Here is a 576,716-nt window from a genome sequence, read left to right as displayed (position 1 = left end):
TGAAAACATACTTCAGCCGCACAGATACATGCATGCATATGGATGTGAGAGTATTTGTATGTGACAGTGTGTTAAAAAGCTTCTAGTCCCAGTTAAACCGTAAAAGAATGGATTGCTTTTCTGCATGCCAGTTATTCAATGTGTGCTTTTGATAATAATCCCTTTAATTCCACCCACTACCTATCAAGAGATATGAAGCTGCAGAAGAATGAAATAGTTCTCAAATCTACAAGAAAATACTTCAACAAAACAAAACAGGCAGTGGCATTTCATTGTATCATATCTGATGTTCCAAAAGAGCTATTTCAGAGTGGCTAAACATGATAGCTGATATTCTGCCATGAATAACTATCTATTTGATTCACTCTTGGGCTACGTCTACACTACAGGCTTTTTGCGCAAGAATGGCCGTTCTTGTGCAAAAACGTTTGTAGTGTCTATACTGCACGTGCATTCTTACACAAGTAAATTTACAGTAAAGCGTTGGAACAGAGGGTTCCTTGCTCAAGAGTTATTCCTGTCCCCATGAGGAATAAGCCCTGTTGTGCAAGAGCTCTTGCGTAAGAAGGCAGTGTGGACGGGCAACAGGGCTTTCTTGTGCAAGAAACCCCTATGGCTAAAATGGCCATCAGAGCTTTATTGCGCAAGAGAGCGTCCACACTGCCATGGACGCTCTTGCGCAAAAGCACATGGCAGCATGGACATGCTCTTGTGCAAGAACTCCTGTGCAAAACAGTTCTTACGCAAAAAGCCTGCAGTGTAGACGTTGCTTGATGTTTAATATCTTTATTTCTTGGATCAGCATCAGACAAATGGGTCTCTGCTGTGACACATCATTCATCATACTGAACTACAAGACACTGAGATTCATGTTGGTTGTTTTGACAGTTGTTAGTACATTGAATTAGAAATCCACAAAGTGGGCAATTTTGTTCCTCTGTATTTAACACATGAAAATCTCATCAATACGCCTAAAAATGAGGAAGAAGGGCCTTCCACTTAATTCTATCTGTGGTTTATGTGATCTTCCATTTACAGTGTTCAAAATAGAATTAAAATTAAGAAGAACTATTTTTAAGCATAGAGGTAGGATTATTAGCTAACTTGATTACTAGCTACATCCATTCTGAAAGAGAACAAAACCCTGCTGCAGCTCCGCCATTTAAATGTAGTAAGAGCCCGCCTCAGCGAGGTTAGCTCCCGGGGTTGGCGTAAGCCAGGGCTAAGCAGTTCCAATTCATGTTGGATGCGCCTCTGTTTCCCCTGCCCTCCTGTGGAGACAGTGCTGGGGGGGAACCGGTTTTTAAACTGGCTTTCCCCAGCACCGGCTCCTGCTCCCCCGCCTTTGCTGCCTCTGACAAAGCATATGTTTATCAGGTAGTCGACTAGTCAACCATTCCCTTACATCCCTATTTTACACATAGATGCCATTTGCAAATTTAGATTCAAAGTGCAGATTCAGATGGTGAATAACCTGAATCTCAGGATCCTAAGGTCTCAGAGGAGCAGCCATGTTAGTCTGTAACTTTAAAAAAAAGACAAGTAATCCTGTAGTATCATGAACTTACATGGGCAAAACCCTCTTTCTCAGATCTGAATTATCATTTTTACAGAACAGCAGCTCATCTGCTCACCAAGTTACACATCACAGCTTTGCCAATATACCCTAAAATCAACCTGATTTAGCATCTTTTACTCAGATTGAGTAGCACTCTCACTCAAACAGTCACACTGATTACAATAGGACTACTCATTGCCACTCAGTCAGAGAAAGGGTTACAGAACTGGACTTCATATTATTAACCATGTATGACTAATAGATTTCAGCTCATCTTAACATTGGTTAGTTCCAAGGGCTGGCACAAGCCGGGACTCATGTTGCCCCCAGGAACTAACCTCACTGCAACTCTACGGTTTAAATATAGTAGGAGCCAGACTACTAAGCTCCTGGCTCCTACTTCATTTACACTGCAGAGCCACAGTGGGAGTAGTGAGCATCTTACTGAATAGTTGAGTAGTTGATAGAAATTCTACTACTCGTTCAGCTGATTAACCACAATTTCACATCCCTATTGTAAATGTACCAAACTAAGAGTTCAGATCTGAATTTATGTGGCAGATGAATTCTGAGGTTGAGATGCCCACCATGATATGACAGTACCTGCTTACTGCAGACAATTTCTTAGTGTATGATTGTAAGACAATGGGAAAGATTGTTTGATGTAGCTGTGATAAAACTTATGCAAGTTAGGGACAGAGCTTTCTCACTGAAAGATCCCTTTCTGTGGAATGAATAAGTGGAGGAAGTTGGAATGAGGTCAAACCTGTTCATTTTCAGAGCAAGAGGAAAGACTTACCTTCTCTCCAAAGCATACCTGCAGTAGCAAATACTGAACAACAGAGATTGATACCATTTGCCAGCATTGGGTTACAATGAGAGGGAGGATGTAGGAGGAATAAGGAGCTAAAAGCATTTCTAGATATCAAAGTTATGTAGGAGATTGCTGTCATTTTGAACAGTGGATAGAAACCAACCCACTCTTGTAGGGTATGTCTACACTACCCTCCTAGTTCGAACTAGGAGGGTAATGTAGGCATACCACACTTGCAAATGAAGCCTGGGATTTGAATTTCCTGGGCTTCGTTTGCATAAACTGGGCGCCACCATTTTTAAATCCCTGCTCGTTCGAACCCCGTGCCGCGCGGCTACACGCGGCACGAACTAGGTAGTTCGGACTAGGCTTCCTAGTCCGAACTACCGTTACTCCTCATTCCACGAGGAGTAATGGTAGTTCGGACTAGGAAGCCTAGTCCGAACTACCTAGTTCATGCCGCGTGTAGCCGCGCGGCACGGGGTTCAAACGAGCAGGGATTTAAAAATGGCGGCGCCCAGTTTATGCAAACGAAGCCCAGGAAATTCAAATCCCAGGCTTAATTTGCAAGTGCGGTATGCCTTCATTACCCCGCTAGTTCGAACTAGCGGGGTAGTGTAGACATACCCGTAGAGTTTCTATTCAGAGGGGCCATTTAAACAATCACTGAATATTTTTTACACTTGGATTCTCAGGATTTTCGTCACTGTTTGAAATGGTAAAATAGCTTTCAGTCAGCCATCAGAATGGGACTGGATGCTGCCTTGATTATCTCTTCTCACTGGGGGAGGAGAGGTACACGTCCTGTCTTAGAACAGCAATCTCAGCATATCTTTTCAAACCCATTGACGCATTCTGGAAAGGATCTACGTTGAGAGAGACTGCCAGCTACCCCCACCTGTGTTTAAAAGTAACTATGAAAACAGTATTTCTTGTACTAAGCAAGAGAGGAAAAAGCAGTAAGTCCTGGAATATTGCTCTTACTGAAGAGAAAAGCACATAGTTTCACTCTATTTTCTCCCACTACCCGCTCACCCCATGATACCTCCCACAACAACTTAATTACACAGAACGTTAATGTTTTAAAATTTGGTCCAAGTCACACTAATTGTGTTTACTGTCCACAATGGAGGATAAAAATATCTGAGGGGGTCATAAAAACAGAGGCTGCTTCCTGGTTGTGGTTTGCTGTCGCACACTATTATGTCTGCTACAATATCTACAGCTGGTTCATCCATGACTCAGTTTCTTACCAAGCCTTGATCCAAATGACTTTCTGCTAAATAAATTTACATACATTTTCCACATTTTGTTTCCAAGCAAATTTTCCCTTTGTATTAACTAAAATAATAGATGGTAAGGTTAGGTTAGATAGCTGAAATGAAACCCAAAGAATTAAATCAAAAGGGAAAGGAAGAGAACTTTTGTTTCACTCAGAAATTGCTGTTCAGATGGGGAACTGAAGCCATAACATTGAAAAGTATCAAACGAAACACATGCTGAGCACAGCTCCACAGAAGTCTTGCAATGGAATTCATTTGAAATGTCCTCTCCTAAGCCTCAAATGTGAAATGCTCATTGGTCTGTGTTATGGTGCACAAGCACAAACAGGAACCCTTTGGGACTGATATGATTTCACAAGTTGATTTTCTTCATGCAGCAGAATTATTTACTGAAAGAAGAAATATTTTTGAGGCCCTTTATAACATATCCAGAGCACTGGGATGAGAGGGTTACTGATTTAAACATCGGGCCTGAAACATCTCTGCGCTCAATATTGAATGCCTGTAAGGTTGACTCAAATTTTTTACTTTTCCAGTCAGATAAACAGCATACATGATCCCTTGATGGCCTGAATCTTGGAGATACTGAGCACCCACAGCTTATCTTAATGTCAGTGTGACCTATTAGTACTCAGCAGATCTGAAAATCAGTCCAGTAGGCCCTACTTGTGCTGCGTGGATGCTGGTAGAAATAGGAATAGATTCACTGTGTAACCAATGGTCTTAGTTTATTTTCGCTTGGGTGGTTATGTATAACTATTACTTCTGAGAACATACCAAAAAAAAGTTAAACATTCTGAAGTTCAGTGTGAGTGAAAGGATTCTGTGTGGAACACTCTGGGGGGATTCTAGGTGTGGGGGATATGGATGCCCAGAGGCTTGTCACTGTGCGGCTTGGTGGGGTGGGAGTCTTGATGCAGCTAGTTGGGAGTCAGTGGTGTGTGGCTCAGGATGGTGCAGAGAGGGCATTTGAGCTATGAGTTCTGTAGGCAGGTTTCTGGGTGCAAGAGGGCTCCAGATGCATAGGCTCAGGTTCAGTGGGATAAGGCTCAGGTATGAAGGCCAGGGGGGTTCTGGATGTACCAGGTGAGGCTTTTCAGGGGTGCCTGGGTATGGGTTGTCCGGATGCATGGGTGTCAGGTGGATATGGGAGCAGCTTCCTCCATACAGTGACTGTTCACCACAGCTAAGGAGTGAGGGGAGCAGGAAGCAGGGGAGGATGCTGAGCTTCCTGCAGCTCAGGGCCCCAGACCCAGCCATTCCTTGCAGGATAAAGGAAGTCCTGTCCTTTCCTGCTTCCAGCCTAGTCAAGACTGGCAGCTGATTCTGGCTCTGGGTTAGAGTCATTGGTGGGATGATTTAAATTTTCACTGGCTGCTCTGGGTGCCTGTTATGATGTACTTGAACTGCTAGGCAACGTTCCCTCTAATTTTTTCCATCCATGGGCAGAATAAATGTTGTTACATGTGCTGGGGCATATGTGGATGTGCACCACCAATAGAAACACATGCTGCCAACTGTAAGCAGCTGTGGGTGCTTTGCTAAGCAGCTGGGAGGCACCTGGATCTCTCCTGGGTGGCCGCCCAAGCGCTTGGCTTACAGGGAACACTGCTGCTAGGGAATGGTGCATGGCTGCTCTTACAGCTTCCCTTTGCAAAGAAATCTGCAGGAGATATCAATTCTGCATGCACACAGTGACGCAGAATTCCCCCAGGAGTGTAACATGTTGTATCTTATAAAGTCATTGTGAGTGAAATATAGTTAAAGAGTAGGAATATAGAAGTACAGGTCGAGCCTCTCTAATCCAGAATTTTGTGATCCAGAAACATTCATGATCCAGCATGGCAACTCCATGAGTGCTCTAGGACTGGAGCATTAATGGGGAAAATTAGTGGGTGCAGAACACTGAACAGTGCCCCTTCTACCCACTCTCACTGCCACTTGGGATCCTATCTGCTGGCCCTTCATTCAGGGTCCTGGCTGCCAGCCCCTCTGCAGCTGGGGTCCAAATTGCCCACTTCAGGTTCTAGCCGCTGGCCTCTCTGCTGTCACCCAGGCTGTGTCTACACAGCAGCCTTATTTTGGAATAACTGACATTATTCTGAAATAACATTGTCCATGTCTACACTACAAGCAGTTATTTTGACATAATGTTGAAATAATGTCCAGCTGGAGGACTTCTTACTCCGTCCGACTCCTGTAACCCTCATTGTCCGAGGAGTAAGGGAAGTCAGGGTGAAGAGTGCTGTATCTTGAAATAGTTGCTGTGTAGACAGTGTCAAAAGTCAAAATAAGCTATGCAATTAGCATAGCTCAAGTTACGTAGCTTATTTCGAGTTTAGCGCTGCTGTGTAGACATGCTCCCAAAGCCCCAGCCTTTACCCCTGTCCGTGCTCTTAAATGTCTCAAGCTGGGATCACAGTTGGAGACAGTGAAGGACTGCAGATAGCCCTCACACTCCTACTTCCCACACCTATGGAGACCCACTAGAACACTGCATTGACCTCCTCTGGTTCAGGAAATTCTTTGGTTAGGTTCTGAGAGTGCTGAATGAGAGAGATGTTTATAGGAATGGGGAACTAGCTGCAGGTCAGAAGCACCAGGCCTTAGTCCTCCCCTCTCTTACCCCCATAGCTGGAGCATGAGCTGAGTGTGAGTGAGGTGTTATGTCTTTTTTTTTCCTTCTCATTTGTGTATAGCTTCCAAGTGACTTTTCTGAGGGCCAGTGACCCCTGACTGAAAAAAGGTTCCCTATCCCTGCATAAAATTGGTTGGTAGTATTAGGTATCTAAGGGTACGTCTACACAGTGGAGCTAAAGTCAAATTAAGCTACGCAACTTGAGCTACATCAATTGCATAGCTTAAGTCAAAATAGCTTAGTTTGGCTTTTGGTGCTGTTTACACAGCAGAAAATTGAAGGAAGAACACTCTTCCTTCGACTTCCCTTACTCCTCGTAAAATGAGGGTTACAGGAGTTGGAGTAAGAAGTACTTCAGCTCGACATTATTTTGAAATTAAGGCTTGCAGTTATTCCGAAATAACGCTGCTGTGTAGACATAGTCTAAGTAAGTAGTGTGGAAATGTTAGGGCCACAGGCTGCGGCATGCAAGATTTTAGCTTAACTCACATATAGGCCTTGGAGATAAGAAATGCATGACGTAAGTAAGTTACTAAAGAATGACTGAATGCCCTAAGATTAAGGGAAAATATGCATCAATGGGTGATATTGAGAATAATTAACAGACTGATTAATATTTTGGTTACAAGATACTTTTATACAAGATCTATGAAAAAGGAAATAAGAACAACCCAGGAAATTACAGATCAGTCAGTTTAACTTCTGTGCCAGGAAAGATAATGAAGCAAGTAATGAAGAAATTCATCTGCAAAAGTCTGGAAGAAAATAAGGTGATAGGTAACAGCCAGCATGGATTTGTAAAGAACAAATCATGTCAAACCAATCTGATAACTTTCTTTGATAGGATAGCAAGTCTTGTGGATAAGGGAGAAGCATTGGACGTGGTATACCTAGACTTTAGTATGGCATTTGATACGGTCTCACATGATCTTCTTGTCAATAAACTAGGCAAGTACAACTTAGGTGGGGCTACTATAAGATGGATGCATAACTGGCTGGAAAACTGTTCTCAAAGAGTAGTTATTAATGGTTCACAATCATGCGGGAAGGGCATAATAAGTGGGGTTCTTCAGGGGTCTATTTTGGGACCGATTCTGTTCAGTATCTTAGGGTTATAATTGAAAATGATCTGGACAAACTGAAGAAATGGTCTGAGGTAAACAAGATGAAGTTTAATAAGAACAAATGTAAAGTGTTCCACTTAGGAAGGAACAATCAGTTTCACACATACAGAATGGGAAGCAACTGTCTAGGAAGGAGTACTGCAGAAAGGGATCTAGGGGTCATAGTGGACCACAAGCTAAATGTGAGTCAACAGCATGACGCTGTTGAAAAAAAAGCAAACATGATTCTAGGATGCATTAACAGGAGTGTTGTGAGCAAGACATGAGAAGTCATTCTTTCGCTCTGCTCTGCGCTGATTAGGCCTCAGTTGGAATACTGTGTCCAGTTCTGGGCACCCTATTTCAAGAAAAATGTGGAGAAATTGGAGAAGGTCCAGAAAAGAGCAACAAGAATGATTAATGGTCTAGAGAACATGAGCTATGAGGGAAGACTGAAAGAACTGGACTTGTTTAGTTTGGAAAGGAGAAGACTGAGAGGTTTTCAAGTACCTAAAAGAGTGTTACAAAGAGGAGGGAGAAAACTTGTTCTGCTTGGCCTCTGATGATAGGACAAGAAGCAATGGGCTTAAAACTGCAGCAAGAGAGGTTTAGGTTGGACATTAGGAAAAAGCCCTAACTGTCAAGGTTGTTAAACACTGGAATAAATTGCCTAGGGATGTTGTAAAATCTCCATCTCTGGAGATATTTAAGAGCAGGTTAGATAGACATCGGTCAGGGATGGTATGATAGTGCTTGGTCCTGCTGTGAGGGCAGGGGAGTGGACTCGACCTTTCAAGGTCCCTTCCTGTTCTATTTTTCTATGATTCTATGATTGGCAGCCACATTTTTCTAATACATACCCTGATACAGACGCAGAAAGGGGGTGATGTGGGAGCTGGTGCACGGGATTCCGTGGAACCAGCTGCCCCCTACCCCTTGTGTTGCTGCCTCTGATAGAGAGGCAGCAATGCAGAGGGTGGGGGGGGGGGGGGGAAGATGGGAGCCAGTACATGTAGGAAGCCAGCTTTTAAGCTGACTCTCTGGGTATGCCAGCTCCATGTGGCCCCCTGCCCTCCCTTGCTGCCTCCTACAGAGGTGGGGGGAGGCAGGAGCCGGTGTTGGGGGGAACCAGCTTAAAAGCTGGCTCCCCAAGAGCACTGGCTCACCTACACACCTTCCCCACCACCACCACCCTGCTACCTCTATCGAGGCAGCAGTGTGGAGAATGAAAGTTGGAGGCTACCACAGAGCAGCCTTTGTCTGCTGTGGGCCCAGGCTCGCTGGGGACAGAGGCTGCTACCAACCCACTCTGCTATCAGAGGCAGCAGTGCAGGGTGGCAGGTAGGAGCAGCAGGCAGCAGAGGCAGCAGCATGGAGTGTTGGCTGTTGGCCCTAACCCGAGGGACTATCAAGCGATCATGTAACTGATAGTATTTTGTGTGGTTACATAATTATTCAATTACACGATATCTAACATCCCTAGTGCATACTACTGTATAGAATTTGTGTGCATACGTAATCATAACTTCAACTTTATCTGTAACTTTTAATAAAACTTGTAAAACAGACTAGACCTTGTACTTGTGAATGTCTGTGTGGTCACCATCCATGGTTTGTATGTGTCCCTAAAAACCCTAAATCTGAAGTAAATCACAAAGATTACTTTTGCTCTGTTAAGCTTGAAACTATAGTAACAAGAGCCAAAACCACAGTGGTGTAAAAGCACATTAAAAATCCACTTTCGATAAAATAAAAGGCTCCAACTGCAATCCTAGCTAAGGCTCAGATTTTATCACACATATGTTTAATAGAAATCATGGACAGGGGATGTGCCATAAGCAAAAAATCATGCAAGCTGTGACCTGTCTGTGATTTTTTACTAAAACTATCCCGAACAAGGAGGGAGGATGATCCAGCACTGACAGCAGCTGGAAGTTCTGGATTCCCTCTTGCCCCCACAACACTTGGGAGCTTTGAGGTCTCACCTCTTGCAGCCTGAAGCAACAGAGATGCTGCGGGATCCTTTTGCCACCTGCTGTGGCTGGGCAGTACAGGGTCCCTCTTGCTGCAAGGAACCCCCAAGGAGCTCGATGGCCCCCACCATCAGTGGCAGCTGAGAGCTGCAAGGCTGCCTGCTGACAGCTCCAGCCCCGGGGCAGAAAAAGTCACAGATATCTCTGGAAGTCATTGATTCTGTGATCTACATGACATAATCATGCCTTAGTCATAACTCTTAAGAGTCAGTGACAATTTATGTAAGAATAGGAGAGTTGCTTTGGTATTTGGAGTCAAAATTTTCCTGCTTACACTGCCTGCTGCCAGAAACTCCAATGGCACTATATTTCAATGGTAGTGTACATGCAGTATTACGCAAAGTGCTTCTGGATGAAAGGTGCTATATGAATATGAGTTATCATATCAACACTGCAGCAGTGTAACTTTCATTATGTCATCAATATTTCAGTCAGAGTTGGGTGTAAGGATATGCTGAGGCACGGCATGCTTCAGGCGATGGCAGCTGTCTAATTTGACGTGAATGCACCGTGCTGTGGTAAGGTAAATAAGATTAAAATCAATGTTCACATTTGGCCAGTGGCATTTTGGATGCCCCTTGTCATGTAAGTGAATATTTTGTAGTTTTAACATTTATTTGGTTCTTGTTATGTTGTCTATTAATGCCGAATGTTGCGGTCTTTTTCTCAAATGTAGGTCACTTTTAACAAAAATTAAAGAAGCTTCGGGGGGTAGCTGAGTTAGTCTGTACAGGAAAAAACAACAAATGGTCTGATGGTACTTTATAGACTAACAAAACATGTAGATGGTATCATGGGCTTTCGTGGGCACAGCCCACTTCTCCAGGTGGATCTGAAGAAGTGGGCTGTGCCCATGAAAGCTCATGATACCGTCTACATGTTTTATTAGTCTATAAAGTGCTACCAGACCAAAATTAAAGAGCACTGACAGAACCACAGTTTGTTCCAATTGTATCATGACTGGATAAAGCTGAAAGATTATGATTTCAGAAATGTGAGGGCCTCAGTATCTGTTCTGGCTGGACCCATTCTCAGTGATAGACTGATGTTGGTTTCAGTTCCTGGTCAATGTTTTATTACAGTTTAAATAGCTGAAATAGTTCTGGATGAGCCTTGAACCTGCGGAGAACATTAGGATTCCCATGATACGCATTCTACAGAAATGCTATTGTGTTCTTACACCAGACACATCACAGTTAGGCTGAACACATTCCTAGAGTGCATTATGCAATGTGACATCTGTAATGTGGCTAATCATTCATCTTCCCATCTCTTCTTCTCTACTCATCCGAGGGAAAAGTATATGCAATGTCTAGTTTTGGCATTTACATCCCCATGGAGGTGCTTCTGGCACAGGGCACTAACTTCAGGGAGCAGGAGCACCACACTCCTCTCCATTTGCTTCATTGTCTCCTGGTAACAGAGCCCTGCATGTCAGTGGATACCACTTTCTATTTGCAGATATCCACCGCAATGGGTAGACATTGTATCTGCTTAGGGGTCTATTGATTAGTTCAGAGATAAAAAGCACCCAAAAGAGAATTGATCCAAGTGCAGTTTCCCCTCACTATTCATTATGTGCTTCTTCCAGCAAACAGGATCTCATTGTAAACAATTAATATGGACTCCTGCCACCTCTGTCAGGTAGAACAGTTATATCTTGTGGTCAACCATGTTGCATAGCGTAGAGAGGTCCAGGAAGATGAGAATGAATATCTGTCATCTCCACTGACAGCATGAGATCATCCATCAGTGTCACTAATGCAGTTTTATTTTTGTCCTGGCCTGAATCCAGGTGTAGAATGTCCTGATTATACCAGGTGTATAATGTATGTTTGAATTAGAGGAGTTTGTAGTTGGCATTTGATTAGCTTGTCTCCGTCAGTTTGCTCAGTAATGGAACTTTTGTCATGGGTGATTGTTGGCTAGAATTGATGTATCCAAGATGGGTTTCTTCAGTGTTGGTTGGATTACTGGATATTTGAAGGAGGAAATAAGAGATAACATCTCTGAATGAGACATTGACCAACTGTCTATGACTTTGATTCACAAGCCAAGATGTGAGGGCATGGATCAGGTTCATATGTTTTGGACTGGGACTCTTTTATGGTGTCTTGAGGAATGAATGTACTGAACTCTGGGAATGACAGGAGGCTGTTGGTTGGTGACTGGAAGTGGGGCAAATCCAGACCATTTGGGATGTCTGCCCTCATGTGCATGACCTTTATAGTGAAGTTGCATAATAAGTAAGAGACTCTTTTACTTGAAAGACTTTGCATATAGAAGAATTTTGATCTAGTGATCATTCAACACTTTTTTTCTGAAGAACTTGTTTTATTTTGTTCTCTGTCTATGGTATAAAAATACCTTAAGCTTTTAAGAAATTCCACCCTCTCTGGGCTCCTTTATCCCCTCATTATTGATGTGTGTAGGGCATTGTGACTCACTTCTGATAAAGAGGATTCCATGTTCACTTTCAATTCATATGTGTCTACACAGTTTCTAGAAATATGTTTTCTTACTTAGTAATTTAAATAAACTGGTTCTGTAGCCAAGGGGGACCCTCTGCAGCTGTGGAATTGGAGGCAGGATTTGCCCTTTAGGTAAATGGTTTAGCACATTAACTACCACTACTTGAATTCAGGGGACCCAAACAATTATATTATGAATTAAAATGAAATTTTCCCCCAAACAACTTCCCCTTTGGGTTGTAGGATTTTTTTTTGATTGATTTAATTATTTTGTCTTGTACTAAACTAAACTAATTGGAGATTCATGTCAGAAAAAGGTATTTGAAATAATTTTAAGTTTCTGACTCTCAAGAACAAAAACCATAACAAATAGAGTTTGTTATATTATTTACAAATTCATCTTGTCATGACTGGTTACAGAGGTGCCATCTGCTGCTCCATAGCTAACATTCAGTTGACTATTTTACATTAAAATAAGGATTAAACTTTTGTTATGTGTGAAGAATAACAATCTCCTCAAAATTACATATCTTAAATTTTAAATACATTATTTTTTCTGAAAATTGACAAGTAAATTTGTGAACGTCTTTTGTTCCATTCTTAAATGGAGCATCCTTTCTCAAATATCCTCAGAGTAAGCATGTGCTATCTGCTTTAAAATTGGTAGAGATTTAGTGAAATGGGTATTTTTTCCTCCAAGAATAATGGTCACTCTTTGCTGTTACTCTTTCTAACTAAAGTTTTGCCTTTTAGCAGAGGCTGGCACAAAATCTTCAGAGAAACTCAGCAATGTCTATTTAAAAATAGTGGCCATCTCCTATTGCTTTCAATGTAATTGAGGCCACAGGCTACTCTTAGCAAATATTAAACAACAAATAGTTCTGCAGCGCCTTAGAGACTAACAAAACATGTAGATGGTATCATGAGCTTTCATGGGCATAACCCACTTCTTCATCTGAAGATGTGGGTTGTATCCACAAAAGCTCATTTTACCATTTACATGTTTTGTTAGTCTCTAAGGTTCTGCAGGACTATTAGTTGTTTTCCAAGTTACTAACATGGCTACCCCTCTGAGATTTCTTAAGCAAATATGGCCATCATCTTCCTTCACCTGCTAGTCTCTCTTCTAACTCCTGGAATGCAAACATCTTCCTTGAGGGCACCTAGGGTACGTCTAGACTACAGGGTTTTGTCGACAGAAGCTTTGTCGACAGATACTGTTGACAAATATCAGAGGGGTAGCCGTGTTAGTCTGAATCTGCAAAAGCGACGAGGAGTCCTGTGGCACCTTATAGACTAACTGCATTTGGAGAGAAAGATGATGTCTGTTTGTACTTGTGCAAGTTTCTTCATGAGGTTGATAGATTTCCACTCCATACGGCTAAATGCAGTGCCTTGCATGGTGTCAAGTATCAGAGGGGTAGCCGTGTTAGTCTGAATCTGCAAAAGCGACGAGGAGTCCTGTGGCACCTTATAGACTAACTGCAGTTAGTCTATAAGGTGCCACAGGACTCCTCGTCACTGTTGACAAAGCTTCTGTCGACAAAGAGCGTCTAGACTACATTCAGTTCTGTCGACAAAGCAAGCTGCTTTGTCGACATAACAGTGTGGACGCAAAGGACAGTTTAGATGCAATAATGCCTTATGTCGACAGAACTCTGTCGACAAAAGGCGTTATTCCTTGTAAAATGAGGTTTACCAGCGTCGACAAAACTGTAGACGCAGGTTTAGTTTTGTCGACAAAAGTCCACTTTTGTTGACAAAACCCTGTAGTCTAGACACACCCCTAGGCTTCAATCTCCTTCAGAACAATAGGAATCTGTAACTGTTTTCAACCCTGTGAGGGGAAAAATTCAATATAAATCCTGAAGAATAAGCATTAAGTCTCATTAATCATAATTATGACAGTACTGCATAGCACTGTTCAACTTGTTTTTGCTTTTCCACTCTTCAGCCTGCATTCTCATTTCTGAATTTTAAATTCAGCATTTCCTACGTTTATAACATTTGGTTTGGAGATAGGGATAATATCTCTCTAATGTTTTTAACACTAAATTACCAATATGTACCATCGACCGTAACTCTTTCTTTATGTTGCATTTATCTAGGAATTACTATGGATTCTAATTTCTGAGGTTTTTGTAAGTTTCAGTCTGTACATAGGATGGGGGAGCAAGAAAGAGAGACATTGGAGCAGCAGGAGAAAAGAGCAGAAGGACATTGACCAATATCTATATATTAGAAATGTCTATCTGTACATCTGTTTTGAGTCTGTCTGTTCAAGAACTCCTCCTAAATGCTAAGAACTGTGTTGGGAATAATTCTTGGACACACTGGGTGCAGGTGAAAACAAGGAGAGGATTTATTGGTTCACACAGCTGGTGGAGTACTCATCAGGGGTTAACCAGGTGAGCACTAATTTAACCAAAACATACATTAGATTATATAGGTAGCAGATGGATGGAGAAGTGATTTGATAGGTCTAGCAGCGGAAGTGAGATATGCACATAAGCCAATTGTCTACAACAGTTACACAGCATCTCCGCCCATTACCAATTAAACATATTATCACTAATACAGATAGTTATTCCTCACAAGCTAAATAAGCCTACATAAACAAAGGCATTGATGGTCATTTTGTCGGCCGGAAATATAATGTGTCTCCTGCGGGGGTGGTATTGCCTTGGCGCGATCTTTGGGATCCAAGCTTATTTTCTAGAAACAAAGCAGACAATGAAAAACAATCCTGTGCGGTTGTTTGGTACCAGCCTTATCAAAGTGAGGCCCTTTTAGAATGTGTTTGCCAGGGGAACCAGGGTCACAATAACTGTTGAACTGTTTTACTTCCCAAGCTGGCCTAATACTTTCAGGTTTGAGTTTGTCAGTTCTCAGCAAGATACCATGGACTGCCTCAATTTACCCTACAAACTGCAACCACCAAATTTGGTATGTAGCTTCCTCTTATACTAATGTAAAACAAGGTCGGGTTTGGCTGTGCCAGAAAAAGGGTATGTCCCCCGGAATGGGATGGTTTTCCCTGACATGGAAAGGGAGGGGACTGCTGGAAGGGACACTCATGCTGCAGAAAGACCACAGAGGGGCGGCCACACCAGTGACTGGCTAGGGGAGGGGATCTGCATGTTGTCAGCCAGGCCACTGTCCACAGTAAGGTTCCAGTGCTGGTGCTGGGAAGGTTCTCCCCCTTTCGTCTTCACTCCCTCCCCAGTCTGACAAATTATAGGGCTTTACAGAACTGAGGGTCCTTCCCAGCTTCTGCAGGGGTCTTTGCTGGCTATTCTCCTTTGTCAGGAATGAGGGGAAACTGCATAGTTTTCTCCATTCCTCATTCTGGCTTGAGAGTGCAGGGGAGAGTTGAACCTGGACCTGCTTCAGCTGGGAAACATGCACTTCTCCCCCCCCCCCCCCGCCCCCGTCCCCCCGTCTGTGTCCACTGGAGCTGCAGCAGCCATGGACAGGCACTTCTCACCTGTCTTCAAGTTGCTGTGATGAGAGCTCTGGGGTAGTCCCCTCTCCCTCGGGCAGCCTGCATACTGAGCCCCTCATTCCCAGCTCCACTCCAGTTCATTAAGAATGATTTAAATAAGAAAAAATAATTGAGTTAAGGACCCGAGCAACACTAGGTAAATCTTCCAGTAGAATATAACAACATGCAGTAAAATGGGGTATTCATTAACATATTAATCTGATTCCTGAGCTTTCCAAGGCAAGTGGTATCCTGCTTCTCAAAACAGAGACCAATAGAATCTTTATGTATTTACTTCACATACCTTTTAATCTGAGCCATTTTTGAATAATAAGGTACATTACCGTTAGTTGTATGGTCCAATATCACAACTAGTATGCATAGACACTCTGACATTGTGTTTTACTTTATCTTTAGAAAAGATATCCAACATCATGTTTGGTGCTTAAAGATGGCAAAATTAGTAGAATTTTTCTCCTGGAAGTGAACAGACAAATTATAAAATGTTAATGGAAGTCAGTCATGCATTCAGGGAAGAGGAGTCCTTAGGAAATGTGCTTTTTCCCCCTCTTGGATTGTATGTCTATTAATGCATCAGTAATCTGATACGTACAACTCAAACTGTGAATCTTTGCTTACAGCAGAGAAGTTCCTCCACAACTGTGTTCCACTATATTTGACGGTTCAGTGCATGTATGTTCAAGAAAGGGATGGGGGGAAAGGGGTGAAGAATGTAGCATTTGGTAGGAGCTAAATCTTTACAGCCTCTGCATACTGATCAGGACTGTCACTAGAAGGTGTGGCACCCGGCTTCACCCCTCTCCACTTCTGCTCTGTCCCTGCCCCCATTCCACGCTCCCCTAAGTCCTCCCACTGTTCCACTCCCCACCCCATCTCTTCCTACCACTGCTCCACACTCTCCTGTCCCTATTACACCCCCGAAGTCCCCTCCTCTGAGAGGCATGACCTTGAGGATTACCAGGGAGCCTGATATACAGGACACTAGCAGGGTTTGGCCACCCGACATTCATTGTGGTGGCAGGAGTTGGGAGACACAGATTCACCCAGAAGCCTGCTCCGCTCTGCTGCCCATCTCACAGCTAGGTTGCTCCACTTCACTGTGGTGTCAGGAAGAAGAGCACCATGACCCCGGCCCCTACTCTGCTCCCCTGAACCTGCATCTGTCTCTCTCTAAAGTCTGTACAAGTAATGTAAATTGGGAATATTTTATTTGCCTACTCTGAATAACTACAGTCAAATCTCCAAGTTATGGGGACTGCGGCAAAGTCTTCACGCAGGCCCCTTGCTCTAGGACCCCTTCTTTGCAGAAGAGAGGGTCTCTGGTTGATTTGTGGTCAGTCACCCATGCCTTTATTCCCACCATCTTCTATTTACAGAGCTTTGTTTGTTCCTTCCTGCAGTAACCTCTGCTAGCATCACCTCCTGGCTTGGGGGGGGACACACTCAGCCAGTCTCTGACACCTCCTACTTCCCCCTCAACTGTTTCTCTGGCAGCTTTATCTAGCCCTCTGGCTAATGAGGCCCACAGCTGTTTCCCCTTAGCCCCTCAGACATGAGCTTGCTCAGCTGACTTCTGTTACCTTTTTCAGACAGGTTGTAGTGGAAGCAGCTTGTCACGTGTTCTCCCCACCCCCATGAACCACCAGGTTGGGGCCGGTCCCAGCCCTCTCAGAAGCCCCTACCCCAATGCCTCCTGCAGCTGAGTGAGCACATAGGGTGGCCTGCCAGTCCTTAAAGCTCTCTGCCCCTGGGGGTGGCCCACCCACTTCGTCACAGGGTCCTTGTAGGGTGGTCCCTCTCTCCAGGCTGGGTAATCCCTGGGGACCCTGTTGTACCATCCGTGGGTCACTCTTCAGGGCAAACCCCTGCTTGTGCCCAGCGACAACTTTGGGAGGCTCCTTCATTCCCTCCCCACAAAAATTACAGTGGCAGGGGTCCAGCCCATAAAATTCAGCCTCACCCACAGGTCCTCACACCAAATGCACCCCCATGGGGACCGCTCTTCCTGTACCACTTCAACATGAACTATCTGGGCTTCAATTTCCCTCTTCTCCCCAAATGGCCTTGGCATCTCCTCTTCTGGAGAGAGATCCACTTGCCCCTCCCCCCCACCCTTGGAAGGTACTAGGGCTACCCATTTCCCCCAAACACATTTCCCATCTGTCTATCCCACAGGGTTAGGGCACTGCCCTGCTATGTGCTCTAGTTCTTAGTTCCTATAGCATTGACAGCTACGCTTCTGTCTCCCTTGGGGGGACCTGTTGCCTTTCCCTGATGCTCCTCTCTCTCAGGCAGGTTGGTCCCAGTTCTGACCTATCCCTGCCAGGTATGGTAGCCAGTTCACTACCTCCACCCACTTCCTCCGGAATCTGCCCCTCGCTTCCATTGGTACCTGGGCAGGACCTTTTGTCTCCATAAATGCATTCTAGCATCACCTGTGCTCCCAGGACTATCCAGTGTGGCCTCACCAGCTCCTTCTGCACTAGCAAGAAGTCCATTAGCCTACCCAGGGCCTTTCTCCCCACCTACACAGGATAGTGAGCAGACTCTGCCTCTTACCAGGTCCTCCCTTCTGAGTCAACCCACAGAACCCTGCATACCCACACTCCATACTGCCTGGGCAGTTCCACCTCCTATGCCCTGCCCTCCTGCACTACCAGCAGGTAACTGTGCTGGGCCTCACAGGCGCCCCTCAGTGTCCTTACTTCCTCTCCAGGCCTTTCCCAGAAAGGGGCTTCCTTCACAGGTCCTTGTCCTTGTAGGGTTGGCCTTCTCTCTGGGGAACTTCTGCCTGAGTATACTCCTCCACCAACCTGACCGCTGCATCCTCTGTGTCAGGCTGGTGGCGCCTGACTCACACGGATATTTTCTGGCAGGGCTTGCAGCAACTGGTTGAGTACAACCATGTCCATTATTTACCACACTGTCTGCGTCTTCAGCCTCAGCCAGAGGGTTGCCCAGTCTGCTAACTTCTGGCCAAACACTGAGGGCCTCACTGCTGCTGTCCATCATGCTGACCAAAACTTCTAGCGATATTTATTCATGACAGACCCACCCAATCAAGAATTGCTGTCCTCACTGCCCCATAGTTCCACGTTTGTTTGTCCCCCAAGGCCACATAGGCTTCTTGAGCTTCACTCACCAAGTAAGAAGCCAGACAAAGGGCCTAGGTAGCCCTCTCACACTTAGTGCTCATGGCTACCTGTTCAAGTGTCCCCAGAGAAGCTTCCAGGTCATCTGCTGGGCCCATTTTAGAGTCCCAGGTTTGGCAGCTGGTTGCCATCTCTGCCCTGGGACCTACGCACTTGCTGCAGGAGTTGCTACTGTGCTATGCTCTGCTTCTTGATAAAGTCCTGCAGGCTTTGTTACTGCTCTGCCTGCCAGGTTAGCAAGGCTTGTCTCTCCAGTCGGTGGGACTGCTGGAAACTTTCACGGCCTGCTGTACCTGCTTTTGCTGTTTCATGAGCTACTGAAGGGTCTCCTCTATCTCTGTGCAGCCAGCCACATTTGCTGGGGCTGGATCTTAGTCCTGACATCACATATGGCAAAGTCCTCCCTCACCCCATGACTCCTTCTTCTGCCACAAATCAACCAGAGACCCTCTCTTGTGTAATCACCCATGCCTTTATTAAGACCACCTTCTATTTACAGAGCTTTGTTTGTTTGTGTTGCATGCTCAGCTACCCTCACCACCTGACTGGGGAACATCCTCTGCCACTCCCTGTCAACTGCCTCTCTGGCAGCCTTGTCTAACCTGCTGGCTAATGAGGCCCACAGCTGTTTCCCATTAGCCCCTCAGGCTTGGCCTTGCTCAGCTGGCTTCAATTGCCTTTTTCAGCGAGGCTGTAGTGGTAGAGTTCTGGTTTAGTCACCAGCTTGTCACAGGGCCTATGAAATGCATGTGGTCAGTAACTCTGACATTTTCACACTAGAACCTCAGAGTTATGAACTTACCAGTCAACTGTATACTCATTTGGATTTGGAAGTACACAATCAGCCAGTAACAAAGACATCCCCTCTCCAAAAGAGCAAATATGGTGAAAAAAAATAAAGGCAAAGTTTGAATTTTTTTGAGAAGGTAAGGAAACTGACTTTGTGCTTGTTTCATTTAAATTAAGATAAAACTAAAAAGCAGTCATGTAGCACTTTTTTGTGTGTGTTACCACTATCAGACTAACATGGCTACCTCTCTGTTAATTTAAATTAAGATGGCATTTTTCTTCTGCATAGTAAAGTTAAAGTTTTATTAAGTCAGTTGTGAACTTTTGAAAGAACCATAATGTGTTGTTCAAAGTTATGAACAGCCTCTATTCCCAAGGGCTATGTCTAGACTGGCCCCTTCTCCGGAAGAGGCACGCAAAGCAGGCAAGTCAGAATAGGGAAATCTGCGGGGACATGGCCGCCACTTTTTTTCCGGCTTGGGGAAAAGCCGGAAAAGAGCGTCTAGACTGGCGCGATCCTCCGGAACAAAGCCCTTTTCCGGAGGATCTCTTATTCCTACTTGCAAGTAGGAATAAGAGATCCTCCGGAAAAGGACTTTGTTCTGGAGGATCGCGCCAGTCTAGACGCTCTTTTCCGGCTTTTCCCCAAGCCGGAAAAAAAGCGGTGGCCATGTTTATTTAAATCCCGCGGGGGATATTTAAATCCCCCGCGGATTTCCCTATTCTGACTTGCCTGCTTTGCATGCCTCTTCCGGAGAAGAGGCCAGTCTAGACATAGCCAAGGTGTTTTGCAACTTTGAGGTTTTACTGTGATTTTTTTTTCTTTCAAAAATTTACAACTGAACATTAATTTAATACAGATCAAAACTTGAATATGGAGAAGAAAATGCCATGTTTTCTCTTTTTTGGTAGTTATGTTACACAGTACTGTACTCAATTTGCTTTTGTTTGTTTGTTTTTTTTGTGTTGTCACTGCTGCTGTTGCCTGATTGCCTACTTACGGTTCCAAATGAGGTGTGTGGTTGACCGGTCAATTCATAACTCTGGTGTTCTTATTTCTGACATTCTCCTCTATGCAGTTGGACCTTCTCTCCTAATTAGCTGTGATATTCAGCGTAGGAAGAAGAGCAAGATTTGTCCACTTCCTGAATATATGGCTAGGCCACTGGTTGGAGTCAGCTAGGGACATGGCCTGCTATCCATGCGAACCTATGCTCATACATATTTTAATACCAGAGTTATGCTGGTATTGCTACTTATTGAGGCTTGAACTCAGGGGGGTGGACAGAATGGCCAGCTCCTTGGGCAAGGTGAGGGGGACCCCCTCCATGCTCTCAGAAAGGATGGGGCCTCAGGTGGATGGGACAGGGCTCAGGCAACCAGCCCTCAGTGTCATTCAGACCATGATATGTGGGGAGATTTAAAGGGCCTGGGGCCCTTTGGAAGTGACAGGCCCTGAGGCAATTGCCCCTTCTTCCCTGCTCCCCCTTCTCCACTGGTGGGCTTGCTGGAACCTAAGTCTAAATGTCACTGAGACAGTTTCAGACTTTGTAGCAGTCAGACATATTAGGAGGCAACCCTATAATTTTGTCCTCAACTAAAATTAGTGTCTGACTAAATGCAAAGCACCATAGATAATAGCGTCTGTCAGGTGGAGGCGGAAACACAGACTACATTTATGCTTGCGTAATTTGGACCTCACCCAGAATTACACACAGCATGATTTTCCAAAAATATTTTATGTAATCTTCCCCTAATAGTCTCAGATGGGTAGCCATTTTAGTCTGTATCTGCAAAAACAATGAGGAGTCCTGTGGCACCTTACAGACTAAAGCTTATGCCCTAATAAATCTGCTAGTCTCCAAGGTGACTCCTTGTTGTTCTTCCCCTAATAGTAAAGGTTAATTTAGGTATCAGACAGGAGAGGTATTTTCCTCTGTAATGATCCACACTTGAAAAACACACTTTTAAAAAGGAAACAAGCATACTCTAAATCTTTTTCTTATTGTGAAAGCTATTGTACTTGAATCATTGATCATCTAAAAAAGAACCTGTGTGACAAATCCCATTAATTAGTTATTGTCTTTTTTCAGAATTTAACTTGGCATGAAAGATGGGTGGGAGTGTTGTACCAAATAAAAGCAAGCAGGATCTTATGAGGGGGATAAGGCAAAAAGCCACATTTATTGTAAAGATAATAATAAAAAATAAAGAAAAGATAGAAGCAAACAACGTTGTTTAACTACTTATTCCTAACACTACTTAACCCTTATACACATATATATATAAACCATTCATTCATACATCCATTCATTCAAGTTCTGTGTATGGTTACCAGCCTGGAAGTTGCTTGTGACAGGATACTGGCCAGGTACTCTGTACACAAGTGATGGTAGTGGGGAGCGAAGTCCTGATCAGATGCACATCTGAAGCTCCTGGTAGGCTGGCAGCAGAACCTTGGACTCTGATTCCATAGTTTTTTAGTCCAGTTCTTATAGGAATTTCTTCCTATGCCAGTCTATGGAAATTGCTGTATCATGCTGATGTCTCCAGGGTGGCTGCCAGGTGCTCATCAGTGATCTCATCGGGTGGACCTCCAGTTTCTCCACTTGACACCTTTTGGTTGCACTGGCACCTGACGCCTTCTTCAGCCCTTTGTTGCTGTATTCTCAGGCTGGCACCTCTTAGAACCATTCACTCATCATCCAAGCACTCTCTCTCTCTTACATACATTCCTTAATGTTTCCCATACAATGTTTTTGTATAATAATAACTTTACATATATCAGAGTTGTAGTTACAAAAAGTTTCTGGTAATAATAACTTTACATATATCAGAGTTGTAGTTACAGAAAGTTTCTGGGTGGTATTGCTTAAAACATTCTCTGAGTGCTGAATAAAGTTACAATGTTTTAAAGAGAACAGGCCTCAATTAAGTAACAATGGCCTTAGTCAATTACAGGGCTTGGCTCCCATAGCAGAGTTAATGGCTTGACAATGCATTGTTACAATGTATCTCTGCAATGTCAATTTCAAGCAGCCCCTTGCACAAGCTTGAGCATGCCCTGGAGCACAGAGGGGGGGGGGCTGTTTCTGGTTACATAGGATTATATTTTTAACAGTTCTAAGTTATATTACCTAATACATTATATTCTAAAGGGACAATAATAATAATAAATCTAAACATTTAACAATCTTAACAAATAATAATAATAAGAAGAAGAATTAATAATAAATCTAAACACTTTAAGTTGTGGGGAACAAATTATGGGGAGTCACTTCCATTTGGGGGAATCACATTTTTAATACATTAATATGTTACCCCTACAGGAGGGAGGAAAAGGGAGGAGAGAAAAATGAAATTTGACATTTTGTTTATCCAGGGTCAGCTTTGCAAACCTTGGCACTGTGGTTGTACCCACAAAAATGTATGCACATATGTTGCACTTGCAAATTGAGTAATTGCATATTTAGCTTGTTGTTTGTTTACACAGTTCCTTGTGTGGGAGCAAATACAGGGTTTGGTTGGCAGAAAGGATATGAACACATTATTACTGACGTTACTACTGAGAAGATAACTGTCCTGATTTCTGAACCTGCTCTTTTGCTTGAACTTAAACTAGTGTATGTCTCTGGGGTCTTGTCTTTGATAGGGATTTCAGCCTTTGGTTGCCAAGTAGCAGTGCAAACTGCCTAACACATGATTTTCACCAGTAGGGGTCATCCCTGTTTGAAATGGGGGTAAATGACACTATTACAAATTATGATATAGAGCAGATATGTCACATGAATACACCTCCGGCTGGCAATCAGTGGCTGAAACTTGGGTAAATTGCCAATGATGCTTTTGGTTTTTGACTACTACATTTACATTTGTAAGAACACTGCCTGTCTGCATAGGCAGCAGCCACTTTGTTCTCAGAGCTTGCAGCCCCTTGCATGAGGGAGAGAGAGAGATTGATTGATTGATTGATTGATTGGGCTTTCTTTCACTGACAAATTACTTTTCCTTAAGTTAAAATAAAAATAATTTTAGCTTATGCCTGCTTTTCTTCCCTGGGAAAAATACTGTACCCCAAAATCCTGCCCATTGAATGCTGCCTGAAGACTTTGAGCATTGGTTAGTACATTCGTGGCAAGAAGTCCTGTGGCACCTGTGGTTACTACATTGTAGATAGATACCCAAGCAGTTCAATAAAATTCATAGTTATTTCATTTTTGAAACTTTATGCTTCTTGAATTATGCCATTAAGTAACCTAAACACCTTTTTGTGATCAGATTTAGAAACTTGGTTGTGTTTTCAGACCTCCCAAGTTAGTAATGGTTACTAAACAGTAGCGCTCCCCCAATGTAAGTCATAGCCATCACTACTGCTGCTTTCACAATAACCACCAACACTGCTGTCTATGTCCTCCCTCTTTGAAGTCTGTGACTACAACCATACAGATGTTGTGGTTACTGCCATGATACACCTGGTGAAAATCATCCTCACTGAGGTGGGGGCAAGCTGTGCAGGGGGATGCTAAGTTCCCATACAACTGCTTACAGGGAATGAGGTAGGAAAATGCGGGAAGCTGATGTATCTTTGCAAACAGTTGTTAGTAGCTGTTAAATTAAGCAGAGTAAATGCTACCTGGGCTATTCTTCCTCTCCTACTTTCCCCTGGATAAGGCTCTCATTTGTAGACTTCCTGGTTACCAATCTGAAAAACAGACTTTCTATTTCAAATATACCAATAAATAAACATACTCATTACACTTTAAAAACAACTTCCTGCAATTACCATTGTGGTAACAAGGCATAATGCAATTATACAGTTAGTGGTAAGTGTTTTTACCATTATATAACTAGTGAAAAAATATAATAGTGAGATAAAATGTAGCTTTCCAAATATGTTCTTTCTATTATTAAATTTGTTTGTGGTCTGTGATATCTGTGGGAGACTCCTAAATCACTTAAAGATTGCATCTCTGAGCATATATCTGTAATTAAATGGCATTCTTACCAACTGGCAAGATGTGTGTATGTGTGTGCGTGCGTGCACACTTGTGGCTTGAAAGGCTTTGAACATACAGTACTTTGAGACCTAGGAAAGTGTGTGTAAGTAGGGGAACAGATTTAAGAGTCTATCTGGAGAAAGAGCTTCAGTACTTTTGGGCCTTAACAGAGAATCTTGCCAGAAATATAATTGTTTAATTTTTTTTATTACTTTCAACAGGGGGTTGGAACAGGAGGTCTCAACTGGAGAACCTACTATATTTATCCTTTATTCCTCTTCTGTGTAGTTAATCTAATAAATTAAACTAAATTTTTGGATGAAAGAATTTTTTGGCAAATAAAATAATTGTCAACCTGAAACTACTGATGAATTTGACATGAATTTACCTAACAGTTTTTACCAGATTTTTTTTCAGGCTAGCTAGAAGGAGGAAGAGGTGGTGGTGCTGCTACCCTTATATAGCTTTTAGTACATTGGTTAAGGCATTCACATGGGACAGGAGATATCTGGGTTCAATTGTCTTTTCTGGAGTGGGATTCGAGTTGGCATGTCCCACATCTCAAATAAATAAATGTACTAATCACCAACATAAAAGCAATAATGTGGGCACCATCACCATTACCTCCTTTCTTTTTTGAATTTAAGCTTATAAAAGTGCCCATAAGTAAGTTTCAAGTCCAACACCATCTTTTGTTCAACCCCAAAGGTATGTCTACACTACAGGACAAAATCAAATTAAGATATGCAACTTCAGTTATGTGAATTGCATAGCTGAAATCGACGTAGCTTAACTTGGCTTTTGACGCTGTCTACGTTGAAGAAAGTTGAAGGAAGAATAGTCTTCCTTGGACTTCCCTTACTCCTTGTGAATGCTGGGCTACTGGCATTAACCGGAGTACCCCTTTCACTTTGAATGAGCTGTCTTAGAGTGCTAATTCAAACCCTGGAAGATCTTTGATCTTCCTCTGTAGTGTAGACATACCCCAATGGACTGCTTTGATGTTTTGGGTTTGTTTTGACCCAAACAAATCTTTTTGTTCAGTTTTTTTGGACTTCACAGCACCCCCCCCTTCCAATCAGATAATTGCCTAGCTCTGTCTATACTGTATCCTTTCTTAGAGGCAGGTTCACAGATGTTAGCAGTCTGCTGCTGCTTCCAACTATTAAATGCTGCTAATGGTCAATGCTGAAGATCCCAGAGAATTTTTAAACCCTGTGGATGTGATTAGTTTCAAATGTTCAACATTTAGAAGTGCATACTTGTTACTTCCAGATTACAATAGGAGCTTCAACGAAATTCAGTTTATAACAGCCACAGAGAATGGTATTTTTCAGTTGTGAATATGCTAGTAGTTAAAGGTGTTTGGGGGAGAATTAAAATTCTGAATTTGCTTGTTGTCTGAATGTGTAGTTAGTGTTGCGTGAGAGAAATTTTTCTACCAAGAACTTCCCATTAGTAATTTTTTGTTTGTTTTTAAATAACTTTTTATTTTGGATATCTGAATAGTACTGTTTCAGATTTGTATGCCTAGATTTAAAAAAAAAATCATATCCCAGAATGTAATTTATCAGAGTATGGTAGGTGGGGAGAAGCTTGAATAAGAGTTGAGGGAGGCAATCAGATCCCATTATTCATTCTAATCGCTTCGCCCCTCCCCCCCATAATTGCTGTCCTCACCTTAGTTTGAGACATGTCAGTCGTTGCCGCTGAGTCTTCATTTTTTATGACTCTCTATTTGTTTCAGGCTGAAACAGTCTCACCTAAGCATGTGACCCTGTACCAAGACCTCTTTGTTCATTATGTAGATTTATTTATTTTTGTCTCAAGGGCATTTACCTACTGGAATGTGTTTGTATGTTTAAGTTCCAGGACTGGGACTTGATTCCTGGGGTCCATTCCTAGCTCTACAAGAAATAGATAAGTATTTTAACTTTTGCCTCTGCTTGCACACAGATAAGTCTCTAACTGCTAGAACTGTTATGAGCCTTAGTTTAATGTGCATGAAGTGCTTTTTGAGATCGTTGGGTGCTATAATAGTGAAATGTGAAAGACCAGAACTCAGAAGTGCCAGAAATGTAATTAATAGTTACCACTTGTTGGTTATTTGCAGGTCTTTTGAACGAAGTAAAATAGCTTCGCAGACTTCAGGATTGAGTCCATAATGTTTTATCCATGACATAAATGACATGACGTGTTTAAAAACAAAATATTTCTTTTCATGTCTAATATTATATCTATCCTCAACTACAGAATTATTAAAATGTCCCCTACATAATTAATAATGATAGCCATTTTTATGAATTTTGAGTCAAAAATCCCCCAAAGGATTTGGACCCATTATGCTAGGCACTGGTGCAAATGTTCAGTAAGACACTCTCTGCCATTGTGAGATCAGTCTGTTTTCCTTACTTACCCTGCTAAAGTTACTTGTCTAGGTCAGAAGCAAGAGAATATTTTTTTTATTTGTTCCCTATCCCCCTGCCTGGGAGGGAGGCTTCTTACTGCATCGCTGTGGGGTCAGCTGAGTCACTAGGGTTGCCAGGTGTCTGGTATTGACACGGACAGTCCAATATTTTCGCCTCCTGTCCAGTTAAAAAAAGGTCAGAAAATACTGGCTACCTAAAATGCCCAGTATTTTCTGATTTCCCCCCCAGCCAGGAGGTAAAAATCCCAGGTGCTTACCTGGTTCCGCAGGGGAGCTGTCTGGCCTGGAGCAGGAAGACAAGATGGCGGACGGCTGTTAGTGCCAAAAAGCTTCAAAGGCATTTCTTAAAGGGGCCACACTTTTTCAAATTATTTTTTAATTTTTTTGCTTAACAACTCTTGGGGTCCTTTTACTTTGGCTCCCCCCCCCCTTTTTTTTTTCAACAGAATTTTTTCCCCAGTGGGTTTTTTTGGGTGTGTGTGTTTGGTATTTTTGGTTAAACCATCTGGCAACCCTATGAGTCGAAGGGTAATTAGTGAATCATGGGCTACGTCTGTGGGGACTGACCATCAATGAGGACAGAGCAGCAAACAATCTAGGGAGCTTTGCAATGAAGGGCAGTAAGCAGTCTTTTCCCTGGCCATCTGGCTTAGGCAGGTGGTGAATAAACACAGATTTCTTGACCTAAGGTGGATAGGCAGCCACCTCGGGGTGGGATGGGATGGCCCCACAGAGTTGAAGGATGCAGGCTCACCACCAGGTCCCAGTCAACGGCACTGATAGTGGCAGAGAGTTTCACCACTGGGTCAGTGGGGACCCTACCAAAACACACCAACGTGAGCACCAACAATGAAGCTTTCCCTGGATTGCTTCGGATCACAATCTGGGGAGAGGCCATGGGTGGCAGGTGAACCTACTGCTAGAGGAGGCAAACTGCCACTCCAGTCCCTTCTTTCTGAGGTCCTGCCCTTGCCACTCAGAGCCCTGTGGGAGCCAAGTGCCCTCCCACTGTAGGGGCAGGCTACCCCTCCCCTAGCAGGCTGTGGTCCCTGCATGGTCCCAACCTTCCCTCCACCCCAGCCCAGGAGCATGGGAGGAAAGGTGGGCAGGAAGATTGCACATGGCCTCAGACTTTCCCAGCCCTGGCCAGATGATGGACAGCCGCAACCAGACGACACAAGAGGGAGGGGCAGCTCATAGCCGCAGCCTTCCCCAGAGCATGGGGAGGATGGGTCCCCAGTCCTGAAGGGTATGTGGCAGGCAGCTTCCCCGGACCTGAAAAGCAGGCAGCGCCTGGCTGCAGGATCCCCAGCCTCAGCAGGGCTGAAGTTCAGATAGTGCCAGGAAACAAGGTGAGATCTGCTGAACGGGCGGGTGGGGACTGTAGGTGGAGTGTGGGCAGGGCTGGGCTAGCAGTTTCAGAAGGCATTGCCTTGCTCTGCCGCAGGGGAGGGGTTCCAGCTTCCAGAGGTCTTTAGTCTCCTTAGTCAACCTCTGTCAGGCTCAGCAGCATCTCCCTAGACACCATCTCCTCTGGTTGCAGGATTGGAAACCTGCAGCAGGCTAGAGGCATCTGTCTCCTTCCCTGGCTCCCCTCCAACTGAACTGGAGGCCCTGCCGCTTATACTCCCTATTTCATCTCTCAGCTTCCAGCTGGAGGGCTAGGCCTGGCCTATCTCCACCCACCTAGGCATACAGCATGGCCCCTCTCTCTCTCTGGAGAGGTCACTCCATCTCACTAGAGGGTCCAATAAAATTATGCAGTACCAAAGCTTGAGATCCTTAATCAAAATGTACTTTGCCTTTAGCCTGCCTGATTTCTGCTTGTTGAAATGCATTGTTTGATTCAGAGCATACCTAGTTAAGGAATGAATAAAAGCTGAGGGCTGGATTGGAGTACCAAAGTGAGGAGAGTCCCTGTTTTGAGGCTGTCCCCCAGCTTGTGCCTTTAGCATAGGCTAAGCTCAGCTACAGTCCTTGTGACCCTCTGAATACAATGGCTATTCAAGGCTAAGCCAATAGTGCTGTTGGTCCAATCCACTCTTGGGGTGTGTCTAGACTACAGGGTTTTTTAGAAAAAAGTGGCCTTTTTTCGAAAAAACTTCCCCTGCATCTAGACTTCTGCCGCATTCTTTCAAAACTAAATTGAAAGAACGCTGCAGTTTTTTTGATAGTGGAAAACCTCGTTTTATGAGGAATAATGCCTTTTTTTGAAAGTGCTCTTTCGAAAAAAGGCACTACGTAATGCAAGCTGTGCTTTTTCGAAAGTACTGGCTGTAACCTAGAGGCTCTTTTTCGAAAGAGGCTTTTTCGAAAGTACCTTTCAAAAAAGCCTCTTTCAAAAAAGGCTTGTAGTCTAGACGTACCCTTGTGGATACAGAGCTAACAGGCTTTCCCTTCAGTCAATTTGTCCACACTAGCCATCAAAGCAGGCTGCACTCAAAGGGATGTACATGCTGAACCCTCTAAAAGCATGACACAGGTGCTAAGTTCTCTGTGAGATGATGTGCCTCAGTCAGGGACAGTGACTCCTGCAACTTTTGTTGAGAACACAGTGGCTCCTCTCCTACCTTACCTGCAATGCAGGGCTAGGCCTCTTAGGCACCATTGGGCTATGCATGAAAGCTTAGGGATTTGGACTATCTATCTCACTTCTATTTCAGTAGATAACTTTACATATTTACAAATACCAAATAGATTTAACTGCATCCTTTTAATCTCAGGTAAGGGCCCTAGCCATCCAACATCTAGTTGACTAGGGCATGGATAAGTGTTTTTGAAAGGGAAAGGGAGATGTGTGGTTGGTTTTACATACTGCTATTTTGTGATTGTCTGCCGCTTGTGCATGCACCCTGACGGGGCGGGGCAGTTTGTATGTTCTTATGATCCCAGGAGCTATGCCGGCGGGAGCTAAGTGCTTCTGGTAGATTCAACCTGTCCGAGACAGAACATCAGAAATGGCTGCCCGTCGCAGGGAGCCATAGCCTGTAATACCTCTGAGGCTGGTATAGGGGGCTCTGTCTGTGAGGTGGAGTGTATTCCATATAAGGGCATGTACAGTAATAATCTTCCCCTGCTCACTCCACCCATTGCAGTGAAAGATCAGCCAATGGGCTGACTTGTGCTCAGGACTGCTACTCCACCCACTGCAGCAAAAACCAACCTATGAGGTGATAAGTTCACAGGCAATAAAACAGGCAGTCAGCCCCTCTCTCACTGGGGATTCGCATCGAGTGAACGCCTGGCCTGATCACCCAGATGCCTTGCACCCCCCGCTCTCGAGTCTTACTGAGTGTACTCCGAGTTGGTCGACCCGAGTGGAGACAGTTTATGAGCATGCGACCGGTACTTGTGTTCCTGCTGTCTCCAGAACTGGTATAACCCCCTGCCCCCGCCATCATCCCTATCCTAATTGATTTCTTAGTTGTCCTTATTGCTTGTCAAGTGACAGTGGTTAAAAAGTTACTAAGTTAGTTTATAAATAGTTGTGGTTTAGGGTTTTTCCTGTTTCCTTGTATAAAGTTGTGTAAATAATCAGCCCTATGGACAATACCAGTGTTAATTCAACTGTTCCTAACTCCTGGGCAGTTATTGGGAATTATTGTGATTTAGAAAAGCCTCAGGGAATTGTTTTGTGTTGTCTGGCAATGTTTAATTTTTGTTCTGATGATTGTCTGGCATCATCAAAATAAAATTAGTTTGTGCTTTTTAAAACCCCCAGTTGTGGTCTCATCCTTTCCGGCATCCCTTAGAACCTCGTGTATTACGGGCACTGACACAACCAAGCCGGAAAGGTCAAGGGAGAGGAGTCAGACTAAGCATGCACACCGGTCCTCCAGGATTGGGGGTTTGGCTCTCGACTAACAACCCTGACCTAGAAAAAGCTTTTGTTATGGAAACAGCAACAAATAATTCCTTCTCAACTTTGTGATGGCCTTCCAGAGTCACTTACAATGACTTGTGATAGACTGCCAGTGGTGAAAGCAGAAATGAAGCTATTGATATGAATATGGAAGTCCTGAGCACCAAGATTAAAACCAGAATTGGGTTCTGGAATCTACGTACCATGTATGAAATGGGTAAGCTTGCGCAGATTACAAATGAAATGAGACGCTACAAACTACATATTCTTGGCATCAGTGAGAGTAGATGGATTGGATCAGGAAGAATGAAGATAGTACTGGTGAAACGGTCATCATCCCTTCCAGAAAAAAGGACTAGTGCCATGAGAGAGTAACTATCATCCTGAAGAAAGGAATAGAGAAATGTTTGCTGGAATGGAAACCAATCAACAGCAGAATGAGAGCTAGGTTGAAAGGTAGACATGTAAATATTTAATCCAGTGTTATGCCCCAACAAATGAAAGTGAAGAAGGAAAGAAAAATAGATTCTATGAACAGCTTCAAGCTGAAATAAAAACAGCTTTACATCATGATCTCATAATAGTCATGGGGGACTTAAATGCTAAAGTTGGGAGGGATAACATGCACAATGATAGAACTATGTGGAAACATGGGTATGGTACCATGAGTGAGAATGGAGAGAGGTTAGTGGAATTCTGTACTTTAAATAATCTTGTCATCAGAGGTACTCTCTTTCCTCACTGTGAAATTCACATGGCGCTCACCAAATGATAGGGATAGTAATCAGATCGACCATCTGATGAGCAATGGATGGAAGTTCCATCACAAAGATTGCTGTGCACTGGACCCCTGAAGCCAGCGGCAGATATAGGGCAGGGCGAGCGGGGCGGCTGCCTTGGGCCCCGCATTTCAGTAGGCCCCACTTTTAAGTGTCCTTGAGTGCTTTGATGCGGCTTTTGTTCTTTCTTCAGAATGGCCGCCAAGGAGAAGCCCTTGCGGTTCTTGGAGAAGTCCATGATCCACAGGAGGAACTGGGCGGAAGCCAGCCGCTATCTGCTGGGCAGCTTCTTTTTTCTCTTTTCTTTTCACTGCCTGGGGTTGCAGATGCCTCAGCAGCAGCGACGCCCGGTTACACTGCATTCATCGCAGCGCAGAGGGAGCGCAGGTTCTCCGGCCGCCAGCACCACCCTGCCCTTCTTCTTTAGAAGCCAGTTGGCTCTCCACTGCCAAGTGCTTCGAGCAGAGCCACTCTCACCCCTTTACGCCACCACTGGAAGCCAGAGCTGCTGCAGGCTGCTAATATAACCTACACCTGGACGCAACCTAATCAACTTCCAAGCACTCCTGTCTTGGCCTCTCTGGCTCTCCTCAAAGTGTGTGTCTGAAACACTGAAATCCCAAGAGCCACCTGAGGCCTCCCTTTATTCCACACCAGCCAGGCATCTTGATCGGAGCCGAAAGGTGTTCCTTTCTTTAGCCTTGCTCTTAAGGAATGACCCATCGCTTGCTTGGGAGCAACGGGAGGAGGAAGGGAGGGGGACAACAACACCAAAGCTTTGCACACATCCACAGTTCTGTGCTCAGACTGGACCAGTATTTGGTTTTTTTTCTCTCGACGAATGTTAATTTTCCCCACCTTGTCTCTAAACTGAAAGAGGAACAGGAATGAATGAACAAATAAATCGACTTATGAAGGAATTCAACAGATGGCTTGGTGTGGGTGGGGAGGAATGGTTCTTAAACGGAGGGGGTGAATTGATCAGCCAAGATGATAAAGGATCCAACCCCATGTTCTAGAGCAGTGGTCCTCAACGCGGTGCCTGCGGGTGCCATGGTGCCTGCTGGGCCATTTATGTGCGCCCGCGGAGCAATCTGGGCTGGCCCCACCCCCAGGCGTGCGGCAGGTGCCAGCCCCGGGCACATGGGCGGCCCCTGCCCTGGGGTCACCGCGCGTGCCGGCCCCGGGCACGCTGCGCATGATTGGCCCCGCCCCCAGTCACGTGGCCTGTGAGCAGCCCCGCTCCCGTATGCCCAGTGCATGAGCAGCCCCGCCCCCAGGCGCCCGGCAGCCCCAAAACGTTGGGGACCACTGTTCTAGAGGTCCCTAAACTCTAATTGCCAGATGCTGGGACTAGAGGACAAGCAATAGATCACCAGGCAAGTGCCTTGTTCTGTTCATGTCTTCTGAAAGATCAGGCACCGTCCACTTCAGCTGTTTGTGTTGACAGTAGAGGTGAACAGAGCAAAGAAAAGAGGCTCCCTCATTGGTTTAGTTAGAATAGTGATAGAAATGTAGCTGTGTTAGTCTGGTGTAGCTGAAACAAAATACAGGACTATGTAGCACTTTAACAAGATGGTTTATTAGATGATGAGCTTTCGTGGGCAGACCCACTTCCTCAGATCAAATGGTTTAGTTAGGATCCTCATTCTCATTGGGTCAGCGGAGCTGTACTCCTATTAGCCTGTCAGGATGGAGGAATTGCTCAGCTCTCGGGTTATAGTAAAAACGCTTAAATATTCTATTTTGTTGAGACAAAAAAGGGATATTGAAGGTAGTTTATGGGTGCTGAGGAGGAAAGGAAATTGCATAGGTAAAGTCTTGTTCATTTTGGGTGGAGCTATACGTTTTCTGTGGTTAGGTTGTATAAGCCGTTCCCTGAGGGGTTGCAGAAATTTTGCCTGTTGATAATTTGGTTTGTTGTACTGAAATATCTGAGGACTAAGAACGTTTTATGTGGAGAGGAGTCCTGGGGAGCCTAAGAAGAGCCAAACTGTGCTGTGCCAGCTATAGCTCTAGAAAGACTGAAGACCTGAGCAAACTGTTGAGAGGTTTTCCTGTTGTGGGGTCTTGCACTGAGTACTAAGGCAGTGTTTTATGTGAGAAAGCACCACCTAGTAATTACTAATGCCAAATATAATATCAAAGGCTACTATTGGTAGAAGGGAGTAGGAACTCAGGTTGTGTCTGGTTTTGCCTTTACATCACCATTAAAGGAACAGCTAAAAAAAAGTCTCCTGGACATAGATAGGAAGAAAATTCTGATAAAATATTATCCCTGCTCTTCACTGTAGCCAGTTAATGGCTATGGGGCAGGGGAAGTCTCTTTACCTCTTACAGACTATTTCTTTCATTGAGCTACATAGTCTTCATGATATAAATCACTCCATGTTTACAGGCAATGCATAGTCCACCAGATTACATTGCATATAATTATACGGTGTGTGCATATAACACATTAAAGCTTTGTCTCACTTTGTGGCCAGCTAAGAAGTAATATGTAGATAGTCAGCAGGTCTGAATCTGGGATCTGTTCATTTGCATGTTTCCGAAAATGTGTTCCTTAAATGAGAAATTGTCACATAGCTATAGATGGGAGATTTTTCTCAAAGGTATATCTGATAAAGTTGGACTTCCTGCTCTGAGTTTTCATTAGAATTAGGCTATTTCAGCTGGGCCTAATTGCTATTTGTGATTTTTGAAAACGTTCCTCTAAAGGTCTAAAAGGATGCAGAATAATAGGAGTATTGAGAGTACAATCATGCAGGATCTCACTGCTGTAGGGATTTTAAAATCATGTTGGCAGGTGAATGTACTGCTTAATGTTTGTAGTCCTCAGTCACATATATCTGTCATGTGGTTGCTGTTGCATTTGTTTGTGAAGAAAGCTTTTTAAACTTTTGAAAATGACCTGTATAAAGAAATGGACTTTAATGACATAACTGAAGAATGTGCTGCCAAAAGAGCTAGACAGCTATAATAGACTTAAATAAAAATGAAAATTTTTCATTATTAATGCAGAATTTTGTTTAAGAATGAATTACAATATAATTAAAATAAAAATTATCCAACTAAATTAAGTTTCTATCAAATTTACCCAATTCACATTTAATATGAAAATAGCCTTCAATTTGCCCATTTGACACCTTTTTTAATTTTTACTCCAATGGGGGGCCCCACGAAATTGTTCTGCCTGGGCCCCGCAAAGCTCTCATCTGCTGCTGCCTGAAGCGAAGCAGAAACAAGAACAACCCAAAACAATGTGATGCCAGGCCATTGAAATAGAAATGAAGAGCATGAATTACACTTGGGGCATTATTGAGAGGCTGAGGAATAACACTATTCCTGAAATTGTAAGCCCAACATAACATTAATGTGGACACTTTGGTGCTGCTAATTCAAATTCGCTGGCCTCCAGGAGGCCTCCCACAGCTCCCCGGAGTGCTTTCTGGGATTCTAAGTCTGATGTAGCGTTTCCACGTTAACAGAGCCTGCCTCGGACTACATTCGATTCTTCTTCGTAGTGAGGACACAGAACTTTGAATTTGTAAAATCATGTCCCCAGAAGTCAAATTTAGTACATTCGAAATACTCTTCTAGTGTAGACATGACCTAGCACTCAACCCAGCCCAGAATAAAATGCAGGAAGTTGCCTGTGGATTTATAATGCCCTGAGAGTATGGGAGCATTTGAGTAAGAGGGAATAAATGAGATATTCAAAGGCATGGCAGTTACCCACAATTTATCATATCCCCGATTTGTATCTTGAACTTTCAAAAGAGCTGAAGGAAAAACTGATTCTGGCTTTTAACATTGTATTTAATTTTTAGTCAAAATATAATTGCCCATGTACATAGCAGAAAGCTATACTACAAAAAGACTAATTACAAGTCCCATCCATGAGAGGCATCTAGTCAGGGATGGAGAGATATTAAAGTCCAGTCCCTTCTCCCCCAAAATACTGACAAGGCTCAGAATACCCACACAGTGCTTTTTGAAGCATCTGTTACAGCTTATGGCCACGATCCTGCAACTTGTTGTACAAGAGCAGACATCCGTGCAGAGCCTGCTTAACTTCACTGGGGACTCGTACAAGAGCAAGGGGCTGCCAACATGTAAGTCATATGTAGGATTAGGGCCACTACTTAAAGCGCCTGTATCCTGCAAAATGATTTTGACTGAATGACTCATCTGGCCTTTCTGATGCACCCCAATTCTTCCCTAGGCCTTGGCCTGCCGAGGCAGCCATTCCAAATTCTTCTTGCATTCTGGAATTCCCCACACAGCAGAACTGTGCCAATGCAACAATTTTGGGCCTGTTTCCTAGTGGGATCAGTATTTTATCCAGAAAACAAGACCTTAAATTAGTTTTACAAATGAGATACACTTTCACAATTATTGAAATTGGTCCCTGTAACATGGCACAAGCCTTCTGTGTCCACAAACCAGCCAGAAACCTCTGCTTTGGTGCAATCTCCCAGGCTCTTTCTTGAGAATTTTAGTTCCTACCATCTTATAGTTGCAGAGAGCTTCAGACCTGTAGCTAGCAGAGGAACAGCCTTGCATTGGGGCGGAGTGAGACATATTGCAGCCTTGCGGACCTGTCTAAAAGGTTCTCCGCATCCTGGGACTATGTGATCCATTACCCATGTTGTTTACAGAGTCCCTGTAACAATTCCCCATGTTTGGAAAAACTTAAACAACAAATAGACTAATAGCACCTTAAAGACTGTGGATGGTATCATGAACTTTTGTGGGCACAGCCCACTTCTTCAAACCGTGTTTGGGTTAGTGCAGCCCAACAGCCAGAATCACAACTAGGCCAATCCCCTGAGGCTGAGGTAGTGCAGCCCAATGGCCAGTCTCTAGCGTAGTCTCCTCTGGTTGGGTAGTGTAGCCCAATTGCCAGAACCAGTCTACAGCATGCCAGGCCACCCCCCAAGATGTGCAGTGGCTGGAGTAAGGGAAGCCAGACCCTTTCTCTCTACTGGGTTCCTACCCAGGGCCCTGTTGCTGGTGGACTCACCTGCCACCAACTCAGTGGGGATCCAACCACAACACATCAAGCCTTTTAGCCAGTTCTAATACTGCTTTCTCCCTATAATCCCCTCGGTCTCTTTCTACCCAAGCCTATGCAGTCTGCAAAGTCCATGGTCTGTGGTCTCTGCACCCAATGCGATGTCCCCTGTCTGGGTGCCTAGATCCAGTCCCATTTTGCTGGTCTTGGAGCATAAATGATCTACTTGACAGAGCTCTACATGCACCTATGTCTCCTCCAGTAGTCAGCCCAGACTGAGCTCCTCCCAGGTCTTTTATACTCTGGTTTCAACTAGAGCATGCCCAGCCTAGCAGGATGTGTGTGGCATGGGGTACAAAGTCTAAGGACCACAGACACTGCAGACTCCATAGGCTCAGATAGGAAGAAACCCAGAGGTGTGCCAGGGTGGGGGTGATGCAATCCTCCACAAGCAGCATATGTAACATATCATGTTATAGATTGCAGAGACCTCTGCTCTCTAATCCATATCTCCCATTTCTAAACCCTCGAACAGCTTCAATAGCTGCAATTTTTTAAAAATAAACCTGCTAGACAGAAAAATGCTTCTACCTCATTCCCTGTAAAATCATGCCCACCTGAGTTATAGGACTATTAAAATTCCAGTTTGGAATAGTAATTGGTTATCTATACCTATTTTAATTATGCATATATCTAGTCCTGGGCAAAAAGCATATCATAGGGTGGATAAATGGGACCAGGATTTCATTGTGTGTAATTCTTGATGTAAACATTCATACTTTTGTGTGTGTGGACTGTTTGTTTCATTGGTACATAAAAGTGAGGATGAAACTGTATGGAATTGTTGATACTCGCTGACTGAGAATTTGCCGTTTGAAGCTAAATGTTCCATCTCAATTTATATCTTTCAACTGTGCAGCTTCAAATATGTAGCTCATGCTGTGTGCCACCCATGATCCAATTAAAATAACACAACAGGACTTCATTTCAAGGAGTCTAATTTGAATGTAATGTTGAAGGGGAGGCGGTTAACAAGAAGAAAATAAGGGTGGTGACTTCCAGTAAGGGTGGTGACTTCCAGTAGTGTATCCTAAAAGCAGAAAATTTCATTCCGACACTACCAGATACATTTTCCAAATACTGGAAATGAAGAGGTACACATTCAACTTTATTAATCTTAAACAGTAATTCTGTGTTAACTATATCCACAATTTGCCATTCACATGTGTAATTTAAATGTGTTTTACACTGAATCCATACTGTTTGCATACTGATTCTTGAGAATATATTGGGATAAGTTATCAACACCTAGTACAAGGTAGAATACAGAAGTATCATATCAGTACTAACTTGCTTATCACTGATAAAATGCACAGACATGTTGACACAGTATAAAGAAATGATAACTGATGTTTGGGCTTAGAAGTCATAAGTTACTACATAAATAGTAACCATGTGCCAATTCTATAAAGAAATACTGCAAGTATTAGCAAAACCTTTAAACAGAGAGAACTCAAATTTTCTTTCATTCATACATGCATGTGTGTTTGTGTGGTTGTCCCAAACATTTTTAGGACTCAGTTAAGAACATGAGAACAGCAATTCCGGAAGAGACCTATGGTCCACATAGCCCTATATCTCCCAATAATGGCCAGTGCCAAAGGCCTCAGAGGGAATGAATGAACTAGTCAGCCAGACTAGTGTCAGAGGTTTAGGGACACCCAAATCATGGGTTGTGTCCCTGACTATTATGGTTAACAGGCACTAATAGAACTATCTTCCATAAATTGTAATAAGAAAAGCAAAAAAAAATTTTTGAGGAACAGCTAGCCAAAAACTCAAAAAGAAATGGCAAAATGTTCTTTAAGTATATTAGAAACAGGAAGCCTGCTAAAAAACCAGTGGGTCCCCTAGACGGTTGAGATATAAAAAGAGCAATTAAGGATGATAAAGCCATTGCAGAGAAACTAAATGATTTCTTTGCTTCAGTCTTCACGTCTGAGGACGTTAGGGAGATTCCCAAATCTGCACCATCCTTTGTGGGTGATGAATCTGAGGAGCTGTCCTGGATTGAAGTGTCATTCGAGAAGGTTTTGGAACAAATAGAAAAAAATAATGTCAACAAATCACCGGGACCGGATGGCATTCATCCAAGAGTTCTAAAAGAACTCAAATGGGAAATTGCTGAACTATTATCTATGGTTTGTAACCTATCCTTTAAATCGGCTTCCATACCTAATGACTGGAAGGTAGCTAATGTGACACCAATATTAAAAAAGGGCTCTAGAGGCGATCCTGGCAATTACAGACCGGAAAGTCTAACTTCAGTACCGGGAAAATTAGTCGAAACAATAGTAAAGGATAAAATTGTCAGGCACGTAGAAGAACATAATTTGTTGGACAAAAGTCAACATGGTTTCTGTAAAGGGAAATTGTCTTACTAATCTATTAGAGTTCTTTGAAGGGATTAACAAACATGCAGACAGGGGAGATCCAGTAGATATAGTATACTTAGATTTTCAGAAAGCCTTTGACAAGTTCCCTCACCAAAGGTTCTTGTGTAAATTTCATTGCCATGGGATAAGAGGGAAGGTCCTTTCATGGATTGTGAACTGGTTAAAAGACAGGAAACAAAGGATAGGAATAAATGGTAAATTTTCAGAATAGAGGGGTAACTGGTGGTGTCCTCCAAGGATCAGTCCTGGGACCGATCCTGTTCAACTTATTCATAAATGATCTGGAGAAAGGGGTAGGCAGTGAGGTGGTTAAGTTTACGGATGATACCAAACTGTTTAAGATAGTCAAGACAGAAGCAGACAGTGAAGAACTTCAAAAAGATCTCACCAAACTGAGTGATTGTGCAACAAAACGGCAAATGAAATTTAATGTAGATAAGTGTAAAGTAATGCACGTTGAAAAAAATAACCCCAACTATATGTACAGTATGATGGGAGCTAATTTGGCTACGACCAATCAGGAAAGAGATCTTGGAGTTATTGTGGATAGTTCTCTGAAAACTTCCACACAGTGCAGCGGCGGTCAAAAAGGCAAATAGGATGTTAGGAACTATTAGGAAAGGGATAGAAAATAAGACACAGAATATCTTACTGCCCCTGTATAAAACTATCGTACACCCACATCTTGAATACTGTGTACAGATGTGGTCTCCTCACCTCAAAAAAGTTATTTTGGCCTTGGAAAGGGTTCAGAAAAGGGCAACTAAAATGATTAGGGGTTTGGAACAGGTCCCATATGAAGAGAAGTTAAAGCAACTGGGACTCTTCAGTTTAGAAAAGAGGAGACTGAGGGAGGATATGATAGAGGTACAGACAGTCCCCGGGTTATGTACAAGATAGGGACTGTAGGTTTGTTCTTAAGTTGAATCTGTATGTAAGTTGAATCTGTATGTAAGTCTGCTGAAACTGACCAGTTGCTCTGCCCCGGGCTTCCTGGAATCAGCTGCTGATCAGTTTCAACAGTGGCTGAATCTGGACGCCTGGGACAGAGCAGCTGGGGCCCTGCCGAGTAGGTCCCCACAGTGCCGCACTTCAGCGCTGTGGGGACCAACCGGCAGCACCCCAGCTGCTCTACCCCAGGCGTCCCGAGAAAAGCCTGGTCTGCTGGGGGGAGGCGCACTAGCTGCGCCCCCTCACCCCCAGCAGACCAGGGAGACGCAGGCGGCAGGACCGAGACGCGTTGCAGTCCCGCCGCCCGGGTCTTCCGCGTCTCCCTGGTCTGCTAGGGGGGAGGGGGCGCAGCTAGCTTAGACGCGCCGCAGTCCCGCCTCCCGGGTCCTCCACAGCTTTGCTCTGCATCTCCCTGGTCTGCTGGGGGAGCCCCCCAGCAGACCAGGGAGACGTGGAGCAGCTTTTCTCGCCCTGGAGGATGCAGGCACCGGACCGTGGCACGTCTGGGTGGTCCTGCCGCCCGCATCCTCCGGGGCGAGAAAAGCCCCGTTCATAAGTACGGATCCGACATAAGTCGGATCCGCGAACCCGGGGACTGCCTGTATATAAAATCATGAGTGGTGTGGAGAGGGTGAATAAAGAAAAGTTATTTATTAGTTCCCATAATAGAACTAGAGGACACCAAATGAAGTTAATGAGTAGCAGGTTTAAAACTAATAAAAGTTCTTCTTCACAGAGTGCATAGTCAACCTGTGGAACTCCTTGCCAGAAGAGGCTGTAAAGGCTAGGACTATAACAGATTTTAAAAAGAAGCTAGATAATTTCATGGAGGTTAGGTCCATAAAAGGCTGTTAGCCAGGGGATAGAAATGGTGTCCCTGGCCTCTGTTTGTCACAGGCTGGAGAAGGATGAAAGGAGACAAATCGCTTGATCATTGTCTTCGGACCACCCCCTCTGGGGCACCTGGTGCTGGCCACTGTCGGCAGACAGGATACTGGGCTAGATGGACCTTTGGTCTGACCCAGTACGGCCATTCTTATGTTCTTATGAATTTATTTAATGGATTTTTTTAAATTATAATTTTAGCCTTTGCAACATTTCTATGCAGGAAATTTCACAGGTTGCCTCTGCATTGTATGAAGATATACTGCCTTTTCTTGGAAAATATTTGCTGCCTATTAATTTCATTGGGTGACTCATTTTCTTGTAAAAACTTAAAAAACAACAAATGGTCTAGCAGCACCTTAAAGACTAATGAAACATGTAGATTGTATCATGAGCTTTCGTGGGTACAACCCACTTTTTCAGATGAATGGAGTACTCATGACAACTCATGATGCTATCTACATCAATGGTCACTAACCAGTAGTATGGATCTACATGTAGATCTTGGAGCCTCTGACAGGAGATCTTGCCAGGTTTGGCTGGGAAGTTGTCAAGTGCCGGCACTTCATCTGTCTCTTTCAGCAATGCCATGCTGCTCCTGCCCTCTGCCTTGGAGGTGCCCCCCGCTCTCGGGAGTCTCCTGGTTGCTGTGCAGGGCACGGGAAGAAGAGGAAGGAGGAGGGGGGGTGCAGATGTCAGGGTGCCCCTTCTCTCATCCTGTTCCCCATCTCTACAGAGCGGGGGGAGGGGCAAGGATGGAGAGAGTTTGCTGGCTGCTTTTGGGAGTGGTGCAGGGCCAGAGTGAGCTTGCCTTAGCCTCCTGCATCACCACTCATAAGCCACCTGTGGTAAGCAGTACCAAGCTGGAGCCTGCATTCCAAAACCCGGCCCCATTCCTGAACACTTCCTGCACCTCAAACCCCTGCCCTAGCCCTGAGTCCCCCGGCACCCAAACTCCCTCCCAGAGCCTGCACCCTGAATCCTCCTGCACTTCAACTCCCTGCCCCAGGCTCAGCTCAGAACCCCTCCCACACTCCAAATCCTTTAGCCCAAGATCAGCATCTGCACACACCCCAATCCTCTGTCCCCAGCCTGATAAAAGTAAGTGAGGGTGGGGCCTCAGGGGAAGGGTGTTTGGGTTAGAGGTAGATCCTGGATTGTACTTCAGTTAAAAAGTGATTTCATGCTTATAAAGGCTGGAGACCACTACTCTACATGTTTTGTTAGTCTTTAAGGTGCTGATGGACCATTTGTTGTTTCTAAGTTTTTCCAGTTACAGACTAACTCAGCTACCTCTCTGAAGCTTCATTTTCTTATGTTAGGTGAAGGGATAAATAAATCTTCCAAAATCACTTTCTCCACACAATTAATGTTTCTATTCCCTTCCCCTTAGTTGTCTCTCTTATAACATGAACAATCCCAATCTCTTTCATCTTGCCTCAGATGGAAGCAGTTCCATACCCCTAATTTCTTTCATTGCCCTTCTTGTTACCTTTCCAATTGTAATACATCTTTTTTAAATAGGGTGACCAGAACTGCACACTGTATTCCAGATGTGGGCTTACCATAGATTTATATAGTGACATTATGATATTTTCTGTTTTATCTACCCCTTTCCTAATAGTTTCTAACAGTGTGTTAGCATTTTTCACTACTGATGCTCATTGAGCAGATGTTTTCTGTTGTTGGAAACATCTTTCTTTTATCCTACATTCTTTAGTTAAGTAGTTATTTCTAGTCAAGGATGGTCACATTTTACTTTGGACATGGCAATAATGAGTAGAGAGGATAATGGAAAATGAATATGAAAGTGTTTTCATAAGTAGGGGAAATGTGAACAACTGGCCTTCAAAGGACACACATTTTATAGATGGATTGATTCTAATCTTCAGAGGTGATCCTTTTTCTAGTAGGATTTGAGCATGTGAAATTTTTCTCAGGTAATATGCTAGCATTATATTAAATATAAAGAGGATAGAAAGCTATCTGCTAAATGTTAAATCAATATACCCTGTCTCTCTGTTATATATTTAAGGGAATCTGTTGCCCTCTAGTGTTCACAGCATGAACTAGAGGAGTAGATATGCTAAACAATAGGTTCTAATGGGAGATCACAGAATGAAATATTGCCAGGCAACTGAATTGTTTGTAGCAAAAACATGGAGTCTTACTAGTTCCAATCTGAACTATGTGTTGACAGTAACGTACTATATTAAGATCAAGGACATTTATAATCATAAGGACACTGAAATCAAAATAGTGTCTTGGATTCCACACAGAAATCAAAATGGAACCCAAAGAACTGAGACCTTTTTGCTACCAAAACTATTGTCTGCACACAGCACTATTGCTCTGCACACGGCACTACAGTCTGCACCAGGAATGCTAGTTTGCACTCAACACAACACCTTGTGCACTAGAGACGCTCCTTCTGTTTTTCCACCTTGGGATCTTTATAAGTGCAGACCCCTGAAGAGATCGGGTTCCTTCGTTCCTTTGGTTTGTTGGTTGCTGTTTGTCGGTAGCTTGCTGTTCCCAAGGACTGTGGTGAAGGCCGGGACCTACTCCGGGACAGACCACCATCAGCTGCTAGCAGGGTGCTTCAGTTCATCACTGTGGCGATAGCCCAGCGTTGTAGGCCTCAGCTACCTGCACCACCGAACCAAGCATACCACCACCTAGTTCCACTCTGATTACTGTGGTGAAAGCCCTTAACCCCAGAGCCAAGGACTAACATTTCCATCGGGTGTGTTTGTGTGCTACTCGTGCTGTCACACCATGGACAGAGCAACACCTTTGGACTCCTCAGTTTTCCTCCCTTGAGGCTGTCAAGCAGCCAACGGGTAGCAGGTCCTGAGCCTTGGCTGTCGCCTCCATCCTAGACAGACTGAGTATAGTTTATGTTCTCTCATTAACTGTGTTATCCCTTATTATTTCAGAGGGTGAGGGGTTGCTTTTCTCTGTACAGTGTTGTGTTCTGGGTTTATACTGTCATCTGTTGTATTCAATATATCTTTTAAATTTGACATTCGTGTCTGTGTTTATTTCGGACTGGAGAAATCCGCCGGTGATAGATACGGTGGTTTCCAGGTTGGACCACCTTCTGGGACAAAGGCATTTACCATCTAGTTTGGCCTCACACCAAATTTAGCTTACTAGTGTGCCTTTGCTAGTAACATATGAAAATAATGCCACATTTGTGTTATCGCATCCACCACCTCTTTACAGTCCTGTGTAGCAATTCTATCTATTGTGATGTATGAACATCATGCCTTTCTACAAGGGGAAAGAAAGGTCTCCAGGCAAAAGTCTCTGCCACTCACTTTCTGTCTATAATTTCTCCTTAGCAATTCCTTCCTGTGCACCTGTCTACTGTCAGTTAATGGATTAACTAGCTCACTATCTCTTTTAGCTCAGAGAGGTTTAGTAATTCCCTAGTTTCCCTGACTGGACTTACTGTGACCAGAGTGCTTGTTCAGCTCTTGATTTCTCAGTGCTGTCACAGTGCTTTTTTTTTTTTTTTCTCAGTATGCCACGAATGATGATAAGGAATCAGTGATACAGCTGTGAAATGAAAATTTGTAGTGCATCCTCAGCAGAGACTCTACCTGCTCCAAACCATGCATGTACTTCAGTTGTGTCTAAGGGCATTTGGTACATACAGATCACCCTAAAAGTCTTCTCAGACTGAAAGAGCAAGGCAGGTCAGACACAGCTGTACCGTATCTGTTTGGCCTAAGCTTTCATAAGTGACAAGTGATTTAAATTCATATGCCTGCCCTCAGGGTGCTGACAGCCTTTGTGGGCCCCTAGGCAAGATGGAGGAGGCTGACTCCATGCTCCCAGAAGGGGCAGGCCTCAGGCCAAAGGAGCAGGGCTGGGCAGCCAGCCCTCTGTACTACCCAGAATTGCCACCCTGCCCCCCACTTCCCTGAGAGCCACCCAAAGTGCGTGGTGCCACCCTCCAGCAGCGATTTAAAAGGCTGGGGGTGCTGGGTGCTGTGCTGCAGTAGTAGCAGGAGTGGCTGAGAGTCCTGCGCCCCTTTGAATTGCTGTGCAACTGCCCCCTTGTCTCCCTCTGTCAGCAGGCCATCCTGCCCAAGATGTACTGCACATAACTAGGGAATTGGCTGCTCCTTGTTACGCTTAAATTATAATATTATGACCCCTTTCCTGGACATGCTGGAAAAACCAAGATTGTCTGGTGGCTAGCATTTCTTTGCTCTGCTGTAAAACTTGTGTCAACATTGAAGGACAGCCAGTGGCACTTTATGGAGACATTTCTTGTCTGACACCTTCCTCGAGTACTAATGCATTCACCTTTCCAGTCAATCCTCTCCTCTTCATGCTGTAAGCAAGGCAGCACTGCCTGGCAGCACTAAGGCTGTGTCCAGACTCCATGCCTCCGTCGACGGAGGCATGTAGATTAGCCAGATCGGAAGAGGGAAATGAAGCCGCGATTAAAATAATCGCGGCTTCATTTAAATTTAAATGGCTGCCCCGATCTGCCGATCAGCTGTTTGTCGGCAGATCGGGAGAGTCTGGACGCGATGCCCCGACAAAGAAGCCTTTCTTCATCGACACAGGTAAACCTGGTTTCACGAGGCTTACCTGTGTCGATGAAGAAAGGCTTCTTTGTCGGGGCATCGCGTCCAGACTCTCCCGATCTGCCGACAAACAGCTGATCGGCAGATCGGGGCAGCCATTTAAATTTAAATGAAGCCGCGATTATTTTAATCGCGGCTTCATTTCCCTCTTCCGATCTGGCTAATCTACATGCCTCCGTCGACGGAGGCATGGAGTCTGGACACAGCCTAAGTGTGGAGTTGGGCAGTGGGTGGTCCTGAGTCTTACCATTGATTTGGTAAAGTCACTTCATGATGTATGACTCAGTTTCTTTGTCTATAAACTATGGAAAAAGGATGCAGATATGAGTTAATGTTTAAGTAGCACCATATAAATGCTAACGATTGTCATTGAGAAATGCACACAGCGCTTGGAATATTCATCAAGGAGGGGCGTGAAGGGTGCTAGCAAAGGAAGAGTAAGACAAGTATCTACCAGCTCTCAAAGAGGCTACTATTTTTTGTTTCTATCAAACAAAACTTGCTTATTAGCACTATATGACTGCAACAATCAGGCCTGTTACAAACTACCTAGCAGCTACTACGTGTGTTTATTTCACAGTGTCTAAAACCATTATGGGTGCTTCCCAGTAGTTATAAAAATATGGTCCCTGTTTGGAAAAGCTCACTGTTCAAAGCCTGGATCTTTGCACTTGTGTAAACCCCTTTGACTTGTATAAGTCTTTGAATGGGTGCACAGCTCTGCCCTTTTAGATCAATGTACAGGATTGGGGACTGATGCTTTAGAAACAGCACATCATTCTCATTCACTAAATATTAGGGAAGCAGATAGGGGTTATCATATTGCCCTCCATTTCAGATTGACACAAGATACCTCAAGTTGGACACCCAAAAATGGAGACACGCCAAAATAATAAACACTGAAGATAACATCTGCTTAGCCAATTGAGGTGTGCAGTCCCGTGTATGGAATTAGGCAAAGAGAGGGCACTTTGAAGTATGGGGCCTTTAAAAAAATACTTTCACAAAAGTTGGTTCACAATGTCTGTTCAGCATGAATTCTGAAAGGGAATTTCTTCCCAAGAGAGTTATTCCATTTTTTTGGTTCTAACCTGGATGCTTTTTAACTTGATGAGATTAATTATTCCATTATTTTACAGCACAGTTTGCCATGTTCACAAAGATCTTATTTAGAAAAACACAGTAATCCCTGTATTTCTTTCTCAGAGTACAGTACTTAGTGTTTCTAATATATTTATGAATCAATACTACCCGTTAGCTTTGGAGCCTTTAGGAATGTCATGATTAAAAGCATAGAAACAAAAATAAAAGAGTATTGTGGCTTGCTTGTACATTAAGCTTGAGAGCCAAGGTGACCATTAAGTTAGAGCAGGGGTGTAAATCAGAACTCCCTAAGCCATCTTCCCCAGTGTCACTCCCTTTCTGTGACACTGAGCCAGTCTCTAGCTAACCCCCCTGCCTCTGGTTACCCTGGCTATTGAATGACTACAATAAAGGTATTTTGAGAGCCATAGATGGAATAGGCTATAGCAAGGCAAGTATTAAGGAAAACAAGACCTCATCCAGCAAGGTTGACAAGCACCATTTTAGTATTTAAGCCAGCCTTCTCACATCTGGGCAATTTATTAGCTTGGACTGATAAAAATTAAATCCACTAGTCTGCTAAGGCAGACTATTGAAACAGATAAAATTCCCAATGAAGAGAGAGACAGCTTTAGCATAAATGTAGGCAATGGGCTCTCCTTCCCACTGCCAGACTTAAAGTATCTTTCTCCATTGGCTATACATATTTTTACAGTGTTTATACAAAAATTAGGAGTAAAAAGAACCCAAACAGATACTCAGCATCATGCTTGTACCAGCCCAACATGGATCAAAATACTTATCCAAAGTCATTCCTTTCACTGCCTCCTGACCTGGCAGCTCCATGAAATCTTAGTCAGCCTCCTCTACAAAAACACACAAAAGAAGAAATCAGGTAGCAAGTGCAGCCAATCCAGACAATGACATATCAATGGGCAGGTAGGATAAAACACTTTCTGCCTTCACCTCTTACAAATCACAGAGCTGTTGGCTTAAGTATCACTGTTGATCCTATCTCTGGTGATGTTGTATACTGAGATGTCTCAGATAGTTTGACCCATATAATAATATAAGGAGATATACCTATCTCATAGAGCTGGAAGGGACTTTGAGAGGTCAGTGAGTCCAGTCCCCTGCTTTCATGGCAGGACCAAGTACCATCCCTGACAGATTTGTCACAGATCCTTAACTGGCCCCCTCAAGGATTGCTCTCACAACTCTGGGTTTAGTAGGCCAATGCTCAAACCACTGAGCTATCTTTTCCCCGCCCCTTTTCAACTCAACTCAACAACTCAAACTACCTGGAAGCGAATGACTATAATATGCTTCATGCCATAAGAAACATTTAAATTGGCATCTACCCTCAATCTATACCAAATTAAGTTTCCAAATAGTTTTAAGATGTAGCGCTCTGAAGAACATAGTGCAATTATCTAATCAAAGAGACAAAGGCATTGATAACTGTAACAAAGTCCATGTCTGAAAGAAAGAATGACTTTCTACCCAGGCAAAGATGGAGAAAAGCTTAATGGGGTACAGCTGCTCCTTGAATATCCAAGTGCAGGAAAGAATCCTCCACATTACAAATGTACGTGGCAAATGGCACATGCACGCCCTCAGCCAGGCACGTGAAGAACAGCTCTATCATTTGTGCTGCTTTTGAACCCTCACCTACCAGAATTCGCTCCGGGCTTAAACCAGCTGGCCTTTATTCTCTTAAAAGTTATTCCGAGCCCCCACACTCAGACCAAAGAGACAGGAAACAGAATGCTGTTGGCTGCTGAATGGACAATAGTCCATATCTACCCTTCTCCTGAACTCATCTGTTCGCTGAACAAGAAGCTGACAAGATCTACTCTTGTAAAAATAGTTCAAGAGCCATAGAAAGCCATTGGAAAAATAAAAATAACTGTAAACTATCCTCTGTGCTCTCCTGTGCAGAAACAGTTTCTGTGTACCTTGACTGGGACCACGGACTGTATGAAACAGTAGATACATAGCACCACAACCTGGTGCTCACAGTGTTTCCTGGACTATAACTGTTGTACTGCTTTTCCAAGTGGGTGCAAACTGAACTTCTTTCCATGCCCTGTCAGTTTTTCTGGCTCATGTGAAGTGGGATCAATGTCACAGCTCTTTCCAAAACTAGCCCTTTTGCAGCAGCTAACATTGCTAACAGTACTAGATCTGCAGATTTCTTGTGCTGCTCAAGGAAGGATTGTCTTCTGAATAAGACGTAACAATACAATTCCTGAGTACAAGGGTATGAATTTCATTTTTTTTAAAAAAAATTCTCTTAAGTCTCTTGCTATTTGTTTGCATGATTTCCCCTGACATATTTTCATTTTATAATTTCAGTGAAATAGCTATTTTAACATGCAAATAATGTAGAAACAAGAGAATTTTACATGTTTTTTCTACATTAAAGTATTTTCTCTCAAGAACTGGCAGACAACTTGCAGGGAAAAGGAGGAGTAACTTTGGTGTCACTAAGTCCTGGAGACTTGGCTGCTAGAATGGTATGACTGTGTCTTGGCTAGACCAAAGGAGTCAACTCAGACACTACAAACTGAGTGTTCCTAAGATAAATGTGAACCTTCCATAATGATCTCAATGGCTACGTCTACACTGGCCCCTTTTCCGGAAGGGGCATGTAAATTTCACTAGTCGTCGTAGGGAAATCCGCGGGGGATTTAAATAAAAATGTCCGCCGCTTTTTTCCGGCTTTTAAAAAAGCCGGAAAAGAGCGTCTAGACTGGCCCTGATCCTCCGGAAAAAGTGCCCTTTTCCGGAGGCTCTTATTCCTACTTCAAAGTAGGAATAAGAGCCTCCGGAAAAGGGCACTTTTTCCGGAGGATCAGGGCCAGTCTAGACGCTCTTTTCCGGCTTTTTTAAAAGCCGGAAAAAAGCGGCGGACATTTTTATTTAAATGCCGCGGGGGATATTTAAATCCCCCGCGGATTTCCCTACGACGACTAGTGAAATTTACATGCCCCTTCCGGAAAAGGGGCCAGTGTAGACGTAGCCAATATGTGTGTGTGTGTATGTGCATGGGGGGCGGGGGAAGACAGTAGTACAAATAAGATTTAACTGTCAAGGTTAATTTTTTCAGTATATCTATTAGCAAAAACATCCAGCTGTTCTGTGATTGTACATAGATTTTTGTGATGATTGGTAGCATGATTTGCATATACAGTGAGTAAACATTTTAATTTATTTTGTATACATTTTCATTTATATCCAAACAGACTGTATTCAGTTTTTATGTCTTGAAGTGCAATTGCAATTAGCTTAGATAACATGTTGAATATAACTTAAATAAAAGTTGAAGACAAAATATTTTTCTTTTCCTTTTTATTTTTACAGGTGTACAATTTAGAGTAAAATTCACCCCTGTGCCAAGAGGGAATGCAAGATCAATCAGTGCATCACTTAGATCAGTGAGCTCCAACTTTTTTAACCACAAAAATCACTTTTTCAATTTAAGTGCAATGTAAGATCTACCTCAAAATTTACTTTAGCCCATGGCAGGGGATTGAAGTCCAGGAAGGAGTTCACGATGCAAGCTCTTGGAAGAAGTTCGGTTGCAGGGGGACTCGTGTGGGGCAGGAGGTTGGGTGCAGGAGGAAATTCAGGGCTGAGACAGTGGTTCAGGAAGCAAGCTCTGGCTGGGCATTGTTTAACTGAGATGGCTTCCGGGTTGTGGAACAGTGGGGTTAAGGCAGGCTTACTCCTGCCCTGGCCCTGCACCACTCCTGAAAGCAGCTGGCATGAACAGCAATGGCTCCATGGCACCATGTTCTGCCCCTCATCTACAGGCACTGAGCCCACAGCTCCTAGTGGCCATGGTTCCCCATTATTGATCAATGGGAGCTGCAGGAGCGGTGTCTGCAGGTAAGGACAGCATGTAGGGACCCCCTGCTCTGCCTCTCTCAGGGGTTGCTGGGACATGCCAGCCACTTCTAGAAACAGCAGTTCCTGGTATGTGTGTTTAACAAATCTAGCTAGAAGGGTATCATTATGCACACTCAGTATGTTTTGTTTTGTAAGCACTCATAACTTTTAAAGTGAAAAACTCCTAAGGCACAAATGTGTATAACTTTTTCTGAAGAAGTGGATTGTGCCCAAGAAAGCTCATGATGCCATCTACATGTTTTGTTAGTCTCTAAGGTGCTGCAAGACTATGAGTTATTTAAGTCTTTATAACTCTTTTAGTGAGGAATATTTTCCAGTAAAATTCAAATGTCAAACTTCAGGCATTTCAGCATTTTTCCCATAGGAGAAAATGAGTTTTCCCTTTCCACTCTGAAAAAATGGGTGCATCACTGAGTATTTTAGGGTGCAGAAAGAGGAAGTAGCTTAAAAAGGCAAATATCTTGCAAAGTTGTAGTAATTTGAATAATGGACTTAATATGGAAATTTTGTATCTGAAATACACAAGTAGTGGTGCTTGTTGCTCCTATTGTAGTTTGCATGTATTGTACCTGATGTTGTACTGTATGCATGTCAGTTTTTGGTAAAAGACCTAGTAGGCACTAAGAAATCTAATGGGACCATTGTAAAAGTAGACCTATTGGAAAAAGTTTCCTTATTTTATTATTAAGTTTCCTGTCATGGCATTGAAACAGTTTCAAAAAATCTATAGTGTTTCATACAGTGACTTGATATCTGGAACTTCAACATTGTTTAATGTAATAATTCTCTAGTGTGAAATAGTTTTTGGATATGATCAGTTTAAAATAGGGGTTCTTTTTTAGAATAACTACATACATTTTAATTTTTTATAGTGAAGAGTGAGTGAAAGCACTTTGCACTGTGTATACTTACAATATTGAATTTCATGGTCTGGTCTCTAGTGCATGCATGTGCTACTCTTCATTTAGGTAGTTTCCTTCTAGTAAGTAAACTATAGGAATAATGGATTTATTTTTCATAACTCCTAAGGTTTTGCTATTCACTAAGGGTTAGACTGGCAACTTCCAATCTGCCTTGAGTAAATTATATAGTACATAGCTAATGTGCCCCAGAAGGAGAGCCGGGAACTGACTTGTGACTCAGTTTGGTCCCTGCACCTCCTTTGCAGGATACACAGCTTATGTCCCTCAATATGCTGGATTTGCTGTTTTGGTTTGCACATTTGAGAGAGAGGGGGTGTGTGTGTGTGTGTGTGTGTGTGTGTGTGTGTGTGTGTGTGTGTGTGTGTGTGTGTGTGTGTGTGTGTGTGTGTGTGTGTGTGTGTCAGCCGATGGTCAGGGCAGTGCGTGTGTATGTGTTATATACCCGAGTCTTCAGTTGCTGGGACACAAGGTCCTGTTGCAGCAGGCGGCCTTAGGGAAGGCCAACGGACGCCCTGAGAAGTTTTACGTCTGTGTCTTTGACTGCTAGGACTGGGGTCCCTTCGCGGCGGGTAGCCTACAGGCTGACAGATGCCCCACAGTTTACAGGGAGAGCTTATTACACCTCAGACTTTGACTGCTAGGATACATGATCCCTTCGCAGCGGGCAGCCTAGGCAAGGCTGAGAGGTGCCCCTATGGATCTGCCCCCTGGAAGCGACATGATCCAAATGCCCAGCTCTCCCTCACTGTGTCTGCCCTATGACCGGCTGAAGTTCTTTTAAATTGTGCTTGGTTCCGTTACAGCAACTGAAGGAGTCAGGTTAAAACTTAAGCAGTTATAGGTTTATTAAGAAGGCTTATAAAGCATGTGGTTACAATGGCTATTGCTCTACTTTTTAACTGCTAGCAAATACAGATCTTAAAATGGTTACAAAGGAAAAAGGAAGATAGAAAGGCGAAGTTACTCACCTCCGGTGCAGTAACTGTCGTTCTTCAAGGTGATGTCCCTGCGGGTGCTCCACTATGGGTGCTTGGCTTGCCCCGGCGCCGCAGACGGAAGCTTGTCATGAGCAGTGTTCGGCCGGACCGCGCATGTGCCGCGGGCTCGCGGCTTTCGCGCTCTTTTCTGTCTCGCGCAGTCCGGCCCCCCGCCAGTTCCTCTTTACCACCTAAGGCTGCAGACACTTGGAACCACGCTCTTCATTTAGCTCACTGAACTAGATTATTTCTAGTTCCCTTCTTGTACATACACCCTTACTGACCTTTTCCCTTGTTTTTCCTCCTTATTTCTCCAAAAAAAAAAAAAAAAACCTATTGTACGGGAGTAAGAATAGAAACCGCTTACTGTTCTTACCTCCCGCCTCTCAGCTGTTCTCCCTTTCGCCCCTTGTACATAGCTGCATTCCCTTAAAGAGAGAAAGAAAGACAAAAAACAACAGATAAAGACAAGAGAACAGAGTCATTATCACCACATTACCATTTACTCGGAGATAAAACTTGGCTGCAAACAACAACTGCCTCAAGGCAACCAGCAAAATGTCAACTGCTGGCTTCAAAAAATGCGGCTCTTGCCGGGAGGCAATGCCAGCCTCTGATGGCCACTCAGAATGCATCCGTTGCTTGGGGGAATCTCATGTCCCCCAAAAGTGTACCCACTGCACCAGGCTCACCTCCAGGGCTAGGAAAGACAAAGAGAGGCGTCTGTGAATGCTTCTCTTTGACAAAGGCCTGCAGCCGCAGCACACTGATTCTGACCAGCAATCCCACAAGCGCCGGGCTTCCTCCCCAACTACGGGGCTTCAGAAAAAGCCTAGGGTCTCCCCAACGAGATCCCTACCAGCTGCCTTAAATGGCAGGGAAAGTCAGCCTGACAGACCTGGGACCTCTGGCACTATGAAGCCATGTCCCCCCGTCTCAGCAGCTCCAAAGCCGAAGTGCCCGCAGGAGCCTTCTCATACTCCGGCTCCCCAGGCAGCATTGCCTCAGCCCCTTCCTGTGCCTCCGTTGCAGAGCGCTGAGCTGGCTCCGAGAACTGACCCGGAACTGACCATCACAGCACCGGCACCCGCACCGCTCCCAAGCCATTGTGCAGTGCCAGATTACACAGCGCCGATCTGCCTCACTACCAGCATGGCAATGGTTGCTGCTGCCCCTGAGCTGCCGGCGCCGATCAACAGAGCGCCTGCTAGCTCTTCAGTGCACGCCGCCAGATCAGGAGCACTGAGTCCTGCACCTTTGATCTCCCCGCGCCGGAGCTGCTCTCGCTCCCACCTTCTCTCGCTGGCACCATCCTCACCTCTCCCGGTGCCTCGTTCTCCACGCTGCTATACTCACTGGCATAGATCCCCCATGCCTCCTCTAGGCTGCCTTCACCATTTCTGGCTGCTGCACCTTCCCATCGCATACATCACTACAGGCAGCTCTCTGCGTCCCCTGCTTCTTCCAGGGCATCACACATCCACTCCTGTTCGTCCTGCTCTCTGTACCGTTACCGATGTTACACCCGTTCCAACTATCACCACAACCGCTCACAAAGATCATTGCGGAGTCCGCCATTCTCGAGACTCCTGCAGCGGCTACTCCTATCGATCACGTTCTGCCTACGATTATCAATCACGCAGACGCTCTCCAACTCCGGCTTCCCTTACCCCTCCGCACCACTCAGCATCACCACCTCATCCTCCATCAGAGATGGATGACAAGCTTCCGTCTGCGGTGCCGGGGCAAGCCCACCCATAGTGGAGCACCCGCGGGAACATCCCTGAAGAAGAAGAAATAATGGTACCAAGTGACAGCTTAATCTTTAAAGAGCTCTATTCTATACATGCACTAAAACACAAAGGACACATACGGGTACAATATTTATCCCCTTCTGCGTCGCTTGATTCCAGCTCGTCAGGCCAGGATTGCTCCCTCAATTCCTCGGCAAGACGAAATACGAGGTGGGCATCCCCATGGACCTCAGGAGGCAATTCACCTAACCCGACCAGCAGGAAAAGGGTGGATTGGCACTCAAAGTGAGTGTGCTGCTGGACCCATCTTTATACCCATGGGTCACATATTTCTCTTTCTTATCTGTGATGCCAAATGATACTGGTTCGTCTTTGTGATATCAGTTCTTACAAGGGAGTTGTGAACTTAATTTACACTTGTAAGAGAAATAACTAAATTGGGAGTACTGGGCATTCTTTTCTCAGTGGGAGATTCCTCTCCCAGGGATGACTGTGTGTGATCTTATCAATATAGGTGCCAGCCAGGGCAGTTCTCGCAGCCTCAAGGTCAGCTTATTGACTTGATCGCTCTCTCTCATGTCTATGTTTTCAGCTTACCCAGGGTCAGATGAGCCAGCATATCCGGGCCTTTTGTCAAGGCTTCAAAGACTATGCTGATTTTTATTGCTCCTTCTCTGTCCTGTATGCAGGCACCTCAGAGGGGCAAACAAGATGGATGTGACAGAGGGGTGGCTTGTCTGGCTACAGTATGTGTGTGTGTGTTTTCTCCATTTCCTGCTCTCCAGTGTTATACACCCACCTTGTGAGCTCTGATAGGGTATGCTGCCCAGGGATCTAGGGTCTTTTGGCATTCTTGCTCCCATATATGGGCACATAGGCCAAGTCATTGCATGAGCCCTGAAGATCTGATCCAGTGCTTAGTGAGGTCAATGGAAAGTTTTTATTGATTTTAGTGGGCTTTGGATCCGGCTCTTAGATCTTCAGCATGCTAGTGGAAAATCTACTTAAAATCTACTTACATTTCAAGTGCTGTAGACAGTAGCCCCTGCTGCATGCTGGTCAAAGTCAAAGGAACACTCCAATCACAGACTTAACTAACTTGCACACTTTCACTCAATTCCAATTCTGTATCCTAGGGTCCAATATTTCAAAGGTGATGAGCATTGTTGGAAACAAGCAGTTATATTGTGCATCTATGCATATTTATCACACCCTCCTACATGTTGCTATATGGATGATCTCTGACTTGCCTCCATTAATACGTTTCAATGAACTCTTGCCATTGTTTCCAAAGATGGTTATAGGCATGGAAAGACTTCCATTGAAGGACTGATTAAAAAAATTGAACTAGAAGTTATACAAAAATATCTTGCACATAGAAGATGAATTAAGTTCTCTGACTCAACCTTTCTTATACCAAGAGGACGTGAATTAAAATGCATAAGGAACAAGTTAGAAACTGATTGAAGAAAATGCTTTCAATGCAATTAATCTATAGAACTTAATGATACTAGATTTCATTGAAACCAACAGCTCAGCAAGATTCAAAAATATTAATATCTATATGAATAAAACCTCCACTATCTCATGAATTAGGATAAAATGTAGATTTATAAATCTTCATGCTTCAGATCATACCCCACTTGCTGGCTGCCTGGTGTTAGGAAGAAACAACACCTACAAACAGATATTGAGTGTGTCTGTTGCAGTGGTCCCCAGTGCGGTGCCTGCAGGCGCCATGGCGCCCGCCAGGCCATTTCTGTGCGCCCACCTAGTAAATGGGGCTGGCCCCACCCCCAGGCACACGGCGCATGGGCAGTGCAGGCCCCCTGGGCGCACGGCATATGGGCGGCCCCGCCCCTGGACGCACAGCACATGGGCAGCCCCGCCCTCAGGTGCGCAGCGTTTGGGTGGCCCTGCCCCCGGGTGCGCAGTGCAAGGGCTGTGCCGGCCCTGGGCGTGTGGCATATGGGCGGTGACAGCCCCAGGCGTGCAGCACAGGGGCGGCCCCGGCTGAAGGCACGCGACACAGAAGCAGCACCGGCCCCAGGCATGCAGCACACGGGCGGTGGCTGCCCTGCCCCCGGGTGCGCGGCGCAAAGGCCGTGCGAGCCTTGGGCGCGTAGCATACGGGTGGTGCTGGCCCCGGGGCGTGTGGCACAGGGGTGGTACCGGCCCTGGGTGCACAGCGTAGGAGTGGTGCTGGCCCCGGGCATGCAGCACACGGGCGGTGGCAGCTCCATCCCCGGGCGTGTGGTGCACGGTCTCTTCCGGCCCCGGCATATGGGCAGCCTCACCCCTGGGCGCACGGCACAGGAGTGGAGCCGGCACCGGCCCTGGGATATGGCACATGGGTGGCGCCAGCACCAGAAGTGCGCCGTATGGGTGGCCCCGCTCCCAGGCATGTGCTCAGCCCCACCCCTGGGTGCGTGTGTGGCCCCACTCCCAGGTGCCCAGCGCATGAGCGGCCCCAAAAGGTTGGGGACCACTGGTCTATTGGATTTTCTTTCACCTTTTAAAGCAGCAAATATTGACCATTGTTACTGTTCATAACAAAATGGCAAACTAAATGGTCTGTTCAGATATGCACCGACACTGTTGCTATCTGTTTAAGTTATCCACAAGGAGACAGACCAGTGGGGAGGAGAGTTCATTGAGAAATAAAGGAGTGCTATGGAGGAAAGAGTTGCCTCCTAGAAACAGACAAGGACTATCAGCTGGGAAAGGGCAATCAGGAAGAGGTGAATCATTGCCCATGATGCAGATATGAAACAACATGTGCTGAATAGGAGACAGAAAGTTCCTGAAGTTAGCACAGGTTTAAACTTTATTTAAAGATTAATATATTTCCATATGTACCATGCTTGCATCAGCATTAGCTCTTCTTCACAGACAAGTCCTGAACATTCACAGACATTCAGTATTAAAATAAAAGTATTTAAAAGTCTAATAATTTCAGTTAACAAAACCTAACCTAATTAAGCCAATAATAAATAACATCATTAGTAAGAAATGCTGTTTGTTTTCCAGTCCCATACACAACAAACAGCTAGTGTAATAAGAAGACTCCTTCAGAGCAAGTTGACTATAAAACTATATGTTCATATTCCCCAAAAAAGAAAACTTCTGATGGTCCTTTCAGTGGCCCTAAGTTAGAGATAAAAATCAGTATTTAGATATAATCAGAGTACAAGGCATGGCACTTAGCAGCATTTTCCTCATGATTCATACAAATGACAGTCATACTGAGGTGAATTAAACTCTAACGTGTCTTGAAAAAGAAAGACTAGATCATTTTAATAGATGCTCAGGGCAAGATTTCAACAGAATAGTTCTACAGTTTTTCTGGAGAATGTTATGATGTTCCATAGTACTAACAAAGGACAACTCTTAGACTGGCACAGAAGAATTACAAGGCAGCCACTCAACCATAACACAGAACTATTTGTAAATGTATGGCTGTGCTGTTAAAGCTACTCATGTAATAATGACAATAAACTGTCCAGGGGAAGTGGCTATTGTTTGCGCACTGCTTGATGGAACCTTACTTTTACTTTTAAGTACTGTTAGTGTGATTAGAGCAATATGTAATTTATGCCTGGTTGGTGTAACACTCGGTCTCCCTCCAGTGACAGCTACACCAACTATAGGTAAAGGTACTCACTGTAGCAGGGGTGGTCGATAATTTTTATGGGGGGGACACTCCAAGATTTTGGCAAATGGTAAAGAGCTGCACTTCTATGGGTGGGGGCGGTGGGATGCAGGATCTGGGATGGAGTTTGGGTGCAGAAGGGAACTTGAGGTAGGGAACTGGGGTACAGGAGGGAGTGTAAGGTCTTAAGGGGAGTTTGGGTGAAGGAGGGGGTTGTGATCTGGGAGAGGGGCATAGGGTGCACAGTCCAGGAGGGGATATGGGTGCATGAGCAGATTCTGGCCTTGGGAAGGGGCTCTAGGAAGGGTATGCTGGGTCTGGGAGGGAGTTGTGACCTAGGAGAAGGTGGTACACAGAGTTTGGGTGGTGACCTCGTTCAGGGTTGTGGAGGGGGTATGGGTGCAGGAGAGGATTCTGGTGTGGAGGAGGGTGTAGGAAGGGGTGTAGGGTCAGGGAGGGAATTGTGACCTTGGAGAAGGAGCAAAAAGGGTTCAGAGGGTTTGGATAGTGGCCTGGAGTAGATAGTTTGGACGGGGGGGGGGGGGGGGGGGAGGAAGGAGAAGAGAGGCACTGGAGTGCCAGAGTCAGATTCTGACTGGGAGATACTTATCTAGGCAGCTCTCAGACAGCAGCCCTGCAGGAACCTGAGAGCAGCTAGCTGCTCCAGTCCCAGGCTCATGGGCTGGCTGCTCTGTGTGGCTGTGCTCTCAGCATGAGAGAGTGGGGAAAGAGGCTTCACACGCTGCCCCTGCCCCCAGAAACATTTCTTAGCACCTATTGGCCAGAAACTGGCCAATGAGAGCTGAGATTTTGCTGGGAGGGGGGTACGGCAGTGACAGCATGCAAAGCCTCCCTCCCCAGCATCCACAGCAGAGTGTGAGCTGCTCTCTGCCTAAGAGGTCTGGGGAGGCAGCCGCAGACTGGATTTGGGGGTGTGGTGGGTTGGATCCACAACATTGACTGCCTCTTGCCCATCCCTGCACTATAGCCTTGCCTAAGAGAGACATGCTTCAGCCTGGAGAGGCTTATGCATTAAGCTGAACAAGTCCCAGCTTTGATCCCAGTTCCTGCCCAACAGTATGTGATGGCATTACATATTATAAAATATAGAGGAATACAACATTCCATTAATAGAGCTTATAAGATTGATTCTCAGGTCACAAATTGCAAGTGCTCAACTCCATCAGAAAACCAGGTCCTTACTTGTGTGCAGTCAGACTCCTCTTAAATATACCACAGTTCAACTGTGTGAGCAGCATTCTAGACTAAATTATGGCTTTCAGGTGTGGTGCTGGAAGGGGAAAGTCATTGATGCCCAGAGGCATTTTGTCACAGTACTAATTCTTGCACTGAAGAAGACATTACGATGTCCCACTTAGATATGCCATTTGTGCCAGCACATGCTGCCAATAGAATTCAATGAAACTATGCAATATGGGACTGGAGAAGCAATACATAATGGAAAAAAGCACTGCCCACATCTAAAATCCATTAAACCTTGTCAACCAAACAAAACCTCTATACAACTGCACCATGTAGGAAACTAAACTGTATATTTTGTAGATCTTTTTAGTGAATATCTGTGTAGTTGGCACAGCCTAACTTCACAAAAGAAAAAAAATTCATGGTTGCACTTTCATTGGTGGCTGTGGGTTGGCATAGCAGGAGTATAAATCACTCCATGGTAACCTGCTGGGTGAAAATTCCAGGAGGCCTTGCCATCTTTGGGCATTTGCACGGGATGTTGTCGTCATGCTACTCAGGGCATTAAAAAGAGGGAATGGCATGGGCGTATGGTCTGGAAGGCAAAACAAAGCACAGCCTGCCTTAAGCTGAGCAGTACTGCCCTCTTTCCCCATGCCCTGCCTCTAGCTGCCATGTGGGGTTGCTGTGGAATGGTCGGTGTGGCTCAGGTAGGATCCAGGCCGCTGGGAAGGCAGAGTGGCAGGGAGCCTCCTCAGCAGTGCTCATGGCAGCGGGAAGGCTTAGGCTTGGGCCCGAGCTACCTCCCTCCCGCTGCGCTGGGGGTGGGGAAGCTTGGGCTGGCTCTGACTGCGGCTGCCTCCCTCCCACTGTTGCCATGTCAGCATGGCCAGAACATATTTTTGAGTCACATTGTTCTTATTTGCTACTGAATTGCCTACAGTTGCAATTCTGTTGTATGAACATTTCCCTTTTCTCTTTTTGTTATCACAGTGTCCATAACATGTCACTGCCATGGCACCACGTGCCGGTCATTCTGAGAATTAGCCCAGTCCAGCCCTGAAGCTCCCTCTTCTGGCTGGTGTCTTGTCTGCTGTTACCTGTTTGTTCTCCACTGCCTGGTATCAGGACCTACGTCCTTCCTAGGCTGTGGCACCCTTCCCTCCAGGTACTGTCCTGCCAGAGTGGCCCCACACTATAGGACCTTCCTCCTCAGGGAACCTCCAACCCCCTATACTCATAGAATCATAATGACTTCCTGAGGTCTCTTTCATCCTTGAGTCCAGCCCCTTGCTAAAATACTCTGTGTGCAATGCATTCATCAGAAGATCTTGACTAAGAAACTGTTGGAACTCTCAATACGATACCAAATTCTCATGGGTAAATATATTTGGACCAGTTATTGTTGCTCTTAGAGATTCAGTGGCCACTTGCTGATCTTCCCATATCTCTACTCTCCACTGCTAATCCTCCTTATCCCCATTAATTTTTTTCAATCCTGATGTTTTACTGTGGTAGGTAGATGATTCCATTGTCCTACGTATCTTTGAGACACTACTGACTTCCTGAGGAAACTAGAACATCAGTAATCTTCCTGAAAACACCATCCTGGTCACCATGGATGTCGAAGCTCTTTACACCAACATTCCACATGAGGATGGACTATAGGAACAGTATCCCCGATGATGCTACAGTGCATCTGGTACCTGAACTATGTGGCTTTGTCCTCACCCACAACTATTTCCAGTTTGAGGACAACTTACACCTTCAAGTCAACAGCAGAGCTGTGGGCTCTCGCATGGCCCCACAATATGCTAACATGTTTATGGCTGATCTCAAACAACAGTTCCTCAGCTCTCGTCCCCTAGTGCTTTTCCTCTACTTACGCTACATTAATAACGTCTTCATCATATGTACCCATGGGAAAAAGACCCTTGAATTCCACAGGGATTTGAACAACTTCCACCTCACCATCAACCTTACCCTGGACCAGCCCACACAAGAGAGCCACTTTCTTGACAGTACAGTACAATTAAATGATGCCAGATAAGTACCTAGGAATCTATTTCTTCAGGCAGGCCCAACAAGGAAAATAACAGAACATCGCTAATCACCCTCAGCTTAAACCCCTTCAGTGTATTATTGACAATCTACAACCTATCCTGTAAAACCATCCCTCACTCTGAGGTCTTGGGAGACAGGCCGGTCCTCATCTACAGATAGCCCCCTAAATCCAACTTTCCAACAGCCACACATCACATCTCAGATACACTCACCCAAGAACCTGCCCCTGCAACAAATCCCATTGCCAATTCTGTCCACACATCTACACAATATCAGGGGATCTACAGCTGTACATCCTCAAATGTGATATATGCTGTCAAGTGCTAGCAATGCCCCTCTGCCAGGTATATTAGCCAAACTGGGCAGTCTCTACGACAAAGGATAAATGGACTCAAATCAGACATCAGAAATGGTAATACACATAAACCTGTAGGGGGACATTTTAACCTCCCTGGGCACTCACTCATGGATTTAAATGTAGCTATTCTTCTACAAAGGCACTTCACGAGTCTATTACAGAGAGCACGTATGGAATTGGTATTCATCTGCAAATTTGACACTGTTTCCTTGGGCTTGAACAAAGATATTAAATGGATGTTGTATTATAAAGCCAGGCTCTCCTGCCTTTAACACTGCTTTAACAGAACAGAAGTTATAAATGCTGAGGCAGCCTAAGCAACTTCTAGAATTTCTTTCTGTGGCCTGTGCTATATTCTTTGAATCACAGTTGCCCTCTGACTCCTAAAATTCTGCCTTTGTGTCCTTCTTCAACCTACGATGACCCAACTACAGATATTACATGAAAGAAATTCCATACCTTGAATGCAATTAGCAGTGAAGCATTTTGTAGTGATGCTTGTGATATGACCTGGTTTTGAGCAGTAAGTGAATTGTACAATGCCAACTTTGTCTCTAGGAAAATGTTTGTTTATTTAAACTCTTCAACACATAATTAAATAGTCTCAGTTGCCTATGTTGTCTCCTGATGCAATTATGTGAAATCTGTTGAGCTAGAAGGCCAGTGGTTGTCTAGACATACTAGTGAGGTCTCCTGAGCTGGAATTTAATTAAAGGGAATTTCTGGAGTCCTAGAAAGAGAAATGTTTGGCTCTGATTTCTTGTTTTAAATAGGTGGTTTAGAGAAGGACATGTTGCTTTCTAGCACAAGGGACAGAATATCTGTTTTTGAAATTAGATACTCGATAAAAGAGAGGGATGAAGAATGCGTCTGGAGGTTTAACTCTTGTATTACTACTTTCAGGGGTTATCATATTACTGAATCGGAGCTGAGACCATATTAAGTTTCTTGGTAATAAATGAAACATTTAGAAATATGTATTTTTCCTTCCACCACTTTATTAATAATGTTATAATTCCTACGTTGTTTTCCCCTTAATAGCATGCCAATTTGTTTCATTTTTAACCCTTTCTGTCTTTTCCATGCCAATTAGTGTTAAAAATTCTAACATCTGGGGGTCCTTAAGGACATCAGATTCTACTCCCATATATGCCACTGGCTTGCTGGGTAACTTCAGGCAAGTCACTTCACCATCTTTCTGTACCTTGTGTTCCTTTCTCTCCCATTTTGTCTTTCTTTTAAACTGTATTCACTTTGGAGCAGGAATTCTGTATAAGGAGATCCCAATCTCAGTTAGACTGACAGTCTTTACCTGTAAAGAATAATTGCAGCATGTGCATGGTTCACATTAGCTTTGATGGGAACTGGGGGCACTCAACACCATGAAGGATCAGGCCGTGGATAAGAAAATTCCTGTTGGCACTTTGCCAAAATAGAATATAATACAACAAAAAGAAATATCCGGCATGAGCAGACCCTAGAGGGCGACACTCCATCTGTTTGTGCACTCTGAGTACAAGTGGGATCTGTCAGTGTCAAATATAACATTTTGGTTATATAAGCCATACTTCCAGCAAAATTACAAGTTTAGCTGATTTGGCCCTGAATGTATTTCTGATGTCTAGTTTACCAAACAGACTTACTAATGAATCCCACGATCACTCTCTTTAACAAGGTAATTGAAATTACTTACACCTTGTATAATTGTGACTTAATGAAAACATCATGAGCCTTGATCTACAGTTCAGAGAGTAACTCCTTGCCATTAGGACTTAAACACATGCAAGATACTTAAGCACATGAAAAGTTTTATTAGCTTCAGTGGGCCCATGCACATACTTAAATGTTTTGCTGAACTGAGGTCTAAACAAGTGCATTACAGTATTTATATATTGATATTTGTACCTTGTTTGTAAAATGACATGATCTTCAATATCAATATACAAATAATGCACTTGTTTCAATGGTTTCATCATAATGGTTTCATCTTTATTTAGTAGATGAAATAATCTGATGACTATCCTATTTCCTGGTTCTTGGATTTCTAGAAAAAATAACCTACCATTTCCTTTGAGGAAAACAAATCTTTGTTCCCAATGGAGTCTGTGAATCTTCAGTCAATGAGGCTCAGTGCTGGTGTTGGATATGTTTTCACCTCCAGGCATAGACTAAAACACAGCACTGACTTCACTCCTAGAATGTAATGAGCAGTTTATAGTCCTCCACTGTTGCTGCTCCAGCAGACACTAATGTCAAGTTTTTAAGTATAATGAAATTTCATCAGAACGTGCACTCAATTACATTGGGGAGGGGAGAGGGGAGAAGGGAAGCATAGAAGAAGAACAAAGTTAGGCAAACTCAGCCTGATGGTGCTTGAAAAGCTAATAATACTCCAACTTTTTTTTCTTCACATCTACTACCAATAAATCCCTGGTGTGCCTTATGGTGCAGTTATGTAATCACTAGCTTGATAACACCTACTCATAATGTTTCATTATGTAGAGTCATGATAATCACAAAAGCTTTGCTAGCAGATTTATTCAACATTTTTCTATAAATAAGGGGAAAGATTTGGGACACAAACATGAAATGGCAAGTGTTAGGTTTTAAAGTTAGAACTATAATTTAACCTAAATTTCCTTATCACCTTACATTATTTAAATGCAAAGAAATGTTTGGGGGTTAATAGATTTCTGTGCTATGGATCTGTCAGAGTGACGGGGTCTGAGCTATGCCCGGGCTTGTAACGAGTTTCCTGGGAGTGACCCTTTTCAGTGCTGGACTTCAAGGAAAAATGCAGTTCCTGCACCAGTAACAAAGGCAGGCAGGGGAAGCAGGGTACTCGGCCCGGGTGCATCATAATCAGGGGCGCAAAGATGCAACAAGTAAAAATAATAAGCTGCAAAAGTAAAGAGTGCGATACGTGCTAACCTAAGTCCCAGTTTATATGAGCCTGTCTCGAGGCCTGACACGAAATGAAACAGGTGTGCTGAAAGGCTTGTGAAGTCTCTGTTTACATATTTTCTTGAAAGGCATCAGGCTTTGGCTTGCTTCGTTTTAAGCTAAATTTACATGGAGCATTGGGCATGTTGAGCATTTACAGTGTTACTGACGTTGAATCCAGAAAACAGTTTCTATTGGATGCAGTGATTTTTCAATGCGCGTGCATTCAAACATGCTGTCAACGTGCCCAATTCTGTGTCAAAGTATGAAAGGTATTTTGGTGCTGACGTTTGGCATAGATATTGGATACCCTACAAAACTTTTCCATTCATAGCCCTTATAAATAGGTTGGTTTACTTCAAATTCCCTAAACAAGTGATCTATTCACAAACTTCTCAATTACCTGTAAAAAGTAACTTTCAAAATTCTCAAAAAAATTAAAACAATATAAATTTAGATAATATTTTGATAACTTGTGTCTGAATTTAATATATTTTATATAAAACACTTATAAAACAATTTTATTTACTAATATGTGTAGCTAGATTCTGAAATATAACAATTTGTGTTTTATTAATAATGTGAAATAAGTGAATTTTATTAAAATATCTCACAGACCAATCATGTCAAAGTGTCCATCTGGAGTTGAGTTTTGAAAGAGAAAAAAAGTAAAGGAAGAAGATGATAAAAAAATCAAAGCAGTGGACAAAATTGTTGACTAATAGTAGAAGTACTAGTCAGCAACAGGGTGAAACTCAAAATACACAACAGAAAATTAATTGAAGCTGAAGATAATAATCCTGAGGTATATTTGGAAGAAGAACCGAAGATTGTTTAGAAAACAACTTGGAAAACATTAAAGATAAAGAAACTTTGCAACACCAACAGGAACATACAGATAAAAAAATCAACATGTTATTACTCCAAATTTTAATTTCAATGATCACACATCCTGGCCCAACATGAGTGATAAAATAAGATGGCTTGTCGAGCACAGTCCTGATCAAGGGAAAGATGCTGATTTTCAAACTTTAGTATCTGAAGATGGACGGCATTTTTCACTAGACTCGTTTTTGAAAAAGCTATCAAATGGAGAGTGTGCAGAGCAAAACTGCTTAGTATATTCAGAAACTCAGAATTCCCTCTTTTGCTTTTCTTTCAGGAAACAGATGTCAAACATTGCTAATTCTAAAAACGGTTTAACAGATTGGAAACATTTATATTTTTCAAGTTTTACTGATAGACGGAAGATTTTAACAAATTTTGTAGTTATTACTTGAAAATGATATTGTGATAATCGGTGGTCATCAAAATCTATGCATGATCAGCTACCAAAAATAAAAAGTGCTCTGCAGAAAATTTCCGAAGACTCTTTAGACACCAAAACAATTCCTGCAACTCAGAATTTTTTCAAACAAGATTATACATTTATTTGTAATTCATGTGTTTGGAAAAAAATTCTCCAGCATGTAAAATTTATTAATTTAGCTCTTCAAAAGAAAGATATGACTGTTTGTAATGCTGTTAAATTAATTGCTGGTTTAAAAAACGCAATTCAAGAAATCAGAAATTGCAGTACTAAAGAAACAGAAGCACCTGAACTAGCCAATAAACTACACATTTTACCTGAGTTACCAACAAAAACAAGATGAGTTAAAAGTTTAGATCCTTAATCAGATGATGAAAATATTAATTTGACCTCAAATCAAGCTTACATAATGGAGATAAACCAAATATTTGATGCCCTGATTACCCACTTACATTGGAGATAGAGCACATTAAATGAAATCCCTGATGATTTTTCATTTTTAACTGGATTGATTATCCAAAAAATGAATGTTTCTGAATTGAAAAAAAACCCATGCTATTATTTTGGCAATGAAATATGAAAATGATTTGAATAGGAATGAATTTTGCATTGAAATTGAAAGTTTCAAACATATCACACCCTCAATTTCAAACAATCTATCATCAGCCTGGCCTCTTAATGTACTACAGTTATTATATGACTGCTGACTTGTAGAGTTATAGCCAAATTTATCAATTGCTCTTAGGATGTTCTTCACTTTGGGTGAGTCTCCATTGCACCGTTATTTCGGGATAACTAGTGTTATTTCAAAATAACAATGTGAGTGTATACACAGCCATTGCGTTATTTTGAAATAATAGACTGATTATTCTGAAATCTGTAAACCTCATTCTACGAGGAATAACACCTATTCTGAAATAGCTATTTTGAAATAAGGCGTGTGTATGTGCTCCTCTGCTGCTGTTTTGAAATACCCCCTCACCAGGATCATTCTCAGTTATTTCTCCCCACTGCATTTTAGAGCTCTAAATCGAGATAGCACTACTATATTAGGGAAGCCTGCCTCAGACTAATTTTGAGGCCTCCCTGCAATGTAGATGTGCTAATTCAAAATAAGCTATTTTGGAAAAACCATTCTGGCATAGCTTATTTCAAAATAAGCCTGCAGTGTAGAAGTACCTTTTGCCAGTAACTACAGCTAACAATGAATGAAGCTTCAGTAAGCTAAAGCTTATAAAAAATTACTCCTGTTCTAATATTGGGCAGCAGAGGTTACCAGAATTGTCAGTTCTTTCCATTGAGCATGAAATATCCCAAATAATAGATTTCAATGATATAATTGATGAGTTTGCTGTGCTAAAGATGCATTAAGTAACTTTATAATAAGTATTAGAATGTTTGTCATTTATTATATTCCTTTACTTACATTCTTAAGAATCACATTTTATTTATTTATAGTTATTTTTAATTATCTATGTAAAATATGTTCCTAATATAGTGAAAATATATTTGTGTTATTACTCTACTAATTAATAATTTTTGTTGATCTTTCTTGAAGTAAAAAATAAATAAAAATTAGTAAACTAGAGACATTTTTTTAATTTAGAGGAGAGAGGGCTCATAATTAGTATTTTGCCCCAGTCACAAAAAATACCTAGTTATGGTGCTGTCGTGCACACCAGGGAGCAGCTGTTCTGCAGCATTCAGAAGGCACCAGGAGAGAGGTTGAGGAGCAAGTACAGAGCATGCTTGTGGGAGGGGACAAGGATAGGGTGGTATGGGAAGAGGTGAGGCAGAGTTAGGTCCTTGAGTGAAGGGGTAGAGTGGAACTGAGGTTTGGGGCTGAGAGGGTTTTGAGGGTCTGAAAAATGTTAAATCAAATGGGGGTCATTGGGTTGCTAAAGTTTGAGAACTACTGTTATAAAAGGTTCCCTGGCCATGATTCCCTGAAGTGAATCCAACAAAGCCAGAGTTCTGTGAGAGACTTACACTGTGGTTGGTGGTTGTCTTGCCAACCATCCTGCTTTTGCCAGGAGTCTCCTGGAATCATGCTTATCTCCTGGAGGCTACCTCACCCATATTCCCTCCCTCAGCCCAAACCCACCTGTGATGGGTTAGATCGCAGAAATCCCCATGCGGTTGTCTCCCAGGGTTCTGATCAAGCCACTGACAACCACCTTCCTGCTCTGTGGGGCTCCCCACCACCCTACCTCATGGGTCCAGATCCTATGGTCTCCCCTAGCCAAACCACAGAGTTGGAGTTACTGCCCCACTGCAAAACAACACATAGCTGAACCCTCCCGAAGCTGAACTGGTTCAGTATCTAAGTGCTCAGAACCCATGATAAATCCATCTTACTCTGTGTAAATATTTTACATGGAGAAAGCTCATAAGGTCTGTCCCCTTTATCAATGAAAGAGAGATAAGCACAAGTGGTTGCTTCCCACCACCCCATATAACAATTTTTTACACTGGGTCTGATAATAAACAGAAGTGTTATTAAGTTTAAAAAGTAGGTTTTAAGTGGTTGCTTGTGAAAACAGTAAGGAACTAACATAAAATAAACAAAAGAATGCCAGCTAATTCTAATATACTAAGAAACTTGTTACATGTGAATTCTTACTCTTAACAGTTGATCTAGCATCAGGTAGTCAGGTCATGTATCTTTCTAAGACCGACTACAGTTTGGGCTTTCAGGACAACCAGACTATTCACAAGTCTTTGATTTAAGTATTGAGTCATTAAGTTTCCAGAGCATCATTAGCAGAAGGGAGAGATGAGGTGTGGCTCGAGGAAAAGGGTGGGACGGACGGGGGGAAGGGTCTTTGCATTTGCACAGTTAAAGAATTGGCAACCCTAACTGAAGCCACAATGCCTTCAGGCTGTCTACACTTCAGAGTTTTTTCGCAAAAACTTGCAGAGCGCCAACATCTCAAGTGTGTTTTTGTGCAAGAGAATTGAAAGATCAGAGGGGTTTTTGCGCAATTGGTAGTCCTCTTTCTATGAGGAAGAACGCCTTTTTGTGCAAGAGCTCTTCTGCAAAAAGGCGTGTGTAGAGAGGGAACAAGGGTTTTCGCGCAAGAAATGGCCTCCAGGAAGAAAACAGGTGCCCTGGTGGCCACTCCGTCCAAGGTAATCAGAACTCTATAGTTCCTGTCTGCTGGCTCCCCTTAAAACTGCAGGCAACCTGGACAAGACATGTGGCCTGAGAGCAGTTCCCTCACCGTGCGACTCTCTCTTGCCACTGGCATTGCCACCCATGGCAGACCCACAAGCTCCCCAAGACCCTCTGGCTCTTCCAGGGAACCGTCCCGGGGCCCCAGGACCAGAGGCGTAGCTAGGGTGTTATGCGCCCAGGGGCGAAGGCAAAATTGGCGCCCCCCCCCCCACGCCAAATGGTGGGCCCCAAACCTGGCGCACGTCTGAGCCCGACCCTGGGAGCTTGTACCGCATCTTACCCAATCCCCTCCAGTTTGAGGCTGGGTCCTGCACATACTAACCCTCTGGCAGAGGTGGAGGGGGTCGGGCTGGGAGCAGAGAGGCAGGGAGGAGGTAGCTCCAGCCAGTGGCGGTGGGCAGAGGAGGAGCAGGTGAGCAGAGGGATGACAGGAGGAGTGTAGGGGGACTACACTGGCACCTCACTATTGTGGCACCCAGGGGCCACTTGCCACCCCGCCGTGCCCTCCTCACTACACCACTGTAAATAATCCACCTCCTAGGATGTTTTTTTCTCTTTAATTTGTTCGTATCCCATTCTCATTAGGTTCATGTCTTTTTACATAAACAATGTTAAATTCTTAAATATGCAAGTTTTATAAAACACGAGAGAAGTTAATGTTATACAACCTAAATATGAATTTCATCACTGTATTTCATTCAAGCATTTAAAACCACTGCTATAGCAAATGACTAACACATTGCTTTAAAGAATAAAAAATAAAAAAAGATTTTGAGCATATCAAATGTATTGTAATAGAGAGGTAGCTGTGTTAGTCTGATCTTGGTAAAACAAAGAGAAAAAAAGTTATGTAGCACTTTAAAGACTAACAAGATACTTAATAAATTTATTGTAAGCAATCTATAATGCTTCCTAACTGCCTATTTAGGCAGGCCAATATGCGGCTTCATCAGTCAGGGCATTAGTGGGTATGCTGCGTCCCTCACTATGCACAGTGGCATGTTCACGTCACCCACCACAAAGTCCTGGCAGGGGAAAAAGGTGCCAGTCTCCAGCTTACGGCATAGGCTAGAGTTTCTAAAGACTCACAACCATCCCACAAAAATGTCTGTGAATTGTCCCAGGGGTCCACCAGGGCTGCAGGACAATAGAAAAGTAGTCCTTTCAATTTACTGGGCTGCTCCATGGTCTGGTGCTCTGATTGGGATGTGTGTCCTGTCAGTGGCTCCCCTGCAGTTTGGGAACCCCAGGATAGCAAATCCACGACACTCCACAGCATCAGGGAGTTGATGGCCCTCACTACCTGCAGAAGGAGACAAACAAACACACCAAACAGAGAATAAGAGAGGGGGTACGTGAGCCCTTGCAAGATGCCCATCCCCCTCCTCTTCTCTGCCCCCCCCAAACACCCCAGTACCCTCCTCCTATGAGGCTGCTCCCCTGCCCCAGCAGCAAGGCTGTGTGAGGGCAGGACAGCATAAGCACCCTGGGCCAGAGCCTTCCCTTGATCCTCACTCGACCCTCTTCTGTCCCCAGCCCTCTTCCCTTGAGGGTCCCCCTTATCCAACACTTGCCCTCTCCTCCTACCCCGTGCAGGGACTGCAGCCTGAGAGCTCCTTACCTCCATAAGGAGGGCCCCTATGGTGGACTTCCACACCCCAAACTGTTGCCCACCGACTGGTAGCTGTCTGGGATGGCGAACTTCCACAGAGCGATTGTGACCCGCTTCTACAAGTGGATGGTGGGCCGCAGCTGGGTGTTGCGTCTCCTGAGGGTGGGTGCCAGCCAGGCACAAAGCTTGAGGAAGGTGGCCTTGTGCATTCTAAAGATCTGTACCCATTGCTGGTCATCCCACCACTCCAGGACCAGACAGTCCCACCAGTCCAAACTGGTCTCCAGCCTCCAGAACCTTCTCTGTATAGTGGGGTGCAGTTGCCAAAGTGGACCAACTGCAGCGGCCCTCCTTATGGAGGTAAGGAGCTCTCAGGCTGCAGAGGGTCCCCGGAATTAGCTCAGGGTCCAGGTCCTCCAGGAAGAGGAAGGCTGCTGGCAGCAAATGCTGCAAAAGCTGCAGCATGGCCATGTGGGATCATCGCCTGCCCAGGGCAGCTCCAGCTCCATGGCACACTTAAGAATGAAGTTGTGACACCCCCAAAAAGCAGGGCAACTACAGCAGGCACTGATGAAGCTTTGCTGTCCCTGAAAGAGGTCCGCAAGCAGGCAGCAGAAGCAGAAAAATGGCTGTCCCGGGGGCGGGAGGGATGTCTCTGTACAGCATCGGCACCAGCCCTCAGAAGCAACTGGTAACCTAAAGCCTTGCCTGAAATGGTTCCAGGTGGCCTTTTTGGTGAGAGAGCATCCTATGAGTCTGGACACTCTCTTGCGCAAAAGTGCATCACTTTTTTGTTGTGCTTTTGCAGTGTGGACGCTCTCTTGCGCAACTGACTGAATAATCATTCCCAGAGAGCGGTTATCAATGGTTCATAATCATGGTTTACAGTCATGCTGGAAGGGCTGGTTCTTCAGGGATCAGTTTTAGGACGAGTTCCGCCTATGGAGGTTGTGGAATCTCCATCATTGGAGATTTTTAACAGCAGGTTAGGCAAACTTCTATTAGGGATGATATAGATGGTGCTTAGTCCTACCGTGAGTACAGGAGACTGGACTTGATGACCTCTTCAGGTTCCTTCCAGTTCTATGGTTCTATGAAATAGACAACAGTGGGAACTTAAGAGTACAGAGGCTGCAGGGTTTTGGCAGACAATATGGGCAGAATTAGAGCTTCAGATGGAATGAGGCAATAGAGGGAAAGAGGCAGTATTCCCATCTTTCTTTTCATAATGTGTTCAGTTTTTATTACAAAAGGGGATTGTGATGGGAAGGGGCTGGAAGAGTAAGAGCAGAAGTGCCACTTGGCCATTTTCCTCCTCTCATGCCAGTTCCGGTCCCCATTTAAACCCATCCCCCTTTCAACTCTGACAAATGTCTTGGCATCGACCTTTGAATGTTTGGTGACACTAGTTGTGACAGTGGCACTGGATGGGATTTCAAAACCAACTGAAGGTCAACTAAGCTGAAACAAATTCTTTCCAGTAACCACGCAGCACACTTTCATCATAATCATTCAGGAACCTACTCCTGCAATCAACCCAATTCTGTCCACACATCTACACAAGCGATTTCATCACTGGACCCAACCACATCAGCCATCACATCAGGGGCTCATTTAACTGCACATCCATTAATGTGATCTATGTCATCAAATACCAGCAATGTCTCTTGGCCATGTATATTGCCCAAACTGGACAGACTCCATGGAAAAGAATCAATGGGCACAAATCAGATATCCAAAAAGCCAACACATGGAAACCTGCTGGAGAACACTTTAACCTGCCTGGGCACTCACTAATGGATCTCAAAGTCACCATGTTGTTTCAGGCCAATTCCACAAGCCAAATGCACAGGGAAACATTGGAACTTAGCTTCATTTACAAATTTGGGACTCCACACAATGGTATGATAAAGACATTGTCTGGCTAGCACACTACCTTCCACATCCTAATGGCTTAAGAAAACAATGGGTACTTAAGAACAATTTTCACCTTCTCTATCAGCTTCATGTAACATGAACACTTTAACTCACTATTTTCCCGCTTCATTCTACCCCTCCCTCCCATCCCCTATTTATTTTGGAACTGGACTTTTAATACTCCACTCATCTGAAGAAGAGGGTTGTACCTATGAAAGGTCATACCATCTACATGTTTTGCTAGTCTTTAAGGTGCTGCTAGACTGTATGTTGCTTTTTTTGATGGTCTGTAGTAATTAATAAAAGCAGGAAGGGCATTAGCCTCCTGTTATAGTCAATGGGACCTATGGCCTCATTTTCAACAGATTTGAAATAGTCAATGAAGCGGGGATTTAAATATCCCGTGCTTCATTAGCATGATCTCACCAGCGCGTTACTCCCATCAACAGCTATTTCGAAGGTGAAAGTGTGCACCGGGACGCGTTAGTTCGAACCAAACCCCCCCAAAATAAGGAGTAATGTTAGTTCGAACCAAAAGGTTTAGTTTGAACTATTGCGTCCCGGCGTGCACATTCGCTTTCGAAACAGCTGTTGTTCGGAGTAACGCGCCGGTGAGATCATGCTAATGAAGCGCGAGATATTTAAATTCCCACTTCATTGACTATTTCAAATGCCTACATTTGCATCCCTAGTTCGAACTAGGGTTCAAGTGTAGACATACCCGTATATCATTCACATGGATGTTGTCCTATAATTCTTCATCACTGCTGGGCTTAACTGAAATGTTGAATATTAGGAAATGTGCTCAGCATATTTCTAGAAAAGTATTATGACTAATTTTGACTTTTCTTTATCTAGCCTATTTTACCATTTCTCCCACCCCACCCACACTGTAAAATACAAGGTGAGTGTTAAAAGCAGCTACTTACTACGTGTTCTTCCTAGTGCACATATGCAATCCCTATTGGCACAGATGGAAATTAAATGCGTTCACTGAGAAGAAAATATTCCCTAGGGTGTCTCATGTGGATAAACTCCAAATGTCTCTCCTAACCTATTTTTTTTAAATAAGGCAAACGGATGTTTGTGTGGGTGGGTGTGGAAATCTCTATGTACTTTCTATGACAACTTGCATATTTTCGTCAAAAACATACAAAAACTATCCCCTGTTTGTGCAGATGGGCTGCCAATTAAAGTGTTCTTTAAAAAGATTAAATCTTTACCCAGTTATTGTGGGAGAGTCACATAATTATCTCCCCATGCTAATCCCTCTATATGGCTGTGTCTACATTGGCACCCCTTTCCGGAAAAGGGATGCTAATGAGACACTTCGGAATTGCAAATGCCGCGGGGGATTTAAATATCCCCCGCGGCATTTGCATGAACATGGCTGACGCTTTTTTCCGGCTCGGGGTTTTGCCGGAGAAAAGCGCCAGTCTAGACGGGATCTTGTGGAAAATAAGCCCTTTTCCGGAAGATCCCTTATTCCTCCTTGAAAGTAGGAATAAGGGATCTTCCGCAAAAGGGCTTATTTTCCGCAAGATCCCGTCTAGACTGGCGCTTTTCTCCGGCAAAACCCCGAGCCGGAAAAAAGCGGCAGCCATGTTCATGCAAATGCCGCGGGGGATATTTAAATCCCCCGTGGCATTTGCAATTCTGAAGTGTCTCATTAGCATCCCTTTTCTGGAAAGGGGTGCCAATGTAGACATAGCCTACAAGTATAGATGAATGACTATTCTAATACTATTTTGAATCCTTATCTAATGCTATCCATTCCTTTCTGTCTTTCTTTTGTAACTAGTATTGGAGAAAATGCTGATACTATTCCTAGGGGGAAGTTTCTTAATGGTAGCAGTATATATCATCTCTGTAATTTAATTATCTCTGTTGTTGTAATATCTGACCACTGTCCAAACACCACATTTAACCTCTCAGTATGCATATGATGGGGAGAGGTATCCGTGTTTCCCTTTTCCACAGATGAGGAAGAAAGACATTAAGATTACATGACTTCCCCAAGGTCACATGGAAAACCTATGGCAGAGTTAAGGATATGAACCGAGGGCTCTTGTATCACAGTCCAGTGCCTTATTCATTCTATTTCTTCCTTCATCACTTCTACAAAATAGTTAGCACAGTTGTAAATATGCCCATATAACTCTCCCCTCACAAATAAATCAGTTAACGCATTAAAGTAATGTGGCTTCACATGTTAGAGCAATTACAGTGAAATTCATTACTACCCACATATACTAAATATATATAGAAGGTGCATATTTTGCATTGTTAGCATAGACCTGTACTGCTCACATTGAAACCCAATCAGAATACAGGCAGTCCCCGGGTTACATACAAGATAGGGATTGTAGGTTTGTTCTTAAGTTGAATCTGTATGTAAGTCGGAACTGGGGTCCAGATTCAGCCGCTGCTGAAACTGACCAGCGGCAGACTACAGGAAACCCAAAGCAGAGTTGCTCTGCCCCGCGCTTCCTGGAATCAGCCTCTGATCAGTTTCAACAGGCTGAATCTGGACGCCAGTTCTGACTTACATACAGATTCAACTTAAGAACCCCAGGCGTCCCCAAGTCAGCTGCTGCTGAAACTGATCAGCGGCTGATTCCAGGAAGCCCGGGGCAGAGCAACTCTGCCTCCGGCTTCCTGTAGTCAGTGCTGGTCAGTTTCAGCAGCGGCTGACTTGGGGACGCCTGGGGCAGAGCAGCTGGGGTGCTGCTGGGTTGCGCCAGTAGCGCCGCTCCTCGGCGCTACTGGACCAACCCAGCAGCACCCCAGCTGCTCTGCCCCAGGCATCCTGATTCAGCCACTGCTGAAACTGACCAGGAGCGGCTGAATCAGGACGCCTGGGGCAGAGCAGCTGGGGTGCTGCCAGGTTGGTCCAGTAGCGCCCAGAGCGGCACTGCGGGACCAACTGGCAGAGCCCCAGCTGCTCTACCACAGGCGTCCGGAGAAAAGCCTGGTCTGCTGGGGGGAGCGGAGGGGCGTACTAGCTGCGCCTCCCGCTCTCCCCCCAGCAGACCAGGGAGACGTGGGCTGCAGACTGAGACTCACCGCGGTCCCGCCGCCCGGGTCCTCCGCGGCTTTGCTCCCCGGGAGACGTCCCGCTGCCGGCGTCCTCAGAGGCTTTGCTCCCTGTCTCAGCAGACCAGGGAGACGGGCAGCAAACCCTGTTCATAACTGCAGATCCGACATAAGTCGGATCCACGTAACTCAGGGACTGCCTGTATTATTAACATTATGATGAGGATGCAGCCTTCTTTCAGAAACATGTTTATTCAGGAATAACTACTAATGCAAAAACATAATTAAATCTTTGGGTATTTTTAATTTTCATCTGAATTCATCCATTGGGGTGAGAGGGATAAATACTGTTAAATTCCTTGATTTAACCAAACAAAATCCATCTTATTATAATGGAGTTCTATATTATGCATATTTTACAGTGGAAATTGTGCCTTGGTGATGAAAGAAAATGTGTATGACCTGTTAAATGCTGCCAGGGACTGTAACATTGTTCATTCTTCGCTGATAACTGCACTGTCTGATAACATGCTAAAATTTAATTTATAAAAATAGGAAGTTGCCCGTGTGCTGGCTCCAAACTACCACAAGATGGCAGTGTCTCAGAACATTGCTTTTATACTAAACATGCAGACGCTGATCTAGTTCACTGAGCCTGGTGTTAAGGCTAAAGGATAGTACAGATGACCTATCCCTGAACACTGAGATACAAAAGCCAGGTATCTTACATCATGTTCAGCTACAGATTTATGAGTTGACAGTTAGATTATGCCATTGTTTTTGTTTGCTGTGACCAAACATATGTGGTGCCTGGTTCTGTCAGGTTGAGTATAGGGTTCAGCTGGTTAAATTGTGTCATGCTTTTACAGATGTTATCTGGCATAAAATCACATAAAATTTCAGTTCATGCTATTAGGTCATAAAGAATTATGTGCCCACATAAATGGACGATTTTGTTTGCCGTGCAGTTCAATGAGTACTCCATGGCATGACCAGAATTCTGTTTGAACTACAATAATCCCACTTTCCCCATACCTTCAGCCTACTGGTAGCTGAGCTGGCACCCAGTACTTTTGTTTCAGAAGTTCTTCATATGAACTTTGACTGTCTACCAGGGCATTCACAATTTGTAAGCCCCATTTTAATCTCTTTTAGAAGTAAGCTCTGAGTTCTTGATCACATTGAGGCAAAATTAATAATGATGTCACATCTGATGTCACATCTAATGCAGGCTCAGTACTTTCCAACAGGGAATAAAGAAAATAAAACTTTACTGGCTATACAGTTGTCTTTGGACAATCTCCAAACTGAAGATGTTTTTCAGTGTAAACTACTAGAGGTCTTGGAATGAGACTATTTACTCTGGACCCACCACACGAATCAAATCAGTGCCAAACCCAAAGGATTTTAAGGAGGAAAAGTACTGTCAAACACTCTATAATGCCCCAGCAAGTGTGGTCTCATTACTATATAAATCCTCAATTAGACCATTTCTACTGTATAGCTTCTTTGTCTGGGAATCTTTTTAAGCTACAGTGGCAAAAAAAACTTGAAGTCAAGAGAAACATCTGTGTGGAAGATTGTTTTGGCCAAATGGATTTTGGACTCTCTATGACAATTTCTTGATCTATTCTTTTCTGAATACATGAACACTTGTGTTATTTAACTTAAGAGGGTTTGTTCTTGAGTGGTGTATACCTTTGGATGTCCCAAAGCCAAATGAAGTGTGTATGTTAGTATTTTACTTGGAGAACACACACATTGAATTCAGCCACAGCTCATTCTTCATGTCAAACGTGATATGCAGAACATGCTGTCAGAAATCAGTGACATCTGTGGAAAGAGAAGTGCGAGGAATAAAACCTATAAGTTCAAATAGTCTCTGGTTTCTGTGACATTTTCACTCTTAGTATTTTACATATGTGACCTGCGGACACCTTGGTGCCATTTGGCAGACGGTACAGGAATGTAAAGAATTTTACAAGGATCCCCTGGACCAGATATATATAAAAGCAGGTGAGCCCACTGGTCATCATAATCACTGCAAAATGTATGTATGGCTAATATTTAAGGAGTTAGATATCTAAATTGATAATTGTCTTTCAGGTCTTGGAATTAAGGCAGGTCACCAGAAGGTGACATACTTTGGATCTATTCCTTTCAGGCAGGTGGTAACAAATGTTATTTCTCTGTCTGGACATGTGTATGTTCTACAATGTATATGTGCTGGGGTGGACCAGGTGCCAAAACCTCCTGCTGCAGGCTTGTGGCTGCAGAGGAAGTGGCTAATCAGGGGCCAGAAAGGCCTATAAGAGGAGCTAGAGAACAGAGCAATAGAGAACAGAGGGCACTGAGATTTGCCCTGTTAGATGTGTACCCCAAAAGGGGTTTGTGTGAGATTTACATTGGGTCTGACTCAGTCGGAGGGTTGAGTTGCTAAAAGAGGCTTTTGGCTAATGAACAGAGAAAGTGTGCGGGCAGATGCCCTCGGGAAAAAGCAGGTGCTTGCAAGGAGTGCTGTCCCATTACAGTATACCTCTCAGTGTAAACCTTTTTTGCATTAAAATGCAGGACAATGTAGCACTTTAAAGACTAACAAGATGGTTTATTAGATGATGAGCTTTCGTGGGCCAGACCCACTTCCTCAGATCAGGTCTGGCCCACGAAAGCTCATCATCTAATAAACCATCTTGTTAGTCTTTAAAGTGCTACATTGTCCTGCATTTTGCTTCAACTACCCCAGACTAACACGGCTACATTTCTATCACTTTTTTGCATTGTGAGTCATAGGTAGGGCTCCCAACCATCTCAGGTTGGCCAAAAGTTTCCTAGAATTGAACTCACTCTTCTGGTTGCTATTGAAAGTAACCCAGGAAATTTTAAAAGGCTGTTAAAACGCTGGCTAGTGGTGCACCAGGACCAGGGCTGCCAACAGGGTGTGAGAATTGTGTGTGTGGGGAGGGGGGGGGGGGGAAGAAGAGCAACTGCCCTGAGACTGGGTAATTTAAAAGAATTCAGGGTTCCTGGCTGCAGCCATTACAGTAGCAGCAACAGCGGGTGGAGCCCCGGCCTTAGAAACTGCTGCTGGAGCCTCAGGCAACACTGAAGAGCCAGCTGGGGGAGGTTAGCCCACTCCCTCCCCCTTATATGAACCCCCACCACTTCTGAGTCCCAGAGCCACTCTCTCACCTTGCCTAGGTCTGACAGTCTGTCAGCCATCCTGAGTGGGGCTAAGGAAGGTTCCCTACCTGCCCTGGCTCTCAGAAGTGACAGGGACAGCCCTCTTATTCCTAGGTGCAGGAAGGCTTATGAGGTTTCTATGCAGTGCCCCCACCCCAAGTGCAAACTCTGTGGATCCCATTGGCCAATAGGAGCAGCAGGGGCAGTGCCTGGAGGTAGGACACAGTGCACAGCCAACTGGCTGCCCCTGAGCTTAGGAGACATACATGAGACATGTCAGTTACTTCCAGGAGCCACCCTAGATAAGCCTGGTTTGAGCCCTCTCAAATTCCTACCTCCTGCCCCAGCTCTGGTCCCCTTTCTGCACCAAACTCCCTCCCAAATCCCACATGCCAGACCTCCTCCTGCACCCCCAGGATCAGCCCTGAGCTTCTCCCACACTCAAAATCCCTCGGCCCCAGGCCAGCGAAAGTTAGTGAGGGTGGAAGAGAGAGTGATGGAGGGAAAGAAGGTGGAGTGAGCATGAGGTAGGGCTTTGCGGAAGGGGTGGGTCAGGGAACAGGGCAAGGGAGTTTGGGTTTGTGAGTTTAGACAGTTGGCAACCCTAGGCGCAGGCAAAAAACAAAATTTTTTTTTTTATCCTGTGAATTTCACGTAGATTTTGCAAACAGCAATTGGTGTCTAATTATGATTAAAGACAAAGGATTTTAGCTATAACTGGGGTGTATAAGGAAACAGACAAGGTACCTCACTTAGGACTCAAGCTGAAAGCTTGCCTATCTTATGAAAGAGGATCCCAGTCAAGCCTGACTGAAAAGTGCTGCAAGGACTTTGGGTGAGCCAAACTCCACAAGACATGAGTATCTAGTTAACTAAGTCTAGCTCTAGACAGTATGTCATGATTTTTTATATGTAACATTTTGGGTATATCTATACAACAGGAAAAAATTGAATTAAGATCATAGAATCATAGAGCTGGAAGAGACTTCAGGAGGTCTTCAAGTCCAGCCTTAAATCAACCCAGCCAGGGCTTTGTCAAGCCGAGACTTAAAAACCTCTAGGGATGGAGATTCCACCACCTCTCTAGGTAACCCATTCCAGTGCTTCACACTCTCCTAGTGAAATAGTTTTTCCTAATATCCAACCTGGACCTCTCTTGCTGTAATTTGAGACCATTGCTCCTTGTTCTACCATCTGTCACTACTGTGAACAGCCTTTCTCCATCCTCTTTGGAACCTCCCTTCAGGAAGTTGAAGGCTGCTATCAAACCCTCCCTCATTCTTTTCTTCTGCAGACTAAACAAACCCAAATCCCTCAGTCTTTCCTCATAAGTCGTGCGCTCCAGCCCCCTAATCATTTTGGTTGCCCTTCACTGGACCCTCTCCAGTGCGTCCCCATCCTTTCTATAGTGGGAGGGGCCCAGAACTGGACACAATACTCCAGATGTGGCCTCACCAGAACCGAAGAAAGGGAAATAATCACATCTCTGGATCTGCTGGAAATGCTCCTCCTAATGCAACCTAATATGCCATTAGCCTTCTTGGCTACAAGAGCACACTGTGGACTCATATCCAGTTTCTCATCCACTGTAATCCCCAGGTCCTTTTCTGCAGAACAGCTACTTAGCCATTCAGTCCCCAGCCTGTAACAATGTTTGGGATTCTTCCATCCCAAATGCAGGACTTTGCATTTGTCCTTGTTGAACCTCATCATATTTCTTGTGGCCCAATCCTCTAATCTGTCCAGGTCACTCTGGACTGTATTCCTGCCCTCCAGCATATCTACGTCTCCCCATAGTTTAGTGTCATCTGTGAACTTGCTGAGGGTGCAATCCATCCCCTCATCCAGGTCATTAATAAAAATGTTGAACAAAACTGGTCCAAGGACAGCTCCTTGGGGCACTCTGCTAGAAACTGATCACCAACCTGACATTGACCCATTGATCACAACCCATTAGGCTCGACAGTCTATCCATCTTTCTATCCATCTTACAGTCCATTTATCCAATCCATATTCCCTTAACTTGATGGCAAAAATATTGTGGGAGACCGTAATCAAAAGCTTTGCTAAAGTCAAGGTATATCACATCCACTGACTTTCCCATATCTACAGAGCCAATTATCTCATCATAGAAGCTAATCAGATTGGTCAGGCATGACTTGCCCTTGGTGAATCCATGTTGACTATTCCTGATCACCTTCCCCTCTTCCAAGTGCTTCAAAATGGATTCCTTGAGGATCCCCTCCATGATTATTCCAGGGACTGAGGTAAAGCTGATTGATCTGTAGTTCCCTGTATTGTCCTTCTTCCCTTTTTTAAAGATGGGCACTACTTTTTCCAATCATCTCCAGATCTCCATGACTTTTCAAAAATAATGGCCAAAGGCTCCACGATGACATTTGCCAACTCCCTCAGTACCTTCGGATGCATTAAATAATGGCCCATGGATCTGTGTATGTTTAGCTTTTCTAAAAACTTCCTGACTTGTTCTTTCCCCAACAAGGGCTGTCCACCTCCTTCCCATACTGCATTGCCTAGTCTATTTGTCTGGGAGCTGAGCTGACCTTGTCCGTGAATATAGAGGCAAACGAAGCATTGAGTACTTCAGCTTTTCCTACATCATCTGTCACTAGGTTTCCTCCCTCATCTAGTAAGGGCCCCACACCCTCTCTGGTGACCCTCTTATTGCTAACATGCCTGTAGAAACCTTTCTTGTTATCCTTCACCTCCCTTGCTAGCGGCAGTTCCAATTGCGCTTTCGCCTTCCTGATAACTCCCCTGCATTCTTGAGCTATATATGACAGATAGTCATCTGTCTAAGTTTCCACTTATTGTAAGCTTCCTTTTTGTGTTTAAGCTCACCAAGGATGTCCCCGGTAAGCCAATCTGGTCGTCTACCATATTTGCTTTTCTTGCTGCACATCAGGATGGTTTCTTCCTGTGCCTTTAATAAGGCTTCTTTAAAATACTGCCAGCTCTCCTAGACTCCTTTCTCCTTCATGTAAGCATCCCAGGGAATCCTGTCCATCATTTCTCTGAGGGAGTCAAAGTCTGCTTTTCTGAACTCCGGGGTGTGAATTTTACTACTCTCCTTTCTTCCTTTGGTCAGGATCCTGAAATCTACCATATCATGATCACTGCTTCCCAGGTTGTCACCCACCTCTACTTCCCCTACTAATTCCTCCGTTTGTGAGCAGCAGATCAAGCTGCGCATGGCCCCTAGTCGGTTCCTTCAGCACTTGTACCAAGAAGTTATCCCCAACATTCTCCAAAAACTTCCTGGATTGTCTATGTACTCCTGTATTGGTCTCCCAAGAGATGTCAGGATGATTAGTCACCCATGAGAACCAGGGCCTGAGATCTGGAAGCTTCTCTCAGTTGTTCAAAGAAAGCCTTGTCTACCTCATTCACCTGATCTGGTGGTCTATAGCAGACACCAACCACAACATCACCCCTGTTGCTTCTACCTCTAAACTTAACCCATAGACTCTCAACGGGTTTTTCTCCCTCTATGCACTGGAGCTCTGAGCACTTATACTGCTCTCTTACATACAATGCAACTCCTCCTCCTTTTCTCCCCTGCCTGTTCTTCCTGAACAGTTCATACCCTTCCATGACAGTGCTTCAGTCATGCAAGTCATCCCACCAAGTCTCCATTATTCCAGTCAAATCACAGTTCTTTGACTGGGCCAGGGCTTTTAATTCTTCCTGTTTGTTTCCCATGCTTTTTGCATTTGTGTACAAACACCTTAGATAACCAGTTGATCACCCTATCTTCTCCATCGGAATTGGGGTCCTCCTTTGTTGCTCATTCCTCCTTGTGTTTCTTTCCAGTGTCCAACTTCCTCCCTTAACTCAGGGCTTTTGTCACCATCCCCCAACGAACCTAGTTTAAAGCCCTCCTCAGTAGGTTTACAAGCCTGCCCACGATGATGCTCTTTCCTCACTTGGTTAGGTGGATCCCATCTCTTCCTAACAATCCTTGTGCCTGGAACAGAGTCCCATGGTCAAAGAAACCAAAGCCAAAGCGTTAATCGTGTAGCTGAGGTCAAAGTACTTAACGTGGCTTTTGGCGCTGTCTACACAGCAGAAAGTTGAAAGAAGAACACTCTGCCTGCAACTTCTGTTATTCCTCATGAAATGAGGGTTACAGAAGTCAAAGTAAGAAGCCTATTATTTAGGATTTATTTCAAATTAACAGGCATGCTGTGTAGATGCGCAATAAGTTACACTATAACATCTATTATTCTGAAATAATTCTGCTGTGTAGACGTACCCTTAGAGAAAGTATTTAGGATATACACTGTATGCAGATGGCAGCTATTGCTTTCTGAGAAAACTATTTCTCAGGAGAAGAGTATGCTGTATAAGGGAGTTGAATTGGTGAGGTTAGTGTTTAAGTCTGTTTGGTAACTCCCCTTCCTCTCCCCCCCAAATGTAGGAGTGATTTAACCTTGCAATGAACTATAACTTGAAAGGAGAACTGATTTAAACTAATATTAATCTTTCTGCTTTGTTTTTTTTAGTAGATAGTCTAAAACTGCAGAACTAGTTCATTTTTACAATGAGCAACCTTCTCCTGAAATGAATCAAATTCACATCATCTAAGATTAAGTGGGTTTTTTTCTTTTTCTTGAGAAGCACAATTTTAGGCTCAGCTGAACTGAAGTTGGCTTCATTCTTCAGTCCCCGTAATATCAAAGAGCACTATATACTTTTACTTTTAGTAACTTCCTCCAATAAAAACAATAGTTATAATTAATAGTCTCAGCAGTTTGGCTGCCAAGGATTCCTGGCCACAATTCCTAGTTTTTTATGTTTTATACTGTAGCTGCATACCTCCAAATCTTGTTGACAAATCCAGGGTTGGGGGTTTTTGGGTAACCAATTAAAGATTACTACTGCTGTCCAAAGGATAATCTTTATATTTAAAGACTGCACAAGAAAGAAGTGTATTGAATAAACCTTGCTTTAAATAAATACTTTTGAGTGTATTTTTCAAAGGCACACATCAGTATTGTAAATGCAGGACAATGTAGCACTTTAAAGACTAACAAGATGGTTTATTAGATGATGAGCTTTCGTGGGCCAGACCCACTTCCTCAGATCTGAGGAAGTGGGTCTGGCCCACGAAAGCTCATCATCTAATAAACCATCTTGTTAGTCTTTAAAGTGCTACATTGTCCTGCATTTTGCTTCAGCTACCCCAGACTAACACGGCTACATTTTTATCACTATCAGGATTTTAGACACTATCTCCTGATTCTGCCTGTACCTTACACCTGGGGGTAACTTCTTTTGGTTGATCCACTACCATATGTACTACTAGCTCCCATCTACCTGCAAACTTCACCTCTAGTACATAACCTGAGTCTTAGAACTCTATTTCCTGTTTCCTTTGTTGACATCATGATTTTTTGTATCTATTTTAATGTATTGGTTAATTGGCTCCTTTCACTTTCTTTGGCAGCTAGGTTATATGGATAAAAAAGGTATTTGTTGTAAATCTCTTATATATTCCTGATGAGTCACTTCTTGTCTTCTGACTTTAATCCCAAAACACCAATAAATTCTGATTGAAACTTGATCACTATGTATCTTTCAGGGAAAACTGTAGGCTATGTCTACACTGCAGGCTTTTTGTGCAAGAACTGTTTTGCACAAGAGTTCTTGCACAAAAGGTCTTGTGCAAGAGCATGTCCACACTGCCATGTGTTTTTGCGCAAGAGATGTGCCTTAGAGGTTTCTTGCACAAGAAATCCCTGTTGCCTATCCACATTGCCTTATTGCGCAACAGGACGTATTCCTCATAGGGAAAGGAATAACTCTTGTACAAGAAGCCCTGTGTCCTGACACTGTAAATTTACTTGCACAAGAATGCATGCGCAGTGTAGACACTCCGCAAGTGTAGACATAGCCCCGTGAATGATGAAATTTTCCCATAATCAGAACCATAGAAAGTAGGCTGTCTGATCTAGTTAGATAACCTCGAGAACACTTAGGCTACGTCTACACTGCAGACTTCTTACAGAAGAACAGCCGTTCTTGCACAAAAGCTTGTGGAGCGTCTACACTGCACACACGTTCTTGAGCAAGTAAATTTACAGTAAAGCATAGGAAAAGAGGGCTTCTTGTGCAAGAGTTATTCTTTTCCCCATGAGGAATAAGCCCTCTTGTGCAAGAACTCTTGCACAAGAAGGCAGTGTGGACGGGCAAGAAACCCCTATGGCTAAAATGGCCATCAGAGCTTTCTTGTGCAAAAGAGCATTCACACTGCCATGGACACTCTTGCGTAAAAGCACATGTCTTGTGCAAAAGCACATGGCAGTGTGGATGTGCTCTTGTGCAAGACCTTTTGCGCAAGAGTTCTTGTGCAAGAAGCCTGCAGTATAGACATAGCCTTAGGGTATGTCTACATTACAGAGTTTTGTTGGAAAAATGTCCATTTTTCTAACAAAACTTGAGGAACGTCCACACTGCAATTGTGTTCTTCTGCAAGAAAATCGAAAGATCAGAGGGGTTTTTCCAACATTGGTAATCTTCATTCAATGAGGAAGAAGCCTTTTTTCGAAAGAGCTCTTTCACAAAAAGGTGTGTGTGGATGGGGAAGAGGGAGTTCTTTCAGAAGAGAAAAGAGGAAAAAGCACAGGTGCCCTGGTGGCCATTCCACCTCTAAATTTTTCCATGAATGTGCAGAATAAATTTTGCTATGTGCACTGAGGCATGTATGGATGAGCACACCAGTAGAAAAACATGGTGTCAGCTGTGGGTTCTGTGCTGATCAGTTGGGCAGCATTTGAATCTCTTCTGGGTGTCTGTCCAAGTGCACAACTTACAGGGAACACTGGTGGGGTTTATGTGAATGGAGCCTTTTATGAGCCTTTTTGCTTGTGAGGAGTTCATCTTTATAGGATGCGTGCTTTTAATATATAATGTATTAGCATCAGTATTGATACTACTGCAGTGGGTTGCCTGACATCATAATTTGTGAGCTTTAATGGGTTTATAGGAAGAGTGTAAGCAAATCTAAAAAATTTAGGAGAAATACACTAATTCCTGGAAAAACTGACTGAAAATGTATCAGATAACACAATTAAAATGTCAGTTTTGCCATGATTTAAACAAATTAATTCCCAGAATTTTGTGAAAAAACTATTTTTTAATTATTTAAAGTTTTACAACCATGTGCAGTGGTTTTACCCACAAATTATGCACTTGTACATAAGCAAATCAAATAATTGTTAGACTCAAATTACCCAATTTGTGTAAAAATGTCCCCATGTGAATGTGCAAATAGCAGCTTCCTACAGTACATAAGAATGTGCACATTACTTAAATTAGTTTAAAATGTGCAAACAAGCCATGTTCAAAATAAAACTGAACTTAAAACACTGACAAATGTTAACTGCAAATTTAATCTGTTAGGAGGGTTCCAGCCTATTTGGACCACATTTTGCTCCCAGCAGAGTCACTACAACTGGTTGAATGTGGGCTAATTATTCAGTTCAAAGCAACTGCTATTTTTCATGTTTTTTCAGTAATATATGGACTAGAATTTGATCAATGAACTGTTGGAAATAAATTAATGATTCTGTACAGTCACTCAGACTGTATAATGGATTTGCTAGGCAACATGCTGCATTGCTGTTGATTTTTATGCTGAAGTTAGAAGTGCGCCTCTGAAGTGGAAATTCATCTAGCACTAACAGACAAAATAAAAAACTGGGATATAGCTCCTAAATAGGTATGCAGGTATGGTATTATACAGCTCATCATTACAGAGAAGTTTCAGGTATGTATTGGTAGGATCCTCTCTCAATAATAATTTAAACTGTGGCATTCATTTGTTCAACATATAATCTAAGCCAATCGCTTTATAGGATTTTTAAAGCATTAGAGACTTACATGACTAATGAGAGGGGATAAAGAAAGTCCCCTTAATAGGGATATAAACCCTTATGCTTCAAGGTATAAGTAATATATGAACTAGAGAAGATAGGAATTGCTGTACTAAATTAAACCATGGTCCATCAAGACCTGTATGCTATTTCCTGTATTTCTAATACTAAGAAGTAGTTACTGTGGACTATATAAGATATATTGTAGCTGATAAAAGGTATTTATTTAAATATGAAACCCTCTTATTGGTGTATGTCTTCGCTAGTTAAATCTTTGGGATCAGTTGTAAAAATCAGGCTAGGAATCTTGACATTATCAAAGATTTTTATAGAATTACTTGCAAGAGAGGTGATATTTGTCAGTGTCTTGGCATAGTGCAACATGGGCATTTGAATTCTGCCTGCCTAATTTTTTTGTTCAGTTTTGATTTTAATAAGATGGTCTTCATTTCCTTTCCTAATGCTGGTACAAAATAGTTTTCATATCCTAATCGAGTTGTGAATATGCTGAAATCATTAAATCCTGGAGAGTCTTTAAAGTTCTTGGAGATGTTTTTGGATGAAATGGCCTATGTATGTGTCAGTTATTAATAGACAATATCAAATATAAGATATACTTGGAGATATCTGTTTACCTTTATTTCAGTCTTTCCCCACTCTTTTTCTTTAATTCGTTATTGATCATTCTATCTTGCATGTAATGTAATAGTAGCCGTCTTAGTTCCAGGTTATTAAAGAGATAAAATGGGTGAGGTAATCTTTTTGGTCCAGTTCTAGTTGGTGAGGGAGACACGTTTTGAGCCCCTCAGAGCTCTTCTCCAGGTGTGGGAAAGGAGCTCCCAGCAACAACTGATAACTGGCCACTCTACCTCGAATGGCCCCTTACAATACTGTATATGCTAACTACTTATGCTAAACAATCTGTTCTATCTTGCATGTCTTGCTGCAAGAGAGTCAAGACCCAGGTTATTTGTATAATGATGTCACTGGCTGGTTCATCTGTGGGGACTCACTGCAGAACCTCTAGGTCTAAACATGTAGATTCTGCTGCATGAGCTGAAGCGCTGGGTGTGTATACTGTTCTCTTGGGGACAGCAGATCTGTTATGACTGTGAATATTCAATGGAGAAGGGACCTGCTGGACCCTATTGGGGAATGCTTTAAAAATTGGCTTGGAGTCCTATATGTACCTAGTGTTAACCTGCAAGGCAAAATAAGGGCTGGAGTAGCCCAGAGGAGATAGTTTAGGTAACCAATGGGCTGCTGGAGTCAGGAAGATGACATCCAGTAAGGCTCGAGCAAGTCTCTTTCAGTAGAGATGGAAGTTAACAAGATCACTCACAGTCCTGGGTACCTGGAAAACAGTCTGATCCATATTATATACACGTTGAACCATGATGGTCTGGGACTCTGGTCTGGCAACATCCGCGATCTGTCCATAACTCAGATATTGCTCGACTAGAGAGCCCCAGCAGCAGAGGTTGCTGGCAGCTGGGAGCCGAGCCAACCAGCGGGGACAGTGGAGCACCAGAGTCTGCAGCCAGCAGGGCATGGAAGCCGCCATGGCTGCCAGAGGTCCCAGGGTTCAGGGGAAGCAAAGCTGGAGGGGCTGTGGGAGCTTGCGGGGCCACGGAGCCCGCAGGGCTGCCACTGTCAGGGACTGGAGACAGCAGTGTCAGGTGGCTAGTGAGAGAATACCAGTGGGGAGAAAACTCCCCTCTCCAGGACTAGTCAGGTTTTATGGGTGCTGGACCAGGGAGATCCAACCTGTATAATGGACCACAAAATTCATACCCTTTAACGGCATGTCAAACACACAAATCTTAGCCAGTGACTGGAAAAACACTGCTAACTTCAAAATAGTCCAGCAAAACAAAGCACACAGTTGGTGAGAGAGTATTCTACAAACAGAGTCCAATCAAGCCATCCTTTCTTTGTGTTTATCCATCCTCACAATTCCCTAAAAGAGAGTTTCCATTGCAGTGACAAGATTGACTTGAAATCCAGCTGCAGCTGGAATTTGCCTTGGTAAGGAGGGGTAAAAATTCAGTAAGGGTATGTCTACACTGCCACTCTAGTTCGAACTAAGGTGGCTAACGTAGGCATTCAAACTTGCAAATGAAGCCCAGGATTTAAATATCCCGGGCTTTATTTGCATGTTCCCGGGCGCCGCCATTTTTAAATGCCCCGTAGTTCGAACTACCTGCCCGCGGCTACACGTGGCACGGACTAGGTAGTTCGAATTAAAGTTCCTAATTCGAACTACCATTACTCCTGCAATGAGGAGTACCCTAAGGACCTCAGGCTTTGGTCCATAGTACTGAAGAATGAAAATATCATGCCCAGGGGGCAAGAATTTCCTCATATTTCTAATTTAGGCTTAGTAATTCAATATCTTCTAATAGTCATCCTATTGAGCTAAACTCCTTTCGGTGTGCTGTTGTGGAGGACATCAATAGAGAGGTCAGACCACCTACTTTGATTGCTTTGGGAAGATCAGCTTACTATGCCTTGCAAGAAGGATGTGGTGGGGGGCTTCCACTAGCTTCTTGAACAGATAGTTACCAGAGATCAGCAGTACAAAGGTAACACTTCTGTGCTAGTAATACATGGGTCCAATGTACATCCTATTACAAATTTGATTTTAGCTTTCTCCTTGTTTTTAGACAGTAGAGTTATTGTTCTTTAATACAGGAGAGTTCTTAAATGGCTCTACTTGACAGTCAAATATCACCTCATACAGGCAAATCAAGCTGTATAACTTACAAAGAACCACAGCATTAAATGTTTCACTTTAAACAAATGATCTCATCCTATGGCTGGGAGTGTAATTAACATTTTCTCTTCTAACAGTTTGAAAAACTTCCCCAGTGCCAGCTCCACGTCTATGCTGGCTCAAATTTAATTACTGGAATTTTCATCAGTCTAGCTAAAATCCTTCCTAGATCCTCCTTTGTTTGAAGATTTCAGCCACACCCTATTAGCCACATGACTAACTGCAAAGACCAGCTTTTCACAACTTGAAAGGGGCCTTTCTCTTTAGGAGGGTTGTACATGTCTATATTTCAGAACTCACAAGATGATTTTACAGCCACAAGGGAAAAATGGATCAATCCAGAAAATAGTTTTATACCTTTTTCCATGCATTTACTTTAGAACTTGGTAAGCAACTAGTTGAATATTATGCACACAGAATAACTTGAGTGTACGCTTTGCAAGTATATTACTGGCATATAGCTCTGTTGGTGCAGTACTTTTTGCAATCTCTATGCTATATGAACTGACTAGAGAGCTCTACTTGTAGCAGTACATCCAACCAATGCATAAATACAAAGCAAATACATAATTTTCCACTTCATTACCCTGACATGACATTAGTTATTGTCCAAAAATAGGTATTATTTGTGTCTTTAGTCATCAATACAATTCAAACCTAAGCACTAAACATTAGTTTTTTCAGATTTCTTACCTGCATAATCTGTTACATCATTTTTTGTTTTTCTTCGTGGACTATGCAGTTTACCACTGCCTTTCTTATGAAAGGTACTACACAAAATCTTTAGTATTAATAATTATCCCTTTACTCTTAAATAGTAAATATACCTGGTTTTTCTAGGGCTTTTCATTCATAAGATTGAAACTGCTTTCTCAAGGAATCAAGAATCATTATCTCCACTTTACAGATGGGAAAACTGTGGCACAGAGGTGAACTGAATTGCCGAAGGTCACCCAGCAGACCAGTGGCAGAGCCAGGAATAGACATCAGGTCCAGTGCTTGATTCCATAGGCCACTTTGAGTAGTATCAATTTTTCAAGGAAGAAGGATTAAAACAGAAGCTCTAAACTTTCACTGAGTAAGGTCAGTTTTCAAGTAGGATGTTGGAACCAGAAGGTGGAGGAAGGACAGGATCACTGCTGGGTAAAGAGAAGAAAAGAAAATGAGATAGGTAGCCAGAGCTGACATGAGGCATTCTAGGGATTACACGCTAATCCCATCTCCCTGATGCTGGTTGGGAAAAAATATAAATGGAGATGCTACTGGGATGTGCCCTGCCATCTATTTTTCCCTAAACCAAGAAATTCATTTGGCTTAGTGGCAAGGTACTTGTGCTTTGGACACCATCTTGACCAGCAGCAGAGGGAATGGGGGGGCAGGGGAGAGCAGCCTTGTCCAAGGTTGTTTTGAAAATATAAACTAATGAGAGAAAAAGAGATCTGAGGAAATCCACAAAAACCAGCAGCCTGTCATAATAAAATACAGAGTACTTGTTCTCACTGTAAAGTTAACTTGAGTAATAATTCAAGTGTTGCCTGTAACTCAGGTCCCATCAATATACAGAAGCCCTTAACCTAAGTGCGGGTAATGGTGGTGCTTTTCTGGTTAACATTTTATATAATGTTTGCTTTTTGATACAAAATATCATAATACAATGAGAAAAAAATCAAAGTTATGCACTTAAAATCACCTGCTGTAATACATTGCACACAGGTGATATGCATGCACAGAAACAAATGTGTGGCATCCTTAATATTAAACACTTTATCCCAGGCTTTAATAATATCTTCAAAACTCCAACTTGAACATTATTCTTCAGCTTTGGCTGTTCACACTTAAGAAGAGTAACTCAAGTGCAGGCAGCTTGAATTAAATCGGAAGTGAAGTTGTACCCAGGGAGACTGAATGCCTAGAGGAATGGCATTTAGAGATGGGCCCAGACCCAAAGGATTCCAAATTTAGTTGATTTTGAAAATTGAACCCAGATACAGATCTGAATTTTTCAAATGAATTTTATCTGTATAATTGGCTGAGCAAATAGCTGAGCACCTTCTGTTTTTCTTTGACAGGCTTTTAAAAATCAAATGGCACATTTCTCAAGTTATTTTTCGTGAGAAATAAACTAATGCCTCACGAGTGAGATTTCTTTAGAGGTTAAGTTTAGCAGTATTTAAGGTGGTAAAGGCTACCTTCAAAGCAGTTTCTTTTTTTTACAGAGAGGGGCTATAATGGATGCACAGGAATACAGCATAAAAGGAATATTTCTAGAAGAAGAAGCTTTAGAAGGGGTCCCTAGAGAGAAAGGTGGGTAAGGGAATATCTTTGGTTAGATCAGCTCCTATAAGCTTTTATCTACTTTTTTCTTCATGCTCCGATCTACAGATGATGTAAACAATGAGCCTCCTTTAGCACGGTAGGGAATTTTGGGAACTTTTACTGCTCCGTCCCTCACCTCCCCGACCCAGAGTGTAACATATGGCTGGGGCACCCACAGTAAGAGGAGCGCGTTTCAGACTTGAGCCTGCAAGGTCTTAGAGGCCAGTAAAGTAAAGGAGTAAAGCGTACTGATGGGATGGACAGGTAATGGTTTAGGAGTGGAGGCAGAAGGTTCTCAACAGCAATTTGTTACCTGGCAATTTCTGGTGTTTGTATCCAAAACTGAGACCATAAAACTATGGTCATTGTTCAGCTTTCTTGAACAACACTGTGACTGTTGCTTACTGAACTCATAAGAGGCCCTTGATTGTGTTGGAATTTGTACAAAATGTTGCAGTTTCTTCTCCAAGTATGGTTTTTTACATAGTACCAGTGGCCCTGTAGTCCACTGTCAGTTCAGAAGACAAAAGGTGGCAACTAGTCAGTGCTCTGGTTGCTTGGGCAAAGAGCTAAACTTTAAGCATGGTTTGTGCTGCAACTGAGACCACATCATGTCTCCAGTTTGTCATAATATTTATTCACAACATTTTTGTGTGTGTCAGAGAGAGAGAGAGATTTGACTCGTCATTCAGATGAGATCCAGATCTCCATTTATTTAAACTTGGTGTATACAACATGGCTCCAAGAGGCCTCTGGAGAAGAGCTTGGGGAGAAACGCTACCTGCCTTTAACTGCACGGCACTCGGCGTTCTAATGGCTCATTGAATTAATAAGTAATTAGGTTAACTTTTCAAAACTATGGTTTAGAAAGTATTTTTCACCCACATATCTTGCAAAGATTATTAAATAGAGCTCTCGCTCCTTATTGGCATATTAGAAGATTTACATGGCATTTCTTGGGCCCTTAAATCAAATGGGGTTTGTTTTTCTTCATTTAAATAATTGCTATGGAGGTGGAGCTGGGGGTGAGGGTTCAGTAAGTAGGCTGCCTTAGGAGAAAGGACAACCCCAGCCCTCTCTCACTGCAGCAGCTTGAAACCAAGTGAGAAGTGCCTATCCATGGCCAATGCAGCTGCAGCGGGCACAGCCAGGGGAAGGGTGCATGTACCTCAGTTAGGAGGACAGACAGACACACAAACAAACAGAGAAAGGTCTCTGACATATATAGTAAATAACTGTTACTTTCTCCACTTCTACCCCTTGCTGGCCTAAGGGAGTTATAGTAGTCCTGGTCCCCATCTCTGGTCCCTTGCTGTCCTCTGTGGTCATTCTATGATTAATCATTAATATGATTTAATTGGGATAACAGAGACTTGGTGGGATGACTCGCATGACTGGAGCACTGTCATGGAAGGGTATAGACTGTTCAGGAAGAACAGGCAGGGGAGAAATGGAGGAGGAGTTGCACTATATGTAAGAGAGCAGTATGATTGCTCTGAACTCCAGTATAAAGAGGGAGAAAAACCTGTTGAGAGTCTATGGATTAAGTTTAAAGGAGCAAACAATAGCAGTGATGTTGTGGTTGGTGTATGCTACAGGCCACCAAATCAGGTGGATGAGGTAGATGAGGCTTTCTTCGGACAACTGAGAGAAGCTTCCAGATCGCAGGCCCTGGTTCTCGTGGGGCACTTTAATCACCCTGACATCTGTTGGGAAACCAATACGGCAGTACACAGGCAATCCAGGAAGTTTTTGGAGAATATTGGGGATAACTTCTTGACACAAGTGCTGAAGGATCCGAACAGGGGCCGTGCGCAGCTTGACCTTCTGCTCACAAACACGGAGGAACTAATAGGGGAAGTAGAGGTGGGTGACAACCTGGGAAGCAGTGATCATGGTAGATTTCAGGATACTGACCAAAGGAAGAAAAGAGAGTAGTAAAATACACACCTTGGACTTCAAAAAAGCAGATTTTGACTCCCTCAGAGATCTCATGGACAGAATCCCCAGGGATGCTAACATGAAGGGGAAAGGAGTCCAGGACAGCTGGCAGTATTTTAAAGAAGTCTTATTGAAGGCACAGAAAGAAACCATCCCGATGCGTAGCAAGAGAGGCAAACATGGTAGGAGAAATCCTTGGTGAACTTAAGCACAAAAAGGAAGCTTACAAAGAGTGGAAACTTGGACAAATGACCAGGGAGGAGTTTAAAGGTATAGCTCGAGAATGCCGGGGGGTTATCAGGAAGGCGAAAGCACAAATGGAATTGCGACTGGCTAAGGATGTGAAGGATAACAAGAAAGGTTTCTACAGGCATGTTAACAAGAAGAAGGTGATCAGAGAGGGTGTCTGATCATAGAATGGTCACCCAGTAAGCTAAAGAGGGTGTGGCGTCCTCCACCCTCAGGACTGGGTTAACCCCGTCTCAACCAGTGCAGGGTGGATATGCCCCGTCACACCCACCCATTTTCTAGAATCAAGTTTCTATCACGAATTCTTGGCTTCCAGCGTTAGAAATTTGATTTCTGTGAACATTGGTGGTAATCTTAGTTGCTAGAAGGTCTGTGGAAAAGTAAACACAAGAAAAAACAATCCAGACACTGTCTAGGAGCATTCATTCAGTGTGAGAGGCAATCATATGATAAGTCTATCCTCTTGCATAAGAGACAACATGGCAAATCATACCATAATCCCTGCATTTCACAAGCCCAGTAACCTTTGCTTTAGCTGCCAGTGTTTCCCAAACTATGGGCCGTGGCCTGGTACCGGGCCGTGGGAAAAAAATACCAGACCTCAGCATGGCTGCTGGGAGGGGAGCAGAGTGGAGTGGGCTGGAGGAGGTGGAGGAGTGGGGAGAACCGGCAGGGTTGGGGGCAGCAGGACTGTCCCGCAGAGATCCGGGCAGGCAGGTGGGCGGGCAGTGAAAGCAGGACTGGGGGCAGCAGGGCTGTCCGGCGGAGATTGGGGAGGGCAGGTGGCAGAAGCAGGGTTGGAGGTAGCGGGGTTGTCACGCGGAGATGGGGGTGGGGGTCGGGCAGGCGGCAGAAGCAGGATTGGGAGTAGTGGGGCTGTCCAGCGGAGATCGGGGAGGGCAGGCAGTGGAACCAGGACTGGACAGGAGCCGGGGGGGGCTGGCCGGGGAGATCAGGAGGAGGAGGACAGGAGAATTAGCTGCTGGAAGCAGGGCTGGACGGGGGCAGCGGGGCTGGTTGGGAGGGGTCATCAGGGGAGCAGGACTGACCAGGGGAGATTGGTGGGGGGTGGGGGAAACTGACCACCGGAAGCAGGGCTGGATGGGGGCAGCAGGGCTGGACTGGAGAGATCAGGAGGAGAAGGCGGGGGGAGCGGGACTGACCTGGGCACATGCAGAGCCTGCAGACCCTGGCAGACAAGTGTCTCTGGCCGGGGATTCCATTTCCCCGCCCCCTCCCTACATACCCTCTCTGGAGTAGTTGCGAACTGCCTGGCAGGTAGACACAGTCAGGCAGTGTGAGCACATCTACCAGCCAGGCACTTTGCAGCTAAGGACTGATACACCTAATTATAATAAAACTTACCTAATTAGAAAGTACCAGGCATTTTGTATGTCTGGTAATTTCTCAATTTCTTTCCCGGACAAAACCTTCAAATACTGGACTGTCCGGTACAAAACCGGACATCTGGCAACCCTACTCTTCCTTGCACCCTCCCTCCTAGCCAGATACCCTACCCCCAATCTGCTCCTGTTCCCGGCTTCTGGAGTGCTCATGCGGTGCCAGGTCTCCCAAGCCCTGGCCCAGGCTGGGTGGAGGATGCAGCCGGGTGAAACACTGAAAATGTATTCATTTTTCATTCTTTTTTTTATATGTGTTTATATTTTTGGGCTGCAAAAAAACAGTACTGAAAAAAAAACGTTTTCCAACTAAAGTAAAAAGTTTGCGAAACCCTGATCTAGCCAGCTTTCTATCCATGTTACAGTCCATTTATCCTATCCATATTCCCTTAACTTGCTGGCAAGAATATTGTGGGTGACTGTATCAAAAGCTTGCTAATGCTGGCACTGGGGGCTTTGGGAGGACCAGAAACAACTTATTTGAATATTCATAATTTGCTTAATGAATACGCAAATATGCAAATGACTGTTACCGGTCCTCCAAAAGCTCATGAATGGATTTACTGGTCCCCGTGTCAAAAAGTTTGAGAACCCCTGCTTTAGCTGAAAGCACAGACTTTTTTAAATGGCCCCTCTAGCACATGCTGTAGCAATCTGCTCTATGAGTTAATTATAGTCACTATTAAAATGCTTTATTTTCAGTTTTATCTTGTCTAGCTTGAAATCCTCCCAGCTTGTAATCAAGAATAACTTTTTGATCACAGTTCACATGCACTACAGTGCCTAGAAACGTCAAACAACACGGTCTATGCTTTTGATTAACATTGTTGCATTCTGTCACAGTGTTGTCAAAATGAATTGTTGAGTGAATAAACATAAACTGAAGTTTTTACAGGTCTCTAATACTTTTGGACACCTTTATTGTCAGGAATATAGGCTTTCAAATACTTTTGGCAGCTTTAAAAACCTTAGCCTCAGTGTTCCCACTACAAAAAGAAAAAACAGACAAAAAACAAACAAAAAAGTTTATCCTGACAGCTTGAAGATTTTCTTTATCATTTTTAGTATTCTATTTTCTCCAAAGCTTTTGATTTTTAAAGAATCTAATACATACGCTATGGAATTATAGGCAGGCCCCAGGTTACGTCAGTCCGACTTAAGTTGGACCCCTAGTTACGAACGGGGGGGGGGGGGGAACGACGCAGCTAGTGCGGGGTGCCTCCCCCACTGTCGCCGCCTCTGGCGGCGCGGGGGTCGCTTCCCCCCAGCAGACCAGGGAGACGCAAAGCGGCTTTTCTCGCCGCAGAGGACGCGGGCGGCGGGATCGCCGAGACGCGCTGCGGTCCCGCCGCCCACGTCCTCCGTGGCGAGAAAAGCCGCTCCGCGTCTCCCTGGTCTGCTAGGGCGGGGGGGGGGGGGCGGCGCAGCTAGTGAGCGCCACCCCCAGCAGACCAGGCTTTTCTCACCGACGCCTGGGGTAGAGCAGCTGGGGGGCTGCCGGGTTGGCCCCACAGTGCCGAGGTGCGGCGCTGCGGGGACCTACCTGGCAGCACCCCAGCTGCTCTGTCCCAGGCGTCCAGATTCAGCCGCTGTTTAAACTGATCAGCGGCTGATTCCAGGAAGCCCGGGGCAGAGCAGCTCTGCCTCGGGCTTCCTGGAGTCAGCCGCTGGTCAGTTTCAGCAGTGGCTGACTTGGGAACACCTGGGAGTGGCGCTGCGGGACCAACCCAACAGCACCCCAGCTGCTCCGCCCCAGGCGTGTCCGATTCAGCTGCTGCTGGTCAGTTTCAATAGTGGCTGAATCTGGACGCCAGTTCCGACTTACATACAAATTCAACTTAAGAACAAACCTACAGTCCCTATCTTGTACGTAACCCGGGGACTGCCTGTACTCATGAATTTACTCAGGGTAGGATAATAGGATATTTAATATGATTGAGGAGTTAAATCTTGGTTACATTGAAGTAAATGAGGAAACTCCCATTGAATTTCTTAGTGCTAGGCTTTCACCCTAGGCCTCCATTGAACATATGGTTCAAGAATTCAACCTAAAAGTCCTTTTCTATCAAACATACCAAGGCACAAGAACTTTTACCAATTCTTCCTGAATTCTTTAGAATCATAGAATTGGAAGAGACCTCAGGAGGTCCTCAAGTTCAAGCCTCTGCTTTTTGAAAGCAGGACCAATCTCAGCTAAATCATCCCAGCCAGGGCTTTGTCAAGCCAGGACTTAAACACCTCTAGGGACGGAAATTCCACCATCTACCTAACACATTCCAATGCTTCGCTATTCTTCTTGTGAAATAGTTTTCCCCAATTTTCCAGTGAAATTTGAGCATTAGAGATTACTTCGCAGAGGACATAACACTCCATCTAAATCAGAGAACCTTAAAAGTTGGAGGAAATATGGTCAGGAGTCTCAGAACTACAGCTTATTAGAACAATAAGAATTTGTTTTGCCCACGTGTGACGGGGTGTACCAACCCCACACTAGACTGGTAAAGATTAACTAGGCTTGTCTGGTTGAGTGAGCCCCTCCCCCACAGCCCTGCTGGGCATGGTCCAACTGCAGGACCAGTATAAAGGCCAGTGGACCAGCTGAGTCAGGGCTGACCACTGCAGAGGAAGGAGCTACAGCCAGAGCTCAGGAGAAAGAGGCGGCACAGCAGATGGATGCTGCAGCAGAGGTCAGCCAACGGAGACCACCTGGGGAAGCACCCAGCCCAGAAGACACAAGTAGGAAAGATGCTGACAATTGTGAATCAGATAGGAAGTAGCCCAGGGTGGGGAGCTAGAGCCCCAAGAGCTCAGTGTGTTGTTGGTGGATACCACAGTGAGCTGATGATGGGACACACCCACCACTGATAAGGCCTTGAACTGGGACCTGGTAGAGAGGCCGGGCCAGGGTCCACCTACCCCACCATCCTTATATCCAAAATGGATGTTACTGCTGGGACTACTGACTTTGAGCTGCCAGGCCTGATTGCTCCATGAACAGGGGGCTGTTATAGACTTGGGCCACTGGGCCCCATTGCCCTGTGAATAGGGAATGACTAACTATTGACTTGGGCTACCGGGTCCTGCTACTGACTTTGGCTGGACATTTGCATGGGGATACCTGGGGTTGGTACCACTCATGTTGTGGAATACATATCGAGGGGTCCGATAGGCTGCACACCCCGCCTCAGAAGGGGCTGTGTGTACCCACCCCATGACAACATGTTTTAAAAATGTGGGTTTTTTAAAAATTATAGTGGCATTTCTGTCAGGGATGTACTCAAATCTGGCTGATTTATATGGGTGTGAAAAATGCAATTTGAACATGTTCACATTCTTCACTAGCAGTGACAATTTTTAGCAGCAAAATGACCCAAAGTTTCCATGCCCACTGCACAGGCAGGGACTGAGATGGACTTCCCCTGCAGTTGTGGGTAGAGTTACCAAACCTCCAAGGTTATTCTGGAGTCTCCAGGAAATATAGATTATTTTTTATTAAAGATTGTCATGCAATGAAATCTCCAAGAACACATCCAACTAAAACTGGCAACCCTAGTTGTGGCTCTGGGCTGCTAAGGGACATGTCAATTTCAAGAATGGGAATTTAGAGAAAAGAAATCATTTCAGTTAACCCTAGCTGGGCTCTCGCAATATTGGAGAAGCTGCTGCCTGATCTGAAGGCAGAAGGGACAAAAGACCTCTGGTGGGAAGGGGGTGGTGGTGATGATGGGGGAGTAGATTGAGGATAACAATCCTGGGGAAGTTGAGAGACACTAGGACTAGAGGCTGGCAGTGGGTGGTTACTGGAAAATGGACTGAGGGTTGGAAATGTGGTGGTGATGAGACTAAGACAAATAATGTGGGAGGCATAGACAAAGAACCAGTGGGATAGGGAAGAAAAAGGGTGATGAATTTTAATGAATGTTAGGAATTGCCCAAAAACTGATAGAATAAGAATGTATTGCCTCTATATAAATCTATAGTACACCCTCATCTTGAACACTATGTTCAGATGTGGTTGCCCCATCTCAAAAAAGGTATATTGGCATTGGAAAAAGTTCACAAAAGAGCAACAAAAATGATGAGGGTTTGGAATGGGTCCCATATGAAGAGAGATTAAAAAGACTTGGACTTTCCATCTTAGAAAAGAGGATACTAAGGGGGAATATGATAGAGATCTATAAAATCATGACTGGTGTGGAAAAAATGAATAAGGAAAAGTTATTTACTTGTTCCCATAACATAAGAACTAGGGGTCACCAAATGAAATTAATAGGAAACAGGTTTAAAACAAATAAAAGGAAGCTTTTCTTCACACAGCGCACAGTCGCCTGTGGAACTCGTTGCCAGAGGAGGTTGTGAAGATCAGGACATTAAACACAAAAAAATAACTAGATAAATTGATGGAGGTTAGGTCCATCAATGGCTGTTAGCCAGGATAGGTAGGAATGGTGTCCTTAGCTTCTGTTTGTCAGAGGCTAGAAATGGATGACATGATGATCATTTGATGATTCCCTGTTCTGTTCCCTACTCTGGGGCACCTGGCATTGACACTGTTAGAAGAGAGGATACTGGGCTAGATGGATCTTTGATCTGACCCAGTATGGCTGTTCTTATGTAAGTGAGACTGATCTGATGAGGATTTCCTGACTGGAGGAGTTTGTGGGTGAGACTAAGTGCTAGGGTGGGAATTGGGACTACCTGAGTAAAAAGACTAGGTCAAGGAACTGGGTGGCTTGGGTAATGAAGCTGGAGACAGAGAACTTGCCTTCTGAACAGAGGATTGGTTTCCTTTGCATCCATTCTTACCTGGCTGTTTCTGATTCCAAAGCATTTTATCTCTGTAGCATCTATTCTTCCAGGGCTCATCAACTTGTTCCAACTTTTAGGATGGGGATCACATGGAGAAGCAAATACTAATACGAATGCTGCCATGTGAGTATTACTATCCATGAGGAATTTAATCCAACACAGGTTACTAGATTCAATACAAGAGTAACTGGATGAAGTTCTCTGGCCTAGGGTATAGAGGAGTTCAGACTGGATGATCTAATAAGCCCTTCATATTTTTTTTTAAATCTATGAATCCCCATGGCATCAGTTGGGTAACAGTTCATGGAAAGTGCTTATTCCCTAACCACATCCTCAGCTACAGATGTGGATAACCTCTGTCAGGCTTTTTGCAGAGCCCAAAGGAGAAGTAGGGGAGGATGCTGCAGAGGAAGCACTCTCTCTATCAAAAGGCCCGCTCAGGATACAGAAGCGTTATTCCAAAATAACATAGTGCACATCTACACTACAAGCAGGGCTGGCCTGAGGTATTCTGGCGCCCTGGGCACAGGCACGCAGCGCTGCCCCCGGGCGCACGGTGCATGCGCGGCCCGGTTACAGCCACTGGTGCACAGCTCGGGGTCCGCCCCTAGGGCACACAGCGTAAGCCCGGCCTGGCCCAACCGTTGCTGCTGGCGCATGTGCCGGGCTGTGTAGGGCCCCGCAGCCACGGGGGGAAGGGCGTTGCTGGCTGTGCACCCCTTACAGCTGCCATCAGGCACACCCCGTCAGTTGGCGCCATGGGCAGCTGCCCAGCTCGCCCATACCTCCATCCAGCCCTGACTACAAGCCTTTATTTTGAAATACCATCGAGCTGGAGGACTTCTTACTTTGACTCCAGTAACCTTCATTGTACGAGGAGTAAGGGAAGTCAAAGGAAGAGTGTTCTTCCTTCAACTTCCTGCTGTGTAGACGGCACCAAAAGCCGATTTAAGCTATTTCGACTTAAGCTACGCAACTGACATAGCTGAAGTTGTGTAGCTTAGTTTGGCTTTAGCCTGCTGCATAGACATAGCCTCAGAGACCCACCTGTTTTATTCCCCAAGCTTTTGGGGATGGAAGAAATAATTTTAAGCATGCGGTTAGGTAAAAGGAGAGAATGCATACATATTCTCAGTTAAGGTTTTTGATCATGTATTGCATGTGCAGCAGTAAGGCAGTAATATATTTCATTTATGTGGTAAATAATAAAAATATAAATTGGGGGAAGTCTCATTAAATGCATGAGCAGCTGCAGAATTTAATCATGCTTGTGTAGCTTTGAAGTGTATCTCTAGATTGCTTTGGATTTTCAGCTGGCCTTTAGCTCTTGGAAACTGAAAGGAGGACTCCATGAATGTGATAGCCAGGAGAAACTGAGGCACAAAGTCAGAAAGGCTGTGGGTATTTTTAATTGTCACTTCTGACACCAGTGCAGAAAGGATTACAAATGGCTTGACTTGACACTTGTCTCCAGCTTTCAACAATTCACAGCTTCCTCAGTGAAAAGCGCTGAGGACATTCTCCTTGTTTTCAACAGCAGCACAGATGGAAAAAATTATTCTGACCTCTGTCAGCTGGAGCAACATAGTGAAATCAGGGTTTGGAGCATTGTTAGTTTTCTTTCTGCATCCTGTTGGGGGGTGTCACATGTCCGACATTTTAACTTTTATAACCTCATGACATTCCTTTCTTTTAAAGAAAAGGAATTAAAAAACCAAAACTTCACCACAACCTCTTGAGAAGCACATGGATTGCATTTCACCACAGTAACCACTTACTGCAACAGGAGGCTCTGGTACCAGTGGGATACTAAACCTTCTCATGTGGCTGGAGCAGAGCTGAGGGAGGCAGGGGGAAGAGGGAGAGGGAAAAAAATTACAAAAACATTTTCTTCTCCCCAGTTCCCCTCCTTTATTTTTGAAGCAGAATTTGAAAATGCATTTAAGCTTTGACATTTGAAAAAAAAACTTCACCCAGCTCTAGTGTGGGTTATATTAATTAACTCTTGTAACCCTGACCCATGTCAGGGGATGGGGAGCCAGGAAATGAAACCAGTCCCTTACCTGCATTTTTGTGTGTCAGCCAGGAACAGAGTACAGATAAATAAAATGAATAAGGACACACACAATCTATTTCTTTAGGACTGTGATGTCCAACCAGTTCTGAAGCAGTAGTCACTAGAGTGTCTACTGCTGTAGTGAACTAGCCACATTCAACTGTCCAAATAGCCACATATGGCTAATGGCTAGCGTGTTGGACACCAAGGCTTTAGGACATCCAGAGTACTGGGAATGCTCCAGTGATGAAAGGTAAGGAACACCAACCTGGTCACTGATGGTCAAAAAATACCTTGAGCAGAAAATATAGGCAGGCTCCAGGCAAACTCTGTGACCAAAATAGGGCATTGTTTTGAGAACAAGTGGCTATTTATACAGAAAGCCTTTGGAGTTCAGAGATGGTATTTACTGACAGCTGTCCAATAAAAGGCAGGATGATACTCTTGTATGTATGGATTTAAAAATAACTAATTCTTAGACTTTGATGTGCATATTCTATTAATTGGCCATATTATTTTTGTGTGTGTTCAACTAATAACATTTTATGGGATTTATTGATAAAAAAACTTTATATGAGAACAAGGTGATGGTTGTTATTTGCACTGAATTTTTCTTTAAACAAGATTTAACAGGAGCCATTGGAGTCAGTAAATATCAGCCCCTTGACATGTGAAAGAGTAAAACTTTTTGTAAATCTGACCTATATCATCTGAGCAGAACCATGAACTGAAGACTATTTCACCTAACAGCATAAATTTGTTTTACTCTTTCTTGCTCTCTCAGTAGTCCTTTATCTGCTTTGTATGTTCCTTTGCTTGCCATAAGACTTACTTATTGCCCATGTACTTCACTGACACTGTTGAACATGACAATTTAAAAATGCAATGAAACTGGTTACATTATTTTAAAAAATGGTATATTGTTCAGCCTGAAATTATGTGGTAAAGGGAGCTGGAGTGACGGGTGTAAGAAATGAATGGAAATAACAGTACTCACATTTTCTTGTAAAATGCAGATTTCTTTGATTTTTTTTTAATTCCTTGATGTCTGTTTTTTAAAGTCATCATCCAGTACTATGTGCTTTCATAGAGGAGCTATTCAGTAAATGGTTTCCTGAAGTAAAATACAAACTTACAAGAAGTGCTGATGGTGCTAACACCTGGTTTTCAAATAACTTTTAAAACAAAATATTATTTGGTGGTCTTCAAGGCCTACAATGTTGATTTTTTTTCTTAAAAAGAGATTACCTCCCTACGTAAAGTGAAATTATAAATTATCACAATGAAAATGGTTACTAAATTTGGAATGATCTCTCTTGAGTAAAATGAAACTTTAATTAATACAGCTCAAAGCTACCAGCAGGGTGGTAATGTGGGGAGGACTGATTACAGTGTAGTATGGAAGGCAATGTAGTATAAAATATAAAGAAGTAGTCAAAAGTACATGGAATTAAGCGGTTTGCTAAACCCATGATAGGTCTGCAGCAAATGAATAATGAGAAGTGAAGCATTATAAATCTAATGGATACCACAGAATGCCCCAGCAACCAGGTTAGGTGTTACAGTTCAGAGTTGCTGTAGAGAAACAGAAGTTTTTCCGTCTCATGCTGTGCTGCAGGGGAAAAGGGCATTTTCTGGTTCTTCTGAAAATCCCTTGAAGTAAGTCAAAACCATCAATTTAATGTCACACGAAAAATAAAAAGCAGAGAGCATCAGTATACTATGTGCACTTTATCTCCCTCCCTCCCCTGCCATCACGATGGATGATTAGACTTGGGAGGGGTGTGTGTGAATGTGAAAAGATTGCCAGAGGCATAGCTATGTGGATCAGACTGAGCTTCATAAGTTGTGTTTTAGACAGAGGGGAGGCAACTGGTATTCCAGTCAGTATTCCATTCTTCCATTGGAAGAATGTGAGCAATCTTACAGCTTTATATGGTGTTATTGAATAATGAACAAATTAGAAGTATGTTACTGAATATGTACTGAATTCTTTAAATATATATATTAGAAAACCCTGAAACAAACCTACAGTATCAGAGAGAGAAGACAAAATACAGAAAATGCTGACTTAATCATACATCACTGAACTATATAAAACTACAAAAATATGCTTTGCTAGGTGTGACGGGGCAGACAGGCCCCGCACTGACGGACAGGGGGTAGCCCAGGCCCAGCTGGCGAAGAAAGCCCCGCCCCTCCGGCCCTGCTGGGCATGCTCCCATCAGAGGCTGGGTATAAAAGCAGAAGGAGCCCTGCAGTTGGGGAGGCCACAGGATGAGGGAGTAGACCAGGCCAGGCTAGTGTTGCTGCGGCAGCTGAGACAGGAGTCGCCACCCGTGCCGGACCTGGAGACAGAACGAGCAGCCGCCGACCCCAGAGAGGCAGGAGCGGGCCTGCAACCCTGGCAGGTACTGACTCGGAGGCCAATGGACCCCAGGGGGACCAGGGCGTGGTAGGAAGCAGCCCAGGGCAAAGGACTCAAAGCCTGGCTCGGTGCGTATCGGCCGGATTCCCTATGTGTATCGGCAGGAGCCATAGGTACCATATATGCCCTGATAGAGGGACCTGGACTTTTGGGACATTGGGTCTGTATAGACCCGGAGAGAGGGTCCCGGATCGAGACACGGGCCAGTAGAAGGGGGTCGCAACCCCTGTCAGGGGCGTACCCCCTGACACTAGGCAATGGAAGTTCTAAAAACAAATCCCTAAGGGTATGTCTACACTAGCTCGGTAGTTCAAGCTAGGTAGGCAAATGAGGGCAACTGGAGTTGCAAATGAAACCTGGGATTTAAATATCCCGGGCTTCATTTGCATCTTCCCGGGCACCACCATTTTTAAATCCCCCTTAGTCCGAACTCCATGCCCACGGCTACAGGCAGCACGGAGTAGGTAGTTCAAATTAGGATCTCTAATTCGAACTACCAGTACACTTCGTTCCATGAGGAGTAACGGTAGTTCGAATTAGAAATCCTAATTCAAACTACCTACTCCGTGCTGCGTGTAGCCGCGGGCACGGAGTTCGGACTAAAAATGGCGGCGCCTGGAAAGATGCAAATGAAGCCCGGGATATTTAAATCCCGGGCTTCATTTGCAATTCCAGTTGCCCTCATTTGTCTACCTAGCTCGTACTACCTAGCTAGTGTAGACATACCCTAAGATTCATGAAGGGACTTACTTGAACTCTGTCAGTAATCTAGTTTGTTCAGTAGTAGAAATTAAAACTTACTAATACTTTTTAAAACAAACTGTAAACCTTGGATAGATACAGTGTAATAAAACAGACTATATTAACATCTGAATACAGTGGAAGGCTTAAAGTCTTGCTGGATGTAGCTTGAAACTTTTGATTTTCCTGTGCACTCATTTTGAAAAAAGATGCTCCTGTTACCCGCACAATGTTATTTTTTAAAGATGCCGACCTTGTGTCAGCCGTATACTTAATTTCAGCAATAAGTCTGGATTTCCAGGCCTTGGCTGAAGAGTTGCGTTAAGTATAGTTCAAGGCTGCATTTGTTATGTGTTATTATTATCATTATTATTCATAATATTATTATTTATTATACTGCATAGTAATCTCAAATTATATTATTCTAATAAATAGCTCTCTTTAATGCCATTTTGAACTTGCCCATTGATTGTATGAAACAATTTTTATTTTTGACCCCATTCAATGAGACTAGTGATTCAGTCATAGCCTTGTCTAGCAGAGCACAATAAAATGCTGGAAATGGATGTAGCATTTTTCTTTTTTTGGCCCAGATCTATTTTTGAAAACAAACATGAAAATCTCAAATAGACTGTATGACTGGGAGAGAGAAGTAAAGGAACAAGAAGTTACTCACCTCGTGCAGTAATGAGGGCTCCTTAAGATGGGTCCCCATGGGCGCTCCACTCATGGTGTCGGGCTTGTCCCGGGGCCGCAGCTCGGAGGCTTTGCACAGCTGTTTCCAGCCGGGTGTGCCTGCGCAGTATACAGCATGCGCCGTTCGCACCTTCGCGCGCACCCGGCTTCCCTGTCAGTTCCTCTCATTGTCCTGTATCTGTAAGGATACAAAGAACAACTCCGGAACGGGGAGGAAGGGTAGGTCGTGGAGCACCAGTGGGGACCCATCTCGATGAACCCTCGTTACTGCACAAGGTGAGTGACTTCTCGTTCCTCTTCGAGTGGTCCCCGTGGGTGCTCCACTCATGGTGACTTCATAGCAGTGCTCAGGTTGTGTTCCTGGAGTTCAGGCTTGTCATTGACCGAAAGCACTGCCGAGGACACTGAATGGTCAGGAATCCATCTACGCACCACTGTGTAGTGATTTATAAATGTCAGGCTCAAGGACCATGTAGCCGCTCTGCAGATTTCCGCTAGGGAGACTCCTCTGGCAAACTCTGTAGACGTTGCCACCGCCCTCGTAGAATGTGCTTTAGGCAATGTCTGGAGGGGCTTGTATCTCATCGCTTGGCACATAGTGATACACGAAACTATGATGTTGGAGAGACGCTGAGAATACAGTTCATTACCCTTTGAGCATTGCGCTATGGATACGGATAGGCGATGGGTCTTATGCCATGACCGTGTTCTGTCTATATAGAACACTAAAGCTCGACGTACATCGAGGGTATGGAATATCGAGGCTCGAGCAGAAACGTGGTTTTCGATAGAAGACAGGCAAAATCACTGGTTCGTTGATATGAAATTGCATAGCGACCTTTGGGATAAACGCTGGATGGGTACGTAAGGTCACCGCATCTTTCGTAAAGACTGTGAATGAATGCTGCCATGAATGCTGCCAGTTCACCCACCCTACGAGCCGATGTAACAGCCAACAAAAATACTACTTTTGTGTTGAGCATCCGTAAAGAGATGGTGGCCACCGGGTCAAAGGGTGAGTACATTAGTGCGTCGAGTACCAAATCCAGACTCCACAAAGAGGGAATGGGTCTTTGCGGAGGTTTAAGGTTTGCTATACCCTTAAGCATCCTCTTGGTCATGGGATGAGTAAAAACTGACTGACCCTTGAAGCTTGTATGAAAAGCAGTGATAGCTGAGAGATGAACCCTCAGGGTAGAAATTGAAAGGCCTGCTTGATGTAAGGAGAGAATGTAATCGAGAATGTTGTGCATTGGTGCAGAATGTGGTTGAATGCCAGTTTCTTTGCAGCAAGCAACGAATCTTTTCCATTTCGCCAGATAAGAATTTCTAGTGGTTTGTCTCCTGCTGTTTAACAATGCTGTCTTTACAGCTTCTGAGCAAGATTGCTCCTCTACCCTGAACCAGCTATGAACCATGCCGTCAGGTGAAGACTTTCTGGTCTGGGGTGAAGCCGTAATCCCTGATTCTGGGAAAGGAGGTCTGGGAGGAGCGGTAAGGGCCACGGTGGTAATAGGGACATTCTGTGGAGGAATGGGTACCATGTCTGCCTCGCCTAGGCTGGCGCCAGGAGTATGATCCGGACTGCATCCTCCTTGACTTTCTGTATGACTCTTGGGATAAGCACCGTCAGTGGAAATGCATAAAGCAGGGGTGCTTCCCAAGGAACTAGAAAAAGCGGCGAGGAGTCTAGAAGTGCATCTCCCAGAGAGCCCTTTCCCATACCTCCCCTTGAACAGTAAAGATGACACTTCCTGTTTTTGTAGGTGGTGAACAGATCTACTTGAGGTATTCCCCAAGCTTGAAACACACTGTGCAAGACATCGGGGTGGATTTCCCACTTGTGATCCTGAGGGAAGATTCTGCTTAGAGCATTCGCTGTGACATTGCTCGCACCTGGGAACTAAGATGCCACTAGAGTGGTATGGGTTTTTATACACCAGTTCCATAGATGGACTGCCTGCGCGCACAGTCGTCGTGATCGTGTTCCTCCTTGTCGATTGATAAAGTACATGGCCGCTATCTTGTCGGTCAGCACTCGGACAGTTGCACCAGCTATCTGTGGGCAAAAGTGTTTTCAGGCAAGAAACACAGCTTTCAGCTCTAGGAGGTTGATATGAGACAGTGCCTCTGCTGCTGACCATCTGCCCTGTACGAAAGCATCGTTGATGTGTGCTCCCCATCCCAGGAGGGAGGCGTCTGTGGTCAGTTGGGTCGACGGCTGCTGACATTTGAATGGAACCCCTGCAAGTAGGTTTTCCGGGCGCAGCCACCAGTAGAGGGACCTTCGATCTAAAGGAGTCGGGATTACCACCTTATGCAAGGAATGTCTCGTTGGAGTGTACACTGAGGCCAACCAGTGCTGGAGACAACGAAAACAAAGTCTTGCATGTTGGACCACGAAGGTGGTGGCTGCCATGTGCCCCATCAGATGGAGACAAGTAAGTACGGTGACCGTAGGAGCATGGATGACTTGCGTGGCTAGGTCATGTAACAGTTGGAAGCGCTCTTGAGGTAAGTATGCACGGGCCATGGTGGAATCGAGCCGTGCACCTATGAAGAGTATGGCTTGCGTAGGGTCTGGAGACGACTTCTGCTCGTTGATGATAAGGCCAAGCGATGTGAATGTCTGTCTGACTAATGCTACCATGCACTGGACTTCTTGCCTGGACCTGCCTTTTATGAGGCAGTCGTCCAGATACGGAAATATGATTACATCCCTGCACCGCAAGTGAGCCGCCACTACCGCCAGGGAAATACCCTTTGAAAATACCCTGGGAGCAGATGCAAGACCAAACGGTAGCACTCAATATTGGAAGTGATCGTCGCCTATCGTGAAACGGAGAAAACGCCTGTGAGCTGGATGTATGGCTATATGGAAATAGGCATTCTAGAGGTCAAGGGCCGCAAACCAATCGTCCTTCTCTAGTGACGGCAGTATCTTGGCAAGGGTCACCATCTTGAACCTTTGACAGCGGAGGTATTTGTTTAACCTTCTTAGATAGAGGATAGGCCTCCATCGTCCGTTCTTCTTCTCTGTCAGAAAGTACTGTGAATAGAAGCCCCACCCTCTGAACTGAGGAGGTACGGGTTCTAGGCTCCTATGGACAGCAAATGCTGAGCCTCCTGTTTCAGATGGCTCTCGTGAAAGGGGTCCCTGAAAAGGATTGGGGTTGGTGGGTTTGTGGGTGGTATGGTGGTAAAGGGAATGGTAAGCCCAGATGCCACCAGCTGTAATATCCAGCAGTCTGATGTAATTGCTGTCCATTGGTTTTGAAAAGGTTGAAGTCGATGGTAAAAAAGATTAATGCCTTGATGTTGTTCCGTCACAGTAAGGGGTTGTTGCATGCCCTCGACCAAAGCATTAAACTTGCTGTTTGGGATTTTGTTGGTTGTTGGAACAGAATGGCTGGGTTCTCTTACATTGCGGAAACTGTTTCTGATGTGATTGGTCTATGGCTCGGTGCTGATATTGTTGATATTGTCTTTGAAAAGGGTAATTGTACCTCTTCTGGTAAGGATAATATTTTTTATGGCGAAACGGAGGTGTGTACATCCCCAGCGTGCTGAGTGTGGATCTGGAGTCTTTCCCAGAGTGCAGGATTTTGTCCGTCTTCTCTGCAAATAGTTTGTTCTTATCAAAGGGAAGGTCCTCAACTTTTGCGTGGAGTTCCTTTGGTACTGCTGCGGAAGCTAGCCAAGATGAACGTCTCATTGTTATTGCAGTTGCCTTAGTACGGGCTGCCGTGTCTGCTGCATCCAAGGAGATCTGCAAGCCCACCCTAGATGCCGTAAAACCCTCTTGCACTAGGGACTTCAAGAAGGGACGCTTGTTCTCTCGAAGGTACTGGAGAAGCTGGGAAATTTTTTCATAGTTATTGAAATTATGGTTTGATAATAAGGCTGCATAATTGGAAATACACAGGAGAAGGGTCGCCAAAGAGTAAACCTTCCTGCCAAATGTGTCCAGTTTCTTAACATCTGGCGTTGACTTATATTGCAGTGTCTTGGCTCTTTGTTGTGCTGCATCAACCACAAGGGAGTTCGGCTGTGGGTGATTGAAAAGGAACTCCAGGTTCTTGGCCGGGACAAAATATCTCTTATAGGCCTTCTGGCAGATTGGTGTTACCGATGCCGGTGTTCGCCATATAGGCTACGTCTGGACTGGCCAATTTGGAATAAGAGATCCTCCGGAAAAGGGCTTTACTCCGGAGGATCGCGCCAGTCTAGACGCTTTTTTTCCGGCTTTTCCCCAAGCCGGAAAAAAAGCGGCGGACATGTTTATTTAAATCCGCGGGGGATATTTAAATCCCCCGCGGATTTCCCTATGCTGACTTACCTGATTTGCATCCCTTTTCCGGAATTTGTGGCCAGTCTAGATGTAGCCATAGTGTTCGCTGCCTCCATAATGGCTTCATCAATTGGTATGGCTATCTTTGCACTCTGCCTGGGGTGCAAGTTTTTCAGTAGTCGATGTTGCTTCGTTTGTGATTGTGCTACCTTGGGATTGAGCCACCTGCTTGAACAGGTCTTGGAATTGTTTAAAATCGTCCTCCGGAAAAACTGCTCCATAACAAGACGAGGGTGAACCATGATGAACTGGATTCCCAGACTGATGGTCGTATTCCTCAGACAATTGACCGTCTTCAAGGTCTGAGTGCTGTGTCATGTCTGTGCGACTGCGTGATGGGGACATCAGACAATGGTCACAGTGCTGGTGTGGTGAAGATTGCCTTGCTGACTGTGGGTTGTAGTAGGAGAACTGCTGATACCCATAATGACAAAGATGTGGATGTGATGAGCATGGAGAAAGGTGGTGATGGTCGTAATAATGATCCGATGGATGAGGAGAGGAACATCTGGACGATCTATTGCTGGTGTGCCGCCTCTCATGTGTGATGTGCGGAGAGTGACAACAGGACCGCCCATGTGGTGGAGAGTAGGATGGGCGTCTATAATAGCAATAAAGGTGCCCATAGGGAGAGTCCCACCTGTAATAGGTATGATGTGTGGGACTGTGATAACGATAGCCATGGCGTAATGGTGATCCATTCGCTGCAGGTGAAAAAGAAGGACCCGGTGAGAATCTCGGGGAAGGTGAGACGTTAGTTTCCTGCCCCCAAGGAATGGATGGCTCCCCCTAGAGCTGTGTATCTGGCCCCCGCTGCTGCTCCGGTGCCGGTGTGCTAGTCAGCTGCTGCTGCTGATTATAGTCCGGTGCTGGGGCTGGCTGTAGTCGAGAAGCCCCAGATTGCAGCTGCGACCATGATTGAAGGAGTGCTGGTGCCAGGGGGGTTTCCCCCGGTGCTGGCAGCATGCCCGGCATTGAATGAAGCTCTGCAGCCGCCTGTCGAGGGAAAGAAAGCGGTGCCGGCGTGTTCAAGCATTGCGCGCCGCCTTTCCGTACCGCTGCAGGCTTCGGTGCCGGCAGAGCTGTCAGCTGTGTTGCCGGCGCCAGGAGAGTGTTTCGCGGTGCTGCTGCCGCCTGCACAGCTTTTTCCTGGGCTTTTGAAGATCAGTGCAGTGCCGGCTCCTTTGCCGGCACCGGAGCTGTCTCTGCCCCAGAGGACATTTTGCCAGGCACCGCAGGCTTAACTCCCTTTGTCCCCGACCTTGAGTGGAGGGATCATGGGACCGAGCCAGGGGCATGTTGATCCGCCATTATTTCAGATGGAAGGGATCTAGCCGGGGAGATTCTTTTCCGTTTCTCCCGCAGCTCAGGGGAGGAGATCCTCCTCTTAGGGGTTCTCCCCCATTGCTCAGAAGTTTCTGCATTGGGGTCCAGTGCCCTATCCAGGAGAAACATTTTTAATGTCATCTCCCTGTCGCAGCAAGTTCTTAGAGCAATGCCCACACCTGTGGGGAGCATGACTTTCCCCCAGACAACGAACACACAATGAATGTCCGTCTGAAATTGGCATTGGCTCACTGCAGTGAGCACACTTTTTAAAACCTGGGGATTCAGGCATAATCAGATACTATTCCTTTTCAGAGAACAGTTTTTTTTTCCAGCTGATCAGCGGGTTGTAACAGCAGGGAGCTGCCACAAGCTGGAGTTTCCTTAACAAGTCCTTTCTTGTTTGTTTGTTTGTTTGTTTGTTTTAAATAAGAACAGGTAACAAGTAAAAACTACTAACTATATACACTTTAACTAATTACAGGTTCCCTGAGGGAAGAAATTGTTGTAAGGAGAAAGACAAAGAGAGAGCTCCGTCTGCGCTCAGAGACAGTTGAGAGGAACTGACAGGGAAGCCGGGTGCGCGCGAAGATCAAATGGCGCGAACGGCACGTGCTGTATACTGCGCAGGCGCACCCGGCTGGAAACAGCTATGCAAAGCCTCCAAGCTGCGGTGCCAGGACAAGCCCGACACCATGAGTGGAGCATCCACGGGGACCACTCGAAGAGGAAGGGGAGAGAGCAAACAGAAAACATGGTTCTGGAGAGAATAGTTATCCAAAAAGTACATAAAGCATCTTTGAGGAGTTGTGCAGTCGTACTGTGGAATGTAATGCAGTAACAGGTATTGCACCAAAAACATCTGGATTATATTAGCAGAGAAGGAAATGTAGGGCCACCATCTAAGTTGATGTCACACAAGCAATGCTCATTTACATCTCTTGAGCAATGCTGATTTACATGAGCTTAGGTTGTGCCCAACAGACTTTGCTTCCCAAATAATGTTGCTGGTATAATATACTATATTGAAAAATATTTTACAAGTCCTCTATACTAAATACTCTTGGCATGTCTATAGCACTTATAATTTGAGGTTCTCATGGCACTTTACAACCATGAATTTAATCAAATTGCTCAGATAGGTATTAACCCATTTAGCTGTTGAAGAATCAGAATATTGAGAATGCAACACAAAGCAGCTGTAGCGTAATGGAAAATCTAGATGTTATTGAATAATAAGCACATTTTGTGGCAACAATTCTTTCTTGAAGCTTGATTCCACTAAAGTCTAGGGAGTCATTCCATTTAGGCTAGGTCTATGCTACAAAGAAAAGTTGGGAAAAGATACGCAAATTGCAAAGTGCAATTTGAGTATTTTTTTCTGCTTTTCTTTTGAAAGAGGCTTTTTCAATATTTGCCCGTCTACACAGGGCCAATTTCAGAAAAACCTCCTCTTTCGACACATCCCTTCTTCCTCATACAATGAGGATTATAGGTATGGCAAAAGAACGTGTCCGCTTTTTGGGAAATTGTTCTGAAAAAGCGGACGTGTTCCTTGTACTTGGCATAGGTTTTCCAGTATCCCGGACAAGCTCTGCAGTCTAGACATAGCCTTATACTAACATGCTTTGGTTCAGTGCTTGAAAGAAGATCTACTTATCAGGGTTAAGATCAGATCTAAAGATCCTTGTCAGGCCACATGCATCTTCTATCAGGGATTCTCAAACTGTGAGTTATGACTCTGTATTAATGGGGTTGCTGGGGCTGGCATCAGACTTGTTGGGTTATGGGGAAAATCCACAAAGCCAAAACCCAAGAATTCCAGCCCTGGGTAGCAGGACTCAGGTTACCAGCTACCACCTGAGGTGGAAGGATTGGAGTGGGCTCAGACATGGGTCCCCCCACCTGGAGTCATGTTGTAATTTTTGTTGTTAGAAGGGGGTCACAGTGCAATGAAGTTTGTAAACCACTGTTTATGTGATTCTAACTGGAAATACATTAAATCTCAGGGAATGATACACACAGTTCAAAAGAGGCTAAAGGACTAGGAAAAGGTTGTTACTAAACTTTCCCAGATAGATTTCTATAAAGCATATTAGTAATGGATGACACTTGGAAACAAAATTTATATTATAAATTTATATTTAAGTACTGCAAATGCTATGCTGTTCAATAACTGACATTGCATATATCCATGTACTATTATCAGCTCATCAGTATGTTGTTTGCTCTGTTCTTAGCAGACTTTTCCCTAGTGCTCAATATGACTCTTCTTCTTTATGTTCTGAAATGATCTCTTGTAAAGCATTACTGCGGTGGATTTTTTCATCACATGGGTTGATAAAATGGGGCAGTAACATGAAGTAATTGTACAAAAGGTACATTCTCACAAGCTGCTTGTGAGAATGCACTGTGAAGTTAAGTCCCACATAGGTATCCAGTTTTACCCGACTCAGGGAAATTACCTTGGGTTGGTTTGTTTATTGCGTTATACAAGTTGCTAATGTCTCCCTGGTTACACAAATGGGTTTTTTTTCTATATATTGTTTCTTTTCACTTTAAGTGTGCAATGAGGTTGGTAGGTGTCTTACTGGTCTATTTCTAGCTCCTTTCAGACAGATTCTAAACACATACTAAAAAATGAAAGAGTTGGAATATGCCCTCCCCAAGGTGGCTGCCAAGTTCCACTCTGAGTTGATGTGAGGTAGTCTATCAGTAGCTGCCTTTGCAGTACTATTTAATAAAAATTATTTCAATTTAGGAATATTCAACTTTCTGTATAATATGTCAGGCAGAATGAGACTTTGCAAACTTAAATGAAAGCTGAATGTGCTTTGTCTTGAAATGTAAAAATTTAAAATCTGGACCACAGAACAAAATCAAGGAACAAGGGCAATAAAGCTGGTATTTTAGCTCCCTGGTAGATTCTGAAATTAATCCTGGATGATCACTGGTCTTGTCTGCATCTGATCTGTGCAGGATTAATACATTAAAACAAATGCAGCAAAATATGCAGCCCTATATTCCCACATAAATGTCTCAAATGCAGGCCAAGGCTCAGTCAGATTCTGTCTGGGCCACTGTTCCTTCTCAGTTCTGTTAACATATCTATTCAGGTTAGTATTTCTTATCCAGAAAGATGCCATAGCATTTTCCAAGGAGGAAATTATTATGATGATTTCTTTTCCTAGTAGGGAACACTTACCCCACAGCTGTGGGGTGAAACACAGCAGATATTGAATGACTCACCTCTCCACATCTAATATCAGAAAGGAATCTCTTATCAAGCTGTTTTTTTACAGGGGACAACCTAGAAGGAGTTCAACTGGCCAAATTACACTTTGGTTTGGATACTTTAGTGAACATCTTTTGTTTTGTGCAAACTTCAAGGACATTGTTTTACTTGCCATCTCTAAGAAGGCCACTCCTGTATTGAAGTGTTCCTGCATACCCAGTTATAGCACTGGATCAGCAGTGATGCTCAGGGAAGCACTCTCATGGACCATAATGCCACTTTCTGCATGCAGTACTTGGGTTTCTGGCATGGGTTTATACATTCAGTGCTGGCTTGGCACCCACGAAGTTCCCACTATTGCTGATGGGCAGTTTCACAGCAGCTGGGAAAATAAAAAAGCCAGGAAGCAGTAGTACGAGGTGGATGCCAGAGAAGTCAGGAGGCTGAAGACAGAAATACCTGCCAGCAAGCGGCTAAGAAACTGCCTATGGGAATGATGACTGGGCCTGTAACCGGGTCCATTGCTCAGGGGTCCTGGGGCGCCCCCAGTTCACAAGCCCAAGCGGCGCTGGGTCCTGGGCTGTCCCTGCTCCCGGCCTCTATCTCACCGCTCCCACGGTCTTCTCCTCTTGGTCGGCTCCCCGAGCACGCGGCTCCTGCCATCCCTGGGATCACCGGCCTCCGACCGTCTGTCCGGTGTCTGCTGCCGGCCTGGACCCGCGCCGGCCCGTCCCGCTGCTCCCTGGTCCGGCCGCCCGCTTTGGCTGTTGGGATCCAGGCTCCGCGCGCCGTGCCGGCTTCTGCCGAGTCTCCCACGGGCTCTGTGGAGGAGGCTGAGAGCGGGACCTCTCCTGCTCTCTCCAGTCCTCCCCCCTCCCTGCTCCTCCCGGCCCCTTTTTGAATCCCCCGCTCGGCGTCTGGTCCGCCCCTCCGCCGGCCGCCCCGCCGCCCCGGGGTCCTTGCGCCGGCTGGCTATCGCCCCAGCCGCCCTGCGAATGCGTGTCGGGCGCGCCGGTTTCCCCCGGCCCCTCTGCCGCCGCGCCGGACTCCCGTAGGAGCTAAGTAGGAATAAGAGATCCTCCGGAATAGGGCTTTATTCCGGAGGATCAGGTCAGTCTAGACGCTTTTTTTTCCGGCTTTTCCCCAAGCCGGAAAAAAAGCGGCGGACATGTTTATTTAAATCCGCGGGGGATATTTAAATCCCCTGCGGATTTCCCTATTCCCACTTTCAAAATTAGCATGCTCCTTCCGAAAAAGGGGCCAGTGTAGACGTAGCCCTTCAGACAGGAGAGCCACTGCTCTAGCCACTTCTGCAAATATTTTGTTTGCAGTAATAAGAGGTCTCACATGCTACAAAAAGTTAAACTGACAAATTTTAAAAGAGGCCCCGTGGCAGCCTCGCTATAGGCAAAACAAAACAAAACCCCAAATCCTTTCTCCCTTTCCTTGGAAGAAAACTTACATTCCACGCCCCCCTCCTGCAAAGAGCAGATCAGTCAGGGCAGACTATATAGAGCTCAGGGGATTGAGTCCCTTTTCAACCTTTTTTGCATTGTTTATGAGTTGGGGAGTCAGTCCTGGCCCAGTCTCTTATGTTACATGTATCTGGATAAAGGATATGAATTTGCTTTTCACTCTGTAGTTACGTTTTGATTAAATCATCTCCTCTAAAAGTATTTGTGTGGATAGTTGTGACAGGCAAATGGAAAATTCTTTTGTCTCTGAGGTCCATCACTGTAGCTTTACCACTGTTGTAATCCAGTCATATCTGCAAACTAAGCAGGTCTGGGTCTGTTCACTATGTGAATGGGAAATTTCCCAAAAAGTGTGTACCCAATGTGAGATGGTGTTAGTGTCAATCACTATGGGGAACTTCCCTCTAAACTAGAACACTAGCATGGTGTTCACGAGTACTTAGCAATTGTCAGTATGTCTTCCCGACCATGTATGATTATAGATCTTATGGTACGTTTTGTAAGAATTAGAGTTAACTCTGGTCCCTTGACCAAAAAACTACTATGAGTAAATATTTTACCTAAGCACTTCTAAGAATACAGGTTGAACCTCTCTAATCCAGAACTCTCTCGTCCAGAAACATCCATCGTCCAGAATGATTTTAGTTAGCTAGATGTCCATTTTTTATGGGTGTGGCCAAGTTTCCCATGGTCCCATAAAGTTTGTTTATAGCCACCAGTCCTGGCACTCAGTGTCCTGTGCTGTTATTCAATTTACACTTGAATGTCCTCTAACAGCACAGTAAGCAGTAGAAGTGTTGGTAATGCTGTTAGACAATATTGACCTCCTGTGGTCTAGAAATTCTCTTGTTTGGAACCTGTCAAGTCCTAAGGGATCTCGGCTAGAGAGGTTCAACCTGTTGTTAACTAGTTAAATCAACTAAACTTATTTCCAACTAAACAAAAGAACAAACCAAAATTAGCATGTCATATATATCCCAAGCATATGACAAAATGCCTGGGAGCTACCTGTGTCAACTGTGACAAGCTGGCCATGTGCAGCAGCTCTCCAGAATTCAAAATATGGCCTAGTATGGAACTCAGCATTGCCATAGGAATGTTTCATGTACACTTCTTTGTATAACCATTCTAAGCGAAGTAGCCACGCATACAATAATCTGCTTCCTTTTGGGTTTAGTAATCTGTTGGAATGATTTAATAAGCAGAGTAGTTACAGATGGGCCACGTGCAGAATGGAAATAATATTCTATTCTGTAACAATATCAAGTCCCATATAACGGTGTGTTTGACCACCAGAAATAAAAAAGATTAATTTCATTCAGTCTCCATAGCTATTACTTCCTGTCACACAGCTAGCCTCTGCAGCCAACTTGTTCCTTCCTTTTAGATAGCATGAGAAGATCCCTTCAGAGTCTTTATACCATTATTGGCTAGAGCACTGGGTTTTCACTATTGTAAACTGCCCAGCTTTGGTGTGTCTCCTGTGATGTCTTGAGGGGCTCGATTAATGTTGACACCAGGCCCCTTTAAAGCAGTGTCCTCACTCTAAAGAAACCTCAGTGTCAAGACAAATCCAGCACTGAGTGTCGAAATAGCTACTTCAGGAGTGATATTTAATTGTCTCCTAACTTGCTTCAGCCCAACGAATACCTGTGTTGCCATTTATGTAGATATTTAATTGACTTCTATGGAATGTGGAACTCCAACAGGTGTGTTTGACAGTGGTGAAGAAGATCGTAATAGGATTATAGGTGGGGCTCACGTCATTACCTATTAAGGTTTCCCATTATGAGATTTTATTTTAATTTGCTTATAACTTTGTGACAGGGCCTTCCCTATGCTTTATGAAAATGTGCTAGAAAATGTTGTACGCAAAATAATCCTTATAAGGTATCCTTGGAAAGCTTGTAATCTACTGAATGTGTGTTTTCTATTTGTATGCATATATCATTGCTGAATCTGAAATTAGGACTATTGACTGTAGATTTATGATCAGTGTGTTCATGTTGTGAAAAGCCTATTACCATCCCATCAGGAACAACATTGAAGAAGCCAGACACAGAGCCCATCAATAAGCAATAAGTGAGTGGGTGAGAACTGCCTTCCTGCAGATGTACTACAAAGATGTGTCCATGTCACCTGATGTTGGGATCCATCTTGAATTTTGTACTTTTCCACAGAGCTGTGGGGGAATTGAACAAAGGCTTCTTGCCCTAGGAAAGTTCTATATAAGGCAAGGGAAGTAAACAGTGATTGTTGTCAGCTGGCTCTGCTTCCCACCACCAGTAATTATGGTGGGAGAGGGTGGTCCCACCCCTTCCTGCAAGTTCCCTCCCCTGAGTAGAGCAGCTTGGAACAAAGCATGTTGGGGCTTCAGGTTCTTGGGCCTGATTTTTCAGAACTAAGCACTCACAGCTGCAACTGAACTCAGTGGAAGCTTTGAACATATCAAGTGATATATAATGCTAAATGCTCTGAAAAATTAGGTCCTAGGCATCTCTTCTTAGGTACTCAAATTAACAGATACTTTTGGCTTTAATCTTTGTGCTTCTGTTCCCCATATGCAAAATGGGAGAAACAGTCCCTTGTCTCCTGGCAGATTTGCAAGACTAAATTATTATTTGTGAAGCAGTCAGATACTGAAGTGATGACTGCCTTAGGGAAGACCATAGATAAATTAATAATTTTGTCTTCAGAGTAGGGCTTTGATAGTATGCAGTACATAAAGCCTAGGACTACATATGGAACAAGGAGGAGAATACAAAATATTGAATTTCTGGTCATAAAAGTAACTATGGATCTTTCAGTGCACTATATGAGGCAGGAGTCTTGTAGAAAACATATGTCATTAAATACTATTATAATGCATACACACAAAAGGTTCATATAAGGTTTCACAGGCAACCTTAATTATGACATATAATGGGGAGGCTGTTGAGTGCTTGACTTTGCAATCTTAATATTCTTTTAATTTAGCTATAGATATTATACACAAATTACTATTAGCACATCTACCTATAGTCTTCCTGCTGGCTGAACTTGGCAAGTAGAATGATTTAAAAATAATCACTTTTGGTTGTTTGGCTCTTTACTTTATGGAGGAAACACACCATGGAGATGTGATTGTTTTGTGTGTTTGTGTTGATGTTATGTCTAGAGTAAGCAATTACATTCTACTACAGGTGAATGGTTAAAAAAAATAGTCCTTATAAAAAAGTTAAACTTTGTAAAACATTGCTAACATTGCTTTTCTGTAGCATTTGTGGCATATGTAGAATATATGGTGGTGTGGTCTGGTGGTTTTCTGAGCATGAACTTAGTCTGTGTAACTTACTCCCTCCACCCCCGAGAGTAATGTAGGGTATGTCTACACTACCCCCCTAGTTCGAACTAGGAGGGTAATGTATGCATACCGAACTTGCTAATGAAGCCCGGGATTTGAATTTCCCGGGCTTAATTAGCATAAAGTCGGCGCCGCCATTTTTAAAAGCCGGCTAGTGCGAACCCCGTGCCGCGCGGCTACACGCGGCATGGACTAGATAGTTCGGATTAGGCTTCTAATCCGAACTATCTGTATGCCTCGTGGAACGTGGAACGACATACCCGTAGATGTCTCAAACTTGATGCAATAAAACCTTCACAGAACTGAACACTATTAAGTGTTTCTCATATCTAGATAATTATCCCTATAGAATATAGTCACTGAGGATTAACTTAAGTAGCCACTGGATGCCACTATTGAACTGGCTGTTCCAAGTGGGTTGGAAAGATTTTGGTTTTGTCTTTGGTTATTTGGCACACTGTAGTAATACAATGGCCATTAGTTTTTCTGATTTGTAAACTTTTCTGATGCTGTTTCTGAGGGGCTGAAAGGAGAGGGAGGAAACTGAATTTGTATTTTACTCAAATGAATCAACAGTATATTTCAGATACAAACTGCTGATTTGGCTAAATCACCATTCCCCTTCAAACATCTCCCTCCCCCCAAAAAACAAAAGCATAAATACCTCCCACATCTGTGTAACACATGTGGCCTGAATTTCACAAGTGCAGAGTAGCTCTAACTATCAGATCAGAGACTCTTCTTCGGTGTCTAGAGCAGTGGTTCTCGAAGTGGGGTCTGTAGACCACTAGTAGTCTGCAGACATCTTATAGGTGGTCCACAACTTGAGCTCACCACTCCCTCCTCGTCCCACAGCAGGGAGCCCACGCTGGCCCTTCAGCTTCATGTCCCGCTGTGAGGTTGGAGTGCCAGTGCTGGCTTTTTGCTGGAGGAGGGGGGGGGGAAGGCCCCAGCCTTGCTGTGTGATCCAGCTCAAGGAGAAATGGCTCTGCATGCTGCTGCTGCCCTTCCCCCAACTGGGGGAACAGCAGCGCACGGACTTGCTGCCTGAAGGCTTTCCCTGCTGCTCCCTTTGGCTGGATTCCGGCCAATGGGAGCTGCGGGAGGCCAAATTACACTGCCTGGGAGTGGTGGGAGGCATGAAGGCAGGTAATTTCCCCCCTTTCCCTCATACCCAGACCCTGCCCTCCACCCCCTCATGTACACCTTATCAAGACCCCGCTCCTGCCTCCTCCCCCTACCCACTCCTGCACCTTCCCCCGCAGCCAGACACCTACCCCTGCCTACTCCTTCACCCTACCTGCCACTCAGACTGTACACCCTCACCCCCTCCTGTACCCCATCCCACTCACTGGCAGCCCTATCCTGCACATTGAACCCCTCATTTTGGCCCCACCCTAGAGCCCAGAGGGTTCCACAAAATCCACTAACCCCAGAAGAGTTAATCAGGCCTATGTGAAGCCCTATTCTCCCCCTCCCCTGCATGGGCCTAGAGTGCCAGGGGAGTGAGGTGTCTCAGTTGGGGGCCACATCAGTGAGGGCTGGAGGTTTTTGGAAGGGTTTTTTGCTTCTCACTTGTGTGATGTCCAACTGATGTTTCTGTGAGTCAGTGGCCCCTGACCTAAAAAAGGTTCCCCTCCCATAAATAAAGAAAAGGTTTAAACCTTTTGTGTTGGACATAAATTAATATTTTACTTTATTTAAAATGAAGTTTGGTAAACTAACCTAAGAAAGGTAAAGCCCTTAATCTGTTTAATAATTTCAATTAACACTTCCTTTCTTACTGGTTAAATGAAACCATTCTTCCTAGCTACAACACTAGCAAAATGGCTCATGTGTAATTAGATAATTAACAGCGAGTTTCCATTAGCAGCTGGTGGTCCATGGAAAAGTTTGCATTGAGCCATGGGCCAAAAAGTTTGAGCACCACTGGTCTAGAGCTATGCATAAAGACGTATGGAGAAGAGAACTGACTATGCAATATCTTAACCTCTGCTTCTTCTATACTCTGTCTCGTTATCTTGAGATGAGAGAGAGTATTTCTAAAGGAAATATTCTCCTGGCCCAAAAATATTTGCATTGATGAAGGTTCTGAAATAAGTGTTTTTGCAATCTATTCACAACTATCAACCAATTAATTTGCAGTAAGTATAAGCGACCGTACCAAGGCTTGCGTCATCCCATAAATGTGTTCAACTAGCCATGTGCTGGAGGAAGGGAAGCAAATCTAATTGCCATACTGAAGCACTTGTGTGGGAATGAGTCCCTTCTTTGTTTCAAGTCAATCCAAAGTGAAACCTCATGTCCTGGAAAATAGGAAGAAACATCATCACTTCTCTGAGAAGCAACATCTGCTCAAGTCAGCAATGGGTGAGCTGGAAATGATGATTACTTTACTCTGCGGCTGTGCTATTTTTTTTCTTGACTTACAGAAAAATCAACAGCCCTTTTCTTCCCTGCTTCCTACCTAATGCCTCAGAGAACATTAGTTAGGAAACTGCTGGTTCAGATGCTATGAAGGGAGAGAGGTCCCTTCTAAGAAGAAGTTTTAGCAGATGATTTAAGGAAGCATGCCCAAATCTAGGGAAGACTCATGTCATCCTGGGGAAAAATGGGTATTTCTATAAAAGTATGCTGTAATGCAAGGGTTCTTAACCAGTGAGGTGCGCCTCCCCAGAGGAGGTGTGAGGTGCCTCCCAGAAAATGTATCACAATTGCCTTATCACTGGATAAAATTCTAAAGTTTAGATTTCTTCATAATTAATATTATGAATTAAAATTATAAGCCAGGCACCAGTAGAGCCTTGGGTTCCTCTAAGTCCGAGGGTAGCCCTGCTGGCCAACTTGGCCAGGCCTCGGCGGCCCAGGCAGGGAAGCCTTCACTGGCCTGAGAGAAGGCGGCTGTGGGAGGCCTAGGCCAGGTCTCAGCCTCGTCATCCAGAAGCTCTGGGCAGGCCTCTGTCTCCCTCAGAGGCTGGGCCCCGACTGAGCTCCCTGGCAGAGTTCTTATAGTCCTAGCCACACCCCTTTGCTTCCTGTCAGGTGAGGGGGCAGGGCTAGGCTGTACACAAATGGCTCCAGGGGGGTGTGCACATGAAGTTCACTTTCAGGGGAGGTGTGAAGGTAAAAAGGTTAAGAACCCCTGCTGTACAGTGTTTGGGGTAAAGGCTGCAAAATATAGTGAGGCAGTAACTGCAGTACAATTAAGGTTGAATTGAACTTAATCAGCAACTAATATTTTTCTAAGTATTCTAAAATCCACATGCTTTCTTGGATTGTGTTGAAAATGTCTTTGCCTTGTGAAGAGCTGGCTGGAACCTGTGTTGCTAACATTGCCTGGAGGCTTAGGCCGGGCTCCCATGGGAGGACTCTGTCAGGCTGGGTGTGGCAGGAAATACCCCCAGCAGAACCTGAGTGGCTGTTACCAGTACTAAAACTAGGAACCCATGATGGGAAGCTGTCTGAGCAACAATGCAAGCTACCTGCTTGTGTCTGTTCCATTGTTTGCTTGCAATAGAGCCTGGACTCTGGGCTGATTGCCTCTTAAATTGCTGTGTATAACCTGGCATCTGACTCTGAACTCTCAGTAATCTCACCCTGCTTTACTCCTGGTCTGACCACTAGGTCTTATTGCTCTTGTCCCAGTTGTGACACAATGTTGGGTCAGAGTTCCAAATCTGACATCACTTGAGCAAAGGGTTCTCTGTGTAAAGCACTCTTTAAAAATCATGTGCAATCGAAGTTATTTGGTCCTCATTGAATTTTTTCCACACAGTTAGTACTCAAGAAATAGCTCCCATCTTTTCCAGAATATTACCACATGCTGGGGATTGATCTCTACTTGTTTCCAGCACCTCCTGCCTGTTAGAGGAAGCAATATTTTTTCCAAATTTATTCAGGTAAAATCTTGTTCTATAATGTGGCTCAAGCGAAACAGATGAGCCAGAATCATTCATTTGCACATGTGCAGCAGGAATAGGCCTGTCTTGCAAGCCAAAGTATTTGCAGAAAGCCTGACGGCAAGCTGAGTGGTTCATGGCAACATGGGGTGGCCACTGAACCTGCCCAGCACCTATGTTTTGGGAGTCAGTCTCCCCCCTGAGAACTTTCTGAGACTGTGTGTGCAATTGTTGCTCTGTCTGCATTACTCAGTCGGGCTCTTTCTGGAATTTTTGCCATGAGAGCAAAGGTTCTGGTGTATGTTACTTCAAAGTGTTCAAAAATTCACATGCATATGCAGATTTTACTCAGAAGTGTGTCTAGGAAAATAGCATTCATTAACTAGAGCAAAGATGAAAGACTTGTAAGTAGTAGCAGCTGAGTAAGGTAGTTATGATGCATGCTCTCTGTTGATTCCCTAAAGTGCAGAATCTAGGATTCTCCCTCCACTTCCCTCTGCTGCCTACAGCTAGTAGATCATGGGAGGTACATCTATCAGCTACCATGTTCCTTCCTGCCATTGGCCCCTTTAGAAACAACTTCAGATTAAGTGTGAGGTGTTCCCAGGAAACATCCTTCAGCATCTCCAAAGGGACTCCCCAGTCATGGCCTATTCATGACCACCACTTCTTTAAAAACAAGACTTAAGCCATTGCACAGATACTTTGCTAATGCAGAGTTAAGATTGATCAGAAGTACCTCATACCCTCCAGAGCAGCTGACACTATGTGCCAATGCACCAGCACTAAACTGGTGAGAACTAGGACATAGATCGAAGGTGTACAATAGCCTTGTTCCATAACCTTAACTTTGGCCTCTTGAAAAAATGCTACAATCCATCTCCAGAGTCATCCTGGCTCCCAGTACCTCTAGATGATAGAGTATTATAAGGACTGAGCACGGGCATGGCAAGAGAAAGTGTCACTGTCTCCACTAAAGCAAAATTTGTGTTTACGTTGAGTTTAGTGAATGGCATCTGGCTTATGTTTGATCACTATTCTGCTTTAAGCACCTCAGAGCTGCTGAATGTTACCACCCCTTAACCCTTGTCTAAGAATAGAGCCCTGCACAGATACAAAATTTACGCTTGCATATCTGTGGACAAGGATCTGCAGATACAAAGTGGATATTCATGGATTTGTAGGGTTCTACTTAAGAACTCTTTGCGATACATCACCTGTACTTACTCCTGCTTGTAGTGCAGTGTCATGTCTGCTACAAGTACAATGGGTCCTCACTGCACCCATTATATGCTTGTACAACATACCTAACACAGCAACCAGGTTTTCATGGTTTCATTCTCTGGGTGCAGATATGCCTGTTGACATATCATCATTAATGTTGTAGTAACCTGCTGCAAGTAATCTCTGCACCAAGAGATACAGCTGTCCTTAGCACAGAGAAAAGCACATAGGCATGTAGTTTTCGGAGACATGCCCATATGTCTGTTGTAGTGCAAGTTTGGCTGAAATATACTTATAGGATGCCTATGATAGTGGAGGTAAATTACATTTAAATTAATTCCCCCTTTTAAAGTGGTCCTTTAAACATACACACAATGTTTTCATATTCAGAAAATAATGTGGCTGTTACTCTTGTTACCTTTGCAGAGGGAACCCATCTAACATCCTGTCTTTTAGAGAAACCTGCACTGGTGAAATTACAGCATTGTGTTCCCCAGTGTACACACCTCATCTAGATGAGCTGCACTGAAATTTAAAGTGGAGCTAATGTCAGTATATCTTACCCTAGTAATTTTCCAGGTTAAATCACACTGGGGTAAATCCCACCTTACACCAGTGCACTGATAAGTTTATTAGTAGTGATTTGTAGGAAAAGGACCCCACTTAACTCTTATTCCATATGATACGGTATCTAAAACAGTCCCCTGGCCCTTAGAGCACATCAGGTGTGATTCTGTGTGAATGTTTACACAGTAGTGTTATTTCTGCATAACGGACATTGTTCCAAAGTAACAAACTGAATGTCTATAGAACAAGCCCATTATTTCAAAATAATATCGAAATAATGGGCATCTTATTTTGGATTCTGTAACCCTCATTTTACAAGGAATAAGGCCTATTCTGAAATAGCTATTTTGGAATAGGGCATGGGTAGACAGGACAGCTGGAGTTATTTCGAAATAATGAGCCTCCAGTCCTTCCCACAGGTGCCCTGCTGGCTGCTCTGTCTATACTCATAAGAACTCTGTAGTCCCCCTTCCCCTGCAGGCTTTAAAGGTACAGCCACCAGGGAAAGGGCTTGTGGCACAAGGCAGGCCCTGACAGCCCTGAGCCACAGAGCAGCAGCCTGCACAGCTTTTGCAACCACCATGAGCAACTCCATTGTTTCCACTGAGCCTTCCACGACTGCAAGGGAGCTGGCAACCAGCTCCCCGAACCGTGCCTGGGGACAAAAGAGATGCACACCTTCCTGGACTGGTGTGGAGAACCTGGACCTCACTGAGATCTGGGGAGAGGAGGCAAACCTCCAGGATCTCTGCACCACGTGCAGGAATGCAGATGTCTATGGCTGGATGGCAACAAGGGTCATATGTGCACCCAGAAACAGATTCACATGAAGGTCAAGGAATCAGAGAATGCCAGGGTTGGAAGAGACCTCAGGAGGTCATTGAGTCCAGCCCTCTGCCCAAAGCAGGACCAACCCTAAGAGGAAGTTACTCACCTTGGTGCAGTAATGACGGTTCTTTGAGATGTATGTCCCCGTGGGTGCTCCACTATAGGTGCTGGGCTCATCCTGGCACCACAGATTGGAGTTTTGAGTAGCAGTAGTCAGCTGGACTGCGCATGAATGATCGGTGTCTCACGGCATTCGTGCCATTTTGCACATGCAAGTGGTACAGTTCCTCCCAGTTCCTCTCATCAGCCAGAGCCGAGGCCCTCTTGCCTTTTTTTTTAATCCTTTTTCCAGGACAGCAGGTATGGTTGGTGATGGGTCTGCTGTTGTTACCTGCACAGCGTGTGCCATGTTTGTCTTCCTCCCGGAAGAAAGAACGGATTTCATCTGCAAGCTAGTCGCCATTTTGGAAGAAAAAATTAGAGGACTGGAGGCCTAAGTGTCGACCCTACACTTGATCAGAGAGGATGAAGACTTCCTCAATAGAAGGCAGCGTTTAATCCTGCAAGCACGGCAGGTGGAAGAGCCAGAGAGGGCAGTATGGGACCAGGAAGAGAACTGGCAGCATGTAACTTCTAGAAGGGGGAAAAGGCCAGCACAGGAATCCCCCAGTGCTATAAAGGTAAGTAATCGCTTTCAGGCTCTCTCCACAGGCTCTGCGGTGGTGAATGCTTTGGAAGGGACTCACAAGGAAGAAACCGGAAGGGAACACCATCTACTGGAAGGCATGGGATGCATAGTCCTAGGGATGGGGGTTCCACGACCACCACCCCTAAAAGAAGATGATGGGTGGCGGTGGTCGAGGACTCCCTCCTAAGAGGGACTGAGACATCCATCTGCCGTCTGGATCTGGAATCTCGAGAGGTGTGCTGCTTACCGGGAGCTCGCATTAAGGATGTGACTGAGAGGCTTACCAAACTGATCAAACCTTCAGATCGCTACCCCTTCCTGCTTCTCCACATGGGAACTAACGATAGGGCCAAGAATGACCTTGAGTGGGTTACTGCGGATTATGTCGTGCTGGGAAGAAGGATCCAAGAATTCGGAGCGCAAGTGGTGTTCTCATCCATCCTCCCTGTTGAAGGGAAAGGACTGGGCAGGGATCGTCGAACTGAAGAAGTAAATGTGTGGTTATGCAGGTGGTGTCGCAGAGAGGGCTTTTGTTTCTTCGACCATGGGACTCTGTTCCGGGCACAAGAATTGTTAGGAAGAGATGGGATCCACCTAACAAAGAAAGGAAGGAGCATCTTCGTGGGCAGGCTTGCAAACCTAGTGAGGAGGGCTTTAAACTAGGCTCGTTGGGGGACAGTGACCAAAACCCTGAGGGGAGTGGGAAAGTTGGATATCAGGAAGAAATGCAAAGAGGAACGAGCAAGAAAGGAGGACCCCTGATTCGAATGGAGAACATAGGGCGATTAACTGGTTATCTTAAGTGTTTGTACACTAATGTGAGAAGCCTGGGCAACAAACAGGAAGAACTGGAGGCCCGGGCCCAGTCCAAGATATATGATTTAATTGGGATAACAGAGACTTGGTGGGATGACTCGCATGACTGGAGTACTGTCATGGAAGGGTATAGACTGTTCAGGAAGAACAGTCAGGGGAGAAAAGGAGGAGGAGTTGCAATATATGCAAGATAGCACTATGGGTGTGTCTAGATTACTGGGTTTTGTCGACCAAAGTGGACTTTCATTGACAAAACTGGACCTGCGTCTACACTGCCGCTGAGTTCTGTCGACGTTATGTCGACAGAACTCAGCAGTTTTGTTGACGGCTGTAAACCTCATTCTACAAGGAATAACGCCTTTTGTCGACAGAGTTCTGTAGACAGAAGGCGTTATTGCATCTACACTGTCCTTTGCATCTACACTGTCATGTCGACAAAGTGGCTTGCTTTATCGACAGAACTAGCTGTAGTCTAGACGCTCTTTGTTGACAGATGCTTTGTCGACAGTATCTCTGTACTAATCAGAGCATTAAGTAACAATGCTTGGGATTCTTCCGTCCCAAGTGCAGGACTCTGCACTTGTCCTTATTGAACCTCATCAGATTTCTTGTGGCCTCCAATTTGTCTAAGTCATTCTGGACCCTATCTCTGCCCTCAAGCGTATCTACCTCTCCCCCTAGCTTAGTGTCATCTGCAAACTTCCTGAGGGTGCAATCCATCCCCTCATCCAGGTCATTAATAAAGATGTTGAACAAAACCGGTCCTAGAACCGAACCTTAGGGCACTCTACTAGAAACAGACCGCCATCCTGACATCGAGCCGTTGATCACTACCTGCTGGGCCTGGCCTTCTAGCCCTCTTTCTATCCACCTTACAGTCCATTTATCCAATCCATACTTCCTTAATTTGCTGGCAAGAATACTGTGGGATATTTATCAACAGCTTTGCTAAAGTCAAGGTATATCACATCCACTGACTTCCCCATATCCACAAAGCCAGTTACCTCATCATAGATGCTAATTAGATTGGTCAGGCATGACTTGCCCTTGGTGAATCCATGTTGACTATTCCTGATCACTTTTCTCTCTTCCAAATGCTTCAAAATGGATTCTTTGAGGATCCCCTCCATGATTTTTCTGGGGACTGAGGTAAGGCTGACTGGTCTGTAGTTCCCTGGATTGTCCTTCTTCCTTTTTTTAAAGATGGGCACTACTTTTTGCCTTTTTCCAAAGATTGAGGGATTTCCCTCTCTCCTTTTTGGGTCCTTAAAAAAAGAGAGTAATGGGTACTCCCTGAATATTTGTCCATCAATATTCATTTGTTCATTAATTTCTGGTTCCATATCTTCAGGTTTTACAAAGCAAATCTTCAACACTATCCTTGAGTTACATCAGTGGGCCTTTTTATTTAGACTAAGGGTACATCTACATTGCACCCTAAATTCAAAATAAGATAAGCAATTTGTGCTATGTACATTGCGTATCTTCTTTCAGATGAATTTCGAAATAGTTTATTTTGAAATTTGGCACGTCTACACAGTGCCAAATTTTGAAATAACACGCTATTTCAAGCCATCCCTTACCCCTCATGCAACGAGATTTACCGGAATGGCGAAATAGCACACCTGTTATTTCAAAAAATATTTTGAAATAATGGGCGGCTTGTGTAGATGTGAGGTATCCTGAAATAGCTGTGCAGTGTTAATCAGTCAGTCAGTCAATCCTCCTTTCATAACCTGTAAGAAATGTTGATGGGAAAAAGTTATTGTGACATTTTATGAACTTTCACATACAGTACTTCTAAATATTGAGTTCACAGTCTGAGTACAACATTTGTAGGCCCAATTATCATGACAGCGCAGGCTCAGGTATATGCTCACACGATGCCAATTACAGAAGTAGGGCCTTCGACTCCAGCTATCATATGGATATAGATTGCAAAGTATGTAATTAGCCAGAGTATAGAATATATAAAAGTTGAAGAGATGCTGCTGTCACTTCAAAGACTTTGATCCATGACTTCTGTAGGAGCAGAAAGAGCTGTCACAGCCTCAAGATTTTGCAAAGCCCAAAATTTCCCTAATTATTGTCTAGCTAAAATATTTACCTCTCAAAGATTTAGTTGATGGTCTTTGCACCACAACACAAGATCCTGTTTAACCCTGTGTGTGAAAAACCTGTGGGGGAATTTTTTTTTAAAAAAATCCACACTATAAACACCAGCAATGAGTTTACATTAGAGGAAATTGCCCATTAAAGTTCAATTTCCAGGGGCAAGAGTGTTCTGTTCAGCCAATCCAGATTTCCACCTCACTTCAATTAAAAGTTAGTTTCTTTACATTGCTAATAGCAGGCAATAATCCTATTCACTTTCAGTTTGAGGTAAATCTGAATGGATGGTCCTGCTTCCTGTGTTCAGAGAGAGGTCACACAGACCATTGCCATGGAAGTCAGCTTTGACTAATCTTTCAGGCTTTGGCAGGCAGCTTGCTGTAAAAAATTAAACTGAAAAACTAAAGATCCTGAAACAGGGAGCTCTTCCTGAATTCTGCTGTTCTTTTTCTTTTTCTCCTCTAAAATCTACTTTGCCAGGGCAGAATAGATACTTAGCGACTGGAAGTCATGGAGCAGCAGCATTTTATAATTGTAGTCAGCAAGTCAGAATTTATGCTCCTGTCTTATGCCAATATTGGAACACACCCTTTTCCTACATGTATGGCTGGTTTGGTTCAGAGCACTTGAAAAGAGCTATGGACATTAGGGTTTTAACCAGCTGTGTATCTCTGCTGATGTAAAAACCTAGTGCAGATGCTCTGCACAGGTATAAACTATGACATGCACTGATGCAGTGTAACCCTGTTTTGAAAGCTGTGTTGATGGAAGTCACAGTTTACTCTCGTGCCTCCCATCTGCATAGAGTTTTTCACATGTATGGCTACCCCATACGTAAGTGGGATTTAAGAGCACATATTCCATTGAATCTCTGCGACTCTTGCTGCAAAATCACTTGAGAACTTTAATAGACAGTGTAGATGCTCTCCACCACTGAAAATCAGAGGATTAGCTTCTGAAGGGCTTCACTTTTTAGAACTCCTGCAACTAAGAAATACAGTGTCTGAAGAGAAACTTTCAATTGCATGCTATCGAAGAATGGCAGCACAAATGTTAAGTAGCATCTCATTTTGCTTTGAGAAATTAGGAAATGGGAATTGTGGGAGGTATAAGCCATTTGTTATGACCATTTATATTATGGTTTTTCTAGAGGCCATATCAGGCTCCCATTCTCTATATGGTCTCATGGGCTTTAGCCATGGTGTGATGGGGTTACCGAACACTGCACTGGCGCCCACAATCCGGTGGGCGTTGGCAGTGCCGGGAAAGCGGTGGCGGCCACGGCTGCAGGCAAGCGGCGCGCCGACAGCGCAGGCGCTGGAGGGTCCGGACTGCAAGCAGCAGATTCTAGGACCCAGGGGAGGGCGGTCGGCGCGCTCGGCATGCAGGGGCAGGGCGCAGCCCGGGACGCCCAAAAGGGAGGAGGTGGGGAGGAGACGGGGGAGGGAGAGAGCGCAGGAGCTGGCTGCGCTCTCGACCCCCACAGGCGGCGACCCGGTGAGGAGGGAGCGGAGGACACCTGACGTGGCAGGAGACCGGAGGAGGGACTCCAACCATGCCAGGACACCCCAGGGAGACCCCGGGGGCTACCGATCGGCCACTGGGAGGCCTGGGTGGGCCAGACAGCGGACATTGACGGCATGGGCTGCATGGTGGGGGACGTCTGTGTGACAAACCGACGGAGAGCATGAGAAGGGGGGGGCCTACGCAAAAGGACCCAGAGAGGTACGGGGTGTCCAGGGGACAAGGGGAGAGGCCTCACTACGCATGGGATCAGATTTTCTCTGATATGGGCTTGGGATGAGGGTTGGGGGGATTCCTGTGTCTCTAGCTGAACGGTTTTCAGTAAAACTAGTGAAATGGGTCTTGTAAGGCTTCCACAGAAGCTACTGAAATCTTGCTCTTCAAATTATGTGCAAGTTGGAGGCCAAAGCCAGTGTGGCTGGCCCAGTCCAACATGCCATGAGCAATATCCTTTAATGAAGCTCAAGGAGTGCTGTATCTTGACTGCTTCATTTCCTTTTCTGTACAAATGGGATAACAGCGCCTGCTTACCTCACAGGGCTGTTGTGAGGGTAAATACATGTCATGATTGTAAGGTGCTCAAACTACAGAAGTGGGGGCCAGAGATGTACTGTAGAAAAAATTCCCATAACAAAGCCAGAAAAAGTCAGAGAACCTGCATGTTGCTGGCTCTAGAGGGATTCTTTAAGAGCCTTCTGTTTGCTTCAACGACACTTGGATTGGGCCATGACTTTCCTTTGTTTTCAGGGACAGGAATCCCCTAGCACTTTACCTACTAATTTGTATCACTCACTATACTTATTATTGAATGTTGGTTTGAATGTAGAAGCTGTTTAACACTCCAAATCAAAAAAATGGAAATCACCTTTTAGAACAGGAAGTGCAAAATAATGACTCCTACTGAAATAAAAAACAGGACTATGTAGCACTTTAAAGACTAACAAGATGGTTTATTAGGTGATGAGCTTTCGTGAGCCAGACCCACTTCCTCAGATCAAATAGTGGAAGAATATTGTCACAACCATATATACCAAAGGATACAATTAAAAAAATGAACACATTGTTAGTCTTTAAAGTGCTACATAGTCTTGTTTTTTGTTTCAACTACACCAGACTAACACGGCTACATTTCTATCACTATCCTACTGAAATGGCAGAGTAAACGTAGGTAGGCATAATGTACATAAGAACATAAGAATGGCCGTACTGGGTCAGACCAAAGGTCCATCTAGCCCAGTATCCTGTCTGCCGACAGTGGCCAGCACCAGGTGCCCCAGAGGGGGTGAACCGAAGACAGTGATCAAACAATTTGTCTCCTGCCATCCTTCTCCAGCCTCTGACAAACAGAGGCCAGGGACACCATTTCTATCCCCTGGCTAATAGCCTTTTATGGACCTAACCTCCATGAAATTATCTAGCTTCTCTTTAAACTCTGTTATAGTCCTAGCCTTCACAGCCTCCTCTGGCAAAAATTTCATGCGTTTACATGACTCTTCAATTAGCTAACATCCCGAAAATTAATCCTACTTTGTTCCAAAGCTGTTTCTCTGTCACTTTAAATCAGTGTTTCTGAAAGTATTCCGCAGAGATCACTCCCAGAAACAGATTAACTGGCCACCCTGGTTTATTTATTTACCAGCGCCGCATCCACAGAGCTGCGGGAAGTGGTGTGGACTGGGCCACCACTTCCTGCAGCTCCCCTTGGCTGCAAAGGATGAAATGGAGTCAGTGGAAGCTGGGAGGCTCCATGGCCATGGCACCGGTAAATAAACTGGGGTGGCCAGTTAATGTGTTTGAGAGTGATTCCGCAGAAAACTTTCAGAAACACTGCTTTAAACTGTTACTATCCATAGGCTCCTGAAGAGAAACTGTTGCAGGTGCCAAATCTATTCAGCCAGTGTCATGGTATCGTGGCTGCAGCTCAGAGTCAGTAAGAGGCTGGATCTGTGTCCCACCTCATGGAAAAGTGAATGCACTCAGGGAACTGGAAGCCACTTACCCAGAGATTGAGTGACAAAAAGGCTACATTGAGGTTGCAATTAGTTGACCAAACCAAGAAGGCCAAATCCAAAAGAGGCATGCTGAGATACAAGTTCCAATAAGAGCATGACCCTCTACTAGCAGTAGAAAAAAGGTATTCCTATATCGTAGATACATATGTGGCTCCCAGTACCCCAGTCTTTCAGCAGCCAACAATTTTTAGTGGTCTGATCCTCACAACACTCATGAGACACAGGGAAATACTATTGTGTGTGTGTTTGTGCCCATTTTACAGATAAGGCTTACAGACATGTAAAGATACCCAGTAACTTTCTTAAGGTCATACAGGACTTGTGTTCCAGAGCAATACATTGAACATGGGCTTTCCAAATCCTAAAACAGAACTGAGTAGCCCCTACGCACACTCATCCTCTGCCTGGTAAGATACTTCTCCATGTGTTGCATATTACCACTGTATCTCATTTAGATCAATGGTACCACTGAAGGGACATCATCAAGTGTACATTAAAGGCAATTTAATAATAGTTGTAAATGCAAAGAATTAACTGGTACAAAACTAACTGATAATCTGCATTAAATAGTTATATATCTCTGATAGGGGTGATTTATGTGGGCAACTCCCATTAGTACTAAACAGTATTCAGATAAATCTTTAAGTCAAGACAGAGCTAGAGTGGTTCCCTTGGGTTACACTGTATGTTATATTTGCCCTCAGTTTTCCTTTTCTTATAGCTGAGGATCTCATATAAGCTCAGGATGGGCTGGGGGGCTGGACTCGATGACCTCTCGAAGTCCCTTCCAGTCCTATTATTCTATGATTCTATGCATTAGAGGAAGACAGAAGTGAGCAGTGAACCAGCAACAGGAAATGAAAAAGATGCCAACAGGAAAGGTGCAAGAATGTGTTTTGCATGTGTAAAAGTTGATACTTTGGGCCAAATATCAAAATTACCTCAGATAGGGTGCCTTCAAAAATTCTGCACTAACAATCATTTATGGACATTGTAGACAAGTCCCTAGCACCTAGGTTGCTGAGTAAGCAGGAGGAAAAGAGAGAGGGGCGCTGTTCCCCGGTGTTCCTGGCCCAGTTCCTGTGTTCCTGGCCCTGAATCACTCTCTGTTCAAGTCCTTAAGTTTGGGGCATGACCCCAAGAGCCCAGATTCCCCTGAGTTGGGGCTTCTCAGGAGAACCACCCAACCCTTTTTCCAGAGGGGTAGAGGCAGGAGTGACATCTTACTTGCTTCTGTGGTTGCTGAGTGGACAGACTCTGGTTCATGGCTGGTGTAGGGAATAATACCAGACACACTGGGTGCAGATGAAAACAAGCAGAGGATTTATTGGTTCACACAGCTGATGGAGTGCCCATCAGGGAGTTAGCCTGGTGAGCATTAACTTAACCAAAACATACATTAGATTATAGAGGTAGCAGATGGATGGAGGAGAAATGATTTGATAGATCTAGCAGTGGAAGTGAGATATGCGCATAAGCCAATGAACTAGAGAGTTACACAGTATCTCTGCCCATTGCCAATTAAACATGTTATCACTAATACAGGTAGTTATTCCTAACAAGCTAAATGAGCCACCATAAACAGGATGGAAGCCCCAAAATGGACATGTTGCTGTTAATTTATGTTGCTGAAATTGTGATGTCTACTGCAAGATGACTCCATCCTTGTGTTGGCACAGTCCTTGGGATCCAAGCTGAATAATCTGAAATTAAAGGAAACAGTGAGAAAACCGCGCAGCCTGGCTGGTACCAGCCAGGCCTTATCAGAGTGAGGCCCCTGTGGTATGTGGTTGCCAGGGGAACTAGGGTCATGGTAGCTGCCTGTCTGTGCATTGCCCAGGCCTGGCCTAATGATTTCAGATTTGAGTTCTCAGCAGGATACCATGGACTGCCTCAGTTTACCCTACAGTTGGAAACTACTGAACCAAGTTTCTGCCTCCTCACTAATCAGACCCGCCTGAGTCATGCACCTTCCTTTTATCTTCCCTCCAGGCCTGGCATTGGCTGCAGGTAAGGAAGGGCAAGGCTAGCTGGGCCCAAAGGCTTTCTTTAACTCCTGTGATGCTGGGCCCTCCTTTCTCCACTCCCTCAGAGACATAAACTTCACATTGACATCAACAAATAAAGTAATTGCTCAGCTGACTAGCCACTAGCACAAGCAATAGCGTGATTTGCACATGCACACAAGTATAATTATATATGTAAAGTTGTAATATTTCCAATCACTATTCTACTCTATACATTCATCCTCCCAAGTTTTCCTGCACCATCAAGCCCTTTGAGTTAGACTTGATGCCAGAGATTAAGAAATTGTCCTGCTGAGTGAGGCCTCTGCATTTTGGCTGTGTCTAGACTGGCCAGTTTTTCTGGAAAATCAGCCGCTTTTCTGGAAAAACTTGCCAGCTGTCTACACTGGCCGCTTGAATTTCTGCAAAAGCACTGACTTCCTACTGTAAGAAATCAGTGCTTTTTGCGGAAATACTATGCTGCTCCCGTTCGGGCAAAAGTCCTTTTTGCGCAAAACTTTTGCGCAAAAGGGCCAGTGTAGACAGCTGAGATTTGTTTTGCGCAAAAGCACGTCTAGATTGGCCACGGACGCTTTTCCGCAAAAAGTGCTTTTGCGGAAAAGCGTCTGTGCCAATCTAGACGCTCTTTTCTGAAAATGCTTTTAATGGAAAAGTTTTCCGTTAAAAGCATTTCCGGAAAATCATGCCAGTCTAGACGTAGCCTTTATGTATCAGTCACTGGTACTATGTTGGCAAGAACAAGTCCTTTATAAATGTTAGCAACATTTGAAAATAGGTTCCAGCAGAAGTGTGTGCTTTCTCTCTGTCTGTATGCATTCTTCTCTCTCTCTCTCTCCCACACACACACACACACACACACACACACACGTGCGCGTGCTATTTTAAAAATGCACAAAAATATTGGAAAACACTTACTCCAACCAAACCCTTCTAAACCTCAAGGTTGCTCAGACTCCTGATGTGGATTTTACACACAGCCTTCACTTTGGTTTTTTAAATTAACTTCAGCAAATTGTCAAATCTGAACCTCCCTGGACTTGAGGTGCTTATAATTGGAATTGGAATTTTTCTGAATCAAGATTCAAGCTATGTTGTTTCCTTCCTAGAAGTAATGTGCCTTCTCAGAAATTTTGATGAACTGATGTAGAACAGTGTTTAAGAATAAAGTAAAGAGTATGTCATTATTAAATTTCAGGCCAGCCCTGCCAACTTAGGGCCTATAATGATACCTTAAGACCTCAGTAAGTAAACTTTGTAATTTTTCAATTGTATGTCTACACTGCAGCTCGGAGCAAGCCTCTTAGCCTGGTGGCCCAGGTTGTGCTAGCAAAGCTTGACCTAGCACACTACAAATAGCCATGTGATGTTGTGCTCCAGTGCAGGCTCAGGCTAACCACAGGCATGTCTACCCTGGAGACTTATTTCAAAATAACTCCCCCTTATTTTGAACTAATAAGGCGAGTGACCAGGCAGAAAGCCCTTTATTTCAAAATTATTTCAAAATAACGGCCTTGTTATTTTGAAATAATTACCCCTGCTTCTGATGAGGCATAACACCTATTTCAAAATTGTTATTCTGTAAGTCAAGACAGAGCTAGAGTAGCTCCCTTGGGTTACACTGTACATTATGTTTGCCCTCAGTTTTCCTTTTCTTCTAACTGAGGATCTGACATATGCTCCTGATGAATGAGAGGGAGACAGCAGTGATCAATGAACCAGCAAAAGGAAATGAGAAAGATGACAACAGAAGAGGGGCATTTTGAAATAAGGTTAGTATGGGTGCTCAGCTGCTGTTATTTTGAAATAATTGGCCTTCAGAGGCTTTTCACAGCTGCCCTGGTGGCTACTCTGGCCACACACCTGACAACTTCAATGCTCCCCTTCTCCTGCAGTCTTTAAAGCTTCAGGCATAAGGGAAAAGGCTTGTGGCACCGCACCAGCCCTGCCAGGCCCCTGCCACACAGCACCCTTCCTTGTGGAGCCATGTTTGACCCCAGCACTCCCTCTGAGCCCCCTACAGCTATAAGCACACCTGCAGCCACCTCCGAGGCCCCTGCTCATGGACAAAAGAGGGCACTGTCCTGGACTGGTGCAGAGGGGCTGGATCTTATCAAGGTCTGGGGCAAGGAGATGAGCATCCAGGAGCTCCACGCCGGATGTCAAAATGCGGACATCTGTGGCCAGATGGCCGCCAACCTGGTCCAGAAGGGGCACAGCCACACCCAGGACTACGTGGGCATGAAAATTTAAAAGAACACGGCAGGACTACACTAAGGCCAGGGAACAAAGTTCCCACTCTGGGGAGGCACCAGAGACTTCCCACTTTTTACAAGCAGCTGGATGTCATCTTGGGAGGGGGGCTGGTCATCGACTCTGGACAGGACATGCCCGTTGTCCGCCTCGAGAGTGGTGTTGTGGACAAGGATGAGGACAAGGAGGAGGAGGTGGCTAGCCTGGACACTATGCCAGATAGCCAGGCAGTCATTATCTGTCTGAAGCTGGTCTCCCCTGGCCCAGGATGTCTCCTAGGGCTCAGACAAACCCAGAGAAGGCAGTTGAGGTGAATTCCATCAATTTCCCTATACGCACATGGGGGCAGGCAGCCGGCCTGCATGCTCCTCGCTCAGCTTTCTCAGCCTGGGGTTTGCACATGTGTGCACATGGAGTGCCCGTCTGAAGTGCTCGGCCCCAGGCTACTCTCACACAGGAATGCTCCTTCTCACAAGGTTCCTGGAGAGGTCTGCCTTACTCTGCCCTGTGTGGTGGGACACCTTCTCATGACCAGCCACTAAGGAGGCCTGGGGTCATTCATCCCCACCAGTGCTGTACAGGCAGTCCCTGGGTTACATCAATCCGACTTACGTCGGCTCCCTAGTTACAAACGGGGGGGGGGCGCACCTAGTGCGGGGTGCCTCCCCCACTGTCACTGCCTCCGGCAGCATGGGGGGCGCTTCCCCCTAGCAGACCAGGGAGACGTGGAGCGGCTTTTCTCGCCGCGGAGGACGCAGGTCTGCTGGGGGGAACAAGACACCAACCAAAAGGGGGCACCCCAGAGCGGAAAAATTAATTTCCTAGGGAACAGCAGGAGCAGCAGGCATTGAGACCCATTGTGTTACAGTCCCCACCTTGGGAGCAACAGCTCTTTCCCTCTTCAGCACTAGAGCTGCAAGTATCTTGTTAGCATCACGTGAAATTAACAAATCCCTTCCAGCCTGGCAGAGGTGAAGCTGAAAAATTACCCAGTGGTGTGGATGGGCAAGAATGGGGAGGAGCAGGACAGAAGGGAAGAGGGGATAAGCCCCAACCCCACACCCTGGCTGGAGCGGAGCAGGGTAAGCCCCGAGGGGATGGGTCTGGTTGCAAAGTGGGTGAGTGGACAATGAGGACCCACCTGTGGCTAAACTCCTGTTCCCAACACAGAATTTTTCTTTAAAATTAATCCTGTGGATTAATTTAATGTGGATAAGTGTAAAGTAATGCACATCGGGAAAAATAACCCCAACTATACGTACAATATGATGGGGGCTAATTTGGCTACGACAAATCAGGAAAGAGATCTTGGAGTTATCGTGGACAGTTCTCTGAAAACTTCCACGCAGTGTGCAGTGGCGGTCAAAAAGGCAAATAGGATGCTAGGAATTATTAGGAAAGGATAGAAAATAAGACCCAGAACATCTTACTGCCCCTGTATAAAACTATGGTACGCCCACATCTTGAATACTGTGTACAGATGTGGTCTCCTCACCTCAAAAAAGATATTTTGGCCTTGGAAAGGGTTCAGAAAAGGGCAACTAAAATGATTAGGGGTTTGGAACGGGTCCCATATGAGGAGAGGTTAAAGAGACTGGGACTTTTCAGTTTAGAAAAGAGGAGACTGAGGGGGGATATGATAGAGGTCTATAAAATCATGAGTGGTGTGGAGAGGGCTGATAAAGAAAAGTTATTTATTAGTTCCCATAATAGAAGAACTAGAGGACACCAAATGAAATTAATGGGTAGCAGGTTTAAAACTAATAAAAGGAAGTTCTTCTTCACACAGCGTGTTGTCAACCTGTGGAACTCCTTGCCAGAGGAGGCGGTGAAGGCTAGGACTATAATAGAGTTTAAAGAGAAGCTGGATAAATTCATGGAGGTTAGGTCCATAAAAGGCTATTACCCAGGGGATAAAATGGTGTCCTTGGCCTCTGTTTGTCAGAGGCTGGAGAGGGATGGCAGGAGACAAATCGCTTGATCATTGTCTTCGGTCCACCCTCTCTGGGGCCACTGTCGGCAGACAGGATACTGGGCTAGATGGACCTTTGGTCTGACCCAGTACGGCCATTCTTATGTTCTTATGTTCTATGTTCTTATGGATAAATTCACACACACACTTCACAGGAAGGGATTTCCATTTTCTGCTCAGCAGAATACAACAATAGCTTTGATTGTATCAATATTTCACTGTGCTCTCCAATGACTATTGATTACACTTAATACCCATTTCATTGAACCATCTGTAGCAGATTCTATTTGGAACAGTAATATGCATTGAATAAACTTTTTTTAGTTATAAAAAACAAAGATTCTGACTATTAAATGAATAACTGGGATCTTTCGAGTACCCCAAAAGGAAGATTTGGATATAGCATGAAACACTGAAACTTATGATCAATTTTTAATTAAAATATCAACCAAAAAAACTTTCATATCAAAATAGTATGTGTTTTTCTTAGAATAAGGAAGTTGTATGAGAATCAGGGTCTTTTCCACCTAACTCCAGCTCCCTCCCCCCCCAAAATATGTACCAGTTCCGACTTACATACAAATTCAACTTAAGAACAAACCTACAGTCCCTATCTTGTACGTAACCCGGGGACTGCCTGTATACAGCACAGGCTCATGCCTACACTTTCAGGCAGCATTAGCTCCCACTCAAGCATGGCAATACAGCGGACACCTATCTGCTGCATGGGAATCTGCTGGGAACAGTAGAGGATGGCACCCCAGTAACACTCTCTCTGGCAAGCAGTCTCTGCCACTTACCTTCCCCAATACCCTCTAATGGTCCTTCATTGGGCAGGGATAGAGGTTCTCTGCTGCGGGACGCTGCCACACCAGACCAGACGTGTGCAGGACATGGATGGAAGCCGAGCTGCCCTGTTCCCCACCACTACCGTCAGGCTCCTGGCTTAGCTGGCACCTTCCCATGCCTGATTGTCCTTGGGACATGGGGGTAGAAGGCTCCTCTAGAATGTCTGTGCCCCTGCAGGAACATGCCCGCTAAGTAGGCAACAGATGGCCTTGCTTGAAGCACATCGCCATCATCTGAACCAAGACCTTTGGTGTCGGCTCAGACATTAGGGCTAGGCTTCATGCACAGTGTCTCCTGGGATGACTGCTCTTGTCACTTTTCTTCACAGCTGGGCCAGCTGCGACCATGGCTCATCCACCATCTCCTGCACCATCCTCCTAACCATGGGAGAGCTGCAGGTGCAGGCATCCCCATGAGGACCTGGTGCCTTGAGTTCCTCCGGTCCCTGAACAAGAACTTTGAGGAGATGTGCCAGGAAAAAGGTGGTGACTGGGGACTGAGGCAGATGATCTGGGAGCATGAGGCCATGTGCGCCTCAATCACCACCACCATAGAGCCTGGTTATGGCTATCAAACTGTCCACCATCCACCCCACCCCCAACTCCCAGCACCTGCGCCCACCCGCACTCCCCTGGCTTCTCCACCAAGCCTCTCCCAGCGGCCACTGGGGCTTGTGAACAAGTGGCAGTGGGACCTGCCACACACAGGGGCAATGCCCCCTTGTGGGGAGGCCTGGGGGAGAGTCTCACAGCTGATCTTGGCTGAAACTCTCCCTCAAGGCCTCCTGGATGAACACAGCCTCCAATGGGCTCAAAGAATGGCAGAAAAGCCCTGGCCAGCCACTCAGCCTCTGCCCCCACCCTGGCAGGAAAGTCTCCCATATACTATGGATCACACAGCAGTCCACAACCACATGGGAGATGTTCCAGTCACTGAGATCCATGGCAGCAAAGCCAGCAACAATGGAGTCAATGTTGCCCAGAGTGATGACTCTCTGCAACAGGATGGTGTTTATGGCCTAGACCACCTATAGAATTATGGAAAAATAGAATCACATGGTTACAAGAACCCTCGGGAGATCACCAACTCCCTCCCCCCCCCCTTCCCAAAGCAACCAACCCCAACTAAACCATCCCAGCCAGGGCTTTGTCAAGTCGGGACTGAAAACCTCTAGGGATGGAGATTCCACCACCTCCCCAGGGAACCCATTCCAGTGCTTCACCACCCTCCTAGCAAAATAGTAAAGGAATCAACCATTTTACTTGTCCCAACTGTCCATCTCCCCATGGCAAACTGATTCCTGATGGAGCGGTAGCTGTCTGGCGTGGCGAGCTTCCAAAGTGCAATGGTGACACACTTCTGCAGAGGACTGGCAGGTCTCATGTGGGTGTTCCATCACTGGAGAGTGGGGGGCGCCACTCACAGAGCTCCAGGAAGGTGGCCTTCTGCATGCAGAAGTTCTGGAGCCACTGCTGGCTGTCTCATCACTGCAGGACGAAGTGGCCCCACCGGTCGGAACTGGTCGCCTGCTACCAGAAGTGGCATTACATGGTGTCACAGGGAGGACGGAAGAGACAGTGGTGCATGAGGAGCACCTGGGTGAGGAGGTCCCCCATTCTGGGCCAATCATCATGATCCTGTAGCACCACATGGGTAGTTTGCAGTAACTGCACCATGAGGGGCAGCAGGAGGTCAAAGAGCATGGTATTCCTTTGTAGCAGCTCTGACTCCATGCTGGAAGCAACCAGAGCACACAGGGTGAGTTTGGTGTCCATCGAGGAGGTAGTCAGTGGAGAAGTGGAGTGTGAGATGTGGCTGTATAGGGGGTCTCTTTAAGCACAAATCTCAGCTAGCTTCATGAAGCAGCTACAGGAAGGGACTGCTGTCCTGATGCCCTGCCCAGGGCACTTATAGGGGGGCTTTAAATGTGATTCAGGCTCCAATGAGTGTGGATGCTCTATTTCAATATCATACTGTGCTATTTCAATGTGCTATTTTTTCTGTGGCTGTGTTATTTCAAATTAAAAAACAACAAATGGTCTGGTAGCACTTTATAGACTAGCAAAACATGTAGATGGTATTATGAGCTTTCATAGGCACCCAGTCAACTGAAGAAGTGGGCTCATGATACCATCTACATGTTTTGTTAGTCTTTAAAGTGCTACTAGACCATTTGTTGTTGTTGTTTAAGATTATCCTATACAGACTAACTCGGCTATCCCCAAAGCTTATTTAAAATTAGTTATTTCTGGAGTTATTATTGCAAAATAATCTTGTAGTGCAGACATAGCCCACCAGAGCTCAAACTTCAGTGGCTGGGTGGACTTCAGAGACTGAGCTGCAAGTCACACTGCTATTTTTAGCACACTAGCAGCTCAAGCCCTCACTAAAGCAAATCTGTCTGCCCACTCTAGGAGGCTCACTCTTAGCTACAGTATCAGAAAATTAAATTTAGCATCTGAGTGGAGCACTTGATATCACTGGCTCAAAATCTCTGCTATCTAAATCAAATCTGCTCATAATGCAAAGTAAGCTAGCAACGTATAATGGACAGCCAACACACAATGGCTACGTCTAGACTGGCATGATTTTCTGCAAATGCTTTTAACGGAAAAGTTTTTCTGTTAAAAGCATTTGTGGAAAAGAACGTCTAGATTGGCACAGACGCTTTTCCGCAAAAGCACTTTTTGTGGAAAAGCATCTGTGCCAATCTAGATGCAGTTTTGCGCAAGAAAGCCCCGATCGCCATTTTCGTGATCGGGGCTTTTTTGCGCAAAACAATACCGCATTGTCTACACTGGCCCTCTTGTGCAAAAGCTTTTACGCAAGAGGGCTTTTGCCCGAACGGGAGCAGCATAGTATTTCTGCAAGAACACTGACAATCTTACATGAGATCGTCAGTATTCTTGCAGAAATTCAAGCGGCCAGTGTAGACAGCTGGCCAGTCTAGACGCAGCCAATGTAGTGTAATATAGCAATACACACTGCCCCTGTGCAGAGAACACCTGCATATGTACATATATTTAATTAATAAAGTGCTCGGTTTGCCAAAGTCACAGGACCCAGTTGTGGAGCCTGCTTTGACAACTGCTTGAGATTCAGACCCCAGAAGCATATAGCAGCAATCATCAAACCTGTTCATATTTTATTTTGGCAACAATTTACAGATGAATTCTATTCAGTCTAAGGATGAAAAAAAGTGTCCAGCTGTTACTAAGGCTGGGAGATGCTGTACAGATCTGACAGCAGCTGCCCACTGCCAAACTGTGTCAGCAGTTTTCTAATTAGATCCAGTTTGGGGGATTTTTATGCTATGCATCATATGTCCTTCATCTAACTCTGCTACTCCCCCTACATAATCGTGCAAATTGCAGGACCGTGGTTAAAGCTGTCTCAGCACTTCCATTATAATACATAAACCAGGATCTCTGTTGTTTTATAATCCTAAATTTTACCTAAAATAAACAAATAATTGGTGGTCAGCAGATAAGTGATGACCCATACTGAACTATTTTAGCTAGACAGTTGACCAACACCTCACCTACCAACAAACACTGAAAAAATATTCACAACAAAAATCAAAATATGTGCAAGTCTCATCCAGAAACTGTCAGGAAAAACTTCGGGAGCTGAGGTAAACTTTGATGAATCTGTTCACTGGCCCTTGTCTACACTACCACAAATCAGTGCTCAAAGATGTGAGCACATATCTCCCACATGTCACTAATCACCTCTGCAGATTAAAGTACATTCAAACCAATGCCACACAGGCGTGGTTTGGAATACTGTCTGGAACATCAAACATTTACCATATATACTCGAGTATAAGCCGACCCGAATATAAGCCGAGGCACCTAATTTTACCACAAAGAACTGGGAAAAAATATTGACTCGAGTATAAGCCTAGGGTAGGAAATGAGGCAGCTACTGGTAAATGTAAAAAATGAAGATAGATACCAATAAAATTACATGAATATTTATTTCAAAGAAAAACAATAACCTAGCTCTGTAAGTGGAAAAGGGGGTCAACAAAAACAATATGGTATCAAAAATACCATAACTCCCGCTCAAAGTCCTCCCGCCAATCCAATGAGCCCCTGAAGGGCCCAGCGCCAGCACCAGTCACACACGGGAACAGACGCTCGGACACTCGGCCCAACCAGCTCAGCTCCCGCCGCCCCCGCCCGGACCTTTCCCAGGCCAGAGCCCCTCTCAGCTGCTCCCCGAGCCTCCCTGCCGGCGGCCCCGGGGCGAGGCCGCTGGCTCCGAGCAGCACCTGCGGGCGCACCCGCAATCCAAGTGGCCGGCAGAGGCTCCGAGCGCCCCGCGCAGCGACGGCCCCCGACACACGGAGCCCAGCCCGCTCCCGGCAGCGCCCCCCGCCCCGAGCGCCTCGGTTACTGTGCTGAAAAACTCGGCTTATACTCGAGTATATACGGTATTGTAACATGAGAATCCTTTGGGAGTTCTAACATATTAAAGAGAATAAGGATCTTCCAGTACATGAAGATCTAAACATCACACTGAGATTCCAGCTCAAATCCAGAAAGCCTTTTTGATTTGCAGTACAAGAGCTCAGACTCAGATTCTTCCTTCCAAAGATCAATGGGAAGGGAGGTGAAAGGATGTCCAAGTCTTGAAGTGATGTAAACTGCTTATTGTAAACTGTGATGTCACTAGGCTCCTGCTGATCCCTACATTCTCCACCTTTTTCTAATGTACTAGTTTTGAGCCAACCATCTATATTTTTTTCACTGAACTGATGTCAGTAAAGGCTTGTAAAATGAAGCCAATAACACCTCATTAGTGTGAGCCTCATTAACAAGATCTACTTGGCCTCATTCTTATAGCATTGATACAATACATGTTTATAGCATTAGCATCATGCATCAGAAAGGAAATATACACCAATGAGGCTGAAAGGAGATTAAACATTGACTAGATTGCCAAATCTTACAAAATAAAATGTGTTGTCCACTGCTAAGGATTTTTCTGGCATACCCCTGATGAGAGTTCATGTGTTCTTATTTGAAAAACACTGAGTAGACACCGAGATTCTCAGGCAGGCTTCTAGGAAACTTCACTGCAATATACAAAGCAAAAAACCAAAATACTCCACCAACTACTCCAACAAAGTTATCAGGCACAAACTCCTTCCACAAACACCTTTGAATTTATCAGGAAACTTCAAAAATTCTAGTACTCTACCAGCTTTCCTTGGGTATGTCTATACTACAAAGTTAATTCGAACTAACAGATGTTAGTTCAAATTAACTTTGATAGGTGCTACACACGTGAACCGCTAGTTCGAACTTATTTCGAACTAGCGGAGCGCTTAATTCGAACTAGGTAAACCTCATTCCACGAGGACTAACGCCTAGTTCGAATTAACTAGTTTGAATTAAGGGCTGTGTAGCCACTTAATTCGAACTAGTGGGAGGCTAGCCCTCCCCTGCTTTTCCTGGTGGCCACTCTGGGCACCACCAGGGAAACTCGTCTGCCCCCCTCCCGGCCCCGGAGCCCTTAAAGGGGCACGGGCTGGCTACAGTGCCCGTGCCAGGTGCAAGCCTGCCAGCACCCAGCCAGCAGACCCTGCACCTGGCATGGCTCGAGCCAGCCACCCGCTGCCGCCCAGCTCTCCGCCTCTTCCCATGACCAGGCTGGCGGCTCCCGGGAGCCTGCCTGGGTCTGCAAGAGGCGGGCACCCACTGGTCTAGTGCGGAGATCGTGGACCTCATCCACGACGTCCACACTAGGCACAGGAAAGTGGCCGTCTAGGGCAGGATAGCTGACAGTCTGGCCACCCAGGAGCAGGTTGGCATGAAAATCAAGGTGGTCCACTGAGACCCCCGACCCTGAGCCCTGAGCTTAGAATGGCCATACTGGGTCAGACCAAAGGTCCATCTAGCCCAGTAGCCTGTCTGCCGACAGCGGCCAATACTAGGTACTCTGGAGGGGATGGACCAAAGACAATGACCAAGCCATTTGTCTCGTGCCATCCATCTCCAGCCTTCCACAAACAGAGGCCAGGGACACCATTTCTACCCCCTGGCTAATAGCACTCCATGGACCCAACCTCCATGACTTGATCTCACTTCTCTTTAAACTCTTTTCTAGTTCTAGCCTTCACAGCCTCCTGCAGCAAGGAGTTCCACAGGTTGACTATTTGCTTTGTGAAGAACAACTTTCTGTTATTAGTTTGAAGCCTGCTACCCATTCATTTCATTTGGTGTCCTCTAATCCTTCTATTCTGGGAACTAATGAAGAACTTTTCTTTATGCACCCTCTCCACACCACTCATGCTTTTATAGACCTCTATCATATCCCCCGTCAGTCTCCTCTTTTCTAAGCTGAAAAGTCACAGTCTCTTTAGCCTCTCTTCATATGGGACCTGTTCCAAACCCCTGATCATTTTAGTTGCCTTCCCCTCTCCCACCTTCTCTCTTCTCCTCTCCCACCTCCTTTTCCCAGTCTCCCCCAGTTTTGTTCAGTAAAGAGAGTTTCTATTTTTGAACACGTGTCCTTTATTTTGTACATCAGGAAGGGGGGCTAGGGAGGGGTAAGTGGAAGGAGGTGAGGGAGGAATGGGGTACGAGCCCCCAATGAGGACTGGGGTGGCTCTGCGGGCTCCTCGGGGTGGAAGCTCTCCTGCAGCCCCCCTATTGACCCTCCCCCCGGATGGCAGCCTGCGTCAAATTCAGCCGGGCTGATGGCCGAGTGCTGTGATGTGCCGAGTGTGGGCACTCAGGGCACTCCAAGCCAGGACTGCTTTGCAAGCGGGGAACCCCTGAGAACTGTCTGTCCAGGGTGGGGGTTGGGATCCTTTAAGCACAGCCCTCGGCTAGCATGAGACAGCAGCTCCACGATCTAAGTCCTAATCGGATGCCCTGCCGGCACTGCTTCCGGCCATCCTTAACCTCGGTTCAGGGTCCACTCAGTGTGGACATGCTAGTTTGAATTAGCAAAATGCTAATTCGAACTAGTGTGTAGGTCTAGATGCACTAGTTCGAATTAGCTTAGTTCGAATTAACTAATTTGAACTAAGTTAGTTCGAATTAGTGCTGTAGTGTAGACATACCCCTTCACACCACACAATCCCCAGCTTCAGACCACAGAAACCCCAGGGCTTGTATGAAGATCTACTGGATCAGATTTTCACAACCAATAAGCACACTGAATAACCTTTTAACATTTCTGAGTAAAACTGTACACAACGACATAGATTGCCATGCACAGTTTTATGTTCAGAATGGTGTGGGATTTGAAAATCCAATTACACATCCCAGCTGAAATCAATTGGAAGACTTGGGACCTAAAATATGCTTCACTTTTTTCAAATGCAGCTAGCAAGTAAGTTTTCAAAGCCGATTCTGTTCTCCTTTAATGTGTCTTTAAAGGACATTTCATTGGGTTTAACTGCATGCTAAATTTGAAAGGGTAGTGTGACAGGGTGAATCAACCCCACACTGGAGCTGATGAAGTTGCCCTGGCCCAGTTGGATGAGAGGGCCCCACCCTAACATCCCTGCTGGGCATGCTCCAACTGGAGACTGGCTATGAAGGCCTCTGGAGCAGCTCAGTTAGGGCTGAATGCCAAAGAGGAGGGAGGCCCTGCAGGAGCTCCAGGGGAGGAAGCGCAGGCAGACCAGGCAGTGGCAGCGGTGGGGCTGAGAGGGGATAGAGTAGAAATCGTGGGACCTGAGCATGAGGACAGAGACAATGCCTGACAAGACCCAGTATGAAATAGCCCAGGGTGGGGAATTGCTCCTTGAGTGCTCAGCGTGTTGCAGCTGAGTAAACAGTGGACTGCACTATGCCACTGCCAACCGGGTCCTGGGCTGGGACTCGGTGGAGAGGGAGGATCTGGGTTTCCCTACTCCCTCCTTAGATACAACCACGTGGGGAACTTTTTCTATGATATATCAATTCTGAGGCCACTTGGCTGTAATACCTTGAATTAAGGGGGGGACGGGACATATTGTCTGAGGCCACTGTGCTGTAATACCCTGAATACAGGTGGTGTGCATTTTGACTGAGGCTTCTGAGCCCTAGTACACTGAATATAGGACACAGACATCTTGACTGAAGCCACTGGGCTATACTGTGGATAGATTTGGTGGCTGTTAGGCCACTCAAGGGCCTGTTGCCGCCCTCACCAGCAATCAAGCAAGGTGCCCCAACAGGTAGCAACAAACCATGCTTAGCCTCATTCAGATAAAATTCAGACAAAGTCAAAAGTCCAGATCAAGGTAATTTTTAATGACTTGCAATTCCAAAAAAAGTTTGATACATTTTTCTAAACATTGTTGACATTCTTTTTTGCCTTCGGATTAATCTGGCTATTTTCAGAACAAACCAATATTTTAAGACCGAGCTATGGGACTCTGGGCTTTACAATGAATAAAAAAATTTTCGAGTTTCATTATACACAGGTCACTACAGATCCATAATAATTTATGATATAACATTAAAAATAATCACTAAGGCTTACGTTGAACAAAGAAAAGAAAAGACACTACACAAGGTATGAATGTAACTAAGGTAACATTGAAGGATGTGTGTCTTATATACCATAAGTTTCATGGATTCTGGTCTGCATAATTCTAATGTACTATATGCTAATGAAGAACTGGGAAAACCCAAATTTGTGGGTTCCCTACTCATGACTTAGATTCTGAATTGCCTTCATATCATCATCACCAGGGCTCGCCATGGGCGAGTAGATTTCACCCAGTCACCCCGTTCACCGGCGGCACGCACATGCACAATGTGGGTCTTGTGCATGCGCAGTACAGGGCCGGCGAGTAGGTTTTGCTGCCATTTGTCAAGTCCTGATCATCACCACAAGCATTTATAGATATATTAATAATTAGTGCTGCAACCTCTACATAGAAGAGTAATCCCTTCAAAGTGAAAGAGTTAATAAACTGTGGGTTGCAGGACTAGACATACAGAAATATGTATTTGTACCCATACAGGAATGAGGGGTGTGCATGGGAATTAGGGAGAATGCTAAAAAGAATCATTTCAAGGACATATTACCTTTTACATCTAAATTATCTGAAAATAATTTAGGGTACATCTACATCAATTGCATAGCTTACGTTGAAATAGTTTAATTCGGCTTTTGGCGCTATCTACACAGCAGGAAGTTGAAGGAAGAATACTCTTCCTTTGACTTCCCTTACTCCTCATGAAAGGAGGGTTACAGGAGTCGGAGTAAGAAGTGCTTCAGCTCGACATTATTTCAAAATAAGACTTTCTGTGTAGACACACTCTTAGTTATTTTGGAATAACATTGCTGTGTAGACCTAGCCTTAGATTGTAACAACTACTAAAACAAATCACACAAAAACCTGGAGGCGCCATATTACTTAACTTACTGATAAATGCTAATCCCCAACAGTAATAAATGTGCAAATAAACATTCAGCCAGCAGCCAATAAATCAAACCAGCCTCTCTTAGTTCCTCCCCAGAAACATACTCTCAACCTTCCTCCCCACCCCAACAACCTAGCAAATAAACAGCTTTTGCAGCATGGCCACAAGATTCAGTCTATTCTGGACTAAGAGGTTGTAATTTCTGAATTGAGGTGCTTACAATACATTTCTGTTGTGGTGTATTCTTCTCTGGATATGCGCATAACTTCCAACTTAAGTGTGCACTAGGAAGAGACCATATGTCAAAGTTTAGTATGTTCTCCTGCTCCTCTTCTTTATTTTAGAGTCCATTTACATTTTACAGACTTATTTAGATTTATGATTTAAGCCCCATCATAAAAATTAAGTTTATTGTTACTGTAAATCTAACTCTAAATCTAAGCCAACAAAAATAGAACAAAAAGCTTTTGAAAAGAGGAGCCCTAGTCTTATATTAACCATATACATAAAAATTGTAATACAATCTGAAACTGAAGGAAGTGATTCTTGGTCACAATTTGTCATGTAACCTTTATTAGTTTTCAAACCTTCAGATTCTCCTTGAGGCCTGTTGTGATATAAGGACACTAAGGCTACGTCTACACTGCACCTTTCTTGTGCAAAAGCCTATGCAAATGGAGCACAGTAGCATATTGCTGTGCTTTATTTGCATAATTAATTGGGGCTGTTTTTGCGCAAGAAGCTACACAGCTCCTTTTTGCACAAAAGCCTCTTGTGCAAAAACAGCCCCCAATTATGCAAATGAAGTGCAATAATATGCTAATCTGCTCTTCATTTGCATAGGGTTTTGCACAAGAGAGGTGCAGTGTAGACGTAGCCTTACTGTCTTGCACAACAATAATCTTGACCTCACTTCCTCTTCTGTCTATGGAAAATAAATGATCACTGTTTAGTTACTACAAAATCAAATGTTCATTCCATGGGAAAGTAGTCTGCTCTGTGGTTTGTTATGGGGATTGGAAAGGGAAAGTAAATACCTTTTGATAATGTAAGCACTAGCGCAAATAACAACTTCAGGTCACAGATAACAAGTTGGAACACATATGCCAACAACATGTATGCAATATAGTATAGTGTGCTTCAGCCAACATTCCCTCTTTTTCACTAGTTGGTAAGGTGTTACTATTTTGAGCAGTTGTTGTTCCCTACATTTATATTGGAGGGAAAACCACTCACACTAGTAATATATTTTCTACTAGTAATGAGATGAAATAAAACTTTTTTAACTTTCAGGAGCATTCTTACTAGAAAGCCTGGAGGCTGTTTTAACTTGGTGTAATCTGGACCAAGTATTAACCAAAACTACTAGGGAAAGGAGGTTTGAACATGGAGTAAAATGTATAAACATTCAGAAAAGAAAAAGGGGAAAAATATAGAGAAGGGGAAATTTCAGTCCTTTCCTGCCTTTTAAAAAGTGAAAGGCAGGATGGGGGGAAGCCAAGGAGTGTGAATCTAGAATCTGATCATGAAATTTATCCTAGGAAGTAGAAGTGGGTACACAAAGTCACTTTCTTTTCCAATTCAAGAGTGCCGAGAAGTGCTTTTTCCAAATGAGGGTTGTTCATAGGACAGTGCCAAGAACCTTACACTGCACATGCTGCTTCTTTTAATAATAAAACAAAGTTCAGCTCACAGAGCTGCCAATCCAGCACCTTCCACAAACTCTGAATTCATGAATATCTTTTAAGATGATTGTATGCATTCACACTGAGTTGAAAAACTATTCGCTGAAGCATCATGAAGTAGTTAAACTTTCACTCACACGTACACATACACCCTACGATATTTCTGTCTCTGCTCATGACACTGTGGCAGCCCCAGCAGTAATGACAATGATGAATGCATTATATGATAGCATCTGTTACACTAGGAAATCATAGTGCATCAATTTGCATCACTTTATCATTTCTCAGATGTTTAAAATATTTTTTTCACTGTTGGAGGCAGTAGAGATGGGTGCATTTGTAAACCTCCCACACACACACCAAGTGTGATGTACTGCCCACCTACTGGCACTAAGACCACTTAGGGTACGTCTGCTCTGTACCATAGGTCGAAATAAGATACACAATTTGAGCTATGCAAATTGCATATCTTATTTCAATGCTATTTCAAAATAGCTTATTTCATGCTCGTAATTTGGCACTGTCTACGCAGCACCAAATTTCAAAATAATTCACTATTCTGAAATGTCCCTCATGGAATGAGGTTTACGGAGATGTTGTAATAGTGAGCCCATTATATTTTGAAATAATGGACTTGCTGTGAAGACGTGGGATAGTGATTTTGGGATACTTCAGTATCCCGAAATAGCATTGCAGTGTAGGGCTATGTCTAGACTGCATCCTTCTGCCGACATTTTTTGAGGAGTACAGGATCTGCCGAAAAAGCTCCCCGCTGTTGCAGAACCGCGGCTACACTTTACTTTCACTTTCGACACTGAGCCTGACCGGCACAGCATCGGAACATGAGTATGCAAATGAAGCCCGGGATATTTAAATCCCGGGCTCATTTGTACTTCCGAAGTGCTTGATTTGCATCCCTCTGTCGGCAGATGGATGCACTCTAGATGTAGCCAAAATGTTGCCTTACAGAGAGAAAGAATGAGTCTATTCTACAGTCTTAGCTAATAGTCAACTGGCTTTTAGCTCGTGGAAGAGGCATATGCTCTAAGCTCCAGAGCTCCCAAGTTCAATTCCACATGCTGATGACCAGGGTCTGCCAGCTTACACGTTGTCTCGGTGCATGTCTATACAGCAGTGTTATTTCGGAATAACAGATATTATTCTGAAACAACATATTGCGCTGCTACACAGCAAGCCCATTATTTCAAAATAATTTTGAAATAATGGGCTTCTTACTCTGACTTCTGTAAACTTCATTGTATGAGGAGTTAAGGGAAGTCAGAGGAAGAATGCTCTATTTTGAAATAAATGCCCACATTTGAAATAAGCTATTTCAACTTAAGCTACATAGTTAGCGTAGATCAAGTTTATTTTGAGTTTAGCCCTGCTGTGTAGACATGCTCTCAGACTTTGATAAGAGACAAGAACCATCTGCTGCTATCTGTTTTATTAAGAAAGTGTCTGGTTAGTACTTCACCAGGAACATTGTGGAGGTGGGGAGGTGTCCCCAAAGCTATGGCACATTTTCATATTTCTGTTTTGGTCTATAATTCAGTAATAACTTTGCTGCTTAACCATGCAAAACCAGATCTTCACCTCAAATATAAGGTGGTTAAGAACTAGTTTTGTGAATCAAAACTGGGACATTAATCGCTAACATTAGTTAACATTTTTGCTATGCAGTGAAGACTTCTTCAGTGCTCCTCTTGGCCTTGCTTAATGTATGTTTTTTGGGATAGTGTGTGCAAAATGGACTTTCTCTAATCAGAAACATACTGCAATAAGTTCTAAGTGCTTGATTTTTTTAAAGCAGTCTGCTTAGTGAATAAGCAATCACTGCTCCGTTACTCATCTGCCATGGGGCTCAATGGAGATCAGATGTGCAAATCATTTCGTGTTCCAGAAAGCTATAGTCACAGCAGGACCTGAACAGGAAGAGAATTCACTCCCTTGGTAAGCATGGTTCATAGTGGATTTAAAGCTTTTCTTTTTCTTAAAGGATGTATGGGTATCTAAATCCCAAGGATTCGATAAAATATTTTATCATTTTGGTGCAGAAGGGCAGCCTTGAGCCAGTTTTGAGATTTTACTGTTTGCCTTCTGCAGAAACTTTCATGAACTCTGAAACATTCTTCTTTTACAAGCTCTTTTGTTACATGTGGATGTTTGTTACATTTGTTATGATATAGTCTGGCATATATCTGTAACTAAAATATCTCCTTTTTGATATATGAAGAAAGCCAGCCCTTTGTGTATTATTCTGAATAAAGCAACTTGTCCTCCAAGAAATTTGAGCCAATAGATGCAGATTTATCGTTGGAGTAAGAGTCAGAAATGGGAAGCAAAGTATAGTTTTGCACCAGCTCTATTGCATACTAAAGAATGATAAACATGTAAGAAGCTAGGGTGAAGGCGAAGACTATAACAGAATTCAAAAAAGAACTAGGTAAGTTCATGGAAGATAAGTCCATCAATGGCCGTTAGCCAAACTGGGAAGGGATGGTGTCCCTATCCTCTGTTTGCCAGAAGCTGGCAATGAGCAAGTGTGAATGGATGACTTCATGATTACTTGTTCTGTTTGCCTCTGGAGCACCTGGCACTGGACACTGTCTGTAAACAGGATACCAGGCTAGATGGATATTTGGTCTGACCCAGCATGGCCATTCTTAAGTGGTAAGAGACCATTATAGCTTTCAGTGTTATAAGTGGAAATATTAGTGTGCAGTGTCCTCTAAATACAGTGGGGTGATAAAATACAAAACAAACCTAACTAGTCTGTATCACTAGTAAGTTATTTATATTTCATGTCACATTTTTGTCAGAGAAATTCACATATGACAATCCCCCAAAATTGGTTTATTTCATGAAGAGGAATCACCAGAGCTGACAATTCCCTGTGAGCAATTTTGGTCATTCTGATTCCCACTCACATCATTCCCTCTGCTTACAGGAGATAAATGTGTTGTTTTGGTAGGTTCATTACTGACTGCAGAAATCAGTCAAAGAAGCTAGCTGGAAGTTGTCTGAAGTTCATGCCTTCAGTTCTTTGAAAATTCCTCCCCATGAGCACTGTATGTTGTGGGCATTACAATTTATGGGTTTGTATGTTGCTGGGATGGAAAGTAGTCAACAGTAAAACTATTTTTTTCTGAGCATATTGTGCTGCCCTTTCAAAGGTTTCCTCCAACACATGTGGTCTGATGAGAAACAGATCTATAAGTCTGATGTCTCTCACGCAGTTTTCCCCTCTAGTAGAAGTTAATACATGTCTGAATGTGGACTTTATTCAGAGAAATTCTATGCAGGAGGTCAGACTAGGTGATCACAGAGGTCCCTTCTGGCCTTAGAGTCCATGAATCTGTGTTATGAGAGAAGGGACTTGAAAAATTATGTTTCAGTGAGGTCGTCCATTGAATAATTTGTGTTAAGGCACTAGTTAGGATTAGGATTGTTCTAGGCACATGCGGTCCCTACTACCTGTTTCCATCTAGGGCACCGGGCAACCTACTATTATGATCTAAGGACAATCTCATCTTCCAGTGCATGGACCACACTGACTTCAATGGCTGCAATAATGTACAGTGACTTGAAGGACTGGTGCTTAGCTTAGGAGTTCATGTCAATCTTGTCTTAGATGTGTTTCCCTTTCTGCTACATGTTTAAATGCAACTTCCAAGCTGTAAAGTAGAGCTCTTTCATGTGGTGATATTGTTTGACAATCTCCTTCCCCTCATGGATGGCTTTTTCTCCGTACTCCTTAGATTTTCCTGCTTCTGTCATTTGGATCTAGGGAGAGCAACTGCTATTCCTCAACACAGACTAGTGATATAGGTCTTCCTTTCATACTGATTGACAAAATATAGTATGGTGATGACTACAAGATCTGCCAATGTTATTTCTGGAATAGAAGCCACAATCAAGGGTACTATGTTTAGATGCTGAAAAAAATCTGGGGCCAAATCTCCAGCTGGTATAAATCTGTGTGTCTTCACTCAACACAGCTATTGAGGATCGAATTTACATCTACTGAGGATCTGGCCCAAAAGGGCTAGGTTTAATTTTTAGTGAGCTAAAGAATTATGTATGCTAGCGAGGTCAACTTGTCATATGTTTATCAACTCACTAAACAAAAAAGTAGAAATGTAGAAAATATAGCACCTTGTGAAGAACAAATTTGGAAATGATGATAACAGATTAACCAACTGATAACCATATTTTTCCAACACTGTTAAGATAATGGCATAGATCTTGAGATTCTTAAGAATGCCCGAAGGAGTTCTAGGTATGCAAATAGGTAAGCCATAATTACAATTCAAGTAGATTTGATGCGTTTTAGAAAATATATGAAGTGCTTCCCCCCCACACACATTGTGGTGGTTTTGCAACTTACATTTCAGGACACAAAAGAGACATTTTTATACAATTATTTTTTCTGATATTTATCTGTGATGGATTGGCATGTTTTTACATGCTTACATCAAGCTGTGACATTCCGTTAACATAGTAACCAGCACATTTTGAACATGACCCACAGTTGATATAATTCTAAATATCAAGACAGAGCGGACAGACCAGCAGGATATTATTGTAAAGCGTGGCCCCTCCTTGCAGGGTAACTTAACAGGCATCAGCTGTGTTGATCTTCCAATGAAATGAGCATCCCTTTAGAACAATGGTTTCACTACCAGGAGCTTAAGGAAAATGATTTTCTGAGTTTGGAGTGCAATGGCACTGGGACATCCTGGCTAACCATTGGACTGGAGCTTCTGAAACTTATCAGTTAGTCACTTCACAGATGGACTGAAACCACCTTTAAGGGTCTGATCTGCTCCAGACTCTACCTTTCTGACCAATCATTGCCAGACAACAGAAGTATTGCAGGATGGTCCTACCCACTGACACAGTACCTGGGCCAGAGGATTCAAAAGAAGGGGTGAACATAGACTCAAGGAAGACAGTATTAGCTTTTGCTGTTTTGCCAGGAGACCTATAATTCTTGCATGTTTTAATAGTAAGAGTTTTCGTGGTTAAGAAGCTCTTGTGCAGACACATGGCCCCTCAGGAGATAAGTTATGGATCAGAGCATGCATGGAGGCAAATTCTGTGGAAATATTCACAAGCAGCTGGGAGGCTTGGGAAAGACTCAGCAATGGTTTAAAGTGACAGAGAAACAGCTTTGGAACAAAGGATTAATTTTAGGGATGTTAGCTAATTGAAGAGTCATGTAAACGCATCAAATTTTTGCGGCTACATGACTATTCAATAGTCCTCAGAGGTGGGACTGGCAGCCAGTATACTCCCAGCCGCATTCCTGGTGAGCTCCCTGTTATCCTGTGCTTCTGCCTTTCCATCAGAAACAGCAGCATGGAGTGGCAGGCGGGAGCTGGTCTGCGAGGGGAGCTGATTTAAACCCGCTTCCTGTGCAGATTGGCTCCCACAGGCCACCCCGCACTGCTGTCTCTGATACAGAGGCAGCAGTGCAGGATAGCAGCAAGCGCTGTCTACAGGGGGTCTGAGCACCCCATGGATAGAGGATACTCCACGACAGGAGCTCTTATCTACGGGAAGCTCGTATTTTTCACAGACAGGGGCTGCTGTCACGGAACAGCTTCTATCTGTGACAGGCCCAGGCGCACTGTGGACAGAGGCTGCTTCATGGCAGCCTCCCCTCCTGCCACTGCCCCCGCCCCCGCTGACTGCCCCCCCCCCCGGCTTGCACTGCTGCCTCTGTTGGAGGCAGCAAGGAGGTAGGCAGGTAGGTCTACACATCTCCTTCTACCTGCCCCCCTCACCTTCCACGCTGCTGCCTCTGCATAAGAGGCAGCAGCGTTGGGGAGGGGGAAGGAAGATCCAGTGGTCATGGAGAGCCTGCTTAAAGGCACCACACTCACAGGCACCGTGTCCAACCTCCCCCCTTGCTGCCTCTGGGTATGTCTACACTACCCTCCTAGTTCGAACTAGCGGGGTAATGTAGGCATACCGCACTTGCAAATGAAGCCCGGGATTTGAATTTCCCGGGCTTCATTTGCATAAGCGGGGAGCCGCCATTTTTAAAACCCCGCTGGTTCGAACCCCGTGCAGCGCGGCTACACGGGGCTCGAACTAGGTAGTTCGGACTAGGATTCCTATTCCGAAATACCGGTACACCTCGTTCCACCTAGTCCAAACTACCTAGTTCGAGCCCCATGTAGCTGCGCTGCACGGGGTTCGAACCAGCGGGGTTTTAAAAATGGCGGCTCCCCGCTTATGCAAATGAAGCCCTGGAAATTCAAATCCCGGGCTTCATTTGCAAGTGCGGTATGCCTACATTACCCCGCTAGTTCAAACTAGCGGGGTAGTGTAGACATACCCTCTGAGACAGAGGCAGCAAGGAGGGTGGGGAATGTGTGTAGTTGACAGGTTTAACTGATAAACCCAGGCTTTTTTTTATTGACAAACGTGGATTTGTGTGGAACAAAACATTTTGTGAATTTGTGTTTGATTCATTGAATTGTTTCACGGAACCTTCTTCCTGTCTCCTCTCCCTGCCCCCCAAAGAAAATCAGAAAACCAAAATGCTCTGGATTCACATTTTCAGAATAAAACATGGTGATTTGTTGATTAGAGATGACTGGTTCCAATTTTATTTCAATGTTCTTTTTTTTTTAAAATGAAAAACCTCACAAACTAAACATTTTTTTTTTTTGTTTCAGGTAAAATAAAACACTTCATTTGATCCAGAAATAATCTTTTTTAATTGAAAACAATTCTTTCAGGTAAATCCAAAATGAATTGTTTGAAAAACTAGGGCTCAAGAAGTCTCTGGGAAGTGCAGTCTCCAAGCATTGATCCTACCTACCCACATGCCTTGCAGCAGTGTGGGATGTCAGTCTTATCTCTTCATTTTGTTGGTATATTAGACTGGATATAAACATCAGGGCTGTGTCTATATTGGCACCCTTTTCCGTAAAAGGGATGCTAATGAGACACTTCGGAATTGCAAATTCCACGGGGATATAAATATCCCCCACGGCATTTGCATGAACATGGCTGCTGCTTTTTTCCAGCTCGGGGTTTTGCTGGAGAAAAGTGCCAGTCTAGATGGGATCTTGCGGAAAATAAGCCCTTTTCCAGAAGATCCCTTATTCCTACTTTCAGAATAAGGGATCTTCCGGAAAAGGGCTTATTTTCTGCAAGATCCCGTCTAGACTGGCGCTTTTCTCCAGCAAAACCCCGAGCCGGAAAAAAGCAGCAGCCATGTTCATGCAAATGCCACGGGGGATATTTAAATCCCTCGCGGAATTTGCAATTCCGACTGGTCTCATTAGCATCCCTTTTCCGGAAAGGGGTGCCAATGTAGACACAGCCCAGTTGTACTCAATTTTCAGCTATATTCCACCTTTATTTACTCCATGGGCTATCTAGATTCTCATCATGCTATTATTTCTTTGCATCACCATAGCACCTACGAGCTCTAGTCACGAATCTGGACACCATGGTGCTAGGCACTGTACAGAGAGCCAAAATACGTATCAGTGAGGTCATGCCAGGTGTGAATGAGGTCAGAATTTTGGTTCTCAGTGTGTTTCTCTTGCATTATTGTACAAATATATTGCACTGAATAAATACTCTTCTTTTTATACTTCAGTTAGAAAATGACTCCCAAACCAACCATCTATTTTATAGCCATTTAAATACTTCTAATAATCAGCTCTTTTACAGAACTAAACAAAAACAGCAGACTCCTGAAAATACATGAGTAACTTAATTCACCTCATTTCAGTAAAGTCAATACTACTTCTTGTGTAGGTAAAGTTATTTGGGAACCTAAGTATCTGCATGTATGGGCACTAGCAGAATTCTCAGAGTCCAGTTGTGTTCTGTCCTTCCTCCAGGGTGACTCTGAAGGGCCAAGAAGGTGGAAGGAATGACTTCATAGAGCTCTCATCTACCAGAGGCTTATCATTAGCTGACACATTGCACATGTGGTTTAATGTTATGTGAAGCCCAGTGAAACACTCCAAAACCATCCCAGCACACTTCCAGCCCAAATAGCTTTTTGTTACATTATGTGCAGTTAAACATCTGTTTTTTTCTTTACTATTGGTAATAATAGGCAAGACCAAGGAACCCAAAGGAGAGTGCCCATTTAGTAGTGAAGGGGCTTAGGAAAAATGGTCGTCACTTAACACTAATACCAAATAATAGGGCTGTTACATAAATCCTTCCAGCCCAGTGGGAGACTTTTCATGTACAGCTGCCTCAAACCACTAATTAGCAAAAAAGTATAACTAATGTGCTTGCCCCCTGTGATCTTTTTACTGGCGGGAAGTGGCAGCTCTTCTTTTAAATATATTAAAGTCAACTTAATTTAAGACTGAATGCACCAAAAAGTCTAGTGTGAGTATATGTATGTTTTGAGGAGCAGAGAGCAGATGCATTTTACCAGTGTTTGAAAGCTGCTGACTGGGCATATCCTTTTTAATGGTGCCTTTGAGGATAATGAAGCAGGGAATGCCTATTTCAGGCAGCATCCTCTAGGCTATTCAGTGCAAGCAGACCCTCTTGCCCATGTTCACCCCCCACGGACGTCAATGAACGTGCCCCATTCGAGGTCAGTTTGCACAAACAGGATCTTGTTATTATGCTTTTTTCAGAAGAATTCTATAAAGCAAACTGCCATTTGCCATTGTTCTGTAAATCCAATAAAACCTTGTTTAGGGATTGTCACTCTTTGCCTCATCAGAACTCCATAATACTGAATTAACAGCAAAGTTAGACAATCACTTCACAAATGTAAATTGCTTTATCTTATCTCATGAGGCAGCCAATTAGATAAAATGCAAATATCTGTTTCTATCTGCCTCCTTTTCAAGAGTTAGATGAAGGGTTAGCATATTTCATCACTTTGGTATCTGAGGGTTTCACAAAATTACAAATGGTATACTAATATTTTCTCTCTCTAATTTGCGCACGCTCTCAATTAGCAGGGATTGGACTTAGTTTATTTTTTATTATTTTATTTTGTTTCTTTAAAATGTGATATAATTGTAGGAAAGTGAAATCAAGGGCGAGAATTTAAAAACATTTATTTGGAAAAAAGAATCTGTTCCCGCTAATATTTGCCATCTAAAAAGGAATCTCCTACCTAGCAGCACATGGCAGATAAACTGGATGGAAAATGAGCATGAATCAAAGGGGAACTGATTTGTTTTCTTTCACTGGCTAAGCTGAGAGAAATTAAAAAACCAAATAAACAGCATTCATGTTAATTTAGCAAATAAAATTATTTTTGAAATTTTTTATAAGCCAGAAATGTTAAAACTACAAGCAAGGACATTTATTTTGTTTTAAAATATCCTTCTAACATTTTACCCTGTCCAACCTGTGTATGACCATGTGTTTCCTTAAATAAGAAAATGTATAGGTTTTTTAAAAGAAAATATTCAGAGGCATGTATAAAAATACACAGTGTATACTGACTTCATGTTTTGGTAATAGTAGAATGACTGTTTCCTTAGGTAAAGACCATTGTTGACTTTAGTTTAACGCATATTTACCTTTCAGGACAAAAATTTCTGATGTTCACCTAAACACAGTTATCATGATCTGCTTTACTGTAAGATAACTCTAGATATCTACAGGTATATAAAGACAAGCTTGTTTTTTGGATAAAACACATGAAGCAGACTGCCCCCTCCACATCAAGTTTCATTGTAGAACAGTGGGTTGTAGATTCTCATTCAAGGATAGATTTCAGTATCCTCCCTATCCCCCCACTTTCTCAAAAGAAACCAAACCCTCTGACATCTTGGCACTTCCCAGATCAGTGGTTTCCAACCGCCAGTCCATGGAGAGGTGGTGGGCCATGATCCCTGTCTGATGGGCCACCACATGTTGCCAGGTCACACCCCCAGCATTTATTTAGTCCCACTCTGTGGGGTTTCCAGGGAATTCCCTCTGTGCTGCACACAGCAACAGGGTGAGGGGAACTGGGTATGCTGTGGCTGGAGCTGGGACTACGGTGAAGCTATCCCTAGTCTCACTATGGCCCCTGTTCCAGCTCCAGCAATCTCTACATGGCCTGGCCAGCAGGGCCAAACACTGTGCATACAATGGCTGCCCTGGCTGGCGGGGCCAAGTGCTGCACGTAAAGCAGCGGTGAGGTAATATAATTTGATTGGACTAATTTCTTTTTGCGTAAGGGACAATTTTCAAATTTCATAGAACTTTTTTTTCTAGGTCTGGGGAAGAAAACCAGAGTGTTCAAGCTAAATACAAGCAGGTATCAATTGTGCCATAGTTGGAGACCACTTAAAATGAAGTATGCAATTAACACATTTACAGTAGTAGGAGAATAGAGCTTACTAGGCAGCAGTTGTAATGGACCATAAAGTAGAGACACTAGTTAACTTTGCTGGACACTAAAAACCTAGATTTCTGAATTTAAGTTCTCAGCTTTGTCTTTTAAGGGTAATGTGCAGGTTTCCTTTGAAGATGAGGAATGAGCAGTCCAAGATGGAGTGAAAAGTGTCCTTCAAGTTTGTTTGTTTTTTTATCATTCTGCTGTATGAGCTCCTTTTGAGAGCATAGTTATAGCATGATTTCATCCACACACTAGTTATTTGGGTACTTTTTGCACTAGATGAGGCACAGTACATGTTGTGATAGGCATGTATAAGACCCATAAGTCCTAAAGAGGAATGTAGGGGGTGTTGATCATCATAGCAGTAGAGAGACATCTATGAGTATGCACCTGTTGTTTTCTAGAGTTTGGTGTTGTTTTTGAGCTTGTGCTGTGCTTGATGCAGTCGCTGAGCTTGGCAAGGTTGGGGAGTGGTTTGAAAGCCAGAAGAGGGGGCTTGGAAACTTTTCTTTCAAGGTGTAGTTCCCACCAAGTCTGGGTTTTATTTGTTTTGCCTCTAGTAGCTCTTAGAGCTTCAGTGTATCTTGTGATCTTGAATCCACGGCTTCTTTCATGAGGAGCAAATCTTCTATTCCAAAAAGTAGACTGTATAGGAAACCACTATAAGGAGACATTTGAGCAGTTTCCAATTTGTTAGGTGGGATATTCCCACTGGGGCTATTGCACTTACAGCATAAAAGGAATGGTGTTGTTTATGAACATGGTGGTATACCTATCTCATGAATTTAGCTTTATAGATAGAAGCAAACATGTCCATCTAATGATTTTGGAGCATTTATTACAACAACCTTAATCTATTTAATAAAAATAAATGGAAGAAAAAAGAAAAATAAACTAAAATCCATTTATTTTTCCATTTGCTTGGACTGAATGGCTTCAACTGAATATGACTTAGAAGGCAGGATATTTTAATATTTTTAGCATAACCTCATTGAGAAAATGAAAATAATAATGAAAATCATTAGAAACAAGGGCAGAAGGAAGTGAACAATGGAAAACATTACACTGTGCACATTAACCCAAACTCTTAATCACACTCTGGGCTAATCAGGGCCGGCCTGAGTCCTTTTGGCGCCCTGGGCCCGAGCGTGTGGCACCGCCCCCAGGCGCATGGCACATGCATGGGCCCGCCCCACAGGGTGCACGGGCCAGCCCCTATGGCGCACGGTGCATGCGCGAGCCTGCCAAGGCTGCTGGCACGCAGCCTGGAGCCCTCCCCTGGGGTACACAGTGCATGTGTGGGCCGGCCACGGCCTCTGGCGCTCAGCCCAAGGCCCGCTCCCGGGGCACATGGCGCATATGCGGCCTGGCCCAGCCTGGCTAGCGCTGCTGGCACACGCACCGGGCCACGCAGGCTCCCGCAGCCGTGGGGAGAAGAGTGCTGCTAGCCGGCGCCGCAGGGCTGGTGCTGCGGGAGCCGGGCGCGTGGCGCCTGATGGCAGCTGTAAGGGACGCCGCGCACCCCTTACAGCTGCCATCACGTGCCCCCCCCATTGGTTGGTGCTCCAGGCAGCTGCCCAGCTCGCCTATGCCTCAGTCCAGCCCTGGGGCTAATGTAAAGCCATTTGCATCTCTCTGTAGAAATAGCTTTAAAGTCTTTTTGAGTCTCAGAAGTAGTCTGTAACTTTCAAAACAACAAGCAGTCCTGTGGCACCTTAGAGACTAACAAAAATATAGAGAGTATCATGAGCTTTCACAGGAAAAACCACTTCTTCAGATGAGCTGGAACCTGGAGTGGAAGTAAAAAGAGCACAGAATTTATAACAGAAAAAGAAGGGGTGGGGCAGAAGGAACCTGTCAATTGTAGGACTGGTGCTAATGAGGCTAAGTTCCATCTCTCAGACTGTGCTGAACATGATCCAACTGCTGTGTATGTATAAAAGGGAGCAGCCTAGCTCGTTCTAGGCTGACTACTAAGCAGGAAAGATGATTGGTGGAAGCTCCTGCTCCCCAGCTGCTTTAGCACTTGACTGCAGGAACCAGAGGTTGCAAGGACAAAACCAGAGAAAGAAAAAGAGCAAGAGGAAAAATAAATAATTATAATTTTGGGGGTTCACCCCAAAACAGATTTTTTGCAAGAGATGCCAACAAAATCTCTGCAAAATAGTTCTGTGATTTGGGTAAATTTCCTTTAGAACTGTTTAAAAATGTTAAGAGAAATGTGTACACAGATCTTGATTTAGCAAATTACCTATGCAGATGCTTACTATTAAACATATGAGTCATCATGCTCAACTCATTCAGGTGTTTAGTTGTAATAAAATACTTTTCTGGATCTGGGCCATAGAGCTGTCTTCTGATTGATAGCATTTTATAATGTACAATATTTTTGTTTTTATTTGTAGAGTGAAAGATCCCGAAGAAGGAAACTCAATGGGAATTATGACTTCTTTTATATCTTTTTGCTTTTAATTGCAGAGCTAGGACTTGGCAAAATTCTACAGGAATGGAAAATATACTTCAACATTAATTAGAATACTTTCGGTTATTTTTCAAGATTTCTGTTATTCACAGATATAGAGCCAAGCTTCAAATGGGCCTCACATTTTTTTCATGTATATATCTATGTTCACCTACTTGATATTTGTCTATCTTAAGTTTTTCTAATGATCTTGTTATTGTTAGTATGATTTTGTTATGGAAAACATAGTTTGCATGCATAAATGGCATATTTAATCACATTTACCCAGTTTATGCTCATAATGTGTTCCTTGCTCATGAAAAGCAGCAACATGCATACAAAATCTGAAACTCCTTGACACTACAGGCAGTCCCCGACTTACGCGGATCCGACTTACGTCGGATCCGCACTTACGAACGGGGCTTTCTCGCCCCGGAGGTCGAGGTAGCGGATTGCTACCTGCGAGCTCCGGGGCGAGAAAGCCCCGTTCGTAAGATGCTCCGGTGCCCCTGGTCTGCTGGAGACCGTCTCCAGCAGACCAGGCGCACCGGGCGGGTTCCCGCGCTTCTGAGGCTTTGCCAGAGCAAAGCCTCAGAAGCGCGGGAACCCACCGCTGCTGCCGCTTCAGTCGCGGTGCCTGTGGTCTGCTGGGGACGGTCCCCAGCAGACCACAGGCACCGCAACTGAAGCGGCGGCAGCGGGCGGGTTCCCCCGCTTCTGAGGCTTTGCCAAAGCAAAGTCTCAGAGGCGCGGGGAACCGCCGCTGCTGCCGCTTCAGTCCCCTGCCTGTGGTCTGCTGGGGACCGTCCCCAGCAGACCACAGGCACCGGGACTGAAGCCGCAGCCGCGGGGGGTCCCGCACCTCTGAGGCTTTGCCAGAGCAAAGCCTCAGAGGCGCGGCACCCCGCTGCCGCTGCTGCTCTGCTCCCGTGTCCCTGGTCTGCTGGGGGGGGGGGGCGGCGCGGCTAGTGTGCTCCCCCCCAGCAGACCAGGCTTTTGTTTTGGACCCTGGAGCAGAGCAGCTGGGGCGCTGCCAATTGGTCCTGCAGCGCCTTCTGGGCACTACTGGACCAACCCCGCAGCACCCCAGCTGCTCTGCTCCAGGTCCTGATTCAGCCGTTGCTGGTCAGTTTCAGCAGTGGCTGAATCAGGATGCCTGGGGCAGAGCAGCTGGGGTGCTGCTGGGTTGGTCCAGTAGCGCCGAGGAGCGGTGCTACTGGAGCAACCCAGCAGCACCCCAGCTGCTCTGCCCCAGGCGTCCCCAAGTCAGCCGCTGCTGAAACTGACCAGCACTGACTACAGGAAGCCCGAGGCAAAGTTGCTCTGCCCCAGGCTTCCTGGAATCAGCTGCTGATCAGTTTCAGCAGCAGCTGACTTGGGGATGCCTGGGTTTCTTAAGTTGAATCTGTATGTAAGTCAGAACTGGCGTCCAGATTCAGCTGCTGTTGAAACTGATCAGTTTCAGCAGCGGCTGACGCCAGTTCCGACTTACATACAGATTCAACTTAAGAACAAACCTACAGTCCCTATCTTGTACGTAACCCGGGGACTGCCTGTATATGTCAACATGTCCAAACTTTTAAGCCTACATGGCCTGATTTTCATCTTACACCAGTTTACATAGAAGTATCATGATATACACTAGTGTAATCCTGCAATGGGCCAAAGGTAAGAGATACACAGACAAAAATATTTTTCTCAATTTCCATGGATTTTCATGTAAATGTGCTGTAAGAGCTATTATTGTGTACTTAAAGAACAGTGCCACCCCACAAAAAAGTTACACCTGTAACAGCAGAACACGTTATGGAATTTGGACTAAAATCTACTAAATTTCCCAAAAGACAACATTAATTGTCTTTTCTACAGATGGTAAAAGTAAAGTCAAATCAAGCATGATATAAAATTTGTGTTGTCTTGATATGGGAGGAAGTAATTATTGGCAAACTTTTCCAACCTATTGTATTTTTTAAAAAATCAATTTTGAGAAAATGAATAGGACTTTTTCTCAGCTTAGGCAGCCAAAGGAAAAAATCATTCTGAAAATACTGTCTTCTGTAGAACTAAAATATTTTTATTTCATTTGGGACCATTTTGTCTTGATGCTTATAATTCAAAACATTTCATCTGTGGAACAAAATATCTTTGTTTTCCTTCTATGGAAACATGACAGAATATTCACTGAATGTAGTTCCCAGGCCCGGGGGAGGGGCAGAGTCCGAATGCCATCTGCATTAGAAAGCAGATAAAATATGTGCCCCCAGGAAATACTGCTAAATATCAACATCTTCTCAAATCATGTACAGTTTGATTAGGCTTGTGGGAATATGAAATATATTTGAATTAACCTCTGAACTAAGGGCAGCCACTTAGAGCATGTAGTTTGACCTTCTTACTGAAAACTTCTGTGACAATTTTCTTTACTCTTCCCATTTCTCTCACAATATGGTATTGTATGTACAGACATAGAGTTTTGACATTTACACTGAAAATGTATTTTTAGGAGACGGAATCTTCCATTAATTACCTTAAGAATATGTGGCAGATTAGTTTTGATTTCTAAATCTGTTTTTCAGGATGACATCATGAGCTGTGAGATTTCTTTTGCTTTGAATATTTTGGACCAATAGAGCAGTCAATAGGATGGATGTGTTCCTAAGTCCCCTAAAGGAGGAGGCAATCAAAAGGTTAATGCTGCTGTCAGAGCAGTGTATCTCTCCTGAATTTATACATGCTAAATACAGCCCTTCTTTAGGGGCTTGATCTTGCTCTCCCAAAGGCAATAAGAGTTTTACCATTGACTTCAATGGGAGCAGGATCAAATCCAAGGGTCAAACCCTGGGGTGCTTCCATTGAATCTGTCAAAAAAATTCACTGTCTCTAAAGACCCCAGCACTAAGCCCAGGTGCAAAGATAGTTACTGGCCTACTTGAAGGAGATAGTTCTAGAAAGCTTGCAATACTACCATTAGGAAACAACATAGGTGTGACGGAGTATGCATACCCAATCAGGGGAGGACAGGTGATGTATGGACCCAGCCTCAGCATACGTGAAGCCCAGGGGCAGCACAGAAGCCATGCTAAAGCAGGGGGGCAGAGTGTGGGCAGGGCCACTCTTGGCAGTTTGGGAAGGCAATTCTTTCCCCTGCCTCTTATACCCGCCACCCATGGCAACAAGGAAAATGGTCAGTCATGTAGGTTCATTCACTTATTGCTGGAAAATTATTATGGAGGCACTAGTTGTGTTTTCATAGTTAAGACTGAATTCCATTTTGCATGTATTGCAGCAATCCATTTTCTGATATATAGGGAAAATATGTTGTAACCTCCCCGATGCAATTATTCTTTGTGCATAGAATCAATTCTATGAGAGTTTAATTTTAACTAATATCATGCGCTTCAGCTATATTTGAAGAAAGCAAGTTATAATTAGCTTAATTATTAATGATTCTTTCATTCTGATTATTCCCAATAAGTCTATAGTCAACTGAATTTGTGGTTGAGATTGCACTTCAGTAATTTAATGGCAAAAATGTTTCAGAAATGATATGATTATTTTTCAGATAATGATTATAAAATGAGTAAATTCAATTAAGGATAAATGTAGATGCAAACAAATATATTTCAAGTATAGAAATACATAGTGAAGTCACCCAGAATAACCTTTACTCTTCCCTATAGCAACAACTTACAAGTATAATTAATGAATATCACTTGCTATCAACTTTTAAGATTTAATTTCCTCTCTCACAATTTTGGTGTATTTTTCAAGCTCCAGCTGCTGGAATTGGGAGAATGATGGAGTATTTCAGTTTTTGTTTAATAAATATAAGTTTCTATATAAAAGTCACAACAGACACACTAAATATTTGAAAACATCTGTTAAACACCTAAACAAATGATGGTACAGAGCTCAAAACATTATTAATATAAATAGAAAACCAAATGAAGAGCCATTTTTTCTAGATGACTACATGATCACCATACGCATTAATAGTGTATACGTGTGCCTGCAGAGGAAGAGAGTGAACAGACTTCACTGTTTCCAGTTGTGTAATACCTCTCTCTGGACAGGACAGAAGACAAGATGAACTATTGAGTCTGTTCTTGTATACCAGTCCTTGTGTTCTTCCATATGATACATTTCTGCGCAGAAATTTGAGCTCTGTCCACTCCCCACCTTTTAATGGCACAAGTTAATCTCTGACACTTTGTCACATTTGTCTTTACTTTTAACATATTTTGCCTGCCACAGTCTTGATTTGTTGGTTTACACAAAAGTACACTTTAGAAATAAAGGTTGTGACAGTCATGAAATATTTTAAACTGGATTGAGAGAAACGTAGGCTTCTTTAATTTTTTGTTTTAAAACATTCATAAATTCTCATTTCATTTATCAGATTATGTAATTGTTTCAGAATATATGGTAACACATAATGGATGACTAATATTAAATATGCATTCTTTCAAAATGTAATTATATAACTGTGGGTACCACTGCAGCATACTGCTTGGCTGTGTCTACACTGGGCCACTTATTCCGGAAAATCAGCCGCTTTTCCGGAATAAGCTGCGAACTGTCTACACTGGCCCTTGAATTTCCAGAAAAGCAACGACACTCTACTGTACAAAATCAGCCGCTATTCCTGAAAAACTATTCTGCTCCCACTCGGGCATAAGTCCTTATTCTGGAACACTGTTCCGGAAAAGGGCCAGTGTAGACAGCCCAGTCGTCTTTTCCGGAAAAAAGCCCCGATCGCGAAAATGGCGATCGGGGCTCTTTTCCGGAAAAGTGCGTCTACATTAGCCACAGATACTTTTCCAGAAAAAGGGCTTTTCCGGAAAAGCAGCCTGCCAATGTAGACGCTCCTTTTCCAGAAAAACTGAAAATGGAATAGTATTCCATTTTAAGCAGTTCCGGAAATTCATGCCAGTGTAGACACAGCCCTTGATTATTAGCCTCTGCAGCATAACTCTAATACATTATTAGTTGTGCCTGCTACTGACCACCAGATCACACTAGGGAACAGAATGATTTCCTCTCTACATGCACAGGAGGAGGAAAAAAAAGCTGTGTGATCAGTTAGGGTACATCTACACAGCAGCGTTATTTTAGAATAACATCAGACTAGCTGACATTATTCCAAAATAACATACTCCACCTCTACACAACAAGCAGTTATTCTGACATAATGTCAAAATACTAGCAAGCTGGAGGACTTCTTACTCTGACTCCTGTAACCCTCCAACTTTCCTTATTCCTTGTAAAATGAAGAAGAGTGCTCTTTCTCAAACTTCCTGCTCTGTAGACAGCACCAAAAGCCATAATAAGCTATTACGACTTAAACCACGCAATTGATGTAGCTCAAGTTGTGTAGCGCATTTCGGCTTTAGCCCTGCTATGTGGATGTGCCCTAACAGAGCTTGCAGAAGTGCCATTCCATTCCTGTTGATTTTTTTGTAAGGGGATGTGTACTCTAGGAAATTATTTTGAAATAACTTATTTTGAAATAATAACTCCTGAAATAACTATTTTGAAATTGCACATCCACACTACAGGGAAGCCTCGAAATTAGTCCGAGGCAGGTTCCCTTTGTGTGGACATGCTACCTCAACTTAGAGCCCCAAGAAGCACTGGGGAGTAATTACTTTGAATGATTCTGTGGAGTAGTTATTTCAAAACAGCAGCAGTGAAGCATCCACACTACAAGCTATTTTGAAATAACTATTTCAAAATAAGTGTTATTCCTTGTGGAAAACAGGAGTTATTATTTCAAAATAACCAGATGCTTATTTTGAAATAATGGGCTTGGTAGTGTGGGCACTCTGCTTGTTATTTTGAAATAACTCCCTTATGTAGGCCAAGGCTAAGTCTTGGAGCAAGTTTCAGAAGACTCGGGGGAGGAGGAAGCCGATGCTGGCTCAATTATTTAAAAGGGGAAACAGAATTAACTTTACAATTATAGGCCTTTCAGCCTGACATCAATTCCAGATAATGGAGTGGCTGATACAGGACTCAAATAATTAAGAATTAAAGGAGGATGTTGTAATTTGTAAAAGTCAATATAAATCCTGCTAAGGTAACTTGATATCTTTTTGTTTGAGATTATAAATTTGGTTAATAAAGGTAATAGTTTTCATTGCAATATACTTAAATTTCTTTTAGATGCTTGACTTGGCAATATTTTAATTAAACTAGAATGAGATAAAGTTAACACAGTGTACATTAAGGCTAACATCTACACTGCAGGCTTTTTGCACAAGAATGGCTGTTTACACTGCACGCGTGTTCTTGCACAAGTAAATTTACAGTAAAGCGTCGGAAAAGAGGGCTTCCTGCGCAAGAGTTATTCCTCTCCCCACAAGTAATAAGCCCTCTTGCGCAAGAAACCCCCAAGGCTAAAATGGCCATCAGAGCTTTCTTGAGCAAGAGAGCATCCACACTGCCATGGACACTCTTACGCAAAAGCACATGACAGCGTGGATGTGTTCTTGCGCAAGAATTTTTGCGCAGAAATTCTTGGGCAAAACAGTTCTTGCTCAAGAAACCTGCAGTGTAGATGTAGCCCTTGTGTCTATACTTCAATTGTACTAATGCATGGCTTGGACCAAAGCTACCAGTACCTTGCAGGGGTGGAAGGTGCAAACTGAAGTGAAGCCTGGACCCAAGATCGGTGCTCTAGTGCTTTGAAGCATAGATGCAGCTCCTCTTGACCCTTATTCCGGGAGTTTACCAGATGTATCCCACAATTCTATGGGACAGCTACCTTAGCTTTCTCTATCCCAGCAATCTGCAGTCCCCCACTCCATTGAAAATGAAAGCAACCCACCTTTGCATGCAGCAGCAGCTCAAATAGGACACCAGAACTTTTCTCATTACCGACTCGCAAGCATTCCCTCAGAAATGCTCCTGGATTTGCAATGGAGAGTGAACTGTTCAAGCCTTTTGCAATTAACCTGCTTCCTGACAGTGTTCCCGCTAAGATTTTCTGTCCATGAGTGGAATGAGTTTTGTCTTGTGCACCAATATTGAGGTCACATTTGATTGTTCAGATTGGCACCCAAGTTATTACTATATATATATAAACATTATGGAAGAAAGAATACTAAAACAAAGGCTAATTAACAAGGTGCATGACTTTAAATGTTTATTTAATATGAAATCAAAGTGATGCAAGATGGGATGAAGATGGACAGCCCGTGGTCGGTAAAGAACAAGTTAGGAACTATTTAGAAAAGCAAAACGTACACAAATCCATGGGCCCAGATGTAATGCATCCGAGGGCACTGAGGGAGTTGGCAAATGTCATTGCGGAGCCTTTGGCTATTATCTTTGAAAAGTCGTGGAGATCGGGAGAAATCCCGGATGATTGGAAAAAGGCAAATGTAGTGCCCATCTTTAAAAAAGGGAAGAAGGACGATCCAGGGAACTATAGGCCGGTCAGTCTTACCTCGGTTCCTGGAAAAATCATGGAAGGGATCCTTAAGGAATCCATATTGAGGCACTTGGATGAGAGGAAAGTGATTAGGAATAGTCAGCATGGATTCACAAAGGGCAAGTTGTGCCTGACCAATCTGATTAGCTTCTATGATGAGGTAACTGGCTTGGTAGACATGGGAAAGTCAGTGGATGTTATATACCTTGACTTTAGCAAGACTTCTGATATGGTCTCCCACAATATTCTTGCCAGCAAGTTAAGGGATTGTGGATTGGATAAATGGACGGTAAGATGGATAGAAAGATGGCTAGAAGGCCGGGCCCAACGGGTAGTGATCAACGGCTCGATGTCAGGATGGCGGTCGGTTTCTAGCGGAGTGCCCCAAGGTTCGGTTCTAGGACCGATTTTGTTCAATATCTTTATTAATGACCTAGATGAGGGGATGGATTACATTCTCAGGAAGTTTGCAGATGACACTAAGCTGTGGGAGAGGTAGATACGCTTAAGGGCAGAGATAGGGTCCAGAATGACTTAGACAAATTGGAGGGCCACAAGAAATCTGATGAGGTTCAACAAGGACAAGTGTAGAGTCCTGCACTTGGGACAGAAGAATCCCAAGCATAGTTACAAGCTAGGGACCAACCGGTTAAGTAGTAGTTCTGCAGAAAAGGACCTGGGGGTTACAGTGGATGAGAAGCTGGATATGAGTCAACAGTGTGCCCTTGTAGCCAAGAAGGCTAATGGCATATTAGGTTGCATTAAGAGGAGCATTGCCAGCAGATCCAGAGATGTCATTATTCCCCTTTATTTGGCTTTGGTGAGGCCACATCTGGAGTATTGTGTCCAGTTCTGGGCCCCCCACTACAAAAAGGACGTGGACACATTGGAGAGGGTCCAGCGGAGGGCAACCAAAATGATTAGGGAGCTGGAGCATATGATTTATGAGGAGAGGCTGAGGGACTTGGGTCTGTTTAGTCTGCAGAAGCGAAGAGTGAGGGGGGATTCGATAGCAGCCTTCAACTTCCTGAAGGGAGGTTCCAAAGAGGATGGAGAGAGGCTATTCTCAGTAGTGACAGATGGCAGAACAAGGAGCAATGGTCTCAAGTTGTGGTGGGAGAGGTCCAGGTTGGATATTAGGAAAAACTATTGCACTAGAAGGGTGGTGAAGCACTGGAATGGGTTACCTAAGGAAGTAGTGGAGTCTCCATCCCTAAAGGTGTTTAAGTCTCGGCTTGACAAATCCCTGGCCGGGTTGATTTAGTTGGAATTGGTCCTGCCTAGAGCAGGGGGCTGGACTTGATTACCTTCTGAGGTCTCTTCCAGTTCTATGGTTCTATGATTCTAAAAAGAAAATTAATTCTGCAAAATTTTCAGTAGTGGTTTGATATCTAACATGTATCTGTTCCTTTGAGACATAAAACAAAATTGTCCATTTTCTTGACATAGCAAACAAAATATTTTATCATTAGTTCACAACCAAACAAATAAGATAAACTAAAAGGAGGAACTCAAATAAACACAAAGCCAACTTGCATGGGCTCTGATGCCTCCTAGCAATGTGCAAGGTGGGCAGTAGAGTTTTCTCATAGTGCACTGCAGTCCTAGGCCCAGAGTGGCTTTACTGAGGGGTGGCAGTAGGGATTTTGGGATATGGTTACTTTGACTTGGGTCTGTGTACTGTAGTGTGGATGCCAGAGCCATGCAGGTGGTTTGAGCATGGGTTAGAAAAACCCCCAAGATAAGGTTAGTAATATAGAGGTTTCTCACATTCAGGTTTCTGTCAGCTAATTTGGGTCCCACTAACACTGGACTTGCATTTCAGTGTAAGACATGCTGTAAATGGATTAAAAACTCCCTAACAGATAGATCTCAAACTGTAAATGTCACTGAAGGATCATCAAATAGATGTATGAGTTTATAGTAGGGTCGCACACTTTTGGCTCTATGTTATTTAACATTTTTTATCAATGACTTAGGCTAGGTCTGCACTGCAAAGTTAAATTGGAAAAAGAAACACAATTTGAGGTACACAAATTACGTATCTTTTTTCTGATTTACTTTTGAAAGAGGCTTTTCCAAAATTTGGCATGTCTACATGGCGCCAAATTTCAGAAAAAAGTGTTCTTTCTACACATCCCTTCTTCCTCCTCAGTCTAAAAGAGAAAGTGGTAACAATTCCCTGGCTTGAAGTTGAAACTAGATGAATTCATACTGAAAATAAGATGCGAATTTTGAATGTGATAGTAATTAACCATTGGAACAATTTAACAAGGGTTGTAGTGAATTTTTCCAGCACAATTTAATTAAAGATTGGATTTTTTTTTCTCAAAGGTATACTGTAGGAATTATTGTTGGGGAAGCTCTATACAGGAAGTCAGTCAAGATGTTCACAATGGTCCCTTCTGGCCTTGGAATCTATGAATCATCACATTACCCTGCACAGAAGTACAGGGTAACTGTGGCAGTCACATTCACTAGTCATACCTGCATAATTGATGTATATTTATTAGATGTTGTTGGACCAGAGAGTCCCAGTTTAGAGAGGTTCAACTTATGTACATGCTTCTTAATACCTGTATAAATATAATGCTTTCCTATACTGGTCTGTTTCTAGAAAATCAGATTTTAGGAACTTTACTTAAATAATTTTCACAGAATAGGATTATTATATCCTTCCTCTGATAATATACTGACAATAGCACTGCAATAATATTTTGTGCTTGTAATCCCCTTGATATATATTAACTATTGGAACAATTTACCAAGGGTTGTGGTGAATGCTCCATCTCTGGACATTTTATAATCAAGATTAAATGTTTTGAACTGTTCTTGTTCAAATAGGAATTAATTCAGCGAAGCCTTAGCTGATGTTATACAAAAGATCAGAGTACATGATCACAGTGATCCCTTCTGGATTTAGAATATATTACTTAAATATACTTCCTAGTACCTTTGAATGTGTGTTACATTGTGTAATGGTGGCGTGCCAATAGATGGTGCTGTTGAGTTTTAAACTATTGTCTAGGCCATTATGCAAATCTTGGTCTAGACCAAAAGGGTACTGGGATTTATAGACAGCCTTAAAGAGGTTTTTGTTTACAAGAATTAATTAAGAATGGGCTTTGAATGGTTCTATGAAACCTTAAATGGCTGTATGCTTCCAAGAGGAAAATTCTGAAAAGTAGGTCAGGTACCACATGGTTAATGAGCTAGGCCTCTCAAGAGAATCATCAACTGTTCCAGTGACTTGAGCCATCAAACTTTCAGCATCTACTGAGTAATTAGTGTTTATAGTTTGTAATTAAGACTATAATCGGATATGCCTTATTTGATATTGTGTTTGGCTTGACCTATTTGGATGACAAATCTGAGCACTTCTGCATAGTTTAAATAAAAAGGTAGTGTGTTAAAAGGGCATTTGTTAATAAGTACAAATTGTTCATTCCTTTTTTTCTGAATTTCAAAATAGTAAAAGAGTAGCAGTTAAATTCTGTTATTAATGAACTGAACACATGTATCCACTATATAACAGTTCATATTTTATTTTTAAAAACTGATATAGAGGATTAATATAAGTGTAGTAGGGTGCAGCTTCAAAGCATGCCCTCTTATGGCATGGCATGGCATTAGTCTCCGTGACTTCGTTTTTCTTCCGGTTCTTAGGTGAGTCTCTCAGTCTTCAGCATTTTTCAGCGGCTGAGGTAACTTATTCCTCTGGCTAGTATACAAAAGTCCATTCTGTGTGGGGTATCAAAGTCCAAAATATACACAAGATCCTTCTGGTCCAGTTTCACAGGGCACAATCCTCCTGCGAGCTCATCTTCTCTTCCCTCATCTTCACCTTACTTACAGCCCTTTTCCTGGGCTCACCTGCCAGTCGTACTTTTATATGCGGGGAGGAGCTATATCTGCTTGCAGTGTAAGGGGAACCTGCTCAACTCTCTGTTGTTTCTGTCCCTGGGAACCTCAATTAATTGGGCTTTCTGCTTCCATAGCCACAAACTGCCCTGCCTCACTGCCGGCACTGGGGCATCAACCATCAACCTCACATCTGGAGCTCTGCAGCTGTTCTCAGCTGTGGCCCCAGTCTTGGATGATCAGAGTTGTGGACAGGGTAAGGTGAGGGGGCACAGCTCAGCACCCCCACTCCTAAAATTGTCCAGTGCCACTGTTCAGCTGAGGAGGAGCTGGGACTGGAACTGGTGCTCCCTACTCAGCTAAAGCCTCGACACACACACACACCGGGCAGAAACTGCTAATGGAGTCATGGGGCTGAAGCCCTGAGCATCAGCACTTCCCTAGGTCAAAAGCTCTGAGTTTCAGTGCTCCTATGGGACAGTCCTTAGCCCCACCCCGCCTAGAGACCTAACCCACAAGCTTATAGTTGCAACCGCAATCCCCATGGCTGAGGCCCTGAGGCCATACAGTATTTGCTGTTTTGTGTTGGTTTTGTATTTTGTCTCTGATTACCTCCAGTTCTGCAAGGCGTCCAGTTTACTGGTAAGTCTGTATCTTGAAAGCTCTAGTGTATACCCAGATAGACAGCCACCTCATTAGCATTCTCTTTAAAATTTATAAAGATTGATTATTTTTTTTATTTTGATTTTTCAGTTCACTCAATTTTACTATAATCCAACACTGGGGCTAACTTAGGATTCCACCATGCTCCTACAGACCACCTTGGCAGCTGATGAACCCCATCGCCTGCTCCTTGTGGACTTCCAGAGGTTTATTCATGGTCCTTTATGGCTTGCAGCAGCAGGACTTCATTCTAACTTAATGAGCAAAAATACACTGTTGCTTCCTCCAACAGTGGAAGAACTCCATGGTTGCAAAGTCAGATGACTGGTGAACTAGTCTAAAGAGTTATGTTGCCATTAGGAGATCTAAATTTGGGCCCTAAATTCCATTCTTTCCATTCAAATGGGGAGTTAGGCACAATTATGTTTGAAATGGCAAGCACTAGTACTTCCTAAAATTGCTATCTGAAAGTACTATTACCTACCTAAAAGGTTGTTAAGGCAAAGGAAGAGTTCTCTGCACTGACCGGGGACCGGCAAACTGCCAAGGGGAGTCTATGCCATTGTCTTTAAGGGTGGGAGGGTCCTCCTGCTGCAGGAAGCTCCTTAGATAACTGCAAGAGAAATTATAGATGAATCAGCCAGAAATTCCTTTGGTGATTCCAGCAACATTACACTGCACTCCATTCCATGCTGCTCTTGGGTCCAAAGCCACCATCTGTCTCTCCAGTTGTGTAATAAACACTGCCCTTGATCTGCTGTGACTCCAATTGTGCATTTCTGTTTCAGGCATGTGATAGCTCTGGTCTCACTTTTCCTGTTAAGAGTGTGGGCACAACTGGACAAATTAAGAATGACTCTTGAACTTGAGAAATATCTTTACTTTTTTTGGAGTTGTATAGGGATGAAATCCTTCACTCATGTAAAGCTACTGAAATTAATGAAGTTCCATAAAGTTTCCTGTCTATTTTAAGAACACCAAAAAGAGCATGTGCTGTGATATTTTATATGGATTTCTATCCAGTAGTTTTTTTGGTTATTTATAAAATATACTAGTCAGGGATGTGTCTTTCTGTGCTCTCACTTATTTCCAGTTAGTCATATTTATCACATACTGTACCATATCTGTCAGAATTTTTTAACTCAGTCAACTCTGGTGGTGGCCAGCTGCACCAGGGTGGAGCAGACCAGTCTGTGATGGGACCAGCGGGCTAGGCGGCGGGACCCAGGCCACAGAAGGACATTATGACAGCAGCAGGGCCAGCGGCCGGACATAGGTTAAATTGGTTAACAAATTAAGTGCTATCGTTTAACCACTTAATAGTTTTAACATCCCTAAAATTTCTTAATAGCTGATGAATGCTTACATAGCTATTATGGCCTCTGTAGGCAGGTCACAAAATGCCAGAATAAGCACTATCTACAGTATTATGTAACTGGATAATGTTACATAGAGTGATCCCTTTTTCCTTCTCATTAATAAAAGGGGAAACAATCTTATAAAATATTTTCAAAAGGTTAATTTCATTTCTAAGATATTTTGGTTTTTTGTTTTTACACACACACACAAATGTCAACTTTGCTATTCACACTCACACATTTTATTTCTGGGTCCACATAATCTTGTCTCCTCTCCCTCACCCACTGCTGGGATGTCCCTCTGTTATTCCCCAGTTCTGAAGCTTCATTCATGAGGGAGGACTCTTATGTCAATCCAGAGTACCAGGGAAGTCAATAGGGACCTACTGTGCATTTTATTGTAGGATGGGAGTCTCAATGTATATTTTCAAAATGCACCCAAGGCATTTAGAGTATAGGAATAGGTCCCAATGAAAAATCAGAAGTATTTGTGCTCCTAAATACCTGAGCTTCAAAGTTTTTTAGGAAAAAGATCCTGTGTGATTTATTTGATATGAGGCATCTTGCATTTATTGGGGTACTGTAAAGGATGTGTATATAAATAGTAGTTAACACTCTGTAATGGATCTGGGTCAGTGACATGGCCTCCCTCTGACCCGGAAGAGGAAGGGCCCTCTAACACCCTTTGGTGAGTGGGTCCAGCCTGCCCAAGCCCCACCCACAGGAAGCCAGAAGAAGGGGTATAAGAGCTCAGTTGGAGCCTGGTAGCCAAACAGGCCAGATGCCCAGCCTCAGCTCCCGCAACAAAGGACCTAGCTATGCTGTGCCCGACAGGATGATTGATTTGGCCACCAGGACCCCTGCTGGCCCCTGACGACTTGCCCGGGACATGGAGACTGCTGCCACGGCTCAAAGACTTGCCATAAGGATCCCCACTGGGCCCCAATGACTGGACCGGTGCCCCTAGACCTCTGCCGGAGCCGGAACCAATGTCAGCACCTCCGTCCCCAGCTGACGCCAAGACATAGCACCTGAGCCAAGTAGGCCACCATAGCAAACTGGGAAGCAGCCCGGGAACTGCTGACCAGTTGAGGAGATGGAGGTTGAGTGGGCAGCACGTTATGGCTTCATCCCTGCTGACCCCAAACCTGTTCGGTGTGTTGTGGGCTGGATTCCCACCAACCCAGTGGCCACCACGCTGCCACTGTAAGTTCCCCCTGGGGAGGCAAAACCCCTGCACTTTTCAGCTCTCCGTCAGCTAGGAGACTTGATCCCTGCTCAGCTGGGACTCGGCCAGACCCTTGAATGGTTGTCGAATCCCCCTTGTAAACTGTTGGCTTTCCACCCCACCCTGACCCAGGGCTGGGCCTGATAAACTGCTTAGTTATAGACTTGTGACACAGCAATTGCACTTTAACCGACAATAGCGGGAGTCAGCACTGCCTCCTGCTCACATGGACTTTTATACACTCAGAGAAGTAGAGTTTTGAATTATAAAATAATTAACTAGATGTCTCAAGAGGCCCTTAGAAAAACAGTTTTCCTTCACGTTTACCCTTCTGTCTTTCATCTCACTGAAGTACCTGATAACTCTGTTGATCGACAGACCTGTGATCAACAATCTGAGGCCCTCTGTTCTTGGGGATCCTGGCATTTTAAGTCTATAATCTCCTTAGGCCCCAGGAGGTGGTTCTATTTGGTGGCTGAGCTGTGTCAAGCTGCTGGGCAGAAGAAGTAATTTAAATTATGTATTCAAAGGAAGGAATAATTCAACCTCTATGTCAGGGCTGTACATGCAGACAGGGAGGAAAATAGCATAAATGAAGAAAGAAGTACTGAGTCAGCAGCAGAGATGATTAAAATGTATCCAAAACATATTGGCTGAGATTTGTGTAGCGCCTCACGGATTACTAATCAAAAGAGGGCAGGGGGTGGAATTCCACTGACTGCCAGCTGTACCCAGAGAAAGGGGCACAAGGAAACCTTCTAGTCCGTCAGGATCTCATTACTTGCAATGAGTCCTGACAGTTCTAAGGTTACATATACATAAACCAGTAAGGCAGAAAAGGAAATACAGTAATTTTATTTTGAAGGGGCACAGGGGAAGAATTGCTGTCTTACTTTCTGACCAGTGCAAACACTGCTGTATCCATATACTGAGAATCATACATCATTCTCTCCTCCTCCTTCCTTCTCCACACTTCCCCACTCTGCTCCTTTTGGAGCACAGTAGTATTGGAGCCTTCCTGAGCAAAGCTGCTTTGTTCCCTTCTCAAGCTCCGGATTTAGTCTGAGTCTAAAGGTACATCTACACTGCATGGCTAATTTAGGATACCAGAGGTATCCTGAAATAGCTACACTGTTTCTACATAAGCCACATGCTATTTTGAAATATTTTTTTAAATAACAGGCACGCTATTTCACCATCCCAGTAAACCTCATTGCACGAGGGTTAAGGGATGGCTCAAAATAGTGTGTTATTTCAAAATTTGGCACTGTGTAGATCCACCAATTTTCAAAATAAGCTATTTCAAAATAGATTTGAGATAAGATACACAATGTGTGTATCTTATTTCGAGTTTAGGGTGCGGTGTAGACATACCCCTAAATGTTATATTTTAGAGCTCTTTATTATAGTTAAGATTGCAATTGATTCAGTGGCCTTTATAAGTCCAATTTAGACTTCTCTCTCCCCCATCCAAAAGTCATGTGGGACTAAATATTTAGTAGTTCCTATCTGAGGGTATGTCTACACTACAAAGTAAGTTCGAACTAACGGACGTTAGTTCGAACTAACTTTCATAGGCGCTACACTAGCGCTCCGTTAGTTCGAACTTAATTCGAACTAACGGAGCGCTTAGTTCGAACAAGGTAAACCTCATTTTACGAGGATTAAGCCTAGTTCGAACTAGCTAGTTCGAATTAAGGGCTGTGTAGACCCTTAATTCGAACTAGTGGGAGGCTAAGGCTTCCCAGCTTTCCCGGGTGGCCACTCTGGCCAACACCAGGGAAACTCTATTGCCCCCGTCCCGGCCCCAGAGCCCTTAAAGGGCCACGGGCTGGCTACACAGTTTGGGTACGTCTACACTACAGCGCTAATTCGAACTAACTTAGTTCGAATTAGTTAATTTGAACTAAGCTAATTCGAATTAATGCGTCTAGAACTAAAAACTAGTTCGAATTAGCGTTTTGCTAATTCGAACTAGCATGTCAACATTAAGTGGACCCTGAACCGAGGTTAAGGATGGCCGGAAGCAGTGCCGGCAGGGCATCAGAGGAGGACTTAGAGCGTGGAGATGCTGTCTCGGGCTAGCCGAGGGCTGCGCTTAAAGGGTCCCGACCCCCACCCCGGACAGACAGTTCTCAGGGGTGCCCTGCTTGCAAAGCAGTCCTGGCTTGGAGTGCCCTGAGTACCCACACTGGGCACATCACAGCACTCGGCCATCAGCCCGGCTGCACTTGCCGCAGGCTGCCATCTGGGGAGCGGGAGCAATTGGGGGGCTGCAGGAGAGCTTCCACACCCAGAAGCCCACAGAGCCAGCCCAGTCCTCCCCATCGGGGGCTCGTACCCCATTCCTCCCTCACCTCCTTCCACTTACCCTTCCCTAGCCCCTTTTCTTGATGTACAAAATAAAGGACAATTGTGTTCAAAAATGGAATCTGTCTTCATTGAACAAAACTGGGGGAGACTGGGAAAAGGAGGTGGGAGAGGGGAAGAGAGAGGGTGGGAGAGGGGAGGGCAACTACAATGATCAGGTGTTGGGAACAGGTCCCATATGAAGAGAGGCTAAAGAGACTGGGACTTTACAGCTTAGAAAAGAGGAGACAGAGGGGGGACAGGATAGAGGTCTCTAAAAGCAGGAGTTGGGTGGAGAGGGTGCATACAGAAAAGTTCTTCATTAGTTCCCATAAAAAAGGACTAGAGGACACCACAGGAAAGGAATGGGTAGCAGGCTTCAAACTAGTAACAGAAAGTTGTTCTTCACAAAGCAAAGAGTCAACCTGTTGAACTTCTTGCCGCAGGAGGCTGTGAAGGCTAGAACTAGAACAGAGTTTAAAGGGACGTGAGATCAAGTCATGGAGGTTGGGTCCATGGAGTGCTATTAGCCGGGGGTAGAAGTGGTGTCCCTGCCCACGGTTTGTGGAAGGCTGGAGAGGGATGGCACGAGACAAATGGCTTGGTCACTGTCTTCGGTCCATCCCCTCCAGGGTCCCTAGGGTTGGCCACTGTCGGCAGACAGGCTACTGGGCTAGATGGACCTTTGGTCTGACCCAGGACGGCCATTGTAAGCTCAGGGCTCAGGGTCGGGGGTCTCAGTGGACCCCCTTGATTCTCTTGCACACCTGCTCCTGGGTGGCCACGCTGGCAGCTCTCCTGCCCAAGCCGGCCACTTTCCTGTGCCCTTCCTCCCTTCCCTCCCCTTCCAGCTCCCTCGTCCCAGGTTTCCCCCTCCTCTCTCCCACCATCCCCCCTCACTCCCCCCATCCCACTTATGTTAAATAAACATGCGTTTTTGTTTGAAAAACAGGTGTCTTTATTTGACAGTAGGTAGGGAGGGGAAAGCGGAAGGGGGGTAGGGTGGAAGAAGGCCCCAGTGGGGCATGCAAGGGAGAGGTCAGTCCTCCTCCTCCACCAGGAAGCTCTCCCGCAGGGCTTCCCAGATCCGGACGGCCCCCCGCTGGGCTTCCAGGATGGCAGCGGTGCGGGGCTGACCGTAGTGTCCAGCCATGCGGTCAGCCTCAGCCTCCAGGCTGACAAGAAAGCCTCCCCCTTTCACTCACACAAATTGTGGAGCACACAACATGCTGCCACCATGGGAGGGATGTTGTGCTCGGCCAGGTCCAGACGGGTGAGGAGGCATCAAAAGCGGGCTTTCAGTCGCCCGAAGGCCCCCTCCACCACGATGCGAGCCCTGGTCAGCCTGGCATTGAAGGCCTGGCGGGAGGGATTGAGGTGCCCCGTGTAGGGCTTCATCAGCCACGGCTGCAGTGGGTAGGCGGCATCCCCCACCAGGCACACGGGCATGTCCACGTCACCAACCCTGATGTGGCGGTCGGGGAAGAAGGTCCCAGCCTGCAGCCACTAGCACATGGAGGAGTTGCGTTACACCCGGGCGTCGTGTGCTTTGCCGGACCAGCCCACATTAATGTCCGTGAACTGGCCACGGTGGTCACACACGGCCTGCAGGATGACGGAGAAGTACCCCTTGCGGTTCACGTACCAGGACGCCTGGTGTTCCAGGGCACGGATGGGGATGTGCGTCCCGTCGATGGCCCCCCCGCAGTTGGGGAAGCCAAGGGCGCCGAAGCCCCGGATGACAGCGTCCGGGTCGGCGAGGTGGACCACCCTGCGGAGCAGCACCTGGTTGATGGCCTTGACCACCTGCGGAGAGAGACACAGCAAAGTGGCAATCAGTGGGGCGCCCGGGTGGCTGGGAGTGTTCGTGCCCTGGCAGTGCCCCGCGCCCCACTCCCAGTAGCAACCCCTCTGGCGGCGTGTAGTATGGCTGGGACAGACCGACCCCTCCGGTGCGGAGCGCTTTCACCTCCTCCCGCCCCCCCTTTGTCCCTGGGGCGGCCCATCCCCTCCTCGAAGCCCCCCTCCCCCCCGCTCGGTGGCCGACGAGTGCCGTACCTGCATTAGCACCGCTCCGACGGTGGATCTCCCCACGCCAAACTGGTTCCCGACGGATCGGTAGCTGTCCGGCGTGGAGAGCTTCCATAGGGTGATGGCCACCCGCTTCTGGAGGGGGATGGCGGGCCTCATGCGAGTGTCCCTTCTGTGCAGGGCAGGGGTGAGCCACTCGCAGAGCTCCAGGAAGGTGTCCCTCCTCATCCTGAAGTTCTGGGTCCACTGTCGGTCCTCCCAGCGCTCCAGGACGATGCGGTCCCACCAGTCGGTGCTGGTGTCCAGACGCCAGACGCGGCGGGGCACGCCGGTGCCGGGGCACCGCCGCGGCTCCTCCATGGCCCCCAGGGCGGCCAGGCGGAGAGGCAGGGGGCTGACGTTCACCAGGTGGTGCCAGGCAGCCTTGAGCCATTGCTGGCAGGCTTGCAGCAGCAAGTCCAGAAAGTGCACCAGAAGGTGCAGGGCGAGCTGTGGCTCCATGTTGCCACCTGCGGCGGCCCCCCCGAAGGGAAGCACCGACACAGACGGGCACAGAGACCAACGCTTTGCTGTCCCTCGGCGAGGTTGGCAAGGAAGCAGGAAAAGCTGAGAACCGGCTGTCCAGGGGGTTCCCTTTAAGCTCGAGCCTCAGAGATAGCCTCAGACAGCAGCCACACAAAGCAACTACTGACCTGATGCCCTGCCAGAACCTGTTTCAGCTGCCCTTAAATGCCCCCCTGCGTCCAATCAGTGTGGACGCGCTAGTTCGAATTAGCAAAACGCTAATTTGAACTAGTTTTTAGTTCTAGATGCGCTAGTTTGAATTAGCTTAGTTCGAATTAACTAATTCGAACTAAGTTAGTTCGAATTAGCGCTGTAGTGTAGACGTACCCAGAGAGTGACAGAATTTTTCCATAATATTTGGAATGGATCTCATACAAAGTAGTGCCTGGCAAGTTGGGAGTTTTACTGAAGGTTGCTAGGATCTCATAACATGCTTTTTTGTGGTTGCCAACTTCTTAGGCTGCATTTGAATTGGATTAGGAAATAAGCTACATTTGTTTTTGTTCCATTCAGAAATCAACACTAAAGATATTGATCCAGATCTAGAAATCCAAATTCAGACTGCTTTCTCTGGTTCCCACGTTAATGAGTATTTTGAATTTGGAGTAGCAGTTTGGACCCAAAAACTGCTGTGAAGTGTTATTTAAAATGCCATTTAATGAAAACTTGGAATTAATAATTGTAGAGGGATTACTTATCCATCAATCTAATATATTGCTATAGTGCCCGTCACATTGATCTCCAAGTATAAATAGAATATCCTTCTTTAAGAACTTGGAGAATGTAAACATCACTGAAAAAGAGGCATTATTTAGGGTGAATCCAGGATAGCTATAAATAATGGAAAGTACTTGAGAGGAAAGAAGAAGGCACACAAGAAAAACTATTTGTCAGATTTATTGTATGTGGGTAGGGAGTAATTTCCCAAGAGAAATAATAAAACCCTTGTTTACATGGAACATTTTAAACTTTTCTGGCCAAAGCACTGGGGAATGCATTGTAGGTAATAATCTTTCATAATGAGCTGCTGTATAAAAGGAATTTGCTGGCTCTTTCACAGGGCATTGTGTTCAGGTGACAAATATATACGCTTCTGAGTGTGGCCACTGCCATCTCGGTAAAGTTCTGGAAATGTTGTGAGCATGTCATGTTGTGTATTGGCCCCATGAACTTCCTAGGCCATTAGTGAGACAGTGGGACTACTGTTGCTAAAGATGGTCAGTGCCTCCTTGTCTTGGAGGGCTGTAGGTGTTGTCAAAGAGTCTGTGGGGGGCCTGTTCTAAAGAATTCAACTCTTGTTGCTGATGATCTGAACAACTACAGAGTTCTATTAAATACTTCCACTTAGGATAAAACTATCAAGTAGGAAGTGCAGTGCTTTGCCAACTCAAATAGGAAGCTCTAAATATTTCCATTCAGTGTCACCTACTTTACTGGTAGGGTTGTCTCACTGACCTGTTGCCATTTTCAATAATATCTCCAATAATATTATCAGCCCGAGCAGGGGAGAAAGCATCACTGGACAATCACCCTCTTCCCATTCTTAGCTGCTGCAGTGGCTCCTCCTCCTCCTCCTCTGCCTTACCATGGCTGCTCTGCCTGCATACTTTAACCCACATGCCTGTCCACTCCCTGGGAGCCAGGGGTAAGAAGGAATGTGAGGGTATAGACAGGACAGTTAAAATACATTTATTTGTGGTTAGCTTTCGAACATCACAATCCTTTTCCCTGAGCAGTTCTGAAAATGTGAGTATATGGAAAAGAGTTTCCAGAGAGGGTCAATTCTTTAGCAAGAGACGTGTGAAAACATACAGAGGAAATGTCCAAAAGGACTCCATTTTAAATTCTTCTTTAAAAAAATTTATGAAACTTTTCAGCAAGAAAAGATGATAGAAAATGTAACTGAATGCGTATGAAGAGTGATTGTGTTAAATTTGCAATTAAATGTGGTTGTAAAGTAGGACTAAACTCCTTCTGTGTAAATTCCAGTCAGGATATTACCATCTATGGGGACTCTAAAGCGCCCCCTCAAAGAGGGAAGGGGAGAATCAATCAGAGCCTATCACATATCATTGCACAATGACAGCCAATGAATTATATGATGCTATATAACTGGAGGTGTTCTGAAATTGAATACTGCCACTGGTAACAATCAGAAGACACATTTTACAGAGATGCTGCGTATCTGCTAATCCCATTGAATACAGTTTGAGTTATGGGCGGTCAGCTCTGCTGAAAGGGAGGTGACTGATTGTTGAAAAACTGTCATCTTTGGAATTATGGAAATATTTGAGTAACTTTGTTTTATTAATGTTTGTTTTTGCAAAATCTAAATTTAGGGTTCAGTTAGAGTATGCATTGTTGTAGCGGCGTATGCCCACCCTGTCACAGGAATGGGGCTATTCCTGGGTGTGGTCGCCACCTGATTGGTTGCTGGACTGACGGCCGTCTCACTAGTCCGTAAGTCTCTTGATCCCTACAAAACTAAGTCTGTGAGTAGTCCTACTCACCACGCAAAATGGCCTACACTGAAGTCAGTAAGCCCTCCTGGCTTCAGGACTGTATGGCCTAATAGCCTGAGTCAGTGAACGCCCGTGCATCAGGGCAGTTTTGCCTAATAGCCAGAGTCAGTATGATAGAGGTTAATCAGAATCAATGAACACCCTTGTGTCAGGACAGAAGGGCCCAACAGTAAGAGTCAATAAGCCTTTCTGGCTTCAGGGCAATTTGGCCTAATAGCCAGAGTCAGTATGATGGCGGTTAACCTCTGGTAGGGGGACTTGGGCTCACCCAGCTCCACCGGGTCCCGAACCAGAGCCCTGTGAGTGGTGGTGCTGCCTACCGCTCCCTTTTGGCAGGGAATCTGGTCAAAACATGTGTAGAATACCTGGGTGGGAAAGGCAGCTCCTGCACCCTCCCTGGGTTGCTTCCTACTGGTCCTGCTGGGGCGTCGTCCCACGTAGTGGCTGGGTCTCCCGGCTCCCTGGCTGTGGTTTCTCCCTGGGTCTCCATAGGGGCTGAGTAGTGGCAGCCTCCTGGCACTTCAGCTCCCTCTGTCTGGGACACGGGCTGTAGCAGCACTGGAGCCCTATCTAGAGATCCTTCTTTTTCACTGGCCAGCCCAGACTGAGCTGCTCTCTGGTTTTTATACTGCCCCAGCACTTGGAACATGCCCAGTCTGGATGAAGGGGCGGGACTTCCTCCGCCCACAGGGTTTTCACCCCTCCTGTTCTAGTGCAGGGTATGCCCATCCTGTCACAATTGTCCAGTAAATTATTCTTCTTATTAAAGAAGATTAATGATAATTACTCTGTTGTAGTAATTACTTCATAGGTGAAAGAAAGTATAAAATCAAATGAGGTAAAAATCATAAATGAACCAAACTGTAACATAGAATTTCTATGGATTGTAATTCCATGCTGTAATAATAAGAACATAGCAGTAGGGATATATTACCGAGTGCCTAATTGGGATGGTGATAGTGACTGTGAAATGCTCAGAAATTAGAGAAGGTATTAAAGTAAAAAACTCAATAATAATGGGGGATTTCAACTACTGATTTTTCTTTTGCACAAAAAGAAGCAGTGTAGCTGCTTCCGTTTTGCACAAAACCCCTGTTTTGAGCAAGATCCTTATGCCTCTCTGGGACAGGCATAAGGATCTTGTGCAAAACACGTTTTTTGCACAAAATGGAAGCGGCTACATTGCTTTTTGTGCAAAAACCCCTTGAGCAACAAGAAACGGCAGAAAATCTGCTAATGATATCGCAACTTATGCTAATGAGTCCCTCATTAGTATATTTTCTGCCGCAAAAACTTGCAGTGTAGACAAAGCCTTAGTGAGGAAAACAGAGAGAATCATAAACACTGGCAAATGAAGTGTAAAAATATAGTAAGGAAGGCCAAAAAAGAATTTGAAGAACAGCTAGCTAAAGATTCAAAAAGTAATTGCATTTTTTTTGTAAGTACATCAGAAGCAGGAACCTGCTAAGCAACCAGTGGGGCCGCTGAGTGATTGAGATGTTAAAAGAGCACTCAAAGGCTACATCTGTGCAGCGGAGCTATTCCACATCTTTAAGTGCACCTGTTATTTTGAAATAACAGATGCACTATTCTGGCATCCTTGTACTTTTGTTCCATGAGGGTTATGGGATTTGTCGAAATAGAACTTTATTTTGAAATTTGGTGCCATGTAGACAGCATCAAATTTCAAAATAAGCTATTTCAAAATAACCCCAAAATAAGGTATCCAATTTGCATAGCACAAATTGCGCATCTTATTTCGAGGTAAGAGTGCTGGGTAGATGCACCCATAGATGGTAAGTCCATTGCAAAGAAACTGAAAGAATTCTTTTACATCAGTCTTCATGGCTGAAGACATGAGGGAGATTTCCAAACCTAAAACATACTTTTTAGGTGACAGTTCCTTTTGAGGAACTGTCCCAGATTGAGGTGTCTTTAGAGGGCGTTTTGGAACAAATTGATAAACTGAACAATAACAAGTCACCAGGACCAGATGGCATTCATCCAAGAGTTCTGAAGGAACTCAAATGTGAAATTGCAGAACTATGAACTATGTGACCTATCTTTTAAGCCAGCTTCTGTACCAAATGACTCAAAGATAACTAATGTGAGGCTAACAGTTAAAAAGGGCTCCAGAGGTGATCCCAGCAATTACAGGTCAGTAAGCCTGACTTCAGTACTGGGCAACCTGGTTGAAACTATAATAAAGAATAAAATTGTCAGACATATATATGAACTTAATTTGTTGGGGAAGAGTGAACATGGTTTCTGTAAAGGGAAATCATGTCTCACCAATGTACTAGAATTCTTTAAGGAAGTAAAGAAGAAGGATCCAGTGGATACAGTGTACTTAGATTTTCAGAAAGCTTTTGACAAGATCCCTCACCAAAGGCTCTTAAACAAAATAAATTGCCATGGAATAAGAGGTCCTCTCATGGATTGGTAACTGGTTAAAAGACAGGAAACAAAGGGTAGACACATATGGTCAGTTTTCAGAATGGAGAGAGGTTAAACAGTGGTGTTTCTCAGGGATCTGTTCTGGGACCAGTCAACATATTCATTAATGATCTAGAAAAAAGGGTAAATAGTGAGGTGACAAAGTTTTCAGATGATATAAAACTACTCAAGTGTTAAGTCCCAGGCAGTCTATGAAGAGCTACAAAAGGATCTCTTTAAACTGTGTGCCTGAGAAACAAAACAATATATGACATTTACATTTGATAAATGCAAAGTAATACACATTGGAAAATATAATCCCAACTACACATATAAAATGATGGAGTTTAAATTAGCTGTTACCACTCAAGAAACAGATCTTGGAGTCATTGTGAATAGTTCTCTGAAAACATCCACTCAATGTGCAGCAATAGGCAAAAAGTAAACAGAATTGTGGAAATCATTCAGAAAGGGATAGATAAGAAGAAACAAATGCCATATTTCCTTTTATATAAATCCATTGTATGCCCACATCTTGAATACAGTGTGCAAATGTAGATACCCCATCTCAAAAAGATATATTGGAATTGGAAAAGGTTCAGAAATGCACAATCTGTGGAACTCTTTGCTGCTATGTTGTGAAGGCCAAGACTATAACAGGGTTCTAAAAAAAGCTAGATAAATTCATGGAGGTTAGGTCCATTAATGGCTGTTAGTCAGGATGGGCAGGGACGGTGTCCCTAGCCTCTTTTTGCCAGAAGCTGGGAATAGGTGACAGGGGATGAATCGATTGCTCTGTTTATTCTCTCTGAGGCATCTGGCACTGGCTACTGTCAGAAGACAGGATACCAGGCTAGACAGACCTTTGGTCTGACGCAGCATGGCCATTCTTATGATCTTATGTTAGTCTGATTATTTCCGTGTGTGTTTAAAAATATAATGAAAACAACAATTTTATCATCAATGGACGGTGACTCGCTCTGTACATAAGGGGTTCTTGAGTTTGAAGTGTCTGTTGTATCTAACCCTGTCGCTCATTGTTGTACATGTGTGTGCACACACATTCCCTCTTGCTAATTTATTGTCTCCTTTGCCTTCCTCCCAAAAGATGCAATTCACTTGGGGTATGTCTACACTACAGTGTTATTTTGAAATATCTTATTTTGAAATAGTTATTTCAAAATAGCTTATTTCAAAATAACGCGTCTACACACAAAATGCATTTCGAAATAGCATTTTGCTATTTCAAAATAGTGCGTCCACACTAAGTGGATTCTGGATTGCATTTAAGGCTGGCTGGAACCAGTTCCAGCAGGGCACCAGGTCAGGATTTACTGTGTGGGGCTGCTGCCTGAGGCTATCTGAGGTCTGTGCTTAACGGGACCCCCCAGGACAGCCAGTTCTCAGGTTTTCCTCCTTGCTTGTCTACCTTGATGAGGGACAGCAAAGCATTTTGTCTCTGTGCTCTGGTTGCCCTCACTTGGGACACCACAGCACTCTGCAACGTGGCACCAGAGCTGCCCCTAGGCACTCTGGTGCTTCTCTTGGATGCATTGCTGCGAGCCTGGCTGCACTTTCTGTAGGCTGCCATCCAGCAGATCCATTGAGGGGCTGTCAGTATCCAGGAGGCCCTGCGGGAGAGCTTCCACCATGAGGAGCACTAAGAGCCTCCCTGTTCTGTCCCACTGGGGGCTTGTGCCTCATTCCTCCCTCACATCCTTCCACGTACCCCTTCCTAACCCCCTCCTGATGTCAAATAAAATACATATATTTTCATGAACACAAACTCTCTTTATTTAACAAAACTGGAGGGAGGGGGGATGAAACTCTGGTGATACTGGGGAAAGGAGGCAGGAGTGGGGAGAAGAGAGGCTGGGAGAGGGGAGGAGGAAACCTAGGAGGAGGGAGCTGGAAAGGGGGAGAAGGGGCAGGGGAAGCTCAGGGCTCAGGGTTGGGGGGGTCTCGCTGGACCAACTTGATTGTCATGCAAACCTGCTCCTGGGTTCACATGTGGCCTTTGGCGGCCAGGCTGGCAGCTATCCTCTGTCTAGTGTGGTGATCATGGACGTTGGGGGAATCCCCCCCAAACCTGAATAAGGTCCATGATCTCCACCCTGGACTAGGAAATTGCCCGCTTTTTCCGGGCTCTGGCAGGCTTCTGGAACGTGCAGACTGCTCCTGGGGAGTGGTGGAGGGCTGGCTGCCAGTGCCTTGCTGGCTCATGTTTTGGGGCCACTGGGTCAGGGGCAGTGACTGCTGGCTCTGGGCTGGCAGGCTTGGGGTTAGCACAGGCACTGTGGCCAGAGTCTACCCCTTTAAGTTCTGCGGGGAGAGGGGGAGGGAGAGAAGTGTTCTTGGTTGAGGCTGGAATTCCCTTATTTCGAAATAAGTGTCTACACAGCACTTATTTCGAAATAGCTATTCTGAATTCGGCGTTATTCCTCATAGAATTAGGTTTACCAAATTCGAAATAAGCGCTCCTCTATTTCGAATTTATTTTGAAATAGAGGTTTAGCTGTGTAGACACTAGGAAAGTTATTTTGAAATAAGGCTGTTATTTCTAAATAACTTTGCTGTGTAGACATACGCTTGGGCTATGTCTACCCTGCAGTGTTTTTGCGCAAAAACAGTCATTGTGCAAAAACTCACAAAGCGTCCACACTAAAAGTGTGTTTTTGCGCAAGAAAAAGTACAATAGATTGTCAGAAGACAGAGCTTTTTGTGCAAGAGTTATTCCTCTAGTCCTCTTTTTACAAGGAATAAGCCTTTTTGCAAAGAGCTCTTGCGCAAAAAGGCATGTGTGGACAGACCACAGGGGTTTGTTGCACAAGAAACTCCTATCGGAAAAAACACAGGTGCTCTTTTTTTTTAGTGGTATCATTGCCTCTGGTTTACACATGGGTAGGAGAAAAAGAACACAGACTGTTATGTGCCCCCTACTTTAGCTTTTTGAAGTGTTTTAATAGATAGACAAAGATTCCTTGGATCTCAACCTGGTGATGCAGATGAGCCAAAAGATATGATGACGTAGTGACCACCCTTCCTTTTTTCACAAAGGGATTTTGGGACTATTTTCTGTTATAATATGGGGTTATGACATAAAAAAGGCAGAAAAACACTGCCTTAATCTGATGTTAAAACTGATCCATTTTATTACAGTTGAAATACCAAGTTTATTTTTAATGCCCTGCATTTTAAAGCAGTAAGGATTTCTGGTGTAAGATGGACTGGTAAGCACCTGTACAGTTTCTAGCTGGCATGCCTTCAGGGTATTTCAATTAAAAAGTTATTAGCCATTCTGTGAAAGCCAGCTATATAAATAAAATGCAGACAGGAATGTTTTGCCTATTGTGTCATTCAACTGCCTGAACCAACCATTCATGCCAATGCAAGTAGTTTTATAGACATTCATGGGGCTACTCACTGGTAAAAACAGTGGTGGGTGGGTGCAAGGATGTGCTCTGAGACAGGAATCCTTATCCTATGACTCTAATGATTCATGGACGTTTGGTCCATCAATGGCTTAAATTAGCCAGGATGGTAGGAATGGTGTTCCTGGTCTCTGTTTGTCTGCAGGTGGATGACAGGAGAGGAATCAAGTGATGATTACCCGTTGTGTTTCCCCTTTTCTGGGGCATCTGGTATTGGCCACTGTCAACAGAAAGGATACTGGGCTAGATGGACCTTTGGTCTTATCCAGTATGGCCGCTCTTATGTTAATCTGAAGCTTCAAGCCGAACACCCAAAACACTGGTATAAAATTTTCTTTTTAATAGGAAGCATTAAAAATGGCAACAAAGAAGAGATGCTTGTTGGATGAACACAGGGTTTTCAACCCTGTTTGGGAGATAAAATTTGCTTTTGCAGAGATAACTGGAAAACCAATGTGTCTTCTTTGTCAAAAGACAATCGCTGTGTTAAAGAAAACAAACCTGCAATGGCACCATAAATCTTGTCACTCTGAGTTCAAAGACTTGTATCCACCTGACAACAATTTAAGAAAAACTAAGATACGTTCCTTACTGGGAGGTTTCCGTACTCAACAAGATATGTTCCGTTCACAAGTTGAAGACAGCGATGCTGTTACAGAAGCCTCCTTCAAAAAGGCATGGCACATAGATAAAAAAGTCCTTTTACCAAAGGTGAATTGATGAAGCAGTGCTTCTTGGATTGCAGTGAATTACTTTTTGAAGAATTTAAAAACAAAGAGGATATAGTTAAACAAATATCAAAACTGCAAGTGTCTGATTCAACTGTAGTAAGACGAACTGAAAGCATCTCAGGTGTTCTCTTTTTTAAAATTGCTAAAAGACATTGAAAGCATTGAGTATTTCAGTCTGGCAATGGACGAATCTACTGATTGTTCAGACATATCTCAGCTCATAATCTGGGTGCATTTTTTCAATGGCAAAAAGTATGTCGAAGAAATGCTTACTCTGCTACCTTTGACAGGTTAAACTAGGAAAAAGACGTTTATTCTGCGCTGATGGCATTTTTTGAAGGACCAAGAAAATGCATTGATTTGAAGAAGCTTACTTCAGTAACAACTGACAGCACTCCCTTCATGGTTGGAAAATAGAAGGGGCTAATTGGTTTGCTGAAGAAAATCCTCAGTTTCCAGATTTCTTTTCATACCATTGCATTCTGCACCAAGCACAGTTATACAGAAAACTGAAGAGAGGATTTCTCAAGAGCACAATTGTCACAAAAATTGTCAACTTCATTGTTGCAAATGCCTTGAAACATAGACAATTTTGAGCTTTAGTTGAGTACGAAACACAGTATGGTGACTTGGCAATGCTTGCAGAAGTTAGATGGCTGAGTCAAGGAAAAGTATTAGATTGGTTCATAGATCTACTGCCTGCTATATGAGTATTTTTAGAGGCAAAGGATCACCAGGATTTATTGTCATGTTTAGACGAAAGGACAGTTCTGCTACACATGACCTTTTTCACTGATAGAACACACCACTTAAATGCACTCAATCTTAAACTTGAAGGCAAAGAAAAAAACTTGCCTTCTCTGATGTGCGATGTTTCTGCATTTGAAACAAAACTGGCCCTATTTGCAGATCAGCTTCATGAGAAAGACTTAATTCACTTTCCCATCCTCAATTCACAGGTGACACAGCTGAGTGAACATACACATTTTTGCCTGATTTTTTTACAGAGTACATCTCAGAGCTGAAAACCGAATTTTCTTCTCGTTTTCTAGATGTCAAATCCCTGAAGAAAGTTCTTGAATTTACTGAAAATCCATCTTCAGTTGAGGTAAAGGCAGTCTCACTTTCAGCAGTGAGATTTGGTGTTGAGAGGGTCACATTTGAAGAAGAGATGATAGAACAGCAAAACAATAGTATTCTAAAAGCTAGGCATAAGGAAGAGGACACTGAAACATTTTTCATGACCTATGTACAGGAAGACATGTACCCTGCATTACTGAAATGTGCCAAAAACGTGCTAATTTGCTTTGGGTCTACACATGTCAGTGAAAGTTCATTCTCCTCTATCAGAATCATCAAATCAAAATTGTACACCTCTCTTACTGACAGACATCTGACCGACTGTTTCCGTGCTGCTACAACGGAATACAAGCCTGATGTGAAACAGCTGGTGAAAAGTTTGCAGACACAATCTTCTCATTGATTCTACCTATATTTCAGTAAATATTGTATTAGCCTTTTTTGTTTGATTTGTTAAAATTGTGAAGCCAGAATAAAAAAGTAGTCAATATAATGGTCTTCTGTTGATATGTGTTTTAGTAGTTAAATTCCTGGACTGTCACTGCTTATTAAAAGTGCTGTCGTATGGGCGGGAATCAGGTAAACATTGCATTTTATTAATATCATTAGAACTGACTTAAATGGGGCCTTTGTGTTGTGTAGTCTTGCCTTAATCTTTTATTCATTAGCCAATTAGCCCGTCATAAGGCGGGATTTTCAGGTCTCTCCTCCATGTCTGTCTTCTCTGCTGAGCCTCCAGTCTCTTGCTCCATCTCTCTCTCTCTCTCTCTCCTCGTCGTACTGCCTCCTCCCCCCCTCTCTCTCAGCTCTCCTCCACCTCCTGCCTCTCACTCGGGGGACCGTGGAGCCCAAATGGCCATTTGGGTGCCGCACTCCCAGTGCTGCATGAGGGGTATGGAGCCCAAATGGTCGCTTGCGCCACTTGCTCCCACGCGGCGGCCTGGTTGAGTGGCGCAGAAGTCAGCCGAGCGCCACGGCGGGATGCGAAGGGGGACGGGGCAGTGACGTTCATGGCCAGGGGGCAGGGCCTGGAGCCGCTGTCACACCGCACGTCACCACCCTGCCCCCGTTCGCCTTCCGCCGTGGCGCTCCGCTGACTTCTGCACTGCTCATCCGGGCCACCAGGGGGAAGCAAGCGGCACAAACGGCCCTTTGGGCCCCGCACTCCCCATGCAGTATGGGCCATCCAGAGGGAACAGCCAGCATTTCAGCAACAGCTCCACCCAGAGAGAACAGCCAGCATTTCAGGCAACAGCGCCGCCCAGAGAGAACAGCCAGCATTTCAGCAACAGCTCCACCCAGAGAGAACAGCCAGCATTTCAGGCAACAGCTCCACCCAGAGAGAACAGCCAGCATTTCAGCAACAGCTCCACCCAGAGAGAACAGCCAGCATTTCAGGCAACAGCTCCACCCAGAGAGAACAGCCAGCATTTCAGCAACAGCTCCACCCAGAGAGAACAGCCAGCATTTCAGCAACAGCTCCACCCAGAGAGAACAGCCAGCATTTCAGGCAACAGCGCCGCCCAGAGGGAACAGCCAGCATTTCAGCGTTACAGACTCACAGACACTGGGCTACTATATTTATTCATGCCTGTCAGTATGAAAGAAGCTATTTGCATGTATATTTGCATATATTTGCATAGATATTTGCATATATTTGCATGTACTGTGGGAATCATTGCGGCCCCCCAAAGTTGAGTAGCCCTGGTCTAGATGGTGTTTGGTCCTGCCGTGAAGGCAGGGGACTGGACTCAACCTCTTGAGGTCCCTTCCAGTTCGAGTGTTCTATAATTCTATTATTTTATAATTATAGAAAATAAGCAGGGATCTCTTTGGCTGATGTATAGCTTACATATTTTCTATTTCCTGTTGTTTTACTCCTGTAGACCACTACTTACATTATGCATTAAAATCCCAATCCTGTATGAAGACAATTCCATTAACCTGAGTGGAGTATTCACATACCTGATATTTCACCCTGTATCATCTGACTAAGCATCCCTACTTGTAGTGTCTGTAGAAATGTGTAACTACTCATGAGTGTCAGTGCTACCCATGGGTTCTGCAGGTCATTACAAAACCATTTTAATAAATCTTTTACACCAGACGATAACCGCATGTATTATAGGTGGGGCTGATAGCAGTGCCTGTTACTAAGGCTGCCCACTTCACATTATTAAACCCGATTTTCAGTTATTTATAACTCTGCTAATTTAGCTGTTTGGCCAGAAATTTTCCATGCCAGATGTCTGCCTCAGGCCGATATGTTTTGGAAAATTTCAGTCAAAACAGTTCAATTGTTTCCAAGAATGTGGCTGGGGAAAACAGGTTTTGCAATGTTGTTGTTTTATTACGTCTGGAGCTTTTCTTTGAAAAGCCCAGTGCCCCCATGTGTTAGAGCATGGACTTGAAATTGGCAGGAGTGATATTTGTCAGGGACATGCCTTTTCCTGCCCCTGTGAAAATCTGTTGAAATTTGGCCAAGATATAAATCTTTGAAAAACTGCAGTTGGCATGTGCTCAGAGATTTTAGAAATCTCCAAGTGTCTGACTGATCATATTCAGGCTTATTTCCTCTGGAAAAGAAGAATATGATCATGATGTTAAAGACTATAGCTGGAGTGGGCAATAATTTTTGCAGGGGGGACACTTCATAAATGTTGGTACATGGTCACAGGCTGGTTCTGGGTACCTCCAGCCCCAGAAGGGGCGGAGCCTTGGGTGGAAGAAATGGGATTGAGGCTACAGAGGAAGAGAGAGTGTTTGTGTGTGTATGAAAGAGAGACACTTTGTGTGTGAGAGACAGACTGTGACACCGATTGAGGCACAGAGATGGAAGAGTGTGTGTGGCACAGACTGTGTGTGTGTGACAGTGACACAGATTGTGTGTGTGCTACGTTTCTGAGAGATATTGTGCTTTGTCTCTTTAAGGGAAATCTTTCCTGCTATGTTGTCTCCCTCCACCCCCATTCTGCACTCCTCGGAGTCACATGCTTCAGATTAGAGCAGCTCTGCTGAGCGTGTATCTCTTCTACGACCCCTGCTCTGCAGAGATGCGGTACAGCGGCAGAGCGACATCCCAACTTTAGCACTCCCCTCTCCCCTCCAGCCTCCTGCACAGCTAGCAGGAGAATCCTGGAAGCAGCTTTACTGCAGGATGGCGCAATGTGGGTGGAGGAGCAACTGAACACACGCCGCTGGCTGTGGAATGTAACTATGCACCTTTGCTAATCAGCTGGATGGGCCAGAGAGAAATGCATGGAGGGCCTGATCCAGGCCTGGGGTCCAAATTTTCCCATATCTGCTGTAGTATAGTTCATATGCACAATGTGGCTAACTTCAGATTGCACAGGCAATCTTAATGGTGGCATTTCCAAATTTTTGAGTGCTTGACTTTGCAAACTTGATGTTGTTGTAATATTCTTTGTGCCTAGTATGCGACATAAGTTTCTGCAGCTGCTATCTTTATAAATATTTTAGGCGTTTTTAAAACATGTTATTGTGCACTTTTTTGTTTTCCTACTCCTGTAAGCCAGGAGTCTCATGTCATGAGTCCAACTTTACAGGCCATGATGAGTCTCCCCTAAATGACTTTTGTATGCATAAAAAAACCATTCTGGAAGCTTCAGTGTTTCAAAAGCTATCAAGGCCAGAAACAACTGCTATGTCTTTACTGAGAAGCTTGGAATCTTGATAGAAGAAAATATATCCATGAGATTAACTATATAATCATCTTTAGGTTGGTGGTAAGAAGATAAGCTTTTTGGAATTGTGAGACAGACCTTAACCTCTGAATGGCCCAACTTTGAGACTGGCCTATACTGTGCCTCAGGTCAATGCAACTTTAATAGGATATTACACATATTGGAGAAGTCTGAAAGCGCTTTTGTCACCGGTTGACTTAAAAATTGGCAGCTGTCTCCTGGAAGTCTTGGAATGTTAGAATAGTTACCATTGGAGATGGGCTAATGGTAAGAGTGCAGAAAAAATGGTCAGGTGCACTCAAAAAATACATTTTATCTCACAGTCTGAACTTTATCCCATTGATAATTCCTTATGCTCTATATCTTTATCTGAAGCACTGCAGATATCTGTATCTCTACACAGTTATCCCCGTTTTACAAAAAAGAGTAATGTTCTTTACTAAAGGTATGTGCAGTTGGTATTACCTACAATTAGACTGTGAACATACCCATGTTAATACCATTTGACTTATGGAAATGGGAAAAAGGACTAAGGGTGCCCTATATACACACTAGTAGTTATCAGAGCAATACATTTAATAGCTAGGCCATCAAATGTAAGAGAGAGTGAGACACTTTCAGTGAATCATTCACAGGAATAAATTCTCTTCTGCACCTCCCCTGTACAGTTCTATGGAAGTCAGAGAGGTTGTGCCAGTGAAACCAAGAGGGGGATTTGGCTCAGCGCCTGTTTTTAATCTGCAAGTTTGGGGTCAATTTTGGAAGTCTTTTGTCCTCAGAGCTATAATGGTTTGTAAAAAACCTATTTTCCTTGGTTAAATTCAGACTTTAGATCACTCATCTGAGATCTCAAACAGCAGAACCTGCTATCTACAAAGCCATACCCTGCCATATATTCAATGAATACTTCAGCTGCCCGTCACAAGGGAAAACTTCAGAAGTGCTAGGAGCAGGGTTCCTTGAGGCAAACGCTTCTCTGGAGCCCAGTTCTCCTTGGGTATACTGCAGATCTTGAGCCTCGTTAGAATCCAATGCAAAATTTTTGTACAATCTCTCATCTAACTACAGGCACTGGAATCTCTTTGAGTACTTCTACACAGCAGGGCTAAAGTTGGAATAAGCTACGCAACTTGAGCTACATCAATTGCGTAGCTGAAATCAAAATAGCTTAACTCGGCTTTTGACATTGTCTACACAGCAGGAAATCGAAGGAAGAACACTCTTCCTTCAACTTCCCTTACTCCTCATGAAATGAGGGTTACAGGAGTCAGAGCAAGAAATCCTCCAGCTCGACATTATTTTGAAATAAATGCCAGCAGTGTGGATGCGCACTATGTTATTTCAAAATAATGCTGTTGTGTAGTCATAGCCTTACTGTCTTTAGCCTGCTTTGCCTGGCTTCCTATAATGTGTCCTTAAAGCTGCTATTAATTTGAAGATGTGGAGCATGACAGGCTCTGTATTTTGGGGAGCTGTTGCTTACATTTCAATCCGCTGCTTCAAAAGTAACATATCTTGAATGTTTGTTGGAGTTTTCAAACTTCTCAGCGCGGACTGCCTCCATTCACGACAGTCACTGCTAGCCACCAACCATTTACTAGTCACCTGAGCATGCTTGGACCCAAGTGGAAAGAATGTGGTCACCAGTATCTATGTATCATCCTCAGTCAGTTGCCTCAGCTCAAATTTTCTGTACAGGAATATCTGGAGAAACACACTTCAGTGTCTCATCACTTCAATATTTCACTATTGCCACTTTTCCTCTTGAAGTGGATGCTGATTCATCAATACCTGGAGCTAAACCCTTTGGTGAGGTCAGTGCCAAGATGTCCTGCCTATATTCAGCTCACCAGTCTCTCTCTCAGAAGTTGGAAACTGCAAAGTCCTATTCCTGCAGTCTCTGAAATGAACCCATACTGTTGAGGAGTTAGTCCTCCCAGTACTTTTTGACCTTGTCTGTCGTTTTTCATTCAGACTCTCATCCCTTACCTTCCCTCCCAAATGCCCTTTCTCCCACCCCCTGCTATTGCCATTCATATTTCTTCCATTCTCCTCTCAGTTTCCCCCTTTTGCCTAGCTTGTTTCCTATGTTCACAAAATACAAATACTAATTTCCCAGATGGTCACGATGCTGCTTCGGTTTCCAGCTGAAACCAGTTGTTTTTCTAAACAAGTTTTAGCTGTGATCCTGAAATCACTTTCAACAAACATGCACACAAACCAAGCTTTGTTTTTTCTCAAATGTGGACAAGTAAATAAAAAGGGAGACAAACATGGCTGAATCTAAACATGCTAGAAAAGTTACTGAAGAGTTGTTCAAGTATTTTTCCTCTCAATCCTTTGTCCAGGTCTAGCTGAAAGAGGATTTTGTGATACTCAGCTGGACTTGATCACTACCTCTCAGAAGGAAGGAAGGAATTTTTATAGTATTTTTTTCTTCTATTTGTATTAATTGTGTAACCCCTCCTGTTCACTAGCCCATTGTGAGGTTATTCAGCATAGGGGAAGCCTTGAGACTTCTTACACCACTGTGGGAGGCTAGGCCTGAGACTGCTTGGTGTGCTCTGCATTGTGTGTGTGTGCGTGTGTGTGTGTGTGTGCGCGCGCGCGTGCACCTCAGACCAGACCCACTCAGACAAACCACCAGGAATAGGCTTTATTCTGTAAAAAAACATTTAACAGGATCACAGTCCAGCAGCCGCTCCTCTCAGCATGCAGCCTGTGTGCTGCTTCTAGCACAGTCCTTGCTGAGACCCTGCTGGGGGAAGAGGGCACATCCTGGCAGGAACCAGGAAATTCTCCCAACATGCTGCAGTTTGTAGTCCACACCTATTAGTTCCCAGGGCTGCTGCTGAAGCACACTGGATCTTGGGCTACAATTGTATGAGAATTCTGCCAGGTTCTCTAATGAGGCTCTTGTGTACAGAGAAATCACTTCCATTACTTAAAAGCTGAACTCATTCTGATATCCAGTGGGATGACATTATATAGTTAAGGCATGCTGCAGAATAACCCTGACTTTGGTCTCCAAGTTCCTTGTCCTCTACTCTGCTAGCCCCTGTGTTTGACTTCACACAATGGAAAGAGACCCTCCAAACCAGGAATTACTCTATCCGGTGCTTTCTGCCCTTCAGTCCTGATCTCTACATTGAGACAGTGCTTCACAGGAAATAAGTGTTCAAAATGATGTGTCCTTGTTAGTCTGTCCTATTAAAGACAGGCCTCATCTTGCTGAACTCATTGGAGTTTCATTGTGGCCATTATTTCCAATTTATAGCATATTTCTGTAATAGAGCCTGGAGGACTCTCACTCACAATGTGGCTAGGTCCCTGTCAGATAGAAAGGAGTGCAGCCAGGTGCAGATGGCTTCTAATTACTTTGTTTTCTAGGAGCAGCTGAGGAGACCAATAATGCTCCAAGGCTGTGCATCAGCTTTGCAATCAAAGGTACCTACCCTCCAAGGACAGTAAGATTCTAGCCTGAAGCAGCTGTTCAAAAACAGCCCACTCTTGCTGGCTTTTACACAACGTCAACTGATAAAATTATTGTTCACATTACCGCAAATTTGGCTCTCTTCCCTTGAAGAAATGCAGACCGATCCAAAAAGAAGAACTCTCAAATACAATCCAAATGAAAGAAATTCTAAGAAGAATGCTGCCTGCAATATTTCTATATCCACAAGCAGAACAAGGTGAAACAGGACAGACGTGGACATGAAACCATTCAATACTGCTTTTCTTTCCTGCGATTATCAGCATCCTTTTTGGCTCTTTACAGAAAAGTGCAAGTTCCAGATACAAGTAGACTTCTATTAATATGAAATAATAAAGTCAATTACAAGAGATAGATAGAAAGCAGACCAAGACCATAACAGTACTAATATCTCACTGCCCGGGAAAAGAGAAATGAAATTAAAATGCTACATTTAATTCAAGTTAAACTCTGTATACAAACAAGACAAAATCTAGGACATTCACATTTGCTCTTGGACACGTACTTATATTAGCCCAGATTAACTGGTTCTATCTGAGTTAAAAACCACAGACAATGAGGTTCATATTAAAAATGCTTAGAGATTCCTGAAATATGACCAAAAAGAGCTGCAGCATTCCCAGCTGTCTCTGCCAGTTGTGCCAGGCATAGATGGGAGTGATGGGACTACTTGGAAAACTATGCACGTAGGGAACCCCAGAACCTTGCTCACCTCGGGCTTTATACAGCAATGGACATGCCACTTGCTCCAGCCTTCAGAAACTGCAGCTTCAGGCTCTTCCCTGCCATCTCCATTACAGTTGGCTGGGCCAGCCAGACTTGCTGTCCAGCCAGTAGTAATGCCACTTTCCAAACTATTACAAATGGAACCTTCCCAAGCCACTCACCAGCCAGACTGAAATGCTGGTGTAACCCACACCTCTTGGGTGTGGGCCACTGTCCCATGTAGTGGCACTTCCACCACTTACAGAGAGAAAGAATGAGTATGCTCTGTAGACTCAGTGAGATTCAGCTGTAGAAGGCCCAGGTTTGGTTCCACCTGTTGGTGTTATAGTGGGATCCCCCCCCCCGAAACTGCCCAAAGCAGGACCAACCCCAACTAAATCATCCCAGACAGGGCTTTCTCAAGCTGGAACTTAAAAACCTCTAGGGATGGAGAATCCACCACCTCCCTAGGTAACACATTCCAGTGCTGCACCACCCTCCTAGTGAAATAGTTTTTCCTAATATCCAACCTAATTTAGACAGAAAGGTTCAAAATTAAACATTGGTAATTTTATTTTTATTAAATTGACCAATATTTTGGCATCAATACAAATTTAAATAATTCAACATGAAGTAGGACATCATATCATTTCAAAGAAGCAATTCTTCAACTAGAATTGACTATCCAATACTGTGATTAATCCAAGTGTACCAATATAAACATCAACTTGAACTTATCCACTGTGAGAAAAAATTATGAATGTAGTGTAGTGTATGGAACAAATCTATGGCCTCCCTCCCACTTTAAATGGGGCTCTACAGCACCTGGTGACAGGTAACTAGCCACTTCTCTATTCTTAATCACAAATGACCCCTTAAGGGCCTTTTATATGCTTGTTGAGAAATACTGGCCACATTGGAGTCCATGGGACATATGCAATTTACTCCATTTAGGCCCGGATTTCACCCAAAGTGTTTGTAATTGTGATTGTATTTCTTGGAAAACATTTAGACTCTGACCTTACCAAGAGCTGGTTATCTTTGTGTCATCTAAACAATTCAGTCTATCTAAATTCTGAAAAGCTGTGGCTTTGTTCATTTGACTAGGAGAAAAAAAAGAAGTGGATGAGGCAAAGGGCCTCTTATGAGTGTTTTTTTCCTTGAAGCAAAAAAACACTCATAAGAGGTTTTTTCTACCACTTTTTCCTTGAAGGATTTGAATGACCAACCCTAAACTCATAGCTGGGGCAGTGAAAGACTTTGCCAGATCTTCAAGATGCTTTGCTCTCCAAGTCAGTATCTTCTCCCTTTTATCTGTCAAATATTAAGAGGTTTGGTCTGTCAGGTCTGGTGTGAGGCCTGAGGCCTAGGCAACAATAGTCAAGACATTGCTAATTCAAAGCTAATTTGAACTGTGAGCAAAAGGCAGGCCCTGTTCACAGTCTGGTAAGAATAGGGCGAATAATGCAGAAACAGTCATATTTAAGAGGTATTAGGCATGGGCCATAAATATATTCTAGAGGGATGGTAACAGAACACCTCATTAGGAAACAACTTGGTACCCCACAGACCCCATAGATAACAGGGACATATTAATCCAGGTCTGGGATCTAGGATGACCTCATAATGGAGAGGGATGTTTCAGTTGAACTACCATGTACAAGGTAATGGGTGGTATCTAGATACATTAGGGCAGGGGTCTCCAAACTTTTCTGCCCGAGGGCCGCATTAACTATCAAACAGCAGTTCGGGGGCCGACTACACACTTGAGGTCCAAATAAAAAACAATCAAAACATGGATGTTGTTTTTAATTATTTATTTAATATTATTTTATTCAGTTATTATTTAATAACACATTGATACACTACACATGAACACCTGTATTAGTGTGAATGGTGAAATTGTTTCCTGGATGCCAAAATAGAGCCCAGCCCACTAGTGACCTCATGAGAGAGCTAGCCAATAGGATAAGAACGCACTGGCCAATAGGGAGCAATTGTCCACGCCAAGTCCCAACCCCTCTTGCTGTGAGGGACGTGCAGAGCCCGGGCTCGGCCGTCGGTCCGCAGGGCGTGTGGCTGTCCGTTGGCGGCTCCGATCCCCCACACTCCCGGCCGGGGAGTCTCGCTGCCCAGGGCAAGGGCTGCGCGGGTCCAAAGTCCCTCCTCCGTCCCGCTGGCTCCTCCGGCTTCCCTCTCCTGGCTGCCTGCCCAAAAGAAAGTGAGTGCCGGCCGCCCCTGTCCTTCCGGCCCCTCCCCCTTTTGAGCCGGCACGCACGGGGCGTGCCGCTCACCCTGGCGTCCCTGCCCCTTCTCCTCCTGGGTCCTGCCGCCTTCCTCGCCTGCCGCGCCTGCGGCTGTGCGCCCTCGCTCCCCTCCCCGTGGGCTTTCCCCTGGGCTCCGCTGCGCTGCGCTGCGCCGCTCGGCGCTTCTCCGGGGGAGGGGCTGTCAGTGTGGGGAGTTTCTTCCCCGCCCCAGCTCCGTGGCGCTGTGCCGCTCGGCGCTTCTCCAGGGGAGGGGCTGTTAGTGCGGGGAGTTTCTTCCCCGTCACAGTCTCCACGGGCCGGATGAGAGGGCCTCGCGGGCCGCATCCGGCCCGCGGGCCGTAGTTTGGAGACCCCTGCATTAGGGGGTAACACCTTGATATGTCAGGAGAGCTACATAACTTGTTTGTACCTAGGAGGCAGTGGAAAATTGACGGAGTAATGTAGATGAGTTTACTAGACATAGCAAAATGAAGCGGCAATTTAAATAATCGCCGCTTCATTTACATCAAAATGGCTGCTGCGCTGTGCCAATCAGCTGATTGCTATGTCAGCTGATTCATTTTGCTATGTCTAGTAAACTCATCTACATGGCTCTGTCAACGGAGACATGTTGTCTAGACACAACCTGACTGAACTGTGCCTATTGTCACAAGCACACATTCTTAACAGAGTCTATCAGGTGCTATTGCTGTGCTTTGTTTACAATAAAGCAGGCCTGGTGCCTTCACACCTCATTTGATTGTGTGGTCCTTGTGGGGGTTCTCTCAGTGACTGCTGCGCTGGCTATCTGCGCAGCGCCAGTGCAACGCACAGTGGGAGCATACACATGTGGATGAATGACTATCATCACTGGGCAGAGTAAGGTACCTGTCAGGGCACCACACCAGTGACTTTTGACTATAGTCTGTAAGATAAATGCTGTCAGGTACTTAAAAGTTTAATAAATGCCTAAAAAGTAATCATATAGTCAGAGCTGTATTAACCATCAGGCTAATAAGGCCCTCCTGATCAGGAAGGGGGTGCAGCTAGAGGCAGGTGGAGAGCAAGGGAGTGAGTTTGCTCATAAAGTCCTGATGGAACAAGCTTGCCAGCAGGAAAGGCAAAGCAGCATGCTGTGGTATGGAAAGAACACAGCCAGCAGCCTGCTTCTTCCAGTCCTTCTCATGGGGAATGGACTCTAATACTCCAGTTACTACCGGAACTTGTGCCAGCCACGGGAGTAATCTGAGTGGGCATTGTCCTCCCCCCTTCACTCTACACCTGCCATAGTTTTTTTTAGCATTCTGCTTAGCTCTCAGGGAGGCAGGAGGCTCCTTGTGTCCCTCTCCTTGCCTGAGGGTGGCAGGCAGCTTCAGGATGCTGCCCCCTGGTCCAGCGCCCATCACCGTCATCTTCTGGGTCCCATTTCTGGGCAATTGGTGAGTGCCTGTGAGGGACAGAGCAAGGGGTTGGTAGTGGGAAGAGGCAGAACCAGAGCAGTCGGGTGGGAAGCTTGCCCAGAACCTGCACACACTCTATCAAACTCCAGCCAGAACTCGTATTTACACCTTGTGTCATGTCAGAGCAGCTGACCACACAGTCTAGAATAAATAATTAGTCCTGCCGTGAGGGCAGGGAGCTGGACCAGATGTCCTCTTGAGGTCCCTTCCAGTTCTATGATTATGTTCTAGGAATCTAACTGTGAAAGAGTTTGTTGACAGAATGGCCTGATGTGGTGAATCACTGAAGGTTAGCTACACAAACTGGGTATCATCCCACAAATAACATTTGGGTTCAATGTGAAAATAGTAATTCATTGTCCTCAGCTAGTTCAACACTTGGGGTATGTCTAGACTACAGGCTTATGTCAACATAGAACGTCTAGACTACATCCAGTTCTGTCGACATAGCAAGCCGCTTTGTCGACATAACAGTGTGGATGCAAAGGACAGTATAGATGCAATAATGCCTTCTGTCGACAAAAGGCGTTATTCCTCGTAGAATGAGGTTTACATACGTCGACAAAACTGCTGAGTTTTGTCGACGTTATGTTGACATAACTCAAAGGCAGTGTGGACGCAAGTATAGTTTGTCGACAAAAGTCCACTTTTGTCGACAAAACCCTGTAGTCTAGACACACCCTTGGAGTCAGCTTTCAGAGCAAGACAGCCTAAAATACAATGTCACCCAATATAATGTTTCCACTATTACTTCCTCTACTTTGGTGGATTTACACCTGAGCGGTTTTTCCTTATATAATAAAAGCTGGCTGTCCCCCAGTCTGCAGTCAAAGTCAAACAGGGTATGTGGTGTAGCGATCATAATTTGGGGGAAACATCTGCAGGGCTTGGCTTTGCATTGTGGCATATGGAGAGCTGATGGTAGGAGTACAAGTTTGGAAGAAGTGAGCAGGATGGGGAATGTTGCAGAGTTCTTCCTCATACAGATGAGCACTCGATTACGTAGGACAAGAGTGGGCAATAATTATTGATGGGGGGGAGGGGCACTCCAAGAATTTGGTAAGTGGTCAGGAGCACTTTTCTGTGGTATTAATGGAAGTAGTGTGAGGTGTGGGATGTTGGGCATAGGAAGGAGCACTAGGTAAGTGCTCAAATTATGGGGTGAAGGATAGAGGAGAGAATTTGGGTGCAGGAGGGAGCACTGACTAGGCTTGGGGTTGGCGAGGCTGCAGGAGAGGATTCTGACATGGGGCAAAAGTGAAGGAGGAGGTGTAGGGCATTTGGGATGTGACCTGGGGCAGAGAGTTGGGGTACAAGAGGGGATGGGGTGCTGGCTGCAGGCTCTGGCTGGAAGACGCTTTCCGCAGGTGAATCCTATCCATGGCCTAGTGGGACCCTTGGGCAGGCTGAAAGCATCTGGCTGCTGGGGCCAGTGTGCACATCTCTGCATGCTGCATCCCTTGGGGGGGGGGGGTCACCACATGATGCCCACGCCTGCAAGTGAAATCCAGGCATCTGTGCTGGTTTCCAGGAGCTACGGGGATTGTGCTGGGAGAAGAGGCAGCATGTGGAGACGCAGGGTGCAGAGACACATACGTTGGCCCCAGCAACCCGCCGCTTTCAGAAACCTGCCTGAGTGTCCCACTGGGCCACGGGACATTGGTAGCCCAGAGTATTGTGGTGGTCTGGATGCGAATGTATGGTGGCCCTGAAGAATTGAATGGAGCAAGAGCAACTTTTCCATGCCATCCTTTTTTGTGCTGTTCCTGTTCATGTCCTTCCATGAAACCTCCATAAAGGATCCAGCCAACATGCTAGAGACCTCCCTTTTATTCTTTTTACATCTCGAGGATACCAATGGAGTATATGTGTTGTCCATCTGTTATTTCTCAATCTTAATACCTAGCCAGCCTGTCTCCTTTTCTGATCGTACATAACATGGATAATATCATTGATACCGCTTTTCGCATGCAAATGCGTCTTTCCATTGCTCTTTGGGTGTTTTGCAGCTTTAATTTTTCTGTAAGCATTGTGTTCCAGGTTTTGTAGCCTATAGCATTACCAGAAGGATACTGGTGTTAGTGGGCTTTTGAGGTGGTGGAAAGTTTGGGATTAACAAAAACCCTGCGCAGACTCCCAAAGGCAATCCAACCTGATCTTCTCAACTGCCATTGCTAACAAAAATAGTTTGCTATAAAAGCGCCAGCAAATTTGTTCCATTTCATGTCTGTTTGTCATTCTTCTACCATCTTCATCAACAAGCACACTTGGAAGAGTTTGGCTTACCTGGATTTCATGCTGAGATTTTCACAGACTTGTTTGCTCTTCAACTACCTTTTGCTGTTTTGCAAGGTGACACTGCTCATACTCTTCTATCATCTTTCTCCTCAGTGTTTTACAGACAAGCTTATACTCCAGGCCGGTATCACCCATGGCTGCCATCTCTCTCCACTTGGCAAGAAAATCAAGTGTTTGCTGGGTAAGACAGTTTCTGGACTCCTTTGGCTTCTTTGCAGTGGCAGCAGTTTTACATTTGTCGAACTTCACTAAAAAGCGTTAGTAATCAGAATAAATATCTTTGGTTTCATCATTTCCCATGACCCAGAGTTGACAGAATACTTGAGCAGATCTGAGCGGAACTGTTGTACCCCCTACCACATACACACAGTGCTTAACTCTTACCTATATCCTTTCTTCTTGTATGATGTTTATTTTAACAGTCAATGATCTGACTTTATACTGATGGTCAATTCAGAAATGACTTTTACATCTGTAACCAGTCACCTCTTGTCCACCAGAACATAATTGATTTCATTTCTTATAACATCATTTGGCACTTTCCAAGTCCATCATCTTCCAACCCTCTTCTTGAAGAAGGTGCTCATGACATATAGATGCAAAGCCTCTGCATAGTCAAACATAAATAAATGTAAATATGCATGTAGGTAAATTATTACTTCATTGTGTTTTTTCAATATGTAATTCATAGTTAGGGCTTTACCCTCATTAACATTAGGCCCTCTATAACCTTATCATTTGGCCCTGCACATAGTACAATGGGGACCTCATTTAAAGCCAGTTGATTTATGGTAAAGTCCATTGAAATTGCAAGTGGAAAGTTAGTAGATCCTTGTATTCATGGAAGTCTAGTGGGAAGATGTCAGTGCTCTGGATTTGTCACTCCATATTCTTTATGCCCCAGAAACATTTACAACTGTCTTCTACCTTTCTTTCAAGTATTGGGCACATACAGGCTGGGTCTACACTGCACCCCTTTTCCGGAAAAGGGATGCAGATTAGACAAGTCGGAATTGCAAATGCAGCAGGGGATTTAAATATCCCCCGCTGCATTTGCATGAACATGGCTGCCACTTTTTTCCGGCTCGGGGCTCTGCCGGAGAAAAGCTCCAGTCTAGACGGGATCTTTTGGAAAATAAAGCCTTTTCCGAAAGGTCCCTTATTCCTGATTTTATTCTGAGGAAGTGGGTCTGGCCCACGAAAGCTCATCATCTAATAAACCATCTTGTTAGTCTTTAAAGTGCTACATAGTCCTTTATTTTGTTTCAGCTACACCAGACTAACACGGCTACATCTCTATCACGAAATCTAAGAACACCATAAAAACCTACTTCCTACTTTGAGAGTCTGTTACTCTCTTTTTGGTTTTAATTGAGGATTTTGTAACAACTACTTATTTTTGGCAAATATCTCTTACATCTTCTCTGAAAATCAGGATAGATTTTTATTTTGGCAAGATGACTTTGGTTTGGCCAAAGGGCAGCTCACATGCTTAGGATTTTCAATTAGCCCAGACTGAGGATGGAAATACTGTTCTGATTTTAGTATACTATTACAAAAAAAGTAAACAAAGAAATAAAAAGATAAACGTGGATTCTGATTACTGAAAGGTTTCTTCAAGAATAATCATATTATGGGATGTCCGAAAACCACAGCAATTATACTTGGAGGAACTCGATGTTCTCGGCACATATATCATTTGCCATTTTGTTCATTTCAAATCCACATGGATTAACAATCCAAACAGTTTCTCTTCCTATAAGGTTACTCTACTTCTGTCTGTTTGGTGGGACCTCTGAGTCATGTGTGCCTTTACAGCCTCTGAATTTAATTCTGCAATTTTTACTCAAGCAAAACTATTTATGTCAGTGGGAATTTTGTCTGAGTGAAGGCAGCAATTCTGTTCCCTATTTTTCTTCCTGATGCATATAGAAAGTAGGAACTTCCTCAGTCCTAGGAAAAAAAGATGATTTTTTTTCTCACAGACGAGATTACAATCAAACAGTATCATCTCCAATCTCAGTTTCTGCTCTCAAATGCACTTGAACACACATTTTAAGTTTTTCTTATTTGGTGGGCTAACATACTTTGATTCCCTGCCTCTGTTATCTAGGACAAATTTGTTATAAAAAACAGAGCAAATTATTTAAATTGAACTTTTTTTCCCCTTAGGTCCTGCTTTCTTCTGGGAGTAGCCTGAGCTTTCTTTGAGCTATCTAGAAATGTCTTTTTGAGGGAGAAGAGGGAGGAGGGAAGATGCTATTGGCTTTGCATGACTTAAAAGACATTTCAACCGGACTAAGTAGTACCAGCTTTATTCTTTGGATTACATGAAGAATGGACTTCTTCTAAATATTAATCCAACTCTGTGTGAGCTTTCCAGAAGATGGTACTCTGTCGGCATTACAATGTAAAGCTTTTGACTTGAATGGCACACTTCTTCTGGAAGGAGAAGGGAAAGAAAAGTAATTATTCTTATTTGCTGTATATCAATTTGTCATTGAAAGTGGAAGGACGCTGGTAGTAAGAACTCTTAATATAGCCCTGCCTTTTTAAACATTCCTCTTCTCTAATGCCAAGCTTCTTTGGCATGACTTTGGAGTGGAAGCCTCCTAGAACATCATTAAATTGGGAGTAAGGGTGGATTTAAACTAACGACAAGTAACATCTGTTCTTTTCTCCTGAGTTTTGTTTCTTTAAAACAACCTGTTTTATTTTAGAGAGAGCTTGACCACCACACATGGTTCTTTGCCCCAGGTATCGTAATGTTACATGAACTTTAACATAAAATAACCTTTGATTTCATTGTAAGTGATTTTGGGTGCCAAACAAAACATTTGAAAGTAATACAACAATCAGTAGCACTTGAGCACTGGTCCTCTAAAAATGCCCTTTTAAGATGGCAGTGGTTGCACTCCAAAATCATGGCTGTATTTCATTACGGTGCTATACATCCTGAGGGCTAGCCCAGTCCAGACATCCACAATTTGGAGAGACAATCCCACATTTGAAAGATTATCCTACCTCTTTTCTTCATATTTTATCCTTATTGTTTGACCCCGGAAAGCCTTTGGGTATGTCTACACTACAGCACTAATTCGAACTAATTCGAATTAGCGCATCTAGACTTAAAAACTAGTTCGAATTAGCGTTGTCCACACTTAGTGGACCCTGAACTGATGTTAAGGCTGGCCGGAAGCAGTGCTGGCAGGGCATCAGATTAGGACTTAGAGTGTGGAGCTGCTGCCTCAGGCTAGCCGAGGGCTGTGCTTCAAGGGACCCGACCCCCACCCCGGACAGACAGTTCTTAGGGGTTCCCCACTTGCATAGCAGTCCTGGCTTGGAGTGACCACACTCGGAACATCACAGCACTCGGCCATCAGCCCGGCTGCACTTGCCGCAGGCTGCCATCCGGAGGGGGGGTCAATCAAGGGGCTTCAGGAGAGCTTCCACCCCGAGGAGCCCGCAGAGCCAGCCCAGTCCTCCCCATCGGGGGCTCGTACCCCATTCCTCCCTCACCTCCTTCCACTTAGCCCTCCCTAGCCCCCCTTCCCGATGTACAAAATAAAGGACATGTGTGTTCAAAAATAAAAACTCTCTTTATTGAACAAAACTTGGGGAGACTGGGAAAAGAATGTGGGAGACAGGAAGAGAGAGGGTGGGAGAGGGGAGGGCAACTAAAATGATCAGGGGTTTGGAACAGGTCCCATATGAAGAGAGGCTAAAGAGACTGGGACTTCTCAGATTAGAAAAGAGGAGACTGACGAGGGATATGATAGAGGTCTATAAAAGCATGAGTGGTGTGGAGAGGGTGCATAAAGAAAAGTTCTTCATTAGTTCCCAGAATAGAAGGACTAGAGGACACCAAATGAAATGAATGGGTAGAAGGCTTCAAACTAATAACAGAAAGTTCTTCTTCACAAAGCAAATAGTCAACCTGTGGAACTCCTTGCTGCAGGAGGCTGTGAAGGCTAGAACTAGAACAGAGTTTAAAGAGAAGTGAGATAAAGTGATGGAGGTTGGGTCCATGAAGTGGTATTAGCCAGGGGGTAGGAATGGTGTCCCTGGCCTCTGTTTGTCGAAGGCTGGAGATGGATGGCACGAGACAAATGGCTTGGTCATTGTCTTCAGTCCATCCCCTCCAGGGTCCCTAGTGCTGGCCGCTGTCGGCAGACAGGCTACTGGGCTAGATGGACCTTTGGTCTGACCCAGTACGGCCATTCTAAGCTCAGGGCTCAGGGTTGGGGGTCTCAGTGGACCACCTTGATTTTCACGCCAACCTGCTCCTGGGTGGCCAGACTGGCAGCTCTCCTGCCCTAGACGGCCACTTTCCTGTGCCTAGTGCAGAGGTCATGGATAAGGTCCACGATGTCTGCACTAGACCAGGTGGGCGCCCGCTTCTTGCGGACCTGGGCAGGCTTCCGGGAGCCGCCAGCCTGGTCCCGGGTAGAGGGGGAGGGCTGGGTGGCAGCGGGTGGCCGGCTCGAGCCGTGCCAGGTGCAGGGTCTGCTGGCTGGGTGCTGGCAGGCTTGCACCTGGCATGGGCACCGTAGCCAGCCCGTGCCCCTTTAAGAGGTCCGGGGCCAGGAGGGGGGCAGAAGAGTTTCCCTGGTGGTGCCCAGAGTGGCCACCAGGAAAGCTGGCGAGGGCTAGCCTCCCACTAGTTCGAATTAAGTGGCTACACAGCCCTTAATTTGAACTAGTTAATTCAAACTAGGCGTTAGTCCTCGTAGAATGAGGTTTACCTAGTTCGAATTAAGCGCTCCACTAGCTCGAATTAAGTTCGTTCTAGCGGTTTGCATTTTTAGCGCCTATCAAAGTTAATTCGAACTAACGTCTGTAGTTTGTTTGTAATGTAGACATACCCTTTGATAGACAGGAGTTTGCTCTTCCAGGAACCTTCTAGGGACCAGGCCCAGATCTCAGTTACACTGGCACAATGGAGAGATTTCCTTGCCTGAACAAAGTTGATGAGCAATGATGTAATAGCCTGAGTGGTGAATTATAGTGGAAGATCTAGTTCTTGTTTGTCCTTTACCAAATCTAACATCCTAAGCATCCTAAAGTTTGGGGTTTCCAATTACTTATTTGTCAGCATGATTATTATCAGAAGTATGCAAGAGTGCTAGCAATGATGGGAAATGTTAGCAAAAATGTTCTTGTCTAGACCAAATTTATGTGTGTGGCAAATCTGGAGGAAGCTTTTTAAAGTGATCTGTTCACCAGGCCATAGTTATACCTGTCCATTATTTGCTGTGGGTTTTGAGCCTAACTATTTTCTAACTTCCTAATTCACCCTATCTCTGTGTAGCGCTGTGCGATATTTTGAATTAAAGATACTTGATAAACTAAATCTATGTTTTATTGGATTCTTTCCAATGCCCCTGAGCATTAACTGGTTGTCAGCCTGCAAAATGCTATTTTATAAGGGTTAAAATGAGGGCGCACGGCTGTCAGGACTTTCTCATATTTCCATTTTTTTATGCAACAGAAACACCAATTAGAACGTATTTAAAATATTTTTCACAGCTAAAGATCTTATGCCCTAAGGCAAATTAAATGTAAAAGAATCTGTAAAAAGCAAACCAAGGTGATAAGCTCTCATGTCCGAGAGCTGCACATTTAATCTGGCAAAGACTCTTTGCAAGAGGTTTTTGTCCAAAGGAGGGTAACATTTTTGAACACTGTAAATATTGAGATGTACTTTTCTTTTCATTGTTGGATTTATTATGTAAAAAAGATCATAAATGTACAAAGCAAACTGGTCCTGGATTCTGCAGAGGCTTTGTTCCTTCCCAGAGCAGAATTTGTGTATTTCCTGCATGGTAGCCCTGATTGTCCTAATCAGTTTCTTGACTTGTATTTTTTCTCAATGAATCTGCTAGTTTTGTCCTGTATTTGAAATTGCTTCTATGGACATAAACAGTGAGTAATCATTTCACATTTCTTTAGAGCTCAAAGTTGTTTCCCCACCAAAAGGGTATACTTCAATTTCAGTACAACGCATCTATGTATGATGTAATCCATTTCAGTTGTGTTCTCACTGGCTTCTTATTTTTGATTGATAATGATTGATCTTTTTGATCAATTTAAGCAAATTTCTCCCTGACTAATATGTAAACAAAAGCAACATCCCCACACAGTTTATTGCATTATTTCACTTAAGTTTTAAATAAGTGTATACTGGCATTTTGAAGTACAGGCAGTCCCCGACTTACGTCGGATCCGCACTTACGAATGGGGCTTTTCTCGCCCCAGAGCTCACGGGCGGTGGGTCACCACCCGTGTCCTCCGGGGCGAGAAAAGCTTCTCCCGGTCTCCCTGGTCTGCTGCGGGGGTCCAGCAAAGCCGCTGGACCCCCCCAGCAGACTAGGGACACCCGAGCAAAGCCGCCGTCTGGGCGACTTTGCTCGTTTGCCCGGGAGCAAAGCCGCCCAGACAGCGGGACCCCCGCCGCCTGGGCAGCTTTGCTCCTGTCCCCCTGGTCTGCTGGGGGGGTCCAGCAAAGCCGCTGAACCCCCCCCCCCAGCAGACCAGGGACACCCGAGCAAAGCCGCCGCCTGGGCGGCTTTACGAGCAAAGCCGCCCAGGCGGCGGCTTTGCTCGGGTGTCCCTGGACTGCTGGGGGGTCCAGCGGCTTTGCTGGACCCCCCCAGCAGACCAGGGGGACAGGAGCAAAGCCACACGGGCGGCATCCCGCTGCCTGTGTGGCTTTGCTCGGGGGCAAAGGACCAAAGCCACATGGGCGGTGGGGTCCCTCCGCCTGTGCGGCTTTGCTCGGGTCTCCCTGGTCTGCTGGGGGGGAAGGGGGCGCAGCTAGTGCGCCCCCCCCCCCAGCAGACCAGGCTTTTGTTGCGGGACGCTGGGGTAGAGCAGCTGGGGTGCTGCCAGGTTGGTCCTGTGGGAACCTACCGGGCAGTGCCCCAGCTGTTCTGTCCCAGGCTCCAGATTCAGCAGCTGTTGAAACTGATCAGGCTGATTCCAGGAAGCTGGGGGCAGAGCAACTCTGCCTCCGGCTTCCTGTAGTCAGCCCCTGGTCAGTTTCAGTGGCAGCAGCTGAATCTGGAGCCAGTTCCGACTTACATACAAATTCAACTTAAGAACAAACCTATAGTCCCTATCTTGTACGTAACCTGGGGACTACCTGTAAAGCATGTTAATGGTATGCCAGTTCTAACTACCTATCTACCCAAATGTTATGGATGCTTCTTCATTGTAACACTCAATCATTTAGCCATTGATAATTCTCTATTCCTAGGCTACGTCTAGACTGGCATGATTTTCCGGAAATGCTTTTAACGGAAAAGTTTTCCGTTAAAAGCATTTTCGGAAAAGAGCGTCTAGATTGGCACGGACGCTTTTCTACAAAAGCACTTTTTGCGGAAAAGCGTCCGTGCCAATCTAGACGCACTTTTCCGCAAAAAAGCCCCGATCGCCATTTTTGCGATCGGGGCTTTTTTGCAGAAAACAAATCTGAGCTGTCTACACTGGCCCTTTTGCGCAAAAGTTTTGCGCAAAAGGACTTTTGCCGAAATGGGAGCAGCACAGTATTTCCGCAAGAACACTGACAATCTTACATGAGATTGTCAGTGCTTTTGCGGAAATTCAAGCGGCAGTGTAGACAGCTGGCAAGTTTCTCCGGAAAAGCGGCTGATTTTCCGGAAAAAGTGGTCTGTCTAGACACAGCCCTAGGGTTCTCAAATGTCACTGCACCATAACCCCCTTCTGATAAAAAAAAAATATTACATGACCCCAGGAGGGGGGAAGCTAAGCTCAGCCATGCCTGAGTCCAGCTACCCTGTGGGGGGCAAAGCTTAAGGGCTCAAGCCCTAGACAGGGAGCCTGTAGCCTGAGCCCCACAAGTCTATTGTCAGCCCTGCTGATCCCCTTAAAACAGAGTTGTGACCCACTTTGCAGTCCCAACCCACAGTTTGTGAACCACTGCTCTACTCTAATACTTGAACTGGCCCAGCACATAGGTGTAGAAAATAGGAGTGCGGGGGGTGCTGCAGCACCCCCAGGTATTCCACCTGGTTGTCCCATGCCCAGTGGCTAGCCAGCCCCTGTCCCAGGCTCTGAGTGGCCCTTTTGGTGTCCCTCTGGCCCCACTGGCTTTGGCACCAACGGCGTCCTGCCATCCACCAGCCCTGGGGTTCAGGACACTGGTCCAGGAGCCTGCACTGCTGCTCTGGGTCCTTCTGTGAGTCCTGGGCTTTGCAGCTGCCTCCAACTCTGGCTATGATTTCTAACTCTGAGGGTATGTCTACACTACAGCGTTAATTCAAGTTATATTAATTCGAAATAGTTAATTCGAATTAGCTTAATTTGAATTAACGTGTCTACACACAAAATGCAGTTCGAATTAGCTTTTTGCTAATTTGAAATACTGCATCCACACTGACTGGACACAGAATCAGATTTAAGGCCAGCCAGAACCAGGTCAGGCAGGGCATCAGGTCAGGAGTGTCTGTGTGTGGCTGCTGCCTGAGGCTATCTGATGTCTATGCTTAAAGGGACACCCCACCCATCCCCCAGGCAGCTGGTTCTCAGGTGTCCCTGATTGCTTGCCTGCCTTGATGAGGGACAGCAAAGCATTTGTGTCTCTGTGTGATCTGGTTGCCCTCACTCGGGACACCACAGCACTCTTCAACATGGAGCCGGAGCTGCCCCTGAGTACTCTGGTGCGTCTCATGGATGTGTTGCTGCGAACCTGGATGCACTTTCTGCAGGCTGCCATCCCGGAGGTCCATCGGGTGGCTGTCAGTATCCAGGAGGCCCTGCAGGAGAGTTTCCACCCTAAGAGCCTCCCTGGTCTGCCCCACTGTGGACTCGTGCCTCATTCCTCCCTCCTTTCACTTACCCCACCCTAACCCCCCTTCCTAATGTCAAATAAAACACATTTCTTGCCAAAAACAAACTCTCTTTATTGACCAAAACTGGGGTGGGAGAAGGGAGGGGGAAACCTGGGAGGAGGGAGCTAGAAGGGGGAGGCAAGGGAAGGAATGGGGAGGAGAAGCTCAGGGTTGGGGGTCTTGCCGGACCAACTTAATATGCATGCAAACCTGCTCCTGGGTTCGCACGTGAACTTTGGTGGCCAGGCTGGCAGCTTTCCTGCCATAGATGGCTGTGTTCCTCTGTCTAGTGTGGAGATCATGGACGTTGGGGGCATCCCCCAAACCTGAGTATGGTCCACACTGATCTCCGCCCTGGACCAGGAAGGCGCCCACCTTCTCCAGGCCCTGGCAGGCTCCTGGGAGCTGGCAGACTGCTCCTGGGGAGCGGTGGAGGGCTGGTTGCCAGTGGCTTGCTGGCTCATGTTTTGGGGCCACTGGGTCGGGGCAGTGACTGCTGGCTCTGGGCTGGCAGGCTTGGAGCTGGCACGGGCACTGTGGCCAGAGTCTGCCCCTTTAAGGGCTCCAGGACTGGGGGAAGGAAGAAGAGTTTTCCTGGTTTGGCCCAGAGTGGCCACCAGGGGAAACTGGGAAGGCTGGAGGCCAGCTAATTCAGACTAAGTGTCTACTCAGCACTGATTCTGAATTAGCTAATTCGAGTTTAGTGTTACTCCTCGTAGAATGAGGTTTACCAAACTCGAATTAAGCACCCCGTTATTTTGAATTTAATTTGAAATAGCGGTTTGCTTGTGTAGACATTGTGGAAGTTAATTCGGAATAACAGCTGTAATTCCGAATTAACTTTGCAGTGTAGACATACCCTCCTTGACTTGACAGAATTGATCCTGTTTGTGGAAACAGCATCCAGTTTTTCCGGTCCAGGAGAGTTGGCAACCAGAGGTGTGATTCCTACATGGGGTGGTGAAGGGTGCAAACAGTTTTGTGGAAGATGAAGCTCAGCATCTCCCCCTCCTCCTCCCAAAAAAAACCATTTCAAGCTCCACTGGCTCAACAGGTGGAATATTAAGCTCAGAACCTTAAAAAGGTCTCTTCTTGCAAAGGGGAGAGACAGGTACTAAGTGCCTGAGCCTGCAAAGATTTTACACAGGTCCTTGGATGTACACAGTATATGGACGTATGCACACTAAACACAGTACAATTACCAGGGCTTGACAAACGGCGGCGAAAGCTGCTCACCAGTCCCGCACTGTGCATGCGCAAGAGCCGCATTGGCATGCACGCACTGCTGGTTAATGGGGCACGCGGCTGATTCTATAGTTTGTCAAGCCCTGACAATTACACACCGTGCATAAAGTTAAGCTCCTGCTTAGATCTTGGTGGGACTGGGACCTTTAGGCTATGTCTAGACTGCAAGCCTCTTTCGAAAGAGAGTGTCTAGACTGCACGCGGAACTTTCGAAAGAGCAAGCCGCTTTTTCGAAAGAAAGCACCCAGTGAGTCTGGATGCTCTCTTTCGAAGAAGCCCTATTTACATTCAAGAACGCCTTCTTTCGAAAGAAGCACTTTCGAAAGAAGGCGTTCTTCCTCGTGAAATGAGGTTTACCGCCGTCGAAAGAAAAGCCGCGTTCTTTCAATTTAATTTCGAAAGAACGTAGCTGCAGTCTAGACGCAGGTGAAGTTTTTTCGGAAAAAGGCTACTTTTCCCGAAAAAACCCCTGAGTCTGGACACAGCCTTAGTGACCAAAACCTGTGAATGGGACTTCTGAAAACATAGAGGTTAGGGTTAGGCCCTTCCCTATTATGAATTGTCATAGCTTCACTCATCTCAATACAAGAATTGGCTTGTTGTTTCACACCTCTGTGAAACAAATTCAAGCTAATATAAGCTCCAGTGTGGACAGAAGAATTCTTCTGGAATCCCTACTGTCACTGTAGCAAGGGTCTTTTCTGCAGAGGCAGAGTTGCAGCAGAATTTGTATAAGGGAGACTTGCCCTTTGTTTGATTTCAAGGGCTTTGGAATGCATAGACTACTAAGGGAATGAGACCAAAAGCCTTTGCTGATTTGTGCTATTGTGAGTGAACATGAAGGCTACGTCTAGACTGGCCCCTTCTCCGGAAGAGGCATGCAAAGCAGGCAAGTCAGAATAGGGAAATCCGCGGGGGATTTAAATATCCCCGGCGGGATTTAAATAAACATGGCCGCCGCTTTTTTTCCGGCTTGGGGAAAAGCTGGAAAAGAGCGTCTAGACTGGCGCGATCCTCCGGAATCTTGCAAGTAGGAATAAGAGATCTTCCGGAAAAGGGCTTTATTCCGGAGGATCACACCAGTCTAGACGCTTTTTTCCGGCTTTTCCCCAAGCCGGAAAAAAGCGGCGGCCATGTTTATTTAAATCCCGCCGGGGATATTTAAATTCCCCGCGGATTTCCCTATTCTGACTTGCCTGCTTTGCATGCCTCTTCCGGAGAAGGGGCCAGTCTAGACGTAGCCGGAATACTGTAAATAAATGAAAAACTCCAAAGAAGTTGTTTCTCTTGTTCCTTATCCTATACATTCTCTTTCCAGCTGCTCGGACTTTGGTCATTTCATGGTTCAGCAACTAGTTAAATCAGACATTCTCTGTATTTACTGGATAAACTACAGATGATCTCATGGATTAATTAATTCTGTTTGGAGGATTAACAATGTTTGAAGAAGGAAGTAGAGTTGATCTTATATGAATTACAGGACATTTTATTTTCCTGTTCCCTTCTAAGAGATTCCATTAGCATATTTTCGGTTGCTTTAATTACATTTTTATTTGTTACGTGAGAAAAGTTGGGATATGTTTTGCCTTTAAATTCAACTGGGCAACACTCACAGAAAACTTCGCTACGTATTTGAAGGCAAAATGTGACTTATTGTCCACAGTATAGTTGGCACATTTAGGACTCTCCAGAAGACAAAGAGGTTGCTGAAGTAAAAAAAACACCAGTGATGACAGCAACTGTTTAAAGGAATATGCTTTAGAATTCCCCCTCTCCTTATTGTGTTTACATAAAAATCTGTTAAAACTCTGAAACACCAGCATATGAGTAAACTACCTCATACACATAATCCTAGGACCAGAAAAAATTCTCTGTCCAGGATCTAAGTACTTTACAGTTGATTAGTGACACTCAGTCTGAATACTGATGCCATGAAAGCCATGAAAACTTCACAATACTGTACACCGGGCATTCCCTGTCAGCAGTATGCATCTCTTTCCCTCCCATTCCCCTTCTGTGGTTTGTTCAAGTGTGAAATGGTATGTTGGCATATTAATTCCCATTTCGTTAGAATTAAGTGCTTTGTAAGTTCTAAAGAATTGATTTAGGTTTGTACACGATGTATTTCAATTATATTCAAGGCATTAAAAATTTAAGAACTCTGAATAGGAATATGTAGTATTGACTGTTTTACCCAGTCTTCTTAATTCGATAATTAAAGAAGCACTGTTAGCTTGAAAAAAATCTTCATTTGTATCACGTGGCCTCTCATATTTCCCTCAGTTTGGATAATTAAAAAATAGTCAATTTCACTTCTATTATGTCATTTTTAATCCAACTTCATTTTCAGATTCTCATGTACTGCCACATTATTGTAATTTTTGGTTTGTCAACAAGTGACTATATTAAAATTAATAAAAAAAAAACACTTCTGGCCCAGATCCTGCAGTCCAGCTCGACTGAATGATCAGAGGAATGAGCTGTAGTCAAATGTAGAATTTATTAATTTCCATAGGAATTATGCCTTTAAATTTTCTAGGTAGCCTTGAAAATGTCAATCTACACCTCTGACTTGAAAGTACAGTAAAACTCCATTAGTCCGGCATCCAATGCTCCGGGACTCCTGATGGTCCAGCACCATCAGGAACCCGGAAGTGCTGGGGCAGCCGGACAGGCTTCCCTCATTCAGCTGCTGCTGAAACTGACCAGCAGCTGAATCGGGGAAGCCAGGAGAAGAGCAGCTGGGGTGCTGCCGGGTTGGTCTCGTAGCGCTGCCCCTCAGGGCTGCGGGACCAACCCCGCAGCACCCCAGCTGCTTTGCCCCAGGTGTCGGGATTCAGCCACTGCTGAAACTGACCAGCAGCATCAGTTTCACCAGCAGGCTGAATCCAGACGCCTGGGGCAGAGCAGCTGGGGTGCTGCCGGGTTGGTACCGTAGCGCCGCCCCTCGGCACTGCGGGACCAACCCAGCAGCACCCCAGCTGCTCTGCCCCAGGGGTCCCCAAGTCAGCCGCTGCTGAAACAGATCAGCAGCTGATTCCAGGAAGCCCTGGGCAGAGCAGCTCTGCCCCGGGCTTCCTGGAATCAGCCTCTGATCTGTTTCAGCAGCGGCTGAATCGGGGACCCCTGGGGCAGAGCAGCTGGGGTCCTGCCGGGTTGGTCCCGCAGCGCCGTCCTTTGGCGCTGCGGGACCAACCCGGCAGCACTCCAGCTGCTCTGCCCCAGGCGTCCCCAAGAGCAGCTGGGGTGCTGCCGGGTTGGTCCCGCAGCCCCGAGGGGTAGCGCTACGGGACCAACCGGGCAGTACCCCAGCTGCTCTGTCCCAGGCATCCCCAAGAGCAGCTGGAGTGCTGCTGGGCTGGTGCCATAGCGCCGCCCCTCGGCTCTGCAGGACCAACCCGGCAGCACCCCAGCTGCTCTATTGCAGGCATCCCCGATTCAGCTGCCTGGGGCAGAGCCGGACTATCGTAAGGGGGGGCTATGAGGGGTCTGGGGTGGCATCCCCTCCCACCCCACTCCAGACCCCTCATAGCCCCCCCTTCTGATAGTCCGGCATATCTGATAATCTGGCACCCCCTGGGTCCTAAAGGTGCCAGATTATCGGACGTTTACTGTAGTTGCCTTCTCTACTGCAAATAAAGCTCCCAGTTTGTGGTCAGACATAATCTCCTGCTGAGAGAGTATAAACATTGTGATGGTTGAGAAACAACTTATTTTCAGACTTGTCTACATGAAGAATTTTGTGGACAAAGTTTTGATGATGATCAAAAAGCACTAAAAGAAAATTACTGTTGCACATTCACACTGTGCTCTCTCTGTTGGCAGAGCACATCTGCATTTGGGGCACTAGCATCGACAGTGAGAGCATGTTCTGCTGCTAGGTTTCCTTCAAAGGTAGAATGGATCACAACACATCATGGGTCTCAATGTCTCATAATGCATTGATTTCATCCCAGCATTCTATGTGATTCTGTCTTTGGTTCACAACATTTTTCAACATTTTTCAACAGCCATTGTTTGCTGTACTCCCTACCATCTCTGTGTGAAAGGATGGATTATGCACTGCTCACCAATGCTCTTCTGTCACATTGCAAATGGTAATGCAGTTAATAGTGACGTACCTACTTCAACAGGATTCACAGTTGTCTGACATGCTGTCTGACATGGATAGGGGCAACAATAGTGTACTTTTGGCATTCACATAGCAGTTGTACAGTATATAGTGGACTGGCTTTGGGAAATTAGCACTGACTGGTGTGATCTCATCATCATGCAGGTCTGGGATGACGAGCAAGGGCTACAGAATTTTCAGATGTGAGAACCACCTTTCTGGAACTGTGTACTGAGCTCATCCCGGCACAAGGACACCCAATGACAGCTGCCCTCTCAGTGGAAGGACACATGGTAATTGTCCCGTGGAAGATGGTTACTTCAGACTGCTGTTCAGGGTGAAGGAGGGCAGTGAGGTACCAGCCACAAGAACCCTCCCCCAGCCTTGAGAAGGCCTGGGATAATTTTCCTGTGCCCCAGGCCTGACCTCATCCCACCCCTGTTCTGCCCATGTCCCTGTCCCACCTCTTCCTCCTCCCCCAAGCGATGCAGGGCTGGGGTCTGGTGCCTGCAGCAGGGGTCCAGCCCTCCTGCACTCTCCAGCAGAGGTGGAGCAAGCAAAGCAATAGCCCCAGCTCATTCTGCTCCCCCATCCAGGTCTCTCTGCTTCCTGCAGGTGAGTGCAGGACAGTTCCACTCTTCCCTCGAGTCACGCAGCCACAGGAGGGGAGTGAGTTGGGGCCATTGCACCACTTGCCCCACTGCTGCCCATGAGTGTAGAAGGGGCAGACCCCTGCAACAGGTACTAGAGCTCTCCCTCCACTTGTCCTTCCATTGGCTTCTGGCCGGCCTCTTTGCTCCTTCCATCCATCCATGGCATTTAGGGTATGTGCCCCTTGTTTGCTCTCCCCTCCCCCAACTCCCACTATGCTGCAGTCTGTCAGTTGTGAATCAGTTTGGAGTTCAGAAGTAGACCATTGGGGTAGTGTTAACACAAGTGTACAGGGTCATCAATTGCATCTTGTCACAAAGGACCATGACTCTTGGTAATGAAAGAGTGGATAGCTTTTCAGAAATGGGCACACATATTCCAATTTTGACACCAGATCACCATGCGATGAAGTACAGCTATAGGAAAGGGTACTTCTCCCTGATGTTTCAGGCACTTGTGTATCACTGCAGGTATTTCACTGTTCTCAACATGGGATGATCAGAGAGATGCATGATGCATGTATCTTCAAGGAGAGACTTTCTTTCCAGACCAGAAGATTATGGTGGGGGATGTTGAAATGCCCACAGTGATTCTGGGAGACCCAATATACCCCTTATGGCAATATCTGATTAAGTCTTACATTGGAAACCTAGATAGCCGTAAGGAGCGGTTCAATGGTAAGCTGAGTTAGTGCAGAAAGAACATGGAATGTGTGTTTGACAGATTAAAGGGCATGCTGGTGATGCCTTTATGGCAGGTTAGACGTCAACAAGGATAATATTCCCATGGTCATCATAGCCATATGTTGTATATTGTGCAATATTTGTGAAAAGTTTGCTTGGATGGACTGCTGAGGCATACCACCTGGCCACTGATTTTGAGCAGCCAGATACCAGAGTTATCAGAGGGGGGCAATATGAATCAGGGAGGCTTTAAGGCAACACTTTAAAAATGAGAATCAGTAGTGTACATTACTATGTTCAGGACTGCAATGCTTAATGAAATCAAGGTTTGCTAGGAAGCATTTTTTGTGGCCTAGGATTTTATTCAAGCAAATGATTTAAACTTTGAGTATATGTGTTGTTGCCTTCTGATATCACAATTTACAGGAAACAAATAAAGTTTTCTGTGCTGCTTGCTGGTATATTACTCTGGTCCCTGTGCAAGTGATTGCAGAATGGCACAGAAAAGTTTCCTTCAGTGAGTGAAGAAACAAAGCAGCTCTGCCAAGGAACCTTTGGCAGAGAATTGCTGAGTATCTCCAGGAAAGATTCCAGGGATCTCTCTAGAGAATTCTGTTCCACCATGCTGCTTAGCTACACAGAGAAATGTCCAGCACACAGAAACATAGCCAGACTTGCACATTTTTTTGCTCGCAATTCACTTCTGCTCTACAAAAAGCAAAACCACTTACCCTCTCCTGGTTCTTGCTCACTGGACTGGGACTCCTGATACTGGCTAGACACCTCCATAGGGGAGAAGAGCTCCTGATTGGATGCATCACAGGTAACCCTGTGGTGGGCTCCACATTATCATTTAACTCTACCTTTGCATCATTGATTTTATCCTCTAAGCTGGGTCCACTTCCCACTAAATTCAGTCCTCTGAATTATCAATGGGGCTCTTGGCAGTGGAGGTGGGGTCTCTGTTGAGGATAGCATCCAAATTGCTATAGAAATGATAGGTCTTTGGTGCAGCACCAGAGTGGCAGTTTGCCTCCCTCACCTTCTGGTACAACTACGTCAGCTCCTTGATCTTGCTCTGCACTGCACCATGTCCCAGTCTTTTTTACACAAGCCTAAAGAAATCTGCCTATAGGTATTGAAATTTCTGTGGCTGAAGTATAGCAGGGCCTGCACAGCCTCCTCTTCCGAAATAGTGAGCAGAACCAGCAGATTCACAGTAGTCCAAGAGGGAGAATGTCTTCTGCTTGGAGCCACCATTGTTTGCTGGGTAGATATGATGAGAGATGTCCTCATTGAGCAAACAGGAAGTGGAATTTCAAAAATTCCCAGAGCTTTGAAGAGGGAGGGGCAGATGGTTTTTTCCTGGCTGCAAGGCAGTAGAGTTGGAACTGCTGACCAGAATGCTCAGGATGGGACACCTTCCTGAGACCAAAGAAAGTGATACAATCAAGCACTGTGTCTACATTGGCACTTTGTCAACAACAATTTTGAACAAAAAGCCCTATTCCTCTCGTCAAGGTGGTTTTATTTTGTCACCAAAAGTTTCATTTCTCCACTGTTTTTCAGCCAAAAACTGCCTTTTCCAGCACAAGGCTTTATTCATACTTCATTTGAGACTGAGACAGATCATAACTCGCCACCACAGCACCTCCTGACGATCACAATGAGAATTAGCTCTGTCCTCAGCAGACCCCCCCGTTTAGTCCAGTGTCTCACCCTTCATCAGTCCACACTCCTCTCTGTGCTCTGTTCTGGACCCATATCAATCCTCTTCAGGACACTGTCCTCTAGTAGTGCCCACTATACTGGTTTCTTGCCCCCCTTCTGGGGGTTTCAGCAATCCTCAGTCTTGTGCCTGCCACTGTGACCAACTGCAGCCTTTGTATAGTGCCTGATCTCAGGGGCAAGCCACAGTCCGTAAAGGCCCCTTCTCAGTGTGGCTATGTGCAGTGCAAGGGAGAAGGGAGGGACTGCGTCCTGCTACAAACACTGGGCCCTGGCCCAGGGACCCTCTGCTAACAGCCTTGTCCTGCCCTCCTCCTCCTCTCCTCATTAACTGCCTCCTGTTCCCTGGGCCACTTCCCCTGTGATCCTTACAGCCTCCTGGCCTCTGCAACAAAACCCCCAGCCTGGCGGGTATCAGGCTGGAGCCCCTATTGCTCTGCTCCCTGGAGCCTGCCCAGGCGCTCCTCTGGGAACCAGCCCTGCAACTTCCCTGGCCATGCCTCAACTGCTGCTCTCTCTGCTGAGTACCTCCTTGTATGCAGGGCTGCCCCGGTAAGCTGCCCACTGATTGGCTCCTTCTAAGCCCTTCTTTGATTGGCCAGAGCTTTGTGCAGGCTCCTTCCAGCCTGCTTTAACCCAGGGGTGGGCACCAGGCAGCTCGCAGGCTGGATTTGGCCTGCTAAGCCACTGGATCTGACCCACAGCCACCTTGCTGGCACCCTTATTACAGAACAGCTGCAGCCACTCTAAATAGCAGGCTGCTAATTGCTATGCAGTCTGGGCAGGGGAGAGAAAGCTTGGTGCGCTGTCCCCACGGCCTAAAAAGATCCCTCAGCTCCCGTTGGCCAGTTTTCAGCCAATAGGATCTGAGAAATTTTGCTGACGGCATGGGCCGTGAATGAAGCCTCCTCACTCCCTCCTTACCTCTTCCCTGTACTGCCATGTGAAGCAGCCCACCCAGCACACAGGCAGGAAGTCTGTCTCAGGTTCCTGCAGAGCTGCTGGCTGGGACCTGGCCACCTAGGTAAGCGCCTCCCAGCCAGAGCCTGCCTCTGTCACCCCATCTCCTTTCTCCCCCAACCATCTGCCCAAACCCTCTATATCCCCTCTTCCCACCTCCTCCAGGTCACAACATCCTTCCAGACTGTGTACGCCCTCTTCCACCCCGCCCCCTAGCCAAAACCTCTCCTGTACCCATAACCCCTCCTGGACCCTGCCCCCAAACCCTTGCCCCAGATCATAACCCTCTCCTTTACCCAAACTCCCTCTCAGACACCACACTTCCTCCTGCACCACAATCCTCTATCTCAAGCTCCTTTCTACACCCTGCCTGCAGTCCTAGGCCCAGCTTTCCCCCCACAGAAGTGCATCCCTTGACCACTTACCAAAATCTTGGAGTGTCCCCCCCATTAAAAATTATTGACCACTCCCGCTTTAACCTCTTCTGGAAAGAGTGGGGCAGTGGCCTCCCTATAACAACCTGGATGTAAAATAAATATCATTCTAATTTAAAGTGTATGGTAAACCTAATAAAACTGGCCTATTATGGGATGCAAATGAATATTTTCTCCAGTGGAGACCTGGCGAGGCATTATATTTTCTTTGCTGAAGATAACTATTTACATAATATGTATGCAGAGTCACCAGCCATGCTTTTTAGCCTGAGGTATTGGCAGAAGACATTCTCTCTGATGTGTTTCTAAGAGGTTGGTCAATAAGTCAGAAACAAATTTTTGTTTAAAATGTGTTACATATAGAAATTCAGTATACAAAATGTAATCAGCTCAAATAGGAGGGCAAGGTCACCATCACAATTCACAGTAATATTATCTATTCAGCCCCTCATCTGTCATTTTCATTCTCTTGAATGGGTCAAGATCAATTACCAGATACAGCATATGGTAACAAGGATCCATGATTTGAGAGGAAATGATACAGCAGTTCCCAAGACTGACAAGCATGGTTGCTATGTGGATTGTTTATACTGCGTTGATTACTAATAGAATGGACATGGAATTGATTAGTAATGCATTCTTTGAAAACATCTAATCACTTTGCTAGTGCTTTTTCCTGCTTTACATTTTCTTTTAGTAAGAGACACCCAGAAATAACTTTACTAAAACACAGAATCTCCTTTACAATTCCTTCTAAGAAAACCAAACGTGACTTTACTTTTTTTTTTTTTTTTTTTTGCATTGTTTAAACCCTTACATAAACCTCGAGGAGGCCCACAAAGGGAAGCTGTTCAGTTCCAGGGACTGGTATTGATTTTCTGCTAGGGATAATGAAGATCAGGAATCCATCTCTAATTAAAAGCAAACAAAAATATGCAACTTTTTCACATGCATTCTTTACATATTCATAGCTGAACATGTTATGCACACAGTATTGTTTTCTCTTAATTCAGCTTCATGATACTATGTATGGGCAGCCTCAGCTGCAGGCTAAAATGGGGAGCATTTATGATAACTGAAGTTTTACCCATTCCCTGCTTTGGGAATGGTGCTTTGTTTCTTTCACAGCAGTTTTCAATAAGTGTTTTTCAAATGACCAAACCATAACAAAGTGGTTAGTCTTGCCACTTTAAAACTAAATAACACCTTCAATTTCTCATCTGCTTCTGGAACAGTTCTTATTCATTTTGCAGCAGTTTTTCCACAAAAATGTTATTCTAAAGAATGGGGCCCAAGAAAGATGTGAGTCTTGTTGCTTTGGTGGAGATACATTTCTTGTGATGTAAGTTTTTCATTAAAAAGTTAGCATCAAATTAGGTGTTAATTACATTGAACTGTACAAATTGCAGTACAAAGTAGACTATGTTTTTTTGCACAGTGGTATTTTCACATTGCAAAATAAGGTAAATGGCTGGTTTCATCGATTTTTCTTGGCTCTTTGATTCCTGTCCATCAGCTTAACAGTAATGATGGGGCTGAATGAAGTCTTTCCACTGCTTTCTATCTTATACCAACTTTATGACATGCTCAATTTTTAAAACTTTTTGTTCTGTGCTTCATTCATGCATCAGAATGATAGACATTTGCTTCACAATGACTATCCGATTATCTTCAGTCTTCCTCTCTTTCTGCTGCCTTGCATTCTGGTATGTATTGCCACCTGTGATATACTTTCAGGCCATTTACATTAATTACATCCCATAGCAGCAGTAATTTACTGAGATGAGCTATTTCTACTGCTTTTGGCTGCCTTTCTGGAGTAGAATCCTGAATCTGCCATTATTGATTTAATTCAATCAGATCAATGATCTTAGGGTTTATTGAGATGCAACTTTGTTTTTATATATATAGCAAGAGATTGACAGAGAGAGAGAGAGAGAGATGATTTGACTTGAGCTACAAAAGACACTTGATACAGCCAGAGCAACTCCAAGTTATACAAAACACTGATACTGGTACAGCAATTACTGATTATAAAGGCCGTACTACAACTTTTCATTCCATAACTTAAATGTTGGACAGAACACATAGAAGGGCAGAGAAGCAATCTTAAAAGAAGCCTCACCTGAACTTTAACTTACACCTGATTAACATTTATTCTGAAGAAATCGCTTCAAAACAGTATTGTCAGCAGGTAGCATGGAACTAATACTCCTCTGCCCTGGTGTATAACTATTAAAGGATTTAAGGATAAGCTAAGAATAGACTAACTTTGTTTATTGTAGTATTTTTCCAGAGACTTATTTGGGGTTGTTTCTGATTTTTCTTTCCTTCTTTTCCTCATTAGAGTCTCTATTGTCATCATGCTATGGTAACTTGGAAAATAGTGTTTTTGCTCCATGATTGTATCCATTGTCCAAAACACATTTTTATTCCTTCTCGGGAAACCTTTTACCTCCTTTTAAAAAAAAGGCTGGATGTGGGAGCCAAAGCTATGGTGACCTGAAGCTACTTAGTGTGGTATTTTAAGTACAAGTTCTCTAACCAAAACAATGAGTCTTATAAATGAATATGTTTCTGGGCCTCTTTTATCTGTACTTTGTTCACATCAGCTAACTTACTTAGTTTAGTGTGCAGGATATTAATGTAATTTTAAATAGGGACAACAAAATTCTTAAGGATGAGACCCATTGGTGTTACCAAACAGAACTGAAGGTAGCTCCATTTGGATTCCAAGCTCTTGAGGGCAGGTAGTGCGGTGTTTTTTCATTGTGTATGTGTGTGCATTCAACATCAAGTACAATGGGCACCAGTCCCATGATTTACATTTCCATTGTAATATTAATATGAAGAAATGCTTAGACTCCCAAGAACTTTGCAGGGTTTTGTTATGTTTACAAGGTAAAGAAAAAACAAAACATGTGCCAACTGAAGTTCAAGTTTGTTTGAGTTTCTGTTAAGTGCTTGTAAATCAAAGACAGTCTACATGTTGAGAAATGAATATTGTACAGGCTTTGTGCCAGCTGGCACAATGTGGGCAGGGTGTCTGGTCTCCCACAGTATAAATATCAAACATCTGTATTAAGAGCAGATATAGCGATTTTGTGCATCTGTGCTGAGTCCAGTGCTCACTATACCTCCCTGACAATATAGTACTAGTGGAACCAGGCTGCCAGGAACTCACCCACCCCCTGCTGCGCTGGGAAAACTCCAAGAAGAGATTCTGCAGCACAGAGGGATGCTGGCTGAATTAGGTTTTCAGAGGCTTACTGAAAGGAAGACACATCTAAATGCTGATGGCAGAATCTTCTGTAACTGGTAGTGATTTAGGAGCTGGATTTGCAGACTATTCTGTCTATTGTGTGGTGTCAGTGAAGAAAAAATATCCTTGACCCTATAAATTGAGAAAATTCAATATATTATGGCTGATGGAATTAAATGCTCTCCTTAGAATTTTTAGTCACATTCATTCTAAAAACCACATTTAAAGTGTTTCAAGATGCATATTTTAAAGTTCTGTAGCTGGTTTTTGCAAGCAGTTATTTTACCCAATGGGTTGCTGATCCTACTGTTGCAAAAATAGAGGCTGAATCTATTCAAACACAAAGTAAACAAAATATGCAAATTTAAAATATTCCTTTTTGAATATTCCCATACATTTTCTCATTTTCTCCTGTCAGATTAGCTTTTCTGCCAACTACCAACAGCTCTGCTGTTTCCAAGAAGCAGATGACAGAGCAACTAAAGGGTATGGAAATATTGACTTACAAGAATATACCTATGCAAATAAAACAAGGATCTATCCTCTTTCTCTAAAGACATTGAGTAGGACAAGCTCCTGGTACCCAGTACCTAGATGGCAGATGAGCCGATACAGAACACTCTAACTTGGCCCTTTCAGCTGCTACAGGCCTACTAAGCAGTGAAGCTTGGTCTATACTGGAGCAGAAGGTCGACCTAATGCAACGTTAATTGCATAGTTGGAGTTGACGTACCTTAAAACCATCCACACTCCGGGAGGACAATGGGAGCACAAGCATATTTTTGAAGCATAGACCACTATGTTCTTTGCACTCCCAGAGCAAACACACCATTGTCTAACTAAATGTTTTAGACTCATTTTATTGAAGGAGCAACATTCAAACTATCATATGTGTATTAGGAAAAAGGTGCACTGCAAATTTGCTACATCTATTCTGACATGAAAATTTGTATTACTGTTCAATCCTAGTTCAACAAGGATTAGCATTATGTGGACATAATGAGAGTGATTCAAATTTGATTCAGTTCTTATTGCTACGCAGTACAGATTCAGAGGAACTGAGACGGTGGCTTAGTTGTACAAAATACAAGAGGCTATCACTTTGATTACACATCATTTTCGTTAACAATGCTATTAAAATAATGGCAATGATAGTGCTAAAACAGATTGTTCAAAAGATAAAGGCTTCTTAGTTTTAAGCTGTTGTAATGGATGAGAATACAAGAAAAAGAATAAGATTCTCTTTAAGGTTCTTTCCTAGTGAAGATTGGGAGAATTATGAGTTAATTGGGTTTTATCAAATTGACACAATGGATGCTGCTTCTCTTTTCAACTTCTCAAGTGTGATTTGCCTTTTTCTATCTGCTGGGGGCAATGTTACGACAGAGCCAGTAATGTGTCCAGTAAATTTATTGGGGTCTAAGCCAGAATGAAAGATCGAGAGCCAAGAGTGGAATTAGTGTATCGTGCTGCAAAGTCCTTTAACCTTGCCATGTATAATATTCCAGAATGTCATGATAGGTTTACAGTGGTGAAAGATCTCATCAATGCTTTGAGGGAGTCACCAAAGTGCATGGTAGCATTCAGAGAGTTTCAGAGTGAAGGGAAGCCTTCTTTGTGACCATTGTGGCCAACACGATGGGCACTAAGGATCAGCAGCATTAAGCCACTGGTTAGCAAATATGAAGCTGTGATGAATTGCCTGGTTTGAATTTAGTCACTCTTCAGACAAATTTCATTCAAAATATAGTGGATTCTGGAAGCAATTTCAATATTTTCAATGTACCTTACACTAACAGTTCTTGAAAAATCTGAGAGTCCTGTAGCAAAAAATAAAATAAAATCAAAAAGCCCAAATATGTCATTGGCAAGAGTTATGAAGAAAGTTGGCCTATTACAAGAGATGCTAAGCAGGATGAATACCAACTTGTTATACAATCAATTCTGGAAAACAACAGTAAATAAAGCAAGAAATCTTCATTTAGATAACCCTAGAAAATGCAAGCCACCAAGACAGCAAGCCACCAAGACAGCTCAACCATGGAAGTCTCTCAACCTTCAGTGATCCCAGAGTATTTTCATCAAATATATGTCAGGATCATAGAATCATAGGTGTAAATAAGTCCACCGTGGAGGGGGGTCCCCAGAAGTCTCCGGCTCCCCACCCGTGCGTCTCTGTCTTTTTATAATTGACCTTGAACGGCCCCTTTCGCCTCTCCGTACTGACACTCTACGCTCTGGCTGAGTGACCGTTGTGCCCCGCGACAGGGAGACAGGGGTCCGGGCCTGCCCCCTCTCACGGACCCCAGCCCAGGGCCCTAAGGACGTGGACTCAGCTGCGGTCCAGTCTGGCTGGCGGGGCTTCCCGCCATAATGTGCCAGCCCACGGGCTCCCTTCGCCCACCCTGGGCTTCCCCAACACTGACCATACTGCCCTAAGGCAGCCTCGACCTGGCAGGCTGCTCCGGCTTACCCTCTGTCTGGTCTCCTGGCAGTCTCCTCTCCGGGGAGGGCTCTTCCGCCGCCCTCTCCCCCTTTCGCGGCCAAGGCCGCGTTTAAATTTCCCCGCCGGTGGCTGCTCAACAGGGCTCTGCCCTCTTCCTCCCCCACCCTTCTGGAACACTGGCGTCCATCTCCCACGTGGAGGTGTCCCGCCCCCGAGACACTCCGGGGCTCAGGGCCCCTCCTGCAGCTCAGCTGTGTGGCGGCTGCAGAGCAGCTGCTGCACCGCCAGTACTCCCTCTCAGCTGCCGCTAGACAGGCGGCGATTGGGGAGTATGGGTGCGGGACATTTCCACCCTGTCACACACTGCCCCCCTCGAGTCCCTGTTTACCCTTCGATCTTGGTCTCCCTCCCAGGGTTCCACTCTCGAGAAGAAGTCCTCATTCTGGTGTGATGTTCCAGCCCGGTGAACTACTTCAAAGGCGTAGGGCTGTAATGAGAGATACCATCTCATAATACGTGTATTTGAGTCTTTCATGTTCTGTAGCCACCGGAGCGGGGTGTGGTCTGTCATTACCTTGAACCAGTTCCCCCACAAATAATAGTGGAGCATCTCTATAGCCTATTTTACTGCCAGTGCCTCCTTCTCTATTGTCAAGTACTTACATTCTCTCGGGAACAGTTTTCTACTAATATAGAGCACAGAGTGTTCCTCCCCTCCTTCCTCTTGTGAGAGGACAGCCCCCAGCCCATTTTCTGATGTGTCCGTTTGCACCGTGAAAGGCTTCTCAAAGTCTGGCTGCACCAACACTGGGAAGCTAGCTAGTTGGTCTTTCAAAGCTTGGAAGGCCCTTTCACAGGCCTTAGACCAGTGGTCCCCAACCTTTTGGGGCTGCCGGGCGCTTGGGGGCGGGGCTGCTCACGCGCTGTGCGTAAGGGGACGGGGCCGCTCACCGGCCACATGATTGGGGCGGGGCCAAGCATGCGCTACACACAGCATGTGCTGCAATTCCCGGCAGGGGCTGCCCAGGTTCCGCGCGGCCGGGGCCGGTGCGGGCATGCGCAGCACCCCCAGGGCCGGGGCCGGCAAGGGCACCCGGGGGCGGGGCCGGGGCCAGCAAGGGCGCGCGCAGCCAGGGCCGGGGCCAGGGCCAGGACCAGGGCCAGGGCACGCGCGGCGCACCTGGGGGCAGGGCCAGGGCCGGCAAGGGCACGCGTGGCGCACCCGGGGCCGGGGCCGGCCATGTGCCCGAGGCTGGCACCTGCCGCATGCCCGGGGGCGGGGCCAGCCCAGATTGCTCTGCGGGCGCACGTAAAGGGCCTGGCGGGCGCCATGGCGCCCGCGGGCACCGGGTTGGGGACCACGGCCTTAGACCATAATACCGTCTGTGGTCTTGCCTTCTGTGTCAAGTCAGTCAGGGGCGCTGCTAGGGAGGCGAAGTGAGGGACAAAGCGGCAATAGTAGTCGGCCAGTCCTAAGAACTGCCGGACCTGTTTCTTAGTCTTGGGAGGGGGGTAATTCTTGAGGGCTCCTACCTTGTCAACCAGTGGTCTTACCCATCCTCTCCCCATGGTGCTCCTGAACACCCCACGCCTCTAGTTCTCTTCCCCTGCCTTTAGATGCTGCTCCAAGTGGGAGCAGTTCGGGCAGTGTCCAAAGGCAGGAGAAGAGAACTAGAGGTGCAGGGGTGCTAAAGCATCCCCAGACTTCTGGCCCGACATGTCTGGGGTCCCAGCTGCCAGCTTCAGCTCAGGGAGGGAAGAGAGGACAGTGGAAGGGGGCTTTGAGTGTTCTTGGACAGTGGTTTTCAGTATCCATTGCCTCGCAGCTCCCATTGGCTGTGGTTCACTGTTTCCAGACAATGGGATCTGCAAGGCTCTGTGGCTACAAACAATTAGAGAAACAAAGCATCGCAAGCCCATCAGTGGCTTACCCAGGAAGGCCTGTGACCCAACTTTGAAAACCACTATTTTAGGCTATATTTCATCAAGCCCTGATAGACATCTAACTTGTCTAAATAATTTTTAACTCATTCTTCCCTATTTTAGACTCAGACCCTACGTTATTTTCACTGGCATTCCTTATATTAGACATCTAATCACTATTAACCTTTTTAGCGAAAGCCAAAACAAAAGTCATTTAGTACTTTTGCCATTTCCACAGAGCTTTCATAGCACAGGAAATGTTGACAACCATTGAGTTATAGTAATATTTAGAAATATTTACAAATGACATCAGTAGATTAAAACATTTCCAACAGAAATGTGATTTTTTTTGTTTAGAATTAACCACTGTATTTTAATGGATGGTCAGGTATACTTTCAATAAAATCCTTAAAGTAAGTTCTGGTAAGTGCTTATCTTTACGTGAGGTGTTCAGTCAGTAGCTTTTTTGAGTTCCTATATGCTAAAATTTCCATTCACTATGTCATCTTTATTGTCTACCCAGCCTTGAGGAGTTCACAATTTTCTTCAGCAAACATTCCTTTTTGTTCACAAAACTCTTCACTTTGATTTCTATCACTACTAACTATCTGAGACTCTTTTGCTAACATGTCCTTTTTTCCTGACTTAGAGTATTAACTTGAAGTTTTACTAAAAGACCAAGTATAAATTTGTTTTCATTTTGTACCGCATTCATTCTTTTAATTTGTGCATATATCTCTGAAACCTTAGACTCTGTTCATTTAGGACTATGGTGGATATCACATTTGTTTAATTGGAAAGTTAATTACAAATAAATATAATCTGCATTTGTTTTGTCTGTTGGAGAATACTCATCATTTACTGCAATAGAGTGTAAGCCAGCTCTTAGAGCCCAGGATCTGCTCATGGGTATCAGAATGAGGGACAGGGAAGAAAGCCATAGCCCCATCACAGAGTCACCATGAGGCTGTTAACCCCACTGACCCTATATGTTCTCATACCCCTTCTCCACATGTGTTCCTCCACTCAGATACTCTCTGTCCCCAGCCCCATGTGGCCCTGCAGCCTCTCCCCATGTTGCTCTGTGCCCCCACTCAGTCATCACCCTTCCCCCTATAGCTCTACACACACATCCTGCCTATGTGGCCCTGCACCTCCCTCCCCACTCTGGCCCTGTTTCTCCAATCCCATTCCTCAGTCTGTCCTCCCCCACTAGCCCTTATGAGCCTCCCTCTGAAACCCCAAGAGCCCTACACTGTCTGTCTCTCCATAGCCCCTGTCTCCTGCCTGGTCCCACATGCTCTGTAAGGCTATGTCTACGCTACATGATTATTTCAAAATAATAACCCCCCAAATAACTATTCTGAAATAGCACATCCACACTACATGTCCCCATTGAAATAGCACAGATTTATAGCAAAATAGTGTGAGCACACTGACTGGAGGCTGATTCACATTTAAAACCCCCAGGAAGCACTCCAGGCTGGGGATGTTAAATTTTGATTAATGAAATTTGCATCGACTATTCAATTAGTGGATAAAGGCTGTTGTTACACTTCAAAGGCAAAAGCGCTGTGGGGAGCACAGGGCCTGCGGGGGACTCAAGGGGTACGTCAAGACTACACCTCTCTGCCGACAGAGAGATGTAGATCAGGCACATCGAAATTGCTAATGAAGCAGGGATTTAAATATCCCGCACTTCATTAGTATATACATGGCTGCCGCTTTTTTTTTTAAACAGAGCTTTTTCAAAGAAAGGCAGTCTAGACGCGGATCTGTCAAAAAATAAACCATTTTTCAAAATATCCTGTAAAGATCCTGTTTATTTTTCGACAGATCCGTGTCTAGACTGACTTTTTTTCCGAAAAAGCTCCGTTTTGAAAAAAAGTCGTGGCCATGTTTATGCTAATGAAGCGTGGGATATTTAAATCCCTGCTTCATTAGCAATTTCGACATGCCTAATCTACATCTCTGTCGACAGAGAGGTGTAATCTAGACACAGCTAAGCAGTCCCCCACTAACCCCATGATCCCTGCAGCATTTCAAAGTGGGAGCTCTGCATGGAACCCGGAGTCAGCAGGGGAGTTCCCAGCCCAGGGTCAGGCCCTAGGCTTTAAAGAACCTCCTCCTCTTTCCTCTACCCACTGCCTCTTTCTGGGAATGTCACACTACAAAGTTAGTTCAAACTAACGGACGTTAGTTCGAACTAACTTTCATAGGCGCTACACTAGCGCTCCGTTAGTTCAAATTTAATTCGAACTAACGGAGCGCTTAGTTCAAACTAGGTAATCCTCATTCCACGAGGATTAAGCCTAGTTCGAACTAGCTAGTTCAAATTAAGGGGTGTGTAGCCCCTTAATTCAAACTAGTGGGAGGCTAGCCCTCCCCAGGTTTCCCTGGTGGCCACTCTGGCCAACACCAGGGAAACTCGTTTGCCCCCCTCCCGGCCCTGGACCTCTTAAAGGGGCACGGGCTGGCTACGGTGCCCATACCAGGTGCAAGCCTACCAGCACCCAGCCAGCAGACCCTGCAACTGGCACGGATCGAGCCACCCACCTGATTCCCCCCAGCCCTCCCCCTCTTCCCGGGACCAGACTGGCGGCTCCCAGGAGCTTGCCCGGGACCGCAAGAGGCGGGCACCCGACCTCGTCCACGACCTCCGCACTAGGCACAGGAAAGTGGCCGGCCTGGGCAGGATAGCTGCCAGCCTGGCCACCCAGGAGCAGGTGTGCAAGAGAATCGAGGGGGTCCACTGAGACCCCCGACCCTGAGCCCTGAGCTTACAATGGCTGTCCTGGGTCAGACCAAAGGTCCATCTAGCCCAGTAGCCTGTCTGCCGACAGTGGCCAACCCTAGAGACCCTGGAGGGGATGGACCGAAGACAGTGACCAAGCCATTTGTCTCGTGCCATCCCTCTCCAGCCTTCCACAAACCTTGGGCAGGGACACCACTCCTACCCCCTGGCTAATACCACTCCATGGACCCAACCTCCATGACTTGATCTCACTTCCCTTTAAGCTCTGTTCCAGTTCTAGCCTTCACAGCCTCCTGCAGCAAAGAGTTCCACAGGTTGACTCTTTGCTTTGTCAAGAAGAACTTTCTGTTACTAGTTTGAAGCCTGCTACCCATTCCTTTCCTTTGGTGTCCTCTAGTCCTTCTTTATGGGAACTAATGAAGATTTTTTCTGTATGCACCCTCTCCACCCAACTCCTGCTTTTAGAGACCTCTATTCTGTCCCCCCTCCGTCTCCTCTTTTCTAAACTGAAAAGTCCCAGTCTCTTTAGCCTCTCTTCATATGGGACCTGTTCCCAACCTCTGATCATGTTAGTTGCCCTCCCCTCTCCCAGCCTCTCTCTTCCCCTCTCCCACCTCCTTTTCCCACTCTCCCCCAGTTTTGTTCAATAAAGACAGATTCCAATTTGGAAGACACGTTATCTTTATTTTGTACATCAAGAAGAGGGGCTAGGGAAGGGTAAGTGGAAGGAAGTGAGGGAGGAATGGGGCACGAGCCCCCGATGGGGAGGACTGGGCTGGCTCTGCGGGCTTCTGGGGGTGGAAGCTCTCCTGCAGCCCCCCAATTGCCCCCTCTCCCCAGATGGCAGCCTGCAGCAAGTGCAGCCGGTCTGATGGGCGAGTGCTGTGATGTGCCCAGTGTGGGCACTCAGGGCAGTTCAAGCCAGGACTGCTTTGCAAGCGGGGCACCCCTGAGAACTGTCTGTCTGGGGTGGGGTTTGGGACCCTTTAAGCACAGACCTCGGCTAGGCTGAGACAGCATCTCCACGCTCTAAGTCCTCCTCTGATGCCCTGCCGGCACTGCTTCCGGCCATCCTTAACCCCGCTTCAGGGTCCACTTAATGTGGATGCACTAGTTCGAATTAGCAAAACGCTAATTCGAACTAGTTTTTAGTTCTAGATGTGTTAGTTCGAATTAGCTTAGTTCGAATTAACTAATTCGAACTAAGTTAGTTCGAATTAGCACTGTAGTGTAGACGTACCCAGAGATAGTAGGAGACCAGTTCTGACTGGTGGGACGGCATCTTCCTACAGAAGTGGGATGACCAGCAGTAGGTCCAGAACTTCTACATGCGGAAGGCCACCTTCCTGGAACTCTGCGAGTGGCTCACTCCTGCCCTCCAGCAATGGGACACCCGGATACGAGCAGCCATCCCCTTACAGAAGCACATCACCTCACGCTTTGGAAGCTCACCATGTTGGACAGCTACTGCACCGTGGGGAGATTGACTGTCGGGGCCATGCTCATGCAGGTTTGATTATTTTACTATTTTACTAGGAGAGTGGTGAAGCACTGGAATGGGTTCCCTAATGATCCCTAGAGGTTTGTCAGTTCTTGCTTGACAAAGCCCTGGCTGGGATGGTTTAGTTGGGGTTGGTCCTCTTTTGGGAAGGAGCTTGGACTTGGTGACTGCCTGAGGGCTCTTGGAACCCTGTGATTCTATGTTTTTATAATTCTATAGGTGGTCAAGGCCATAAACACCATCCTACTACAGGGGGTCATCACCCTGGGCAACATCAACCCCCTTGTAACTGGCTTTGCTGCCATGGTCTTCCCCAAATGCGGGGGTGAGGGGATGCATTGATGGCACCCACATCCCCATCCTGGTCCCCAGCCACTGGGCCTCAGACTATATCAATAGAAAGGGGTACTTTTCAATGGTGCTGCAAGGCCCTCGTGGACCACAGGGGCTGGTTCACTGACATTTACTTCAGGTGGTTCGGGAAGGCTCACAATGCCTGCATATTCAGGAACTCAAGTGTAACCCCCAAGGAGATTACCTAGATTCCTGGGGCTCTGTCTGCTGGCAGCTCAGGGAGAGGCACACTGCCCCTGGTAAGGAGGGGAAGCCAAGGCAAATTCAGAGTCTGCCCAGCAACAAATAGGGAGTGAGATGCCCCTTCCAGGGAGTTCAGGAAAGGGGGGAGGCCATTGTTTTTTATGAGTCAGTCTGGAGCCAACCAGGGCAAGGGCAGGACTGGCTGTGTGGGGAGCTGGTAAAGCCCCAGGTCTGCATGGAGGGTCCCCCCTGAGAACTGGCCTCTAAGGACCTGAAAACAAGATCCCTCAGCTGGGTTTTCCTTCTCCACTGATGATTCCCAGTTTGTAGAGTTTGCTGGGAAACTTCCCCAGCCAGGCTGAGTAGCCCTCCAGCTCCCTAGGTGAGACCAGTCAGCACATGGTCAGCTCTGCTCTGCCTGTTAGTTCAGGGCTGCTGCCTGCTGTGTGTGCGTCTGGGCGCTGGGCTAGGAGACTACAGCTTGGATTTTAGTACAGTTGTGTAATCTGCACCTTGAGCCCTGCACCCTATTGTGGTGAGGGGAAATCCTGGGACTGAAGCCGCCTGATTCCTGCCTGAATAGGATCCCTGCTAGAAGAGATCAGCCCCTCTGCAGATCAGCCCCTTTGGGCTGTACTAAACCCAGTCAGCAACACTGCTAACCCACTGCAGAGAAGAACTTTGTGGTCATAGGTCATCAAGAGCCCCAACAAAGTACGCGTACCAACGGGACACTAAACTTACATTTGCTACATCAAATCACGTGACTGGGGAAAATCACAGGTACTAGCAGCGTCCACACTACCTGTCCACAATGCCTTCTTGCACAAGAGCTCTTGTGCAAGAGTGCTTATTCCTCGTGGGGAGAGGAATAACTCTTGCGCAAGAAGCCCTCTCTTCTGATGCTTTACTGTAAATTTAGTTGCGCAAGAACATGCGTGCAGTGTAGATGCTCTGTAGAGCGGCCGTTCTTGCGCAAGAACCCTGCAGTGTAGATGTAGCCTATCTGTTTACTGAGTATGTATGAGTTGGCCCCAGTGCCACTCTCAATGTTCCCAAGGGGCTGAGAACCAAGGTCATGTTATTTATCCCATACTCAGCTCTCAGGTAGCTAGCATAGGGAAACTGATGAAGGCTTTCTGATAAAGAACATCTGATATTTTCACCACCAGTGCTCATGGCTGGCCTAGAGGAATTCAAATTTAACCACTACAGGCCTACATATGGCTTTTTATGTGACAGGTGTGGGTGTTGGGAGTTGGGGGGCAGCAAGTATGGAGGGATGGCTATTGGACCACTTAATAGCCATGATCAGATGCTCCATGGCAGTGATAATGGAGGAGCATGTGGTCTTGTGTTGGTGGGACAAGCTGCTCCCAGACTGTTCTCCTCAGCTCCTGGTCAGCCCAGCACTCCTGGTGCTCCTCCTTCAAGTTCATATTGAAGGAACAGAGGCACTCGAGGTGTTCTCACACCAGGTTGTCATGGAGTTGCCTGCACTTGTGGCTGTCGTGGGGTTGGGAGAATGGTACGGGATGTGTTGGATGCACCACACACATAGCTGGGCCAGCTGTGAAGAAAAGTAACAAGGGCAGTTATCCCAGGAGACACGGTGCATGAAGCCTAGACCTAATGTGTGAGCTGACACCAAAGGTCTCAGTTCAGACGATGGCAATGTGCTTTGAGCAAGGCCAGAATTGTTATTTCGAAATAAATGTTATTCCTCATGAGAAGCAGGGGTTATTTCAAAATAAAAAGCCTGTTATTTCAAATTAACAAGCTTGCTGTGTGGATGCTCACCTTGTTATTTCAAAATAAGGGAAGTTGTTTCAAAATAACTCCCCGGTGTAGCCATGCCCTAAAGAAGACATGCTTTCTGTGTCCTAGCCATCTGGGAGCAGCTGCTCTGTTCTAGCACATCAGCCACTCATGGGCAAAAGACAAAACTGAAGCAACATTGCAACAGAAGCCTTATTCTGTACAAAAAATTTAAAATATGTATGGCTCTTTATTTGGGGGTGCATGCACTGGTGCAGAATTCCCCCAGGAATAATTTTTAATTCTTCACTCTTGGGTGTTGGAACCCAAAGGTTGGAATGCTAATAGCTGAAATGATTCCCAGACTTTCATTTACTAACAGGCCTCTGAAGGGTTAGAAAAAAATGGAGAAGCCTGCTATTCTTCATAAGGGCTCACCCAAGTATCACGCACTATACATTATGACCACGCTGCAGAGACTGCAAAATCATCTCTGAGGGGAATGTTTGTGTAATAAAGTATAGAATTGTAAATGTTATGGTGAAATACTGGATTTAAAGGTGTCAGAGCAATAAATTGGGAACGTTTGTGTAAAGACCAGTAGACTTGCTATTGAATAGTGTATAACTTAGCAGTTCATCAGTATTCCAAATATTATTTACAATGATTTTGTCAGTAGTAAATGTTTACTATGACACTGTATGGTACTATTTCTCTCACACTGTCTGGAAATTGTTATTAACAGCTATGTTCAGGATTTTACAACAAATAACACTGAGGTTTAAGTCTGTGTAATATTTTCCTAAAAGTACTTAAAAGGCAGAATCTGACCTGTGCTTCAGAAAACAGTTAAACTGAGGCACAGAAAGAAGTTTGGTGTAATGCAGTGGTCCCCAACCTTTTCAGGTTGGCGGGCGCCAGGGGGCGGGGACACTTGCCCGCCCGGGGGCGGCCCCCCCTAGCCGCATGCCCGGGGGCAGGGCCCCCCCATAGCCACGGGGCCGGGGCTGGGCCCCCCCCATAGCCGCGCGCCCGGGGAAGGTGCCCCCTGGCAAGCGCCGCGCGCCCAGGGCCGGCGCCCCCCCCGTAAGCGCCGCGCGTCCGGGGCCGGCTCTCCCCCCGTAAGCGCCGCGGGGCCAAGGCCGGGGCCGGGGCCGGGGCCGGGGCCAGGGCACGCGCAGTGCTCCCAGGGGCGGGGCCAAGGCCGGCGCCGGAGCTGGCAAGGGTACTCGCGGCGCCCCCGGGGCCGGGACCAGCCATGCGCCCGGGGCTGGCACCTGCCAGCCCAGATTGCTCCGCGGGCGCATGTAAAGAGCCCGGCGGGCGCCATGGCGCCCGCGGGCACCGAGTTGGGGACCACGGGTGTAATGATTACACATTATACTACATCATCATTCACATGCTATAGTTTCAATGGGAGCCCTGCCTCATTCCATTTACAGGCTGGACCTGCTTTGGGGATGAATCAGGATTATGTAGAGAAGGATGCTGCTAAGTTGGAAGGTATGAGGAAGGGCACTGCAGAAAGAGAGGCAGAATTAAGGTAGTTGATTGTTTCCCTGCAGAACTAGATTCTATCTGTGTGTCTGCCACAGAGTACCTATGTAACACAGATCAAGTCACTTAATCCAAACTTTCATGTATAGTCAAAAGGAGCTGTGCTATACTGCCCTGGTTGATCTTCCTCTTGTTATTTGATACCAGACTGTGGTATTGGACGTATACCTTGGAGCCTCACAAGCTCTTGATCATATTGGGTGTGAGAGGTAACAAGATGGCTGTCTTAGCCTGGCCTCCCCGTCTAATACTCCTTTTAGGGTATGTGGATCCAGCTTCTCTGGCTACCAAGACTAATAATATTCCCCCACACTCCATGTGTTCTTAATAAGTAAGCATGCCTTCCCCAAAATTACATGCTTGTTGGTAGTCTGGTTTAATGTTTACCTTATTAGGGACCTTGTGATAACTAAAACAACGGGCATATAGACTTTGCACAGGAACTTCTAACTAGACACACAGCCTGACACAAATACATACTGTGGAGTGCTATATTCCACCTCAGAGCAGAGCAGGTTCCACCCAAAACAATGCATATAATACAAGCTGATCTAGACCTAATCTTGAAGAAATTTAGGTACACGCATGAAATTACTTATGTGAATACTCATGTTAATTTTACTGGGGTTACTCACATGGCACAAGTTACATTAAGTCTTTGGGACTGGGGCCATGACTTTTGACACAATGGCACAGTGATTCTGTAACTTTTGAAATCAAAATAGATTATTACTTACTTTCTCAAGATCACTTTTGAATTTGAGTCATTTTCTAGTTGAGACACACATATTTGATGATTGCTTTATTTTTTAAGTGTCCAGAAACTTACTGGTTGTGCCCATGAAAACTCATGATACCATGTACATTTTTGGTTAGTCTCTAAGGTGCTGCAGAACTATTCATTGTTTTTTTTAAGTTTTGTTAGACTCTTTCAGATTATTTTCTAATATAATATGTTCAACAGCAGTCACTATGATTATCTTAGTGTCTGATTATGAAATATGTGCGGGCTCCCAGAGCCTTACTGGGCTACACATGATAGAGAATGTGGGCATCGACCCAACCCCTGAATAAAGGGGTTTAGCAACCGCCTTTTAAAGAAAAAGGGAAGGTGGGAGGGACCCAGGAGTGATGTTACAACCAGGGAGTCTGAGAGAGAACTTTTGTGCCTGGAGGTTGAGTACTCCTACTCCTCCCTTCAGAGAAATCGAAGCTCCTTGCCCAATAGCAGGGCCCTGAGTGGATGTATGAAATATACCATAGGTGCTGATATGTATGAAATACACCAACCAACCTGAAAAAAAAAGACAGATTTACCATGTGAACCTCTTGAAGCCCTCAAGAGAGCACAAAGGGCTAATGATAACCCCATGGCCCCTGAACCTGCCTTAGGCCCCCAGGTACCTGATCTAGTGATGGAAGAGAGACCACTGCTGGGAGACACACTGACAGAGGGACAGCAAAAGCAGGCTCAATGTCTGCGGGAGGCCTTTCGGAAGACCTTCACAATGCTTCCTGGACAGACTACAGTGGTATCGCATACAATCCAGACAACCCCAAGCCATATAGTCCAAGAGATTAACCACCCCTTACCCCAACGAATGAGGGAAATAGTAGAAAGGGAGGTCCTAATGATGCTGGAGCTTGGAGTCATTGACTGATTAAAAATTGTGTGGCGAAGCCCCCTGGTGCTCATGCCGAAGCATGACAGGAGTGTATGGTTTTGTATAGATTTCAGGAAGGTAATGCCATATCCAAGGTCAATGCCTATTCAATGCCACAAACAGAAGAACTCCTGCATCACTTGGGAACTGCTTACAACTCTCAATTTGACAAATGGGTATTGGTAAATCCCCTTGGATCCAGAGTCCAGGGAGAAAACCGCATTTACCACTCCATCTGGACTATTCCATTTTGTCCAAATGCCCTTCGGCCTTCATGGAGGCCCCCGCTACATTCCAGCGCATGATGGACTGCCGCCTCAGTCCCCATATGGATTATGCTGCTGCCTACCTCACTGATGTAGTTGTTTATAGCCAACACTGGGAAGAACATCTCCTCCAAGTGGCACCAGTTTTTCAAACTCTTCAGGACACTGACCTCACAGCCAAACCAAAGAAGTCCATATTGCGTGGCAAGAGACCACCTACCTTGGGTACTGGTTGGGGTGTGACCTTGTGTACCCCCCAAAGAGAAAGTCCAGGCCATCCAAAGCTACATGCGCCCACTATGAAGCAGAAGGTACAGCAGTTCCTTGGTCTAGCAGGGTATTACCACTGTTTTGTTCCACAGTTTGCAGTGATTTGCTGCATCCCCTTCCCCTTAATCAAAGACAGCCCACAGTGTCTACGGTGGTCAGTGGAATGTGAGACAGCGCATTGCAATGAGTCTGCTGCTGTTAGGACCCTGGGCTGGGATGCAGTGCAGTGGGTGGGCTTGAGTCCCCCCTGCTACCCTACTCCTGGGTGGCACTCTCTTTCTTCAGCTGTTCCAGAGCAACAGCCTGCATTTGTCAGACCCCTGCCTGAGCCAGGGGACCTGACTGTGGTTGCCGCATTTTGGACTTTTGACTGTTTGCTTGGTGCCCTGCCCTGAACCAGGGCTTGGACCGACTGACGATAATCTAAGGACTGTTTGTTTGTGTTGTCACCCTGCCCTGAGCTAGGGTCTGGGCCTAAGTACTATTATTGGCTGCCCCACCCTAAACCAGGGCCTGGGTCTGCTACCTGTGACTGTGGACTGACGCAAAGTCAAAGCCCAACACAGCTAATTCCCCACAGGAAACTGAGCGGGTGTGTAGTGGGGTGGAGTGGCTGCCCACTGACCCAGAGTGGGAGGAGCCCCTCCGAGAGCCCTACTGGGCTACACTCCCCTTAAAGGTGAAAAGAATATGCCTGCCAAATAGAAAGTTGTAATCCTGATAGGTTGATGTGAGTTAGGGCACAATGCAGAGGTCAATATTGGAATGCATGGAAGATGAGCGGCTTTGAAACTGAAATTAAATAGTCAGCTGGAAAATCCCCCCTTCCTGAAAGCTTGAAAATTGATTTTTTTATTTAAATTGGGTGAAATGTCAAAAATCCCCAAATAAAAATATTTTGTCTTGGAAATGCAGTTGCAGTGGCTTCATGATCCTGTTCTCCTTTCTATGTCTAGTCCCAAGTTGAATACATTTTTCAGGAAGCATCAGTATCTCCCACTCCTTGGAGAGGTACCAGTATCTCCAGCCAGGCTGGAGCAGTCTCCCAGTTGCTTCAGACCCTGTGGTGGACTGTTGGTTCCTAGCCCATGTGGGGTGCAAGTTGGCAACCTCATATTGCAACCTCATAATCAGCCCAAGTGACAGCCAAGGGTGAGAGGAGCCTAGAGCAGCCTTTTGCCAGCAGCAGGTGGCTGGGGACTGCTCCCAGGTAACAGTTAATCGTTACCTGGTAAGCATCACCCGTTACCTGTTCACATCCCCATACTATATTAAAATATGGCTTGTGAAAGGGAGTTGATCTGGATGTCAGAGCCTCATCTTCTTTGCACATTAGGTATGTAGTCAATACACAGAATGGTTACTCGCGTTAGGGATGTGAACAACTAGTCGACTCGTCGACTATCGAATAAGCAAATGCTTATCAGATAGTCGACACACTAGTTGATTAGTTGCATCCTCCCCCTGGCTGCCTCTATCAGAAAGAGACAGTGGGGTAGGGGGGATGAGGAGCGGGTGCTTCAAAGCAGCAGCGCCATGTGGAGCCTGGAGCCAGACCCTGGGCTCCATGAGGCACTGCCGCTTTGAAATGCCATGTGCAGCCCGCGGCTAGCTGGGGACTCCCCCCCTGAACCTGGGCTCCATGCAGTGCTGCCACTTTGAAACACCACGTGGAGTCTGACGCCTGCTCCCTGTGGCATTTCAAAGTGGCATTGCCACATGGAGCCCAGAGTCAGCTGGGGACTATGAGTCATGGAGAGCATGGGGCCATTGAGGAACTGCTTGAGCCCCCTCGCTGGCCCTGTGCTCCCCACAGCGCTTTCGCCCTTTACTACATTTCAAAGGCAGAGGTGCCCTTATTGACTAACCCAATTAGTCAATTAATATAAATCTCACCACAACTAAATACTGTCATAACGAGCAAAATGCATGCAACTTTAACTTGTATTTTGTAGAAATCTGTAGTTTAGTGCCTCCTCCATCTTGTTCGCCTCACAGATTTCTAGCCTGTTACTCAATTGATTTTTAAGCCCCCTTAAATTTAGAGCTAATTAGTTGGAATAAAAACATTTGAACTTTCCTTTTAATTGGATAAGCATCACTTAATTTGTGATTGTCTATTGCAGGATCATATGCAAAGCAATTGCTAATAATGTACTATGTTTCAGTATCTTACTGCCAAATTTGGAAGGCTGCTTGCTTTGTTTGTAGTTGGGAAGGGAAAGAAAGATCAAAAGGAAAAGAGAACAAATTAAAAGCAGAAATTAGTATCAGACTACCAGCTTGGCTTTCTACACAGCATATTTTGTTTGAAATCAGTGATTAAGAATCTAGCTCTAAATTGTTACCAACTAGGCTCTTGTACTAATTCATATTTTGTCTACCGTGCTTCTAACAAGATGGACTACAGACTTAGCATGAGACGTATACTGTGAAGTGCTATATGCCTGCAATTCCACTGATTCCTTCAGGAGCTGAGGCCATCAGAATCACAGGGTATCAGACTTCCAGCATTTATAAGCAGTCAGGGAAAAAAAACTTAATGACTTGCTTCATTGGGATTACTGTTTAATTAATTCCAACCCAGACATGCTGTCAGTCACCAGTGCCATTGGTTTGCACTACAATATCAGCTTTGGCCACTAAATAGCCCCTATATACGCGAACACTCAAACTGGCCCCTTTTTTCTTAAAAAGATCTGCTTATGGAAATAAATTAACAACAGATACTAGTTTAGACCAAAATTTAATTTTCTGGAACCAATGTATTACCAGTAAGCTGCAGATACAACCATTACTTAAAAGAGTAGGTGTTGTCATTCTTGAGAGGGCAATTCCCTTTTTCCATTGCTAACAGATTGGATTTACAGTAGGATTCCTCAACTCAACACAGTCTTCAGTATGGTGCTGTGCCTGATGCTTCAACTGGCACATAAAAATATGTAGTTATTTTGGAGGGTGTTGGCAGATGCCAGCAAGTGTCTCTCATCTATGGGCAAACACAGACCTCAGTCAAGCTAATGAGCATGCTGGCTGCCCTCTATTCCGAGTAAAGTGGGGAGGAAGGGGAACAATGAAGCTCCTTAATGGAATAACATAGATGAAACAATAGAAACTATTGCCTAAAGCCTAGATACATGGAAAGCCTGAGAAAAGAACTAATTTGAAGAGAATAAGAGGTGGTTTCTCTAGATAATGATAGCAAACACAAGGATTATCACATTAATTATATTTTGTTTATGACTTTATGTGTCAGAGGAGCAAGCAAACTGAAAGCATGGAAGAAGCAGCCAGAAAACTAGAGAGGCTCTGATAACATAGCCCTGAAAGCAAACCAAAGGAGCTTGTTTTTGGATACAGCACTGACGGAAACGACAGGCTTCGAATTGTGAGGACAGCCTCCTACTGCTTTAATTGTGTTCAGGTAAACAGGACTCTGTACATTTTTTTGTGGCAATCCTGTTTATTTACAAAGACATACTTCATGTGAAATCTCATTTTCCTTCACAGAAACAATCCCACAAGATCTCACTTACTTACTAACTGCTTGATCCAAAAGCAGCATTGTTTGTAGGATTAGAATTATTATAGCCTTGTGGATTCTGCTCTGCAAATTAATGTAATGTAGAATTACTCAAAAAACTGTTAATTAAAAAAAAAGTATTTCCCTAAGTTCGGAAGAAATTGAGTTTCTACACGTTTTGAGAGTATACTTCTAAAGTGCCATATCAAATTTGTCACATTTCCAATAAGGTTTCACAAAAACCTTAAATGAGGGACAGAATATCAGTGGCCACCGAATCTTGAAATAATATACACAGCATGCATTACTCCTTGAGGAATTCTGTGCTACTGCACATCCACAGAATTCATGTCCCCATGGATTATTTTTTTTTCTTTGCAGAAACTATATTCTTCTGGAGAGGACTGCAGTTGACTTTCAGTTGCTAGAGGATGCTATGGCACCAGAACAGAGGGCAGCCACACCCAGGAAGGAGCAGCAAGTTACAGATAGGGAAAAGAAGGTATGAGGCCAAGTGAGGAGGTACGGGATATAGAGGATGGAGAGAAACAGACAGCTTGGTGCCCATGCGGATGCTGGGGGTGGTGGCGGTCCAAACTGGACTTCAAAGGGGCTAGTGGGGAGGACAGAATGGAGTGGGGGAATGAATGGGAGTGGGGGTGCAAGGAAATATGGGGAGGGAAGGTGAACGGTGGGTGAGAGAAAGTGCAGGGCTGAATGGGAAGGAGAGCTAAGTGGGGGGGTCAGGAACACATGTGGATGGAGTGACTGAGTGGGGATGCAGGGACACACTGGGATAGGGAAAGACTGTGCTTGAGGGAATGAGAGAGGCTAAGGCTCAGCCAGGGTCTGAATGGGGGAGGCTCCTCAATTCCCTAACAATCCCTCCCCAAACCCTGTTCCATACTTCTCTCTCGCAAACCCCTTCAGGTTAATTCTTTGTCACCTTCCTAGAAATTACGTCCCTTTCCCTCAGGTCCTTCATTACTTGTCCAAGCCTTTTTTGCATGGCTTCTGAGAAATATATTTATAAGAAATATGTTTTTGTATTGCAGTTTAAATGAATTATTACTCAATGTGCAATACTAATATGTCTAAAAAGGAACCTATTTTGGTGTCTGTATTGTTAGACATACTTAGAGGAAAATACTTTGAAAGAAATTATCAACATAATTAAATTGTAATTTTGACAAATAAATATACAGAATTTAAAAAATATCATAAAATATGTTAACGTTTTTAATTTTGGAGTGCAGAATTCCCTTGAGAGTATTTTGTCTTTAATGTCAAGTAAACTTGTCTATGACTTCCATTTTGAGTAATGGTCATTTAGCCAGCCAAAATTAAATGGCATGTGGAAGACAAAATAAGCAGTGAACTCCAATGACCCCCATCTACAACCAGAGCTTTCATGTACCAGCAGGCCCACGGATGGGGGAGGGCAGGCAAGAGCAAGTGCCCCATGTCCCAGAGATTCATAAGCAGCAGCCAGAGCCCCAGACTCTTTAATTCACTTCCTGATCTCTGTATGTCGTGCTCCGAGTGGTGCTGAGAGATGCCTGAAGGAGGCTATCTCCAACCCCTTCCTTCCACCCAAGGCCATGGCCTTTTCAGGGGCATGGAGCTGCCCCCTTGCCTTGTCCAGGGGCCCGGCAAGTCTGTTGGCCTCCTGGGTTCCAGTACTGCCAACAGCAAATGTTTAAAAATCACGAGAAAAAAATAATGAGTGGCTTTAAAATCATCAGATTATGTAAAAATAATGGATTTGGTGTTTTTATTTGCCTTCTGTTCTTTGAACATTTAGGTGCACTGGAGTCACATTTTGAAGCTTTTCTTTCCAGCCACGAGGGTTACAAAATTATTTTTCTTTAAAAATGAAGGCTAAAATCATCACACAGTCGCCTGACTATTGGAGCTGGAGTTCTAAGGCAAACAATACTTATCATGAGTCTCATGTTGGCAGCAATGGTACTGCTCACCTGAAGATCAGGACCGACCAGAAACTCCTGGGCTACGTCTACACTGGCATGATTTTCCAGAAATGCTTTTAACGGAAAAGTTTTCCGTTAAAAGCATTTTCGGAAAAGAGCGTCTAGATTGGCAGGACGCTTTTCCGCAAAAGCACTTTTTGTGGAAAAGCGTCCATGGCCAATCTAGAGGCGCTTTTCCACAAAAAAGCCCCGATCGCCATTTTTACACCGGCCTTTTTGCGCAAAAGTCTTTCGGAAAAAGACTTTTGCTGGAATGGGAGCACCGTAGTATTTCTGCAAAAAGCACTGATTTCTTATAGTAAGAAGTCAGTGCTTTTGTGGGAATTCAAGTGGCCAGTGTAGACAGCTGGAAAGTTTTTCCAGAAAAGCTGCTGATTTTCTGGAAAAACTGGCCAGTCTAGACACAGCCCTGGTGAGCCTGCACAGCGAGGTGGGACAGAAGAGAGCAGTGCGCATCAGAAGGTTTCTAATTACAGTGCAAACCAGGGAAAATAGAAAATAGGCAGGAGCAGCTCGGTGTGGAAGAGGCAAACTGATTCCCCCAAATGAATCAGGAAGCAGCAGGGGTTGAATCCACAGGGTCTCATGAAGTCTGTCTGCTTGAGACAGACAAACACAGTCACTATTTGAACCTAAGGCTGGGTGGGCAGGTGCCAGCCCTTGCACTTCTAAAGGCCCCTCCCCAGCCTTGCAGGAGGGACAACTGGACCCAGGATTCAACTGCATACGGGGGATAAACGATGAAAAACAAGGTCAAGGGATGCGGGTCAAAGGTTTAAAACAAGGGAACTGGACGGGGACACCGAGCAGAGGACCCCAGACAGTGCCCACTGCTCTTTGAAGCTGTCCACGAAGCCAGCGGAGCTCCACCTGGATTTGTGAAACTAGGAAGGAGTGGAAATCCAGCATCCCTTCATCCAGCATTTGCCCGAGTTCCGACCCCCCGCACTTACAACCATTTTTGTAAGTGTGGAAGGGGCCAGAAACCCCCAACTTACATCCTCAGCCTGCCCACTTCTGAAAGCCCCTCCCCCAGCCTTGCATGAGAGATGACTGGATCCAGGGCCCAATTAATTTCGGGGGACAAATGATAAAAAACAGGGTCAAGGTGTGTGGGTCAAAGGTTTAAAATGAGGGAACTGGATGGGGACACTGAGCAGAGAACCCTGGACAACACCCACTGCTCCTCAAAGCTATGGATGGAGCCAGTGGACGCCGCCCAGAGGAACTCTGCCCGGATATGTGACAGTAGGGAGGAACGGAAGTAGGTCCCACAGTTGCATAGCCCACCCATGTTCTAAAGGCCCCTCCCCCAGCCTTGTGGGATGGACAACCGGATTTATGTCCAACTAATTATGGGGGACAAATAATGACTTATGATGAGGACACCGAACAGAGAACCCCAGACAGTGCGCGCTGCTCCTCAAAGCTATCGATGGAGCCAGGGGATGCTGCCCAGAAAAACTCTGCCCAGATACATGAAACCAAGGAGGAACAGAAATAGGCCCCACAGTCGTAGAGAACCCCCTCGTCCAGCAGCCTCCTCCTGATATTATAGATGGCAGCTTTTGCTAAGGCAAGGAGAAGGTCTTGACAAGGAGGTCTTGAGACTTTGTGGGGCCATAGATAGGGTCTGCATAAATGAAAAAGGTGAAAGAAAAGTGCTGCCAGAACCTCAATAAGAGGTTCAGGAGGAGCCAGAATAGGGGCTGCAACCTGGTGCATTCCAGCTATGTGTGTGCTGGGTTGTCTGTAACGCTGCAAAAGGGGCAGGGGTCTAGGATGGGGATGAACCGTGTCAGGTAGGTGTCAGTGCTTAGGGCTCCAAACACAGTCATCTGCCTTTCCAGGATGGATAAACTTACACAGGGCATTAAAAGGCACCGCTTTGTTCCCCTCCTTAAGTCTCCGCAGGCCTTCACAGGGGCGTGCAGGGAGCGAGACTGTACCTTTAAAAGGCTGCAGCGCCCTCCTCCCCACCCCAGCCTGGCCCTGCCCCGGCCCACACTCTGGCTCCGAAGAGCGACTGAGGGGAGGCGCTGGCGTAACAAAAGTCTGCGGCGCTCCAGCGGGCGGAGCAAGGCTGCGGGCGCCTCCGGTCCCGTCCCGAGCACAAGTGGTCGCGCTCTGCCTGCGCGGGCGGGGGAAGCCGGCAGCGCCTGCGGGATCCGAGGGGCTGCGGAAGGCGCATCGGTCCGGGGATGCGGGCGGCGACCTGGGGCTGCCCCGCCGCTGCCGCCCTATGTGTGGATTATAACTCAGTGGAGCTGCTGCTGCCCAGCCTGTGTCCTGCGCGCCAGGGCGCTGGGGGCTTTTCCTTTCTGCCCCACCCCCCTTAAGGGGCGGCGCTGGCTCTTCCCGAAGGACGCGGGTGCCTGTAGCATGCAAAGCTGAACTCGGGCCCAGCGCGCTCCTCGCCCCACTTGCTCCTGTCTGTGCTGGGGAGCCATGGTGTGTGCTGGCCGCGGGAGAGCATGAAGCCTGCAGGATGGGAGCGAACAATGGCAAACAGTACGGCAGTGAGGGTGAGTGAGCCTCGCCCAGCTACTCGCCTGGGGGAGACGGGACGGGACGAGGGGCTGGTGGGGGAATGTCCCTGCCTCGCCTTCCCTCCGCGGGCTGGGCGGTTCAACCAGCTGCTGCGCTTTGTGGGCTCTCCCAGCCCGAGAGTAGAAAAAGTTTCTTTCGCAGGCAGCCGGGAGAGCGGGGGGAGGGGGCTGGCCAGTTTCGGGCTCGCCTCGCCTCCCTTTGTATCCCAACTTTTGAAGCTTGTTTTATTCGGGCACCTCCTTGATGGCAGTTGCGGGACGAGAGCTTTCCAGTCACCAATGGTATAGGAAATATCAGAGGCATTTAAACAGCTATTTCATATTAATTCGGTAAGGCAATAGGACCTCAGCTGGGAGCTAAAAATCCCCCCAATCTGTAAACAGACGCAGCCCCTCTTTCGTCCCCCGCTTCACTGCTCTTCCTTCTCTGCCTTAGTTACGTTTCATGCCTTCTTCTGTGTCGGCACCAACGGGTCGCTCCGCAAATGTGGTTACTTGCCTAGGTCTGTGATATGTGAGTGCTGCCTGTATGTGCTGTACGTTCAGCAAGTAACCCTTTCCCACCTGGGTGGCACTGCCTCAGGAACTGCTGGTGGTAGCTTTTTGAAGTACAGCAGTTTTCTTAGTGTGTCAATTGACCCGTTTCTTTCCCTGACAGCTCCTTAAACGAGTCCGCTCTCTGCAGACTGTGTCAGCTGTGTTGAGTAAGAAATGCTGATTAGTTTATCTTTGTGTCATCAAAGTTATTGGCAGAAAGGAGCATTTATATTGCCAAAAGTTTTGGCAAGTGGAAAGCTTCTGAAAGAAGCTGCAAAAGAAAGTAAAACAATAAAAGTATGGGTTTCTATCTGACAATAAAACTTTTTAAAAATGATAAAAGAAACTGGCTTAACTTACTACAGTTGTGCTAACTTTTTTAAAAGATAACTGAATACATTCTAGTGGAATAGACTATTTGTATGGGTGCCAATTCTGACGCATACTACTATAATAAAGTTTGCATTTTAAAACAATGCCAGTTTCTGCACAGGGAGATGCAAGGTAGGATATGAGTGGAAGTAGCTGGGTGACCTTGTTACTTAATATGGCTTTTGTTGCTATGTAATTCATGCTCCTTTCATTGCTTTATCATCCTGTAACCAGCAATAGCTTTTATTTTTAGTTATGTCAAGGACTTATGCCAAGGGTCATTCTGTCTGCTTGGTGCTGAGTGAAATCAAACACCTGGTTACCCTAGTATTTGGTAGGCCTTTGCAGTTACTACCCCTTTGTTAAGAACTAGGACCAATGTACAATGTACTCTGAGCATCTTCAGGAAGGTGATGATGAGCATCTTGATGCTATTTGACCTCAGAGGGAGTTAAGTACATTTAGCACTTCCTTCCCTCAGGCCCTAGATGAGCAGAAGTGTAAATAAGAGCGATTTGAACCATTTTCAGTGGCTAAAGCATTTCCAATTTTCATGTTCAGATAGTGGATTAGTTTCTGTTCTATGTAAAAGACATCTGTGTGACTTAAAATGAGGCAGTTAAAATTACTCTGTTAGGTTTTTCAACCCCTTTTCATTACATTATTTCTAATGCTTTGCAACTTGTTCTTTTATCCCAGAAATATTGTATTATACAAAGTGGTACATGACTGCTTCCTGTCTGAACAGCACATTTTTTTTCAACCCCAGGGAGAAAGACAGCGTTAATGTTCTCCAGCTGTTGTCCATAAATACTATCTCTGCAATTTCACTCCAGTGAAATTTTACCATGTTTTGGTTTTTGGATACACAAGATCTAATTCATTCTTCTAGATGCCTATTGATTTCAGTGGATTTGGACTAGCAATTAATTTTGGTGTGCATCGTAGGAAACTACTGAAAAAAATCCTATTGGTCCCCTACTACCAGGTGAATTTTTGGAAGTTTTCTGTCATTCTGTCTGCAAAAGAGGTGCTCTGTTTTTCTTAAACTTCTAACACTCTTCTGTGCAACTTACCCTCTTGATACATAGGATGGTATGATTTTAGATAGCTCTATTATCTGTTACATTCTTTGATTCCAGTGGGCATGTGCCAAAGAATACATCTCACTCACCTCCAAAATATGTATGAAGACAGTGAAAGAAAGAGGGAAAAACATCCTTTTTTTATATACAGATCATGAAATTTCTTTCATTTATTGCCAAATGACCTCTCCTTTCAAATAAGCCTATGAAGGCAGAAATTTTACCAGCCAGAGATCGTATTTGCTCTTACAGTTGTTTACAACATTTCTTCATTTCTAGATAAGTTCTGATAATTGATCAAACATGTGACTTGGAATCTGCATCTCTGCATGTGTTGTGGGAGAATAAATGTTCTACTTGCACATTAGATCCAAAATTGGAATGGGGTTGTACTTTAGTTATGGTTTGTCAGCTGAAACCTTGGTTGCAGTGAGACATTGTGTTGAGTGGAAAATATTGTCTCCATTCTTCCACTTTCTCTCAAATTCAAGGGTGCTTGATAGACTACACATGATTGTTTTGTTCCTGATCTATGTAAGAGAGTGTACTTCTCCCTGTCACTTCATTTCCTTTGCTGTCTTCCTATCCTCAGACTAGATTGTCCCTTATTGTAAGTGGTTCATATAGGGTAGTATTGGGTAGTTTGTTTGTTTGTGGTCCAGTGTTCCTGCTAATGTTTTCCATCCATGAGTGAAATACATTTTATGTGCAGATGTGCACCACTAATGGACACCCATCCTGCTGGCTGTGGGTACTCTACTAATCAGTTAGGCGGCACCTGAATCTTGACTGGACAGCCACTGAAGCACTCAGTTTACAGGGAACACTTATGTGGCCTGTCTTGGTCTCAGGAGCTTTTGGCCCCCCCCAAGCAGGATTTTGCTGAGCCCCCAAGTTCCTTAAGAGTCTCTAGATATGTGCCATCTCTTACCAAATTATACGGAAGGCTGATGCCCACATCCAGTACCTTCTATTTTGGCAGGAGATGCACTTAGCAAACTGCACGCTTGAGTTACTACGACCTCATTCCCTGCATTAGAATGGAGATATGTTTGAGGCTCCAAGCTCATCTGTCCTCTCAATGTGTACAGCCTGATACTCTGACTTACTTGTTGAGTGTACTGAGACCAGCCTGAGTTTTGATGTTTTTCTGTCATGGGACCAAAGAGATTTTTTTTTTCCATTCTGAGCTCCACTTTCTTTCATGGGCCCAAGACTGGAATTTCTTTGGCCTTCTGCTGGAACAGAATCTTACCTCAGAATTTGAGTAGGCTAAATCAAAAGCAGCACCAAAGACCAAACTGGCAACTATCTATCCAGCCCTCAATAGACTTAACAACATGGAAGTACCCAGCTCTGTCTTAACTGTATCAAATGAGGAGTAATTCTAGAACCAACTCAGTATCTATTCTCTGGTGTCAATGCCTCTGTCGGTTCTAAAAGTTTACAGGGGTAACAGATCTATTTATTTCCCATTATCCTAAGAGAGAGGTAAGCACAAAGAAAGTGGAAACACCATCTCTATGGTCCTTACTATTCCTAAATCAATGAGGATCTCAGGAACTCTCCAGCAGCACCACTGTCTATACCCTTACAGAGGGAGACCTCTCTGCACTGACCTGGACTCTTCACTCTTTGAGATCTCCGTAACATCTTCATTTTATCCATGGGGAAATGAGAGAAAAATTAGGTTACTGAACGCCCTGACTGCGTTCTTCTGTGCTGCTTGACTCTGTGCTTGTACTGATTTCAGTCTGATTCTAGAACTGCCTTCAACCCCTTTAGAAGATGTTACCCAGCTTTACCTCAAGACCCTAGTTACCTTTCATCCCTTCAGATCCAGACTTGATGAAAGGATATCATACAGGGCCCTCTCAAGTTTCTGAAGTAGCACTATATACAGGACTTCATGAAACCCTGGCTGGAGGCTGAGAGACTAACTCCCACACTGATCATGACACCGACTCTCTGATACTGTTGTAGATGCCTTCTCACCCAGAACCGAAGCAACTCTCCTTTCCACTAGTACCAGCACCAGCCCAGACCTTTTATAATCTGTGGGAGAATCTGCCTGTATCTGAGAAATGGAATGACACTCATTCAGAGGAATCTTAAAAAAATCCCCTTTGCAGAAACAGAAGATGGCCCCTTCTCAGAGGATGAGATAGATGCTTCATTTGTTTCTCGTCATGACTGTCATGACCATGAGGGATGGTCAGCAGCCTGGAGAGCAAGGGGTTAGCTATGTCCCCTGTACCTAGCCAGGTATCTGGTCAGACAACAAATTCAGATAGGGATTTCAAACTGAGACAGAGGAATTTTTGGGTTTTTCCCTCCTTTTGTCTCTGAGCCAGTTTGCTCTCTAGTTACTGAGGGAGACAGAAGAGATCTCCAAGAAAAAGACTCTTCATACTCTAAGTAGGTAAAGTCGAGATAAATCCATCAGATTTTGTTTTCTGGTTTGGGAATCTGGATCTGATCTCTGTGCTGTTAGTTACAAAAGAAAGGAAAAACCATTTCTAAGTCCTGAGCCCATGGGAATCCTCCATGGCTGTGTCTAGACTGCATCCCTTTTTCGTAAAAGGGTTGCAAATTAGACACATCGCAATTGCAAATGAAGCGGGGATTTAAATCCCCCCTGCTTCATTAGCATAAAAATGGCTGCCGCTTTTTTCCGGCTCGGAGCTTTGCCGGAAAAAAGCGCCAGTCTAGACGCGGATCTTTCGGACAATAAAGCCTCTAAGAGGGATAAGGGATCTTTCGGAAAAGGTTTTATTTTCCGAAAGATCTGCGTCTAGACTGGCGCTTTTTTCCGGCAAAGCTCCGAGCCGGAAAAAAGCGGCAGCCATTTTTATGCTAATGAAGCGGGGGGGAGGGATTTAAATCCCCGCTTCATTTGCAATTGCGATATGTCTAATTTGCAACCCTTTTATGAAAAAGGGATGCAGTCTAGACACAGCCCATGAGTATATTTATTGGTGACTCTTACCATCTAGCCATTCCAGCTATGCTTGTAACTGGGGTATTGTTTTAATAATACTTTTTTTTTTTAATTAATCTGGTATTGGTTCATTTCTGTGTCCTGGTTTTATTTTAGGGCTGAAGTTTCCCAAGTGACCTCTTCCCTGGTTCCTTTGGAATACTTGGGTGATGACAGCTGGGTTTTTTATGGTTTTAAGTCCCAAAATCTGGGTATTAGGATTTGGGCGGGAGAGAGGGGGGCGGGAGTTTTTGTACCAAAACCTGTAGAGATCAGGTTTTGGCTTGCTTTTGCAGATCCCCCCCACTTCTGCATTCATCGTGCCGGAGTGGGGAACAGCCTTGACAATGACTCAGACAGTTTCTGGAACTATTGGGGAGAAAGGGAAATATGCTGCAGTTGCAAACTGTAATGAACGCAATAAAATGCAAACTGTGGAGAAGCTGGTCCTACCCATCAGCCCTGACCTTCTCAAACGAGCCAAGATTGTCTGTTTTCCTGTGCATTCTCATCTCATCTCCTCTCACCCCACCCCACCCTGTTTCTAAGAGTGATAAGACGTATCCTGTATTAGCTGAAGGACACCTCCCTCTGACAAGCTCCATAGTCAAAATGGACGGCACAGAAGAGAGTAAGGGGCATATAGAGATACTGTGTTGACAGGAGGGTGCAAGTTGGATGCTTTGGGCAGGATGATTTAATTCATCAAGCCAACCATGTCCAATGAATTTTTTCTAAACTCCACCAGAGTCTCTTTAAGGGACAAAAGGAAGCAGGCAAGCCAGGACCCTGGTTGCTGAGGTCTGGGTACTTGGTAGGCAATCTCCAAAGCAGCATATCATTCCTTGGCCTAAATGAACATTTTTAAAGGGGTACTTGGAGTTTGGTGCATGCTTTCACCAGTGCATGCAATCACTCCGTGGATTTAGAATTGTGTTTCTGTGGTATATTTTCAGAGAGCTACCCTTTTGCCTATATTCAGGTTTTGGATGTAAAGAGTTAATCAGTAAGCATCACCCTTGGCAGCCTGGCCAGGCCAGAGCAGCTCCCTGCCCACAGCAAGATGCTGGGCTGCTCTAGCCCATCTGGGTCACAGGATCCAGTTAAATTTAATGTTTAACCTGTTAACATTTTAAATGAGATTTTTACAGCCCTAATTTAGCTAAACTCTTTGTACTGCCATGCTGGTGTTGCATGTCTTGTTAATCTACCGCAAGAGAGGATACACTGACTTTTGGAAAGGTGCTTAACAGTACTGTTCAAAAATTGCCACTGCATTCTCACTACTTGCCAACCTTCGACCCTCCTCCCAATGGTGTGGATGTCTTATCTAACATCAGTACTCTGTAGTGAGAAGGAATTGAGGGATGGGAGTGGGGCTGGGACAAAGATCTCTTCCCTCTCGTGAGATTACTTATGCATCCCTAGCTGACACTGCAGCTGACCGTTTGAATCTTGGTGACTGTTCTCAAACTTGATCAGTATTTACAATCTCCTAAAACTCTTCACAAATCTCTTACCTGTGACTGTTTAAAAAAAAAATCTCAAATTTGGGGCCATCTTGTGTCCACAGATAAAGCATACTTTGGCGTTAAAAAGACTACGTTGGAAGTATTATGTTGGCCACATCTCCCGCAAAGAGCCACATCTCTCAGTCCATAAAAATTCATGTATAGTACATCTACTGAAAGGTTTTTTTTTTCCACAGGTTCCACAAGAAATCACTGTTACAGTAATAGCTTCAATTTAGATTTGAGGGTTACTCCAGCATACTCTGAATTAGAGGCATAATTAAACTTAATCCTTAGAAGCTGTTCTTACATTCCTAGGTGCATGAATAGCCCCACTGAAGTTACTTGATTACTCAATGGGGTAATCTTTCATAGGACTGGATCTTAATTGATCTTTATAATTTAACAAGAGTGTGTTTAATATTGTCCTTCACTTCCAGACCCTTCACCACTAAGGCTTTTCTCCCATCAGCCATTGATCAAGTTCCAGAAGGATAGGTGTGTAGAGAATAGGGCTACCAGACGGTTTCAAAAAAAATACTGGACACGCTTGATCTCAGAGCAGGGCTGGCCGGGGGAGATTGCGGGGGGGGCGAGGGAGAAGGGGACCGGGACCAGCTGGCAGGAAGCAGGGCTGGCCAGGAGGGGGGCGAGGGGGAAGCGGAGCTGGCTGGGAGGGGGTTAGGGGCTGGTCCAGGGGAAACTGGCCGGCGCGGAGTGGGGCTGGCCTGGGCACACACGGATCCCAGGGTGCTGCCCATCCTGCACACGGTCCCAGCGGGGCGCATGGGGAAGTCTGGCCCCCGGGATTCCATCCTGCCCCCGCTCCTTTCCTCTCTACTGCGTCCCTTCCTCTCCACTGTGTAGTTGAGTACTGCCTGGCTGGTAGACATGCTCACGCATTGTGAGCGTGTCTACCAGCCAGGCAGTTGGCAACTACGTACTGATACTCATGATAATAAAACTTATTTAATTAGAAAATACCAGACATTTATATATCCAGTATTTTCTCAACTTGTTTCCCGGACAGAAAGCTCAAATATCAGACTGTCCGGTTTTGAATCATACCTGGCAACCCTAGAAATGCCTTGATCTAGTTTTTTCTCTTTTTGAAATAACCCTTTTTCATAACTGTTCAGCTTTTTCAATAATATTTTGTTACATATTTTTATTTCAGGAATAAAAAAGAAAAATATTTTTTTTAAAAAGTGCCAGCTGAACAAATAATTCTCAAATTATTAAGCAAAACAGGAGTCTGAATTTAATTTGGTTGGTGAAGGCCTGATAGTTCAGTCAAGAGTTATGCATAATACAGATAGTTGCTATGCAGCTTTCCAATCAAACAGTTCTGCTGGTGTACCTCTGAGTTTGTTTTATCGGGTGCCTTTTTCTTCCTTCCTTCCTTCCGACTAGTAGATGGCTTTTTGAAACCCAGTCCACCCACATGGCGATTATTAGTGGAGAGCATTCAAAATCTGCTTACAGGGTTTGGGTCCTGTTAAGAAGTCATGTCTCTCTAAGTGAGAATCCTCAATATGTAGAGGGGGTAAAACTGAGGCAGTCCTAAATCTTGTTCTGAAATGAAATTGTTGTTCTGCTATGAAATGCTATGAATGCTCAGGAATTCTGGATATTATCATTACATTAGGGATCACGTCTGGTTGAAAAATGAAATTCCATTCCCATAGGAAATTCTGCTATTTCAACAATTGTTTTCATCCTGAATGGAGACCAAACATGAGGCCTTTGTGGTTTTATTTTGTTTGTTTAAAAATGTTTAAACTTTATGGCATCAAAATATTTCATTTTGCTATTAAAATTCTGCAGCCCCTTGTAGAAGCCATAACTTCATACCGTATGGCAGGGGTGGGCAATAAGTTTTTGATGGGGGGGCATGTCAAGAATTTGGTAAGTGACCATGATATTAATAGAAGAGATACATGGTCTAACTTGGAGGTTGGGTACAGAAGGGAGCTCAGGATAGGGGATTTGGGGTGCAGGACAGCGTTTGTCTGGATAGAGGTTGTGACTTTGGGCGGGGATATAGGAGGGGTGGAGGAATTCGGCTTGTGATCTATGGCATGAGGGGGAGCAGAGGTTGTGTGCGGTGAAGGGTGCCAGGTGTAGGTGCTGGCTGCAGGACGCTTACCTAGGCAACTCCTCCACACATTCATTCTTGCCTTCAGGCACTCACACACTTAGGGTATGTCTACACTACCATCCTAGTTCGAACTAGGGTGGTAATGTAGGTAACCAGAGTTGCAACTGAAGCCCGGGATTTGAATTTCCTGGGCTTCATTTGCATCTCGCCGGGCGCCGCCATTTTTAAATGTCCGCTAGTGCGGACTCCGTGCCGTGCGGCTACACGCGGTACGGACTAGGTAGTTCGGACTAGGCTTCCTAGTAACGGTAGGAGTAATAGTAGTTCGGACTAGGTAGCCTAGTCCGAACTACCTAGTTTGTGCTGCGTGTAGCCGCGCGTCACAGAGTCCGCACTAGCGGACATTTAAAAATGGCGGCGCCCGGCGTGATGCAAATGAAGCCCGGGAAATTGAAATCCCGGGCTTCATTTGCAACTCCAGTTGACTACAATACCACCCTAGTTCGAACTAGGATGGTAGTGTAGACATACCCTCACAGAGGCATATGGGTTGCAGAAGGAGCCAAGGCATGTGGATTCTGGAGAGTGAGTCTGCTGATCATGGCTGGGGAGCTGGTCAGGAAAAAAACTGGATGTAGGAAGGGGGCCCTCTGCTACATGGCTCTTTCCTTTTATTGCTTCTGTACAGCTCCTGTGACTCCTCCACCTTTGTCACTAGAGAGCATGCCCAGATTTCCCTTGGTCTAGCAGAGCTGCAGTCTGAGGACTTATCACCCTGTGACTGGCCTTCGCTCCCCCACCCCACCCCTATACGTACACACACTCTTCTTTATTCACTCAGGGGAGAATGCAGTTTAGAGCAAGTTATAAGCAAGGTGGCTGAGAGTAACGAAGTTGCAAGGTTTTACAAAGATTACAGCGAGTTGCAGAGTTTAGAAGGCAATGCAGACAAACCATCAGCAATGAAGTGACTTAGAAGGCAATCCCCTCCCCCCAGCAATGCAGTCAGCAGGAGGTTTTTTGTCAATCTCTGTCATGCGTTGGTAGGACCTTTGTTTAGTGTATTTCCAGAAAATGCATGTGTAAAATCAAGTAATAGCTCGGGCAGAGGCTTTTAATGCAACACTCATGATCACTGTTGCCCAGGTTGCCACCCTCATCTACTTCCCCGACTAGTTCCTCCCTGTTTGTGAGCAGTAGGTCAGGCTGCACATGGCCCCTGGTCGGTTCCTTCAGCTATAAAGATATATTGGCATTGGAAGAGGTTCAGAAAAGGGCAACAAAAATGATGAGGGGTTTGGAACAGATCCCTTATGAAAAGAGATTAAAGTGACTGGGACTTTTCATCTTAGAAAAGAGGAGACTAAGGGGGGAATATGATGGAGGTCTATCAAATCATGACTGGTGTGGAACAAGTGAGTAAATTTTCCTTATTTACTTATTCCTACAGTATAAGAACTAGAGGTCACCAAATAAAATTGTTTTAAACCTGCTGCCTATCAAACAAAAGGACTTTGATTCTCCTTGCCAGAGAATGTGCTGAAGATTAGGACTAGGGATGTTAAATTTAGATTAACTGGCTAATTTGATTAGTCAATAAGCACACCTCCACCTTTTGAAGGACTGTTGCTATGCTTTCACCTTTGGAGTGTAGCACTGCGGGGAACATGGGGCCAGCAGGGAATTCAAGCAGTCCCCAGCTAACCCTGGGCTCCACGTGGTGCTGCTGCTTTGAAACACCCCTTTCTCTCCCCTGCCCTTGCTGCCTCTTTCTGATAGAGGCAGCAGTGTTGGAGGGATGTGACTAGTCGACTAACCGACAAGCATTTGCTTATCGTATAGTCAACTAGTTGTTCACATCCCTAACTAGGACTTTAACAGGGCTCAAAAAAGAGCTTCATAGATTGATGGAGGTTAGGTCCATCAATGGCTATTAGCCAGGATGGGTAGAAATGGTGTCCTTAGCCTCTGTTTCTCTGGAAATGGATGACAGGAGCGAAATCCTGTGATGATTACCTGTTGTGTTCCCACCCTCTGGGGCATCTGGTATTAGCCACTGTGGGGAGACAGGATATTGGGCTAGATAGACATTTGGTCTGACCCAGGATGGCCATTCTTAGGTTCTTATGATGGCAGGCTGGATTTGGCCTGTCACTTTGCTCACCTCTGTTGCATGATCTTGGCTTCCTTGGCTAGACTGGTTGTGTAACAGCCCTCCTCTCTGAGCTTCTATGGTGTGCTATAGGTGGTGTAGTGTGAGCATGAAGCCTGGTTCATAGAGGAGAAATGGAAGAATGAGCTTAGCCAAATTAACTGACTTCAGGAATGATTTTTGTTCTGTTTAGTTGGATTCCCCAAACAGAAACATTTCAGTTTGGTTGAATTGTTGTGGTTATTGGGCCTTCATATTTACCCTAATTGTGAGCTCAACTTAAAGTATATGAAAGTTCATAAGTCACAATCTACAATAACAAATGTTGATGCAAAGAAGATATGAAAGGGACCCATACAAAAAGGCCTTTTGATCTTATTGAAGGGCTATGTTAGCACCATACCTAGTAAATAGGAAAAATTAGTGGACCAAAACTGGTGTGTTGGAGACCAGGCCTAACTGGTGAATAAAATGATGGAACAGACTATTTTACTGACCACTTCCTTTTTGTGTCCTTAGCATGGTTCCCTGTAAGCTGCATGGCTGAGCAGTCATGCAGCTGCCTATTTAGCCATGCAGGCCAGGGACCTGTGGCAGGAGAGGAAAACTTGCCTCACCTCTGTCCCCAAACTATCCTGCCTTTCAGTTGGCAGTGGATGCTGGTTTACAGGCAGCTGAGCCCTTGCCTGGATCCTGCTGTGACACTCCAGTCTTGATCCTGCTATGGGAGGTGGGGGGAGAAGGGGATGGTTCTCATCTGGCCACAGCAATCCAGGTGAGGTGGTCTAGTCCCTGCCACAGCCCTAAGGCCCTTGCAACCTGGTGGTGGTGGCCCAGCCCCAATCTGGGTGTGACAGCTCTTTCCCAGCTCCCATTTGGTGGTGGAAGCCTGGTCCCGATCCAACTCCATCCCATCTTGATAAGAAGAAATTTTCCACTCTAGGTATTCTCAACTTATCCACATCCACCCTGACTGAATTGGCTCTGATGTAAGTTTCTTTTTCATACATCTGAAGTGAGATGCAATAATGGCTTGGAGTACTAGTAAATCCTTTTAAAAATCTTTCTTGGAGGAAAGAAAGAGGGAAACAGGAAGTTCTCACTCATACTTGTGTTTGAATCAGGAAATTCTTGTCTACAACTACATAAATTTGTCATAGTAATGTCTTTCTGGGGCTTATGGACAAGTGATTCACAGTGATTTTGTTTTTTTGCAGAATGAAAAATTTATGAGCACATCTCCAGGATCTAAAGTTCCAGGTTTCAGGGCTGGACTAAGAGGTGGGCGAGCTGGGCAGCTGCCCGGGGTACCAACTGATGAGGGGTGCCTGGCAGCTGAAATGGGCGCATAGCGCCCCTTATAGCTGCCATCAGGTGCCACGCTCCCAGTGGGCTGCATTAACCCTAGCAGTGTCCTTGACCTGCGGGGCCTGCGCACTGGGGGGGCAGGCTCGCGCATGTGCTGTGCGCCCGGGGTGGCGCTGCCTGCCCGGGGTGCCAAAATGGCTTGGGCCAACCCTGCCAGGTTTATAAGGCCACAGTCAAATTATGAAATGGGGTTTTCATCAGGAGGAGACAATGTTATATTGCTTTGCTCCATAAGTTTACTTTGATGCAGTAGAAATGAATTTGCCCTGAAAACTTGAGTTTGTATTTACCTGCTTACAGTTGAACATAGTCCCCATAATAAATTTCTTGAGTTGGATTTTGGCCCTTCCTATTTCCCCATCACTGTGCTCTGATCTTGAAATGAGGCATGACCACTCCTCTGAATACTTACAGAACCTGGGCAGTAGAGGGCCACATTTGTAGTCCTCCTGACATATGCTCCCTGCACGAAGTTGTGCAGAAGAAAGTGGTTAGAGTGTTTTACTTACAAACATAAGAACGGCCCTACAGAGTCAGACCAAAGGTCCATCTAGCCCAGTATCCTGTCTTCCAGGAGTGGCCAGTGCCAGATGAGCCAGAGGGATTCCCATCTATTGTGGGCTGGTGCATAGATACCAGGCATCTGCTACAGCTCATCTTAAATATCTTAAATTTCCTTTCCAGATCATTGAAACACACTAATGAGACAGAATAGCATTATACTATATAAAAACAAGTTCTGAACATCAGTTTGGGCAGAACTAAATGTAAAGGGTATAGAGGGAGGGAAAACACAGGCAGAACATTGGAGATGAGAGCTCTCTTTTTAGTTAATCACTAATGGAGAGTCTAAATGCTTTCTAGGGTATTAACATCTCCCTCCCCATCTTGAAAGTGATAGTACAGAATGAGAATTTGGAATAAAAGATAGGAAAATACTGTCAAATCACAGTGCAAAACCATATCTTAAAATCAGATGACATGAAGTATTTTGTTAGATGGTGAAATCTATATGGCTTGACCTAGAACTGATGTGAATCATCTTTTGCCTCTTGATAGAGGATGCTGATGCTTAACCAATGGGTATCCCAGTGAGTGGCTTATGCAGGATAAGTTTTTCATGTATCAGTTTGCAGAAGTTCACGAAGTTTCTTTTAAATAAATCCGAGTTCTATACTATAGATAAAAATAGCTCAAAGCACTGACCATGTATTTGGCAAGAGCAGTTATGTACTCGAATGCAATATGTTATAATCTTTCTGTATCCAGGTGACTGCTTATCATTGGGACTCCTATAATGAAAGATCAGGTGCAAAATCTGTGTGCGTTCAGGACCTGTCAACTTTAGAATACATTTATTTATCTGAGTTTATTTAACTTACTTGAAAAGACCCATACAAAATTTTAGATGTAGTTTAGGTTTTCCTCCAGATTATCCCTCAAACTATATTTTTACGCCGTACTAAAAAGAATAGCATGTGCATTAGGGTATGTCTACACTACAGCGCTAATTCGAACTAACTTAGTTCGAATTAACTAATTCGAACTAAGCTAATTCGAACTAACTCATCTAGAACTAAAAACTAGTTCGAATTAGCGTTTTGCTAATTCGAACTAGCGTGTCCACATTAAGTGGACCCTGAAGCAGGGTTAAGGATGGCTGGAAGCAGTGCCGGCAGGGCATCAGAGGAGGACTTAGAGCATGGAGATGCTGTCTCAGGCTAGCCGAGGGCTGTGCTTAAAGGGTCCCGACCCCCACCCCGGACAGACAGTTCTCAGGGGTGCTCTGCTTGCAAAGCAGTCCTGGCTTGGAGTGCCCTGAGTGCCCACACTGGGCACATGACGGCATTCGGCCATCAGCCCGGCTGCACTTGCCACAGGCTGCCATCTGGGGAGAGGGGTCAATTGGGGGGCTGCAGGAGAGCTTCCACCCCCAGAAGCCCGCAGAGCCAGCTCAGTCCTCCCCATCGGGGGTTCGTGCCCCATTCCTCCCTCACCTCCTTCCACTTACCCTTCCCTAGTCCCTCTTCTTGATGTACAAAATAAAGATAACATGTCTTCCAAAATGGAATCTGTCTTTATTGAACAAAACTGGGGGAGAGTGGGAAAAGGAGGTGGGAGAGGGGAAGAGAGAGGCTGGGAGAGGGGAGGGCAACTAACATGATCAGGGGTTGGGAACAGGTCCCATATGAAGAGAGGCTAAAGAGACTGGGACTTTTCAGCTTAAAAAAGAGGAGACGGAGGGGGGACAGGATAGAGGTCTCTAAAAGCAGGAGTTGGGTGGAGACGGTGCATACAGAAAAGTTCTTCCTGAGTTCCCATAAAGAAGGACTAGAGGACACCAAAGGAAAGGAATGGGTAGCAGGCTTCAAACTAGTAACAGAAAGTTCTTCTTGACAAAGCAAAGAGTCAACCTGTGGAACTCCTTGCTGCAGGAGGCTGTGAAGGCTAGAACTAGAACAGAGTTTAAAGGGAAGTGAGATCAAGTCATGGAGCTTGGGTCTATGGAGTGCTATTAGCCAGGGGGTAGGAGTGGTGTCCCTGTCCAAGGTTTGTGGAAGGCTGGAGAGGGATGGCACGAGACAAATGGCTTGGTCACTGTTTCCGGTCCATCCCCTCCAGGGTCCCTAGGGTTGGCCGCTGTCGGCAGACAAGCTACTGGGCTAGATGGACCTTTGGTCTGACCCAGGACGGCCATTGTAAGCTCAGGGTCGGGGGTCTCAGTGGACCCCTTTGATTCTCTTGCACACCTGCACCTGGGTGGCCAGGCTGGCAGCTATCCTGCCCAAGCCGGCCACTTTCCTGTGCCTAGTGCGGAGATCGTGGACGAGGTCCACGATGTCCGCACTAGCCCAGGCGGGTGCCCGCCTCTTGCGGTCCCGGGCAAGCTCCCGGGAGCCACCAGTCTGGTCCCGGGAAGAGGGGGAGGGCTGGGGGGCAGCGGGTGGCTGGCTCATGCCGTGCAGGGTCTGCTGGCTGGGTGCTGGCAGGCTTGCACCTGGCACGGGCACCGTAGCCAGCCCGTGCCCCTTTAAGGGGTCCGAGGCCGGGAGGGGGGCATACGAGTTTCCCTGGTGTTGGCCAGAGTGGCCACCAGGGAAACCTGGGGAGGGCTAGCCTCCCACTAGTTCGAATTAAGGGGCGCTACACCCCTTAATTCGAACTAGCTAGTTCGAACTAGACTAAATCCTCGTGGAATGAGGATTACCTAGTTCGAACTAAGCGCTCCGCTAGTTCGAATTAAATTCGAACTAACGGAGTGCTAGTGTAGCGCCTATGAAAGTTAGTTCGAACAAACGTCCGTTACTTTGAACTAACTTTGTAGCAAAATGCAGGACAATGTAGCGCTTTAAAGACTAACAAGATGGTTTATTAGATGATGAGCTTTCGTGGGCCAGACCCACTTCCTCAGATCAAATAGTGGAAGAAAATAGTCACAACCATATATACCAAAGGTTACAGTTAAAAAAAAATGAACACATATGAAAAGGACAAATCACATTTCAGAACAGGAGGGGGATGCGCGGGGGGGGGGGGAAGGAATGAAGGTAAGTGTCTGTGAATTGATATTAGAGGTGGGGACAGTGGGATGTTTGTGAGTTAATGGTATTAACTTTGTAGTGTAGACATACCCTTAGCAAGTTCCACCTGTATATTCAAATCTCTGGAAAGGGGGAAGTCTTTTGTTTAGATTATACCATAGGATTAGAATACTACTAGTCACAGTAGAACTCTTTCAGCATGCACCATTATGAAAAGAGGGTATATAATTTTGCCTGTGTAACCCCCCTCTTCCTTCCCAGATTACTGGGGAGCAGGTCACACTCACAGGTGTGCCTGGGTGTCTGATATTTTAACTCAAAAGAGATCCTGAGCACCCCAGTGGTGATGGTGTTTAGTTGGGGAAAGCCCTATCCACCCCCTTGCTGCAGTCCCTTGCTTGTAATGAATGTAAAATTGTGGTGCCTCCACCTGGCTGGCCTTGTACACACTCACTGGTGTGCCTTGAGAGCCTCCAGGAACATACTCATTCCAACTAGAATCTGGATGTAGTTGTTCTGTAATTAGAAGTCATATACATCCAATAGAACACTTTAAAATAAACAATCTTTACTTAAGTTAAATAGGGATTATCAGATTTAGCAATGAATAGCATTAACAAAACACACAACAATAATTGAAGCAAATATAGCTAACATTTGTACTGACAACAGTGACCCCACCCCAGAGTGTGCACACCCCTGGACTCAGTCCCAGACACTTGCTTGTGTTGGCGCGCTGATGTTGCAGCTGTAGTGGAGATTCGGTCCAGGCTAGACGGGAGCTCTGTCCCAGGTAGCACTTTCCCAACAAGGCCCCAAAACTTACTGCCTCATGCTGTGCCTATTGGAAGCAGCCTGCTAAATCCCAGTTCCAACAGGCATCTAGTCCCGATCTGTAGCTGCACTCCGACAGGCCCTGGACTGGATCAATCTCCTTGGCAGCAGCCTGGCTCCCCCTGTGGTTCCAAACTCCAATGCAGAGTCCCAGACTTCTAGGCCTCTTTTCTTCATGCACATGGAGAGGCAGTTGTCTCTCCCCAAGAGTCCTTCCTTCCTGTTTTTCCCAAGGGCTCATGGGAATTGTAATCTGGATTGCAGCACACAGGGTCTTTCCAGAAAAAACAGAGGCCCCTTTAGTAAGGGGACTACACCTGTTTCATGGAAACCTTTTAAAATCCTTGCTCATCAGCCCAGAACTCATGTTCTTGATAAAAAGGAAAATAGTCATCTGTGTTCTCCTTCCTCACTCCAGTGATTCCCACTAATGTTTTAGTAACTTGCCTGTATGCATTGGCTTGAACTCTGCAGCCTCTAGCAAAGAACCTACATCAGTGGTCCCCAACCTATAGAGGCTCCCGGGCTCCTGGGGGCGGGTCCATTCACAGGCCGGGCGCCCGGGGGTGGGGCCACGCGTCCTGGGGCACGCCAGGGGCAGGGATGCCCTTGCACCCGGCGCCGGCATGTGCCCCAGAGTCGGGGCCACCCGAGCGCCTTGTGCCGTGGGCCCGGGGCCGCCGCCGCCGCCTGAGCCGCGCGCCTGGGGCCGGCACCGCGTGCCCGCATGTGCCCTGGGGCTGGGAACGCCCAAGCGCCGCGCACCAGGCGCCGGTGCGTGTCGCGCGTCTGGGGTCGGCACCTCCAGTGCGCCGGGGGCGGGGCCGGCCCAGGTTGTCAGCAGCCGCACACAAATGCCCCGGCGGGCGCCATGGCTGTGTTGGGGACCACTGACCTACAAAGACTTAGCAGCAAATAGTGAGGCAGCAGTAACACTTTCCTCGCTATTTGGAAATGAAGTCTCTGTCTCTGTGTGTTGCGTGTGTATGCGTGCCTGAGCTCATAAATCAGAATGGGGCCTGGAGACTGGTACTCTGGCTGTCCAGGTTGGGACATCTCAGTGGAATGTTCCTGGACCTTTAGCTAGCTATATAGGTCTCACACTTCAACTTGACCTCGTTTTGATTTTTCATTTACAAGTTGCAGTTATGCTATGTTTATAGGACAGTGAGGGTGGTTCTTCCCAATGGACTTTTGGACTTTGCAGCTGCACACTGATGTATCTGTTGCAATGTTGTTTGAAGAAACACTGCTTTAGAAAACCCTATATGAAGTATGCACAGTTGACATGGCTGCTTATAATGGGCATTAAGAGACAGGGTGGATAGATTTAAATCAGGTGATAAATCGACAAGAAAAAAATAATTAATTTAAATCAACTTTCCCCACTGATAAGCCTTCATATATTTCTTAAACAGTGGTGCAAATCTGATCACTAAAACATGTTAATTTACAACTCAGCTCAGCAGTTTACATCATCTAAGAGGGTATACTTTGTGTAATTTTTTTTAAGATAATTTGATTTTTATTCAGGAAATAGTACAGATTGCACCTCCCAAAACTGGGATACTCTGTTCTGGCAACATCTGTGGTCTAGGAGGAGGGCCAGCAGCTGGGAGCCTTGGTGGGTTGGGAGCTCAGCAGAGCTAGCAGCAGCAGGATTAGGGCTGAGACCGGGGGCCTAGCAGTGGAGCTGGGGAAGCCCTGCTGCTCAGCAAAAGAGCTGGATTGTGGCAGCATGGCAAGAAGGGTGGCTGGGGCCAGTAGCGTGGAGGGACAGTGGGCTGGAAGACCAGTAGCAGGAGACTTCCCTTGATCTGGCAAATTCCCTTGTTTGGGACCAGTCAGGTCCCAGGCATTCCAGACTAGAGAGGTCCAACCTGTACATCATGCTTATTACCTCTATCAAGCTGCAGATGCATCAGCAGTACATTAGGGATGGTAAGAACTAAGTCACACAAACAAACACAATAGCACTTATTTTGTTAAATCAAACCTTAAATGTTTCACATTTGCAATTGCAGCAGTCTCCTATGTTGATTGATGGCTGTCCTTCAGCTTTTTAAAATTTTTCAATTTTTATTAACTCTGACAAGTCTTCAGATCACTAAATGTATGGTGTCCTTAACATTTCTTCTACAATTACCTCTCAGCACAGAATTCCCTCTAACATTTTTGAGGGAGAATTAGTTTGGATCCTCGTGCTCTCTTCAGAGAAGCTGAAGCAAAATGGTTAAGAAGCATTTTGTAACTTCAACATTTTCTTCTATTCCGGAGGAAGAAGTACTTAAGTCTTTGACTAAAAGATGCATTAAATGAGTACTGCAGCCATGTGTTAAAAAGCATACATTCATTTTTTTTCTTCGGTATCTTCTCGTCATTGCCATGTTTGCCACATTGTCTGCGACAAAACTGTGCATGTAACAGTTGAATTGTTCAATTTTAGTGTTCACCACCACTACTTTTAAATAGCATTTCCCAGTGTAACACAGAATATCTTTTGTTTCTGAAAGATATGCAACCATATCTTCTATAGTGACACAGCTATACATTACTGGATCATTGTGTACTCATCAAGACTAAAACTAGAAAATTTCCCCTCAGCATTTCTGGCATACTGTCAAAGTTCATTCTCATACAGTGTATCTCGTACCTACCACCAATGTCAGGTGGAGTATAGTCTAGTAATAAAGACTCAACCATACCACTAAATGTATTTGTGGTCGAAAATGCAAAAAGGAGAATTTGTAGCTTAAATGAACCAGACAGTCTCTTCATCTGTGGGCTCTTGTTGGTATTTGATGATGTTTACTTACAAACCCAATCTTGGTGGTGACTTACTGAATGATTGAAATCTTTTTTTGCTTGCTACTGATACTTTGTGGTCTGAAATACGTTTAGTTGCAACACTGCTATTAAAAGTAGAAATGGATGACTCTGTGGCCATATCTACGCTACGAGATGAGGTGGAATCCATTAGGGTTGATTTCTGGTCACCCAATTTTGCAAAGTTGAAAGTCCATGTCTTCACTGCAGGGAAGAATTCAGTATAGTCCAAAACAACACCCCACCCCACCATTGTAAAGTAGTGCATCTGAGCCTTCTGTTGACTTGGAGTGTTGCACTGTGGGTAGCTTTCCATTCTGGGTTATGCTTCCAGTGTCCACTGGGACCAAAACTCTGCAGCAGATGACTGTGGGTTCATGTTGTCAGTGTCCCATAATGCACTCATCTAGTTCTTCGCACCCCATCCCCCCATTGCATGAGATCAATGGGAAGCAGTCTTTGCAGGCCCTCTTTTACCCTGGTTGCCTGTGCAGATGCCATAGCAGCATGAGCATGGATCCAGTTTTGCATCAAACCATTGTGATGCTGAAGTCTGCCTTTATCACCTTGGCTACTTGCGCACCAATACCATTCTGCTACAGAAAGTTGTGATTCTGGGAAATGTGGATACCACAGTGGATGGCTTTGCTGCACTGGGGGTTCCCTAACTTCAGTGGGGCAACAGAACACAGCCTGAACCCCAGTAAAGAGTGGTTCAACTATGGGCTGAGCAAGTGCAGAATGGTGGTTGAGTGTCTTTTTAGGCGTTTAGAGGCTAGGTTTAGGAATTTCCTTACTAGGTTGGATCTCAGTGAATGCAACATTCCCTTTGTGGTGGCAGCCTGCTATGTGCGCCATAATTTTTTAGAGCAAAGGGGAAAAGTTATTTGTCAGGGTGGGAGGCTGAAGCATAGCGCTTTGCCAGAGGTTTTGAGTAGCCAGACACCAGGGTGATGATGAGAGCACACTGTGGGGCAGCACAAAACAGAGGCTTGAAAGGATAGTTTTCATGAATGGCTGCTTTTGAGACTCAGACATGTTGCTCTCAACAAGATGCCTGTGCATTCACTGTGTGTGCCTGTAATCCCTCACCTAAAGTACCAGCAATAAAGGGACTGCTGTTCAGAGATCATGCTTTTTTATTTAGTGAAATCAGCAAGGGAATAAGTCCACAGTGAGAACCCAAAAAAGGGGGTGGAGGCTTAAATGTCCAAAGGCAGCCTTTTGTGTGTCAAGGTGCTGGAGGTTAAAGCTGCCCTTGAGTCCAACTTCTCCACCCCTGTGTCTTGGGGTTTCTGGGGGTAGATACTATGGAGCAGGAGGAGGAGGGAAAGTTTTATTTTGCTCCATGGAGAGGGCTCTGGGAGGAGGCCTTCTCCAGGCAAGCAGGTGCTCCATCACTGTAATCAGGGAGGCAAAAATACTCTCCTGTTACCTCATCTGCAGCTCCCTGCGCACATTCCTCTCATGGCATTCCATGACCCTGTCCTGGCACTGTGCTCATCTCCTCTGTGAGCATGTTCATACAGTCAATTTGCTCCTTGAACATACCTTCTTTGTCCATTTTTTGCCTCCGGCTCTGGGTCAGTCGGACAGCTGGGTGAGTATGAGGCGAGCTAGCTACTGTTCCTGCTGTAACGAAGTTACAAGGGCTCACTATACAGGCTTAACTCTAATATGTTAACATACAGTGAAGGTCTCTTTTTGAGGACAATGGAGATGTGTTCTGTGCAACGTTAAACTTTTACTTTAAAACAGCCACTGTATAGCAGGCACAGAGTTCTCAGAGGAGCACCTGGACTCAGGGGAGCTGTTCAGAGACAGGCAGGTGTGGTAAGGGGCCTGCCAAGATAGGAGTCTGCAGGGGGTGGAGGATGGGGGATGGAGAGGATGCTGACTCAATGTGGCCATAAACTTGGGCCTTAAGCTGCAATTCCTTTGATTCAATGATGCCAGACCACTTACTGGTGGCTTGATGTGGGAAGGTGTCCTACCATGGAGGACAGCATAAGGCTGGCCTCCCCAGAAACCTTGTGAGAAGAATCAAAGAGTTTCCATCTGAGATGTAGATGTAGAGGGAAGATTCTTGACTCAATCTGCAGCACATGAACAAACTGTTTCGGGCCCCCCCACTCATGCTGTGTAAGCACAGAGCATGCCATATATCACACCCACTTGCCTTAACCTGCTTGTAGTAAGAAGAAAAATGGTACATTTACCAGACGTACCCTCCTTGAGATTGGTGCTCAACTGGGAGCTGTCCTGGGAGGAGGGGGATTGGCCCAATGTGATAAATTGTTCTTAGCCCTTGCCAATCACAAGCTGGCCATTTTTCTCCTCTTCCTTCCTCTTTCCCCTTCACCACCACGCTGTTCTCCGCAGTCAGGCTTGGGAAATCAGTCAGGTCCTCCTGAATCACATCCAGGTGTTCATAGAACCCATATATTTGTGGTGCTGCATCAGACAGTCCATTAACCTCCTTTGCCTTGTGGTAGGGCTGTCTCAGCTCCTATTTTGACTCTGCACTGCTGGCTGTCCCGGAATATCCTTTGGCCCCTAGTCAGTTTGCAATCTTTTCATAAATGCCAATGTTTTGTACGCTGGTTCGGAGCTTGAAGAGAATAGATTCCTTCCCCAACACCTCGATGAGGTCCAAGATATCCCAGAGACTCCATGCTGGTATTTTTTTGCTCCTGGGAATTAGAGCCCATGGGACTTCAGTCATTAGAAGCCATGGCCACATGTGCTGCAGTGCGCTGTTCACTTGAAGTATCCTTGCAACACTGGTGCCACAGGAAACTATATTCAAACTTTTTCCCGGGGCTTCTACTGCTTCAGGTGAACATGTAAAAGTGCAAGTTCTGGCTAGAGCGGTCAGAGTAGGGCACTGTGGGGTGCCTTGACTTTGCCATTACTGCAGCTACGCTATGGAAAACTAGACCAGGCAAGGCTGGGAATTGCATTTCTTCTTGTGAAATCAGGAGTAACTGACATCGACTTCAGCAGTCCTTAAGGTTGATGAGACAGTCTTGGTAGTGTGGACATACTGATCAGAAAATTGACCATATGTGGCTAAATTAGATGTAAACTGCTAGTGTAGACCAGGCCTGAGGGTATGTCTCCACCAAGAGATTAAGATAGTTATAAAGGTGGTGGTTTGTTTGTTTGTTTTTTTTGTTCCTCCCCCACCCCCAGTACCCAGACATGTTCATGTCCTCACTGGGGTCATGAAGTTGCCAGAGTGCATCGCCAGTAGCATAGCTACCTTAGCCTTTTACAGCAATCCACTGTAGGTAGCCCATCCCAAGTTCCTGCTGCCCCTTTGCATTCTGGATTAGGCTTCCCGTTCTTGATGGGGGACAAACATTGTAGCGGGTGGTTCTGGTACATGTAGACTTCCTTCCTTTCCCTCCTTTCCTCCCTGTTTGAAAGCAATGGCAAACAACTTTTTATGCACATTCCTTCCCATCCCCTGGTAAGCTGTGCAGACAACATAGCACAGCAATTGTGGACTCAGCTCGGCTTCAAACTGCTATAGCAAATATGGCAAACAACTCAATCATTATGCTGCATCTTTTTGAGAGCCTAGCCAGAAAGAAAGAATGTGAGTAAGCCATGAACACAGATTATGCATGAAACCATTTGTTATGGCTCCTTCCCCACTCTGGCATGATAAATGCAGAAGTTGGGGGCCAACAAGTATCCCAAAACCTTATCTACCAGGCTTTGGTATAAAACTTCCCCCCAAAATCTTAAAACCCTAGATTTTGGGAATAAAACTTCCGCTGCCACCACCCAAATTAACAAAGAAACCTGGGGAGAGACCATTTGGGAAAATCTCACCCCTAAAGTAAAAAGCAGGACACCACCATTAACCAATACCAGGTTAATAAAAGGAAAAGAGAAAACTTTTGTATTCTCTCCACACTATTCCTGTTGCAAGCATAACGATTAGATGGAAAAGTAACACAATAATATACTCATGGAGAACTCTATGGGCCTAGAACTTAGTTACAAAGGAAAGCCAAAACATTTTTAAAGAGTGCACACACAGTAGATCCCATACCCAAACCATAAAACAATGAAACCTAACAGATTTATCTAAACTTTACCCTACTTACAGAAAGTGAAGAAAGTCTTTTCTTGGAGGGAGACATAGTGTCTGTCCCCCTCACTAGCTGGAGAGAACTGCCCAGAACAAAGGAGGGAAAAACCAAAAATTCCTTTGTCCCAGTTTGAAATTCCTACCTACATTCCTATTGGCCATCCCACCTGGCTAGGTAAGGGACATAGTTAACCCCTTAGTCCCCAGGCTGCTGGCTAACCATCATGATCATGACACCATTGAAGGGTGCAGTTGGCACATGCTGGCGGCAGTCCGTCCTGTTGACACAGTGGAACGTGGATTCTGATCGCATGAGACAAGCACAGACTTCTGGGACCACATAGTTATGCAGCTATGGGACCGAGACCAGTGTCTGGAAAACTTTGACATGTATAAGGCCACTTTCATTGAACTTTGTGAATTGCTTTCCCCCAGCCTGAAGCACAGCAATAGCAGAATGAGACAGGCTCTGACAAGTTGAGAAGTGAGTGGGGATAGTCATGTGAAAGTTTGCAATGCCAGCTGCTACTGATCAGTTTGGAGTGGGTAAATCGACAATCAATTTGGCATGGAGGCTGTTGTGATCCAAGTAGCCAGAGAGATCTATACCATTCTACTAGTAAGAATAGTAATTCTGGGAAACATGCAAGATATAGGGAACCCCATTGCAGCAAAGCTATCCACTAAGGCTATGTCTACACTGGCAGCTTCTTACGCAAGAAAATCTTGCGCAAGGGTTCTTGTGCAAGAACTCTTGCGCAAGAAAAAGTCCACACTGCCATGCGGGAGATGTGCTTTTGCGCAAGAGCATCCATGGCAGTGTGGATGCTCTCTTGCGCAAGAAAGCTATGATGGCCATTTTAGCCATAGGGCTTTCTTGCACAAGAAATCCCTGCCCAGAGTCCACACTGCCCCCTTGCGCAAGAGCTCTTATGCAAGAGGGCTTACACCTGTTAAAAAAGAGCGTAGCTCTTGCGCAAGAAGCCCTCTCTTACCACGCCATACTGTAAATTTCCTTGCTCAAGATCAGGTAGGCAGTGTGGACCCTCTGCGGATTCTTGTGCAAGAATAGCCATACTTGTGCAAGAAGCCGCGAGTGTAGACATATCCTAAGTGTGGTGGATCAATAGATGAAACACCTGTTGCATAAATTGCAAGGTTTCGTCCCCTTGGAGGCTAGTCTGATTTACCCCAAGAAGAGAGTCACACTTTCAGGCTGGGTCCAACTCAAGTTTATTGGTTGCAACCAAGGTACGGCTAAGGAACTCAATGTTCAAAGCAGAGCCGACCCCCAACATCTCATAGGCAGTGGTTTTTATAGGGTTCACATCCTTCCTGGTTTAGGTGCCTTAACATGATAGGTTACTTCATCTTTGACATTTAGCATTCCTATAGGTCAGGTTAATTTTCCAAATGAGGTTAAATACAGTGCCTACTTGCTGACTTTGCGGTTACAGCTGTGTTACATTCATTCACTTTTGCTGAACAATGGGTGAGCCATACCTCCCTTTTTCCTTTCCTGCTTGAGCCGGTCACAAGTTTAAAGGATGTGGAATCTATCCATATCTCTACTTAACAGAAGACTGGTTTCACTTCCCCTCGTCTCCTTATTATAAGTTATTACCTGTGACAGGCCTTGACCTTTGTCATGTCTTACTCCTATACAAATAGCAAATATATCTAAGCATTAGCAATGTATGTATATTGTACGTGCCCCTCATAGGGGAATCAATGGCTCCGGGGGATTTGACTTCCCTTTTACACATCACACCCATCTCTATTTTTAGCACCAGTCTACCTTGCTAAACCATGCATAAACCACAAGGCGTACTTCTTGATGGCATTGCAGGTGTTGGTGGATCAACATCTCTGAAACAGCCCTTGTAACATGGGATGGTTGGGAAAGGTGCATGACGTGCACATCTTTAGGAACTTCAGTCTCTTCAGAAAGCTGCAAGAGGGAACTTTCTTTCCCAACAAGGGTGCTATTTTATGGTGGTGCAGGGGAGGGGCTAAGGAAGCTAAAGTTTGAGCCCCTTGATTTTTTTTCTGAAAGTCTGCTTAAAGTGCATGCTCTAGCTCCAGAAGCAGTTCTTATCTGCTGGCTTGGCAGGGAAAGGGATCCTTCTGTGGAAGAAGGAATGAGGCACGCCTACCCAGAAACCTTGTGAGAAGGTTGAAAGAGTTCTGAGAATTTTGTAGAGATGTGTAAGGAGGATTCCTGCTCTGTTTTCAGACACGTTAACAATCTTCCAGGAAGCCCCTGCTTTGTAGACAGAGTGGTTACCACAGATGAAACTCAGTTATCTTAACCCACTTGTTGCATGGTTATAAATGTGAACTCACCAGGAGTTCCCTTCCCACCATCTCGGCCTGGTAGCAATACATCTTGGGAGGAGGGGATTGGTTCCAAAGTTTAAAATAAGGTCCGGGCTGTCAGTGAGAATGAATGCTCCACTTGCCTGCTAAGCATTCTCTTCCTCATCTATAGTGTCCTTGTCGTTATTGCCTGAGGTGTATCTTGGGAGGTATCCACAGGCAGTTTTGGGATAGACACTGGTCTGGTCTCCCTGCCCAGAATCCTATACAGCTGCTCAGAGAAGTAGCATGTTTAAGCTCTGATCCAGACCAACTGTTCTCTTCCTTTTGTCTTCTGGTAGGCTTGCCTGCATTCTTCTATTTTCACATGGCACTGCTGTGTATTCCTCGTGTATCCTTTCCCGTCATGCCTTGTGTGACTTTCGGCATAGACATCAGTGTTTCTTCTGCTGCTTCAAAGTTTTGTCTATGGATCCTTTTCTCCAAATAGCAATCAGAGCCAGAATATTGTGCAAGCTCCATGCTGGAGCTCTGAATTCCCAAGGTCACAAAATAGTCAGGTATGCTTCTGGGCTCACCATGCTGACCAAATAAGAAATGAAATTTTAAAGTTTTCCTGGGCCTTTTCCTGTGTGCCAGGGAGAGCAGCAGAGTTGACAGTGCTGTCCAGATTAGTATATCTCAGGAACACTATGGGATACCTCCTAGAGCTGAAGAATATTGACTTTCACAGCACTATTTCTTCACTGTCCCAAAGTTGGCCATGTAAATTTAGTGTTGTTCCTCTTGTCAAGGAGTGAAGAAATCCTCCTGTGTCTAACTTTGACCTAAACTTGTAGTATGGACCAGGCCCAAGTTGTTTTGGCAGATTATCTAAAAGGTGTGTCTACGTTGCAGAGCATAACTCGAAATAAGTTACGCAAATTGAGTTACGTCAATTGCGTATCTTACTTTGAAATAGGGAGTGTCTTCACAGCATTTATTTTGAAATAGAGCACTCTTCCTCCGACTTCCCTTATTCCTCATACGAGGGTTACAGGAGTCGGAATAAGAAGTCTTCTGGCTTGACAGTATTTTGACACTATTTCGAAATAACTGTCTGCTGTGTAGACATGGACTAAGTTATTTCGGAATAGTGCTAATTATTTCGAAATAGTGTTGTAGTGTAGACATTCCATTGGTCTCTTACGCATAAATGGGATACTGAAACAAAAATAAAAATGATTCTGAATATTCTTCTCACTCTGTTCAGTTAAGTTTTTTTTTTTTTCAATAAGAATGCAGAGCCAATTCCAAATTATGGAAAAAGTAGAGTCTGACTGTGCTTAGAGTGCACTTAATTTTGGATTTGGTCCCATTGAATTCACTGGCATGTCTGTTTTTTGAGCAAAGAAATATAGGATTGGGTTCTCTGGGAAAAGCTGAGTTATGCTCAAGTAAAATAGGGAATAGACTTATGGTATCACCATTATGGTCTGTGCCCCTTATTTTGGAAATCATGGTTATGTAATATAAAATAAGAAAATAGTACCCAGTGGCAATTGGCAACTCTAGATTTCTCACTGAAGCTTTCTGTACCATATAATTGGATGATAGGTTCTAAACCTAGTTAACCAACTAATTAAATAAACTAAGCTAAACTCTTTTCTAGCAACATCCAACATAGCAAACAGCTTGGGAATTGACTCGTTAAATCACACTTGTGCTAAAATAATGAGTGAGTCTTGAAAAATGACACATTGCAAAGTGAATTATTTAAACTACTAACTAGTTGATCCATGTTGTTCTTCAGATATGTCCACAGCACTTTCTCCCAATAAGCAGTTTTCCTGATGTTTCATTCCTGCAACTTGGCCTTGATACATTTTTCCTTTTTTACCCAGGAAATGAATTTCTTCAAACTATTCCCAGATAGGGTCTCTTAGACCCAGAAGCCATGACTTTTTTTTCCCCCTATAGCAAAAGTGTAGGGGAATACAAGAAGCTGTGTGGTGTTCTGAGTAATTCATTCCTTCTTTCTTTTGAGTCCACTCCACTGTTCTCTTCTACGCTGCTTTCATCCTTTCTGATATAGCATCTCTGTCTTTAAACAACATTTCAACTAACTTCTGTGCTGTGCTTGGCCCAAGTTCACTACCACATAAACACAGAACAAAAATCAAGTATCAGAGGGGTAGCCGTGTTAGTCTGGATCTGAAAAAGTGACAAGGAGTCCTGTAGTACCTTATAGACTAAGATGTATTGAAGCATAAGCTTTCATGGGCAAAGACGCACTTCGTCAGATGCATGTAGTGGAATTTTCCAGAGGCACGTATAAATACGCAGGCAAGAATCAGGCTATAGACAACTGTCGCAGAGCAGGTCCTTTTGACCACGGCTTCACGCGCGCATTGCCCGTTCTGCCACACCAAGGCCCCTCACAGAAAATGTAGGCTGCTGACACACTCTGAGAAAGCATAACTTGTAAGCGCACAATGCAGCTTTCAGTGAACGGAATGTAACCTTGTAGGCATCAAAGAACAGGGAAAAAAGAGAGAGCACAGCTGCAAGAAATAGATAAGATTCTCTTGACTGGTCCTTGAAGGTAGGGAGTAGGCATAGGGAGATAAGACGCAACTACCATGCACACTGACCATGCCCGCACCCGGCACTGTCCACAGGGCCATCAGGCAGGGCATCATGAAAAATCCTATAGGGCAATATTGCACATTACCTCATTACCAGCCTGCCCAGCCCGGCCAGGGAGCAGACCCTAATAAGGTACCGGACATCAGGTTATGTTATAAAAGACCCTCGACCCCTTTGTTCAGCGAGGTTCCGTGTATTGAGGGCATGTGTCTTTTTGCCTGGCTGAAGGATTGATCACCCTGAGGCTGCCTCCCCACCCTTCGAGTCAAAGATAGGGGTGTGCGAGTTCTGATCATGCTCCGAGTTCTAGTGTGTCTTTATGCTGTTATCGTTGCTGGATTTGTAAGTATTGCTTAAATATATTAGTTACTGGTTTAGTTAATAGTTGAATCATGTTAATTTCACTGTGTAAAGTGTAACTGAGTTCTATTAACCACACTGTGTAAATTGTATAATCTTGTGTTGTGTAGTATTTAGGCCAAGTATAAGTGTTAGAAATAGAAACCCAGGAGGAGTTAAGTTGTAGAGGTAGATTAATGACTAACTCCACCAGCTGCCCTAAAATAACCATAGAGGGGCTGGCTGTGGATGGAGTTTTTATTATCATTGTATTGACTTTGTTTTTGTATTTTTTGCTTGAATGCTGCGCTGCCTTAAGAGAAATACAGATAGTAATTTAATATATTCGAATTATAATCACAAAGTTTGTAAGCAGTTTGGTTCAGTTTTCCTATCCTGTAAAAGCATTAGGCAATTGCTTGTTTTAAAATTAATTTAAAAGTCACTTGATTTTTGATAAGAGAACCATTCTGTTTAATAAAAAAATAATTTGTTTTACCATCATCCAGTGGTTTTCACTGGGTAGTCGGCTTTAACCCCTGGGGGCTTCCATCACATCACCGAACCAAGTTGCAACAACGAGGTGAATTCAGTCAGGGAGGATGAGGCTCACGTCTAGCAACTGATCTGGAGGTGTGAACACCAAGGCTATGTCTACACTGGCGGCTTCTTGCGCAAGAACATCTTGCGCAAGAACTCTTGCGCAAGAAAACGTCCACGCTGCCATGTGGGAGCTGTGCTTTTGCACAAGAGTAACCATGGCAATGTGGATGCTCTCTTGTGCAAGAAAGTTCTGATGGCCATTTTAGCCATAGTGTTTTCTTGCACAAGAAATCCCTGCAGAGCATCCACACTACCCTCTTGCGCAAGAGCTCCTCTGGAAGAGGGCTTACTCCTGTTAGAAAGGAGCATAGCTGTTGCGCAAGAAGCCCTCTTACGACGCCATACTGTAAACTTTCTTGTGCTAGAGTGGGCGGGAAGTGTAGATGCTCTGCGGATTCTTGCGCAACACCTGCTATACTTGCTTAAGAAGTCGCGAGTGTAGACATAGCCCAAGAGAGGAGAAACTGCTTTTGTAATTGGCTAGCCATTCAGTCTCTGTTTAATCCTGAGCTGATGGTGTCAAATTTGCAGATGAACTGTAGCTTAGCAGTTTCTCTCTGAAGTCTGGTCCTGAAGTATTTTTGCTGCAGGATGGCTACCTTTGAATCTGCTATTGTGTGTCCAGGGAGATTGAAGTGTTCTCCTACAGGGTTTTGTATATTGCCATTCCTGATATCTGATTTGTGTGCATTAATTCTTTTAAGGACTGTCCAGTTTGGCCAATATATATAGCAGAGGGGCATTGCTGGCACGTGATGGCGTATATTACATTGGTAGATGTGCAGGTGAATGAGCCTGTGATGGTGTGGCTGATCTGGTAAGGTCCTGTGATGGTGTTGCTGGTGTAGATATGTGGGCAGAGTTGGCACCGAGGTTTGTTGCAGGGATTGGTTCCTGAGTTAGAGTAAATGTAGGGTATAGCATGTGTGTGTTTTATTTGTAACTTTTTTTTTGTTACTGACTTTTAAATTCCAGTGTAAATCAGTTTTAAATTTAAAAAAAGTGTGTGTGTGTGTGTGTGTGTGTGTGTGTGTGTGTGTGTGTGTGTGTGTGGTTTTTTTTATCCACCTTAAGAGGTGTAGGATATTAAGATACATTGCACTGTGGGTAATAGCCCACTTTGATTTACTTAGTGGCTCCACAGCCATGGAGCCTTGCGGCTCCAGTTCACCATTTGCAGCCAAGGGGAGCCGCGGGAAGCAGTGTCCCAGGCCACGCTTGAGTTCAGCCATTTGGTTTGACATTGAGCTATTTGGCAGATTAAGTGCAATTCTGCGGCACTGACATTATTACGGGAGCCTTGCTGGTTATTGTCTTTGCAAGAGACTTATAATGAATTAGATTGGCTGGTGAACATAAGACTCCTAGAAAGATTTTTTTTTTTCTTTCTTGCTTGGTGTTTTGTAAAAATTTAATTCATATATGCTGTTGCAGATGTTACTCATTTAGAGCACGCAGTGTTGGTAGTATTGCAGGCATTTCAACATAAGCAACATAGTGCACTCATAAGAGAAGCAAGTTTGAAATTCTGCTTATCATATTAGTCTGTCTTGTATAAAGATGATGTTAATGGAAGAAAGAGGCTCTTAAACTTTATGAATCTGGAACCCATGTGTATTTTAAACTTTTCAATATTTGGAAATTCACATCATATCCTACCTAGTCTTTTTTTTTTCTAGTTTCCCAAGTTTAAGTTGCCTAGAATGTAATTCCAGTCCTTCCTCCTTGACCTCTGATTACTTTTCTGTTCTAAAAAAATGCACAATTAGATCTCTAATTTTAAAGGGATATGTTGGTTTAAAAACTCAGGTCTTTGTCTGAGCAGCCAGACAAACCAGGATATATTTAAAAACAAATTTGGAGCTAAGGGCTAGCTGAATAGCTAAGGTAACTGAGTGGATTAGAAGGCTGTCAATGGATTTATTTACCTCTTTTTGTTTTGGAGTTAATTGTTGACATCTGTGCCAGATGAGTTGTGCTAGAAAATTGTTACTATCTGGTTGTTGGCTGCCATATGTATAACGAGTCTGGTCTTATTCCAGGTTCTAGAGGAACAGTGTCCATAGCATGGAAACAACAATTCAAAATAATTAATTGACTTAATGATTTCATTGTCTAGGCAGAGAGGCTAAAAATGTATGGGCATTACCATCTCTCACACAGAAATATTCTCTTGAAGTGTGAGAATCTGTGTTAGGCTGGAGATGAGAACAGAAATTTGAAGTCACAACAATGACTTCTTTTCTCCAGGTCTTTTAGAGTGGCATATTTTACATGGGCAGCAATACATAAAAGTGAACCTTGTTTCATTATTTGCTGAATTTTAGGATTGTCCATCTGTGTCTTTACTTAAAGTAGGATGTAATATCTACAAGTGGCTTAGATATATTTATACTAATGGCACTAATCCACTGGTCCAGTCTGTCTATTAGGGTTGCTAGTTGTCCAGTTTTGAACTCGACAGTCCAGTATTTGAGCTTTCTGTCTGGGAAACAAATTGAAAAAAATACCGGACATAGAATGTCTGGTATTTTCTTAGTGAGTTCTATTATTATCACGAGCAGGGGTCGACACATTATGCAAAACCCTACTTGCCAGACAAAAAAGGGACTCGCCACCATCCCCCACAAAAAGTGTGTTTTTTTTATGGCATAAATTCCTAATAAGAATAGTAATTACTAATAGGTTATTAATAAATATCTTATAAACCTCTACCTTTTCTCTCTGCTGCCATGTCTCCTCCCCTTGCTCCATCAGCTCCCCAGGTGTCTGCTGCCCCCACCCTCCTTTGCTGTCCTGACTCCTGCCCTTCTCACTGCCCTCAGCCTTCCTGAGACCTGACCCCCTCCGCCAGCCCTTCTATCCCCCCTGTGCCCACTCCTCCAGTAGCCCCACTCTGATCATGTGAGCTACCCCTCCTCATCCCCTCCTTAAACCTCCTTCTACACCTGCCCTGCCTCTCTCCTCTGGTGCTGGTCCCTCCCCTGCAGGTGTCTGCCCTTCTGCTTCACCCCCAGAATCCCCTGGCACCTGGACCCTCCTGATGCCTTCCTCTTCCCTCACTGCCTCTGCCCCCTTTGCCCTCTTTTTCCCTGATACCCACCTCCTTACCACTCTCTGCCTCTGTTCCCCTCATGCCCCTGTGCCCTCACAGATGCCTTGCTCCATCCCTGCCTTCCTCATGCCCACCTCTTCTTTCAAGCCTTCTCCCAGCACCTCCCCCTTTCCCTCCCCCTCTAGCCACCAGTGCCCTTACCCTCTCCTCTCCCAGCATCACCCTGTCCCCCCTCCCACTGACACCTCCCCTCCTGCCCTTTTCCTCATTGTTTGCACTTGGCCCCCTGGGATTTCTCTCTTCTGCACCCCTGTCCCTTGGTGCCTTCCCCTTTCTTCTCCTCCTCCTCCTGACCTCCTCCCCTCCCCTCAGCACAAGCCCTTTCCCCAGATTTTTCCCCTCCTCTCCCCTCTCCACAGCCCAGCCCCGCCCCTTCCCCTCCTCCAGGGTCAGCTCTAGGTTTTTTGCTGCCCCAAGCAAAACATTCCTCCCCCCCCTTGTTGTTGTCTTTTATACATGTTTGCATTTTGCAATGGCTTTTTTCTTTCTTTTTTGTCCCGGCATTTTAGCCCTATAAATAACAAATAGAATTTTCATTTTTTTTCCATAAAGGCAAAGGCGCTTCAAGTGAACTTCCCCTTTCACTCGCTGCTGGGTCACAGCAGCCTTTTCCCTGCCCTGTCCAGCCCCTCCCTATGGGCAAGCACCCTTCACTCCCGACCCACAGGGGGAGCAAGGTGCAGAGACAGCATAGAGCCAGAGGGGGGCAGGGAACAGTGGGGGAGTACGTGGGTGGCACGGGGAACGGGAGGCACAGAGCCAGAGGGATGCAGGGATCGGGGGTAGCAGGGTGCGGTGGAGGCGCGGGGAATGGGAGGGGCAGAGGGATCGGGGTCTAGGGGCAGTGCAAGGAACGGGCAGCACAGAGCTGGGGCTGGGCAGGGATCAGGGGAGTGCGGGGGTGCGGTGGAGGCATGGAGAATGGATGCGGGGAACAGGAGGGGCAGTGCAGGGAATGGGCAGCACAGAGTGGGGGGAGCAGGGTGCGGGGTGTAAGGGCAGCGCAGAGCCAGAGGGTTGCAGGGAAGAGGGAGAGCAGGAGGTCCGGGGTGCAGGGGAGGCATGGGGAACGGGCGGCACGGAGACAAAGGGGGGCTGGGGCCGCAGCCCTTTAAAATCAGCAGGGCCAGGTCGCGCCAGCGTCCTGACGTCCCGCCTCCTCGCACCGGACCTGCACGCGGACAGTCCAGTGAGAAGAATCGCCACACTTCCCCCTTCCCAGCGGCGCTCTACTCCTCCACCGGCCGGCGGGTCAGATGGGGCCACGCTGCTCGTAGTGCGGGCTTCGGCCAGCCTGTCACAACGGCCCACTGGGCCAGTCCGTCCTGCACTCGCCAGCTGGAAAAATCTACTTGCCGCGGGCAAGTGCATTTGTCGAGCCCTGATCATGAGTATCAGTACATAGTTGCGTACTGCCTGGGTAGCATACACGCTCACACTGCATGAGCGTGTATACCAGACAGGCAGTATGCAACTACACAATAGAAAGGAGGTGGGCTGTCACGTTACGAGACTTTAAGGGGAGCAGCCAGATCACTGCTGCACCCATGGGGGGGGGGGTGTTTGCCCCAAAAGTTGGTACGAAGGGGTCCATGTGAGGTGTCAAATGAAAGCTTATCTTACACTGATTCTATATATGCTATTCATGTAATTGTATAATGTCTGCGTGTGAAGTTATAAGCATGTACTCTGTGTGGATACTGAAAGTCTCTCTGTATGTGGTTGAGCAATGGGCAAGGCAGCTCAGCCTATGGACATGTGAATGAGCAAGGCTGCTTCAAACAATAGGTCTCTTAAGGTCCGGAGACCCACCTGAGAGAGAACCTGGATGCCTGGCCTGTGACCAGGTGACTCCCTGCAGCTTGGAAGAAGCCAGAGAGGGGTATAAATAGGCCATGTGGCTGACTCGATCTGGGTGCTCAGCTCAGCTCTTCATCCCAGAGGCAAGAGTGCAGGGATTGAGGAGCTGGAAAGAACTGTGGACCCGTTCTGATGTAGGCTGTACACCAAAGACTTTTAAGCCAGCAGTTCTAACCTTTCTGCTGCAAGCCTGCATTGAGAACTGGGAGATTCGATGCATGTAATGTATGATATTTTAACAACCTTACTCTCACGCTTTTCTTTCTGGTAGTAATAAACCTTTAGACGTTCGATTCTAAAGGATTGACTCAGCGTAATCTTGTGGGTAAGATCCAGAGGGTAAATTAACCAGGGATCTGTGGTTGGTTTCTTGGAACCAGACAACTTGTTCGGGGTAGGTGAGATTGGGCTCTAAGACCCTTCACCTGTGGGCAGGCCAGGGGCCATCTGGGGCATGGATATTGCTGGGGTATCAGAGGGGTTTTGCTTGTGAGGCTTCTGACTGGCCAAGCGGGCAGCTGAAGCGCTCCATGGGACTGTATGTGGCCTACTTGGGAAGGTGTCCAGTCTGGGGTCTGCAAGGAGCCCCGATTTTTTTGAGCAATTTTCCCTGAGCGGACGCCCTCAGCTGTGCTCAGACCCGGCCTGGTCTGTCTCAGGGCGGGGCCAGGTTGGGATAGAATCCCCAGGGCTGGACTCCCCCATGAGCACCGCCAGGACCGTGCATGGGACCAGCAGCACCCCGGGATCTGTGCGCACCTGGGCCAGCTGTGCTTCCCACCGTCCAGTTCCTCTCCACTCTTCTCCACCCCCTCCCGTCCAGCCCCACTCCCCTCCCAGCTGCCCTCCCCCGCCCCACTCCCACCATCTGAGATAGTGTGTCTAGTATTTTTTGAAATCATCTGCTAATCCTACTGTCTATCCCCTTTTGATAACCATTCAACTGAGTTCATGATCTCTGTGTTCTAGGTAATCGAATGCTCTGGATCTGTCTGTCCCACATTACAGTAGAGATGTTGGCTGTTTGGTAACTGCATGAAATCTTAGCAGTTTCATCACTATTCGATAGTTCCTGAGGGAAGGGCTGGCAGCCAGTATGCTCCCACCACTCTGCACTGCCGCCTCCTGTATCAGAGTTAACTGGTTACTGTAAGCATCAGCCAGCAAGAGTGATGCTTACTGGATAGCTCGTTAACCATTCCTATTCTTATGTACTATATTCATGTGTGTCTGAATTCATGAGATTCTTTTAGAACATATTCAGGTCTGCCTGTAAAGGCCTATATATCTAAGAGCAAAGAATCAATATCCAGTTTGAGGCCTTGTTCTTAAGCTAAGGCTTTTGGCATATTCTAAACCAATCCAAAACATTGCTACTGAAGTAAGGCACGTTCCAACAATTTGGGGCTGTTATCTATGGCCTACAGATGAAAGGAAGAGCCTAAAAACTTAGGCTTATAGCTTTCTGTCGGGCAAGGACCTACGCCTTCTTGCTCTTGTTTATCTGTATGGTTCTGTCTAATTCTCTGGTTCTGTCTCCGGTAGAATTTTTATGGGTGTAAGTCAATTAGGATGGGGCATAATTGGTAAGTTAGATTTCAGTAGAATGATTGGTTAAAGTGTGGGACAAAACAGGAAGTGGGAGGTGGGGAAGAAAGGAAACTGGGTTCATGCTTGCTGGAAGTTTTAATCCCAATAAACAAGTTGTTTGCGTCTCTGGACTTTGGGTATTGTCTGTTCAGGTGAGAAGGACCAGGAAAATAGGAGGGTGAAGGGATATGCCCTCTAACATTATCCAGTTGGAGATCTTTCGTGTGGCTGCTGGAAACCCCTTCATCCTCTTCATGTATGACAAAGAGCTTAGGTGACTTACCGAATGGCTTTGTTGTGTTTACTGTAGAAGGTGAGGGCACTGTGGATGTCCAGGCCATGTAGCCATCTCTTCTAATTGGTCGCATGAGGCCTCAGGGAGAGGGCCAGAAGGAAGAGGTCCTGATCCATATGGAAGGTTGAGACCCCCTTAGGTAGGAAGACCGGGTGTGGTTGCACCTGGACCTTGTCTTTAAAGTCAGCATATGGGGACTCCTGAGTCTAGACATGCACCTCAGAGAACCTCCTAGCTGATGTAATTTGCCACCAAGAAGACTACTTTCCATGAAAAGTGCTGAAGGGAGCCTGTGGACATGGCTCAAAGTGCGGCCTGGTAAGCCTGAAGGGAAATGGATTAAGATTCCATTGGGGAATGGGAGACCATAAAAACATAAGAATGGCCATACTGGGTCAGACCAAAGATCCATCCAACCCAGTACCCTGTCTGCCAACAGTGGCCAATGCCAGGTGTCCCAGAGGGAGTGAATCGAACAAGTAATGATCAAGCGATCTCTCTCCTGCCATCCATCTCCACCTTCTGACAAACAGAGGCTAGGGACACCATTCTTTACCCATACTGCCTAATAGCCAGGGCTCGACGAACAGTACAATGATTTCAGCTGCGCACCCTGTTCATTCGTGGTGCGTGCATGCGCAATGCAGCTCTTGTGCATGAGCAGTATGGGGCTGGCGAGCGGTTTTCACCGCCGTTCGTCAAGCCCTGCTAATAGCCATTTACGGACTTAACCTCCATGAATTTAGCTAGTTCTCTCTTAAACCCTGTTTATAGTCCTAGCCTTCACAACCTCCTCAGGTAAGGAGTTCCACAGATTGACTATGCGCTGTGTGAAGAAGAACTTCCTTTTATTTGTTTTAAACCTGCTGCCCATTAGTTTCATTTGAGGCCCCTAGTTCTTATATTGTGGGAACAAGTAAATAACTTTTCCTTATTCACTTTCTCCACAGCAGTCATGATTTTATAGACCTCTATCATAACTCCCCCTTAGTCTCCTCTTTTCCAAGCTGCAAAGTCCCGGTCTCTTTAATCTCTCATCATATGGGACCCATTCCAAACCCCTAATCATTTTAGTTGCCCTTCTTTGAACCTTTTCTAACGCCAGTATATCTTTTTTGAGATGAGGAGACCACATCTGTACGAAGTATTCAAGATGCGGGCGTACCATGGATTTATATAAGGGTAATAAGATATTCTCCGTCTTACTCTCTTTCCCTTTTTTAATGATTCCTAACCGCCTGTCTGCTTTTTTGACTGCCACTGCACACTGTGTGGACGTCTTCAGAGAACTATCCATGATGACTCCAAGATCTTTCCTGATTAGTTGTAGCTAAATTAGCCCCCATCATATTATATGTATAGTTGGGATTATTTTTTCCAACATGGATTCCTTTACATTTATCCACATTAAATTTCATTTGCCATTTTGTTGTCCAGTCACTTAGTTGGTGAGATCTTTTTGAAGTTCTTCAGTGTGCCTTGGTCTTAACTACCTCGAGCAGTTTAGTATTGTTGGCAAACTTTGCTACCTCACTGTGTACCCCTTTCTCCAGATCTTTTATGAATAAGTTGAATAGGATTGGTCCTAGGACTGACCCTTTAGGAGCACCACTAGTTACCCCTCTCATTCTGAAAATTTACCATTTATTCCTACCCTTTGTTTCCTGTCTTTTTTTAACCAGTTCTCGGTCCATGAAAGGATCTTCCCTCTTATCCTATGACAACTTAATTTACATAAGTGCCTTTGTTGATGGATCTTGTCAAGGCTTTCTGGACATCAAAGTACACCATAGCTACTGGATACCCCCTGTCTGCATGTTTTTGACCCCTTCAAAGAACTCTAATAGATTAATAAGACATGATTTCCCTTTACAGAAACCATGTTGACCTTTGCCCAACAAATTATGTTTTTCTATGTGTTTAATAATTTTATTCTTAACTATTGTTTCAACTAATTTGCCCGGTACTGACATTAGACTTACCAGTCTGTAATTGCTGGGATCGCCTCTAGAGCCCTTTTTAAATATTGGTGTTACATTAGCTATCTTCCAGTCATTGGGTACAGAAGCTGATTTAAAGGATATGTTACAAACCATAGTTAATAGTTACGCAATTTCACATTTGAGTTCTTTCAGAACTCTTGGGTGAATGCCATCTGGTCCCGGTGACTTGTTAATGTTAAGTTTATCAATTAATTTCAAAACCTCCTCTAATGACACTTCAGCTTGTGACAAGTCCTCAGATTTGTCACCTACAAAGGACGGGTCAGATTTGGCAATCTCCCTAACATCCTCAGCTGTGAAGATTGAAGTAAAGAATTCATTTAGTTTATCCGCAATGACTTTGTCTTTTTAAGTGCTCCTTTTGTATCTCGATCGTCCAGGGGCCCCACTGGTGGTTTATTGGGCTTCCTGCTTCTGATGTACTTAAACTCAAAAGGTAATAAAATGTTTTTGGCTAGCTGTTTTTCAAACTCCTTTTTGGCTTTTTTATTACGTTTTTACACTTACTTTGGCAATGCTTATGCTCCGTTCTATTTACCTCACTAGGATTTGACTTCCACTTGTTAAAAGATGACTTTTTATCTCTCACTGCTTCTTTTACATGGTTGTTAAGCTATGGTGGTTCTTTTTTAGTTCTTCTATGTTTGTTTTTAAATTTGGGGTATACATTTGAGTTGGGCCTCTATTATGGTGTCTTTGAAAAGTGTCCATGCAGCTTGGAGGGATTTTACTTCAGTCACTGTACCTTTTAATTTCTGTTTGACTAACCTCCTCATTTTTGCATAGTTCCCTTTTTTGAAATTAAATACCACAGTGTTGGGCTGCTGAGGTGTTCTTCCCACCACAGGAATGTTATATTATGGTCACTATTTCCAAGCGGTCTTGTTATAGTTACCTCATGGACCAGATCCTGCGCGCCACTCAGGATTAAATCGAGAATTGCCTGTCCCCTTGTGGGTTCCTGTACCAGCTGCTCCAAGAAGCAGTCGTTTAAGGTATCAAGAAATTTTGTGTTTGCATCTTGTCCTGAGATGACATGTACCCAGTCAATATGGGGATAGTTAAAATCTCCCACTATTATTCAGTTCTTTATTTTGATAGCCTCTCTGCTAAGGGAGATTATTTCATAGTCACTATTACTGTCCTGGCCAGGTGGTCAATAATAGATCGCTACTGTTATATTCTTATTAGAGCAGGGAATTAGTATCCATAGCGATTCTATGGGACATGTTGATTCATTTAAGATTTTTACTTCATTGGATTCTAAATTTTCTTTCATATATAGTGCCACTCCCCCACCCACACGACGTGTTCAGGCCTTCCAATATATTTCGTATCCAGGAATGATTGTGTCCCATTGATTATCCTCACTCCACCACGTTTCTGTGATGCCCATTATATCTGTATCCTCCTTTAACATGAGGCACTGTAGTTAACCCATCTTATTTTTTAGACTTCTAGCATTTGTGTCCACTTTAAAAACTTTTCACTGTTTGCCCTCTTCTGATGTGTCAGATTCTTTTTTATTTGCATATTTTTCATCTGATCTGGCCCATACTTTATCCTCTTCCATCCTTTCCTCCTAAAACTTAGAGAATCTGTATTAATAGACTCTCTTCTAAGAGACGTCTCTGTCTGATCCACGTGCTCCTCAGCACTAATTGGCTTTCCCCCCACCTCTTAACATTAAAAAGGTTGCAGAGCAGTTTTTAAACTAAGTGCCAGCAGTCTGGATCTACTTTGGTTTAGGTGGAGCCCAAACCACCATACATGAGGAAAGAGCCGCTCAAGACCCCTCAGGAATCTGACTATCATGTCATGTGAAAACACACACTGGCCTTGTATTGGGGAGGGGTTTGAAGGCCGAGATCCTGCCATGTGCATTTTGAAGGATGCAAGCACCAGGACCTCCTCCTTTAAGTAGCAAAGATAATCAGAGGTGGTCTGGATGTAGCCTCCATTGGGATGAGGTTTTTCTTCTTGCACCCAGTTTTCAGTGTGGCCACACTACGTCTTTTATTGAGGGCTTTAAAAACAAGTATTCCTGTGGGACCTTGGAGACTAACAAAAATATATAGTATAATGAGCTCTCAAACTCATCTGAGGAAGTGCGTTTTGCCCACTAAAGCTCATGATACTCCATGTATAATATGAAAAAATATTTTATTTTAGTCTGTGTCACAGGACTACTCATTTTTTAAAGTTACAGACTAACACAGCTACTCCTCAGACTTATTGAGACTTGCCAAGAGGACCTGCTGATGACTGTTCGTCTGTATTTAGTCATGGAGCAGTCATGCCATGATGTGGAGCAATGACAGGCCCTGAGAGAGCAGGTCTGGGCAGAGTGGTAAGGGCAAAAGGGGAGATACTGCGGGGCTCAGAGGAGCAAATCCATGCTGGTGGGACCACATTAATGTGACAAGAATAACTTTGGCCCTGTCCTGTTTGACCTTCACCAAGACTTTTGTGATGAGGAGTTGAAGGAAGTGCATAGAACAGGTTGCTCGACCACGGGATGAGGAAGATGCTCACTAGAGACCCCACACTAGGGGTTTCCAACCTTTTTAAGCATGAGATCATGTTTTCAATTTAAGTGCAATCCAGGATCTACCTCAAACCCAAACACTACTGCTCTACCGCCTTCATGCCCTTTCTCTGAGGCCTTGCACCGGCTCACTCCATCCTCCCTCCCTCACTTTCACCAGGCTGGGGCAGAGGGTTGGGTGCAGGCTCTGGTCTTGGATTAAGGGATTTTGAGTGCGAGAGGGGCTCTGAGCTGAGCTTGGGGCAGGGAGTTGGGTATCGGAGGGGACTTTTTCTAGCCTCCTCCCCCATGTGGGGTGAGCAGAGTGGGTCCTGAAGAGGACTGCTCAATCATGGGTGCAGCTGCTAAGAGGTCATATCTTCTGCCAGAAGATTCCCTGTTCCATCAGGGAGGCAGAGGGTGGGGTGCCTCCTGGGTGCAGGCTCTGGGAGGGTGTTTGGATGCAGGGGTGCTCAGGGCTAGGGCAGGGGCTTGGGATGCAGGAGGGGGTTTGTAACTGAGGTAGGGTTTTGGGATGTGGGCTCTGACTGGCCCTGGCCCTGCACCACTCCCAAAAGCAGCCAGCAAACTCCATCCCAAAACTTCTTCTGCCCCTCCCCTCCACTGCTTTGTGGGGATAGGATACTGGGTGTTAGAGGGGGCACCTTGACAGTGCCCCTCTTCTCACTCCTCTGACCAGCACAGCAAGCAGGAGGTTCTCTGGGGTTGGGAGAGGCAGCTCCAAGGCAAAGGGCAGGAGATGTGCAGCCATGGGGAAAGTGTTGGCACTTGATCATCTCTTGGCCAAACCAGTCAGGATCACCGGTCAAAGGCTCCAAGGTCTACCAGTAGATCCCAATCTACTGGTTGTTGATGACTGCCCCACACTCACATGTTGTCTGGAAACGTAAGTGGCAGCATTTTGGTGTTGACCTCTGGGGAGTACCCCACTTCCAAAAGAGCATGGCAGTGACCTGCAGACATAGCGCCCACTCATGGTGAGAGAGGAACTGTCTGTTCATCTGGTCTGCCAGAAGATTCCCTGTTCCATCAGCGTTTCATAAATTTCATAGAACAGGGAATCTTCTGGCAGAAGATATATGAACTCTTAGCAGCTGCACCCATGACTGAGCACACTTTAGGACCCACACTGCTCACCTCACATGGGGAGGAAGCTAGAAAAAGTGCCCTAAAACGGCACGATGTCTGGTTGATGGTCGGTTTCAAGGGGAGTATCCCAAGAATCGGTTCTAGGGATGGTTTTATTCAACATCTTTATTAATGATCTGGACAAGGGGACGGATTGCACTCAGCAAGTTTGCAAATGACACTAAGCTAGGGGGAGAGGTAGATACATTGGAGTGCAGGGGTAGGGTCCACAGTGACCTAGACAAATTGGAGGATTGGTCCAAAAGAAATCTGAGGTTCAATACAGACAAGTGCATGACTCTGTACTTGTGATGGAAGAATCCCAAGCATTGTTACAGGTTGGGGACAGCCTGCTAAGTAGCAGTTGAACAGAAAAGGATCTGGGAGAGTACAGTGGATGAGAAGCTGAATAGGAGTCAGTTTGCCCTTGTAGCCAAGAAGGCTAATGGCATATTAGGGTGCATTAGGAGGAACATTTCCAGCAAATCTAGAGAAGTGATTATTCCCCTTTATTTGGCTCTGGTGAGGCCATATCTGGAGTATTCTGTTCAAATCTGGGTCCCCAGTAGAGAAAGTATGTGGCTGCAATGGAGAGGGTCCAGCGGAGGGCAAACAAAATGATTAGGAGGCTAGAGCGCATGCCCTATGAAGAGAGGCTGAGGGATTTGGGCTTATTTAGTCTACAGAAGAGAAGAGTGAGGGGGAATTTGATAGCAGCCTTCAACTTCCTGAAGGGAGGTTCCAAAGAGGATGGAGAGAGGCTGTTCTCAGTAGTGAGGGATGGCAGAACAAGGAGCAATGGTCTCAAGTTACAGGTTGGATATTAGGAAAAACTATTTCACTAGGAGGGTGGTGAAGCACTGGAATGGGTTACTTAGGGAGGTGGTAGAATCTCCATCCCTAGAGGTTTTTAAGTCCTAGCTTGACAAAGCCCTGGCTGGGATGATTTAGGTGGGATTGGTCCTGCTTTGGGCAGGGGGCTGGACTTGAAGACCTCCTGAGGTCTTCCAGACCTAGGATTCTATGATGGTTCCCTGCATTGTAAATTTGCCCACTGACAAGCAGAGGAGGAGAAGAGGTGCAGAAGGTAGGGGAGGCTGGTGTCTAGTCATGGTCAACAGCCTCCTGCTGTTGTAATAGAACTTGTGATTCAAGGATCGGCTTTATCAGCCATCTAAAAGGGTCCACAACTCCCATGGAAGATCATACTTGGCGTCAGACATGCCTACCAACTTTATCATACCTTTTTCTGTGTGGATACTGCTTACCAGTTACCTACATGTGGAATATGCACATAACTAACCTCCACTTCTTCGAAAGTTGGTCTATCTGGAATTCTAGATTCTTCGAAGTATGGCTCCTCTTTGTATCTTTCTACCTGCCATCCTTCTCCTCTGCTTTGGCTCTTATGAGTTACAGTAGAAAGGACTGAAGAGTTATCAGGGCACATTATCACTTACGTCCTTTCGTCCACACATCTGAAGTTGCTCTCCTCATGGTCTGACCCGTATACACTGCTTGCTACAAATCTTCTGTCTCAAGTGCATGAAGAGCATTGTGTACCCAAGAGTGGGACAGAGATAGAACCATATATCCTGAGAGACCTCCAATTACAGGTAAATAATTTGCATTTTAAAATAAATCACACTTAGGTGAAAAGCTATACTCTGCCCAGGCTTGGTCAATTCAGAGCTTGGCGCACTATTTAAAAAAAGAAAATTGAATCTTGTTGAAAGTTCCAGTGACACTTTCTCCTCTGTTCAGAGTTTTGAAGAAGTTTCGCATACCTACTCAGATTAGTGTAATAAAACACTTCATGGTTTGGGTCTTGTCATTTTATAAATACTTGCTCTTCCAATATAATGGGTGATTGAGATTAACAAGATTCATTTATCTGTCTCTTGATCAGCAGTTATTCAGAAAACCAGTTAGTCTTGAACTTTTGCTATTAAAATTCATCTCTACCTATAGGCTCTAATTCTGCAAAGTTTTTATGAAGGTGTTCAGCTACATGCACTCTGAATAGCCCCATCGAAGTCAAAGGAACCACTTTGTAAGTTGCGTGAGCACAAGTGTTTGTGGAATTTGGAGCCTTCCTCTGAGACAGTTTGTATATATGGTGATGTGCACTGCGAGTTGCAAAGTCTTTTTTCCTCCTCTGTTTTCCCTACTCAGGTTAAAGTGAATAGGGTATTATCCTCTGCACCATGGAGAGTGTTATAGTTCAAGTTTATCAACATTTTCTGCAAAACGAATTTGTATTTATTACTGTAGTGCTGAGGAGTCCCAGTCATGAACAGCAAGTATAGGCACCTTTTTGTAAAACAGAAATGAACAAATACAAATGAAGCAGGATCCCACTCAATGTAAACTTGTTGTGAGCCCTGTAGTGTTGTAAAATAAGTTAACCGTTCTGCCATGGAGATTGCAAATTTGGCAGATCGTAGAGTCCATGTGCTCTTAGAGCTTTCTTGCAGCTGAAACAGTTTAAGGCTAAGATGGAACAGTAGCATGCAAAAAAATTTAAAAAATTGAAGCTGGGCTTTGGGCCATAGTAAACGGGGTAGAAATTGCTGTTTGTTTTAAACATTTTTTTTAAATTAACATTCAAATTACTTTGACTCCTTGGTAACATATGCCACCTTTATCTCAATGTACCGGTTGCTCTTTAGTGACTAATGCACGTTATCTAATTTGTTTAGCATGAATAGTTTGATTATGGTTGACACCATAACCTCAAATGGTATGCGTTTCCTTTGGCTTCATTAACATGCTTTACATTTAACATGTACTACATTCGTGGGGGTATGTGTTGTGGGATGGCCTCTCTCTCCCATTGTTACATATGGGCATCTTAATGTTTTTCTCCAAGGCAGAAATCTATATTTGATTGAAAACCACAGTGTGAAAAGAGAATTGAGTTATTTCTGGTTTAATTATACAATTACAAGGCTTCATAGATTAATTTCTGTTTTTGGAGTTCGTGTGTTCACAGGGAAAAGAGCTTCTGTGTTGCCAGGGTGGCTTCTTTTCCTGATGACTTCTCTTCTTGGGCATATCCTTGTTTACCTCATGGTGTCCAATGTGCTGTGTACGCACATGGTATCAATTTCAGTGTCTTTACAAAACATCAGTGTTTTGTAAATTTGGTGGAATGTTCATAGGGGTTTGTTCTTCCTTTCTGTAATTAACAGTAACAAAGTCATATGTCTAGGAACCTGTGCACTGGAAAGCTATTGTACTCAAATATACAGCTGGGAAGCTTTTTGGGAGCCACTATGACCTGATGAAAGCCAGGGGCATTGCTTACTTAAATACATAAAGAGAAATTCTGAAAGGGCCTCTAAAAACTGATTTTTCTCTTTCAGAATAGGTAAATAGGGAAGAGGTGAACTTGGCAAGGTGAATTTTCATAGGATCAAATTTGAAGCATGACTTTAAACACACCTCTATTGTTGTGGCTTCAGATAATTTGAAAGTGCAAGTATATTCCAAATATTGTATACTAGGGTCACTTGGTCACCGAAGTCTTATGGTATCCTTTCTACTCCTTGACTGAGTGACCATCTTTTTTACAGTAGAAAAGTGAATGAACTCTAAGGTCAAGGCTTGTGTTTTAATTCAAAAGGTCTTTAAGCTATGATAAAACCTTCTCAGAGCAAGCTATTTAATATCAGGCAAGTAGCTGTCTTCCTGATGCCCATGAGACAGTTGAATCACAGAGATCCCCTTGAGACTGTGAGCTGGTGTGCTAAGCATACCAGTAAGCCTGCCTACCTGCCCTCTGGGACTCTCCATCACCCTGTTCTGCTGGGCTAAAAGGAAGGTGGATTTGATTTACATCAAATTGATTGAAATCATTAGTAAGACTCAACTTAATCATGGTTTTCTACATAAAAGTGTGTTCTTGTTGGTTGTTACAACCTTAATGTATATTCTTCACAACTCAGATGTAAGTTTCATTTTCAGAAGGTGCATACTATATATTTTTAAATGGCGGTTTATTTTGTAAACATTTCAGATTAGTTTTACAGCTATATCAGAAAACTAATGATTGGACATGTTATTTACCAAAGATAATTGAAGCAGATACTTATGAAGTCATTGGGAAGTGAACTATCTCCAATTCAATAATTAATATTTGGAGGATTTTCTTGACATGCTGTATTAGGAGGAGAGCATCACCAGACAGACATTTAAAGTGTTTTATTTAACTAAAACAACTTGTTATGTATTCTGGATATTTTTCTTCAACAGCAAACATATATAGGCAGTCCCCGACTTATGCAGATCCGACTTACGTCGGATCCGCACTTACGAACGGGGCTTTCTCGCCCCGGAGGTCGAGGTGGCGGATTGCTACCTGCGAGCTCCGGGGCGAGAGAGCCCCGTTCGTAAGCTGCTCCGGTGCCCCTGGTCTGCTGGAGACCGTCTCCAGCAGACCACAGGCACCGGGACTGAAGCTGCAGCCACGGCGGTTCCCCGCGCCTCTGAGGCTTTGCCAGAGCAAAGCCTCAGAGGTGCGGGACCCCGCTGCGGCTCTGCTCCCCGTGTCCCTGGTCTGCTGGGGGGGGGGCAGCTAGTGTGCCCCTCCCCCCCCCCCAGCAGACCAGGCTTTTGTTTTGGACCCTGGGGCAGAGCAGTGGGGCGCTGCCGATTGGTCCTGCAGCGCCGCTCTGGGCACTACTGGACCAACCCGGCAGCACCCCAGCTGCTCTGCCCCAGGTCCTGATTCAGCCGCTGCTGGTCAGTTTCAGCAGCGGCTGAATCAGGACGCCTGGGGCAGAGCAGATGGGGTGCTGCTGGGTTGGTCCAGTAGCACCGAGGAGCGGCGCTACTGGAGCAACCCAGCTGCACCCCAGCTGCTCTGCCCCAGGCGTCCCCAAGTCAGCTTCTGCTGAAACTGACCAGCGCTGACTACAGGAAGCCCGAGGCAGAGTTGCTCTGCCCCGGGCTTCCTGGAATCAGCTGCTGATCAGTTTCAGCAGCAGCTGACTTGGGGATGCCTGGGTTTCTTAAGTTGATTCTGTATGTAAGTCAGAACTGGCGGTCAGTTTCAGCAGCGGCTGAATCTGGACGCCAGTTCCAACTTACATACAGATTCAACTTAAGAACAAACCTACAGTCCCTATCTTGTACGTAACCCGGGGACTGCCTGTAATAGTTTAATAAAACAAGCATCTGAGTTTAGTTAAAAACAGGTTTGTTATTGTTAAAATTGTTTAAAATAGTTAAATGAGATTTTAAAAAAAATTGACTGTCAGCCATGTCAACACAAGAAACTTTAAAATATTGGCTTCTGCAGCTAACTCAGTAATCATAACCTTCATTTTCCTGTTTGTTCATGATCTGGAAAATAAAAACAAGCATTCCTGTTTTTTTCCCATCCCAAATGATTTCTCAATTGGGAATGAATAAGTCCAAAGGAAGAAAATATTTTTTCTATATCAGCAGAAGAAGCTACTGCTGTTAAGTGAGATTATCACTTCAACTTGAATCATAGAGCTGGAAGAGACCTCAGGAGGTCATCAAGTCCAGCCCCCTGCCCAAGACAGGACCAATCTCAACTAAATCAACCCAGCCAGGGCTTTGTCAAGCTGGCTCCCAGCAAACACTGGCTTTCACAGTACCTCTTCTTTCCCCTTCCCTCCTCCTCCCAGTGCTGGCTTCATGTCAGCTCCCTTCCTATACCAACTCCCTCCCTGTTGAATCCTCCCACTCCTTCTGTAGCAGTGCAGGGGGGCAGGCAGGAGCCAGTACACATGGGAATTCTGCTTCTGTGAAGCCCATGTTCTCTTCCCCCCCCCCCCCCCCCCCCCCCACTACCTCTCACAGAGGCAGCAGCACAGAGAAGGGGGCAGGCCAACACCAGCTCCTGCCTCCCCTCTGCCTCCTGTGTAAACGTGTACCTGCTTAAAATGTCAGTGGGTACACATTTACACACAGGCATTTAAACATCTCTAATATTATGGTTCGAAACTGCTACTGAGTGCTGAGATTATTTGCAAGAAAATGAGCTGATGATAGTGCTTGCCCCATATGTTATTTTTAATGCTTGAAATGTATCTCTTTGCATATTTCTCTTTAAGATCTCACTCAGTTCCTTCAAATTTCAACAACATCAGCAATACAATAGCTATTTTTCTGCATTTTGCTCAAGGCTACAGAATAGGCTTCAGGGTATTCAGCATATGTTAAACATTTCTCTTAAGCTCAGTATTGAGGACTCTGGCTCTGCCAGTGCCAGCTCTTTTTCTCCATGATTTTGTTCACAAACTATCATCTAATTAGGCCAGTTCTTGATTATAGTGCTCAAGACAGTTGACTACTGAGGTCTGTCACTTTGTCTTGTGGGAGAGTTAGCTTGTTTCTCCCACTTTTTTCAGAGCAGCTGCAGCAATGTGTTTCGTGTCATGAAAGTATTTTGCTAATTTAACATTTGCCTTCATTTCTAGAACACTAAAATCTTTGGGTAGGAGGTGCATCAAACAAGCACTGCAATTGTATGTTGTTAGCTTGGGTCTCTTAAATTTCTTCTCATCTTGGATACAGTGTCTTCTCAGCTTGCAGCAGTGTCTGAACAAGATGTGCACTAGATATTTGAATCTTTTTTTTTTGAGGTCGTTATAGCTTTTACTGCTGCTGCTTGTAAGTATTCTGTGTGTACATTTCCTGATGTATCAGTTGTTTCTATAAGGAGGGCATCCTTTTTTGTTTGAGGGGAAGCTGTGTTAATCTGTAACTGAACACATTAAACAACAAATAGTCTTGCAGCATCTTAGAGATGAACAAAAATGTAGATGGTATCATGAGCTTTCGTGGGCACAACCCACTTCTTCAGATGAATGGACTTAAGGGGTTCAGAGGACAAATAGCAGAGAGGGAGAGGGAATGGGGAGGGGGGAAGAGAAAGAAAAAATATATTGTCAATTTTCATGGCAAATGAGGGGCTGATAGAGTGGGTTCTAAATACTCTAAGTACCCAGTGCTTGGCTTTTTATGTCATTAGGGTATGGAATGTAGCAGGCTAGCCAGTTAAGGTCTTTGTTTAAACCACTTTTGCAGGTGTCAGATTTGTAAATGAAATCAAGTTCTGCAGCTTCTCTCTCCAGGTGGTTTTTGGAATTGCCTTGTGTAGTGGTCTCAGGTGGCGGGCAACCCTGTCGCCTCCCCACAACTGGTCTCTGAACTGTGCCACAGGGTAGGGTGGGGTGAACAAACAAACAATTACAGTTAATGAGCCAGGCCTAGGATCAGGGCAGGTGAACAGACAAATGGTCTATAAGCCCAGGCTTTGGTTCAGGGTAGGGCTGTAGGCAATCAGTTTGAGTCAGGGGTCTGATCTCCTTGCTGGCAGAGAGCCAACAGGTGCAGGTGGTTTCTCCCTTCAGTAGGGAACCTGCCAACCAAGGTGAAAGAGGGCCGGGGTGGGGGCACATGCCCACCCGCTCCACCGTGTCCCAGCCCAGGGCCCTTGGCTGTAACGCAGGAGCCTGGTCAGTGGGCTAGTGGGGGTTCGGGCCGTGGCCCAGCTGACATGCATTTACTCAGCCTGCGCTACATTGGCTCTCCCTGGGCTACTCTCCAGTCCCGACAGGGTCCTACATTGCTCCAGTTTGGGTCGGCCTTGCTCCAGTTCGGGTGGTCATACTGAGATGTGAGTGGAAGATAGCATTACTACTCCTAGCATATTGGGGACAGGTGTGGTATAAGACATTCATGACTTCAGGCAGATTTCAGTAACCTAATCCTGCTCTATGCTAAGAAGTTATTTAGAAATAATTCCCTTTATTTCAAAATCAATAGCAGAGTGTCCACACTACCAAGCCCGTTATTTGGAAATAAAGGGCTGATTATGTAAAGATAGCTCCTGCTTTCCACAGGGAATAATGCAATAGTTATTTCAAATAAGTGCTAGAGTGGATGCTCCGCTGCTGCTATTTTGAAATTATTCCCTAGAGTCATTCAAAGTAATTACTCCCCAGTGCTTCTTGGGGCTCTAGGTCAAGGTAGCACATCCACATTAAGAGAGCCTGCCTCAAACTAATTTCGAGGCTTCCCTATAGTGCGGATATGCTATTTCAAAACTGTTATTTTGAAATTTCCTATTGTAGACATGGCCTTAGAGAGCACATGAAGGTGGTGGAGGAGAACGAGAAAGATGTTTGGGTTGGAGGTACTTTTATCAGTGAGGGTATAGGGGGAGGGTCTTACCTGGTGAAGATTTGGATGCTGCTCAGTGGGAGGGCCAAATAATTTAGAAGCCTAAATCTTTCAGGTTTCAATCTAGGTTTAGGCTTTTAAGTACCAACTATACTTACTTGAAAGGGAACTTAGGCTCCTCATCAGGTATTGTAATGATGACTGGTGCAATGCCTAGATAGCTTTAAAAATCTGGGCCTGAGTGGGTAGAATTTTAGTAACTGAAGAAGAAAATGAACAAAGTTGCTGGTCAGTATAGTCCCAATTCCATCTTTCAGAGTGGCTATGGGTGGTTGTAGGTGAAGGGGATGCTGACAGACCAAAGTTCCTAGAAATGTAGGCCCCTGCATGGTTTTAATGCTGATGCCCTTCTAAAGTTGGTCCTGAGGGACAGCGATTGAAAGTATTGTTTGAAGGGTGCGCGTGCTCTCTCCCCCTCTTCCCCCTCCCCATTTTTTTTTTTATACTGGCAGCTATCTAGCCTACAAACAAATTCAGAATAGGAGTGAAAGCCGCTACTTAACTTTTGCTTAGGGATGAATGGACCTTAAAATGTCAGTACTCTAGATTGTTTAAATCTGGAAAAGTTTTATCTAAAACAGGTGAATCTACAAAAACAGGCTTTAACACAAGGAGAGGTGTCTCAAGATTTCTAGTCCCACCTGTTCCAATCTGGGCTGGATGTATCTCCTGTTGTAGCTGGTCTGAGCAGGCACTGAAAGTTTTTTGCATAAAAATACCCTACTATATCCTCCTCCAGAATGCTATAGGGTTGATCATGGTTCCATTATGTAAATGAGTGAGTATCTGGAGAGGGAAGGGAAGAAATTAAAGTTTTATAGATAAGTTTGCCCATTCCTATCGTGAATTCAGCTTTCCTGGAAGTTCTGCTCTTGTGGGTGGTTTTTAATGTTACTACTGCAGCTTCCAGTTCATTATTAGCTGAACAGGAGTATTTGGGCTCATGTCAATAAAGGTGTCAAGTATCAGAGGGGTAGCCGTGTTAGTCTGAATCTGCAAAAGCGACGAGGAGTCCTGTGGCACCTTATAGACTAACTGAAGTGTAGGAGCATAAGCTTTCGTGGGCAAAGACCCACTTCGTCAGATGCATATACATGCAGCTGACGAAGTGGGTCTTTGCCCACGAAAGCTTATGCTCCTACACTTCAGTTAGTCTATAAGGTGCCACAGGACTCCTCGTCGCTTTTGTCAATAAAGGTGTAATGAATAAAAAGCATGGTTGTGAAGTGTATGTGAGGAGTCTTTTTTCTCTAAAATTCTCTGGCAAACAGTTTTGGACACTGGAGGGAAAATGAGACATGCTTTAATATTAAATCTCTCTAAATAAAGAAACACACAGCTATCAAGATTTCCCCAGTGGTGCTGCTGTGGAATGTCTTGTTTTTCCTACATTACTTAAGGGCTTGGTTTTGATAGCTGGGATTTAAAAAGTTCAGGTTGAACCCCTCTAGTTTGGCATCTTCTGGACCTATCCAGTGCTGAATCACGGAAGGTCAGTCTTGTCTAGCAGCATTATCAACACTTCCACTGCTTTACTGGGCTCTTAGAAGACATTTAGGTGTAAATTAGAGCAAAACACCACAGAACATGGAGAGCCAGGATTGTGGCTGTAAACAAACTTTATTGGACTGTGGTAAACTTGGCCACATACATAAGTGGACATCTGGCTAACTAAAATCATGCTAAAACGTAAACAACAGATAGTCTAGTAGCACTTTATAGACTAACAAAACATGTCGATGGTATCATGAGCTTTCGTGGGCACTGTCCACTTCTTCCGATGACGGGAGTGTTGGATGTCCAGAACCAAGAATAAATAAGGGAAGGGGGGAGAGAAGGAGGAAAAGAGGACATCAGGTAGATAAATTTCAAAGGGGTAGCCCAGCCAGTCTGTAACAGGAACAACTTAAAAAACAACAAATAGTCTATTAGCTATTTAGTCTTTAAGGTGCTAAGAGGCTGATGAGAACCATTAGTTTGCACTAGGAAAGGAAGAGTACTAACACCAGATTCTACACAGACATCAAGAACCATTGGCACCTTCATTGTTTGGTTGGTTGATAATGTGCGAGCCATCCAATATCGCAGTTTAGACCATTTGCATGAGTGTTAAACTTGAGAATCATTTTGGCCCATGGATGTTGCCAGACTAGAGAGGTTCAACCTGTACTTGATTTAAAGGACAAAATTAACTTTATGTAAGATTCTAATGTTTCCAGCCCTGGTTTGGGATTTCAGTCTCTCTGATAAAATCTGAAACATCTGTTTTATACAGTGACATAAGTGGTGGTTTTGTTTTTTGTCTTTTTTGTTTTTTGAATAAAGTAGAAGTGCTGCTACAAACCAGGAGCTTGGAAGAACTGGCTTTCTTGTACTGCTTTAAGATGCACAACTATTTATGCTCTAGGCTTAGATCTGAGGCTCTCGATCTTGGGGGAGGTCCTTTTCTGGGACAGGGCATTGCTGGGGGGGGGGGGGGGGGGGGGGGGAGAAAGAGAATGTACCTGCATACATTTTGCCCATACCCACCCACCCTAGTGAAGAACTAGCCAAGCTGATTCTTCCAGACACATCAGATCCTCAGATGTGCTGTGTACTTGCCTCTACATGGTGCTGTGCAGGGTGGCCAGACGTTCCATATGTTTAAAGAGACAGTCCCATATTTAAGCCCTCCTGAAAGTATCCCAACCTTTCTTAAAAATGGGCGAGTTGAATTCTATTTTGTCCCCTGCATCAGTACTCGTGGGTCCTGAAGCCTGCCCACCACTGTTGATTGGTGGGGTCCAGCAGCCAATGTTGGGAGTGCGAAGCTGATGGCAGGGCAAAGCTGCAGTGTGTGGGACCAGCTTGCTGCCCCTGCTGTTCTCGTAGTACGGATGATAGAATCCTAGAACCATAGCGCTGGAAGAGACCTCAGAAAGCCATCAAGTCCAGCCCTCTGCCCAAGGCAGGACCAATCCCAATTAAATCAACCTAGCCAGGGCTTTGTCAAGCCAAGACATAAACACCCCTAGGGATGGAGACTCCACCACTTCCCTAGGTAACCCATCCCAGTGCTTCACCACCCTCCTAGTGAAGTAGTTTTTCCTAATATCCAACCTGGACCTGTCCTACTGCAACTTGAGACAATTGTTCCTTGTTCTGCCATCCATCACTACTGTGAACAGCCTTTCTCCATCCCCTTTGGAACCTCCCTTCAGGAAGTTGAAGGCTGCTATCAAATTCCTCCTCACTCTTCTCTTCTGTAGACTAAATAGACCCAACTCCCTCTGCCTTCCTTGTAGGTCACATGCTCCAGCCCCCTAATCATTTTGTTTGCCCTCCGCTGGACCCTCTCCAGTGCATCCACATCCTTCCTGTAATTGGGGGCCCAGAACTGGACACCATCCTCTAGATGTGGCCTCACCAGAGCCAAATAAAGAGGATAATCACATCTCTAGATCTACTGGCAATGCTCCTCTTAATGCAACCTAATATGCCATTAGCTTTCTTGGCTACAAGGGCACACTGTTGACTCTTGTTCAACTTCTCATCTACTGTAATCCCCAGGTCCTTTTCTACAGAACTGCAACTTAGCCAGTTGGTCCCCAGCCTGTAACAATGTTTATGGTTCATCCATCCCAAGTGTAGGACTCTACACTTGTCCTTGTTGAACCTCATCAGATTTCTTGTGGCCCAATCCTCCAAATTGTCTGTCACTCTGGACTCTATCCCTGCCCTCCAGCGTATCTCCCTCTCCCTCTCTAGCTTAGTGTCATCCACAGTTTGCATTACATAGCGCATTTTTTCGAAAGTACTTTTTCAAAAAAAGGCGTTCTTCCCTGTAAAACAAGGTTTTCTGCAGTCGAAAAAACTGCTGCCATGTTCTTTCAAAAGAACACGGCAGCAGTCTAGATGCAGGAGAATTATTATTATTATTTTTAAAAAGGCCACTTTTTTTCGAAAAAACCCTGTAGTCTAGACCCACCCTCACAGAAGTTTTGGAAGTGATCAGTTCAGACTTGCAGAGCACCCTAACAATTTAATAAACGTAGTTTTTTCTGGTGCTGCAGTGGTTGCACTTAATTTGTCCTATCTAGGAAAAACAGGGTTGGTTAGCTTCAGTATAGGAGTACCCAGAGGAAAAAAATATGGGTTAGTGTATGCTGAAACCATTTTTTGTATTTTTTTTTAAATTATCTCAGTTACTAAGTCCTATGACCTTGAAGATTTCTGATGTCTGTTTTTAGCAAAGATGGTTATTTTTTTTCAATGTATATTCTCTCTCTCTCTCTCAATAACGTGTTCCATGTAACTCTGGTCTACAATTTTTTAGAAGTCGTCTGCTTCAGAGATAAAATGTGCTATTTATTATATATTTTGATGTGCTGAATTCAACTGACAAACTATTATGTACATAGTTTAGTCCTATTCAGTGTCTACTCGGCACTTCTTGACTTGTCTCTTGTATTTATTAAATGGAGCATCTCTTGTCACTGTCCAGTAATAGTCTGCAAGCGTTGTTGGGCTCCATTTGCCCTGATAGCGTTTCTCCATTGTTGCAACGTCCTGGTGAAATCGCTCGCCGTGCTCGTCGTTCACTGGTTCGCAGTTCAGTGGAAAAAAATCTAGATGAGAGTGCAAAAAATGTATCTTTAGTGACATGTTGCAACCAAGGTTTTTGTATGCCTTGAGGAGGTTTTCCACCAACAACTTGTAGTTGTTTGCGAGAAAATTTATTGCCACTAACTGGAAGGCTTTCCATGCCGTCTTTTCCTTGCCACGCAGTGCATGGTCAAATGCATCATCTTGAAGAAGTTCACGAATCTGAGGACCAACAAAGACACCTTCCTTTATCTTAGCTTCACTTAACCTTGGAAATTTTCCACGGAGGTACTTGAAAGCTGCTTGTGTTTTGTCCATGGCCTTGACAAAGTTCTTCATCAGACCCAGCTTGATGTGTAAGGGTGGTAACAAAATCTTCCTTGATTCAACAAGTGGTGGATGCTGAACACTTTTCCTCCCAGGTTCCAAAGACTGTCGGAGTGGCCAATCTATCTTGATGGAGTGGGAATCTCTTGCACGGCTATCCCATTCGCAGAAAAACAGCAGTACTTTTTGTATCCAGTCTGCAGACCAAGCAAGAGAACAACAACCTTCAAATCGTCACAAAGCTGCCACTGATGTTGGTCATAGTTTATGCACCTCAAAGGTTGTTTCATGTTGTCATAGATTTCCTTCATATGGACCGCATGACCAACTGGAATTGATGGCAAAACATTGCCATTATGCAGCAAAACATCCATGACTTCTAAGAATAACAGGATGCAATTCATATCATGTATGACGCAATACCAGCTTCAGATTGCATCATTCATTGATTTGCCTAAAAAGCAAGTACTGTCCAAACCCAGTCATAGATTTATTCAGAGATCCAGTCAAAGATGTATTTTAGTCATTTCTGGTTTAAATTGAGATCCCTTCCCTTTATAACGCACTTATCCTCCGCCATTCGCAAGTCAAGGTTCGTATATACTGACCCAATAGCATATCTTGAAAACTAGAGCCAATCAACAATTTTAAGTATCATTTTCGTTCTTAGTGACCCAGAATTAGTAGAGTTTAACTACATTTATTTCAGAAGCATTTTGGCTGTAGAGTAGTGTAATCACTCTTCTTGAAACACTTTTTTTGCTTCCTGTGTCTAATTTATTGTTAGTGGAACAGTAAAACAGCCTACCGTAAAGACTCTATTGAAATCAACTGAAGATATTCAGGGTTGTGTTTGTTTTTAAACACAAACCCTCCCCCACAAGTCGTTTACCTGCTCTATTTTTTTCCCCCTATTACATGTAATATAATTACAACAGTGAACAAGACAAAGCAGCAAAGTTTCAATCCTGGTGAATGCATTTTCTACTTGATGAGAATTGGGCATTATATTAGTGGTAAATTTTCATTCTTAATGCAGATGGCATTTTACAGTGCTAAATATTTAAAGGACTAAATCGATTATTGATATTTTATTGGTTAGCCTTTCTTTGTAATTGTCTAACACAGTTATGCAGAACATTATTTAGAAAAAATTCAGTGTTCTAGTAGTGTAGCTATTAAGGGATAATCTGCTATTTTAAAAGGACACTATAAACGAAACTGGATTAGTTTTGCACCTGTAAACCTGATTCTTTTGAGTGCACATCATGTCAAAGTCACATAGATGAAGTCATGGGCATAGAGGACCAGAGAGATGTAGGTCTTTCCCTTTGACTCTCGTAAACTATGCATTTTCCCTGGAATTAAATGATTATTAATTACTTACAGCTGCAAAAGCCTATACTAACTAATCTTGGAAACATTTCTAGGTAAAACCTTGTGCAGTGCCATCTGGAACCTGAGTATTAGGTAATATCAAAGCAAGGGGAATCGGAGATTCCTATTGCTGAAGCATTAAAGTGGTAACTAAGGACTCTGTTGTATTCACCACTATGTTACTTTCTTCTGTTTGACTCTGGAGAATTACTTATCTCTATTTTTCCCATCTGGTAAATGGAGATGATAAATGCTGTCCTTTTACCTGAAGATTAAATTGAAAAGTATAGAGAAATATTGTATTCATTTCAATGGAATCCTTGAATAAAAAATGATTAGAGCTCTAGAAAAGATGAGCTATGAGGGAAGACTGAAATAATTGGGTTTATTTAGTTTGGAAAAGAGAAGAGGGGACATGATAGCAATTTTTAAGTACCTGAAAAGGTGTTAAAAGGAGAAGGGAGAAAAAAATGTTTTCCTTAACTTCTGATGGTAGGAGGAAAATGGGCTTAAATCGTGGCAAGAGAGATTTAGGTTGGACGTTAGGAAAAAATGTCCTACCTGTCAGGCTGATTAAACACTGAAATAAATGGCCTAGGGATGTGGTGGAATCTCCATCATTTGGAGATATTTAAGAGCAGGTCCCTCACCAAAGGCTCTTAAGTAACAGTAAGTTGTCATGGGATAAGAGGGAAGATCCTTTCATGGACTGAGAACTGGTTCAAAGACAGAAAATAAATGGAAGGAATAAATGCTTAGTTTTCAGAATGGAGAGAGGTGTCCCCTAAGGGTCCGTACTGGGCCCAATTCTATTCAACCTATTTATTCCTTTCTCCAGATCATTTATAAACAGTGAGGTGGCAAAATTTGCAGATGATCCCAAGGTGTTCAAGATAATTAAGACCAAAGCAGATTGTGAAGAGCTTCAAAAAGATTTCACCAAACTAAGTGATTGGGCAACAAGATGGCAAATGAAATTTCATGTTGATAAATGTAAAGTAATGCACACTGGAAAAAATAATCCCAATTACATATACAATATGATGGGGATTAATTTAGCTACAGTTACTCAAGAGAGAGATCTTGGAATCCTTGTGGATAGTTCTCTGAAAACATCCACTCAGTGTGCAGCGGCAGTCAAAAAAGAAAACAATGTAAGTAATCATTTAAAAAGGGATAGAAAATAAGACTGAGAACATCTTATTGCCTCTATAAATAAAAGGGACTTTTGCGCGAACGGGAGCAGCATAGTATTTCCTCAAAAAGCACTGATTTCTTACAGTAGGAAGTCAGTGCTTTTGTGGAAATTCAAGCGGCCAGTGTAGACAGCTGGCAAGATTTTCCGGAAAAGCGGCTGATTTTCCAGAAAAACTGGCCAGTCTAGACACAGCCGTTCTATCAGGCCTTTAGCATCTAAAGGTTTATGAAAGAAAGAAAAGTTCGAGAGTAGAATCGTTAAAGAAATGACATTGCATTCACCAATCACAAAGTTCCTGGTACAGGTTCTTAGCAGAGGTAGAATAAACTGCTGTCTTAAGTCTCAGGAATACACCTGTTGTTAGGATGAGTCTACAATTCTTGTGGGCCCTTGTTCACAGCAAAGATGTTTCTAAAGAGAAAAGCAGGACTGTAGACAAATGGGGGAGCCTTTAGGGCCCTTCTTATAATCTTGCCCATGTGGCAGGAATTCCATTGTTTTCGTGAGTTCCTTTCCAAAATGGAATTTGTCATATAAGCAAATCACCTGTCCATACACTACTTGGCTGCTTGCCTAAAAACAGCTATAGCATACCTGTTTGCAGGAGAACGCTTCAGATATTTATTGGCAACACTTAATTCCTATTGTCAAAGGAGTACTGGTAGCCACACCTTAAAATAGGTGGTCTATACCTACTGCTATCTCTCAGAAGCAAACATTTACAGAGCCAATACTCATAACATCACTATCAAAAATCATACAGGCATATGCATAGTATAAACAGGATCAGCAAAGCATAAGCTCGCAACAGACATCTCACTTGGCACACTTTGCACAGAATTTGGGGCAAACACGTAATAGTGGGTGCACCAATGAACTGCACGGTCATACTGAAATCCAATGAAGTCACGGTATAGGGCAGGCTCTATTTTGTCTATATATAGCACACATTTGATATGCAAAAGTTGCATCATGTACTGTTCACAAGTAGTTGCTACTGCAGCAAACTATGGCAACTGTTGAATAGAGAGCACAGAAAGGCAGGAAAGGAGGAATATCTTATACCAGTGGTTCTCAAACTGTGGGTCACAATCCCATTTTAATGGGCTTGCTGGAGCCCTGGCTTGAAAACAAAGCCTGAGTCCCACTATCCAGGGCTGAAGCCAAAGCCTAAAGCAGTGTCCCCATCGCGGTGCCCGTGGGCACCATGGCGCCCGTCGGGCCATTTCTGTGCGCCTGCCGAGTGATTGGGGCCAGCCCCACCCCCAGACACGTGGTGCATGGGCGCTGCCAGCCCCTGGGCGTGCAGCGTATGGGTGGCCCGGGCGCGTGGCATATGGGCGGTGCCGGCATATGAGCGGTGCCAGCCCCTGGGCATGCAGCGTATGGGCGGCCCTGGGTGCAAGTGCAAGGGCTGTGCTGGCACCGGGCACGCGGCGTGTGGGTGGCCCCATCCCCGGGTGCGCGGCACAGGGGCTGTGCTGGCCCCGGGTGCGCGGTATAGGGGCATCCCCAGCCCTGGATACACAGCGCAGAGACGGCGCCAGCCCCAGGCGCGCAGCGTGTGGGTGATGCCGGCTCCTGGGCATGCGGCACAGGAGCGGCCCCGGCCCCGGGAGTGCAGCGTATGGGTGGCCCCGCCCCTGGGTGCCCAGCAGCCCCAAAAGGTTGGGGACCAAAGGCTTCAGTCCTGGGTGGTGGGTCTCAGGCTTTGGCTTTAGCTTTGGGCAGTGGTCCTGTGATTACAGCTGCTCTGCCCATGGCAGAAACCCACAACCTTTGGCTTCATACCCCTGTGCCTCTCTTAGGATAATGGGGCTTTGGCTTTGGGGCAGTGGTCTTCCTTCAGACCCTTCTCCTGGGGTCATGTTACAGGTTGGACATGTCTTACCCAGCACTCTAGGGACCTGGCCATTCTTGAACCAAGGAATTTGCCAGACTAGAGAAGGTTTGTTGCTACAGCCCCCAGCTGTTGACTCTGCCAGCTGTTGAGGGATGGGAATGGGGAGACTACCTCCTGCCCCTGCTGGGCTGCCTGCTGGGTTGCTGGTCCCACTGCTGCTGCCCTGGTCAGACTGCCTGCTGGGCTCCAGCATCCTGCACTGCTGCTGGCTGGCTCTGGCCCCGTTTGGGTTGCCAAGGGCTGTTGAGTGCTCAGGTCCTGCAGGCTCTGGCTCCACTTCTGTGGGCTGTCCGGGGCTCCAGCCCCACACTGCTGTGTTTTGCTGGGGCTGCTACTGGCCCCGGTCCTGCTGCTGAGCACGCAGACTCCTTTCCTGCAGCAGCTCACAGCCTTTGGCACCACTTCCACAGGCTGTCCAGGGCTGTCAGCCCAACTGCGCACTGCCCTGGGCTGTCGCTGGCCCCATCCTGCCCTGCTGGTGGCTGCCCTGACCTGGTCCCAGTGCTGCAGGGTGTCGGGAGCTGTGGGGGACTGCTTCTGGCTCCATCCTCAGTGCTGGGAGCTGCTGCCACCCCAGCCCTTGTCCTGTCCCACTGCTTCAGGCCAGCCCTTCCTGGATTGCTTCCTGCCAGTGGGCTACCAGCATTCTCTGATCAAGGAACATTTGTGGTCCTGCTGGACCACGGATATTGCCAGGCCAGAGAATTCCAGTTTTGGGAGGTGCAACCTGTGTGTGTGTGTGTGTGTGTGTGTGTGTATGTGTGTATATATATATATATATATATATATAATATATTATTTATTTATTTATTTTGTCTCATGGGGAGTTTTGTACAGTGAAGTTTGAGAAATGCTGACTTTTATACAATTGAAACTACAGAGGGAATTTTAGGTAGGAGACTGTAATTATGTCACTTGTAATAAATATGACAGGTAGCCTTAACATTAGTGCCAATGAATATAAAATATATTCAATAGAATTAGGACAGATGTTGGATACATTATGGGACAAAATATATGCAAGGAAACAAATGGGTTTGGGAATTGTAACTACCCTTACTGTCTAGCTGAGCTAACGTTGCCAGGCATTCTGTGGTTTAGGGAGAAGTTACTGTATTTCTTATAATTTATTCTCTTTTCCTTGCAGCCAATGCTCAAGTTCAAATTTGCTTTTCAGGTGGTCTAAGACTTCATTATCCAGCTGCATTGGCCTTGAAGGAAGCTAATAGAGATTATGTGGCTTTACGAGAACAGTTGTGTACTTTGTGCTCACAACCTAAAGTTCCTGCTTTGTTTCCTCATGCTGGAGCCACAAATGTATAGTTGAGAACTTGGGATGGCAGTGTCAGACAACACAAGAAGGTTTGGAAAATGTATTCACATAGGGAGATTTTTTTTTTTTTTAGGTGTAGGACTTGGGCCCAACACACCTTCAGTTATCGGAAGCCCATCTGTTCCATTTCGTTTTACAAAAATCCATGTTTTTATCCCAGTTCTTGTAATCTTTGCAGGTCCCATGAGGCCTCTCTCAGCCCCTTCTTATACACATCCACAAACCAGCCTTCTTCACAGAGTAAGATCCCAAGAATGATGAAGAGGAAGGAACGTTGAATGGCTGAAGAATAGAAGTGTTACTTTTGCTCTTCTCTTATCCTCATTTGCCCCAAAACCCCTTCTCCCCTCCCATCTTTATATTTATAACAACCGGTTCCATCTCTATTCCAAATCTAGATGTTTCATTCTCGGCATGTTCTGAGGACAGTGGGGCTTCATTGCTCTAATAAAATATGTATATTGTCTCTTGAGCTACAAAACACGTGTACTGTAGGTTAATAGGTATGATAGTAAATGTAATTGCTGCCTAAAGCTCTTCACTGGTCTCTAAGCTTTTCAGTTGGAATACAGCTCTGATAGTTACCCAACAGCATCTTTGACTGTGATTAATCTTAGGTGTAGCAAAAATACTAAATTGTTCTCATAAATATATTTTAGATGCCATTAATCTGATTCCAGACAGCCTAGATATTCTTCCAGGGAAGCAAAGCCAGATGTGGGCTGATGTATAATCACTTACAGGAACCCAGTCATTTATAGATCCCTGGGGTTTCAGGACAGTGCATTTCCTCCTTTGGGAAATCTGTTGTAACCCATGAGGGATGAATGATGGCAATGGCCCTGACCAACTGGGGCACCGGTCTCCTGCTAGGTTTCCATGGACTAAAGTTGCCCACCTTGATGGGGACATCAAGCTTGTTTCATAAAGTGATGCTGTTGGAGGGAGGAGTAGCACAGGGGAGACTGACAGGGCATGTGTCTGGAGCTCCAGATAGAAGACTGCAGCGCTCACATTATGAAGTGATCAGAAACTTGCCTGAAGCCAGGCAGAGTGGCAGATGGGGGAGGTCCCAGGACAGGACTCAGGAGGAGTACTGTGCCAGGGAGGAATCACATGAGAAAGATGTACTAGAGCTGGAATGAGTATCGCTGCTGGCAGACCTGTATGGGACTATGAGTACTGTGGCTTGTGACTTTGCATTAGGAATTGGAAGAGAGGCTGTAAGCTAGTTAAGTGAGGAGGTTGTTGCTCTGTGTGGCTTTACAGGCAGTAGCAAACAAGGTTCCTAGGGATGTTTGTTAGAGAAACTACTGTCACTGAAGACAACAGTGAGCACCAAAGACTGTAGGGCTGGATCTTTGCCCAGGACTACTGAACTCTGGGTGCAGACATGATGCTTGGTGTTGTGTTGAATGTAACCTTGTGTTACTGCTCCCCTTGTCTTCCTTCCCCCTGTTTTTCTTTTATCCCTCTGTAAATAAATATCCCCTTTCCTATATTTGCTGTCTTCTCCCAGTGAATGTGTATGTGCTCATAATTGGGGGGTTGGAACAGGTGACTCTGGGGTAGAAGGGACTTTCCCTGCTACATTTATAGACTCATAGGGTTGGAAGAAACCTCAGGAGGTCATTGAGTCCAGCCTCCTAGCCAAGGCAGGACCAATCCCAAGTAAATCAACCCAGCCAGGGCTTTGTCAAGCCGAGACTTAAAAAAAACCTCTAGGGATGGAGATTCCACCGCCTCCCTAGGTAACCCATTCCAGTGCTTCACCACCCTCCTAGTAAAATAGTTTTTCCTAATATCCACTGCAGATCTCCTCCACTGCAACTTGAGACCATTGCTCCTCATTCTGTCATCTGCCACCACCACCATCATCCTCTTTGGAATACCCCTACCTCTTTCAGGTAGTTGAAGGTGGCTATCAAATCCCCCCTCACACTTCTCTTCTGTAGATTATACAAGCCCAAATCCCTCAGTCTCATCTCATAAGTTATGCGCTCCAGCCTTCTAATAATTTTTGTTGCCCTCTATTAGACATTCTTTCTGTAATGGAGGGGGGAGGGCAGAATTGGACGCAGTACTCACCGGTGCTGAGTAAAGGGGAATAATCACTTCTCTAGATGTGCTGGGAATGCTCCTACTAAAGCAGCCAAATAGTTCATTAACTTTCTTGGCTACAAGGACACACTGTTGACTCCTATTCAGCTTCTCATCCACTGTAACCCCCAGGACTTTTTCTGCAGAACTGCTACTTAGCCGGTCAGTCCCCAGCCTGTAGCAGTGCTTAGGATTCTTCTGTCCAGTGGGTCAGGATGGGAGGGACCTCCTTGATACTGGTCACTTGGTCCTGCCAGTTAATTAAGCAAAAATAGCACATATGAAATTGCTCAAGCTATTAAATTTGACATCTATAAAGACTGCACATCTTGGATCTGTACAGGAGAGGTGTTAGAACCACTGCACTATAGATTTTCAGTTTGGTAGATTAAAGAATTGGTGAAGGACTTCTTTTCGGAATCAGCAAGGACCTGGCTAGCTTTCCTAGTTTTGAAGGAAATTTCCTTGTCGGGGGAATTGTCACTTGAGATGGTGTTTCCCAAATACTTGAAAAGATCCACAGCAGAAAAATGTGGGTCTTGGATGAAGATGCCTGACACTGGGGCATTGGAATGAAGTGCTGGTTGGAACAAGACTTCTGTCTTCCTGAGATTGGTCAAGTGGAAGAGCTGGGATGCTTAAGAAAATCTAACAGTGACCTAAAGGTTGTCATGTCTATGGGCCATCAAAGTGCAGTTATCTATAAAAAGTGCCTCGATAGGAAGTCTCTCCAGCATTGTGACCTTAGCATCGAGTCTTTGAAGATCAAAGAGGGAGCTTTTGAATTGCTATTGGATGTATATTCTCACATCCAAGTCCCCTGGGGTATGGCTGAGGACACAGGTAAAGAACAATTTGAGCAACACTAAAGTATGTATGCAACCTTGCTTCACTCCATGTGAGATTTCAAACATATCAGAAATGTCACCATTGGTAAGCACTGTCATATGGTCATCAAATGGATGTATGATTTGTATAAGGGCAGCCCAGTTTATGTAAAGTAGCCAATAGACACTCTTTTGACTGCATCATAGAATCATAAAGCTGGAAGAGACCTTAGAAGGCCATCAAGTCCATCCCCCTGCCCAAGGCAGGACCAATCTCAATTAAATCAACCCAGCCAGGGCTTTGTCAAGCCGAGACTTAAAAAAAACTTCTAGGATGGAGACTCCACCACTTCCTTAGGTAATCCATTCCAGTGCTTCACCACTCTCCTAGTGAAATGGTTTTTCCTAATATCCAACCTGGACATCTCCCACCGCAACTTGAGACCTTTGTTCCTTGTTCTGCCATCCATCACTATTGTGACCAGCCTTTCTCCAGCCTCTTTGGAACCTCCCTTCAGGAAGTTGAAGTCTGCTGTCAGATTCCTCCCTCACTCTTCTGCAGACTAAATAGACCCCACTCCCTCAGCCTTTCCTCGTAGCTCCAGCCCCCTAATCATTGTGGTTACCCTCTGCTGGACCCTCTCCAACATATCCACATCTTTCCTGTAATTGGGAGCCCAGAACTGGACACAGTACTCCAGATGTGGCCTTACCAGAGCTGAGTAAAGAGGAATAATCACCTCTGGATTGACTGCCAATGCTCCTCATAATGCAACCTACTGTGCCATTAGCCTTCTTGGCTACAAGGGCACACTGTTGACTCATGTCCAGCTTCTCATCCACTGTAATCCCCAGATTCTTTTCTACAGAACTGCTACTTAGCCAGTTGGTCCCCAGCCTGTAACAAAGTTTGGGGTCCTTCCGTCCCAAATTCAGGACTCTACACTTGTCGTTGTTGAACCTCATCAGATTTCTTGTGGCCCAATCCTCCAATTTGTCTGTCACTCTGGACTCTATCCCTGCCCTCCACGGTGTCTACCTCTCCCCCTAGCTTAGTCTCATCCGCAAACTTACCGAGGGTGCAATCCATCCCCTCATGCAGGTCATTAATACAGATGTTGAACAAAACCGGTCCCAGAACTGAACCTTTGGGCACTCCGCTAGAAACCAACCGCCATCCTGACATTGAGCCTTTGATCACTATCTGCTGGGCCCGACCTTCCAGCCAGATTTCTATCCATCTTACTGTCCATTTATCCAATCCACATTCCCTTAACTTGCTGGCAAGAATACTGTGGAAGATGGTATCAAAAGCTTTGCTAAAGTCAAGGTATATCACATCCACTGACTTCCCCATATCCACAAAGCCGGTTACCTCATCATAAAAGCTAATCAGATTGGTCAGGCATGACTTGCCCTTCATGAATCCATGCTGATTATTGCAAATCACCTTCCTCTCTTCCAAGTGCTTCAAAATGGATTCCTTGAGGATCCTCTGCATGATTTTTCCAGGGACTGAGGTAAGACTGACCAGCCTATAATTCCTGGGTTGTCGTTCTTCCCTTTTTAAAACATAGGCACTACATTTGCCTTTTTCCAATCATCCGGGATCTCTCCCGATCTTCATGACTTTTCAAAGATAATGGCCAAAAGCTCCTGAATGACATTCGCCAACTCCCTCAGATGCATTAAGTCCGGACCCATGGATTTGTGTATGTTCAGCTTTTCTAAATAGTTCCTAACCTGTTCTTTCCCCACCAAGGGCTGTCCACCTTCGTCTCATATCGTGTCACTTTAGCGCATTAGTCTGGGAGCTGATCTTGTCCGTGAAGACCGAGGCAAGGAAAGCATTATGTACTTGAGCTTTCCCCACATCATCCCTACTCATCGAGTAGGGGCCCCATACCCTCTCTGATCATCTCCTTCTTGCTAACATGCCTGTAGAAACCTTTCTTGTTACCCTTCACATCCCTTGTGAGTTGCAATTCCAATTGAGCTTTCGCCTTCCTGGTAACTCCCCTGCATTCTCGAGTTATACATTTATACCCCTCCCTAGTCATCTGTCCAAGTTTCCACTTTTTGTAAGCTCCCTTTTTGTGTTTAAGTTCACCAAGGATTTCCCCTGTAAGCCAATCCGGTCTCCTACCATGTTTGCTGTGTTTGTTACGCCTTGGAATGGTTTCTTTCTATGCCTTCAATAAGGCTTTTTTAAAAATAATGCCAGCTGTCCTGGGCTTCTTTCCCCTTAATGTTAGCATCCCAGTGGATTCTGCCCATCAGGCCTCTGAGGGAATCAGAGTCTGCTTTTCTGAAGTTTAAAGTGTGTATTTTACTACTCACTGCTTCCCAAGTTGTCACCCACAACTACTTCCCCTATTAGTTCCTCCTTATTTGTGAGCAGCAGGTCAAGCTGCGCACAGCCGCTGGTCGGATCCTGCAACACCTGTACTGAGAAGTTATCCCCAACATTCTCCAAAAACGTCCTGAATTGTCTGTGTACTGCCATATTGGTCTCCCAACAGATGTCCAGGTGATTATAGTCCCCCATGAGAACCAGGGCCTGTGATGTGGAAACTTCTCTCAGTTGTCTGAAGAAAGCCTCATTTACCTCATCCACCTGATTCGGCAGCTTATAGCAGACACCAACCACAACATCACTGTTGTTGCTTACACCTCCAAACTTAACCCATAAACTCTCAACAGGCTTTTCCCCCTTTATATGCTGGAGTTCTGAGCAATCATAGTGCTCTCTTACAAACTGTGCAACTCCTCCTCCTTTTCTCCCCTGCCTGTTCTTCCTGAACAGTTTATACCCTTCCATGACAGCACTCCAGTCATGTGAGTCATCCCACCGAGTCTCTGTTATCTCAATCAAATCGTAGTTATTTGACTGGGCCAAGGCCTCCAATTCTTCCTGTTTGTTACCCAGGCTTCTCGCATTGGTGTACAAACACCTTAGATAACCAGTTGATTGCTCTACCCTCTGCATTTGAATCAGGAATCCACCTTCATTGCTTGTTCCTCTTTGCATTTCTTCCCGGTAACCGGGAAGCTTTGGTCAGATCAATCTCCTTCATTAACCATGAGATTTTGAATTATCTAAAAATAAAAAAGGAGTCCTACAGTAAGTGGAAACAAGACCAAAGTCAGTGTAATCCCATTACTTAATGAAGGGGAGGGGACCCCAGAAAATGTGGAAACAGAGAGGTGCTTAATGACTACTGTTTTTCACCAAAAAAGGTGATTGTAGGAAGTGCCAGTGAAAATGGGGTAGGATCAGAAGCTAAAATCAGAAAAGAAGAAGTTAAAAATTACTTAGGCAGGTCTTCAAGTCATCAGGACCCAATGAAATGCATCCTAGAATACTCAGGGAGCTGACAGAGGAGATATCAGAGCCATTACTGATTGCATTTGTCCTTATCAAATTTCATCCTATTTTTTTGGACCATTTCAAATGCAAAGTACTCTATTTAGGAAGAAACCAAAGTGCCATGTGCTTCTTGCAGGGCAGGAGGAGGCTTTGCGAGCTCCCTCGCCCCCAGGTCCTAATTAGCCTGTGAGTGGGGAGCAGCAGGAGGCCCTTTTGCCCACCCCTGCTCTACACCATCCCAACATGGAAGGAATACTGTGTCAAGGCCAAGTCAAATCTTAATTTCAAGATTATTATTTATTGACTGACTACAATACTTACCTGGCATTGCCCAGGCTGGAGAAGATTGTACAAGCCTCCTGCTGGTGCTCCCCAAGCCTGGCCTGGGGGTGGGGAAGGCCATTTAGGTCAGTCAGGTGCAGCCATGCTGGGTGGCCCGGCCATGCTGGTGGGGAGGCCAGTGGATCCTGTGGGGGAGAGGGAGAGGCTGCGCTCTTGATTGCGGTGGTGCTCCTGGGGGGCCCACAGTGGTGGGGGTGCAGGGGTTTCTTCTCTATTCCCCCGACTCTGGTGCTGGAGCCAAGGGCTGAGGGGACAGGGTTTGGGGCAAGGCTGTGCCAGTGGCAGGCTAGATGGTGAACCTCATCCTCAGCTAGCCTCTCCGTTGGTGGTGTGCTTGCCCCCAGTGGACATTTGCAGTGTAGCTGCCCCCTGTGGCAATTGTGAGTATCAAGTCCATCCTCTCTCCTTTCCATGTTATGGAAAACAATCAAATTCCAGGCACTTCCCATTTTCCTGGCACAACCAAACCCTGACCTTTCTTTACATTAGGATAAGAGAAAGCTGCATGCACTAAATCTGGTGGTCCTAGCTCTTATCGTTTAAGAGGAGTTCTTGAACAAATGGACTCACATACAGTCAGACACACAGGCAGATGCACAAATCTCTAAAGTATATATGTAAATAATGCACAATGTGGATGACTTGTGTGGAAATATCAAAATTGTCTTTCTACCACCTAATACCTCATCCCTCATCCAATTTATACCTGTATTACATTGTTTTAAAATTGTTTAAAACTTACACAGCAGCATATAACATTTTTCAATAATCTAACTACACTTTTAAGTGAGTAGCTAATAAATAGTGCTCATTGATGGCCTGTTAGAACTGATTATTTTTTTATAATCAACCATAGTATGTTACATATTTTTCTTTGCAGATCCTGAAACTGTTACCCATTTTATCCTTTCTCACTGTCTGTTGGGAAACAATGTAATTGACTCCACTAGTTATTCTCTGATACAGATTGGGCTCCCTGGTTTGGCACCCTTGGGACCTGACCGGTCCTAGATGAAGGATTTTCCTGGGTCCCTTGCTATTGGCTCCCCTCAGCCCTGGACCGGCTGCCGGCCTCCTGGTCAGCTCCCCCTTGCTGCCAGCCTCGTTGCCCTGCTGGTCTCCCACCTCTCCTGCCCTGCTATGCTGAGCAGCCCAGCTCCCTGTACGCTGGGCTTCTGGCCCACTGCCTCATGGAGAATTTGCTGAACAGTCTCACCTTGTACTTGTGCTTTAAGATAGTATATGAACACGTGGGAAAAACCGTATAGTGGAATTTTTCCTGACGCTGCACAGGATGTAATGTACGCTGAGTGTATAATATTTTACCTGCAATGATGCTTAATAGTAGGCTATCCTAGTGGAGAATTATTCATTCAAAAGGAAATTCAGGAATTCATTTCAGCGTGTGCCTATCTTTTTAAGGAGTTGCCTAATCCCACTGACTTCACTGAAATTACTCACATGCTTAGTTAAGCATATGCTTAACCTAGTCTTGAGATGGAGCTGGTTCCTGAAGTATGTTAAGAGCCCTGAACTCTTGTTGTGATTCAGCATCTTGCAGTTTTGATCCTTATCACAGCAGTAAATACTTCCTTAAATGTTTTCATTTAAAATGACTGTCACATTAAATCTCTATTAAATCCTCATGAAGCTTTTAACTGAGGAAGAAAGAGAAGAAAAGGTGATTTGTTTTTAAAATCCCAACTTTTAATCAACAGTGCAGTTTGCTTTATCCTGGGTGCTGACCTAAGACTGATCAATTTTCATATACTAGTTTTCATCCTCCTAGTAGCTTAGTTACTCTTTCAAGTAATGCATCTTTTTTTTTTAATTTTCAACATCTGTTAATCTTTCTATTTATACTAGAATTAATAATCTTTTTAACAGAATTTTGTTTTAAAAGTTGTTTTTACGTAATCTATGGATATTCAGACATATCAACTAGCAGAAGCAACCCAAATCCAGAAACTATTTGCTTTTAGAATAATCCAGAGTTTGTAGTTGAAGAGGCACATGTATCCCTCAATCTGTAACAATGGGTTGTGGTCAGGGAGAGCCGCATGCCTGGGTCAAAGACAGTATTTGACTTGGACTACAGCTGTGTCTTGTGTATCATTTCTTTGTGAAGCATACTCAAACATGACAAGGGCAGAAAGATTACATCAACCCTCCTCCCTGTGACATAATTGCTAGTGATACAACAAAGAACAAAAGTGAAATCTATCAGGAAAACTAATGTGACTAAAAGGTGCCACTAATTGAAACAGAATGCTGCTTTGATACAAGGGAAATCACCTCTTACAGATGTTTAGCATGTGGTGTTGTTTTTTTCCAAGGTTATTTAGCTTTCAGGCTGTTGCAGTTCTGGGCTTTTTGACAAAGACTGACTAGTATGCCAGGTTCAACCTAAACCACCCATGTAGTTTGCACTTTAAATGTACTGTCCAGAAGGAGAGAACCTGAGGTTAGTAGACTGAAACAATATTTGAACATTGCTCAATTACTATCTGGGTCTAGTTTATGTGCAATCCAGTCTATGTAATTCAAAGACTATCCTAATGATGCATCTTTTTTAGTGAGTACTGGAACTTACTTTATCTTCCATGTGACTTACTTCCTCTTGGAACAAGAAACTGTATATTTGGTATACTCAATATCATTAAAAGAAAGTGTAGTAAAATTTTCAAAAGTTACTAACGCCCCCCTTTTTTTTAAGCGACCCAGGTGCTTTGGTGTTTAAGATCTGAAGTCTGACTGTCAATGAAACATAGCCTTCTGTCACCTAAGAAAATGACATTTTTTTATGTGAATCACGAGTAAAATTTGTAAGAGCTCTTTGTGTTGCATAGTGCCATCTATCACAGTGGTATCTGAATGCTTATCTATAAAATCAATAGCATTAGTGAAGTCCCTAATAGACTTCACGGAGCCTATGGATATTTTCCCTTTTTGGGGTAAAAATTCTTCCCGTGGCATGGATTTATTTTTTGTTGGAAGATGTGAATGTAAGAATGGAATATGAACATCTGTAAAAACTATGACTAAGTAGGTATCTCTTATGGGTGTATTAGTTTCTTCTTTTGGCACTTCAAAATTGAAATAGTCTTATATTTAATTGAAACATTGTATGGGCTTAATAAAGTTAGTGGATCACATTGTATCATTGAATTTTAATTGGAACAGAAACCAGGGACTTGTGCGTTAGAATCAATTTATATGAATATGATATTGCCATGTACAAATGCAGCAACTTTATTTAGAGTGCAACTTCTGACTACATGATATGGTCCTTTGGTAATAGAGAAGCCATTTGAATATGAAAGTAGCTACTGAACTTTTCTGTTTCCTAGAAAATAAAACCTTTGAAACACATTAATTTATTAAGCTTTTGTAGAGACAACTTGTCTTAGAAAAGTTAACAGTGGTAACCTATTTTAAAGCTAGATAGTCAATGGTAAAGTTTGGTAAGGTTTTAAGTATTACTTAATTTTGAGAGCAGTAAGTTGTGAATCCAGAATTAGATGAGTACAGAGACTTATTCTGTTATCAATAAACGGAATATTGGTCAACTGTTTGTTTAATCTCTAAAATCTTAATTGGAAATATTAAATTGCAGTCACTTTTGAGAGGATTTCCTAGTGCAGGTTTAAGAATAGAAATAAGTGACAGTAGTTGAGATTAATTTTGTTTTGAAAACATACAAATGGCAATGGGCTCAAACTTATTCTGGAATAGGTATACAGAAGAGGAACTCGTAGTCAGCCTGGCCATCAAATTCATCTCTGTGAATAAAGGTGTATTATATGTCATCTGTTGTTGTCACTCATTTGGTTTTGAAATTTAACGTATTACTTGATGGGTTCACTGAAAATTGAGGCTTGTATTTGGAAGATGTATCAACTACAGGTTTAACCTCTCTAGTCCAGCACACTCCGCATCTGACTGGTGCCAAACCAGAGAATTTGCAGAACCATAACAGGTCAATATTATCTAGCGGTATTATCCACACTTCCACTGCTTTCTGGGCTCTTAGAAGACATTTATGGGTAAATTAGAGCTAAAGACCAGCATAGAACACTGAGAGCCAGGATTGGTGGCTGTAAACAAACTTTATGGGATTGCGAGAAACTTGGCCACACCCATGATAAGTGAACATCCTGCTAACTAAACTCATGCAGGACCACAGATGTTGCCAGACCAGAGAGTGCCAGGCTAGAGTTTGTAGCAACTGCATCCTAGCATTAGCCAACTCTAACTTATTGTTTAAATGTTACTTAAGGACTAGTGTGAGCCATGCTAGCAATAATTTGATAGCCCTTCTCATTTGATATAGCAGTTGACTAAATATTTACTATTTCTAATATCAAGTGAAATTAATTTAATATTGATAGAAATTCAGTTTGCACATGAATATCCATGGATCTTCTAAGAAAGATTCAAACCGTTCAACTGATTATCAGTACGATCTTTTTCTTGTGTTTTTTTAAATTTTGATTGCGTTGCTGGAGAAAAGAACTCCTTAGATGGAGGCTAAGTAGGGAGGGATAGCTCAGTGGTTTGAGCATTGGCCTGCTAAACCCAGGGTTGTGAGTTCAATCCTTGAGGAGGCTATTTAGGGATCTGGGGCAAATCTGTTAGGGATGGTACTTGGTCCTGCTGTGAGGGCAGGGCACTGGACTGGATGATCTCTCAAGGTCTCTTCCAGTTCTATGAGATGGTATATCTCCATATTATAATTATAAAGCAAGATACAATTCAAGTCTTGCTTATTCAGCATAAATCTTATTTATCAAAATGCTGCCACATATGCTCAGTTGTGAACTGTCTACAGGCGCAGACTGGCAATCAAAATAGGCCCAGGAAATGGGTTGAGAACGGATGACTTTTTCTCACACACTGTCTTTGTTCATTTACACCATACTCGCTCTGTTATTTGTCAGTTATGGAAAACCACATACCCACAACGACAGACGATAACAGAACTCCTCCAACCACTGCGCCCTCTCTACTTGCTGGTCCAGACTTCAGCCATCACTTATTCCACAGTTGCACAAAGCAGGCCTACTCATTGCTGTCATGCACCATTGCGTATTGCATGTTCGTTGCGTTGATTTCAACCGTAATGCGACGTCATTCACTTTGGTGCCAAAGAAACCAAGGCCAAGCCAATGCAGCGGCCCACGCCTGACCACACACACATACGCACAATGCCTCGGCTGCCTTGGATTTATTTGGAAACATTTTGAATTTTGGTATTATAGATTATTTTTTTGGCATTAGAACAGTGGTCTCCAATCTTTTTACACCCAAGATGACTTTTTAAATGTCAGAACAAGTCAGGATCTACCATCCCATCCTTTCCTTGAAGCCATACCCTCTCTATTCTCCTCCTCTCCATCAATTGCTGTCCCCAGCCCCTATACACTCTACACTGCCACTCTTTTTCCCGATTCTTCTGTAGGAAGAGGTTTTTCCAATATTGGGCCTGTCTGGATGGGACCAAATGTCAGAAAACGCCCTTCTTTTGGAAGCCTCCTTATTCCTCGTAGAACAAGGAATAAAGGGCTGGCTGAAAGAGCATGTTTGCTCTTCCACTAAAAGTAGAAGAACAAACGCATGCATGGACCTGGAAGGCTACGTCTACACTGGCATGATTTTCCGGAAATGCTTTTAACGGAAAAGCGCGTCTAGATTGGCAGGATGCTTTTCCGGAAAAGCACTTTTTCCGGAAAAGTGTCCGTGGCCAATCTAGACGCGCTTTTCCACAAAAAATCCCCGATCATCATTTTCACGATCGGGGTTTTTTTTGCGGAAAACACTACTGTGCGGTCTACACTGGCCCTTTTCTGGAACATTTTTCCGGAAAAAGACTTTTGCCCCAACGGGAGCAGCATAGTTTTTCTGATGATTTTACATTAGATCGTCAGTGCTTTTCCAGAAATTCAAGCGGCCAGTGTAGACAGCTGGCAAGTTTTTCCGGAAAAGTGGCTGATTTTCCGGAATAACTTGCCAGTGTAGACACAGCTGAAGAGTTTTTCTGGGATATCTCTGGAATCCTGGAACAACTCCTGCAGTCGAGCCGTACCCTCACTGGCTTGAGACAGGCTATGTGGGCTCTGGGGTGAGAGTGAGGGATTTGGGTGTGGGAAGGGGCGAGAGGTGCAAGCTCTGGGAGAAAATTTGGATGCAGGAGGAGGTGGAAAAGGGGACGCTGGCTCAGGGAGGGGACTCCAGGCTGGGGAGTGTTGGGGTCAGATGGAGGGTTATGGTACTAAGTAAGCCACAGGCTAGTGGATGTGAGGGTGCAGGAATTTGGGTTGGAGTATGTCAGGGGCTCAGGGCAGGGGGTTCCAGTGTATGATAGGCTCAGATCTAGGGCCTTGGGGAGTGGTGCAGAAGTGTTATGATGCTGCAGCCAGATGGGGGCTTGGCTCCAGTTTGGGGTTTGTTGGCCAGACTTAATTTTTAAATAAAATACTATATGAAACACAAAGTTTCTGCGTTGTCTGTCTTTATGAGAAGAGCAGGGAACCTGTTTTGAATCAGGGGTCATTGACTCACAGAAAAGTCAGTTGCGGCATCTCCCTTGTGTGGACCCCCCCCAAAAAAAACCCTCCTCCAAACCCCCCCCAGCCTCATTAACGTGGCCCCAACTGTGCTGGTGGGAGCAGGGGAGATGGTACTAGAGAAGGATGCTAGTGGGTGCTGGGACAGGGTGCCAGTGGAGACAGAGGTGCTGGGGTGAGGGCAGGGTGCCGGTGGGTGACAGGGTGCCAGAGGGTGACGGGGGGCAGGGTGCTGGAGGGGCAGGGTTCTGCAGCAGGGGACAGCGTGCCAGTGGGGGCAGGAAGTCTGCCGCACCTGCTGCGCCCCCCCTTTCCCCAGATGACCTCTCTGCAGAAGAGGGAAAGCCCCAGCCTGCACCTCCTCCGTGGATGACTTCCCTCCCCCCCCACAGAGGAGGGAAAGCCCTGGTGCATGCCTCCTCTGGGGACTCCGCCATGCCACACCACGCCAGTTCCTGGCATGCCACAGACCTGGGGGAGGGGAGCAGCCACTGCACTTCCGGAACCCCCAGAATTGGCACATAGCTGCTGAACTTCTGTTTACCCTGCAGGAAGCTGCCACTACCTCCATTGTTGCTGGAGGTAGGTAGTGGGGCTTCTTGGGGGTGGGGGGAAATCGGAGGGGGGACCCCCAAATGCCTTGCAATTGATGGGTTGGTGACCACAGTATTAGAAGCTTTACAGTGGATATTACGGATCATTCAGACAATGGCCCATTGGGAAATTCCCGGTATCCCTCCGGGCTAGTCTGCCCCTGACTAAGTTGCTTTTGGCTATGATGATATAAACTGGGATTTTTGAAATTACGGAATTGAGGCAGAAAATGCCAGTGCATGATCAGTGACTTCAACAGCATTTCCTACAGTTTTTCTGATAATTAATGCTTTCTTGAAATCAAATAGAAAGGCTCTTTTGCATTGTGGGCCATTTTATAATACTGATTATATTGTGGAAACCGCTCAGTGTAGGTGATTTTTTTTTTTTTTTGTGAACCTCTCTTCACATACTTGATTATACAACAGCCCATGGCAACTAGAGTAATATCTTAAACAGGAAAGTATTTAATGTACTAGCAGTTGTATTAACTGATTTACCAGATGGTAATGAGACAGCGCTCTCGCCAGGGCAGCAGTGGCCTGGGGGGATCCTCCAGTGTAAACACTATAGCATTTTTAATTATATTTTTAGTATGTCACAGTACAAATTCACTGTGACTTGTCACCTATTATATTTACAACATGTCACAAATATACAGCCCAGTGTGATCTAAAAAACTGATGACCAAAAGAAAAAGCCAAGGAGTGGTGTGAAGTCATCATTTTTGTTACTTACTGTAACATGTATTTTAAGACCATTTAAAGCAGAGAAGGGGAACCTTTTTTTTTGGGTCAGGGGCCACTCTCTTTCAGAAATATGAGTTGGGGGAGGGGAGACACACAAAAATGAAGTGCCAAAAACTCCAAGTGATAAGGAAGAAAAGGAAAAACCTTCACAGATGTGGTCCTCAACTGAGGAGCAGGAAAAAAAAGACAGACTCACTCACTCTCCTCATGCTACAGCTCAACTCGGGGTGGGGTGTGGTGTCGGAATGCTGAAGCTCAGGACTTCCCCCAGGTCAGGATTAACTTTACTTGGGCTAGTAGATTTTATGAGGACCCCTAAGCTCGGTATAGTACTTATAGCTTAATCAAGTTTAAGTAAGAGAACAAGAACAACAGGTTTTATAGGCTTTGTTATTGTATGAGGCCTATTTATTAATGTGAGGACTAGTGCAAGAGATAGGATTGTAGTCCTGATGAGGCTGGGTTTTTACGTGAAACGATGCAAGTATGAGTGTGTAACTCCGGGTCATGATTTTTTTTCTCATTCTGTGTAATGAACGAATGTCTGTACAAGTATAAGTTCAAAATTGTAGAAATAGTTTTTCAATTAAGTGGTTTGAGGAGGTTTTGGCACTCTGGTAAGTAGGAGGTAATTCAATAGACAACATTGACAAATAGGAATTATGATAATTCCTGCAGAGTATTAATACTAATTATTAGAAATATAGTTTTGGGCACCAGACTTGCCATATGTGGTTGATGGGCAAGCACAAGCATTATTTTGGTCACTGAAGGGGACTAAATATGCATATTCATCCAGGTAGCCACACAGAAAATGGATATAAAAATTTGATTTAGTTCTCTAAATGTCAGGTTCTTAGAGCTACTGAAACAGTCCAATTTATGGTCTACTAAGGTGGTCTGCTAACGTTTTGCACATCTTTTGTCCCCCAGTTGTTTAAAACACAAATATGCTATGATGCCATCTCAGTCAAAAACATGTAATCTTTCTTTAGGTATAACGAGTAAATTTCTTTAGGGTATAACTAAAACATTTGTTTGGAACTGCCATGAATTGTGCCAATATCATAATGAAATAGAATCATAGAACATGAGAACTGGAAGGGACCTTGAGAGGTCATCGAGTCTAGTCCCATGCCCTCATGGCAGGACCCAGTACCATCTAGACCATCCCTGATAAATGTCTGTCTAACCAGCTCTTAAATATCTCCAGAGATGGAGATTCCACAACCTCCCTAGGCAACTTATTCCAGTGTTTAACCACCCTGACAGTTATGAAGTTTTTCCTAATGTCCAACCTAAACCTCCCTTGCTGCAGTTTAAACCCATTGCTTCTTGTCCTATCCTCAGCAGCCAAGCAGAACAATACGTCTCCCTCCTCCTTATGACACCCTTTTAGATATCTGAAAACTGCTATCATGTCCCTTTTTAGTCTTCTCCTTTCCAAACTAAACAAAGTTCAATTCTTTCAGTCTTCCTTCATAGGTCATGTTGTTTAGACCTGTAATCATTCTTGTTGCTCTTCTCTGGACTTGCTCCAGTTTCTCCACAAATTGTTTGAAATGCAGTGCCCAGAACTGGACACTATACTCCAATTAAGGCCTAATCGTCACAGAGTAGAGCAGAAGAAAGACTTCTCGTGTCTTGCTCATAACACTCTTGTTAATGCATCCCAGAATCATGTTTGCTTTTTTGCAACAGCGTCACACTGTGGACTCATTTAACTTCTGGTCCATTCTGACCCCTACGTCCCTTTCTGCAGTACTCCTTCCTAGACAGTCGCTTCCCGTTCTGTATGTGTGAAACTGTTCCTTCATAAGTGGAGTACTTTGCATTTGTCCTTATTAAACTTCATCCTATTTACCTCAGACCATTTCTCCAGTTTGTCCAGATCATTTTGAATTATGACCCTATCCTCCAAAGCTGTTACAACCACTCCCAGGTTGGCAGTATCTGCAAACTTAATAAGCGTATGCCAATATCTAAATCATTGATGAAGACATTGATCAGAACCGGTCCCAAAACAGACCCCCTGCAAAACCCCATTTGTTATGCCCTTCCGGCATGATTGTGAACCATTAATTACTGCTCTCTGAGAATGTTTATCTAGCCATTTATGCACCCGTCTTATAGTAGTCCCGTCTATGTTGTATTTGCCTAGTTTATGGACAAGAAGATCATGTAAGACTGTATCAAATGCCTTACTAAAGTCTAGGCATACCACGTCCACCGGTTCTCCCTTATCCATAAAAGTCATTATCCTATCAAAGAAAGCTATCAGATTGGTTTGACATGATTTGTTCTTTACAAATCCATGCTGGCTGTTACCTGTCAACTTATTATCTTCCAGGTGTTTGCAGATGAATTCCTTAATTACTTGCTCTGTTATCTTTCCTGGCACAGAAGTTAAACTGACTGGTCTGTAGTTTCCTGGGGATTTTCTTATTTCCCTTTTTACAGATGGGCACTATATTTGCCCTTTTTCAATCTTCTGGAATCTCTCCGGTCTCCCATGATTTTTCAAAGATGATAGCTAAAGGCTCAGATGCCTCCACTATTAGCTCCTTGAGTATTCTAGGATGCATTTCACCAGGCCCTGGTCATCTAACTTCTCTAAGTGACTTTTAGTTTATTTTTGTGTTTTATTTTCTAAACCGACCCTATTCCCATTAGTATTCACTATGTTAGGCATCAGACTTATTGGTGAAGACCGAAACAAAGTGATTAAGCACATGCCATTTCCAAGTTTCCTGTTACTGTTTCTCCTTCCTCGCTGAGCAGTGGGCCTACCCTGTTCTTAGTCTTCCTCTTGCTTCTAATCTATTTATAGAAAATCTTGTTTTCCTTTGTCTATAGGTAAGTTGAGCTCATTTTGTGCCTTTGCCTTTCTAATCTTGCCTCTGCATACCTGTATTGTTTGCTTATATTCATCCATAATCTTATCTGTAGCTAAGTTTGGGGAAGAACTTGTAATCAATAAATATTATGAGAATGTGGGATCAATCCATAATCATTAAAATGTGGATTTAAAAATGACAGCATCATTATTTTATAAAGGATACAGAAGGGACATTTGTATGCTGGAAAAACACACATTAAAACTGTTCTGAAATATTACTCAAAACACTCAAATTCACTGAATTGTGAATTTTAATAAGATAAAAGTAGTATGAAAGTGTGACACACATTAAAATGTTCAAATTAGGTCAGAGAGTTCAAGAAAAGGATTAGAGGAACTTCATTTATTAAGTTGGAGTCTACTATGCAATAGAGTTAAGAAATGGAATTGAGCTAGTTCTAACACATAATCTCATTGGCATAAAGTAAAAAAAAAATTTTTTTTGCTATTGGGTTCAGTAGTGTGTTTTGTAAAACCTATTTTACCATACTTATTCATTTATTCAAAGTACATCTTCTGTAGAAATAGAAGCTAGATATTCCTTTTAATCCAGCTACCAGAATGGGTTGTCAGTTATTGTAAAGCTACTTGCAAAATAACAGTTCAAAAAGTAAAGCAGACAAGAGGGTTATTTTTGTGTGTGTGTGTGTGTGTGTGTGTGTGTGTGTGTGTGTGTGTGTGTGTGTGTGTGTGTGTTTTTAAGGCTGAAAGACTAATCAGTGTAATATGAATCATTAGAAACTAGAGATGGAAAAAACGTGTATGCTTTATGTCCTTTACATTTGGGGAAAAGGTCAATGAATGCATTTTAATGTGAGCGAGAGAATAGCATTTATAGGTAAGCATCAGGGTTCATATCGGCAAGATCAGACAAGGAAAAAATCAAATCCATACTATCGGTATTGATATCCGTTCCTCTTTTGCAGTGTGATGAATCACATCTTTTCCAGTGACTTTCTTAGTGTTCTGGACTCCAGTTATCAGTAGAGTTTAGCAACATTTATGGCTGTTTTTTCACTGGAAAATGCATTTTGTGGGGGGCTCTGAAACTAGTTGACCTAAGTTCCAATTGCTCTTTGTCTCCTGCACAGGAGGGGAAGTAGTGCCCCTGTGGAGGTTGCTGTCTCCCTGCACTTCTACTTGTGCACATAACCTTAAATCAGGGCTACTCAATTTTGGAAGCCCCGGGGGCCACAATGATCCCCACAGCACATGCAGAGGGCCGCAACTTAAGCATGGCTACAAATATATGCAAATATTTATGCAAATATATGCAAATAACATCTTTCATACTGACGGGCATGAATACAAAGATTAAGGCTAGATTACACAACAGTCAGGCCCCATTTAATTCCGTTCTGCTGATATTAATAAAATTCAATATTTACCCAATTTTCACCCATATGACATCACTTGAAAGGAGGCTCTGCTGCCTCTTACCACCCCTCCACCACCCGCTGGCTGGCAGCTCCTGCTCATGCGCAGGTGCAGCTTTTATCAGAGCCATGTCATGTGGCTCTGCTTGTGGGGGGGCTCCGCTGCTTCTTGCCACAACTCCCCCCCAGTCAGTAGCAAGCAGGCAGAAAGGCAGGTAGCCCAGGAAGAGGCACAAGGCTCCTTGGGCCACATGGAAAGGGGTCGTGGGCCATGTGTTGAATAGCCCTGACCTAAATCTACCCCCTGTAATTCCCTGCACAGCTTTGTGAAATAGGTTGTAATTTGTCCTTGAATCATAAAATCTATTGTTATTGGCTTGAAAACACCAATAACAAACACTGTTATTCCAAAATGAGCCAGATATCTAGTCATCTTCCTGGTTATCTTAACTCCTTTTTTGGTTAAAATATCCCTTATTTTTGTTAAACATAGTACGAATGTAGATCTTCAATATTTCCCCTTCAGGGGGTGATAAAATAGCGCACCTCCCTACTAAAAAGTGTGGAATTAGTTGTCTCCTATTACTAGGGTTGCCAGGTGTCTGGTATTGACCTGGACAGTCCGGTATTTTTGCCTTCTGTCCAGTAAATAATTCAGAAAATACCAGACACCTAAAATGTCCAGTATCTTCTGATTTTTTTTTTCCCCCCCTGTCAGGAGGTGAAAATACCAGACACCTGGTAACCCTACGACACACTCAGCAACCGGGCCCAGCCCCTGCTCCCCCACAGCATTCCCGATCCCCCTGCTTACCTGGTTCCACAGGGGCTTGTCTTGTGGCTGAAAAAGAAAAACAAAATGGCCGCCGGCAAAAAAGCCTCTTTTTTTGGGGGGGGGGGCCTCTATTGGGGGTCCCTTTTTTTCTCAACAACTTTGGTCTCACCCTTTTTTTGTCCTCAAAAGAATTTTTTTTCCTGGTATGGTGGGTTGTGGTTTTATTTTTGGGGGGGGGGGGGGGGGGTTCGGTATTTTTGGTTAAACCCTCTGGCAACCCTGCCTATTACTGAACAGTGATAGAAATGTAGCCGTGTTAGTCTGGTGTAGCTGAAACAAAAAACAGGACTATGTAGCACTTTAAAGACTAACAAGATGGTTTATTAGGTGATGAACTTTCGTGGGCAAGACCCACTTCCTCAGATCAAATAGTGGAAGAAAATATCTTACCCATTACAAAGATAGCTTCCCCAATTATCACCTCTAATATCATTAGCTCTCAGACATTTACATCTCCCTCCCCATCCCCCTTCTGTTCTGAAATTTGATTTGTCCTTTTCATATGTGTTTACTTTTTTAATTGTATCCTTTGGTATATATGATTGTGACAATTTTCTTCCACTATTTGATCTGAGGAAGTGGGTCTTGCCCACAAAAGCTCATCACCTAATAAACCATCTTGTTAGTCTTTAAAGTGCTACATAGTCCTGTGTTTTATTACTGGATAGATTTCCTCAACTTCTCACGATCTTGTGCTTCCCACCACTCTGTACACCTATGTCAAGGTCTGTAACAATCTTGCACTATCCGTGGGGTGGGATATTTATGTTGAAATACCAAAAGGTTGCTCTTGATGGAATGTGTATTTTTAATTGAGAGAGGGATAGGCCATTATTTAAGAATCTGCTCTTGTTTGCTGTCTGTTTCATTGAAATTTTCTGTGGTTATAAACTCCTCCCAACGCCACACTTGAAAATATTTCAGACTGTAGGACTTTTACTGTCTCTTGTTTAGTTTGGTTTAGTTTCTGGTTTTGAAATTAATAGATGCAATTTATGATTGTTGGCATGTGGCGGCGGCTGCTGCTCATTATCAGTCTAGGCTTATAAGCCGGGCCAGTTTTCTCAGAAGGCACCAACATTTTAGAAGCAGCAAAATGTTTAGTAGCTGTTTATTTGAGGGGATGGACATTTTTTCAATTTGCTTAGGGACGCAAGAACTCAAGCCAGCACTGCCTACAAGACACTAAATTACAAAATTATTGGGGTGAGTGCAATGGGGAAATTTTTTTCAGGAGGATCACTTATTTGCGGGAAAAAAATTGCAATTAGTTGCCACAAACCAATCTTTGTAAATTAGTGTTATAATTCATTGAAAAGTTTAAGACAAAACATTTTTTGGTGGGGCTCCAATTTCAAAAGGAGAGTTAGCTGTTATTTGCCAAGTGGAAGAGGTAGCAGCAGGCCCATGACAACCAATAGCTCAGGATTAGAGAACTTTCTTGGGATGAGGAAGACTTAGGTTTAGATACCTGCTCTGGAGCAGAGACTGCAACCAGGTCTCCGATGGCCCTCTAAGCACAAGTCTGTTGGCTGTTCTGGGGCTGGGGCACCATCTTTTCTGTTGACATTGTTCCATTATGTAGGAAATAAGTATAAAATATTAACAGAACAATCAGAATGCAGCAAAAGGGGCATCTGGTTAGAGTAATTATGTATAATATTTGGCTTTTTTCCTCTTGTTTTTAGCTGTTATAATATTAAGTTCCAGTAGTACACGTAATTTACTGTTGTCAGTATCACAAGTATCCTGTAGACTAGGATTCCAAGATTGATACAGAAACATACTATATTAAAAACTTCAGAGGGGTAGCCGAGTTAGTCTGTAACCAGAAAAACTTGAAAAACAATGAATGGTCTAGCAGCACCTTAAAGACTGACAAAACATGTAGATGGTATCATGAACAAAACATCTTAAAGACTAACGAAATATGTAGATGGTGTCATGAGCTCATGACACTATCTACATGTTTCGTTAGTCTTTAAGGTGCTAGTAGGCCATTCATACTATATTAAGTAATACATTGTTATTAGTTGTTATGCCTGGTGGCTTTCCTGTTGGGGAACAGAAGACTTCCTACTATTGACAATGGAAACTCCTTTCTCTCCCAGTACAAGACCTTGTGCTCCAACAATGCAAATTTCTATCTTTGTTGCATTCATGCAGCTGGTAAATGTGTTCCATGTTTTGTGTTACTAATTTCCTTTCCCCCGGAAAGAAGTCACCTCTTTGGAAGAAAATAGTTCAAGGGATTATTGTACCGTTGATTACACCTTAATTACACCTTGCCATCCTATCCTCTTAATCTATTTATTCTTGCAGTTTCTGTGCTTTAGCAGAATGTGGAAATGGTGGTCTGCTTTTAGGGGTGAATTGCCTTGCACATGGGTGCAGTGTTTGGATATGGATTTAATGCCTTATGCTGGTAATACCTACTGGGTGCGTCTAGACTGGCAAGATTTTGTGCAAAAGCAAGTGCTTTTGTGCAAAAACTTACCAGCTGTCTACACTGGCCGCTTGAATTTGCACAAGAGCACTGACGTTCTAATGTAAGAATTCAGTGCTTCTTGCGGAAATACTTTGACGCTCCCGTTCAGGGATAAGCCCTCTTGCGCAAGAATACTTGCGCAAGAGGGCCAATGTAGATAGGCACCTTAATTTTTTGCGCAAGAAAGCCCAATGGCTAAAATGGCCATTGGAGCTTTCTTGTGCAAAAGCTAGTCTATACTGGGCACGGATGCTTTTGCACAAAATCTAGACGCTCTTTTGCGGAAATACTTTTAACGGAAAAACTTTTCCGTTAAAAGTATTTCCGCAAAATCATGCCAGTCTAGACGCAGCCACTAAGTTTTGATAGCAAAATACCCTAAGCCCTATAGTTTTTTTCCTGAAGCTTGTATTTAAATTAAAATATCAAACCCTACTCCGAAAATAAAACTTGGCAAACCTATTCCTCTGTACTCAGTGCACACCTTGATTTCTCCCACCTCAACAATGACACCTAATCTTGGAGGCCTCTTAAATTGGGAGCATCTTGATGATGGACTGTAGGTTTCATACACTTTCTTTCTCTCTGCATCAGAACAGTTGTTACTTTTTGTTAAGATTTTTTCTCAAGGCAACCAAACTGGTGACACTGATGAGTATATGGGCTCTGATGAAAACTTTTGACTACTTTCCTCAGCTCAAATATGTCTTTTTAATTCATTCTGTCCACTTAATATATCCCCACTTCATAGCCTCTCACACATTAGGGAACATGTCAATTTTAGCAATTTTATAGTAGCGTGTTCTTCTCTGGAGTTGAACTAAGGCATAAGTGGCAGTAGCCAGTTTGAAAAGCACCTTAGGTTTGAATATTCAACGGTCAATTCCCATTAAAAAAAATGTAATCCTTATTTTGCTGTGGCATGTTTAAAAGAACAGACCTCCTCACATCCAAATGTTATGAAAACCAGGCATACTTTAATTCAGAACCCCAAGGAATGCTTGATTGAAATACCAGATCAGAAAAGTCTCCTGCTAACATTCCTATGATTATAGGTTTACTCAAGTGACAGAAATGTGGTGTCAGCTAGTTTTCTGCATATAATGTAACTTTATAAAAAAACATAACTTTAAATGGCTTTACTTAACATTCTTCAGTTGAAGTTAATTGTAGTATACATGGGGTAAAGGATACTTCTTAAATTTAGCTGTGTATTGTATAGCCTTCATTTCCTCAGAACTATCAAATTGGTTGGTCTTTTTTACTCACAGTTGTGGTTGTAGAAAAGTCATATCTTGTTCTCTGACAATACTAAACAAGTGTGAATACCCGTCTGTGCTTGCAGGGAAAGTCTTTGCTGTGCAGGCAGTTCCCGGGTTACGTGGATCCGACTTATGTCCGATCCCTACTTACGAACGGGGTGACTCGCCCCGCACTAGCTGCGCGCCCCCCCCCCCCTAGCAGACCGCCGAGACGCACCTCGGCGGTCCTGCCGCCCGCGTCCTCTGCAGCGAGAAAAGCTGTTCCGCGTCTCCCTGGTCTGCTGGGAGGGGGGGGGGGCGCATCTAGTGCCCCCCCCCCCCAGCAGACCAGGCTTTTCTCGCCGCTGGTCAGTTTGAGCAGCGGCTGAATCAGGACGCCTGGGGTAGAGCAGCTGGGGGGCTGCCACACCTCGGCGCTGTGGGACCAACCCAGCAGCACCCCAGCTGCTCTGCCCCAGGCATCCCCAAGATCAGCTAGGGTGCTGCCGGGTTGGTCCCGCCGCACCAAGGGTCGGCGCTACCAGACCAACCCAGCAGCACTCCAGCTGCTCTGCCCCAGGCGTGTCCAATTCAGCCGCTGCTGGTCAGTTTCAACAGCGGCTGAATCTGGACGCCTGGGACAGAGCAGCTGGGGCGCTGCTGGGTTGGTCCCCATAGCGCTGCACCTCGGCACCAACCTGGCAGCACCCCAGCTGCTCTACCCCAGCTGTCCCCAAGTCAGCTGCTGCTGAAAATGATCAGCAGCTGATTCCAGGAAGCTCGGGGCAAAGCAGCTCTGCCTCGGGCTTCCTGTAGTCAGCCGCTGGTCAGTTTCAGCAGCGGCTGAATCGGGGACACCAGGGGTACAATATGTACCAGTTCCAACTTACATACAAATTCAACTTAAGAACAAACCTACAGTCCCTATCTTGTACGTAACCTGGGGACTGCCTGTAATATACATGTAGTCCAAGTAAGGGTATGCTAGTCAAAACTGAATCAGGCCCCATAGAGCTAACTCAGTTGTGATTCAATTCTGCATTTTTGTCAGTGTTTTATTGCTTTTAACTACTGTGTTTTACTTTTATTAACTGCCCCATTTCCTGCTGTTCATTTTAAAATCCTCCTCTTAAATTTTTGCACTCTAATCTTCTCCCCTTCAAGCCTAGATCTTTCTCATCTTTCTGCTTCTTTTGTGTCCTTGGACATACAACAAGGCAAGAACACTAGGATCGCCATCCATCTGGGTTTTAGCTGGACTGTCTGGTTATCTAGTTTTTGGTTTCTGGTTTTTGGCTTCTGTGTCTGGGTGTCCTTTAGGGTTACCAGACGTCCAGTTTTCAACTGGAAAATCGGGTTGAAAAGGGGATCTGGGAACTCTAAATGGCTCCCAAAGCAAAGACCCAGAGTGGGGAGAGGCACTGGGTCATTAACATGCCGCATGTGCCAGTCCCTGTTCAGCTGAGGCCATCTGCTTCTTGCAGGCAAGCTCATTGAGACGTGTTAGCAAGTGACTGTGGGTTGGAGGGGAGGGAGCACTGAGAAATGGGTGTGAGACTAAGATGAAGTGGTAGGGCCTCGAAAGAAGTGAAGTGAGGGTGGGATATTGTAGGTCTGGTTGCCAAAAATTAGGTGTTAACCAGAAAGAGAACTCACTCAATCTTATTTGTTGTAGCTCTGTTGACGTCCCTAGCCATGTTAATTTTTCCTTGCCATCTTGCTTCTTTCTGTGTTTCTACTTTGTATCTGAATACAGGAGAACTGTGCAAATGCACCCAAGAGCCTTAGTGTAGTGCAGCTTCCTAAAAACTTCAAATGGAGGTGTGGGCCCCTTCAGAAGTCTTAAAACAGTCTGCAGAGCACCAGATGTCCTTGAACTACAGATTGAAAACCACTGGTGCAGTGGGATATGGCAAGAGAATCGAACAAACATAATACAAAGTAGCATTGCACTCTCCTGGCTAGCAGTAAAAAGCAGGAGAAATCAACAATAAATACTGCTTAGCTCCAGAATGCTGTGTCATTTAAGTTGTGTGTCCATGTAAGAGGAAACAAAGATGATTTATTTTCCTGTTTGGGTGATATGACCCATTAACTTGAATCTTTTAATTGTGCTAAGCCATATGAAAAAGACATGCAGTAGCTACATTTTAAGGTGTTTGGCTGCCAACTTAACCCTTTTATTTTGGAAATTTCCTGCTGGCTAATAGTTCATTGATTACAGCAATCGTAAGGCTGCCAGTAAATAGGTGCCATCAAAATATCAGTTGTTGCCAACAGTTTTCTCAGAGGGCTTTTTGAGATACCCCACCTCCACTATCTACCAAATATACCTTGATTCACAGATGATGTTGGTGTAACCCTTTCACCCAAACCCTTTACTTGATATGTTATTCAACACTGAAGATAAATGGAACAGCTGTGGCATTGGTGAACATGGAGGAGGGCTACATTTGGATTAGTGACCTCTGGTAAAAGTCCAATTCTTGTCTTGCAACTGCTAATGACAAATTAAATTTTTTAATTCATTATGGAACTGAGCATGTGTGCAGTAAGGAACCTCCACAAAACAGGTAAAACTTGAAGCCCTGAATAAAGGATGACAAGTATCAGAGGGGTGATAGAAATGTAGCCGTGTTAGTCTGGTGTAGCTGAAACAAAATACAGGACTAACAAGATGGTTTATTAGATGATGAGCTTTCATGGGCCAGACTCACTCTGGCCCACGAAAGCTCATCATCTAATAAACCATCTTGTTAGTCTTTAAAGTGCTACATAGTCCTGTATTTTGTTTAAGTATCAGAGGCTTAGTCTGAATCTGCATAAACAATGAGATGGAGCTGTGGCACCTTATAGACTTACATTTGTTGGAGCATAAGCTTTCGTGGGCAAAGACCCTCTTCGTCAGCTGCATGTAGTGGAAATTCCAGAATAAAGGATGCTTATTCTGCAGGCTATAATGCCTCTACCCAGTACAAACTGAAAATCAGCCACTGAACTTGGCGTTGTCCCAAGGTCTGATAATTGAAGATTCTTCTCCCCTGCTATTAATATTTACGCTGTTTAACTCCCATGTTTTTTGCAGGCAAAGGCAGCTCAAGCATCTCATCCGACGTGAGTTCAAGTACAGATCACACACCAACCAAAGCCCAGAAGAATGTGGCTACCAGTGAAGGTAAGTGTCTTGTGTTCATTATGTAAGCTATCCTTCCCCTTATGTAATGTTGGCCGTATTCAGAAGATTAATTCTCCTTCCCCAAACTTACTCTTCATTTCCTTGGGACCATTGTAAATTTAAAATAAAGCTCTTTCAAACATATTCATTTGTACAATTTTTAGTTTTAATTTTGCAAGTGTTTAAATCAGTTCTGCAAAATGTAACTCTAAGAGAGTTTCTGAAAGTTGCTGAAATTTGTTCAAGACATTTATTACAGAGGGTGGGTATTGAGTATTAAGACTGATGTGATCAAACTTCAAGCTTATTTCCAGGGAAAATACTTCATGAAAACACAGTGGGTAGAGACCTAGATTATCTTTATTGCTCTACTATGAATGACATATGATTAAAAACCAAATGGTGTGCTTGGAAATTTGTGCAAGGGATTCAAAAGTAAATAGTTATAGACAGAAAGTTGACCAAGATTTGGTCAGATTAATGTATTTTACCTGGAGTGATTAAGGTATGTTTCAGTTTCAAGATATGGCCTTTTTTGGTGTGTTGGGGGAGAAGGAAGATTTTATGTCTGTATTCACACCTAATAGAAATGTCTGGTTTATAAATATATTTCAGGGAAGTATGATATGTGAAAACACCAATCATTTCATGATGTGAATAGAAGTTGTTAAAAAACCTCTCCTAACTGGTAATCCTTTTTAAAAAATAGTTTAACACAGTACTTCACTGTAGTTGCTGCCCTCCCTCTCCCCACCCCCGCTGCTGCCTGTTTGTGTACCTTTGGTTCCAAATGAGGTCTGTGATTGACTCGTCAGTTCATAGCTTATATTCATTACCCAGAGATTCTACTCTACTCATGCTGAGAATAAAGTAAAATTAATAGGTTTACTAAAGAGTGGTTGACCTAAAAAACGATTTCTGAGCATCTCCAGGAATTTAAGTCTTGGGTGTAAACACTAGGGGTGTGTCTAGACTACATGCCTCTGCCGACAGAGGCACGTAAAATAGGCTACTCGACATAGTCAATAAAGCGGGGATTTAAATATCCCCGGCTTCATTAAAATAAAAATGGCTGTTGCGCTGTGCGGGCTAAGCTGATCGTCGGCACAGCGCACGTGTCAAGACGTGGATCGGTCGACAGGGGAAGCCTTTGTCGACCGCTCCCTTATGCCTCGTGGAACGAGGTTTACAGGAGTGGTCGACAAAGGCTTCCCCTGTTGACCTATCTGTGTCTTGACTCACACACTGTGCCGACGATCAGCTGAGCCCGCACAGCGCGACGGCCATTTTTATTTTAATGAAGCTGGGGATACTTAAATCCCTGCTTCATTGACTATGTCGGGTAGCCTATTTTACGTGCCTCTGTCCGCAGAGGTATGAAGTCCAGACATAACTAGGACATTTTGGGAAATTCCACTCTGGATCCAAATCCTGGTTTGGGCCTAAGATAATATAGCAATAGATTTTTATCTTTCATAGAGCGTGGTAGCCATTAATTTCACCTTAGATCATTTTTGCATCAAGGTATTTTTCTTGACAAAACTTAAGGGCCTGTCTACGTGACGGGATTGTGGGGAGGATGATGCAGCCTAGAATGGCTAATGTGGAACTGTTGAGACTGTGTTGACAAATCCTAAAACTGAATTTATGAAGCATAAGGAAAAATCTACAGAATACTGCTGTACTAAATTCAGGTAAAGAAAGACACAACTAAGAATGCTATAAATACTCAATATTCAGTAATCTAAATTCCTTTAAGTTAAAGATAACTGGGGAATATCACATATTTTGAATCTAACTTACATTAATTACACATAGTATTTTAAGATTTAAATATTCTCATTGAAATCCATCAGCTCTACATACTTTTAGTCAAGTCCTTTGAATAGCTTGTCCTGAAGTTTACAGCCTGATTGTATTAATCAGATGCACGCTAGTGAGGGGAATTCACTTGTGTCCCAGCAGATGTAAAATAATTGACAAATGAATTTCCTGAATTATCATTGAGATTTGGAAGGAATCCAGGGTAAAGGAGCCTCGTAAGCTTTTCCTATACCTTTCTTATTTATACTACCTCAAACTGTGTAAACCTATCTCTGATCATAGGTGTCTTATGAAATCCAATGTATGAGGACACTTCTGCTATTATGAATATACTAGCCAATTAGCCCATCATAAGACGGGATTTTCAGGTCTCTCCTCCATGTCATTCTTCTCTCCTGAGCCTCCGGTCTCTCGCTCCGTGTCTCCTTTTCTCTCTCTCCTCCTCCTACTGCCTCCCCCTCTCTCTCAGCTCTCCTCCGCCTCCTGCCTCTCTCTCCGTCTCTCTCTTTCTCTTCTCTCCCTCCTGCCTCTCACTCTCTCTCCGCTCTCTTCTGTCTCCATCGGGGATGCACGCTCATCCAGGCCCCACCCCCTGGCCGTGTACGTCACCGCCCCGCTCCCCTTTGCCTTCCGCTGTGGTGCTCAGCTGACTTCTGCGCCGCTCAGCCAGACCGCTGCAGGGGAGCAAACAGAGCAAGCAGCCATTTGGGCTCTCCCGCGGTGACCCGGCTGAGCGGCGCAGAAGTCAGCTGAGCGCCATGGCAGGATGTAAAAGGGGGTAGGACGGTGACATACACGGCCAGGCCCCGCCCCCTGGCCGTGTACATCACCACACTGCCCCCTTCCCCTCCCACTGTGGCACTTGGCTGACTTCTGCGCCGCTTAGCCAGGCCACTGCGGGGGAGCAAGCGGCGCAAGTGGCCTTTTGTGTGCCGCAGTTCCCATGCAGCACCCCTGTGCTGCATGGAAAGCGTGGTTCCCAAATGGCCACTTGCGCTGCTTTCTCCCCCGCGGTGGCCCGGCTGAATGGCGCAGAAATCAGCCGAGCGCCACGGCGGGAGGCGAAGAACATGACTCAGGCAACAGCGCCATCCAGAGGGAACAGCCAGCACTTTGGCGTTACAGACACTCAGACACTGGGCTACTTTAAGAATATATTGCTGGTGCTGTTTTTGTTTCACTGTATATCTTTTTCTTGTGCCTGTTGACCTACAAAATACCAGTATTGTGCGATGCTTAAATGACTCATCCTGTACACCTGAAAATATTGGGGTTGCAGTTTCAGGTTCAGGATTCTTTAAAACACATTTCTCTTCTGTAGTGAGAATTCAACTGAATAACAAAATGTCCTTCTTGAGAATCAGATGTGTTCATTCTTCAGGTTGAATGATATCTTAAGATTCCAGGTTGTGAGAGATCTTTCAATTAGTTAATTATAAATAATTACAGTAGTGCCTAGGGACCAACCAAAAAATGGAGCCCCATTGTATAAACAGTAGTAGTTTGTGCCTTTTTATTATTTACAAAACATTTTACAATTGTTAATCAATTTTACTCTGTGCTTCAGTGTTCCATAAAATTAGTGTAGTTGTCCCTGACTACAACAAAGGCTGTATTTCACACCATACTTTGTCTTACATGGCCCCCGTCACATAGTGTCTGAGCTTCAAGTGTTCTGCCAGTTCATACAGTAAGTTTGAAAACCCCTAATTCTATCCTTTGCTCTTACCACTAGGCAAAGTTCACAGTGCCATAAATTATTAATAGACTGTGTGCATGTGTCACTAAAAGGGATCATGAAAGGATGCCAGCAGAATTGTTCTACTTAATCTTGAATGGTATGCAACACTAAACCAGATAAGTAAATGACTACTTTTTAAAAATACCATTGCATCTCTAGTGGCAACTAAATTCTGTGCTCCCTGCAGAGTTGGGAAATCGTGAACTAACTCAAGTATGTGAAGTGGGAGGCCTTCTATTTTTACCCTGCCTCCCAAACTGAATTCCAGTTTTGCATACTGACCCTAATTCTTTCCAGTTGTGTGGTGTGCTCTCTTTCTCCTTCCTTTCATTTGAGGCTGTTGGTACAAAGTTGTTGCTGAAGTTATAGTACTGTGTATCCATGAAACAGCTAGAAGAAAATCTGAGCCTGATTCACTGTTGCCCTGCAACCTGTGTATTACTTCACACCAGAACAATGTGAGTGTTTTACATCTTTACACAGAGGCAGCAGCGTGAGGTGGGGCAGGTGGAAGTGGTGCTTGGAGGAGCTGTAGGGTTGCCGGGTGTCCGGTTTTGAACCGGACAGTCCTCTATTTGAGCTTTCTGTACGGGAAACAAATTGAGATAAAAATGTCCGGCATTTTCTAATTAAGTTTTTATTATTATCATGAGTATCAGTACATAGTTTTGTACTGCCTGGCTGGTAGACACACTCACGCTGAGTGAGCATGTCTACTAGCCAGGCAGTATGCAACTATGCAGTAGAGAGGAGGAGGGGCGGGGGCAGAGGCAGGGGCAGGGCAGGATGGAATCTCTGGGGCCAGAGTCGCCCATGCACCTCGCCAGGACCGTGAATGGGATGGGCAGCACCCCGGAATCTGTGTGCGCCCAGGCCAGCCCTGCTTCCTGCTGGCCAGTCTCCCTCTCCCCCCCCCCCCCCCCCCACGGCCAGCCCCGTTCCTCCCAACCCCTTCCCGGCCAGCCCTGCTTCCCACTGGCTAGTCCCCCTCCTCGTTTCATGAGGAATAACGATAGTTCAGACTAGGAAGCCTAGTCTGAACTACCTAGTCCGTGCCGCGTGTAGCCGCACGGCACGGAGTCCGCACTAGCGGACATTTAAAAATGGCGGCGCCCGGCGAGATGCAAATGAAGCCCGGGAAATTCAAATCCCGGGCTTCATTTGCAACTCCGGTTGCCTATATTACCACCCTACTTCAAACTAGGGTGGTAGTGTAGACATACCCAGGGTGAAATGGGTGCTATTTTTGATTGTTTTTGAGTTTCACAACCATTCATTTTCATGTAGCTTCATTTGCAAACAATGGAACTCCAGATAAGTCTAAGTTACTCTTGGTACATTCAGCAGTGCATCATTGAAGCCAAAGATCAGGGTGTAGGGTGGAAGCCATGACAGTCAATACATCCAAAACTATAAACACTTTGGCATAATAAAAAGTATTCACTATTTATTTAAACTTGTAACCAATATACTTGAAAGCATACACGAGTTTGATCCATTCAAGTGATGTGTAGAAGTAAAAAGTAGTTGGATTGGCAAAGTGTGATTCTCAATCTCGTAAGTGGATAATACCTATTTTTAAGCACTTTTAAATTTTTCTATTTAAACTTTCACAGTTGCAGGAAATTATGGAGGAGTCAGATGACTACTTAAGAACAGATGTTGAGATTTAATAAGTTAAAGCTTTATAACTGTTAAAACACAAATTATCAACATCCCATGTAAAGAAAAAATGAAAAGTAAATTTCCTTAAATCACATTGTAAGTTCTCAGGCAGCATTTTTTGTCTTGCTAAATTTTTATTATCATCAGTGAAAATATGTTTTCACCAGTTTGTGTACATGAAGTGAAATGGGCATTTACTGAATTTTGAAAAAAATTTAATCTTTCAAACTTCGAGTAGTCCATAGTCTTGGGTTTAGGTATTTCTCTGTTTAACCACATTGTGCTATGCATTTATCTAATAGGCTGCAGTTCTAAAAACATGCTAATTATAACGATGCCACTTCAATCAGTATCTAAGCATCAGAGTTTAAATACAAGACAAAAGGTGGTTGGGGCATTGGCACTGACTCAGGCTGCAAATTGGAACCTTTCGTTATTCTAGATAATTTGGATTGAAATTCTACAGCCAAATGTTTAAAACTCTCTTACCGAACAATCCGAAGGACAAATTGGAAAAGTACATAGAATTGTAAAGCTGCAGCTCAAATAAGTTGAAATGTGAGATTTATCAGAGAAAATGCATTTACATTGTGCCCAAAAGCAGAATAACTTGCTTGGGGGAGAATATAGACTTTTAGAAAGCTGGTTTTAGTTAAATGCTAGGTCTGATATTTTGTAGCAGAGACCACACTGAAATCTTGCAAGGGAAGAAGTCTCAAGTAAGACAGAGGTCTGATATTAGAAATAGTATTGATAACAGAAGTCCACATGCAGCTTTCTGCTTTAAGACACTAACAAATGGGCATGTGAATAAATGAATAAACTTTTGTACAATGCCTAGTAGGGATGTAAGTGACTAGTTGACAAGCAAAAGCTTATTGGATAGTTGACTAATCCCTTGACTAGTCACTTCCCCCCACCTGCTGCCTCTGATAGAGGCAGCAAGATGGGGAGGGAGGGACAGGAGCCAGTGCTGGAGAGAGCTGGCTTAAAAGCCAGTTCCCCCCAGCACTGTCTCAGCAGGAGGCAGGGGAGTAGCTGGGACCAGGTGTGAGCTAGGAATCTGCTGATTCCCAGCTCGTGCCCAGTACCAGATGCTGCACCTCTGCCTTTTTTAAAGCTAACCCTGCCTGCTGGCTCTTAATACATTTAAAAGGCTAAAAGCACAGCAGGAGGGACCCTGCATGAGCTGGGAATCAGTTTTCCCAGAATGCACTGAGTCGCTCCTGTGGCGCTTTAGCCTTTTAAATGTATTGAGCCAACAGGCTCTTAATACATTTAAAAGGCAAAGCCACAGCAGGGTTATCTCCCTGGCTGGGAGCTAACCCCATTGTGGCTTCCCTGCTTATCGACTAGTCAATTAGTTGATTAAACTAAATTTAACATCCCAAATCCCTAGCATACTGGGGCGTCCTGATTTCTGCTCCTTTCTGTTGCTGTTCTGGCAAGGCTGCTTGGTCCTTGCTCAGTTCCAAGGATTGAAACTCAGGGTCTGGGTACTATGCAGAGTGGGAACATCTACATGGCTATTTTTTCGTGCTACAGCATGGGCCTGATTCTGTAGACCCAAGCTTTGAGACTCACTGTTGCAGGGTGCCTTGTCTGTCTGTCTGTCTGTCTTTGCAGGTTAGACATATCCTTAGAATACTGCCTACTCATGGCTTCTCATAAGCTCTGATTTAGAGATTTTTCCAGAGTTCACCAGATTGGAAAAATAAGCTTCTTGCACACCCAGTTACTTTGTTTTAATGCAATGTGACTCAATGTGTTAAAGACTAATAAGGTATGAAATGTAATGTACGTTGTGTTTATCCATTTTACCAGGTACATAATTAAGACTTATCATGGTGTGGTTCTTATTCGTGCTGAGATAACATTACTAAAATCAATGTAAACCACGTGGAATTTCGTAATAGTGAACCAGGCTTATGATTTTCAATTTAACAGTATTTCTTTAAGCACAGTTAATATCCTCCATGTATTTGAGAGTTTTTGCATCTGTCTGTCCGTTTGTGAGTCCATTTGTTCAAGAACTCCTCCTAATCAGTAAGGGTATGTCTAGATGACAAAGTTAATTCGAAATAACAGTAGTTATTTCGAATTAACTTCAGTAGCGTCTATACATGCACACCGCTATTTCAAATTTTATTTGCTTATTTTGAATTTGGTAAACCTCATTCTATGAGGAATAATGCCAAATTCGAAATAGCTATTTTGAATTAAGTGCTGTGTAGACACTAATTCGAATTCTCTGGCCTCCAGCCCTTCCCAGTTTCCCCTAGTGGCCCCTCTGGGCACAACCAGGAAAACTCTTCTCCTCTCCCCCAGCCCTGGGGCCCTTAAAGGGGTAGAGTCTGGTCACTGGGCACGTGCCAGAGCCAGACCTGCCAGCAGCTGTAGACCCTCACCCAGTGGCCGCACAATGGCAGACAGTGGCAGCCAGCTGTACCCTGCCGAGTCCCTCAGCACCCAGGGGCCAACCAGGGGCCGTAGACGGCGCATGCCCTCGTGGACTAGTGCGGAGATCATGGACCTCCTTGAGGTTTGCGGAGAGGCCCTCAATGTCCATGATCTCTGCACTAGGCAGAGGAATGCGGCTGTCTACGGCCGCAGAGCAGCCATCATGGCCCACACCCGGGAGCTGCGGCAGGCGTATGCCAGGGCTACCAGGGGTGGCACCGCAGCAGGCTTGGACACCTGCCCCTACTTCCCTGCCCTCGCTCGACCGAATCCTGGGGAGTGGGGCGGTTCATGCCAGCCTGGGGGGCAGTGAGCCGGGAGCTGAGGGCCCTGACCTGGGCACACCAGAAGGGCCACCACCAGCTGTCCCTGCACCGGAGTCGGCAGGGTCGTCCGGGGAGCCCATACCAGGTAAGTGCCAGTACTGTCCCCTACACCGGGGGGGTAGGGAGGTGGAGAGGGAGACCAGGGACTGCGCATGTGGGCCATGCTTCCCACGGATCACACAGCCACCGGTGCACGTGTGGGCACGTGCCGTGCCACCCTTGGGCAGGTGGCTCCAGCTGCGTGCCACACAGGGGCCGTGGCCTGATAGGCACACGCGTGTGTGAAGAGACCTGACAGGCTCCTGACCCTGGGGCGGGACACAGCAGGACGCCCTCCCTTCACACCCACCCTCTACACAGAGGCACGGGACATCTCCCCCCACCTCAGCCACACTATACATGGCACAGGGGCATGAGTGCGGTTTTGGGGCACCTCCCACTCCCAGACATTCCAAACATGGCCTCTGAACAAGCACATCGGGTCTAACGGTGCAGTGCACGGTCATTCTCACCTCGCAGAGGGTGGGGCTGGGCTTCACACACTGTGTCCCCAGGGAGAACTGACCACTTCTCTTCTTTCTCCACAGCCTCACCACCCTGCCCGGGACATGCTCCCGCACCTGAGGGCTCTGCAGGACCATTGCAACACTGCAGGGGTACCACGAGCGGCACCTGGCAGCCCTGCGAGACCAGACCTGCATCATGGAGCAACAGGCGTAGGAAGAATGGGAGTTCCGGTGGGAGCTGCTTGCCCAGGGCTGTGCCATCTGTCACCATCTGCAGGCCCTGGTGCAGAGTGTGCTGCCCTGTGCCGCTCCCGCACCTGCTGCTCCCCCAGCTCCTGTTCCTCCTCCCACTCTTTCTCCCCCTCCTGCCTCTCCCTCTTCAATCTCCACACCCTCCTACCCATCCCCCCAGGGATGCTGAGGTCCCCGCACCTGCCATGCTGGGAGACATGTGACCCGGTGAAACCCCCAACTGTGATCCCTGAGCTTCCCCTTCCCCTTTTTCCCCTTACTTCCCCCTTCCAGCTCCCTCGTCCCAGTTTTCCTTCACCCCTTTCCCGCCCTCTCTCCTGCCTTCTTACGCCTCCTTTCCCCAGTCTCCCCAGAGGTTCATCTCCCCAGTTGTGTTAAATAAAGACAGTTTCTATTTTTGAAAATACATGTATATTATTTGACATCAGGAAGGGGGGCTAGGGAGGGGTAAGTGGAAGGATGAGAGGAAGGAATGGGGCACAAACCCCCAGTGGGGCAGACCATTGAGACTGTTAGTGCTCCTCGGGGCAGAAGCTCTCTTGCAGGGCCCCCTGGATCCTGACAGTCCCTCTATAGTCCTCCCAGATAGCAGCCTGCAGAAAGTGCAGCCAGGCTGCTGGCAACATGTCCACGAGACGCAGCAGAGTCTCCAGGGGCAGGTCTGGTTCCATGTTGCAGAGTGCCGTTGTGTCCTGAGTGAGGGCAACCAGAGCACTCAGAGACACAAATGCTTTTCTGTCCCTCAGCGAGGTAGACCAGCAAGCAGAGACACCTGAGAACTGTCTGTCTAGGATGGGGGTTTGGATCCCTTTAAGCACAGACCTCAGCCTGAGGCAGCAGCCCCACACACTATGTCTGACCCTGATTCCCTGCTGGCACTGGTTCCGGCCAGCCTTATCTTTGATTCAGGGTCCACTCAATGTGGACACTCTATTTTGAATTAGAGAAACGCTAGTTTTTATGTCTAGATGCGTTTTTTCAAATTAACTACTTTGAAATAGTTAATTCGAAATAATGCTGTAGTGTAGACATACCCTAAGAGCTAGCACCACCACATTTGGCATGCAGTTTCCTCTCGAAGGAAAGGGTTGGGTTGTGCCTGGACAATGGGATGTGCATGGAATGCGATCCTTTCTCATCAGATGGAAAGGGAGGGGTGTGATAGCAGGGAAAGTTAATCTTATAAATGATCATAGCGGGGGTGGGGGTAAACACAGGCGACAGTTCTACCTCAGAATGACCAAAGGGAGCAGTCATCCCAGCCCCAGGGACAGCAAGCATCCCTGCCACCTTTGTCACCCCTGGGAGCAGCCGCCATCCCCAGGCCAGCTGCTGTCAACTGGGGCTACATGGCTCCCGCCATCTTGGGCCAGCCCCAGGGAAAAGCTGGCAGTTGGCTGCTACACATATCCCCATTCTATCTGTCTGGCCCTGGGGAGCAGCAGCAGGCTGCCTCCACCTCCTGCCCTGAGCCCATCCTGTGCTCTCAACCCGGACTCCTGAACCTTCCCTTCTCCCCCCCGTCCCATCCTACCCAGCATAGCTCAGGTATTACAGGGCAAATATTCTAGTTAATTCATAATGCATAATCTATACTGTTTTGATTCTGCTCTGTTCTTTATCTCTGTAAAAATCCTTACATAAAAGAGGGAGGAAGACCTTGTATTGTCAACAATTCTGCCTAGTTTTAATAAAATTAACTTTAGAAACATTGCTTTGGATTTATTGCCTTATTGCATTCTTTTCCTTTTTCCATACTCTTCTCTTAACCCATTAGAGTTAAGAGTTCAGCCCGGCAGAAGAGTCTGTCCTATCTCGGGGACTCTCTTTTTGCTCCACCACCCCCACAAACATGATACAGTTCTGCGGTGATTTGAAAGCCTGCTTTCACCATCTCCGACTCAAGGAATACTTTCAACACAACACTGAACAGTGCACTGACACACAGATACCCTCCCACCAACAGCACAGGAAGAAGAACTCTGCATGGACTCCTTCTGAGGGTCGAAATGACAGTCTGGACCTCTACATAGAATGTTTCCACCGAAGTGCACAGGTAGAAATTGTGGAAAAACAGCATCGTTTACTCCATAACCTCAGCCGTGTGGAATGCAATGCTATCCACAGCCTCAAACAACTCTGACATTACCACAGAGGCTGATAAAGGAGGTGCTGTTGTCATCATTAACAGGTCTGACTACCAAAAGGAGGCTGCCAGACAACTCTCTAATACCACATTCTACAGGCCACTCTCCTGATCCCACTGAGGAATACACTAAGAAACTGCATCATCTGCTCAGGACACTCCCTACACAAGCACAGGAACAAATCTACACAGACATACCCTTAGAACCCCGACTGAGGTTGTTCTATCTACTACCCACGATCCACAAACCTGGATGCCCCACCATCTCAGGCATTGACACTCTCACTGAAGGACTGTCTGGATATGTGTACTCTCTACTCAGACCCTATGCCACCTCACTCCTAGTTATCTCTGTGACACTACTGATTTCCTGAGAAAACTACAATGCATTGGTGATTTCCAGAAAACACCATCCTAGCCGCCATGGATGTAGAGGCTCTCACCAACATCCCACACATAGATGGAATACAAGCTGTCAGGAACAGTATCCCTGATGATGCCACAGCACAACTGGTGGCTGAGCTCTGTGACTTGATCCTCACTTTATCCTATTTCAGATTTGGGGACAATTTATACTTCCAAACCAGTGGCACTGCTATGGGCACCCTCATGGCCCCACAATATGCCAACATTTTTATGGCTGACTTGGAACAGTGCTTCCTCAGCTCTCGTCCACTAGTGCCCGTTCTCTACTTATGCTACATTGATGACATCTTCATCATCTGGATCCATGGGAAGGAGGATCTGGAAGAATTTCACTGAGATTTCAACAATTTCCACCCTACCATCAACCTCAGCCTGGACTAGTCTACAAAAGAGATCCACTTCTTGGACACTATGGTGCAAATAAGTGATGGTCACACAAACACCACCATATACCAAAAACCTACTGACCACTATGCCTACCTTCATGCCTCCAGCTTCCATCCCAGACACACCACATGATCCATTGTCTACAGCCAAGCACTAAGGTACAACTGCAGTTTCTCCAACCCGTCAGACAGAGACACACATCTACAAGATCTTCACCAAGCATTCTTGAAACTATAATACCCACCCAAGGAAGTGAGGAAACAGATTAACAGAGCCAGACGTGTACCCAGAAGCCTCCTACTACAAGACAAGCCCAACAAATAAACCAACAGAACACCACTGGCCATCACCTAGAGTCCTTAGCTACAGCCTCTCCAACGCATCATCAGTGATCTACAACCCATCCTGGTCATTGATCCCTCACTTTCACAGGCCTTGGGAGGCAGGCCAGTCCTCTCACACAAACAGCCTGCCAACCTGAAGCAAATTCTCAGTGGTAACTATACACTACACCACAGTAACTCTAACTCAGGAACCAATCCCTGCAACAAACCAACTCTTCCCGCATATCTATAGCACCACCATCATCACAGGACCTAACCAGGTCAGCCACACCATCACGGGCTCATTCCCCTACACATCTACCAGTGTAATATATGCCATCATGTGCCAGCAATGCCCCTCTGCTATATACATCGGCCATACTCGACAGTCCCTACGTAAAAGAATAAACGGACACAAATCAGATATCAGGAACGGTAATATACAAAAACCTGTAGGAGAACATTTCAATCTCCCTGGACACACAATAGCAGATTTAAAGGTAGCCATCCTGCAACAAAAAAACTTCAAGAACAGACTTCAAAGAGAAACTGCTGAGCTACAGTTCATCTGCAAATTTGACACCATCAGTTTAGGATTAAACAAAGACTGTGAATGGCTAGCCAACTACAAAAGCAGTTTCTCCTCTCTTGGTGTTCACACTTTCACATCAGCTGCTAGAAATAGGGTTCATCCTCCCTGACTGAATTGACCTCATTATTTCTAGCCTTACTCTTGATTGGTACCCTTTTCTTATGGCTGTATATTTATACCTGCCTCTGGAATTTCCACTACATGCATCTGATGAAGTGGGTCTTTTCCCCCGTAAGTTTATGCTCCAATAAATCTGTTAGCTATAGGGTGCCTCAGGACTCCTCATCGCTTTTGCCCCATTAGAGTTGGGATTTCTCATTTGTCTGCTGGCATTGCAGAAATGGTATTACTTCTCTAAATGCTTCACTACACAGGCTTCTATGTTGTCAGAGAATTCTGATAATCAGTTTGCAGAAGTCTAGTAAATTTAGTAGATCTAAGTAAACTGGACTGACTGGCCTCATAATAAAAATGTAATCTTGTGATTGGCAGCTCACACTTTGGTCTAAGCCTCAAAGCTTAACATTTAATCACTATCCTTATAGCTTTGGTGTCTGTTGCATGTTTACCAACTTATCTTGGTTTTGATTTTTACTCATACAAATCTTAAGGCTCATTTTGCTCTTGAACATAATACCTGATGGATTGAGGGATATGTAGAGGCCCTCAAACCTTTAAGAAGTCTCAAAACTTTAATCTTTGAAGTACAGGGAAACTTTCTGATGAGACAAACAGGTAACTGTCTCAGCCTGTTGAAAGCACTGAGCAAAGATACCCAGATTTAATGGTGTGGTTATTTTTCGTGCGTGCGTGTTCATGCATGCAGAGTCCCTTCAGAATGTAGCTAGAATTTCTTTTTACAGATAACTTTAAAATGTTGCAGCAAGTTTTGTGGTCAAATTAAATTCAAACATTCTCCAATGAAGTGAGTTCTGTGGGTTTGCTTGCAATGGAATCAGCAGCTAGGCTCCTCCACTAAATAGTCTGCCAATTTGTTTCTGCCTTCATAGAAGCAGGTGGACAGATCAGAGCTTCTTGATGCCATGCTTGAGGTTATGTATGGCAAAATAATCCCCAAAGCATTTTTTCCAGTTTGGGTATTAAATAAATAAAGGAACATGAGCAGGAGGCTAAAATAAGCCGGCTAGATAGCTTTTCATCCGATTTCCCTATAATCACTTGCAGTTGTCTTTTTCAGGCAATTGGGTGGTACACTTAAAATGGCGGCTTTGTGTAGAAAACAACATGGAAAAAAATCATGCCTTATAAGGCAGTTGAGGGGAACTGCTTCTTACCCCTCGTTCTGAGTATAGATTAGGATTTGCACACTAGTAAGGTGGCATTGGCTTCAATGACGTTGCTTTGTCTTCTCTCTGGCTTAGATACAGAAGTTGTTCTTTAGTCAGGGCAAAAGTCAGTTTGAATTGGTCTAAGAGCTGGGATTGCAACTCTCAAATTCCTACAATTGACTCTGGTGCTTGATCCACTAGCCCACACTCACTCTGCAAACTAAATATGGAGACTAAGCTGTCAGACAGCTTTCTACTGATATTCCCAATTTTTTTAGCTGTGTGGTGTGTGACAGGATCAGAACAGAAGGCTATAAAAAAGTAGTGGAGGGGAGATGTATAAGCCTCAGACTAAGGAGATCTTTGTTCCCAGAGTAACAAGGAGGGGCTGGTTTAGAACCAGCAGAGGCAATCAGGGCAGTGGAAACCTGGGGCTAATTGACCAGGCCTGAAGAGTCAGGCCAGCTTAGGCTAATTGGGACACCTAGGGGTAATTAAGAAAACCAGTTGAGATTGGCCATAAAAGAAGCTTTGCCCACAGTTGAGGCACATGTGTAGCTGAGAGGACGGAGGAGGGCACCACTGTGAGTAGGAGGAAGGGAGACAACAACTGAACACTGGCAGGATGAACCAAAGAGAAGGAAGGTGTGGGGAAGTGGCCCACGTAGCGGTCTCAGAGCTGTCTTATAGCAAGTGTCAGGGAGTCACACGGGTAGCTAGCATTACAGGGCCCTGGGCTGGAACCCAGAGAAGAGGGTGGGCCCAGCTCTCCACCTCCCCATTTCCACGTGGGGGAAAAGAACTGTGGAGTTTATTCTCTGTTTTACTGTGCAATGGCCAATGATGAAAATCTCAACAAACAGCAAGCTAAAGTTGTAGGTATGGTGCCTAAAACTGAGGGCTGCTATGAGCCTCTGAGGCAAGCAAATTCTGCCAGGAAGCAGGATCCACAGAGTTTTCATAAGAGCTTTGTGACAGTGGACAGAGTACAGTAGAATGTTGAATTTAATATACTTACGTATGTTCTGTGAGGTTACGGCTGGAATTCAGTGATGAATACAGGAAAATATCTAAACTTCCTCTTGCAATGAATTCATGAAATCTCTCTCTCATCTGTTTTCCGGAGGAGAATTAGCAGGTGGTCCACCTAAAACAACAACTGAATAAAATTCATTCCTGATATGATGTCACTGATTTCAATGAAATTTAAGCATGTGCTTAAATATGTCATTGGTCAGGGAAGCACTTAAACATAAACTGGAATTCACATTCAGACCTAGAGCTCCATGAGGGAGCTGGGTAGCTGCTGCAGTTTGGAATGTGTGCTCCTTCCCTCAATATAGGAACTGTGGTTGTTGTAATGTCATAGGTTTATATGCCTTTCTGTCCTGCCCCCTTTTAGGAGCATTCATGTATAAGAAAGTGCAAGGATTTCAACTGTGCTGGCACTGTGACAGTACTGAAAATGGAAAAGGCTCCCTGTGCTGTCCAGACGTAGTTGTCATGCCCTTATGAAAGCCTGGGCAAAAACTAGCCCTTCCACATGGACAGACATGTCTTAACCTCATTAATGCACGAACATATTATTTTTATTACAGACTTGCAATAAATTTTTTATGCTCCTGCCAGTGCTAGTCTGGCTTTGAAATTCACTGAAGCTGAGAATTGTCACCTTTCATGTTTGCAGTGGCCTCGTTTGAGAGACATTTCAGCAAGAGGACAATCTAAAAGCTAAGAATTGTGCTGATAAGACATTCCTTTGTACCAGGATATGAAAAATCTTTGTATATAATGATGCTGTGACTAGGCTTGCCAAGTTTCTAAGTCCCTTAGGCTCTGCTTGTTGTACTGGCCTTCTTTAAGGTCCCCTCCCTGTCTTCTCTATCCCGCCAGTCTCCCTCACTCTAACTCACTCAGGGTATGTCTACACTACCCTCCTAGTTCGAACTAGGAGGGTAATGTAGGCATACCGCACTTGCAAATGAAGCCCGGGATTTGAATTTCCCGGGCTTCATTTGCATAAGACGGGCGCCGCCATTTTTAAATCCGGGCTCGTTCGAACCCCGTGCCACGCGACTACACGTGGCACGGACTAGGTAGTTCGGACTAGGCTTCCTAGTCCGAACTACCGTTACTCCTCATTCCACGAGGAGTAGGAATAAGAGATCCTCTGGAAAAGGGCTTTATTCCGGAGGATCGTGCCAGTCTAGATGCTTTTTTCCGGCTTTTCCCCAAGCCAGAAAAAAAGCGGCGGACATGTTTGTTTAAATCCGCGGAGGATATTTAAATCCCCCGCGGATTTCCCTATTCTGACTTACCTGCTTTGCATGACTATTCCGTTTTATGGGGCCAGTGTAGACGTAGCCAAATACTGGTTTAAGGGACTGATCCTGCATCTCTAAACTGTTTTGGAGCCCAACAAGGTGGAGTTCTGAACAAGTGGACAGAGATCCCCAGAATTACACTGAATAACCCTCAGGAACTTAAGGAAATCTAGCATATTATTATAACCCTGTTAAGACATTTTAGACTTGCAAACTTGGACTCACTTGTTAATATACTTTACTTGCTTTAATCTCTCAGGCTATGTCTAGACTGCAAAGAAAAGTTGGGAAGAGAGTCGCAAATTGCGAACCACAATTTGTGTATCTTTTTCTACTTTTTTTGGCGAAGAGGCTTTTCTGAAATTTGGCCTGTCTACACCGGTCCACATTTTGGAAAAACCTTCTCTTTTGGAACATCCCTTCTTCCTCATGCAATGAAGAATACAGGGATGACGAAAGAACCTGTCTGCTTTTTCAGAAACTGTTCTGAAAAAGCAGATTTGTTCCTTGGACATGGCATGGCTTTTCTGGAATACCTTTGGTATCCTGGAAAAGCTCTGAAGTGTAGACATAGCCTCAATAACCTGCTTTTTTGTGTGAGAATCATAGGGTTAGAAAGGAATGCAAGGGCAGCTAGTCTAAACCCCTGCCAGGATGTGGGATTTGTTGTCAAAACCATCCAACACAGATGGCTATTCAGACTCCTTTTGAAAACCTCCTGTGAAGATGCTTCCACAGCTTCCAAAGGCAGTGTTCCATTGTTTTAAGAACAATAGGAAGTTTTTTTCCTGAGATTTAATTTAAATCTGCTCTGCTGTGGCTTGAACCAATTGCCTCTTGCCCTGCCCCTTGTGGCAAAAGGGAACATCTCCATCTCTTTTTATGTTTTTCTTCATCTCTTTTTATGGCAATCTTTCAAGTATTTGAAGATTGTCACATATCCCTGTAATCTCTTCCCCTCCCCCGACTAAATATACCCAGTTTCTTCAGCCTTTGCTCACATGCCTTGCATTCCAACCTTTTGAACATCTTCATTGCTTTCCTTTGAATTCTTTCCAGTTTCTCTGCATCCTTTCTATACACTGGTGACCAAAACCAGATAAAGTATTCCATCTGATGTTGCAAGATGTGCTATAGTTTCCATGGGGAGACTACTATAGCAATCCGGGGTACACCTTTTGTTACAGGCTTGGTGAAATGTAGGATAGTTTAGGGTGCTGCCCTGTTTTCTGACAATCTGACCTGAGATTGGGGCACTCAGTTATGAGCGACTCTAAGACAGTGTAATGTATATATTGTGAGTCTATCAACTTTGAGCAAACAGATATTCTTGAAGGAAAATTACTTACATATTTAAATTCTAATAGCAATATCCATTAACTGCAAATCTTCTAACACAGAGTATCTCCAGACAGTGTCTGTAAAAATGTCTGCTAGAGAATACATGATTGTGATGAGGTTTGAAGGTTTTATTGGCACTTATTTAGGATGTCTTGTATAACTCACAAGTGGCTAAATCTTGAATTACACAGTGCAGCCATGCTGATGACATCACCAGATCACACCATACCAAATCCATTACCTAATTTAACCTATGATCTGTAAGGTTTTTCAGCTATATGGTTTATCGCACTGGGGTGACAAGCAGCTCACTTACTAGATTTTGATTTGATTTGATTCGCAGGATGGAGTGTGAAATTCTAGACTGTCTCCTTAACACTTAGGCTTCCATTTCTCAGGGAATTTTTCTCTTACAGTTCTTAACAAAAAGTTTTACTTATGCCTGTTGCTGCTAAAGAAATTAAGTCATTGTTAGTCAGGTAAGGGATAGGGATTTCTATAAATGAGACTTCAAGTTTTCGTAAGATAAAGTTGGGCTTGAAATAATTAGATTTTTCTTGGTTATTGGCCATGAGCATTGATTTCATCTCATGCACACAAATGAACAAAAAACTTCCATTGATTTTAATAATCAGAATTTACATATGGGCAAGGTAAGAAAAAGACTGCATAAGAGCTAATTAGTTTGAAGGCTGTTTACTTTGTGTATTTCGACATGGGAGATTGAGCGGTTTTGTGTGTGTTTTAACTATTTTAAAGTTTTGATTTTCTTACTCTGAACATCTGCTACGCCCCATTGTCTGACCATTCCATAGTTTCCTGCAACTGTGAAATTTAAATGAAAAAGATGCTTAAACATTGATATTATCTTTTAAAACTTAATAAATCTAGACTGGACAGATTTTTTTTTAGGGACACAAATGTTATGAAGAGATTCCTGATCCCCTGTGGAAACTTAAAGACTTGCCTCATGGGCTTGCTTAAATGTCAGGATTTTTGCATTTGAAACATGAACATTTTGGAAAAGTGGCATTTGTTGTAGCCATTTAGCTCCCATGTAACTAATGGGAATTGTGCAATTCCTGAAACCTCAGCAGTTCTGTTAAGCATTACTCCAGAGAATAGTTGTTTGTTTTATTGGCATGAGGAGGAACTGCTGGCATAGTTCGCTTTCAAGAATATAATCAAATGTGATTGGAATGACCGAAATAAAATTGGACTGTCTTTAGAGGGCTCTATCATAGGAGGCTAGTGTTTACTTAGTGCTCTTTATTGTGGTTTGGCTTGTTAGCTTGAACATTGCCTCCTGAACTTGTTCTGGGCTGGTGACCCTTCTGCCATTCAAACAAGATTTTTAGTTATCATTTGTAATCAGAAGTAGTGTGCAAGACTGCAGTCCAGTGTGATGTTGCTCTTCAATTCCAGCAGACTCATAACTTCTCATATTGATTTTTACACTCTTATCTGAGAATCAGTGGCACTAAGTATTTTTCTCTCCCTTTGAATGCTAACGTTCTTAAAGCACACATGGCATTCAGCATTTGAATTTCTCACTGAGTGAGAATTGCAGTTGCCTGGGTAGAGATTCAAATGAGCATGCTCTGACTTTGTGTACATTTGGTACAAATTTATCATCTACTGTACTGTGATTGACAGTGTGAAGTGTCATTTTGACAAATGCTTTCTTGAGACTAATTTCTCTTTAGAAGAATAAACAGATACGCCTACTAATGTGGTCTAGATCAGGCCTGGGCAAAATACCTTCTGCGGGCTGGATCTGGCCCACCAAATCTGGCCTAGGGATGCAGTGGGGAGCCTCAGGAAGACTCTTTGCCTGCCCCCTCAGCTGCTGAAAAAAGTGGTCATTATGAACTTACGGAGATCTGAACAGCTGTGAGCCTGTGGGAGGGAAGTGAAGCTTCTGGTGCTGCCCCTGTCCCCAGAATAATCCCATTGGCAGGGTGCACTCTCCTCCTCCCCTCAGACTTGTAGCTGTTCAAAAACCACATGGCTCCTGTAGCCACAGCCACATGTCCTCTGCTTGAGGGCAGGGTAGGTAGGGAGTCTGCTAGAGAAGGCTTCTGGCTGGGATTTAGGCAGGTAAGTCTCCCAGCCAGAGCCTGCCCTGGCACCCCAACCCTTTGCTCCCCTACCTCAAATAACCCAAACCCTGTGCCTCCCTCCTGCACCCATATTCCCAGATCCTGCACCCCAATCCTCTGCTCCAGGTCACAACTCAACCCCCTGCATCCCAGTTCCCTGTCCCAAGCCACAACCCCTTCCCACTCTAGGTCACAGCCCAAACCCGCTCACCCCCTTTTGCACCCTTGTCCCCTTCCTCAGGTCACACCCCACTCTTGGCCAAGGTCTCTACCCAAGCCCTGTCACCGTCATCCCATAACCCAGGTCACAACTGCCTCTTTCACCCAAATTCCCTCCCAGACCCCACACCCTCTCCTGTACCCCAGTCCCTTCCTTCAAGTTCCCTTCATCCCAGGCCCGCTTCTTGAGTACTAACATACACAAGCACTGATTGGTCTTTGTATATTTAAATTATTTCATTGACTACTCTTTACTGGATAGGGATGTTTGTGTTTACGTGTGTCTGCTGATGTTTGTGTGTAAGCACGAGGAGGCTGGCTTTCAACCCATGTTACAGTCTAACCCAAAAGGGTGCTGTTTTCTCTGTGTCTCTACCCAGTCAACAGTAATGTCTCCACTTTTTGTCTGCTGCCATGAGGCTTAATGTGTGATGTCAGCCTTAAAAAAAAAAATACTTGTTATAGGGGGAAAACAGGAGATGTTCTAAAAATAAATGGTGTAGGAAACTCTCAGTAATGAGGAAATATTTCCTGCTTTGTAGGTCTATTTGGAAATAAAAAGCTGGCAGAAGTCAATGGCTATGATTGGGTAGAACATCAGAATTGTAACTATAATGCAATATAATCCAGGGCTTAGAATTGGAGACTTGTCATTTCTGGTCTAACACTGTCACCTTTAATTGTACTGGGATATCACAATTCATCTGACCCCAATTCAGCAAGTTACTTACATTGAGGCACATAAGTAGACCCTTAACTTCTGTGACGTAACCTAATAAAAGGCTCAGTTTTACCACCTTTATGCAGACAAAGAATTAGTATTCTGTGAAAAATGGTAATCCAACACTTCGAAGCTTAGCATCTACTTGTAACATGAAGGTAATTTTAAGTAATACTGTAAAATGAACTGCTGCAAGTAGTACATATTAAAATAAGTCTCTAAACTTCAATATCACCTTCTGCCCTACGCTATCAAAGCATCATACACACATGAATTAATCTATACAGATGAGTTGGGGCTTTGTGTTTGCAGAAGAGGAGTTGGTTTGGGTGAGGGTGTCTCCTCTGGTGCTGAGAGCACTATTTCACTATTTGCAGTAGAAAATAGCCAGATAAGTAATTTAAATTAAATGTTATATTTGTGTGTGCATTTGTATTCACACACGCACATGCGCAATGTGGAGCAAAAGACAATTACTCATTATTAAGATGATTATCAGTTCCTGTATATTTTAAGAAATTTGATAAGTCAGAACAGATGCCCAATGTTATATGCATGATCACATTTTAATTTAACACTTATGGACCATAGAGTGTAGTGTAGCTCCAGTTTTAAGCTTGCATAGCCAGGTTAGGGTTTTTGAGTTCACAGTACTAAACACCCCTACCAGTGTTCCCTTTAATATTTTCCATCTTTGAGCAGAATACATTTTCTTATGTGCACTTATGTGGAGGTGATGTGTGACACAACTCTTTCATATTGGTGCACATGACAAAATTCATGTGGCTGGAGTGGGGCCAAGGAGCTCTTAGTGTGAGAGAGGACTCAGAACTGGGACAGAGATTTGGGGGGCAGGAATATGAAGGCTCCAGCTGGGAGTGCAGGCTCACAGGTGTGACTGGAATTGAGGGCTCAGGGCTGGGACAGAAGGTTGGTATGCAAGGATTCTGTGGGTACAGACTCAAAGGACTTTCTGGGTGTCTGGCTGATGAGTCTTGCCCACATGCTCAGGGTTTAGCTGATCGCCATATTTGGGGTCGGGAAGGAATTTTCCTCTAGGGTAGATTGGCAGAGGCCCTGGAGGTTTTTCGCCTTCCTCTGTAGCATGGGGTACAGATCACAGCTGGAGGATTCTCTGCATCTTGGGGTCTTCAAAGTATTTGAAGGCTTCAATATCTGAGATATAGGTGAGAGGATTATTTTAGGAGGGGTGGGTGAGATTTTGTGGCCTGCACTGTGCAGGGGGTCAGACTAGATGATCATAATGGTCCCTTCTGACCTTAAAGTCTATGAGTCTATGAAAGATGGGACTAGAGATGAAGATTTTGGGGTACAGGAGGAAACGCCAGGTTTTCAGAGGGTCTTAGAGAGGGAAGATGGGGTGCAGGAGGTGGTTCAGGCTCTGGGCTGGCTGGGTGGGGATGGGGATGATGGCTTTGGGGTGTGTGGGGGGTGCTCAAGGTGGGGCAGGGACTTGGGGCTTGGGCTTCTATGGGTGGTTCCCTGCTGTGGCTGGTAAGGTGGGGCCCCTTCTCCAGCCTCCACAGCTCCATGCTGGGACTGGCAGGGATGGGCTACTGTCCATTATTCCTTGCAGCTCCATGTTGGAACTAGGGCTGGCCCTGACTCCTGTACATTCAGGGCTTGGGGAAAGCTATCTCCCTGCAGCAGCCCGGAGACTCTGCATGGGGTTTAATGGGATTCAGCACTGCTTAGGGGGAACCTAGACCCCTCCTTCTTGGAGACCCTGCCCCATGCTCACTCCGTGCCTCCACCTTCCATCTTTTGTTCTCTTCTGACATTGCTCACTTTTGCAGGCCTACGTCAGGAGGTTGGGGTCCAGAAGTGGAGTGAGGGCTTTGGTCAGGGTGCAGGAACAGGAGTGGGGCTGAGGATTTGGAGTATGGGGTTCAAGTGGGAAATCTGGGCTGTGGCAGCATGTTGGATACAGGTGGGTGTGGACTTTGGGTGGGAATAGGGATGAGAGGTTTGGTGTGCAGGATTTAAGATTGGGGTAGGGGTTTGAGGGAGAGGGTTATAGCTCCAGGAGCATGGGCAGTGGTTGAAGGCCAAGTTGGGGAGGGCAAGCCCTGTTCCTTTCTGCTTGAGGCCCTGCCTCTTTGGCAACTTCCCCTTGTAGAACCAAGCCCCCATTCCCAACCCTTAAGCCTGAGCCTTCCTGGAAGCCTGAGGGCCAGAGCTGCTGTGCCGTGGTCGCAGCCCTCTCAGGTGGCTGGAAGACCAGAGCTGCCACACTGCGGCCCCTGCTCTCTCAGTAGGTTGGGGAGCATAGGCAGTGTCGGAGTGGGGTTTGGGGTCCAAGCAGTGCTTACTACATTCCCCAGGAAATGGCACTTGCAGCCTCTAGGTGAGTGGGTGGCTAGGGAGGTGCCCTGCACTACCCTTGTGCCCTCAGGTGCCACCCCTGCAGTTCCCATTGGTCACGATTCCTGGCCAATGGAATTTGTGGAGTGTGTAGCACCTCCTTGATCATCTGGAGCAGTGGTTCCCAAAGTGCAGTTTGCGAGCCACTAGTGGTCTGTGACTGTATTTCAGGTGTCCTGTGGGCTTGGAGCTTCCCCCCTCTCTCCCCACACAGAAGGTAGCCTGTGCTGGAGCTCCCCTCCTCTCCCCCCTCCCCCTCCACTTCCATCCCATACAAGGTTGGAGCGCTAGCTCGGGCTTTATCCTGCAAGAGTGGGAGGGGGCAAGCCTCATGGGCTGGATCCAGCTTGCGGGGTCAGGAAGCAGCTTCATGGTCTGCTGCTCTCTGTCCCCCTGACTGGAGGAATGGCAGCGCAGGAAACCACTCACCTGGAGGCTTTCCACATTGCTTCCATTGGCCAGAATCACGGCCAATGGAAGCAGCAGATAGACAGAGCCAGTTAAGCACCCCATATCCCCCTCATGTCCAGACCCTGTACCATGCCCAGTACCGCCCCCCCTCTCTCCCCCGCTTCTGCATCCTGACTCCTGGCCAGATACCACCTCACTCTCAGCCCACTCCTGTGCCCATTTTGTCTTCATGGGTGGCTGGCTGGTGGTCTGCGGAGAGATCTGCGGTGAGCGGGGTGAACGGTGACCAAAAAAATTGCAAACCACTGATCTACAGGGTCCTGGTGGCCCCTTTCGGGAGCTGTATGAAGGCAAAGCAGGTAGGGAGCCTGCCTTAGCCCTGAGCTCCTGCTGTACCACCAACCAGACTCTTAATGGCCCAGTTGGCAGAGCCAATTGCAGCTGCAACAGTCCCTTTTTGACTGGGTATTCTGGTTGAAAACGGGATGCTTGGCGAACTGAAGCCAGGTGTACCAAAGTTCAGGATGAAAAGTAACAAATATTGATCTGATTTTTTTTTTAATATAAAAAATTAAAAACTAGACCAGTCACAAAAAGCATAAGTTTCAGAGGGGTAGCTGTCTTAGTCTTAACTAGCTGTAGTTAAAAAACAACAAATAGCCTATAGCCCCTTAGAGGCCTAACAAAAAATGTAGATGGTATCATCAGCTTTTGTGGGCACAACCCACGTCTTCAGATGAAATATACCCCTCAGATTTTCCCACATTGTATTGATTGGATTCTTGAGTGACTATACTTGTAAATTCTTACAATGTGTTGTGCTTAGTATTGTACTTGAGTAAGCATGAGTTGGGATTACTGATGGTGTGTTTTTATCAGGGAGAGAAATGGTTAAACATTTCAGGGAGTGGGAGGATTTCCCAACAGAGAAGGATAAATTATAGGAAATAAGTCAATCATTAAAAGCAAATAAACCTGTGAACTTTTTTTTGAAATTGGTTGCTGCTGGGAAAAGTGTATCACATTACATCAGGAAGCAAATTGGTAATATAGAACTCATCATCCCAGAAGATAGAGGTACTCCCAATGTATGGAATTTCATGATTTACCTTTGGATTATAATGATAGTTCCAAAAAGTGAAAGAAATGTTTGTTGCAAAACATGATTCCTTTTTTCTTTGTGGACTCAAACCTTCTATAATCCTTTCCCTATTCACAAATCCACAATAGATATAACCTTCAGATAATAATTATAGGGGTCTATAATTTGTGCTGGGGTATTGTTGTTTTACTCTGTCATTCAGAAAGAGTCAACTTTGAAATAAAAATCTCTTGAGTACCCAAATAAAATTAATTAAAATCAAGTACTCATCATTTGAGCCACTGTTCTGCAGACCTACCTTTTCCCTTGGGACAGCACAGAGCTGATAACCTTTGTCCTTTGAGTAACTGTAGTTGCCATTTTCCCAAGAAAGCTATTGCTAGACTGAAATAATTGATCAAGGATTAATATTTTTACAGGGTAGACCAATAAAAATTCTCCCGAGATTCATTTTTTAAAAAACACCAGTGTTGAAATCTGTCAAAGTCAGGAATATAATAAGAATAATCAAATTATAATGGCATCCAGATTTGTGTGTCAAATGTGTGACTTTGCTGCAAATCTAGGAAAAGCTACCTCTGAAACCAAACACGGTATAACTTTCAGCTTTCCGTTGTTCAAGGGCTAAATTAATGAAAGGTGTAAAATATGCTATCTCTGTTGATTCTGGTTTTCATCTCTGTCGTAACTCATTTTTCCCCCTTTCTTATTCTGAACAACACACTTTTGGATTTTTTGCTTTTGGTTTGGTTTGCATGAGCAAAGAGCTTTTCTGTATGCAATATATATATAGTTTTTAAACCTTGCATAAGAAGGTATGTTGGATGCAAAAATGGCTGCAGCTTTTGCCTCTGAAGCATATTGAAAAGTGCATCACTGCATACTATTTCCTTGTATGGGAGTAGAAAGGTTTTGTTTTCATAGTGGTTCCCAAACTTTTCTCCACTGTGCCACTTGTTGATATCTTTAATTTGAGGCATATTACCATCTTATAAAATTAGTCCTTTTATCACGCTAGCCATTTACAGTGTGTGTATAATAAAGTTAATCATGTTAGACTCTAACATCATTAACTTTATTGTATAGATTGTGACAAGTATTTTCAGTCACACATTCACACCAACAAGATGCCAAATTAAAACAAAAAGTTTACATAATGGACAACAAATGGTACAACTTTTACAATCAAGAAACATCAACTAATAACATCAGCATCAACTTATGTTCTCACAATTTATGTTATTACCTTTGGGGGTGAGCAACATCATATGCCAGATTCCAAGTTAGGGATCCAAGCCTATGGATCTGACATGGAATGGAACTCCAAAATGCTTCCCTGGATTTGATTAATAGAACAGTTCTGCATTCTATGATGATTGATCACAAATTGTATGTAAACAAAATGTAAAAACAAATGGACAAAGGAATCTGCCGCATTAAATGAGACATCTGAGCTTGTTTAATTCTGGGAAGAAGTGTTAAATGCCACTCTGAGCTTTTACTCCACCAACCTCAGATGCTCTTTATTTATTTTTGCTGTAAGTTAAACTTGAAAAACTTGAACTCATGCAGGTATGTTGAGAGAGTGTCCCGGATTTTGGTGGTACAACCTGTAGTTGTGTGACTTGGCAGTGCTTTGCAAAACAAACCAACCAAAAACTTTTCTACTGTCTCCATCAAAGTACCTTATGTTAGGTAAGAGTTGAACTGATATCTATTGATTCACCAAGCTGCAATGTTAATTTTCCTCGTGATTTTAATTTTCCTGAGCACCACCTCAATATTACTTAGCATTTCAGTGTGGTGGCTTACCATGTTATCAGAAATGTGAACTTTTTCAATATCCTTGACTTTTGTCTATCTAACATTACTCTTACAATGTGGGTAAAATTAATATTTCTGCAATTGTATGTGGGTTTTATTGCTCTTTCTATAAATTTAGTGACCATATAGGGTACGTCTAGGCTACATGCGTCTGGCGACAGAGGCATGTAGTCTAGACGTACCCATAGTTTGCTTCTAACTTAGACTCTGCACTTGTTTCTGAAAGTATCATCCATCACACATGTTTTTCATTCTGATCCTTCAAGTGCTTTAAAAAAAATCTCTTGATAAAGAGATAAATGTTTGCTTGTAAGGTGTAATTTTAACTTATTTGGCACCATGATCTACTTTGAGAATTTCTCCCTATGCACAAGACATTGTGAAAGAGCAAGATGGTTCCTCTGTACTTGAAAATCTATATTGCAGATAGATCACAGAAGTGTTGATTTACCACTTCTACTTCTTTAGTTTTATGTTAAGGTTCATTGCTGGAAGTAGACATGGAACTTCCAAAATCTTTAAATATTTGTTGATTTTTTGGGTCATAAATTTGCAAGTGACTGCTGTAATATTTGAGATTTTCAAGATTTGAAAAATGCACTGACCACCACATGATTCCTGTAAAGTTAAGTTCATATAAGTGTAGTGTAACATTATATCTGTCATAGGCCAGCCACTCTTTGTTTTGTCTCATGAATATTCAGGAGTCAATCTGTTGACAAATCCAAAACGAGGCTAGTAGGTTTAAAATCAAAACCACCATGGTGACTAATGTTAGATTTTGTCTTTAGTTGGAGTTAACATTTAACACTAAATATAAGAACTTTAGACAAAAGTATGGTCAGTGGAGAAAGTGACAATAATATTGTGAGATGACAAGCCATTAATTTTTTTCCCTTTTCATTCTCAAAATGGTCTTCTCAGGTTTAGGTAACTTTTTCTGCTGTTTTCAAATTAAATATAATTAATAATGGAGTTCTAGGTCCAGCTCATTCTAGCTTTTAGCCCTGGTCAAATGTAAATATAAAGCTCAGGTTATGGCTACACTGCTAAGTTTTGTGGACAAAACTTGTCAACACCCGAAAGTTGACAAAACAAATTACCTTTAGAGTGTTCTCAATTGCTCTCTTTGACAGATGATGTCCACATTGTGGGCACCAGCACTGACAGTGGGAGCAATGAACTATGGATATGTAACCTACAGTGCAGTGTTCTGGGAAGGCGGAGTTGATTACATCTTGGGATTCCCTCAGAGTTCTTCTACAGCCTCCATAGCTGCTGGAAGCATTATCATGACTAGCTCTGTGAGAGCTCCATGCTGAGGAATGTCAAAACAGCCCAGCAGTCTGTTCCACTCTCACTGCAGCAACAGTTTGTATACCGCTGTGTTCCTAGTACAGCGCAGAACAGGTGCTTTCCACTGATTTGCTCTTCATTCCCCACAGGAGCAACTCACTCAGGCTACGTCTAGACTGCAGGGAAGAGGGGGAGGAGGAGGGGGAGGGGGAGGGGGGGAGGGGGAGAGGGAGAAAAAGAAAAAAATACTGCAATGCGCTTTTTCAAAAGATAGTGTCCAGGTGGTCTGGACGCTATCTCGCATGTAAGCATTGATTGCTATGGACAGAATGTGCTTTTTCCTCTTCCCTTTTTTTCCAAAAAAGCTCCCTCTTCCCTGTCCACACACACCTTTTTGCAAAAGAGCTCTTTCGTTTGTTGAACCATCAGGCAACCCTCACTAGTTAGTACACCAGTCCTTTTTGTAGAAAAAGATGGCAACCTCTGTGTTGATCACTGATCCATAAATCAGGGAACAATCTAACCTTTGCCTGCCACCTTAAGTTGTTGGGTCATGTGGGGACTGCCTGCATATTCACAAAACTCTGTCTCTCAGAATCTTACAGTCTCATCCATATCTGAGAAGGTGATGAATGGAAGTTCATCTTTCTGACCGGCAGTGGCCACTTTGAATATTTAGTTATGCCATTTGGATTGAGTAATGCTCCAGAAATTTTCTAATATTTTATCAATGATTATAGTACGAGATTTACTGGACCAATTTATGGTTGGATATATTTGTATTCTCAGATAATCTGGAACAACCCACTACTCATGCTGCACAGTCTGGAGAAACTATCACATCATGCCTATACACTAAACTAGCCAAGTGTTTATTTGATCAGACCTCAGCAGAGTTACTGGGTTTCTTCCTGTCCCCAGTAGGCTTCAGGATGGAGCCACACAAATCCAGTGTGTTTGTGACTGGGTAGACCCCTACAGTATGTATGACCTATACTATTTTTTGGCTTTGCAAACTTCTACGGGAAATTCATTTGAATGTTTTTCAAAAGAAACTGAGCTCCACACTGCTGTATTCTGATTAAAACACCAAGTTCCATGGGTCACCTGAGACCCAGCATGCAACTGAAGCTTGCCTTAACTACCACTCCAGTACTGGCCCACCCTTAAATGCCACAAGCTTTTGTGGTGGAAGCAGATCCCTCTAGTATGGCAATTAGGAAGTCGTCTCCCAAAGGCATGGACTCTAGCAGGTACTGCATCCCATTGTGTTCCACACAAAGAAGGTTACATCTTCTGTGAAAAGCTCTGAGATTGTGGGAAAGAAAAGTCTGACAATCCTAAATCTGCTTGTGAAGAGTGGCAACATTGCTTGGATCAGATGACTGCCCTTTTCGACTGTTTATAGACCATAAGCATCTGGAGTATTTGTTCAAGACCAAGGCTCTAAACTGTTGGTCCCTATTCTTTTCACAGGTATCAGAGGGGTAGCCATGTTAGTATGGGTCTTTGCTCTGAACTGTTGGTCCCTATTCTTTTGTGGTCTTTGCCACAAAAGCTTATGCTCCAATGAAACTGTTAGTCTATAAGGTGCCACAGGACTTCTCGTCCTTCTTTTCACAGTTCAACTTTACCCTGACCTATCTTTATGGAATCAGGATGGACATGATTGATATCTTGTCCCTGATTCCTGTTGCTTAAGTTTAGAACCTGCCCACAGGCTCAAATTCCATAGCTTTCTTAACTTGCCACCAGAATCTGCTTACATTCATCCTCTCTGCCTCTGTCTCCAGAATTAAAGCTAATAAATTGGCCATTGTTAATTGAGGACTGCATGACACCCAGAAAGGGATCGCATTTATTAAGGGCCACATCTAAATTCCCCTCAGGGGTTCTCCATGACAGAAGACTTGGGGTGACATAAAACCCACCTATTAACATCAGTTTCTTGTGGTGGCCCTCAAATATTCTCCATGATAAATACATTTTATAGCTTCTGTCTAGGTGTATGCCTGCACTATGATACCTCACCAGAAACCTTGCAGTCTCCTCCAGTTTCTGGCCACCCCATTTTGGCCCTGGGAAGCCATTTTTCTTGGCCTTTTTATTGTGGAACTACCAGAAACCAGTGGTTCCACCACCATCCTGACAATAATAGATCACTTTTTTTTTCTATAGCGGCTTACTTTGTTCTCTATACAGATTTCCCCTCCGCAGAGGAAACTGCCCAGCTCTGGACCAAAAAATGTAACTAGTCTTCATGGCTTCCCAGATCATATCACCTCTGATTGGGGACCATAGTTTACTGCCTGCTTCTGGCACAAGGAGCTACATTTAGAATTCCATGTGTACCAATCGTCTGCCTACCATCCTCAGTAAAACAGCCTCCCCCCCAAAATCAGCCATATCTTACCATATGCTGAATTCTCGGACAATAATGTAGTCCATGCATCTAAAAGCTACAACCCTTTTACCAATTATGGGTGCAACCCAATTTCACCTACAGCTACCTACATCTTCCCCCAATCCATCTGCCTCAGACCTAGTAGAACATATCCATCACATTGAAGAGGAAGGGAAGGGTCACATTGAAAAGGCAAAAGAATACAACAAATAGCCTGCAGTTAAACCTAGACAATAGGGATCTGCTCATAGCTTTCAACAGAACATCTCTTCCTGGACAAACCCTCCCAGAAACTAGATTAGCTCTTCATTGGCCCATACCACATTTAATGACACATCCAATCCAGTGACTCTTGCTCCCTTAAGCCTTAGAGTCCTACATAGCCTTAGAGTACTACATATTGTCCATCAAGGACAATATGTAATATGAGATGTCTCAGTCCTAAAATGGGGCAAATTATGCTACTTGACCAATTGAAAAGGATCTGCCCCAGAGGAACATATGTTGGAGGCTGAACATTTTCCTCGTTCTCCTGTCCCGGTTCAGGTCTTCCGTAGGAGCCATCCTGAGAAACCTACACCCACTTTGCCTAGAAGGTACTGCTAGGAGAGGGGCTGATACCGCGATCCATGGGCCTTGAATGTGGGTCTGCAAGGTTGGTGGGAACAGCTACTTTTCTACTCTCCATATGGCAGCTTGCTGATATTTGCATACCTGTGGTACCTGAAGCCTAGCACCAGTTGGAGACCCTGCTCCTTCAGTCCTGTTGCTAGAGTTACAGACAAACTGATTGTCCTGCTGGCCCTACTTAAACCAGTGGCAGAAGGACAGTGTCTGAACAACTGGGCTTGGGATTGTGCTGCTTCTCCTATGGCTTGTCTCATGTAATCTGATTCATGGTTCTGATCTCCAGTTTGTCTCCTGGTATCCTGAGTCCTGTCTTGTGGGCTGTGGACTCTGGCTATGACTCTTAAGTCTGGCCACCTACAACTCAGTTATGTCAGCTGCGTCAGGGAGGGTACTGTGACTTTTGTGCATCCAAATCTCAGTGACTAACTTGGATTGAAATCCTACTAAATCTGCTCTTTGGATCACAAATTTAACACTGTCAACAATAAACAATTATCAGAGTTAGGAATTAGAGAATCTGTGAAAGATAGTAATAGTTCAGTATTATAAAGTATTTTTTATTGAAACTTACCTGAAAGTCTTCATGCTTCCTTACCAGACGAACACTGATGCAATTTTTGTATCTGGTATTTTTTCTGAATGCAATTCCAGGTTCCATCGTATAGGAGTTGAATATTATAATGATTAGAGTCCCGTGCAGATACAAAATTCACACGTACTCACATTCACAAAATTCAGAGCTGCAGGACTTTAGCAATAATGAGTGATACTAGTAGAGTTGTGGCTAGTGACCAGGCTAGGAATGACAGCAGTAAATGCAGCAGCTTGTCAAGCTGGAAGCAGCACCCGCCCCACGCTGCTCCTTGTGGTGTGACTATGCCCCACTAGAAGCCCTGCCCACTAGAGTGAGCAGCAGGCTGACAGGCAGCAGTCTATGGTCATGCTGGTGCATGCAAGTGGTTTGCTTGCTGTCAGACCAGAGACAGGCACCGCTGTATGAATGGGACTTCTGTCTGGGAGTGGGCAAGTCACTCGCACACACCAGTGGGACCAGGGAGAGATGCAGGTGAATCCAGTGCCTGCCCCATTGGGAAGGACTGAACGTGGAACAGCCAGAACCTAGAAGCTGCTCAGGCTGTGCACTAGCTTTTGCGAGCAATGGCATGACATGCTGTTACTTTCGCTGCTATGATTCCAGGCCTGTTTGCTGGCCATGGCTCTGCTGATCTCCCTTATTGCTAGAGCCCTTCAATACTGCAAATAGAAAGCAGACTTCTGTGGATATAAATTTTGTATCTGCTCAGGTCTGGACTGATTATTGTGTGTGTATGGTCAATGTGAAATCTGTCTGCCCGTATAGTTACTCCATTACGGGATTAAGGAGTGTTCTTAATACTCAAAGAGGCCACAGTTAAAGTGTGTTAATGTGCTTACTGTGACTGCCAAGAAACACATGCTTACCCAGCATTTGAATTAAGAGATAAATCAAATATGTTTCAGTTATGAAAAATTAAATAAACTAGCAGCAAAGATCTAAATGAATGCAGTAGAAGTTGCTTGTCACTGTGCATAATGCACTAGTTCAGTGTTTCAACTGCTGTGGTGCTCCATCACTTTTCTTTTTGAAATGCAATGAATGGGATGAGATTCAGCTTGCTTGTTTATTTTATTAATTGTAGTATACATAAATGGCAAAATGAATATTGGGTGGCTAACCAGTTCAGATTTCAACCAGACAACTGTAATTTAAAATAAGAAAGTGGTATTCACATTTCAAAATTGTATATGAAAAATGTGGTACTTTATGTAATCTAACATGAGGTTCATATGTGTCAGTTCCCATCCTTACTTCACCCCAAACAAAATCCACTTGCTTTATATATTTCTTGATTGGTAACAATGGTACATCTCTTGGCACAGCTCTGCTTTCACCAGCTTCACCTTTTGGAAGATATTAATTGCAAATAATTAAATTAGCCCTATTGGATGTGCAGATTTCTCTACTCTGATATGTCCCTTCTTCCACTTTCTGTTACAGCAACATTATCTGCCTGGTATTGTAATGTTGTCTTTACTTGGCAGCTGGAATATATCAAAGCCAGTCCTTCTAAAATCCAATGGTTGGAAATGGAATGTCCTGTCACCTCTCTTTCTAGACCACAGTCTTCTGCCTTCTAAATGTGAGATGAAACTATCCTTACTGCCTGCTCATTCATTTCCTTGAAGTGCTGGCCAAGTTGGCTGAGGAAGGCTGAAGTGATATACCTCATATTACAGTCTACTTGCTGCCAATTTCTAGTCAGCTTCAGCAATATATGTGAAAACTTCCAAAGCAAACACAGAAAGGAAATCAAAATTAAATTAATCCTCTCTAAGGATGCATAAAATATGGATGCAGTGGTGAGTGTAGAAGTTGGGGTGGAAAGAGCCTATCGTTTTGTAAGAGTCAAAATTCATATGTATTTACAAATTCCTTCTATTGTGCTCATCTGGGAGGGAACTGGTTGGGGTATAGACTTTTGGCAGGGATCTTAACTGGGAAAAGTGCTAAATTATAACTTATTCTGTTTATTCTCTGGAATGCTGAGTCATATTCGGCACTTCAAATTCATAAAGCAAATGGCTAATAGGAATCAAATATTCGTTTTTAAATTTAATCATCTTAAGTCATTCAGGTCTTCTTCCCTGAGGCAACCTAGCCATCTTCAACTGGGACTGAACAAAAGTCTGCAGCCTCAAATGTGTATGTAAGGCTGTCTATACTTGCAACTGTGCACAGCTGTTTCATATCCCTCAATTGTCCCTGTCTGGAACCCTAAGAAGGGTACACAACAAATAATCTAGAATGCATGAAGGATGTAAGTATGTGTGTGCCTCTACTAGGGCATGGCCCCATAACCCTTTTATAGTGCAGTGTGGTTGTGAGCTGGGGCCAGTATTTGGTCACAAGTATCAATAATACTGCAGCGTTATTCCTACCATGCAGTGAGCTCTTGGTTTCCTGACCCTTAATGGTATGAATGTCCTCGACACTCACCTTCTGTGGCACCTCATTGCCTACAGATACGCAGTGAGCACTTCTGAGTCTATTGGTGAACTCTATTGGTCAGTCCAGGCAATCATGAATCATGTACCAAGAGGTGGCTCCTGATCCCTGCAGCATACTCAGGTGGTCAAAGTACACCATCCTCCAGAACTTTGCCTGGAGCAGCAGGAGATTTCATGGAGACTAGAAGTGGCGTTCACTGGACTGTCTCTTCCAGTACCTGGAGTGCATTAAGCACTTGACTCTCCAGTACTGGAGGCTGACGGAATCAGTCACTCTACCAGGGGACTTTGCACAAGCCTCTGGTGTAATGAGCTGGGTTAGGTGCTCTCCAGCACTGCAGGTATAATGCTTGAAGTGATTCATGACCCTTCCTCCTCAACCCTGCTGGCCTCATCGTATGGCAGGATGCTGATGAAGGGCAGTGAGAGGAGGTATTTGGGACTGCAAGGGAAGACCCAGATGCAGAACATAATTCTGCTCCTTTATCCAGTTGACCTTGTTAAGAAGGACCACCAACCCTCAGAGTACACTAATTGGAAGAGAGTATTTCTCCATGGTTCTTCAGGTGCTCATGGATCACCATGGCAGGCATTTCATGGACACTAATGCAGGTGGATCCAGGAAGGTGCATAGTGCTGGGCCAGGCCAATGACAATGCTCCTATGGTTAAAGCTCTGTGCTATATGTGCTGTAATATTTGTGAAGGGAGGGGAGAAAACTTCACTGAGGGCTGGACTGTTAAGGCTCAATGTCTATGGCTGAATTTGAACAGCTGGGGCCCAGGATGGTGAGAGGGGGGCAGTGCAGGGCCATAAAGATTCGGGATAGTTTGAGGCAGCAATTTGAAGCTGAAAGCCACTAATGTTTGTTGCTATGCTCAGGAGTTCAATTCCTGTAATGCTAGGAGGTGATTGTGATTGGTGAAGAGGAGGGACTATGATGGTTTAAGAAAATTGCTCGTTGATTTACAGGCATGTCTCTGCTTTCAGTTAATGGAATAAAGATTGTTTTCAAACAAAAACAATTCTTTCATTAAACAGCAAACAGAGGGGAGAGACAAACGAAACACATCAGCACTGTGGGGGATGGAGGAAGGGAGATTCCCAAGAGGAGGTGGTGGTCCAGGGATGGTTAAAAATTTGTGAGTCCAGATATTTCATGCAGTGAGTGCTATACTTCAGCAGAGTTATTCTGAAGAGGAATAGCTGTTGAGTGCAGTGGGTACTGGGGGTCAGCAGGGCTGGACTGAGACAGGGCAGGACTGGAGCCAAGATATTGATATGAGTGTGTTGGCAGTGTTTGTGCATGGGGGGCATGGGAAAGTTTTGTGACCGCATCTTCAGGGGAGGGTTAGGGTGCTGCTGCTCAGTCCTATGAGCACCTGGAACATGTCTGCTTGGCGCTTGTGACGGGGTATACCAGCCCCGCACTGTGAAAGCTGAGCCTAATCAGGCTGACCTGGCTAGAGAAGCCCAGCCCCTGCAGCCCTGCTGGGCATGCTCAGACTGCAGCCCAGGTATAAAAGCCTGGAGGGAGACTCAGCCTGGGCTGGCTGCAGAGGAGGAAGGAGGTACTGCCTGAGCTCCTGCAAGTGAGTCATCAGAGAGTCTGGATCTGGAAACCAGCCAGTGAAACATCTGTGCTACAGAAGATCTGGAGGAAGCACCCTGGAGAGAATCAGGCAGAGAATTGCAGGAAGTAGCCCAGGGTGGGGCTCTCAGCATGTTTCTCTCAGCATGTTGTGGTGGGATTTCCCACTGAGAGCAATGGACTGTGCCACTGCTAATAGGGAGGGTCCCGGTGGAGTAGGGAGGGTCCAGGTCCCCCTACCATTTCCTCAGTCCCCAAGCCCAGGAGGTCAGCACCCATTTATTAGTGACTCTGGCTGCTAGGCCACACTGCCCCAATGAGAGGAGCATTTACTACAGTCTCTGGCTGCTAGGACACATGGCTCCAGTGGGAGGAGCGTGGGTGTTTGACCACAGTTGTGTTGCAGAATACGTGGTCCCAAAAAGCCCAGGGACATCGCAACCCCCGTGGGAGAGGGACAAGGGTAACACCCTGTGACAGTGCTCCATAATGGCTTTGTTCTGGCATGCTGCATTTTCCTTTTGGTCTTTCCTTCCACTGCCCTGCCCCTTCTTCTTCAATTCTTGTTTTTCAGCCATGGAGTGTGGCTTCTTTCTCATCCTCCACAGCTGTTGAGTCAGTGATAATATAGACGGAGGCAGGGCATATCTGTGAAGCCAAAATGCAGCATTTTATGGAAGCACAATTATTTGAAACAGTGACTACTGTATCAGTGTTTTAAAACCGCCACTTTTCACATATCTATCACTGACTGGCTGGCCCCAGGCAAGCACATACAGGCCATAAGACTCCCAAAATGTTGAGTAACCACAGGTGCAGGATAATTCAGTGTTCCAGGACAGTCCTTTTGCACTGGGCACATGGCTCTTTGGGAAGCATTAAAATCATGATTGTCCCCACATTTTCCACGGGTGGCATGCATTATGAAAAGTATCTTGCTGCTGAGAATGAGCAGGAAATCAAGGGAGGATCTTCTCCAAAACTGGCTTACATCCTAGCCCTTATGCAGCTCACCTGTGCACAGCAACAGTTCCTTCCCCAGCTGATGGTCCCATGGCATGGGAACACTACCTTGAATGGGGCAGGAAACAAAGCAGCTCTGACAATAAACCTGTGGCAGTGAATTGCCCAGTATCTCTTTATGAAAGTTCTGTGGAGATCTCTAAAGTGACTTCCCGTGAAGTGAGGGAGTCCATCAATACCCAGTTCTGCTGCTCTGACATGGTTGTAAGGCAGCCTTCTTCATAGCTCTCCCCATACACTCAGCACACAGAAGCAAGCCAGCCTTTTGCAATCCTGCTCCCACCAACTACTCACTTGAGCCATTCCCAAAATCAAAGCCACCTACCAGAAGCTGTCTCTCTTGTTTCTGCTTTGCCACACTCTGATCAGTGTGATTGGCTAGCCACTTCTGGGGTAGCGAGCTCCTGACTTCATGCATACTAAATACTGATTTTCTCTTTCTGGGTTAGTCCACTCTCAGCTAGCTCCTGTGTCACCAAAGTATCCATGGGATCCATGCAGTGGAGGTGGTATCAATATGGAGCATCATGTCCATCTCTTGGTAGAACTAGTAACTCATGGGTGTAGCAACAGAATGGCTATTTGCCTCCCATATTTTGTGGTAGATATTCTGCAGTTCTTTCACTTTTAATCCTACACTGCATTGTGCCCCAGTCATGGCCCCTTCTGTCATGTCATGAAGTGTCATATCTATCCATAGGTATCAATTTCTGAAGTTGGAATATAGCTGAGACTGGACAGCCTCCTCACTCATATCCTGATAAAGGTCCAGCACCTCAGCATTGCTCCAAGTAAGGGTTTGCCCGGTGTGTGGAGCTGACATGGTTACCTTGAAAGATCTGCTAAGACCACTGCACACATTGCCAAAAAAACTGGAAGGGGACTTGGATGGGGCTGATTATTGGTCACTTGAGGGCAAGGTGTTAGAATTCAAACTGATGACCGGAGAGGTGTGAACAGGCATTATGGAACATCTCTGGAGGGCAGTTGCAATAGTGTAAAAGAGCAGTGTTTCTGCAATAGCCAGTACAGAGAAAGCTGTATGCCTTTCAGTGTTTTTTTTAACAGCACTGTAACTGCACAGTTACTGAGCACAAAGTCACTTCACAGCATGTATATCTCTGCAGTTGGAGCTCAACTAGCTACTTGCTAGTGTATAGAAATTATAAGCTATAGTTCAGCAACCCCGTATCTCTACCTCAACAAATGTTCACTGCTTGCAATCTGAGCAATACTGATGCATTACAGTCTGTGCTGTGAGCATGGGTGTCAGAAAACATTGTGGTAAACAAATATTGAAACCTGTATTTGAAATCCCTTTTTCTTGGGGGCAGCAATGTCAGGGTAGTTTTTATGAGCTATGGTAAAACAAGTCTGTAGGTCCCCCCAAAATAACTAACTGTTGCTGTAGAAACATTGTACAGAATCATGAACTTGGGAATAAAGCCTTTTATTCTGTTCTCAAGAACAATTCTTATCTCTTGAACATTCTGGCATGAATTTTTCCTAGGTGTTCAAAGTTGGTGTTCATTAAACCTTGGAACCTGAACTCTTTTGGTTCACATATCACTAGCCCCTTTTGGTGTGTTAGCATTTGAGATGTATTTTGTATTAATAGACCCTACATAATTCAGAAAACCTATATTTTGAAATCTGTCTATAATTTCAGGGACATGGCAACCACCCATGGGCAGATCAGTATTGATATTGTGACAAACCTGTGAAACCACCTCCCCAACGATTGACTTCTCAATCCTGAAATAAGTAGCAACTGAATTGTTGTCAGGTATTGTCAGCTTCCAAAGGGCAATAGTCTCGCACTTCTGTATGGGTATTTGGTTTCTGAAATTGAGTGGCTTGGTGCTAGTGAGTTAGCATTGGCATAATTCCATGGTTCCTCCTTCTCAAGTTAAGTAGCTGCTGGCTATCATCCCAGTTTTCTAATATGAAGTGGTTCTGCTGCTCTGTGCTAGGTTTCTTGGTGTAGAAACACTAGTCCATTCAGTCTTGCTGTTCAGCACATCTCTTCCATGGGATCCCCGTAGACTTTCATTCACTCTCTTGGTCTGCTGTTTTCAGCTTCCAAAATATTTCTGGATTAATTCCATCCAGTATATATTACTGCACTTCATGAATATGTGTCCTAGGAGCAGGAGCAAAACCACACCATTTTTGATTTGCTCTCTGTATCTCACTTAGTTTGGTAGAAGGGAGAGATGAGCAGTAACATCACACATCAAATATGTGAGGACCATGTTACATCTGCTTCGAACTCTGGGATATCACTCAGTAATGAAAAGGGTCAGAGTACGTGCAGGTATAAGTATATACACAACGTGTATCCATGCCCAGCAGGATATAAATGGACACTATATTTGGGTATGGGGGTACGTGTGTTAATAGTACTAGACAAGTGCTCTGGGATCCATGTGTTTAAGGCCAGAAGGACTGTGACATCGTTGAGTCTAACCTCCTCTGTATCACAGGCCTCTTACACCACCCCGCACCTGCACATTAAACACAACAACCAACATGAGACCAAAGTATTACAACTCCTGGATACTAGAGTGTTGTGCGCCACAAGCAGAGAATAAGATGGAGTTGCAATAGTTCTTACTATTGAGGATGAGAAGATGCCATTTTACTGCTCCTAGTGTGACCTTACATGTATGGTATGCTTGGTGGATGCTACTCTGCTCTTCAGAATGTCATTCTTCTTGTTCTCTGGATTCTGGCAGGAAAGACTTCATTAAAATGGAGTTGTGCTAGCAAAAGGTTTTGGAACTCTTGTCTTAGTGTCCGGTTCTTATAATCCTCCACAGTTCAACTGATAGATCTGATATATTAGAGGGACTTTTCTGATGTGTGCCTCATGAGCGTCAGGGGAGAGTTGTGTGCCCCCAAAGACATAAGATGAAAGGAGTGATCTGTTCTCCAGGGAAGACAGAAATGGTAAGTAGATGGCTTCTCAGAGCTGTGCTTTACTGAACTAGAGAGTAGGTTTGTATGCTATTGGTTGTGTGGCAAGGTGAATCTTGTAGCCAGGGAACTGCTAAGTGCCTCACCCCAAGATTGCAAACATTCAAGAACCTGGGCTGACTCTGCACTAGTGTTCAGCAAAACACCGGGACTACTTGCACAATCCCAGTTATCCACGATAGTACCTACGGAAATAAATTTGTTATTTTGCTCCTTTTTCATATTTGAGCTGTAAGTCTGAGAGTATTGTATGCTTGGCAAGCAATACTGCATATCACTTGATCCTGAGTAATAGTTTCCACTTGTGATAGCCACAGGCCCTGTAAATTCCTGAATGGATTTTGATGCCTACCTGAAGTGGATTGTGGAAACCATGCTGTGCACAATTCTCCTGATAATGCATGATGAAATCTTTATTATTTCATTCTTCAATATCAAGGAAATTTGGTGGAAAATAAAGACCTCATTTGTGGTGGTGGTGGTGGGAGTGGTGGTTTTGAAATTAACAAGGCTTCAGGATTGGACATTTACGATACTAATTTCAGACAGATTATTATAAATGCTTTGGATACTTCATGATTTAGTTTTAATAATTCTTTTTGATAGGTGTTAGAAATTTAACCCTGATCTACAATAAGTGCATAAGAGTTATGCACGCCTCCAGAATGAAATGTTCATAGTTCTAAACAAAATATTATGGTTGTTCCTTAAAAGTTTTAGAACTGAGCATTGACTTACTATAGTTTTTAAACTTTACTGTGCAAAAGAAAAATGCTGCTTTCCCTTTATCTTTCTACAGTTTTCATTTAACGCACTATCATACTGATTGCATACTTTCAGTCAAAAGGGTTTTCCTGGCAAAGAGGTGTCTCAGGAAAATGAACAAATCTAAGTACTGTCACACCAAGAAGAGAGCAGATTTGAGAGGGATGGGCTATTCAAAAAGAATGTCTTGCCAGTTACATACTCCAGTTTACATCAACAGGATATACTAACTCAAGCACCTCTGATCTCAGGTGTTATAGCACAGTGGTTCCCAATCTTTTCTTATACTGGGGACTGGCAAACCCATTCACAAACATTGGGTGGACAGGTAACATTTTATCTGCATATTCATTATGCAAATAATTAAAATGCAAATATGTAAATAAAATGTTACCAGTCTGCCAAAAGCCCCGGCCACTAGAGCCTCCCTCCCAGTACTATCCCTAATCTCTAGAGCCCCCACCCCTCTATTACCCACAGTGCCAGCCACTTACTCCTGAGTCCCCTACACCCAACCCCCCAGAGCCAGCCTCCTGTTTCCAGAGCCCTACTGCACCCAATCCCCCAGAGCCCTCCCCAGTGCCAGCCCCTAGTCTCCAATATTAGTCCCGTACCCAAAGCCCTCCAGTGCCAGCCTCCACCCCGGATGCCGTAGAACCCCCAGGTTCAAACCCCTGCCTCTTACAGCCCCCATTCCTTAGAGCTCCCAGTGCTAGCCCCTCCCCCTGCACCTGCTCTCCTAGTCCTACACTGCCTCCCAGCCTACAGCTGAGTGCTGCTGCTTGAGTCATGGCTGCTCTAAGGCTGCCATATCAGGCTCTGTGTGGCCCTCCCACCATGTAGAAAAGTCCTATTCCATGTCTGGGAGGAGACCCTGCCCCTGCCCGGCACTGGTTGGCTGAGAAGCGAGGCAGGACATGCCTCTCCCAGTAGCCGCAGCAGGAAGGGTATATCCCAGCCCCAGCCCTCAGAGCTGCTGCAGCCTGGCAGGTCCAGCAGAGCACTAGAAGAGAGGTAATCTGTCCAGTTGCTCTCATTAGTATGTCTACCATTACAGTTTTTCTGTGTAAGTCTCTTATTACTTTACAAATTACTTTACAGGGCAGTAGGAATGAGAAAGATGTCTCTGTGATAGAAGGCTTCCAGTTTATTCCCCTGACCAATTAGCTATGTCTAATTTTGTTGTTTTGCAAAAATTTGGCCTTCATGATTCCGGACTCTGACTTAACAGTATTAAGTGCCATATAAGTGCTCTCTCCAAGAGTAGGTATAGTCTCAGAAACTTGGCATATAGCTAAAAAGATAGTAGAAAGTATACTAGAATTATTATTATATTATAATTGGGGGCTGGACTCAATGACCTTCTCAGGTCTCTGCCAGTCCTATGATTCTATGATTGGTTGGGCACCACAATGTTAGGTGCTGTAGGAATACGTGAATGACCGCTCTTTCCCCACAGATCTTACAAACTATAATTGTTACTGTAAGCATTCGTTGTCATTAATAGAAACATTGAGAGAGAGAAAGCGAGAGAGAGAGAGGGAGGTCAAACTCAGAGTGTTACTTTGAGCTCTACTGCCTTTATTTTTCATTTCCCCATTCTTGGTTGCTTGGTTTTTCTAGCCCCTCATTTCATGCTGTCTTGGTCTTTGCCATTTTTTCAGTGGGCATTAAGGAACCAACCTAGAATTGGATTGAATTATTATTGGGGGATGTGGAATCTACCATGACCCTTGGTTAATTACACTCATTGTGAAAAATGTACACCTCACTCCCAGTCTGAATTTGTCTTTCTTCAGCATGCAGCCATTGGATCATATTATACCTTTCTCTGCTAGATTCAAGAGTACATTATTATACTGGCATTCTCTGGTCCGGCAACATCCGTAGTCTGGCAGAACCATGGATGTTCCTGGACCAGAGAGCCCCAGGAGCCTAATGACAGGAGCTCTGGCAGCTCGTGTTGGATGGACAAAGAGAAGCAAAATTAGATGATGCAGAGGCAGTGAAAGGACTGCTTGCAGCCAGAGTATTCTGTGGCTGAAGTAATCATTACCGGACAGTCCTAGACAATGGAGCTAAAGGCTTTCTGCCCCACCCTCAATTCCCTCCACCTCCATAGAATCATAGAACCATAGAGCTGGAAGAGACCTCAAAAGGCCATCAACTCCAGCCCCCTACCCAAGGCAGGACCAGTCCCAATTAAATCAATCCAGCCAGGGCTTTGTCAAGCTGAGACTTAAACACCTTTAGGGATGGAGACTCCACTACTTCCCTAGGTAAAACCTATTCCAGTGCTTCACCACCCTCCTAGTGAAATAGATTTTCCTAATACCCAACCTGGACCTCTCCCACCACAACTTGTTCCTTGTTCTGCCATCCATCACTACTGTGAACAGCCTTTCTCCATCCTCTTTGGAACCTCCCGTAAAGAAGTTGAAGGCTGCTATCAAATTCCCTCTTACTCTTCTGTTCTATGGACTAAATAGACCCAAATCCCTCAGCATCTCCATGTAGGTCATATACTCCAGCCCCCTAATCATTTTGGTCACCTTCCTCTGGACCCTTTCCAACGCATCCACATCCTTCCTGTAATTGGGGGCCCAGACTGGACACAATACTCCATACGTGGCCTTACCAGAGCCGAATAAAGAGGAATAATCACACCTCTGGATCTACTGGCAATGCTCCTCTTAATGCACCCTAATATGCCATTAGCAGGGCTCGACAAATAATATAGTCTACTCGCCCGTGACAAGTAGATTGTAACCTGGAAGAGTTGGGTTCAGGCCGGACAGCGTGACTGGCGAGCAGGGCTCGCCACGGTTCGGCGAGCCCTGGCCATTAGCCTTCTTGGCTCCAAAGGCACACTGTTGACTCATATCAAGCTTTTCATCCACTGTAATCCCCAGGTCATTTTCTGCAGAACTGCTACTTAGCCAGTTGGTCCCCAGCCTGTAACAATGCTTGGGATTCTTCCGTTCCAAGTGCAGGACTCTACATTTGTCCTTGTTGTACCTCATCAGATTTCTTGTGGCCTAATCCTCCAGTTTGTCTAAGTCAATCTGGACTCTATCCCTGCCCTCCAGCATGTCTACCTCTCCCCCTAGCTTAGTGGTATCTGTGAACTTACTGAGGGTGCAATCCATCCCCTCATCTAGGTCATTAATAAAGATGTTGAACAAAACCGGTCCTAGAACTGAACCTTGGGGCACTCCTCTAGAAACCGACCGCTATCCTGACATCGAGCTGTTGATCACTACCCACTGGGTCCGACCTTCCAGCCAGCTTTCTATCCATCTTACCGTCCATTTATCCAATCCACATTCCCTTGACTTGCTGGCAAGAATATTGTGGGAGACTGTATCAAAAGTCTCGCTAAAGTCAAGGTATATCAATCCACTGACTTTCCCATATCCACAGAGCCAGTTACTTCATAATAGATGCTAATCAGATTGGTCAGGCATGACTTGCCTTTCATGAATCCATGCTGACTATTCTTGATCACCTTCCCCTCTTCCAAATGCTTCAAAATGGATTCCCTGAGATTCCCCTCCATGATTTTTCCAGGGACTTAGGTAAAACTGACAGGCCTCTAGTTCCCTGGATTATCCTTTTTCCCTTTCTTAAAGATGGGCACTACACTTGCCTTTTTCCAATCATCTGGAATCTCTCCCGATCGCCACGACTTTTCAAAGACTCGCCTTTTCAAAGCCAAAGGCTCGTCAATGACATTTGCCAACTCCCACAGTACCCTCAGATGTATTAAGTCCAGCCCCATGGATTTATGTACGTTTAGCTTTTTAAAATAGTTCCTAACCTGTTCTTTACCCACTAAGGGCTGTCCACCCTCATCCCACATTGCATCACTTAGCGCATTAGTCTGGGAGCTGACCTTGTCCATGAAGACAGAGGCAAAGAAAGCGTTAAGTACTTCAGCTTTCCCCACATGATCTGTCACTAGGTTACTGCCCTCATCCAGTAGGGGCCCCACACCTTCTCTGATCACCTTCTTCTTGCTAGCATGCCTGTAGAAACCTTTCTTTTTATCCTTCACATCCCTTGCAAGTCGCAATTTCAATTGCACTTTCGTCTTCCTGATAAGTCCCCAGAATTCTCGAACTTTACATTTATACCCCTCCTTAGTAATCTGTCCAAGTTTCCACTTTTTCTAAGCTCCCTTTTTGTGCTTAAATTCACCAAGGATTTCCCCTCTAACCCACTCATATTTACCGTCCATTTATCCAATCCACATTCTTTGCTACCACATTTGCTTCTCTTGCTGTGAATGGTTTCTTTCTGTGACTTCAATAAGGCTTCTTTAAAATATTGCCAGCTCTACTGGGCTCCTTTCCCCTTCGTGTGAGCATCCCAGGGGATTCTGCCCATCAGGTCTCTGAGAGAGTCGAAGTTTACTTTTCTTAACTCCAGGGTGTGTATTTTGCTATTCTCCTTTCTTCCTTTCGTCAGGATCCTGAAATCAACCATCTGATGATCACTGCTTCCCAGGCTGTCACCAACGTCTACTTCCCTTATTAGTTCCTCCCTGTTTGTGAGCAGCAGGTCAAACTGTGCATGGCCCCTGGTCAGATCCTTCAGCACTTGAACCAAGAAGTTATCCCCAACATCTGTGTACTGCCGTATTAGTCTCCCAACAGATGTCAGGGTGATTAAAGTCCCCCTTGAGAACCAGGGCCTGCGATCTGGAAACTTCTCTCAGCTGTCCGAAGAAAGCTTCATCTACCTCATCCACCTGATTTGGTGGCCTGTAGCAGACACCAACCACAACATCACTACTGTTGCTTATACCTCTAAACTTGACCCACAGACTCTCAACAGGCTTTTCTCCCTCTATATACTGGAGTTCTGAGCAATCATAGTGCTCTCTTACATACAGTGCAACTCCTCCTCCTTTTCTCCCCTGCCTGTTCTTCCTGAACAGTTTATACCCTTTCATGACAGTGCTCCAGTCATGAGTCATCCCACCGAATCTCTGTTATCCCAATCAAATCGTAGTTCTTGGACTGGACCAGAGCCTCCAATTCTTCCTGTTTGTTATCCAGGCTTCTCGCATTGGTTTATAAACACCTTAGATAACCAGTTGATTGCCTTACCCTCTCCATTTGAATCAGGGGTCTTCCTTTGTTGCTCGCTCCTCTTTGCCATTTCTTCATGGTATCTGACTTCCCCACTCCCCTCAGGGTTTTGGTCAACGTCCCCCAACGAATCTAGTTTAAAGCCCTCCTCATTAGGTTTGCAAGCCTGCCCGCGAAGATGCTCCTTCTTCTCTTTGTTAGGTGGATCCCATCTCTTCCTAACAATCCTTGTGCCCGGAACAGAGTCCCATGGTTGGAGTAACCAAAGCCCTCTCTGCAACACCACCTGCACAACCACGCATTTACTTCCTCAGTTCAACTATCCCTACCCAGTCCTTTCCCTTCAACAGGGAGGATGGACGAGAATGCCACTTGCGTGCTGAATTCTTTGATCCTTCTTCCCAACTCTATGTAATCCGTGGTAACCCACTAAACGTCATTCTTGGCTGTATCCATATCCTTCCCCAGCTGCCCTCTGCAAGCCTCCAGTTCTTTCTTCACTGTGTTCTCTTGTCCCTGATTCATTTATAGGCCCACAAATCTCCCACCCTTTACTCTGGCCTTATGGGTTTTGGGAGGAATGTGTGTGTGTTATAGGGGGTGTTTTGGCTTACTATATCTTCTCCTGGGTGTCATTTGGGGCATTCCCAAGCTGTTCAGATCTTCCTGGAGCATCTTAAATCTTAATTTTGAGTGCCCATTTTGATAGATGTATAGATGTGTCTCCCTTAATTTTGAGTCTCCCATTCACTTCAGCGGCGGAGTTGGAGATTGGTAGGTGGGGAGTGTCAGGGGTATCTGGGTTACAACTGACCATCAGATATTACAAATGGATCCTGAACCTGAAAAGGTTAATAACTACTGCTGTAGAGATCATATTGTAGTAATCCATCACTTGTCCTGCTGTTGGGTATTTTCATGAGGCTGTCAGGACTCCTGGAAGAACAGGAAGGGTTTAAAAATCAGAGCATAGCATTCTGGCATCGTTTGGCTGAGCCTGGAAAATCTATTTCTTAAAGGCAGAGAAGGAAAGAGTAGGTTGAAAGAAAAGACTGCAACTGAAAAAAAAATTGCTGGATGGGTTTTACAACCATAAATGGTAAAAGTAATCCTACTCCACTGCCAGCAAGTAGGACGATGGAATAAGGTTTTGATTTAGAGAACGAGCTCAGCGAGGGTCTTGTACAGTGCTTCATGCCTGTTTTAAAAATGTGATTAGCTATTAAATGGAGTAGTTTAACAAGAGAATTTAAGTATCAGCAACAGCCTGTTCTCTAAGGACTGTGGAGGCTTTCCTTATGGAACTCTGGAAACTGATTACTTGCAGAGTTAAATCATATAAACTTGTGGTGAATTAATACCGTCTGTAAAAAAAAAAAAAAATCGGGATATTTCTGATCTTTCTGACCATTTTAAATTTTTACCTCCTGCCCATTTATCATAAAACAGGCATATCTTCTATACTAAATCCGTGTAGCTAATTTACCATCAACACAAGCTGCCAGGCTCTTGTTTAGGGTTATGCAGTGTTTTGATAAAACTGAGAACAAAAAAAAGCATCTGAAGTGTACTTGTACACCTTCAGAAGGTCTTGTTCTATCCCTAGATATTCTCTCATTTTTCCTTTTAAAAAAGTTATAATTTTTCTCTGCTTAGGAGGGATGCGTTGAGTGGCATTTAACACCTATATCCATCACTTTGGTAACCAGTATGTTTGGCTAATGGTTGACAGTTTGAAGTCAACTCCCCTCCCATATTTCGTAAGATGATTGCACTGTTCTTTGTCAAGCATCCAGTTCCCTCCATTACTACAATGTGGGAAAATTGAATCTTTGGAAGATTCAGGCATAAATGAACTTAGTTTTCAGGCACGCTTAATGATTTGTTTTGGTGCCTCAACTTTTGTATCTCCAACTTAACACAGAAAAAGGGCTTAATTTATTGATTGTGGGTATCCAGTGCTTCTTTGAAAGTGTTATAGATATAAGTTGTCACAAGCCAGTTCTACACAAGGGGATAAATTCAAATTAGGATTCGCAAGTTCAGCTACGTTAATTGCAGTTGGAGTTAACATACCTCAATTCAAACTTTGGCACTGTTCCCACAACAAAAGGTCAATGGAAGAAATGCTCCCGTTGATTTCCCTAACTCCACACGAGTAGTAGGAGTACTGGCACCCACAGTGGCCCCCTCAGCGTTCAAAATTGAATACCAGAAGATCGACCTCTATAGTGTCGATGTGCAGGTATGTATAGATGTGCCTCCCAAAATTGTGTCTCTTGGAATTTTAGGCCACATTTTCCTATTAAGGACACTCTGTGGACCAAAGATATGAAGAGAAGGAACTCAGGTTCCTTCTTATACCCCCTTTGTGTGGATGGAATTAAATCAAACTTTGTTGCATACATTAAATTACATTTTGACTTGCATTTTTTTGAACTGGCACTTAACAGTATCAGAGTTTCACATTTCAAAAACAATCAGTTTAAGGCAAAATAAATTGCCTCAGTGGGCAAAGAAAGTTGAGCTCCATTATTACAGCCAGTTATTTTCTTTATGCCTAAATCAGGAATGAGCCTGGGGTTGTGAATAGGAGGGAATAAGGAGATCCCAGAAAAACTATACATTTGCTTATGAAGATATGTGTTTTTTCCAGATTATTATTCTGGATTCTCTTTGTCTTTTTTCTTGATTGTGGTGGAAAATGAGGCCCTTATAGGTTTCATTATTTGTGTCTTTTATCCAAAGAAGATTGATATGGATGGGTATGTCAGAATGGTAGAAAACTTGACTTGAGTGGCATGTTAATGTAAAAAGTGACTCAAATCTAATATGCCAAGTTTTATTTGAGAATTACAGTACATTTTTAAACATGTGTAACTGAAAACTAAAGATGCCAGTGATTTTATATTTAAACACTTTGTTTTTTGCTCCCCTAGTTATGGTCCTGTCAGTGTTTCATTTAGAAACCCTTAGTTTCAAGAATTAATAACTTTATACAGTCTTGAATAGTCACTTTGGGTATGTCTACACTACCACCGTAGTTCGAACTAGGGTGGTAATGTAGTCAACCAGAGTTGCAAATGAAGCCCGGGATTTGAATTTCCCGGGCTTCATTTACATGTTGCCGGGCGCAGCCAATTTTAAATGTCCGCTAGTTCGGACTCCGTGCCTGTGGCTACACGCGGCACAAACTAGGTAGTTCGGATTAGGCTTCCTATTCCGAACTATCTGTACACCTCGTTCCACGAGGAGTAATGGTAGCTCGGAATAGGAAACCTAGTCTGAACTACCTAGTTCGTGCTGCGTGTAGCCGCGAGCACGGAGTCTGAACTAGCGGACATTTAAAATTGGCGGCGCCCGGCAACATGCAAATGAAGCCCGGGAAATTCAAATCCCAGGCTTCATTTGCAAGTCCGGTTGACTACATTATCACCCTAGTTTGAACTAGGGTGGTAGTGTAGACATACCCTTTGTCTGGGAGCAATCTTTTAGTACACCCATTTTCAAACAAATCAGTTTGCTGTTTTGGACATTTTGGAGTGTAAAACAAATATAAATCAAAATTCAAAGCCCCTGAATATCGTTTTATGCATTACATTGATTTGATTTCATGGTTGTTTGCCATCCATTTGATCAAATGGAAGAGTTTTTAAAATGCCTTTAGTGTATTTCCATAACAAGGTCAATGAGCAATGTTTTTTAAAGTCATTAATGTATAACTCTTTGGATACTGAGGGTAATTACTAAGGATATTAAGAGGTGGGTAACTGGCTAATTGTGTAGTTGATGGCTTAATCTTATGACATAATTCTTTGTCGATAAGAGAAGACATTCAGTCCTGGATTGTGCCGGGTCCAGGAGCTACCCCTGCTGTGGCACTGCAGTTTAAATTTAGCAGGAGCTGGGCATGCAGGCAGCCCGACTCCTCTTACATTTAAACTGCAGAGGCACAGCAGAGGTAGGTTCTGGACCCAGACTGAGCCGGGACTTGAACCGGGCTGCCCGCCTGCGCAGAGCAGCTCCTGTCTGCAATGGCCTGGACTGGCCAACCTTCCCCACCCCTTCCTTCCCTCTGCCCCGCCCCGCCATGCCATGCCATGCCATGCCTTTGCCTCTGATAGAGGCAGCAGCAGCTTTTAAGTCGGCTCCCCCCAGCACCAGCTCCTGCTCTCCGTCCTCCTCCCTCTGCCCCGTTGCTGCCTCTGTAACAGAGCTTAGGCTTACATCCCTAGTGATTACAGTCTTTTGCACCAAAGGAATTTGTGTGGATTTTTTTTTATAATACTGTAGCTGATATGGTGCTACCAGGAATAACAGCGTGTATTCATATAGTAAAAAATCTGACACACTTTGTGTGTGTGTGTGCGTGCGCGCGCGTGCACGCACACACGTGCACGCACACACACGTTTATGTTAGGGTTAACGATTAAACTGCAGATGCAGCAAGGGGAAGTAAACTGAAGAGGACTTGTTCCCCAAAGAAATTAGCATAGGGGGATCAGTTAATTTGTTTAGCTTAATCCTATGACACAACATTAAGGACTGGCCACAGGCTAATTATTTCCTAGAAATCAAAATGAAGCTGATGTCTACAGGATCTTATTTGCTAAGTGAGAAAAAATATCCTTGCTAAAGAAATGGCATCGCTTTCCAAGGAGAAAACTTTTGTATGTAAAGTTTAAACTCCAAGTTCAGTGATGTTCCACTTTGTGCTGTTTAGAAGCAGGACCAAGGTGAAATGTGACAGTTCTCAAATCTTCAGGTTGCAGCTTCTTACCTTTGCTTCAGCATTGAATTCCTTTGGGGGAAGAGGGGTGATGTGCTCCTAGTTACTTGAGGCTCATTAATGGCGCAAATGTTGGGTAAACATTAAGCCATGAAAGTGTGGAATTGGAAAAGAAAATGTGGATGCATCTACTAACAACAAATTGGAGAACTGGAGGTATAAGGAGTAATGAATGGTATGTGAATTAAGTGGGTTAGGAGAGAGTTACTCTAACAGTGGTTTCTCCACATCCCTTCTCTCTTGCTCATAAATAAACCAGCACTCCATTTCTTTAAGTTGTGAATGAAAATGCATTGGGAAGAGGCTACCAACTGTAATTCTGTCAGCAGAACTCTAGTCATAGTGGAATGGACTTCCTTGCTCACTTGGCATTATGTTGCCATACATCAGACCTAATATTATTCCCTTGTTTTGGTCTGTCCTTCCTCAGGTTGGCAGAATATTCAAATTCCTGTGGGAGAAGTGCTTTTTGTTATGAAAGAGTGACAGTTAACCTTCCTCTAGCTCTGCGTTTCTCAAACTTGTTTGGTGGGTTCCCCCTTCTTTGTGTCACTAATTATTTGTCCCCTTCTGCCCCAAAGTCCATATACTGCAACCAAGGCTGGATTACCCAATAGGCAGACTAAGCAAGTGCTTAGGGCACCAGCAAAGCAGGGGCACCCCCCCCAAAAAAAGAGATGTTACGGTATAGTATTGTTTTTATTTTGAATTACATATGGGGGGGGGAGCACCATAATCTTTTCAGTGCTTAGGGCGTCTAAAAGTTTTAATCTGGCCCTGACTGCAACCCAGCTCTTAAGTCAGAGTGGAGAACAGCATCTGCTGTCTGGGTGCCCAGCTCCGAAGGTAGTGACGCAACAGAGCAGCAATGTGAAAAGTGATGTTTGTTAATATTAATTTTCACGGAAGACTTAGTGCCCTATTGGCACCCATATTTCTGCACTGCTGCTGCTGTCCCTGGGCTGACAGCCAGAGCTCTGCTTCCTCTAGTTAAGGGATTGGAAGCTCAAGCCTTGACTGTCTCCTGGGGAGAGGTTGTGGGGGAAGGAAAGCCCAAACCTTGATGGCTGGACTTGAGGTGGCAGAGCTCTAATTATTCCCTTTATCCTCACCTCCCAGGTGTGCATGGCCCATTGTGTGAGCCCCCATCATAGCCAGTGCTTTTAAAGCACACAATTCATGCATTCCATGACACATTCTCACAACTCTCTTGGGAAGCCCACTCCATAGTTTGAGAACCGCTACTGTAGCGGATGGAAAGCATTTATAATGTTGTGTATGACATTAGGTATGACAAATGGGATAATTGTGCAACCAATTCATGAACTTCGAGATAGGGGTGGATGGCTGCAAAACATGTACTGATTTCTGATAAGTTCATAAAAGACTTTGGATTTGGGGGAGACACAACTATGAGTTGTGGTAACATCACAATCTTGGAATCTTTTTGCATCACTCACATTGCTTATAAAACATAAGAGGATCTATGAAGTTCAAAGCTTGGTATCAGTGCTTATACTAAGTGCCATCCTACTTATCTTCGCATGTCTTAATACTGAAAGATTTGATGCATGATCATGGACCATTTCTGCAGGGAATATTTGCACCAAGATATTAGCTACATGATCCTCTGTATAGGATGAAAACTGTCAGTCTGTATTGAAAGGGCATAAGCCCTTCCCCATAAGGTAAAGTAACTTTATATTGATGACTACTGTTTCTTTTAGTAGTAGAAAAGCTTTATTTGTTTTCTAGATAAAGCTCTAGATAAAGTTCTAGATTCAGTCCTGCTCTAAGCAGATACCTTTTCACTAACTTTCATTTGTACTAAATGAAATTTCACTCATTTGTTTACACTAGAGCTGAGTCTGGCTCTTAATATACAGGCAGTCCCCGAGTTACGTACAAGATAGGGACTGTAGGTTTGTTCTTAAGTTGAATCTGTATGTAAGTCGGAACTGGCGTCCAGATTCAGCCGCTGCTCAAACTGATCAGTTTCAACAGCGGCTGAATCTGGACGCCAGTTCTGACTTACATACAGATTCAACTTAAGAACGCCAGGCATCCCCAAGTCAGCTGCTGCTGAAACTGATCAGCGGCTGATTCCAGGAAGCCCGGGGTAGGGGCTTCCTGTAGTCAGCCACTGGTCAGTTTCAGCAGTGGCTGACTTGGGGATGCCTGGGGCAGAGCAGCTGGGGTGCTGCTGGGTTGGTCCAGTAGCGCGGCCGCTCCTCGGTGCTACTGGACCAACCCAGCAGCACCCAAGCTGCTCTGCCCCAGGGTCCTGATTCAGCCGCTGCTGAAACTGACCAGCAGTGGCTGAATCAGGACGCCTGGGGCAGAGCAGCTGGGGTGCTGCCGGGTTGGTCCAGTAGCACCCAGAGCGGCGCTACAGGACCAACCCGGCAGCGCCCCAGCTGCTGTACCACAGGCGTCTGGAGCAAAGCCGCGGAGCACGGGGGCAGCGGGACAGCCCAGACGTGCTGTGGCTATCCTGCTGCCCTCGGGCTCCGCGGCTTTGCTCTGCTTTGCTCCCCGTTCCCCTGGTCTGCAGACCAGAAGGACGGGGAGCAAAGCGGCGGAACATGCGGGCAGCAGACAGCCCAGACGCGCGTCTGGGCTGTCTGCTGCCCGCGTGTTCCGCCGCTTTCCTCCCCATCCTTCTGGTCTGCAGACCAGGGGGACGGGGAGCAAAGCAAAGCAGAGCAAAGCGGCTGAACACGCGGGCAGTGGACAGCCCAGACGCGTCTGGGCTGTCCACTGCCCGCGTGCTCCGCCGCTTTGCTTCCTCTCCCTGGTCTGCTGGAGACCAGGGAGAGGGCCCCGTTCGTAACTGTGGATCCGACATAAGTCGGATCCGCGTAACTCGGGGACTGCCTGTACTAAAGTACATGTTGTATACAAACAGATCATAAGCTATAGGTTATAGTGGGTGGGTCATCGCTTTCTTTATGGCAATAGAAAATGAGGCCCTTATAGAGGTAGCCATTTGTGACATTCTTCCAAAGAAGATTGACATTAGGCATGTCAGAATGGTAGAAAAACAAATACTGACTTGAATGAAGTGATAATGTAAAAAAATAGCATTTTAAGCAATGGTCAAAATTACCACATTGGCACTTGTTCTCCCATGAAAGCATTAATTTTGGCCTAAATTGTTCTAACAATTAAAGTTATAAATAGAAAACTGTGCTCTACCAATAATTAAAAAATTCCCCATATTGAGCTAGCTGAAGGTTGGTCAGGTTCCTGGGAAGAAAGTGTTCCTTTGACACTGCTCCTGCATGCCCTGCTGCAGATAGTCAGTACTGTGCCACTTCTGATATGTGACTTTATAAACAACACTTCTCTCTTAGCACTCAAAATTAACTTTTCAGAAAATTGAATCATCAGTGTCATCACTGATATTTTCTGTCAGAATCATTGCACTGACTCACTAATCCATGTGGACATGGGATTTTCCAGACTGAATTAGACCACTGATTTAGCAAAATTTAATATCTTGCTTTCCTTAGTGATGCATTAGAGGAAGATACAATTCCCTTCTCCTTTTACTAAATAAAGACACTTGCAAGATGGAAATTGCTATGAGAGCAAAAAAGGTTTCCTGAAATATACAGTGATGTGTTTGAGTCAGGAGACACTATTAGTGGTGTTATAGTCATTATTTATTTTAAGTTCTGTTGTTTGGTCATGAAAATATTCAACCCTTTAAAATATGTGGCTACTAATAAAGTATATTTATGATATGGGGCAAAATAAGTGACTTGAGTAAATGGCATTGCTTTAATAAAAGTTTCAACTGTGACACTTCTATCTGGGCAATGGGAATCATTGCCCCTCCTAGGAAAATGGTATAGCACTGTCATGTTGTCTGATAGAACGCCACCTACTGGGCTCCTCACTGCTATTTATTTCTTTAGTTGTCATTCTCTCATTGCTATAGATTAAATGCACAGCAATGTGGAATGAGTTTCCGCATGCTATTTCACAATGCAACATACTAAACTACTTAAAATACCTTATGAGTGATCTCACATGCTTGTAGAGGGTTATCAATTACTACAGTGCAGTGAGGGCATGGTGAGTGCTAATTCATTATATTTTTGTCAGGTTCAGGAGTTAAATTAAGGGACAGCAGTACTTGTTCCTCCATTGATAAGCACTCCCACTCTCTCCTCCCCTTTGCTAGTTAGGGGGTAAGGATCCTTGTCAAGTAAATGTTGTATTACAACAAAATTCTATTTGTCTACTCACTTTGAAGACTACATTTAAGTAAGATTTTAATATAATTGTGGAAAAGGCAAAAGAGATTTTTGTGCCCAGATTTGTCAGTTTTCATTAAAATTTTGCACAGCTGAACTTAAAGTAAGTTATCCTTTCCTTTTGTAAGAACATTTGGGATCCTATCCCCATCTGTAGAATTTCTTATTTTGGCTTTGGTACAATACAGAGAAAACTAGGATCTAATGATTTTTGACTGCCATTGTCAGTTTCAGTTTTTTAACTAACAGATCCTGCTCTTAATTTTTCAGAATACTTTAAAATCTATCCTTATCCAGGCAAAACTCCCATTGAAACTAGTGCCTGAATAAGAGTTAGATTATTACAAAGAGCTGGGCTCTTTCTGAAAAATCTTGAAAAATTATTCACTTTGTTCTTAAGAGCCTTGGACTGGCTGTCAAACGTGCACAAGACATATTGGGCACCAATTTTTTGGCTGCAAGATTTCTGGCTAGGGATAAAAGCTGGAAATGCCCAGTCATGTTTTGTTTCACTTCAGTCAATGCTGCTAACTGCAAATATTCTGGAATAATAGTCTGACTAGAAACATATCTCTGGATGAGGTGCAGTCCATCTGTGCCCTTAATTCCTAAAAGTTGTTCTTGTGCTGGTAAATGGTAGCTGTCCATTTCATGGAATGACAGAACAAGGCATCCATCAGGAAATCCATGCTCCTGCTTAGTTTACAAATTAAAAACAAGAGGCAAGAGCTGTTGAATATCAATATTAGGTAAGTGATACAAGAGACGGGGAAGGGAAATACTCTTCTGCAGGACGTGGGAATAGGAGGTTGGGGAAGCTATCTTGGAGGGCTTGATAGCTGAATGTGAGAGCTTCTAGAGATGAAGGAAGAGTCCTCCTGTCCACAACAGTAGCTTTGAAACCTTCTACTGATGGCAAATAGAATAAATCTGGCTACTGACCTACGGGTTAGCTTTTAAAAGTTGTCCAAAGGAACTAATTCCACTGGAACATGCTTAATTGTAACGTTTTATGGTGGGGAAGGCCATTAGCTACCATACAAAAACAACTGAATAAATAGCTTCTCATTCTTTCACAGTCCTACCTCAGTAGCTCTGGTAAATGTGTTGCTTTCAAGTGTCTTTTTATTTGGGTCTGAGCTATTCTTCAAAGCCTTCAGGGTTTTGCCCATGTTCCTTTTATTTCTAAAAGGGTGTTACAAGGAGGAGGGAGAAAAATTGTTTTCCCTAACTTCTGATGATAGGACAGAAAGCGATGGGCTTATATTGCAGCAAGGGAGGTTTATGTTGGACATTATGGGGGGAAAAACCTCTTCCTATAAGGGTGGTTAAGCACTGGCAAAATTGCCCAGGGAAGTTGTGCAATCTTCATCATTGCAGATTTTTAAGAGCAGGTCAGACAAGCTCCTCTCGGAACTCATCTAGATCGGGGTGGGAAACCTAAGGCTCGGGGGGGAGGGGCAGATGCGGTCCCCAGCTTGCTTGGATCCGTCTCCTGAGGCTCGGGGTTTCTTCCAGTATTAGGGAGCCAATGCTGGTGAGGGCTGGGCTTTTTTTTTGTTGCTCACTAGTGCAGCTCCTGACTTCTTTGTGGGTCTGTGGAACTGGACCCAAAAAAGATTACACACCCCTGGTCTAGATAGTGCTTGGTCCTGCCTTTAATGCAGAGGATTCTTGAGGTTCCTTCCAGTCCCATGATTATATGAAATTACTTTCATGAAAATTGAATTTACAACTCACTATTGATCTGAGAAACTTCTGGTCCTAATGTGGACCAGACTTTGACTGGTCCCATTTTGACTGGGATTTATGAAACAGCTATTGATGGAACTTCAGCTAGTTGTGTCTGTACTTGTGGCCTGTGGTTTCTGGCTTATGGCATTCTGAAACCAAAGTGGGAGAGCTTTTTGTCTCCATAACTTTTTATAACTGAATCCAAGATATTACCAAATACTCTGTATCTTCAAAAAAAAGTTTGGAAGCCTCCACTAGTTTTTCTTTTTAGTAATGAATCCATTGGATTTTGCATGCCGCAGTGGAGGCATGCAAGATACTAGCTGCTAGGCAGATGGAATCCTTGATCATGTCGTTTAAGAGTGTTTGTGTCGGAATAGGCTCTTACAGTCTGGTTTCAAAAGAACAGTATTGATCTGGATTCTGGAGAACACCAGGTTGGCTACCCTGGAGAAATAAAGTGCTTAGATCACTTTGGAACTTGGGGCTTGCTCTAATTTTAAATGTGCCCTGGATCCCAGATGGTTCTTCAGGGAAATGCAGAAGAACTTGCTTTTCTTTGGCAAAAGCACCGATGCTCGGGGTCAGCTGGGGGCTCCTCCGCTGACCCTGGGCTCCGTGCAGCTCAGCTGCTTTAAAATGCCATGAGGAGCCTGGCATTGGGCACATTCAGGGGACTCCCCAGCTGGCCCCGGGCTCCGTGTGGCATCTTGTGCAATTCAAAGTGGCAGCACCGCTTCGAGCCTGGGATCAGTCCCCAGCTGATTCCGGGCTCCACACGGCATTTCAAAGTGGCAGTGCTCCATGAAGTAGCTGAGCCTGGGCTCTGGGCGACACTGCTGCTTTGAAGTGCCCTCTCTTCAGCAAAAGGCAGCAAAGGGGGAGGGGAGGTTGGGAGTGGAAGCAGCTAGACACCTATTCTGTTGACTAGTCCTTCACATCCCTAACATGGACTCTACAGCTAGAGCTGAACAACAAGCCAGTATATGTCTCCTGTCTTCTGTTTATCTGCTTCACTTGAGAGAAACATCAAGGACAGAATGGTGGGGGGAAAGACAGGACAAGAGCAAGCCTAGCCTCTAGGGGAAGGCATTGACTTCAGTAAATAATTAAATCCATATGCATTTGTTTTTACCAGTATAACTCTGCGGTTATACAAAAAGCTAAGGAGTTGCACCTATTTAACTAAACCTATATTGGTAAATAATTCAAAAACAGTATAGACAATCCTTTTATCTTCTACTCAACTGAGTGATGTAAGTAAAGGAAGAGGGCCCCTGTTCACCCTGTAATAACGATCTGAAAAAAATATGGTGTCAACAGTGTAATGAAATGAATAGCCATTTCCTTGAGTATTAATGAGATGAGTACAATGGACTATCGGTGGAGTTATCTCAACAAGACATCTGTAACTTATTTCCTTGGGTCCATTTACTTACTGTCATGATAGGTATGCTTTGGAGGATTCTGCTTTTTGTGTTCTTGCTAAAGATGTTCCTTTGTGCATAACAAGCAGCATGAAATCATACTGTCTGGATGTGCTTGAATTAGAAGCTAGAAGCATTTAGCCCGGCCTGCAGAGCTCCCTTGATCTAAGTGCCACTTCATGGGACAGTGAACCAGACACTAGGAGTCCATCTACACAGCACATTTATTTCAAAATAAGCTATTTGGGATTTTTTTTCTAAAATAGCTTATTTCAAAATAGCACATCTACACCACAGGGAAGCCTCAAAATTAGTCTGAGGCAGGCTTCCCTGATGTGGATGTGCTATCTTGATTTAGAGCCCCGGGAGGCACTGGGGAGTAATTAGTTTGAATGGCCCTGGGGAGGAGCTATTTCGAAAGTGAAGCATCTACACTACTGCCATTCCGAAATAGCTATTTCAGAATAGGTGTTATTCCTCGCGGAATGAGGTTTACAGATTTCAAAATAAGCTGCCTGTTATTTCACAGTTATTTCAAAATAACGTCTGTTGTATTTCACATGGTTCCCTGCCTACATTTCCCATGAGACATGTGTTTCTTACCCAATACAGTCCAGTCATGAACTGTGTTGGGTCTTCCCTAATAATGGGTTGCCTGCAATGATTTGATTAGCTATGTTTTGCATGCAACATGCTTACTGAACATTTGTATGAATAGAATCATAGAGCTGGAAGAGACCTCAGGAGGTCATCAAATCCAGCCTCCTGCCCAAGGGAGGACCAATCCCAACTAAATCATCCCAGCCAGGGCTTTGTCAAGCTGAGACTTAAAAACCTCTAGACATGGAGATCCCACCACCTCCCTAGGTAACCCATTATAGTGCTTCACCACCCTGCTAGTGAAATAGTTTTTCCTAATATAACTCAGTGGGTTCTGTTCTTCCAGGTGGATTTGCTTGCTCAGGGGTTCACAGCAGCCCCCAATTCTAGGCCCCACACCTATGGCATTAGTTTTCTGTTTACTGAGCTCTTGTCGTCATTGGTCAGCATGTGATATAAGAGGAGAACAATCTCCACAGTGTTTTCCCCAAGTAGAAATGGGGAGGTAGGTGTTGTGGGAAACCCCAGACCTGCCCTCTATTCCAGTTTCCAGCACAGGATCCTGTAATGTGAGTATCTAATACCTGCCGTAAGACACTACCAAGACCCCTGGGCTACTTCCTCACATCTTCCCCAGAACCTTCCTTCTCTTTCATCGTCCTTGTGTCCATTTGGGTATGTCTACACTACCACCCTAGTTCAAACTAGGGTGGTAATGTAGGCAACCGGATTTGCAAATGAAGCCCGGGATTTGAATTTTTAAATGTCCGCTAGTGCGGACTCCGTGCCGCGCGGCTACACGCAGCACGGACTAGGTAGTTCGGACTAGGCTTCCTATTCCGAACTACCTAGTCCGTGCCGCGTGTAGCCGCACGGCACGGAGTCCGCACTAGCGGACATTTAAAAATGGCGGCACCCAGCAAGATGCAAATCAAGCCCGGGAAATTCAAATCCCAGGTTTCATTTGCAACTTCGGTTGCCTACATTACCACCCTAGTTCGAACTAGGGTGGTAGTGACGAGGAGTCCTGTGGCACCTTATAGACTAACCGAAGTGTAGGAGCATAAGCTTTCGTGGGCAAAGACCCACTTCGTCAGATGCATGTGACATGCATCTGACGAAGTGGGTCTTTGCCCACGAAAGCTTATGCTCCTACACTTCGGTTAGTCTATAAGGTGCCACAGGACTCCTCGTCGCTTTTGCAGATTCAGACTAACACGGCTACCCCTCTGATAGGGTGGTAGTGTAGACATACCCTTTGTCTCCTCTCCTTCTACTCCCAGTGGCACTTTCCTCCATCCTCTCAGCAACACATGTGCACTACCAACTGCAGGCAAGCTCCTTTTATAGCCAGTCACAACTGGCTTTCTTTTGGGAACCTGGGGTTACTTAATCAACCCAGGCTGACCTGACTCTTCAGGCCTGGTCAATTAGCTCCATGTGTTCAGTTCCCCTGATGCTTTCTGCTGGTTCTAGACCAGCCCCTCCCTGTTATCCTGGGAACAGAGATCTCCTCAGTATGCGGCTTATATATCTCCCCTCCAATACTTTCCTACAGCCTTCTGATCTGGCCCTGTCACATTTATATAGACTAGCATTTACAAATGTAGTCAATTTAATTCAATAGAACTGTCAATAAGTGCTATTACAGTCAAATGCTAAAGCTGTTCTCTGACTTTAGCACCCCAAACGTACTTCTTTACTATCAGTAAAGGGCAATTTTTGTTTCACCTTTTTGTAAGAATTTTTATCAGTGATTGGGTGAAAATAACTTCTGCAACACTGAGATGTTCTTATAGGAAAATGTCAACTTTCCTGACACTTTTTCATTTTATATTAGTAAAAAATCAACAAAATATTTAGTTTTCAGTCATTTTGACCCAATTCTAAATATTTCCTTGGAGTTGCAACATGCATGCCTCATGCTCCTGTTCTCTCATGAATCAGGCTGTCTGGCCAGACTACAGATGCCATGATGCACCATTCTGCACTCTGACCATTGGGGGTTGGATCATTGCAGTTGCATTATGAGATGTAGTCTCACGTGGCAGCTCCCATCAGAGGAGAAGTGGGGCATGAGGTGCCTGAACTGCTATGAGGAGTTGCACCATGTAAGTGTTGCACCATGAGGAGATGCAGTTTAAAACAAAATGTTTTGGCATGGCTGAGTCCAATGAGTGTTTGGTTTTTCCAGAGCTTTAGGTTCTGTGAAGTTTCAATATTTCAACTTCTCATCCTGTCTTAGCACAAAAACAAATGTTAAAATATTGGGCTTTCCCATGGGGTAGAAACTCTAATTTGTTTGTTAAGCTCTGCTTAGAATACCCAATGCTCTTTTGATAATACTTTCTATGGTTGCTAGTGTAATTATTTCTTTTTAGACTGAGATCCACTGTGGGCGATTTGATCAAATTTTTTACATTGTCTGCTTTTGGTACAACACAGTTATCTCTGTTAGTGTCTGTCACAAGTCCGCACTCTTAGCCCATGCGTATTCCACCCTTTATTCAATTATGCCCCCTCACATCTCCCAAGTGCCGACTATTTCCGAGGGAAACGCCATCCGATCGCCCTGGATCAGTTAGCTGCTCTTGTTTGGGCCTCTAGAGTCACCCTTAAGTGGTGGAGAGCGGGCCCACCCACTCTCCCGGGCCCCGGCCAAGGGCCCTGACGCAGGGAGCCAGGCTCCCTACGGTAGCAAACGGGGGTGTTGCCCCTAAACATGTATGCTCACGGGCTTCGCGACCCTGCTCTGGGCCACCGCTCAGCTCCGCCGCTCGGGGCTCAGATCACGGGTGCAACGCATGCCCGCTGCGCCCCCGCTCCTGAGTTCCCTTGTACTTCTGCTCCTCCCCACACCTCTCCTCCTGTGCTTCTGCCTCCCTGCACCTCTTCTCCTGTTCCTCCGCCTCCCTGCCCTGCCCGGGCATCGCCCTTTTACCTTTGTCCCTAGGCGCGGCGGGTGATGTCACGCTCCTCCCCGGCCTTACCCCCTCCCCTATGGGAGTGTCTGGGCGCCTGCCTGACGTAATGCTCCTGGGAAGCGTGATGTCATCCTTCTGCTCCGGGCCTGCGGCTGCCTGTGGGGTCCGCGCTCTCTGCACGGCCCCTCCTCCTTCCCCGTCCGGCGCCTCCAAAGCTGGCCCTGCCGCTTTCCGTATAGCGCGGGCGCTGGCATCTTTGCCCTCCTGGGCCTCTCTCAGCCTGGGGCAGTGGCGAGGTTGCTTCACCTTGCCATAGTGTCTTTTAGATAGATAAAAATCTGAGGGGTAGCCATGTCAGTTTGTAACAGTCTGTAGAGATTAACAAAAATATATAGTATCATGAGGTTTCATGGGTAAAACCTACTTCTTCATCAAATCGAATTATGATGATAAAGTGGGTTTTACCCATGAAAATTCATGATGCTATATATTTTTGTTAGTCTGTAAGGTGCCACAGGACTACTTGTTCTTTAGCTGTATAGTTTTACATTTTGTTCCTCCCACAGCTGTCATAACACGGGTGGAATAACTTTCATGTATCCCACTGATGTGAATGGAAACTTTGCCTATATAGTGACTGAAGAATCTGGCTGAAAGTGAAGAAAAGTTAGGTCTATGTGTTTTCAGTCATCACAAACATTTTGCGGTCATGGAATATCATTCACACTGAAATAAGTAATGTCCAATCCAATGGTTACAGTGCTAGATTGGGACTCTGGGCACTAGATTCAATTCCCTGCTCTACCACAAACTAAATTAGATTTAGCTAGTAACTTCAAGAGCAAAGGGTTTAAAACACCAAATAGTGCAGAGAAAAGAAAAGCCTATAAATAGAATCGAAACCAGGGCTGTTAAGCGATTAAAAAATGTGATTGCGATCAGCAGCGTTTCGACAGAGCAGTGCTACATGGAGCCCGGGATCTGTTGGAGTCCCCAGCTGACCCTGGGCTCCATGCATCGCTGCTCCTTGGAATCGCTGAGCCGACGATTCCAAGGGGAAGCGCATTAGGAGCCTGGGATCAGCTGGGGACTCCAGCTGAACCCCAGCTCCGTGTGGCAAAGCCCCTCTGAAGCACGGGAGCAGCACTTCAAAGGGGCAGCACAGCATTAACGCCTGTGATTAACACATTAAAAAAAATTAATGTGTTAATCCTGTCCTGCATTAATCGCAGGGTGCTTCAAAGTGGCAGCGCCAGGTGGAGTCCGGGATCAGCTGGGGACTCCCCTGCTGACTTCAGGCTCCATGCGGTGCAGCCGCTTTGAAAGGCTACAGGGAGCATAGGGCTGGGGGGAGGAGGGGAAGGGAGACTGCTTAAGTCCCCACCGGCCCTGTGCTCCCTGCAGCGCTTTCACCTTTGAAGTGTAGCAACAGCTCTGAGGCTCTTGCTACACCTCTAAGGTGGAGGCGCCCTTATTGAGTAATCAAAATTTTGCATCCCTATTTCATACTACAGTAAAATTTCATTCGAATTTCAGGATGTTTGCGGAACCTGGGTGACTTTACTCTGAATGATCATATCCAAATGTGACTGCTTTAGTGAAGTGCCTTGGGATCTTCATGAGGGTCATGGTGTATAAAAATAAGCCACTATTCCATTTAGCATATTAAATTAACCTTTACAAGCCTTTTGAGAGTCTGTATCAGATATGTGGAAGTTGTAAAAGTTTATCAAGAAAAGCATGACAGTTGTTGCCATACAATAAGCACCATTAAAATTTTCATGTTCTATCTCAGAAATAGCACTTATATTAATCATTCTGTCTTGCTGTACTAGGAATAGGAGAACACAAAATTACAATCTTTGTAGTCTGGTAAATGTGAAATTTATAATGATGCCCTCTGAGAATACTTAAATACTTTGAATACCAGCCATAATGTACACAGGCATCACATGTGTGTGCGTCTGACCTTCTTTTCAGTGAACTGTTGGTAATGAAAACAAACAAAAACAGTAGAGATACTTAGTGATAATCAAAAGTTTCTCATTTGGAAATGTTTCCTAGTTTGGAAATTATTGCCTTCAGCTGTGAAAATAGCAGGCTTTTCCTGTGAAGATGAAAAAACTGTCACTTAAAATAAATGTCAGTTCAGTTTTGCAAATATTGAAAAAGAGTGACTTTGTTTTAAGATCACATTCTGCTCTATAAATGTTACTTGCACAAAGGGATGAATTATTTCATTAGATCAAGTAAAAGAAACAACTCTGGTTGCAAATGGCATTTCATTGTTGATATTGATATTGAGCCTCACTGAGATCTCTTCTTGTGGCTTTTGCACAAAGAAATGGCAAACTTACAACTGAGAGTCTTGGTTTGGTTTATATGAGCTGCCTGGGCTTTGGAAATTGAATCATATTCAGAATTTGATTGTCACACTAAAGCACAGCATTACCCATTACACTAGCATTGATTAACCCCCATGTTTCCTGAGTGATGTGGTATGCTTGGTCATTGCTGCTGGTGTACTTTTAAGGAGGCTACTTCTAAGAAACTAGACCTGAAAGAATGAGAGGTTTTGAAACATTGGAGAGAGGGTTTTGTTCATGGTACCTTTGTCAACATGGCATGCTCTAACTATAACAGGTATTGCAATCCTATGTAATATCTTCGGAAAACATAATGTATCAGTTTCAGTGTAAGCTAAGGATTGTGTGCAACTCTGAGGGTCACCACAGCTTCTCCATGAACCAAAAATAATTAGAAGCGATTATGCTAAATCACCAAAGTTGAGGTGTGCTACGTGCTGGGGAGCTCATCTATATGTTTTCAAACTGGATTCCCAGACATCATCAAACAAATAAGATTTTTGAGGAAAGAGCTGCGTTCACACTGAGTAAGGACTTTGTTTTGATCCAGCCAATGGGCAGGACCTTCTGTCCAGCAGAGTTGCAGAAGAGTTGAAAAGAGCTTGCCTGTTGGTGTGTCTGTTCTCTCTTTGTTTCTCCTATTAAACTTTTACACTTAAAATAAATAAAACTTGCTTTGTTCAGAAGGCTAGTATGGGGCACGCCATAATTAGATCCCAGAGAGAGGATAATCACAACTACTGGACCTTGGTCAGACCTGCCATGGGAAACCGTAGTGTGTGTAAACCAAAACCCTCAGTTTGCGGTGGGAGAGATGCGGGTTCTGTGCTAGGGATGGAAGCGACCAGTCGACCATCTGATAAGCAAATGCTTATCAAAAGGATAGTCGACCTAACTAGTTGCTTCCCCCCCTTTGCTGCCTCTATCAGAAAGATGGAGCAAGGCGGGGGGGTGGGGGGGGGAGAGAGCAGGATCCAGTGCTGGGGAGAACCAATAAAGCTGGTTTCCCCCCAGCACTGTCTGTGTGGGGGTGGGGAGGGAGCAGGGGAGGCAGAGGCTCCATGGAAAACAGCGCAAGCAGGGACTCCGTCAGTCCCCACTAGTGCTGGTTCCTACTGCAGAAAGTCTCTGCTTTTGAAATGTACAAGAGTAGAAGTGCAGCAGGGAGCATGGGGTGATCAAGGGCTCAAGCAGTCCCCACTGGCCCCATGCTTTCTATGGTGCCCCACCCCTTCCTGCCTTTATGGGGGGACAGAAGCCAGTGCTGGGGGGAGCTGGCTTAAAAACTGGTTACCCCGGCACTGTCTCCGGAGTGCTGCCTGCTCTCACTGCTGCCTCTATCAGAGATGGCGGGGCGGAATAGGATGCTGTCTGCAGGGGTTCCAGTGGGGACCGCTTCTTCCTCCCTCCCCCCTCCGATAAGGGCTTTTGCCACCAAGCAACCCTTGGCTGTTATGAACAGAGGCTGCTACAGCACTGACCCATGTTCGTGGCAGACAGGGCTGTCCCCCGCGAACATGGGCTGCTGGAATTGGCATGAGCCAGGACCAAGTAGCCCCAGCTCATGCTGATCACTGTGGCTCTGCATTTTAAATGTAGTAAGAGCCCAGTGGCTCTGCAGCTAACCCTGTTTCGGTTCTGTGGAGGTGCTTATTGACTAACTGTATAGTCAATACAAATTATATTGACTATACGATCAGCCAAATAATCACATTTTAACATCCTTAATCGGTGCCTGAGAGTAGTGACAGCTGGGATTTAGAACCTTATAAGGCTACTCTCAAGGAAAACTTGGGATTGCGGGAGAGGAGTAAATGTTAACCCTAAATTGTGACAGCCTCATACTTCTGTGATGGGAACAACTCCATACTCTTTGGATTGTTATCATTTTAATACAAACACCGAATATGGATCCAGAATCAAAATATAAGATTTCAGTATCCCATCCTACATGCATATGAATCATCAAGCTGGTTATTTAAGCCATTGATAGTGATCTGTTTATTTCCCTCTGAAAACCTCAAGAGGTATTAGAGTTAATTGAACAAAAATGCAGTAGGTCCTGGATAAAAGGACCATAGATACCACCCAGTGAGTAATATCTGCATTTTTTTGGACAAAGATCACAGCACAATGTGATCAGTTTCTTTTCTAATTTCCTTTCTTCCTCAGAGACGGATGAGTTTCAGATTTTGAGAGCTCTGATGTTGTTACTGTAGTTATCAGATGAATATATGTGGATGGATAATTATCTTGTGTCTCACTGATGATGAATGACATCTCCAGGATTTCTGTGAGGGTAAAAAGTTAGAAAGGAAAGGCTCCAGTGGTGGGTGGCCAGGTTTTTGACATGAATGCCTGGTTAAAAAGTGATCCTGGAAGCTCTGGTCAACATCACCATCTGGGCTATTAAAAGTCCACTCAGTGGCACAACATAGCTAAGCAAGCTCCCAACCTGCCCTGACTCCACGCAGATCCAGGGAAGTGGCTGGCAGTTCCCTTTTGGCTCCTGTATGTAAGGAGGTAGGCAGGAAGGCTCTGTGCACTGCCCCCTCCCACCACCCTGAGCACCGGATCCACAACTCCCATTGGCTAGGAACTGCAAACAGTGGGCTTGATGAGGGCAGTGCCTGCAAGCATGGGCATCAAGTTGAGCATCCCTGTCCCCTGGGAGCAGCCAGTCATTTCTTAGGAACTGCCGTAGGTAAGTGCTGACGGACCCTGCACCCCAAGTCCCTGTCCCAACCTCCCTTTTCCACACCCCAAATGTGTTGGCCCCAGCTTGGAGCCCCTCTTGTACCCCAAATCCCTCATTCTCAGCCCCACTCCAGAGTCTGTACCCCCCAGCCAGAGCCCTCCATGGCCTACTCCCTTGCTCCAGCCCTCAGTCCCCTTCCTGTATCCCAGTTGGAGCCTTTACCCCCTCCCACATTCCAACCCTCTGCCTTAGCCTGGTGAAAGTAAGGGGGAGGGGAAATAGAATGGGAGGGGGCAGGCCTCAGGGAAGGGCCGATTGGAGACAGGGACTCAGAAGGGGCAGGATGGGGACAGGATAACATTGTTTGGTTGTGTGCCATTAGAAAGTTGGCAACCCTATGTCCATTGCTAAATCATTCTTTTTGAAAGATAATTTAAGAGGATAAGAAAACTGTTATGCTGTAGTGATATTTTACATTTTTAAAAACATAATAAACTACTGTTTTACAAGAGGTTAGTAATGGCCTTACTTAAAATAAAGCACAAGGGTAAAAGTTTAGAATGCATTAGGTAAAGGCAGGAATTAAAATATGGCTGTACTATGAAAATGACTGTAAAAAGCACCTTTATTGAGTAGATCTGCTTTCTTTAATTAAGATAGGGTGATATTACTGCTTTTATTTCTGTAGAGTGAGCATAGCTGAGGGAGTGGTCTGGTTCTGGTTTTTCTAGGGATGTCACCAGTTAACCAGAAAGCATCACCATTACCACTTAGTAGCTTACCAGTTAACCAGCAGCCCAGGTAGGTTAGAGCAATGTTGACGTGATTATCCAATTAGATGTATCATTTAACTGATTAAATGGGATTTTACATCCCTAGTTCCTTCTTTGTAATGGACACAAATCAGATATCCGAAAAGGCAGCACACAAAAACCTGTTGGTGAACACTTTAATCTCCCTGGACACTCATTAAGGGATCTACAAGTTGCTGTTTTGTTTCAGACCAATTCCACAAGCCAAATACACAGAAAAGGATTGGAAATCCTCTTCGTTTGCAAGTTTAACTCTCATGCAAATGGTCTAAATCTCAGTATTGGATGGCTCGCGCATTATCAACCAACCAAACAATGAAGGTGCCAATGGTTCTTGAGGTCTGTGTAGAATCTGGTGTTGGTCATCTTCCTTTCCTAGTGCAAACTAATGGTTCTCATCAGCCTCTTAGCTATTTAGTCTTTAAGGTGCTAATGTACTATTTGTTGATTTTTAAGTTTTTCTTGTTACAGACTGGCTCGGCTATCCTTTTGAAACTTATCTACCCAATGTCCTCTTCCCCTCCCACCCGCCTCCAGATTTTTTCCTCCCCTCCATCCTTATTTATTCTTGGTTCTAGACTTCCAACACTCCAGTCACCTGAATAAGTGGGTTATGCCCATGAAAGTTCATGATACTATCTACCTGTTTTGTTAGTCTTTAAAGTGCTACTGGACTTTTGTTTTTTACATTTTTTCTGTTACAGACTAACTCGGCTACCCCTCTGAAACGTCTTTGTATTGTTCACAGAGCTGATTTAAAATGTTCTAATCATTATACCTGTGCAAACTCTGTGTCTTCAATGCACAGCAGAGACGTTGCTGAACATATTCAGACCTGCATACATTTTTGTTACTGGTAATGTGTGTGATAAGAAAAGAATGCAACTGTAAATCATAGAATCATAAAACACTAGAACTGGAAGGGACCTCGAGAGGTCATCAAGTCCAGTCCCTTGCCCTCACGGCAGGACCATCCCTGATAGATGTCTATCTAACCTGCTGTTAAGTATCTCCAAAGATGGAGATTCCACAACTTCCCTAGGCAATTTATTTCAGTGTTTAACCACCCAGACAGTTAGGAAGTTTTTCGTAATGTCCAGCCTAAACCTCCCTTGCTGCAGTTTAAGTGCATTTACCTATTTGTAACTTTTCAGAAATAAAACATCAATTGAAATGGGTTGAAACTAGTAGCAAAATCCAACATAAAAACAAGACCTTACTACATTCAGAACAATTTGTCAGCCAAGAGGAGCAGAAGTAGACAAATTAATCATTTACACTTCAATCTATATATTTTAAAAGATAGAGAAAGTACTATTTTGGAAATTTGAGTAAATCACTGTTCTTGTTTTAAATTTTAATATGAACAAATAGCAATAATTACTGATTTTCGAGAGTCTCGAAATTAACCATTCAAATTCCACCAAGGCTGCTAGTGATGAAAAGTTGTTTCTACCTGATGGATGTTTTGGTGTTGTGTGTGAAACATGTTGATGGTCTCAGTGGACAGGTGAACTGTAAGAAGCACCAGCAAAATTTGTGGAAAGTAGCACCCAGCTTTGTCAGCAAATTCTTCAGAGAGGAGCTAGATTGAATAGTTCTGAAAAGTGAGCTACTACTTTCGCCTTAGCGATAATGCTTCCAGTATAGAGTTTAGACAGGTGACTGGGCCTGTGTTTGGGGAAGCATGTACCATTGTTGCTCCTTATTTATATCTATAATGGAAGTGTCAGCAGCTTTTATAGTTTTAGGTTGCTAACAGTTTTCCATTATGAATTTTATATTTAAATTGAAATAGAGAACTTTAACATCTATGGCTGTAAACTCAGGCACTTTCACAAGACCAAAATCCATCCAGATAGAGAGAGTGGGAAAAAAAAGTCATCAACTAACAATTTTTACTATTATCTACATATGTGCTGGCTTTCCCTAAATTGTCGACATAATAAATTGAGCAATTATCGCTTGAGTTTTACTAGAAAAATATTTACCCATCATTTTCCCATTATCCTGGCCCAGTACTCTGTAAGTGCTTCAATTCCTGAAGTAATAACAATCACCTTCTCTTTCCCTTAGCTTCCTTTTTGGTTGGATTTATTTTGGATAGGGAACAGTAATAGCACAATCACACTAATTATTAGGCTCCAGTTATGCTTCACATTGCAATTAGACACAGGTTCATAGGTGTAACAAAATAGGAAGTTTGAATGCCAGGAAATATAAAATTCTGAGCCGCTCTTACATTGAACAATAGTCTATTTTTCTCTTATGCGTGCTAAATAAGGAACAAAGGGAATTCAACGTAACAGTCAACTGATTGGTTTGGTTCCTAATGCCATTTACTCAGGGTCAGATCCCATTCTGGTTGAAATCAATGGGCATTTTATCGTGGATTTCAATAGGATCAGGATCTGGCCACTAAGTTGTACACAGACTTCTGGGATATTTGCAAAATTAAGATTTTTCTGATTTGATGCTTCTTTATAATTTGTCAGATGCTGTGTTCATAGATGGAGTTTTAATAAAGAGTGATGTTGCATGCTAATGTGTCTGGCTTATTTTTAAGATGCTTTTCTTCAAGCTGGAGCTTGAAGTTAATGAGTGGAATGTGATCATTGCTATGGAGTGATGAGTACATTTGTAAATGGTAGCTTAGCTGACAGTATGATTGAGGTCTTCAAACCTGCAAAAAGACAAACAAAATCACCTGCGAGTGACTTCAGTGGGAGTACTTGTGTAAAGTTCAGTGCATCTGTAAACCCTTGCAGGATTGGGGCCAAAGATTGTTAATACCATACAAGTCACTTTCTCCCCTAAACTCTCTTATATGTGAGGTTTTATGGACACTGACACCTGTGTGGCTATACAGTTACAGAACAGTTGCTGTTTCTCATTGAGAGCAGTCTATAAAATCTTGAGACATTCTGAGAAGTTTCAAATGGAGTCAGTTCTAACTTTTTAATAACTAGAAATTGACTTTTCTCCCCATGTTAATTGCAGGTAATGTTGGAGGGAAATATAACTTGTGAAAAGCTGCCTGAAAGAGAAACTATACGTGGTTTTGCATGGAAACCTTGTTTTAGCCTAAGCTGTAAAATCGGCCAAAACTTCAGGTGTTATGTTTGGAGCATACCAACAAAAATTAAACACATTGCAGCCTACCAGAAAGAGTGTATTTTTAACACTAAATATATTTCAGTTCTGAACCTTACCACACAAGAACCAAAATGAGGCTGCTCCCTGATGCAGAGAAGGAAAATGTACCCTACATTGCTCTAGGATGGCTGACCTTATGTACCTAGACTGCTGCTAGAGCCAAGTCACACATTTCCCTACAAAATCTAACCTTCAAACAGGACCAGAAAAAACTATTAAACATTTGAGGTGATAGTTTACTATTTAAATACAATTTTTAATATACCACAGTTTTGATGTTTTTCCCCTTCACATTTATCCTTAAGAATAAAATCTTGAATGCTGTTTAACCAGTATGTGCCTGTGTGTGCAGATAGGTTTTTTTTATGTAGCCAAAGATTCAGCTAAACTAATAGCAGCAACTCAATAAACTCTCAGATAAGAATAATTAGTTGACTGATATTTGCATTAGGTTTAAAAAATTCACGAAAACCCTGAGTTTTTGTGCTTAATAAAGATGTAAATACCATGATTTGCATGGGAGGAAAAATTATCCACATTATACAACAAACCTTCCAAAATTACTCATTGCAATATTAAAATCTCATTGTTCAGCATTCTGAGTATTGCCATGAAAATAGTTTTGTCTTGGGGGCTTTAGGAAATAAATATTGTCCAGAGGTTTTTTGAGTCAGTGCCATTTGTAAAGAAAAGTATTATTTGTGGGGGGGAAAAAGGGAGTCTTTGTTAAATTACACAAAACTGTAAATTCTGAAGCTGGGGAAAAAAAAAAAAAACCTAAACATTCTAAAGTGAATGGGAAGCTTTTGGCAAGGCAGGGCTGGGCTGGAAATGTTCTGTGATGAAGAAAAATAGAGCAGTTGTACATGTCTCACTCTTCTCTGAGATTCAGATAACATCTGTAATCTTGGTTGGTTTGCCTTCAGTTCCCTTCTCCTTTTTGCAAAGGACACTTTTCGGCTTCTTGTACACATTTAATTTAATTCAATCACATTTAATTTAATTAAACAGGCTTAAGCCTGTTGGGACCAGACACACACAATCCTGTTCTCATTGAAATCAATGGCAAATTCACCTGTTCTTAAAGGTGCTTAATGCACATTGCAGATTTGTAAACTGCCTTTCTAATGAGTGCTTCATTTTCCCCCTTAAAGTGAAGGTGAAGCAGGAGTACAGATTGCTTTAAATTACATACCTCTTTTAAAGAAATCCAGTAGCCCTTTTTTAGTTGCTAATACTTAATACTCATTGTTTTCAACACCATATAGCTTGTGACACAAATAAATCATTTATAGCTGTGGTTTTGCTTCAGGGGTATAAAAAGGACAGAACACACTTTTTTGCTTTTACTTGTGAAATATCTCCTTGATGCATTTTTTTTTTTTTTTTTTTTTTTTTTTGGCTAAAAAGCACTAACCAGGCCTACTGTTTTGTTTATTCAGCAACATGAGCTCTATACAGCTTTACATTAAGTAAAAGAAATATTTTTTTCAATTATGTGTTGTATTGGATCTTCACTTTTACACTGATATAATTCAGATTCTTTTATTATATCTGAAGTTTGCAGTATTGCCAATTTGTGTGATTTTTATTGCAACTAGCAATTTTTGGGAGTTTTGAAAACACTGTGGAAGGCTGCTACTCCTGCATTTTTTCTTAGTCAAGAGAGAGAATCTACTACGACAATCAATATGGATGAAGCCAGAAATATGGCTGCCATTTTCCTATAGGCTCTCCATGTATGTAATTGTATTGCCATTAATAAAGGTTGCTTCCACCTCTTCTCCCATTTTTTCAGAGTGATCTGAACTCATGCCCACAGGCAAAATGGCTATTGCTCTGTAGCTCACAAGGCTGGAGAGGAGACATTGTGAAAGGCAGATGGGAAGAGAAAAGGAATGGGGCACGTTGGGAGCAGGGAGCAGATTTAGGCTGCAGAGGAATTAGGTGAAGGGAGATGAGGGAATAGGAAAGAAGATGAGTGATGCCCTGGATAATAATGAAATGGGAAGGCCACGTTGCCAGCTCTTTCAAACTGTGAGTCACAAGATTTTGATGCCTGCAGGAACTTCTGTCAGGATGATGTAAGAAACTCCTCCAATCCCGTGATTGTCAATGCTAAGCAGATGTGTGAGCCAGAATCATCAGCACTAAGGACACACATTTGCCCTGCTGTTGACTCCTGCCTTTTATGTTTGGTCCTAAAGCAGTGAGAGGGTCCGGGGACAAGGAAAGGGAAGGCCTCCCTGGTGCCAGCAGCAACATTCATGCCTTCCTGATGCTTTGGGACTTCTCCTCTACTAGGGTGTGGGCAGTGAAAAAACTCCAGCAGGCAGTGAGGGGTGAGGCAGGGAGGAGAAGTGGAGGAGAGGAGAGGAGTCAAGACAGTGATAGGTGAACTGCCAGTCATTTCCTACCCTAGGTTTAATGAAAGGGTAAGTAGAGTTTCCATATGAGCAGCTGGGAGAGGCATAAATTTTTCTCTGCATAACTGTTGATTTTTCAACCTGAAATTATCTCTCTCACAGTTAAGAGTACAGGGGAGTTAAAGGATTAAAGCACAATCTGAAAAACATGCTTTGATTTTAAAATATCATGATTTCTGGAGTCAATCTCATGATTGATTTCTGATATAAGATTTTTGCTCTCCTCAGCTTGGCAATAGAGTTCAGGACTCCCTAATCCAGCAAAACCTGTGGTCCAGCGGGACCATGGATGTTCCTGGACCAAAGAGCCCCAGTGGCTGGGAGTAGGGGCTGGCTGGGAGTCCAGTGGCAGAGGGGCCTAGGTCCAAGAGCCTGGCTGGGGCCTGGGTTGGCAGCAGGATCAGCAACCAGGAACCTGGGAGCAGCAGGAGTTACAGCCAGGAGGGGAACCTGGGGGCCGGGAGGCTAGTGGCCTCTGGGAGATCTCTTCTGGTTCGGCTAAGTCCCTTGTTTGGAGTCGGTAAGTTCCCAAGGGTGCCACACCGGAGACCCAGTTATAGTAATGTTTGGTATTTGCTAAATTATAACTACCAAAGTTATTTAGATTCTTTTAAACACTTAAAACAATGCAAGTAGAGCAGCACTGAGAGTGATTTTTGGCGCGTGTTGTGGCAAACATAGTTAACGTCTCTCTTATCTTTACTACAACGATTTACCAGATATTTCACTAATTCAATTATTTTACTCTGCTGTTGTGTATTATTATATCAGGACATATTATGAACTGAGATAAGCTGCACCCTGATACCGGATGGTTTACTTTTAAAAATGTGTTTCTTGTAGATCTCTTGTTGGTACACAAAATTGCAATGAGATTATTTTTGAAAAGATGATGCAAAGTCCCTCATTTGTTCTTTGAGTGCTTGCTCATGACAATTCCAATAGGTGTGTGTGCACACCATTTGCATGATTGTCATAAAGTGTTAGAATCATAGTGTTGGAAGAGACCTCAAGAGGTCATCGAGTCCAGCCCCTTGCTAAAAGTAGGACCAGTCCAAACTAAATCATCCCAAACAGGGCTTTGTCATACTGGGACTTAAAAACCTCTAGGGATGGAGATTTCACCACCTCCCTGGGTAACTCCTTCCAGTACTTCACCACCCTCCTAGTGAAATACACCAACCTAGACCTCCCACACTGCAACTGGAGACCATTGCACCTCGTTCTGTCAACAGTGAGAACAGCCTCTCTCCATCATCTTTGGAACCCCCCCTCAGGTAGTTGAAGGCTGCTTTTTGCGAGTGCTACACATTGGGAGCTCCCTGGAGTGGTATTTTGTGATGGTGTGTGTATATAGGCCACTGCCAACAAGTTGCTTGCTCAGTTTCTTCTTACTGCAAGAGACAGCTGTTGAAGCGATTTCATTCTTGCTTTGCAAGCACTAGTCTAGTGGTTTCCTCACGGTTAGTTGTATATAGTTCTACATTTAGTTTTCATAGTTGTAGTTAGACTTAGGCATCCCTCGGCAGGGTTCTCCCCCTCCCCCCCCATCCAGTTCCCCTGACTGGGGTATGCTGTGGTCTAAGGGGTTTAAGTCCTGTGATAGCTTCATGAAGTCTGTGCCCAAGAGTGATCCACACACATCATGCCTCAAGTGCCTGGGGGAGGGTCATCAGACAGGTAAGTGCCCCATTTGAAGAAGTTTCAGAGTGGGACTTTCACCTTAAGCTCCTTCTCATGGAGGCAGCATTTCAATCTCAGCTCCCTGACTAATCAAGTGGGTTTGAGAGGGATTGCACTGTTCCCATTCCCCAGTGCCACATAAGAAGAAAGTGGATGGATTCGGTACCCAACCAGGCCTCCACATAAGGGCTCCAGAAGGTCTCCTATGTCAAGGCACTCGCAGTCTAGCTCTCAGATCTTGGCACTGTCGATAGCAGTCCTGCCAAGAGTTTCATTGAGGCTGGTACTGGTGGACTCACCTGACATGGAGGAGTTGGAGGAGGAATTGGACTTCCCCTCCACATTTGATACCTTCAAGGCTGCTTGTGAGCTTATTCCTATCATAGTGCAGTCTCTGGCATGCCAGATGAGGGCACCAACATTAATCCAGGTGACCCCCTCAAGCCTTGGCACTGGCCCTGGCATAGACCATGGCAGTGGCATCAGTGGTTAGCATCATCATCAATGGCATGTCCACAATCCATTACTATGATGATGTGGCACCAATCCCAATTGTCATGTTACCAATCCTTGGTTCTGATTCTGCCTCATCATAGTTGGGCTTGGACAACACTTCAGATTCCAAAAAGAGTCATCAGTATCCGAACGTAATCAGAACCAGTCTTAGTCTAGGCACCATTCCTGGCACTGACTTCATGAGACATACCAGTGCCAGTAGTTTCTTGGCTGCCACCAAAGCAGGGGCATGGCCAGTGGTAATGTTTTCAGTGAGTCCTGTATGCCAGCACGAATCCTGCAGCGTGTATGCTATTCAAACCAGTGAGTGATGCAAGGATATAGTACGGCACCAACTGTGTGGAAGGAGGAACAATTTCCAATAGATTTTTTTTATTTGTGCTAGGTTACATTGGATCAACAGCATATGTAAGAAAAAGGAGCTTTGATGTTTAAAAAGTGACCAAAATACGTGTGTACGAAGGTAAAGCCAGGCAGCTGAAAAAATTGAACATCTATGAAGGGCTGACCTTACGCATTTTTCTGGCCTGGGCAGATAATTTGGTTAGTGCTCAATCCCCCTGCCCACAAGGCCACTGAAGAAAAAGAAGCTGACACACACAGTGATGTGGTACCCCACTTTAGTGGATGGCTGAGCTGGCTTCCAGCACCAGTGCTTGTGGCAAGCATGCACACGTACATTGAATGTGAGCAACACATCTTGAAGAATGCCCATTATGGAAACAGGTTAACTGTCTTTTCAGACGCTTAGTTTTTCAATTTAAGTAAATGAAACAATCTCACTTTGACTCTGTGCAGGTGTCTTCTGCTCTGTTTGATTCATAAAGATCTTGTGACCCTCTTCATAAGGGTAGGAGTCTGTACTTGGCCTGAGGGCACATTGTAACAACAGAAAATGACATTTAGGGTGTTTTTTTCCTGTTTCCAGTGCCATATTTGCAATCAGGTGTATTTTATGGAATAAATGAGACAGAGACTTTCATCCCAAGACTGGAGTCTCTCTCTTATTTTCGTGTCAAAATGTGTAATGCTTTTAGCCGTAAACTACAGGAATTTTGCTGTCTAATAGGGTGTTTTCTAGACAGTAGTTGGAGCTGGGTCCTATGATGGACTTTGAATAGCTGATTATGGGCCCCTATCAAGCCAAGAATACGCTAGTAGAAAATCCTTATTTTCTTTAGTCAGGCCTAGTCTGTCTGTTTGAAATAGCACAGCTGTCTGGAAATGTGCAGCTCATTGAAATCCGAAGTGAAGGATTTCACCCCCTTTGATCCCCTTTCCTCCACTCTACACCGTGTCTTTTTATTTCTCTTTCTGGTGAGTTTATGTAGAAGTGTAATATGGACTTGCTTCCAAGCATTTCTCCTTCATTAATTCCATATTTTTGTAGGTGTTTTTGTAAGAGTGGTATCGTACTACCTTTTTCTGTATATCAGCATAAAAATGCTGTGGTGTTGACATGAAGTCTCTCTGCATAATTTTGACAGGAAAAACTGACATAATACGGTTCAGCAAAACCTGTATTAAATGACCACCCAGGGGACCAGCAAAAATATGCTGTCTAGTACAAGGTGGCTTTGAATTAAAGGTCAAGCCAAATAGTGGGGAAAAAGTACGTTGGAAACATGGATCATTGGTAGTTTTTGGGAAGCTTTTTGTCTAGAACGTGATGACAACACTATGTAGAATGATTTTTGCCTATTGAATTTTGTGACCTAGATACAAGAAAATACCTTCTTATTGTATTTCCTCTGGTATGCTTACATTCCTGACTGTACTGTATGACACTTATAAGCCACAAGGGAAGATCACTCCAAGGGAGGTTTGGAGATTATGGGAAACATGCCTGTATCTGAGATTTTTTTTAAGTATGTTTTATACATACATTTGCTATGGACCAATGGTATATAACAAGCCCTATGCACATTGCTGACATTAGCACAATTTGCTTCTTATTTAGCAATAACGATAGTTGTTAGGGTATTTACTAACTTTATACAACAAGTATCAGAGGGGTAGCTATGTTAATTTATATTTGCAAAAATAAGTAGTCCTGCTGGAGAACACTTCAGTCTTCCTGGACACTCATTAATGGATCTCCAAGTTGCCATTTTGTTTCAGACCCATTCCACAAGCCAAATACACAGAGAAGGGTTGGAACATAACTTCATTCACAAGTTTAATTCTTATGCAAATGGCATGAACTGGGATATCAGATGGCTCACACATTATCTTCCACATCTTAATGACTTAAGCAACCAACCAGACAATGAAGTGTAATGGTTCGTATCAGCCTCCTGTAACTATTTTGTCTTTAAGGTGCTACTAGACTATCTTGTTTTTAAGTTTTTCCTGTTACAGTCTAATTCAGCTACCCCTCTGAAACTTATCTACTCACTGATTCTCTTTTTTTTTCTTCCTCCCCTCTTTTTTTCCTTCTCCCCCCCCTCTTTTTTCCCTCCCCCCCATTCCCTTATTTATTCTTCGATCTGGACTTCTAACACTCCTGTCATCTGAAGAAGTGGGTTGTGTCCATGAAAGCTCAAGATACCATCTACATGTTTTGTTAGTCTAGTAGCACCTTAAAGACTATTTGATTTTTTTTTTAAGTTTTTCCTATTACAAACTAACTCTGCGTCTGATGAAGTGGGTCTTTGCTCATGAAAGCTTATGCTCAAATAAATCTGTTAGTCTTTAAAGTGCTACAGGACTCCTTGTTGATTATAGAAGAAAACAAACAGAAGAGCTAGCGGTTCACTATGTCATGATAAATTGTTACAGGAGTGTAAGCAATGCCATAGGAGATCAAAATTGATTAAGTTACTCAAAAGTCTCAGATTACTAAACTTTCTGCAGATTGATTAAAGAGGAGAACAGAAAATTAAAGAGTGAGGCATACATGTGAGCCAGTTTTGTAACTGCACTATATTTGATTTGTCAATGCAAAAATGGAGTCATAAACAATAAAATGCTAAGACCCTCCTCCAGAATGTACAGATGCAAATATTTCTTGCACCCATGAATCAGGCATTGAAATGTCTATTTCTGTTGCACATGTATGCAGGACTGTCAAATGAAAAAAGAACATTTGAGGGAGTTATCTTTGTGTTAATCTCTTGTAGAAATAGTCAAAGGATTTCAAGTATTTGGCAAATATAGTGGTACATATATCCTGTAATACATTTCGGAAAAAAAAATAGGATCATGTTTTTACATGGTTTACAATCTTATTTAATTAATAACTTTTCCAGAAGAATAACATGTTACTGTTGTAATTCCAAGACATGAGAACTGTATCACTTGTTTCTGACAAGGTGTTAATATTAAATAGTGTCTACTCTTAGAGTACATGCACAAGGCAAGTAAAGACACACCAGAAACATAAGGCATGTACCTTACAACGCCCACTGCATGCCCAAGCAGTGAGTCCCATGTCTCCACTGCTGTAGTATCCTGCTGCCTCTCCACTACTGGAGTCTCAAGGAAGATAATGCCACTGAGGAGAAGTCAGATGGACCCTTTTCACTGGCCTTCACTGCCGAGGATGAGGGAGATTCCCAATCCTGAGCCAATCTTCACAGGTTAAAATAAATCTAGGGAACTCTTCCATATTGAGGAGTCAATGTAGGAAATTTTGGAACAAATTGATGAATTCATCTGTAGTATGTCCCCAAAACTCAAGAGTTCTCAGTGACCTCATGGAAGAAATTACAAAATTACTAACTAGTAATTTTGTAATCAGTTACTATCAACTAACAGTGAACAGCAGACAATGGGAGCTAAGAGGCTCCATGCCTGCAGCCTCCACGTCCCTCAGCCCCCGCTGATGCTAACGAGTTGGGACTGGAAGTCTGTACTCTGGAGTCCGCTTATAAATGGTTCACTGACTTTTTCCCATTTTTTTTCTCCAAGTTTGGGGGGACGGCTTATAAACAAATGGGCTTATGGTACACCTTCTGTTCCAGGTGACTGTAGGATAGCTAATGTGACAGCAATTTTCAAAAAAAGTCTGCAGAATTGATCCTTGCAGTTTACAGACAGGCAAGCCTAACTTCAGTGCCAGGCAAATTGGTTGAAACTGTGATAATGATCATACTTTTCAGACACCATACATGAATATGATTTGCGGAGGAAGAGTCAACATGGCCTTTGTAAAGCCTCATCAGTCTATTGGAGTTCTTTGAGGGGGGTCAACAAACGTGACTATAGTGTACTTGGACTTTCAGAAAGCCTTTTCTTTAAGAGCTTTGGGTGAAAGACCTTGTCAAACTAAGCAGTCCTAGATAAGAAGGAAGGTCCTCTCATAGCTCAATAACTGGTTAAAAACCAGGGTAAGAATGAATGGTCAATTTTAGAATGGAGGGAGATGAATAAGTGTCCTCTCGGGATCTGTACTGGAACCAGTGCAGTTCAATATATTCATAAGAAACGTAAAAAAGGGGGATATTAACAGTGAGGTGACAAAATTTGCTGAAAGTTGAAAGGAGACTGTGAAGCATTACAAAGGAATCTCACAAAAGTGTGTGACTGGACAACAAAATGGAAGATGAAAATCAGTGTTGATAAATTCAGAGTAGTGCAAATTGGAAAGCATAATACTACAATAAATACAAAACGAGGGTCCATAACTCCCATGGAAGATTACCATATTCTGTGATGAGAGATTGCTCATCATCATGTCATGCTGCCCAGCTCTCTCCTGGACAGTACAAGTTTATAGAAAGCCCACTGGGGAGCCAAAAGACTTGCCAGGCTCCTGGGCAAATGGGGGAGGGAGGTGCATGCAGCTTTGTACTCCTGAAGAGGTGGGGGCCTCAGATGGAAAGGGTGAGACTGGAGGCAGCCAGCTATCAATGCTGCCCAGAATGCACCATACCCTAACTAGCCCTTGGCATCGTCCAAGGTTGGTGTTCCAGCAGCAATTTAAAGGGCTTGGGTCTCTGGCCATTGCTGCTGCCCCAGTAGCAGTGTCTGAAAGGTACTAGCATTTCTGAGTCACTGGGCTCCAGGGCAACTACAGCTTTCCCCCTGACCTCCAGGCAGTGGGCCTGAAGTCCGTTATTGGTCAAATAGAAATTATATGCACACAATTTCCCACCCCAAAAGAAGCTTCCCAGGCACTTCAATTTAAATACACAGGGTCAGATAAAACAATAAAACAAGTTTATTAACTAAGAGAAATTTTAATTGAGCAGAAGTAATGAGGCATATAAGTCAGAAATGGTTATAAGAAAATAAAAATTAAATTACTGTCGATGCCTGCCTTACTTAATAAACTCAATCAGATCCAAGCAAAGATTTTCTCCATTTGCTTTTTCCACAGTCTTCCTGACTAAACCCTCTAAGTCAGGGTATTTTCTCCTACAATCCAGTGAAACTTCTGTTGCCTCAGTTGCTGAGAATCAGTGGGCAGAGAGGGATGGTGCATTGGACTATTTGCCCCTAAGTTTCATAGTTTCACTCCCCCCTCTTGAAGAACATTTCTAGCTGCATTTGAGAAAAGATGTTCCCTGCTGCTTTTATCTCTTCTGTTTTAAGCATCCTTTGTTTCCCTTTATGCCTGGTAACGGTTTACTGCTTGAAGGCAAATTAAGCAGAGCACACATGCCTTTAAGACAGATCTGTCTGCCACCTTCTATTTGGAACACGTGTTATCACCACTATAGAATGGGATCTAATAACTTTACATACCGTGTATTCTCATTCATAAGATGACTTATTTTGGAAAAAAATCCCGCTGTGAAGAATGTGTATCGGCTTATGAATGGGTTCTTCACAAGCTGTGGGAACAGTGAACAGCAGACAATGGGAGCTGAGAGGCTCCATGCCTGCAGCCTCCACGTCTCTCAGCCCCTGCTGATGCTAACGAGTTGGGACTGGAAGTCTGTACTCTGGAGTCAGCTTATAAATGGTTCACTGACTTTTTCCCATTTTTTTCTCCAAGTTTGGGGGGTCGGCTTATAAACAAATGGGCTTGGGCTTAAAGTACAGCAAGGGAGGTTTAGATAGGAATTTTTTCCTAATGTCCAAACTGTCAGGGTGGTCAAATATTGGAATAAATTGCCAAGAGAGGTGGTGGAATCTCCCTCTCTGGAGATATTTAAGAACAGGTTAGATAGACATCTGTCAGGGATGGTGTAGACGGAGCTTGGTCCTGCCTTGAGGGTGGGGGGCTGGACTTGATGACCTCTCGAGGTCCCTTCCAGTCCTATTATTCTATGATTCTATGATATATGGTACATTGTTGCCACTCCTGTTTTATCATACATCCATAGAATCCTCGAACACTAGAGCTGGAAGGAACCTCCAGAGGTCATTGAGTCTAGTCCCCTAGACCATCCCTGATGGATGTCTGTCTAACCTGCTCTTAAATATCTCCAGAGATGGAGATTTCACAACCTCCCTAGGCATCTTATTCTAGTGTTTAACCACCGTGACAGTTAGGAAGTTTTTCCTAATGTCCAACCTAAAACTCCCTTGCTGAAGTTTAAGCCCATTGCTTCTTGTATTATCCCAAGAGGCCAAAGTTTTTCTCCCTCCTCCTTGTGACCACTATCATGTCCCTTCTCAATCTTCTTTCCAAACTAAACAAACCTAGTTCTTTCAGTCTTCGTTTGTAGGTCATGTTCTCTAGACCTTTAATCATTCTTGTTGATCTTCTCTGGACCTTCTCCAATTTCTCCACATCTTTCTTGAAATGTGGTGCCCAGAACTGGACACACTACTCCAACTGAGGCCTAATCAGCGCAAAATAAAGCAGAAGTATGACTTCTCATGTCTTGCTCACAACACACCTGTTAATGCACCTAGTATCATGTTTTCTTTTTTTGCAACAGCGACACACTGTTGGCTCATAGAGACAATGTATGGCACCACATACTCAGGCTGCCAATGGGGCTTGTCTGCCCCCCAGAACTGATTCTTAGCCAGCTTTTTTCCTGCTGCTGCAGTCACCCTGCACCCACACAACAACTTGCTCTTCCTTCTTCCCAAGAGAGTTTTGTACAACAAGTTGGTTGTGGATTTCCTGCCTTTTCTCTGCCCTGCTTCTGTTTGCTTGTCCCCACACCATTCAAGCGTCTGAGGGCAGAGCCAGCTTTTACAGCACTTCCGCATAATTCCTTCCCATTAAACTGCTTATTCAGTGGATTTTAATTTTACTTCCATACAAAATCTGTAAAATCAATGTGGCTTTGTAGATATTCAGATTACACCAATTTTTGTTAAATATTTTATATCATGTGTTCATGTGAGTAATGTTGGTTGAGTTGCATGTGCTGTTGCCTAGACATCAGTTCTAACTATTTTGCTGTGGTTTTTACAAATTGTCATCTGTAACCAAAGAATGTAAGACACAGAAAATTGAAAATGAAACCTAGTAGAGACTGCAAAACTAGTAGTAACAACCAGTTTTTAGTAGTTGCAGTCTGGAGTAATATTTAATTTTTGATGTCTTTAATTATATTGTTCTTTGAGTACTTGCTCACGTCCATTCCTAGTTAGGTGTGTGTGCTCGCTTTGCGGACTGGTTCCAGAAGTTTTTTCCCTTAGCAGTATCCATAGGGAAGCCGGCTCTGGCATCCCAGGGAGTGTTGCCTTTATGGCATGATAGAAGGGATGCCACTGGCCCCTCCCACTGTCATTTCCTACTTGCTACCTGTGACAGTGCTAGAATCTTCCTTTACTCCGGCAAAGCTTCTCTCCACAGATCTGTTCATTCTGAGCTTTCACTTGTAAGTAGTTTAATAATTGATATGTAGTTCCCTTAGTATGTTGTAAATTAATGTTCCAGATAGGACTTAGCCTCGGGACAGGGTATGCACTGCTCCCCAGGGTTTAACAACTGTGACCACTGTAAACAGCCTATGCTAATTCGTGACCCTCACACTAATTTTGACGTTGCTTTGGGGAATATCGATGACAGGTGTTGTGCTTGTCCGAGTTTTAAGCTTTACACTAAAAAAAGAGCAGAAGTCAGCACTGACACCAGCACTGGAATGGCTACAGTCGGACTCCAAGCACATCACTTCAACTTCGGTGCAAAGAGCCTGACCAGTACCATCTTCAGATGGATGAACATCTGCCTCCTTGGCACTGCCAATAAGAGAGACTGGTAGAAGCAGATCTCCTACGTACAAGAACAAGGAAAGGGCTAAAGATGAGCCTAGGCCCATGAAACTCAGCTCATCTCCTCCAAGTGGGAGCCAGGCTCCAGCTTCAGTAGAGCAGGCTAGCCCTCCCAGGCACATGCTCACCAGCCCAGACAGTGGTACCAGAGTCTTGCACCTGGAGATGCCATCGACTTTCAGAGGCTCTGCAGAATGTTCCATCCCTCACCGTGCCACCCACACTGGTGCTGGCAGTGCCCAAGTCAAGAGGTAAGCCTGCCCTCAGTCTGTCCTTTTAGTCCCCATCAGTTCATCTCTACTCATCTCTTCTGGGAGCATCCCACCATTAGCTCACCTGTCAAAGCCACTGTGCTGTGCAACTCAGAGACCTCTAGATTCTGGACATCACTCAATGGGCCTGAAGTGTTGCTTGCTGGCAAGGGGATGCAGACGTACACATTTTCCCTGGGACCCCAGTACCGGGAGTGTCATAACTGCACCACTTCAGTTCAGTGCTGCTCTTATGGAGGTCTCTATTGGGACTTTCAGGACTAAACCCTGTCCTACCAACATGGGTCACTGCTCCAGAGTTGCTGGTCCTTGGGACATCAGTTGCATTCCCACTCCTCTCCTAGACATCCGTCAAGAAGCGTTCAGTATTGATATCCAGGCTACCACTGTGTATCTGCTGACTGCCAACACCCATCACCAAAATCTCAACTGAGTGGGTCATCAGTCATGTACTGATTCCTCCTTGGAGTGTGGTAGTTGTTGTAGTCAGTTGCAAGGCAAGTGGTCGCTCTTAGAGCAGTCCCAATGCCCAGGACGTGGACTTGCCTCCTGAGTATTGGAGTACAACCAGGAATCCTTGTGGTAGGTCTGAGTCCTCCAAGCATGGCATTGATACTACTGATGGCACCGCCAGGTTGATTGTGGCCTCAGGGTCAATGGCTACTGCTATGGCTCCCCTGCTCCTCATAGGGCTTTGTACAACCCTCAAGTGCAAAAGGTGGTGTCTGTAGCCTCTGATTAATCTTCACCCAGGGTCTCCTGTCCACAGGAGATGTAGACCACTTCAGATGATCCCCCAGATGCTTTAGATTGGGAACAAACCCACTGTCAAGCAGGTGGCCAAAAAGGTGACACCAGCTATGCTGGAATTATCCTCATCGTCCCTTGATGAGACTGTTGTGGGGCCTCCACTTATAGTTCCCCAGGATGATGCAAAATCTCACCAGGAGCTGTTTGAAGAGAGTGGCTTCGAACTTGGGGCTGGTGATTGAGAAGTTGGAAGAGCCCTCAGACACCATCTTCAATGTCTTCACCTCAGCATCCCAGGCTAGGATTGCACTTCCAGTGTATAAAGCGGTGACTAGGATGACCAAAGCCCTCTGGAAATCCTGTTCATCACTGCTTCAAATCTTTAAGCAGGTAGCATGGAATTGCTATTTCTTGCAAATAGGTACAAATATCTGTACACCCACCCTGCCATAAACTCATTCATAATATTGCTGTCAATGAGCAGAAAAGACAGGCCCAATCAGTTGACCGTTATCAGGAATAAAGAAGCAAAGGAACTGGCATTTTTTGGGATAAAAATGTATTCGTTTGCAAGCCTGCAGTTACATGCGGCGAATCATCAAACCCTCTTGGCTGGGTCTGATTTCAGCATCGGGCCAAATTTGCAGATTGCCTCCCAGAGGACCTAGAAAAGAATTCCAGGCTATACAGCCGGTCCCCGAGTTACGAATTGGTTATGGACCAAACACTTGGCCATAACTCGAAATGTTCGTAAGTCGGACCCCATTGAGTTACATTTTGACTGTGCTGTTCATAAGCGCGGGTCGCATTTGTAACTCGGGGACCGCCTTTACGACCGCTTAATGGGAGGTTTGGTCATAAATGCGAAGGGTCGTAAATCTACCGTTCATAAATCGGGGACTGGCTGTACTAGAAGGGGTACAGGGAATCATGAGAGTGACACTCCAGGTGGCCTCTAATAGGGCTGATTCTGCAGCATGAACCATGGACTCTGCTTTATATATGAGAAGAGTGGCATGGCTATAGTCCTGGGGCTTCTCTGAGACCCAGTAGTCCATTGAAGACCTCCCTTTTGACAGCCACGCCCTGTTTGAAGAGAAAACGGGATAAATTGCATGGCCTTCAGGGTTTCCTTATCACAACAGTCTGCTGCAGGCAAGGACCATGGAGGAATTCCCAGTAGATCTCAGAAGCAAGGCATACTATTCTTATTATTTTCTAATCCCAAAGGCAGTCTTGCTGTCTAAACCAATGTTTCTCAACCCTTTTTTTTTTTAACAAAGTACCCATTTAAGTACCCCTAGTACCTATAGTTTTCAGACATGCAATATTTTTTTCTGCCATTGCAACACATTTGTTTAAACAACTTAATCGTAGCCAGGTGGGCAATGAAATTTTGGGGTATAAAAAATACAAAATTAATAAAGTGCTGTGAAACACAAATTCAGTTTTCTCCAAATTTCAGTTGTTGATGCATCCATCTTCACGGCTGAGCATGTTGGGGGAGATTCCCAAACCTGCACCATCCTTTGTGGGAGATGAATCTGAGGAACTGTCCATTAGAGGAGGTTTTGGAACAAATAGAAAAACTTAACGTGAACAAATCACCAGGACCGGATGGCATTCACCCAAGGGTTCTAATAGAACTCAAATGGGAAACTGCAGAACTGTTAACTGTGGTTTGTAATCTATCCCTTAAATCGGCTTCTATACCTACTGACGGGAAGATAGCTAACATGACACCAATATTTAAAAAGGGCTCTAGAGGTGATCCTGGCAATTACAGACCAGTAAGTCTAACATCGGTACCGGGCAAATTAGTCAAAACAATAGTTAAGATTAAAATTGTCAGGCACGTAGAAGAACATAATTGTTGGGCAATAGTCAATATGGTTTCTGGAAAGGGAAATCCTGTCTTACTAATCTATTAGAGTTCTTTGAAGGGGTTAACAAACGTGCGGACAAGGGGTATCCAGTAGATATAGTATACTTAGATTTTCAGAAAGCCTTTGACAAAGTCCCTCGCTAAAGGCTCTTGTGTAAATTAAATTGTCATAGTCCTTTCATGGATTTGAGAACTGGTTAAAAGACAAGAAACAAAGGGTAGGAATAAATGGTAAACTTTCAGAATGGAGAGGGGTAACTAATGGTGTCCCCCAAGTGTCAGTCCTAGAACCAATCCTATTCAACTTATTCATAAATGGTCTAGAAAAAGGGGCAAGCAGTAAGGTATTAAATTTTGTGGATGATACTAAAATGTTTAAGATAGTTAACACAGAAGCAGACTGAAGAACTTCAAAAAGATCTCACCAAACTGAGTGATTGGGCAACAAAATGGCAAATGAAGTTTAATGTGGGTAAGTGTAAAGTAATGCACGTTGGAAAAAATAACCCCAACTATATGTACAGTATGATGGAGGCTAATTTGGCTACGACAAATCAGGAAAGTGATCTTGGAGTTACCGTGGATAGTTCTCTGAAAATGTCCACACAGTGTGCTGCAGCGGTCAAAAAGGCAAATAGAATGTTAGGAATTATTAAGAAAGGGATAGAAAATAAGACACAGAATATCTTACTGCCCTGTATAAAACTATGGTATGCCCACATCTTGAGTACTGTGTACAGATGTGGTCTCCTTACCTCAAAAAAGATATTTTGGCCTTGGAAAGCTTTCAGAAAAGGGCAACTGAAATGATTAGGAGTTTAGAACAGGTCCCATATGAGGAGAGGCTAAAGCGACTGGGACTTTTCAGTTTGGAAAAGAGGAGACTGAGGGGTGATATGATAGAGGTATATAAAATCATGAGTGGTGTGGAGAGGGTGAATAAAGAAAAATTATTCATTAGTTCTCATAATATAAGGACTAGAGGACACCAAATGAAATTAATGGGTAGCAGGTTTAAAACTAATCAGTGAAAGTTCTTCTTCACACAAAACATAGTCAACCTGTGGAACTCCTTGCCAGAGGAGGCTGTGAAGGCTAGAACTATAACAGAGTTTAAAGAGAAGCTAGATACATTCACGGAGGTTAGGTCCATTAAAGGCTATTAGCCAAAGGGTAGGAATGGTGTCCCTGGCCTCTGTTTGTCAGAGGCTGGAGACGGATGGCACAAGACAAATCGCTTGATCATTGTCTTTGGTCCACCCCCTCGGGGGCACCCGGTACTTGCCACTGTAGGCAGACAGGCTACTGGGCTAGATGGTCCTTTGGTCTGACCCAGTATGGCCGTTCTTATGTTGCCTCAGGTGCAGAGAATTAATCAGCAGAGAGAGGGAAAATGCCTTAAAATGTGTGTCCTTCATTTTTATAAGGTGTTCCTCTTGTTGAGAAAAATTTCTATCTGGGTTTATGGAAAGAATGTTTCCTGCTGCATTTATCTCCTCCATTTTAAGCATTCTTTGTGTCCTTTCAGGTTTGGTAACTCTGTTTACTGCTTAAATGCAAATTAAGCAGAATACACATTCCTTTAAGATAGTCTTCTTTGCCAGCTTCAGTTTGGAACACGTGGTATCACCAGCATAGAATGGACTCTCATAACTTTACATACAGTGATACCACACCTGTCAGGATGATACTGATCAGCAAAGTATGAGTTTTCAAATAATACCTTACAAGGCATACTTTGTTCAAAGGTTATTATAATAGTGTGTGAACACAAGGGTACATAGTAAGTGAATTTTCCTAAGGAAAATTCAAATTTTTGCTTGGGATTCTTTGTTTTGTTTTTTGATTTTAAGATATAGATAATTATAGAATGAAACAGTCATTTCAAAACCAAAATGTTTCCTTTCACAAATTGTTCAATGTTTGGGCACTGTTGGCACTTTTTTCCGGTTTTCTTCCAAAATGAATTCCAATAAAATTGATGTAAAGTGCTTGGATTTTAATAGAACCACCTATTTCAATGGACTGTGGTTTCCTCAGAATTTCTTCAAATAGCTCTAACAACAGCTTCTGAAGGACCACTCACTTGAACTTTTCTGGTCATTGAAATAACAGGAAATGGTATATTGAAGGAACTGTGGGTTGGCTGGAAACATGTCTCAGGACTGGGATCATTACTAACTTTTGATAAAAGAAATACATTGCTCCATCTCTTTTTCAACTGCTGAATTTTCTGTGATTTCACTAAAGCAACTTTGGTGCTGTATGGTGAAAAGGATCCAAATGTAAACAGTGAGTTTCCAGAGAGCTGAAATCATCTCTGGAAATGACTTACTACATAAAAAGGAGAAATCACTTTCTCAGAGGAATTTCCTGTAGGCAGCAACACTAAGGCCATTTTTTCAGTTTCCCTTGAAGTTTTGTATTTATATACCTATAAGCAGCACATATCTGCACTCGGCGATTAAAAAGGTTTGCAAATCAATATGGCAAAGGAAGGTTATAGCAGTTAATTTAATAGATAGGCAACGATTTATAAGGAGTTCTTTGGATATCAGTCCAGATTAAGTTAGGATTTGAAGTTGACTCTGGAGTAATATTTTTGGTTAAGTGTCAATGTCATGAAAATCACATGATATTAGCCACCAATGATGAACTTTCATGTAATCAGTTGAATGTACACAATTTCTGCCAGTTTGAGACTACAAGATGTGCATATCATGAGTAACTGCGTGATCTTATTATTGAGCTTTTCCCTACTTCTTCCTCACCTGATTTTTGATCTATCACCTTTACTTGTTATATTGTGTCTGGCCTAACTAATAAGAACTCTTGTCCCAAATAGTGTTGAGTCTGCCAAAATGAACTTCTTATTTTTGGGTGTACAATTTTAGGTTTAGTGTTAAAATATTTCCAAGAGGATTAAAGTTGTTTTAATGATTTTTTTTTCTTTTTATCTTGGTTTTGATAGGGCACTAGGTCTTTGCATAGATCTTAGGCTGTATGTTCAGAGAATTTGGGCTCTCTGGAAACCTACTTACAGTTCACATTTAGATCTTTTGAGTTAATTTTAACCATATGTTTTCAAACTCACACTTATTCACACTGATTCAGATGGCTTCGTTCAAAAGATGAAATTGCTATTTCTAGTTTTGTAGCTCATTCTGTTAGAGGCAAATTCCTTCAAGATGTAAGGTTTTAGCCTTAACTATAGACAATGCTAACAATAATATTATTATTGCAGTAGTGCCAGGAGTCCCAATTAAGGGAAAGAACTCTATTGTACTTGACACTATACAAACGAAGAACAAAAAGATGAAGCATCCTTAAAAGTACATAGTCTAAATGTCAGACAAGAACCACGTGGATACAGACAGAACAGAAAGCACAGGAAACAATGAAACAACACTGGTCTTCATGGCATTGGTCACAGCAAACTAGTTACTAAAACATCATTAAGTTACTTGTAGACATCACAGTAAAGATTTCTCAAAGAAGAAATTTGAAGTTACTTTCTCCACTGCCCATAATAAATTTAAAAGAATAAGGTAAGCCTTGTGAGAACCTGCTTTATACATTGTTTTCTGTATCTGCGGTATTGCCGTTAAATTTCCTGGAAAGTCTCAGAGTGACTAAAAAAACGACTAAAAAATACATATAGAGTACCACGAGCTTTCGTGGGCAAAAGCCACTTCCTCATCTGAGGTTTTGCCCAAGAAAGCTCATGATTCTCTCTCTCTCTCTCTCTCAGTAAATAATTAATACAGGACTACTCATTTTAATTTTCCTGGACATTAACTAAAATTAAGTGTGACATTAGAGTGAATAGGATAAGACATAGCTTCGGTCTTTTAGAAAGAAAACGAATCTGCAGCACAGTCTCTGATATACAACCAATTGGAAGTATCCAAACTGTTTCAAGTGTTCATTTGACCTTTAATTAAACACTAGGCCAGGGGTAGGCAAAAGGATCTCTGTGGGACAAATTCAGCCTACCAAGCGGGTGGATCCAGGTTGTGGAGGCCCTTCTGCTCTCCTGCCGCAGGCCAATTAGGGCCTGGAGGCGGGGGAGCATGTGAAGCTATGAAGTGCCGCACGCTGCATAGCTTCACGTGCTCCCCCGCCCCCAGGCCCTAATTGGCCTAGGGGCAGGGGAGCGAGGGAACTCTCCTCCCACACTGGGACATGGGAACCTTGGAGAAATGTGGGGTGGGAGCAAAGGCACTCCCTCACTCCCAGTCCAGTTGTTTACTAGAGGGGGGGAACCCTGAAATAGTTTGACCCTGCCCCTTCTGCTCTATGTCCCGTCCCTTCCTGTGCGGCCCTCAGCCACTACAAAAATTTCCGAAGTGGCCCCCAGCAAAAAAATTATTGCCCACCCCTGCACTAGGCAATAGATTTTTGCTGACTTTTTAGGTGGTGGTTTGTCAGCTTTTACTGTACAAGCTTTCCTGGAGAATCAGATCAGAATGGTAGTTTTATGGGCAAAAACGAAGTTTTTCTACACTTGTGTTACACTGTCAGGAATGGGAGTCAGAGATTTACAGAGGACGGAGAGAGAAGTGGGACTACAAGAGGGAAATGGAAAAGTGTGAAGAATGTAGGAATTTTGTTTATTGTCCATATTAAGGATGTTAAATAAAGCATAAATGACTAATTGTGTACTTGATACAATTTGTACTGAGTACACAATTAGTAGATAAGGGACTGTTGCAGCTCTGCAGTTTAAATGTAGTAGGAGCTGGGCATGCTGGCAACCCGGCTCCTATTATATTTAAACTGCAGAGCCACAGTGCGGGTAGGTCCGGGACCCGGTGCGAGCTGGGACTGTCAGTCCCGGCTTGCAGAAAGTCCTGTGCTGTACCTGCACCTTTGCCTTTTAAATGTAGTAAGAGCTGGGCAGCGGGGGGAGGAGGTGGGAGAGGGCAAGGGCAGGATGTAAGAAGTCGACGTGACTATCTGGTTCAGCCTAGGCTTATCGGGTAGTCAACTAATCAACTACACTTTTACATCCCTAGTTCCGAATGATGTGCACCTCAGTTTCTCTTTGTTTTGTACACAAATACTGGGCGTAAAAGGGGAATGACTAAGGGCTCACAGAATGTCATGTAGTTCTGACTTGATATCGAGGCACCAATTAAGAGCTGAATAGAATCTACACAAATGAGTGGGGGATCCTATGTTGACCAAGGAAATGCAAGTTCTGGGCCAGTAATGCTTAACAGTTGGGAAGTCTAGGCAAGGCTGAACATGTAAACCCAGCATGGCTGGAACTAAAGATAGGATGAGTGTGAGAATTAGACTGTTCAGGTAGGGCTGAGACTCGGAGACAGAAAGAGAAGATGGATCTTGGAGAGAAGCATGGCATGATGAAGCCATTGCTTTTTCTAATAAGGATTCTGCCTTGGTTTAGTTGGCAAAGCTGTTTAAGGACTCGGATGCATTACAGGAAACTAATAAATACTAGCTTGTTTTGAAAAGGCTGCTCTGTTCCCTCCAAATACTCTGTGCATCTTATTGCTCCCAAAGGTGAAGTTTCTTGGAGACTGTTTTTAGTTGGACTTGCTGTTGAGAAAGGGTGAAATATAGGGTGCTCTTGTCCAAAGGCTCATTCTAGGAGTCTTTGGGTATGTCTACTCAGCAATTAGACACCCATCATTGGCCTGGACCAGCTGGCTCAGGCTCAGAATCTCTTTAATTGCAGTATGGAAATTCGGGCTTGGGCTGCAACGCTTGGGAGGTCTCAAAGCCTTGTATGTTCCTGGAGCCCAAATATCTACAGTCTCCTTTTTGGCTGTTAACAAGGAAAGCTCTGTTCACCCTTTCATAATTCTTGGGAGTGGAAAATGTTGGATCTATTAGGCCAGGGGCGGGCAATAATATTTGACAGGGGCCACTCCAAGATTTTGGAAAGTGTTGAGGGCCACACTCTTGCATGACATTAATGGAGGAGGTCTGGGATCTGAGATGAAGGTTGGGTGCAGAAGGGAGCTTGGTTTAAGGGGCTAGATTGCAGGAGGGAAAGTGTGGTCTGGGAGGGAGTTTGGGTGAAGTAGAGGGTTGTGACCTGGAGCACTGGACTGGCCAACTATTCATTAGATGATTTAAAGTAACTTTAATTCAGAGAAGTACTTGAGTGGACAAATAAGGTGCTGAGGGTTTCTGACCACTAAGAGCTCTTATATGTATGGGTTAGGAGGGTATATGGAGTGGGGGGAAGAGTGTTGGGGGATGGAGGGACTGGGGTGGAGGAAGCTGGCTGTGGCCAGGAGACTTATCTGAGTGACTCCTGACCAGCAGCCCATCATATTTCTTAGGTAGGAAGGCAGGGAGCCTGTTCCACCCCCACACGGGCTGCAGCACCATGTAAGTGGGTGAATAACTATGAGCCAGAGGGCATGAGAAGCGTGGTGCTTGTTATTCTAAAAGGCAGGTCCCATTAGCCAGTTTGTGGTCCAAAAATGGCCAGTGGGATTGTGCTGGGGGCAGGAGTTCTACCTGAAGCCTTCTCCCTCCCCTCTGGGCTCAGAGTTTTTAAAGAGAAACGGCCCTGTAGATCCTTTTGAGTGGCATGTAGGTAGGGCAAGGTAATACCGAACTCTGTAATATATTTAGAAACAGCTACCCCTGACTTGGAGTGGGAGAGGGTGTTCACAAGTGATATTAATAAAACAGGATCTACATACACTGCTATTTAATTTGTTCATTAGAACATCTAGGCAATGGTGTGTTAGATTTCTTTTTTCGTACTAATATAAGCTCATCTATTAGCTGCATTTTTTTCCTGGATTTAGCCTAACATAAGGTGGCTAGTAAAAGTATCAGACAATATAACAATCTACTACAGTTTCTATATATAAAATATATAAAGTGTGAGATTCAATGCATGTATTCACTAATAACATACCCAGAATCCAAACCTCTTTCTAGAAAGACTTGGATTATTTTTTGTTAGTGTTTTCTCGTATCACGATGTCTCGAATGTCCATTTACCTTACTACCATGATTCATAATTGTACGTGCTTTGGAGACAAAGGGAAAATATCAGTGTTACAATCAGGGTCCAGACACCACCTGGCAAAAACAGAGGGTCTAAATCCTAAAGAGTAAGCAACTAAATCAACTGCATGTGTGTGGTTTTTTGTTTGTAAACATATGTTAAATAAGTGTTTTTATTAGGGCTATTGATTAATGGAAGCTTACTCATTCAATTAACTCAAAAAGCCAATCACAATTCATCTCAGTTTTAAACACACAGTAAAATAACAGTTGAAATGTATTAAGTATTTTGGGATGTTTTCTACATTTTTAATACATTGATTTCAGTTACAACACAGAATAGAGTATACAGTGCTCACTTTATATTATTTTTATTACAAATATTTGCACCCTAAAATTATAAACAAAAGAAATTTTTCACTTCACCTCATAAATACTGTAGTGTAGTCTCCTCATTGGGGAAGTGCAATTTACAAAAGTAGCTATTTTTGTTACATAACTGCATTCAAGACCAAAACAATGTAAAACTTTTAGAGCAGGGCTCTTCAACATGTGGCCCATTTGTTTGTGGCCCGTAGAACAGTTTGGGTTTACACAGGGCTCAATACGTGGCCTGTGGGTGGGAGCCAAAACAAAAAAGTAGTCAGTATAATGGTCTTCTGTTGATATGTGTTTCAGTAGTTATGTTCCTGGACTGTCATTGCTCATTAAAAGTTCTGTCATATGGGTGGAAATTGGGTAAATACTGTAGTTTATTAATATCAGCAGAACCAGCTTAAATGGGGCCTCTGTGTTGTGTAGTCTTGCCTTAAACTTTATATTCATGCTGTGAGTGTGAAAGATGCTATTTGCATATATTTGCATGTATATGCAACCACACTTAAGTTGTGGCCCTTGGCATGTACTGTGAGTATCATTGTGGTCCTCAGGGCTTCCAAAGTTGAGTAGAGCCTTCAGGTCTATTCAATCCTACTTCTTGTTCCAACAGTCACAAAGAGAAATAAGTTTGATTATATTTACAAGAGATAATACTTCCCCCTTGTTATCTGCAGTGTAACCTGAAAGCAAGAACAGGTGTTCACTTGGCACATTGGTAGCTGGCTTTGCAAGGCATTTAAATGCCATATGCTAAACATTTGTATATCTCTTCATGCTTCTGCCACCCTTTCAGAGGACATACTTCTGTGCTTGTGACACTAGTTACAAATGTATTAATTAAGTTCAACTGAACTCCTTGGAGGAGAATTGTATGTCATCCTGTTCTGTTTACTTACCTTCTCCCATTTATTTCATGGTATAGCAATTTCAGAGGCTGACCTAACACATGCTCATTTTGAGAACAACACGGTTACTGCAGATTTGACAAAATGCAAAGAAGTTACCAATGTGAAATTTCTAAAGATAGCAGTAACACTCAACCAAGGATTTAAGAATCTGAAGTGCCTTCCAAAATCTGAGTGGGACAAAGAGTGGAGCATGCTTCCAGAAGTCTTAAAAGCGCAATACTCTGATGCAGAAATTACAGCACCCACACCACAAAAAAAGGAAAATCAACCTTCTGCTGGTTTCACTGGCTCAGATGATGAAAATGAACATGCATCCATCAGTACTGCATTGGATCATTATCAAGCAGAACCCATCATCAGCATGGGCACATGTCTTCTGGAATGGTGTTTAAAGCATGAAGGGACATATGAATCTTTAGCACATCTGGCACCTAAATATCCTGTGATACCACCTATAACAGTGCTATACAAATGCCTGTTCTCATTTTCAGATGACATTGGAAACAAGAAACAGGCAACATTATTTATCTCTTGAAAATGGTAACAAAACTTGTTTGAGCAATTAGCTGAACACTAAGTAGTACTGAGGGGATTCATAGGCTCTAACATTTTACATGGTTTTATTTTTTAATTGAGTTACTTTTTTACATAATTCTACAATTGCTCTCCCACCAACATATTGCTGTGCACATTGCTGTTTTTCTTGATGAAATTAATGTCAGGGGACTGTTTTTCACACCCTTGGCTGATAAAAATATTAGCATAGACAAACCTTAAGGAAGCCTCCACAAGTCTGTAGCTGTGAATTACCTTAGTCCTGTGAGGAGCAGGGGGGGGACACAAATTGCAAACCCTATTAAACTGGAAGAGGTTTTAAGTGAAGGTTATCCAGAAACATAAGGCCAGCATGTGAGCACGGGGCTGCCTGTACAATGCTGGATCCTCTTTAGAACAGAAGGCATTCTGGGAAATGGTTCAAAGGTAATAGTTACTTTGTATTAGAAAAAGAAACTTAGGGCATGTCTAGACTTCCCGCAGCTTTTGAAGGATGATATGCAAACTGGGCGTGAATTTGTATATCATCTTCCAATCCTGTTTTCGGAAGAGTTTTTTGACACACACAAAATCAGTCTAGATGCACTTCTTTTGGAAAAAACAAACCCTTTTTCGAAAGAACCCTTCCTAAAAAAATGAGGTGTAGAGGGTTCTTTTGAAAAAGGTGGGTAAAAACTCAGTGTAGACAAAGCCTTATTGCAAGGGTGGCCAACCCGTTACAGATGAAGAGCCAAAATAGAGGTGGATACAGCGCAAAGAGCTGAGGGGAAAAAAGTTGATGGCAGGGTGGGAGGAAGGTAGGGCCCAGCAGCAGCCCTTTTCAGTACAGAGCAGACATTGCCCTTTTTAAGGTGGCCATTTTGAAGGCAGCCATTTTGAAATCTGCACCTGCATCCTGTGCAAACAGGAAAACGTTGCCCCTTGAAGAGCCGCGGGAGCGGGTGCTGGAGCCCCAATTTTTTCTTTGAAGAGCCGCATGCGTCTCATGAGCCATAGGTTGGACGTCTTATTGTCTAGCTACTGGCATCAGGGCTCTGAGTTACAGCACCATACTAATTAAGCCACTCAAAGTTGAAAGACAGGTGGTGGTGACAGAAACCAAAACTGCTCTGGGTGTTTCCCACCACATCACAATCGTTGCTGAATTTTCATCATCAGGGACTCGACAAATCAGTGACTCTAATCATCCATGGCTAGTAGATTTCAGCCAGTTGCCCCGTTCACCAGTGGCGCACGTATGCGCAATGTGGGTCTTGTGCATGCACAATGCGGGGCTGGCGAGTAGATTTTTGCTGCAGTTTGTGATCATCATCAACCACCAAGGACTCAATGCCCATTGGTGCCCGATTCCTCCTTCACTATTTCCTTCCATCTTTCCCTGTCCAGTGCGGAGTGGCTCAGTTTCTGTAGAATAGCTCCGCACCAGGCTACTATATTATTTACGCATTCTCTGATGAATTTAGAAACCTCTAAACATTATCTCCAGTAGCTTTCCAATAAGTCATAATATAATTGTAAGGTTTCATTTCTTGCATTACACCAGTGCTGGACACGGATGGCTTGTAACATTTTAGATGAGGGAGTGACATATTCCTTGACAGTATAAAATGTTTGAGAGCATTGTATCTTAGAGTATGTCTACACTACAAAGTTAATTCGAACTAACAGACGTTAGTTCAAATTAACTTTGATAGGCGCTACACTAGCGCTCCGCTAGTTCGAACTTAATTCGAACTAGCGGAGCGCTTAGTTCGAACTAAGTAAACCTCATTGTACGAGGACTAAGCCTAGTTCGAACTTACTAGTTCGAATTAAGGGGTGTGTAGCCCCTTAATTCGAACTAGTGGGAGGCTAGCCCTCCCCAGCTTTTCCTGGTGGCCAGTCTGGCCAACACCAGGGAAACTCTATTGCCTCCCTCCCGGCCCCGGACCCCTTAAAGGGGCACGGGCTGGCTACGATGCCTGTGCCAGGTGCAAGCCTGCCAGCACCCAGCTAGCAGACCCTGCACCTGGCACGGCTCGAGCCAGCCACCTGATGCCCCCCAGCCCTCCCCCTCTTCCCGGGCAGGCGGCTCCTGGGAGCTTTCCCAGGACCGCAAGAGGCGGGCACCCGCCTGGTCCAGTGGACATCGTGGACCTCGTCCACGACCTCCGCACTAGGCACAGGAAAGCAGCCGTCTAGGGCAGGAGAGCTGCCAGCCTGGCCACCCAGGAGCAGGTTGGCATGAAAATCAATGTGGTCAACTGAGACCCCCAGCCCTGAGCCCTGAGCTTAGAATGGCCGAACTGGGTCAGACCAAAGGTCCATCTAGCCCAGTAGCCTGTCTTCCGACAGCAGCCAACACTAGGGACCCTGGAGGGGGTGGACCAAAGACAGTGACCAAGCCATTTGTCTCGTGCCATCCCTCTCCAGCCTTCCACAAACTTTGGGCAGAGACACCACTCCTACCCCCTGGCTAATACCACTCCATGGACCCAACCTCCATGACTTGATCTCAGTTCTCTTTAAACTCTGTTCTAGTTCTAGCCTTCACAGCCTCCTGCAGCAAGGAGTTCCACAGGTTGACTCTTTGCTTTGTGAAGAAGAACTTTCTGTTGTTAGTTTGAAGCCTGCTACCCATTCCTTTCCTTTGGTGTCCTCTAGTCCTTCTATTATGGGAACTAATGAAGAACTTTTCTGTATGCACCCTCTCCACCCCACTCATGCTTTTATAGATCTCTATCATATCCCCCCTCCATCTCCTCTTTTCTAAGCTGAAAAGTCCCAGTCTCTTTAGCCTCTCTTCATATGGGACCTGTTCCAAACCCCTCATCATTGTAGTTGCCCTCCCCTCTCCCACCCTCTCTCTTCCCCCTCCCACCTTCTTTTCCCAGTCTCCCCCAGTTTTGTTCAATAAAGAGAGATTCTATTTTTGAACACACTTGTCCTTTATTTTGTACATCAGGAAGGGGGGCTAGGGAGGGGTAAGTGGAAGGAGGTGAGGGAGGAATGGGGTACGAGCCCCTGATGAGGAGGACTGGGCTGGCTCTGCGGGCTTCTGGGGGTGGAAGCTCTCCTGTAGCCCCCCAATTGCCCCCTCTCCCCATATGGCAGCCTGCGGCAAGTGCAGCTGGTCTGATGTGCCCAGTGTAGGTACTCTGGGCAATCCAAGCCAGGACTGCTTTGCAAGTGGGGCACCCCTGAGAACTGTCTGTCTGGGGTGGGGGGTCGGGTCCCTTTAAGCACAGCCCTTGGCTAGCCTGAGACAGCAGCTCCATGCTCTAAGTCCTCATCTGATGCCCTGCCGGCACTGCTTCTGGCCATCCTTAACCCCAGTTCAGGGTCCACTCTGTGTGGACATGCTAGTTCGAATTAGCAAAACGCTAATTCGAACTAGTTTTTTAGTCTGGATGCATTAGTTCGAATTAACTAATTCGAACTAAGTTAGTTCGAATTAGCGCTGTAGTGTAGACATACCCTTACATATTTAACTGAGCAGGGCTGGGTCAAAAATAATGTTCAGAGATTACCCACGTGTAGGGTTTATTCTATCTTTGAATCATCATGATTTGTGAAATATGAAATGTAACTGCTCTACTAGACTAATTTAACTCCACAAGCAGCATGGAATCAAGATTGATGTCGTTAGGTTGATGCAGAGTCAGAATAAGTGCTGTACTGCTTATGTGAAAGAGTTACTGGTTTTCAGGAGCCATCCCACAATGACCCACATTAACAACAACTGACACAATTGCTATTAGGGTATGTCTACACTGCATTCCTCTTTCAAGAGAGGAATGCAAATGCAGTTGAGCGAAATTGCAAATGAAGCACGGATTTGAATTTCCTGCACTCCATTTGCATAATCGCATCTGGGCGCTATTTCACAATACCCTTTTTGTAAAAAGAAACACTGTCTAGACATGGTTATTTCAAAAGAAAACTCTTCTTTTGAAATAACTCTTAAGTCTCATTTTATAAGGAGTAAGGATAATTTTAAAATGTGGGTTTTCTTTTGAAATAACCACATCTAGGCAGCATTTCTTTTTTCAAAATAGGGTATTTTGAAATAGCACCTGGACGCGATTATGCAAATGAAGCGCAGGAAATTCAAATCCGTGCTTCATTTGCAATTTTGCTCATCTGCATTTGCATTCCTATCTCGAAAGCGGAATGCAATGTAGACATGTCCTAAGTGAGGAGGTGTACTGCCAACACAAGCAACGAAGTGCAGACATACACAAGTGATATAATTACTGTATTGGCTATATATCAACGTAAGTTAAGTTGACTTACTTTTGTAGTGTAGTGTTGGCCTTCAAGACTTAATATTGGACAGGGAGAGTGAATTCCATTTCCTGTACAGGAACATTGTGTAGCAATACTGTAACAGACTGAGTGGATTCCACTTCCACTAGAATCAGTAGGATTCGAGAACTGATAGAACCTTGCCAAGAGCCACTGAGCCTCTCCCAGCAACGTGTCAGGAGTAACCGACTCGTTCTCTTGCTTTTTTCCTTCTACCTCTTCTGAAGCAAAAAAGGAAGTAAGCTGTGTAAAATCAGGCAGGGACAAGATGTACAGGGACAAAAATAAGGCAACTCTGGAAAGCAAGGATGACCTGTATTGCAAGGGTGTTACAAACAGAAGAGTAAAGAAGTAGTGAGCATGGATCAGATATCCTTTCTCTAGAGACTTATGACTCAAAGCTCGTCTGTATTGTTCATTGTTTTGGGTAGGTGTAGTAGAAGTGCAAATGAGGGGAATGAGATGTTATGAGAGGTAACATATTACATTGATGTTGGAAAGGATCTGCTCCTTCAATTTCCTTTTCTCTATTCCAGTGTGTTGCTGAGTAATCTGCAGCATTAATCTTCTGAGTAGGTAATTTCCTCCTCTCTCCTTTTAAATATAATTGTTTGTAGCACACTGTGTGCCAAAAATATTACTGCTTTATGTCCAGGATGGAGGTAGAAAATAGCAGGGACACCGCAGCCATCCGGCACAGTGGGAGCAGGCATTGCTTGTATTGTGTGTACATGGAATTGGGTTAAAGGCTGCTTTTCTACTCAAGAAATGCGCAGAACGTTTGTACAAAGCTTTCCTTTTATAAACAGTGAACGAAATTTATCTCTGGCATAACGCCACTGAGTTCAGTGTAGTTATATCAAGGCATGAATTTGGCCTACTGTTTAAGGTAGAGGGGAGACCCGTGTAACTTGTTAATTCTGTCTTGGTATGCTAAGCAGTGAGAACTTCCACTACTTCACTGATTTGTGTCAGTTTTACAGGGTCTTGTGAGAACTAAATCCTAATCCATTTGGAGGCAAGCTTGAAAGTTACTGAAATAACTTAAAAAATATAATAAGGAATCAATCTACTCTTTTACTGTAAATAGTATACAAGCCATATATCTAACGTGTTAAAAGAAAGTTGGGGGACACTCATTGCTAAATAACTTTGTTGAAATTCCAGGTACTTTGGCTTATGTAGATAAAGACAGGAAGTTTATATGTTAACAACACCCCTCTTCCCCTTAACTCTTTGCTATTAATTTTCCTGAGTATTGAAAGGAAGATAGCATCTGGCTAAAACAGGGGTTACTCGAAAAGATGTCACCAATGAATTGTGATTAAGAGATGAGGTGATTTTTCTCCCCTCCCCCCATCGATCCATTTCTTTTCAACAAAATACTTGTGGTGCTGAAAGAAGCTCTGATTTGAAGTGTCCCTCAAAATAAAGCATCCTAGGGGCTTTCTTAAGAAAACAGACCAACCAGCTAGTAAAAATGCAGAAGATGACATAAGATTAGGAGTAGACATGTCCAGAAAGTAAATGTCCTAGGGTATGGCTAGACTGCAAGGATCTATCAGGAAAAGATATGCAAAATTCGCTCCACAATGCGTGTATCTTTTTCTGATACTTTTGTCAGAAGAGGCTTTTGCAAAATTTGGCCCGTTGAGACTGGACCAAATTTCAGGAAAAAAAAAACCTCTTTAGAAAACCCCCTACTTCCTTGTGGAACAAGGAATACAGGGGCTTCCAAAAGAGTGTGTTTGCGCTTCTGCAAAAAAAAAGTGGAAGAGCAAATGCGTTCCCCGGACACAGCAGAGTTTTTTTGGGATACTCTGGTATCCTGAAAGCCCACCGCAGTCTAGCTATACCCATACATAGCACTGTAGGAGAAAAATGAACTTGCCCCTATTATGTAACATTTACTTTTTGAATTAATAAAAATAGTCTTTCCTCAGTAGTTTATAAGAAATCTCTCTCAAGTGCTGCTGAATTAATATCTGAACAAGAGGGGATCCTCTTGGAATGTGTTAAAAATCTTTTCATGTTTCCTCTTCTTTTTCCTCACTCCCAACCATCCTGTGTTCACTTAGAAGTTCATCAAGAAAGACTGAGTTAACTGGCATCTTCAACAGCAAGAAGGCAAGCTAAATGGTTGAGGCATTTGTCATAGATATTTTCAAGACCATGTTTATGGCTTCTGCTCTCACATGTGAAACTGATATGAAAAACATAAGGCTTCAAAGTCCATAACTCAGGTTATTAAAGCTAGAAACAGTTACCCTTTTTTCTACATAAGAAATTTATTTATTTTACTTAAAACAATTAAAATTCACCCAGACAAAGCTCTGAGTATAAACAGTAGTATACCAAAACTAATTTGAAAGACTTTTGTCAGCATCAAAAGGTTTCTCTTTACATGTACAGTTTGCACCTCCCAAAATTGGAATTTTCTGCTCGGGCATGCCTGACCACGGATGTTCCTTGATCAGAGAACCTCAGTAGCCTAGTCCCAGGAGGGCAGTCCAGGAGGGGCCAGACTGAAGTAGTGGGACAGGGCAGGGACTGGAGATGGCAGCAGCCCCCAGCCACTCCTGACAGCCTGTGGCACTGGGACCAGGTCGGAGCAGCCCCCAGAAGTGCAGGATCTGGCCAGCAACAGCCCACGATAGTGTGGAGCTGGGGCCAGAGCCTGCAGGCTACTGTAGGGGCAGAAGCCCATGCTCTTTGCTGCCTGAAGAAGTGGGACTGGGGCTGGTGGCAGCCCCAGCAGTCCATGGCAGCATGGGACCAGAGCCCTGAACAACCTGCAGAAGTAGGGTCAGAGCCTTCAGGCTGCTTCAGGGCTGGGACCAGAACCTGAGACCTCAGTCCTGGCAGCTTAACCAGGGCCAGAGCCAGATTCAGCCAGCCCACAATCTCATGTCCCAGAATGCTCAGCAGAGCCAGCAACCTAGTAGGCAGCCTGACCTTGCTCCCCCTGCTTCACCCTCCCCGAGCTAGCAGAGTTGGCAGCTGGGGGCTGTGGCAAGGAACCTTCTCTAGTCCAGCAAATTCCCTGGTTGAGGATTGGTCAGGTCCCAAAGGTGCCAGATAAGAGAGATTCAATCTGCAGTAAGATTTTCTTTGCACCAATTTTATGTATTCTAGTGCAGCATTAATTTCTTAGTATGTAACTAAATCATTATGCATTTCTGCAGCACAAGGTATGACTTTATTTGGACAGTAACCTAAGCAGGTCCAAAGGCTTAGCTGGGATCCCGGGCAAAGCAGGGGGAGGGGACTGCACTGTGCAGAACTCAGACAGAAGGAGCAAGGCTGATGCTAGGCAGACAGTGCCTTCCCCAGATTCAGAGTGTACTGCTTTGGCAGCGATTTAAGGAGTAGCAGCCAAGAGCTCAAGGCCCTTTTGTGTTGCTGCGCCCTGACCAGTTGGCCCTTTTGCACACACACTCCTCCCCCTGTTGTTGGACCTAACTACCAATACAATATTATATGTTCTAGGGAAGCAGGCCCTCTATCTAAAAGTATATTAGATGCTCTTGTTACCTCCCCAAAGGCCCAAGATGGAATTCCTAATCTGCTTCTTAGTAGGAAGTGTGTGCTATGCACATATTTACTGTGTCAACAAGAACTGAAGTTCAATAGGCTGAATTTGAAATGTTTTTTATAATTTGCTCTACAAAGAGGAGGCATATTAATTTGTGGCTTTTGAATGGCCATTGTACTGTGTCCTTGAAAAGAGGAACATGTTCTCAGTAAATGACATTCATTGTGAATAGAAAGGGGAAACAAAGCTCATTCATCTTACGTTGTCCATCCCTTTTCCTGATTCTGAGTATAGAAAGATCTACTCCTAAAAAGGCAAGCATCACACAATTCCTATGGCGGTGGGTAGATTGTTCATTTTTGTTGCATGGTAACATTTTGCCTTCATGTAACTATAATGGCTTAACACCACTGTTTATGGTAGTTTTGCAATAGCACTGTAGAAGGTCAATCTTATCTTACGGCATTCTGTAGACCGGAGTCATGATCAGCCAAAAAAACGTACAGCAATCTCTCAGTGCATGTATGTCTGGCAGACAGCAATCTGAACCATATCTCTAGTTTAAAAGAACCATCCAAGAAACTTTCTTAACGTGGCAGACAGTGGGTCTGGTTTTGCTGCTTATGTTGTTCTCACTGCTGGCTGCAAGCATTGCATTTTAACTGTGTAGACATTGTACAACAAAAACACCAAGCCCCCAACCACTAAATATATTAGAACCAGATGACACATTTGGAAGTGGTTTGTTAAACTAAAAATGTTTCTGATTCACTGAAGACTGTTTTATTTTTCTCTATTAATCACTGTACACTTTGTCCAACTTCATATTAATGTGATATATTCATATATGATGTCAGTGTATTCAGTATGCTATAAGGTCATATAAGGAACTGAAATCCACACACACATTCGTGGTTGCAGTCAACAACCAAAACTGAAAATTAATGGAGCGTGTTTTAGGAAAACTTTTTGCCTGGTAGATATTCAGAATCCAGATTGAATAGCATCACCTCTTTGTCCAAAGAAGACTTTACAGCCATAATGCAGTCTTGTCCTAATGCATATTATCCACAATCATACAATTTAAGAATTGTGCAGTCAGCTCACTGAGATTGAACAGCTTGTCATTTCTTTTTATCTAAAAAGGTTGTCTCGTTGTGACCTAGTCTTCATCCCTATGCTTTTATCACTGGAGAAGTGGTGCTCAAGTAATTCTACAGTGCTGATGTTTTAAAATACTTTCACAGTGGAGAACTCCTTTTTTAAATTGAGAAGTTCTCATGGACATCGCCCCTTTAAATGTCCTCAATCATGAACCATTTACAGTTGCTCACATAAGATATGTTTGTATTTTTAATTGTTTAATTCAAAGGCTGGGTTTTTTTTTTCAAATTTCCTGAGGTAAAATAATCGGTCTCCTCTTATTCGTTTCCTCTTTCTCCACCCAAGGCAACCAAAATCTGGTTTAATCCTTTCCTCTTTTCCTAGTCTCCTGTTCTGACTCATCTATGCATGCTTCCTCCCCTCATCATCTCTTCCTGTCCATACAGCCCCGCATACTGGTTTCTTTTTTTACTGTTGTTTTCTCAATGTTTGTGCATCAGTGACCCGCTAATGGAGTCAGATAAGCTTATGCACTTCCTTTTTTCTAGTATTGTAAAGAGGAACCTGGATAGAAACAACAGGGAGCAAGATGCTTGAGCCAATTCCATGAAAACTTGTAGCTCTCCAGAGTCCACTATGCTGTCCCCCAGTTTGAGAACTATTGCCCTAGCAATCCCATTACTGTAGGACTGCTAGGAATATCTATTGTTCTTGAGAGAAAAATATTGTTTTGAGGAATTACTAAACTAGCATTTCATTAAAATATATTTAATTATTCTGTCCATCAAGCCCTTTTTAGTGCCAGGAATGAACAGCAAGGGAGCCAGTTATGGCTTCATGATCCAGAGGATCAGTCCACATTCTCCCTGGCACAAGTGAACAGCATAGGGCTTGCTCTAACTTTTGCCACTTGCATGAAATCTTAAAGCCTGGATACACAGAAAGAGTTAGGCTTTGTAATGGTGAGTGTTACAGCACCTATATTTTAGGCACCTAAAAAATTGTTGCAAGTTCAGAAAGCTCAAGTTAGGTGTGTAGGCTGTCCCTGCAATAACAGTGAAATTCACAAAAGCCAGTGTGCCAGGTGGGGAAGTGCCTAAATTAGTCAGTTGGAGATCCTGACAAGAGGGATATGTGCTAAATCTCACCATGCTCAGAGGTGAACCACCTAAATTCTAAAACCACCTGGATTTAGAAACTTATGCCTGTTTTGAATCTGCAACATGCAGTCCTTAAAAGAGAATTTGGCCATGTATCTGTCAGTTTCCTCTTAATCCTTCAGTCTTGGGCCCCAAACTTCTGAAATAGAATTTATGAGAAGGCAAGGAGATGAAGTTACAAGTTGAAAATAAACTAGTATTGACCTCAGAGGCAACCATTGGCAAATGCAATCTGAGTAGTTAATACTTGTGATCTCTTCTTTCTTGTCCTTCATTAAGGGTCCTCACTTCAGCATTTTCTTAACTCGTTTTTAGTTTCAGAGCTTCGACCCTGTCCACACATTGGGGTCAGATTATGTATTTAAACTTTTTGTTTCTAAAAGCCTTGAAATTGATGTAGACTGCTCCACTGGATTACCCAGAACAGGGCTCCTCAACCAGAGGTACACAGATCTTGCAGGGCAAATCAACTCAAGCAGATAGGTCTGATTTTACAACAGACTACTTAGAAAGCACTAGTGACGTTCATGCAGGCTAAAACTCCACACAATGACTTGTTTGTATTGCTCTATGTTCTATATACTGACATTTAAATACAGTATTTATATTCCAATTGTTGTGTTTATAATTATATGGTAAAATGAGAAAATAAGCAATTTTGTACTGTTACTTTTTTTTGTTTGATTTTGAAGGTAGTCTTTAAGTAAGTAGTTTTTAAGTGAAATTTAACTTGGGGGAATGCAAGATAATTCAGACCCCTGAAAGGATATACTTGTCTGAAAAAGGTGAAAACTTGGTAGACAGCATTTTAGTTCACCTGGCCAAAATTCCATGAGTTTTCAATATGAAACATGCAACTGCTGGAAAACAAGTCCTAAGATTTGTTAGACGATTTGGGGTATGTTAAGCATTTCCAAAGTTGAGAGAGCTTTCAGACAAATTAAGAAATAGCTTAAAATTTCCTGACAGAAAGGAAGCATGTTACCATCTAAAGAGGTTAGCTGCCCCTCTGTCATGCTGTATGTGGCCAAGATTTAAATTCACAAAAACTTAAAGTTGAATATGTACATCCAAAGATGGGCAACAAAATAAATGCCTGGGTTTTTAAGAATGCTGCACACCTGGAAGCTGAACTCCCACTGTAAATCAGCCCAGATAGGCTCCTAAGTTTGTACAAGGGACACTTAACATTAGGCTTCTTTTTTTTAATAAAACCGTGACTTATACTTCTAAATTAACTTCTCTTTGTGAGCATTGTGGAACATAAAATGAGAGAATATTGCCATTTAATATTTTCATCCCTGCTGAGATTGTATGTCACCCTTTTATTTGTAGATGGCAAATTTAATTGATGTACAATTGGTTCAAACACTGAGGTTATGGAAGATGCTGTAGTAATTTTATTCATCTTTACATGGCTAGTGGTCAGATACATGCTGAGCCATGTATGCTTTCCTGGCACAGTTAGACCTTTTTATTTTCCTGTCCCAGCTTTATGCTGAATGTGCCTGTTTGTCCTGGCCAAGTAAAACAGTGTAAAGTCTTACTACCTTTAACTTTCTTTATTCCATTTTTTTTACATACAGTAGAGGGGAAAAAATTAGCTTATGAGTGACTAAAGCCAGTCATGTAATGCAAGCAAGTCTATTAACCCATGATTAATCTCTGTCAAGAGTATTTTGTAACACCCGTAACAGACAGTGTAGAGCCACTGGCTTTTACCCACTTTTGGTTTTATAAGTTAATGCTATTCTGAGGCATGGAGAGGGTGCAGAAAATTCCTTTGAGACAGACTCACACAGAGTGTAGACAACACTCATGGAGTGAGTATATCATATATCACATCTCCTAGGACCTAGATAATGTGATCTGGGAGACAAGAAGTATGTAAGACTTGCAGAATTAGATTTTGATTTTTTTAATAATTTAATTGGATATCACCCCTTTCTTTTTAAGTAATTTTATCTATTTAAATTTTCAGTCTCTGGGGGGGGGGGTCTCAGACAATAATTATGTAATGACAGTAAAAATGGAGATGCAAAAAATTAAAAGATTTATAGCCATTACAACACAAGTCATTAAAATATACAAACTAAATATCCAAAGTTCTCAAGCAGCATTTGTTTTTACAAACTATCTGTACAATTTGGTTATTGCAGATGGAAATTTTATTAGTTTAGATGAAATTGACACTTACTGATAAAAACCTAGTTCTTCCAAACCTATGGGATAATCAAGACAACTTGAGGATACATCAAAGTCAACAGCATGCACAGCTACTCCTGCAGCTAGCAAAGTACACCAAGCCAGCTAACCTAAGGCTCTGTGAGCTCTCTACCCAGTAGATTTTGTACAGCAGACTGCACATTTTGGGTTATCCTTGTGCTCCTTATCACTGTCATGTCATGATTTGCCCCTTTGTATCAAACTAAGGATTTCAATTTCCCATAATTAGTGAGAGAATTTTATCCAATATTTTAACTCCCCCAGACTTGTTTTTCCTCATAACATACCTCCTATTTTTTTATAGCTCTTCAGTAGAGAAAGATTTCATTTTAAGGCCATTGTTTCCATGGACATACCCAATTAGAACAACAATTTGAAACTCCCCATTCCCCCCAAAATTTAGGAACTATGGCCTATTGATGTCTCTTGCCAGCTTTTCCTGCTGGTAGCCTATGTTAATAGCTGAGCTTGCATCTTGCATCAATGGTAAGAGTTCCATCTGTAATTCATTCTGCAAAGATACTTCTGTTTGGTGCTCAATGTATGTGATATGCTGAGAATGTGAGTATTATTTTTGCATTATTTTTAAGTTTTGTATAAGGTTATGGCAGTGGCAACTGATCCCAACTTCATATTGTCTGTAAATTTCATAAATATACACTCCACTTCATCATATAAGTCATTATGTAAGAATTTCATGAAGTTTTTTGTGTTTTCCTCAGCAAATGTAATTCAGGCTTTACTATGGTGCAAGGATCCTGAAATATGCAGGAACAAAACTTACTGATACTTACCACCTACAGAGTCATGACCCCTCGCTAGTATTTGTATAAAACATTAGAATGTTCTTGCTGCGTCAACATCCTTTTTGTAGTGGGGGGCCCAGAAGTGGACACAGTACTCCAGAGCTGAATAAATCCACATTCCCTTAACTTGCTGGCAAGAATATTGTGGGAGACCGTATCAAAAGCCTTGCTAAAGTCAAGGTATATCACATCCACTGACTTTCCCACATCCACAGAGCCAGTTACCTCATCATAGAAGCTAATCCCTTTGTGAATCCATGCTGACTATTCCTAATCACTTTCCTCTCTTCCAAGTGCCTCAAAATGGATTCCTTAAGGATCCCTTCCATGATTTTTCCAGGAACCGAGGTAAGACTGACCGGTCTATAGTTCCCTGGATAGTCCTTTTGGAATATGGGCACTACATTTGCCTTTTTCCAATCATCCGGGATTTCTCCCGACCTCCACGACTTTTCAAAGATAATGGCCAAAGGCTCCTCAATGACATTTGCCAACTCCCTCAGTACCCTCGGATGCATTAAGTCCGGACCCATGGATTTGTGTACATTTAGCTTTTCTAACTAGTCCCTAACCTGTTCTTTACCCACCAAAGGCTGTCCATCTTCATCCCATCTTGCGTCACTTAGCACATTAGTCCGGGAGCCCACCTTGTCCGTGAATACAGAGGCAAAGAAAGCATTGAGTACTTCAGCTTTCCCCACAACATCCATCCCTAGGTTACCTCCTTCATCCAGTAAGGGCCGCACACCCTCTCTGATCACCACCTTCTTGTTAACATGTCTGTAGAAACCTTTCTTGTTATCCTTCACATCCTTAGCCAGTCGCAATTCCATTTGCACTTTCGCCTTCCTGATAACCCCCCGGCATTCTCGAGCTATACCTTTAAACTCCTCCCTGGTCATTTGTCCAAGTTTCCACTTTTTGTAAGCTTCCTTTTTGTGCTTAAGTTCACCAAGGATTTCCCCCGTAAGCCAGTCCGGTCTCCTACCATGTTTGCCTCTCTTGCTGCGCATCGGGATTGTTTCTTTTTGTGCCTTCACTAAGGCTTCTTTAAAATACTGCCAGCTGTCCTGGACTCCTTTCCCCTTCACGTTAGCATCCCAGGGATTCTCCCATCAGATCTCTGAGGGAGTCAAAATCTGCTTTTTTGAAGTCCAAGGTGTGTATTTTACTATTCTCTTTTCTTCCTTTGGTCAGCATCCTGAAATCTACCATCTCGTCATCACTGCTTCCCAGGTTGTCACCCACATCTACTTCCCCTATTAGTTCCTCCCTGTTTGTGAGCAGAAGGTCAAGCTGCGCACGGTCCCTGGTCGGATCCTTCAGCACTTGTACCAAGAAGTTATCCCCAACATTCTCCAAAAACTTCCTGGATTGCCTGTGTACTGCCGTATTGGTTTCCCAACAGATGTCAGGGTGATTAAAGTCCCCTACGAGAACCAGAGCCTGCGATCTGGAAGCTTCTCTTAGTTGTCTGAAGAAAGCCTTGTCTACCTCATCCACCTGATTCGGTGGCCTGTAGCAGACACCAACCACAACATCACTGCTGTTGTTTGCTACTTAACCCATAGACTTTCAACAGGTTTTTCTCCCTCTTTATACTGGAGTTCAGACCTTTCATAGTGCTCTCTTACATATAGTGCAACTCCTCCTCCTTTTCTCCCCTGCCTGTTCTTCCTGAACAGTCACTACTCTTCCATGACAGCACTCCAGTCATGCGAGTCATCCCACCAAGTCTCTGTTATCCCAATTAAATCATATCTCTTGGACTGGGCCAGGGCCTCCAGTTCTTCCTGTTTGTTGCCCAGGCTTCTCGCATTAGTGTACTAACACCTCAGATAACCAGTTGATCACCCTATCTTCTCCATTCGAATCAGGGGTCCTGCTTTGTTGCTTGTTCCTCTTTGTATTTCTTCCTGGTATCCGACTTTCCCACTCCCCTCAGGGTTTTGGTCACCATCCCCGGATGAGGAGGGCTTTAAACTAGGTCCACTAGGTTTGCAAGCCTGCCCACAAAGATGCTCCTTCCTTTCTTTGTTAGGTGGATCCCATCTCTTCCTAACAATCCTTGTGCCCGGAACAGAATGCCATGGTCGAAGAATGCAAAGCCCTCTCTGCAACACCACCTGCGCAACCACACATTTACTTCCTCAATTCGTCGATCCCTGTCCAGTCCTTTTCCTTGAACAGGGAGGATGGATGAGAACACAACTTGCGCGCCGAATTCTTGGGTCCTTCTTCCCAGCAGTACATAATCCGCAGTAACCCACTCAAGGTCATTCTTGGCCGTATCGTTAGTTCCCACATGGAGAAGCAAGAAGGGGTAGCGATCCGAAGGTTTGGTCAGCTTGGTAAGCCTCTCAGTCACATCCTGAATGCGAGCTCCCGGTAAGCAACACACCTCTCAAGATTCCAGGTCCATACGGCAGATGGATGGCTCAGTCCCTCTTAGGAGAGAGTCCCCGACCACCACCACCCGTCGTTTTATTTTGGGGGTGGTGGCCGTGGAACCCCCATCCTTAGGACTACGCATCCCATGCCTTCCAGTAGATGGTTTTCCCTTCCGGTTTCTTCCTTGTGAGGTCCCTTCCAAAGCATTCAGCACTGCAGAGCCTGTGGAGAGAGCCTGAAAGCGATTACTTACTTCTATAGCATTGGGGGATTCCCGTGCTGGCCTTTTTCCCCTTTTAGAAGTTACATGCAGCCAGTTCTCTTCTTGGTCCTGTACTGCTCTCTCTGGCTCTTCTGCCTGCCGTGCTTGAAGGATCAAACGCTGCTTTCTATCAAGGAAGTCTTCATCCTCTCTGATCGAGCGTAGGGTCAACACTTGGGCCTCCAGTCCTCTAATTTTTTCTTCCAAAATGGTGACCAGCTTGCACTTAGTGCAGATGAAATCCGTTTTTTCTTCCGGGAGGAAGACAAACATGGCACACTCCGTGCAGGTAACAACAGCAGACCTATCACCATCCATCGTTGATGTCTTGGAGAAGGGATTTAAAAAAAAAAGGCAGGAGAACCTCGCCCCCTTCCCAACTCCCTCTCTAAACTCCCTGTTAGTACTTACCTGTTCGCAAGCCTCTTGGTCTCTTGCCCACTGCCTTATAAAGCGCTGGAGTGACTGAAAGTCCCTCCCCCCTACCAAAGCTCAGCCAGTCACCAGAGGCTTCTGGAATTCAAACTTTAATTAGAAGCCAACAGTTTCCACCTGTAATGTAATTTTACTACATACATTAATTGCTTCTTCACATAGCTTTGTAGTGGGTCTCAATTATAGAATCATTAAGAAATGTTTTTTACATAAACTACTTTCTATAAAGTTACATTAGTTTTATTGATATACCTGATGTTGTGAAGTAGTTAAAAGTTATGGCACTGAAGATACTCTGACTGTTTCTATGAGTAATTCAACTGGGGGTGGGGATAGTAGAATAGAACCCTAAACGGTATCAAATTCTGTATCTGCTTTTAGCATTGTATGCACACACTGACTTAGCCTTAGAATAACTGTACAGTCAAACAAATGTCCATGGTTTTGCCCTCAGACATTGAAGAAACATTTGAATATGTCATAAAGAATGGCAAAAATTACTTGGTTGCTTTTTGCATCGAGCTTAGCATTCAAGAGTGTAGCTAGTTTCAAAAGTTACAAAGCAGTAGGTCTAAAACAGAGTAGAATAGCTATACTGTAAATTCTGAGGGTAACATAAGACTGTCTCAATGCTTGCTCACTCTGTCCTGGAAACATGGTTCATGAATCATGGGAGAGAATTTGAGTTCACCATTTGATGAGTGATGCTTGTTACTTACTGTGTTTAGTTAAAAAAGCAGAGACTCTAAACATGAGGACTTGATGGTTCGATCTGTAATGTTTTCACTGGCAGAGTAAGCCAGCAGTCCTTCCAAGGTCTGTACAATGCACACTGCAAACCTCCAACACTGGAAAGAAATTGAGAGTGTGCTGGTTTCACATTACATAAACAGGAGTCCCTATGGTCCAATACTGATGAGGCTTGTGTTGAGCCACCGTTTTATGTGGGTATATGCTAGCCCATAAAAACCTGTTTTTGTGTGACCTGCCAACTTTCTTCAGTTGCTTTGTCTGTTAGGTTGCACTGGTAAGTACTAAAGTCGATGTTCTTAAAGATTAACTGTAGAATATGAGGTGCCACTAACCTTTAGTCTCATTGTTGATGTGTCCATGAAAATGTTTTGCAATATGATATTCATTGGACCATCTTCCACAAGCACTAATATCAATCAGCCTTTTCTAGTGCAGTAATAAGTTGTCTGAATTGCTTTTTATAATGTTTGTTCAGTATGACTACACACTTCTGAAAGTTACTGTAGACTAGTAGCAGAAGAGCCTTGTGTTCTATATACTTTTTAGGGCCAGATTCTGAAACACTTTTTTGTGGAATTTTCAAAACCATTTTATGTTGACCTAACTCTGCTCATATTGAAGTCAACTGTAAAACTCCAATTTAACGTTAGTGAGACACAAATGATGGGAACTTTTGAAAATTGTAGCCTTCATGAATAGTTATTATGTAATGTTAGTTGGACTGTTTCTATGAGTAATTCAACTGTGGTTGGAGGTAGTAGACTAGAACCTTAAACGGTATCAAATTCAGTACCTGCTTTTAGCATTGTATGTTGCAATATGATACAATAGGGATGTGAATGACTATTTGACTAGTCAACTCTCCGATAAGCAAATGCTTATCATATAGTCAACACACTAGTCAACTAGTTGCTTTCCCCACCCCCTTGCTGTTTCTCTCAGAAAGAAGCAGCAAGGGTGGGGAAGAAAAGGGGGTGTTTCAAAACGACAGGGCCATGTGGAGCCCAGGGCCAGACCCTGGGCTCCATGCGGCACTGCTGCTTTGAAATGCCATGTGCAGCCCAGGGCCAGCTGGGAGTCGCCTGCTGGCCCAGGCTGCATGGGTGTTTCAAATCAGGGGTGCCATATGGAGCCCGGGGCCTGCCGCTTTGAAACACTGCATGCAGCCTGATGCCAGGCTCGCCGTGGCATTTCAGAGAAGCAGAGCCACAGGGAGCATGGGGTTAGCTGAGGAGTCTGGGGTATTTTGTTACATACCCATTGGCAGATGAAGATAGCCTGGTGAGAAGAAGACACAGAGATGAAAACACAGGTCTCTGGCATCCCCATGTTGGTTGGTATAGGAATCCTTTACTTATTCTATACATTTTTTCAGTCTTCCCTACAGTCTACTATGTATTTTAGAAACTTTGTGCTCCTCTGTCCATCTGTGAGTCTGTGTGTTCAAGAACTCCTAAATGGCAAGAGCTAGTACCAACAAATGTAGTGTACAGCTTCCTTTTATCAGAGCTTAGAACAAGGTACGGGTTTGGTTGTGCCAGGACAATGGGATGTACCTTGAATTGTATTGTTTCTCATAAAATGGAAAGGGAGGGGTCTGTAGAATCTCCATGAGGGGAGAAAGGGACCAGAAATTGTGACCAGGACGGAGAAATGGCCAGGTATCTACTATATATTTCAGATAATTTGTCTGTGTCTGTCCCCCAGGCAGAGGCATGCACCACTCCCCAGGCTGTGCCTGCTGCAGTTGTAGCAGCCATGGGCAGGCGCTTTTTACCTGGCCCCAAGCTGCTGTGATGAGAGAGGGCTGTAGTTGTTCTTTTTCCCTGACGCAGCCTGCATAATGAACCTCTCGTTCCCAGCCACACCCCACAGCAATTATTTAAATGAAGAAAAACAAAATTTCTTTGAGTTAAGCTTTTAGTTGCTTATAGTTAAAGATTTTTTTATTAGTTACCACAATTTCCATTTGTGAAGATATTTCTTTGCATCTATACCATCCCTGGATCTCATGTTTCTTAGGTAAAATATTTTACTCTGTAAGAATGTCAGAACTGTATTGCTTTTTCAAATATTAACTTTGTCAGCTTTATGCTACAGATGTAAATATGTTACTGTTCCATCTTTTTATTCTTTTGCGTACTTCTACATTAGTTATCTTTTCAGCCCCAGTACAGGACTTATCTCACTCAGGAGTGACCAGTGTTTGTAGTTATTCTCTATTTATACTGGTGTATAAGAGATAGAAATGAGGCCTATAGTTTGCTATTACTATTTCCACATTTCACATTATTGTGGATCAGGACTAGAGAATATCCGGAGATGGACTGACTATTCTCAGTTCAGGACACCTGTAGTAGCCACTCTAGGCTCTTCAGCCATTACCTCTCTAGGGCAGAAACCAGGGGACTTTTCAGGCTGCACAATTCTTCCTTCACCATGATTTCCACTGTTTAGGCAATCTGGTTTACTGAGGACTATACACCAGTGCAGCTAAATTTGGTAACTTACCATTATACCAATGCAAATATATCTAATATGCATGGGACTTGAATTATCACTGGCTTCCACTTTGTGTAGTCACTTATACCTGTGCAAAATGGGTGTAAAAATTGTAGGTATACTGATTTTTTTAAAATGTGAATGACAATACAAGGAGCAGGTTGCTAGAAATTCAGGTATTGAGGGTTTATCTCCGTAATGGATTGTTGCACATAGGAAATACCCAGAGTAGATGCACCACACTGCTGTAAATGAGCTTGGGGGAAGCAGTTGACTTCTAATGAAAGTACCAATGCAATACCAGCAGTGTCTTCAGTGATATATGGGAAAAAGATAGACATTGGGCTATATCCTCCCCTGGTGTAAATCATCATGACCCTGTTGGATTTAGTGGAGATATACCAGTTTACATCTGTTGAGGATCTGAACCACAGTTACTATTCCAGTTTTTCTTCCAATCTACACAATTAAATCTCTAAGGATGTTATTAACAGGTCAACAACTGGGTCCTAAAAATTAGTTTCTTTCCTAGAATGCTGCTTTCTCCATGGTTTGACAGTTCAGTTCTATATCCTCCCCATTACCCTGGGATTTAAGCTCCATTCAGAGTGAGTGGGAGAGATGGTGACTGAGGGATTGAACCTGTGAAGTACCAAACATCATCATTTCTCAGGTGTGGCTCATCTCATATTCAGGTTCCCTTTATTTATAATATTTATTTTTAAAAAAGCAGATGTTTCTTCAGGGGCCTGTCAGAGCTCTATAGGCTTGTATTTTCATCCCTCCCAAGAGTATTTATATTCAGATTAATAAGTTTTTTAAACATACATAGATCAAAACTAATATCACCTTATTTAATGAAGAGGAGAACATGAATCAGAAAGGAAAAACTGGCAAATGATGTGGAAATATACAAGTGGCCTTCTGAATTGTATAAAGTTACAGGCTGGTTCATTGTTTCCCCTGTCACTGTCCTTCATCTGTTCAATAGTCAGTCAGTTGGCTTTGTGTCTGAAGCATATCAGAAAGGTTGGGATGCAAGCCCTTGTGATGATCACACCATTGTGTGCTGAGGTTCAGCTCCTGTGCTCTTGCCCTAGAACAAAAAGGTTATTGTTTTCAACATCATAATTCCGGAAAAAATCACAAGGGTCTTTCCTCTGTAGATAGAAATTTGGCTTAGCAACAGGCAAGAAGTAACAAGGTTTAATCTTTGAGGAAAGCTACTCTGTTTTGTATTTTCACTTTAACATGCGGTCCCAGTGGTTGTTAGAGAAGATGCTTAAAAATTTGATTACAAAATCAAGCAAGATAAATGAATCTTTGAGCCAGTGATGTCAGCATTGGCACTGCAAATCTGAAACTATTTGGCTGTGCTACAGAGTTGTTTTTAAAAGGGGGATAAAAGCCTATCCTGCTCTTGATATGCAGATATAAAAGTGTTAAGATCAGTGGATCAAGGGTTACAATAGGCCTCTTTTTGTTAAGAGTGTATCTCAGTAAAGAATGCGTAATAATCTATCAAACAATGCAGTAAATACCTTCAGCCATCTCTAGGATGCATCAGCTTCTGCTGCAGTAAACCAGGTATGAGGCTGCTAATGACAGAAATCCATCCCTGAAGATCAGGCGTAAGGAACCTAAGACCCTGGCTTGACTGGATCTGGTCCTTGAGGCTTGGGTCTTCCCCCACCATTGAGGAGCCCATGCTGGTGAGGGGTCACATTTTTGTTTCTCACTTGTGTGCAGCCGCTAATTGATTTTTCTGTGGCTTAGGGTGTGTCTAGACTACAGAGTTTTGTCGACAAAAGTGGACTTTTGTCAACAAAACTATACCTGCGTCTACACTACAGCTGAGTTCTGTCGACATAACGTTGACAGAACTCAGCAGTTTTGTCGACACTGGTAAACCTCATTTTGCGAGGCATAACTCCTTCTGTCGACAGAGTTCTGTCGACAGAAGGTGTTATTGCATGTAAACTGTCTTTGCGTCTACACTGCCATGTCGACAAAGCAACTTGCTTTGTCGACAGAACTGAATGTAGTATAGATGCTCTTTGTCGACAGAAGCTTTGTCGACAAAACTTCTGTTGACAAAACCCTGTAGTCTAGATGTATCCTTAGATTCCGCAAAGTGTCAAATCTAATTTGAAGAAGGGCCAGCATAGTCCAAAATGGGTGTCTTGGGAGCTATACTGTTAGGTATATCTCCATATATTAAATATTCATATCTCATAGAGCTGGAAGGGACCTTGAGAGGTCATAGAGTCCAATTGCCTGTTCTCATGGCAGGACCAAGTACCATCCCTGACAGATTTGCCCCAGATCCCTAAATGGCCCCCTCAAGGATTGAACTCACAGCCCTGGGTTTAGCAGGCCTATAGTCAAACCACTGAGCTATCCCTCCCCTCTCCATTAGGTTGGTTGCACCCAACTCTGCCCCTCCCAAGAGGTGTAACCAGCATTACTTTTGGATCGATTTCCTCTTGGAAATTCCCTGGTTCCCCAAAAGCATGCACTTTCCAAAGATGCTGCTTTGCCCCAAAATCTTTGGAATCCTAAACTCACTTTGGATCACTTAAAGCTTTCTGTCTCCCAAGAGATGTTGCTGCTGCCCAACAGTCAGGGACTTGGCTCCTAGTGTACATGATAAGATTCCGGGATTGTCACTCTGAAGCCTAAAATGTCTGAGACAGAATGAAGTGCAGGAAACTTGTTGAGGGCTCTCTTTGTTCAGAACGTAACCAGGCTTAGTTATTACTGGAATCCATAGTTAGTTACTGTCCACGTTTTCAGTTCTCAGACATTTTCTTCTTTTTGCACTTTACAAATGACACCTGCACAACAGCATAGGCTTTCAGCTAGTAGAATTTTGGCAAATTCATATACAATACAGCTGAATGCACTTTCTTTACCTGATCAGACCAGTGATCTTCCTAATCCACTATTCTCTCTTGAACAGTCTCCAGTATCAGAATATTTAGAACAGTGGGCTTCAACCAGAAGATCAGGATCTACTGGTAGATCTTGGAGCAGCTGACAGGTGATCGTGACTAGGTTGACCAGGAAGCTATCAAGCACTGGTACTTCTGTTGCCCTTCCACCCACTGCTGCTCCTGCCCTCTGCTTTAGAGCTACCCTCTGGGAGCCTCCCGCTTTATGTGCAGAATGTGGGAGGGAGAAGGGGGGGGTACTTATGTTAGGATGTCCCTTCTCTCCCCTACTCTTGTACCCTATCTATTTCACACAGAGAGGAGGGGATGAAGGGAGCTTGGCAATGCAAATCTGTCTCTCTTACCCACTGGGGCTGTGTCCAGACTCAGGGTTTTTTTCGAAAAAACTTCACCTGTGTCTAGACTGCAGCCGCGTTCTTTCGAAATTAAATCGAAAGAACGCGGCTTTTCTTTCGACGGCGGTAAACCTCATTGCACGAGGAAGAACGCCTTTTTCGATGGAGATCCGTCGAAAATAAGTGAGTGTGGATGGGGGGGGAGGCCATTCTTTCGAAAATATTGGCCTCCAGGAAGAAGCCCTGGTGGACAATCTGGGGCATGCCTTGCATGTCTCTGGTTCCTGTCTGCAGCCATTTCTTAAAGGGACAGGCACCCTCACAGCCACTTGTTGCAGAAAAGGAGCCAGAGCACACGGCTACTTTGGTGCAGCATGTCCCAGCCCCAAGACCGTCCTGGCCCTTCCACAGAGCCTTCTGGGGACCCAGCCAGGGGCTCCAAACACCGGGCACCATCCTGGTCTGGGCCAGAGCTCAAGACCCTTCTGGAGCTCTGGGGAGAGGAGGAGGCCTTACAGGCCCTCCAAAGCCGGCAGCGAAATGCCGACATTTATGGCCGCATGGCAGAAGCCCTGGCCCAGAAGGGCCACTACCCCCGCACCCAGGACCAGGTATGCTCCAAAGTAAAAGAGCTGCGCCAGGGGTACGTCAAGGCCAGGGAGGAGAGTTCCCGTTCTGGGGCAGCCCCCTACTACTGTCCTTATTACACTGAGCTGGACCAGATCCTGGGTGGCAGTGGTGAAGCACGCACACCACGGCGTTTTGTCCAGTCAGGATTGGCAGACTCTGTGGTGGACGCTCCCAAGCAGGACCCAGAGCAGTCTGGAGACGGGGACATGGTGCCAGAGGAGGAGGACAGTGAGGAGACGTCGACCCTCACCCTGGAGCCAGTCACCCAGACCCCAGAGGCCTCCCAGGTGTCATCTGGCGCAGGAGAGGAAGCAGCAGGTGAGTGCAGTGAGGTTGTGTAACACCTGGGGGGGGGGGGTAGGTGGGTGCACAGTGGGTGATGCACAAGGGAAACCTGTCATGCTCAGGCTGATGCCCAGGTCACACACAGTGTTACCTTCAGAATGTCTGATTCCCCTGTCTCAAGGGAGAGGGCATGCCCTTTTGGACAGCTGTTGCACACATGACTGATTGTGATAGAAATGTAGCCGTGTTACTCTGATCTGAGGAAGTGGGTCTGACCCACGAAAGCTCATCCCCTAATAAACCATCCTGTTAGTATTTTAAGTGCTACAGAGTCCAGTTTTTTAGGACTGATTGTGTCTTCTTCTTTTCCTCCACAGCCGGACCAGCCGTGCAAGAGGGCCGCAGCACCCCAGCCCCATCTCCATCTCGGGGACATGGGAGCCGCAGACACAGGCGTGTCTATGCGGACATCCTGAGGCAGCATGTGGAGGCCATGCAGGAGCTCAACTCCATCCTGAGAGAGAGGGCGGAGGCAGAGGATCGCTGGCGTGACCGGCTGATGGAGGAGCTGGTCCTGCAGCGCACGTCCCTGTGCGCCACTCTCAGGGAGGTCTGCGGCTTGCCTGCTCCTGTGCCTGGTCTTGCTCCTCCAGCACCCCATGACCCCGCCCCACCAAACCCCCCTTCCACAACAGCATCCCTTTCCCCCCTTGGACCTCCCTCTCCCCCAGCCTCCCCAATTCCCCAGCCCCTCTCTCCCCCTGGCCCTCCTCTCTCCCAGGCCTCCACATCCCAAGAGCACCCCAGCCAGCCAACCAACAGGTGCCCCACCCGATCCCGTGGCCATGGTGCACCCCGAACACGAGGCCCAGGCAGGAGAGGGAAATCAGGCAAGCACCGTGCAACCTGATCCCCTTCCCTCCCTCCAGGTTTCAAGTCCCCTTCCCTCCCTCCAGGTTTCAAGTCCTCTTCCCCTCCTCCAGGTTTCAAGCACCCCCATCACCCCAGTTAAATCACAAAGAAAGGGTTCAACAAAAGGTTTATTGTACATAGTTTTGTCAACATCAAAAATGAAAAAAAGCTTTTTTATGTTTGCAACACTTATACTATTTTTTGAGAGATATTTAAAAAAAATTAAACAGAACATATTATTTTGCAACAAACCCTGGTGTTAATGATTTCTCCAAACAGGGTCAGGAGATGGGTTGTGGAGGGAAGCTTCTTTTGGGCCAGGGCCCAGTCCCCAGGCAGAAGCCCCTCAGTAGAGTCAGTGGCCTCCACTTGAGAATTGCTCCCGTAGGGCCTCCCGTATGCCAACAGCAGACCGGTGAGCCTGGCGGATGGCAGCTGTCCGGGGCTGGGCAAAGTGCCTCTCCTGACCATCAGCACCTCTACCCCACCCTGGTAGGAAGGCCTCCCCTTTCCTCTCCACCAGGTCCTCAACACGCAGCCACCACCTCAGGGATGTTGCTCTCCCCCATGTCTAGGCGTGTGAGCAAGCACCGGAATCTGCCTTTTAAACGTCCGAATGCACATTCCACCTGGTTGCGAGCCCGGTTAAGGTGAGCATTAAACTGCTCCTTGCTCACATCCAGGTGGCCGGTGTAGGGCTTCATCAGCCACAGCATCAGGGGGTAGGCGGCATCAGCCACTATGCACACCGGCATGTGCACGTCCCCAACCGCAAACTCGTGATGCGGGAAAAATGTTCCTGCCTGAAGCCTCCGGTAGAGGTACGAGTTCCTGAAGATGCGGGCATCATGTGCCCGCCCTGACCACCCAACACAAATGTCCGAAAACTGGCCACGATGGTCGACCAGGGCCTGGAGGACCATAGAAAAGTAGCCCTTTCTGTTAATGAATTGGGCTGCTCGATGGGGCGGTGCACGGATTGGAATGTGTGTCCCATCGAGCGCTCCTCCACAATTCGGGAAGCCAAGGGCAGCAAAGCCGGCCATGACACTGTCCAGATCTTGTAGACAGATGAGCCTGTTGAGCAGCTCCGAATTGATGGCCCTCACCACCTGCAGAACGAGACAGACAACAAAATGTTAGAAGGGGTGCCTTATCTCTTAGGAGGAGAACTCACCGCCCACCTTCCCTCTCAAACACCCCGGGAATCCCCTCCTCAGAACCCCCCCCCAACAATTCAGGGTGAGTGGAGGAGCTCCCTCCCACTCCCACTCCACTTGGCCCTTCCTGACAGTCTCCCTTCCCCCCACCCCAAACTGTGACTGTCCCCAGACAATGACTTACCTCCATCAGGATGGATCCAACGGTAGACCTGCCCACTCCAAATTGGTGTCCCACGGAGCGGTAGCTGTCGGGGGTTGCCAGCTTCCAGAGGGCAACTTTTCCAGGGGGATAGCGGGCCGCAGGTGGGTGTCTTGCCGTTGCAGAGCAGGGGCGAGCCAGGTACACAGCTCCTGGAAAGTGGTCTTTCGCATCCTGAAGTTGCGTAGCCACTCTTGGTCATCCCAGATCTCCATCACGAGCCGGTCCCACCAGTCAGAGCTGGTGTCAAGCCTCCAAACACGCCTGTCCACAAAGAAGTTTGGAGGCAAGGGCAGTGCGGCTGCTTGACGGAGGAGCCCTTCGTACCTCTGGTCTGGGTCCAGATGGGGAAGTAGCCTCATGACTGTGTCATGCAGATGCAGCAACAGTTGCAGTATGATGGTGTGGGGCCATCGCCTGCCCAGGGGCAGCTCTGGCTCCATGCCACAAAAATGGGTCTAAACCAGAAAAACCTCCACAGAAAGAAGCTGCTGGGGTGTCCCAGGAAGCTGAGCACTCCAAACCAGCACTGCAATGCCTTGCTTACCTCCTAGAGGGACAGCAAAGGCAGCTGCAGGAACAGAGCAATGGGTGTTCAGGAGTGTCCCTTTCACCACGCCGCGTCTCTGCAAAGGGCAGGCAGGCAGCAGCACCCGGAAGGAAATGGTGCCCCCATGCCCTGGCAGAAGCGGTTCCGGGTGGCTTTGAATTTCGAAAGAGCGTCCAGCAGTCAGGACGCTCTTTTTCGAAAAAGCGGATCGATTTTCCGATCCGCGTATTGTAGTCTAGACGCGCTCTTTCGAAAGAGGCTCTTTCGAAAGATACTTGCAGTCTAGACATAGCCTGTGTGTGTCTGTCATTCTCACAAACACACACTGTCCTCTCCCGACCCAACACATACATCGAGGGTTGTTGCTGCTTCTTTTACTGCTTGCAAAGCAGGTTAGTTTTGGTTTTTGACTGGTCTGCGCATTTCATCATTTTCATTGTTCTCTCATGCTTAAATTTAATTCTTTGAGTTCTAAAATGTAGCCCGTCATGGCTGGAGTTATTATCTCTATGGTAATTGCTTCTCCTGGAGGTGGCTGGCATGTCCTTGCAGCCCCTGAGAGAGGCAGAGCAGGGGGTCTCACATACTGTCCTTGCCTGCAGACACCGCTCCTGCTCACCCATTGATCAGTAATGAGGAACTATGGTCAGTAGAGGCTATGGGCTCAGTTCCTGTTAGGTCATGGACAGCACATGGAGCCATTGCTGTACATGCTAGCTTCTTTCAGGAGTGGTGCAGATGCCAGGGCAGGAGTAAGCCTGCCTTAACCCCACTGCTCCACCACCCAAAAGCCGTCTCAGTTAAACATTGTCCAACCAGAGCCTGTTTCCTGAACCCCTGTCCCAGCCCTGAACCTCCTCCTGCACCCAACATCCTACCCAGACATGAGTCCCCCTGCACCCAAACTCTTTCCCAGAGCTTGTACCCTGAAACTCCTCTGGACTCCAATCCCCTGCCCTGGCTACGACCTGAGCTTCTTCGACACTCCCAACTCCTTGGCCCAAAACCAGAGCCTGCACCCCAACCCACTACCCCAACCTGATGAAAGTGAGTGAGGTTGGGGGAGGAAGGAGGTGGAGTGAGCAAGGTGAGAAGGGGTAGAACAGGGGCAGGGACTCAAAGAAGGGGGGGAAGGAATTGGGCAAGGGTATTTTCGTTTGAGGGAGATCTTACATCATGCTTAAATTGAAAAAGTGATCTTGTGGTTATAAAGGTTGGAGACCACTGATTTAGAAGGATGCTTATTTAACGGGCTGAAATTCCACCCTTCAGCAGGCATTGATCTTGCTGAAGAAATGTTAAATGGATAAACTGACAGGGTACGTCTACACTACAGGCTAAAGACGAATTAATATATGTAACTTCAGCTACATTAATTGTGTAGCTGAAGTCAAAGTACTTTAACTTGGCTTTTGGCTCTCTTTACGCAGCAGGAAGTCGAAGGAAGAACACTCTTCCTTCAACTTCCCTTACTCCTTGTGAAATGAGGGTTACAGAAGTCAGGGTAAGAAGCCTGTTATTTTGCTGTGCAGATGTTACTTTGAAGTAATGCAAAAGTACAGATTTTGCTGAAATGTTATGAAGGATATTCACACCTAGCCTGCACTCCAATAAATGTAGCAGTGATAGTAGCTACAGCAACCCTGGAGTATGTTTTTACTACAACACAAGCCCAGGGTTGGTTAGAACTCGAGTCAACCGATCCTGAGTTTGTGCAAGTTGCATTTTTTGTAACCCCAGTTTAGGAATTGTTGAACCCTGGGTCCCATCTGGGGGAGCAGTGTCTACATTGCATGATGCTCACCTGAGTCCAACCTTCCATAGCCTAGGTTTCCTAAGAGTCTTCACAAAAATGTTACTGTTCTAGCCCTTTTGTCATGGTGCAGCGTCAGAAGCTTGGCTGTCTCAGAGGACGAACACACTTAGTTCATTGAACTGTGGGAAACTTTAGATGGACTCTGAGAGTACAAGTCCAATGAGGCAGTGCTTGCACTACAAAGCTATAGGACGTTAATCTTACCTCTGCATCCCAGCTTGATACAAACGTGGATCTTCCTTCCACATGGGATCCTGCAAGCCTCAATCTGAACCGTGGGTTTGTGCAAATTGGGTGTAAGCAATGCAGGATTAAGCTTGTGTCTGAGTTCTAGCTTCTGACCGTGTCTATTTGCCTGCAAACATTTATTCTGTTAGTTTGTCTCCATTTGACTAAATTAAAGAGTGAGGCAAGTCTTTTGCTTCTCAGCATTAATGTATTTAATAATATACATCTATTGTGTGCAGGTAGTGTTGGTACTCCACTCTCTTTTGACAGTTACTTAATATTCCAGACATAACAGTAAAAGGTCAACTGGGCCGGATGGCATTCACCCAAGAGTTCTGACTTAAATGGGAAATTGCAGAACTATTAACTGTGGTTTGTAACCTATCCTTTATTTAAATCAGCTTCTGTACCTAGTGACTGGAAGATAACTAACATGACACCAATATTTAAAAAGGGTTCTAGAGGCGATCCCAGCAATTACAGACTGGTAATTCTAACGTCAGTACCGGGCAAATTAGTTGAAACGATAGTAAAGAATAAAATTGTCAGACACGTAGAAGAACCTAATTTGCTGAGCAAAAGTCAACATGGATTCTGTAAAGGGAAAGGATGTCTTACTAATCTATTAGAGTTCTTTGAAGGGGTCAACAAATATCTGGACAAAGGGGATCCAGTAGATATAGTGTACTTAGATTTCCAGAAAGCCTTTGACAAGGTCCCTCACCAAAGGCTCTTACATAAATTAAGTTGTCATGGGACAAGAGGGAAGGTCCTTTTGTGGATTGAGAACTGGTTAAAAGACAGGAAACAAAGGGTAGGAATAAATGGTACATTTTCAGAATAGAGAGGGGTAACTAGTGGTGTTCCCCAAGGGTCAGTCCTAGGACCAATCCTATTCAACTTATTCATAAATGATCTGGAGAAAGGGGTAAACAGTGAGGTGGCAAAGTTTGCATATGATACTAAACTGCTCAAGGTAGCTAAGACCAAGGCAGACTGTGAAGAACTTCAAAAAGATCTCACCAAACTAAGTGATTGGGCAACAAAATGGCAAATTAAATTTAATGTGGATACATGTAAAGTAATGCACATTAAGAAAAAAATAACCCCAACTATACATACAATATGATGGGGGCTAATTTAGCTACAACTAATCAGGAAAGTGATCTTGGAGACATCGTGGATAGTTCTCTGAAGACGTCCATGCAGTGTGCAGCAGCAGTCAAAAAAGCAAACAGGATGTTAGGAATCCTTAAAAAAAGGGATAAAGAATAAGACGGAGAATATCTTATTGCCCTTATATAAATCCATAGTACCCCCACATCTTCAATAGTGTGTACAGATGTGGTCTCTTCATATCAAAAAAGATATACTGGCATTAGAACTCCTTGCCTGAGGAGGTTGTGGAGGCTAGGACTATAACAGGGTTTAAAAGAGAACTAGATACATTCATGGAGGTTAAGTCCATTAATGGCTAGCCTCTGTTTGTCAGAGGGTGGAGATTACTTGATCATTACCTGTTCGGTTCAATCCCTCTGGGGTACCTGGCATTGGCCACTGTGGGCAGACAGGATACAGGGCTGGATGGACCTTTGGTCTGACCCAGTATGGCCATTCTTATGTTCTTATGGGTATATCTACACTACTCCGCTAGTTCGAACTAGCGGGGGTAATGTAGTCATCCACAGTTGCAAATGAAGCCCGGGATTTGAATTTCCCAGGCTTCATTTGCATGAAGCCGGCCGGCGCCATTTTTAAATGCCGGCTAGTTCGAACCCCGTGCCTCGCGGCTACATGCAACACAGAGTAGCTTAGGATTAGGCTTCCTAATCCGAACTAGCTGTACTCCTCGTTCCATGCAGGAGTACAGCTAGTTTGGATTAGAAGCCTAATCCAAACTAGCTACTCCGTGCCGGGTGTAGCCGCGCGGCACGGGGTTCGAACTAGCCTGCATTTAAAAATGGCGCCGGCCGGCTTCATGCAAATGAAGCCCGGGAAATTCAAATCCCGGGCTTCATTTGCAACTGCGGATGACTACATTACCCCCGCTAGTTCGAACTAGCGGGGTAGTGTAGACATACCCTATGAGATTAAAAAGACTAGGCCTTTTCAGCTTGGAAAAGAGGAGACTAAGGGGGGATACAATAGAGATCTATAAAATCATGATTGGTGTGGAAAAAGGGAATAAGGAAAAGTTATTCCCACAATAGGTGTCACCAAATGAAATTAATAGGCAGCAGGTTTAAAACAAACAAAGAAGATTTTCTTCATTCAGCACACAGTCAACCTCTGGAACTCCTTGCCAGAGGATGTGGTGAAGGCTAGGACTTTATAATGGTTCAAAAAAGAGCTAGATAGATTCATGGAGGTTCGGTCCATCAATGGCGATTAGCTAGTGGTGGTGGTGGTGGGGGGGTAGGAATGGTGTCCCTAGCCTCTGTTTCTTTGTAGGTAAGTGACAGGGGAGGGAATCACATGAGGATTACCTGTTGTGTTCCCTCCCTCTGGGGCATCTGGTATTGGCCACTGTCGGCAGATAGAATACTGGGCTGGATGGACTGTTGGTCTGATCTAGTATGGCCATTCTTATGTTCAGACATGCTCCCAATGTTTGATGTTTAAAAGAACTTAAACAGATTCACAGGGGCCTGGCAAAGTTACTAGTAAAAGAAACAGCAAGAGAATTCACATTTGGTGAGATAAGGGAGAACTTGTTAATTGCTGGGAATCTACTTTAAAACGATTGGTGAATTGCTATTGGTATCTTTCCAATAATTAATATTAAGATAACACTACAATTGCCGTCTTAATTTCTCTTCCCTTGTATGGTGCAAGTTCTAACAGGCGGGGATAACTGTGAAAGAATTTTTAACAGAATGTTACCATTTATGGTAAAGTGGCATTTGAAAAATCAGGTAATTGAAATCAACTGGCAGTGCTGGCTTAAGCTGGAGCAAATCAATGTGCAATTTCTCTCTGCCAAGCCCCACTTCTGGAAGTGGAATGTTGATCTGTGGTGGTGGTGATAACTGGGAAGGGAGGATTTCTGGAATAACCTTTTAGAACATTCCACTGTTCTGCTATGCACGTACCAGTAAAAGCTAGTTTCTTTGTGCTGCCATCAGAAGCATATGAGGAGTGGACTTAAACGTCTCTCCCCAAGATACATGCTATCCAACAATGTATGTAAAAGATTGCTAAGTAGGTTAGTACTACTAGCCCATGTTTAATACCAGTTCCTAACTCAATCTTTAAAGTGAAGTTACACTCACAAATATTTTCAGGCTTTTTTTTTTTTAAACATGGTGAATTGTATTTTGCTTTTGAAGATTTCCTTTAAAGTTAACAAACGAATGCAGAATTTGGAGTTCAAAGCACCTCTTCTTTAAATACTCTTCTTCCCAGAGGTACCATTCAGAATTCACTGTTATCCAGCTTGATCCCTGACAAGACCTAGTAGATTGCCAGACTTTCTGTCCAGCATAATTGAAGTTTGACTGTGGACTAATTAACCTCATCTCTGTGGGTGCAGTAATGCTGCACATAGAGTTCCTTTCATGCTGACTTTCAAGAGGCACTTGTGGCAGTGTATGAGTGAACTATTTCATATTGACCACTTGTATACTGTTACTGGCAAATTTTCACTTTTTTGGCTCAGCTCTAGTTCTGTTTTAAACATGCGTTAGCTCATAGTGGTAAGATATTTTGCAGGCTCTCCATATCCCTATCATGCTTCACTGTAGAATTCAGTATGTCCTTTAATGGACTACTCTTTGCCCTTTCCTTGGGCACCATCTTTCACCTGTACATGACACTACACTGAAGTTTACCTTAAGAATACTAGCACTAGTCCCAGCCCTTAGGCTTTGTTTCTGAAACTGACCCTGTACATGTCTGCCCTCTGAACCATACAAAATATATTTAAAATTTTACTAAACTAGGAATTAACTAGTTCTCAGATTTTAATCATAAGTGTAGCGATGTGGTATCACCTGAATTCGGTATTGTTTGGGATGTGATGACGTAAGTGATATTTTTGTCCCTTTATCTGTGGAACAGCGCGGAACATATAACAACTATTTGCTCACCAGTGGAAATCAATAGATATACTTTTTAGCACTACAATTTTTTGCCCTAACAAAGGCTTGTACATTCCCAACTGCCCCAAATCTTCTTGTATAGTTTAATTTCTGAACTTGAGAAGTAGTTCATCCACTATTAGCGATTCCTCAGTGGTGGTATATTTATCACTGGTGATGTATAACTTGGATGTCCCATCAGTTATCTTCAGAACAGTTCTTAAAATGTTGCAGACCCCATTCTCTTCCCCACTTCTTCCCCAGCTTGGAGCCAACTGGCAGAATGCACAGGTGTGCATACAGTTTTACAGAGTGACTCTTCAAGTGATGTCTCTGTAGTAGTGGTTAATTAGCGCTGTGTGACCAGTTCCTTCTCAGCTGTTCTTGGTCTGATTTGATGCTCTGGTAGTGCCTGTATATGATTCAACTCCGATCCAGATTTAGGATTAGCAGCATAGACAGAATAGTTTGTTTGAACTTTGTTTTCCTATCGCTTTTCTTTCTCCCCATTTAAAAAAATATTTTACATTACATTTTGTTCATCCTTTTCAGGGATAACTTCGCCTGAGAATGCCCAAGGTCTCTTGATGTTAAATGTTGTCTCTCCTGCTCAGAGACATTTCCAGTTTCACATGGGCATGTTTGTTGGCTGCTTGGGGACAATGCACGTACTCAGAATTCAGGAAAGCAAGAGACTTAAACCCAAATTTATTCTTATGGAAATATCTCTCTGCATGGCCTCAGATCTTGGACCACAAACTCCTCCCAGTCATTGGTCACCTACTTTTGCTTCTGACAAACCTCCCTTGCCAACTCTGCAACAGTGAAACACTCCATACCAAGCACTTCATAGTTTGGAGCCATCTTCTAGGCCTTTGGCACGTAGTGCAGAGACATTGGTACTAAAATCTCCCAGCACTGCAACACTTCCCAGTACCTCAGCAGTTCCTAGTACAGCAATAACTATTGACTTCATACTAGAAGAAAAGTGAAAATTTAGGATGGTCATTTGTGAAGATCACTTCCTGACATGAATGGCTCTCTGGGCATTCTTTGATTTGGTTGTGCTGAGATCTGTTGTGGCCTCCATAGTGATGTAACAGGCCTCTTGGCTCCACTTGTTTGTGAGGTGCAAGGCTCAACATCTGATACTTCATTAGAATGTGCAGTCCTGCCAATCACAGACCCAACTCTGAAGCCCTTCCTTTCAACTGAGGGGAACTGCTCTACAGGCATCTGATGTGTGGAATACCCACAGGGACATCACTGAAAAAAGAAGAAGAGAAGGTCACTCACTTTGTGCAGTAACTGAGGTACTTCAAGATGTATATTCCTGTGGGCTCTCCACTACCCTCCCTGCTCCTCTCTACTTTGAAGTCCCAGCATGGTCCTTTGTGGTGGAGAGGGAACTGAGTGAGGGGCTGGTCACACAGCACTAGTTAAAGGCACAAGATTGGCATATGATATCAAAATTCCTTGACTAGAGGTGCAAGGCCTCACAATCTCCTGCAGAGTCTCAGTTACTGCATAAAGTAAATAACCTTCTCTTGTTCTCCTTTCAGTGACACCCCTGTAGATATTCCACATCAGGTGTCTGTAGAACAGTTCCTAGTGTAAATTTAAAAATTTGCAAAGTCTACTAGAAAGGAAATGTATAGGAGGAGAGAATCAGTGGGGTGACCTGTTTCTAAGTAAAGATAAAGAATTGTGATCAGCTGTGTCTTGGAATGCTAAGAGATAGCATCTTAGGTGAAGGATTCAGTGTAACAACTTTGTATGTCTTAGAAATGAAGAGTCTCAGTCTGCCTAGCTGTAAAGCAAATTTTGGATAAGCAATACTTTATAGATATAAGAGATGAGGGCATCTTGTTAATTAAGTCTGTTTTAGAGTGCATATTGTGATTTCATTTTATATGTAACTATTGTTTCCAATATTTCTACTTGCTACTATGTGAGTCACTATGCTTTGATAAATAAACGTATGCTTAGATTTGCATATATTAAAATCAAGTAATGTGAGTTAAATGGAGAGGTGATCCGAGATGGAACTGGTAAGCTGTGGTGTACTGCTTATTTGGAAGCAACAGATTGGTGAATACTGTGAGGATCCAGTGGACCAGATATTGACTACTCCGGGGAGATTCTTAGAGAAATTGGGGTAGAATGTGCTTATTGCTATCCTGCAGAGTTGGCAACAAGGTCTATGGGCCCTAGAAGGCAGTGCTTCTGGGGAAGCTGACCCATGGAAGGCATGGACAAGATTTCCTCTCGCTAAGGGCAGATGATAGTGAGCAGAGGTGGCTAGGGAAAGAGCTGCATGACCACCCCCCCAGCCCAGGCAAGGGCTGTAACAACCCTCCTCTAGCCCAAGCCCTACCTCTCCCTGCCCCAGTGTTGCCCTCTCCCTGCCCTTGCTCCACCTCTGTCCTACCTCCCTGAAGCAATGTTACCCAGGGGACTAGCAGGGCCAGTGCTGGTAGCAGAGGTCTTCCCTTTTCCCCCCTCCACATTCACTGGCAGCAGCAGAGCAAGTGAAGCAATGTGGCCTCATCTCACTCTGCTGGCCTGGCCATGTCTCTCCGCTTCCCACTGGCGAGTGTAGGGCGATCCTGTCCCTTCTCTGAGAGACGCGATTGGAGGAGTGCAGTGAGCTAGGGCTGTGTTGCTCCACTTGCCCTGCTGCTGCCAGTGAGTGCAGGGGGGCCCAGACCCTGGCTGTGGGCACCAAAACCTCTCTTCTCATCCCCCTACTGGCTGCTGGCCAGCCTCTGGCTCCTCCTGCCCATGGAGTTTGTGGCACATGCTGCCTAAGCGTTGCCTTTGATATTGAGGTGCCTCACAAGACTGGAAATTTCTGGAAAGCATCACGTACTTGAAACAGTTACGTTTGAGAATCACTGGTCTATGTCCTTTGATTCCTTAACCATTAGATTAAAATGTCCGATGTTCAGCTCCTGATGGGAGTGCTGTTGCCTCTGCTGGGAAGACAGACACGTACAATGTTTCACTAAATCATTGGAAAGTAGTGACTATTTTGATGAGCTGAATTTTGATAAGTGAAAGGCTGAATAGTGTATCACTGATAGCTTGAGCTATCCATTCCCTTCCTGTTGGGTTTTTTTATTGCTTTTAAATAGTTAATGTATTGTCCCAGAGACCACCAATGAAAAAGCAATGGTTCAGTTAAAAACATGGCTGTCACATGCCGGAGCTATCGTGAGCTGTAGCAACATTACTGAGATCACTGTTCTGTATGTTGCTGGCAGTATCTTGTTCATTTTTTTTTGTCATGGCAGATAACCAAAGCATCTGTACTGCAGCATATCCTGCAGAGTGCTATCCAAATGTCACACGCACTTCTCCCTTGAAAGTGTGTGTGGCTTGGTGTGTTTTTGTTGTTGTTGTTTGCATAAGGATAGGTTAGAAAAGAAATGGTTAAGCTGCGGTTAAGCATTACCTTCCAGGCCTTGATCTCTCTGAACAGATAGCAATAAGCACATATTAACCCCATAGTCCTCGAACCGTTCCCTATAGTGCCTCTTATCCACTGAACACCAAGAGAATTACCAAGCCTACTTCTCCCAAAGTAACAGAAGACACGAGTGTATAAAATTAAATTTAGGACCACCTCCTTGCTTAATAGATGGTCCGAATAGGAGAGGCAGACCCCAGAGAGAATGTGTAGATGACCCATTCTCTGTGGGGTCTGCATCTCCTATTTGGACCACCCATTATGCCGAATACCAGAGTCTTAACCTTTCACTCATCGTTCATTCTGCAGATATGCCTGAATAGCTGTAACTTCTGTTGTATAACCTTCTCTTTCGGCTGTATCTTCCGATATAATTCCTTGTTGGTGACCTTTTGCATCCATCCTAGTCTCAGGATCTTTCTATAACAATTCCTCTCGAACGCAAATATCCTTCTCTTAGAAGCTTTCATTACCACCCATGTCTTACATCTGTACAACATGCTGCTAAGTACACGTTTTCAAGATGCTCAACTTTGTTCCTAAGCTGATCGCTTTACTTTTCCAGATCTTATCCATCGCCTTCAAACTCACTCTTGCTTTCGCTATTCTAGTCACTATTTCCTTCTTACAGTCTAGATCATATGTCATATTTCTTCCCAAATACATGAACTTCTCTACATTTTCTAGCTCCATCTCATCTACACTGATGTTCCTTCCTATTTCCTTATCTCCAAATGCCATTGTCTTCATTTTATTGATATTCATAATCAGTCTAAACTGCTGCCCTTCCTCATTTAACACCTGCACCGTTCTCACTAGCTTCTCTTCATCTTCCTCGATGATAACTATATCATCTGTGAACCTCAAGTTGTTAATTCTCATCCCGTGCACAGATATCCCTTCTACCTCCTCCTTGATTTTGTCCATCACTCTCTCTAGGTGCATGATGATGATACTCAATGATATCGGATCTCCTTGTCTCGTACTCTACTCGTTCTAAACCAACTTCCCAACCCTCCACATGTTCTCACCACTGCTTCTGCGCTATCGTTGATATCCTTTAACAACTGAATCAGTCTGCTATCCACTCTTCATGATTCCAATACCGCCCACGTCACTTTCTGATCTATACTGTCAAATGCCATCTGAAAATCAACGAAGCAATTGTAGATGTTCTTGTTCTTTCGCCGAGCTTTCTCTGCTGTCAATCTTAGTGCAAATATCTGCTGTATGGTACTTCTGTCTTTCCTGAATCCCACTTGCTCATCTGCTAGATGTTCTTCTGTCTGCAATCTGAATCTCTCTGTCACTATCATCATCAGCACCTTGCCTAGATGACTCGTTAAGGCAATCATTCTGTAATTCTTGCACTCCAATGTGCTTGCTTTTTGTGTATTGTCACTAGCACAGATCTTGTCCATTTCTTTGGTGTCTTCCTTTCTTTCCATGCTATATTACATAGTCGGTGTATTTCCAGTGTCATACTTTCTCCACCATATTTGATCATCTCTACCGCGATCTTATCATTTCCAGGGCTCTTATTGTTCTTTAGTCGTTTCATTGCTCTTTCTACTTCCTCCTTTAGAATATCAGTCTCACTCTCGATGCTCAGCAGTGATATCTCTTTCAATTCTTTGATCAGTCTCTCTGAAACTTAGTTCAAATTGTGATTTGTACAGATGGGTACAATAGCTTGTCCATTGCTGCACAACCTCCTTCTTGTTCATGAACACCTTATCATTCTTGTCTTTGATCGCCATCTGCTTTGGCTGCCACTTCCTATTAATATTCCTAATCATTTTATACACCTCCCTGGTCTTACACTCACCATAATACCTCTCTGTATCTTCACACTGCTCCTCTAACCACTTCACCTTATCCATTCTGGCTGTTTTCCTTACCTAGTTGCATTTTACCCTATATTGCTGTTCTGCCCTCTTGGAGACATCCCTTCTGATCTTCAATACTCTCTTCTCTTGGACCAACTTCAGTGTCTCCTGCGTAATCCATGTTTTATTGATTGATCTTCTCTTCTTCCAGAACCATCTGCTCAATTGCCTCTTCTAGTGCCGTAGCTATCTCTTCAACTCTCTTATTTAGGTCTTTCTCTGTGTCCACATTCCTGATCTTCTCTTCGAGTACTGCTCTGTACGCATTCCCTATTTCTTCCTTGCCTAGTCTCACCACGTCTCTTCATTTCTTAAACTGTGTCTTATACCTTTTCTTAAGTTTCATCTTGATGTTTGCAATCACTAGACTGTGGTCTGAGTCTATATCCACTCTTTGGAAAGTTCGGCATTGCTGTACTGATGTTACCAATCTTCTTATCAAAATCATATCTATCATATTCATGGACTTCCCGTTGTTCGATCACCATGTCCACTTCCTACAGTCCTTTTATTGGAATCTTGTGTTGCAGATTACCATCTCATGCTCCATAGCAAACTCTAGTAGTTTCTCGCCTCATTCATTTCTTTCTCCACATCCAAACCCTACCATGACTCTCTCCCAACCTTCGTTATCTGTTCCAACCTTTACGTTCCAGTCTTCTCCGATGATCAAATCATCTCTCTTTGATATCTCTTTCAGCATCTCAATCTATTCCTCCATGCTGTCTGATGTAGGTGTATACACTTGAACAACTGAGATGTTGAACAGTTTTGCTTTGAATCTCACTACCTTCATTCTTGCACTCACTGGTTTGTATCCTAACAGTGCTCCTCTAGCTCTTTTGCAAAGAAGGAATCCGACTCCTACCTCATGTTTTGCTTCGTTCCCTGACCAAACGACTTTGCAACCACACATCTCTCCCAATGCAGTCCAATGCATCTCCGCCAATTGGACCTAGTTTATCCAGGTGGCATCCAAGCCAGCATCTTTTATCAGTTAGTCGTACTGGCATCAGATTTAATTCGTATTGTTGTTTTACAATCAGTGCATTGACGCTCATCTGACCAACCCTCCTCTTTTTTCCAGACTTGGGACTGGCATGAAACCCCTCGAGGCTTCATGGCAGAGTTTTAACACAGCAGCACTTAGCTATATTTTAGTGAAAACACGAATAAGTTTATTCTCAAAAATAGATTCAAGAGATAGCAAGTCAAAATATTAGAAACAAATGGTTGTATATAAAACAAAATTATAATATGCTTTCAAGACACTAAGCTGAAGTAACAAGTTACTCTGCTGTGTAAAGAATGGTTTCACAACCAGAGTTCTCAATGTGTCTGTCATTTTTCTGGAAAGACTAGCCCCAAATGTTCATTCCTCCAATTCCACTGATTCGGCCATTGCTGTCTGCAGAGAATGCAGTGAGTGATCCACTACATGACAAAATTTGAAATTAAGTGTGTTCCCCCCCTAATTCACTTGACATTCTTCACCAGAAATCAGCTGATAACAATTTGGACACTTCTGGCATCAGCTGAGTTTTAACTGCCAAACTAGAGGTTAAAAGACCTGTAGCTTCTACAAGCCCTTTGAGCACCTCAGCTGTCTTACTTCTTTTATGAAGAAAATGTTGTTGAATTAAAGTGAGTGTTATTTCATGTGATTGTCATGATCAAAAACTATAGTAGTGTGTGTCATGTCATTCTCTATGTAACTAGTGTTTTTTCTTTGAAAAACAAATAGCCAAGTGCACCTGTGCCTCTTATAGCAGCAGATGCTATGTTTAAGTTGCCATATAATTTCATTGTTACAATCCCAGTCATTCTTCTCCCTATCATTCTTTTGTTTCAATGCCTGCTTTCATTGAGTGCTGTCTGAAATCAGATACATTCTTTGGGGTGGAGCCCATGTGTACTTTCTGTACTCTGAGTAGAACTAGTTGGAAAATGGTTTTCCTGTCTTAAGGGAGAGAAAAACTTTTAGATTTCAGACTCTCTCTCTCTCTCTTTCTGCCCCCCCCCCCCCCCCCCCCCCGTTATACTGTGGGACAAAACAGATCTTTGGACATTTTTCAAAAAGAAACAATCCAGAGGCTTGGACTTGAAATTCTCCCTCATCTCAGGTGAATTCCCTAAGCATAGGGCTTGCTCTCTGTGTCCAGAGATTCTGTCCTAGCCCTGAAAAATCTTCTTGATGAATTGGCATTTTCTTATGGGGAAAAAAATTATTAAAAAATTCCTGAACAACTCTAGTTATGAGACGCTTAGCATACCTGAGTGCTGTAAAAAAATGATATGCTGGAATAAGTGGCTGGGTGGATTAATAAAATGATCTTTTGTTCTTGAAAACCATTTGGACACTGTCTTTTTTCTGAACATTTTGGTGAGATGAGGATGTATAAAGGGCAGCTGACATTCATGGGTGTTGTGAGTTTGAAGTATCCAGCCGATCATCACCACCTTTGGAAGTTCTTGTTTGATCCATATAAAATAGTATTACCTCTTATAAATATCCCAAATCACTTTACAGACCATAGAGGCCAGATTCATCATTGCAGACACAGAAGGTGCTAAATTCCCACCTCATCTTTATATATATTTTAGAGGGTCTGTCTGTGTGTCTATCTGTTCAAGAACTCTTGCTAAAAGGTAAGAGCTAGGGTCATCAAATTTGGTAGGAAGCTTCCTCTTCTCCTAACTTAAAGCAAGGACAGGGTTTGTACCAGGACAACCAGAAGTCCAGAGAAAAGGACAGTTTTCCATAACATGTGAAGAGGGATGGGGGGGGGGGGGCTGTTGTTCAGAGGGACGCAATTTGAGAGTGTACACGGTGGGCAGCTGTACCATCAAATGAATGGCCTGCAGGCCTAGGCCTCCACCATCTTGCCTGCCAGAACACACTGAGTATGTAGCTTCCTTGCCACAGCCCCTTCTCCCCCTCCTGGCCCTTGGCCACAGCACTAGGGTTGGGGAGGGGAGGAAAAAAAGGCCCTGCTGGGGGTGGGTATGAGAGAACAGGTTCCTGGCAGGTGGGGGGGGGGGGGCTGGAGAGAAAAGAGAGCAGCCCCTGGTTGGCTGAGGGGGAGAAAAAAGGGCCTTGGTGGATTGAAGGATGTGGGGGGAGAAAACAAGACCCTGGAAGCCAGGGAGGATTACCTACCTTGAGCCCCTCCTCAACCCCAACTTTCGCTCTCTCGCATACTCTCACCCACCCTGTGCCCAGCCCCCTGCCCCACATGCATCCACAAGGCTCTGCTCTAAAGGACCCAGATTATGCCAGGTAAGTCTGCGCCTGATGAGAGTAGGGTTGTGGCATATCCCCCACTTCATCCTGCTAGCCCTAACAGCTTCCTGTACCAACAAGCCATCAATATCCTGTAACCCTTATGGGACCTCAACACTTATAATTAACTATGCCTAATTGGAGTATTTAGATCTTGAAGGTGCGATTCCGAATACTGTATCTGATCACCGGTTAAATTGCCTCTACCCAAAGGTGTGGCGCATAAATAAAAACTTAACAATTTAGATAGATTTTTATAACAACAAGACTATATTAAAATACCAATCTCAAGTATAACAGATAGGGGGAAGTCCCCTTTAAGATAAACAACTATACTACCAGAGTCTAGTGGCGCGGGGGCAATTGATGTGGCGCTGGTGACCTCGATCCGTTGGTCCTTTCGGGCCTCGGGAGAGGAACAGCCAAGAGTCCTTCAATGGATGACCTCCGACGCTTGGCAACCTGCTATCCTTTGGCTAACTTGAAGCCGCAGGAGAGGAACAGCGGAGGCTGGTTGAGAGCGATGGAGTTCAGTTGACCTTCCGTGAAGCCTCCGTCCACGTAGTCTCTTCCTGCTCTTCGGATGCAGCTGGAACTGGCGACTGACGCTAGACTCTCTATCCTACACTTAACCTATCCTAAAATAAAACCTTAACTAATCCCAACGTGCCCAACGATCAGTCTCGACGACGGCCGACATGCGTGGACTGACGCGAGCCTGACGAACATACACGACGACGAGGATCTACACTAACTAAAGCCTAAACTAAACTAAACCTACACCTAAATGAAGGGAGGGTAAACCTTCCGTTTACCTCCACATCAAAAGATTTCTAGACCTCTCTCATTCCTTTAGCTAAACCTAGGACCAAGACTTAGACCACACTCACACTCCTCACCCATGCACTAAGTCTAACCCTAAATCTAGCCCGACGCAACACCTCCAATGGGCGTGGTCTAGACTTATAAAGACTAGGCTTATGCATATTCATGAAGGCTCAGGTTTGAAATGATTGGTGGAGATGGAATGCCTGTTTACATAAGTTTAAAATGATTGGATAACACTCTTTGGAAATTACATATTCATGAGTAACAGTCATTTTGATGAATATTCATACACCTTCAAATTTATACAGTCAGTTGGACACTATGTGCCAGGTGACTAGGCACTAATGGTTTCTGAGAATGATGGACAGTTACATTACAAGACATACCATGATACAGCAATGCATGATAGATACAATGATGACAATTTAGACCAAGTTATACCTTATGCTCATTGTTACAGATGATACATTGGTCTAAGCATGATGATACATTATATAAGCATTCAATCATTGCATAATTTGTAACAATCCCTACCAAGTGGAGTTTGCAGGGACCTTGCATCACTGCAGCACACCTTCTGGTGAAATTCCCAATTGGGGATCTGTAACCAAGGTCCTAGGAACAGAACCCAGATAGTGAATCAGGCCCTATAACAACTCTCAAATGCCCTATCCTGGTCAATCGGGTGGGGATGCTCCAGGCGCCCAAAAGAGGCAGGGTCTTGAGTAGAGTTGGTGGGGCCAGAGGGCTAACCTCCCCCAACCAGCCCTTCAGCACTGCCCAGCTTGTGTTGCCTGGAACTCTGGTGGTGATTTTAAAGGGCTTGCGGGCTGTCTCCCATTCCTTGTCCCCCTCCTCCCCATGGGCAGCCCTGATCATCTGAATATACACACAATACGTAGTCTGTTGCCATTCACAACGATTTCATCTTCAAAATTTCTAGAAACATAAATTGAAATCACTAACAAAATTATATAAATTCAGTTTATACAGAGAGCTTTAATTTTAATTGACAATATCCTTTTCACACTTTGGTGCTAGACTGGTCCTTTTCCTTCCCAGTTGTTGGAGAAACTTTCTTAATAGCCACACTGTCCTTATTGGCTTTCAATAACATTATTGTAGCTACTAATCTCATTGTGTGAATGAATAGCACTAAATGATGAGATGCCCCTTAGAGAGAAGAAAGCATTAATTAACAGTACTAAGCAGGGCTCAAATGGGGAATAGCTCTGTTCCCTCCATGGAAACAAAGTTCTTTGTTAACATATTATACATGCAGACTTGCTAAGCTCTTTAAGGGTCCCAATCCTGGAAGATGCTTAGTGCCATTAACTGCTATTGAACAGAGGATGCTAAGATTTTGCAGGAGGCACTCAGGAAATCACAGGATCAGATCTTTAGGCATTGATGTTTTTATTAAAGTGGTAAACAACTTAGGGTTTTAACAGTTTCACAATAAATGTGAATTTGTAGCTAAGTGGGAGACTGTTGCATTAATTTCTGTTTAATTAGAAATGCCAGCGCAAAGAGAGGCAAGTAAAGGATTTCATTTGCCCATTGATTAAAATGATAATTCATTAGCATAAGCATCTATAAAAATGTAGGCAGTTTACTCATTCAAATAATGGAAGAGACAATTAAGGACAAAAACGTTTGATCAAAAGGAGACAGCTTGCAGATCCATATTTTCACTACCACAGGATCAAGTGCACATCCACCTCATTTTTTTAAAAAAAAGTCCTTCATTTCCCAGTTTTGTTGTAAGCTTGATTTCTGTGTTAGTGAAATGTGTAGTAAATAACTCTTTTGAACAAATGTGTTTTTTCAGATGAAGCAACTGCCAGCAAATGATAGAAAAAATAGGAGAAATAAAGTGGGTTTGGTGGTATGGCACCTAGTATATCTAGGGTGATGGATAGGCTAATACGTCACCTATATAGAAGCTACTAGTGAGAAGAAAGAGTAAGAATTGATTAAAAAACATTCTCCTCCTTTTCCAGGTAGCTCCTTTCCCAATATCAAATATTTGTAGCCAGATCCAGAGCAAGTCTGTGTGTTGTCAGGTGTAGTTTTGCTTCCTTAGTACCCTTCAGTACAGGGGCAGATATAGGGCAGGGCGAACGGGGCAGCCGCCTCGGGCCCCGCGCTTCAAAAAGCCCCGCGCGTGCGCCGTGGCGCCACCGCGCATGCACATGGCATCACTGCACATGCGCTGTGGCAAAGGGGGGGCCCCATGGAATTATGCTGCCCAGGGCCCTGCAAAACGGTCATCTGCCCCTGCTTCAGTATGACAGATGGAATTAAGGAAGACTTAAAATGTTCATAGTTTCAGTTATGGGGGCTACCATGAAATCCTTAGATACCTAATCCCTGATCACAAAACCTATGAGACAAACAAAACAATCAAAAGCATACAAATACCCCAAGAAGAGATTTCATCCTAAAAGGGTAATGGGGCCAGAGAGTCTGATGTCTTTGTTGCTGTAGAACTGATCTTGTCATGATCTTGGTAACTAATTGACCATTCATTATCAGTGGGAAATAGGTCAATGGAGGGATGATAGGAGTTACTATAGAGAACTTTCTGGGTGTCTGGCTGGTGAGTCTTGCCCACATGCTCAGGGTTTAGCTGATCGCCATATTTGGGGTCGGGAAGGAATTTTCCTCCAGGGTAGATTGGCAGAGGCCCTGGAGGTTTTTCGCCTTCCTCTGTAGCATGGGGTACAGATCACAGCTAGAGGATTCTGTGCATCTTGGGGTCTTCAAAGTATTTGAAGGCTTCAATATCTGAGATATAGGTGAGAGGATTATTCTAGGAGGGGTGGGTAAGATTTTGTGGCCTGCACTGTGCAGGGGGTCAGACTAGATGATCATAATGGTCCCTTCTGACCTTAAAGTCTATGAGTCTATAAACTGGCCTGATTATCAAAGCTGTTGAGAACCCACTGAGTTTTCAGTGAGTTTTGTGGGTGCTTAGAGAGTTAATAAAGACTCTCTTGACAGGTGGCAGGCCTGGAACTGCATCTTTAAAGAAAAAGAATTAAAACCAGTCACTGGTATATTTCAATAGGAGGAGGCTTTATCTATCAATATCCATCATTAGAAGAAACTGAAATTTCAACTTTGAAGTCCTATATTACCACTAACACATACAACTGAATGAAACTGAGCCAGTCTGGTACCAAGAGCTTTAAAAAGTTGCATATTCATTATAGCAAATAATTGAGGGTACGTCTACACTACAGCGCTAATTCGAACTTAGTTCGAATTAGTTAATTCAAACTAAGCTAATTCGAACTAACGCATCTAGAACTAAAAACTAGTTCGAATTAGCGTTTTGCTAATTCGAACTAGCGCGTCCTCACTGATTGGACGCAGGGGGGCATTTAAGGGTGGTTGAAACCGGTTCTGGCAGGGCATCAGGTCAGTAGTTGCTTTGTGTGGCTGCTGTCTGAGGCTATCTGAGGCTCGTGCTTAAAGGGACCCCCCTGGACAGCCGGTTCCCAGCTTTTCCTGCTTCCTTGCCAACCTCGCCGAGGGACAGCAAAGCGTTGGTCTCTGTGCCCGTCTGTGTCGGTGATTCCCTTCGGGGACGCCGCCGCAGGTGGCAACATGGAGCCACAGCTCGCTCTGCACCTTCTGGTGCACTTTCTGGACTTGCTGCTGCAAGCCTGCCACCAATGGCTCGAGGCTGCCTGGCACCTCCTGGTGCACGTCAGCCCCCTGCCTCTCCGCCTGGCCGCCCTGGGGGCTGTGGAGGAGCCGCAGCGGCGCCCCGGCACCGGCGTGCCCTGCCGCATCTGGCGTCTGGACACCAGCATCTGGCGACTGGTGGGACCGTATCGTCCTGGAGCGCTGGGAGGACCGACAGTGGACCCAGAACTTCAGGATGAGGAGGGACACCTTCCTGGAGCTCTGCGAGTGGCTTGCCCCTGCCCTGCGCAGAAGGGACACTCGCATGAGGCCCACCATCCCCCTCCAGAAGTGGGTGCCCATCGCCCTCTGGAAGCTCTCCACGCCGGACAGCTACCGCTCCGTCGGGAACCAGTTCGGCGTGGGGAGATCCACCGTCGGAGCAGTGCTCATGCAGGTATGGCACTCGCCGGCCACTGCGCCGGGGGGGAGGGGAGCTGCGACGAGGGGATAGGCCGCCCCAGGGACAAAGGGGGGGGGCGGGAAGAGGCGAACGCACCCCGCACCGGAGGGGTCGGTCTGTCCCGGCCGTACTACACGCCGCCAGGGGGGTTGCTTCTGGGAGTGGGACGCGGGGCACTGCCAGGGCATGAACGCTCCCAGCTACCCGGGCGCCCCACTGATTGGCGCTTTGCTGTGTCTCTCTCCGCAGGTGGTCAAGGCCATCAACCGGGTGCTGCTCCGCAGGGTGGTCTGCCTCGCCAACCTGGATGCCGTCATCCGGGGATTTGGCGCCCTCGGCTTCCCCAACTGCGGGGGGGCCATCGACGGGACGCACATCCCCATCCGTGCCCCGGAACACCAGGCTTCCCAGTACATCAATCGCAAGGGGTACTTCTCCGTGATCCTGCAGGCCGTGTGTGACCACCGGGGACAGTTCACGGACATTAATGTGGGCTGGTCCGGCAAAGCACACGACGCCCGGGTGTACCGCAACTCCTTCGTGTGCTAGCGGCTGCAGGACGGGACCTTGTTCCCCGACCGCCACATCAGGGTCGGGGACGTGGACATGCCCGTGTGCCTGGTGGGGGATGCCGCCTACCCACTGCAGCCGTGGCTGATGAAGCCGTACACGGGGCACCTCAATCCCTCCCGCCAGGCCTTCAATGCCAGGCTGACCAGGGCCCGCATCGTGATGGAGGGGGCCTTCGGGCGACTGAAAGCCCGCTTTCGATGCCTCCTCACCCGTCTGGACCTGGCCGAGCACAACATCCCTCCCGTGGTGGCAGCATGTTGTATGCTCCACAATTTGTGTGAGTGAAAGGGGGAGGCTTTCCTGCCAGCCTGGATGGCTGAGGCTGACCGCATGGCTGGACACTACGGTCAGCCCCGCACCGCCGCCATCCGGGAAGCCCAGCGGGGGGCCGTCCGGATCTGGGAAGCCCTGCGGGAGAGCTTCCAGGTGGAGGAGGAGGACTGACCTCTCCCTTGCATGCCCCACTGGGGCCTTCTTCCACCCTATCCCCCTTCCCCCTTCCCCTCCCTACCTACTGTAAAATAAAGACACATGTTTTTCAAACAAAAACGTATGTTTATTTCACATAACTGGGGTGGGGGAAGGGAGGAATGAGGGTGGGGGAAGGGAGGAGGGAAACCTGGGACGAGGGAGCTGGAAGGGGAGGGGAGGGAAGGGAGGAAGGGAAAGGAAAGCTCAGGGGTGGGAGTCCGGTTGCCTCTCCCGTCTCGCCACACTGCGGGTCCGGGGGCATCGGTGGGCAATGGTTGTGGGGGGGGGGGGGCAGGAGGGATGGGGGGTGTGGAGGAAGCAGGAGCGGGAGCAGGAGGGGGAGCAGGGGGAGCAGGAGCAGGAGGAAATGGGAAGCGGTCGAGCAGGCTCTGGAGGTGGCCTCGCAGGGCACGGCCCTGCTCCTCCAGGGCCTCCAAACTCCTCTGGCACAGCCTCAGGTCCTCCTGGATCCAGTGGTCCTGGGTGCGGAGCTGGTGATCCATGAACCGGAGGTGCTGCCTTTGGTAGTCCTCCTGGTTCCTGGCTCTCCTGCTTGCTGCAGGCGGGGTGGTGCGCCCTGCAGGCCCAGGTGCTGCAGCTGTGGTGCAACAAGACCAGCGGTCAATTACCCCAGGGGCCCAGGTGTGTGAAACCCAGCTCCCCTCTGCAAGGCCAGGGCCCCTGCAGGCTCCCCAGCTACTGCTCCGTGGTGAGCAAGGACCAGGCCATGGTCCCGGGGCTCCCTCTCGCCCCAGCCCCCCATACACATAAGGGGAGCATGATGGTACTCACAGGTGGATGCCTCCCCGGCCTCGGACGACACAGGCGAGCGGCTCTGTGGCGTGCCTCGGGGGTCCCAGGTCCTGGGCAGGCTGCCGGCAGGCTCCTGGCTCTCGGAGCCCTCCTCCTCCTCCTCCGTCTCCTGGAGCGGTCCTTCTGCCCCGGGGTCTATCACGTCCCCGGGGGCAGGGACGGCACGAGCCCCCAGGAGGCGGTCCAGGGCGTGGAAGTGGGGGCAGGCCTCCGGGTCGGCCCCTGGCTGGCAGGCCCGGGAGTAGGACTGCCGCAGGTCTTTGACCTTGCAGCGCACCTGCTCCCGGCTGCGCTGGTGGCCCCTGGCGGCCAGGCTGGCAGCTATGCGGCCGTAGACTGCCGCGTTCCTGTGGCTAGTGCAGAGATCGTGGACATTGGAGGCTTCCCCCCAAACCTCGATGAGGTCCACGATCTCTGCACTTGACCAAGTGGGTGCCCGCCTCTTGCATCCCCAGGCAGGCTCCTGGGAGCCGCCAGGCTGGTTCTGGGGAGCAGTGGAGGGCTGGGTGTCCTCGGGTGGCTGGCTCATGTTGTGGCAGGTGCAGGGTCTGTTGGCTGGGTGCTGGCAGCCTTGCAACTGGCACAAACTGTGTAGCCAGCCCGTGGCCCTTTAAGGGTTCCGGGGCCAGGAGGGGGGCAATAGAGTTTCCCTGGTGTTGGCCAGAGTGGCCACCAGGGAAAGCTGGGGAGGGCTAGCCTCCCACTAGTTCAAATTAAGGGTCTACACAGCCCTTAATTCGAACTAGCTAGTTCGAACTAGGCTTAATCCTCGTAAAATGAGGTTTACCTAGTTCGAACTAAGCGCTCCGCTAGTTCGAATTAAGTTCGAACTAGCGGAGCGCTAGTGTAGCGCCTATGAAAGTTAGTTCGCACTAACGTCCGTTAGTTTGAACTACCTTTGTAGTGTAGACATACCCTAAGACATATGGTTCAATGTAATAGTCTCAGATGTTGAAAATAATTGTCCACTCATTCACTCAGGCATATGTAATGGTTTAAAATACCTAAATCTTGATTTGTTTGAAAGAAATTTGTTTCTCAGAAAAACTTGGCAATTTGTGATCACTGTAGGGAATAATTCCGGACACACTGGGTGCAGGTGAAAACAAGCAGAGGATGTATTGGTTCACACAGCTGCTGGAGTGCCCATCAGGGGGTTAGCCTGGTAAGCACTGACTTAACCAAAACATACATTAGATTATATAGGCAGCAGATGGGCGGAGGGGAAGTAATTTGATAGGTCTAGCTGCAGAAATGAGATATGCACATAAGCCAATAAAATATGAAGGTTACACAGGATCCCCACGCATCGCCAATTAAACATATTATCACTAATACAAATAATTATTCCTAACAAGCTAAATAAGGCTACATAAACAAAGGCATGTTGTTGGTCATTTTGTCGGCCAGAAATATAATGCGTCTCCTGCGGGGGTGGTATTGCCTTGGTGCGATCTTTGGGATCCAAGCTTATTTTCTAGGAATAAAGCAGACAATAAAAAACAATCCCGCGCGGTTGTTTGGTACAGGCCTTATCAGAGTGAGGCCCCTGTGGTATGTGGATGCCAGGGGAACTAGGGTTACGGTAGCTGCCTGTCTGTGCGCTGCCCAGGCCTGGCCTAATGATTTCAGATTTGAGTTCTCTTTTCACAGCAGGATACCATGGACTGCCTCAGTTTACCCTACAATCACTAATATCACATCTCAAATTTTGACTCCTCCTGGTCTTTGAGTGAAAATGTACAGGTGAAATATTTGGGGCTAGGTTGTAAATCCTGCCTTGTTTTCTTTCCTTTGAGAATTCATAATATCACTTTGATTTGAAAGGACTGGGAATTTTGCTAATCTTTTACTAGTCATGCAGCATGCTTTTTACATACTACTCTTCATCAAAGAAGGTTGCAAATATAAATGTTCTCTCATGTTCTCATTCTTTTTTAAATACCAAAAACAATTAAATATTCTTTAAGGGGTTCTGAAAAGAGGTAAATAGCCACTCTTGTGATGGTTGAAATGTTATCCTTTAAATCCATTTAAAACTAGAGCAAGATCCACTAAGGCTTAGTCAATATTAAGGATAAACAGGAGGATGCAATCTTGGTAGGTTCTGCATCAGGTGTCTCAAAATCACTTTACCTTCAGTCCAGTGCCAATCCTCGGATCCTCCTAGTGGCCCAATGGACACTATGCTCTGGCAGGGCTGTGGAGAGGGGGTATCTGTACATTCCCCTGTCTGTTCTCCAGTCATGTGTGTCACCCCTAGGAAACTTAACACACACCTCAGGGACTCCTGGCTCCATCACTGGTAGCACAACAAGACTAGAGCAGCTTCCAGATGTTAGCTCTGTTCCATGGCTGCCACGGCCCTGTGTGTGCAGAGCCTCATGGGACATTTTGGCATGTCTACCCCCAGGCTTCATGGCGCCCACCTCAGCCTACCAATGGATGAGATGGTCCTCCATACTCAGGTTAGCCTGTGGGACCTTGGTAAGGCTGGAACCAGCAGCAGAAGTTGAGCCCCTCCTCCCTCCCTCCCCTGCACTTACCACGGTGGCTATGGGGAAGCAGAGCTAAGCAGCAGCCAGTGCTGGGTCTGGGCTGCTCTTCTTCCTGCTGCTGCAGTGAAGCAGAGCAACTGGGTTGGCCTGGGAGAGGGCAGCGGAGTAGAGCAGAGGTTTCTGTGTCACTTTGTTTCCCTGCAGCTCCCACCACCATGGTGAGTGAAGGGGGGTCCCAACTCCTGCTGCTACCCTGCGTCAGCTCTCCTGGTAATGCTCAAGGCCCCTTGGGGGAAGGGTCTTGGTGGGGGGGAAGCAGAAGTAGGAAGAGGTGGGGCCAGGGTGGAGCAGGAGCTGGATTTGGGGATGGGGTATGTACACTCTCTCCATGGTGTTGGGGGGACTCATGTGCCAGCAGCTGTCTGTGGACTGGATTGTGGAATTGTTCAGGATGCAGACGGCCCATGGGCTGTGAGTTTGAGACCCTGATCTAAGTACATAAATACTTTTACACCTGCCCTAGACCGTATGCTCTAAATTTCATGAGTACTCATAATAGTTAATGAATAACAGATACTTTGTCTTGGCTTCCATCTTGATTAAGTTAGCTACTATTCACAGCTGGCAGAGTAGATCTGAAAATGCAAAAAATATTGTGAACACAAAATTAGATTGTTGAACTGTATCCACCCAGATAAGCAGCCCTTCTTACTTTATTGTGGTGGCTCATAGTGATAGTGCTGCTGTGCAGAGGCCCCAGTCAGCGATATAGGTATGTCAACAAGTAGTTGACTAGATGATTAATGGATAAAACTACAAGCTTATTGGTCAATCTTGTCAACTACTCGCATTCCCCCAATCCTTGCTGCCCCTGTATCTGGTTCCCTTAGCACTAACTGCCTGGTGCCGCCTTTGTACCTATCCCACTGTGCTGCTGCCTCTATTAGAGGCAGCAGTGGGGCGGAGGGGCCTGGGCAGACACTGCTTTGCAGTGGCAGCCCCTGTCAGCAGGATGTCCAAGCGCCCCGCAGACAGGGGCTGTTGCCACCCCGCACTGCTGCCTCTGTATCAGAGGCAGCAGTGTGAGGCAGTAGGCAGCCCATCTGTGCAGGGAGCTGGTTTTAAAACTGGTTCCCAAGTTCCCCCTGTTGCCTCTGAGTGAGGCCAGATTGCACAGACGACCAGCCCCGCCCCTGGGAATTATCTAACAGTTGTGTAACCAACAATATTTGTGTGATTACACAATGTTAGGTTTCAATTATACGAAACCTAACATCCCTACTGCTATATGAATCACAGAAGAGGAAGGGACTTAGAGAGGTCATCGAGTTCAGTCCCCTGCCCTTATGACAGGACCAAGAACTGTCTAGATCATCCCTGACAGGTGTCTGCCCAACCTGCTCTTAAATATCTCCAGTGATGCAGATTCCACAACCTTCCTAGGCAATTTATTCCAGTGTTTAACCACCCTGACAGCTAGGAAGTTTTTCTTAATGTCCAACCTAAACCTCCCTTGTTGCAGTTTAAGCCCATTGCTTCTTGTCCTGTTCTGAGAGGCCAAGGAGAACAATTTTTCTCCCTCCTCCTTGTAACACTATTTTAGGTACTTGAAAATTGCTATCATGCCCTCTCTGTTTTCTCTTTTCTAAACTAAACAAGCCCAATTCTTTCAGTCTTCAGTCATAGGTCATGTTTTCTAGACCTTTAATCATTTTTGTTGCTCTTCTCTGGACCCTCTCCAATTTCTCCACATCTTTCTTGAAGTGTGGTGCCCAGAACTGGACACAGTACTCCATCTAAGGCAGTGTAGAGCAGAGGGGAAGAATGACTTCTCATGTCTTGCTCACAACACTCCAGTTAATGCAACACAAAATCATGTTTGCTTTTTTTGCAACAGCGTCATACTGTTGACTCATGCTTAACTTATCTACTATGACCCCTAGATCCCTTTCAGCAGTTCTGCTTCCTAGACAATCACTTCCCATGAGAACATGAGGATGTATAATCGGGCAAGAAACATTAAGCACCACTGTGTGCTCTGTACTGAAATGCTCACTAGCGAGGAATTTTGGTTTACTCAGCACTTTCCAAATTCCTCAAGGGTTTAGTCTCATTTTCTGAATCTTTGTCTCTACCCTCTTTACCCTTCCCCTTATCCTTTCTGTGGGAGAAAAAACTTTTGCCTCCTTAAATCAAAGGGCCCTCAGGATTCACTCAGATTTCAGAGCCTTCAGAAGTTTAAAAAAAAATGTCCCTGATGGTGCACCTCTTCTCTGTTCCACTACCCTCTTCTGTACGTGTTTTTTGCAGAAACCATGTTTTTGCAGAAGCTGCTCTTTGGAGTGCCCTCTCAGAAAACATGAAGGCAACACTGTATAGCTTCACACAGCTTCGGACCTTATTAATTTGCACTATGGATCATAGAGGTTGAAGTGAGAGATTTCAGAGGACTGTATTTCGTTCCCCCAACCTCTTTCTGAACATGGAGGGCAATGCTCAGCCCCTAAGACAGGTAGGTCCTATGACAATATATATTTTTCTCTACCCTACCATTAGTAATAAGCTAACTGAGGACAAATACCATGGGGCAGGGAGAAAAGACCAAGGAGCACAAAATACTAAGGTTTTCAAAAGTGACTAGAAGGGTTTTTTGGGGGAAGGGTGGGGGGTGACCAACTTGACACACCAGAATGGCCTGGTTTCCAAGGATGGGAGGTCAGCACTTTCTGAGAATTAAAATATGATAAGGTGTGTCAAGTTAGATACCCAAAGTCACATCTGAAAAACTTGGCCAAATTTTTAGGATGAGAAGATTAGTTACTACAATATGCAACCTCATTACTCCTAGTATGAGGACTTTGTTGAAAGAAGGGGCTGGAGGACAATTTTAGTTTCCACTGATTGCTCAATGCTGTAATAGCAAAAAAGGAGTAGAATGAAGAATGCTTGTTTATAATTCAGACCACCGGGAAGATTTGCAATAGTCTATACAACTTTGCTTCTACAAGCAAAACAAAAATTTCTTCTCTGCCTTAGCTGTACTGAGATCTCAGAATGTGGCACATTAAGCAGCTAACATTTGACAAGGAGAAGCATACTGCAGTAAAACTTTAAAAGCACCGTTGAAGTAGATAACAAAGCTGCTGCTGTCATTCAATAACTATCCACCGAAGATGAGTTGAACATGTCTTAATCAGGAAGTTGTGGGCTTGTAGTACTGAAAGTTGGGATGTTCCTTCATGGTCACATGAATAAAGAATACCTCACTCTTTCAGTTTTTTTACTCTGTTTGGGAAGTGAGAGCAGAGTATACTGTGTAATCGGAGTGTGGCCATTATGATGGAAAGCAAAGAGCTGTTAGAATCCCTCCAAAATGTAAATTAGGGATTTTCTTCTGGCATTCTATACAGTGAACTAGCATAGAAAGAAGAGTGCATTACACCACAGTGGGGACACTAGCTAACTTCTTTTTTATCCTGCAGTGTAGCGTGGTGATGCTTCACAAAGTAATTCTATTGTACTGAACAGAATTACTCTTTACATTAACAGTTGCATTGAAGTTAATAAGCAATATGCTATAATATATAGAAAGTTAATTTCTGTCTACTTTGCACCAAATAGCTGATGTCTCCATTAACTGTTTACAAGATGTGGGCATGATCCAGCAAGTGGCGAGGAATTGTAAACACTTTTGGTAGCCATTTTACAGATTGAACAAGTCACTCCCTCATTGCTTGCTGATAATTTAGTTTACAGGTGTGCCATGTGCATCCTCCTGTTTAAAACTTGAAGCCTAGACCCATTAAAGCAAATTCTTTTCATTTGCTCCATCTAATACGGAACTGACAATTCTTGTTTTGTGCATTTGCAGTAGGGGTGTTAGACATCAGGTAATAGAATAGTCAACCAATTGCATGAATTCTTAACTTTTAGTTGACTATTCTGCAGTCTCCTGGGGCGGGACTGGCAGCCAGTACATGTAAACCCCCCTCCCAGGGAGACCTGTGCACCCCTGCACTGCTGGCAGCAGCACAGGGTGCCAGGCAGGAGCCAGTCTGTGAGGAGAGACAGTTTAAAAAACAGTTCCCCTCACAGACCAGCTGCCTGCTGCTCTGCGTTTGCAGCAGCCCCATCTGCTGCATCCATAGTGAACCTTGGCCTGCCGTAGCCAGGGATTGCTGCCATGAAGCAGCCTCTGTCCGTGGCAATTCAGGGCCCTCAGCAAGCAGAGGCTACTTCACGGTAGCCTCCTTGGGTTTCCTCCCCCCTCCAATCTGCTGCCTCTAACAGAAGCAGAAGGGGGGAAATGTGAGTAGCTGATTAGATTAAGTCTATACTTATCAGTCATCTAGTTGACTACTCATTCACATCCCTAATTAGCAGTGGTATATTTCTACAGAATTATCCTCTTACAGGTCATAAGATTTAATTTTTTGGGGGGGCGTATCCAGAATTATTCACTAGGAAGACTGGGTTAGAAAATGTAATTTAATTCTAAGCTGGAAACTAGCAGATAAATACGCTAGTTTTATTTTTGATCCTCTTTCCAGACTGCAGGGATCAATTCCTAGAGTAATTAAAAAGGTAAATACTGTAAATAATGAATCTTTTCTCTATGATATATGGTCCTCGTAGTAAAGTATTGTGTTCATGAACAGTGGTGAACTGTGATGATCTGAAAATGGAGCTAGTGAAACTGCTTCTTGGAAGTTGCAGAGTAATATTAGATTTTGATGTAAAACAAAAACAATGTTTGTGGATGTAGTGAAAAGTGAACTTTAGTTTTGGACAATTTAAATTTGGACTTTGACAATTTTCCTGATACCTTCTGTAGCCATTCTGCAGAAATTAATTGGGGTGGCATACCTCAAATCATTAATGTTCTGGAGTGTCATCACTTTGGCTAGGTCTAGACTGCGGCGTTTTTGCGGAAAAAGCTACGCAAAATGCACAGCACATTTTGCGTAGTTTTTTCCGCTGGTTTTTTTTTTTTAGCCTCCTCTTTTGGCAGAGCCTTTTTTCCTCATGAAATGAGGAATACAGGGCTCCCCAAAAGCGTGTGTTTGCTCTTCCGCAAATAAAGTGGAAGAGCAAACACATTCCTTGGGATAACTCTGGTATCCCACAAAAACCCCGTAGTCTAGACCAAGGGGGTCATGGCCGTCTTCCTGAGAGGTTGGAGTGCTTTGATCCAGGCCAGCCAGCATTTTGTACACACGGTGGGGGGGGGGGGGGGGGGGAGTGGCAGGGGAGCAGACCTGTGCTTTAAATTAAAGAGGTCGCAATGCTTTAAATTAAAGGGGTGGGGGTTTTTTTCCTCAACAAATATTTTCCTGGTGCCGCAGGGTCATGAATGAAAAAAGGTTAAGCACCACTGGTCTAGACTTAGCCTTTAAGTTGAACTTGTTGTCTGTGCAGAGCACTATCTGTGTTTTAATCCATATAAAGGTAGTACTAGAGAATTGATTATGGGCCGGGAGTAGCCTACTCACCAACCTGTAGAAGGTAGTGGATTCATTTTATAGTGTTTATCTTGAGGATAGGTATTTGACTCTCTCGTATGTTGCACCAGCAGGTTTTGAAGATAATGATCATGATTCTGATCTAACTCCCTCTCGGATAAATCAGGAGTAACTTTGTTAAAGTCACTATGCCAACATAAGAAAATGGATGCAATATCACGATTTCAAAAAGTTATGGAAGGCAGAAAGATAAAGGGAGAGTAATGTATGATCATTCTGTTATTTATTGGTTGTTAACAAAAGCACGGGAATGGAATTACTATCATTTTGTTGTTCCTAGATAAGCAATTAAGAGGTTCAGTCTGAACAGTACTGCAACAAAGGACTTTTTTTATTGATGGGTGCAGGTGTTTTACAGAAGCACTTGAGAATTATTATTCCTGAATTAAATACTGGTGAGTTCTATAAATGAGTGGTTAACATAAAAAGCTACAATTAAGAGACAGTATTATGCTTTCAGCTTCTCTTCTTTGCCACTAAAAATTTAGGGACTGATTGTCCACTCACTTAAACCTGTTTTATATAAGCATGACTGTGTTATGTCTATTAGATTTGTCGCAGTTTTATCAGAGAAAGAGAAGTTGAGCCTATTCTGTTGTGAAAATCAAATTTTCATCCAAAGTGTAAATGTATGTTATAATTTGCATTATAAATCTGCTTTTCTACCCTTTGAAAAATAAATTGCCACCTGTGGCAGTGGTGGTACACTTTTATATGGTGGCCAAAGTTTTAAAATGGAAAATCAAAACCCTTGTACAATAAAAGCACTTGTCACATTGGCAGTGGGCAGAAGTACAGATGGTTTTGATATCTGCGGAAGGGGAGGTATTCTTGAAACCAGAAATGGATGCCTGCTTGTAATTTGTACCACTTCACCCGACTGCTTGCTGCCATTCCAGCCACGAGATCCTAATTCCTCCTTCATTGCAGCAGGCTTTCAAACTTCATTAGCAAACTTGAAGGCCAGATGCGTTTGTAATGTGCCCCAGTTGTACACCACGGATCTACACAATTATTTATGAGACAGCAATGGAACAGAAGGTATCCGGATTTTCACATTCTATTCTTGGTTCTGGTCTAGTTCAAACCAGCTCAGTCAAGCAGGTAAATTTGTCACATGCATTCTGAAAGCCTCTGTGGCAAACTTGTTAAAACTTCATCCTGTCATATTAGAAAACTGGGATCTATTAAGCAGGGGTGGCCTTGTGCAAGCGTTTTGTTACTTTGTCAAATGGATGAATAATACATTTTTGAAACTAGAATAGGGCTAAGAATGGTAAAAAGGACAGTAAGAGCTTGTCTACACAGTATGTTACTATGCAGAAAGCCAGGGTGTGAATGTACAGCACATGGCTTGTTGTGTAGAAATGTTCCCTGTGGATGCTGATTTAGTACAGTGAAAATTGCAGAGTGGGACTTGGCTTACACCAGAATTTTCACTGAACTGTAGGTTAACACATTGGCTTGCAGCACAGTAATGTGCCATATAGACAAGCTCTAATAAGGATAAATGAAAAGCACACAAAAATACCAATCAGTGGACAAGGAAACAATTGGAACTGAGTTCTCCTGTCTCAAACTAAGTATATATTGCCCTAATACACAGGGGATTTTGAAGGGAAAGTCTCTCCCTTGAAATCCAGATAGAGTTGGTTGTCATGGTAAATGTATCGTGGTAGGTGGGGGTCTGGCACAATTTTTTTTTCTTGAGTAAATAACAAGGGGCTGCCAGTGAGCATGCATTAGTATATCACAAATCTTGATACAGACTCTTCTCTTTGATCCCATGAAATTACAAACTAAATGGCTATGTCTAGACTGGGATGATTTTCCGCAAATGCTTTTAATGGAAAAGTTTTCAGTTAAAAGTTTTCAGGAAAAGAGCATCTAGATTGGCACGGACGCTTTTCCGCAAAAGCACTCCTGAGGTCTATTTCAACCCTATGATTCTAGGTGCTGACACAGCTATCTAATGATTTCTAGGCATAGATGCTAAGCTTTGAGAAAACATCCTTTGAAAACCCAGATGAGAATATGCTGACATTGGGATATTCTGCCTCCCATAACTTTAAGAAAAATAAGTGTATGATAATGAACAGTGAATAGGATGCTCCACAGTTGAACTGTGGCTCTGGAAAATTTCTAAATAATAATAAAGGCTACATTTTATTGGTTTAAGGTTAATAGTTCATCACAGTGAATGTTGAAAGGAGAACTGACATGCTGATGAAATAATGATTTGCAATATGGAATGGAGAATGAAAAAATTATGAATCTTAGGGTAAATGTATCAGTAGGTATGTGGAATGATAGAAGACACAGAAGGACAAATTAATGTACAGGCAGTCCCCGGGTTACGTACAAGATAGGGACTGTAGGTTTGTTCTTAAGTTGAATTTGTATGTAAGTCGGAACTGGTACATATTGTAGGGGAAACTCTAGCCAAACATTTCTCCAGAGCTCAGTTTTATTCTCCCACACCTCACTTCCCTCAGTCCTTTATTCTCAAGCTGAGGTGTCTGCTGAGAAAAGCCCCTCCGCGTCTCCCTGCTCTGCTGGGGGGGGGGGGGGGCGCTAGCTTCATGTCTCCCTGGTCTGCTGGGGGGAAGCAGCTAATGCAGGGTTGCCTCACCCCGTTTGTAAGTAGGGATCCGATGTAAGTCGGATCCATGTAACCCGGGGACTGCCTGTATTAAAAAAAAAGTGACCCAGGATCTAAATTGGAATCCACTGATTCAGAGACTGAGATGTGCATTAAGTGCCCATTCTAGAATTCTTCTCAGGTGCCTATCAGAGACTGGACTTTTCCCTCAAGATTGGGAAAATTAAAGAGCTCCTCCTGCCTATCCCAGCACAAGTTGCCCCCATTCTCTCACAAATTGTCAATAGTGGTGAACCTCTGGAAAACACTGAACATTTCCCTTGTCTTGGTAGTCACTTCTCCCAGACAGCCTATCTGAATGTGGAGACTGGTTATAGAATCTGTTGCTCCAGTGCATTGTCTTATTGTGTGTCGTATGTATATGACCAGAAGCTATAAATAACAATACTATCTGAAAATATATTAAGAAAGATGAAAAACAGAAGCTAAATAAGTAGACTTGTGCCTTAGTTTCCTATCACACAGGGTAATGCTGCTCTATAATTCAGCAGAGTAGTCCATTTGGACCTGATTGAGAGCTCACTCAAATCAGCAGAAAGACTGGCAGGGGTATTGGATATGGGCTTTTATATAGGAGTAGACTCTGGATGAGCATTCCCTAGAAGTGTAATGAATTTGAGGATCAAATACTATTTTCTTCCATTGCAATCTACTATGGCTTCATTGCACATCCCCATTCACAAGGGTAATAATAGAATCCCCCTTTTCCTCCGTACAGCATTGAACAATTTGTCAGATACTTTTAGTGGCCACTGTCAGAGACAGTTTGCTGGACCAGTGGTCTGCTCCAAAGTGGCAATTTCCAGCTTTCCTTATCAGCTGTTTACTACTTGACAATATTCTTCTGATGTATAATGTGTATTGGAAACAGAGTAAAGAAAGTCACTTTTATTAAATAAAAATAATTAGCTAGATGATGGCAGCAGTTTCAAACTGTTGTGATTGCATAGCAGTTCTTGCAGAACAAATTGTTGGTTGATACACAACGGAGCTGTTGGAGATGCAAAGTATTTTATATTTTTCTTGAGCACTCTTTCAAAGCATGCCTGTGGTGGAAGCATTGTGGGCACTGTGCCTGTGAAAAAGTTTTGTGGTTTTTTTTTTCTTTTGCTGGATTTTTTTAAGCTAACCAATCAGATGTGAACTAAAGGGGTCAGAGAGTGCTAATGACTGATGGCAATACCACTTCAGTACCTTTAATTATAAATCACTAACAGACTTAGCAGGCATTGCCCAGGTCCTTCAGGGCAGCGAGCTGGGTGTGTGGAGGGTGCAGGAGTCAGGGCAGAGCCTTGGGGATGTGTGGAGGAGGTCCTGTGTGCTCAGGAAGCTGGGTGGAAAGGAGGTACAAGAGTGAGGGTTGGGGGTAAGGAGGAGCTCAGGGCAGAGGGTCCCATCCAGCATGGGCCTTTTCTCTCCCTTTCCCCAGCCCCTCTGGCTGCCGGGAGTGTTTTCTCTACCCCACCCCCAGTCTTCCCCCACAGTGGAAGGGGGGAAATGGTATGGGACAGGGGGACTACTTGCCAGTGTTCTGGCAGGCTTGATGGCAGAGCCACAGCCTTGCTGGCTACTCCCTTGGTCAGGGGTGGGCAATAATTTTTGCAAGGGGGCTGCTTAATGAATTTTAGTAAATGTTCACAGGCTGGCTCCACCCTCTGGCTATGTCTACTCAGCAGAGCTTTTCTGGGATACTGGAGGTAACACGGAAAAGCTATGCCGCATCCAAGGAATGCGTCCACTTTTTCTGAATAGTTTCCGCAAAAGCAGATGCGTTCTTTCGGCATCCTTATATTCCTCATTGTATGAGAAAGAAGGGATGTATCAAAAGAGGAGGTTTTTCTGAAATTTGGCCCTGTGTAGATGGGCCAAATTTCAGAGAAGCCTCTTCTGAAAAAAAGTGGAAAAACGTACGCAAATTGCTGTTTGTAATTTGTGTATGTTTTTCTGATATAACTGTGCAGTCTAGACATTATCTCAGAGGAATGGGGCCTGGGGCAGAAGGGGCAGGGTTAGGGACTAGCCTGCCTCCAGAGTTGTGTGTGACTAGAGGCTTTGAATTTAAAACACAGCAAAGGACTCATAGCTCTACCACTACCGCATTGGATGGCAGCCACCAAGGGTTGCTGTGGCTATTTAAAGGGCTCGTGGCTCCAGCTTCTATAGGGTAGCACCGCGAGTAGGAGCCATGGGCCATTGAAATAAGGTCCTGATGCCTGAGCTGTGGCCTGGAAATTCAGTGGCATAGGCAGCAGGATATAAATAGAAAGTGGTTGGATGCAGTCTGCGGGCCGGATCAAAGTGTTAGACGGGACAGATCTGATCCATGGGCCGCATCTTGTCCAGCCCTGCCCTTGATGGTATGGCTGCTCCCAGTGGATGCTCTGCAGAATAGCTCTCCCCTGCAGGCTCACTGCCCCCCCAGTGGCCACTCTCATATCGCATCCTTGGAACAGCAGCCCCTCCCTTCCCATAGTGATAGAAATGTAGCCGTGTTAGTCTGGGGTAGCTGAAGCAAAATGCAGGACAATGTAGCACTTTAAAGACTAACAAGATGGTTTATTAGATGATGAGCTTTCGTGGGCCAGACCCACTTCCTCAGATCAAATAGTGGAAGAAAATAGTCACAACCATATATACCAAAGGATACAGTTAAAAAAAATGAACACATATGAAAAGGACAAATCACATTTCAGAACAGGAGGGGGATGCGGGGGGGAGGGAGGAAGGAAGGTAAGTGTCTGTGAATTGACGATATTAGAGGTGGGGAGAGTGGGATGTTTGTGAGTTAATGGTATTAGAGGTGATAATTGGGAAAGCTATCTTGATAATGTGTAAGATAGTTCAAGTGTTTGTTCAATCCAATTTGGAGAGTGTCGAATTTTAACATGAATGACAGTTCAGAGGATTCCCTTTCAAGTGCAGATGTAAAAGGTCTTTGTAGCAGAATGCAGGTGGTTAAGTCATTGAGAGAGTGTCCTTTCTGGTTAAAATGGCAAGAAACTGTTTTTTCTTTGTGATCTTGTCTGATATCTGTTTTGTGGGCATTAATCCTTTGGCGAAGTGTCTGAGATGTTTGTCCAATGTACATAGCAGACGGACACTTTCGGCACATGATAGCATAGATTATATTTCTGGATGCGCAGGAATATGTGTTCTTGATCTTATAACTCACTTGGTTAGGTCCAATAATGGTATCAGCAGAATGAATATGTGGACAAAGCTGGCAACGGGGTTTGTTGCAAGGGAAGGTACCAGGGTTGGTGTTAGTGTGGTATGTCCTGTGGTGGTTGGTAAGAATCATCTTGAGGTTAGGTGGTTGTCTATAGGAGACTATGGGTCTGTCTCCCAGAGCCTCTTGGAGTGTGGTATCCTGTTCCAATATAGGCTGTAGTTTATTGATAATGTGTTGGACAGGTTTAAGTTGGGGGTTGAACCAACAATAGAACACCACTTGTCATCACCTACAGCAAATGTGATTTGTCCTTTTCATATGTGTCCCTTCCCATGTAATGGCAACCTGTCCTTTTCCCAGGACTTCCAGTTGTCCTGGCACAACCAAACCCTGACCTTTCTTAAGTTAGGAGAAGAGGAATCTGCATATCAAATTTGGTGACCCTAGCTCTTAACATTTAGGAGGAGTTTTTGAACAAACAGACTTGCAGACAGACAGAGATACACTCTCTCTATATATCTATCTAGATTATAATTTGTCCTCTTACTTCCTTCAGGAGCCAGTGCACATAAAATCATGAGTACCTTACACAAACTTCCAGCTTTATTCTTTTTAAAGAGCTCTTTAGTCTTTGTTAGCACACACATTTATCTCCAAGGGCTTTCCTGTTTCTTCTACTCAATATGACAGACATCCAGCTTCCATATTTTAACGTGTGAAATAACATTGTAATTGCTAGTCAAATTGTTCTCATGCATTCTTTCTATTTGTAAATGTTCTCCATTGGGTAATGAAAGGTTGGAATTATATGCTAATAAGACTGGGAGTAAAAAATTATTAAATGGTTGAACATTCATTTTTATAGTAAAAAAGTGAAGTTAAATTAGGGATATAAGGGTGGTCAAATCAACTACTCGGCTTTCCCTCTCCCCTTAAAGCCTCAATGTCAGAGGCAGCAAGGAAAGGGGAGCAGGAGCCAGTGCTGGGGAGAGCTGGCTTAAAAGCTGGTTCCCTCAGCACTGTCTCCACGTAGTGCGAAGGGGCGGAAGAGGCAGAGCTGCAGCCTTTCTCAGGAGGCTCAAGCCACCCCCAGAAGCTAACCTTGCTGCAGCTCTGCAGTTTAAATGTAGTAGGAGTGGGAACTTGCTCCCACTAAATTTAAACTGCAGAGCCGCTGCGGGGGTAACGAGCGCCCACCCTCTCCCCCCTTATCAACTAAAATGTGGAGAAATTGGAGAGGGTCCAGAAAGAGCAACACAAATAATTAAAGGTCTAGACCTATGAGGAATGACTGAAAGAATTGGGCTTGTTTAGTTTGGAAAACACAAGACTGAGAGGAGACATGATAGTACCCTAAAAGGGCGTTTCAAGGAGGAGGGAGAAAAACTGTTCTTTTTGACATCTGATGATAGGACCAGAAGCAATGGGCTTAAATTGCAGCAAAGGAGATTTGGACAGTAGGGAAAACCTCCTTACTGTCAGGTTGGTTAAATACTTGAAAAAGTTGTCTAGGGAGATTTTGGGATCTCCATCATTGGAGATATTTAAGAGCAGGTTAGACAGAAATCTGTTACGCTGTTTTCTCATGGAAAAGAAATCGGGAGGATGGAGACTGATCCTGGACCTTCGCAACCTCAATCGCTACCTCAGGAAGCAGAAATTCAAGATAACACTAACTTCTGTATTTCCAGCCCTAAACAAAGATGATTGGTTCACGTCCCTCGATCTGCAGGCTGCGTATTTCCATGTGATGATACATCCAGCTCACAGACGTTTTCTGAGTTTTGTTGTAGGCACACAGCACTTCCAGTACAAAGTCCTTCTGTTTGGACTTTCCTCTGTGCCCAGAGTTTTCTCGAAGACCCTTACAGTGGTGGCAGCACATCTTCATCATCGAGGCATCTTTCCATACTTGGATGATTGCCTAATCAATGCTCATTCATTTGAGAGTGCACTGTCAGCCACTCAGGTCACACAAGACTTGTTCACAGATCTGAGCCTTGTACTGAACGTTCTGAAGTCCTCGCTAATACCGCAAAAATCCCTCGTGTTCGTTGGGGTACGATTAGATTCTACGATGACCAAGGCCTATCTTCCTATGCAAAGGTTTCACAGTATTCTAAACCTTACGCAGACACTGTCCCTCTGTCCGAAAGTAGCAATACTTACCTGTCTCCAACTCTTGGGACATATGGCGGTGACGACGTATGTGGTGCAGCATGCCAGACTGCGCCTCAGGTGTCTCCGACATTGGCTGTTGTCCCTATATCGTTCGGGCAATTGTGACATACACAGACTAGTAACATTACCATTGACAGTGAAACAATCCCTTGTCTTGTGGAATTCTCCAACCAACATGCTCTCCGGGGTTCCCTTCCAACGTCCACATCCCACTGTTCAAGTTACTTCAGACGCCTCTCTCCTAGGATGGGGAGCCCACTGCAAGGGCGAATTTGCTCAGGGCCAATGGAATACTCAAGAAGCCCTGCAGCACATCAGTCTTCTGGAACTCAGGGCGGTGTTCAATGCATGCAAGACATTCCTACACAGGATCTGTGGTCACATGGTGCAGGTCTTCTCCGATAACACCACCATGATGTACTACATCGACAGACAATGAGGGGCCCGATCAAGATCCCTGTGTGCAGAAGCCATGAAGCTATGGAACTGATGTATCAATCACAACATCACTCTCCTAGCAATGTACCTACCCGGCAAGGACAATTCCGTTGCAGATCCCTTGAGCAGACACCGGTTCCCCCAGCACGAGTGGGAACTCAATCACAAAGTGACGCTTTCCATATTTCAACACTGGAGACACCCCAATATAGACTTGTTTGCCACACATCAAAACACCAAATGTCCCAGATACTGTTCCAGAGCCAGTCTGGGCCCCAAATGGCTGGGGGATGCGTTCCTGATAAGCTGGAGTCATCATCTCCTTTATGCTTTCTCTCCTGTTCCACTTTTCCCGAGAGTGCTAGAGAAGATAATCGACAACAGGGCCACGGTTATACTGATAGCCCCCTTCTGGCCCAGACAGACCTGGCTTCCTCTTCTGCTGCAAATGTCTTGCTGTCCACCATATCCGTTACCCAGACGACCGGGTCTACTTATGCAGCCAGGGATGTTCATGCTGCAGCTACAAATGGACCGAATGCACCTCACGGTATGGTTCCTAGCTGATTCCACAGTACAGAAGTACTTTGCTCACAAGAGGTGAAACAAATACTACTGTATAGCAGACGTAACTCCACATGGAAGACATCTTTATAAATGGCGTCGGTTCCATTCCTGATGTGTAACCAACGGTTTCGACGCGGTGTCCACTCCAATCCACTGCATTCTGGACTATGCTCTCCATCTACACCTCTCTAAACTGAGCCTTTCATCTATTAAGGTCCACCTTTCGGCGATTTCTGCATTCAGACAATCAATTGAGGGCTCTTCAATCATGTCTCACCCAATGACAAAACATTTTCTGAAGGGTTTAATGAACCTACACCCTCCACACAGGAAACCACCTATTCTTTGGGATCTTGAGTTTGTCTTGGACACTCTCACATAACTTCCCTTTGAGTTGCTGGCCACATGCAACATGGAGACTCTCACCATGAAGGTGCTATTTCTTCTAGCTACAACGTTGGCCAAACGAGTTGGAGAACTGGCAGCTCTCTCGGCTGCTCCTCCATATACTTTGTTCACCAACCAAGGGGTGATATTATGGCCGCACCCAAAATTTCTGCTGAAAGTGAATTCGGAATTCCATATCAACGCAACGATAGTACAGGCAGTCCCCGGGTTACGTACAAGATAGGGACTATAGGTTTGTTCTTAAGTTGAATCTGTATGTAAGTCGGAACTGGCGTCCAGATTCAGCTGCTGTTGAAACTGACCGCCAGTTCTGACTTACATACAGAATCAACTTAAGAACCCCAAGCGTCCCCAAGTCAGCTGCTGCTGAAACTGATCAGCAGCTGATTCCAGGAAGCCCGGGGCAGAGCACCTCTGCATCGGGCTTCCTGTAGTCAGCGCTGGTCAGTTTCAGCAGCAGCTGACTTGGGGACGCCTGGAGCAGAGCAGATGGGGTGCTGCTGGGTTGCTCCAGTAGCGCCGCTCCTCGGCGCTACTGGACCAACCCAGCAGCACCCCATCTGCTCTGCCCCAGGCGTCCTGATTCAGCCGCTGCTGAAACTGACCAGCAGTGGCTGAATCAGGACGCCTGGGGCAGAGCAGCTGGGGTGCTGCCGGGTTGGTCCAGTAGTGCCCAGAGCGGCGCTGTGGGACCAACCGGCAGTGCCCCAGCTGCTCTGCCACAGGCGTCTGGAGAAAATCCTAGTCTGCTGGGGGAGAGGGGTGAATTAGCTGCGCCCCACCACCCCACCCCAGCAGACCAGGAAGACGCGGGCGGCGGACCGAGACACACCGCGGACCCGCCGCCTGGGTCCTCCGTGGCTTTGCTCCCTGTCTCCCTGGTCTGCTGGAGACCAGCAGACCAGGGAGACGGGGAGCAAAGCCGCTGAGGACGCCAGCAGCGGGACAGCCGTGGGGCGCCTGGGCTGTCCCGCTGCCGGCTTCCCCGAGGCTTTGCAAAGCCTCGGGGAAGCCGGCAGTGGAGCAGCCCAGGCGTGCCTGGGCTGCCTTGCTGCCCGAACCCCTCCGCAGCTTTGCTCCGCGTCTTCCTGGTCTGCAGACCAGGGAGACATGGAGAAAGCCCCGGAGTACACGGGCGGCAGGACCACAAGGTCCCGCAGTCCGTGTCCTCTGGGGCAGCCCCGTTCGTAACTGCAGATCCGACATAAGTCGGATCCGTGTAAGACGGGGACTGCCTGTACTTTCGATTTTTTACCCCAAACCACATGCAACGACTCATGAAGCCCGTCTGCATATCTTAGATGTTCGCCAGGCACTCACCTTTTATCTGGATCAGACTCGTCCATTTCGACAATCACAGCAGGTTTTCTTGTACTGCGATGGAAGATCCAAGGGCCAATCATTGTCTTCGCAGCGAATATCTAAAATAATCGTGAAATGCATTACTACGTGTTATACCTTATGAAATAAGCCCATACCTACTCCAATTACGGCTCATTCCACCAGAGCAACGGCCACTTCTCTAGCTTTTCTCAAAGGAGTATCAATCCAAGACATTTGCTATATGGCGACATGGTCTTCGGACATGACTTTTGCTAAGCATTATGCTGTCAACACAATTGCTAGAGAATCAACACTGGCCTCTGCAGTGTTGTCCACAGCAGAAAGATCCTAACTCCGATCCCGCCTCCGCAGATGAGGCTACTGGTCTGTACTCACCTCAAGTGGAGCACCCACAGCGACTCCACTGAAGAAGAAGAGGAAGTTACTCACCCTCTGCAGTAGTGACGTTTCTTAGAGGTGTGTGTCCCCGTGGGTGCTCCACGACCCACTCTCCTCCCCTCTTCGGAGTTTCTCCTTACGTTTTTCAGGAGTGTTCTGGTTCGGAGGAACTGGCGGGAACTGCACCGGATTCAGCGCAGGCTCACAGGCAGCGCAAGCAACACGTGCCCCACGCATGCGCGGTTGGGCTGGGCCACAGCTGATGAATCTCTGACCTGCGGCGCAGGGATGAGCCCGACACCTCAAGTGGAGCACCCACGGGGGGACACACCTCAAAGAAATTTTGTTACTGCACAGGGTGAGTAACTTCCTCTTTTTTCCCCTTTTCCCCATTAAATATGCTAAATAATTTGCCAAGAACTAATTCCTACAGGAACCACACCTAATCAGTGATGATTCCTAATTTACAATTAGATTTTGAGAGCTTTTTAGCCAGTTTTTAGTCTGTGTCAGGTTTTCATTGTCAATGTATTGTTCTAGCTTTTTAATCAAAATGGCATGTGGTACCAAGCCAAATGCCTTACAGAATCTTAAGTATATTTCATCTACACTATTACCTTTATCAATCAAACTTGTTAGATCAACGAAAAAAGATAGTGAGTTTGACATGATTTGTTTTTCATAAATCTGTGTTGCTTGGCATTATATGAGTCTCCTTTAGTTCTTTATTAACTGAGTTCCAGCATCAGCCACACCATTATCTTGTCTGGATTGATGTCAGACTCAGAGATTTATAATTATTCAGATCATCCTATTTATACTTTTTAAATATTAGCACACCATCACCTGCTTCCAGTCTTCTGGAACTTCCCCAATGTTGCAAGACTTACTGAAAATCATCATTAATGGTCCAATGAGCTCCTCAGACAACTATTTCAAAACTCTTGAATGAAAATTATCAGGACGTGCCTGATTTAAGCTTGTCTAAATTAACATTCTCTTGTGGAATGGAAGGAGTGTTATCATGTGATACGACTACACAGAGCTATCCTTTCCATAGGACAGTTCAGAGTGGCTGCTCCAGGCCCTGTACTTTGGACGCTCTGTGGCAGCCACCTTAGCTATCCTATGGATGGGTCACAGGGCAGCCTGGGGTATCACCTAAGACAGTGGTGGGCAAATGTTTAGTGTCGGGGGCTGCTGACCCCCAGAAAAATCAGTCAGGGGTGTCACAAAAGTGAGAAGCAGAACCCTCCCCCCCATCACTGACATGGCCCCTGACTGAGTAGGAGAAAGATACTCCCCACACTCCCCTCACACACCAGAGCCTAGGCTGGCCCAGGCTAGTAGATTTTGTGTGCTCCAGCCCAGCGGTGGGGGGAACCCCTGAGCCTCTGGGGCTGGATCCAGGCAAGGTGGGGGCCACATCTTGCCTCGGGGCTTGAGGTCCCTCCCCGATCTAAGGGGAGGGGCTTGGTGCTGGGCAGCAGCTGGGGTCAGCACTCTCACTGGAGCCAAAGCAACCAACAGCCCACTCCACCCTGATGAACTCTGCTTCACTGTGGCAGCAGGAAGAAGAGTCCCTGGGTGCTCTGCTTTCTGCTGCCACAGAGAAGCAGGATACATCAGGCTGGGAGAGGACAGCAGGACAGAGCAAAGCATGCTGCGGGGCCACTTTGGCTCCCATTGCCATAGTGAATGCAGGAGTGGGGGCCAATCCCTGCTGCTGCCCTGCACCAGGCCCCATAATCTTCTGGCTAGCATTCCTTGGGGGAGGAAGTAGGAAGAGGCAGGGTGGTGGTGGAAGAGGGGCAGGGCTTAAGGGAAGAGATGCAGTAGAGATGGGTGGAAGTGCCTTGAGCCCCATACCTAGAGTTTTGGGAGGTGGTGGCCTCAGGTCCCCTCGCTCCTCCCTGAGGCATGGCCCTGTGACTACATCATATATTCATGAGCCTCCAAATACTTTTTTAAGATACTTGCATTGTATTATCTGGTACAAGAGTACAAATAAAATAGCATTGTCCTTGATACTGGGGCTAGTCTGACAAGTTTTTTTTTTTCCTCTTCATCCTTGTCATGTTGCTGCTTTTCTGCCCCCTTCCTTCATTTTTCTTCATGAAGTGGTGATGGGTAAATATCACTAATAAGGGAGGGGCAAATTTTGTATATAAATCTGAATGATAAGATTATATTGCTGAATCTGGTGTAAAGGAGAAAGGTGCTGACTATGAAAAGCTTTTTTTTTTTATCCATGGAACAGAAACATTGTGGTGTTGTAAACTCCTACAGTGTCCTCTGACTTAGAAAGATAATCTCTTGGGTTGAGGGTATGGTTAATCAGATAGACCTGTGGTAATAATCTAGTGACAGTTGGCAAATGCTAACTTCTTAATGGCTTTTATTGTACACCACTGACCTCTTGGCCAAACTGAGATTTTCAACTAGGCTGCCAATCATGGTTACAAAGGTACTTGTCTGGTAGGCTCTGGACTGAGACCATTAATTCATATGCTTCATGTCACCAAATACCCAGCAGAAAGTAAAAAATAACATAAAAAACCCTACACCCATTAAGGTGCAAAACTAGTTTTATGCTGGCATCCTGGAGCTGTAAGTACTCCATTTCCTAAGCATCTAATTCCTATGAGTCATGTTTAACTTTAGCTTTATTCCAGACTGAGGCTGGTTTGGGAATTATTGTTTGGAAAATGGCAAAAAACGACTACTAGAAATGTAAATAATGGAAAGTACAAATTAAAATAACTTGTTTAAAATAGTGTGTGTGTGTGTGCATATGTTTATTTATATACAATAGTTTTAGCAGACAGTGTACAGAGATACGTTTTGTATACATAATATTTCAAGTTTTTTCTCCCTACCTTTTCTCTTACATAATTCTCAGCAATGTAGGAGCTCCTCTTTACCTGAAAGTATGAATACAAGAACATTCAGAAGATATAAATTTCTTACTAGTCCCAGAAGACAAATATTAAGGGGAAATAACCTACGTCTGCTTTGCTTGCATTCCAATTGACAGTTTAAAGCAGCTAACCACAGAATTCAGTTCTGTTTAGTGAGGATTAAAATGGTTTTAACAAGACCATTTTTGCCTAATTGGGATTGACATTTAAGGCAAGCATGCTGGATAAAAGGCAGCAGAGACAATAAACATAGCCAAATACTGGAGTCTGACATTACTTTTGGAAAAAATAATAGAGCTGATTGTCATTCAAGCTCTCAAGCTAATCTGTGATTTAATTGCTTCCTAAGAGCTTTAGTCTTGAATGGGGAGTCACTGTCAAAGTCAGACTGCAAATAGTGTAACTATAGAACTACCCTTGATGGAGAGTTGAGAATATTGCCCCAATATTAAATTGCTGCACTTTGGGGGAAGGGGGCAGGTATCTATTTAATCACTCTGATATCACATATAAGAATCACTTATAGTAAAAATTAAGCAAACACAGTATAGTAACGTGAAGCTCACTTAACTAAAGTTATTTTTATTGCACTTTTAGGTTATCTACACTTTTAGGGTACATAAGAACATAAGAGGCATGTAAATTACACTACCCGACATAGTCAATGAAGCGGGGATTTAAATATCCCTGGCTTCATTAAAATAAAAATGGCCGCCACGCTGTGCTGACTCAGCTGATCATCGGCACAGCGTGGCAGTCAAGACACGGATTGGTCGACCAGGAACGCCTTTGTCAACCGCTCCTGTAAACCTCATTTCACGAGGCATAAGGGAGTGGTCGACAAAGGCATCCCCTATTGACCGATCCACATCTTGACTGCTATGCTGTGCCAACGATCAGCTGAGCTGGCACAGCGTGGTAGCCATTTTTATTTTAATGAAGCGGGGGATATTTAAATCCCTGCTTCATTGACTATGTTGGGTAGTGTAATTTACATGCCTCTGTCGGCAGAGGCATGTAGTCTAGACATACCCTTAGATTCATCTGAAGAAATGGGTTGGGCCCACGAAATCTCATAATACCTTCTACATGTTTTGTTAATCTTTAAGGTGCTGCTATACCATTCATTGTTTGTTAACTTACAGTTAAATATTTCATGAAACCTAAAATGAATTTATGCTGGAAACTAACATAATGAATGCAAAAATTCATGTTTCTGGAATTCTCCTGTCCTTTATTTTTGCTTTAATAATTCTTTGTAATTTGGTGGGAGGATGGGTTCGTTTATAGAGGAGCATTGGCTCCCCCTGCCATCTGAATTAAGAAATGCAAATTCCCAGAATTAATAAGTAAACAACTTGAAACCCTCTTTATTTTTGTTAGCAAAACTGGTATAAAGCATCTAGGTTTTTAGTTTTTAAATCAAGTGGAAGCTTTTTCTAAATGTAAAAGCAATATTCCTTTTTATATATATACACGATACCATACATGAGTGTCTTGTAAAGGCTTCTAACAAGGAATGTAAAAAAAGTTCATAATAAGAGAAGCAATATCTCATAATCATTGCTTTAATATGACAAAATTGTGGATGCACATAGATTTAGGTGTTAAGAGTTCAAAGTGTATTCTCTAGCTCCTAGCTGTTGGCTCACATTTTATTCATCTACTTTCAAATGTGAACAAATAGTCACCAGAATAATTACAGAATTTTTATATGTAGGGAAAACTGTTGTGTAAATAATACCACTAATTAATAATTATGGATTTTTGGCTCCTCTATTCATTTGTCAATTAATTTATATTGCTATCATAGTAAGTTCTCACAATTCTTTTTATTATGCAAAAAACGAGTATTCATATAACTAGTTGTTAACATTCAAAAGTAGAGCTAGTACATATAGGAACTGCTATTCCTTTGTTTGCATGCATGTTGTTTTCTTCTTTTTAATTTTTAACTGAATCAGTTCTGAAAAGGTGCTGGATGACTGTAGCTCTCTGTATACAACAGATTGGATACATGATGAAAGCTGCTCTCATGTTGGACATCTGTCCAAGTAGGACCTGAACCAAGTTTGTGAACAAACTTGTTTTGTTTTCACATTGCTCATCTTGTCCAAATCTAATATATATTTTTGGGAGAGATGAGCAGAACTGTATTTAGTACAGGTTGGATCCCCCTCGTCCAGCACCCTTGGGACCTGACCAGTCCTGAGCAAGGGGATTTATTTGCTGGACCAGGGGAGGTCACTCCCAACATGGCCCATGCTGTCCTGCTGCTCCTGGCTAGGACGCCAGCCTAGTCCCGCTGCTGCCTGCCCAGCCATGGCTGCCACTGGGGTTGGAGCGCCGCAGCAGGGGCTAGAGCTCTGTGGCTGCTGCTGCTGAAGTTCTGTGGCCGGGGCCAGAGCTCTTTGGCTGCCACCGCAGTCCCTGAATTCCGTAGCCTGGGACAGAGTTCTGGGTCTGCCACTGCTGGGTCCCCACTACTGCCTGGCTGCAAGGGACAGAGCTCCCTGCCGTGCCCCCCACCTCCGGACTGAGTCTCCACTTCCCCAATGCTGCTCTTGCCCCATGGCCCAACCTTCCTATATTGGGGCTCTGTGACCCAGGAACATCCAGAGTCGGACCAGTTAAGGGACCTGTCGAACCAGAGTCTCAGTTAAGGGAAGTACAGCCTGAATTAAAGATGCGGATGTAACATGGATTTATATCAGGATCAAAGCTTCTGCTGCAAAGGCAGCAGGTGGCCCATTTTGAGTAGAAGCTTTTAATTACATGCAGAATGCTTTTATTTTGATTTTCACTCTTTAGCTCAGTTCAAGTGCCATGGACAGGAATAATGTTACATCTGGGTTTTTTTTAAACACCTTGCCTGTTGTCACTAAACTGCAACCCTGAGGGCAATCCAGTGGAAAATCTTCAACCAGTTTCATTTGGTAAGCATCCTTTTGGAGCAGAGCAACATAGCTATTAATTGACTAATTTCTGAAGCTTCTGATATTCCAATAGCAATCAGCAGAGAACAGTGAAAGGATTTGAAAGGAGTTTGGGTAAGTTTTAATTAATGAGCATGTGATCAATTATTTTCTGGAAATCCATGCAAATAGAAGATATTTTCATGCTTATGCATATATTTAGATGTATTGCTTTCAAAATGTGACCAGTTATGTAGGGCTGAATAGCAGGACAGCATTCAATGCCATGTACCATTAGGGTTCTGCATTGTGAGAGGAAATAAAGCATGAGCAGCTCAAAAGCAGAGCTGGCTGGGAAAACTTTAACAGAATCATTTTAACATCTTTTGAAGGGAACATTTTGATTTCTGATTTTGAATTATTTTATTTTGAAATTTTTTAAATTGAGTTATACAATAAAACATCTACATAAAAACAAAACGTATTGATAAATTCAAAATCATTTTTTTCCAAAATTTCCCTTCAGATAAATTTGAAATTTGCAGGTTTTGTTCTAATTTGAAATGGAGCCACATTTTGAAATGACGAAATCCTTCATAAAATGGAATTTTTGTCCTGCACAACTCTGCTCAGAGTATTGAATACTAATCTATGATGTCTGCAGTGAATCATGTCTTTCAGGACACTGTGATTTAGTTGTTAGTATTATGTAATATTTAACCTTCAAAGAATAATTTATGCCTCTCAACGACCCTAAGCTCCCTGAGGCAGATAAATTCTGTACAGTTGTCTCACTTTTATTTCTGTGAAATATTGGTTTGGGTTATCTGAATGACTTGGTTGACATTACAACCGGGTGTCCCTATCTGTGGGGGATTCTAGTAGGAAGCTGGGAGCACATGGGGACAGGAGCTGCTGGACCAGGTGCGAGCTGAGACTGAGTTTCTATTTTTGAACATACATGTCTTTTGTTTGACATCAGGAAGGGGGGCGAGGGACGGGTAAGTGGAAGGACGTGAGGGAGGAATGGGGCACGAGCCCCTGGTGGGGAGGACTGGGGTGGCACTGAGGGCTCCTCAGGGTGGACGCTCTCCTGCAGGGCCTTGTGGATCCTGACAGCTCCCCAATGGACCCCCCCCCCCCCGGATGGCAGCCTGCAGCAAGTGCAGCTGGGCTGATGGCAACGACCCCACAAGACACACCGGTGTTCGCAGGGGAAGCTCTGGCTCCATGTGGCCAAGTGCTGTGGTGTCCTGAGTGCGGGCACTCGGGCATTCCAAGACAGGACTGCTTTGCTGTCCCTCATCGAGATAGACAAGCAAGCGGGGAACCCTGAGAACTCTCTCTCCAGGGTGGGGATAGAGTCCTTTTAAGCACGGAGCTCAGTTAGCCTCAGGCAGCAGCCCCACACACTAAGTCCTAACCTGATGCCCTGCCAGCATTGGTTCTGGCCAGCCTCAACTTCGGTTCAGGGTCCACTCAGTGTGGACACACTATTTTGAAATAGCAAAACACTCTTTCAAAATAGGTTTTGTGTGTAGATGCGTTAATTCGAATTAGGTTAATTCAAATTAACTATTTCAAATTGTTAACTCGAATTAACGCTGTAGTGTAGACATACCCTTGTAGCTGAAATGTTTGCGTACCTTAATAGACACACCAGTTCAGTTCACTGAATACTGCAGTGTTTCTGGCTCTAAGGGCTTGAGTATACCAAAAACACTTTGGAACAGGTAAGTGCTATGATAAAGAAAGTACCTGGTTTTTAATAAAGATTATTGAATGTGTTCATTGGCCAAGTTTCACGTTGCAGTGCATATGTCTTAATTCTGTAAACCAGGTATTGACTTTTTTTGCTCCTTTGTAAAAAAACAAAACAAAACAAAAAAAACACAGAGTTGCATCATTCCAAAAATGCTCAATTAGAGAGCTGTTTGCAAAAGAAAAAAGAAAACAAGGCTGTCCTGTCCAGCTTTGTTGATATAGAACATAGCTTTTGGAGCTATGTACATTTAATCAGCAGGGATACACATTCCACAGCTATTTCCTGAGGACAAAGTTGCCAGGTTATTTCATAGTTGTTCCTTTTTATTTTGTATTCTTCAGCTATAAGTATGTTTTAACTAATTATAAGATTTTTTTAGTCTATGAAGTGATTTCCAGTTGCAGATGAGTTGTAGATTGATATACAAACTATATTTGTCTTGGAAATTTATAAGTAATTTAACAAAATGGCATTGGTGGCCAATAACCAGCCAGTAACTTACTAAATCATCACATTCTCTAAATTTCTTCTGATTTGTTCTGCAAGTTGTGTCACGGACTGTTGGCATCATATGGTGTGTCTAGACTACATGGCTCCCTCGACGGAGCCATGTAAAGTAATTTACTCAACATAGTCAATGAAGTGGGAATTTAAACAATTCCCGCTTCATTAAAATAAAAATGGCTGCCATGCTGTGCCGACAATCAGCTGATCTGGCACAGCGCGGCAGTCTAGACGCTAGTCTAGTCTTTGTCGACCGCTCTGGTATGCCTTGCAAAACGAGGTTTACCGGAGTGGTCAACAAAGGATTCCTTTGTCGACCGCGTCGCGTCTAGACTGCGGCACTGTGCCGTATCAGCTGATTGTTGGCACAGCGTGGCGGCCATTTTTATTTTAATGAAGCGGGGATTATTTAAATCCCCTCTTCATTGACTATATTGAGAAAACTACTTTACATGGCTCCGTCAATGGAGCCATGTAGTCTAGACACACCCATAGTAGGCACAAGGTGGCTAAGGTAATATCTTTTATTGACCAATTCTGTTTGTGCAAAGCACAATTTTTTGAGCTTTTCAGATCTCTTCAGATCTGGGAAAGGTAACTGAAAGGTCTCAAGATTAATAAAAAGTCAGGTTAGGTTATTGGGCTTCTGTGCTGTAGGAGACTACTTAAAATGGCACGGGCAAGTAAGGGTTATCATGCATTAGAGCATGTCACAAATTGTTGCAATGGCCCCCAGATTGCCTGGATCTCCCTCTCAAGGCTCAGGGCTCCCCCTCTCCCCCAGCAGTAGGGAGCCCACACTGGCACTCCAGACCTCCCAGTGCAGGGCTGGAAAACAGAAAATCTACTGGACTAGGCCCCCCCATAGGCTGTGGTGTGGGAGGAGAATGTCTTTCTGCTTTTCAGTCGGGGACCACATCATGGAGGGTTTGTTTGTTCGTTTCTCATTTGTGTGCAACCCCTGACTGATTTTCTGTGGGTCAGAGGCCTCCAACCCCCCAAAAAGGTTCCCCAGCCCTGATACATTTGTTAGTCTCTAAGATGCCACAGGACTACTAGTTGTTTTTAAAGTTACAGACTAACACTGCTATCCCTCTGAGATTTTTTTTTTAAGATCACAAATGTTTGTAGTCAAATAACATTTTCCATCCTAGGATCTCAAAGAGCTTTACAAAGTATAATATTGTTTTTTTACTTTCTGGTTCTCTCATTTATTGTATATAGACCTTTTTTTCCTTTCTTTCTTTTGGTTAGTCTGGTATCCTTGTTGTAGGATTAGTGAAATCTCTATTTTGAAGAAATCAAGGAAAAAGAAGTAAATGATTAGACATAATTGACATTTAAAGAGCTCAGGCAGGATACCATTGTTTTTTCACTTTCCATTGTCACCAAAGTTAATTACAGGCAGTCCCCGGGTTACGTACAAGATAGGGACTGTAGGTTTGTTCTTAAGTTGGATCTCTATGTAAGTCGGAACTGGCATCCAGATTCAGACACTGCTGAAACTGACCGCCAGTTCTGACTTACATACAGAATCAACTTAAGAACCCCAGGCGTCCCCAAGTCAGCTGCTGCTGAAACTGATCAGCAGCTGATTCCAGGAAGCCTGGGGCAGAGCAACTCTGCCTGGGGCTTCCTGTAGTCAGCGCTGGTCAGTTTCAGCAGAAGCTGACTTGGGACGCCTGGGGCAGAGCAGCTGGGGTGCTGCTGGGTTGCTCCAGTAGCGCCGGTGCTACTGGACCAACCCAGCAGCACCCCATCTGCTCTGCCCCAGGCGTCCTGATTCAGCCGCTGCTGAAACTGACCAGCAGCGGCTGAATCAGGACCTGGGGCAGAGCAGCTGGGGTGCTGCCGGGTTGGTCCAGTAGTGCCCAGAGCGGCGCTGCAGGACCAATCGGCAGCGCCCCAGCTGCTCTGCCCCAGAGTCCAAAACAAAAGCCTGGTCTGCTGGGGGGGGGGGAGCACACTAGCTGCGCCCCCCCCCCCCCCAGCAGACCAGGGACACGGGGAGCAGAGCCGCAGCGGTCCCTAGCAGACGGTCCCTAGCAGACCACAGGCACCCGGACTGAAGCGGCAGCAGCGGCGGTTCCCCGCGCCTCTGAGGCTTTGCTCTGGCAAAGCCTCAGAGGCGCGGGACCCCCCCACGGCTGCGGCTTCAGTCCGGGTGCCTGTGGTCTGCTAGGGACCGTCCCCAGCAGAACACAGGCACCCGGACTGAAGCCGCAACCGCGGGGGGGTCCCGCGCCTCTGAGGCTTTGCCAGAGCAAAGCCTCAGAGGCGCGGGGAACCGCCGCTGCTGCCGCTTCAGTCTGGGTGCCTGTGGTCTGCTGGGGACGGTCCCTAGCAGACCACAGGCACCCAGACTGAAGCGGCAGCAGCGGCGGTTCCCCGCGCTTCTGAGGCTTTGCTCTGGCAAAGCCTCAGAAGCGCGGGAACCCGCCCGGTGCCCCTGGTCTGCTGGAGACGGTCTCCAGCAGACCAGGGGCACCGGAGCAGCTTACGAACGGGGCTTTCTCGCCCCGACCTCCGGGGCGAGAAAGCCCCGTTCGTAAGTGCGGATCCGACGTAAGTCGGATCCGCGTAAGTCGGGGACTGCCTGTAATGTCCTCACCAGAGTGTCACTGACCTTTCTGCTTCAGGACACTGTATTGTATTAAGACTTCAGAGACTTCACTTCAGAAGTTCTTTGCCATAGCAGGAGAGTTGGAGTCTTTAGGAGATTGCCTTGGGTTTTCATTCACCAAGGATCATTTTTACATTGATGAACTTTAAACAAAGTTCAGCTGTTGCTGCTGTTACTGTGCTGTTTGCTTCTGTTCATGCTAATAACAGCCAGTAGTCACCTCTCCCTTGTTGGTGGTGTTGGACACACAAAGTTTGAAACAGGAAAACAGTACCCGGAGAGGCTGTCAACATTCACAAGACAGGAGACGTGACTGTTAAAATACTCATGAATAAAAATTACAACAAAATCAGATGACATTCCTAGTGTGTGCTAGTTACCAAAAGTTGACATTTATATGAGAGCCTGCGCGCGCGCATACACACACACACACACACGAGCACATTATACTGCGTATGTGAATACTAAGGTGCTTTATAAATGCAGCAGCAGCCTCTGAGTAGGAGCTAGTACTCCATTGAACAGCCTGGCAACCTCACTAGGGAATAAGGAGACCCTTGTAAAACTGGGTATGTAGTTGTTGTTTGGCTGCACACTCACTCATTAAAGAGATTGTATTGGGCTTTTGATGCAAAAGATTATGAATTGCTCGTTCCAATGTTTCTTATAATTCTTCATATGAATTCAGAAATATTGGTTTTACTAGTTGCAGTGTTAATAGGATATAAATTAATATTTCCTAAAATTAGAAACCAATTGTAACCAGATGTCTTCATGGGACATACTGAGAATGCCATGTTCAGGGCAGGCTGCAAGAAATAGGGCAGGCAATCCCTTGAAGTAGTGGTTTATTCTATATTAGATTCAATGAGCCAGTAACAAAAGAACTTCTTAGACTAGGTTGTCTAGATAAAAGCCATTATAGTGAGGAGTTACTGAAAATCCTATTCACCATAATTAAAGTTCTACTAATACCAAAGGATCAGACACTTACCCTGAGGTCCATATGAATCTCAGATCTTACCCAAATGCATGCTTACAGCCAATCCTTAAAAACTGAATCTAAGCTTTATTAATAAATAAAAGAAGAAATTTATTAATGACTAAGGAATCCTATACATCGACGTCACTTTCATAGTTCAGGATCAGAGCAGTGATGTCATACCTTCTGGTTTGAAAAAGTCTCTATGGAATCAATTCAAAGGGTTATAGTCTAAAGGCAATTCAGGTGTAGAGTCTGTTAAAATTTTTCCATTAAAATTCCAAGGTAATCCAACTACGTGGAGGTCTCTTTCCTATAACTCAGATATTCCCTGTTAAAGTTTAAGTAGACCTGTGATGAAAGGATTAGACCTGAAGTTTCTCTTTTGTAGTTTTCTAGTTGGCTGACAAGCCTCCTAACAGAAATTGTCACAGCTGGGCTTTCCTCTGAGGAAAAATAGGCAATGAGATATAGACCATTTACTTTGAAGTTAATCCTCTATTTCCTATGCATATAAAGGTAAACTAGTTACACTTATATATGTAAGGCAATTAGACAGACAGTTTAGACAATATAGATAATATTTTTTTCCCACAGACTCACATCTTTCATCTTAAGGTTAACTGAACCCAGACGTATGCATAATATAAGGCAAAGTTAAAGGGAATCAGCATATAAAAAGCTCATTGACTCACATTAGGTAAGCTTCTAACAAAATACAGGTAAATTGTCTTGAGCAGTTTAATTATCTGCAAATGTTGACACCTCGCTGTTTACCCCTTTCTCCAGATCATTTATGTATATATTGAATAGGTTTAGTCCCAGGAGAGACCACTAGTTACCTCTCTCCGTTCTGAAAACGGACCATTTATTCCTACCCTTTGTTTCTTGTCCTTTAACCAGTTACCAATCCACGAGAAGACCTTCCCTCTTATCCCATGATAGAGATCAAATATTCTTTCTACACAACCTATGTAAAAAAGAAAATAGTCTGGCAGCCACCATCTTAAGTGACACCTGTGTTTTAGGGTTTGTAATAGACTTTCACCTCCGTACAAACCAAAGGGAGATATGTAGCACTTATTTAATGGCATATTACATACTACTTTACACAGAGTAAATGTACCCTGAGTTTTTGGGTCCTATTGGGGGGGTGGTGACCTATCCTTGGAGCCCCCTTGAGTTACATCCCTTTCACTTAGAGTTGCCAGATGGTCTTCCAAAAAATACCAAACATACAGGCTAATAATTTGTTGAGCAAAAAAAAAACCACTGCCACAAACACACTGCTACAAACACACATGCTATATTTAATACTTAACTTTATTATAAACAGTCTTTATCCTACACCATTGCTATGTAAAGAGGCTTAGAAGTAATTGTGCAAATGTGCATGTGTCACAAGGCCACCCTGGTCATGTCTCTTAGCCCCTGCCTCCGCTTCTGCTTTCCTCCTGTCCAACCAGATCGGGTGGTTCCATCACTCCCGTGTTGCTCAGGCAATACCCCGAGCGGGGAGATGAGGGGGGTCCGGGCCCTCCCTCTCTCCAGACCCCAGCCCAAGGCCCCAAGGCAGGGGAGAATATCCTCTCTCCCCTCGCCTGGCTGATGGGGCTATGTGCCGCAACTCATCAGCCTGCAGGCCACAATTCTGTACCTGCCCTGGGCTACTTCCTCACCCCTGCTTACCGGGGTGCTTTGGGTGCTGCTTTCTCGAGGCCCTGAGCCCCTTCATCCTGCGCTCTGGTTGACCCCCTCCTTTGTCCAGGTGTATCGGGCGGCTTTATCCTGTGGAGGGTACCACCCCTCTCCTCCAGGATGCTTGCGCCTTCAGGGCTGCTGGCCCCGCCCCCAGCGTCCTCCCCCGTGCTGACGTCAGCGGGCGTTGGGGCTTCCCCTGGGGCGTCGGTGGGGGTGCTGGTTCCGCCACTGCCTGGGTGGAGCACATCTGCTGCCACTGCAGTCTCTCCCGGGGCGGGGAACGCCTCCCCCGTCGCGTCCGGGGGAGCATCGGCCAAGCCGCCAGTCGGGCGGCGTTCGCCTGCCGCCTCCACCGCCACTTCCCTTGCGGTGGGGAAAAGCCGCTCCGGGACTCTCCACTCCCTAGGGGGAGCCTGAGTAGTGCGGGGTTGCGCCATGCTGTCACAGCATGCTATTTTCATTGTTTTCTATTCCTCTAATGCCAAGGCTATAGAAGAATTTAGAAGAACTCCTTTTTATCCTGCAGCTGAAATGATTGTAGAGAACTCCCAGCGCAGATCGCGCCCTGCCTCCCAGCCACTCCCCCTGCCAGGCTTCTGGGCTTCTGACATGCTCAGAGTGGCGATCGCAGCCCCGCCTCCCAGGCTGGGACTCCCAGGCTGGGAGGTGGGGCCACAATCGGCTCTGGGAGCCTGTGATTGCGCAGAAGCCTGACAGAGGTGGGGGGAGTGGCTGGGACTACCAACCACTCTCCCCGCCCCCACTAGTCTTCTGACATGCCCAGAGCGGCAATCGTGGCTCCACCTCCCAGCTGGGACTCCCAGGCTGGGAGGTGGGGCCGCGATCGCCGCTGGGAGCCAGTGATTGTGCAGAAGCCTGTGATCGTGGCCCCGCTTTCCAGCTTCTGCCCACACCCATGCCAGGCTTCCGTCCGGTGCGCAGCCGGAAAAATCAGAAAATACCAGACATTGCACGTATCCAATATTTTCTGGGTTTTTTTTGTTTGTTTTTTACCGGAGAGAGAGCACAAATACCAGAGAGAACGTAGAATACCAGACACCTGGCAACCCTACTTTCACTAGGGATAACCCATCCTAGCAGCCAGAGTCTGCCCACAAGTCCTGTCACTAGGGACAACAGTCTAGTCCGTTCTCAAGCCTAGTCCATCCTCTGCTGGGGGGATAATATGGCCTAGCAGCTGGAGTATACAAACGAATCCCCCGTACTAAGGGTAATATGGTATTGCAGCCAGAGTCTATACACAAGCCTCTTTACTAGGGGTAATATGGCCTACCAGCCAGAGTCTATGCATGAATCACCTTTACTAGGCGTAATATGGCCTAGTAGCCAAAGTCCATACACAAGCCCCTTTACTAGAGGTAATACAGCCCATAGGCCTAGTCCGGAGATCTGTCGAAAAACTTCATCCCCACGGGTTAGCTACAGAGAGGGTAGGGGAAACCCAGGCCCTCCCACACCACCGTGTCCCAGCCCAGGTCCCTGTTGGCAGTGGCATAATCCACTGCCTGCTCAGCAGGGAATCCTGCCGCAACACGCTGAGCACCCGGAGAACAATTCCCCACCCTGAGCTACTTCCTACCGTCCTCTGGTAACTGCATTCTCCGTGGTCTCATTCTGGTTCTGGGGCTCCTCAGGTAGCTCCTCTTGGCCCGGCAGCCACTGGGTGGTCTGGCTTCGCTCCTTCCTCCATATCTGGGGCTTTCAGCGTCTCCTTCCCTTTCAGCAGCCTGCCCTGACTGAGCTGCTCCAGAGGCTTTTATAGTCTGTCTCCAGCCGGAGAATGCCCAGCAGGACTGTGGGGGCGGGGCCTTTTCAGCCGGCTGGGCCAAGGCCATTCACTTAGCTTCAGTGTGGACCTGGTACACCCTGTCACAGGTCCAATGCAATTTTAAGTCCCAGGTCAGCTGTCCCCTGGGCTGATGGCAGAGATTGAACTGGAAACTGTCAGAATCAAAAGCATGAGCATCTTGAGCTCAAGCCAAGAGCTGCTAACGTTCACTGTGAAATAGGCAAGAAAGGACAGCCTTGTGGTTGAGTCTAAGGTACTGGACTACGACTCTGTGTGGCCCTTTGAGTTCCATTCTGGTCTGCTGCAGATTTCAGTGCAGGTTTTCTGTTCCTCAGTTTCCCATCTGGAAAAGTGTGGATTATACTTTCTTGCTCCCACTTTGTGTGTTTTGTTTATTTAGATTGAAATGCAAGGATTATCATGTTGACAAACACACTTTGAGTTGATCTAGAGACCTCCACAGCTGGTCTGCTACAGCATGAGTGGAAAAGCCAGGCTCTGTAGCTGGAGCTGTAATGGACTCTCAAACTTTGCATATCCAGCATAGAGGAGCCCTTGTAAAAACACACACGCTCTGTCCCCCTCTCTACCTCCAAAGAGTTACATAAACTTTACAAAGTACAGGCAGTCCCCGGGGTTACATGGATCCGACTTACATCAGATCCCTACTTACAAACGGGGTGAGGCAACCCCGCATTAGCTGCTTCCCCCCAGCAGACCAGGGAGACGCGAAGCTAGTGCCCCCCGCCCCCGCCCCCCCCCCCCCAGCAGACTAGGGAGATGCGGAGCGGCTTTTCTCAACAGACACCTCAGCTTGAGAATAAAGGACTGAGGGAAGTGAGGTGTGGGAGAATAAAACTGAGCTCTGGAGAAATGTTTGGCTAGAGTTTCCCCTACAATATGTACCAGTTCCGACTTACATACAAATTCAACTTAAGAACAAACCTACAGTCCCTATCTTGTACGTAACCTGGGGACTGCCTGTAGTAACTGTCTTACTAATCATATACAGCTTAGCACAATGCCACTCCATCTCATTTTGGTTCCTAGATGCTACCATAACACTTATTGCTAGAAATATTGAAACAAAATTTTTCTGCCATCTGTATCCTTTCACTTGTTAACAACTATAGAAAAAGAAGCTTGCAGTGTATTCATTTTTCATATGTAACAAAATGTGTATCTAATCCTCCAAATTGCCTCTTTAAAAGGATTCCAGAAACCAAGCAGACACACAATGCATCATTTCTCAAAATATTTACTGGATGTTTTAACAGCGTAGATCATATTTTGGGATAAGTGATGTCTCCTAAGGGATCTGAAATCATTCTTAGCAGGGTCTTATTTGACAGTGCAGTCAGTTTGGGGCACAGTCTGATCTGTGTGGTAAGCATACAGTACCACCAGCCTGGAGGACATCACTGATAGTGAGGATGTTATTTGATGCCTTAATAAACAGTCTGGCGGCTGTAAGAGGACTTATAAACAATAGAGAATTTTTCAGTGTAAATATAGACACACAAAATACAGATACAGCCTGCAGTTCTTAAAGACTTAGGGGATGAATCACTATCATGTGCTCCTGCATGGACATGGAGTTAAGAAGGGATTGGCTGGCAGAATAAGGAGCTTGACTTGGAGGTAGGTGTAACAGGTGTGGTCACAGAAGACCCCTTGGGGGTGCTTCCCAGGGTACTGACAAATCCACTGACACTCACCTTCTTGCTCTCTGGGGCTTCTCACCACCCTGTCATGCTAAGTCAGCTCACATGGTCTCCCCCAGCGCAAAGCACAAAGCTGAGATCACACACACGAGGAGCAGTACAGACACTGGTCTATATATGTGGGCAGAGTTGGCACCGAGGTTTGTTGCATGGATAGGTTCCTGAGTTAGTTACCCGCCAACTTGAAGCATATTCTCACCAGCAACTATACACCGCACCATAATAACTCTAACTCAGGAACCAATCCATGCAACAAACCTCGGTGCCAACTCTGCCCACATATATACACCAGCAACACCATCACAGGACCTAACCAGATCAGCCATACTGTCACTGGTTCATTCTTCTGCACATCTACTAACGTAATATGCGCCATCATGTGCCAACAATGCCCCTCTGCTATATACATCGGCCAAACTGGACAGTCCCTACGTAAAAGAATCAATGGACACAAATCAGATATTAGGAACGGCAACATACAGAAACCTGTAGGGGAACACTTCAATCTCCCTGGACACAATTGCAGATCTAAAGGTAGCCATCCTGCAGCAAAAAAACTTCAGGACCAGACTTCAAAGAGAAACTGCTGAGCTACAGTTCATCTTCAAGTTTGACACAATCAACTCAGGATTAAAAAAAGGACTGAATGGCTCGCTAACTACAAAAGCAGCTTCTCCTCTCTTGGAATTCACACCTCCAGATCAGCTGCTAGAAGTGGGCCTCATCCTCCCTGATTGGATCCACCTCATCATCTCCAGCCTGATCCTGGCCTGCATATTTATACCTGCCTCTGGAAATTTCCACTACATGCATCTGACGAAGTGGGTCTTTGCCCATGAAAGCTTATGCTCCAACACGTTGGTTAGTCTATAAGGTGCCACTGGACTCCTCGCCACTTTTACACCCAAGAATTATACAGATCCAATGGGTTAAGACATTAAGATTGATAGGTTACATGAGATATTTTGTCCAAAGCATCTTCAAGCTATGCATATTTGTATACATAAGTCCATTTCATAAAGCATGGAGACTCATCTATCACAGTAGAAAACAACTTAAAACAGGCCTGCAGTCTGCTTATACTCCTAACTCTGAACATTTCCAACTGGGTTAATCTACAGCCTTGGGAGCAGAGTGGGAATGCCTTACCACTTGGTGCTGTGAGAGGCCTAGTGCTTTGAAAGGAGCAAAGCCTTCCTAATCTCTCAGGCACATAGAATGAGTATGTCACTGCTCCATCTCCTAAAGGTACACTGCCTATGTGCCCTACTGCTAGTTGTGCCTGGGAGGCTAGGTTACATCTTGGCCTATTGTCACATTTGGGGGGGGCGGTCTAGTAGGATGCATAAGTACTGTTACAGTGGCAGACCCCTGTGCTGGGGCATAGATAGTGGGTCTCTACACCCTTTTCCCCATCTGTGCTCCCATGTAAGATGGCCATAGTCTGGCCCTGAAACTGGTTATCTTTATTGCGTTTCATAACCTTCTTCCTTAGGAAAAATTACTGTGTCTGTCTAATCTATTTTGCATGTGCATTATTCATTCCATCAGAGGATCTCAAAACACTTTACAAAGAGTAATAAATTAAGTCTAACAACTCCCCCTCGGGTAGGTTTTGTCTCCATCTTGAACATAGGGACACTGAGGCACACAATGGTGAAGTGACTTTCCCAGGATCACAGAGCAACATAGAGATGAGAACTAAATCCAGCTGTTCTGACTCCTAATTCTGTGTAATTGCTGCTAGACAGTGTTCTCTTTCCTTCATCCCACACAAGCATGTAACTCTGCAGATCAGTTAGGCAGGCTTATGACTTAGCAACCATGTTATACATGTAAAAAAAATAATAACCCCAACTATACGTACAGTATGATGGGGGCTAATTTGGCTTCGACAAATCAGGAAAGAGATCTTGACGTTATCGTGGCTAGTTCTCTGAAAACTTCCACACTGTATGCAGCGGCTGTCAAAAAGGCAAATAGGATGTTAGGAATTATTAAGAAAGGGATAGGAAATAAGACACAGAATATCTTACTGCCCCTGTATAAAACTATGGTATGCCCACATCTTGAATACTGTGTACAGATGTGGTCTCCTCACCTCAAAAAAGATATTTTGGCCTTAGAAAGGGTTCAGAAAAGGGCAACTAAAATGATTAGGGGTTTGGAACAGGTCCCATATGAAGAGAGGTTAAAGCGACTGGGACTTTTCAGTTTGGAAAAGAGGAGACTGAGGGGTGATATGATAGAGGTATATAAAATCATGAGTGGTGTGGAGAGGATGAATAAAGAAAAGTTATTTATTAGTTTCCATAATAGAAGAACTAGAGGACACCAAATGAAGTTAATGGGTAGCAGGTTTAAAACTAATAAAAGAAAGTTATTCTTCACACAGCGCATAGTCAACCTGTGGAACTCCTTGCCAGAGGAGGCTGTGAAGGCTAGGACTATAACAGAGTTTAAAGAGAAGCTAGATAATTTCATGGAGGTTAGGTCCATAAAAGGCTATTAGCCAAGGAAATATAAATGGTGTCCCTAGCCTCTGTTTGTCAGAGGCTGGAGAAGGATGGCAGGAGACAAATCGCTTGATCATTGTCTTCGGTCCACCCCCTCTGGGGCACCTGGTGCTGGCTACTGTCAGCAGACAGGCTACTAGGCTAGATGGACCTTTGGTCTGACCCAGTACGGCCATTCTTATGTTCTTATTATGGTCTATATAACACATTCTCATAACTGCTATATGATCACCAGGCTACTCTGATGGTATCTTATTTCATACACTATAACTATATTAAAATAGCTCTGAATAGAATCTCATTAATGTGACAAATGTTAGTTCCTTTAATCAGTAACTAATGTGCTAGTGCTACTCCTACACTTACATATGGCCATATGCCAAACTTGTCTATAATGGGGCATAGAAAATACTTCATCTCTGCTTCCATATGTTGATCCCAGGCCACACATGCATCACATATGTTTGCCTCTGACATATGAAAAGAAAATTGGCATGTATTTTTAAAAAATGTAAAAGGAAAGATATGTAATCTACTTGAAGTCAGCTCAGTTAATAGGGCTCAAGGCATCTCTAGCTAACTTCTTATGCAGCCTGGATGGAATGGCTTCATTTTTCGGTATTCTGTTCAATAGTGTTTTCATAGTGGTATTGTCCATAGCACCATTAAAATAAAAAGCTTTTCAAAAAAAGTTCAGAATGCCTGAGAAATCTTCTCAAAATCTGAATGAAATTCAGACTAAAAGCCTGGGATTAGTCACTTAGGTCACATAAAATATGTGAAATAGTAATAGAGATGTAGCCGTGTTAGTCTGGTCTTGCTGAAACAAAAGACAGGACTATGCAGCACTTTAAAAACTAACAAGATGGTTTATTAGGTGATGAGCTTTTGTGGGCCAGACCCACTTCCTCAGATCAAATTGTGGAAGAAAATTGGCACAACCATATATACCAAAGGGATACAATAAAAAAAAGTGAACACATATAAAATTGACAAATCAGATTTTAGAACAGAGGAGGAGGGCGGGGGAGATTAGTGTCAAAGAGACTTTAACACCAGACTACAAAGGGAAGCCTCAGAACTGTAGTTCATGCTTAAATTTGACACTTTACGTATGGGCCTTAACAAAGATGCTAATTATCTTACCCATTACAAAGATAGCTTCCCCAATTATCATCCCTAATATCATTATCTCATAGACACTAACCTCCCCCTCTTACCCCGCCTTTGTTCTAAAATCTGATTTGTCAGTTTTATATGTGTTCACTTTTTTTGATTGTATCCCTTTGGTATATATGGTCATGGCAGGGATTGTGGGCATGTTTGATTCTAATAAAAGCATTCAGGGATATAATTTAACACCACTTTAATTATTTTCTTGTTGTAGTCAGTGACATGTATCTGTGAGGCTTTATTTATCTGTGGAGCATTCTAGAGCTCTGGCCAATCCAAATCACCTTCTGGCCTGAAACAGGCCTTTTGAAGGATGTGCATGGGATCCCCGACTGGATTCATCCTACCTTATTTTCTCATCTCAACTGTCCCCTTTTTCTGTGCATGGTCCCATATCATCTTGGACTACTGGGTATTCTGCACAGTAGAGAGGGGATACTCCATCCAATTCTATGCACTCAAACCTTTGCACCTTCCTTCATCAACTCTCTTCAGGGACCCTACTCACAAACAGCTCCTTATCCAGGAGGTGCAGTCAATCGTATCTGCAGGGTAGTGAAGGAGGCTCCTCGGGAGCAGAGAGACAAGATATTGTATTCCCGATGTTTCCTAATACCAAAAGCCAAAGGCAGACTTAGGCTTATCTTGGACCTGCAAGAACTTAATGAGTTCATGAAGAAACTCAATTTCTTCATGGTCTCTTTAGCCTCCATCATTCCCACACTGAAACCAACAGACTGGTATGCAACACTTGATTTGAAGGATGTATATTTTTATACCACAAGTCACTCAACCCAAAGGAAGTACCTCAGGTTTGAGGTCAACAGTACCCACTTCCAATTTGCCATCTTTCCAGTCAGCCTGTCAGTAGCATCTCGAGTTTTCACCAGGTGCATGGCATTCACTGCTGAGTCCTTACGCAGGCACCAAGTACAGGTGTTTCTGTACCTTGACAACTGGCTGATCAAGGGCCGCACCAGGACCCAGGTGAAAACTCAGGTCATATTCATCAGAGCCACCTTTGACAACCTGGGTCTCCTTCTAAATAATGCAAAGTTGACTTTGTCCCCCATCCAGAGGTTATAGTTTGTGGGGGCAGTACTGAACTTGACCCAAGCCATGGCATACATGCCAGAAGCAAGGTTTCATGATGTGACTGGTATAATTTGAGGCCTCAGTTTCCCTCCAACACAGCAAGAAACTGCTTGAAGTTTTTCAGACCTATGGCTGCTTGTACCTATGCAGTGTAGCATGCCAGACTCAGACTTTGACCTCTTCAGTCGTGGCTCATGTCAATGTATCACCCATCCTGGGACAGCTTGGACAGGATCATGACTGTGCAGGGGGTCAGACTAGATGATCATAATGGTCCCTTCTGAGCTTAAAGTCTATGACCTTTCCTGATCCTCAACTCCTCCTGTGATAGATTAACCCTCAGGTGGTACGCTGAGGCATTTCCTTCACTACCCCACAGTGGTCTCTGTTGCTAGTGATGGACGCATCAGACTTGGGCAGAGGAGCCCAAGGGCTCTGTGACTCTGTTGGATCTGGCCCTCCACATGAATGTCTTGAGAGCTCTGTACCTTGCAGTGCCAGACCTTCCATGCATACTTAATGGGACAATATATTATTAGTCTGGATGGACAATACAACAACAAAGTTCTTTATCAACACACAGGGAATGTATGTTCCTTTACCCTGTACCAGGAAGCCCTCATGCTGTGGGACTTCTGCGTACACATTCAGTACACCTGCAGGCATCATATCTCCTCAGGGTACAGAACAAGCTGGTGGACCACCTCAGGTCATCATTTCACAGCCACAAGTGATCCCTTCTCCCAGACATCACAATTTCAATCTTGGAAAGGTGGGACTTTCCCCAGATAGCCCTGTTTGCTATTTGACACCTCAAGAAGTGCCAGAAATTCTTCTTCCAGAAATCACAGTCCAGGCTATAGCACAGACATGCTACTCCTCCATTTTTGAAGTTTTCTCCTTAAACACATTTCCTCCCGTAATGCTTATGAGCCCAGGTCATATTGATAACATCCTGTCACATCCCTCCTAGACATGTCCAAGGAAGTCTGCGTCACTCTGCCACTCTTCCTGGACCTTCTGACACAAGATCACAGTCCTCTTCAACATCCAAACCTTGAGTTATTTCATCTCTGGTGTGGATGCTCCATAGTTGAACCCGATGGTGCTTTCCTGTTCAGACCAGGTTAGACAAGTTCCCCTTGGCAGCAGTTTCACATTAATCAGCACATCTTTTTCCCAGTATTCTATCCTAAATGTCCTCAGTTTGTTGCATTGGAGACAGAAGTCCTAGAACATTGATTGGTCTCTCTGGAAGTCTTTGCAGGTGCTGCACTCTGCATTAATTAAGGTTGCTAAGAAAAGAGGCTGTTGAAAGTAGTTCCATCTTTTTAAATACATGCCTTCACTTTGCCTTGCAGTACAGCCCATCTGATCAGTCTTGGATATTAGGAAAAACTATTTCACTAGGAGGGTGAAGCATTGGAATGTGTTACCTAGGGAGGTGGTGGACTCTCCATCCCTAGTGGTTTTTAAGTCCTAGCTTGACAAAGCCTTTGCTGAGATGATTTAGTTGGGGTTAGTCCTGCTTTGGGCAGGGGGCTGGACTCAATGACCTCCAGAGGTCTCTTCCAGCTATAGGATTCTCTGACTCCATGATTCTAAGTCTTGTTCCAGTGGCAGTAGCAGAGATTCCACTCTCTGGGTACCCATGGGGGATTGGCCTTTTACAATGAGAGAATGAAATCATTCAGAAAAATAGTCCAGTTATTCATGTCTGTCATGGACGGAATGAAAGCTCAGCCTGTGGGCTCTCAACACATCTCATCATGGATAGTGTCCTGTATTTGTAAGGGCGACAACCTGGCAGCAGTTCCTGCACCTCCAATCACTGCACACTCTACCAAAGGGCAGGCTTCATCCGTTTCATTCCTAGCTCAGGATCCCACTTTGGAAATCTGCAGGGCGACAACACAGTTCTCCTTCCATATTTTTACCACATACTGTGGGATTACTGAGCAGGACAGAGACGATGGGGCCTTCAGATGGGCAGCACTACAATCAGTGGACAAGTCCACCACTTAAACTTGGGCTTGAGTCACCTGATTGGAATCAAACACTCAAAGATGAAAAAATGGTTACACCTTGTAACTTGTGTTCTTCGAGATGTGGTGTTCATGTCTATTCCCATACCTCCACCTCCTACCCCTCAGAGTACCTGGCAAGAAGGAACTGAGGAGGTGATGGGTTGGCATGGTTCTATATTGATCAGCATGGTGACATGACTCTAATGAACACCCAGATCCACCCAACCAGTGCTGCTAGGGGGAAAATTTTCCAGCTAGCAAGAGAAATCTGTGCAGGTGAAGGCTGCATTGGGCATTAATGAGGCATGCAGACTCCTCTGCACCTGGTGAGCCCTGTCTGACTCCCCTGGATGAACCAATTGAAGCTGTTTGGAAATTTTACAGAAGCTGATCTCCCGAGGTCAATTTAAGCTGGCAAAGTAACACTTCAAGGTGGCAGCAAGAATACCCTTCTGGAGAGCAAATGCAGGACTGCACTGAAGCCACTGTGCCTTGGCCAAGATCTATCTTGTCCCTTCCCTACGTAACCAGTACCTAGTTAAGTATGGTTTAGAAGGGTCTAACACTTTCTCAAGCATTTCCATACAATCTGAAAATGCCTTGCTTTCCAGTTGCTCAATAACCTTTACATGCTGTTCATTCTGTACCAGTCAGCCTGCAGAAGCCATCCCCACAGATTGTTTGTTCAGACAGGAATTGTTAGTTCCAGATCCTGGGTCACAAAACAAAGAGCGTTAGGAAAGCTGCTTCTTTTCAGTAGTAAAACTTTGAAACTTGAAGAGACCAGGAATCAAACACTAATATGATTTACAGATCTAATGTCCATTTGTACCTAAAGGAGCCAGACCCTTTAGCTATTAAACACCCTACATTAGTTACACTCTAGAAAATTTACCCGGCATTGCTTGGGTCCTTAACTCAAATAAGTTTTGTTTTCTTCATTTAAATCATTATTCTGGGGTGTGGCTGAGGATGAGGGCTTCACTATGCAGGCTGCCTGGAGGAGAGAGAATAACTCCAACCCTCTCCCACTGCTGCAGTTTGGGGCCAGGTGAGACACATCTGTCCATGGCCACTGAAGCTGCAGCAGGCACAGTGGGGGGAGTTCTTGAACAAATCAAGTCACAGATGGACAGACACACATTTCTAAAATATATAGGAATATGATGTTGATGAATCACCCCATAGGAGCAGGTTAGATAAACATCTATCAGGGATGATCTAGACAGTGTTTGGTCCTGCTGTAAGGGCAGGGGACTGGACTTGATGACCTCTCGAGTTCCCTTACAGTTCTACTCTTCTATGATTCTATGCTGAAGATGAACAAGAATGCCAGTTGCCATGTTGGACAGCAACACTCTCCTATCTTGTTGGGCTCTCCATCTGTTGGGCTCTTCTTGTCCTGGGTCTAATCCACAGATTCCAGATCTGTGTTTTTGGTTTTGGTTTTCCTTTTGGTAATTTTTGAAAGATAATTTTTTGAAAGGTAATTTTTGTGTTTGTTTCAGGCACCTGCCTGCAAGAGTTCCATAAAATTGGTCTCTCAGGTAATGAAGAATTCTTCTAATGCATTCAACTTTCCAGGTTTTGGACATTTATTTTTTGAATTTTCTGGAGTGAGATTGCAGATCTGCATGCGGCACTCTACATATGAAAGGATCCTTCCTGAATGTATACAAGGAAACTTGGTATAGCTTGTTATGGGATTCTTACACCACCAGGCTAGCTGATACAGTTTGTATTTTTTATAAATCATCTTCTGACACCATGTAGGCTAAAAGCTACACAGCTGTGTGTTGGTATCCACACGCTGCAGTCCAGCAACCCTGTTCATACTGATATCAGTGGGAACAGATCCAGGTTAGCCTCTGCAGCACAAAAGACTTACTGTGAGCCAGATCTGTGTCCAAAATGCATTCACATTATGCAAGTATTTCCTGTTCAAGATGGCCATTAATCAAACCAGACAACTATTTTTACAGCAAAAGCTTTCTATAAAATCCATGTTTAGGGCTTGGCATAAAGTTACTTCATAAAAACAGTTGTTGATGATAAAAGATACATAAATAAATTGAGGTACAGGGAATAGAAAGACTGCTCCTGGAAAGTAGAATGGAATTTAATATCACTGTGATCTCATCTTGATATTTTTCAGGGTTTATATCTCTTCTTTTTTCCACTTAAAGTTGCATCCATTTAGGTTTCCTCTGTGATTTAAAAGTACAAACAGCAAGAAGCAAAATAGGAATTGCTGGTCTGATTTTTCAGAGGTGCTGAGCACCTGCAGAGCTAAGCAACTATGATCTATTGGTACTCAGCAACTCTGAAAATGAGTGTGTGTTTCAGTGTGATATGTATGTCCCATGACAAGTGTCTCAAACATCGCTTTATAAGATGTCACCAATCTATCAAACTTAGGAATGCTGATTGCAGATATAAGTTTTACTTTACAAAGAGCATTAAATACATTCAACTTAAAAATGAGTGTTCATTCCTGATTTCCTTGAAAGTGAAAAAGTATAGTCTTCATTTAAGAGCACAGCGCAAGTGTCCCTGAGGGGACAGGCTGCAGCCGCACTAAGAATAAAAAGGCTACTGACCCTTGCACTAAAGGATTGTTTTTCCTGAGAGTATTATGTTTCACTGCATCCTACTTGTAAAATAGATTTCACAGTTGTATTAATCCTGAGGGACTTCTGTGCCAAAAATTACAAATTCTGTGCTCATTTTAAATTTTTTCAAAATTTCTACATTTTATTTATCAAAATAACACAATATAATCACACCAGTTTTAATTATTTTGGTAATTTTATTTCAAAATACCTGTCAGCAAGAATGTCTATAACAATACATACTGGCTACGTCTACACTGGCCCCTCTTCCGGAAGGGGCATGTAAATTTCAGCAGTCGCCGTAGGGAAATCCGCGGGGGATTTAAATATCCCCCGCGGCATTTAAATAAAAATGTCCGCCGCTTTTTTCCGGCTTTTAAAAAAGCCGGAAAAGAGCGTCTAGACTGGCCCCGATCCTCCGGAAAAAGTGCCCTTTTCCGGAGGCTCTTATTCTTACACTGAGCCTATTGGAATCCGGGAGGTGGGCGGGCGTTAGCCCGTCCACATCTAAAGGACCTACCCCCCAGCCTATGGAGAGGATCCACTGAGCCCAGGAAACCAAGTAATTACTTGGGACAAATAAAAGGAAAACAGGGACGGGTGTGAGGGTCAAAGGGCTAAAACAAGGAAACCGGATGGGGACACCGAGCAGAGAATCCCAGACAGCACCCACTGCCCCTCGAAGGTCTCAAGAGAACCAGCAGACGCCTCCCAGTGGAACTCTGCCCGGATACGTGAGCGGATGCAGGAACAGAAATAGGCCTCTCAGTCGCACGCCCCTCCCTTGGCCAGCCTCTGTTCCCTAATCTTATAAATTACCATCTTGACAATAGCCAGGAGAAGATTGACCAGGAGGTCCCACTACTTTGTGGGGCCTCGGATGGGGTGTGCGTAAATTAACAGGTGAGGGGGGAGAAGTGCAGCCAGAACCTCAACAAAAGGTTATGGAGGAGCCAAAAGAGGGGCTGTAACCTGACGCACTCGAGGTATACATGCGCCAGGTTCTCCCTCTCGCCACAGAAGGGGAAAGTGTTAGGAATGGGGGTGAACCACGCCAAATACACGCCAGTGCTCACAACTCTGTGCAGGACTCTCCAGCTGATGTCCCCAGTGGGACCAAGGTGGAATAGAGACTGTCGCACCGGGGCTCCCCACCCTTTATTGGTGGTAGGAGGTCCTACCACTTGGTGTCTGAGTGGGACACAAGGGTGGGGAACTGGAGCGTGTGAAGCACAAGAGTCTACAGGTGACTCTTCGGTGCGGTTCAGAAGGGGACTGGCTGCAACGCGTGCAACCAGGTCGGGTGACGAGGAGGTATGCGGGGCTTAGGGCTGATGGATAGATCGGGCGGGCTAGGGGTGAGGGGCAGGCGGGGTGCACCCTCGTGCAGGACGTTGTCAAGATAAACCCGAGCAGTGGGCGGCAAAGCGTCCTTCACCTCCTGAAGTATGCGCCGGGGAGTACGTAGGGTGAAGAGCCCCATGCGCTGGGCGAGCGCCCGAGGATCCACCCAGTCTCCCCGGTCGTAGTCCAGGAGGTCTCTGATCCTTGTGACTTCTGCCAGGACCAGCCTCTGGTGCACCGAGGGGGACTCCGCCGCCTGCACACATAGATGGGGATTGTGTAGCAGGGGCTCAGTGAGGAGGTCTGTCCCCACGGTGGCTCCCAAGGACCTGGCCGCTTCTAGCAGCTTCCAGACCCGGAGGAGGTCCTGATAGAAGGCAGGCAGCTCAGAGAGGTCTCGTGGAAGACCTCTCAAATAAAGGAGCTGCCAGTCATATCGGAGCCCTCGGAAGCGGCGAAGGAAAGTGTGCACCAGCGTGCTCCACGCCGGACTACCTGCATCAAATAGGAGCCTTTCAGTGCCTGGAGGCGGAGGGCACGAATCCGCATGTGCAAACATGTCAGGCCCTGCTCTCCCTCCTCCAGGGGAAGATGGAGAATGCCTGCAGAGACCCAGTGCAGTCCTAGCCAGAAAAACCACAGCAGCAGCAGCAGCAGCTGCATCTGATCCAGGAAACCCGGGGTCGGGACCAGGGTGCTGAGACAGTGCCAGAGCATGGACAGGACTAGTTGGTTAAGCACCAGTACCCTCCCACACAGGGAGAGGCACTGGAGCAGTCCTGTCCATCTCTGCAATCGCTCAGCCACCCTGGACTCTAAACCTTACTAGTTCTCCAGTGAAGAGGGATGCGTGGCAGAGAGAAAATCGCCGAGATAGAGCAGTGGACCCGCGCTCCACCTGATGGCCTGAAGCACTGGAGGGAGGGAGGTTGCCTGCCACCTGGCCCCTATCACCAGGCCAGAGCTCTTGACCCAGTTGACCCGGGCGGAGGAGGCCGCCGAGTAGACAACTTGACAGGCCTCCGCACTTGCCAGGTCTCCCGGGACCCGGACCACGAGGAGTACATTGTCGGCGTACGCCGACAGGACCAGCCACATCTCTGGCTCATGGAGCACCAACCCCATCCACCTTTTGTGAAGAAGACGGAGGAAGGGCTTGATGGCCAGAGTATACAGCTGGCCTGACAGCGGGCAGCTTTGACGTACTCCCCACCCAAAGCTGACCGGTGCAGTCAGGATCCAGTTGAGCTTGACCAAACACTCTGCAGAAGCGTACAGCACAAGGTGGGGCCCGAAGCCGAAGGCCCACAGAGTGCCCAGGAGCTACCCGTGGTCCATCCGGTCGAACGCCTTCTTCTGATCCAAGGACAGGAGGGCGAACGACAGACCATCCCTATACCTTAGCTCTAGGAGATCCCAGACCAAATAAAGGTTGTCGAAGATGGTATGGCCCGGGACAGTGTAGGTCTGGTCTGAATGGACCACGTCTGCCAGCACGGATTTAAGTCTCAGAGAGATAGCTTTGGCAATGATTTTATAGTCCCTGCTGAGGAGCGAGATGGGAAGCCAGTTCCTCAGATCACGGAGGTCCCCCTTCTTGGGCAGCAAGGCGAGCACCGTTCGCCTGCACGATAAAGGGAGGACCCCGCTCTCCAGGGACTCGGCCCGGACCTCGGCAAGGTCCGGGCGGAGGACGTCCCAGAACACGCGGTAGAACTCCACGGTCAGCCCGTCCATGCCCGGGGATTTATTAGTGGGCATGAGACGGAGGGCTTCCGAGAACTCGGCCAGAGAGAGAGGCAGTTCTAGCCAGTCTTGGTCTCCCGCACTGACCGTCGGGAGTTCGTTCCAGAGGACTCTGCGGGTGTCGGTCGGATCCGCCGAGAAAAGGGAGGCATGGAAGGCACGAGCCCTCTCACGCATCTCCACCGGATCCAAGAGGGGGGCGCCATCCTCCGCCAGAAGGCAAATTATGAGCTTTTTCGCCCCCCTCTTTCTCCAGGGCGTAGAAGAAGTGGGAGCCACGATCCATCTCCCTAAGGAGCTGGATGCGGGATCGAACAAAGGCACCCCGGGCCTGAAGGTTGCCGAGGGCCCGAAGTTCCTCCCGCTTCTCCCAGTACATTCCATAGAGGGGTGGATCTCTGGGGCCAATGGCCAGCCACCTCTCTAGCTCTAAAACCTCCCATTCCAACTGCTCTATCACCGCATCCCTCCGCCGACTGGCCACCTGGGTGTAGTCGCAGAAGAAGAGCCGTGTGCGCACCTTTGCCACATCCCACCACCGCCGCACTGAGGGAAAGGCACACCGCCACCCGCGCCAAGCCAGCCAGAACTCCCAGAAGGACGTTACAAAGCCCACATCCTCCAGCAGGCTGTTGTTAAAATGCCAGTAGGCCAGACCCGGCCTCTCTGAGGAGAGAGAGGCCGTCATGGCCACCAAGTGGTGGTCCGAGAACGGGGCCGGCCAAATGCTGGAGGCGTGAGCTCGAAAGAGATGATGACGTGAGAGATAAATGCGGTCCAACCGGGAGTGAAACCACCATTGACCCTCCACCCGGACAAAGGTAAACGCTGCATCCTCGCCCGGGTGGAGGTCATGCCAGACGTCCACCAGGGAGTGTTGGTCTACAATCTCCCTGAGGACATCTGTGGTGGCTGGGCACTGCTCGGTCACCGTGCGGTCCCATTCCTCGAGGGTGCAGTTGAAATCCTCGCCCAGCACCAGGCACTCGTGAGGATCCAAAGATCCAAGGAAGGCAGCAGCCCGCTGGTAGAAGCGAAGCCTCTCCAGGCTGGATGTCGGGGCGTAGATGTTAATGAGATTTAATGTTAGCCCCGCTACCCGAACCTGGAGGTGCAGCAGGTGGCCTTGCACAACCTCGGCAGTCCCCAGCACCTCAGGCCGCAGGTTCACGGAGAACAAGGTCGCCACCCCGGCTTGATTGGCCGACAGGTGGCTGAAGTACACCCTGTCTTCCCACTCCAGCCGCTAGCTTCCTTCGGTGGCCGACGCAGTATGGGTCTCCTGCAGGAAGATGACAGAGTACCCCCCCTCCCGAAGGAAGGAGAGTACCCAACACCTGTGGAGACCCAGCCTGCAGCCCCGGGTGTACAGAGTGGCAATGAAGAATGGCGGCATCGAGCAGGCTGGGGAAGATCCTTGCTGGCAGGAGTGCTGACAGTCCCCATTGGGCCCCACAGTAAACCATGACCATACCCAAAAGTAAGCAGGGCATCACAGAAGCCGTGGGCCCGCTGGTAGGCTGCAGCCTCCTGCCACCCAGTCCCTTTACCCTCCCCCAAAATGGCCCTTATGGTCTGGAGGATGAGATGGAAATCCCCCCAGCGCTGAAGGGCGAGAGCCACTTTGTTCTTGGAGCCACGTATGTCCTCCACGAAGCTGCGCATCTCGCCCCTCAGCGCGTCGGGTTGTCAGGACCTCGGGCCAGACCCCTCCGCGTGCCCCACGACCGACTGATGCGGGAAAGCAGATGGTCTGAAGTCCCTGCTGGGATGACGACAGGGGTAGTGGCGGAGGGAGAACAGCCCCAGATTTGCTGGGAGAAGGAGAAACAAAAACCGCCTCCTGGGGGCCAACGTCTGAGCTGAACGTGACAGCCCCGAGGCGGCAGTAACAGTGTAAGGGGAAGAAAAGAGGTCAGGGAAGGGATCAGGGAAAGGAGGAAGAGGAGTAGGGGGAGGAAACAGTGGGGGATTAGGAAGAAGACAAGGAGGAGGGGGAGCAGGAAGAGAAGTGGGAAATTCGGTTGGGAGAGGGGCTGAATAGGGAGCAGGATTAGAGTCTGAAGCCCCAGTGTAGAGGCACCGGGTTGCGGTGTCTCCTTGTAGGATGGGGGATCAGTGGTGGGGGAAGTTAGTGTCTAAGGGTATGTCTACACTACAGCACTAATTCGAACTAACTTAGTTCGAATTAGTTAATTCGAACTAAGCTAATTCGAACTAACGCATCCAGACTAAAAATCTAGTTCGAATTAGCGTTTTGCTAATTCGAACTAGTATGTCCACATTAAGTGGACCCTGAACCAGGGTTAAGGATGGCCGGAAGCCATGCCGGCAGGGCATCAGATGAGGACTTGGAGCATGGAGCTGCTGCCTCAGGCTAGCTGAGGGCTGTGCTTAAAGGGACCCGACCCCCACCCCGGACAGACAGTTCTCAGGGGTGCCCTGCTTGCAAAGCAGTCCTGTCTTGGAGTGCCCTGATTGCCCACACTGGGCACATCACAGCACTCAGCCATCAGACCGGCTGCACTTGCCGCAGGCTGCCATCTGGGGAGAGGGGGCAATCGGGGGGCTGCAGGAGAGCTTCCACCCCCAGAAGCCCGCAGAGCCAGCTCAGTCCTCCCCATCGGGGGCTCGTACCCCATTCCTCCCTCACCTCCTTCCACTTACCCCTCCCTAGCTCCCCTTCCTGATGTACAAAACAAAGAAAACGTGTGGTCAAAAATAGAATCTCTCTTTATTGAACAAAACTCAGGGAGACTGGGAAAAGGAGGTGGGAGAGGGGAAGAGAGAGGGTGGGAGAGGGGAGGGCAACTACAATGATCAGAGGTTTGGAAGAGGTCCCATATGAAGAGAGGCTAAAGAGACTGGGACTTTTCAGGTTAGAAAAGACGAGACTGAGGGGGGATAGGATAGAGGTCTATAAAAGCATGAATGGGGTGGAGAGGGTGCATACAGAAAAGTTCTTCATTAGTTTCCATAATAGAAGGACTAGAGGACACCAAAGGAAAGGAATGGGTAGCAGGCTTCAAACTAGTAACAGAAAGTTGTTCTTCACAAAGCAAAGAGTCAACCTGTGGAACTCCTTGCTGCAGGAGGCTGTGAAGGCTACAACTAGAACAGAGTTTAAAGAGAAGTGAGATAAAGTCATGGAGGTTGGGTCCATGGAGTGGTATTAGCCAGGGGGTAGGAGTGGTGTCCCTGCCCAAGGTTTGTGGAAGGCTGGAGAGGGATGGCACGAGACAAATGGCTTGGTCACTGTCTTCGGTCCATCCCCTCCAGGGTCCCTAGGGTTGGCCGCTGTTGGCAGACAGGCTACTGGGCTAGATGGACCTTTGGTCTGACCCAGTACAGCCAGTGTAAGCTCAGGGCTCAGGGTCGGGGGTCTCAGTGGACCACCCTGATTTTCATGCATACTTGCTCCTGGGTGGCCAGGCTAGCAGCTCTCCTGCCCTAGATGGCCACTTTCCTGTGCCTAGTGCGGAGGTCGTGGACAAGGTCCACAATGTCTGCACTAGACAAGGCGGGTGCCCGCCTCTTGCGGTCCCAGGCAAGCTCCCGGGAGCTGCCAGCCTCGTCCCGGGAAGAGGGGGAGGGCTGGGGGGCATCGGGTGGCTGGCTTGAGCCATGCCAGGTGCAGGGTCTGTTAGAAGGGTGCTGGCAGGCTTGCACCTGGCACGGGCATCGTAGCCAGCCCGTGCCCCTTTAAGGGGTCCGGGGCCGGGAGGGGGGCATACGAGTTTCCCTGGTATTGGCCAGAGTGGCCACCAGGGAAAGCTGGGGAGGGCTAGCCTCCCACTAGTTCGAATTAAGGGGCTACACACCCCTTAATTCGAACTAGTAAGTTCGAACTAGGCTTAGTCCTCGTAGAATGAGGTTTACCTAGTTCGAACTAAGTGCTCCGCTAGTTCGAATTAAGTTCGAACTAGCGGAGCGCTAGTGTAGCGCCTATCAAAGTTAATTCGAACAAACGTCCGTTAGTTCGAATTAACTTTGTAGTGTAGACATACCCTAAGAGTGCAGCGCTGAAGGCTCCAGCATCCCCCAGGGGTTCGGTGGCCGAAGTGCTGCCGATGGCTGGGCAGTTGGTTACATCCTGGGTCAACCTGGAGGCAGGGAAAAAGGAGAACGGGGGGCTAGAAGGGGAAGGAGAGGCCAACTGTTGTCCCTCCAAGGCATGTTGATCTCCCTCTGAGACAGCCGGGGTTAACCCTAAGGCCTCTACCTCTTGGGAGAGGAAGGCGAGCCCGCTGCCCACTGCCATGTGGTTGCCCTTGTTGGCGACAGGGTCAGCAATCACCCTCACAGCGGAAGTGGGGACAGTGGGAGCATCCCCTGTGGACACTCCTTCTTGCAGGGACTCTGGGAGGGAGGCATTTACCCCTTCCACAACTGCCGCGGCCACCTCAGCTGCCTCCTGGCGCTGTGAAGTGTCCGGGGGCTCAGAGGGAGGGATGGCTCCGACATCCACCCCTAAAGGCATGAGGAGGGTATCTTCCCCTTCAGTAGGTGGGGTGGAACGTTGGGCTCATTTGCGGTGCCTTCCATGGCAACCTCCCAGCCCTCAGAAGAGGAGAGTTGGGCCCGATTAGGGGAAGAGCAAGGGGGCAAGGGCAACAGTGGGAGGGCGAGGGAAGACGGGGACTGGGCAGCTGGGGAAGGGGAAACCTCCCCTGAGGTAGGCCCTGTCCGAGTCCTGTCTCTGACCCCCCCCATCCTCTCCTCCGCAGGCCCGGCCTTGCCGCTTTTGGTGGTGGCAGCGGCGCCCGCACACTCGTCTGGGCCTTGAGGAGCCCAAGCAGGATTGACATCGGTCATGGTTAGAGGAGGGGCGACCCCAGGGTCTAGACTGTCAGGGCCACTGGCGATGGTAGGGCTGGTGCCCTCCCAGGCATCAGGGGTCTCAAATGCATCTCCGGGCCAGGCCAGAGGGCAGTCCCTTCGGACTTGCCCCATCGCCCGAGAGAGAAAACAGCGGGCCTCCCCCAAGGTGTAATATACTCAGTACTGGGCCCCTTGATAGGGCACCAGAAATGACCCTTCTAGGGCTCTTCCACCACGCCCCGGAGTTGGATTTGCACCTGCCAGCGGAAAGAAAGAACATGGCAGAGGGTAGGGTCCTTGCAGCCCAAAGGAAGGAGACTAAGGGCTGACAAGGGCCTCCCCAGGGTGGAGAGAAAAGGTAATAAGACGGCATTGGGGAGGAAGGGAGGAACAGAGGAAAAAAACACCCGTATGCCCAAGTCCTTCAAAGGCTCGAGTGGGACATGGACTCCCCCCACCACCAAACCCTTCTCCACTGCTTCCTGGGCGGCGACCTCTGACGCCAGGAAGAATACCACCTTCCCGAACATCTTGGAGGCTGCCACCACGGCCGCAGACCCCACAACGCATGCCAATGCCTGCACGTAGGTCTCCACGTGGGGCGAGGCCGACACCAGGAGGCAACAGACCCTGTGCCTCCTGGTCAGGGTGGGGGAAGGGGCCGTATCAGAGTCAGCAACGTGGCATGCCAAGTGGGAGCTGATCCTCAAGGGGAGCCTGATTAAAAACCAGTTCCCCTCGTGGATTGGCTGCCTGTCGCGCAGCGCATGGTGGCAACAGCCCCTGCCTGCGGGTTGGGTGGGGGCTGAGCTCCCAGACCCAATGCAAATGAGAACTGAACCAGGCTGTCTGCCCGCCTGGCTTCTAATACACTTCAAATATAGAGCCCCAGAGAGGGTGGGTCCTGGACCCAGCGTGAGCCAAGACTGAGCTGGGCTGCTGGCCAGCCTGCTAAAAAATGTACTGACGGGAGGGAGGAGGGAATGTGTGTAGTCTGTAGCATTAACCTATACGCTTTTGCTTATCAGTTAATCAACTACACTATTACATCCCTATTTGGGATGCTAGTCCCTCTCAGGAAAAATGAACTACACTCATAGGGCATGTCTACGCTATAGAGCTATTTCGAAGTAACTGATATTATTTTGAAATAACAAGGTGAACTTCCACACAGCAAGCGTGATTTCAAAATTATGTCAAAATAACAGGCTTCTTATTCTGAAATAATAAACCCTCATTTCACAAGAAATAGTGCCTATTTCAAAATAGCTATTTTGAAATAGGGTGAGTATAGACAGTGCAGCTGTGCTTATTTTGAAATAATTGGCCTCTAGGGCTTCTCACAGCTGCCCTGGTGGCCACTCTGTCCACACTCCTCAAGGCTCTATCATTTCCCTTCCTCTGCAGGCTCTAAAGCTGCAAGCAGAAGGGAAAGGGCTTGTGGCACAGCACATGCCTGCTCGCCCAGTGCCACACAGCAGTACCCTGCATAACCTTCCCTGCTGCCATAGCCAACCCCAGCACTCCTTCTGAGCAACCTATGGCTACAAGCATGTTGGCAGCCACCTCAGAAGCCCCCTGGCCAGGGGTGGAAGAGGGCCCCATCATAGTCTGGTGTGGAGATCCTGGATCTCATAGAGGTTTGGGGTGAGGAGTCTAATCTCCAGGATCTTTGCACCAGGCGTGGCAACGCCAGAGTGTATGGCTGGATGGCCACCAGCCTGGTCCAGAAGGGCCACACCCGCACAAAAATAAAACAACTGCACTAGTCTTACACCAAGGCCAGGGAACAAAGCTCTCAATCTAGAGCATCTCTACAGACCTGCAGCTTTTACTAGCAGCTGGACGGGATCTTGAGAGGGGAGTTCCATCCCTTCCTCCAGTCCCCTGCAAAATTCAATTTAAAGGGATCCATTATCAATCATACAACTCTACCCCCAGACATGTCCTGATCATGCAGACAAAACTATCACCACCAACCAATCCCTGAAATAAAAAGCATTCTGGTTTCTTCTTGGTTTTTAATACAGTATTTCCAAACAAATCAATTCTCTCTCTTAATAGACTTTGATAAAGAGCTTTAAAAACAAAGCCCTTATATATGCCTCAGCCACATATGCTCTATAGTCTCCCTTTGTAAAGGGACATTCCAGTTTTAATGACAATTTAGCATCTCCCCATAATATTGAATGTCCTTGCATTCAGTGAACTTTGGCTGCAGCCCACACTCTATTAAAAATCTAAACATTATTTTGTTTTGCTCTGGGCTACAGGAGGGGAAGCATTTAAAATACAGGAGACAGACAAATACTTTTTCTAAACAAATGGACTAATTGCTCATAAATGTAGGATACTCGTAATTTAACAGCAATAGTTTATGGAAGCCCTATAAATAGGGTGGACTGGTCAAGTTTATGGTTGCATCCAATAAAAGGGCTGGACTCAACAAGACTCTTAATTGTTTGGTTGTGTATTTTGGGAGCCTCTGCCAAGTTTACATTCTAGCTGACATTTTGCTCCTTGTGTTTTTAGCAGACAAAGGAGCTGGCTCTGGGAATTTCTCAAGAGGAAATTATAGTGGCAGGCATAGTTAGGAAGAGACAAAAAGTAAAAGGTACAAACAAACTGGCTTCTGGAAGGGTAAAATGCTGCTATTACGTCTAGTGTTTTGATTTTCTGTGAATGTTTATGCTTAATTACCATCTGTATAATTAGGTATAATAAGTAACAATACTTTGTAAATGTCTTTTTGGTTATCAATTACTGTAATGTCTGCTAATTTGTAGCTGGTTGCCAGAGAGGTAGAATTTGATCGCCTGGACCCAGGACTAGTAGCTTAAAACTGCTGATTCTGTGTCTATGGTTTAGGACAGGTTAGTTCATGTAGCTGCATTGCTTTTCATCTGTAATATAAAGGTTAAGCCACCTGCTCCTCTGGGGTATTGGGAGAATGAATGTTTGCAAAGCCTTTTCAGGAAAAGAGTTAGTTTATTGACCAATTAGCACAGTCCTTGTGGAAACTGAGCTTGCTGTGTATATATTACATAAATTACTGCAGCTAAGGTGCTAAGCAAGGCCCTTGGGAGCATAAAGAGCATTACCAGGTGTAATTAGGGAGCTTTCATCTGATTGTGGGTCAGAAGATCTATTGCTCAGCTAGTTGTTCTCTATGCATCTTGGATTTGGTTTAACAAGGTAAAAGTGTGTTGGAATCTAGTAAAAGTTTTTCTATTTAGCAACATATCATCTTTGATAACTCTGCCCTATCATGGTATACAGGCAGTCCCCGGGTTACATGGATCCAACTTACATCGGATCCCTACTTACAAACGGGGTGAGGCAACCCCGCACTAGCTGCGCTCCGCGTCTTCCTGGTCTGCTCGCCCCCCCCCCCCCCCCCAGCAGACCAGGGAGACGTGGAGCGGCTTTTCTCAGCAGACACCTCAGCTTGAGAATAAAGGACTGAGGGAAGTGAGGTGTGGGAGAATAAAACTGAGCTCTGGAGAAATGTTTGGCTAGAGTTTCCCCTACAATATGTACCAGTTCCGACTTACATACAAATTCAACTTAAGAACAAACCTACAGTCCCTATCTTGTACGTAACCCGGGGACTGCCTGTACTCTCCTAATTTTGTATTGCACCATTGAGCAGAGCAGTATTGAGGAGTGCTGCAATGAAAACTATGCAAGTTCTTCTTCATTGTAAATACATCTAATGGTTTTTTTTCTTCTAAATATGGACTAACTTAGACTATCATTGTTTTTAGGACATAACATTAATTGAGCTTAAAAATGGACTGACTCCAGGAAAATGGCTTCTGAGTCAGATTGAGTTTTGAGGAACTCTCCAAGACAACGTGCTACAGGCAAATTGTTGCTGAGAGACATTTAAGTAACTTTACAACGAAACGTAAAGAGAGAGCAAGCTGATTGCTAAAATGTTGTGCTCATAGTATATGAGGAACCCAGCTGAAATCTATATGTACTAATTCAATGGCAATTCCAAACATTCAGAATTATGCATAGGAATCTCCCAAAAGGGACACTTGTACAGATTTCAGTGGGGAGTGATAGAGAGGCAGCAGAGCAGGGCATTAGGCAGCAACTTGGGAGCCGGCACACTGGGAGCCAGCTTTTAAGCCAGCTCTGTCCATATTAGGAGCCTGCATGTAACTGTGAACATTAACGGATGAACCCAGGCTCATTGGTTAGCTATGTGTACAGTTACACTTTCACATCCCTAGTCTACACTCATTTGTAATTGGGAATGGGCGCTATATCGGTAATGGTTTTCCTTTTGTATCAATAGTTGTATTATACCTCCTCTTTGTTGTACTCCAGGATCAAGTGTCAGAATCACAGTAAGCATACTTGCTTACATCAGTGGCTCTCAGCCTTTCCAGACTATGACCCCCTTTCTGGCCTCTGATATTCTGGCCTCTGGCCCCTTGTATGCCCTCAAATTGGACAATATTTTAAAGCTGTTTATTTACAAAAGAAGACATACAAATACAAAAGTGTCTTAGCACAGTTAATGAAAGATTGATTACTTTTTCATTTTTACCATATGATTAGAAAATAAATAATTTGGAATATAAATATTGTACTTACATCTCTGTGTATAGTAGACAGAGTGCTATAAACAACTCACTATGAATTGTTGTGTTGGCTTCACTGGTGCCTATTGTAACACTAGGCAAATAACTAGATGAATTGATATACCCCAGGAAGACCTCTGTGTACCCCCAGGTGTATGTATACCCCATGTATAAACCACTGGCTTAGACTTGCTTGCCTTGGTACTAGTGCTAGCCATGACTGTATGACACTTACGTGATGTGCAGAAGGCTGCCAGGGAGCTTTTCCAGTGATGGAGCATGTGACTCTGGCGCAGACGGCTGCTGCAGGACATCACTTAGCGTATACCCAGCCAGAAGCACTACTGTCACTGCAGCCTTCTCACATGGCACCGCCTCTGGAGCTTATGCCAGCACTGGTTCCAGTTCCGAGACAAGCTGATCATGTTGTGGTGCTGCTCCCCTCCCTTTCTCACTGATTTACGGTGTCTTCGGGTACCGCATCACATTGGAGTACACATCAGAGTTGGAGCACCACTCCGTTTCTTGAATCTCTTGGAAATTGCTTATCCCACTTCTACCACTGGGTCCTGAGCACGATAGGGGTGAGATATTCCATACAGTTCTCTGCCCTATCATTCTCCCATTCCCCTGCCTTCCAGTTCCCTCTTTGGGGACCCCTCTCACAAGCAGCTCCTCAATCAGGAGGTGAAATCACTTCTTGTATTGGGGGTGATAGAGGAGGTTCCTCAGGAAATGCTTCTTACTCTGGTCTCTACATAAGGGTGCTCGACCTCATGAGGCAGCCTTGCCATTGGTGATAGATTGCCTTTTGCACCTGAAGCACCAGGGACTGGCTCGAACATCCATCAAGGTCCATTTGGTTGCCATTTTGGCCTTCCATTTTGAGGGTGGGGGACAGATCCCTCTTTGCCAACCTCACTGTAGAGTGCTTCTTCAAGGGGCTGGAAAGTTTATACCCCTCAGTTGGGTCTTAACCTGGTCCTGACCTGGCTTTTGGGTCCCCCTTTGAGCTCCTGGCAACCTGTCTCTTGTCCTACCTCTCTTGCAAGATAGCATTCCTAGAGTCTGTAACTTCATCTAGACAGGTTTCAGAGCTCCTAGGTCTCACCTCAAAACCCCCATACACTTTTATAAGGTTAAAGTGCAATTCCATCTCCATGCAGCTTTTTTGCCTAAGGTGTTCTCGCATTTCCATGTCAACCAGGACATTTTTTTACTTGTGTTCTTCCCAAAGTCCCACACCACTTCTAAAAAGCAGGCCCTTCATTCCCTAGATGTCAGTCATGCCCTGTCCTTCTACATTGAATGCGCTAAGTCATTTCATAATTCACCGCAACTCTTTATTGCAATAGCAGAAAGAATGAGAAGACTGCCCATCTCAACTCATTGTCTCTCCTCATGGACCAGTCCTGTATCAGAACCTGTTGTCACCTGGCCAATGTCCCAGCTCCAGCCCTGACAGCTCACTCCATGAGGATGTAGGCTACCTCAACCGTATACATCCTGAAAGCTGCCTCAGCTTCCACTGAATGAGAATCCCCAAAGTTCTGGTTTAGGCTCAGTAATAACCTTTTCAGCATTCTGTGGTCAGCAATCGGTGATGCTGCACTAGTGCTGACTGCCAGACATACTCAGGGACCACAAGGCTCAATTGAACGAGCAGAGACTTTCTTCTGCTGAATGCTCAGTTGGTCCAAGCCACAGCTTGTCCTTTTCTACATTTAGAGCTTGATGAGCTTCATTGATTGCTGGCCACTGATGCTAGTCCCAGAGGCAGGCGGGGTTGGAGAGTGCCTCACGGGAGGTTCTGAGCACTTCAAGCAGTTTTTGAGACAAGCAAAACTCTAGATAGGGAGCTCAATCTTCAAACTCTCAGCCTAGTAAACTGCTCTGTCTGAGGCTTTGAAAATGGAGATTCTTTTCTAGAGTTCCTCGGTATTACATCTCTGATTTAGGGTTGCCAGGTGTCCGGTATTGACCCAGACAGTCTGGTATTTTCTTCTCCTGTCCGGTTAAAAAAAATCAGAAAATACCGGACACCTAAAATGTCTGGTATTTTCTGGGGTTTTTTTTCCCCTGCCAGGAGGCAAAAATACCCAACACCTGGCAACCCTACACACACAGCAACTGGGCCCAGACCCCAGACACCCTCCCCCCCTCCTCCGGGTCTGCCCCCCCAGGTGCTCTACCCCCCACCCCCTCTACTTACCTGCAGGGACTTGTCTTGTGGCTGGAACAGAAAAACAAAATGGCCACCAGCAAAAAAGCCTCCTCTTAAAGGGTCCATGCTGATTTATTTTATTTTATTTATTTATTTTGCTTAAGAACTGCTGTCGGGGTCTTCCCCCCTCCCCCCCCCCCAGCAACTTTGGTCTCCCCCTTTTTTTTCAACAGAATTTTTTTCCCCTTTTGGGGGGGGGGGGGCGGGTGTTCAGTATTTTTGGTTAAACTATCTGTCAACTCTGCTCTGAATTATAATACTTATGCTGCAATTTGTTCTTGTCTCTAGTGTACCACTCAGACAGGAGTGATCCCTTGAACTGTCATAATAGTCATATTTTATTATGGTCTCTTAATTCCTGTGTTGGAAATTTTGGAGATAACATGCTTCTTTCCTGAAAATGAAACTTTTCTCATTAGCCATGACTCCTACATCATATAAAGGGTGACTTTAAAGACTCTTGAGACAACTATGTATAATTATGGGGCTAGAAGGAGTTGGGGTAGCATTGTATGGTTTTGAGGCTGGAGACAAATTAAAATTTAGAAAAACTGTGATGTCTCATAGCTGATACAAAATCTCTAGAGACCTGCTCCGCTACTAGAAAAATCTCTTTCTGAAAGGCTTTTGCAATTTGGCCACATTTAAAAAGGAAGAGGAAAAGAAACAATAACCAGAAAAAATATGGTGTTTGCCAACTAAAAAGAGAACACTTGATAGCATACTAGCTGGTATGATGGATAGTTTCAGAACTGAAAAGAAAAATAAACTCAGGAAACTGAACTGTAAATCGATCTGATCAGAGATAGAGCATGTGCCCCAATTTAGGTTTCAATTACAGCTGTGCCTTACAAATTGCAAGCTACTACAATCCAGTGTCAGGAGCCTTTGTAGAATCCATTTCAAGATATCTATGGCAGTGTTAGACAGGAGGTGATTAGTTGAAAGTCTTGGAAACCTTTATTTGGTCCATAGTGTCAGTTATATCTACCGTGGTTAGGAGCATAGTATACAAATGTGAAGTACTGCTTCGCAGAATAAGGTTTTATATTTTTCCACTTTAGCTATAATTTCCCCTGTATTGTTTCCACTTTAGCTATAATTTCCCCTGTATTGTATCATCTGCCATACTGGCCAGACACATACATTCATGTGACTAGTAGGAAAGGTGGTGTCTGGAGATGTACACAATCCACTCAATTACATCTGTGGTTTGGGTCATTAAAATATGGATATTATATGGATCAACATTTCTGTTCTGCATGTCACACCACAACTGCAAAAATACCCAGGTAACTTGCAGGCTAGAGGAAGCAGCTGAACCAATTAAGCCAAAATAGCCTTCTTTTGGTTAGAGGACTGAGCTGGCCTGAGTTTGTTTCACTTTCATACCTTCCTCTGTCTTTGTTTGGAGGCCCTTGCTAAGGACATAGGCACCTGAATCTGAAGAGCTCTTTTTCCAGAATTAGAGGTTAATTGTATGTTTACAAAACCCCACGGCTATTTCAAGAAAAGAACCTAGACTAAGCCAAGGTCAACTAAAATATTTTTTTTGCATCTAAGTATCGCAGTGTTTAGGGTGGAGTACAACAATGTTAATTGTGGCATCACCCTTACTTTAAGCCTCCTTCAGCCTTTCCGTCTTTCACTGTTCAGCTTACACCTTTCCACTAATCTCCATTCTCTGTGTTAAAGTTTTGAGGACTATATTTTGCTCTCCCTATTCATTCAACAGTGCCTATAACTTCACTGAGTTTGTGTTTTAAAGCAGGCAGGATTTGATCCTAGAAGAAAATACTGTATTTTACCCACACGGTATGATTTTCTTATGAGAAACAGTGGAAAATATGTTAGAGGACCTGTTCTTTGGAGAAGCTGTATGGTTGATGAAAAATACTGTTTGCAGCCTTCTGGGGATAAAATTAATCTCAATTGCATAACCATGTGATCACATCTTATCATATCTTTTCATTGTTCAGTGTTGCTAAGGCACAAATATATCTTTCCTTCTGGACTGCATGTGATTTAGTGCTGTGCAAACCTTGTGTTTAATTTGCATGAGCCTGCAGATTCACTTAAATTTTCAGTTTGATCCTTATGAACAAACTGGAGATACTTTAAAAATGCATCTCTCCCATAATTTTATCTCAAGTAACTTGGCTAAAGTTGCTCATCTGCTGCAATCTTAAAAGTGTTTTGTTTTGTTTTGTTTTTTTAAATCTTCAACTGTCTCCCAAAAGTACAAGAATCAGAAACAGTGGTAGCCAGTAAGGACCTGATCCAGCTTTCTTTGGAAACCCCAAATTTGTGATATTAGTGGGAACTTTATCCACACAAGGAATGCAGTATTGATCCTGGGTGGAGAAATGATATAAAATACATCTCATTTAAGTGGCTTTGCAGCACTGTCAAACTAACAAACCCCACTCCTAGACCTCCTCTGCGGGTACCACAAATTGATTTATTTATTTATTTAAAATATTTTTGCCCCTCCTCTCTATTTAAAATATTCGAGGCAATTTACACATTTTTAAAAACACAATAAATAAATATATATAAAGTCAAATTCATATACTCGCTCCCTCTACAGCAGAGAGCCCATGCTTGTGCTACAGCCTCCCAGCCCCTGGCAAGATGAGAGCGCTGGCTTCCTGTGAGGCGGGGTGGGGGGGGGAGGAGGAAGGAGAAGGGAGGAAGCACCAAGATAGCCAAAAAAAAAGAGTGCAGAAACAACTGTGTGCTGCAACTCCCCTCCACCTGCCGCGGTGGGGGAACAGCAGTTCACTGACACAGGCCCTAGAGACTTTTCCCACTGCTCCAATAGCAGCACAGGAAACCGGTGTGCAGCATGAGAATAAGTGCCTCCCAGCCCTTCATGCCCAGACTCTGAACCCCCAGGTCCCTCGTGCATCCCACACCTGCCAAGACCCCACATCTCCAGCCCACTCCTGCCCCCTTCCCTCTGGACAAACACCCTACCCTCAACCCACTTCTACACCCTCCCTCTTGGCCAGACACTCTGCCTCCAGCCTGCTCTTGCCCCCTCCCTTTCTCCTGCCCCACCCCCAGGCAGACACCCTACTCCCTGCCTGCTCCTACACCCAACCTTCCCACTCAGGCCTCCCACCCTCCTGCACCCTACCTTCTGCCCTGATCCTGCACCCCATCCCTATCCAACTCCCTGGCAGCCCTATCCTGCACACTTAACCCCAGAGTCTAGGGGGCTCCACAAATTCCACTAACTCTGGAACACCAGAGGAGTAAATCTGGTCTGAGGCCTTGAACCTCAGTCCTCCCTGCCCCCTCCCTCCACCATGGGGCTGGAGCACCAGCGGAGTGAGGTGTTTCAGTTGGGGGCCACATCGGAGGTGTTGGGGAGGGGGGGTTGTTTTGGTTTGGTGTTTTTTTTTTTTTTTTTTTTGCTTCTCACTTGTGTGGTTCCCCCCACTGAATTTCCCGTGGGTCAGTGGCCCCTGACCCAAAAAAGGTTTCCATACCTCTGCCACAAATAAAAACCATGTTGAAACCTTTTGTGATGGATATAATATTTTATTTAAAAATGAAGCCTGGCCAGCAAGCTCCCAATTGGGGCCCTGCACCCATCTGGTTGCAGCATCCTAGCACTCCTGCACCCCCCACATTCCCAACCCTGAGTCTATCATGCACCTGAACCCGCTGCCCTGAGCCCCTCATACCTCCAAATCCCCAGACTTCTGTACCCCCACATTCTCAGTGTCCTGCCATAAGGTTAACGGAAGACCGCATGAAGCTGGATTTCACCAGTTATGTACATTTCAAAAAAATGTGTGAAAAGATGCTGAGGCACAAGTCCCATTAAATCAAGTCTGTGAGTACAAGACTTATATGCTATCATTATGTCAATCATCTATACTATTAAGTTATATATTTTCTGTCATGCAAATGGGCATTCTTATATGGCTCTTCGTTGACTGCTTGCTCTGAACTTCGATGTAGTTTGGCTCTTCAGTTTGAAAAGGTTGCTGATCCCTGAACTGTCTGATTCTGGTAGTGCAAGGAATGCTGAATCAGTTCTTCATATTTTTAGACACACAAGGTGGGTGATTTAAGATGGTGAAAGAAAGTGCAAACAGCAATATATTTATTTAGAGCAGTATATGAATGAAATAGACTTAAGTTATACCAGAATATCTTAGATGATCCTTAAGGTGTGAATTTTAACCCAGAGAGTTGCAGGATGACTCCTAACTTTTATTCCAGTATAAGTGTGCTTTCTCAGTATAGTTTATATCACTTAAAAAGAGGTGAAAACTAAACAAAAAAAGCCGCTCTTATTCTGGAATTCAATCAGAGGTTGTGCTCTTGTGTTGATGTACCTTATATATCCATTTAATTATACTTGTATAAATGGTAAAACTTTGTCATGTAGACAAACCTTTAAAATATAGGTTGTATTGTTATGGAAAAAGTTGTTAATGGCATACAGCCACCACAGTTATTACATCACTTGTGTGTGTGAATACAACATTACTTATGTGAGCAGTGCACAGCCTCACCAGGAGTGCTTATGTCAGAGGGCAGTGCACTATGGGTAGCCATGCCACTTTACAGCTCACCACCATATAGCACAGAGTGTTTTGGGAAGTTTTTGTAATGCTGCATGGGACCAAAATGCGTGTCACAGGTAGTTACACGCAGTTACAGGGAGCATGGGGGTCAAATCCCATAATGCAGTGTTCTCTATCCATAACTTCATCGGTCTTCTGTAATATTTCACACCTCTTTTCAAAATCCGCATGTCCCTCCTCACTGTCCACCATTACTGACAGAAGCATGGAGCCTGCTTAGGTTTGACTATTGCCTTGAGCATTGCGAGACCGAGTGCCTGATTCTACAATATTTCCAGAGCTGCAAAAGGAGCCACAGGCTACATGATGATTCCTTGGAGACTGGATGGCTGTGGGACATAGAAACAATTTAAGGTTGTTGATGGTGTTCGCAGACCAGCTGGAGATGGTGGAGCCTCGGTTCTGGGCACAGGAAAGAAGCACTGACTGTGAGGATCACATTGTCACGAAAGTTTGGGATGATGAGCTGGGGCTGCAGAACTTTCAGATGCTCAAGGCCACATTCCTGAATCTATGGGCTAAACTCACCTTAGCCCTACAGGACAGGGACACCAATATGAGAACCCCACAGACAGTTGAGATATGAGTAGCAATTGTGCTCTGGAAATGTGCAACACAAGATTGATACTGATCAGTCAAATCAATTCAGAGTCGGAGAATTCATGAAAGAAACTGCTGCCATTAAAGTGTGCAGGCCTATTCATTGCCTCCTGCAACTCCTGACTGTGTCTCTTGGCAATGTGCAGGACATAGTCAATAATTTTGCAGCGGTGGAGTTCCTGAACTACAGTGTGCTGGTAGAGGGCATGCATATTCCTATTTTAGCACCAGTCGTCCAGCAGAGAACATCAACAGGGGTATGTTTCTATGGTACTGAAAGTGCTGGTGGATCATCGGAGTCCGGGGACAAGCTGGTCAGGGAATGTGAATGATGCAGGCATGTTTAAGAACACAGGACTGTTCAAAAGCTTCAATCAGGGACTTTCGTTCCCAGCTGGTGGATTATCAATGGGAATGTAGAAATGCTACTAATGATTGTGGGAGACCCAGCCTACCCCTTGTTCCCATGGCAGGTACATCAGCTACCTCAACAGCACCAAGAAGCTATCCACTATAGGCCCAGTGGGTGCAGAATATCATTTTAAGAGGTCTGGGTGTTTACCTGTGAGACTGGATCTCATGGGGAAAAAAATCCCAATGGTTATAGCTGCTTGCTGTGTCCTGCACATTATCTAGGAAGCAAAAGGGTGGGCGGGGTTTCACCAAACTAGAGGGCAAAGGTGGAGCATTTGAAGAGCTCTTATATCCGCTCTAAGAAGAGCTCAACATGGAGCTATACATCTCAGAGTCTTTGAAAGAACATTTTGCTAGTGAGTCAGAGTTGTGTGTGTTACAGTGTACTCTACCTGAGAGAACAGACCTAGTAAATGGGGAAGAACACACATTTCCATTTCAGCTATACTTACACCAATTTAGGCATTCATAAATCAGTGTATGTGCAGTTGTGGTTGTCTTTAATGTCTTCTGAGTGGAGAGATAAGGTTAGTGCACTGACCCCTAATGCCACATGGAGTGTTGAGTTGAATATAGATTGCATTTATTTTGTGTTGCTCAAGGAGGCAAATATAGTATTACTGAATCTGCAGATGTATCAGAATCTGCAGCACCTCTGTTTGCTGTCTGAGAAGTGCAAACATTTCCTATTGCATATCCCTGGACTTTTCCTGTGCATTTTTTCTCTTCGTTCTATACTCCAGGCTACCTGCAAGGGTGATCCTTCTGGCCCTGATCTAGTTCTCTGATGCAGCACTGACTTTCAGGATCTCCTGGAACATATCATCCCAAGTCCTCTTCTTTCTCCTCTCTGTTTGGCTTAGGCATTCTGTAGGTGTGGGGAGGGAAACCATGAAGGCTTCAGTGGCAGCACCTACAGATACAATGCACCACTGACAGTGAATGAACAATGAAATAGGAAAAGGATACTGAACTGACTCTTCTTGCTCACCAAAAGTTGTGAGCAATGTAATGGGCGACTCCCCCTCCCATGCTTTATGAAATAGACTTATGTATACAAATATGCATAACTGAAATATTCTTCAAATAAATCAATCTTAATGTCATAATTTGCTGGATTAGTATCTCTTAATTTGGCATATGTATCATTCTTGTGTGTGTAGTTAGCTATATGGAGTATGGAATGGTTATGGTTTCAAAAGTGCAAAGGCAGGCCATCAAGGGTGTTTCCTTCAAGGTCTGGTACACTGTAAACACCCTCTTTTTCTCCTTTAAGTCTTAGCAGCAGTTGATCTTAGAAAGTCACATGTCCACCCCAACTGGCGCAGACCAAGTAACTGTCTATGGAAAGGCAGTATCTATAAAATAATAGGAAGTTAGGCATTTCTTTGGCTGGCATGGCATATCTAAGAGGATGAACCAGAGACCCCCAAGGAGAGGGAACTTTCTGGGTTTGGAGGTTTAGCTGGAGTAAGAACAATTTTAGGGTGAGTTTTTAATAAGTTTGTACTGAGGTTTTACTGTTAACTTAACTAAGGGTTTTCTGTTTTAAATTTAAAATCCACTTTGTTCTGCCTGTTTTCACTTACAACCTCTTAAATCCTACTGCTCTGTGCCTTGGCTGGGGGAGACCAGGGAGCTGGGCTAGCAGGACAGGGCAGTGAGAAGCCCCAGAGAGCAGGAAGGTGAGTGTCAGTGGCTGTGTCAATATCCCGGATAGCACTCCCTAGGGGTCTTCTGTGACAGCACCCCATCACAAGCACTACATTCTCACTTCTGTTTGGGACTGATAACGCATGGCACCAGTTGCAGCACCAGCCATGGTGAGTAAGGCCCTTGGAGGATAAGGGTGTTAGGGGAAAGTAGTTTTCTCACATGAGTTTAATTGTATAGGGCAATGGAACTGAGCACCAGCACCATTTTCCACAGGCAATGGTAATTATCGGTGATCGCTCTCTTCTGAGGGTAACAGAGAGAACACAGTTGCTGCTGGTGTCCCCATTCCTTCCAGGTCCGTCTGCTATTAGTCTGGGTGCTGCAATGGTGCCTACTGAAGTAACTGCTAAGTAGTGGGAGAAAATGTCCTACTTAAAGGAAGAAATAAATCAGCCATGCCAAGAAAACTTTGGAGAGGATTACAGAGTTTCCTCTAGAGGAGTCATAGAACATCCCAGGGCACTTAAAGAAATTGCTACATGTGGCCCTTCTGCATGTTTCCAAAGGGGAATGAAATGTGGACAGCATTTCTGCCTCTCTTAGTTGTTTTGCTGCCTCTTCTAGCATAGTTTAAGAAAAAGAGTAAATCAATAGAAATGTCCTGCTACTTTGGAGGTGCTAACCCTGACATTTTAAGGTAAACCACATACTTAAACTGCAGGTTCCTTTCCCTGCATCAGGTTCACCCAGACTATTGGGAGTGGCTGACCATGCCTGATTCACTGCACATCTTGATCCCCCTGACCACCTATCCACCATGCTCCTCTTTCTTGTCCCCCTCGTCTTTCTCACTGTTCACAGAAAGGGTTTATGACTTGAACTCCTTCTCTGATGCTTCCATGGTGCTTTTGGGGGCGCATTGGTGAGGTCTCCACCAAGGATGGCATGCAGCTTTTTGTAAAATCTGCAAATCTGGCTTCACACAGATTAAAACCGCATAGTTGGCAATGTGGTTTCACTCAACAGTGGAGAGCTGCTAAGTGTGCTCGCCAAGTCAGGCAAGCAAGAAAAAAATCTTTTGTCTTTAAAGGGGATGGTTGGCCTCCTGTCTACCTTTACCTCTGGCTGCAGAATTCACTATGATGACCAGTGTGGTCAGTGTGAGACATTGTGAGACCACTCCTCGAGGCCAGTAACAGAAAACATAACTAACATGCTAGCACTATGTCAACCTATCTATATCTGCTCTGAGTCTATGTGGCTTGAGGAGGGAGTGTTCTTAAGTTAGTATTGTAAGGCACTTATATAAGTGAGAGCAAAATGTAAATGCAGACCTATTCACAGCAAGATCAACATAAGCTGTCCTGCATCAACCTATTGGTGTAATATGGGTCAGCCCCATTTTTGTTACAATGCAGTAATTCAGCTCCTCTTTTCATATCATATCATATCTCAGTGAGTAGCCTTGAACTGCAGGCTGATAAGAGCAGGAGACTGGAGCAGGAAGAGAAAGTTTGTGAAGGAATAGGATTTGTGTGAAAGTCCATGAAGAGAAACAAAGGTGCAAGTCAGCACGATGTCAGGGACGTTGCATAAGTCTCATCTGTGGCCTCTGCATAAAGGGAGTTATGTGGTGGTGTTTACCACCCCTGCTCAAGAAAACCAGACCTATTTACATCTTGTAAATTTATATTAAGAAAATGCCTTCTTGTGTGTAACCAATTTCCGGACAGGAAACTGACCTGCAAGGCCTTGAATTCTGCTACCACTTGGGAAAGGGCACAACTGCTGTATACTATAACTTTTCTAGGACTTTAAGGGCATGTCTACATTGGGAAATTATTTCAAAAAAGTTATTTTGGGAGTAGTTATTTCAAAAATCAGTTATTTGGAAATAGCGTGTCCCCACTACAAGGCATAAATAAATAGCGCAGAATTATTTCAAAATAGCATGTCCACAATGATTGGAGCCTGCATTGGCTTTAAAGCCCCTGGAAGCATTCGGAGGGCACCAGAAGGGCAGACACTTCCTGGGGTTGCTTGTTGAGGCACGTGCTTACAGTGGTTCCTCCCTACAGCCACATCTTACATGCCACTTCTCCATTGCCTGCCATCACACAGGACACCAAACTCAAGCTGTGTGATCTGCTTGCCCTTGCAGATGCCACAGCGCTTAAAACATGGAGCTGGAGCTGCTGCAAAGCAGTGTCAAGCTCACAGGCCTCATGCTGTGCTTCATGGCACAGTTTATACACTGCCCACATGCTGCTTTAGGACGATGACAGCCAGCCCAGAGAGGATTCCCTCTTCACCCAGGACCTGGCATTCCTACTGCAGCAAATTACCCTCAATGCTCTGGACACCGTGGAACACTGCTTCTGGTGGAGGAAGACCAGTTCTGACTGGTGGGACCACATCATACTGCAGCAATGGGATAACCAGCAGTGGTTCCAGAACTTCTGCATGTAGAAGGCCACCTTCCTGGAGCTCTACAAGTGTCTCGCCCCTGCCCTCAGGTAACGGGATGCCTGCAGTGGATGGTGGGTCTCATGCAGAAGAGTATTGCTATCGCCCTCTGGAAGCTCATATACCAGATAACTACCGCTCTGAGGGGAACCAGTTGGACATGGGGAAATCCATGGTCGGGGCCATGCTTATGCAGGTAGTCAAGGCCATCCACATCTTGTTATGGAGGGTCATCACTCTGGGGAATGTCAGCCCCATCATGGATGGCTTTGCCACCATGGGCTTCCCTCACTGCGGGGGGAGAGTGAAAACCATAGATGGCACTCATATATCCCTATCCTGGGCCCCAACCCACTATGCTTCTGACTATATTAACAGAAAGGGGTACTTATCTATGATGCTACAAGCCCTGGTGGACCACAAGGGATGGTTCATGGACACTAACGTCCTCTGGTTGGGGAAAGCGCACGACGCCCGTATCTTCAGGAACTCAAGCCTGTTCTGGAGATGCACCCCAGCACTTTGTTCCCTGACAGCACCATCAGGGTCAGGGAGCTGTACATGCCCATGTACATCCTGGGTGACACAGCCTACCCTTTGTCCCCTGGCTGATGAAGTCCTACACGGAAATCATGGACCCCACCAAGAAGCACTTCAGTGCCAGACTGAGCAGGTGCTTCATGGCGGTTGAGTGTGCCTTTGGCCATCTAAAGGGGAGGTTCAGAAGTCTCCTCAACTGTCTGGACCTCAGTGAGAGAAACATCCCCTACATGGTCTGTGGTTTACAATGTATGTGAGTGCAAGGGGAAAACTTTCCTGCCAGGATGGGTGGCAGAGGCTGACTAGCTGACCAGGGCTCATGATCAGCCAGACATCGCTGCCATGCAGGGAGAAAAATCAGGGGACTGTGCTCATCTAGGAGGCCTTAAGGGAGAATTTCAGCCAAGGCCAGGTGTGAGACTCTCACCTGGGCCTTTCTACAAGGGGCCCCTGTATTCCCTGTGTACCTTTCCTCCCCCTCCCTCCTATCCCCCTCCCTTGCAGAGCAAATAAAAAAGCCTTTTTCTTTTGAAAACACAACTGATTTTTTATTTGGGGGATATGCAACCTGGAATGGGTGAGGGAGGAGGAGTGGTGGTCAGGGATGGAGCTGGGACTGCTGCCTGTCTTGGGTAGCTCAGAAGGCTTTGGCTGACCGAGAGGTCCTACTGCCACATGTTTGGGGGGGCTAGGAGACACCAGGGGGGTGGGGCCAAGAGCAGGGAGTTGGGGGGGGGAAGTTGGGGGTTGGGAAATTGGGAGGGAGGTGGCTGGCGGGCTGCTCCCTGCACACAGCTATGTGCTCCATGACAGAGGTTATGGAGGAGCACGTGGCTTTGTGCTGATGCAACAGCTGCTTGTACATCGCCTTCTGCTGTTCCCAATCAGCCTGGTACTCTGCGTGGTCAGCAGCCCATTCCCAGTGCCCCTCATCGATCTCCTGGATGAGGGACTGGAGGCAGGCCATCTGGTCCCACAGCAGGTCTTCCGTGGTTTGCTTTCTGTGATCGATCCCACGGAGTCCGGTAGATGGTGCAGGAAGTAGTGGACACACCACACTTGCAGCTGGCCCAGCTGTGAAAAAGAGTGACAAGGGCAGTCATCCCAGGAGAGTCTGTGCATGAAGCCTAGCCCTAATTTCTGAGCCAGTGCTAAAGGTCTTGGTGCAGATGATGATGATCTGCTTTGAGCAAAGCCATCTGCTGTCTAAACAGTGGGCATTTTCCTGCAGGGGTGCAGAGGTCAGAGGGGAGCATCGCTGCCCCCACATTTTGGGGACAAGTGAGTGTGAAAAAGCAGTGGCCAGGCCAGGAGCCTGTAGGTGGAAGGGGGGTGCAGAAAGCTCATCCTCCTTCCATGTCCTGCACATGCCGAGTCTCGCATTGGCAGTATCCCTCTGACAGAACTTCTATCCCTGACCACTGGAAGAGGGGCAAGAGATGTTGTGAGAAGTGTGCATGAGGAGCAGAGGCCCCTTGCCAGAGAGAGCACTACTGGGATCCTCTACTCTTCCTTCCCCCAGGCTGGTTATCATGCAGGGGATCGGTCTCCTCTGCATCACCCCACCTGACTGGGAGCAGATGCTGTCTGAGAGTACCCTGTGCTGAGTGCAGCACTGCTCTGTGGTTCCATGACCCCAGCCTCCTTATTAAGGAGTGCTTGTGAGGTGGCACTCCTTAATAGTGCCTTGTCATAATATAAGGAGATACACCATCTCATAGAGCTGGAAGGGACCTTCAAAGGTCATTGAGTCCAGTTCCCTACCCTCACCTCAGGACCAGCACCATCCCTGATAGATTTGCCCCAGATCCCTAAATGGCCCCCCTCAAAGAGTGAGCTCACAACCCTGGGTTTAGGAGGGCAATGCTCAAACCTCTGAGCCATCCCTCACCTCTTGAGAAAGTGTCTCATCACAGAGGCAGGAGTAAGGCAGGCCTCTCCAGGAACCTTGTGAGAAGGAGTGAGGGGTTCCTGTGTGAGAGCCTCATGGAGCTGAGGCTACTGTGTAGGCTACTGTGCAATCCCCAGGCCCAGTGGGCCGAGCAAGGAGCATGCAGCTCCTCACAGCCCACCACTTCCCCCCATGTTTGTATAGGGAACGCTATGGAACTCACCGAAGTGCCTTTGCCAGGATCATCTGATCCCTGGGAGACCTCCTGTGAGGGGTGGGGCCAGCTCTAGGGTGAGAATCAGATACTGGCTGGCAGGCATGGTGGCTTCCTCCTAATCTTCCCCCTCCCCCTCTCCTCGTGGAGGCTGATGCTGGGCATCTCTTGATGTGGGGAGATGACTGCCCCCTGCCATGCCTTCTCAGGATGGTAGCCAGCTGTTCATAGAATCATAGAATAATAGGACTGGAAGGGACCTCGAGAGGTCATCGAGTCCAGCCCCCCGCCCTCAAGGCAGGACCAAGCTCCGTCTACACCATCCCTGACAGATGTCTATCTAACCTGTTCTTAAATATCTCCAGAGAGGGAGATTCCACCACCTCCCTTGGCAAATTATTCCAATATTTGACCACCCTGACAGTTAGGAATTTTTTCCTAATGTCCAATCTAAACCTCCCTTGCTGTACTTTAAGCCCATTACTCATTGTCCTGTCCTCAGAAACCAAGAGGAACAAATTTTCTCCTTCCTCCTTGTGACACCCTTTTAGATATTTGAAAACCGCTATCATGTCCCCCCTTAATCTTCTTTTTTCCAAACTAAACAAGCCCAGTTCATGAAGCCTGGCTTCATAGGTCATGTTCTCTAAACCTTTAATCATTCTTGTCGCTCTTCTCTGTACCCTTTCCAATTTCTCCACATCTTTCTTGAAATGTGGCACCCAGAACTGGACACAGTACTCCAGCTGAGGCCTAACTAGTGCAGAGTAGAGTGGCAGAATGACTTCATGAGTTTTGCTTACAACACACCTGTTGATACAACCTACAATCATATTTGCTTTTTTTTTTGCAACAGCATCATACTGTTGACTCTCATTCAACATGTTGTCCACTATGACCCCTAGATCCCTTTCCGCCATGCTCCTTCCTAGACAGTCGCTTCCCATCTTGTATGTATGGAACTGATTGTTCCTTCCTAAGTGGAGCACTTTACATTTCTCTTTATTAAACCTCATCCTGTTTACCTCTGACCATTTCTCTAACTTGCTAAGGTCATTTTGAATTATGTCCCTATCCTCCAAAGAAGTTGCAACCCCACCCAGTTTGGTATCATCTGCAAACTTAATAAGCGTACTCTCTATCCCAATATCTACATCATTGATGAAGATATTGAACAGTACGGGTCCCAAAACAGACCCTTGAGGAACTCCACTTGTTATCCCTTTCCAGCAGGATTTAGAACCGTTAACAACAACTCTCTGACTACGGTTATCCAGCCAATTATGCACCCACCTTATCGTGGCCCTATCTAAGTTATATTTGCCTAGTTTATCAATAAGAATATCATGCGAGACCGTATCAAATGCCTTACTAAAGTCTAGGTATATGACATCCACCGCTTCTCCCTTATCCACAAGGCTCGTTATCCTATCAAATGCAGCATATGTGAGCATATGTGAGGAGATGCCACTGAGTGTGAATTTTGCTCCCAGCCTTAGTGTAGGCCAGCTAGAGCGCTTTTACTTTCATGCGGACCTGGTTGAGGGTTCACATGTGTTCTTTTCCCCCTAGTTCGGTGACAATCCAGCCATACATGCTGGTATTCCTCTTTCTGGTGCAGAGATCCTGGAGGTTGGTCTCCTCCCCCCAGTCCTTGATGAGGTCCAGGATCTCTGCACCATCCAGACTGGTGCTCTTTCATCCCTGGCCAAAGGCATCAGCGAGTGCTGCGGGAGTTCTGACAGCCATGAGGGGCACAGAGGGACCGCTGGGGTCTACCATGGCTCCAATGAAGGTGCTGTGTGGCATGGGGCTAGCGAAGTTGTCCTGGTGCCACAAGCCCATCCCCTTCTGCCTGAAGCTTTTAGCTCTGCAGGAGAAGGGGATCAGTGGAATAGTCAGGGTTGTGGCCTGAACAGCCACAAGTGCAGGTGGGAGAGGCCTCTGGAGGCCAATTATTTTGAATAGCAGCAGCTGACCATCCACACAAACACTATTTTAAAATGAGCACTATTCCTCATGACAAGCAAGAGTTATTTTGAAATTGCCAACTCATTATTTTGAAATAACGGGCTTGGTAGTACTAGGGATGTAAAAGAGTTGTCGAGTCAACTACTCACATTGCCCCCACTTGCTGCCTCTATATCAGAGGCAGCAAGAGAGGGAAGCAGGAGCCGGCGCTGGGGGGGAGCCGGCTTAAAAGCCAGTTTCCCCCCAGCACCATCTCCGTGATGCCGCTTGCCCCTCTATCAAAGGCAGCAGTGTGGGGGAGTCAGGAGAGGCTTCTCTGGCGGTAGCCCCTGTCCGCAGGGAGTTCTAGTGGGGAATTGAGACACTCCCCCCGACCCACCTAGCTGAAGCAGCCCTGTCCACAGAGGGTTCCCAGCTCCAGCACGAGCCATAACTGAGCAAGCCTGGCTCAGTTCCAGCTCATGTTGTGTCCTGCACACCCAGCTGTTACTACATTTAAACTGTAGAGCTGCAGTGGGGGTAGTTCCTTCTGAGTGCTTTTCCTTATTAACTAATTGTGTAGTTGATACAATTTGTGTCACGATTACCCACCTCTTAAAATCATTACTATGTGCCTTCCTTAGGCTCAGATTTTCAAATTTCAGATTTTGCCTCATTATTATCTTCCATTTACAAATGAAGAACTATTTCTCTCCTTCACAGGGCAATTTTGAGGGTATACTAAAAACTGCAAGATATTCAGGTAATACGGAAATGGGGGTCGTATAAATACCATGGCTAGAGTTCATACTTCTGTTCAAATGTTGATTGCTTGGCTCTCCATCTCTTTGAACACCTGGAAAAAAAAAACCCTTTAGAAGAATGTTGGCATTTCTGAATGTGCTAGGAATTGGTGAAAATAGCTCTGGGTGGTGACAACGGCAGCACATTTCCCCCTTATACAAAATTCCTATAGAATATATTGGAAATAAAACCAAGAGGAGAATTTCCATATACATGTGATGGGATTCTATAGACTGTAAAATCCTATCAGATTTAAGATAACTCATTCTTTATATATGGGGCCTTTGAAGTCTGTATGAGGGATACACTTCTTTATTAAGTTTCATGAAACTTTTTAAAAATAATAAAAAGGATATTTTCCATTCAGACCTCTAGAACTTTTCCATAACTGTGTGGATGTGATAAGTTCATGAACTCACTGATTCAATTCCGAAGAAGAATTCTGGGTAAGCTGAAAGGCTTGTCTTTCACCAGCTGAGATTGGTCCAATAAAAGATGTTACCTCATGCACCTTGTCTCTCTGTTCTTCATTTTAGGTCGGAGCCATCCCCCTCCAAAACATCTGTGATGGTTCAAGCTGCATCCCAAGCCTCTGCTTTGAAAGATGGGTTTCAGGCAATAGGTTTGCATGAGCTGAGAAACATTACATGATGAGAAATGAGTTCCCATCTTTCCCAAAGTTTCTTGTTTCCTTATCATAAGTTTCAATATAAGAACTTCCATACTGTATCAGACCAGTGCTCCATCTAGCCAGCCACTAGATTTCTGACAGTGGTCATTGCTAAGTGCTTCAGAGGGAGTGAACAGGACAGGCCAATTTCAAGCAATCCATCCTTTCTCATTTAGTCCCAGCTTCTGGAAATTAAAGGTTTTTAGAGACACCTACACAGCATGGTTTTGTGTTCCTGACCATCTTGGCTACAGTCATTGATGTGCCTGTCCTCCATGAACTTACCTAGTTCTTTTTTAGAACCTAGTTGTACTTTTGGCCTTCATAACATCTCATTACAACAGGTTCCAGCAATTGACTGTACATTGTGTGAAGAAGTACTTCCTACTGTTTACTTTAAATTTGCTGCCTATTAATTTCATACGATGAACCTTCATTTTTGTGTTATTTGAAGGCAATCTGCATAATGTTTCCCCAATCACTTCTTCCACACCCATCATGATTTTCTAAATCTTTATCATAACCTTCCTTGGTCCCGGCTATTGATGAATGCACAGAGCTGCCCAGTTTGACATCTCTAGCTAACACATTTCTGTCCTACCTGACAACCCCATTGGGAATCTCATGCAGTACATCCTCTCATCTGTCATGTCCTCTTTCAGTCTCATAACTTGGTGAGGGGGAGCCAGCAGGAGCTTAGGATAGGCAGGTGTCCATTAGGGTAAATGGCAGAAGTGGGGACACAGTAGCTCCAATCCCACTGTTCCTGTATTTTAGGGCTCTGGCTGTTCCCAGTCTCTTAAATCTGCTTTTCAGCCCCTATACTGGCCTTACCCTACCTTTCTTTTGTGTTCCAAGTCCTCCTGTCCTCAACTCACTTCATTTAACTCCCATCAGGTGTAACCATCTTTGACATCAGTCCTCCTGCGTTCCCACTTCCTCAGACATCCATTGTTCCCAGCTCACAAACTGTTCCATTGTTCCTTTGTTACAGATTTTTCCACTACTCCATGCTCCCCCAGCTTCCAAAGCTTCTGTTCTCTGTAACCCTGGTTAAACTGAAATACTACTTGATCTGAGTAAATCAAGTGGTAGAATGGACATCTGAACCATTAAAATGATGATGACAGTCTGCACTAGCTTTATGTACGTTATAATGCATGCAGAAAGCATCACAAGAAAGGGAACTATATATAAAAATAACACTACCTGACTGCATATACCTGCTCCCTATGCATATTAGGGACAAAAATAAATAGTTTCTGCATTTTACTCTCCTTAGCTGTACTGGCCATGTGAAGAAGAGTAGAGTTCCATTCTAGCTGATGCCTTAACAGAATTGCTAACTAGATTCCACTTCAAAAAAATCTTTCACGGTGGTGGTAGATTTCAGTTCTATTTGGCTGTTGCTTGTGAGGTGGTCACGCTGGTAATTAAAATCAAAAGTTATTAGGGTTTGCAAACTGATTACAGTAAGTTCTATTCAAAATCTAAAAACACTCAATAAATATAGAATCCTGTGGTGCTGAGGCTGTGTCTACACTACAAAGAAAAGTCGGAAAAAGATACGCAAATTGCAAACCGCTTTTCTTCTGAGAGGCTTTTCCTACATTTGGCCCATCTACATGGGGCTAAATGTTGGGGGGAAAACCCCTCTTTTGGAACATCCCTTCTTCCTCATAAAACAAGGTTTACAGGGATGCCGAAAAAACACATCTACTTTTCAAAAAAAATTTCAGAAAAGCAGACACGTTCCCTGGACACGGCAGAGTTTTTCCAGGAAATCTTTGGTCTCCCAGAAAAGCTCTGTCATGTAGAGGTACCCTGAGTCATCTTATCAGGCTAGAGGCACATTGCAAATTAAGAAAGAAGTTTGGTCTTGAAAAATCCAGCTGGCATCTAGATTTCAATTTATTGCATATTTTGGGAATGTCATGCTTTTGTCAGATCCCGAATGAACCCTCTGTCTGATTGACTAAAATTCAGGGATCCCTAAACATGGGTGTTAGGACATTGGATTTTGATTTGGTTCCTCTCTATTTAAATATTTTCCCTTTTTCTTATACATTAATTAGGAAGGAAATAAAAACCAAACACTTGTGATATAAAACAGAGCTTCCTAATGGACTAAGAAAATTTCCACAACGTGCACAACCCCTTTTATCCGCACTTCATGTCAGCTTTTATAGTTCTGCTGCTGGTCCTGCCTCCCTCTAAAAAATTTTTATGACCATTAAGAAACATCATTTTTTTTTTATGGCAGCAAACAATCCTGAGGCTCTGAACAAGTCTACAATAAAAAGCATCTTGCACAAAAGCTTTGGTAATCAAAGGGGAAAAGTGCAGGGTTGCTTTGTAAATTTCGACTTTCTAAGCTCACCAAAATGTAAATGTTTTCCTGTGCTGTGAAGAATAGTGCATTTAAAAAAAAGTGCCTGTAGTCAGAGAGAAACTTTTGAAAATTGCTATGTGTGTATTAAATTGCCCTTTTGGAATTGTATTTACTGATGTGACACTGTCATTAAATCCTATCTTGTAATGACTCCAACTGTAGGCTAGTACTTAGTAAATATTGAAGAGTAGAAGGTTTAGAAAGTTGCTGTGGGTTTTCCCTCCCTAAAATACTGTGAAAATTGGAGAATATGTCATTACAGAGAAGTGGTTCATTAGAGAATAAACTGGAGTGAAAGGCTCTCTGAGTTTTTACTGGCAAAAAACTCAAGGACTCACCTGCTTTTTCTTTCCTCTCATTGGTATGCGATAAACAGTGAGCCTGAAATACTGCTGTAAAATGTGCCACTAAGCTGCCAGAAGAGTTCTCGTCTAGTAGAACATTCAGTCATGGGTTCAGTAGCATGGTAATAGCTCTCCTGGCTCTTGTGTCAGAGTGAGAACACAATCCTGCAATCTCATTCTAAACTACTCTTGGGAATGTAGCTGTGAATGTGGAGACTTCAGCACCAGGGAGGAGGGAGCAGATCTGCAGATGATGAATATCAAGTTTAGATGTAGGCACATCTGGAACTTCCATTATTACAAATGATTTAAGAGGGCATTGCAAGCAGAAACGGCACCCATTCAGTGAAAGGAAAAAAATTCAAACTGAGAGGCCTGAAGTTAGCCCCTCCCAATTCATATTTTGGCACTTTGACTGGATTTTCAAAGGTGTTGATCACTCCTAGCTCCCACTGACTTCTGCAGGATGATCAGCATTTCTGACTATTTCGTATACATGCCTAAATATGAAATTAGGCACCCAACTTTACACATGCAAGCTGGAAAATTCTAGGCACAAGTTCTGTGGGGGCGGTGTGGGGGTAACATACATTTTTTTAAATAAACCTTTGAAGAAATGAAGTCTCTCTTCAGGATGACAACAGGAAAAAGCAGTGTCTCAGACACACTGAAATCCTCAGCAGTGAAACGGTGATGTAATCAATGCTCTCAAGTACCACTGACTTGCTGAGCACTCAGGCAGGTGGGCCAGTGCCGTCATCCACTGCACTTCACTTGGGTCACTGTGCTCGTCTTCCATGCAACACATAAAGGAGGAGAGAACTTTCAATCAAAATTCCTCATTTCTGCCCCCAAGCACAGTGAAACTTCATGAGCTATATTTAAATGGCATCCAGTATTGCTAATCGGTTGCATTTAGATGTCTAGCTACTGATCCTACGTGACAGTATGACAAATCATACTGTGTCTCATACCCATGCCATTAATCATGCTCACAATTTCTTCCCTGCAATATTGGTAGATAGGACACATCTGTCCAGAAATCAAGGTCATTTTTCAAAAGAAACCGTGTAAATGCTATTTAACACTATATATGGACACTGGTCTCTACTTTGTATCTTTCAGATTCCGACCTGAGCATGCGGACGCTCAGTACACCTAGCCCAGCACTAATATGTCCACAGAATTCTCATGGCTTCCAGAATGGCCGAGGATCTTCCACTTCTTCATCTTCAGTCACTGGAGAGACAGTTGCTATGGTCCATTCACCTCCTCCAACTCGCCTTACTCATCCTCTCATCCGGCTGGCCTCCAGACAGCAGAAAGAACAGGCCAACATAGACCGTCTCCCAGATCATTCCATGATCCAGATTTTCTCCTTCCTGCCTACCAACCAGTTGTGTCGTTGTGCACGAGTGTGTCGCCGCTGGTATAACCTTGCCTGGGACCCACGGCTTTGGAGGACTATTCGCTTGACAGGAGAGACAATCAACGTAGACAGGGCTCTTAAAGTGCTGACCCGGAGGCTTTGTCAGGACACGCCAAATGTATGTCTCATGTTGGAGACTGTAATCGTTAGTGGCTGCAGGCGGCTCACAGACAGAGGACTCTACACCATTGCCCAGTGCTGTCCAGAGCTGAGGAGGCTAGAGGTGTCAGGCTGTTACAACATCTCTAATGAGGCAGTCTTTGATGTGGTGTCGCTGTGTCCAAACCTGGAGCACCTGGATGTGTCAGGTCAGTGAAAGTATTTAATATAATCTGAGTTGAGAGACATTTCACCTTTACAGAGGTGAAAAGGAGAGAAAAAGGCACAGAGGGGCAGGGCATAACCTGAGCCCTATAGCTGTGCTGAGATGAAAGCCTATCCTCTTTTCCCTTCTTTCTTACCTATATAAGTATTGATACTCCACATCTTGTGTCAGTGTAGTGACAGTCGGTTGTTTCCACACACCTGCCTCTGAACCAGCCAGCACAGCTCGACCACGCTGCAGCCCCTTTAAGAATGGGCAGCACAGTATCTGGGCTTTCTAGGGGCAGAAAAGCTACATAGCCCTGTGTTAGGGGCAGTGAAGTTTGGAAGTCTAATACCCATAGTTAGAGATACATTTGGACATCTAGGCACTGCCTACCTTCATTTGGGACTTGACCAATGTACTTTCTGCCCCTCCACAGCTTTTATGTGGTGGTTCAATTGTTGAGAGCAGCAACGGTACCTTTGCTGCTTGTCCCCCAGTCTGCTCTCTGGAGCCAGGAGGATCTCATTAGAGCAGTGTTTCTTAAACTGTGTTCTGTGGCAGACTGGTGTGCTGTGAGGCAGTTGGAGGTGTGTCACGGAGAACAACAGAATTCAAAAGTGATGGGGGGGTTTTTTGCTCAATAACTTCCCCCAAAAACAAAATATCCTTGGTGTTCCCCATTAAAAAAAAATATTGTTTTGGTGTTCTTTGGTCTTAAAATGTTTAAGAAACGCTGCATTAGAGGGTGAGTCATAGGGAATTTTCTCCCCCTGGCAGAATTGGTCAGAGCTTGAGTTGGAGGATGAGCCTAAGTGGAAGCATTAGAATAAAATTCAGCAGTGACCTGAGTTAGACCGTCAGCATAATCCCGAGCTGCAGTGGGTGCAGTCCCATACTGAATTAAGTTCACTGGTTCTGCTTATCTACTGCATAGACATATGTGACTGCCTGGGGAGCTGAGCAAAATGGGTGTAAAGTGCTACCCTTTCAGAACAGCAGTTCTCCCACTTGGTATAGGTATAAATGACTGCACCAGACTTGTGGCTGTGGAAAATCAGGGTTCTGGGTTATAACTGGTGACTGAATGTTACTGCTTTTCTTCCAAAGGAAATCTGTCTTCACAGTAGCAAGCTGTCTTGGATGGCAATCTTTGGTTCTGTGGATGTGCACAGGACTTGACTCCCTATAGCCCTGCACATTCTGCAGTTATTTACATTGCTACTACGGGATCAAAATAGTAGTATGTTTGGCTCATTTTGCAAGATGTTTTGGACAACAAAGATCAGATTCACACCGTGGAATGGTAATGACCTTGCTGAGAGCCACACATCTCTTATAGATACTGAACTGTAGTCTCATAAAGTGCTAGAACAGAGAGAGAACTTTTAATTATGACTCAAAAATAGTAGCAAAGAATCTCTTCCCCACCTCATCCTCAGTCACTATTCCAGTAACGTACAGGAGCTGCAACTATCTAGGGTAAAATTTCCCCTGCACAGGAGTTATCTAGGGCTGCTGTGTGCTCTTACGCACAATCCGCAGATCCAAAGGCTCAAATTTAGAGCTGCAAAATACAAATCCAGATAAAAATTGTTCCAGTGTTTTGGGTGTCTGGATCCAAAAGTTTAAGTTCAGTCTGTTCTATAGATGAAGCCCTGCTGTGTAATTTGGATTTGGAGCTAGATTTCACTAAGGCTCATGTATAGTTTTGATCCATATAACACTAGAAACAAAACATAGAGCCTTTGTGCACTGTGGTTAGACATGTCTGAGGGCAAATCTACACTTAAAACATTGCACCAGTGAAACTGTGCTGCTGTGAAAACACCAATATGCCAATGAGCCAGCTTCTCTCATCAGTGTAGTTAGCCTGCCTTTGTGTGAGGCAGCTATGTTAATGAGAGCTTAAATTCATAACTTGCCTAGACACTAAACATCAGGCCTAAACAGAGAAACTGGATGTATGGATTATTACAACAATCTGTAACCTGCTAACAACACCCCAGTTGCTCTCCCCTCCATTTTCACTTGATGACTGGAAAGGTATCAATGGGTCACTTCACCTTGAACAGGTGCCTTGAAAATGTATTACCTATGCATGCTCAACAATCTGTTCTGTTTTGTATTTAGCTGTGATACTCTAAGTTTCCAGGACCTGAGAAGAGCTCTGTACAAGCTGGAAAGCTTGTCTCTCACCCCAACAGAAGCCGATCCAAAAATTACCTATCTTGTCTCTCTATGCAGAGTCTATCAGGATGAAAATTGTGGCTAAGATCCCCTATAAAGATAGAACTAGAAATATAAAATGTGGCAGAGGGGGTTGGTTTGGGTTTCATTTAAACATTCATCTTTAGAGCTAAATCGCTTAACACTCAGCACTGGACTAGTGTGTGAGAGACACAGGAAATGGAATTAATTAGAAACCAAAAAAAAAAGTGTTTTTCCCAATGTCCAAACTGTTCAGTCCACAAAAGTAAACACAACCCCTGTTCTGGGGGCTGGACCCCTGAGGGGCTGAGTACTGCACTTGTAACTAACTTCAGCGGAAGCTGAAGGCCATTAACCTTTACTCTGAGCAGAATTAGGACCATTGATTTCAGTGTAATTTTAACTCTCACTATGGGCAGCTGGTGACCCAGCCATCTGTGGGGGCTATCCCCTGGCCCCTCTGCTTGTGCCTGAGGCTCAGCCCCACTCTCCTGCAGCTCCCTGCAGGAACCCAGCACACCCTCACTGTGGTCCCCAGTGCTGGGCAGTGGCAATCACAGCCCAACACACCCCAAGTGCCTGATGGAGCCAGCCAGGGCAGAATGCTGGGAACAGCAGGAGGGGGTCTGGCCTGGAGGCAGAGTGTGAGCACAGCCACAGTAAGCTGTTTGGGGAGGCATTATATAGTGCAACTTTATTTTTACATACTGTGCATAGTTAACTAGAATTTCCATGAAAATGAAAATGGAAGGAAAGGAAAACTAAAGTCGGTGCAAATATGAGGGGACAGTTTCTTATTAAATTTAAAAACAGGCAGAGTGTTCCAAATGCCCAGCATTACAGATGGAGGTTTTCTTGTACCCGAAGAAATGAAATTGCCAAAGGATTTGGAAAAGGCTGACAGTAAATCAGTCTAAGAGACGGGGAGGAGATCGACAGCAGAATTTTGTGTCTTCTCTCTTTTTAGTTCTATCAGTATAAAACTGGATGTCAGCATGGATTTGATTTAAATCATGATTTAAATAACTTGTCAGGAAGACTCGACTTTATCATGCTTTTCTACGTGAAGGTGCATTCTTGTTGGTGTGCATCATAAATGTATGCCCTTCTGTGATAGAGTATGTGTTTAATTCAAGTGGAAGAAAAAGCACGATACTGATATAAAATCTAGTTCACCACTAGTTTCTATGTATTTATATTTGTAAGGTTTGTTACTGCAGTGCATGCTCCCACTCAGTGACATAAAAATAGCACTCATCGCCTGGCAAGTAAACTACAGATCAGTTGGTTTTACATCCAAACACTGGGTGTAACTCAACTAAAACTGGGACCCAAATGTAGCTATTCATAGTAATTATGGGGCAAATAAGAAATGTAGGTGATCCAACATTAAAAAAACCCCCACCTTTTCATCCAGACCACTTGAACAGCTTTGGACAAATTTTTCTACATTTCTGTCAGTGACCTTCTTCCTTATTTATTTGCATTAATAATCAGGCATTTATCCCTAGGAAATTTCAGAGTCACTATTTGTAGCAGGTAAAAGCTGAAACCAGAGCAAGAGAGAAGTAATAATGGAAATAATATAAAGATCTGGTATTTTCCAAATTTACAAGTCAAACATTTTATTGTGAAATCTGGCTATGAGGCAGCTATATAGAGATCTTTATCACATTTGAGGAGTTAGCCCAGGAGAAAGGTAGAACAAAATGTTTAATTTCTAAGATGCATGCAATTTTCACTGAAAAATGCATTGATGAGAGTAAATCCAGATGAAAAGATGGGAGATTTGGACAAAAAGAAATTGATTTGTGTTAATGGGTCACTAGATGGGAAAGGAAATATACTCTCCTTCATTTTTGTAGTTCCCAAGGAAATTCTTTATAAATTATTATATAAATGGCATTTGACTCCAGTTAAGAGTAATCATATTTGTGCTACTAAGGAGGCTGTGAGGGTCTGTGGGGAAAGGGAACATACTTGCATGTGTGGTGGTTGTGACCGTAGGACTACTTGGGAGGAAATGGGAGATTCATCTTATGATAAAATGCCAGCATCTTAGTGATCCCCTGACCTGCCTACTTAATGCTCCAGTAAAGGAGCCAGTAAAATTAATTCCTTTTTTATTGTTAGCAGCTAGACATTGTATTACACACTATTGGAAAAAATGTGACACCCCTCCCCTCCCCAACTTCCTGTGGAATTGTGGGAGAGTAAATGATGGATTGTCTTTGTAATGGAAAAGCTTTCACACTGAGTATGTGCACAAGAGAAGTGACAAAAAGAGGAGAGGCATTTAGAAATTGCCCCTTCCCCCCATTATGTACTCCAGAGAGCAGGAGTCCCCAGTCAGCAAGCCAAAATCTTGAGCTAAATTATTTATTTGGGTATTAAGCTGATTCTGAATAAGTAAAGTACAACATATTATGTTAATGTTTTGTTGTAACGTTGCTTTAATAATTTTTAAATTGCATTTATCAGATTTCAAGGTTAAACCTTCATAACACATTGGCCTGAACTGGTCTAGTGCTGTGGTGTTCAATCAGTTGTGAACTAGTCACAGTTAACCAGTTAAATAGCCATTTCTGACTAGTGGCTAGAATGTTGGACACAACAGCTCCAGTGCCTTCTACTGGAGAGAATGTTACATCTGCTCGAATGTGTGTCTCCAGGGCAGGTTGTGGTTCCCAAATCTATATCATAAGGAGACTCAGGTTCATGTAGAGTGTGCACTTACTTAAAAATCGTGTCACTCATAGGAACCAGCCTAGTCCTTCCAGTTGCTATTTCCTATGTCTCTTTATATCTATTTCAATGGGTCTGTCCCCTATCGCATGAGGGACAGGTAGCCCCTACCCAAATATCTGGGCCATCAGGAAACTGATCCTCCTCTGAGTCTCTGGGGGACCACTTGAAAGAGTCACCCTGATTCAGAGAGGTCAAGTGGGAGATGATAGAGGAAGTGGACTTAGGGGGAGGGGAAGGGGAATAGCGTGTGTAGGATTTATAAATGACACCCCAGAGATTGGAAGGGGAGATTGAGTGGTATAAACAGCAGCTCTGTGGACAAGGCTGTGCTAACTAGTCAAACCACAGCTCCTATCTTCTTTTTCTTGCCAATAATCCTCACACCACTTTTCTCCTTTTTCTCCTGTTTTCATCTTTGCAAACAGGGGAGTGGGGGGAGTCCCCGCTCCAAAGAACTTGCAACCTAAATAAGAGAAGTCCTTTGAATTTGTAGAGCTCTGCATAAGAAAACTTAAGAGACAGAGGTCAAATTCTGGCCAGTCGCCATGCAGCTGCACAAAAAGTTCCCCTCCCTCTTGAGCCTATGCCCAGGGACTGGGTGGAATCCTAATGAGGAGCTTCAGTGTTTTTCTCCCCTAGAGTCCCTGTGGGAACTATGTGCCAAGAAGGGGCTGAGAGTGAGGAAGCCACGAAAAGCACAGTTATGAGAAGGCACCTTTTTCCAATGCTTATGCAGGACACATACCAGAGTGTGCTTAGGGTTGCCAGGTGTCCGGTTTTGAACCGGACGGTCTGGCATTTGATCTTTCTGCCCGGGAAACAAATTGAGAAAATACCGGACATATAAATGTCCAGTATTTTCTAAATAAGTAAGTTTTATTATGATCGTGAGTCTCAATACATAATTGCATACTGCCTGGCTGGTAGACATGCTCACGCTGCGTCAGCATGTCTACCAGCCAGGCAGTACACAACTATGCAGTAGAGAGGATGGGGCAGGGCTGGGACTGGGGCAGTATGGAATCCCCAGGGCCGGACTCGCCCGTGCGCCCCGCTGGGATCATGCGCAGGACGGGCAGCACACCGGGATCTGCAAGTGCCCAGGCCAGTCCTGCTCCCCACCAGCCAGTTCCCTCCTGCTTTTCCCCCCCGGCAAGCCCTGCCTCCTCCCAACCTCCTCCCAGCGAGTCCCACTCCCCCCGACCTCCTCCCATCTGGCCCTGCTTCCCGCCGGCTGGTTCCTTCCCCTGATCTCCCACAGCCCGCCTCCCCTCCCCCCACTCCCTCCTGGCCAGCCCTGCTTCCCGCCAGCTGTCCCCCCCACCCTCTGATCTCCTCTGACCAGCTCCGCTTCCCCCAACCTCCTCCTTGCCAGCTGCGCCCCTCCACCTCCCCCCGGCCCCATCTCAGATCAAGCGTGTCCGGTATCTTTTTGAAATCATCTGGTAACCCTAGGGCTACGTCTACACTGGCCCCAAATTCCGGAAAAGGGATGCAAAGCAAGTAAGTCAGAATAGGGAAATCCGTGGGGGATTTAAATATCCCCCCGCGGATTTAAGTAAACATGTCCGCCGCTTTTTTTCCGGCTTGGGGAAAAGCCGGAAAAAAGCGTCTAGACTGGCGCGATCCTCCGGAATAAAGCCCTTTTCCGGAGGATCTCTTATTCCTACTTTCAGGTAGGAAAAAGGCTTTATTCCGGAGGATCGCGCCAGTCTAGACGCTTTTTTCCGGCTTTTCCCCAAGCCAGAAAAAAAGCGGCGGACATGTTTACTTAAATCCGCGGGGGATATTTAAATCCCCCGCGGATTGCCCTATTCTGACTTACTTGCTTTGCATCCCTTTTCCAGAATTTGGGGCCAGTATAGATGTAGCCTTGGTGTGCTGTGTGGGAGCCTTCAGGAGGAATTCTGGTTCGGATGTTCTCCTGGAATTTCCAACTGCTGCAGTCTCTCCCTGAACCTAATGAATCTATCTGGATTCTGAGGGACTCTGGGCCAAAATCTAGCACAAAATAATGAGATTCGTACATGATTAAATGATAAGGGCAATTAAAACAAAAAGGCTTGGGCTTACACATTTAAATGGTTTCAGAACTCAGCTTACTATGACTTGAGGCGTAGGAGGAAGCCTGAAAGCTTGGGTGGGTATGCTGTGCGATATAATGGAGACGTTGGCAGTCAGGGTCACAGGAAAGGGTCCCTCAGTATGACTAGGGAAGCCTGATGGATCTCTTGGACTCAAAAGAAAACCTAATTAACTCAAACAATTTCACTTGTAAATGTTTAGTTCAGTCCATCCCTTTATTCTTAAGGGTTATTCTTTAGAACTGATTAGGGATGTCAGTGTTTAGATGACTATACAATTAAGTGGTAAGTCTGAGTGGGAGCTGGTGCCCATGGACTGGCTCTCGCCTGTGACCCCACACTGCTGCCCTTGATAGAGAGGCAGCAGTGTGGGGTGGCAGGGAGCTCCCTGGGTGTGGGGACAGAGTGCACTGGCTTCCACTCCTACCCCGGGGACTATTGAATAGTCGTGTAACCACTAAAATTTCACTATTCAATTACATGCTACAGCCTCTCTCCCAGTTACGAACGAGTTACGGACCAAATACTTGGCCATAACTCGATCCGTTCATAACTCGGACCCCATTGAGTTACACGTGACCGCGCTGTTCATAAGCGTGGGTCGTGTTCGTAACTCAGGGACCGCCTTTACGACTACTCAATGGGAGCTTTGGTCGTAAGTGCGAACGGTCGTAAGTCGACTGTTCGCAACTCGGGGAGCGGCTGTATCTAACTTCTGTAGCACTGACAAGATATGAATATTTTAATGTCAAAACCAAGCATCTGTATTAACTTTACGAGTTTTCCACAACATAAATTCTGTAACTCTTGACATCCTCTCCTTTAGCAGACTTCAGATAACTCCAGGTGCTGTTTAAGCTTGACTGCAAACTATTATCTAACAAATGCTGGCAAAAGTTCCTTCAATCCATTTGAATGTTTCTGCTGCCTTTTAAATTAGTTATGTTTCCTCTATGGAAAAATATTGCTGCATGAGAGTTTATTTTTACATCTTTATTATTTGGGACAGAAAAATTACTATAGACCCAGAAAAATGTCTCCATGTAAAATAAATCATATAATCAATGTGCACTCTTTTCTTTTGATGGAACATCTGAACACCATTCCAATCAAATACAATATGCTGCAGCCAAAGTAAGTAGACAATAAGAAGATGATGAGCCTGTCAAAACAGTGATCAAATGATCATATACAGTGGGGAGACTTTCAACCTTTTCATTTTAGAAATGCATTAGTCATTTATATGTCCCTCTTTCTCGAGTATTCAACTGATGGAATTTTCTTCTCCTTCTCTGTCTGCAGATTTTCTTTCTCACTATCCTAATTTTAAAAATAATTCTATTAAAAAATAGTAATTGCTATCTGGTTTCGTAAACAGTCAACATTTATACCATTATCCTTCAGTCAGCTCTATGAAGACAGACACTTGTGTCCATGCCAACTGCACTGCCAGAGTGGGGCTCTGCCAGGTTGCTAGCATCCACCAGAGCAGGCCCATCTTCTGTTGTCTATTCTAATTGCTGAAATCCAATTGTATTGCTTCCCTTTAGAGCTCTCCTTGCATCTCATGTGTGCACATTCATTTTGAGGCTGCCAGGTTGAATCACTTGTTCTCATTACAAACCACATTCTGATCTGCAGGAACCTGAACCAGGCTGTGTAAAAGGGAAAAGGTGTTATTGATTTTCTGAGGATGCTGTTGAATGATCAGAATAGTTCCCCTTGCCTTAAGGTCCCAGAGTTTCCCCTGGTGCAGTACTTGCCACTTACACTTTGTGTGAGATTTCAGCTAAACTTTGCATCTGTCTTACCAAAAGACGTCTGCATCACATCTCATTGTGTAAATTTAGTATGGTGTGTGACAAAGCTTGTACTCAAACTTGGTGGCTACTGCACTTTCAGGCGGATTGCTTGCCTTAGAGGCTCACGGCAGCCCTTTAGGCACCACAACCAGGACATCAGCCTGCTGTTAGTTGACCTACTCTCATCATTGGCCAGCATGAGGTACAGAGGGAAACCAAACTCCAGGGTCTTGGTGAAACCCCCCTCTCCCCATAGCACAGTGCTGGGTAAACCCCTTTCTTTTCCCCAGACAGTCTTTTCCCCAAGTGGAAATGGGGAAGTAGGTGATAGAGAGAACACGGGCCCACCCTCTATTCCAGGTTCCATTCCAGGTCCCCGTAAAAGCAGCTGCCTATAAATGTCTCCAACAGCAGCTGTGAGACAGCCACAAAACCCTGGGCTACTTCCCCACACCTTCCCCAGCACCACTTTTATCACAGGTTCTTTCTTCTAGTACCTGCTTGTGCTTGCAACTTCTAGATTCTCAATAGCTCCTTCTGTCTTCTCAGCTCCCCACACGCTAACTAACTGCAGACAAGCTCTTTTTAACCAGTCTCAACTGGTTCTTTAATTGGCCCCAGGTGTTCCAGCTAGCCTTAGTTGACTTGACTTTAGAAGCCCACTTAATTAGCTTGAGGTGCTTAATTTCCCTTATTGATTTTGGCAAGCTTCTGCTGGTTCTGAACTATCCCATGCCAGTTTACCCTGGGAACAATGATTTACTCAATCTAAAGCTAATATAACCCCTTCTGTCACTCTCTTGTACCCCTCAGGCCTGACCCTGTCACAGGTGAGAATACAAATCAAAGTCGCAATAGCTGTTAAAACTGTGTGTTATGGATTTGCGAACAAACCACTAACTTTCTCAGAGTTTCATTTTTATTAAACGTACTTTTAGAATCCTTTCATCGAATCTCAGAGTGAGACCACCTTGTGTCTAGATCAGCATGCATGTGGGCAATACAGTTTTTGATCACCATGGTCTCATTTCTATTTTCTGGCCTCAAACTATCCAAACTGTGTATCAGTTGACAGTCCTGCCACTCTAATGCTCCCTGTAATTTCCCTGGTTTATTTGTTTGTTTTTGGCATCAATCCTGACTTTCTTACTTTATTTTTTTCCTCATAGCCCAAAGAGCCTGTGTTACTTTGTTGGTTCTTCCATGGCTAAAGACCATAGAATGGAACACTCTGCCTTAAACATGCCAGATGTGTCGCTGCCGAGTTAATGGCCTTCAGGGTGACACTTGGTGCTTTCTTCCACTACCCCAGTCCTCTCTCAGGGAAGGACCATGCTGCCTGTCCCCATGAGCCCAAGAAGGAGGAAGTGGGAGAAGTGCACCTGTTTCTGTCAAGGTAGAAACTGTTCCCCGGACTAAATTCCTGGTAATTCAGTGTTTGGGACTCTGCCTGGCTGGCCTGATGGCTAGTGTTCTGCATTATTATTATTATTGTGGAAAATCTGAATAGTTCATGACTTATATATAATGTACTTTGAGAGGGAATCATAATGGAAAGGGGAGAAGTTAGTATTTGAGTGCTGCATGTGATCTTTCCAGATTTCCTGCACATTCAAGAGTCAGACTGGTTGAGTTCTTTCAGTGTAAGATGCCTGGGCATACATGATTGTTATCCAGTTGCTAGATACATGCCAGTTGGTTACTAGCACAATTTGCATCCACAGGTCAAACAATACATTTTTGATAAACTTAAAAAACAATAAATAGCCTGGTAGCACTTTATAGACTAACAAAACATGTAGATGATATCATGAGCTTTCGTGGGCACAGCCTGCTTCTTCAGAGGAGCGGAGTTTTGAGTTTAGGATGTGCAGACCAAAAATAAATAGGGGAGAAGGGGAGGGGGGAAAAAGGAGGGGAGTGGGAAACAAGGAGCAGAGGGTATGGAAATATCAAAGGGAAAAACAGGAAGGCAGAACTGGGAGTCAGTAAGCACCTGAAGATTGGATAGTTAAAATGAAGCAAATAAGAATCAAAGGCAATAACAGGCATCTACACAAAGAGCTTGTTTGCACCTTCATTGAATGTTAGGTTGATAGTGTCCCAACCATCCATTATCACGATTGAGTAGGCTATCAGAATGAGAATTGAATTTGTAAATGAATTGTAATTCCAATGCCTGTGTATTTAGCTAGTAGAATTTGTTTGTGACCAGACAGCCACTTGAAGATCTTTTAAAGAGTGATTAGGTAGATTGAAGTGTTCCCCAGCAGGTTTCTGTACGGTCCCTTTACGGATATCTGATTTGCGTTCATTGATTCTTTCCGGTGGGGACTATCCAGTTTGTCCAATATATATAGCAGTGGGGCTTTGATGGCATAGATCAAATTACTGGATGTGTAGTTAAATGACCTTTTGATTTGGTAGCTTATGTTGTTGGCTCCAGCGATGAATTCGCTTGTATAGATACGTGGGCAGAATTGATACATATCGTTCGCTGGTTGCAGGGCATTTTTGTTCTCCAAAACATTAGCCCACTTGGGCCTGGGCATTTCCCCTTTGTTTCTGGCAGTAAAATGGCCTCTGATGCTGGAACACAAACTAGGGGCATGTCTACTGTGCACTGCAGTTTGGACTAAGGGGATGTGAATAACAGTGTGCATCCAAGTGCTGCGCTGTAGCTCCCCCATTTTGCACTGTGGAAGCAAACTAAGTTCCTAGCTTGTTTTAGCTTTTCCCAGTGACACGCAGAATCGAAAAGGGAGCGAGACATTGCAGCTCTTCAGTGCATGCTGGTATTCATACTTGTAGTTTGAACTGCAGGGCAACATAGACCTGCTCCATCTAAATCAATTATGACATTGCCACAGACCAGAGAACAGCTTGTGTTGATTTATTTTGCTCCCCACATTGTCCAAAATGATTCCTGGATTTGTACTGGCATAACAGAGATCAGAATCTGTCCCTGCATAAGAAAATCAATGGCTATGATCTGACCTAATTTGGGACATGGACAAAACCACACTTCAGTGGTTCTGATGTTATTTCAATTACTGATGTGACTTTGCTGACTTCAGTGGAGTTATTTAAAATGAATGGCAGAACCTGGAATAGTATCTGTTTCCTAAGGGTACTGTCTGAGGTCTGGCAGTACTGAGATTCCTGCATAACTACCAGTATGTTCAGGTTTCCAGTTACAATCCAACCTCATCCATCCTGCTTTGCAACTTATTAACACTGTTTTTCCATGTAGGCTGCTCCAAAGTGACGTGCATTAGTTTGACCCGTGAAGCCTCCATCAAACTGTCCCCATTACATGGCAAACAGATCTCTATCCGCTATCTGGACATGACAGACTGCTTTGTGCTTGAGGATGAAGGCCTGCACACCATAGCTGCGCACTGCACTCAGTTGACTCATCTGTACCTGCGCCGCTGCGTCCGCATTACCGATGAAGGCCTCCGTTACCTAATGATTTACTGCACATCCATCAAGGAGCTGAGTGTGAGCGACTGCCGCTTTGTTAGCGACTTTGGCATGCGGGAGATTGCCAAGCTGGAGTCACGCCTGAGATACCTCAGCATCGCACACTGTGGACGCATCACAGATGTGGGCATCCGCTACATTGCCAAATACTGCAGCAAGCTGCGCTACCTCAATGCGCGGGGCTGCGAGGGCATCACAGACCACGGTGTGGAGTACCTCGCCAAAAATTGCACAAAACTCAAATCGCTAGATATTGGCAAGTGCCCACTGGTATCAGACGCTGGTCTGGAGTTCCTGGCCCTGAACTGCTTCAACTTGAAGCGCCTGAGTCTGAAGTCATGTGAGAGCATCACAGGCCAAGGCCTACAGATCGTAGCTGCAAACTGCTTTGACCTGCAGATGCTGAATGTGCAGGACTGTGAGGTTTCTGTGGACGCTCTGCGTTTTGTTAAACGCCATTGCAAACGCTGTATTATTGAGCACACCAACCCTGCTTTTTACTGAAAGGACACCCTGCACCTGTTGATTAAAAAACCATTAAAATATTGATATATAAACACATGCTCGCACATACAGTACCCATCTCTTCTCTCTATGGATCATGGGAGTCAGCTTTCTTGTATGGTGCTGATGAGGTCTGTTTTTTAAAAAGAATATATTTTTTGTTTTAAATGATCACTTTTTTGTTTGATTTGGTCTCTGTGGAGATGCTTCCTTAACCCAAAAACAGTAAGTACTCTGCAACACCATTGCAGAGCTTTTGCCATGGTGATCCTGACCATTTCCAGGCACAGACATGATTTGTCTCGAAATCTTTCCTCCAACACGGGTGATGCAACACCATCTTGTCTAAGTAGCATCTTCTTGGAAGTTTCTTAACCACATTCCCACAATCCCCAAGGAAATATTGGGTAGGATTTACAAATATGTTCAATGTTGGTCTAGCTCTACTTCCATTGACTTAAAGTAGGTAAAGTTAATGTGAGTTGAGTTAGCTAACGCCAAGCTCATTTGAAAATCCTACCTCTAGGAATACCTCTTCAGCAGCCTGGATGTAGTTCACTAATATGCTAACCTACTACCCCCATTGCACAGGTTGGAAGCATCCTCAGCTAGTAGATGTATTGGGGACCATGGGACCTCTGGGTCCATTTAGTAGTGTCACTAGCATTTGAGAGGAAGGAATATTTTTATGAATTGTAGAAAGCAGCAGATGCTCCTTTACAGGTCACTAAAAGGAAAAATTAACATTTTACAAATTGTTCTGAGAAATCATATTTTGTTACTACTATAAATTAAGATGCTGCAGCAGCACTCCAGGGATTCGTCAAATGTCTCCGAGTGGGTCATACCAGGGCAAACCGTTGAAAGTCCCAGTAGTTGTTCTGTCTCAGAGTAACGCTTGTTGTTGCCATCAAGCCTGTTTTAATTCCTTTATAGGTGCAAGGAGCCATTGCAACAAACTCTTTTTAGGTAAGGAATTTGTAGGCATTATACACACAAGCACACACATTTCCTAGGGCCTTTCCAATTTAAAGGCTGGATAGTAGATTTCAAGAGTTGAAACTCATTAGCCTGATATCAGATCACATCTCTGAGAGA

The 576,716-nt window shown here is 44.8% G+C and overlaps 1 protein-coding gene and 1 long non-coding RNA gene across 3 annotated transcripts; both read left to right on the top strand.

Annotated features, from left to right (window-relative positions):
• The first annotated feature begins 207,389 nt into the window (after positions 1–207,389).
• LOC142827212 (uncharacterized) lies at positions 207,390–248,380 on the top strand. The gene is made up of 5 exons (XR_012901789.1): positions 207,390–207,887; positions 222,080–222,207; positions 238,049–238,266; positions 247,566–247,733; positions 248,214–248,380. It is a non-coding gene; the product is annotated as an uncharacterized LOC142827212 (long non-coding RNA).
• Positions 248,381–251,834: 3,454 nt separating this feature from the next.
• FBXL7 (F-box and leucine rich repeat protein 7) lies at positions 251,835–575,673 on the top strand. 2 transcript variants are annotated; one of them, XM_006117085.4, is made up of 4 exons: positions 251,835–252,348; positions 339,631–339,720; positions 562,173–562,784; positions 574,882–575,673. In XM_006117085.4, the coding sequence occupies exons 1-4, from the start codon at positions 252,312–252,314 to the stop codon at positions 575,616–575,618; spliced, it is 1,476 nt and encodes a 491-aa protein (XP_006117147.1). In that variant the 5' UTR covers positions 251,835–252,311; the 3' UTR covers positions 575,619–575,673. The 2 variants fall into 2 exon arrangements, with proteins under 2 accessions (XP_006117147.1, XP_006117148.1); XM_006117086.4 differs by lacking the exon at positions 251,835–252,348 and adding an exon at positions 487,037–487,238.
• Positions 575,674–576,716: the final 1,043 nt, after the last annotated feature.

The sequence above is a fragment of the Pelodiscus sinensis genome, chromosome 2 (assembly GCF_049634645.1).
Source record: "Pelodiscus sinensis isolate JC-2024 chromosome 2, ASM4963464v1, whole genome shotgun sequence".
NCBI classification, from domain to species: Eukaryota; Metazoa; Chordata; order Testudines; family Trionychidae; genus Pelodiscus; species Pelodiscus sinensis.
The sequence above is the reverse complement of the archived record's forward strand: the minus strand, read 5'-3'. Positions and strand labels throughout refer to the sequence as shown.

Excerpts from the sequence above, each read along its gene's own strand:
- FBXL7 (XM_006117085.4), top strand. The coding sequence starts at position 252,312 with ATGGGAGCGAACAATGGCAAACAGTACGGCAGTGAGG. Across the intron at positions 252,349-339,630 it reads CAAACAGTACGGCAGTGAGG|GCAAAGGCAGCTCAAGCATC; the intron begins GTGAGTGAGCCT and ends TGTTTTTTGCAG. Across the intron at positions 339,721-562,172 it reads GAATGTGGCTACCAGTGAAG|ATTCCGACCTGAGCATGCGG; the intron begins GTAAGTGTCTTG and ends TGTATCTTTCAG.